The sequence below is a fragment of the Perissodus microlepis genome, chromosome 14 (genome assembly GCF_051167445.1).
Source record: "Perissodus microlepis isolate ML-2025 ecotype Zambia chromosome 14, ASM5116744v1, whole genome shotgun sequence".
NCBI lineage: Eukaryota > Metazoa > Chordata > Actinopteri > Cichliformes > Cichlidae > Perissodus > Perissodus microlepis.
In genome coordinates this window covers 1445954-2012469 of record NC_140474.1, presented here as the reverse complement: position 1 = coordinate 2012469, position 566516 = coordinate 1445954, and the positions used below count along the sequence as shown (strand labels likewise).

The following is a 566516-nucleotide window of genomic DNA, read 5'->3' as shown; positions in this document are numbered from 1 at the left end:
CGCCGAGAACGCGAGTATGTACTTGCGTACTTAGAATTGAGAAAGGGCCATGCTGCTAGTGATGGGATTTACGGCTCTTTTTAAAGCTCGGCTCACTAAAAGGAGCCGGATTTTTCGGCTCCCAACTAGTGATGTGTGGATCGATCCTGAAATATCGATTCCTCCGATACCAATCATTTATGTTCTAGAATCAATTCTCACATTAAAATATCGATATTTTAGTAATTTAGAGTAAATTTGTAGTTTATCATTAACAGGAACACAGTGGAAAGAAACTATAACATTCGGATTGTCTACATTCAAAGGAACTACTTCCTCTTCCGCCTTTCATAGTCATGTGCGAAATACGGCTGTATAAATGTCTCGCAGCCCCTTGGCGTGCGCACTCACAACAATGGCTGAGTGTAATTGGAGTCATGTGCGGACGTATTTTAACTCCACAAAGAGCTTAGACGTGGTTTGCGATATATGTGGCAAAAAAGTGCTCCAAGACTGAGGTGTTGTGGCCGTACTAGGGAGACATTCAAAAGGGCTGTTTGGGGGGGGTGATAAATACATTTTACAGGGTTTATTTATCGGATAAAATACGTTAAATGTCACCGTTATTATTGGCCGGCCCGGAAACAGCGGGGGTTGTCCAAATTCAGAGGCTGCTTCCACCTGAGGACCCGGCCTTTGCGGTCTAAAGAAAGCCGGGTAGTACGTCACGAGCTCCCTCGGTGGACTGAAACTCTGCCGTCTGCTCCTTGCTATCTAAAATATAACCGGGCACTGACCTAAACTCTCGACCGTCTCACACTTCTGTTTAATCGGTTTTCTGTTTGACGTTTATTCAGCTGTGTGAAAACCCCGGAGGAACCCACCCGAGGGATTAATAAAGTTAAATTTAATTCAATCTAATCTAATAACTTTAATCTCAGCCAAACCGATTTACTCACAAACAAATAAAACACTGAAAAAGCCAAACAATAACATTTTTAAGTTATCAAAGTGACTTATATATCATGTTTAACCCGAGCAGCGAAAGACCGCGGGGGTTTGAAAACGATGTGTCGGTCGGCTCAGATATTTGAAGTTTACACAGCTACATTCTCACCTGAAAATATGTTAAAAGTTTTTTTGCGACCCAGAAAGAGAAATAAGAGTAATATTAAAACTAAGCAGCTGCAGTAGTAGTAGCCATTGTTGGAAACTGGAATTGGCTGGGCCGCGCTATAAATTCTGTGATATGGTTTTTCAATTTTGTTGTCCGGGTGGAAAATTGGGAAAAATTCGGGAGAATTCGGTGTTCTCCCGGAAAAATCGGGAGGGTTGGCATGTATGGTTGTGTCAACATCACTAACATGGTCAAACAACTCAGAGTAAATCATATCACAGAATATGACGAGCGTATGTTGAGGCGAACTGAAGAGGAGGACAGGGACAGGTGCTGCTGGGGCGAGACAGACGTCTCTCACGGAGTCCTTTAGTGCTGCAGGCAGGCAAGGTGTTCAAATAGCACAACTTCAGTTTTTTGTATTTCTATATGATGAACTCTGCATTATTAAATAATAATAATAAGTAATCTGATGTTCTGTAATCATTATGATGCTATAATTTGAGATACAATAAATAAAATAAGTTTTTGTACAAAGTATCGGTATCGGATCGGTATCGTCGATACCACCCTGAATATTACTTGGTATCGGATCGGAAAGGAAATCAGTGGTATCGCACATCACTACTCCCAACCAGCTCTTCAGGTTGTTTTGTTGCTTTAATTAATTTATTATTAACAACAATATAAAATTATGTACAAAAGGAATTACTAATGTAAAAACAAAACAAAACATGGTTTTATTTATATATGTTTATATATAAATATATACGTGGCCCCTAGAGACAAAGCACGTACAAACTCCAAAACACATTTCTAGCGTTAACTGAACTTGGAAAACAGAGCTACCTAGATCAGCGGTCCCCAACCCCCGGGCCTCGGACCGGTACCGGTCCGTGAGTCGTTTGGTACCGGGCCGCGAGAGTTGAGGCTCAGGTGTGAAATGTATAGTTTTCAGGGTTTTTATCGGTTTTCAGCGTTATTTTGTTATCGTTTTTATCGTTAACTCTGTTTTCCTGGGTCTTTTCACGTGCGTTATGAATAAATCTTCTTTTTTTCGGTACCGGTACTAGTTTTATTTTGTTGTATTTATCCGCGACACATTAAAGGTTGGTCCGTGAAAAATATTGTCGGGCATAAACCGGTCCGTGGCGCAAAAAAGGTTGGAGACCGCTGACCTAGATCACTTAGGCTACGTCCACACGTACACGGGTATTTTTGAACACTGAGATTTTCCGTTTTCGTTTTAAAAAATAATCCCGTCCACACGTAAACGCAGAAATGAAGGAAAACGCTGCTAGGAACATGCCAAAGCAACAGGTGGCGACATATTCCTAACCGTGTGGAAATGTTGGCCAATCAGAAGTCTAGAAGCCTCGGTGGGAAAAAGTGAACAAGGATGTCATATCAAAACAAGCCCACACCTGCAGTTGTTTCAGTTTTTCACTGGTGTTTCCTGTCAGCTGGTCAACCTCACTCAGGCGACATCCATATCAGCCAACCAAACGACAAGCTCCTCCCTTTGTGCTTCAAATCCCTCCCACTCTGAGACAAGGAGCTGAAAGAGAGAGAAAAGAGTCAATTATAAAGAAGAGAGAAAAGTGAAACCCTCCTCAGAAGGTCTGACTCGCATACCTGCAGCTGACCTGTGATGGACTGCAGTTTGGCGTTCACGTCATCCCTCGCCGATGCCAGCAGCCGAGTCTGCAGGGTGCCCTGGAAGAGCTGAGTTAATGTTCGACTCCTCCTGGTCAGGCTCTCCAGCTGGATGAGCCGAGGTCTCCCCTCTCGCCGCTGCCTCTGAACACAGAAACACAAATTGCATCTGAAGCAGGAGGTGCAGATTTTTTCTGCTATTCTTTTCTAAATCCAGGCTTGAAAACGTGGAGGTATTTGGAAAACTTTTTTGGCCAGCGGACGACTGTTGTCTTGCAGAAAGTCAAATCAAACATATGCGATACACAATCAATTCACAAGAACACATTATAAAAATAAGTCCAGTTCTTGCCTGATTTCAAGTGAATTCTGCATCAAAACAGGGTGACAGAAGTAAAACGAGTGCACAAAGCCTCACTTTGTACAAGCCTGCTATTACAGTTCTACAGTTCTGCTGTACGAATCTTATGGATACACACTAAATGAAACAATAGTGTGCATGACTCCAGATTCTGATCCCTCATCCTAATATGGTCCCAACATAGCAACAGCAATAAAGCAAATGTTGAGGCTTCAAAATACAAAGTCCATAAACCAATGGCTGACATGGGTTTTATCATAAGGGTGATAAATATACAGATTTCAGTCTGTCTTAGAGATTTGATGTTCATTTACCTGCAGATGCCCTATACGTGCCTGCTCTGTGGTTTTCCACAACGTTTTGCACATCACTATTTAATACAGGAAGTAAGTGAACTAAAACAAGTCATCTTTCCTTGTGAGAGGACCATATTAATGAAACAAACCTCAATGACATCACAGAGATCCCTAAAGATGCTCCTGCTGCTTCTCTTCCTCCTCATCCAAAGCTTCCTTCTCCTTGTCCTCGCCTTCCATCCAATTGTAATTCAACCTAATTGTGTTTCTCCCCCTCCTCTTCCTCATTTTGTTGGAGCTGTGAACACAATTAATGTGAATCTGGATTAATTTGTGCAAACAAGAAAAATCTACAGCTTTTTGGTCAGAGGTGCTCTTGTGATTTAAGCCGGGTAGAGTAGATTTATGTGTTGATGCTGCCTGCTTCAGCTCTGGCTGCTGAGTGATATTTACACCCTGGCTGGATTACAAACTTTAACCATGTGCTGAACTTTGGCCCAGCGTTGATACCTCTTGTTAGTATAACGACCTCTTCTTAGCTTGTATGTATGATGGTGGATAAATGAAATATACAAAGAAAAATTAACTATATTACAAAAGAACATCTATCTTGGAAACATCAAATGACCGGAGCATAACTTGTCAACTAGTCCGAAAATAAGTTATACAGGAACAGTCAAAGACACACCTTCTCATGTCACATTTCTATTCATTTCTATATCATTAGAGTTAGAGTTATCTAATCTAATTATTCATTCAAAACACTTATGCATAGCTGTATTTTATACAGCTCATACAGAATTCAAAGTACAGGTTCATGTGAGTATTTAATGTACGGCTCAGATCTACAGAATTTCAGAGTTTCTAGAGCAGACACAGAGCTCACGTCACCACAGGCTTCAGGCGCCATTTTAGTGACTTTAACAATATGTTAAATTTTAATTTCGGTCTAGCTGGGGAGGCACCAAGATGGCGGCTTGAACAGTCGTGTTTTTTCAGGAGCTCCGAAAGACCGCAAAATTTACTAAGTAACTTTATTCTCTTTCCACTCGAACTATAACTATGGATGCCCAAAAGGTTATTAAGAATGCAAAGCTGCAATTTGTGCCGTCAAACCCCAATGTTAAGACGTCGTCGCATGCTAAAGTCAGTGACCATGGCTATGCTAGCACTGAAGCTGCCAACGTGGGCTTAAACAAGCGAGAACGGGGAGCAGACTCGGCGCCGCCAACTCCATCAAAACAACCTCCAGAGGAGAAAAGAACAAAATCTTCAGAGAAGGAAGATGATATCTCCAATAAAACTATTTTTGAAGCCATTATGGGACTTGACAAGAAATTTGAAGCACAACTGGAGGATATCAAAGAACAAAACAGACAAAGTGCAGCTATGGTTGCCAGCTTGGCTAAGGCTGTAGAGTTTAATGCTGCAGAGATAGTTGATTGCAAACTGAAAGTTGTTAAACTGGCAAATGCGAATGAACAGCTGCTTAAAGAAAACAAAGACTTGAAAAGAAGAGTGAGAGAACAAGAGCGCTACCGAATGAGGTGGTGCCTAAAGCTGAAAGGGGTGAAGGAAGACAAAGACGAAAACATTAGAGTGAAGGTTTTGCAAACGCTTCAGAAGATTGCCCCTGACTTGAACTTAGAAGAGGCCGTTGATATTGTCCACCGCTTAGGGAAACGAGTTGATGGCAGAAACAGAAACATCATTATTCTATTCACACAAAGGCGAATTAAAGAAGAATTGTGGAGGCGCACCAAAGATTCTTCAACCTGCAAGCAAGAAGGCTTCAGCTTCGCTGAGATGTTGCCGCAGGAGGACATACAAGAGGCAACAGCGCCTATGGCCTCTGGTGGAGGAGGCAAGACGTGCGGGTAAACGAGCCTACTTTCGTGGTCCACATGCCTTCATTGATGGACGCAAAGTTGAGGAAAGACAGGAGAACTAAAAATGACAAAAAACTGAAATAGTGGAAACTTGTTCGCGGTCTGAGGAGCTCAGCATTTAGTACTTTTTTTTTCTTTTTTCTCACGTGGTGAGTGATATTCTGTCTATAGTTCATGTTGAATGTTAACATTTGTTTTGGTTCTTTAAATGTTAGGGGTTTAAGAGAATCTGTTAAAAGAAAAGCCTTATTTTTGTACTGCAAAGGTAAAAAATCAAACTGTATTTTTCTACAAGAGACTCATTCATCTGATGGTGATGTATCTTTTTGGTCAAACCAATGGGGCAGCAAAATCCTGTTTAGCCATGGCTCAACGAGGTCGGGGGGTGTAGCGATTTTATTCAATAACTTTCCTGGGATCTTGTAATACAACGGACTGACTTGAATGGTCATTGGTTGATTGCTGTAATGAGAGTTGAAAGTTTGTTTTTCATTTTAGTCAACGTTTATGGATATAATAATGAAAGTCAGAATAAAATTATGTTAGAAGATATAACTCTAAATATTTTTGAACTTAAAGGTCGATACCCTACAGAATACATTTTAATGGGTGGTGATTGGAATATGACTCCTGATGAATGGACTGATAGATGGCCCTCAAGGACAGGTAGACCACAAAAAAATAACCTAATTATAGATTTTTTGATAAATAACAATTTAGCAGATATTTGGAGAGTAAGAAATCCAGGAATTAAGAGGTTTTCCTGGTTTAAACCAAATGGAGCTTGTAAATCTAGAATAGACTATTGGCTAGGAAGTGACATCATTCTTAACCACACTGTAAAAGTTGTGATGTCAAATGCACCTCTTTCTGATCATTGCTTTATTGAACTGTGCTTAGAATCGGGAATTAGACAATCAAATAAAAGAACTTATTGGAAGTTCAATGCCAAACTTTTACAAAATGAAGACTACTGCAACATAGTCAAAAAAATTATAAAAGATATTATGGCTGATCATCTAATTGTAGGATATATCAGTAAATGGGAATTCATTAAATTCAAAATGAGAGAATTTAATATTCAATTCAGTAAAAACATAAGTCAAAAGCAAAGAGAATATGAATGTAAATTATTCCAAGAAATTACTTATTGCTGTAGTAAAGATGATCTAAATACCCAAGAAAGGAGTAAACTTATGGAGTTGCAAACTAAATTAGATCAGCTCTACCTAAATAAAGCAGAAGGAGCTTTTGTGCGTTCACGGGCCAAGTGGATTGAGGAGGGGGAAAGAAATTCCTCATATTTTTTTAATTTAGAAAAGAGCAGACAAAAAAGAAATTTTATATCTTCTCTGTTAATTGATGGCATTGAATGTGACGACCCTAAAATTTTGGAGAATGAAACTTATACATTCTATTCCAATTTATACTCCTCACAGTTCTCCCAAGCAGATTGTGATGTCTTTTTTGATCAAATAGATAATCTGATCCCTAAAATTGATGAATCATTTAAGGAATTTTGTGAATCTGACTTTAGAATTGAAGAGGTAGATGCATCTGTTAAGAAAATGGCGCTTAATAAATCCCCTGGTCCAGATGGGCTTACAGTTAATTTCTTCCAATTTTTTTGGGAAGACTTAAGGGAAATTTTATTCAAAGCTATACTGGCCAGTATTGAAAAGGGAGAATTGATGTCTAGCATGAAACAAGGATTAATTACATTAATTCCTAAACCAAACAAAGATAAACGACAATTGGATAACTTAAGGCCCATAACTTTATTAAATACAGATTATAAAATTTTCTCTAGCTCAGTTGCAACAAGGCTCAAACAAGGGGTTTCAAGTATAATTAGTGAGACACAATCAGGGTTTTTGAAAGACAGGAACATTCATAATAATATCAGATTGGTTTTAGACTTACTGGACTACAATGATCTAATTGGTGATGACAGTTTTATTCTTTTCTTGGACTTTTATAAAGCTTTCGATTCAGTAGAACATCCTTTTATTTTAGAAACACTAACTCGATTTGGATTTGGGGATAAATTTAGGAAGATAATAGATATACTGTATAATGATATAAATAGCTCTGTGTCATTAGGCTATGGTACTGGTAAAAGATTTAGCGTCAAAAGAGGAATTAGGCAAGGGTGTGGAAGCTCTCCGTTGTTGTTCATAATGGTTGTGGAGATGCTCGCAATTCTAATTAAAAACAGCAGCGTTGCCGGAATTGAGATTATGGATAATTTTTTAATAATTAGTCAACTTGCGGATGACACTACTCTTTTCTTAAAAAATGAACATCAGATTCCCCTGGTAAAACAAATACTCACTACATTCTCAAAAGCTTCAGGCTTAAAGTTAAATTTAAATAAATGTGAATTATTGGCATTAAAGGAGTGTAATTCACAATTACTGTACGATATAAAGGTGAAGAAGGAGGTAAAATATTTGGGCATCACAATTTCAAAAGATCACAAAGTCTTAGAAAAAGCGAATATTTTAGATAATGTTGACAAATGTAAGACAATCTTAAATAAGTGGTTACAAAGAGACATCACAATTTTTGGAAGAATATTATTAACCAAAATGGATAGTTTATCTAGATTTATATATCCAGCTTACTCTTTATCAATATCGAATAAAGTTATTAAAACAATTAATAGCTTGAATTTTAATTTTATTTGGAGGAATAAGTGCCATTATATATCTAAAGATGATTTGGTTAAACCATACATTGAAGGCGGTGGAAACGCAATTGATTTTGATATAATGAATGGTGTTTTGAAACTTAAATGGTTAAAATCCTTCCTAAATAATCCACACTCCATTTGGTTTTTTATACCAAGTAAGGTCTTTAACACACTGGGGGGTATCGACTTTCTCCTAAAGTGTGACTTTGAAATTACTAAGCTACCTGTTAAACTCTCTGAATTCCATAAACAGGTCCTTCTTTATTGGAAAATGTTATTTAAACATAATTTCACTCCACATAATAGCCCAATTTGGAACAATAGATATATACTGATGAACAGGAAATCTATTTTTATTCAAGATTGGTTCTCAAAAGGTGTTTGGGCAATTGCCCATTTTGTAGATGAGGAAGGACATGTTCTAGGACATCAAGATTTTTGCCAAAAGTTTAATATCCAATGTTCTAAAAGTAAATTTAATCGGGTTATAAAATCCATTCCATTGTCACTTAAAAACATAGTTGTAAATGATATAATATATTCTGACATCTCCCCCAAGTTAAGGCAATTATATATAGATGGTATTCGATTTTGTGATGTTAAATGCAATAATAAGTTTCTTAGATCTTCATTAAGGAGTCTTTATTCTCCAAATTTACTTAGACGTAATTACATATTAAAAGATTTCCAAAGGGAAGAAATTGAAAAAATAAGAACTGATTATATCACCTTCCCTATCCCTCCTAAAGGGAAAGAAGTCCAATTTAAAATCTTGAATAAAATTTACCCGACAAATAGACTCCTTAGTGATAGATTCAAAATAGAAACGGGTAATTGTGTATTTTGTGAAACAGAAGAGGAGGATTTGGACCATCTATTCTTTTTGTGCAATTTTATACAAATATTTTGGTTGGATTTTCATACCTGGCTTTATTCCAGTGGGATTCAAATGACCCCATTTACCTTAAATATGATAATGTTTGGAGTGTTTTTGAAAGAAAAGAAAGCTAATTATGGTGTTAATGTGTTATTAATCTTGTGCAAGCATTTTATACATAAATGTCGCTTTTTTAAAACTAAACCAACACTAGCTTACTGGAAAAACGACTTAAACCTGTTGGTTAAATCTTTGACTTTAGTTAAAAAGAAAAAGGCTGCTTTTTTTGTTTCCTTTATGGAAGATTTTGATTTAGTGAGTTAATAATCTGTCAAATTATGTGACCCCATCTTTATATTATTTTTTATTTTTTATTTTCACTATGTATGAAAGTTGCTAATATGTAAGAAATGTCTATTCTCTGAATCTGTAATATATGGTGCATTTTGTTTGTATGTTTATATTACTAATAAAAAAAACAAAAAAAACAAAAAAAAAACAGCGAAAACTAAATTGTATTTTTGTTACTATTGATGCTGCTGATGAATAAATTTGATTCTAATTGTTTTTTTAAACAATCTGGGTTTATTAAAAAAAAAATCACCATCCCTCCAGCTTTTTCGTGGCCAAAACTGTCCGTGTGTTATGTTTTTGTTTCTTTGCTACTTTTTCTGCATAAAGTTTTTTCACAAATATAAAATAGTCATTACTTTTTACATTTTTAATCCTCCAAACACCCTTTTCTAGTACAATGCACTTGTTTGAAGACAACCTCAAAACTCACCATTTCATATATCAGCAGTGCTACTGGAAATTATTGTACAGTGGTCCCTCGCTATAACGCGGTTCACCTTTCACGGACTCGCTGTTTCGCTGATTTATTTTTTTTTTAACAGCAAATTGTTTTGTGCGTTCTGATTGCTGTAGACCATTGTCAATCAATCTAGTGCCGTGTCTTCTGCACGGCAGCGGTCCCCAACACCCGGGTCCGTTTGGTACCGGGCCGCGAGAGTTGAGGCTCGGGTGTGAAGTGTATGGTTTTCAGGGTTTTTAATCGTTAAGTCGGGTTCCCTGGGTCTTTTCCCGTGTTGTAGCCGTGCGTCTTATTTTGAAAGAACTATTTACGCGTTACCATAGCGACCGGAGAGCATCAAGAAGCAGAGAGGAGGATGTTACTCTCAATGTTGTTGGTGCATTTCAGGAGGACCCTGCTAATAAAGTTACACAATCACACAGTGAATTCGCGTTTATTGTTATATTTACAAAATACCAGTTGACAGTTGGTTTAAATAATAATAATGGATTGCATTTATATAGCGCTATTCAAGACCCTCAAAGCACTTTACAATTCCACTATTCATTCACTCTCACATTCACACACTGGTGGAGGCAGCTACAGTTGTAGCCACAGCTGCCCTGGGGCAGACTGACAGAGGCGAGGCTGCCATATCGCGCCATCGGCCCCTCTGGCCATCACCAGTACGTGGTAGGTGAAGTGTCTTGCCCAAAGACACAACGACCGAGACTGTCGGAGCCGGGGCTCGAACCGGCAACCTTTGGATCGATTCGGATCGGTCGCTTCCCAGCTCATCCGACCCGGATCCGCATTGGATCCGCTGTTGATTATAAGCTAGAATGATGCCCGCTAATGTTTGGCTCGAGTGTCCTAAAATCACACTTTCCCTCTGAGAAACGGTTTCATTACACTTTAATACCGTATTTAAATGACCGTGGTCTTGCCTCATTCTCATATACGTCACAATTTTCTCACAGCAAAATCAAACAAATTAGTGACAGTGAATATGGAAAAGTTTTCTTCATTCACTGCAACACACCTTTGCACATGGGCTCGTGAGCGCCTGTGTTGTGCTATATGAATGTTGACAATATGATGCGGTGTTTATAAAGGCACTGAGAAGGAAAGGTATTTAATTAAGAGCAAATTTCATTTAAAAAAAAAACAGAACTACACTCACACCTTTGCGCGTGCGCACACGAAGCGCTGCTCTTATGGAACGCGCGTGCGTCATATTCGATTTGTGCGTGTATCCGTTTGTAACGTCCCTGAAAAAGCTGCGGTTTGAAATTTTTCTCCTGCACCTAAGTTTTCTGGTTCAGATGAGTTCAGTGAGAAGTGCTAAACGTCCAAATTTACGGAAAAGCGCACTTACTGATTCAGTTTCTTCAACTTTCGTTTTAAGTGAAGGTAAGTGCTCTTTAGACTAAAAATCAACAAGTACAAAAACAGAGTATGTTTTAGCTTCACATCTTACATTTAATATGTTTCAAATCTGAACATTTAAAAAATGATATCCAGTTGATTATGTCAGAAAAGCACTTTTTAGTGCATTCTACTGTAAAGGTGATTTTACTGCTTACCTGTTAGACGCAGCTTGTCTGATCAAAATTGTTTCCTTTTGTATATTAACTATAAAAACAAAGAGTTTTTAATTCTTAAAACCTTTTGACAGGATTTTGGGCCAAATTCATTTAGTTGCTTTGAGCTTTTCTTTACCGCTGTGGTGATTTCCTCTTTTTCTGAATTTTAAAAACTACATTGTGAACAAACAAACTGACATGTGAAAGAGATTTTTTTGCAAGAAAATGTTGTGATCTGTTGCTATGATATGAATCATAACAATATGAGGCTATGTTTTTGAAGACACTGGGAAAATAAAGTTCTTTATTAAGAGCGGATTTCATAAATGGGTGTGATTCAAATATTATTCTGTTCATTAAAAAGAACAAGCTGGCACCGTGAAGTTTATATATAAGAGAATTTGCACTGATTTGTACAGAGTTGCTTCTGATGGAAACATGCTCAAATCATAGTTAAGTCTGATAAGCTTTGTGTCAGAGACTCACTTAACCCCATGTTTCCCTTTCATTTTACAGCCATGTTGAGAAGAAGCCAAAGACTTCAGTCTAACGGCTATTACGGCAGCCAAGGAGAGCCCTTAATCTCCTACAAGGAGACTTTACACAGGTTAGTGCTGGTCTACATGTTCTTTGTTGTCATCCACTGACATAGATGCATGTGTTGTAATCATAATCCATTTGTTCTTCCATGTACATTTTTTCTTCCATGATTTTGTTTTTTCTGTGCAGAGTTTTCAAAAGGCGACGTCCCCGTCCAGTCCCTGACAATACTGACCGAGACACAGTTGAATACAACACTGTTGACTGTGACACTGTGGACTACAATAACGATGGTTTTGTTGACTACAGTAGTGGCAGCAGCAGAGGTCTCTTTAGAGCCATCAAGGCATTGGGACTTTTGGTCCTCATGCTGGCCTTGTGTTTTGGTAAATGATCTCCTTCCACAAACAATTACAGTCTTTCTAGTACTATGTGCTTTTCTTCTGGATTAAGCTTCTCTTCTTATTCTGTTTCTCTTCATCCACCAGGATTGATTTTCAGTATTGGAGGGCTGAAAATGGACTTTTCCACCCCGTTCATGAGTGAGGTATGAAAAACATATGAAGCTCATAATATATTCCCTGAAAATTAATCAGACAATGACAGTTTATTATTATTATTTTATATCTATCTATCTATCTATCTATCTATCTATCTATCTATCTATCATAACATGAATGGTTCTTCTCAATTGCAGTACTCACTGAATGGACAAGAACAGGTGGAAAGGCAGCTACAAGAGCTGCAAAGGGAGTTAATAGACTTACGAAAAAGAATTGACTTCCTTCTTCCAGTTGGGGACAGGATGCCCAACTTTGCTCTGGAGGAACTGGGTAAGACATGAAATCGGATCAGAATTTCTTTGTTGTTGTTTTGCGATTCCTTTCTCACCCTGTGTTTTTATCTACAGGAGCAAAGATTGTTAAAGAACAGTCTTCAGCATCCTACCTTTCAGAACAGGCTGGATTGAAGCTGTGGGGGCTTACATTGATACCCGCAAAACCACCCTGTGTAAGCCCAAGAGTCGTTATTCAGGTATAATCTACTTTCACAAAAAAACAAGATACTATCTCACACATCTGCATGATTTAATAGTCAAACACTAGCGGTCCAAACTGAACTCTGTTTTTGTTTCTTTTTCTCTGTAGGGTGGAGCACCCATGGTCCCAGGAGTGTGTTGGAGTTTTGCGGGCTCCCAGGGACATTTAACAATTAAGCTGCCACACAGCATCGCCATCAGCCATGTGACACTGGGTCACATTTCTAAGACTGTGTCACCATCTGGAAAGGTCTCCAGTGCTCCCAGGATGTTTTCAGTGTTTGTAAGTCACAGATTTCCACTGCACCACTGTTCAGCTGTTGCATTTTACATATGTGTATATAGAGAACAACTTTATCTGTATTTATTTCTGTCTTTTCAGGGAAAGAGAGCATTAGACGACAGTGGTGTCCACCTGGGAACATTCGTCTATGATGAAAATGGAGATCCACTCCAAACATTCAGGATACCCGTGAGTACACTGTGCCATTAGACACATGCACATAGACTTTTCTATCCAGAGTACTTAGAGGTTAGCTCCCCTTGCTATCTGTATATCCTCCCTCATAATAATCACAGTATTCCTAAATTTACCATCCTTTCAAGAGTCAAGAAAACTATTATGCAACTAACCCATCTTGCTTTTGTTTTGTCTCTCAGGACGACAAAGTAGACGTCATCCGCTCCATTACGCTGCATGTGTTGGACAACTGGGGCAATCGTGAGTATTCCTGTCTGTACAAGTTCCGAGTTCATGGAAAGCTGGCATAACTAGCTTCCCATGAACTCCATCTATAAAAGAAAAGAGAGGAAAAATGTGAAAGTGAATCAGACTGCAACACATATTTAAATAATTGTGTTTGAAAGAAATTGTCAATTTAACCCATTTTTTTCTCCAGCGAACGTCCATCCTACCAGGTAAGACATGTCTGATTAAGATGTTTGCAGTCTGATTCACCTCACCCCCAACCAGCCGTGGCAGAGGGCTTGCCCCTCCCTGAGCCTGGCTCTGCCAGAGGTTTCTTCCTGTTAAAAGGGAGTTTTTCCTCTCCACTGTTGCCAAGTGCTTGCTCAGAGGGGATCATCTGATTGTTGGGGTTTTTCTTCTCTTATATTGTAGGGTTTTTACTCTACATATACAGTGCTTAACAAATTTATTACATCACCTGTCATAGAAATAAGAACACCCCAAATTTCTTAAATTCTTACATTAGGTGATGTTCCACTAACTTTGTTAAGCACTGTTATTGTGAATTGGAACTCATTTGGACTGAATTAAATTTCTTGTAAAACATAAAAATTCTCTAAATTGTCTCCACTGGAAATTTAGAGATTTTTAAAACAACAAGAATAAAATTGTAAGAAAATATTTTTCATGTCTTTTGGTATTCTTAATTGTCAGAGTATATTAAACAAGCGTGATAACACTACGGCCAGAGGATTTAAATTTTGAAAAATGAACATTTAAACTCCCAAAAGTAAAGAAAGTAAAGTCCATGTTGCATGTGCTGTGATATGAGAAGCCTTCACTGTGATGCAGGCTTTGAGGTTTAGTGAGGTAACTTCAGGTTTAACCATGTGATTGTAGTTGGGACACCAGATAGACCAGGGGTCGGCAACCTGCGGCTGCGGAGCCGCATGCGGCTCTTTAGTCCTTTTAGTGCGGCTCCGCGTGGTTTGGGAAAATAAATTTGGTTTTTTTAAGTAATTGGCTGAAGTGTATTTTATTTATGTTAGTTCTTTGTTAACTTGTAGTTCTAAATTGGAAGATTATTGTGATATTGAAATACAAACATAAAATTATATTCTATTATTTTTTGATCGCTCAAAATAAGCGTCACACTCACGGAAGCCGGCGTACCCGCTGAAACGCCGTGCATTTATCGAGACTTTCAACCCCAGGTAGGCCAATTGTGGATCTTCGGATCCACATTATGTCAGCAGCTGTTCTCCACCGTGAACTATGTTAAAACAAACACCGCTCGCGCCTGACAGATGACAGCTTACAGTCCTGCGTAAAGATGAAAGTGACTTCGTACAGCCCCGATTTCCAGATGCTGTGCGCAGAGCTTCAGGAGCAGAAGTCCCATTGTAAACATACCACGGCAGACTCGACGATGTTTCCATGAACACGCTTTTCAGCATCTCTTTATTGACCACTTTTCACACACAGTTGCTGTACAGCCGGCTGTAGCTTTTCAGCTCACAGCCCGACACACACCAACAACACCACAACAGCATAGAGAGCACAGACGTTAAGGCGGCGAGGCGTGATTGCGGGTGCCGCTCAGGTGCGCCCGCCTCCCCTGCAGCGGCGCTGCAGACCACGCCCCGCCGCACACATTAACCAGGTAAAATACATATTTAGGCAGAATTTTGCAAATATCTGTTTTTCAATTTTTAGCAGCATAGAGCTTTTTTTCCAATTATTTTTTAAAAGTCAGGTCAAGGCTCCAAAAGCACAAAGACGATATAAGGGTGGCGGCTCACCACAGGTTTTGTTTGCTGGATCATTTTAGTTCAGCTTTCCTTTTGTTATATTTCTTTAAGAGTTCAAAATGTGTTAATTACATAAATAAAAGAAAAATTTTATTTATGCCATGATAGAGAAATATAGAGAAAATGTAATTTTCTCTATAGCAGTTCATGGATTTCATAAGCAACACACCTCAGTTGTTCACACAAAGCATAAAGGTATAAAAACAATATATAGACTGTTATCTTCATTTTAGATGTCAGAAAGTATTTGCGGCTCCCAGTGTTTTCTTTTGCGTGGAAATCGTGTCCAAATGGCGCTTTGGGTGTTAAAGGTTGCTGACCCCTGAGATAGACCATTAAGCATATTGCATCTTGTTTTTTAACTTCATCAATTTCGCAGATTTCACTGGAAATTTTTATTTAATAACCCCAAATTTGGACTTATTGATAACAGAAACAAGCTTCTACACTCATTTTATTTAGTTCTGTTAATTTCAAAACAAAGCTTCTTTTCCTTTTTCTTGACTAATGGTGTCACCTCCTGTAAGTTGTCATGACTTTTGAGTCATGATATGTATAAATTCTAAATGAGTGAAAGTCAGGGACTGGGCCAGATCGGACGGTCTGAGGCAGCTTTGTTCTGGTCTCCACCTCTGTGTGGAGTTGCTTCCTTGAGCTCATCCACTCACATCTGCAGGTAGTTTGAAATCAAGAGGCTGTGCATTTAGGAGCTGTGGTGCTAGATCTCCAGCAGTTTGTATTTCTGCCATGGTAGTAAATGGGCTCTGTCTCTTGTCTTCATTTCTCTGCGTTTACTCTTTAGTAACTTTTGTATATCATCTTCTCTGTAGAACTACACACCTGCTACTATATAACTCATCTGGAAATCTTACCTCTCCCGTCTCGAGGAATTTCCAGTTATCAGCAGGTTTTTGCCATTCTGCTTGCAGCTACGCCAGGGGTGTCCAACTCCAGGCCTCGAGGGCCGGTGTCCTGCAGGTTTTAGATCTCAACCTGGGTCAACACACCTGAATGAAATGATTAGTTCATTACCAGGCCTCTGGAGAACTTCAAGACATGTTGAGGAGGTCATTTAGCCATTTAAATCAGCTGTGCTGGATCAGGGACACATCTCAAACCTGCAGGACACCGGCCCTCGAGGCCTGGAGTTGGACACTCATGAGCTGCGCCATGCCTCTCCAAAAAGCCCCAAAATCACACACGCTTGGTTTGAAACCCGGCCAGCCCACTGATAACCACCCTCGCCATCATCACCCAGTGCATGCCAAGTAAGGCAAAGCAGAGCAGTTATCCAAGCAGCCATTCTCCATCTTCTCACCTACGAGTACTATCTTATATGATACCTGATATAGCTCATAGCTTCTGCCCACCCAGCTCCCCCTCTTCCCAGCAGCACTTTGAAAACAAATACTGAAAACACGAATCCCACCATCTGGCTCTGTTTTTGGGGCTCAGTAACAGTCGAATCATGGCACTGAAAATTCTTTTTTAATGGTATCCGTCATGTTCTCTAGGAAGTGGTTGGAGAGCTCAACCTCACAGCTGTGTAAACTTTCATGTGCTCTTCTACTAAAAACACTTAAAGTGCTTTACACAACTTGCCTCATTCACCCAGAAGATCCATTAGAGCTGATTGAGGAGCATCAGGGTGCAGAAGTAAGCTTGAGAGAAGGCGAGAAGGAGAAAAGACACAACCAACATGAGCACAAGGACAAACTAGGGTCACACACAACTTTATACAAGTAAAGACACACATACATGTACAGTAGTACAAAGAATATTATGTAAAGCCGCTCGACAATAGTGGAAAGAATACCAATAAAGTGTATCAATATAAGTACGCGTCTGCAGTTCAGCATCAACAAATGAAGTTAACAGGAGTTCATGTGACTAGTTCACATGACATAGAAATCAGCTTTTAAACAGAGTGCAGTTATGGGTTTCTTCAAATATTAACTAGGTGACAATAAATGTCACCCACAGACCCACCAATTAAACTGTAAACAAGACATGATCAGCGTTAATTGTTCACTGTTTCAAAAGAAAATAAAGTCCCTGTAACAACGTGTCAGTGACACAGATGTTTTTGAAGCTGTTGTTAAAGTTGTTTACACCAACGTTTAAATCTAATACAACAGGAAGGAAGAACAAAAATGGTCACAACTATTACTAACAGTGTGACTCACAGTAGTAATTGCTTCATTCAATCTGCCACATCAGAGCACTCTACCTGAAAAAAGGACAGCAGGTGTGTTTTTGTAACATTTTTTTAAAGAAAAAAACTTAAATGAAATTAAACATGAATTGTTTTTGAAGTTTTTCAAAAAAAAATCCACGTTGTGCGTACTTGCGTTCTCGTGATACGTCATCAGTCTGAGACCAAGTACTGTTCCAATTCAAAGTACGCATCAAGCCGAGAACGCGAAAAAGTCCCGGATGTGTTCTCGCTCCGCCCGTTTTATCGAGCATGCATCGGTGGTGACTTGTGTGGACTTGGTACAGCTAAATATCCCAGAATGCATTTCGTCCAAAACTCAAACGCGGCAATGGCGGACGAGCGGGGCTAAAAACTTTTAAATATTACTATTTCTGGGTCACAAAATACACTTTTAAGTTATTTTCAAGCGAGAAAGTAGCTGTGCAAACTTCAAATATCTGCTCGATTTATTAAGATATCATATATTTCCAAACGTGTTCAGATGTTTTCGGAGACGTCTGTGACCCGCCAGCTCCATAGCAGACAGCGAGGTCAAGGATCACTAAAGCCGGCGAGAACAGCGGACTCCTGGCTCATCGTTTTCAACCCCCCCGCGGTCTTTTCGCTACTCAGGTTAAACAAACCCCAGCAGCTGTCTATTGTATTGAGTGTCCACTAAAATTAAAATAAAAGCGTTCTAACATCTCACTTGCTTGTTTTTATTAAGGCATACATGTACACTATTTTTATTAATAGATATTTCGCTACTGAGGTTAAACATGATATATAAGTAAATTAGATAACTTCTGAATGTTAAGTTTGGTTTATTTCAGTGTTTTATTTGTTCCTGAGTAAATCGGTTTGGCTGTGATTAAAGTTAAGCTTCATAACATGTTACTCACAGTTAAATTAAGAGGGGACGGCAGTAAAAACTCCAGACGTGTGACATCATCAAGTACGCTGGTAATCCAATCCGGTCGTTAAGTGATGACGTGACGAATCCTACTTCCGGGCCTAAAGTAGTCTGTGTTTAATATGGCTTTTGTGTTGTTAACATGTTTAATGTTTTGTATTTTCTTCTATTTAATCTCAAAAAGCTCCTAAAACAGTCAGTGATCACTGCTGACCTCCCTCGGCTTTTATTACCGCTAATCATTTATTTAAGCTCAGTTTTTAAAACCTTAGGATGTAACTACAGCCCAGCCCATGCAGCAGTATATGAATGACTAACCTCGTATTGTGGATGGATTATCTCAGTTGTTCTCCTGGCTGAAGTTTGGTCCTTTTACAGCATCCTGCCTTGCGATTACATTTGTTCCTGACCACCGAGAACACTCACGTTAACTTTTATCGAGTGGAAAAAAGGTTAACTTGTTTATATTATGCTAACATAGCTGTGTCGCTAGCGGTCACGTAGCACATCATTATATACCAGCTAGCCAAACTTCAGTAACCCTACAAACGTCACTGCTGTTTAGTTTTCTGTCTTCATTTATGTTGGAAGTGATAACAGAGCTGTACGTTTGAATTTGTTTCCAAAACCCCGCAGTCAGGACATGCTATATTGTATTTAGATAGAAGCTAGCGAGCTAACTTCCTGCTAACTTCTAACTCCGTTAAATGTCATAAATTCCGTTTTCATGGATGCCTGGATGTTAAACTCAATTGTTACACCTGGTAGAGCAGAACGCTGATCATTTTATTAAAGATGAAAGACTTTAGACAGTTTTTCAACTCTCAGTAATGCCATAGTGATCGTTTGATATATGGACCTGCAGCGGAGTTTAGGCCCAGACACGGCTAGTGACGTCAGACTTAACGACCGGATTGTACAATTTGCAAGGCCGCGCTCGCGTTCTCGGCAAGTCCGGTCTCGCCGAGAACGCGAGTATGTACTTGCGTACTTAGAATTGAGAAAGGGCCATGCTGCTAGTGATGGGATTTACGGCTCTTTTTAAAGCTCGGCTCACTAAAAGGAGCCGGATTTTTCGGCTCCCAACTAGTGATGTGTGGATCGATCCTGAAATATCGATTCCTCCGATACCAATCATTTATGTTCTAGAATCAATTCTCACATTAAAATATCGATATTTTAGTAATTTAGAGTAAATTTGTAGTTTATCATTAACAGGAACACAGTGGAAAGAAACTATAACATTCGGATTGTCTACATTCAAAGGAACTACTTCCTCTTCCGCCTTTCATAGTCATGTGCGAAATACGGCTGTATAAATGTCTCGCAGCCCCTTGGCGTGCGCACTCACAACAATGGCTGAGTGTAATTGGAGTCATGTGCGGACGTATTTTAACTCCACAAAGAGCTTAGACGTGGTTTGCGATATATGTGGCAAAAAAGTGCTCCAAGACTGAGGTGTTGTGGCCGTACTAGGGAGACATTCAAAAGGGCTGTTTGGGGGGGGTGATAAATACATTTTACAGGGTTTATTTATCGGATAAAATACGTTAAATGTCACCGTTATTATTGGCCGGCCCGGAAACAGCGGGGGTTGTCCAAATTCAGAGGCTGCTTCCACCTGAGGACCCGGCCTTTGCGGTCTAAAGAAAGCCGGGTAGTACGTCACGAGCTCCCTCGGTGGACTGAAACTCTGCCGTCTGCTCCTTGCTATCTAAAATATAAGCGGGCACTGACCTAAACTCTCGACCGTCTCACACTTCTGTTTAATCGGTTTTCTGTTTGACGTTTATTCAGCTGTGTGAAAACCCCGGAGGAACCCACCCGAGGGATTAATAAAGTTAAATTTAATTCAATCTAATCTAATAACTTTAATCTCAGCCAAACCGATTTACTCACAAACAAATAAAACACTGAAAAAGCCAAACAATAACATTTTTAAGTTATCAAAGTGACTTATATATCATGTTTAACCCGAGCAGCGAAAGACCGCGGGGGTTTGAAAACGATGTGTCGGTCGGCTCAGATATTTGAAGTTTACACAGCTACATTCTCACCTGAAAATATGTTAAAAGTTTTTTTGCGACCCAGAAAGAGAAATAAGAGTAATATTAAAACTAAGCAGCTGCAGTAGTAGTAGCCATTGTTGGAAACTGGAATTGGCTGGGCCGCGCTATAAATTCTGTGATATGGTTTTTCAATTTTGTTGTCCGGGTGGAAAATTGGGAAAAATTCGGGAGAATTCGGTGTTCTCCCGGAAAAATCGGGAGGGTTGGCATGTATGGTTGTGTCAACATCACTAACATGGTCAAACAACTCAGAGTAAATCATATCACAGAATATGACGAGCGTATGTTGAGGCGAACTGAAGAGGAGGACAGGGACAGGTGCTGCTGGGGCGAGACAGACGTCTCTCACGGAGTCCTTTAGTGCTGCAGGCAGGCAAGGTGTTCAAATAGCACAACTTCAGTTTTTTGTATTTCTATATGATGAACTCTGCATTATTAAATAATAATAATAAGTAATCTGATGTCCTGTAATCATTATGATGCTATAATTTGAGATACAATAAATAAAATAAGTTTTTGTACAAAGTATCGGTATCGGATCGGTATCGTCGATACCACCCTGAATATTACTTGGTATCGGATCGGAAAGGAAATCAGTGGTATCGCACATCACTACTCCCAACCAGCTCTTCAGGTTGTTTTGTTGCTTTAATTAATTTATTATTAACAACAATATAAAATTATGTACAAAAGGAATTACTAATGTAAAAACAAAACAAAACATGGTTTTATTTATATATGTTTATATATAAATATATACGTGGCCCCTAGAGACAAAGCACGTACAAACTCCAAAACACATTTCTAGCGTTAACTGAACTTGGAAAACAGAGCTACCTAGATCAGCGGTCCCCAACCCCCGGGCCTCGGACCGGTACCGGTCCGTGAGTCGTTTGGTACCGGGCCGCGAGAGTTGAGGCTCAGGTGTGAAATGTATAGTTTTCAGGGTTTTTATCGGTTTTCAGCGTTATTTTGTTATCGTTTTTATCGTTAACTCTGTTTTCCTGGGTCTTTTCACGTGCGTTATGAATAAATCTTCTTTTTTTCGGTACCGGTACTAGTTTTATTTTGTTGTATTTATCCGCGACACATTAAAGGTTGGTCCGTGAAAAATATTGTCGGGCATAAACCGGTCCGTGGCGCAAAAAAGGTTGGAGACCGCTGACCTAGATCACTTAGGCTACGTCCACACGTACACGGGTATTTTTGAACACTGAGATTTTCCGTTTTCGTTTTAAAAAATAATCCCGTCCACACGTAAACGCAGAAATGAAGGAAAACGCTGCTAGGAACATGCCAAAGCAACAGGTGGCGATATATTCCTAACCGTGTGGAAATGTTGGCCAATCAGAAGTCTAGAAGCCTCGGTGGGAAAAAGTGAACAAGGATGTCATATCAAAACAAGCCCACACCTGCAGTTGTTTCAGTTTTTCACTGGTGTTTCCTGTCAGCTGGTCAACCTCACTCAGGCGACATCCATATCAGCCAACCAAACGACAAGCTCCTCCCTTTGTGCTTCAAATCCCTCCCACTCTGAGACAAGGAGCTGAAAGAGAGAGAAAAGAGTCAATTATAAAGAAGAGAGAAAAGTGAAACCCTCCTCAGAAGGTCTGACTCGCATACCTGCAGCTGACCTGTGATGGACTGCAGTTTGGCGTTCACGTCATCCCTCGCCGATGCCAGCAGCCGAGTCTGCAGGGTGCCCTGGAAGAGCTGAGTTAATGTTCGACTCCTCCTGGTCAGGCTCTCCAGCTGGATGAGCCGAGGTCTCCCCTCTCGCCGCTGCCTCTGAACACAGAAACACAAATTGCATCTGAAGCAGGAGGTGCAGATTTTTTCTGCTATTCTTTTCTAAATCCAGGCTTGAAAACGTGGAGGTATTTGGAAAACTTTTTTGGCCAGCGGACGACTGTTGTCTTGCAGAAAGTCAAATCAAACATATGCGATACACAATCAATTCACAAGAACACATTATAAAAATAAGTCCAGTTCTTGCCTGATTTCAAATGAATTCTGCATCAAAACAGGGTGACAGAAGTAAAACGAGTGCACAAAGCCTCACTTTGTACAAGCCTGCTATTACAGTTCTACAGTTCTGCTGTACGAATCTTATGGATACACACTAAATGAAACAATAGTGTGCATGACTCCAGATTCTGATCCCTCATCCTAATATGGTCCCAACATAGCAACAGCAATAAAGCAAATGTTGAGGCTTCAAAATACAAAGTCCATAAACCAATGGCTGACATGGGTTTTATCATAAGGGTGATAAATATACAGATTTCAGTCTGTCTTAGAGATTTGATGTTCATTTACCTGCAGATGCCCTATACGTGCCTGCTCTGTGGTTTTCCACAACGTTTTGCACATCACTATTTAATACAGGAAGTAAGTGAACTAAAACAAGTCATCTTTCCTTGTGAGAGGACCATATTAATGAAACAAACCTCAATGACATCACAGAGATCCCTAAAGATGCTCCTGCTGCTTCTCTTCCTCCTCATCCAAAGCTTCCTTCTCCTTGTCCTCGCCTTCCATCCAATTGTAATTCAACCTAATTGTGTTTCTCCCCCTCCTCTTCCTCATTTTGTTGGAGCTGTGAACACAATTAATGTGAATCTGGATTAATTTGTGCAAACAAGAAAAATCTACAGCTTTTTGGTCAGAGGTGCTCTTGTGATTTAAGCCGGGTAGAGTAGATTTATGTGTTGATGCTGCCTGCTTCAGCTCTGGCTGCTGAGTGATATTTACACCCTGGCTGGATTACAAACTTTAACCATGTGCTGAACTTTGGCCCAGCGTTGATACCTCTTGTTAGTATAACGACCTCTTCTTAGCTTGTATGTATGATGGTGGATAAATGAAATATACAAAGAAAAATTAACTATATTACAAAAGAACATCTATCTTGGAAACATCAAATGACCGGAGCATAACTTGTCAACTAGTCCGAAAATAAGTTATACAGGAACAGTCAAAGACACACCTTCTCATGTCACATTTCTATTCATTTCTATATCATTAGAGTTAGAGTTATCTAATCTAATTATTCATTCAAAACACTTATGCATAGCTGTATTTTATACAGCTCATACAGAATTCAAAGTACAGGTTCATGTGAGTATTTAATGTACGGCTCAGATCTACAGAATTTCAGAGTTTCTAGAGCAGACACAGAGCTCACGTCACCACAGGCTTCAGGCGCCATTTTAGTGACTTTAACAATATGTTAAATTTTAATTTCGGTCTAGCTGGGGAGGCACCAAGATGGCGGCTTGAACAGTCGTGTTTTTTCAGGAGCTCCGAAAGACCGCAAAATTTACTAAGTAACTTTATTCTCTTTCCACTCGAACTATAACTATGGATGCCCAAAAGGTTATTAAGAATGCAAAGCTGCAATTTGTGCCGTCAAACCCCAATGTTAAGACGTCGTCGCATGCTAAAGTCAGTGACCATGGCTATGCTAGCACTGAAGCTGCCAACGTGGGCTTAAACAAGCGAGAACGGGGAGCAGACTCGGCGCCGCCAACTCCATCAAAACAACCTCCAGAGGAGAAAAGAACAAAATCTTCAGAGAAGGAAGATGATATCTCCAATAAAACTATTTTTGAAGCCATTATGGGACTTGACAAGAAATTTGAAGCACAACTGGAGGATATCAAAGAACAAAACAGACAAAGTGCAGCTATGGTTGCCAGCTTGGCTAAGGCTGTAGAGTTTAATGCTGCAGAGATAGTTGATTGCAAACTGAAAGTTGTTAAACTGGCAAATGCGAATGAACAGCTGCTTAAAGAAAACAAAGACTTGAAAAGAAGAGTGAGAGAACAAGAGCGCTACCGAATGAGGTGGTGCCTAAAGCTGAAAGGGGTGAAGGAAGACAAAGACGAAAACATTAGAGTGAAGGTTTTGCAAACGCTTCAGAAGATTGCCCCTGACTTGAACTTAGAAGAGGCCGTTGATATTGTCCACCGCTTAGGGAAACGAGTTGATGGCAGAAACAGAAACATCATTATTCTATTCACACAAAGGCGAATTAAAGAAGAATTGTGGAGGCGCACCAAAGATTCTTCAACCTGCAAGCAAGAAGGCTTCAGCTTCGCTGAGATGTTGCCGCAGGAGGACATACAAGAGGCAACAGCGCCTATGGCCTCTGGTGGAGGAGGCAAGACGTGCGGGTAAACGAGCCTACTTTCGTGGTCCACATGCCTTCATTGATGGACGCAAAGTTGAGGAAAGACAGGAGAACTAAAAATGACAAAAAACTGAAATAGTGGAAACTTGTTCGCGGTCTGAGGAGCTCAGCATTTAGTACTTTTTTTTTCTTTTTTCTCACGTGGTGAGTGATATTCTGTCTATAGTTCATGTTGAATGTTAACATTTGTTTTGGTTCTTTAAATGTTAGGGGTTTAAGAGAATCTGTTAAAAGAAAAGCCTTATTTTTGTACTGCAAAGGTAAAAAATCAAACTGTATTTTTCTACAAGAGACTCATTCATCTGATGGTGATGTATCTTTTTGGTCAAACCAATGGGGCAGCAAAATCCTGTTTAGCCATGGCTCAACGAGGTCGGGGGGTGTAGCGATTTTATTCAATAACTTTCCTGGGGATCTTGTACTACAACGGACTGACTTGAATGGTCATTGGTTGATTGCTGTAATGAGAGTTGAAAGTTTGTTTTTCATTTTAGTCAACGTTTATGGATATAATAATGAAAGTCAGAATAAAATTATGTTAGAAGATATAACTCTAAATATTTTTGAACTTAAAGGTCGATACCCTACAGAATACATTTTAATGGGTGGTGATTGGAATATGACTCCTGATGAATGGACTGATAGATGGCCCTCAAGGACAGGTAGACCACAAAAAAATAACCTAATTATAGATTTTTTGATAAATAACAATTTAGCAGATATTTGGAGAGTAAGAAATCCAGGAATTAAGAGGTTTTCCTGGTTTAAACCAAATGGAGCTTGTAAATCTAGAATAGACTATTGGCTAGGAAGTGACATCATTCTTAACCACACTGTAAAAGTTGTGATGTCAAATGCACCTCTTTCTGATCATTGCTTTATTGAACTGTGCTTAGAATCGGGAATTAGACAATCAAATAAAAGAACTTATTGGAAGTTCAATGCCAAACTTTTACAAAATGAAGACTACTGCAACATAGTCAAAAAAATTATAAAAGATATTATGGCTGATCATCTAATTGTAGGATATATCAGTAAATGGGAATTCATTAAATTCAAAATGAGAGAATTTAATATTCAATTCAGTAAAAACATAAGTCAAAAGCAAAGAGAATATGAATGTAAATTATTCCAAGAAATTACTTATTGCTGTAGTAAAGATGATCTAAATACCCAAGAAAGGAGTAAACTTATGGAGTTGCAAACTAAATTAGATCAGCTCTACCTAAATAAAGCAGAAGGAGCTTTTGTGCGTTCACGGGCCAAGTGGATTGAGGAGGGGGAAAGAAATTCCTCATATTTTTTTAATTTAGAAAAGAGCAGACAAAAAAGAAATTTTATATCTTCTCTGTTAATTGATGGCATTGAATGTGACGACCCTAAAATTTTGGAGAATGAAACTTATACATTCTATTCCAATTTATACTCCTCACAGTTCTCCCAAGCAGATTGTGATGTCTTTTTTGATCAAATAGATAATCTGATCCCTAAAATTGATGAATCATTTAAGGAATTTTGTGAATCTGACTTTAGAATTGAAGAGGTAGATGCATCTGTTAAGAAAATGGCGCTTAATAAATCCCCTGGTCCAGATGGGCTTACAGTTAATTTCTTCCAATTTTTTTGGGAAGACTTAAGGGAAATTTTATTCAAAGCTATACTGGCCAGTATTGAAAAGGGAGAATTGATGTCTAGCATGAAACAAGGATTAATTACATTAATTCCTAAACCAAACAAAGATAAACGACAATTGGATAACTTAAGGCCCATAACTTTATTAAATACAGATTATAAAATTTTCTCTAGCTCAGTTGCAACAAGGCTCAAACAAGGGGTTTCAAGTATAATTAGTGAGACACAATCAGGGTTTTTGAAAGACAGGAACATTCATAATAATATCAGATTGGTTTTAGACTTACTGGACTACAATGATCTAATTGGTGATGACAGTTTTATTCTTTTCTTGGACTTTTATAAAGCTTTCGATTCAGTAGAACATCCTTTTATTTTAGAAACACTAACTCGATTTGGATTTGGGGATAAATTTAGGAAGATAATAGATATACTGTATAATGATATAAATAGCTCTGTGTCATTAGGCTATGGTACTGGTAAAAGATTTAGCGTCAAAAGAGGAATTAGGCAAGGGTGTGGAAGCTCTCCGTTGTTGTTCATAATGGTTGTGGAGATGCTCGCAATTCTAATTAAAAACAGCAGCGTTGCCGGAATTGAGATTATGGATAATTTTTTAATAATTAGTCAACTTGCGGATGACACTACTCTTTTCTTAAAAAATGAACATCAGATTCCCCTGGTAAAACAAATACTCACTACATTCTCAAAAGCTTCAGGCTTAAAGTTAAATTTAAATAAATGTGAATTATTGGCATTAAAGGAGTGTAATTCACAATTACTGTACGATATAAAGGTGAAGAAGGAGGTAAAATATTTGGGCATCACAATTTCAAAAGATCACAAAGTCTTAGAAAAAGCGAATATTTTAGATAATGTTGACAAATGTAAGACAATCTTAAATAAGTGGTTACAAAGAGACATCACAATTTTTGGAAGAATATTATTAACCAAAATGGATAGTTTATCTAGATTTATATATCCAGCTTACTCTTTATCAATATCGAATAAAGTTATTAAAACAATTAATAGCTTGAATTTTAATTTTATTTGGAGGAATAAGTGCCATTATATATCTAAAGATGATTTGGTTAAACCATACATTGAAGGCGGTGGAAACGCAATTGATTTTGATATAATGAATGGTGTTTTGAAACTTAAATGGTTAAAATCCTTCCTAAATAATCCACACTCCATTTGGTTTTTTATACCAAGTAAGGTCTTTAACACACTGGGGGGTATCGACTTTCTCCTAAAGTGTGACTTTGAAATTACTAAGCTACCTGTTAAACTCTCTGAATTCCATAAACAGGTCCTTCTTTATTGGAAAATGTTATTTAAACATAATTTCACTCCACATAATAGCCCAATTTGGAACAATAGATATATACTGATGAACAGGAAATCTATTTTTATTCAAGATTGGTTCTCAAAAGGTGTTTGGGCAATTGCCCATTTTGTAGATGAGGAAGGACATGTTCTAGGACATCAAGATTTTTGCCAAAAGTTTAATATCCAATGTTCTAAAAGTAAATTTAATCGGGTTATAAAATCCATTCCATTGTCACTTAAAAACATAGTTGTAAATGATATAATATATTCTGACATCTCCCCCAAGTTAAGGCAATTATATATAGATGGTATTCGATTTTGTGATGTTAAATGCAATAATAAGTTTCTTAGATCTTCATTAAGGAGTCTTTATTCTCCAAATTTACTTAGACGTAATTACATATTAAAAGATTTCCAAAGGGAAGAAATTGAAAAAATAAGAACTGATTATATCACCTTCCCTATCCCTCCTAAAGGGAAAGAAGTCCAATTTAAAATCTTGAATAAAATTTACCCGACAAATAGACTCCTTAGTGATAGATTCAAAATAGAAACGGGTAATTGTGTATTTTGTGAAACAGAAGAGGAGGATTTGGACCATCTATTCTTTTTGTGCAATTTTATACAAATATTTTGGTTGGATTTTCATACCTGGCTTTATTCCAGTGGGATTCAAATGACCCCATTTACCTTAAATATGATAATGTTTGGAGTGTTTTTGAAAGAAAAGAAAGCTAATTATGGTGTTAATGTGTTATTAATCTTGTGCAAGCATTTTATACATAAATGTCGCTTTTTTAAAACTAAACCAACACTAGCTTACTGGAAAAACGACTTAAACCTGTTGGTTAAATCTTTGACTTTAGTTAAAAAGAAAAAGGCTGCTTTTTTTGTTTCCTTTATGGAAGATTTTGATTTAGTGAGTTAATAATCTGTCAAATTATGTGACCCCATCTTTATATTATTTTTTATTTTTTATTTTCACTATGTATGAAAGTTGCTAATATGTAAGAAATGTCTATTCTCTGAATCTGTAATATATGGTGCATTTTGTTTGTATGTTTATATTACTAATAAAAAAAACAAAAAAAACAAAAAAAAAACAGCGAAAACTAAATTGTATTTTTGTTACTATTGATGCTGCTGATGAATAAATTTGATTCTAATTGTTTTTTTAAACAATCTGGGTTTATTAAAAAAAAAATCACCATCCCTCCAGCTTTTTCGTGGCCAAAACTGTCCGTGTGTTATGTTTTTGTTTCTTTGCTACTTTTTCTGCATAAAGTTTTTTCACAAATATAAAATAGTCATTACTTTTTACATTTTTAATCCTCCAAACACCCTTTTCTAGTACAATGCACTTGTTTGAAGACAACCTCAAAACTCACCATTTCATATATCAGCAGTGCTACTGGAAATTATTGTACAGTGGTCCCTCGCTATAACGCGGTTCACCTTTCACGGACTCGCTGTTTCGCTGATTTATTTTTTTTTTAACAGCAAATTGTTTTGTGCGTTCTGATTGCTGTAGACCATTGTCAATCAATCTAGTGCCGTGTCTTCTGCACGGCAGCGGTCCCCAACACCCGGGTCCGTTTGGTACCGGGCCGCGAGAGTTGAGGCTCGGGTGTGAAGTGTATGGTTTTCAGGGTTTTTAATCGTTAAGTCGGGTTCCCTGGGTCTTTTCCCGTGTTGTAGCCGTGCGTCTTATTTTGAAAGAACTATTTACGCGTTACCATAGCGACCGGAGAGCATCAAGAAGCAGAGAGGAGGATGTTACTCTCAATGTTGTTGGTGCATTTCAGGAGGACCCTGCTAATAAAGTTACACAATCACACAGTGAATTCGCGTTTATTGTTATATTTACAAAATACCAGTTGACAGTTGGTTTAAATAATAATAATGGATTGCATTTATATAGCGCTATTCAAGACCCTCAAAGCACTTTACAATTCCACTATTCATTCACTCTCACATTCACACACTGGTGGAGGCAGCTACAGTTGTAGCCACAGCTGCCCTGGGGCAGACTGACAGAGGCGAGGCTGCCATATCGCGCCATCGGCCCCTCTGGCCATCACCAGTACGTGGTAGGTGAAGTGTCTTGCCCAAAGACACAACGACCGAGACTGTCGGAGCCGGGGCTCGAACCGGCAACCTTTGGATCGATTCGGATCGGTCGCTTCCCAGCTCATCCGACCCGGATCCGCATTGGATCCGCTGTTGATTATAAGCTAGAATGATGCCCGCTAATGTTTGGCTCGAGTGTCCTAAAATCACACTTTCCCTCTGAGAAACGGTTTCATTACACTTTAATACCGTATTTAAATGACCGTGGTCTTGCCTCATTCTCATATACGTCACAATTTTCTCACAGCAAAATCAAACAAATTAGTGACAGTGAATATGGAAAAGTTTTCTTCATTCACTGCAACACACCTTTGCACATGGGCTCGTGAGCGCCTGTGTTGTGCTATATGAATGTTGACAATATGATGCGGTGTTTATAAAGGCACTGAGAAGGAAAGGTATTTAATTAAGAGCAAATTTCATTTAAAAAAAAAACAGAACTACACTCACACCTTTGCGCGTGCGCACACGAAGCGCTGCTCTTATGGAACGCGCGTGCGTCATATTCGATTTGTGCGTGTATCCGTTTGTAACGTCCCTGAAAAAGCTGCGGTTTGAAATTTTTCTCCTGCACCTAAGTTTTCTGGTTCAGATGAGTTCAGTGAGAAGTGCTAAACGTCCAAATTTACGGAAAAGCGCACTTACTGATTCAGTTTCTTCAACTTTCGTTTTAAGTGAAGGTAAGTGCTCTTTAGACTAAAAATCAACAAGTACAAAAACAGAGTATGTTTTAGCTTCACATCTTACATTTAATATGTTTCAAATCTGAACATTTAAAAAATGATATCCAGTTGATTATGTCAGAAAAGCACTTTTTAGTGCATTCTACTGTAAAGGTGATTTTACTGCTTACCTGTTAGACGCAGCTTGTCTGATCAAAATTGTTTCCTTTTGTATATTAACTATAAAAACAAAGAGTTTTTAATTCTTAAAACCTTTTGACAGGATTTTGGGCCAAATTCATTTAGTTGCTTTGAGCTTTTCTTTACCGCTGTGGTGATTTCCTCTTTTTCTGAATTTTAAAAACTACATTGTGAACAAACAAACTGACATGTGAAAGAGATTTTTTTGCAAGAAAATGTTGTGATCTGTTGCTATGATATGAATCATAACAATATGAGGCTATGTTTTTGAAGACACTGGGAAAATAAAGTTCTTTATTAAGAGCGGATTTCATAAATGGGTGTGATTCAAATATTATTCTGTTCATTAAAAAGAACAAGCTGGCACCGTGAAGTTTATATATAAGAGAATTTGCACTGATTTGTACAGAGTTGCTTCTGATGGAAACATGCTCAAATCATAGTTAAGTCTGATAAGCTTTGTGTCAGAGACTCACTTAACCCCATGTTTCCCTTTCATTTTACAGCCATGTTGAGAAGAAGCCAAAGACTTCAGTCTAACGGCTATTACGGCAGCCAAGGAGAGCCCTTAATCTCCTACAAGGAGACTTTACACAGGTTAGTGCTGGTCTACATGTTCTTTGTTGTCATCCACTGACATAGATGCATGTGTTGTAATCATAATCCATTTGTTCTTCCATGTACATTTTTTCTTCCATGATTTTGTTTTTTCTGTGCAGAGTTTTCAAAAGGCGACGTCCCCGTCCAGTCCCTGACAATACTGACCGAGACACAGTTGAATACAACACTGTTGACTGTGACACTGTGGACTACAATAACGATGGTTTTGTTGACTACAGTAGTGGCAGCAGCAGAGGTCTCTTTAGAGCCATCAAGGCATTGGGACTTTTGGTCCTCATGCTGGCCTTGTGTTTTGGTAAATGATCTCCTTCCACAAACAATTACAGTCTTTCTAGTACTATGTGCTTTTCTTCTGGATTAAGCTTCTCTTCTTATTCTGTTTCTCTTCATCCACCAGGATTGATTTTCAGTATTGGAGGGCTGAAAATGGACTTTTCCACCCCGTTCATGAGTGAGGTATGAAAAACATATGAAGCTCATAATATATTCCCTGAAAATTAATCAGACAATGACAGTTTATTATTATTATTTTATATCTATCTATCTATCTATCTATCTATCTATCTATCTATCTATCTATCTTAACATGAATGGTTCTTCTCAATTGCAGTACTCACTGAATGGACAAGAACAGGTGGAAAGGCAGCTACAAGAGCTGCAAAGGGAGTTAATAGACTTACGAAAAAGAATTGACTTCCTTCTTCCAGTTGGGGACAGGATGCCCAACTTTGCTCTGGAGGAACTGGGTAAGACATGAAATCGGATCAGAATTTCTTTGTTGTTGTTTTGCGATTCCTTTCTCACCCTGTGTTTTTATCTACAGGAGCAAAGATTGTTAAAGAACAGTCTTCAGCATCCTACCTTTCAGAACAGGCTGGATTGAAGCTGTGGGGGCTTACATTGATACCCGCAAAACCACCCTGTGTAAGCCCAAGAGTCGTTATTCAGGTATAATCTACTTTCACAAAAAAACAAGATACTATCTCACACATCTGCATGATTTAATAGTCAAACACTAGCGGTCCAAACTGAACTCTGTTTTTGTTTCTTTTTCTCTGTAGGGTGGAGCACCCATGGTCCCAGGAGTGTGTTGGAGTTTTGCGGGCTCCCAGGGACATTTAACAATTAAGCTGCCACACAGCATCGCCATCAGCCATGTGACACTGGGTCACATTTCTAAGACTGTGTCACCATCTGGAAAGGTCTCCAGTGCTCCCAGGATGTTTTCAGTGTTTGTAAGTCACAGATTTCCACTGCACCACTGTTCAGCTGTTGCATTTTACATATGTGTATATAGAGAACAACTTTATCTGTATTTATTTCTGTCTTTTCAGGGAAAGAGAGCATTAGACGACAGTGGTGTCCACCTGGGAACATTCGTCTATGATGAAAATGGAGATCCACTCCAAACATTCAGGATACCCGTGAGTACACTGTGCCATTAGACACATGCACATAGACTTTTCTATCCAGAGTACTTAGAGGTTAGCTCCCCTTGCTATCTGTATATCCTCCCTCATAATAATCACAGTATTCCTAAATTTACCATCCTTTCAAGAGTCAAGAAAACTATTATGCAACTAACCCATCTTGCTTTTGTTTTGTCTCTCAGGACGACAAAGTAGACGTCATCCGCTCCATTACGCTGCATGTGTTGGACAACTGGGGCAATCGTGAGTATTCCTGTCTGTACAAGTTCCGAGTTCATGGAAAGCTGGCATAACTAGCTTCCCATGAACTCCATCTATAAAAGAAAAGAGAGGAAAAATGTGAAAGTGAATCAGACTGCAACACATATTTAAATAATTGTGTTTGAAAGAAATTGTCAATTTAACCCATTTTTTTCTCCAGCGAACGTCCATCCTACCAGGTAAGACATGTCTGATTAAGATGTTTGCAGTCTGATTCACCTCACCCCCAACCAGCCGTGGCAGAGGGCTTGCCCCTCCCTGAGCCTGGCTCTGCCAGAGGTTTCTTCCTGTTAAAAGGGAGTTTTTCCTCTCCACTGTTGCCAAGTGCTTGCTCAGAGGGGATCATCTGATTGTTGGGGTTTTTCTTCTCTTATATTGTAGGGTTTTTACTCTACATATACAGTGCTTAACAAATTTATTACATCACCTGTCATAGAAATAAGAACACCCCAAATTTCTTAAATTCTTACATTAGGTGATGTTCCACTAACTTTGTTAAGCACTGTTATTGTGAATTGGAACTCATTTGGACTGAATTAAATTTCTTGTAAAACATAAAAATTCTCTAAATTGTCTCCACTGGAAATTTAGAGATTTTTAAAACAACAAGAATAAAATTGTAAGAAAATATTTTTCATGTCTTTTGGTATTCTTAATTGTCAGAGTATATTAAACAAGCGTGATAACACTACGGCCAGAGGATTTAAATTTTGAAAAATGAACATTTAAACTCCCAAAAGTAAAGAAAGTAAAGTCCATGTTGCATGTGCTGTGATATGAGAAGCCTTCACTGTGATGCAGGCTTTGAGGTTTAGTGAGGTAACTTCAGGTTTAACCATGTGATTGTAGTTGGGACACCAGATAGACCAGGGGTCGGCAACCTGCGGCTCCGGAGCCGCATGCGGCTCTTTAGTCCTTTTAGTGCGGCTCCGCGTGGTTTGGGAAAATAAATTTGGTTTTTTTAAGTAATTGGCTGAAGTGTATTTTATTTATGTTAGTTCTTTGTTAACTTGTAGTTCTAAATTGGAAGATTATTGTGATATTGAAATACAAACATAAAATTATATTCTATTATTTTTTGATCGCTCAAAATAAGCGTCACACTCACGGAAGCCGGCGTACCCGCTGAAACGCCGTGCATTTATCGAGACTTTCAACCCCAGGTAGGCCAATTGTGGATCTTCGGATCCACATTATGTCAGCAGCTGTTCTCCACCGTGAACTATGTTAAAACAAACACCGCTCGCGCCTGACAGATGACAGCTTACAGTCCTGCGTAAAGATGAAAGTGACTTCGTACAGCCCCGATTTCCAGATGCTGTGCGCAGAGCTTCAGGAGCAGAAGTCCCATTGTAAACATACCACGGCAGACTCGACGATGTTTCCATGAACACGCTTTTCAGCATCTCTTTATTGACCACTTTTCACACACAGTTGCTGTACAGCCGGCTGTAGCTTTTCAGCTCACAGCCCGACACACACCAACAACACCACAACAGCATAGAGAGCACAGACGTTAAGGCGGCGAGGCGTGATTGCGGGTGCCGCTCAGGTGCGCCCGCCTCCCCTGCAGCGGCGCTGCAGACCACGCCCCGCCGCACACATTAACCAGGTAAAATACATATTTAGGCAGAATTTTGCAAATATCTGTTTTTCAATTTTTAGCAGCATAGAGCTTTTTTTCCAATTATTTTTTAAAAGTCAGGTCAAGGCTCCAAAAGCACAAAGACGATATAAGGGTGGCGGCTCACCACAGGTTTTGTTTGCTGGATCATTTTAGTTCAGCTTTCCTTTTGTTATATTTCTTTAAGAGTTCAAAATGTGTTAATTACATAAATAAAAGAAAAATTTTATTTATGCCATGATAGAGAAATATAGAGAAAATGTAATTTTCTCTATAGCAGTTCATGGATTTCATAAGCAACACACCTCAGTTGTTCACACAAAGCATAAAGGTATAAAAACAATATATAGACTGTTATCTTCATTTTAGATGTCAGAAAGTATTTGCGGCTCCCAGTGTTTTCTTTTGCGTGGAAATCGTGTCCAAATGGCGCTTTGGGTGTTAAAGGTTGCTGACCCCTGAGATGGACCATTAAGCATATTGCATCTTGTTTTTTAACTTCATCAATTTCGCAGATTTCACTGGAAATTTTTATTTAATAACCCCAAATTTGGACTTATTGATAACAGAAACAAGCTTCTACACTCATTTTATTTAGTTCTGTTAATTTCAAAACAAAGCTTCTTTTCCTTTTTCTTGACTAATGGTGTCACCTCCTGTAAGTTGTCATGACTTTTGAGTCATGATATGTATAAATTCTAAATGAGTGAAAGTCAGGGACTGGGCCAGATCGGACGGTCTGAGGCAGCTTTGTTCTGGTCTCCACCTCTGTGTGGAGTTGCTTCCTTGAGCTCATCCACTCACATCTGCAGGTAGTTTGAAATCAAGAGGCTGTGCATTTAGGAGCTGTGGTGCTAGATCTCCAGCAGTTTGTATTTCTGCCATGGTAGTAAATGGGCTCTGTCTCTTGTCTTCATTTCTCTGCGTTTACTCTTTAGTAACTTTTGTATATCATCTTCTCTGTAGAACTACACACCTGCTACTATATAACTCATCTGGAAATCTTACCTCTCCCGTCTCGAGGAATTTCCAGTTATCAGCAGGTTTTTGCCATTCTGCTTGCAGCTACGCCAGGGGTGTCCAACTCCAGGCCTCGAGGGCCGGTGTCCTGCAGGTTTTAGATCTCAACCTGGGTCAACACACCTGAATGAAATGATTAGTTCATTACCAGGCCTCTGGAGAACTTCAAGACATGTTGAGGAGGTCATTTAGCCATTTAAATCAGCTGTGCTGGATCAGGGACACATCTCAAACCTGCAGGACACCGGCCCTCGAGGCCTGGAGTTGGACACTCATGAGCTGCGCCATGCCTCTCCAAAAAGCCCCAAAATCACACACGCTTGGTTTGAAACCCGGCCAGCCCACTGATAACCACCCTCGCCATCATCACCCAGTGCATGCCAAGTAAGGCAAAGCAGAGCAGTTATCCAAGCAGCCATTCTCCATCTTCTCACCTACGAGTACTATCTTATATGATACCTGATATAGCTCATAGCTTCTGCCCACCCAGCTCCCCCTCTTCCCAGCAGCACTTTGAAAACAAATACTGAAAACACGAATCCCACCATCTGGCTCTGTTTTTGGGGCTCAGTAACAGTCGAATCATGGCACTGAAAATTCTTTTTTAATGGTATCCGTCATGTTCTCTAGGAAGTGGTTGGAGAGCTCAACCTCACAGCTGTGTAAACTTTCATGTGCTCTTCTACTAAAAACACTTAAAGTGCTTTACACAACTTGCCTCATTCACCCAGAAGATCCATTAGAGCTGATTGAGGAGCATCAGGGTGCAGAAGTAAGCTTGAGAGAAGGCGAGAAGGAGAAAAGACACAACCAACATGAGCACAAGGACAAACTAGGGTCACACACAACTTTATACAAGTAAAGACACACATACATGTACAGTAGTACAAAGAATATTATGTAAAGCCGCTCGACAATAGTGGAAAGAATACCAATAAAGTGTATCAATATAAGTACGCGTCTGCAGTTCAGCATCAACAAATGAAGTTAACAGGAGTTCATGTGACTAGTTCACATGACATAGAAATCAGCTTTTAAACAGAGTGCAGTTATGGGTTTCTTCAAATATTAACTAGGTGACAATAAATGTCACCCACAGACCCACCAATTAAACTGTAAACAAGACATGATCAGCGTTAATTGTTCACTGTTTCAAAAGAAAATAAAGTCCCTGTAACAACGTGTCAGTGACACAGATGTTTTTGAAGCTGTTGTTAAAGTTGTTTACACCAACGTTTAAATCTAATACAACAGGAAGGAAGAACAAAAATGGTCACAACTATTACTAACAGTGTGACTCACAGTAGTAATTGCTTCATTCAATCTGCCACATCAGAGCACTCTACCTGAAAAAAGGACAGCAGGTGTGTTTTTGTAACATTTTTTTAAAGAAAAAAACTTAAATGAAATTAAACATGAATTGTTTTTGAAGTTTTTCAAAAAAAAATCCACGTTGTGCGTACTTGCGTTCTCGTGATACGTCATCAGTCTGAGACCAAGTACTGTTCCAATTCAAAGTACGCATCAAGCCGAGAACGCGAAAAAGTCCCGGATGTGTTCTCGCTCCGCCCGTTTTATCGAGCATGCATCGGTGGTGACTTGTGTGGACTTGGTACAGCTAAATATCCCAGAATGCATTTCGTCCAAAACTCAAACGCGGCAATGGCGGACGAGCGGGGCTAAAAACTTTTAAATATTACTATTTCTGGGTCACAAAATACACTTTTAAGTTATTTTCAAGCGAGAAAGTAGCTGTGCAAACTTCAAATATCTGCTCGATTTATTAAGATATCATATATTTCCAAACGTGTTCAGATGTTTTCGGAGACGTCTGTGACCCGCCAGCTCCATAGCAGACAGCGAGGTCAAGGATCACTAAAGCCGGCGAGAACAGCGGACTCCTGGCTCATCGTTTTCAACCCCCCCGCGGTCTTTTCGCTACTCAGGTTAAACAAACCCCAGCAGCTGTCTATTGTATTGAGTGTCCACTAAAATTAAAATAAAAGCGTTCTAACATCTCACTTGCTTGTTTTTATTAAGGCATACATGTACACTATTTTTATTAATAGATATTTCGCTACTGAGGTTAAACATGATATATAAGTAAATTAGATAACTTCTGAATGTTAAGTTTGGTTTATTTCAGTGTTTTATTTGTTCCTGAGTAAATCGGTTTGGCTGTGATTAAAGTTAAGCTTCATAACATGTTACTCACAGTTAAATTAAGAGGGGACGGCAGTAAAAACTCCAGACGTGTGACATCATCAAGTACGCTGGTAATCCAATCCGGTCGTTAAGTGATGACGTGACGAATCCTACTTCCGGGCCTAAAGTAGTCTGTGTTTAATATGGCTTTTGTGTTGTTAACATGTTTAATGTTTTGTATTTTCTTCTATTTAATCTCAAAAAGCTCCTAAAACAGTCAGTGATCACTGCTGACCTCCCTCGGCTTTTATTACCGCTAATCATTTATTTAAGCTCAGTTTTTAAAACCTTAGGATGTAACTACAGCCCAGCCCATGCAGCAGTATATGAATGACTAACCTCGTATTGTGGATGGATTATCTCAGTTGTTCTCCTGGCTGAAGTTTGGTCCTTTTACAGCATCCTGCCTTGCGATTACATTTGTTCCTGACCACCGAGAACACTCACGTTAACTTTTATCGAGTGGAAAAAAGGTTAACTTGTTTATATTATGCTAACATAGCTGTGTCGCTAGCGGTCACGTAGCACATCATTATATACCAGCTAGCCAAACTTCAGTAACCCTACAAACGTCACTGCTGTTTAGTTTTCTGTCTTCATTTATGTTGGAAGTGATAACAGAGCTGTACGTTTGAATTTGTTTCCAAAACCCCGCAGTCAGGACATGCTATATTGTATTTAGATAGAAGCTAGCGAGCTAACTTCCTGCTAACTTCTAACTCCGTTAAATGTCATAAATTCCGTTTTCATGGATGCCTGGATGTTAAACTCAATTGTTACACCTGGTAGAGCAGAACGCTGATCATTTTATTAAAGATGAAAGACTTTAGACAGTTTTTCAACTCTCAGTAATGCCATAGTGATCGTTTGATATATGGACCTGCAGCGGAGTTTAGGCCCAGACACGGCTAGTGACGTCAGACTTAACGACCGGATTGTACAATTTGCAAGGCCGCGCTCGCGTTCTCGGCAAGTCCGGTCTCGCCGAGAACGCGAGTATGTACTTGCGTACTTAGAATTGAGAAAGGGCCATGCTGCTAGTGATGGGATTTACGGCTCTTTTTAAAGCTCGGCTCACTAAAAGGAGCCGGATTTTTCGGCTCCCAACTAGTGATGTGTGGATCGATCCTGAAATATCGATTCCTCCGATACCAATCATTTATGTTCTAGAATCAATTCTCACATTAAAATATCGATATTTTAGTAATTTAGAGTAAATTTGTAGTTTATCATTAACAGGAACACAGTGGAAAGAAACTATAACATTCGGATTGTCTACATTCAAAGGAACTACTTCCTCTTCCGCCTTTCATAGTCATGTGCGAAATACGGCTGTATAAATGTCTCGCAGCCCCTTGGCGTGCGCACTCACAACAATGGCTGAGTGTAATTGGAGTCATGTGCGGACGTATTTTAACTCCACAAAGAGCTTAGACGTGGTTTGCGATATATGTGGCAAAAAAGTGCTCCAAGACTGAGGTGTTGTGGCCGTACTAGGGAGACATTCAAAAGGGCTGTTTGGGGGGGGTGATAAATACATTTTACAGGGTTTATTTATCGGATAAAATACGTTAAATGTCACCGTTATTATTGGCCGGCCCGGAAACAGCGGGGGTTGTCCAAATTCAGAGGCTGCTTCCACCTGAGGACCCGGCCTTTGCGGTCTAAAGAAAGCCGGGTAGTACGTCACGAGCTCCCTCGGTGGACTGAAACTCTGCCGTCTGCTCCTTGCTATCTAAAATATAAGCGGGCACTGACCTAAACTCTCGACCGTCTCACACTTCTGTTTAATCGGTTTTCTGTTTGACGTTTATTCAGCTGTGTGAAAACCCCGGAGGAACCCACCCGAGGGATTAATAAAGTTAAATTTAATTCAATCTAATCTAATAACTTTAATCTCAGCCAAACCGATTTACTCACAAACAAATAAAACACTGAAAAAGCCAAACAATAACATTTTTAAGTTATCAAAGTGACTTATATATCATGTTTAACCCGAGCAGCGAAAGACCGCGGGGGTTTGAAAACGATGTGTCGGTCGGCTCAGATATTTGAAGTTTACACAGCTACATTCTCACCTGAAAATATGTTAAAAGTTTTTTTGCGACCCAGAAAGAGAAATAAGAGTAATATTAAAACTAAGCAGCTGCAGTAGTAGTAGCCATTGTTGGAAACTGGAATTGGCTGGGCCGCGCTATAAATTCTGTGATATGGTTTTTCAATTTTGTTGTCCGGGTGGAAAATTGGGAAAAATTCGGGAGAATTCGGTGTTCTCCCGGAAAAATCGGGAGGGTTGGCATGTATGGTTGTGTCAACATCACTAACATGGTCAAACAACTCAGAGTAAATCATATCACAGAATATGACGAGCGTATGTTGAGGCGAACTGAAGAGGAGGACAGGGACAGGTGCTGCTGGGGCGAGACAGACGTCTCTCACGGAGTCCTTTAGTGCTGCAGGCAGGCAAGGTGTTCAAATAGCACAACTTCAGTTTTTTGTATTTCTATATGATGAACTCTGCATTATTAAATAATAATAATAAGTAATCTGATGTCCTGTAATCATTATGATGCTATAATTTGAGATACAATAAATAAAATAAGTTTTTGTACAAAGTATCGGTATCGGATCGGTATCGTCGATACCACCCTGAATATTACTTGGTATCGGATCGGAAAGGAAATCAGTGGTATCGCACATCACTACTCCCAACCAGCTCTTCAGGTTGTTTTGTTGCTTTAATTAATTTATTATTAACAACAATATAAAATTATGTACAAAAGGAATTACTAATGTAAAAACAAAACAAAACATGGTTTTATTTATATATGTTTATATATAAATATATACGTGGCCCCTAGAGACAAAGCACGTACAAACTCCAAAACACATTTCTAGCGTTAACTGAACTTGGAAAACAGAGCTACCTAGATCAGCGGTCCCCAACCCCCGGGCCTCGGACCGGTACCGGTCCGTGAGTCGTTTGGTACCGGGCCGCGAGAGTTGAGGCTCAGGTGTGAAATGTATAGTTTTCAGGGTTTTTATCGGTTTTCAGCGTTATTTTGTTATCGTTTTTATCGTTAACTCTGTTTTCCTGGGTCTTTTCACGTGCGTTATGAATAAATCTTCTTTTTTTCGGTACCGGTACTAGTTTTATTTTGTTGTATTTATCCGCGACACATTAAAGGTTGGTCCGTGAAAAATATTGTCGGGCATAAACCGGTCCGTGGCGCAAAAAAGGTTGGAGACCGCTGACCTAGATCACTTAGGCTACGTCCACACGTACACGGGTATTTTTGAACACTGAGATTTTCCGTTTTCGTTTTAAAAAATAATCCCGTCCACACGTAAACGCAGAAATGAAGGAAAACGCTGCTAGGAACATGCCAAAGCAACAGGTGGCGATATATTCCTAACCGTGTGGAAATGTTGGCCAATCAGAAGTCTAGAAGCCTCGGTGGGAAAAAGTGAACAAGGATGTCATATCAAAACAAGCCCACACCTGCAGTTGTTTCAGTTTTTCACTGGTGTTTCCTGTCAGCTGGTCAACCTCACTCAGGCGACATCCATATCAGCCAACCAAACGACAAGCTCCTCCCTTTGTGCTTCAAATCCCTCCCACTCTGAGACAAGGAGCTGAAAGAGAGAGAAAAGAGTCAATTATAAAGAAGAGAGAAAAGTGAAACCCTCCTCAGAAGGTCTGACTCGCATACCTGCAGCTGACCTGTGATGGACTGCAGTTTGGCGTTCACGTCATCCCTCGCCGATGCCAGCAGCCGAGTCTGCAGGGTGCCCTGGAAGAGCTGAGTTAATGTTCGACTCCTCCTGGTCAGGCTCTCCAGCTGGATGAGCCGAGGTCTCCCCTCTCGCCGCTGCCTCTGAACACAGAAACACAAATTGCATCTGAAGCAGGAGGTGCAGATTTTTTCTGCTATTCTTTTCTAAATCCAGGCTTGAAAACGTGGAGGTATTTGGAAAACTTTTTTGGCCAGCGGACGACTGTTGTCTTGCAGAAAGTCAAATCAAACATATGCGATACACAATCAATTCACAAGAACACATTATAAAAATAAGTCCAGTTCTTGCCTGATTTCAAATGAATTCTGCATCAAAACAGGGTGACAGAAGTAAAACGAGTGCACAAAGCCTCACTTTGTACAAGCCTGCTATTACAGTTCTACAGTTCTGCTGTACGAATCTTATGGATACACACTAAATGAAACAATAGTGTGCATGACTCCAGATTCTGATCCCTCATCCTAATATGGTCCCAACATAGCAACAGCAATAAAGCAAATGTTGAGGCTTCAAAATACAAAGTCCATAAACCAATGGCTGACATGGGTTTTATCATAAGGGTGATAAATATACAGATTTCAGTCTGTCTTAGAGATTTGATGTTCATTTACCTGCAGATGCCCTATACGTGCCTGCTCTGTGGTTTTCCACAACGTTTTGCACATCACTATTTAATACAGGAAGTAAGTGAACTAAAACAAGTCATCTTTCCTTGTGAGAGGACCATATTAATGAAACAAACCTCAATGACATCACAGAGATCCCTAAAGATGCTCCTGCTGCTTCTCTTCCTCCTCATCCAAAGCTTCCTTCTCCTTGTCCTCGCCTTCCATCCAATTGTAATTCAACCTAATTGTGTTTCTCCCCCTCCTCTTCCTCATTTTGTTGGAGCTGTGAACACAATTAATGTGAATCTGGATTAATTTGTGCAAACAAGAAAAATCTACAGCTTTTTGGTCAGAGGTGCTCTTGTGATTTAAGCCGGGTAGAGTAGATTTATGTGTTGATGCTGCCTGCTTCAGCTCTGGCTGCTGAGTGATATTTACACCCTGGCTGGATTACAAACTTTAACCATGTGCTGAACTTTGGCCCAGCGTTGATACCTCTTGTTAGTATAACGACCTCTTCTTAGCTTGTATGTATGATGGTGGATAAATGAAATATACAAAGAAAAATTAACTATATTACAAAAGAACATCTATCTTGGAAACATCAAATGACCGGAGCATAACTTGTCAACTAGTCCGAAAATAAGTTATACAGGAACAGTCAAAGACACACCTTCTCATGTCACATTTCTATTCATTTCTATATCATTAGAGTTAGAGTTATCTAATCTAATTATTCATTCAAAACACTTATGCATAGCTGTATTTTATACAGCTCATACAGAATTCAAAGTACAGGTTCATGTGAGTATTTAATGTACGGCTCAGATCTACAGAATTTCAGAGTTTCTAGAGCAGACACAGAGCTCACGTCACCACAGGCTTCAGGCGCCATTTTAGTGACTTTAACAATATGTTAAATTTTAATTTCGGTCTAGCTGGGGAGGCACCAAGATGGCGGCTTGAACAGTCGTGTTTTTTCAGGAGCTCCGAAAGACCGCAAAATTTACTAAGTAACTTTATTCTCTTTCCACTCGAACTATAACTATGGATGCCCAAAAGGTTATTAAGAATGCAAAGCTGCAATTTGTGCCGTCAAACCCCAATGTTAAGACGTCGTCGCATGCTAAAGTCAGTGACCATGGCTATGCTAGCACTGAAGCTGCCAACGTGGGCTTAAACAAGCGAGAACGGGGAGCAGACTCGGCGCCGCCAACTCCATCAAAACAACCTCCAGAGGAGAAAAGAACAAAATCTTCAGAGAAGGAAGATGATATCTCCAATAAAACTATTTTTGAAGCCATTATGGGACTTGACAAGAAATTTGAAGCACAACTGGAGGATATCAAAGAACAAAACAGACAAAGTGCAGCTATGGTTGCCAGCTTGGCTAAGGCTGTAGAGTTTAATGCTGCAGAGATAGTTGATTGCAAACTGAAAGTTGTTAAACTGGCAAATGCGAATGAACAGCTGCTTAAAGAAAACAAAGACTTGAAAAGAAGAGTGAGAGAACAAGAGCGCTACCGAATGAGGTGGTGCCTAAAGCTGAAAGGGGTGAAGGAAGACAAAGACGAAAACATTAGAGTGAAGGTTTTGCAAACGCTTCAGAAGATTGCCCCTGACTTGAACTTAGAAGAGGCCGTTGATATTGTCCACCGCTTAGGGAAACGAGTTGATGGCAGAAACAGAAACATCATTATTCTATTCACACAAAGGCGAATTAAAGAAGAATTGTGGAGGCGCACCAAAGATTCTTCAACCTGCAAGCAAGAAGGCTTCAGCTTCGCTGAGATGTTGCCGCAGGAGGACATACAAGAGGCAACAGCGCCTATGGCCTCTGGTGGAGGAGGCAAGACGTGCGGGTAAACGAGCCTACTTTCGTGGTCCACATGCCTTCATTGATGGACGCAAAGTTGAGGAAAGACAGGAGAACTAAAAATGACAAAAAACTGAAATAGTGGAAACTTGTTCGCGGTCTGAGGAGCTCAGCATTTAGTACTTTTTTTTTCTTTTTTCTCACGTGGTGAGTGATATTCTGTCTATAGTTCATGTTGAATGTTAACATTTGTTTTGGTTCTTTAAATGTTAGGGGTTTAAGAGAATCTGTTAAAAGAAAAGCCTTATTTTTGTACTGCAAAGGTAAAAAATCAAACTGTATTTTTCTACAAGAGACTCATTCATCTGATGGTGATGTATCTTTTTGGTCAAACCAATGGGGCAGCAAAATCCTGTTTAGCCATGGCTCAACGAGGTCGGGGGGTGTAGCGATTTTATTCAATAACTTTCCTGGGGATCTTGTACTACAACGGACTGACTTGAATGGTCATTGGTTGATTGCTGTAATGAGAGTTGAAAGTTTGTTTTTCATTTTAGTCAACGTTTATGGATATAATAATGAAAGTCAGAATAAAATTATGTTAGAAGATATAACTCTAAATATTTTTGAACTTAAAGGTCGATACCCTACAGAATACATTTTAATGGGTGGTGATTGGAATATGACTCCTGATGAATGGACTGATAGATGGCCCTCAAGGACAGGTAGACCACAAAAAAATAACCTAATTATAGATTTTTTGATAAATAACAATTTAGCAGATATTTGGAGAGTAAGAAATCCAGGAATTAAGAGGTTTTCCTGGTTTAAACCAAATGGAGCTTGTAAATCTAGAATAGACTATTGGCTAGGAAGTGACATCATTCTTAACCACACTGTAAAAGTTGTGATGTCAAATGCACCTCTTTCTGATCATTGCTTTATTGAACTGTGCTTAGAATCGGGAATTAGACAATCAAATAAAAGAACTTATTGGAAGTTCAATGCCAAACTTTTACAAAATGAAGACTACTGCAACATAGTCAAAAAAATTATAAAAGATATTATGGCTGATCATCTAATTGTAGGATATATCAGTAAATGGGAATTCATTAAATTCAAAATGAGAGAATTTAATATTCAATTCAGTAAAAACATAAGTCAAAAGCAAAGAGAATATGAATGTAAATTATTCCAAGAAATTACTTATTGCTGTAGTAAAGATGATCTAAATACCCAAGAAAGGAGTAAACTTATGGAGTTGCAAACTAAATTAGATCAGCTCTACCTAAATAAAGCAGAAGGAGCTTTTGTGCGTTCACGGGCCAAGTGGATTGAGGAGGGGGAAAGAAATTCCTCATATTTTTTTAATTTAGAAAAGAGCAGACAAAAAAGAAATTTTATATCTTCTCTGTTAATTGATGGCATTGAATGTGACGACCCTAAAATTTTGGAGAATGAAACTTATACATTCTATTCCAATTTATACTCCTCACAGTTCTCCCAAGCAGATTGTGATGTCTTTTTTGATCAAATAGATAATCTGATCCCTAAAATTGATGAATCATTTAAGGAATTTTGTGAATCTGACTTTAGAATTGAAGAGGTAGATGCATCTGTTAAGAAAATGGCGCTTAATAAATCCCCTGGTCCAGATGGGCTTACAGTTAATTTCTTCCAATTTTTTTGGGAAGACTTAAGGGAAATTTTATTCAAGCTATACTGGCCAGTATTGAAAAGGGAGAATTGATGTCTAGCATGAAACAAGGATTAATTACATTAATTCCTAAACCAAACAAAGATAAACGACAATTGGATAACTTAAGGCCCATAACTTTATTAAATACAGATTATAAAATTTTCTCTAGCTCAGTTGCAACAAGGCTCAAACAAGGGGTTTCAAGTATAATTAGTGAGACACAATCAGGGTTTTTGAAAGACAGGAACATTCATAATAATATCAGATTGGTTTTAGACTTACTGGACTACAATGATCTAATTGGTGATGACAGTTTTATTCTTTTCTTGGACTTTTATAAAGCTTTCGATTCAGTAGAACATCCTTTTATTTTAGAAACACTAACTCGATTTGGATTTGGGGATAAATTTAGGAAGATAATAGATATACTGTATAATGATATAAATAGCTCTGTGTCATTAGGCTATGGTACTGGTAAAAGATTTAGCGTCAAAAGAGGAATTAGGCAAGGGTGTGGAAGCTCTCCGTTGTTGTTCATAATGGTTGTGGAGATGCTCGCAATTCTAATTAAAAACAGCAGCGTTGCCGGAATTGAGATTATGGATAATTTTTTAATAATTAGTCAACTTGCGGATGACACTACTCTTTTCTTAAAAAATGAACATCAGATTCCCCTGGTAAAACAAATACTCACTACATTCTCAAAAGCTTCAGGCTTAAAGTTAAATTTAAATAAATGTGAATTATTGGCATTAAAGGAGTGTAATTCACAATTACTGTACGATATAAAGGTGAAGAAGGAGGTAAAATATTTGGGCATCACAATTTCAAAAGATCACAAAGTCTTAGAAAAAGCGAATATTTTAGATAATGTTGACAAATGTAAGACAATCTTAAATAAGTGGTTACAAAGAGACATCACAATTTTTGGAAGAATATTATTAACCAAAATGGATAGTTTATCTAGATTTATATATCCAGCTTACTCTTTATCAATATCGAATAAAGTTATTAAAACAATTAATAGCTTGAATTTTAATTTTATTTGGAGGAATAAGTGCCATTATATATCTAAAGATGATTTGGTTAAACCATACATTGAAGGCGGTGGAAACGCAATTGATTTTGATATAATGAATGGTGTTTTGAAACTTAAATGGTTAAAATCCTTCCTAAATAATCCACACTCCATTTGGTTTTTTATACCAAGTAAGGTCTTTAACACACTGGGGGGTATCGACTTTCTCCTAAAGTGTGACTTTGAAATTACTAAGCTACCTGTTAAACTCTCTGAATTCCATAAACAGGTCCTTCTTTATTGGAAAATGTTATTTAAACATAATTTCACTCCACATAATAGCCCAATTTGGAACAATAGATATATACTGATGAACAGGAAATCTATTTTTATTCAAGATTGGTTCTCAAAAGGTGTTTGGGCAATTGCCCATTTTGTAGATGAGGAAGGACATGTTCTAGGACATCAAGATTTTTGCCAAAAGTTTAATATCCAATGTTCTAAAAGTAAATTTAATCGGGTTATAAAATCCATTCCATTGTCACTTAAAAACATAGTTGTAAATGATATAATATATTCTGACATCTCCCCCAAGTTAAGGCAATTATATATAGATGGTATTCGATTTTGTGATGTTAAATGCAATAATAAGTTTCTTAGATCTTCATTAAGGAGTCTTTATTCTCCAAATTTACTTAGACGTAATTACATATTAAAAGATTTCCAAAGGGAAGAAATTGAAAAAATAAGAACTGATTATATCACCTTCCCTATCCCTCCTAAAGGGAAAGAAGTCCAATTTAAAATCTTGAATAAAATTTACCCGACAAATAGACTCCTTAGTGATAGATTCAAAATAGAAACGGGTAATTGTGTATTTTGTGAAACAGAAGAGGAGGATTTGGACCATCTATTCTTTTTGTGCAATTTTATACAAATATTTTGGTTGGATTTTCATACCTGGCTTTATTCCAGTGGGATTCAAATGACCCCATTTACCTTAAATATGATAATGTTTGGAGTGTTTTTGAAAGAAAAGAAAGCTAATTATGGTGTTAATGTGTTATTAATCTTGTGCAAGCATTTTATACATAAATGTCGCTTTTTTAAAACTAAACCAACACTAGCTTACTGGAAAAACGACTTAAACCTGTTGGTTAAATCTTTGACTTTAGTTAAAAAGAAAAAGGCTGCTTTTTTTGTTTCCTTTATGGAAGATTTTGATTTAGTGAGTTAATAATCTGTCAAATTATGTGACCCCATCTTTATATTATTTTTTATTTTTTATTTTCACTATGTATGAAAGTTGCTAATATGTAAGAAATGTCTATTCTCTGAATCTGTAATATATGGTGCATTTTGTTTGTATGTTTATATTACTAATAAAAAAAACAAAAAAAACAAAAAAAAAACAGCGAAAACTAAATTGTATTTTTGTTACTATTGATGCTGCTGATGAATAAATTTGATTCTAATTGTTTTTTTAAACAATCTGGGTTTATTAAAAAAAAAATCACCATCCCTCCAGCTTTTTCGTGGCCAAAACTGTCCGTGTGTTATGTTTTTGTTTCTTTGCTACTTTTTCTGCATAAAGTTTTTTCACAAATATAAAATAGTCATTACTTTTTACATTTTTAATCCTCCAAACACCCTTTTCTAGTACAATGCACTTGTTTGAAGACAACCTCAAAACTCACCATTTCATATATCAGCAGTGCTACTGGAAATTATTGTACAGTGGTCCCTCGCTATAACGCGGTTCACCTTTCACGGACTCGCTGTTTCGCTGATTTATTTTTTTTTTAACAGCAAATTGTTTTGTGCGTTCTGATTGCTGTAGACCATTGTCAATCAATCTAGTGCCGTGTCTTCTGCACGGCAGCGGTCCCCAACACCCGGGTCCGTTTGGTACCGGGCCGCGAGAGTTGAGGCTCGGGTGTGAAGTGTATGGTTTTCAGGGTTTTTAATCGTTAAGTCAGGTTCCCTGGGTCTTTTCCCGTGTTGTAGCCGTGCGTCTTATTTTGAAAGAACTATTTACGCGTTACCATAGCGACCGGAGAGCATCAAGAAGCAGAGAGGAGGATGTTACTCTCAATGTTGTTGGTGCATTTCAGGAGGACCCTGCTAATAAAGTTACACAATCACACAGTGAATTCGCGTTTATTGTTATATTTACAAAATACCAGTTGACAGTTGGTTTAAATAATAATAATGGATTGCATTTATATAGCGCTATTCAAGACCCTCAAAGCACTTTACAATTCCACTATTCATTCACTCTCACATTCACACACTGGTGGAGGCAGCTACAGTTGTAGCCACAGCTGCCCTGGGGCAGACTGACAGAGGCGAGGCTGCCATATCGCGCCATCGGCCCCTCTGGCCATCACCAGTACGTGGTAGGTGAAGTGTCTTGCCCAAAGACACAACGACCGAGACTGTCGGAGCCGGGGCTCGAACCGGCAACCTTTGGATCGATTCGGATCGGTCGCTTCCCAGCTCATCCGACCCGGATCCGCATTGGATCCGCTGTTGATTATAAGCTAGAATGATGCCCGCTAATGTTTGGCTCGAGTGTCCTAAAATCACACTTTCCCTCTGAGAAACGGTTTCATTACACTTTAATACCGTATTTAAATGACCGTGGTCTTGCCTCATTCTCATATACGTCACAATTTTCTCACAGCAAAATCAAACAAATTAGTGACAGTGAATATGGAAAAGTTTTCTTCATTCACTGCAACACACCTTTGCACATGGGCTCGTGAGCGCCTGTGTTGTGCTATATGAATGTTGACAATATGATGCGGTGTTTATAAAGGCACTGAGAAGGAAAGGTATTTAATTAAGAGCAAATTTCATTTAAAAAAAAAACAGAACTACACTCACACCTTTGCGCGTGCGCACACGAAGCGCTGCTCTTATGGAACGCGCGTGCGTCATATTCGATTTGTGCGTGTATCCGTTTGTAACGTCCCTGAAAAAGCTGCGGTTTGAAATTTTTCTCCTGCACCTAAGTTTTCTGGTTCAGATGAGTTCAGTGAGAAGTGCTAAACGTCCAAATTTACGGAAAAGCGCACTTACTGATTCAGTTTCTTCAACTTTCGTTTTAAGTGAAGGTAAGTGCTCTTTAGACTAAAAATCAACAAGTACAAAAACAGAGTATGTTTTAGCTTCACATCTTACATTTAATATGTTTCAAATCTGAACATTTAAAAAATGATATCCAGTTGATTATGTCAGAAAAGCACTTTTTAGTGCATTCTACTGTAAAGGTGATTTTACTGCTTACCTGTTAGACGCAGCTTGTCTGATCAAAATTGTTTCCTTTTGTATATTAACTATAAAAACAAAGAGTTTTTAATTCTTAAAACCTTTTGACAGGATTTTGGGCCAAATTCATTTAGTTGCTTTGAGCTTTTCTTTACCGCTGTGGTGATTTCCTCTTTTTCTGAATTTTAAAAACTACATTGTGAACAAACAAACTGACATGTGAAAGAGATTTTTTTGCAAGAAAATGTTGTGATCTGTTGCTATGATATGAATCATAACAATATGAGGCTATGTTTTTGAAGACACTGGGAAAATAAAGTTCTTTATTAAGAGCGGATTTCATAAATGGGTGTGATTCAAATATTATTCTGTTCATTAAAAAGAACAAGCTGGCATCGTGAAGTTTATATATAAGAGAATTTGCACTGATTTGTACAGAGTTGCTTCTGATGGAAACATGCTCAAATCATAGTTAAGTCTGATAAGCTTTGTGTCAGAGACTCACTTAACCCCATGTTTCCCTTTCATTTTACAGCCATGTTGAGAAGAAGCCAAAGACTTCAGTCTAACGGCTATTACGGCAGCCAAGGAGAGCCCTTAATCTCCTACAAGGAGACTTTACACAGGTTAGTGCTGGTCTACATGTTCTTTGTTGTCATCCACTGACATAGATGCATGTGTTGTAATCATAATCCATTTGTTCTTCCATGTACATTTTTTCTTCCATGATTTTGTTTTTTCTGTGCAGAGTTTTCAAAAGGCGACGTCCCCGTCCAGTCCCTGACAATACTGACCGAGACACAGTTGAACACAACACTGTTGACTGTGACACTGTGGACTACAATAACGATGGTTTTGTTGACTACAGTAGTGGCAGCAGCAGAGGTCTCTTTAGAGCCATCAAGGCATTGGGACTTTTGGTCCTCATGCTGGCCTTGTGTTTTGGTAAATGATCTCCTTCCACAAACAATTACAGTCTTTCTAGTACTATGTGCTTTTCTTCTGGATTAAGCTTCTCTTCTTATTCTGTTTCTCTTCATCCACCAGGATTGATTTTCAGTATTGGAGGGCTGAAAATGGACTTTTCCACCCCGTTCATGAGTGAGGTATGAAAAACATATGAAGCTCATAATATATTCCCTGAAAATTAATCAGACAATGACAGTTTATTATTATTATTTTATATCTATCTATCTATCTATCTATCTATCTATCTATCTATCTATCTATCATAACATGAATGGTTCTTCTCAATTGCAGTACTCACTGAATGGACAAGAACAGGTGGAAAGGCAGCTACAAGAGCTGCAAAGGGAGTTAATAGACTTACGAAAAAGAATTGACTTCCTTCTTCCAGTTGGGGACAGGATGCCCAACTTTGCTCTGGAGGAACTGGGTAAGACATGAAATCGGATCAGAATTTCTTTGTTGTTGTTTTGCGATTCCTTTCTCACCCTGTGTTTTTATCTACAGGAGCAAAGATTGTTAAAGAACAGTCTTCAGCATCCTACCTTTCAGAACAGGCTGGATTGAAGCTGTGGGGGCTTACATTGATACCCGCAAAACCACCCTGTGTAAGCCCAAGAGTCGTTATTCAGGTATAATCTACTTTCACAAAAAAACAAGATACTATCTCACACATCTGCATGATTTAATAGTCAAACACTAGCGGTCCAAACTGAACTCTGTTTTTGTTTCTTTTTCTCTGTAGGGTGGAGCACCCATGGTCCCAGGAGTGTGTTGGAGTTTTGCGGGCTCCCAGGGACATTTAACAATTAAGCTGCCACACAGCATCGCCATCAGCCATGTGACACTGGGTCACATTTCTAAGACTGTGTCACCATCTGGAAAGGTCTCCAGTGCTCCCAGGATGTTTTCAGTGTTTGTAAGTCACAGATTTCCACTGCACCACTGTTCAGCTGTTGCATTTTACATATGTGTATATAGAGAACAACTTTATCTGTATTTATTTCTGTCTTTTCAGGGAAAGAGAGCATTAGACGACAGTGGTGTCCACCTGGGAACATTCGTCTATGATGAAAATGGAGATCCACTCCAAACATTCAGGATACCCGTGAGTACACTGTGCCATTAGACACATGCACATAGACTTTTCTATCCAGAGTACTTAGAGGTTAGCTCCCCTTGCTATCTGTATATCCTCCCTCATAATAATCACAGTATTCCTAAATTTACCATCCTTTCAAGAGTCAAGAAAACTATTATGCAACTAACCCATCTTGCTTTTGTTTTGTCTCTCAGGACGACAAAGTAGACGTCATCCGCTCCATTACGCTGCATGTGTTGGACAACTGGGGCAATCGTGAGTATTCCTGTCTGTACAAGTTCCGAGTTCATGGAAAGCTGGCATAACTAGCTTCCCATGAACTCCATCTATAAAAGAAAAGAGAGGAAAAATGTGAAAGTGAATCAGACTGCAACACATATTTAAATAATTGTGTTTGAAAGAAATTGTCAATTTAACCCATTTTTTTCTCCAGCGAACGTCCATCCTACCAGGTAAGACATGTCTGATTAAGATGTTTGCAGTCTGATTCACCTCACCCCCAACCAGCCGTGGCAGAGGGCTTGCCCCTCCCTGAGCCTGGCTCTGCCAGAGGTTTCTTCCTGTTAAAAGGGAGTTTTTCCTCTCCACTGTTGCCAAGTGCTTGCTCAGAGGGGATCATCTGATTGTTGGGGTTTTTCTTCTCTTATATTGTAGGGTTTTTACTCTACATATACAGTGCTTAACAAATTTATTACATCACCTGTCATAGAAATAAGAACACCCCAAATTTCTTAAATTCTTACATTAGGTGATGTTCCACTAACTTTGTTAAGCACTGTTATTGTGAATTGGAACTCATTTGGACTGAATTAAATTTCTTGTAAAACATAAAAATTCTCTAAATTGTCTCCACTGGAAATTTAGAGATTTTTAAAACAACAAGAATAAAATTGTAAGAAAATATTTTTCATGTCTTTTGGTATTCTTAATTGTCAGAGTATATTAAACAAGCGTGATAACACTACGGCCAGAGGATTTAAATTTTGAAAAATGAACATTTAAACTCCCAAAAGTAAAGAAAGTAAAGTCCATGTTGCATGTGCTGTGATATGAGAAGCCTTCACTGTGATGCAGGCTTTGAGGTTTAGTGAGGTAACTTCAGGTTTAACCATGTGATTGTAGTTGGGACACCAGATAGACCAGGGGTCGGCAACCTGCGGCTGCGGAGCCGCATGCGGCTCTTTAGTCCTTTTAGTGCGGCTCCGCGTGGTTTGGGAAAATAAATTTGGTTTTTTTAAGTAATTGGCTGAAGTGTATTTTATTTATGTTAGTTCTTTGTTAACTTGTAGTTCTAAATTGGAAGATTATTGTGATATTGAAATACAAACATAAAATTATATTCTATTATTTTTTGATCGCTCAAAATAAGCGTCACACTCACGGAAGCCGGCGTACCCGCTGAAACGCCGTGCATTTATCGAGACTTTCAACCCCAGGTAGGCCAATTGTGGATCTTCGGATCCACATTATGTCAGCAGCTGTTCTCCACCGTGAACTATGTTAAAACAAACACCGCTCGCGCCTGACAGATGACAGCTTACAGTCCTGCGTAAAGATGAAAGTGACTTCGTACAGCCCCGATTTCCAGATGCTGTGCGCAGAGCTTCAGGAGCAGAAGTCCCATTGTAAACATACCACGGCAGACTCGACGATGTTTCCATGAACACGCTTTTCAGCATCTCTTTATTGACCACTTTTCACACACAGTTGCTGTACAGCCGGCTGTAGCTTTTCAGCTCACAGCCCGACACACACCAACAACAACACAACAGCATAGAGAGCACAGACGTTAAGGCGGCGAGGCGTGATTGCGGGTGCCGCTCAGGTGCGCCCGCCTCCCCTGCAGCGGCGCTGCAGACCACGCCCCGCCGCACACATTAACCAGGTAAAATACATATTTAGGCAGAATTTTGCAAATATCTGTTTTTCAATTTTTAGCAGCATAGAGCTTTTTTTCCAATTATTTTTTAAAAGTCAGGTCAAGGCTCCAAAAGCACAAAGACGATATAAGGGTGGCGGCTCACCACAGGTTTTGTTTGCTGGATCATTTTAGTTCAGCTTTCCTTTTGTTATATTTCTTTAAGAGTTCAAAATGTGTTAATTACATAAATAAAAGAAAAATTTTATTTATGCCATGATAGAGAAATATAGAGAAAATGTAATTTTCTCTATAGCAGTTCATGGATTTCATAAGCAACACACCTCAGTTGTTCACACAAAGCATAAAGGTATAAAAACAATATATAGACTGTTATCTTCATTTTAGATGTCAGAAAGTATTTGCGGCTCCCAGTGTTTTCTTTTGCGTGGAAATCGTGTCCAAATGGCGCTTTGGGTGTTAAAGGTTGCTGACCCCTGAGATGGACCATTAAGCATATTGCATCTTGTTTTTTAACTTCATCAATTTCGCAGATTTCACTGGAAATTTTTATTTAATAACCCCAAATTTGGACTTATTGATAACAGAAACAAGCTTCTACACTCATTTTATTTAGTTCTGTTAATTTCAAAACAAAGCTTCTTTTCCTTTTTCTTGACTAATGGTGTCACCTCCTGTAAGTTGTCATGACTTTTGAGTCATGATATGTATAAATTCTAAATGAGTGAAAGTCAGGGACTGGGCCAGATCGGACGGTCTGAGGCAGCTTTGTTCTGGTCTCCACCTCTGTGTGGAGTTGCTTCCTTGAGCTCATCCACTCACATCTGCAGGTAGTTTGAAATCAAGAGGCTGTGCATTTAGGAGCTGTGGTGCTAGATCTCCAGCAGTTTGTATTTCTGCCATGGTAGTAAATGGGCTCTGTCTCTTGTCTTCATTTCTCTGCGTTTACTCTTTAGTAACTTTTGTATATCATCTTCTCTGTAGAACTACACACCTGCTACTATATAACTCATCTGGAAATCTTACCTCTCCCGTCTCGAGGAATTTCCAGTTATCAGCAGGTTTTTGCCATTCTGCTTGCAGCTACGCCAGGGGTGTCCAACTCCAGGCCTCGAGGGCCGGTGTCCTGCAGGTTTTAGATCTCAACCTGGGTCAACACACCTGAATGAAATGATTAGTTCATTACCAGGCCTCTGGAGAACTTCAAGACATGTTGAGGAGGTCATTTAGCCATTTAAATCAGCTGTGCTGGATCAGGGACACATCTCAAACCTGCAGGACACCGGCCCTCGAGGCCTGGAGTTGGACACTCATGAGCTGCGCCATGCCTCTCCAAAAAGCCCCAAAATCACACACGCTTGGTTTGAAACCCGGCCAGCCCACTGATAACCACCCTCGCCATCATCACCCAGTGCATGCCAAGTAAGGCAAAGCAGAGCAGTTATCCAAGCAGCCATTCTCCATCTTCTCACCTACGAGTACTATCTTATATGATACCTGATATAGCTCATAGCTTCTGCCCACCCAGCTCCCCCTCTTCCCAGCAGCACTTTGAAAACAAATACTGAAAACACGAATCCCACCATCTGGCTCTGTTTTTGGGGCTCAGTAACAGTCGAATCATGGCACTGAAAATTCTTTTTTAATGGTATCCGTCATGTTCTCTAGGAAGTGGTTGGAGAGCTCAACCTCACAGCTGTGTAAACTTTCATGTGCTCTTCTACTAAAAACACTTAAAGTGCTTTACACAACTTGGCTCATTCACCCAGAAGATCCATTAGAGCTGATTGAGGAGCATCAGGGTGCAGAAGTAAGCTTGAGAGAAGGCGAGAAGGAGAAAAGACACAACCAACATGAGCACAAGGACAAACTAGGGTCACACACAACTTTATACAAGTAAAGACACACATACATGTACAGTAGTACAAAGAATATTATGTAAAGCCGCTCGACAATAGTGGAAAGAATACCAATAAAGTGTATCAATATAAGTACGCGTCTGCAGTTCAGCATCAACAAATGAAGTTAACAGGAGTTCATGTGACTAGTTCACATGACATAGAAATCAGCTTTTAAACAGAGTGCAGTTATGGGTTTCTTCAAATATTAACTAGGTGACAATAAATGTCACCCACAGACCCACCAATTAAACTGTAAACAAGACATGATCAGCGTTAATTGTTCACTGTTTCAAAAGAAAATAAAGTCCCTGTAACAACGTGTCAGTGACACAGATGTTTTTGAAGCTGTTGTTAAAGTTGTTTACACCAACGTTTAAATCTAATACAACAGGAAGGAAGAACAAAAATGGTCACAACTATTACTAACAGTGTGACTCACAGTAGTAATTGCTTCATTCAATCTGCCACATCAGAGCACTCTACCTGAAAAAAGGACAGCAGGTGTGTTTTTGTAACATTTTTTTAAAGAAAAAAACTTAAATGAAATTAAACATGAATTGTTTTTGAAGTTTTTCAAAAAAAAATCCACGTTGTGCGTACTTGCGTTCTCGTGATACGTCATCAGTCTGAGACCAAGTACTGTTCCAATTCAAAGTACGCATCAAGCCGAGAACGCGAAAAAGTCCCGGATGTGTTCTCGCTCCGCCCGTTTTATCGAGCATGCATCGGTGGTGACTTGTGTGGACTTGGTACAGCTAAATATCCCAGAATGCATTTCGTCCAAAACTCAAACGCGGCAATGGCGGACGAGCGGGGCTAAAAACTTTTAAATATTACTATTTCTGGGTCACAAAATACACTTTTAAGTTATTTTCAAGCGAGAAAGTAGCTGTGCAAACTTCAAATATCTGCTCGATTTATTAAGATATCATATATTTCCAAACGTGTTCAGATGTTTTCGGAGACGTCTGTGACCCGCCAGCTCCATAGCAGACAGCGAGGTCAAGGATCACTAAAGCCGGCGAGAACAGCGGACTCCTGGCTCATCGTTTTCAACCCCCCCGCGGTCTTTTCGCTACTCAGGTTAAACAAACCCCAGCAGCTGTCTATTGTATTGAGTGTCCACTAAAATTAAAATAAAAGCGTTCTAACATCTCACTTGCTTGTTTTTATTAAGGCATACATGTACACTATTTTTATTAATAGATATTTCGCTACTGAGGTTAAACATGATATATAAGTAAATTAGATAACTTCTGAATGTTAAGTTTGGTTTATTTCAGTGTTTTATTTGTTCCTGAGTAAATCGGTTTGGCTGTGATTAAAGTTAAGCTTCATAACATGTTACTCACAGTTAAATTAAGAGGGGACGGCAGTAAAAACTCCAGACGTGTGACATCATCAAGTACGCTGGTAATCCAATCCGGTCGTTAAGTGATGACGTGACGAATCCTACTTCCGGGCCTAAAGTAGTCTGTGTTTAATATGGCTTTTGTGTTGTTAACATGTTTAATGTTTTGTATTTTCTTCTATTTAATCTCAAAAAGCTCCTAAAACAGTCAGTGATCACTGCTGACCTCCCTCGGCTTTTATTACCGCTAATCATTTATTTAAGCTCAGTTTTTAAAACCTTAGGATGTAACTACAGCCCAGCCCATGCAGCAGTATATGAATGACTAACCTCGTATTGTGGATGGATTATCTCAGTTGTTCTCCTGGCTGAAGTTTGGTCCTTTTACAGCATCCTGCCTTGCGATTACATTTGTTCCTGACCACCGAGAACACTCACGTTAACTTTTATCGAGTGGAAAAAAGGTTAACTTGTTTATATTATGCTAACATAGCTGTGTCGCTAGCGGTCACGTAGCACATCATTATATACCAGCTAGCCAAACTTCAGTAACCCTACAAACGTCACTGCTGTTTAGTTTTCTGTCTTCATTTATGTTGGAAGTGATAACAGAGCTGTACGTTTGAATTTGTTTCCAAAACCCCGCAGTCAGGACATGCTATATTGTATTTAGATAGAAGCTAGCGAGCTAACTTCCTGCTAACTTCTAACTCCGTTAAATGTCATAAATTCCGTTTTCATGGATGCCTGGATGTTAAACTCAATTGTTACACCTGGTAGAGCAGAACGCTGATCATTTTATTAAAGATGAAAGACTTTAGACAGTTTTTCAACTCTCAGTAATGCCATAGTGATCGTTTGATATATGGACCTGCAGCGGAGTTTAGGCCCAGACACGGCTAGTGACGTCAGACTTAACGACCGGATTGTACAATTTGCAAGGCCGCGCTCGCGTTCTCGGCAAGTCCGGTCTCGCCGAGAACGCGAGTATGTACTTGCGTACTTAGAATTGAGAAAGGGCCATGCTGCTAGTGATGGGATTTACGGCTCTTTTTAAAGCTCGGCTCACTAAAAGGAGCCGGATTTTTCGGCTCCCAACTAGTGATGTGTGGATCGATCCTGAAATATCGATTCCTCCGATACCAATCATTTATGTTCTAGAATCAATTCTCACATTAAAATATCGATATTTTAGTAATTTAGAGTAAATTTGTAGTTTATCATTAACAGGAACACAGTGGAAAGAAACTATAACATTCGGATTGTCTACATTCAAAGGAACTACTTCCTCTTCCGCCTTTCATAGTCATGTGCGAAATACGGCTGTATAAATGTCTCGCAGCCCCTTGGCGTGCGCACTCACAACAATGGCTGAGTGTAATTGGAGTCATGTGCGGACGTATTTTAACTCCACAAAGAGCTTAGACGTGGTTTGCGATATATGTGGCAAAAAAGTGCTCCAAGACTGAGGTGTTGTGGCCGTACTAGGGAGACATTCAAAAGGGCTGTTTGGGGGGGGTGATAAATACATTTTACAGGGTTTATTTATCGGATAAAATACGTTAAATGTCACCGTTATTATTGGCCGGCCCGGAAACAGCGGGGGTTGTCCAAATTCAGAGGCTGCTTCCACCTGAGGACCCGGCCTTTGCGGTCTAAAGAAAGCCGGGTAGTACGTCACGAGCTCCCTCGGTGGACTGAAACTCTGCCGTCTGCTCCTTGCTATCTAAAATATAAGCGGGCACTGACCTAAACTCTCGACCGTCTCACACTTCTGTTTAATCGGTTTTCTGTTTGACGTTTATTCAGCTGTGTGAAAACCCCGGAGGAACCCACCCGAGGGATTAATAAAGTTAAATTTAATTCAATCTAATCTAATAACTTTAATCTCAGCCAAACCGATTTACTCACAAACAAATAAAACACTGAAAAAGCCAAACAATAACATTTTTAAGTTATCAAAGTGACTTATATATCATGTTTAACCCGAGCAGCGAAAGACCGCGGGGGTTTGAAAACGATGTGTCGGTCGGCTCAGATATTTGAAGTTTACACAGCTACATACTCACCTGAAAATATGTTAAAAGTTTTTTTGCGACCCAGAAAGAGAAATAAGAGTAATATTAAAACTAAGCAGCTGCAGTAGTAGTAGCCATTGTTGGAAACTGGAATTGGCTGGGCCGCGCTATAAATTCTGTGATATGGTTTTTCAATTTTGTTGTCCGGGTGGAAAATTGGGAAAAATTCGGGAGAATTCGGTGTTCTCCCGGAAAAATCGGGAGGGTTGGCATGTATGGTTGTGTCAACATCACTAACATGGTCAAACACCTCAGAGTAAATCATATCACAGAATATGACGAGCGTATGTTGAGGCGAACTGAAGAGGAGGACAGGGACAGGTGCTGCTGGGGCGAGACAGACGTCTCTCACGGAGTCCTTTAGTGCTGCAGGCAGGCAAGGTGTTCAAATAGCACAACTTCAGTTTTTTGTATTTCTATATGATGAACTCTGCATTATTAAATAATAATAATAAGTAATCTGATGTCCTGTAATCATTATGATGCTATAATTTGAGATACAATAAATAAAATAAGTTTTTGTACAAAGTATCGGTATCGGATCGGTATCGTCGATACCACCCTGAATATTACTTGGTATCGGATCGGAAAGGAAATCAGTGGTATCGCACATCACTACTCCCAACCAGCTCTTCAGGTTGTTTTGTTGCTTTAATTAATTTATTATTAACAACAATATAAAATTATGTACAAAAGGAATTACTAATGTAAAAACAAAACAAAACATGGTTTTATTTATATATGTTTATATATAAATATATACGTGGCCCCTAGAGACAAAGCACGTACAAACTCCAAAACACATTTCTAGCGTTAACTGAACTTGGAAAACAGAGCTACCTAGATCAGCGGTCCCCAACCCCCGGGCCTCGGACCGGTACCGGTCCGTGAGTCGTTTGGTACCGGGCCGCGAGAGTTGAGGCTCAGGTGTGAAATGTATAGTTTTCAGGGTTTTTATCGGTTTTCAGCGTTATTTTGTTATCGTTTTTATCGTTAACTCTGTTTTCCTGGGTCTTTTCACGTGCGTTATGAATAAATCTTCTTTTTTTCGGTACCGGTACTAGTTTTATTTTGTTGTATTTATCCGCGACACATTAAAGGTTGGTCCGTGAAAAATATTGTCGGGCATAAACCGGTCCGTGGCGCAAAAAAGGTTGGAGACCGCTGACCTAGATCACTTAGGCTACGTCCACACGTACACGGGTATTTTTGAACACTGAGATTTTCCGTTTTCGTTTTAAAAAATAATCCCGTCCACACGTAAACGCAGAAATGAAGGAAAACGCTGCTAGGAACATGCCAAAGCAACAGGTGGCGATATATTCCTAACCGTGTGGAAATGTTGGCCAATCAGAAGTCTAGAAGCCTCGGTGGGAAAAAGTGAACAAGGATGTCATATCAAAACAAGCCCACACCTGCAGTTGTTTCAGTTTTTCACTGGTGTTTCCTGTCAGCTGGTCAACCTCACTCAGGCGACATCCATATCAGCCAACCAAACGACAAGCTCCTCCCTTTGTGCTTCAAATCCCTCCCACTCTGAGACAAGGAGCTGAAAGAGAGAGAAAAGAGTCAATTATAAAGAAGAGAGAAAAGTGAAACCCTCCTCAGAAGGTCTGACTCGCATACCTGCAGCTGACCTGTGATGGACTGCAGTTTGGCGTTCACGTCATCCCTCGCCGATGCCAGCAGCCGAGTCTGCAGGGTGCCCTGGAAGAGCTGAGTTAATGTTCGACTCCTCCTGGTCAGGCTCTCCAGCTGGATGAGCCGAGGTCTCCCCTCTCGCCGCTGCCTCTGAACACAGAAACACAAATTGCATCTGAAGCAGGAGGTGCAGATTTTTTCTGCTATTCTTTTCTAAATCCAGGCTTGAAAACGTGGAGGTATTTGGAAAACTTTTTTGGCCAGCGGACGACTGTTGTCTTGCAGAAAGTCAAATCAAACATATGCGATACACAATCAATTCACAAGAACACATTATAAAAATAAGTCCAGTTCTTGCCTGATTTCAAATGAATTCTGCATCAAAACAGGGTGACAGAAGTAAAACGAGTGCACAAAGCCTCACTTTGTACAAGCCTGCTATTACAGTTCTACAGTTCTGCTGTACGAATCTTATGGATACACACTAAATGAAACAATAGTGTGCATGACTCCAGATTCTGATCCCTCATCCTAATATGGTCCCAACATAGCAACAGCAATAAAGCAAATGTTGAGGCTTCAAAATACAAAGTCCATAAACCAATGGCTGACATGGGTTTTATCATAAGGGTGATAAATATACAGATTTCAGTCTGTCTTAGAGATTTGATGTTCATTTACCTGCAGATGCCCTATACGTGCCTGCTCTGTGGTTTTCCACAACGTTTTGCACATCACTATTTAATACAGGAAGTAAGTGAACTAAAACAAGTCATCTTTCCTTGTGAGAGGACCATATTAATGAAACAAACCTCAATGACATCACAGAGATCCCTAAAGATGCTCCTGCTGCTTCTCTTCCTCCTCATCCAAAGCTTCCTTCTCCTTGTCCTCGCCTTCCATCCAATTGTAATTCAACCTAATTGTGTTTCTCCCCCTCCTCTTCCTCATTTTGTTGGAGCTGTGAACACAATTAATGTGAATCTGGATTAATTTGTGCAAACAAGAAAAATCTACAGCTTTTTGGTCAGAGGTGCTCTTGTGATTTAAGCCGGGTAGAGTAGATTTATGTGTTGATGCTGCCTGCTTCAGCTCTGGCTGCTGAGTGATATTTACACCCTGGCTGGATTACAAACTTTAACCATGTGCTGAACTTTGGCCCAGCGTTGATACCTCTTGTTAGTATAACGACCTCTTCTTAGCTTGTATGTATGATGGTGGATAAATGAAATATACAAAGAAAAATTAACTATATTACAAAAGAACATCTATCTTGGAAACATCAAATGACCGGAGCATAACTTGTCAACTAGTCCGAAAATAAGTTATACAGGAACAGTCAAAGACACACCTTCTCATGTCACATTTCTATTCATTTCTATATCATTAGAGTTAGAGTTATCTAATCTAATTATTCATTCAAAACACTTATGCATAGCTGTATTTTATACAGCTCATACAGAATTCAAAGTACAGGTTCATGTGAGTATTTAATGTACGGCTCAGATCTACAGAATTTCAGAGTTTCTAGAGCAGACACAGAGCTCACGTCACCACAGGCTTCAGGCGCCATTTTAGTGACTTTAACAATATGTTAAATTTTAATTTCGGTCTAGCTGGGGAGGCACCAAGATGGCGGCTTGAACAGTCGTGTTTTTTCAGGAGCTCCGAAAGACCGCAAAATTTACTAAGTAACTTTATTCTCTTTCCACTCGAACTATAACTATGGATGCCCAAAAGGTTATTAAGAATGCAAAGCTGCAATTTGTGCCGTCAAACCCCAATGTTAAGACGTCGTCGCATGCTAAAGTCAGTGACCATGGCTATGCTAGCACTGAAGCTGCCAACGTGGGCTTAAACAAGCGAGAACGGGGAGCAGACTCGGCGCCGCCAACTCCATCAAAACAACCTCCAGAGGAGAAAAGAACAAAATCTTCAGAGAAGGAAGATGATATCTCCAATAAAACTATTTTTGAAGCCATTATGGGACTTGACAAGAAATTTGAAGCACAACTGGAGGATATCAAAGAACAAAACAGACAAAGTGCAGCTATGGTTGCCAGCTTGGCTAAGGCTGTAGAGTTTAATGCTGCAGAGATAGTTGATTGCAAACTGAAAGTTGTTAAACTGGCAAATGCGAATGAACAGCTGCTTAAAGAAAACAAAGACTTGAAAAGAAGAGTGAGAGAACAAGAGCGCTACCGAATGAGGTGGTGCCTAAAGCTGAAAGGGGTGAAGGAAGACAAAGACGAAAACATTAGAGTGAAGGTTTTGCAAACGCTTCAGAAGATTGCCCCTGACTTGAACTTAGAAGAGGCCGTTGATATTGTCCACCGCTTAGGGAAACGAGTTGATGGCAGAAACAGAAACATCATTATTCTATTCACACAAAGGCGAATTAAAGAAGAATTGTGGAGGCGCACCAAAGATTCTTCAACCTGCAAGCAAGAAGGCTTCAGCTTCGCAGAGATGTTGCCGCAGGAGGACATACAAGAGGCAACAGCGCCTATGGCCTCTGGTGGAGGAGGCAAGACGCGCGGGTAAACGAGCCTACTTTCGTGGTCCACATGCCTTCATTGATGGACGCAAAGTTGAGGAAAGACAGGAGAACTAAAAATGACAAAAAACTGAAATAGTGGAAACTTGTTCGCGGTCTGAGGAGCTCAGCATTTAGTACTTTTTTTTTCTTTTTTCTCACGTGGTGAGTGATATTCTGTCTATAGTTCATGTTGAATGTTAACATTTGTTTTGGTTCTTTAAATGTTAGGGGTTTAAGAGAATCTGTTAAAAGAAAAGCCTTATTTTTGTACTGCAAAGGTAAAAAATCAAACTGTATTTTTCTACAAGAGACTCATTCATCTGATGGTGATGTATCTTTTTGGTCAAACCAATGGGGCAGCAAAATCCTGTTTAGCCATGGCTCAACGAGGTCGGGGGGTGTAGCGATTTTATTCAATAACTTTCCTGGGGATCTTGTACTACAACGGACTGACTTGAATGGTCATTGGTTGATTGCTGTAATGAGAGTTGAAAGTTTGTTTTTCATTTTAGTCAACGTTTATGGATATAATAATGAAAGTCAGAATAAAATTATGTTAGAAGATATAACTCTAAATATTTTTGAACTTAAAGGTCGATACCCTACAGAATACATTTTAATGGGTGGTGATTGGAATATGACTCCTGATGAATGGACTGATAGATGGCCCTCAAGGACAGGTAGACCACAAAAAAATAACCTAATTATAGATTTTTTGATAAATAACAATTTAGCAGATATTTGGAGAGTAAGAAATCCAGGAATTAAGAGGTTTTCCTGGTTTAAACCAAATGGAGCTTGTAAATCTAGAATAGACTATTGGCTAGGAAGTGACATCATTCTTAACCACACTGTAAAAGTTGTGATGTCAAATGCACCTCTTTCTGATCATTGCTTTATTGAACTGTGCTTAGAATCGGGAATTAGACAATCAAATAAAAGAACTTATTGGAAGTTCAATGCCAAACTTTTACAAAATGAAGACTACTGCAACATAGTCAAAAAAATTATAAAAGATATTATGGCTGATCATCTAATTGTAGGATATATCAGTAAATGGGAATTCATTAAATTCAAAATGAGAGAATTTAGTATTCAATTCAGTAAAAACATAAGTCAAAAGCAAAGAGAATATGAATGTAAATTATTCCAAGAAATTACTTATTGCTGTAGTAAAGATGATCTAAATACCCAAGAAAGGAGTAAACTTATGGAGTTGCAAACTAAATTAGATCAGCTCTACCTAAATAAAGCAGAAGGAGCTTTTGTGCGTTCACGGGCCAAGTGGATTGAGGAGGGGGAAAGAAATTCCTCATATTTTTTTAATTTAGAAAAGAGCAGACAAAAAAGAAATTTTATATCTTCTCTGTTAATTGATGGCATTGAATGTGACGACCCTAAAATTTTGGAGAATGAAACTTCTACATTCTATTCCAATTTATACTCCTCACAGTTCTCCCAAGCAGATTGTGATGTCTTTTTTGATCAAATAGATAATCTGATCCCTAAAATTGATGAATCATTTAAGGAATTTTGTGAATCTGACTTTAGAATTGAAGAGGTAGATGCATCTGTTAAGAAAATGGCGCTTAATAAATCCCCTGGTCCAGATGGGCTTACAGTTAATTTCTTCCAATTTTTTTGGGAAGACTTAAGGGAAATTTTATTCAAAGCTATACTGGCCAGTATTGAAAAGGGAGAATTGATGTCTAGCATGAAACAAGGATTAATTACATTAATTCCTAAACCAAACAAAGATAAACGACAATTGGATAACTTAAGGCCCATAACTTTATTAAATACAGATTATAAAATTTTCTCTAGCTCAGTTGCAACAAGGCTCAAACAAGGGGTTTCAAGTATAATTAGTGAGACACAATCAGGGTTTTTGAAAGACAGGAACATTCATAATAATATCAGATTGGTTTTAGACTTACTGGACTACAATGATCTAATTGGTGATGACAGTTTTATTCTTTTCTTGGACTTTTATAAAGCTTTCGATTCAGTAGAACATCCTTTTATTTTAGAAACACTAACTCGATTTGGATTTGGGGATAAATTTAGGAAGATAATAGATATACTGTATAATGATATAAATAGCTCTGTGTCATTAGGCTATGGTACTGGTAAAAGATTTAGCGTCAAAAGAGGAATTAGGCAAGGGTGTGGAAGCTCTCCGTTGTTGTTCATAATGGTTGTGGAGATGCTCGCAATTCTAATTAAAAACAGCAGCGTTGCCGGAATTGAGATTATGGATAATTTTTTAATAATTAGTCAACTTGCGGATGACACTACTCTTTTCTTAAAAAATGAACATCAGATTCCCCTGGTAAAACAAATACTCACTACATTCTCAAAAGCTTCAGGCTTAAAGTTAAATTTAAATAAATGTGAATTATTGGCATTAAAGGAGTGTAATTCACAATTACTGTACGATATAAAGGTGAAGAAGGAGGTAAAATATTTGGGCATCACAATTTCAAAAGATCACAAAGTCTTAGAAAAAGCGAATATTTTAGATAATGTTGACAAATGTAAGACAATCTTAAATAAGTGGTTACAAAGAGACATCACAATTTTTGGAAGAATATTATTAACCAAAATGGATAGTTTATCTAGATTTATATATCCAGCTTACTCTTTATCAATATCGAATAAAGTTATTAAAACAATTAATAGCTTGAATTTTAATTTTATTTGGAGGAATAAGTGCCATTATATATCTAAAGATGATTTGGTTAAACCATACATTGAAGGCGGTGGAAACGCAATTGATTTTGATATAATGAATGGTGTTTTGAAACTTAAATGGTTAAAATCCTTCCTAAATAATCCACACTCCATTTGGTTTTTTATACCAAGTAAGGTCTTTAACACACTGGGGGGTATCGACTTTCTCCTAAAGTGTGACTTTGAAATTACTAAGCTACCTGTTAAACTCTCTGAATTCCATAAACAGGTCCTTCTTTATTGGAAAATGTTATTTAAACATAATTTCACTCCACATAATAGCCCAATTTGGAACAATAGATATATACTGATGAACAGGAAATCTATTTTTATTCAAGATTGGTTCTCAAAAGGTGTTTGGGCAATTGCCCATTTTGTAGATGAGGAAGGACATGTTCTAGGACATCAAGATTTTTGCCAAAAGTTTAATATCCAATGTTCTAAAAGTAAATTTAATCGGGTTATAAAATCCATTCCATTGTCACTTAAAAACATAGTTGTAAATGATATAATATATTCTGACATCTCCCCCAAGTTAAGGCAATTATATATAGATGGTATTCGATTTTGTGATGTTAAATGCAATAATAAGTTTCTTAGATCTTCATTAAGGAGTCTTTATTCTCCAAATTTACTTAGACGTAATTACATATTAAAAGATTTCCAAAGGGAAGAAATTGAAAAAATAAGAACTGATTATATCACCTTCCCTATCCCTCCTAAAGGGAAAGAAGTCCAATTTAAAATCTTGAATAAAATTTACCCGACAAATAGACTCCTTAGTGATAGATTCAAAATAGAAACGGGTAATTGTGTATTTTGTGAAACAGAAGAGGAGGATTTGGACCATCTATTCTTTTTGTGCAATTTTATACAAATATTTTGGTTGGATTTTCATACCTGGCTTTATTCCAGTGGGATTCAAATGACCCCATTTACCTTAAATATGATAATGTTTGGAGTGTTTTTGAAAGAAAAGAAAGCTAATTATGGTGTTAATGTGTTATTAATCTTGTGCAAGCATTTTATACATAAATGTCGCTTTTTTAAAACTAAACCAACACTAGCTTACTGGAAAAACGACTTAAACCTGTTGGTTAAATCTTTGACTTTAGTTAAAAAGAAAAAGGCTGCTTTTTTTGTTTCCTTTATGGAAGATTTTGATTTAGTGAGTTAATAATCTGTCAAATTATGTGACCCCATCTTTATATTATTTTTTATTTTTTATTTTCACTATGTATGAAAGTTGCTAATATGTAAGAAATGTCTATTCTCTGAATCTGTAATATATGGTGCATTTTGTTTGTATGTTTATATTACTAATAAAAAAAACAAAAAAAACAAAAAAAAAACAGCGAAAACTAAATTGTATTTTTGTTACTATTGATGCTGCTGATGAATAAATTTGATTCTAATTGTTTTTTTAAACAATCTGGGTTTATTAAAAAAAAAATCACCATCCCTCCAGCTTTTTCGTGGCCAAAACTGTCCGTGTGTTATGTTTTTGTTTCTTTGCTACTTTTTCTGCATAAAGTTTTTTCACAAATATAAAATAGTCATTACTTTTTACATTTTTAATCCTCCAAACACCCTTTTCTAGTACAATGCACTTGTTTGAAGACAACCTCAAAACTCACCATTTCATATATCAGCAGTGCTACTGGAAATTATTGTACAGTGGTCCCTCGCTATAACGCGGTTCACCTTTCACGGACTCGCTGTTTCGCTGATTTATTTTTTTTTTAACAGCAAATTGTTTTGTGCGTTCTGATTGCTGTAGACCATTGTCAATCAATCTAGTGCCGTGTCTTCTGCACGGCAGCGGTCCCCAACACCCGGGTCCGTTTGGTACCGGGCCGCGAGAGTTGAGGCTCGGGTGTGAAGTGTATGGTTTTCAGGGTTTTTAATCGTTAAGTCGGGTTCCCTGGGTCTTTTCCCGTGTTGTAGCCGTGCGTCTTATTTTGAAAGAACTATTTACGCGTTACCATAGCGACCGGAGAGCATCAAGAAGCAGAGAGGAGGATGTTACTCTCAATGTTGTTGGTGCATTTCAGGAGGACCCTGCTAATAAAGTTACACAATCACACAGTGAATTCGCGTTTATTGTTATATTTACAAAATACCAGTTGACAGTTGGTTTAAATAATAATAATGGATTGCATTTATATAGCGCTATTCAAGACCCTCAAAGCACTTTACAATTCCACTATTCATTCACTCTCACATTCACACACTGGTGGAGGCAGCTACAGTTGTAGCCACAGCTGCCCTGGGGCAGACTGACAGAGGCGAGGCTGCCATATCGCGCCATCGGCCCCTCTGGCCATCACCAGTACGTGGTAGGTGAAGTGTCTTGCCCAAAGACACAACGACCGAGACTGTCGGAGCCGGGGCTCGAACCGGCAACCTTTGGATCGATTCGGATCCGTCACTTCCCAGCTCATCCGACCCGGATCCGCATTGGATCCGCTGTTGATTATAAGCTAGAATGATGCCCGCTAATGTTTGGCTCGAGTGTCCTAAAATCACACTTTCCCTCTGAGAAACGGTTTCATTACACTTTAATACCGTATTTAAATGACCGTGGTCTTGCCTCATTCTCATATACGTCACAATTTTCTCACAGCAAAATCAAACAAATTAGTGACAGTGAATATGGAAAAGTTTTCTTCATTCACTGCAACACACCTTTGCACATGGGCTCGTGAGCGCCTGTGTTGTGCTATATGAATGTTGACAATATGATGCGGTGTTTATAAAGGCACTGAGAAGGAAAGGTATTTAATTAAGAGCAAATTTCATTTAAAAAAAAAACAGAACTACACTCACACCTTTGCGCGTGCGCACACGAAGCGCTGCTCTTATGGAACGCGCGTGCGTCATATTCGATTTGTGCGTGTATCCGTTTGTAACGTCCCTGAAAAAGCTGCGGTTTGAAATTTTTCTCCTGCACCTAAGTTTTCTGGTTCAGATGAGTTCAGTGAGAAGTGCTAAACGTCCAAATTTACGGAAAAGCGCACTTACAGTTTCTTCAACTTTCGTTTTAAGTGAAGGTAAGTGCTCTTTAGACTAAAAATCAACAAGTACAAAAACAGAGTATGTTTTAGCTTCACATCTTACATTTAATATGTTTCAAATCTGAACATTTAAAAAATGATATCCAGTTGATTATGTCAGAAAAGCACTTTTTAGTGCATTCTACTGTAAAGGTGATTTTACTGCTTACCTGTTAGACGCAGCTTGTCTGATCAAAATTGTTTCCTTTTGTATATTAACTATAAAAACAAAGAGTTTTTAATTCTTAAAACCTTTTGACAGGATTTTGGGCCAAATTCATTTAGTTGCTTTGAGCTTTTCTTTACCGCTGTGGTGATTTCCTCTTTTTCTGAATTTTAAAAACTACATTGTGAACAAACAAACTGACATGTGAAAGAGATTTTTTTGCAAGAAAATGTTGTGATCTGTTGCTATGATATGAATCATAACAATATGAGGCTATGTTTTTGAAGACACTGGGAAAATAAAGTTCTTTATTAAGAGCGGATTTCATAAATGGGTGTGATTCAAATATTATTCTGTTCATTAAAAAGAACAAGCTGGCACCGTGAAGTTTATATATAAGAGAATTTGCACTGATTTGTACAGAGTTGCTTCTGATGGAAACATGCTCAAATCATAGTTAAGTCTGATAAGCTTTGTGTCAGAGACTCACTTAACCCCATGTTTCCCTTTCATTTTACAGCCATGTTGAGAAGAAGCCAAAGACTTCAGTCTAACGGCTATTACGGCAGCCAAGGAGAGCCCTTAATCTCCTACAAGGAGACTTTACACAGGTTAGTGCTGGTCTACATGTTCTTTGTTGTCATCCACTGACATAGATGCATGTGTTGTAATCATAATCCATTTGTTCTTCCATGTACATTTTTTCTTCCATGATTTTGTTTTTTCTGTGCAGAGTTTTCAAAAGGCGACGTCCCCGTCCAGTCCCTGACAATACTGACCGAGACACAGTTGAATACAACACTGTTGACTGTGACACTGTGGACTACAATAACGATGGTTTTGTTGACTACAGTAGTGGCAGCAGCAGAGGTCTCTTTAGAGCCATCAAGGCATTGGGACTTTTGGTCCTCATGCTGGCCTTGTGTTTTGGTAAATGATCTCCTTCCACAAACAATTACAGTCTTTCTAGTACTATGTGCTTTTCTTCTGGATTAAGCTTCTCTTCTTATTCTGTTTCTCTTCATCCACCAGGATTGATTTTCAGTATTGGAGGGCTGAAAATGGACTTTTCCACCCCGTTCATGAGTGAGGTATGAAAAACATATGAAGCTCATAATATATTCCCTGAAAATTAATCAGACAATGACAGTTTATTATTATTATTTTATATCTATCTATCTATCTATCTATCTATCTATCTATCTATCTATCATAACATGAATGGTTCTTCTCAATTGCAGTACTCACTGAATGGACAAGAACAGGTGGAAAGGCAGCTACAAGAGCTGCAAAGGGAGTTAATAGACTTACGAAAAAGAATTGACTTCCTTCTTCCAGTTGGGGACAGGATGCCCAACTTTGCTCTGGAGGAACTGGGTAAGACATGAAATCGGATCAGAATTTCTTTGTTGTTGTTTTGCGATTCCTTTCTCACCCTGTGTTTTTATCTACAGGAGCAAAGATTGTTAAAGAACAGTCTTCAGCATCCTACCTTTCAGAACAGGCTGGATTGAAGCTGTGGGGGCTTACATTGATACCCGCAAAACCACCCTGTGTAAGCCCAAGAGTCGTTATTCAGGTATAATCTACTTTCACAAAAAAACAAGATACTATCTCACACATCTGCATGATTTAATAGTCAAACACTAGCGGTCCAAACTGAACTCTGTTTTTGTTTCTTTTTCTCTGTAGGGTGGAGCACCCATGGTCCCAGGAGTGTGTTGGAGTTTTGCGGGCTCCCAGGGACATTTAACAATTAAGCTGCCACACAGCATCGCCATCAGCCATGTGACACTGGGTCACATTTCTAAGACTGTGTCACCATCTGGAAAGGTCTCCAGTGCTCCCAGGATGTTTTCAGTGTTTGTAAGTCACAGATTTCCACTGCACCACTGTTCAGCTGTTGCATTTTACATATGTGTATATAGAGAACAACTTTATCTGTATTTATTTCTGTCTTTTCAGGGAAAGAGAGCATTAGACGACAGTGGTGTCCACCTGGGAACATTCGTCTATGATGAAAATGGAGATCCACTCCAAACATTCAGGATACCCGTGAGTACACTGTGCCATTAGACACATGCACATAGACTTTTCTATCCAGAGTACTTAGAGGTTAGCTCCCCTTGCTATCTGTATATCCTCCCTCATAATAATCACAGTATTCCTAAATTTACCATCCTTTCAAGAGTCAAGAAAACTATTATGCAACTAACCCATCTTGCTTTTGTTTTGTCTCTCAGGACGACAAAGTAGACGTCATCCGCTCCATTACGCTGCATGTGTTGGACAACTGGGGCAATCGTGAGTATTCCTGTCTGTACAAGTTCCGAGTTCATGGAAAGCTGGCATAACTAGCTTCCCATGAACTCCATCTATAAAAGAAAAGAGAGGAAAAATGTGAAAGTGAATCAGACTGCAACACATATTTAAATAATTGTGTTTGAAAGAAATTGTCAATTTAACCCATTTTTTTCTCCAGCGAACGTCCATCCTACCAGGTAAGACATGTCTGATTAAGATGTTTGCAGTCTGATTCACCTCACCCCCAACCAGCCGTGGCAGAGGGCTTGCCCCTCCCTGAGCCTGGCTCTGCCAGAGGTTTCTTCCTGTTAAAAGGGAGTTTTTCCTCTCCACTGTTGCCAAGTGCTTGCTCAGAGGGGATCATCTGATTGTTGGGGTTTTTCTTCTCTTATATTGTAGGGTTTTTACTCTACATATACAGTGCTTAACAAATTTATTACATCACCTGTCATAGAAATAAGAACACCCCAAATTTCTTAAATTCTTACATTAGGTGATGTTCCACTAACTTTGTTAAGCACTGTTATTGTGAATTGGAACTCATTTGGACTGAATTAAATTTCTTGTAAAACATAAAAATTCTCTAAATTGTCTCCACTGGAAATTTAGAGATTTTTAAAACAACAAGAATAAAATTGTAAGAAAATATTTTTCATGTCTTTTGGTATTCTTAATTGTCAGAGTATATTAAACAAGCGTGATAACACTACGGCCAGAGGATTTAAATTTTGAAAAATGAACATTTAAACTCCCAAAAGTAAAGAAAGTAAAGTCCATGTTGCATGTGCTGTGATATGAGAAGCCTTCACTGTGATGCAGGCTTTGAGGTTTAGTGAGGTAACTTCAGGTTTAACCATGTGATTGTAGTTGGGACACCAGATAGACCAGGGGTCGGCAACCTGCGGCTGCGGAGCCGCATGCGGCTCTTTAGTCCTTTTAGTGCGGCTCCGCGTGGTTCGGGAAAATAAATTTGGTTTTTTTAAGTAATTGGCTGAAGTGTATTTTATTTATGTTAGTTCTTTGTTAACTTGTAGTTCTAAATTGGAAGATTATTGTGATATTGAAATACAAACATAAAATTATATTCTATTATTTTTTGATCGCTCAAAATAAGCGTCACACTCACGGAAGCCGGCGTACCCGCTGAAACGCCGTGCATTTATCGAGACTTTCAACCCCAGGTAGGCCAATTGTGGATCTTCGGATCCACATTATGTCAGCAGCTGTTCTCCACCGTGAACTATGTTAAAACAAACACCGCTCGCGCCTGACAGATGACAGCTTACAGTCCTGCGTAAAGATGAAAGTGACTTCGTACAGCCCCGATTTCCAGATGCTGTGCGCAGAGCTTCAGGAGCAGAAGTCCCATTGTAAACATACCACGGCAGACTCGACGATGTTTCCATGAACACGCTTTTCAGCATCTCTTTATTGACCACTTTTCACACACAGTTGCTGTACAGCCGGCTGTAGCTTTTCAGCTCACAGCCCGACACACACCAACAACACCACAACAGCATAGAGAGCACAGACGTTAAGGCGGCGAGGCGTGATTGCGGGTGCCGCTCAGGTGCGCCCGCCTCCCCTGCAGCGGCGCTGCAGACCACGCCCCGCCGCACACATTAACCAGGTAAAATACATATTTAGGCAGAATTTTGCAAATATCTGTTTTTCAATTTTTAGCAGCATAGAGCTTTTTTTCCAATTATTTTTTAAAAGTCAGGTCAAGGCTCCAAAAGCACAAAGACGATATAAGGGTGGCGGCTCACCACAGGTTTTGTTTGCTGGATCATTTTAGTTCAGCTTTCCTTTTGTTATATTTCTTTAAGAGTTCAAAATGTGTTAATTACATAAATAAAAGAAAAATTTTATTTATGCCATGATAGAGAAATATAGAGAAAATGTAATTTTCTCTATAGCAGTTCATGGATTTCATAAGCAACACACCTCAGTTGTTCACACAAAGCATAAAGGTATAAAAACAATATATAGACTGTTATCTTCATTTTAGATGTCAGAAAGTATTTGCGGCTCCCAGTGTTTTCTTTTGCGTGGAAATCGTGTCCAAATGGCGCTTTGGGTGTTAAAGGTTGCTGACCCCTGAGATGGACCATTAAGCATATTGCATCTTGTTTTTTAACTTCATCAATTTCGCAGATTTCACTGGAAATTTTTATTTAATAACCCCAAATTTGGACTTATTGATAACAGAAACAAGCTTCTACACTCATTTTATTTAGTTCTGTTAATTTCAAAACAAAGCTTCTTTTCCTTTTTCTTGACTAATGGTGTCACCTCCTGTAAGTTGTCATGACTTTTGAGTCATGATATGTATAAATTCTAAATGAGTGAAAGTCAGGGACTGGGCCAGATCGGACGGTCTGAGGCAGCTTTGTTCTGGTCTCCACCTCTGTGTGGAGTTGCTTCCTTGAGCTCATCCACTCACATCTGCAGGTAGTTTGAAATCAAGAGGCTGTGCATTTAGGAGCTGTGGTGCTAGATCTCCAGCAGTTTGTATTTCTGCCATGGTAGTAAATGGGCTCTGTCTCTTGTCTTCATTTCTCTGCGTTTACTCTTTAGTAACTTTTGTATATCATCTTCTCTGTAGAACTACACACCTGCTACTATATAACTCATCTGGAAATCTTACCTCTCCCGTCTCGAGGAATTTCCAGTTATCAGCAGGTTTTTGCCATTCTGCTTGCAGCTACGCCAGGGGTGTCCAACTCCAGGCCTCGAGGGCCGGTGTCCTGCAGGTTTTAGATCTCAACCTGGGTCAACACACCTGAATGAAATGATTAGTTCATTACCAGGCCTCTGGAGAACTTCAAGACATGTTGAGGAGGTCATTTAGCCATTTAAATCAGCTGTGCTGGATCAGGGACACATCTCAAACCTGCAGGACACCGGCCCTCGAGGCCTGGAGTTGGACACTCATGAGCTGCGCCATGCCTCTCCAAAAAGCCCCAAAATCACACACGCTTGGTTTGAAACCCGGCCAGCCCACTGATAACCACCCTCGCCATCATCACCCAGTGCATGCCAAGTAAGGCAAAGCAGAGCAGTTATCCAAGCAGCCATTCTCCATCTTCTCACCTACGAGTACTATCTTATATGATACCTGATATAGCTCATAGCTTCTGCCCACCCAGCTCCCCCTCTTCCCAGCAGCACTTTGAAAACAAATACTGAAAACACGAATCCCACCATCTGGCTCTGTTTTTGGGGCTCAGTAACAGTCGAATCATGGCACTGAAAATTCTTTTTTAATGGTATCCGTCATGTTCTCTAGGAAGTGGTTGGAGAGCTCAACCTCACAGCTGTGTAAACTTTCATGTGCTCTTCTACTAAAAACACTTAAAGTGCTTTACACAACTTGCCTCATTCACCCAGAAGATCCATTAGAGCTGATTGAGGAGCATCAGGGTGCAGAAGTAAGCTTGAGAGAAGGCGAGAAGGAGAAAAGACACAACCAACATGAGCACAAGGACAAACTAGGGTCACACACAACTTTATACAAGTAAAGACACACATACATGTACAGTAGTACAAAGAATATTATGTAAAGCCGCTCGACAATAGTGGAAAGAATACCAATAAAGTGTATCAATATAAGTACGCGTCTGCAGTTCAGCATCAACAAATGAAGTTAACAGGAGTTCATGTGACTAGTTCACATGACATAGAAATCAGCTTTTAAACAGAGTGCAGTTATGGGTTTCTTCAAATATTAACTAGGTGACAATAAATGTCACCCACAGACCCACCAATTAAACTGTAAACAAGACATGATCAGCGTTAATTGTTCACTGTTTCAAAAGAAAATAAAGTCCCTGTAACAACGTGTCAGTGACACAGATGTTTTTGAAGCTGTTGTTAAAGTTGTTTACACCAACGTTTAAATCTAATACAACAGGAAGGAAGAACAAAAATGGTCACAACTATTACTAACAGTGTGACTCACAGTAGTAATTGCTTCATTCAATCTGCCACATCAGAGCACTCTACCTGAAAAAAGGACAGCAGGTGTGTTTTTGTAACATTTTTTTAAAGAAAAAAACTTAAATGAAATTAAACATGAATTGTTTTTGAAGTTTTTCAAAAAAAAATCCACGTTGTGCGTACTTGCGTTCTCGTGATACGTCATCAGTCTGAGACCAAGTACTGTTCCAATTCAAAGTACGCATCAAGCCGAGAACGCGAAAAAGTCCCGGATGTGTTCTCGCTCCGCCCGTTTTATCGAGCATGCATCGGTGGTGACTTGTGTGGACTTGGTACAGCTAAATATCCCAGAATGCATTTCGTCCAAAACTCAAACGCGGCAATGGCGGACGAGCGGGGCTAAAAACTTTTAAATATTACTATTTCTGGGTCACAAAATACACTTTTAAGTTATTTTCAAGCGAGAAAGTAGCTGTGCAAACTTCAAATATCTGCTCGATTTATTAAGATATCATATATTTCCAAACGTGTTCAGATGTTTTCGGAGACGTCTGTGACCCGCCAGCTCCATAGCAGACAGCGAGGTCAAGGATCACTAAAGCCGGCGAGAACAGCGGACTCCTGGCTCATCGTTTTCAACCCCCCCGCGGTCTTTTCGCTACTCAGGTTAAACAAACCCCAGCAGCTGTCTATTGTATTGAGTGTCCACTAAAATTAAAATAAAAGCGTTCTAACATCTCACTTGCTTGTTTTTATTAAGGCATACATGTACACTATTTTTATTAATAGATATTTCGCTACTGAGGTTAAACATGATATATAAGTAAATTAGATAACTTCTGAATGTTAAGTTTGGTTTATTTCAGTGTTTTATTTGTTCCTGAGTAAATCGGTTTGGCTGTGATTAAAGTTAAGCTTCATAACATGTTACTCACAGTTAAATTAAGAGGGGACGGCAGTAAAAACTCCAGACGTGTGACATCATCAAGTACGCTGGTAATCCAATCCGGTCGTTAAGTGATGACGTGACGAATCCTACTTCCGGGCCTAAAGTAGTCTGTGTTTAATATGGCTTTTGTGTTGTTAACATGTTTAATGTTTTGTATTTTCTTCTATTTAATCTCAAAAAGCTCCTAAAACAGTCAGTGATCACTGCTGACCTCCCTCGGCTTTTATTACCGCTAATCATTTATTTAAGCTCAGTTTTTAAAACCTTAGGATGTAACTACAGCCCAGCCCATGCAGCAGTATATGAATGACTAACCTCGTATTGTGGATGGATTATCTCAGTTGTTCTCCTGGCTGAAGTTTGGTCCTTTTACAGCATCCTGCCTTGCGATTACATTTGTTCCTGACCACCGAGAACACTCACGTTAACTTTTATCGAGTGGAAAAAAGGTTAACTTGTTTATATTATGCTAACATAGCTGTGTCGCTAGCGGTCACGTAGCACATCATTATATACCAGCTAGCCAAACTTCAGTAACCCTACAAACGTCACTGCTGTTTAGTTTTCTGTCTTCATTTATGTTGGAAGTGATAACAGAGCTGTACGTTTGAATTTGTTTCCAAAACCCCGCAGTCAGGACATGCTATATTGTATTTAGATAGAAGCTAGCGAGCTAACTTCCTGCTAACTTCTAACTCCGTTAAATGTCATAAATTCCGTTTTCATGGATGCCTGGATGTTAAACTCAATTGTTACACCTGGTAGAGCAGAACGCTGATCATTTTATTAAAGATGAAAGACTTTAGACAGTTTTTCAACTCTCAGTAATGCCATAGTGATCGTTTGATATATGGACCTGCAGCGGAGTTTAGGCCCAGACACGGCTAGTGACGTCAGACTTAACGACCGGATTGTACAATTTGCAAGGCCGCGCTCGCGTTCTCGGCAAGTCCGGTCTCGCCGAGAACGCGAGTATGTACTTGCGTACTTAGAATTGAGAAAGGGCCATGCTGCTAGTGATGGGATTTACGGCTCTTTTTAAAGCTCGGCTCACTAAAAGGAGCCGGATTTTTCGGCTCCCAACTAGTGATGTGTGGATCGATCCTGAAATATCGATTCCTCCGATACCAATCATTTATGTTCTAGAATCAATTCTCACATTAAAATATCGATATTTTAGTAATTTAGAGTAAATTTGTAGTTTATCATTAACAGGAACACAGTGGAAAGAAACTATAACATTCGGATTGTCTACATTCAAAGGAACTACTTCCTCTTCCGCCTTTCATAGTCATGTGCGAAATACGGCTGTATAAATGTCTCGCAGCCCCTTGGCGTGCGCACTCACAACAATGGCTGAGTGTAATTGGAGTCATGTGCGGACGTATTTTAACTCCACAAAGAGCTTAGACGTGGTTTGCGATATATGTGGCAAAAAAGTGCTCCAAGACTGAGGTGTTGTGGCCGTACTAGGGAGACATTCAAAAGGGCTGTTTGGGGGGGGTGATAAATACATTTTACAGGGTTTATTTATCGGATAAAATACGTTAAATGTCACCGTTATTATTGGCCGGCCCGGAAACAGCGGGGGTTGTCCAAATTCAGAGGCTGCTTCCACCTGAGGACCCGGCCTTTGCGGTCTAAAGAAAGCCGGGTAGTACGTCACGAGCTCCCTCGGTGGACTGAAACTCTGCCGTCTGCTCCTTGCTATCTAAAATATAAGCGGGCACTGACCTAAACTCTCGACCGTCTCACACTTCTGTTTAATCGGTTTTCTGTTTGACGTTTATTCAGCTGTGTGAAAACCCCGGAGGAACCCACCCGAGGGATTAATAAAGTTAAATTTAATTCAATCTAATCTAATAACTTTAATCTCAGCCAAACCGATTTACTCACAAACAAATAAAACACTGAAAAAGCCAAACAATAACATTTTTAAGTTATCAAAGTGACTTATATATCATGTTTAACCCGAGCAGCGAAAGACCGCGGGGGTTTGAAAACGATGTGTCGGTCGGCTCAGATATTTGAAGTTTACACAGCTACATTCTCACCTGAAAATATGTTAAAAGTTTTTTTGCGACCCAGAAAGAGAAATAAGAGTAATATTAAAACTAAGCAGCTGCAGTAGTAGTAGCCATTGTTGGAAACTGGAATTGGCTGGGCCGCGCTATAAATTCTGTGATATGGTTTTTCAATTTTGTTGTCCGGGTGGAAAATTGGGAAAAATTCGGGAGAATTCGGTGTTCTCCCGGAAAAATCGGGAGGGTTGGCATGTATGGTTGTGTCAACATCACTAACATGGTCAAACAACTCAGAGTAAATCATATCACAGAATATGACGAGCGTATGTTGAGGCGAACTGAAGAGGAGGACAGGGACAGGTGCTGCTGGGGCGAGACAGACGTCTCTCACGGAGTCCTTTAGTGCTGCAGGCAGGCAAGGTGTTCAAATAGCACAACTTCAGTTTTTTGTATTTCTATATGATGAACTCTGCATTATTAAATAATAATAATAAGTAATCTGATGTCCTGTAATCATTATGATGCTATAATTTGAGATACAATAAATAAAATAAGTTTTTGTACAAAGTATCGGTATCGGATCGGTATCGTCGATACCACCCTGAATATTACTTGGTATCGGATCGGAAAGGAAATCAGTGGTATCGCACATCACTACTCCCAACCAGCTCTTCAGGTTGTTTTGTTGCTTTAATTAATTTATTATTAACAACAATATAAAATTATGTACAAAAGGAATTACTAATGTAAAAACAAAACAAAACATGGTTTTATTTATATATGTTTATATATAAATATATACGTGGCCCCTAGAGACAAAGCACGTACAAACTCCAAAACACATTTCTAGCGTTAACTGAACTTGGAAAACAGAGCTACCTAGATCAGCGGTCCCCAACCCCCGGGCCTCGGACCGGTACCGGTCCGTGAGTCGTTTGGTACCGGGCCGCGAGAGTTGAGGCTCAGGTGTGAAATGTATAGTTTTCAGGGTTTTTATCGGTTTTCAGCGTTATTTTGTTATCGTTTTTATCGTTAACTCTGTTTTCCTGGGTCTTTTCACGTGCGTTATGAATAAATCTTCTTTTTTTCGGTACCGGTACTAGTTTTATTTTGTTGTATTTATCCGCGACACATTAAAGGTTGGTCCGTGAAAAATATTGTCGGGCATAAACCGGTCCGTGGCGCAAAAAAGGTTGGAGACCGCTGACCTAGATCACTTAGGCTACGTCCACACGTACACGGGTATTTTTGAACACTGAGATTTTCCGTTTTCGTTTTAAAAAATAATCCCGTCCACACGTAAACGCAGAAATGAAGGAAAACGCTGCTAGGAACATGCCAAAGCAACAGGTGGCGATATATTCCTAACCGTGTGGAAATGTTGGCCAATCAGAAGTCTAGAAGCCTCGGTGGGAAAAAGTGAACAAGGATGTCATATCAAAACAAGCCCACACCTGCAGTTGTTTCAGTTTTTCACTGGTGTTTCCTGTCAGCTGGTCAACCTCACTCAGGCGACATCCATATCAGCCAACCAAACGACAAGCTCCTCCCTTTGTGCTTCAAATCCCTCCCACTCTGAGACAAGGAGCTGAAAGAGAGAGAAAAGAGTCAATTATAAAGAAGAGAGAAAAGTGAAACCCTCCTCAGAAGGTCTGACTCGCATACCTGCAGCTGACCTGTGATGGACTGCAGTTTGGCGTTCACGTCATCCCTCGCCGATGCCAGCAGCCGAGTCTGCAGGGTGCCCTGGAAGAGCTGAGTTAATGTTCGACTCCTCCTGGTCAGGCTCTCCAGCTGGATGAGCCGAGGTCTCCCCTCTCGCCGCTGCCTCTGAACACAGAAACACAAATTGCATCTGAAGCAGGAGGTGCAGATTTTTTCTGCTATTCTTTTCTAAATCCAGGCTTGAAAACGTGGAGGTATTTGGAAAACTTTTTTGGCCAGCGGACGACTGTTGTCTTGCAGAAAGTCAAATCAAACATATGCGATACACAATCAATTCACAAGAACACATTATAAAAATAAGTCCAGTTCTTGCCTGATTTCAAATGAATTCTGCATCAAAACAGGGTGACAGAAGTAAAACGAGTGCACAAAGCCTCACTTTGTACAAGCCTGCTATTACAGTTCTACAGTTCTGCTGTACGAATCTTATGGATACACACTAAATGAAACAATAGTGTGCATGACTCCAGATTCTGATCCCTCATCCTAATATGGTCCCAACATAGCAACAGCAATAAAGCAAATGTTGAGGCTTCAAAATACAAAGTCCATAAACCAATGGCTGACATGGGTTTTATCATAAGGGTGATAAATATACAGATTTCAGTCTGTCTTAGAGATTTGATGTTCATTTACCTGCAGATGCCCTATACGTGCCTGCTCTGTGGTTTTCCACAACGTTTTGCACATCACTATTTAATACAGGAAGTAAGTGAACTAAAACAAGTCATCTTTCCTTGTGAGAGGACCATATTAATGAAACAAACCTCAATGACATCACAGAGATCCCTAAAGATGCTCCTGCTGCTTCTCTTCCTCCTCATCCAAAGCTTCCTTCTCCTTGTCCTCGCCTTCCATCCAATTGTAATTCAACCTAATTGTGTTTCCCCCCTCCTCTTCCTCATTTTGTTGGAGCTGTGAACACAATTAATGTGAATCTGGATTAATTTGTGCAAACAAGAAAAATCTACAGCTTTTTGGTCAGAGGTGCTCTTGTGATTTAAGCCGGGTAGAGTAGATTTATGTGTTGATGCTGCCTGCTTCAGCTCTGGCTGCTGAGTGATATTTACACCCTGGCTGGATTACAAACTTTAACCATGTGCTGAACTTTGGCCCAGCGTTGATACCTCTTGTTAGTATAACGACCTCTTCTTAGCTTGTATGTATGATGGTGGATAAATGAAATATACAAAGAAAAATTAACTATATTACAAAAGAACATCTATCTTGGAAACATCAAATGACCGGAGCATAACTTGTCAACTAGTCCGAAAATAAGTTATACAGGAACAGTCAAAGACACACCTTCTCATGTCACATTTCTATTCATTTCTATATCATTAGAGTTAGAGTTATCTAATCTAATTATTCATTCAAAACACTTATGCATAGCTGTATTTTATACAGCTCATACAGAATTCAAAGTACAGGTTCATGTGAGTATTTAATGTACGGCTCAGATCTACAGAATTTCAGAGTTTCTAGAGCAGACACAGAGCTCACGTCACAACAGGCTTCAGGCGCCATTTTACTGACTTTAACAATATGTTAAATTTTAATTTCGGTCTAGCTGGGGAGGCACCAAGATGGCGGCTTGAACAGTCGTGTTTTTTCAGGAGCTCCGAAAGACCGCAAAATTTACTAAGTAACTTTATTCTCTTTCCACTCGAACTATAACTATGGATGCCCAAAAGGTTATTAAGAATGCAAAGCTGCAATTTGTGCCGTCAAACCCCAATGTTAAGACGTCGTCGCATGCTAAAGTCAGTGACCATGGCTATGCTAGCACTGAAGCTGCCAACGTGGGCTTAAACAAGCGAGAACGGGGAGCAGACTCGGCGCCGCCAACTCCATCAAAACAACCTCCAGAGGAGAAAAGAACAAAATCTTCAGAGAAGGAAGATGATATCTCCAATAAAACTATTTTTGAAGCCATTATGGGACTTGACAAGAAATTTGAAGCACAACTGGAGGATATCAAAGAACAAAACAGACAAAGTGCAGCTATGGTTGCCAGCTTGGCTAAGGCTGTAGAGTTTAATGCTGCAGAGATAGTTGATTGCAAACTGAAAGTTGTTAAACTGGCAAATGCGAATGAACAGCTGCTTAAAGAAAACAAAGACTTGAAAAGAAGAGTGAGAGAACAAGAGCGCTACCGAATGAGGTGGTGCCTAAAGCTGAAAGGGGTGAAGGAAGACAAAGACGAAAACATTAGAGTGAAGGTTTTGCAAACGCTTCAGAAGATTGCCCCTGACTTGAACTTAGAAGAGGCCGTTGATATTGTCCACCGCTTAGGGAAACGAGTTGATGGCAGAAACAGAAACATCATTATTCTATTCACACAAAGGCGAATTAAAGAAGAATTGTGGAGGCGCACCAAAGATTCTTCAACCTGCAAGCAAGAAGGCTTCAGCTTCGCTGAGATGTTGCCGCAGGAGGACATACAAGAGGCAACAGCGCCTATGGCCTCTGGTGGAGGAGGCAAGACGCGCGGGTAAACGAGCCTACTTTCGTGGTCCACATGCCTTCATTGATGGACGCAAAGTTGAGGAAAGACAGGAGAACTAAAAATGACAAAAAACTGAAATAGTGGAAACTTGTTCGCGGTCTGAGGAGCTCAGCATTTAGTACTTTTTTTTCTTTTTTCTCACGTGGTGAGTGATATTCTGTCTATAGTTCATGTTGAATGTTAACATTTGTTTTGGTTCTTTAAATGTTAGGGGTTTAAGAGAATCTGTTAAAAGAAAAGCCTTATTTTTGTACTGCAAAGGTAAAAAATCAAACTGTATTTTTCTACAAGAGACTCATTCATCTGATGGTGATGTATCTTTTTGGTCAAACCAATGGGGCAGCAAAATCCTGTTTAGCCATGGCTCAACGAGGTCGGGGGGTGTAGCGATTTTATTCAATAACTTTCCTGGGGATCTTGTAATACAACGGACTGACTTGAATGGTCATTGGTTGATTGCTGTAATGAGAGTTGAAAGTTTGTTTTTCATTTTAGTCAACGTTTATGGATATAATAATGAAAGTCAGAATAAAATTATGTTAGAAGATATAACTCTAAATATTTTTGAACTTAAAGGTCGATACCCTACAGAATACATTTTAATGGGTGGTGATTGGAATATGACTCCTGATGAATGGACTGATAGATGGCCCTCAAGGACAGGTAGACCACAAAAAAATAACCTAATTATAGATTTTTTGATAAATAACAATTTAGCAGATATTTGGAGAGTAAGAAATCCAGGAATTAAGAGGTTTTCCTGGTTTAAACCAAATGGAGCTTGTAAATCTAGAATAGACTATTGGCTAGGAAGTGACATCATTCTTAACCACACTGTAAAAGTTGTGATGTCAAATGCACCTCTTTCTGATCATTGCTTTATTGAACTGTGCTTAGAATCGGGAATTAGACAATCAAATAAAAGAACTTATTGGAAGTTCAATGCCAAACTTTTACAAAATGAAGACTACTGCAACATAGTCAAAAAAATTATAAAAGATATTATGGCTGATCATCTAATTGTAGGATATATCAGTAAATGGGAATTCATTAAATTCAAAATGAGAGAATTTAGTATTCAATTCAGTAAAAACATAAGTCAAAAGCAAAGAGAATATGAATGTAAATTATTCCAAGAAATTACTTATTGCTGTAGTAAAGATGATCTAAATACCCAAGAAAGGAGTAAACTTATGGAGTTGCAAACTAAATTAGATCAGCTCTACCTAAATAAAGCAGAAGGAGCTTTTGTGCGTTCACGGGCCAAGTGGATTGAGGAGGGGGAAAGAAATTCCTCATATTTTTTTAATTTAGAAAAGAGCAGACAAAAAAGAAATTTTATATCTTCTCTGTTAATTGATGGCATTGAATGTGACGACCCTAAAATTTTGGAGAATGAAACTTCTACATTCTATTCCAATTTATACTCCTCACAGTTCTCCCAAGCAGATTGTGATGTCTTTTTTGATCAAATAGATAATCTGATCCCTAAAATTGATGAATCATTTAAGGAATTTTGTGAATCTGACTTTAGAATTGAAGAGGTAGATGCATCTGTTAAGAAAATGGCGCTTAATAAATCCCCTGGTCCAGATGGGCTTACAGTTAATTTCTTCCAATTTTTTTGGGAAGACTTAAGGGAAATTTTATTCAAAGCTATACTGGCCAGTATTGAAAAGGGAGAATTGATGTCTAGCATGAAACAAGGATTAATTACATTAATTCCTAAACCAAACAAAGATAAACGACAATTGGATAACTTAAGGCCCATAACTTTATTAAATACAGATTATAAAATTTTCTCTAGCTCAGTTGCAACAAGGCTCAAACAAGGGGTTTCAAGTATAATTAGTGAGACACAATCAGGGTTTTTGAAAGACAGGAACATTCATAATAATATCAGATTGGTTTTAGACTTACTGGACTACAATGATCTAATTGGTGATGACAGTTTTATTCTTTTCTTGGACTTTTATAAAGCTTTCGATTCAGTAGAACATCCTTTTATTTTAGAAACACTAACTCGATTTGGATTTGGGGATAAATTTAGGAAGATAATAGATATACTGTATAATGATATAAATAGCTCTGTGTCATTAGGCTATGGTACTGGTAAAAGATTTAGCGTCAAAAGAGGAATTAGGCAAGGGTGTGGAAGCTCTCCGTTGTTGTTCATAATGGTTGTGGAGATGCTCGCAATTCTAATTAAAAACAGCAGCGTTGCCGGAATTGAGATTATGGATAATTTTTTAATAATTAGTCAACTTGCGGATGACACTACTCTTTTCTTAAAAAATGAACATCAGATTCCCCTGGTAAAACAAATACTCACTACATTCTCAAAAGCTTCAGGCTTAAAGTTAAATTTAAATAAATGTGAATTATTGGCATTAAAGGAGTGTAATTCACAATTACTGTACGATATAAAGGTGAAGAAGGAGGTAAAATATTTGGGCATCACAATTTCAAAAGATCACAAAGTCTTAGAAAAAGCGAATATTTTAGATAATGTTGACAAATGTAAGACAATCTTAAATAAGTGGTTACAAAGAGACATCACAATTTTTGGAAGAATATTATTAACCAAAATGGATAGTTTATCTAGATTTATATATCCAGCTTACTCTTTATCAATATCGAATAAAGTTATTAAAACAATTAATAGCTTGAATTTTAATTTTATTTGGAGGAATAAGTGCCATTATATATCTAAAGATGATTTGGTTAAACCATACATTGAAGGCGGTGGAAACGCAATTGATTTTGATATAATGAATGGTGTTTTGAAACTTAAATGGTTAAAATCCTTCCTAAATAATCCACACTCCATTTGGTTTTTTATACCAAGTAAGGTCTTTAACACACTGGGGGGTATCGACTTTCTCCTAAAGTGTGACTTTGAAATTACTAAGCTACCTGTTAAACTCTCTGAATTCCATAAACAGGTCCTTCTTTATTGGAAAATGTTATTTAAACATAATTTCACTCCACATAATAGCCCAATTTGGAACAATAGATATATACTGATGAACAGGAAATCTATTTTTATTCAAGATTGGTTCTCAAAAGGTGTTTGGGCAATTGCCCATTTTGTAGATGAGGAAGGACATGTTCTAGGACATCAAGATTTTTGCCAAAAGTTTAATATCCAATGTTCTAAAAGTAAATTTAATCGGGTTATAAAATCCATTCCATTGTCACTTAAAAACATAGTTGTAAATGATATAATATATTCTGACATCTCCCCCAAGTTAAGGCAATTATATATAGATGGTATTCGATTTTGTGATGTTAAATGCAATAATAAGTTTCTTAGATCTTCATTAAGGAGTCTTTATTCTCCAAATTTACTTAGACGTAATTACATATTAAAAGATTTCCAAAGGGAAGAAATTGAAAAAATAAGAACTGATTATATCACCTTCCCTATCCCTCCTAAAGGGAAAGAAGTCCAATTTAAAATCTTGAATAAAATTTACCCGACAAATAGACTCCTTAGTGATAGATTCAAAATAGAAACGGGTAATTGTGTATTTTGTGAAACAGAAGAGGAGGATTTGGACCATCTATTCTTTTTGTGCAATTTTATACAAATATTTTGGTTGGATTTTCATACCTGGCTTTATTCCAGTGGGATTCAAATGACCCCATTTACCTTAAATATGATAATGTTTGGAGTGTTTTTGAAAGAAAAGAAAGCTAATTATGGTGTTAATGTGTTATTAATCTTGTGCAAGCATTTTATACATAAATGTCGCTTTTTTAAAACTAAACCAACACTAGCTTACTGGAAAAACGACTTAAACCTGTTGGTTAAATCTTTGACTTTAGTTAAAAAGAAAAAGGCTGCTTTTTTTGTTTCCTTTATGGAAGATTTTGATTTAGTGAGTTAATAATCTGTCAAATTATGTGACCCCATCTTTATATTATTTTTTATTTTTTATTTTCACTATGTATGAAAGTTGCTAATATGTAAGAAATGTCTATTCTCTGAATCTGTAATATATGGTGCATTTTGTTTGTATGTTTATATTACTAATAAAAAAAACAAAAAAAACAAAAAAAAAAAACAGCGAAAACTAAATTGTATTTTTGTTACTATTGATGCTGCTGATGAATAAATTTGATTCTAATTGTTTTTTTAAACAATCTGGGTTTATTAAAAAAAAAAATCACCATCCCTCCAGCTTTTTCGTGGCCAAAACTGTCCGTGTGTTATGTTTTTGTTTCTTTGCTACTTTTTCTGCATAAAGTTTTTTCACAAATATAAAATAGTCATTACTTTTTACATTTTTATTCCTCCAAACACCCTTTTCTAGTACAATGCACTTGTTTGAAGACAACCTCAAAACTCACCATTTCATATATCAGCAGTGCTACTGGAAATTATTGTACAGTGGTCCCTCGCTATAACGCGGTTCACCTTTCACGGACTCGCTGTTTCGCTGATTTATTTTTTTTTTAACAGCAAATTGTTTTGTGCGTTCTGATTGCTGTAGACCATTGTCAATCAATCTAGTGCCGTGTCTTCTGCACGGCAGCGGTCCCCAACACCCGGGTCCGTTTGGTACCGGGCCGCGAGAGTTGAGGCTCGGGTGTGAAGTGTATGGTTTTCAGGGTTTTTAATCGTTAAGTCGGGTTCCCTGGGTCTTTTCCCGTGTTGTAGCCGTGCGTCTTATTTTGAAAGAACTATTTACGCGTTACCATAGCGACCGGAGAGCATCAAGAAGCAGAGAGGAGGATGTTACTCTCAATGTTGTTGGTGCATTTCAGGAGGACCCTGCTAATAAAGTTACACAATCACACAGTGAATTCGCGTTTATTGTTATATTTACAAAATACCAGTTGACAGTTGGTTTAAATAATAATAATGGATTGCATTTATATAGCGCTATTCAAGACCCTCAAAGCACTTTACAATTCCACTATTCATTCACTCTCACATTCACACACTGGTGGAGGCAGCTACAGTTGTAGCCACAGCTGCCCTGGGGCAGACTGACAGAGGCGAGGCTGCCATATCGCGCCATCGGCCCCTCTGGCCATCACCAGTACGTGGTAGGTGAAGTGTCTTGCCCAAAGACACAACGACCGAGACTGTCGGAGCCGGGGCTCGAACCGGCAACCTTTGGATCGATTCGGATCGGTCGCTTCCCAGCTCATCCGACCCGGATCCGCATTGGATCCGCTGTTGATTATAAGCTAGAATGATGCCCGCTAATGTTTGGCTCGAGTGTCCTAAAATCACACTTTCCCTCTGAGAAACGGTTTCATTACACTTTAATACCGTATTTAAATGACCGTGGTCTTGCCTCATTCTCATATACGTCACAATTTTCTCACAGCAAAATCAAACAAATTAGTGACAGTGAATATGGAAAAGTTTTCTTCATTCACTGCAACACACCTTTGCACATGGGCTCGTGAGCGCCTGTGTTGTGCTATATGAATGTTGACAATATGATGCGGTGTTTATAAAGGCACTGAGAAGGAAAGGTATTTAATTAAGAGCAAATTTCATTTAAAAAAAAAACAGAACTACACTCACACCTTTGCGCGTGCGCACACGAAGCGCTGCTCTTATGGAACGCGCGTGCGTCATATTCGATTTGTGCGTGTATCCGTTTGTAACGTCCCTGAAAAAGCTGCGGTTTGAAATTTTTCTCCTGCACCTAAGTTTTCTGGTTCAGATGAGTTCAGTGAGAAGTGCTAAACGTCCAAATTTACGGAAAAGCGCACTTACAGTTTCTTCAACTTTCGTTTTAAGTGAAGGTAAGTGCTCTTTAGACTAAAAATCAACAAGTACAAAAACAGAGTATGTTTTAGCTTCACATCTTACATTTAATATGTTTCAAATCTGAACATTTAAAAAATGATATCCAGTTGATTATGTCAGAAAAGCACTTTTTAGTGCATTCTACTGTAAAGGTGATTTTACTGCTTACCTGTTAGACGCAGCTTGTCTGATCAAAATTGTTTCCTTTTGTATATTAACTATAAAAACAAAGAGTTTTTAATTCTTAAAACCTTTTGACAGGATTTTGGGCCAAATTCATTTAGTTGCTTTGAGCTTTTCTTTACCGCTGTGGTGATTTCCTCTTTTTCTGAATTTTAAAAACTACATTGTGAACAAACAAACTGACATGTGAAAGAGATTTTTTTGCAAGAAAATGTTGTGATCTGTTGCTATGATATGAATCATAACAATATGAGGCTATGTTTTTGAAGACACTGGGAAAATAAAGTTCTTTATTAAGAGCGGATTTCATAAATGGGTGTGATTCAAATATTATTCTGTTCATTAAAAAGAACAAGCTGGCACCGTGAAGTTTATATATAAGAGAATTTGCACTGATTTGTACAGAGTTGCTTCTGATGGAAACATGCTCAAATCATAGTTAAGTCTGATAAGCTTTGTGTCAGAGACTCACTTAACCCCATGTTTCCCTTTCATTTTACAGCCATGTTGAGAAGAAGCCAAAGACTTCAGTCTAACGGCTATTACGGCAGCCAAGGAGAGCCCTTAATCTCCTACAAGGAGACTTTACACAGGTTAGTGCTGGTCTACATGTTCTTTGTTGTCATCCACTGACATAGATGCATGTGTTGTAATCATAATCCATTTGTTCTTCCATGTACATTTTTTCTTCCATGATTTTGTTTTTTCTGTGCAGAGTTTTCAAAAGGCGACGTCCCCGTCCAGTCCCTGACAATACTGACCGAGACACAGTTGAATACAACACTGTTGACTGTGACACTGTGGACTACAATAACGATGGTTTTGTTGACTACAGTAGTGGCAGCAGCAGAGGTCTCTTTAGAGCCATCAAGGCATTGGGACTTTTGGTCCTCATGCTGGCCTTGTGTTTTGGTAAATGATCTCCTTCCACAAACAATTACAGTCTTTCTAGTACTATGTGCTTTTCTTCTGGATTAAGCTTCTCTTCTTATTCTGTTTCTCTTCATCCACCAGGATTGATTTTCAGTATTGGAGGGCTGAAAATGGACTTTTCCACCCCGTTCATGAGTGAGGTATGAAAAACATATGAAGCTCATAATATATTCCCTGAAAATTAATCAGACAATGACAGTTTATTATTATTATTTTATATCTATCTATCTATCTATCTATCTATCTATCTATCTATCTATCTATCTATCATAACATGAATGGTTCTTCTCAATTGCAGTACTCACTGAATGGACAAGAACAGGTGGAAAGGCAGCTACAAGAGCTGCAAAGGGAGTTAATAGACTTACGAAAAAGAATTGACTTCCTTCTTCCAGTTGGGGACAGGATGCCCAACTTTGCTCTGGAGGAACTGGGTAAGACATGAAATCGGATCAGAATTTCTTTGTTGTTGTTTTGCGATTCCTTTCTCACCCTGTGTTTTTATCTACAGGAGCAAAGATTGTTAAAGAACAGTCTTCAGCATCCTACCTTTCAGAACAGGCTGGATTGAAGCTGTGGGGGCTTACATTGATACCCGCAAAACCACCCTGTGTAAGCCCAAGAGTCGTTATTCAGGTATAATCTACTTTCACAAAAAAACAAGATACTATCTCACACATCTGCATGATTTAATAGTCAAACACTAGCGGTCCAAACTGAACTCTGTTTTTGTTTCTTTTTCTCTGTAGGGTGGAGCACCCATGGTCCCAGGAGTGTGTTGGAGTTTTGCGGGCTCCCAGGGACATTTAACAATTAAGCTGCCACACAGCATCGCCATCAGTCATGTGACACTGGGTCACATTTCTAAGACTGTGTCACCATCTGGAAAGGTCTCCAGTGCTCCCAGGATGTTTTCAGTGTTTGTAAGTCACAGATTTCCACTGCACCACTGTTCAGCTGTTGCATTTTACATATGTGTATATAGAGAACAACTTTATCTGTATTTATTTCTGTCTTTTCAGGGAAAGAGAGCATTAGACGACAGTGGTGTCCACCTGGGAACATTCGTCTATGATGAAAATGGAGATCCACTCCAAACATTCAGGATACCCGTGAGTACACTGTGCCATTAGACACATGCACATAGACTTTTCTATCCAGAGTACTTAGAGGTTAGCTCCCCTTGCTATCTGTATATCCTCCCTCATAATAATCACAGTATTCCTAAATTTACCATCCTTTCAAGAGTCAAGAAAACTATTATGCAACTAACCCATCTTGCTTTTGTTTTGTCTCTCAGGACGACAAAGTAGACGTCATCCGCTCCATTACGCTGCATGTGTTGGACAACTGGGGCAATCGTGAGTATTCCTGTCTGTACAAGTTCCGAGTTCATGGAAAGCTGGCATAACTAGCTTCCCATGAACTCCATCTATAAAAGAAAAGAGAGGAAAAATGTGAAAGTGAATCAGACTGCAACACATATTTAAATAATTGTATTTGAAAAAAAATTGTCAATTTAACCCATTTTTTTCTCCAGCGAACGTCCATCCTACCAGGTAAGACATGTCTGATTAAGATGTTTGCAGTCTGATTCACCTCACCCCCAACCAGCCGTGGCAGAGGGCTTGCCCCTCCCTGAGCCTGGCTCTGCCAGAGGTTTCTTCCTGTTAAAAGGGAGTTTTTCCTCTCCACTGTTGCCAAGTGCTTGCTCAGAGGGGATCATCTGATTGTTGGGGTTTTTCTTCTCTTATATTGTAGGGTTTTTACTCTACATATACAGTGCTTAACAAATTTATTACATCACCTGTCATAGAAATAAGAACACCCCAAATTTCTTAAATTCTTACATTAGGTGATGTTCCACTAACTTTGTTAAGCACTGTTATTGTGAATTGGAACTCATTTGGACTGAATTAAATTTCTTGTAAAACATAAAAATTCTCTAAATTGTCTCCACTGGAAATTTAGAGATTTTTAAAACAACAAGAATAAAATTGTAAGAAAATATTTTTCATGTCTTTTGGTATTCTTAATTGTCAGAGTATATTAAACAAGCGTGATAACACTACGGCCAGAGGATTTAAATTTTGAAAAATGAACATTTAAACTCCCAAAAGTAAAGAAAGTAAAGTCCATGTTGCATGTGCTGTGATATGAGAAGCCTTCACTGTGATGCAGGCTTTGAGGTTTAGTGAGGTAACTTCAGGTTTAACCATGTGATTGTAGTTGGGACACCAGATAGACCAGGGGTCGGCAACCTGCGGCTCCGGAGCCGCATGCGGCTCTTTAGTCCTTTTAGTGCGGCTCCGCGTGGTTTGGGAAAATAAATTTGGTTTTTTTAAGTAATTGGCTGAAGTGTATTTTATTTATGTTAGTTCTTTGTTAACTTGTAGTTCTAAATTGGAAGATTATTGTGATATTGAAATACAAACATAAAATTATATTCTATTATTTTTTGATCGCTCAAAATAAGCGTCACACTCACGGAAGCCGGCGTACCCGCTGAAACGCCGTGCATTTATCGAGACTTTCAACCCCAGGTAGGCCAATTGTGGATCTTCGGATCCACATTATGTCAGCAGCTGTTCTCCACCGTGAACTATGTTAAAACAAACACCGCTCGCGCCTGACAGATGACAGCTTACAGTCCTGCGTAAAGATGAAAGTGACTTCGTACAGCCCCGATTTCCAGATGCTGTGCGCAGAGCTTCAGGAGCAGAAGTCCCATTGTAAACATACCACGGCAGACTCGACGATGTTTCCATGAACACGCTTTTCAGCATCTCTTTATTGACCACTTTTCACACACAGTTGCTGTACAGCCGGCTGTAGCTTTTCAGCTCACAGCCCGACACACACCAACAACAACACAACAGCATAGAGAGCACAGACGTTAAGGCGGCGAGGCGTGATTGCGGGTGCCGCTCAGGTGCGCCCGCCTCCCCTGCAGCGGCGCTGCAGACCACGCCCCGCCGCACACATTAACCAGGTAAAATACATATTTAGGCAGAATTTTGCAAATATCTGTTTTTCAATTTTTAGCAGCATAGAGCTTTTTTTCCAATTATTTTTTAAAAGTCAGGTCAAGGCTCCAAAAGCACAAAGACGATATAAGGGTGGCGGCTCACCACAGGTTTTGTTTGCTGGATCATTTTAGTTCAGCTTTCCTTTTGTTATATTTCTTTAAGAGTTCAAAATGTGTTAATTACATAAATAAAAGAAAAATTTTATTTATGCCATGATAGAGAAATATAGAGAAAATGTAATTTTCTCTATAGCAGTTCATGGATTTCATAAGCAACACACCTCAGTTGTTCACACAAAGCATAAAGGTATAAAAACAATATATAGACTGTTATCTTCATTTTAGATGTCAGAAAGTATTTGCGGCTCCCAGTGTTTTCTTTTGCGTGGAAATCGTGTCCAAATGGCGCTTTGGGTGTTAAAGGTTGCTGACCCCTGAGATGGACCATTAAGCATATTGCATCTTGTTTTTTAACTTCATCAATTTCGCAGATTTCACTGGAAATTTTTATTTAATAACCCCAAATTTGGACTTATTGATAACAGAAACAAGCTTCTACACTCATTTTATTTAGTTCTGTTAATTTCAAAACAAAGCTTCTTTTCCTTTTTCTTGACTAATGGTGTCACCTCCTGTAAGTTGTCATGACTTTTGAGTCATGATATGTATAAATTCTAAATGAGTGAAAGTCAGGGACTGGGCCAGATCGGACGGTCTGAGGCAGCTTTGTTCTGGTCTCCACCTCTGTGTGGAGTTGCTTCCTTGAGCTCATCCACTCACATCTGCAGGTAGTTTGAAATCAAGAGGCTGTGCATTTAGGAGCTGTGGTGCTAGATCTCCAGCAGTTTGTATTTCTGCCATGGTAGTAAATGGGCTCTGTCTCTTGTCTTCATTTCTCTGCGTTTACTCTTTAGTAACTTTTGTATATCATCTTCTCTGTAGAACTACACACCTGCTACTATATAACTCATCTGGAAATCTTACCTCTCCCGTCTCGAGGAATTTCCAGTTATCAGCAGGTTTTTGCCATTCTGCTTGCAGCTACGCCAGGGGTGTCCAACTCCAGGCCTCGAGGGCCGGTGTCCTGCAGGTTTTAGATCTCAACCTGGGTCAACACACCTGAATGAAATGATTAGTTCATTACCAGGCCTCTGGAGAACTTCAAGACATGTTGAGGAGGTCATTTAGCCATTTAAATCAGCTGTGCTGGATCAGGGACACATCTCAAACCTGCAGGACACCGGCCCTCGAGGCCTGGAGTTGGACACTCATGAGCTGCGCCATGCCTCTCCAAAAAGCCCCAAAATCACACACGCTTGGTTTGAAACCCGGCCAGCCCACTGATAACCACCCTCGCCATCATCACCCAGTGCATGCCAAGTAAGGCAAAGCAGAGCAGTTATCCAAGCAGCCATTCTCCATCTTCTCACCTACGAGTACTATCTTATATGATACCTGATATAGCTCATAGCTTCGGCTAAAAACTTTTAAATATTACTATTTCTGGGTCACAAAATACACTTTTAAGTTATTTTCAAGCGAGAAAGTAGCTGTGCAAACTTCAAATATCTGCTCGATTTATTAAGATATCATATATTTCCAAACGTGTTCAGATGGTTTCGGAGACGTCTGTGACCCGCCAGCTCCATAGCAGACAGCGAGGTCAAGGATCACTAAAGCCGGCGAGAACAGCGGACTCCTGGCTCATCGTTTTCAACCCCCCCGCGGTCTTTTCGCTACTCAGGTTAAACAAACCCCAGCAGCTGTCTATTGTATTGAGTGTCCACTAAAATTAAAATAAAAGCGTTCTAACATCTCACTTGCTTGTTTTTATTAAGGCATACATGTACACTATTTTTATTAATAGATATTTCGCTACTGAGGTTAAACATGATATATAAGTAAATTAGATAACTTCTGAATGTTAAGTTTGGTTTATTTCAGTGTTTTATTTGTTCCTGAGTAAATCGGTTTGGCTGTGATTAAAGTTAAGCTTCATAACATGTTACTCACAGTTAAATTAAGAGGGGACGGCAGTAAAAACTCCAGACGTGTGACATCATCAAGTACGCTGGTAATCCAATCCGGTCGTTAAGTGATGACGTGACGAATCCTACTTCCGGGCCTAAAGTAGTCTGTGTTTAATATGGCTTTTGTGTTGTTAACATGTTTAATGTTTTGTATTTTTTTCTATTTAATCTCAAAAAGCTCCTAAAACAGTCAGTGATCACTGCTGACCTCCCTCGGCTTTTATTACCGCTAATCATTTATTTAAGCTCAGTTTTTAAAACCTGAGGATGTAACTGCAGCCCAGCCCATGCAGCAGTATATGAATGACTAACCTCGTATTGTGGATGGATTATCTCAGTTGTTCTCCTGGCTGAAGTTTGGTCCTTTTACAGCATCCTGCCTTGCGATTACATTTGTTCCTGACCACCGAGAACACTCACGTTAACTTTTATCGAGTGGAAAAAAGGTTAACTTGTTTATATTATGCTAACATAGCTGTGTCGCTAGCGGTCACGTAGCACATCATTATATACCAGCTAGCCAAACTTCAGTAACCCTACAAACGTCACTGCTGTTTAGTTTTCTGTCTTCATTTATGTTGGAAGTGATAACAGAGCTGTACGTTTGAATTTGTTTCCAAAACCCCGCAGTCAGGACATGCTATATTGTATTTAGATAGAAGCTAGCGAGCTAACTCCCTGCTAACTTCTAACTCCGTTAAATGTCATAAATTCCGTTTTCATGGATGCCTGGATGTTAAACTCAATTGTTACACCTGGTAGAGCAGAACGCTGATCATTTTATTAAAGATGAAAGACTTTAGACAGTTTTTCAACTCTCAGTAATGCCATAGTGATCGTTTGATATATGGACCTGCAGCGGAGTTTAGGCCCAGACACGGCTAGTGACGTCAGACTTAACGACCGGATTGTACAATTTGCAAGGCCGCGCTCGCGTTCTCGGCAAGTCCGGTCTCGCCGAGAACGCGAGTATGTACTTGCGTACTTAGAATTGAGAAAGGGCCATGCTGCTAGTGATGGGATTTACGGCTCTTTTTAAAGCTCGGCTCACTAAAAGGAGCCGGATTTTTCGGCTCCCAACTAGTGATGTGTGGATCGATCCTGAAATATCGATTCCTCCGATACCAATCATTTATGTTCTAGAATCAATTCTCACATTAAAATATCGATATTTTAGTAATTTAGAGTAAATTTGTAGTTTATCATTAACAGGAACACAGTGGAAAGAAACTATAACATTCGGATTGTCTACATTCAAAGGAACTACTTCCTCTTCCGCCTTTCATAGTCATGTGCGAAATACGGCTGTATAAATGTCTCGCAGCCCCTTGGCGTGCGCACTCACAACAATGGCTGAGTGTAATTGGAGTCATGTGCGGACGTATTTTAACTCCACAAAGAGCTTAGACGTGGTTTGCGATATATGTGGCAAAAAAGTGCTCCAAGACTGAGGTGTTGTGGCCGTACTAGGGAGACATTCAAAAGGGCTGTTTGGGGGGGGGGGGGGTGATAAATACATTTTACAGGGTTTATTTATCGGATAAAATACGTTAAATGTCACCGTTATTATTGGCCGGCCCGGAAACAGCGGGGGTTGTCCAAATTCAGAGGCTGCTTCCACCTGAGGACCCGGCCTTTGCGGTCTAAAGAAAGCTGGGTAGTACGTCACGAGCTCCCTCGGTGGACTGAAACTCTGCCGTCTGCTCCTTGCTATCTAAAATATAAGCGGGCACTGACCTAAACTCTCGACCGTCTCACACTTCTGTTTAATCGGTTTTCTGTTTGACGTTTATTCAGCTGTGTGAAAACCCCGGAGGAACCCACCCGAGGGATTAATAAAGTTAAATTTAATTCAATCTAATCTAATAACTTTAATCTCAGCCAAACCGATTTACTCACAAACAAATAAAACACTGAAAAAGCCAAACAATAACATTTTTAAGTTATCAAAGTGACTTATATATCATGTTTAACCCGAGCAGCGAAAGACCGCGGGGGTTTGAAAACGATGTGTCGGTCGGCTCAGATATTTGAAGATTACACAGCTACATACTCACCTGAAAATATGTTAAAAGTTTTTTTGCGACCCAGAAAGAGAAATAAGAGTAATATTAAAACTAAGCAGCTGCAGTAGTAGTAGCCATTGTTGGAAACTGGAATTGGCTGGGCCGCGCTATAAATTCTGTGATATGGTTTTTCAATTTTGTTGTCCGGGTGGAAAATTGGGAAAAATTTGGGAGAATTCGGTGTTCTCCCGGAAAAATCGGGAGGGTTGGCATGTATGGTTGTGTCAACATCACTAACATGGTCAAACACCTCAGAGTAAATCATATCACAGAATATGACGAGCGTATGTTGAGGCGAACTGAAGAGGAGGACAGGGACAGGTGCTGCTGGGGCGAGACAGACGTCTCTCACGGAGTCCTTTAGTGCTGCAGGCAGGCAAGGTGTTCAAATAGCACAACTTCAGTTTTTTGTATTTCTATATGATGAACTCTGCATTATTAAATAATAATAATAAGTAATCTGATGTCCTGTAATCATTATGATGCTATAATTTGAGATACAATAAATAAAATAAGTTTTTGTACAAAGTATCGGTATCGGATCGGTATCGTCGATACCACCCTGAATATTACTTGGTATCGGATCGGAAAGGAAATCAGTGGTATCGCACATCACTACTCCCAACCAGCTCTTCAGGTTGTTTTGTTGCTTTAATTAATTTATTATTAACAACAATATTAAATTATGTACAAAAGGAATTACTAATGTAAAAACAAAACAAAACATGGTTTTATTTATATATGTTTATATATAAATATATACGTGGCCCCTAGAGACAAAGCACGTACAAACTCCAAAACACATTTCTAGCGTTAACTGAACTTGGAAAACAGAGCTACCTAGATCAGCGGTCCCCAACCCCCGGGCCTCGGACCGGTACCGGTCCGTGAGTCGTTTGGTACCGGGCCGCGAGAGTTGAGGCTCAGGTGTGAAATGTATAGTTTTCAGGGTTTTTATCGGTTTTCAGCGTTATTTTGTTATCGTTTTTATCGTTAACTCTGTTTTCCTGGGTCTTTTCACGTGCGTTATGAATAAATCTTCTTTTTTTCGGTACCGGTACTAGTTTTATTTTGTTGTATTTATCCGCGACACATTAAAGGTTGGTCTGTGAAAAATATTGTCGGGCATAAACCGGTCCGTGGCGCAAAAAAGGTTGGAAACCGCTGACCTAGATCACTTAGGCTACGTCCACACGTACACGGGTATTTTTGAAAACTGAGATTTTCCGTTTTCGTTTTAAAAAATAATCCCGTCCACACGTAAACGCAGAAATGAAGGAAAACGCTGCTAGGAACATGCCAAAGCAACAGGTGGCGACATATTCCTAACCGTGTGGAAATGTTGGCCAATCAGAAGTCTAGAAGCCTCGGTGGGAAAAAGTGAACAAGGATGTCATATCAAAACAAGCCCACACCTGCAGTTGTTTCAGTTTTTCACTGGTGTTTCCTGTCAGCTGGTCAACCTCACTCAGGCGACATCCATATCAGCCAACCAAACGACAAGCTCCTCCCTTTGTGCTTCAAATCCCTCCCACTCTGAGACAAGGAGCTGAAAGAGAGAGAAAAGAGTCAATTATAAAGAAGAGAGAAAAGTGAAACCCTCCTCAGAAGGTCTGACTCGCATACCTGCAGCTGACCTGTGATGGACTGCAGTTTGGCGTTCACGTCATCCCTCGCCGATGCCAGCAGCCGAGTCTGCAGGGTGCCCTGGAAGAGCTGAGTTAATGTTCGACTCCTCCTGGTCAGGCTCTCCAGCTGGATGAGCCGAGGTCTCCCCTCTCGCCGCTGCCTCTGAACACAGAAACACAAATTGCATCTGAAGCAGGAGGTGCAGATTTTTTCTGCTATTCTTTTCTAAATCCAGGCTTGAAAACGTGGAGGTATTTGGAAAACTTTTTTGGCCAGCGGACGACTGTTGTCTTGCAGAAAGTCAAATCAAACATATGCGATACACAATCAATTCACAAGAACACATTATAAAAATAAGTCCAGTTCTTGCCTGATTTCAAGTGAATTCTGCATCAAAACAGGGTGACAGAAGTAAAACGAGTGCACAAAGCCTCACTTTGTACAAGCCTGCTATTACAGTTCTACAGTTCTGCTGTACGAATCTTATGGATACACACTAAATGAAACAATAGTGTGCATGACTCCAGATTCTGATCCCTCATCCTAATATGGTCCCAACATAGCAACAGCAATAAAGCAAATGTTGAGGCTTCAAAATACAAAGTCCATAAACCAATGGCTGACATGGGTTTTATCATAAGGGTGATAAATATACAGATTTCAGTCTGTCTTAGAGATTTGATGTTCATTTACCTGCAGATGCCCTATACGTGCCTGCTCTGTGGTTTTCCACAACGTTTTGCACATCACTATTTAATACAGGAAGTAAGTGAACTAAAACAAGTCATCTTTCTTTGTGAGAGGACCATATTAATGAAACAAACCTCAATGACATCACAGAGATCCCTGAAGATGCTCCTGCTGCTTCTCTTCCTCCTCATCCAAAGCTTCCTTCTCCTTGTCCTCGCCTTCCATCCAATTGTAATTCAACCTAATTGTGTTTCCCCCCTCCTCTTCCTCATTTTGTTGGAGCTGTGAACACAATTAATGTGAATCTGGATTAATTTGTGCAAACAAGAAAAATCTACAGCTTTTTGGTCAGAGGTGCTCTTGTGATTTAAGCCGGGTAGAGTAGATTTATGTGTTGATGCTGCCTGCTTCAGCTCTGGCTGCTGAGTGATATTTACACCCTGGCTGGATTACAAACTTTAACCATGTGCTGAACTTTGGCCCAGCGTTGATACCTCTTGTTAGTATAACGACCTCTTCTTAGCTTGTATGTATGATGGTGGATAAATGAAATATACAAAGAAAAATTAACTATATTACAAAAGAACATCTATCTTGGAAACATCAAATGACCGGAGCATAACTTGTCAACTAGTCCGAAAATAAGTTATACAGGAACAGTCAAAGACACACCTTCTCATGTCACATTTCTATTCATTTCTATATCATTAGAGTTAGAGTTATCTAATCTAATTATTCATTCAAAACACTTATGCATAGCTGTATTTTATACAGCTCATACAGAATTCAAAGTACAGGTTCATGTGAGTATTTAATGTACGGCTCAGATCTACAGAATTTCAGAGTTTCTAGAGCAGACACAGAGCTCACGTCACAACAGGCTTCAGGCGCCATTTTACTGACTTTAACAATATGTTAAATTTTAATTTCGGTCTAGCTGACATTAGGTTATGTACGCAGCACGCAATTGAACCACATATTTTAGAAGCCAAAGGTTCAAATTAGCTGGGAGCACCTTCACTTAATTATAACAGTGGTTTTGTTAGGAAAACAGTTTCTGTATACCGGATACTAAATTGCGCTGACGTCAACGGCTAACGTATCTAGCTAATCGCTACTGTTAGCACAACATTGACAACAAGCTACTATCGTCGTGTCCAAATTCATGAGAAGGGTCTGGCTGCAGCCACTGGGGAGCGCCATATTGCGACCTCCACACTAACCGGAAACACGTGACATCCACAGTAACCGGAAACACAACTTCAGTTAAATCGACTTTGACAGCGAAAACTAAATTGTATTTTTGTTACTATTGATGCTGCTGATGAATAAATTTGATTCTAATTGTTTTTTTAAACAATCTGGGTTTATTAAAAAAAAATCACCATCCCTCCAGCTTTTTCGTGGCCAAAACTGTCCGTGTGTTATGTTTTTGTTTCTTTGCTACTTTTTCTGCATAAAGTTTTTTCACAAATATAAAATAGTCATTACTTTTTACATTTTTAATCCTCCAAACACCCTTTTCTAGTACAATGCACTTGTTTGAAGACAACCTCAAAACTCACCATTTCATATATCAGCAGTGCTACTGGAAATTATTGTACAGTGGTCCCTCGCTATAACGCGGTTCACCTTTCACGGACTCGCTGTTTCGCTGATTTTTTTTTTTTTTAACAGCAAATTGTTTTGTGCGTTCTGATTGCTGTAGACCATTGTCAATCAATCTAGTGCCGTGTCTTCTGCACGGCAGCGGTCCCCAACACCCGGGCCCGTTTGGTACCGGGCCGCGAGAGTTGAGGCTCGGGTGTGAAGTGTATGGTTTTCAGGGTTTTTAATCGTTAAGTCGGGTTCCCTGGGTCTTTTCCCGTGTTGTAGCCGTGTGTCTTATTTTGAAAGAACTGTTTACGCGTTACCATAGCGACCGGAGAGCATCAAGAAGCAGAGAGGAGGATGTTACTCTCAATGTTGTTGGTGCATTTCAGGAGGACCCTGCTAATAAAGTTACACAATCACACAGTGAATTCGCGTTTATTGTTATATTTACAAAATACCAGTTGACAGTTGGTTTAAATAATAATAATGGATTGCATTTATATAGCGCTATTCAAGACCCTCAAAGCACTTTACAATGCCACTATTCATTCACTCTCACATTCACACACTGGTGGAGGCAGCTACAGTTGTAGCCACAGCTGCCCTGGGGCAGACTGACAGAGGCGAGGCTGCCATATCGCGCCATCGGCCCCTCTGGCCATCACCAGTACGTGGTAGGTGAAGTGTCTTGCCCAAAGACACAACGACCGAGACTGTCGGAGCCGGGGCTCGAACCGGCAACCTTTGGATCGATTCGGATCCGTCACTTCCCAGCTCATCCGACCCGGATCCGCATTGGATCCGCTGTTGATTATAAGCTAGAATGATGCCCGCTAATGTTTGGCTCGAGTGTCCTAAAATCACACTTTCCCTCTGAGAAACGGTTTCATTACACTTTAATACCGTATTTAAATGACCGTGGTCTTGCCTCATTCTCATATACGTCACAATTTTCTCACAGCAAAATCAAACAAATTAGTGACAGTGAATATGGAAAAGTTTTCTTCATTCACTGCAACACACCTTTGCACATGGGCTCGTGAGCGCCTGTGTTGTGCTATATGAATGTTGACAATATGATGCGGTGTTTATAAAGGCACTGAGAAGGAAAGGTATTTAATTAAGAGCAAATTTCATTTAAAAAAAAAACAGAACTACACTCACACCTTTGCGCATGCGCACACGAAGCGCTGCTCTTATGGAACGCGCGTGCGTCATATTCGATTTGTGCGTGTATCTGTTTGTAACGTCCCTGAAAAAGCTGCGGTTTGAAATTTTTCTCCTGCACCTAAGTTTTCTGGTTCAGATGAGTTCAGTGAGAAGTGCTAAACGTCCAAATTTACGGAAAAGCGCACTTACAGTTTCTTCAACTTTCGTTTTAAGTGAAGGTAAGTGCTCTTTAGACTAAAAATCAACAAGTACAAAAACAGAGTATGTTTTAGCTTCACATCTTACATTTAATATGTTTCAAATCTGAACATTTTAAAAATGATATCCAGTTGATTATGTCAGAAAAGCACTTTTTAGTGCATTCTACTGTAAAGGTGATTTTACTGCTTACCTGTTAGACGCAGCTTGTCTGATCAAAATTGTTTCCTTTTGTATATTAACTATAAAAACAAAGAGTTTTTAATTCTTAAAACCTTTTGACAGGATTTTGGGCCAAATTCATTTAGTTGCTTTGAGCTTTTCTTTACCGCTGTGGTGATTTCCTCTTTTTCTGAATTTTAAAAACTACATTGTGAACAAACAAACTGACATGTGAAAGAGATTTTTTTGCAAGAAAATGTTGTGATCTGTTGCTATGATATGAATCATAACAATATGAGGCTATGTTTTTGAAGACACTGGGAAAATAAAGTTCTTTATTAAGAGCGGATTTCATAAATGGGTGTGATTCAAATATTATTCTGTTCATTAAAAAGAACAAGCTGGCACCGTGAAGTTTATATATAAGAGAATTTGCACTGATTTGTACAGAGTTGCTTCTGATGGAAACATGCTCAAATCATAGTTAAGTCTGATAAGCTTTGTGTCAGAGACTCACTTAACCCCATGTTTCCCTTTCATTTTACAGCCATGTTGAGAAGAAGCCAAAGACTTCAGTCTAACGGCTATTACGGCAGCCAAGGAGAGCCCTTAATCTCCTACAAGGAGACTTTACACAGGTTAGTGCTGGTCTACATGTTCTTTGTTGTCATCCACTGACATAGATGCATGTGTTGTAATCATAATCCATTTGTTCTTCCATGTACATTTTTTCTTACATGATTTTGTTTTTTCTGTGCAGAGTTTTCAAAAGGCGACGTCCCCGTCCAGTCCCTGACAATACTGACCGAGACACAGTTGAACACAACACTGTTGACTGTGACACTGTGGACTACAATAACGATGGTTTTGTTGACTACAGTAGTGGCAGCAGCAGAGGTCTCTTTAGAGCCATCAAGGCATTGGGACTTTTGGTCCTCATGCTGGCCTTGTGTTTTGGTAAATGATCTCCTTCCACAAACAATTACAGTCTTTCTAGTACTATGTGCTTTTCTTCTGGATTAAGCTTCTCTTCTTATTCTGTTTCTCTTCATCCACCAGGATTGATTTTCAGTATTGGAGGGCTGAAAATGGACTTTTCCACCCTGTTCATGAGTGAGGTATGAAAAACATATGAAGCTCATAATATATTCCCTGAAAATTAATCAGACAATGACAGTTTATTATTATTATTTTATATCTATCTATCTATCTATCTATCTATCTATCTATCTATCATAACATGAATGGTTCTTCTCAATTGCAGTACTCACTGAATGGACAAGAACAGGTGGAAAGGCAGCTACAAGAGCTGCAAAGGGAGTTAATAGACTTACGAAAAAGAATTGACTTCCTTCTTCCAGTTGGGGACAGGATGCCCAACTTTGCTCTGGAGGAACTGGGTAAGACATGAAATCGGATCAGAATTTCTTTGTTGTTGTTTTGCGATTCCTTTCTCACCCTGTGTTTTTATCTACAGGAGCAAAGATTGTTAAAGAACAGTCTTCAGCATCCTACCTTTCAGAACAGGCTGGATTGAAGCTGTGGGGGCTTACATTGATACCCGCAAAACCACCCTGTGTAAGCCCAAGAGTCGTTATTCAGGTATAATCTACTTTCACAAAAAAACAAGATACTATCTCACACATCTGCATGATTTAATAGTCAAACACTAGCGGTCCAAACTGAACTCTGTTTTTGTTTCTTTTTCTCTGTAGGGTGGAGCACCCATGGTCCCAGGAGTGTGTTGGAGTTTTGCGGGCTCCCAGGGACATTTAACAATTAAGCTGCCACACAGCATCGCCATCAGCCATGTGACACTGGGTCACATTTCTAAGACTGTGTCACCATCTGGAAAGGTCTCCAGTGCTCCCAGGATGTTTTCAGTGTTTGTAAGTCACAGATTTCCACTGCACCACTGTTCAGCTGTTGCATTTTACATATGTGTATATAGAGAACAACTTTATCTGTATTTATTTCTGTCTTTTCAGGGAAAGAGAGCATTAGACGACAGTGGTGTCCACCTGGGAACATTCGTCTATGATGAAAATGGAGATCCACTCCAAACATTCAGGATACCCGTGAGTACACTGTGCCATTAGACACATGCACATAGACTTTTCTATCCAGAGTACTTAGAGGTTAGCTCCCCTTGCTATCTGTATATCCTCCCTCATAATAATCACAGTATTCCTAAATTTACCATCCTTTCAAGAGTCAAGAAAACTATTATGCAACTAACCCATCTTGCTTTTGTTTTGTCTCTCAGGACGACAAAGTAGACGTCATCCGCTCCATTACGCTGCATGTGTTGGACAACTGGGGCAATCGTGAGTATTCCTGTCTGTACAAGTTCCGAGTTCATGGAAAGCTGGCATAACTAGCTTCCCATGAACTCCATCTATAAAAGAAAGAGAGGAAAAATGTGAAAGTGAATCAGACTGCAACACATATTTAAATAATTGTGTTTGAAAGAAATTGTCAATTTAACCCATTTTTTTCTCCAGCGAACGTCCATCCTACCAGGTAAGACATGTCTGATTAAGATGTTTGCAGTCTGATTCACCTCACCCCCAACCAGCCGTGGCAGAGGGCTTGCCCCTCCCTGAGCCTGGCTCTGCCAGAGGTTTCTTCCTGTTAAAAGGGAGTTTTTCCTCTCCACTGTTGCCAAGTGCTTGCTCAGAGGGGATCATCTGATTGTTGGGGTTTTTCTTCTCTTATATTGTAGGGTTTTTACTCTACATATACAGTGCTTAACAAATTTATTACATCACCTGTCATAGAAATAAGAACACCCCAAATTTCTTAAATTCTTACATTAGGTGATGTTCCACTAACTTTGTTAAGCACTGTTATTGTGAATTGGAACTCATTTGGACTGAATTAAATTTCTTGTAAAACATAAAAATTCTCTAAATTGTCTCCACTGGAAATTTAGAGATTTTTAAAACAACAAGAATAAAATTGTAAGAAAATATTTTTCATGTCTTTTGGTATTCTTAATTGTCAGAGTATATTAAACAAGCGTGATAACACTACGGCCAGAGGATTTAAATTTTGAAAAATGAACATTTAAACTCCCAAAAGTAAAGAAAGTAAAGTCCATGTTGCATGTGCTGTGATATGAGAAGCCTTCACTGTGATGCAGGCTTTGAGGTTTAGTGAGGTAACTTCAGGTTTAACCATGTGATTGTAGTTGGGACACCAGATAGACCAGGGGTCGGCAACCTGCGGCTGCGGAGCCGCATGCGGCTCTTTAGTCCTTTTAGTGCGGCTCCGCGTGGTTTGGGAAAATAAATTTGGTTTTTTTAAGTAATTGGCTGAAGTGTATTTTATTTATGTTAGTTCTTTGTTAACTTGTAGTTCTAAATTGGAAGATTATTGTGATATTGAAATACAAACATAAAATTATATTCTATTATTTTTTGATCGCTCAAAATAAGCGTCACACTCACGGAAGCCGGCGTACCCGCTGAAACGCCGTGCATTTATCGAGACTTTCAACCCCAGGTAGGCCAATTGTGGATCTTCGGATCCACATTATGTCAGCAGCTGTTCTCCACCGTGAACTATGTTAAAACAAACACCGCTCGCGCCTGACAGATGACAGCTTACAGTCCTGCGTAAAGATGAAAGTGACTTCGTACAGCCCCGATTTCCAGATGCTGTGCGCAGAGCTTCAGGAGCAGAAGTCCCATTGTAAACATACCACGGCAGACTCGACGATGTTTCCATGAACACGCTTTTCAGCATCTCTTTATTGACCACTTTTCACACACAGTTGCTGTACAGCCGGCTGTAGCTTTTCAGCTCACAGCCCGACACACACCAACAACAACACAACAGCATAGAGAGCACAGACGTTAAGGCGGCGAGGCGTGATTGCGGGTGCCGCTCAGGTGCGCCCGCCTCCCCTGCAGCGGCGCTGCAGACCACGCCCCGCCGCACACATTAACCAGGTAAAATACATATTTAGGCAGAATTTTGCAAATATCTGTTTTTCAATTTTTAGCAGCATAGAGCTTTTTTTCCAATTATTTTTTAAAAGTCAGGTCAAGGCTCCAAAAGCACAAAGACGATATAAGGGTGGCGGCTCACCACAGGTTTTGTTTGCTGGATCATTTTAGTTCAGCTTTCCTTTTGTTATATTTCTTTAAGAGTTCAAAATGTGTTAATTACATAAATAAAAGAAAAATTTTATTTATGCCATGATAGAGAAATATAGAGAAAATGTAATTTTCTCTATAGCAGTTCATGGATTTCATAAGCAACACACCTCAGTTGTTCACACAAAGCATAAAGGTATAAAAACAATATATAAACTGTTATCTTCATTTTAGATGTCAGAAAGTATTTGCGGCTCCCAGTGTTTTCTTTTGCGTGGAAATCGTGTCCAAATGGCGCTTTGGGTGTTAAAGGTTGCTGACCCCTGAGATAGACCATTAAGCATATTGCATCTTGTTTTTTAACTTCATCAATTTCGCAGATTTCACTGGAAATTTTTATTTAATAACCCCAAATTTGGACTTATTGATAACAGAAACAAGCTTCTACACTCATTTTATTTAGTTCTGTTAATTTCAAAACAAAGCTTCTTTTCCTTTTTCTTGACTAATGGTGTCACCTCCTGTAAGTTGTCATGACTTTTGAGTCATGATATGTATAAATTCTAAATGAGTGAAAGTCAGGGACTGGGCCAGATCGGACGGTCTGAGGCAGCTTTGTTCTGGTCTCCACCTCTGTGTGGAGTTGCTTCCTTGAGCTCATCCACTCACATCTGCAGGTAGTTTGAAATCAAGAGGCTGTGCATTTAGGAGCTGTGGTGCTAGATCTCCAGCAGTTTGTATTTCTGCCATGGTAGTAAATGGGCTCTGTCTCTTGTCTTCATTTCTCTGCGTTTACTCTTTAGTAACTTTTGTATATCATCTTCTCTGTAGAACTACACACCTGCTACTATATAACTCATCTGGAAATCTTACCTCTCCCGTCTCGAGGAATTTCCAGTTATCAGCAGGTTTTTGCCATTCTGCTTGCAGCTACGCCAGGGGTGTCCAACTCCAGGCCTCGAGGGCCGGTGTCCTGCAGGTTTTAGATCTCAACCTGGGTCAACACACCTGAATGAAATGATTAGTTCATTACCAGGCCTCTGGAGAACTTCAAGACATGTTGAGGAGGTCATTTAGCCATTTAAATCAGCTGTGCTGGATCAGGGACACATCTCAAACCTGCAGGACACCGGCCCTCGAGGCCTGGAGTTGGACACTCATGAGCTGCGCCATGCCTCTCCAAAAAGCCCCAAAATCACACACGCTTGGTTTGAAACCCGGCCAGCCCACTGATAACCACCCTCGCCATCATCACCCAGTGCATGCCAAGTAAGGCAAAGCAGAGCAGTTATCCAAGCAGCCATTCTCCATCTTCTCACCTACGAGTACTATCTTATATGATACCTGATATAGCTCATAGCTTCTGCCCACCCAGCTCCCCCTCTTCCCAGCAGCACTTTGAAAACAAATACTGAAAACACGAATCCCACCATCTGGCTCTGTTTTTGGGGCTCAGTAACAGTCGAATCATGGCACTGAAAATTCTTTTTTAATGGTATCCGTCATGTTCTCTAGGAAGTGGTTGGAGAGCTCAACCTCACAGCTGTGTAAACTTTCATGTGCTCTTCTACTAAAAACACTTAAAGTGCTTTACACAACTTGCCTCATTCACCCAGAAGATCCATTAGAGCTGATTGAGGAGCATCAGGGTGCAGAAGTAAGCTTGAGAGAAGGCGAGAAGGAGAAAAGACACAACCAACATGAGCACAAGGACAAACTAGGGTCACACACAACTTTATACAAGTAAAGACACACATACATGTACAGTAGTACAAAGAATATTATGTAAAGCCGCTCGACAATAGTGGAAAGAATACCAATAAAGTGTATCAATATAAGTACGCGTCTGCAGTTCAGCATCAACAAATGAAGTTAACAGGAGTTCATGTGACTAGTTCACATGACATAGAAATCAGCTTTTAAACAGAGTGCAGTTATGGGTTTCTTCAAATATTAACTAGGTGACAATAAATGTCACCCACAGACCCACCAATTAAACTGTAAACAAGACATGATCAGCGTTAATTGTTCACTGTTTCAAAAGAAAATAAAGTCCCTGTAACAACGTGTCAGTGACACAGATGTTTTTGAAGCTGTTGTTAAAGTTGTTTACACCAACGTTTAAATCTAATACAACAGGAAGGAAGAACAAAAATGGTCACAACTATTACTAACAGTGTGACTCACAGTAGTAATTGCTTCATTCAATCTGCCACATCAGAGCACTCTACCTGAAAAAAGGACAGCAGGTGTGTTTTTGTAACATTTTTTTAAAGAAAAAAACTTAAATGAAATTAAACATGAATTGTTTTTGAAGTTTTTCAAAAAAAAATCCACGTTGTGCGTACTTGCGTTCTCGTGTACTCGTGATACGTCATCAGTCTGAGACCAAGTACTGTTCCAATTCAAAGTACGCATCAAGCCGAGAACGCGAAAAAGTCCCGGATGTGTTCTCGCTCCGCCCGTTTTATCGAGCATGCATCGGTGGTGACTTGTGTGGACTTGGTACAGCTAAATATCCCAGAATGCATTTCATCCAAAACTCAAACTCAATGGCGGACGAGCGGGGCTAAAAACTTTTAAATATTACTATTTCTGGGTCACAAAATACACTTTTAAGTTATTTTCAAGCGAGAAAGTAGCTGTGCAAACTTCAAATATCTGCTCGATTTATTAAGATATCATATATTTCCAAACGTGTTCAGATGTTTTCGGAGACGTCTGTGACCCGCCAGCTCCATAGCAGACAGCGAGGTCGAGGACCACTAAAGCCGGCGAGAACAGCGGACTCCTGGCTCATCGTTTTCAACCCCCCCGCGGTCTTTTCGCTACTCAGGTTAAACAAACCCCAGCAGCTGTCTATTGTATTGAGTGTCCACTAAAATTAAAATAAAAGCGTTCTAACATCTCACTTGCTTGTTTTTATTAAGGCATACATGTACACTATTTTTATTAATAGATATTTCGCTACTGAGGTTAAACATGATATATAAGTAAATTAGATAACTTCTGAATGTTAAGTTTGGTTTATTTCAGTGTTTTATTTGTTCCTGAGTAAATCGGTTTGGCTGTGATTAAAGTTAAGCTTCATAACATGTTACTCACAGTTAAATTAAGAGGGGACGGCAGTAAAAACTCCAGACGTGTGACATCATCAAGTACGCTGGTAATCCAATCCGGTCGTTAAGTGATGACGTGACGAATCCTACTTCCGGGCCTAAAGTAGTCTGTGTTTAATATGGCTTTTGTGTTGTTAACATGTTTAATGTTTTGTATTTTCTTCTATTTGATCTCAAAAAGCTCCTAAAACAGTCAGTGATCACTGCTGACCTCCCTCGGCTTTTATTACCGCTAATCATTTATTTAAGCTCAGTTTTTAAAACCTTAGGATGTAACTACAGCCCAGCCCATGCAGCAGTATATGAATGACTAACCTCGTATTGTGGATGGATTATCTCAGTTGTTCTCCTGGCTGAAGTTTGGTCCTTTTACAGCATCCTGCCATGCGATTACATTTGTTCCTGACCACCGAGAACACTCACGTTAACTTTTATCGAGTGGAAAAAAGGTTAACTTGTTTATATTATGCTAACATAGCTGTGTCGCTAGCGGTCACGTAGCACATCATTATATACCAGCTAGCCCAACTTCAGTAACCCTACAAACGTCACTGCTGTTTAGTTTTCTGTCATCATCATTATTCATCTATGTATTACTTTTATGTATTAGTCATCTATTCGTTGTAATCATCTATCCTTGCAGTTGTTTATTACACAAAACAAATTATATTATCAAACTTCTGGCCACACAGCGCTGATATTCATTGCACATGCACATATTAACCTTAACCAGAGGGTTTAAAAACAACAACAACAATGTTTACATACCATATCTGCTTCTGCTGTGGCCTGGTGGACAACAAATTGGTCAAGGGTTCCTCTTTCTTTCACGCCCCTCATATTCATCATGTGCCCACCAGTAGAAGCATGCTGCTTAACGTCAGTCAGTCCACCATGGCAAATGGAAAAAGTGCGCCGGCACACAGTGCAGTGCGCTTTATACGTGTTATCGCGCACTTTTCCCAGCCAGTTGTTTTCATTTTCCCATTCCTCCCTGTATTTTTGCAACCTTTTTTTTTCTTTCCAGGAGGGGAACAAGCACTGACTCGCGCCGCAGTGTCGGTGTTTGTCTCTTTGTTGGCCATGCTGGTCATCTGTTGTCTTCCGGTATCTTCTCCGCACGCGACCTTTCCTCGACCAATTAGATAAGCGGTAATCTGTGCTAAGTGTGCTGTCAGCTCATTGGTCACAGAGCAGGAGAGGGGCTGGGAATTATGTTTTCAAACAAAGCGTTAAATCCATTAACATTTATAGACTTTTTGTGATTCTCCCTGTATTACGGGACAAAGTGCGTCCCTTATTAGCTCAATACGGGACGTGTACTTTTGTTTCTAAATACGGGACGATTCCTTTTTTTAAGGGACGGTTGGCAACCCTAATCCTGCCATGCGATTACATTTGTTCCTGACCACCGAGAACACTCACATTAACATTTATCGAGTGGAAAAAAGGTTAACTTGTTTATATTATGCTAACATAGCTGTGTCGCTAGTGGTCACGTAGCACATCATTATATACCAGCTAGCCAAACTTCAGTAACCCTACAAACGTCACTGCTGTTTAGTTTTCTGTCTTCATTTATGTTGGAAGTGATAACAGAGCTGTACGTTTTCATTTGTTTCCAAAACCCCGCAGTCAGGACATGCTATATTGTATTTAGATAGAAGCTAGCAAGCTAACTCCCTGCTAACTTCTAACTCCGTTAAATGTCATAAATTCCGTTTTCATGGATGCCTGGATGTTAAACTCAATTGTTACACCTGGTAGAGCAGAACGCTGATCATTTTATTAAAGATGAAAGACTTTAGACAGTTTTTCAACTCTCAGTAATGCCATAGTGATCGTTTGATATATGGACCTGCAGCGGAGTTTAGGCCCAGACACGGCTAGTGACGTCAGACTTAACGACCGGATTGTACAATTTGCAAGGCCGCGCTCGCGTTCTCGGCAAGTCCGGTCTCGCCGAGAACGCGAGTATGTACTTGCGTACTTAGAATTGAGAAAGGGCCATGCTGCTAGTGATGGGATTTACGGCTCTTTTTAAAGCTCGGCTCACTAAAAGGAGCCGGATTTTTCGGCTCCCAACTAGTGATGTGTGGATCGATCCTGAAATATCGATTCCTCCGATACCAATCATTTATGTTCTAGAATCAATTCTCACATTAAAATATCGATATTTTAGTAATTTAGAGTAAATTTGTAGTTTATCATTAACAGGAACACAGTGGAAAGAAACTATAACATTCGGATTGTCTACATTCAAAGGAACTACTTCCTCTTCCGCCTTTCATAGTCATGTGCGAAATACGGCTGTATAAATGTCTCGCAGCCCCTTGGCGTGCGCACTCACAACAATGGCTGAGTGTAATTGGAGTCATGTGCGGACGTATTTTAACTCCACAAAGAGCTTAGACGTGGTTTGCGATATATGTGGCAAAAAAGTGCTCCAAGACTGAGGTGTTGTGGCCGTACTAGGGAGACATTCAAAAGGGCTGTTTGGGGGGGGGGGTGATAAATACATTTTACAGGGTTTATTTATCGGATAAAATACGTTAAATGTCACCGTTATTATTGGCCGGCCCGGAAACAGCGGGGGTTGTCCAAATTCAGAGGCTGCTTCCACCTGAGGACCCGGCCTTTGCGGTCTAAAGAAAGCCGGGTAGTACGTCACGAGCTCCCTCGGTGGACTGAAACTCTGCCGTCTGCTCCTTGCTATCTAAAATATAACCGGGCACTGACCTAAACTCTCGACCGTCTCACACTTCTGTTTAATCGGTTTTGTGTTTGACCTTTATTCAGCTGTGTGAAAACCCCGGAGGAACCCACCCGAGGGATTAATAAAGTTAAATTTAATTCAATCTAATCTAATAACTTTAATCTCAGCCAAACCGATTTACTCACGAACAAATAAAACACTGAAAAAGCCAAACAATAACATTTTTAAGTTATCAAAGTGACTTATATATCATGTTTAACCCGAGCAGCGAAAGACCGCGGGGGTTTGAAAACGATGTGTCGGTCGGCTCAGATATTTGAAGATTACACAGCTACATTCTCACCTGAAAATATGTTAAAAGTTTTTTTGCGACCCAGAAAGAGAAATAAGAGTAATATTAAAACTAAGTAGCTGCAGTAGTAGTAGCCATTGTTGGAAACTGGAATTGGCTGGGCCGCGCTATAAATTCTGTGATATGGTTTTTCAATTTTGTTGTCCGGGTGGAAAATTGGGAAAAATTCGGGAGAATTCGGTGTTCTCCCGGAAAAATCGGGAGGGTTGGCATGTATGGTTGTGTCAACATCACTAACATGGTCAAACACCTCAGAGTAAATCATATCACAGAATATGACGAGCGTATGTTGAGGCGAACTGAAGAGGAGGACAGGGACAGGTGCTGCTGGGGCGAGACAGACGTCTCTCACTCCGTCCTTTAGTGCTGCAGGCAGGCAAGGTGTTCAAATAGCACAACTTCAGTTTTTTTTATTTCTATATGATGAACTCTGCATTATTAAATAATAATAATAAGTAATCTGATGTCCTGTAATCATTATGATGCTATAATTTGAGATACAATAAATAAAATAAGTTTTTGTACAAAGTATCGGTATCGGATTGGTATCGTCGATACCACCCTGAATATTACTTGGTATCGGATCGGAAAGGAAATCAGTGGTATCGCACATCACTACTCCCAACCAGCTCTTCAGGTTGTTTTGTTGCTTTAATTAATTTATTATTAACAACAATATAAAATTATGTACAAAAGGAATTACTAATGTAAAAACAAAACAAAACATGGTTTTATTTATATATGTTTATATATAAATATATACGTGGCCCCTAGAGACAAAGCACGTACAAACTCCAAAACACATTTCTAGCGTTAACTGAACTTGGAAAACAGAGCTACCTAGATCAGCGGTCCCCAACCCCCGGGCCTCGGACCGGTACCGGTCCGTGAGTCGTTTGGTACCGGGCCGCGAGAGTTGAGGCTCAGGTGTGAAATGTATAGTTTTCAGGGTTTTTATCGGTTTTCAGCGTTATTTTGTTATCGTTTTTATCGTTAACTCTGTTTTCCTGGGTCTTTTCACGTGCGTTATGAATAAATCTTCTTTTTTTCGGTACCGGTACTAGTTTTATTTTGTTGTATTTATCCGCGACACATTAAAGGTTGGTCCGTGAAAAATATTGTCGGGCATAAACCGGTCCGTGGCGCAAAAAAGGTTGGAGACCGCTGACCTAGATCACTTAGGCTACGTCCACACGTACACGGGTATTTTTGAAAACTGAGATTTTCCGTTTTCGTTTTAAAAAATAATCCCGTCCACACGTAAACGCAGAAATGAAGGAAAACGCTGCTAGGAACATGCCAAAGCAACAGGTGGCGATATATTCCTAACCGTGTGGAAATGTTGGCCAATCAGAAGTCTAGAAGCCTCGGTGGGAAAAAGTGAACAAGGATGTCATATCAAAACAAGCCCACACCTGCAGTTGTTTCAGTTTTTCACTGGTGTTTCCTGTCAGCTGGTCAACCTCACTCAGGCGACATCCATATCAGCCAACCAAACGACAAGCTCCTCCCTTTGTGCTTCAAATCCCTCCCACTCTGAGACAAGGAGCTGAAAGAGAGAGAAAAGAGTCAATTATAAAGAAGAGAGAAAAGTGAAACCCTCCTCAGAAGGTCTGACTCGCATACCTGCAGCTGACCTGTGATGGACTGCAGTTTGGCGTTCACGTCATCCCTCGCCGATGCCAGCAGCCGAGTCTGCAGGGTGCCCTGGAAGAGCTGAGTTAATGTTCGACTCCTCCTGGTCAGGCTCTCCAGCTGGATGAGCCGAGGTCTCCCCTCTCGCCGCTGCCTCTGAACACAGAAACACAAATTGCATCTGAAGCAGGAGGTGCAGATTTTTTCTGCTATTCTTTTCTAAATCCAGGCTTGAAAACGTGGAGGTATTTGGAAAACTTTTTTGGCCAGCGGACGACTGTTGTCTTGCAGAAAGTCAAATCAAACATATGCGATACACAATCAATTCACAAGAACACATTATAAAAATAAGTCCAGTTCTTGCCTGATTTCAAATGAATTCTGCATCAAAACAGGGTGACAGAAGTAAAACGAGTGCACAAAGCCTCACTTTGTACAAGCCTGCTATTACAGTTCTACAGTTCTGCTGTACGAATCTTATGGATACACACTAAATGAAACAATAGTGTGCATGACTCCAGATTCTGATCCCTCATCCTAATATGGTCCCAACATAGCAACAGCAATAAAGCAAATGTTGAGGCTTCAAAATACAAAGTCCATAAACCAATGGCTGACATGGGTTTTATCATAAGGGTGATAAATATACAGATTTCAGTCTGTCTTAGAGATTTGATGTTCATTTACCTGCAGATGCCCTATACGTGCCTGCTCTGTGGTTTTCCACAACGTTTTGCACATCACTATTTAATACAGGAAGTAAGTGAACTAAAACAAGTCATCTTTCTTTGTGAGAGGACCATATTAATGAAACAAACCTCAATGACATCACAGAGATCCCTGAAGATGCTCCTGCTGCTTCTCTTCCTCCTCATCCAAAGCTTCCTTCTCCTTGTCCTCGCCTTCCATCCAATTGTAATTCAACCTAATTGTGGGCTCGTGAGCGCCTGTGTTGTGCTATATGAATGTTGACAATATGATGCGGTGTTTATAAAGGCACTGAGAAGGAAAGGTATTTAATTAAGAGCAAATTTCATTTAAAAAAAACAGAACTACACTCACACCTTTGCGCGTGCGCACACGAAGCGCTGCTCTGATGGAACGCGCGTGCGTCATATTCGATTTGTGCGTGTATCTGTTTGTAACGTCCCTGAAAAAGCTGCGGTTTGAAATTTTTCTCCTGCACCTAAGTTTTCTGGTTCAGATGAGTTCAGTGAGAAGTGCTAAACGTCCAAATTTACGGAAAAGCGCACTTACTGATTCAGTTTCTTCAACTTTCGTTTTAAGTGAAGGTAAGTGCTCTTTAGACTAAAAATCAACAAGTACAAAAACAGAGTATGTTTTAGCTTCACATCTTACATTTAATATGTTTCAAATCTGAACATTTTAAAAATGATATCCAGTTGATTATGTCAGAAAAGCACTTTTTAGTGCATTCTACTGTAAAGGTGATTTTACTGCTTACCTGTTAGACGCAGCTTGTCTGATCAAAATTGTTTCCTTTTGTATATTAACTATAAAAACAAAGAGTTTTTAATTCTTAAAACCTTTTGACAGGATTTTGGGCCAAATTCATTTAGTTGCTTTGAGCTTTTCTTTACCGCTGTGGTGATTTCCTCTTTTTCTGAATTTTAAAAACTACATTGTGAACAAACAAACTGACATGTGAAAGAGATTTTTTTGCAAGAAAATGTTGTGATCTGTTGCTATGATATGAATCATAACAATATGAGGCTATGTTTTTGAAGACACTGGGAAAATAAAGTTCTTTATTAAGAGCGGATTTCATAAATGGGTGTGATTCAAATATTATTCTGTTCATTAAAAAGAACAAGCTGGCACCGTGAAGTTTATATATAAGAGAATTTGCACTGATTTGTACAGGTCTCAGTGGTCTTTGATCAGTGGTTGTTGATCAATGGTCATGACAATTTGCATATTATTGATCAAGGAACTGACCTCCCAGCCCATTGTTCCTTCAGTGGTGCTAGTTTCAGTCATTGTGCAAATGTATTGTTTATAAAATTGGAGAAACCTGCAGTCAGCTGAGACTGAAGAAGTCACTTGGATGAGTGACGAAATGCTTCTCCCACTTGAAAAAGCTACGTCCAGATGAACAGAATCAATCTCTTGGGATTTCCTTACCTGGATGATTGACCGTGCATCAAGACACGTGATTACCATATTTTTGTAGTTTTTATATGAAAAAAGGTCAAGCTTGCAAGGTTAAATATATGCTTATTGTGTATCGACAGACAAAGGAAGATGACAGAACAGAGGTACATATAGTTGGTGTGGCCACTGCAGAGCAGTGCAGTGCACACAACTAGAGGTACTCCTACAAACTGGAGAAACCCTGTTCATCGATGGTGAAACGTGGAAGCCCTATGAGGAAGACTTCGAGAAGGCCACGGTCACCGCCAGTGTGAAAATCAGAGGAAAACAAATTCTTGACATCAAAAAAAGAGAATTAAAAAAAATATGTATATAGTTCCTTTATTTTGTTCATACGGTTTAAAATGTTCAAATATGCAAAATGATATTTTATAAAGAATGAATTGTTTTTAATTATATTTTATTTATATATACTTATACTTTTTTATTACTTGTTATGTTCATTAATTTAAACAATATTTAAAAGTTATAGTTTCAAGTGTATTCCTGTGCTAAGTGTTTTATTTATTTATTTATTTATTTTAATCTATTAAATAGCTGGAAATGCATAAAACTGCCGTGTTTATTAAATGAAACAGAAAGCATGGTTAATAAAACACTCTTTAATCCTTAAGGATGTACAGAGCTTAACAGACTTTTTAAACACTTAAACACTTTAGAAGGCTAAAATGTTATATATGTTTTTCTTAAACAGTTTAAAAACATTAATAACACACCTAGAAATGAAGATCAAAGCTTAATATTGTATTTTGTAGGTATTAAAGGGGGCAGGTCCATAAACAATATTTCATTCGGTACCTTTGAAGAAGCCAACAAATTCATTTCATTATTCATTTTAACATTCCTGCTGTTTTAATGCTTAAATTGCTGTTTTATTCAAATAATTATGGAAGTGCAGAAGTCAAGACCAAATTACCATTTGGCCATGAATTACATTTGTTTGAAGGTTGGAAATTTGTCCCTTGCTCAGATTTCTTCAGATTTCACACTCTGGAAATGAAGCACTTTTTTCTCTCGTCATATCTTTTTGATGGATTTCCACAGAGCCCTGAAAACTTCCATCACTGTTCACCAAAGCCTGCTGTATCTCTGTGAAAGAATGATATCGATGCTCCATATAGATTTAGAGTTACAAAACGTTGTTTGAGGGCAAGTCAAGGCAGTTTTTGCTTCGCCTCTACTCAGTTATGGTACATTACAAGTCATATATCTTTAATAATTCATGTTTTAATTATTAATGGTCACCACTTAAAGATTCCCCCATTTCTTCTGAACAAAACACTCTAAGAATGACCCTACAGTTAGGAAATTATGACCATTTGTTCGAGGGGAATCCTCAATATGAGAAATACACTGCAAAAAGCCTGTCTCTCTGTACTCAGTGTTGCCAACTCCTCAGTAAGGAAAATCGCTATTGGTTGTCCTAAAAGTCGCTAGAAGTCGCTAAATGACGTCATCGCCTAATTTGCATAATTGGTCATGCTAATCTAATTGTAACCTATGTTGTTGGAGAGAGAAATAACATCGTGGAAGAGACATAAAGTGAGTAAAAAACGTCCTAAATGCATTTAGAGTTTATTTAGAACTACAAATTAAATTTCTTTTAGCAATTATTGTTTTTTTTTAATGTCACAATTCCAACCCTGCTCCTTTACCCGGGCTTGGACCGGCAAAAGTGACCCGAAATAGGCACTCTGGTGGAGTTACTTTGTGTGTGTGTGTTTATAAGTAGTTTTAAACCTTGTGATCCACAAAACAGCATAAGAGTAAAAGAAGAACTGACTGCGTTACAGCACCCGCTGCTTGTTGAGAGTAAAAGCGATACGCCCTTTCACGTCTTTTTTTAGCGACTTTTTTTTAGAAAAAAAGTCGCTAAGGGGTCTGAAAACTCGCTAAATATAGCGACAAAGTCGCTAAGTTGGCAACACTGGCTGTACTGTGTGTGTAAAAGGGCTGAAACAGATGCAGCTGTTTTGGCGGGAAAAAGTACACAGCCTCTCTGATTGGTGGATTCAAATTGAGCAGCTCCAGCAGACCTAGAAACATACATACATTTTTCGTACGTGTTTTATGTATATACTTGGGATTTTACATCATAAAAAAAACAACTTATTTGTTTTAAAACTAACTATAAACAGTTTGAATGATGCATTTCTCATGCAGATATGAATGAAGCACGTAAAAACTCCATAGCACGTACAAACTCCAAAGCACGTACAAACTCCAAAGCACTTAACCCTTGTGCGCCCTGGACCAAAAAAAAAAAAAAAGAAGGGGGGGGGTCACGCAGACCCCGGCAGCGCGGACCCAGGTCTCGTCGCGAAACAGGGCGCCGGTTCGCGGTGGGGGCAGATGGGGGTCAGGCGGACCCCTGGCTATAGCGGGTCTCGTCACAGCGTCGGACAAAGGCACCTAATTGGTTGTAACCCTCCATCGATCGCGTAAGTTACGATGGCAAACCTTGGGGTCTGGAGGGACCCCAAAGCGCCACGGCAACAACTCTCAACTTCACATCATCATCATCATCGTCTCCTTCTCGAGAGTGTTCGCGTACACCGGCCTCAGTGAGGACCTCGGACTCTCCGTTCCTCCTCGACCTCCTTCCTCCTTCTCCCCCGTTCTCCTGCTCCCCGCAGGCGAGCGCTTAGCCGGATGGGCCCCGGGTTACGCGTAAACCGGCCCAAGTGGGGACCGCGGGCGCTCCGTGCTCCGTGGGTACTCTGTGACTCCTTAGTGATCATGATGGGGTATTTCGCTACCCCACACCACATTCGTAAGTTACAATGGCAAATACTGGGGTCTCGAGGGACCCCGAACCACCGGAGCAAACATCTCTCAACTTCACATAATCATCATCATCATCATCATCATCATCATCTCCTTCCTCATTCTCCTTGGTCCTTCTACCCTGCGCTTGCAAACGCTCAGCTTTACAGAGGGTAGTCTTCACGTAAACCGGCCCTCTCCTCAGTTCTCCTGGGCCTCGCTGTTGGACGCTTAGCTTTACAGAGGGCAGAGTTCGCGTAAACCACCCTCCTTGAGGGCCTCAGACTCTCCCTGCCGCCTTCCTACCTCCTTCTGCTCCATTCTCCTGCTCCTCGCAGGCAAGCGCTTAGCCGGGTGGGCCCCAAGTTACGCGTAAACCGGCCTTCGCGAGGACTGGGGGTGCTCTCTACTCCGTGGGTACACTGTGACCCCTTAGTAATGGCGATGGGGTATTTCGCAACCCCAATGCACATTCGTAAGTTACGATGACAAACACTGGGGTCTGGAGGGACCCCGAAACGTCAGAGGAAACAACTCTCAACTTCAGATCATCATCATCATCATCATCATCGTCTCCTTCTTGGCAGTGTTCGCGTAAACCGGCCTAAGTAAGGACCTCGGACACTACCTGCCTCCTAGTCCTCCCTCCTTCTCCTCGGTTCTCCTGTGCCTCGCTGTCGGACGCTTAGCTTTGCAGAGGGGAGTGTTCGCGTAAACTGGCCTCTATGAGGACCTCGGACGCCCCCTGCATCCTTGTCCTCCTACCTCCTGCTCCTCGGTTCTCCTGCTCCTCGCAGGGGAGGGCTTAGCTGGACGGGCCCAGGTTACACGTAAACCGGCCTAAGCGAGGACCTCGGACTCTCCCTGCCTCCTAGTCCTCCTTCCTCCTTCTGATCCGTTCTCCTGCTCCTCGAAGGCGAGCACCTTGCCGGATCAGCCCCGGGTTACGCATAAACCGGCCTAAGCGAGTACCTCGGACTCTCTCTGACTCCCTGTCCTCTTTCCTCCTTCTGCTCCGTTCTCCTGCGCCTTGCAGGTGAGCGCTTTGCCGGATGGGCCCCGAGTTACGCGTAAACAGGCCTAACTCGGGACCTCGGGTGCTCTGTGTTCCGTGGGTACTGTGTGACCACTTAGGAATCGCGATGGGGTATTTCGCAACCCCAATGCACATTCGTAAGTTACGATGGCAAACACTGGGGTCTGGAGGGACCCCGAAACGTCGGAGGAAACAACTCTCAACTTCACATCATCATCATCATCATCTTCTCCTTCTCGGTAGTGTTCGCGTAAACCACCCTAAACGAGGACCTTGGACTCTCCCTGCCTCTTCCTCTTTCTGCTCCGTTCTCCTGCTCCTCGCAGGAGAGCGCTTAGCCAGATGGGCCCCAGGTTATGCGTAAACCGGCCTAAGTGAGGATCTCGGACTCTCCCTGCCTCAGCGTCCTCCTTCCTCCTTCTCCTCGGTTCTCCTGGTCCTCGCTGTCGGACGCTTAGCTTTGCAAAGGGCACTGTTTGCGTAAACCGGCCTCCATGAGGATCTCGGACTTCCCCTGCGTCCTTGTCCTCCTACCTCCTTCTGCTCTGTTCTCCTGCTCCTCGAAGGCGAGCACTTAGCTGGATGAGCCCCAGGTTACACGTAAACCAGCCTAAGCGGGGACCTCAAACTCTCCCTACCTCCTAGTCCTCCTACCTCCTTCTGTTCCGTTCTCCTGCTCCTCGCAGGCAAGCACTTAGCTGCTGGGCCCCGAGTTACGCGTAAACCGGCCTTCATGAGGACCGGGGGTACTCTCTGCTCCGTGGGTACACTATGACCCCTTTGTAATCGCGATGGGGTATTTCGCAACCCCAATGCACATTCGTAAGTTACGATGGAAAACACTGGGGTCTGGAGGGACCCCGAACCGCCGGAGCAAACAACTCTCAACTTCACCTCATCATCATCATCAATGTCTCCTTCTCGGCAGTGTTCGCGTAAACCGGCCTAAGTGAGGACTTCGGACACTCCCTGCCTCCCCGTCCTGCGACCTCCTTCTGCTCCGTTCTCCTGCTCCTCGCAGGGGAGGGCTTAGCCGGACGGGTCCCGGATTATGCGTAAACCGGCCTTCATGAGGACCGGGGGTGCTCTCTGCTCCGTGGGTACACTGTGACCCCTTTGTAATCGCGATGGGGTATTTCGCAACCCCAATGAAAATTCGTAAGTTACGATGGCAAACACTGGGGTCTGGAGGGACCCCGAACCGCCGGAGCAAACAACTCTCAACTTCACCTCATCATCATCATCATCATCATCATCAATGTCTCCTTCTCGGCAGTGTTCGCGTAAACCGGCCTAAGTGAGGACTTCGGACTCTCCCTGCCTCCCCGTCCTGCGACCTCCTTCTGCTCCGTTCTCCTGCTCCTCGCAGGTGAGCGCTTTGACGGATGGGCCTTGGGTTACGTGTAAATGGGCCTAAGTGAGGACCACGGGCTCTCCGTTGCTCCTCGTCTTCCTTGCTCCTTCTCCATCGTTCTCCTGCGCCTCGCTAGTGAAAGAGCAGCTGCTTGGCCTGCCTATTACGCGAACACCGCCCTCCAGTTGGACCTCAGGCTCTCCGAGCCTCCTCGTCCTCCTTGCTCCCTCTACATCCTTGTCACGCTCCTCGCTAGAGTACGCTTAGGTTTGCAGAGGGTGGGTTTTGCGAAAACCGCCATCGGTGAGGACATCGAGCTCTCCGTTGCTCCTCGTCCTCCTTGCTCCTTCTCCATCGTTCTCCTGCGCCTCGCTAGTGAAAGAGAAGCTGTTTGGCCTTCCTATTACGCGAACACCGCCCTCCAGTTGGACCTCGGGCTCTGCGTTGCTCCTCGTACTCCTTGCTCCCTCTACATCGTTCTCAAGGGCCTCGCTAGTGAAAGCGCAGCTGTTTGGCCTGCCCATTAGGCGAACACCGCCCTCCGTTTATGCTCCTCGCTAGCTTACACTTAGGTCTGCGGAGGGCCGGTTTCGCGAACACCCCCTTCGGTGAGGACCTCAGGATCTCCGTTGCTCCTTGTCCTCCTTGCTCCTTCTCTACCGTTGTCATGCGCCTCGCTAGTGAAAGAGAAGGTGTTTGGCCTGCCTATTACGCAAACACCGCCCTCCAGTTGGAACTCGGGCTCTGCGTTGGTCCTCATCCTCCTTGCTCCCTCTTATCATTCTCAAGTGCCTTGCTAGTGAAAGAGCAGCCCTTTGGCCTGCCCATTATGTGAACACGGCCCTCCGTTTATGCTCTTCGCGAGCGTACGCTTAGGTCTGCGGATGGCCGGTTTCGCGAACACCGCCCTCTAGTTGGACCTCGGGCTCTCCGTTGCTCCTCGTACTCCTTACTCCCTCTACATCGTTCTCAAGCGCCTCGCTAGTGAAAGAGCAGCTGCTTGGCCTGCCTATTATGTGAACACCACCCTCCAGTTGGACCTGGGGCTCTCCATGCCCCTCGTCCTTCTTGCTCCCTCGCCTTCGTTCTCATCTGCCTCGCTAGTGAAAGACCAGCTATGTGGCCTGCCTATTACGCGAACACCGCCCTCCGTTTGGACTTCAGACACTCCTTGCCTCCTCCTCATCCTTGCTCCCTCTACATCGTTCTCAAGAGCCTCGCTAGCGTACGCTTAGGTCTGCGGAGGGCGGGTTACCTGAACACAGCCTTCCGTTTAGACCTTGGACCCTCAGTGTCTCCTCATCCTCCTTTCCCTTTTTTAAAACATTTTCCTCGCTCTCACGCGCCTCGCTGGCGAGCCCTTAGCTTTGGGGAGGGCGGGTTTCGCGAACACCACCGTCTGTGAGGAACCCAGTACCTCCCACACACACACACACACACACATACAGGAGGCAGTGAGGAGTAGAAGGAGGTTGTTGCTATGCCTGCGTCGCGAAACCAGGGCTCATTGTGTGTGCGCCCGGAGCAGCTACGGGGGAAACTCATGGGACAACCGACCAGTTTGGGGCCATGGTTTATTCAACGTGTATTTTCAGTGTGGTTTAACTTGCTAATCTGATCTGAAATACTTTCCTTGAATGTGCCTTAATTTCACCTCTTTTTTATTTCTTCTTTTCTTAGCTTACTGAAAATGTTGGCGACCAAAGGCCGGATCCAGGGATGTGTGCTGCTTGTGCTACTGGTGTTATGTGGGCAAACTGCTCGCTGTCAACATCAATACACAGATAACAAAAGAATAGCCTAGTGTAACGTAGTGTTTTATGTTTTTTTTTTCTAGAATGATTCAAATGTTACCATCATTTCCCCAACCCCGCAGGCTCTGCAACCCGTGAAGAACTGAGACTCCTTCTGGTCGGTAAAACAGGATCGGGAAAGAGTGCATCCGGAAACACCATCCTGGGGGATGCGAACGCTTTCAAAGAAGACGTTTCGCCCGAGTCTGTCACCGACGGCTGTCTCAGAAAAGAGGCAGAGGGCGAAGACGGAAGAAATATCGCTGTGATCGACACTCTGGGGCTGTCTTTTGGATGAAATAGATGAAATGGTGGATTTCAATGGAGGAAACCACTACACCAACGAGATGTATAAGGCGGCCCAGAAGAAACTCGAAGGAGAAAGGCTGAAGAGGAGAAAGGAGGAAGAACAAAGAAAAAGGGAAGAAGAGGAGAGGATCGAATTGAAGGAGCGGTGTAAATTCTTCCGCCTCGCTTCCCTGGGATTATTTGGCACAGGAGCGTACTTTACATCTTATGTTCTCATGGGGCTCGGTGGAGCCCTTGGATATTCTCAGTTAAAGACGCCGAGCTTGACGGTTGGGCGTCTTCTTTACTCGTTGATACCGTGAAAACTGCGTAGGTGTATCACCTACTCGACCTAGTGATCAACGAGTACCGCACCGAAGCATGCAACGGGTGCAAGACCAATCACCCCAGCCAGAGACAACACGAGTGTCTGCGAGTCTTGGTGTCAGGGTCCCTGTGCCTACCCGGTCGGCTCAGTATGGCTACATATGTTTTTCATTTTGTTCCTGCTCTCTCCCTTCCTCTCTTTCCCTCCTCCCTCTGCCAAGGCGGAGCTCACCTGTGGGCTTCTGCCCTTGGTCCACGCACCTGGTCGCCATCACGCACCTGTGGCTCGTTACGAGAGTGTTCCAGCTCCTTTATAAGACGGCAGCTCTGTGTTTCTCGTCGCTGGACCGTTGCCGACCCGCATTCCCTGGACCAACCCCTGTGTTTCCTGAGTGATTGAGTGTGCGAGGAGTGGAGTACGTCATCGTGTTTTCTGTGGAGTGTGGAGAGGAGCGTGAGGAGTGGACGGAGTGCGTGTGGACTTTCAGCGTCTTTTCCCTTTGTGTGTGGACCCCCGGAGCCCGGCTTCCCCCTCACCTCTGTAAATAGATCACCTGGTGTGCTGTAATAAAGATTCTTGTGTTTCCCAACTCAGAGCCTGCGCGTGTGTCCATTCCATCCCGCTGTGACACTTGGAGGATGACTTTTACGCTGAACATTATTACAGCATCAGGAAAAGACTCCTCACGCCGCGTTTCATTCCTTCCATTCAATGTCTCCTGATCATGTATTCACAGCCACCGAAGGCGCTGTACAGCACCGAGCACCTGAAACACGGACAGTTTGTTGATATTGTAATCAAAAATACAGCCCCGGGGGGGAGGGGGGGCATTTTAAAAACGCACCCTCCCTATTGCGCATGTCCCTAAAAGGTATGGCCTTCCAGATTGCCTCAGTTGTATCGTGAATGTAATTTCAAATAAAATAAAATAAAACTCAGAAGCGTCTGTGTTCTGTATTCTTCTTTTTCTTCTTCTTCTTCTTCTTCTTATTATTATTATCATTATTATCATTATTGTGATTATGCTTCATTTTTATGTACTGGGGTATCAATGACCCCCACGCTGCCGCAGCAGCTTCTGTGCGTGGCCCCCAAGTGCTACGTTTTCTTTCCCGATCCCCTGACGAACCCATTAGAATCGCTCTGGGGCACTCTTCGACCCCAAATGATCGTTCTGTTTTTTTCATTTTCATTCACCTGTCTCTACTGAGGGTGGGGTACTTTGGGACCCCCGGGGTCTGGGGCTGCCCTGAAGGGGAGCACAAGGGTTAAAACAGGACACAGCCACTATACGTGCTGGCCTCATATCAAATGTGAAGGCAGACTGAGTCTATGTTTGACGTTTGTTTATATCTAATCTTCCTTTTCAAACATTTAAACAGCAGCGAGTCTGCAGCTGAGGGAATACAAACTCAAATTGTCGGAACAGGTTTGCTCGTTTCTTGGATTCATTTGGTGATTTATTAAATGTATAACTGTTATTCTAATCTGCTGCTGAGTCTCTTACACTTTTCTTTATGCTGTATATTTTCACGTCTCTGGAATAGTTGGCAGTTAGATAGTCAGCTGGGAAACTCTGTGTTAACTCATGGAGCTGAGGATATCGTGGATATGCTGACCTCGCTCCGTGGTGTACAGGGCCGTTTACCCTCATGATTAATATTCACAATAAAAATATTAGCCGAACATCATGAAGTCTGTATGTGTTTCATAGTGTCGAACAACCTTTGTACAGTTAAAGGCAGCAGTTACTACATGACGGAAACACCAACATTATCTCTTTTATGCGTTTATACACAGGTCACGCTGATTACTGAACAAAAACCCAAAGATCAGATGTTAAACAGATTTATTTGCTCTCTCTCCTCCTTAAACATGTTTTTAATGTTAGTTATAATTCAGAATTGGCGACTGAAACACGTAGGACACATAAGAACATCAGGAAATAAAACACCGATAAATATAACCTCAGTAAAAGAAGTCAGCGGGGGTTATTACAGCTGTGTACCGGGGCCTGCGCTTTGTCGGCGGTAATAATAGCTCGATTGCTTGCGAGGCGAGCGGGTCTATCCCACGCTTTGCCGTGAGACTGGGCAGACATCTCCGAAATCATTGAAGCGCTTTTGCAAAGAGGCTGTATCTTGACAAACCGACCAGACATATAATATGATTAAACCGCTACATTCTCGGCTAAAAAAATATTTAAACAGTATTTGGTGACACACAAACAGGGTTTTTCAAAGTTCAGTTCTGTTAGTTTCCACATGCCGGTTGTTGTGTGCTAGAAACAATGGCCACCAGGCCAAAGCAATGGTTTGGAGTGCCCCAAGCTCCACAGTGACCAACTGACTATCCCTCAAAGAGGACAAGGCCTAGGCGTCCCCGGCCTTGGCAAGCGTTACCTCTGAGCACTGCGCTTCTTAGCGATTCCAACGCCGTTCTATAATAATTTATAACACTTTGAAACAGCAGTCAACACCCCAAAACAAGAGTATGACTGAGGCAGGTGCAACCCTATGATCAACGGAGCCTCTAACTCACAAAATGACCAATTCCCTATCAAACTACTTGGGCTTCTGACCCAATTTCACTGTTTTCCTTTTCTTTGGGCCTCTAACCCAGTACTGTAACTTACAAACTTACTTCAACTTTCTAATCTCATGAGATTTTTTCATCAAAATCAAAACAGGCCATCTACCAGTAATTTCAGTGAGTAGACTTTAATTTTTTTCATGTCCAATTTGGCACACTTTGGAAATAAGCCGGCTTATGCCCACTCACGTCAGACCACTGGCTCGTGCCTGTCCGTTCGACAACCTCGGACCGTCCAAACCTCCAACAATACCACAGGACGAGCCCCCAAACTGTTACGGATTCAAATATTGGGGATGGATACAAGAGGAAAAACCACAATAACAACACTGGTCCGGCCGGGTTGAGTCAAACGATGATTTTAATGATCACACGCGTGGGAGATGGACACCGTACGCAGACAGCATCAGATCTCAAAATGGTGGAGCATTGATCAAACTCTTATAGCCTCTAGTGGCCCCACCTAATCATAAAAGCCTAAACATTCACATTCTTCCTCTCACACGGCGCCTAAGCTACGACCTTGGCTCCCTGTTTATCTGCTCCTGCTGAGATGGGGCAGAAAACCTCTCCAGTATGTTCTGTTCTCTTCTAATCAGACAAATAAGGCGATGACTTTCTGCCAACAGTATTTCTTATAACTCAGCAGTATAATGCATCATAAACAATATCATTCATTCACAATAAACCAGCAGTCTAATGTAATGCAAATCAGTCTAACAAATGCAATAGTTATCACCTTCTTCTAATTCAGGAGAATAATGCAAACTAAAACTACATAATAATTCACAATCTTTAATTAGGAGTCTAACATGGCATAAAATAATATTATAATCCCACAGAACCTGAGGGAGCGTGCCAAGCTCCATAAGTGACAGCGCAGAGGAGGTCCAGCGATGGACTTGTGGTTCTGTGAACAGGACAAATGCCAGGTGACTGTGAAATAACTAACAGCACTTCTTCCACAAATGAAGCCAGTAACTTACTATCCTAAAAGATTAGCCCTAGTTGCTTGTGCTTTACCTCCATGCGTGAGATCAGTATGTGCAGCAGCTTAAGCTGTACAATGTTTCAGGAAATAGTTCATTTCACCTTTTGACACTGTTAGTTCCACACGAGGTAGATATCTACTACTGCAGACTAAAATTAAATTTCTGTTACCTACAAGACACTTGTCTTTAATGTTACTGTTACTCTCACTCCGGTCTCATGTATTCATGTCCAGGTTTGTTCATGTTCATGTCAGGGTTCTTCATGTTGTGTTTTAGTTCACCCAGTTTAGGTTAAAGTTTAGTTTTGCATCAGTTTGCCTTGCCCCTTTCTTTGTACCCTTCTATCAGCCTTATTGAAGTGCTGGAGTGATGATCATCACTCCATAAGCCAATGAGATTATCACATGACATTTTTGAATGGGGATATTTCTTTTGAACTGTTTTCAATTTAACGTAATACTTAAGTGTTTCTTAGTTTTAGACTAGTTGGTTAGTCTATTTCAACGTTTTAAACCATATCCCAGGGTTTTTACTTCACCATTGATGGGGTTTTAACAAGCAAATAAAAGACAGAGCTTAATTCTGTAAAGATTAGATGAAAACTACTCAAAGGATAAATTCAATTGGTTTATTATTTTGTTACATAAGTTGAAAAAAGTAAAACAAGTAACTACAGAAACAACAAAAGAAAAGTTAAACAAGCAAATAAGTAAATGAAGGGGGGAAAGGAGGAGGGGAGAAAACCCCAACAACCCCCTCTGAGCAAGCACGAGGCGACAGTGGGGAGGAAAAACTGCCTTTTGACGGGCAGAAACCTCCAGCAGAACCAGGCTCAGGAGGGGACAGTCAACTGCTGGGACTGGTTGGGGGGGAGGGTGAAAAAAGAAAAAAGATGAAGAAGGTGGAGAATATGTGTTAGGGGGGACAGGAGAGGTGAAAAGTAAGATGGATGACAGGTGGAGGAGGACGAGGCTAAATCATCTGAATAAGCAGCAGAACCAGCCTTTTTTCTTCTTTTTCAGGTACTTTTCCATGAGCTCGTGCTCCAGGAGAAGGATTCTCAATTGATCGTTTGTTTCTGCATTCTGCTGCTCGAGTCGCTGGCATCTTTGCTCCATTTCTTTTAAGGTTTCTTCTTTTTTTCTAAGCTTTTCTGTCAGGTCTTTGTATGTTGCCTCCTCCATTAGATTTGCCTTGCACATGTCTGTATTTCTCTCTTGCTTTTTGTTGTGCATCTCTTCTAACAGCTCATTTTTTCTCTGGATTTCTTGACTCGTACGCTGCAGGTCTTCATGTATTTTCTCTTGTTGTTGCTTTTGTGCCTGCATTTCAATTATTTGGCTCTTCAAGTCATTGGACTTCAACAACATGTCTTTAATGACCGCTGAGTGTTTTCTCTTCATTCCATCAATCCTACGCTGCATCTTTGAACATCGTTTCTCCAGTATTTCCTTTTCTCTTTGCAGTTCAGGTGTTTCATTACAAAATTCTAGCAATGCTAGATTCCTTCTCTCAAAGTCCCGGAGAATACGTTTTTCTTCTTCCTGTTTCTTTTTTTCTTCAAGAAGCTCTTTATTTTTGCACATTGTTTTACCAAACCTGACTTTCAGATCGTTGTACAATTTCTGTGTGGCTTTGAGTTTGTCCTGCGTTTGTATTTCCTTTTCTCTTTGCAGTTTAAGTGTTTCGTCATTTTCTTTATTACAAAATTCTTGCAATTCTAGAGCCCTTCTCTCAAAGTCCTGGAGAATACGTTTTTCTTCTTCCTGTTGCTTTTTTTCTTCAAGAAGCTCTTCATTTTTGCACTTTGTTTCACCAAACCTGACTATCAGATCGTTGTACAAGTTCTGCATGGCTTTGAGTTTGTCCTGCATTTGTATTTCCTGTTCAATCTTCTGTTGGTGGATTTTTTCAATTGTTTTCTCCGCTTCATTGAGCTTTCCTTGAAGCACCTGATTCTGTTTCTCAGTGTTTTGGAGATCCCACTGTATCTCCTCAATAGCAGCTTTCTTTCCTTGAAGCTGGGCAGATGTTTCTTTTAATTCAGCAGTCTGTGTTCCTGATGAAAGAAAACGAGAAAAAATCTTCTCTCGTCCTTCACCAAACTTCTCTCCCGAGCCCTCATTGATCATTTTTATATCAGGCTGGCGTTGCTGTTTTTCTTCCAGGTCTTTTTTTTGTGCTTCCAGTTGTCTGCACTTTTCCTCTAGTTGAAGCTTCTCTTCTTCAATTTGTTTAATTTTGTAATGTAGGTAAGAATTTTCCTTCTGACTTTCCTGTAATGCTCTTTGGACTGATAAGACACCATCCGTGGTCATTTCTCCTGGAGAGATTGGCCGGCCAATTTCTCCTGGAGAGATTGGCCGGCCAATTTCTCCTGGAGAGATTGGCCGGCCAGAACACAAAGGACAGGCAGCATAATCTTGTTGTGTTTTTTGGCGTTTTCGTGGACGCATGTTGGAGCCTGTGCAGTGACTCTGAAAAGGCTTAGAAATATTTCCAAATGTATCTCTGGTCGAACGTTTGAAGGCTGTGAACAAACTGATTTTAAAATTGCTGTTGCTGATCCCTATTTATAGACTTCAGAACTTCAGAACTTCAAAGGATCAAAGGCAACAAAGTCCTTGTCCTTGTGACATCATCACTCCGTAAGCCAATCAGATTGTCACATGACATTTTAGAATGGGGATGTTTTTTTTTAATTGTTTTCAAATTTAACTTTAGTGTTTCTTAGTGTTTCTAAGACCAGTTGGTCTAACACCCCCCCCCGCCCCATTTAGTCGATTCACATATTAATTGCCACAAACATGTGTCAATAATAAATTTTATGATAAATGTTTTTTCATTATCCTACCTTTATAAAAGGAAACATTATTTAAAGCAGCGGTCCCCAACCTTTTTTGCGCCACGGACCGGTTTATACCCAACAATATTTTCACGGACCGGCCTTTAAGTATGGAACGCCAGGACTGCCATAATGAATTAATTAAATACACCATTAAATAATTAATTAAATGTGGCAATAATTAATTAAAATTGGAATTAATTAATTAACTAAATAGTTATGACACATGTAATTAATTAATTATTGACACATTTAATTAATTATTGACACATTTAATTAATTATTTAATGATATATTTATTTATTTCATTTTGGCAGTCCTGGCGCCTGGCTCTCATCTTGAATTAATTTTATCTGTCAGCCTCACCCATCAAACTCAGGGGGCGGGGTTAACGCTGCCCATGCAGCTTCTCTAACATTTGATTGGTTGCCGTGCAAAGTCAAAACAGGTCGGTCCTAGATAATCGATTGCTTGTGTAGACTTGGGGCAGCCAGGTATCCCAGAATGCAGATCAAATCACAGGCAGCAATGGTGGTGGTGTAGTTTTAAAATACCCCGTTTTTCTGTCACCAACTACACTTTTAACAGTGTTTTAGCCGCGAATGTCGCGCCGTATGTCTGGTCAGGTTGTCAACATAGAACATGTTTGCAAAAGTGCTCAGATGTTTTCAGAGATTTCACTAGCTCTGCTAACAGTCAGCATGCAGAGTGCACCGAGGGGGTCACGTTAACCGGTTTGTTTACATATTCCACTCTCCGTGTTCACATGTTGCATTCGCAGATTCTCATTTTCACCGAACGATCGTCTCTTTCCGCCTGGTCTTGTGTCTCTGTGCTTCTGTAACATAAAGAACGAGCTGACATTTTTCTCACGAAACCAGCGATCAGCTCAACAGACCCTCAGTTTACCTGCATGCATCCTCCTCCTCATCTGTCAGCTGTTTAACACCTGCTGCTAATTCAAGAAACACGCCTACGTTACCTGGTGATAGTCACAGTTTAACTGGGCAGCCGGTGCTCGATATAAAGCAATGTCAGCGCATTTTTCTGCACAAGATAAGTAAATATAGTGTTTTCCCAGAGCGCAGAGCTGCTGGAGCTCGTTTCCTTACAGAGCACTTTATAGGCGAACCAGCTTCATCAGCGGCTGATGTCCAATCACCGGCACACAGCTTTGAAACCTCACCTGAGTTTTAGCTCTCAGTGGTTAAACGCTGGACTTCATTCACTCAGGTTCTGTCTGTCGGGTCACGTTTACTTCGCTGTTTTATTTACAACTGAGCAAATCGGTTTGGCTGAGGTTAAAGTTACGTTTCATAACTGCATAGTTTTGCAGACCTTTAATGGTTCACTGGCACATGTGTCAGACTGAACTATTCGCTTTTCTTTATCTGGTGTGTTTTGGATTTAACAGTGAATTTTGAGATTAAACTGACTTTTAAAATGTTTTTATACAAAGAGGAAAGAGAAGGCGCATTTCCACCGAGAGGAGCAGGGTTTGCAACAGCATGTTCATCATGAAGTCTGCAACCTGGACAGTAATATTATATCATCTGTTTTTTAATAGTTATTCAACTGTGTTCTAAGCACCAGCTGTCTGTTAGAATGTGATTTTTTTCTTTTCTTTTTTTTCTTTTTCGGTCATGTTATGTTTAACTGTCAAAGGTTTGTTACAAACTATGAAACACATCGTGCAGACTTCTGGATGTTAGAAGAAAACTAATACTGCTCATGAAGGAGACTAAAGGCAGGAAGGTGTCCTTTAAAACTAAACATGTTAATAGGACCTCCCTATTTATATCATAGTTTATGATATAGCACTTGTATTTCAGTAATAGCCTACTGATTTCAGTGTAGTGGTGAACAGTCACACAGCTCACGTAGGCGTTATCTGTGATACTCCTTAACTATAATTTATCCAAGTTAACTTCAGTTAACCATTCAGACGGTTCTTTTGCAATGAAAAACATAAACACCCATGCTGCCGGTAGGTTTCCTCAGTGCCAGCTGTTAACATTATGGTAACCACGGACTCTGAGCGGCTGGATCGACGGAGGTCAGACAACAATTTTACATGTATGATCTTAACCCTTGTGCGCCCTGGACCAAAAAAAAAAAAGAAGGGGGGGGGGGTCACGCAGACCCCGGCAGCGCGGACCCAGGTCTCGTCGCGAAACAGGGCGCCGGTTCGCGGTGGGGGCAGATGGGGGTCAGGCGGACCCCTGGCTATAGCGGGTCTCGTCACAGCGTCGGACAAAGGCACCTAATTGGTTGTAACCCTCCATCGATCGCGTAAGTTACGATGGCAAACCTTGGGGTCTGGAGGGACCCCAAAGCGCCACGGCAACAACTCTCAACTTCACATCATCATCATCATCGTCTCCTTCTCGAGAGTGTTCGCGTACACCGGCCTCAGTGAGGACCTCGGACTCTCCGTTCCTCCTCGACCTCCTTCCTCCTTCTCCCCCGTTCTCCTGCTCCCCGCAGGCGAGCGCTTAGCCGGATGGGCCCCGGGTTACGCGTAAACCGGCCCAAGTGGGGACCGCGGGCGCTCCGTGCTCCGTGGGTACTCTGTGACCCCTTAGTGATCATGATGGGGTATTTCGCCACCCCACACCACATTCGTAAGTTACGATGGCAAATACTGGGGTCTCGAGGGACCCCAAACCACCGGAGCAAACATCTCTCAACTTCACATAATCATCATCATCATCATCATCGTCTCCTTCCTCATTCTCCTTGGTCCTTCTACCCTGCGCTTGCAAACGCTCAGCTTTACAGAGGGTAGTCTTCACGTAAACCGGCCCTCTCCTCAGTTCTCCTGGGCCTCGCTGTTGGACGCTTGGCTTTACAGAGGGCAGAGTTCGCGTAAACCGCCCTCCTTGAGGGCCTCAGACTCTCCCCGCCGCCTTCCTACCTCCTTCTGCTCCATTCTCCTGCTCCTCGCAGGCAAGCGCTTAGCCGGGTGGGCCCCAAGTTACGCGTAAACCGGCCTTCGCGAGGACTGGGGGTGCTCTCTACTCCGTGGGTACACTGTGACCCCTTAGTAATGGCGATGGGGTATTTCGCAACCCCAATGCACATTCGTAAGTTACGATGACAAACACTGGGGTCTGGAGGGACCCCGAAACGTCAGAGGAAACAACTCTCAAATTCAGATCATCATCATCATCATCATCATCGTCTCCTTCTTGGCAGTGTTCGCGTAAACCGGCCTAAGTAAGGACCTCGGACACTACCTGCCTCCTAGTCCTCCCTCCTTCTCCTCGGTTCTCCTGCGCCTCGCTGTCGGACGCTTAGCTTTGCAGAGGGCAGTGTTCGCGTAAACTGGCCTCTATGAGGACCTCGGACGCCCCCTGCGTCCTTGTCCTCCTACCTCCTTCTGTTCCGTTCTCCTGCTCCTCATAAAAATTGTTGATGATAAAAAAAAGTTTAAACTTCAAAGCTCATGCCTACATGCACATCCATTGCTCAGTGTCTAATTGTGTGTTTGTGTTTTTACCTTTTTGCAGTAGCGTAGTGAAACATTTGGGCGGTGGATAAATAATGGAAAATAAAATTCAGACTACAGACGGCTTCAGGTGAGTACACGTGGTGCACAAGGACCAAAGCTCACCTTCTCAACCTGGACAAAATGAATTATTTTACACTGATACTGTAAACTTTGTGTTTGTGTGTCAGGTTTCCATACATCGGAAACAGCTGCTGCATCTGTAATTCTGTCCATCCTGAGGAGAGTCCACACTCTACATCAGATCCTTGGCTCACCTATAATGACGCACAGGTGCTGCACACAACTGGATCTGCAGCTTGTGAGGAACAGCAGCACTCAGCCTACATCCTGTTTTACAAGAGAAACGTAAGAAGACACAGCATCTCATCCTGAAGTGAGAGAATGGCACGCCAGCTGCAGCCTAATCCAATCTCTCTTCTTTTTTCAGTGCCCAGACACCCTTCAGTTTCATCATGTCATCCCTAACAATAGCTGTAGAGTTGGATGGAGGATGAAGACAGCAGAGAGCAAAAGAAACAGGTAAGAGCAGACAGGTAGTCAGAGTTAACAAAAACTTTTAAAGCCAGTGTAGCTTCTGTTTTGAACACATTTATTGATGACAATTTTACATAAATAAGCAGTGTGTTATACTGTTATCAGATGTGGAGTCTCACTAACCACTTTAATAGTGACTTGTGTCCCAAATACTGTTTATTTGTCTCAGTTACAGATAGTGAAATAAAAATGGGAAATGATTGTTTCATAATTGTATACTCAGCTTGGTCAAGACAATAATTCGAGAACGAGGGGCAGGATTTTGAATTGATGCCATTGGTGCATCTACTAAAGTTCTGGGGTCAGTTTGAATATCAGTGACCTTGACCTCAAGTTCAAAGGTCAAGTTTTCTGAAAATCTTGTGAATGCTACAACTCTGTGACGAGACGTAAGTCTCCTAGGTCTTTAAATTTGTATATAGGTGCATCTACTAGGAAGCTGAAGGGTTGCACTGCGGGCCATCTGTAGAGGTGTAGAGTCAACAACCTGTCTCTGAACGTGGACAAAACAAAAGAGATTGTTGACTTCAGGAGAGCACAGTGGGATCACTGCCCACTTAACATGAATGGATCCTCTGTGGAGGTCGTCAAGAGCACCAGATTTCTTGGTGTCCACCTGGCGGAGAACCTCTCCTGCTCCCTCAACACCAGCTCCATAACCAAGAAGGCCCAGCAGCATCTCTACTTCAAGCAGAAGCTGAGGAAAGCCCATCTCCCACCATCCATTCTCACCACCTTTTACAGTGGGACTAACGAGAGCATCCTAAGTAGCTGCATCACTGTCTGGTATGGTAACTGCAGCGCATTGGATCGCAGTACCCTACAACGGATTGTGAGAGCAGCTGAGAAGATCATTGGAGCCCCTCTCCCCTCCTTATAACACCCGCTTGCTGGAGGACCCCACACAGCCTTCAAACACACTCTTCACCCTGCTGCCTTCTGGAAAGAGGTCCCAGAACATCCGGGCCCTCGCTACCAAACTACGGAAAAGTTTCTTCCCACAAGCCGTCAGACCCCTGAACACTCAGTGACTGCACTGGCACACGCACACCTTCACACACGTCACTACCAAGCACTTATCTGCAGTATCTCACACTCATACACATACATACAGACACCAAGTTACTTTTGCACAATACTCAGCATTTTGCACATTTCCATTGTCTTGTGTCTGTATCGTCCTGTTCTGTCTAGTTTTGCACTGTTTTGTCTTGTTTATTTTTGCAGTTTATGCACACTGCACTTTATGTAGTCCTGGGTTTGTCCGTATATGTCATATATAGCACCAGGGTCTCGGAGGAACGCTGTCTCATTTCACTCTGTACAGTACCTCTGCACGTGGTTAAAATGACAATAAAAGCCACTTGACTTGACCTGTTTTTGTAGCAGTTGCTTGGAGACGAGTACCACACAGTTCAAATGAGCATACATTCCAAAATATGCAAATTAGCCCCATACATCATAATGATGATGTTTGCTGTTCAGGGTATGAACATTCTATGCTGAAAGTTTATAAATATACAACCTTGGACTGCTTGTTTTCAGTTGAACTTTTGCAAAGCTGAGGAGATTTTCGCTGCGATCGCATTAAGTCCAAAGATGTTTAAACTTCTTTTTCACAGAAAGGTAAGTTTGAAGAGACTCGCAGCACATTTCTCTGAATATTTTCTTATGGTAAACAAGCATTTTTGAAACTTTTAAGGAAGCTTCTTGGATGATTTCTGTAAAAACTGAATTTTGAATCCAAATGAAGGATTTTGTATTTTCATACCATATACTTTGTTTTATGCCATTACTGATGTTGGTTTTCTTGTTTCTAAACAGAAATCACACAAACAAAACGTGGCAGAGAAGGAAATTCCTTCTACGTCTCATCAGAGGTAAAGAAATGTGCCACTCTTTAATGCTGCTGGAGATATTTATAGCAGTGCTTTAGTTGGAGCTGTTTTATTTCCCTTTTATTGGTGTTTTGTATTTACATCTTTTTTACTACTTCTAGTCTTGTCTATAATTTATATTGATTCAGAGATTAGCGTTTGAAAATGTAGAGTGTAAATGTACAAAATACATGATTTTGTTCCATTACAGTTATTCATTTTTATCTGCAATCTCCAGCATGTACTTCTTGTTAAAAATTTCCACTTTGAAAAATAACATTTACACTTTTGTCCTCATCAGCATCCCGGATGCTTCTGTTGCTGAAAATGGTCAAAAGAAGAAGAGAAAATGGAGACACCTCTGCTGTTCCTCGGTTTGCTTTTACACAAAACATATGAAATGCACATTCTCTTTAAATTGCACTTGTTAATTTAAAGAGACTTTACTTTTTTAATAAACGTATGTTTGTTCGTCCTCTGCAGCAAACTGACAGCGATGCAGAGGCAGAGAGCAACACTGTGAAGACACAAAAAAAGTGTCGCTGGTTTCTTTTTAAATTCTGGAAGGTATGTTTTATGGAAAGAGTCACTGTCATCAAGCATTTACTCATCACAGTTAAATGAGAAGAATTAAGAGCAATTTAGCACACAGCTATGTCCTCAAATTAAGTTCAAAGATGTTTAAACGTTTTTTTTTCACAGAAAGGTAAGTTCGAAGAGACTTGCAGGATGTTTCTCTAAATATTTTTTATGGTGAATAAGCATTTTTGAAGCTTCATGGATGATTTCTGTAAAAACTGAATTTTGATCAGAACCAAGTGAAGGATTTTGTATTTCCTGGGACAAACTTTAAAACTCAATTTAAGGCATGAATAAATTGTTTTTATTTTATTTAAAGATATTCCTATATATCTGCTTCATGAGCTGACAGCTCACTAAAGTGATAAATAATATGAAATAATACCAAATTTTCTAACTGGACACTTTTCATGGAGAGACCCACTTGGTATGTTTGTTTTATGCCATTACTGATGTTGGTTTTCTTGTTTCTAAACAGAAATTACACAAACAAAACGTGGCAGAGAAGGAAATTCCTTCTACGTCTCATCAGAGGTAAAGAAATGCGCCACTCTTTAATGCTGCTGGAGATATTTATAGCAGTGCTTTAGTTGGAGCTCTTTTATTTCCCTTTTATTGGTGTTTTTCTTCCACCTTGTGTATTTGCATCTTTTTTACTACTTCTAGTCTTGTCTATTATTTATATGGATGCAGAGATTAGTGTTTGAAAATGTAGAGTGTAAATGTATAAAATACATGATTTTGTTCATGTTGGTATTCCATTACAGTTATTCATTTTTATTAGCAATCTGTATTAGCAAAATGTACTCCTTCTTATAAATTTCCACAACATTTACACTTTTGTCCTCATCAGCATCCCGGATGCTTCTGTTGCTGCCACACCAGCTAACCCTGAAAATGGTCAAAAGAAGAGAAAATGGAGACACTTCTTCTGCTGTTCCTCGGTTTGCTTTTACACAAAACATATGAAATGCACATTCTCTATAAATTGTACTTGTTAATTTTAAGTGAATTTACTTTTTTAATAACATTATGTTTGTTCGTCCTCTGCAGCAAACTGACAGCGATGCAGAGGCAGAGAGCAACACTGTGAAGACACAAAACAGGTCTCGCTGGTCTCTTTTGAAATCCGGGAAGGTATGTTTTATGGAAAGAGTCACTGTCATCAAGCATTTAAATGAGAGCAATTAAGAGCAATGAGGCACACAGCTATGTCCTATATATATATCAGGTAAGAAGCACCACGGAAAAGATCCCAGCAGACCTGAGTTGGGACACTTGGATTATGGAGCTTCTGGACCAAGAGAGTGGATGGGAGCATGTGTTTAACAGGTAAGAGAAAGACGTCCTCCAAAATGTTTCAACTTCAAAGCTCATGCATACATGCACATACACTGCTCAGCATCCTGACATCTTTCCTAATTTTGTGTTTGTGTTTTTACCTTTTTGGAGCAGTGTAGCATGCGGTGGAAAAATAATAGAAAGTCAAACTGAGACTACAGACTGCTTCGGGTGAGTACACGTGGTGCACAAAGACCAAAGCTCACTTTGTCAAAGTGGAGGAAATGAATTCTTTTACACTGATACTGTAAACGTTGTGCGTGTGTGTCAGGTTTCCAAACATCGGAAACACCTGCTACATGAACTCCTGCCTGCAGAGCCTCCTCAACATTGAGGAGTTCATAAGAGACATTGGGCGTCAGGAGGTTTTGTGGAGCACAGATCCAGAAGCTCAGCTCTTAAGGTGCGCTACGTCAACCTTCTACTTTCTTCAAAAACCTGAAGAACAAAGAGATCTAACAGCAGAAATGTCTGTTTACCCTTTCCTTTCTACAGAAGGCTCATTGATGTCAGGGACTGTCATGAGTCAACAGATTATGGCCTTAAAGATCACCACCTAAGAGCTTTTAAGAAGGCATTCAGCAATCAAGCTCCTGAATACACCGGCAGTGCACAGAAAGTGCGTCAGCTATTTGGACATTTCGTTTTTTGCTTTACCTTCTGATTTTGATGTACTGTTTTAAATCTCTCTGCTTTTCTTTCAGGACGCTCATGAATTCCTAACATTGTTCCTCAATGAGGTCAAAAGGCTCGCACCTCACCTGGAGAGGAACGCAGCTCTCCTGGGCCAAAGTTATACCTGCCCAGTAGAAGACCATCACATTTTTAAAATGGAAAACATGAGGACATGCAAGAGGTAAGCCTGTCTTTCAGAAACGCAGAGCTGGTTGCAATATTTTCATATACCTCTTTTCCACCTACCTGATCTTTACTTTAACTACGTTACTCCTGAAATGTGTAGCTGCGGTCACCAATCATCACAGCAAGAGGAATTCACCAGCTTGTCTCTTGACCTGGTTCCAGAGGGGTCTGTTATAAACATGTTAGAGACATACTTGAAGGTAAGATCACAAATTCCAGTAGAGTTGTAGTGTCAGCGATCTTAACACACCTTTTTTGTTAGTGTTTGTGTGTATGTGTGTGTGCATATGTTGAGATTTCTTTCTACCATAAAGCCTGTTTTCTCTGTGCTGTTGTTCAGGAACAAGAAATAGAATTTCGCTGTGATTGTGGAGGGACGGCCTCAGAACTGAAGTCGTCTTTTGATACACTGCCAAGGTGAGTAAGGTCACATCAGAATTGATCGACTGACCAGGTTTCCAAACTGTGGCGCATCAAATATCAGAGTTTTTCGAGACAATACTTGAGCAGTCGTTTTCTCCCATCTTCTGTTTGTGTTTGACACTCATTCTTCTTATTTTCTACCTTGTTTGTGTTTTTCTTCTTTTCTGCCAGAGTTCTGATCTTGCATCTGAAGAGGTTTGGCTTTACACAAACCTACAAGATTCAGAAGGTGGATGACCCCGTCAGGCTGCAGAGGGACTTGGTGGTGCCATCCAATCAGGTAAAAACAGACTGCAGAACGTCTCAGGCTACGTCCACACTAGCCCGGATAGATTTGAAAACTCCGTGTCCACACTAGCGTTTTCAGTCATTTTCAAATAGTTGTGCGTCTGCATTGAAACGGCCGAAAACGCTTACGTTCCAGTCCTGCGCATGCGCAAAAGTGAGTGAGAATTACAGAATTTGAAGAAAAGCTATCCGGAGCATGTACAAACTGATATTAATCTTTTTTAGGGCTGTCAAAGTTGAGAGCAATCAAAACAACTGCTGTATAATGCACTCGGCTATCTTTGTTTAATTGCTCACATGACTGCATCACATGACTAAAATGCGTCATCGTTTTAGAAAGTCTGCGTTTTCGAGTGTCCACACTGCGACGGGACAGCTCCGTTTTCAAATGTATGCGTTTTCGAGAGCGTTTTCAAGATGCTGTGTTTTTCCTCGAGGAAAACGCCGTCTCAGTGTGGACGGGAGGTCAAAGCGGAGAGAAAACGATGTGTTTTCAAACGAAAACGCATTCGTGTGGACGTAGCCTCAGCAAATCAGCTTAATTATGGCACTGATGTGAGACTTTATGAAACTAACACTCTTTGGATTTGTTCCTTCTCAGGGTGGTGGCTGTTACAGTCTTGTCAGCATCATCAGTCATTATGGAGGCACAGAGTCAGGTAAAACAACAGACTTGTTACAAACAGAAAATGAAAACTTGCTACTTTTCAGTGAAGGACTCACACACAAAAGCTTTTGATGTTCTAAGAAGCACTAAGTCAAAATCACTGTTTGCTTGAATCAGTTGACTTCCAGAAGTTGGATTCATTTGTCTTAATGTGATTTCAGGACACTACATCTGTAGTTCTGTCCATCCTGAGGAGAGTCAGCACTCTACATCAGATCGCTGGCTCACCTATAATGACGCACAGGTGCTCCACACAACTGGATCTGCAGCTTGTGAGGAACAGCAGCACTCGGCCTACATCCTGTTTTACAAGAGAAACGTAAGAAGACACAGCATCTCATCCTGAAGTGAGAGAATTTTTAAATGTCCTGTTACCTTGTTAACCAGTTTTGTCTTCATTCTCAGTTCTGAAACAGGAAATGGAAGGAAGGAAGGAAGTTAAGGTCATCATCATGCTGAGAAGGAAAAGCAGTCGTCCCAGCCCACCATCGCACACTGGAGGACAAGTACTGGTAAGTATTGCCCTCAGGAGGAAGGGTCCTCCCAGAGAGCCTGGTTCCTCCCAAGATTTCTTCCTCCAGGAGGGAGTTTTTTCTTGCCACCGTCGCCCCACATTCACTGGTCTCATCAGCAGGGACATTTTTAACATCCTAAGACCTGAACTCTTTCATGGCATGCATTTTTAATTTCTCTGTGCCATTTGGGTTGATTGGGACCTGATCGATGTAAAAACAAAGACATCAGATTCGGACTATCTTTTTTTTGTTTCTCAAAACAATGAGATCCACATATGAGGACGTTCATTTTAAATTTCGATTGAACAGTGGCAGTGTAATGTCCTCCCTCATAAGTGGATATCAGGTTTTTGAAGAGCAAAATTTTGTATTTTGGTCTAGACAACCCAAAATGTTATGTCCACATATGTGGACACCAGGTCCTAGGAGGTTAAAACAAATCTACTAGTAGTGCACCACTACTAGAGATCGTCCTTTTCTGGACCAGTGTTTGGCTTGCTCTCTGGGAACAACAAATTAGTGCTGTCAGCGTTAACGTCATTTTAACTAATGACGTTAACGCTGACATCACTAATTTGTTGTTATTATTATTAATATTATTATTAATTTATTTGTAAAATAAATTAAATTAAAAAAATAAAGAAATTATTTAATTCTTTATTTTTTTTTGTTTTATTAAAATCAAAATAACTATTTATTATAATAAAAATAACTAATAAAAAAATATTAAAAGTATTCAGCAGTGTTTTGTGAAATTTGTAATGAGCCTTAGTTAAGTTGATGTCACAGAAGTTTCTGAATCATTTACATTGTTCAACAAACTGATTCACTCAGGTAAAGATGGTAAGCTGGAGCAATGGTACCCTTGGAGTTCAGTTTAAGTTTTCAGACAAATATTCCCTCGATCAGTTGCAGCTTCTGCTTTTAAATAAATGATTTAGCTGCAAATGTTTAGCTGCAGGTAGCAAAGTCCAAAAGTGACAACATTTCCACTGCAGTCTCTCCAGAAATGGCTTATACAATTTTGACCAAATTAGACATTTATCCTTGGATCAATTAAAGGGTGAAAATCTTTAATTGTACCTTTTATAACATTTTAACAAGTTACTGTCTCCTGCTGCATGTTTCCTGTTTTGGCTGAACTTCATCAGCTCAAAAAACTCACCGTGCTGTGGTGTACTAAATGACCTCATGTACAGGACACACTGAAGGCAGGTTTGCAACGTTTAATCAACAAAGTCAAGATCAGTTAACAACAGCTGAACTAAAGACTTTCTTTTTCTCATCGATAAAATGAGGTCCATGCCAATGCGCTCAAATGGGACCTCCATTAATGGTGAGGGGCATAAAGGCGCTTTTTGAATGACCAGCTGGTTCACCAGCTGACACCACTGGACGCACACCATCGGCGCACATCCAAACATGCAAAAAATGCAAGATGGTGGTGCGCACAGATACAGCGGCTCTATGCTCTCGACACACTGAACATGGTCTGTCCCTACTCGTTACAACATGTGGAAATGTCAGCGCTATGTCAGGGCGCACTATTTGACTATCAGCTCTCATCATTTGATCAAGGGGCCAGTTGCATAATGCCATTATCTTCTGTGTAGCGAATTGCTGGAACGGGCAACCCAAACGCCACGTGTCCCTGTTGGTGGTGTGTGCAGGCCTACATACTGTCCTATTGAGCTACTAAACCCCGACCAATCAGTTTTCAGATTTAAGGGGTATGATGGCCGTCAGCTAACCGCAGCTGTTACTCTTTGCATTTCCCTCGATATTTCTTTTCCACCAGTACTATGGGGTATTTGTGAATATCCATGACTGACCTGGCCAGCTGGTCTTTGGACAGGGTCACGGCAGTTTCAAGGTTAAAAAAAAATCCCTTTCACTGACAGACTGAAGGAAAGCTCCTCAAAAATGGAGGGTCTTCAAGCTCCTCAGTGGCAGGAAAAGGTTTCCCGGACCCAGTGTTGTATATTTGTTTCCCAAAAGATTGAAATAGTGGAGAGAAATCAGGTTCTGAAACCATCCAGAAGACAAAGTCTCCAACTGGTTTGTGGAAGTCCAGTTTCTCCAAATTAATCAGCAGGTGAAATGTCTCTTCATGGATGGTTTTGATTCTGTTGTTGTTCACGAACAAAGCCCTCAAAGCAGCATATGAAAGAAAGTCATCTTTCATTATTGTCTCCAGCGTGTTAAAAGAGAGATCGAGCTCAGTGATGAGTTTTGAAGCGGCTGCAGGGACTTCTCGAAGGTTTTGGCTCAAACCATCGCAGGATGTTGTTCACAGTGGTGACACTGTTGACTGGTGATTGACAAGCACTGAGATACTAACATGACAAACACAAGAAACATCATGACTTATTCTCCTGAGTGCCTGCAAAACACAAAATCAAACTCAAAGCTTTTCTCTCAGGTGCTGGTGTGGCACAATCTAATGATAAGAAAGGTCATGCTAACAGCTTTTGGAGCACAAAATGCATTACAGGTAAACCCAGTACCCAAACATGTTAACAAGGATAAAGAAAAATCTGAAACAAAAGCAGGTAGTGTGGTGATTTATGTTGTGAGGATGCTTTCACTCCCATCAAAGTCACCCAGTGTTGAGAACCCAAATGAGCCCAGAAACCTCAAGTGGCTGCAACCAACAGTGAACGTCAAGAAGTGGATACTTGCATGTTGAGCCAGAAACATGCAGAAAACCCAAAAGAGGCAAGACAGCACATCTTGGTCCCACTCAGGCAGTACGAACACCTGGAAAGAGGAGCCCACAGTTCAGACCCAAGGTCACTGGTAAGGACACCAGCCAGTTTTAAGTCTAGTTTCATTTTAGTTAGTGTTATGGCCATTCTAGGGGTGGCCAGACCATAATATAAGGGTGATCCACCCCTGTCTGACCCCAAGCAGCACATCACACAACCAGTACAATTTTGATGGTGATTTTTTTTTCACAGTGATTGAATTCTAACAAAGGAAAGGAGCAAACTATAGCTTCGGGGTGGACCCCAAAACAACAAACAAGAGGGACCGTATCTAAAGGATGTACAAAACTTATTTATGAAAAGAATAAAACCAAATGACAATGTCTTATCTCCCTAACTAACAAAAACATGAGAAAAGGGTAATCAAATAGAGTGAACCATAGACTGTATAAAAGATAGGACCATTGCAACTTTACTGCAGCACTTCACCCTTTCGCATAGTCCCAGCTCTTCTCTGTCATGTTTTATGGTGCTGCAAATGTCTTCAGTTGGTGAAAGGTCTGGACTGCTGGTGTCTTGTTGTGCTTGCTATGCATCCCTGACTCTTTTCTTCTTTCTGCATCAAGTAAGGAATGTAGTGAAAGTTCCCAAGAGGTTAAAAACACCACTGAAAAAATGCCATCAGACCTGAGTTGGGACACTTGGATTATGGAGCTTCTGGACCAAGAGAGTGGATGGGAGCATGTGTTTAACAAGTAAGAGAATAATGTCCCCCAAAATGTCCCTAACTAACAAAAACATGAGAAAAGGGTAATCAAATAAAAAGGCAGTCCACCCCTACATGCTCCTGTATAAAGAAACGGGTAACACAAAGCCTGCTGGTTGAGGTCCATGGCGGTGTCATCTTATATGTTGTCTCCAGGTCAAGGAGACAACATATAAGATGGATAGACAGACAGATTTCAAAATAGCCAGCTGGAATGTTAAGGGGTTGAATAACGGGATTAACCCTTGTGCTCCCCTTCGGGGCAGCTCCGGACCCCGGGGGTCCCAGAGTACCCCTGGGTCGCATTTCACAGGACGCGCATCAGGGTTGGCTCCCGCGCCCTGTACACCCACGTTTCCCTCCCTGAATGCCACTCCCGTTTCAATTTTTCTCCTAGTTTCAGGCAGGCTCTATCACGTTCGTCCATGGGAGGCCGCTGTTAACCCTTGTGCTCCCCTTTGGGGCAGCCCCAGACCCCGGGGGTCCCAGAGTACCCCACCCTCAGTAGAGACAGGTGAATGAAAATGAAAAAAAAAAAACATCATTTGGGGTCGTCGAGTGCCCCAGAGCGATTCTAATGGGTTTCGTCAGGGGATCGGGAAAGAAAACGTAGCACTTGGGGGCCACGCACAGAAGCTGCTGCGGCAGCGTGGGGGTCATTGATACCCCAGTACATGAAAATGAAGCATAATCACAATAATAATAATAATAATAATAATAAGAATACAACACACAGACGCTTCTGAGTTTTATTTTATTTTATTTGAAATTACACTCATGATACAACTGAGGCAATCTGGAAGGCAAAATAAAAGTCAACAACGGGGTTGAATCAGCCTTTCAAGACAAACGAATCTCAGTAGATATGTCAAGAACAGGTTTACATGAAAAAAAAAGGTTTACATGAAAAAATATCAACAAACTGTCCGTGTTTCAGGCGCTCGGTGCTGTACAGCGCCTCCTGTGGACGAACGTCACAGAGCCTACCCGAAACTAGGAGAAAAATTGAAACGGGAGTGGCAGCCACAGAGGGAAATGATGACCTATCCAGGCCATACCATTTAGGGACATGCGCAATAGGGGGGTGCGTTTTTAAAACGCCGGGGCCCAGCAGCTAAGCGCTTGCCTGCGAGGAGCAGGAGAATGGAACAGAAGGAGGTAGGAGGACTAGGAGGCAGGGAGAGTTTGAGGTCCCCGCTTAGGCCGGTTTACGTGTAACCCGGGGCTCATCCAGCTAACTGCTCGCCTTCGAGGAGCAGCAGAACAGAGCAGAAGGAAGTAGGAGGACAAGGACGCAGGGGGAGTCCGAGATCCTCATGGAGGCCGGTTTACGCGAACACTGCCCTTTGCAAAGCTAAGCGTCCGACAGCGAGGAGCAGGAGAACCGAGGAGAAGGAGGAAGGAGGAAGCTGAGGCAGGGAGAATCCGAGGTCCTCACTTAGGCCGGTTTACGCATAACCTGGGGCCCATCTGGCTAAGCGCTCTCCTGCGAGGAGCAGGAGAACGGAGCAGAAAGAGGAAGGTGGACTAGGAGGCGGGGAGAGTCCAAGGTCCTCGTTTAGGGTGGTTTACGTGAACACTGCCGAGAAGGAGATAATGATGATGATGATGTGAAGTTGAGAGTTGTTTCCTCCGGCAGTTCGGGGTCCCTCCAGACCCCAGTGTTTGCCATCGTAACTTACGAATGTGCATTGGGGTTGCGAAATACCCCATCGTGATTACTAAGGGGTCACACAGTACCCACGGAACACAGAGTGCCCGAGGTCCCCACTGAGGCCAGTTTACGCATAACTCGGGGCCCATCCGCCTGAGCGCTCGCCTGCGAGGAACAGGAGAACGGAGCAGAAGGAGGTAGGAGGACTAGGAGGCAGAGATAGTCCGAGGTCCTCACTGAAGCCGGTTTACGCGAACACTGCCCTCTGCAAAGCTAAGCGTCTGACAGCGAGGCGCAGGAGAACGGAGCAGAAGGAGGAAAGAGGACAGGGAGGCAGAGAGAGTCCGCGGTCCCCACTTAGGCCTGTTTACGCGAATACCGCCCTCTGTAAAGCTGAGCGTTCGGAAGCGCGGGGCAGAAGGACCAAGGAGAAGGAGGACGAGAAGGAGGCGATGATGATGATGATGATGATGATGATGATGACGATGATGTGAAGTTGAGAGTTGTTTGCCCCGGTGGTTCGGGGTCCCTCCAGACCCCAGTGTTTGCCATCGTAACTTACGAATGTGCGTTGGGGTGGCGAAATACCCCCCATTGTGGCTACTAAGGGGTCGGCAAATACCCCCGAGGTGATGAGACAGGGGTAACGAAATACCCCGATGCGAGTAACGCGGGGTAGCGAAATACCCCACCGCAACATCGGTAAAGGTAGCCATATACGAGTTACTAAGCGTGTCGGGGTTGCGGACAAATTGCCAGACAGAAAGACAGAAAGAGAGCACACCACCGACAAGGACATGTCCCGCACCAGGCCGTGGGTGGCGAGGAGGGATCGAGGCGTAGCAGCATCAACGGCATCAACATCTGTGTCAGCGTCGCAAACCTCTTGGGGAAACCGCGGCTCCTTCAGCGGAAGAAACTTAGGCGCATCGTGCACTGCTGCTGCTGCTGCTCCTGCTACTCTATTACGACCCGCTACATTTCATTATCAAGGCCTAGCCAGCAAAGATGCAGAAGACAACACGGTCGCCGGTGGTCACGTAATAGACAGGTCCGAACACGAAACCTTCTCCAGAAAGACAGAAGAAGAAGAAGAAGTCAGTGTCCATCTAACTGACGAGGTTGAACATGACGAGAAAATTGCCTTTGTTTTGGGCCGAGGCGCAAGCATCCGGCTTTGAAATCTCATCGCAAAATTACCAGGGTGACGACTCGGAAGATGACTCGGAAAAAGAGTCGCAAGATGACAAGGAGCACTCTGAGGCCAAGCTTCGTGACAAGGATGCTATGGGGGGCACTGAGGATGGCGGTGATGATGGTCGCAATGATAATTACGGTGAAGACAACAACGTAGATTACGACGAAGCTGTAGGCGATTGCCACGAAGGTGACGGCGATGACGGTGATGACGATTACCACGAAGATGGTAGCGACGAAGATGACACCGACGACTACGATGGAGAAGAAGAAGAAGAAGAAGAAGAAGACAAGCAATCGTCGCGGTCGATTTATCCCAAACCCCGCGACCTCAAGCAGCGAGGAGGCCCCACCGAAGAGGCTCTAGCCGCGGTCCGAGGCGAGGCGTCCTCGTTCATGGCGTACTTTCCGCCCGAGATAGAGGACGCCGTGGTCGCGATGACCAACCTGGAAGCGTCCAGGCGCCGCACCGCCATCGATGGTTGGAAGCCGATGGGCCGCGCCGAGTTCCGAGCCTACGTGGGGCTGCTGATACTCGCCGGCGTGTACAGGTCGCGAGGCGAGGCCTGCGAGAGCCTGTGGGACGCAGAGAGCGGCAGGTGTGTGTTCAGAGCCACGATGCCGCTCAAGACCTTCCGGGCTTACTCGAGCGCCCTGCGGTTCGACGACCGAGAGACCAGAGAGGCCAGGCGTCGCAACGACCGCGGTCAATACGACAAGCTGGCCCCGGTCAGAGCGGTGTGGGATGAGTGCTGTGGGCGACTGCCTCTCATGTACCGACTGGGACCCGAGGTCACCGTGGACGAGAGACTGGTGCCGTTTAGAGGTTTGTGTGATGATGATGATGATGATGGGACGTATGGGATGGATACTTGGTTTTCCTCAATGTATTTTTTTTTTTGTACTTTTTGTATTTTTTGGGGGGCTTTTATTTGGTTTTTCTCCCTGTGTGCTTGTGAAACTGAGATACGTTCTGAACTCTTTCACTCTCTTGGTGCATATGTGTCCGACTGTGGTGATTGTGATGATATTGGCACGTATGGGACGGATATTAGGCTTTCCTCAATTCCTCAATGTATTTTTTTGTGTACTTTTATTTGGTTTTCTGCCTGCATGTTTGTGAAACTCGGACACCTTCTGAACTCTCTCTTGGTTTCTTGTCGTATCACCCACAGGAAGGTGTCCGTTCAGGCAGTACATGCCCAGCAAACCGGCCAGGTACGGGATCAAGATATGGGTCGCGTGCGACGCCCGGTCCAGCTACGCGTGGAAAATGCAGGTGTACGCCGGCAAGCCCGACAAGCTCGGTCCTCCCGAAAAGAACCTGGCCGCCCGAGTGGTCATGGACCTCACCGAGGGATTGGCGCCTGGACGCAACGTCACCTGCGACAACTTCTTCACGTCGCGCGAGCTCGCGAGAGGCTTTTTCGCGAAAGAGGCCACACAATGCTGGGCACCCTCCGAGCCAACAGGCCCGAGATCCCCAGAGAGCTGTGCTGCGTCATGGGCAGGGCCGTTGGCTCTGCCGAGGCCGCGGTGCTCCGCGGCGGCCCGGACGGCTGGTCGCCCAACGCGGTCGTCCTGTCCTACGTGGCGAAGAAGAACAAGAACGTGCTGCTCCTCACCACCTCTCCCCGCTACGTCGGGCCCTCCGGGTCGCTGCTGGAGCCAAGCAGCAACCCCGGCAAGAAGGCAAGAAGGAGAAGCCTTCTCCGCTCCGGATTCCCACTGCGATGAGCCGCGGGAAACCCCGGTCAAGAGGCAGAGGTGCCGCGTCTGTCCCAGGAGCAAGGACGTCAAGACCAAGATTGTTTGCTTCGCCTGCCGCGTGCATGTGTGCTCGAGGTGCGCGCTCACGTACTGCCCCAACTGCGCCGCGGCCCGCCCTCCGGTTTCGCGACGAGACCCCTCCGACGACGAGCACCGGGGCCCACCGGTGTCCGCTTGACCCCTCTTTCTTTCTCTCTCTTTCTCTCTCTCCCTCTCCACCGCAACAATTGTATAAATGGAACCTGGCCTCTACGGACGAATGTCGGAGACGTGATGGTCAAAATGCTTTGATTTTACATATCTTATGGAGCTGTTCGGCACTTCGGGATTGGTGGGAAAATGTAATGGAGGTAATTTTCAGGGTTTTAAAAAGGAGATTTGGTATCTCACCAAAACTGTCCATACTTGGTATAACCACAGAACTTTCTGATGGAGATTTTTCCAGTTATACAAAAAGATGGATTATTTTGGCTCTTACTACGGCCAAATGGGTCCTGCTAAGACATTGGCGGAAAAAGAACCCCCCCTCCCTATGAAGAGTGGCTAAAGACAATGGCTAAGTTGGCGTCTTACGAAAAAGTGACTTATGGTTTATTAGACAAATTGCATCAATATGATTGTATTTGGTCCCCCTTTACAAGCTGGCTTTCTGTAACTTGAAGAACAGAGGAGTAATGACAGAGTGGTGGTGTGGGGATTGGTGTGCGAAGAAAGAATAGGATAACTTCCCTTTGTTTTGTTTTGGTGCTGCACACAACTGGATCTGCAGCTTGTGAGGAACAGCAGCACTCAGCCTACATCCTGTTTTACAAGAGAAACGTAAGAAGACACAGCATCTCATCCTGAAGTGAGAGAATGGCACGCCAGCTGCAGCCTAATCCAATCTCTCTTCTTTTCTTTTTTCAGTGCCCAGACACCCTTCAGTTTCATCATGTCATCCCTAACAATAGCTGTAGAGTTGGATGGAGGATGAAGACAGCAGAGAGCAAAAGAAACAGGTAAGAGCAGACAGGTAGTCAGAGTTAACAAAAACTTTTAAAGCCAGTGTAGCTTCTGTTTTGAACACATTTATTGATGACAATTTTACATAAATAAGCAGTGTGTTATACTGTTATCAGATGTGGAGTCTCACTAACCACTTTAATAGTGACTTGTGTCCCAAATACTGTTTATTTGTCTCAGTTACAGATAGTGAAATAAAAATGGGAAATGATTGTTTCATAATTGTATACTCAGCTTGGTCAAGACAATAATTCGAGAACGAGGGGCAGGATTTTGAATTGATGCCATTGGTGCATCTACTAAAGTTCTGGGGTCAGTTTGAATATCAGTGACCTTGACCTCAAGTTCAAAGGTCAAGTTTTCTGAAAATCTTGTGAATGCTACAACTCTGTGACGAGACGTAAGTCTCCTAGGTCTTTAAATTTGTATATAGGTGCATCTACTAGGAAGCTGAAGGGTTGCACTGCGGGCCATCTGTAGAGGTGTAGAGTCAACAACCTGTCTCTGAACGTGGACAAAACAAAAGAGATTGTTGACTTCAGGAGAGCACAGTGGGATCACTGCCCACTTAACATGAATGGATCCTCTGTGGAGGTCGTCAAGAGCACCAGATTTCTTGGTGTCCACCTGGCGGAGAACCTCTCCTGCTCCCTCAACACCAGCTCCATAACCAAGAAGGCCCAGCAGCATCTCTACTTCAAGCAGAAGCTGAGGAAAGCCCATCTCCCACCATCCATTCTCACCACCTTTTACAGTGGGACTAACGAGAGCATCCTAAGTAGCTGCATCACTGTCTGGTATGGTAACTGCAGCGCATTGGATCGCAGTACCCTACAACGGATTGTGAGAGCAGCTGAGAAGATCATTGGAGCCCCTCTCCCCTCCTTATAACACCCGCTTGCTGGAGGACCCCACACAGCCTTCAAACACACTCTTCACCCTGCTGCCTTCTGGAAAGAGGTCCCAGAACATCCGGGCCCTCGCTACCAAACTACGGAAAAGTTTCTTCCCACAAGCCGTCAGACCCCTGAACACTCAGTGACTGCACTGGCACACGCACACCTTCACACACGTCACTACCAAGCACTTATCTGCAGTATCTCACACTCATACACATACATACAGACACCAAGTTACTTTTGCACAATACTCAGCATTTTGCACATTTCCATTGTCTTGTGTCTGTATCGTCCTGTTCTGTCTAGTTTTGCACTGTTTTGTCTTGTTTATTTTTGCAGTTTATGCACACTGCACTTTATGTAGTCCTGGGTTTGTCCGTATATGTCATATACAGGGAGTGCAGAATTATTAGGCAAGTTGTATTTTTGAGGAATAATTTTATTATTGAACAACAACCATGTTCTCAATGAACCCAAAAAACTCATTAATATCAAAGCTGAATGTTTTTGGAAGTAGTTTTTAGTTTGTTTTTAGTTTTAGCTATTTTAGGGGGATATCTGTGTGTGCAGGTGACTATTACTGTGCATAATTATTAGGAAACTTAACAAAAAACAAATATATACCCATTTCAATTATTTATTTTTACCTATGAAACCAATATAACATCTCCACATTCACAAATATACATTTCTGACATTCAAAAACAAAACAAAAACAAATCAGCGACCAATATAGCCACCTTTCTTTGCAAGGACACTCAAAAGCCTGCCATCCATGGATTCTGTCAGTGTTTTGATCTGTTCACCATCAACATTGCGTGCAGCAGCAACCACAGCCTCCCAGACACTGTTCAGAGAGGTGTACTGTTTTCCCTCCTTGTAAATCTCACATTTGATGATGGACCACAGGTTCTCAATGGGGTTCAGATCAGGTGAACAAGGAGGCCATGTCATTAGTTTTTCTTCTTTTATACCCTTTCTTGCCAGCCACGCTGTGGAGTACTTGGACGCGTGTGATGGAGCATTGTCCTGCATGAAAATCATGTTTTTCTTGAAGGATGCAGACTTCTTCCTGTACCACTGCTTGAAGAAGGTGTCTTCCAGAAACTGGCAGTAGGACTGGGAGTTGAGCTTGACTCCATCCTCAACCCGAAAAGGCCCCACAAGCTCATCTTTGATGATACCAGCCCAAACCAGTACTCCACCTCCACCTTGCTGGCGTCTGAGTCGGACTGGAGCTCTCTGCCCTTTACCAATCCAGCCATGGGCCCATCCATCTGGCCCATCAAGACTCACTCTCATTTCATCAGTCCATAAAACCTTAGAAAAACCAGTCTTGAGATATTTCTTGGCCCAGTCTTGACGTTTCAGCTTGTGTGTCTTGTTCAGTGGTGGTCGTCTTTCAGCCTTTCTTACCTTGGCCATGTCTCTGAGTATTGCACACCTTGTGCTTTTGGGCACTCCAGTGATGTTGCAGCTCTGAAATATGGCCAAACTGGTGGCAAGTGGCATCTTGGCAGCTGCACGCTTGACTTTTCTCAGTTCATGGGCAGTTATTTTGCGCCTTGGTTTTTCCACACGCTTCTTGCGACCCTGTTGACTATTTTGAATGAAACGCTTGATTGTTCGATGATCACGCTTCAGAAGCTTTGCAATTTTGAGACTGCTGCATCCCTCTGCAAGATATCTCACTATTTTTGACCTTTCTGAGCCTGTCAAGTCCTTCTTTTGACCCATTTTGCCAAAGGAAAGGAAGTTGCCTAATAATTATGCACACCTGATATAGGGTGTTGATGTCATTAGACCACACCCCTTCTCATTACAGAGTTGCACATCGCCTAATATGCTTAATTGGTAGTAGGCTTTCGAGCCTATACAGCTTGGAGTAAGACAACATGCATGGAGAGGATGATGTGGACAAAATACTCATTTGCCTAATAATTCTGCACTCCCTGTATAGCACCAGGGTCTCGGAGGAACGCTGTCTCATTTCACTCTGTACAGTACCTCTGCACGTGGTTAAAATGACAATAAAAGCCACTTGACTTGACCTGTTTTTGTAGCAGTTGCTTGGAGACGAGTACCACACAGTTCAAATGAGCATACATTCCAAAATATGCAAATTAGCCCCATACATCATAATGATGATGTTTGCTGTTCAGGGTATGAACATTCTATGCTGAAAGTTTATAAATATACAACCTTGGACTGCTTGTTTTCAGTTGAACTTTTGCAAAGCTGAGGAGATTTTCGCTGCGATCGCATTAAGTCCAAAGATGTTTAAACTTCTTTTTCACAGAAAGGTAAGTTTGAAGAGACTCGCAGCACATTTCTCTGAATATTTTCTTATGGTAAACAAGCATTTTTGAAACTTTTAAGGAAGCTTCTTGGATGATTTCTGTAAAAACTGAATTTTGAATCCAAATGAAGGATTTTGTATTTTCATACCATATACTTTGTTTTATGCCATTACTGATGTTGGTTTTCTTGTTTCTAAACAGAAATCACACAAACAAAACGTGGCAGAGAAGGAAATTCCTTCTACGTCTCATCAGAGGTAAAGAAATGTGCCACTCTTTAATGCTGCTGGAGATATTTATAGCAGTGCTTTAGTTGGAGCTCTTTTATTTCCCTTTTATTGGTGTTTTGTATTTACATCTTTTTTACTACTTCTAGTCTTGTCTATAATTTATATTGATTCAGAGATTAGCGTTTGAAAATGTAGAGTGTAAATGTACAAAATACATGATTTTGTTCCATTACAGTTATTCATTTTTATCTGCAATCTCCAGCATGTACTTCTTGTTAAAAATTTCCACTTTGAAAAATAACATTTACACTTTTGTCCTCATCAGCATCCCGGATGCTTCTGTTGCTGAAAATGGTCAAAAGAAGAAGAGAAAATGGAGACACCTCTGCTGTTCCTCGGTTTGCTTTTACACAAAACATATGAAATGCACATTCTCTTTAAATTGCACTTGTTAATTTAAAGTGACTTTACTTTTTTAATAAACGTATGTTTGTTCGTCCTCTGCAGCAAACTGACAGCGATGCAGAGGCAGAGAGCAACACTGTGAAGACACAAAAAAAGTGTCGCTGGTTTCTTTTTAAATTCTGGAAGGTATGTTTTATGGAAAGAGTCACTGTCATCAAGCATTTACTCATCACAGTTAAATGAGAAGAATTAAGAGCAATTTAGCACACAGCTATGTCCTCAAATTAAGTTCAAAGATGTTTAAACGTTTTTTTTTCACAGAAAGGTAAGTTTGAAGAGACTTGCAGGATGTTTCTCTAAATATTTTTTATGGTGAATAAGCATTTTTGAAGCTTCATGGATGATTTCTGTAAAAACTGAATTTTGATCAGAACCAAGTGAAGGATTTTGTATTTCCTGGGACAAACTTTAAAACTCAATTTAAGGCATGAATAAATTGTTTTTATTTTATTTAAAGATATTCCTATATATCTGCTTCATGAGCTGACAGCTCACTAAAGTGATAAATAATATGAAATAATACCAAATTTTCTAACTGGACACTTTTCATGGAGAGACCCACTTGGTATGTTTGTTTTATGCCATTACTGATGTTGGTTTTCTTGTTTCTAAACAGAAATTACACAAACAAAACGTGGCAGAGAAGGAAATTCCTTCTACGTCTCATCAGAGGTAAAGAAATGTGCCACTCTTTAATGCTGCTGGAGATATTTATAGCAGTGCTTTAGTTGGAGCTCTTTTATTTCCCTTTTATTGGTGTTTTTCTTCCACCTTGTGTATTTGCATCTTTTTTACTACTTCTAGTCTTGTCTATTATTTATATGGATGCAGAGATTAGTGTTTGAAAATGTAGAGTGTAAATGTATAAAATACATGATTTTGTTCATGTTGGTATTCCATTACAGTTATTCATTTTTATTAGCAATCTGTATTAGCAAAATGTACTCCTTCTTATAAATTTCCACAACATTTACACTTTTGTCCTCATCAGCATCCCGGATGCTTCTGTTGCTGCCACACCAGCTAACCCTGAAAATGGTCAAAAGAAGAGAAAATGGAGACACTTCTTCTGCTGTTCCTCGGTTTGCTTTTACACAAAACATATGAAATGCACATTCTCTATAAATTGTACTTGTTAATTTTAAGTGAATTTACTTTTTTAATAACATTATGTTTGTTCGTCCTCTGCAGCAAACTGACAGCGATGCAGAGGCAGAGAGCAACACTGTGAAGACACAAAACAGGTCTCGCTGGTCTCTTTTGAAATCCGGGAAGGTATGTTTTATGGAAAGAGTCACTGTCATCAAGCATTTAAATGAGAGCAATTAAGAGCAATGAGGCACACAGCTATGTCCTATATATATATCAGGTAAGAAGCACCACGGAAAAGATCCCAGCAGACCTGAGTTGGGACACTTGGATTATGGAGCTTCTGGACCAAGAGAGTGGATGGGAGCATGTGTTTAACAGGTAAGAGAAAGACGTCCTCCAAAATGTTTCAACTTCAAAGCTCATGCATACATGCACATACACTGCTCAGCATCCTGACATCTTTCCTAATTGTGTGTTCGTGTTTTTACCTTTTTGGAGCAGTGTAGCATGCGGTGGAAAAATAATAGAAAGTCAAACTGAGACTACAGACTGCTTCGGGTGAGTACACGTGGTGCACAAAGACCAAAGCTCACTTTGTCAAAGTGGAGGAAATGAATTCTTTTACACTGATACTGTAAACGTTGTGCGTGTGTGTCAGGTTTCCAAACATCGGAAACACCTGCTACATGAACTCCTGCCTGCAGAGCCTCCTCAACATTGAGGAGTTCATAAGAGACATTGGGCGTCAGGAGGTTTTGTGGAGCACAGATCCAGAAGCTCAGCTCTTAAGGTGCGCTACGTCAACCTTCTACTTTCTTCAAAACCCTGAAGAACAAAGAGATCTAACAGCAGAAATGTCTGTTTACCCTTTCCTTTCTACAGAAGGCTCATTGATGTCAGGGACTGTCATGAGTCAACAGATTACGGCCTTAAAGATCACCACCTAAGAGCTTTTAAGAAGGCATTCAGCAATCAAGCTCCTGAATACACCGGCAGTGCACAGAAAGTGCGTCAGCTATTTGGACATTTCGTTTTTTGCTTTACCTTCTGATTTTGATGTACTGTTTTAAATCTCTCTGCTTTTCTTTCAGGACGCTCATGAATTCCTAACATTGTTCCTCAATGAGGTCAAAAGGCTCGCACCTCACCTGGAGAGGAACGCAGCTCTCCTGGGCCAAAGTTATACCTGCCCAGTAGAAGACCATCACATTTTTAAAATGGAAAACATGAGGACATGCAAGAGGTAAGCCTGTCTTTCAGAAAGCTGGGTGCAATATTTTCATATACCTCTTTTCCACCTACCTGATCTTTACTTTAACTACGTTACTCCTGAAATGTGTAGCTGCGGTCACCAATCATCACAGCAAGAGGAATTCACCAGCTTGTCTCTTGACCTGGTTCCAGAGGGGTCTGTTATAAACATGTTAGAGACATACTTGAAGGTAAGATCACAAATTCCAGTAGAGTTGTAGTGTCAGCGATCTTAACACACCTTTTTTGTTAGTGTTTGTGTGTATGTGTGTGTGCATATGTTGAGATTTCTTTCTACCATAAAGCCTGTTTTCTCTGTGCTGTTGTTCAGGAACAAGAAATAGAATTTCGCTGTGATTGTGGAGGGACGGCCTCAGAACTGAAGTCGTCTTTTGATACACTGCCAAGGTGAGTAAGGTCACATCAGAATTGATCGACTGACCAGGTTTCCAAACTGTGGCGCATCAAATATCAGAGTTTTTCGAGACAATACTTGAGCAGTCGTTTTCTCCCATCTTCTGTTTGTGTTTGACACTCATTCTTCTTATTTTCTACCTTGTTTGTGTTTTTCTTCTTTTCTGCCAGAGTTCTGATCTTGCATCTGAAGAGGTTTGGCTTTACACAAACCTACAAGATTCAGAAGGTGGATGACCCCGTCAGGCTGCAGAGGGACTTGGTGGTGCCATCCAATCAGGTAAAAACAGACTGCAGAACGTCTCAGGCTACGTCCACACTAGCCCGGAAAGATTTGAAAACTCCGTGTCCACACTAGCGTTTTCAGTCATTTTCAAATAGTTGTGCGTCTGCATTGAAACGGCCGAAAACGCTTACGTTCCAGTCCTGCGCATGCGCAAAAGTGAGTGAGAATTACAGAATTTGAAGAAAAGCTATCCGGAGCATGTACAAACTGATATTAATCTTTTTTAGGGCTGTCAAAGTTGAGAGCAATCAAAACAACTGCTGTATAATGCACTCGGCTATCTTTGTTTAATTGCTCACATGACTGCATCACATGACTAAAATGCGTCATCGTTTTAGAAAGTCTGCGTTTTCGAGTGTCCACACTGCGACGGGACAGCTCCGTTTTCAAATGTATGCGTTTTCGAGAGCGTTTTCAAGATGCTGTGTTTTTCCTCGAGGAAAACGCCGTCTCAGTGTGGACGGGAGGTCAAAGCGGAGAGAAAACGATGTGTTTTCAAACGAAAACGCATTCGTGTGGACGTAGCCTCAGCAAATCAGCTTAATTATGGCACTGATGTGAGACTTTATGAAACTAACACTCTTTGGATTTGTTCCTTCTCAGGATGGTGGCTGTTACAGTCTTGTCAGCATCATCAGTCATTATGGAGGCACAGAGTCAGGTAAAACAACAGACTTGTTACAAACAGAAAATGAAAACTTGCTACTTTTCAGTGAAGGACTCACACACAAAAGCTTTTGATGTTCTAAGAAGCACTAAGTCAAAATCACTGTTTGCTTGAATCAGTTGACTTCCAGAAGTTGGATTCATTTGTCTTAATGTGATTTCAGGACACTACATCTGTAGTTCTGTCCATCCTGAGGAGAGTCAGCACTCGACATCAGATCGCTGGCTCACCTATAATGACGCACAGGTGCTCCACACAACTGGATCTGCAGCTTGTGAGGAACAGCAGCACTCGGCCTACATCCTGTTTTACAAGAGAAACGTAAGAAGACACAGCATCTCATCCTGAAGTGAGAGAATTTTTAAATGTCCTGTTACCTTGTTAACCAGTTTTGTCTTCATTCTCAGTTCTGAAACAGGAAATGGAAGGAAGGAAGGAAGTTAAGGTCATCATCATGCTGAGAAGGAAAAGCAGTCGTCCCAGCCCACCATCGCACACTGGAGGACAAGTATTAGTAAGTATTGCCCTCAGGAGGAAGGGTCCTCGCAGAGAGCCTGGTTCCTCCCAAGATTTCTTCCTCCAGGAGGGAGTTTTTTCTTGCCACCGTCGCCCCACATTCACTGGTCTCATCAGCAGGGACATTTTTAACATCCTAAGACCTGAACTCTTTCATGGCATGCATTTTTAATTTCTCTGTGCCATTTGGGTTGATTGGGACCTGATCGATGTAAAAACAAAGACATCAGATTCGGACTATCTTTTTTTTGTTTCTCAAAACAATGAGATCCACATATGAGGACGTTCATTTTAAATTTCGATTGAACAGTGGCAGTGTAATGTCCTCCCTCATAAGTGGATATCAGGTTTTTGAAGAGCAAAATTTTGTATTTTGGTCTAGACAACCCAAAATGTTATGTCCACATATGTGGACACCAGGTCCTAGGAGGTTAAAACAAATCTACTAGTAGTGCACCACTACTAGAGATCGTCCTTTTCTGGACCAGTGTTTGGCTTGCTCTCTGGGAACAACAAATTAGTGCTGTCAGCGTTAACGTCATTTTAACTAATGACATTAACGCTGACATCACTAATTTGTTGTTATTATTATTAATATTATTATTAATTTATTTGTAAAATAAATTAAATTAAAAAAATAAAGAAATTATTTAATTCTTTATTTTTTTTTGTTTTATTAAAATCAAAATAACTATTTATTATAATAAAAATAACTAATAAAAAAATATTAAAAGTATTCAGCAGTGTTTTGTGAAATTTGTAATGAGCCTTAGTTAAGTTGATGTCACAGAAGTTTCTGAATCATTTACATTGTTCAACAAACTGATTCACTCAGGTAAAGATGGTAAGCTGGAGCAATGGTACCCTTGGAGTTCAGTTTAAGTTTTCAGACAAATATTCCCTCGATCAGTTGCAGCTTCTGCTTTTAAATAAATGATTTAGCTGCAAATGTTTAGCTGCAGGTAGCAAAGTCCAAAAGTGACAACATTTCCACTGCAGTCTCTCCAGAAATGGCTTATACAATTTTGACCAAATTAGACATTTATCCTTGGATCAATTAAAGGGTGAAAATCTTTAATTGTACCTTTTATAACATTTTAACAAGTTACTGTCTCCTGCTGCATGTTTCCTGTTTTGGCTGAACTTCATCAGCTCAAAAAACTCACCGTGCTGTGGTGTACTAAATGACCTCATGTACAGGACACACTGAAGGCAGGTTTGCAACGTTTAATCAACAAAGTCAAGATCAGTTAACAACAGCTGAACTAAAGACTTTCTTTTTCTCATCGATAAAATGAGGTCCATGCCAATGCGCTCAAATGGGACCTCCATTAATGGTGAGGGGCATAAAGGCGCTTTTTGAATGACCAGCTGGTTCACCAGCTGACACCACTGGACGCACACCATCGGCGCACATCCAAACATGCAAAAAATGCAAGATGGTGGTGCGCACAGATACAGCGGCTCTATGCTCTCGACACACTGAACATGGTCTGTCCCTACTCGTTACAACATGTGGAAATGTCAGCGCTATGTCAGGGCGCACTATTTGACTATCAGCTCTCATCATTTGATCAAGGGGCCAGTTGCATAATGCCATTATCTTCTGTGTAGCGAATTGCTGGAACGGGCAACCCAAACGCCACGTGTCCCTGTTGGTGGTGTGTGCAGGCCTACATACTGTCCTATTGAGCTACTAAACCCCGACCAATCAGTTTTCAGATTTAAGGGGTATGATGGCCGTCAGCTAACCGCAGCTGTTACTCTTTGCATTTCCCTCGATATTTCTTTTCCACCAGTAATATGGGGTATTTGTGAATATCCATGACTGACCTGGCCAGCTGGTCTTTGGACAGGGTCACGGCAGTTTCAAGGTTAAAAAAAAATCCCTTTCACTGACAGACTGAAGGAAAGCTCCTCAAAAATGGAGGGTCTTCAAGCTCCTCAGTGGCAGGAAAAGGTTTCCCGGACCCAGTGTTGTATATTTGTTTCCCAAAAGATTGAAATAGTGGAGAGAAATCAGGTTCTGAAACCATCCAGAAGACAAAGTCTCCAACTGGTTTGTGGAAGTCCAGTTTCTCCAAATTAATCAGCAGGTGAAATGTCTCTTCATGGATGGTTTTGATTCTGTTGTTGTTCACGAACAAAGCCCTCAAAGCAGCATATGAAAGAAAGTCATCTTTCATTATTGTCTCCAGCGTGTTAAAAGAGAGATCGAGCTCAGTGATGAGTTTTGAAGCGGCTGCAGGGACTTCTCGAAGGTTTTGGCTCAAACCATCGCAGGATGTTGTTCACAGTGGTGACACTGTTGACTGGTGATTGACAAGCACTGAGATACTAACATGACAAACACAAGAAACATCATGACTTATTCTCCTGAGTGCCTGCAAAACACAAAATCAAACTCAAAGCTTTTCTCTCAGGTGCTGGTGTGGCACAATCTAATGATAAGAAAGGTCATGCTAACAGCTTTTGGAGCACAGCTGCACAAAATAACAGCTTTTGGAGCACAAAATGCATTACAGGTAAACCCAGTACCCAAACATGTTAACAAGGATAAAGAAAAATCTGAAACAAAAGCAGGTAGTGTGGTGATTTATGTTGTGAGGATGCTTTCACTCCCATCAAAGTCACCCAGTGTTGAGAACCCAAATGAGCCCAGAAACCTCAAGTGGCTGCAACCAACAGTGAACGTCAAGAAGTGGATACTTGCATGTTGAGCCAGAAACATGCAGAAAACCCAAAAGAGGCAAGACAGCACATCTTGGTCCCACTCAGGCAGTACGAACACCTGGAAAGAGGAGCCCACAGTTCAGACCCAAGGTCACTGGTAAGGACACCAGCCAGTTTTAAGTCTAGTTTCATTTTAGTTAGTGTTATGGCCATTCTAGGGGTGGCCAGACCATAATATAAGGGTGATCCACCCCTGTCTGACCCCAAGCAGCACATCACACAACCAGTACAATTTTAATGGTGATTTTTTTTCACAGTGATTGAATTCTAACAAAGGAAAGGAGCAAACTATAGCTTCGGGGTGGACCCCAAAACAACAAACAAGAGGGACCGTATCTAAAGGATGTACAAAACTTATTTATGAAAAGAATAAAACCAAATGACAATGTCTTATCTCCCTAACTAACAAAAACATGAGAAAAGGGTAATCAAATAGAGTGAACCATAGACTGTATAAAAGATAGGACCATTGCAACTTTACTGCAGCACTTCACCCTTTCGCATAGTCCCAGCTCTTCTCTGTCATGTTTTATGGTGCTGCAAATGTCTTCAGTTGGTGAAAGGTCTGGACTGCTGGTGTCTTGTTGTGCTTGCTATGCATCCCTGACTCTTTTCTTCTTTCTGCATCAAGTAAGGAATGTAGTGAAAGTTCCCAAGAGGTTAAAAACACCACTGAAAAAATGCCATCAGACCTGAGTTGGGACACTTGGATTATGGAGCTTCTGGACCAAGAGAGTGGATGGGAGCATGTGTTTAACAAGTAAGAGAATAATGTCCCCCAAAATGTCCCTAACTAACAAAAACATGAGAAAAGGGTAATCAAATAAAAAGGCAGTCCACCCCTACATGCTCCTGTATAAAGAAACGGGTAACACAAAGCCTGCTGGTTGAGGTCCATGGCGGTGTCATCTTATATGTTGTCTCCAGGTCAAGGAGACAAAATATAAGATGGATAGACAGACAGATTTCAAAATAGCCAGCTGGAATGTTAAGGGGTTGAATAACGGGATTAACAGCGGCCTCCCATGGACGAACGTGATAGAGCCTGCCTGAAACTAGGAGAAAAATTGAAACGGGAGTGGCATTCAGGGAGGGAAACGTGGGTGTATGGGGCGCGGGAGCCAACCCTGATGCGCGTCCTGTGAAATGCGACCCAGGGGTACTCTGGGACCCCCGGGGTCCGGAGCTGCCCCGAAGGGGAGCACAAGGGTTAAAGTTTGTAATCCAGCCAGGGTGTAAATATCACTCAGCAGCCAGAGCTGAAGCAGGCAGCATCAACACATAAATCTACTCTACCCGGCTTAAATCACAAGAGCACCTCTGACCAAAAAGCTGTAGATTTTTCTTGTTTGCACAAATTAATCCAGATTCACATTAATTGTGTTCACAGCTCCAACAAAATGAGGAAGAGGAGGGGGGAATCACAATTAGGTTGAATTACAATTGGATGGAAGGCGAGGACAAGGAGAAGGAAGCTTTGGATGAGGAGGAAGAGAAGCAGCAGGAGCATCTTTAGGGATCTCTGTGATGTCATTGAGGTTTGTTTCATTAATATGGTCCTCTCACAAAGAAAGATGACTTGTTTTAGTTCACTTACTTCCTGTATTAAATAGTGATGTGCAAAACGTTGTGGAAAACCACAGAGCAGGCACGTATAGGGCATCTGCAGGTAAATGAACATCAAATCTCTAAGACAGACTGAAATCTGTATATTTATCACCCTTATGATAAAACCCATGTCAGCCATTGGTTTATGGACTTTGTATTTTGAAGCCTCAACATTTGCTTTATTGCTGTTGCTATGTTGGGACCATATTAGGATGAGGGATCAGAATCTGGAGTCATGCACACTATTGTTTCATTTAGTGTGTATCCATAAGATTCGTACAGCAGAACTGTAGAACTGTAATAGCAGGCTTGTACAAAGTGAGGCTTTGTGCACTCGTTTTACTTCTGTCACCCTGTTTTGATGCAGAATTCACTTGAAATCAGGCAAGAACTGGACTTATTTTTATAATGTGTTCTTGTGAATTGATTGTGTATCGCATATGTTTGATTTGACTTTCTGCAAGACAACAGTCGTCCGCTGGCCAAAAAAGTTTTCCAAATACCTCCACGTTTTCAAGCCTGGATTTAGAAAAGAATAGCAGAAAAAATCTGCACCTCCTGCTTCAGATGCAATTTGTGTTTCTGTGTTCAGAGGCAGCGGCGAGAGGGGAGACCTCGGCTCATCCAGCTGGAGAGCCTGACCAGGAGGAGTCGAACATTAACTCAGCTCTTCCAGGGCACCCCGCAGACTCGGCTGCTGGCATCGGCGAGGGATGACGTGAACGCCAAACTGCAGTCCATCAAAGGTCAGCTGCAGGTATGCGAGTCAGACCTTCTGAGGAGGGTTTCACTTTTCTCTCTTCTTTATAATTGACTCTTTTCTCTCTCTTTCAGCTCCTTGTCTCAGAGTGGGAGGGATTTGAAGCACAAAGGGAGGAGCTTGTCGTTTGGTTGGCTGATATGGATGTCGCCTGAGTGAGGTTGACCAGCTGACAGGAAACACCAGTGAAAAACTGAAACAACTGCAGGTGTGGGCTTGTTTTGATATGACATCCTTGTTCACTTTTTCCCACCGAGGCTTCTAGACTTCTGATTGGCCAACATTTCCACACGGTTAGGAATATATCGCCACCTGTTGCTTTGGCATGTTCCTAGCAGCGTTTTCCTTCATTTCTGCGTTTACGTGTGGACGGGATTATTTTTTAAAACGAAAACGGAAAATCTCAGTTTTCAAAAATACCCGTGTACGTGTGGACGTAGCCTAAGTGATCTAGGTCAGCGGTCTCCAACCTTTTTTGCGCCACGGACCGGTTTATGCCCGACAATATTTTTCACGGACCGGCCTTCAATGTGTCGCGGATAAATACAACAAAATAAAACTAGTACCGGTACGAAAAAAAGAAGATTTATTCATAACGCACGTGAAAAGACCCAGGAAAACAGAGTTAACGATAAAAACGATAACAAAATAACGCTGAAAACCGATAAAAACCCTGAAAACTATACATTTCACACCTGAGCCTCAACTCTCGCGGCCCGGTACCAAACGACTCACGGACCGGTACCGGTCCGAGGCCCGGGGGTTGGGGACCGCTGATCTAGGTAGCTCTGTTTTCCAAGTTCAGTTAACGCTAGAAATGTGTTTTGGAGTTTGTACGTGCTTTGTCTCTAGGGGCCACGTATATATTTATATATAAACATATATAAATAAAACCATGTTTTGTTTTGTTTTTACATTAGTAATTCCTTTTGTACATAATTTTATATTGTTGTTAATAATAAATTAATTAAAGCAACAAAACAACCTGAAGAGCTGGTTGGGAGTAGTGATGTGCGATACCACTGATTTCCTTTCCGATCCGATACCAAGTAATATTCAGGGTGGTATCGACGATACCGATCCGATACCGATACTTTGTACAAAAACTTATTTTATTTATTGTATCTCAAATTATAGCATCATAATGATTACAGGACATCAGATTACTTATTATTATTATTTAATAATGCAGAGTTCATCATATAGAAATACAAAAAACTGAAGTTGTGCTATTTGAACACCTTGCCTGCCTGCAGCACTAAAGGACTCCGTGAGAGACGTCTGTCTCGCCCCAGCAGCACCTGTCCCTGTCCTCCTCTTCAGTTCGCCTCAACATACGCTCGTCATATTCTGTGATATGATTTACTCTGAGGTGTTTGACCATGTTAGTGATGTTGACACAACCATACATGCCAACCCTCCCGATTTTTCCGGGAGAACACCGAATTCTCCCGAATTTTTCCCAATTTTCCACCCGGACAACAAAATTGAAAAACCATATCACAGAATTTATAGCGCGGCCCAGCCAATTCCAGTTTCCAACAATGGCTACTACTACTGCAGCTGCTTAGTTTTAATATTACTCTTATTTCTCTTCCTGGGTCGCAAAAAAACTTTTAACATATTTTCAGGTGAGTATGTAGCTGTGTAATCTTCAAATATCTGAGCCGACCGACACATCGTTTTCAAACCCCCGCGGTCTTTCGCTGCTCGGGTTAAACATGATATATAAGTCACTTTGATAACTTAAAAATGTTATTGTTTGGCTTTTTCAGTGTTTTATTTGTTCGTGAGTAAATCAGTTTGGCTGAGATTAAAGTTATTAGATAAGATTGAATTAAATTTAACTTTATTAATCCCTCGGGTGGGTTCCTCCGGGGTTTTCACACAGCTGAATAAACGTCAAACAGAAAACCGATTAAACAGAAGTGTGAGACGGTCGAGAGTTTAGGTCAGTGCCCGGTTATATTTTAGATAGCAAGGAGCAGACGGCAGAGTTTCAGTCCACCGAGGGAGCTCGTGACGTACTACCCGGCTTTCTTTAGACCGCAAAGGCCGGGTCCTCAGGTGGAAGCAGCCTCTGAATTTGGACAACCCCCGCTGTTTCCGGGCCGGCCAATAATAACGGTGACATTTAACGTATTTTATCCAATAAATAAACCCTGTAAAATGTATTTATCACCCCCCCCCCCAAACAGCCCTTTTGAATGTCTCCCTAGTACGGCCACAACACCTCAGTCTTGGAGCACTTTTTTGCCACATATATCGCAAACCACGTCTAAGCTCTTTGTGGAGTTAAAATACGTCCGCACATGACTCCAATTACACTCAGCCATTGTTGTGAGTGCGCATGCCAAGGGGCTGCGAGACATTTATACAGCCGTATTTCGCACATGACTATGAAAGGCGGAAGAGGAAGTAGTTCCTTTGAATGTAGACAATCCGAATGTTATAGTTTCTTTCCACTGTGTTCCTGTTAATGATAAACTACAAATTTACTCTAAATTACTAAAATATCGATATTTTAATGTGAGAATTGATTCTAGAACATAAATGATTGGTATCGGAGGAATCGATATTTCAGGATCGATCCACACATCACTAGTTGGGAGCCGAAAAATCCGGCTCCTTTTAGTGAGCCGAGCTTTAAAAAGAGCCGTAAATCCCATCACTAGCAGCATGGCCCTTTCTCAATTCTAAGTACGCAAGTACATACTCGCGTTCTCGGCGAGACCGGACTTGCCGAGAACGCGAGCGCGGCCTTGCAAATTGTACAATCCGGTCGTTAAGTCTGACGTCACTAGCCGTGTCTGGGCCTAAACTCCGCTGCAGGTCCATATATCAAACGATCACTATGGCATCACTGAGAGTTGAAAAACTGTCTAAAGTCTTTCATCTTTAATAAAATGATCAGCGTTCTGCTCTACCAGGTGTAACAATTGAGTTTAACATCCAGGCATCCATGAAAACGGAATTTATGACATTTAACGGAGTTAGAAGTTAGCAGGAAGTTAGCTCGCTAGCTTCTATCTAAATACAATATAGCATGTCCTGACTGCGGGGTTTTGGAAACAAATTAAAACGTACAGCTCTGTTATCACTTCCAACATAAATGAAGACAGAAAACTAAACAGCAGTGACGTTTGTAGGGTTACTGAAGTTTGGCTAGCTGGTATATAATGATGTGCTACGTGACCGCTAGCGACACAGCTATGTTAGCATAATATAAACAAGTTAACCTTTTTTCCACTCGATAAATGTTAATGTGAGTGTTCTCGGTGGTCAGGAACAAATGTAATCGCATGGCAGGATTAGGGTTGCCAACCGTCCCTTAAAAAAAGGAATCGTCCCGTATTTAGAAACAAAAGTACACGTCCCGTATTGAGCTAATAAGGGACGCACTTTGTCCCGTAATACAGGGAGAATCACAAAAAGTCTATAAATGTTAATGGATTTAACGCTTTGTTTGAAAACATAATTCCCAGCCCCTCTCCTGCTCTGTGACCAATGAGCTGACAGCACACTTAGCACAGATTACCGCTTATCTAATTGGTCGAGGAAAGGTCGCGTGCGGAGAAGATACCGGAAGACAACAGATGACCAGCATGGCCAACAAAGAGACAAACACCGACACTGCGGCGCGAGTCAGTGCTTGTTCCCCTCCTGGAAAGAAAAAAAAAGGTTGCAAAAATACAGGGAGGAATGGGAAAATGAAAACAACTGGCTGGGAAAAGTGCGCGATAACACGTATAAAGCGCACTGCACTGTGTGCCGGCGCACTTTTTCCATTTGCCATGGTGGACTGACTGACGTTAAGCAGCATGCTTCTACTGGTGGGCACATGATGAATATGAGGGGCGTGAAAGAAAGAGGAACCCTTGACCAATTTGTTGTCCACCAGGCCACAGCAGAAGCAGATATGGTATGTAAACATTGTTGTTGTTGTTTTTAAACCCTCTGGTTAAGGTTAATATGTGCATGTGCAATGAATATCAGCGCTGTGTGGCCAGAAGTTTGATAATATAATTTGTTTTGTGTAATAAACAACTGCAAGGATAGATGATTACAACGAATAGATGACTAATACATAAAAGTAATACATAGATGAATAATGATGATGACAGAAAACTAAACAGCAGTGACGTTTGTAGGGTTACTGAAGTTTGGCTAGCTGGTATATAATGATGTGCTACGTGACCGCTAGCGACACAGCTATGTTAGCATAATATAAACAAGTTAACCTTTTTTCCACTCGATAAAAGTTAACGTGAGTGTTCTCGGTGGTCAGGAACAAATGTAATCGCATGGCAGGATGCTGTAAAAGGACCAAACTTCAGCCAGGAGAACGACTGAGATAATCCATCCACAATACGAGGTTAGTCATTCATATACTGCTGCATGGGCTGGGCTGTAGTTACATCCTAAGGTTTTAAAAACTGAGCTTAAATAAATGATTAGCGGTAATAAAAGCCGAGGGAGGTCAACAGTGATCACTGACTGTTTTAGGAGCTTTTTGAGATTAAATAGAAGAAAATACAAAACATTAAACATGTTAACAACACAAAAGCCATATTAAACACAGACTACTTTAGGCCCGGAAGTAGGATTCGTCACGTCATCACTTAACGACCGGATTGGATTACCAGCGTACTTGATGATGTCACACGTCTGGAGTTTTTACTGCCGTCCCCTCTTAATTTAACTGTGAGTAATATGTTATGAAGCTTAACTTTAATCACAGCCAAACCGATTTACTCAGGAACAAATAAAACACTGAAATAAACCAAACTTAACATTCAGAAGTTATCTAATTTACTTATATATCATGTTTAACCTCAGTAGCGAAATATCTATTAATAAAAATAGTGTACATGTATGCCTTAATAAAAACAAGCAAGTGAGATGTTAGAACGCTTTTATTTTAATTTTAGTGGACACTCAATACAATAGACAGCTGCTGGGGTTTGTTTAACCTGAGTAGCGAAAAGACCGCGGGGGGGTTGAAAACGATGAGCCAGGAGTCCGCTGTTCTCGCCGGCTTTAGTGATCCTTGACCTCGCTGTCTGCTATGGAGCTGGCGGGTCACAGACGTCTCCGAAACCATCTGAACACGTTTGGAAATATATGATATCTTAATAAATCGAGCAGATATTTGAAGTTTGCACAGCTACTTTCTCGCTTGAAAATAACTTAAAAGTGTATTTTGTGACCCAGAAATAGTAATATTTAAAAGTTTTTAGCCCCGCTCGTCCGCCATTGCCGCGTTTGAGTTTTGGACGAAATGCATTCTGGGATATTTAGCTGTACCAAGTCCACACAAGTCACCACAGATGCATGCTCGATAAAACGGGCGGAGCGAGAACACATCCGGGACTTTTTCGCGTTCTCGGCTTGATGCGTACTTTGAATTGGAACAGTACTTGGTCTCAGACTGATGACGTATCACGAGTACACGAGAACGCAAGTACGCACAACGTGGATTTTTTTTTGAAAAACTTCAAAAACAATTCATGTTTAATTTCATTTAAGTTTTTTTCTTTAAAAAAATGTTACAAAAACACACCTGCTGTCCTTTTTTCAGGTAGAGTGCTCTGATGTGGCAGATTGAATGAAGCAATTACTACTGTGAGTCACACTGTTAGTAATAGTTGTGACCATTTTTGTTCTTCCTTCCTGTTGTATTAGATTTAAACGTTGGTGTAAACAACTTTAACAACAGCTTCAAAAACATCTGTGTCACTGACACGTTGTTACAGGGACTTTATTTTCTTTTGAAACAGTGAACAATTAACGCTGATCATGTCTTGTTTACAGTTTAATTGGTGGGTCTGTGGGTGACATTTATTGTCACCTAGTTAATATTTGAAGAAACCCATAACTGCACTCTGTTTAAAAGCTGATTTCTATGTCATGTGAACTAGTCACATGAACTCCTGTTAACTTCATTTGTTGATGCTGAACTGCAGACGCGTACTTATATTGATACACTTTATTGGTATTCTTTCCACTATTGTCGAGCGGCTTTACATAATATTCTTTGTACTACTGTACATGTATGTGTGTCTTTACTTGTATAAAGTTGTGTGTGACCCTAGTTTGTCCTTGTGCTCATGTTGGTTGTGTCTTTTCTCCTTCTCGCCTTCTCTCAAGCTTACTTCTGCACCCTGATGCTCCTCAATCAGCTCTAATGGATCTTCTGGGTGAATGAGGCAAGTTGTGTAAAGCACTTTAAGTGTTTTTAGTAGAAGAGCACATGAAAGTTTACACAGCTGTGAGGTTGAGCTCTCCAACCACTTCCTAGAGAACATGACGGATACCATTAAAAAAGAATTTTCAGTGCCATGATTCGACTGTTACTGAGCCCCAAAAACAGAGCCAGATGGTGGGATTCGTGTTTTCAGTATTTGTTTTCAAAGTGCTGCTGGGAAGAGGGGGAGCTGGGTGGGCAGAAGCTATGAGCTATATCAGGTATCATATAAGATAGTACTCGTAGGTGAGAAGATGGAGAATGGCTGCTTGGATAACTGCTCTGCTTTGCCTTACTTGGCATGCACTGGGTGATGATGGCGAGGGTGGTTATCAGTGGGCTGGCCGGGTTTCAAACCAAGCGTGTGTGATTTTGGGGCTTTTTGGAGAGGCATGGCGCAGCTCATGAGTGTCCAACTCCAGGCCTCGAGGGCCGGTGTCCTGCAGGTTTGAGATGTGTCCCTGATCCAGCACAGCTGATTTAAATGGCTAAATGACCTCCTCAACATGTCTTGAAGTTCTCCAGAGGCCTGGTAATGAACTAATCATTTCATTCAGGTGTGTTGACCCAGGTTGAGATCTAAAACCTGCAGGACACCGGCCCTCGAGGCCTGGAGTTGGACACCCCTGGCGTAGCTGCAAGCAGAATGGCAAAAACCTGCTGATAACTGGAAATTCCTCGAGACGGGAGAGGTAAGATTTCCAGATGAGTTATATAGTAGCAGGTGTGTAGTTCTACAGAGAAGATGATATACAAAAGTTACTAAAGAGTAAACGCAGAGAAATGAAGACAAGAGACAGAGCCCATTTACTACCATGGCAGAAATACAAACTGCTGGAGATCTAGCACCACAGCTCCTAAATGCACAGCCTCTTGATTTCAAACTACCTGCAGATGTGAGTGGATGAGCTCAAGGAAGCAACTCCACACAGAGGTGGAGACCAGAACAAAGCTGCCTCAGACCGTCCGATCTGGCCCAGTCCCTGACTTTCACTCATTTAGAATTTATACATATCATGACTCAAAAGTCATGACAACTTACAGGAGGTGACACCATTAGTCAAGAAAAAGGAAAAGAAGCTTTGTTTTGAAATTAACAGAACTAAATAAAATGAGTGTAGAAGCTTGTTTCTGTTATCAATAAGTCCAAATTTGGGGTTATTAAATAAAAATTTCCAGTGAAATCTGCGAAATTGATGAAGTTAAAAAACAAGATGCAATATGCTTAATGGTCTATCTCAGGGGTCAGCAACCTTTAACACCCAAAGCGCCATTTGGACACGATTTCCACGCAAAAGAAAACACTGGGAGCCGCAAATACTTTCTGACATCTAAAATGAAGATAACAGTCTATATATTGTTTTTATACCTTTATGCTTTGTGTGAACAACTGAGGTGTGTTGCTTATGAAATCCATGAACTGCTATAGAGAAAATTACATTTTCTCTATATTTCTCTATCATGGCATAAATAAAATTTTTCTTTTATTTATGTAATTAACACATTTTGAACTCTTAAAGAAATATAACAAAAGGAAAGCTGAACTAAAATGATCCAGCAAACAAAACCTGTTGTGAGCCGCCACCCTTATATCGTCTTTGTGCTTTTGGAGCCTTGACCTGACTTTTAAAAAATAATTGGAAAAAAAGCTCTATGCTGCTAAAAATTGAAAAACAGATATTTGCAAAATTCTGCCTAAATATGTATTTTACCTGGTTAATGTGTGCGGCGGGGCGTGGTCTGCAGCGCCGCTGCAGGGGAGGCGGGCGCACCTGAGCGGCACCCGCAATCACGCCTCGCCGCCTTAACGTCTGTGCTCTCTATGCTGTTGTGTTGTTGTTGGTGTGTGTCGGGCTGTGAGCTGAAAAGCTACAGCCGGCTGTACAGCAACTGTGTGTGAAAAGTGGTCAATAAAGAGATGCTGAAAAGCGTGTTCATGGAAACATCGTCGAGTCTGCCGTGGTATGTTTACAATGGGACTTCTGCTCCTGAAGCTCTGCGCACAGCATCTGGAAATCGGGGCTGTACGAAGTCACTTTCATCTTTACGCAGGACTGTAAGCTGTCATCTGTCAGGCGCGAGCGGTGTTTGTTTTAACATAGTTCACGGTGGAGAACAGCTGCTGACATAATGTGGATCCGAAGATCCACAATTGGCCTACCTGGGGTTGAAAGTCTCGATAAATGCACGGCGTTTCAGCGGGTACGCCGGCTTCCGTGAGTGTGACGCTTATTTTGAGCGATCAAAAAATAATAGAATATAATTTTATGTTTGTATTTCAATATCACAATAATCTTCCAATTTAGAACTACAAGTTAACAAAGAACTAACATAAATAAAATACACTTCAGCTAATTACTTAAAAAAACCAAATTTATTTTCCCAAACCACGCGGAGCCGCACTAAAAGGACTAAAGAGCCGCATGCGGCTCCGCAGCCGCAGGTTGCCGACCCCTGGTCTATCTGGTGTCCCAACTACAATCACATGGTTAAACCTGAAGTTACCTCACTAAACCTCAAAGCCTGCATCACAGTGAAGGCTTCTCATATCACAGCACATGCAACATGGACTTTACTTTCTTTACTTTTGGGAGTTTAAATGTTCATTTTTCAAAATTTAAATCCTCTGGCCGTAGTGTTATCACGCTTGTTTAATATACTCTGACAATTAAGAATACCAAAAGACATGAAAAATATTTTCTTACAATTTTATTCTTGTTGTTTTAAAAATCTCTAAATTTCCAGTGGAGACAATTTAGAGAATTTTTATGTTTTACAAGAAATTTAATTCAGTCCAAATGAGTTCCAATTCACAATAACAGTGCTTAACAAAGTTAGTGGAACATCACCTAATGTAAGAATTTAAGAAATTTGGGGTGTTCTTATTTCTATGACAGGTGATGTAATAAATTTGTTAAGCACTGTATATGTAGAGTAAAAACCCTACAATATAAGAGAAGAAAAACCCCAACAATCAGATGATCCCCTCTGAGCAAGCACTTGGCAACAGTGGAGAGGAAAAACTCCCTTTTAACAGGAAGAAACCTCTGGCAGAGCCAGGCTCAGGGAGGGGCAAGCCCTCTGCCACGGCTGGTTGGGGGTGAGGTGAATCAGACTGCAAACATCTTAATCAGACATGTCTTACCTGGTAGGATGGACGTTCGCTGGAGAAAAAAATGGGTTAAATTGACAATTTTTTTCAAATACAATTATTTAAATATGTGTTGCAGTCTGATTCACTTTCACATTTTTCCTCTCTTTTCTTTTATAGATGGAGTTCATGGGAAGCTAGTTATGCCAGCTTTCCATGAACTCGGAACTTGTACAGACAGGAATACTCACGATTGCCCCAGTTGTCCAACACATGCAGCGTAATGGAGCGGATGACGTCTACTTTGTCGTCCTGAGAGACAAAACAAAAGCAAGATGGGTTAGTTGCATAATAGTTTTCTTGAATCTTGAAAGGATGGTAAATTTAGGAATACTGTGATTATTATGAGGGAGGATATACAGATAGCAAGGGGAGCTAACCTCTAAGTACTCTGGATAGAAAAGTCTATGTGCATGTGTCTAATGGCACAGTGTACTCACGGGTATCCTGAATGTTTGGAGTGGATCTCCATTTTCATCATAGACGAATGTTCCCAGGTGGACACCACTGTCGTCTAATTCTCTCTTTCCCTGAAAAGACAGAAATAAATACAGATAAAGTTGTTCTCTATATACACATATGTAAAATGCAACAGCTGAACAGTGGTGCAGTGGAAATCTGTGACTTACAAACACTGAAAACATCCTGGGAGCACTGGAGACCTTTCCAGATGGTGACACAGTCTTAGAAATGTGACCCAGTGTCACATGGCTGATGGCGATGCTGTGTGGCAGCTTAATTGTTAAATGTCCCTGGGAGCCCGCAAAACTCCAACACACTCCTGGGACCATGGGTGCTCCACCCTACAGAGAAAAAGAAACAAAAACAGAGTTCAGTTTGGACCGCTAGTGTTTGACTATTAAATCATGCAGATGTGTGAGATAGTATCTTGTTTTTTTGTGAAAGTAGATTATACCTGAATAACGACTCTTGGGCTTACACAGGGTGGTTTTGCGGGTATCAATGTAAGCCCCCACAGCTTCAATCCAGCCTGTTCTGAAAGGTAGGATGCTGAAGACTGTTCTTTAACAATCTTTGCTCCTGTAGATAAAAACACAGGGTGAGAAAGGAATCGCAAAACAACAACAAAGAAATTCTGATCCGATTTCATGTCTTACCCAGTTCCTCCAGAGCAAAGTTGGGCATCCTGTCCCCAACTGGAAGAAGGAAGTCAATTCTTTTTCGTAAGTCTATTAACTCCCTTTGCAGCTCTTGTAGCTGCCTTTCCACCTGTTCTTGTCCATTCAGTGAGTACTGCAATTGAGAAGAACCATTCATGTTATGATAGATAGATAGATATAAAATAATAATAATAAACTGTCATTGTCTGATTAATTTTCAGGGAATATATTATGAGCTTCATATGTTTTTCATACCTCACTCATGAACGGGGTGGAAAAGTCCATTTTCAGCCCTCCAATACTGAAAATCAATCCTGGTGGATGAAGAGAAACAGAATAAGAAGAGAAGCTTAATCCAGAAGAAAAGCACATAGTACTAGAAAGACTGTAATTGTTTGTGGAAGGAGATCATTTACCAAAACACAAGGCCAGCATGAGGACCAAAAGTCCCAATGCCTTGATGGCTCTAAAGAGACCTCTGCTGCTGCCACTACTGTAGTCAACAAAACCATCGTTATTGTAGTCCACAGTGTCACAGTCAACAGTGTTGTGTTCAACTGTGTCTCGGTCAGTATTGTCAGGGACTGGACGGGGACGTCGCCTTTTGAAAACTCTGCACAGAAAAAACAAAATCATGTAAGAAAAAATGTACATGGAAGAACAAATGGATTATGATTACAACACATGCATCTATGTCAGTGGATGACAACAAAGAACATGTAGACCAGCACTAACCTGTGTAAAGTCTCCTTGTAGGAGATTAAGGGCTCTCCTTGGCTGCCGTAATAGCCGTTAGACTGAAGTCTTTGGCTTCTTCTCAACATGGCTGTAAAATGAAAGGGAAACATGGGGTTAAGTGAGTCTCTGACACAAAGCTTATCAGACTTAACTATGATTTGAGCATGTTTCCATCAGAAGCAACTCTGTACAAATCAGTGCAAATTCTCTTATATATAAACTTCACGGTGCCAGCTTGTTCTTTTTAATGAACAGAATAATATTTGAATCACACCCATTTATGAAATCCGCTCTTAATAAAGAACTTTATTTTCCCAGTGTCTTCAAAAACATAGCCTCATATTGTTATGATTCATATCATAGCAACAGATCACAACATTTTCTTGCAAAAAAATCTCTTTCACATGTCAGTTTGTTTGTTCACAATGTAGTTTTTAAAATTCAGAAAAAGAGGAAATCACCACAGCGGTAAAGAAAAGCTCAAAGCAACTAAATGAATTTGGCCCAAAATCCTGTCAAAAGGTTTTAAGAATTAAAAACTCTTTGTTTTTATAGTTAATATACAAAAGGAAACAATTTTGATCAGACAAGCTGCGTCTAACAGGTAAGCAGTAAAATCACCTTTACAGTAGAATGCACTAAAAAGTGCTTTTCTGACATAATCAACTGGATATCATTTTTAAAATGTTCAGATTTGAAACATATTAAATGTAAGATGTGAAGCTAAAACATACTCTGTTTTTGTACTTGTTGATTTTTAGTCTAAAGAGCACTTACCTTCACTTAAAACGAAAGTTGAAGAAACTGTAAGTGCGCTTTTCCGTAAATTTGGACGTTTAGCACTTCTCACTGAACTCATCTGAACCAGAAAACTTAGGTGCAGGAGAAAAATTTCAAACCGCAGCTTTTTCAGGGACGTTACAAACAGATACACGCACAAATCGAATATGACGCACGCGCGTTCCATAAGAGCAGCGCTTCGTGTGCGCACGCGCAAAGGTGTGAGTGTAGTTCTGTTTTTTTTTTAAATGAAATTTGCTCTTAATTAAATACCTTTCCTTCTCAGTGCCTTTATAAACACCGCATCATATTGTCAACATTCATATAGCACAACACAGGCGCTCACGAGCCCATGTGCAAAGGTGTGTTGCAGTGAATGAAGAAAACTTTTCCATATTCACTGTCACTAATTTGTTTGATTTTGCTGTGAGAAAATTGTGACGTATATGAGAATGAGGCAAGACCACGGTCATTTAAATACGGTATTAAAGTGTAATGAAACCGTTTCTCAGAGGGAAAGTGTGATTTTAGGACACTCGAGCCAAACATTAGCGGGCATCATTCTAGCTTATAATCAACAGCGGATCCAATGCGGATCCGGGTCGGATGAGCTGGGAAGTGACGGATCCGAATCGATCCAAAGGTTGCCGGTTCGAGCCCCGGCTCCGACAGTCTCGGTCGTTGTGTCTTTGGGCAAGACACTTCACCTACCACGTACTGGTGATGGCCAGAGGGGCCGATGGCGCGATATGGCAGCCTCGCCTCTGTCAGTCTGCCCCAGGGCAGCTGTGGCTACAACTGTAGCTGCCTCCACCAGTGTGTGAATGTGAGAGTGAATGAATAGTGGAATTGTAAAGTGCTTTGAGGGTCTTGAATAGCGCTATATAAATGCAATCCATTATTATTATTTAAACCAACTGTCAACTGGTATTTTGTAAATATAACAATAAACGCGAATTCACTGTGTGATTGTGTAACTTTATTAGCAGGGTCCTCCTGAAATGCACCAACAACATTGAGAGTAACATCCTCCTCTCTGCTTCTTGATGCTCTCCGGTCGCTATGGTAACGCGTAAATAGTTCTTTCAAAATAAGACACACGGCTACAACACGGGAAAAGACCCAGGGAACCCGACTTAACGATTAAACACCCTGAAAACCATACACTTCACACCCGAGCCTCAACTCTCGCGGCCCGGTACCAAACGGGCCCGGGTGTTGGGGACCGCTGCCGTGCAGAAGACACGGCACTAGATTGATTGACAATGGTCTACAGCAATCAGAACGCACAAAACAATTTGCTGTTAAAAAAAAAAAAAAAATCAGCGAAACAGCGAGTCCGTGAAAGGTGAACCGCGTTATAGCGAGGGACCACTGTACAATAATTTCCAGTAGCACTGCTGATATATGAAATGGTGAGTTTTGAGGTTGTCTTCAAACAAGTGCATTGTACTAGAAAAGGGTGTTTGGAGGATTAAAAATGTAAAAAGTAATGACTATTTTATATTTGTGAAAAAACTTTATGCAGAAAAAGTAGCAAAGGAACAAAAACATAACACACGGACAGTTTTGGCCACGAAAAAGCTGGAGGGATGGTGATTTTTTTTTAATAAACCCAGATTGTTTAAAAAAACAATTAGAATCAAATTTATTCATCAGCAGCATCAATAGTAACAAAAATACAATTTAGTTTTCGCTGTTTTTTTTTGTTTGTTTGTTTTTTTATTAGTAATATAAACATACAAACAAAATGCACCATATATTACAGATTCAGAGAATAGACATTTCTTACATATTAGCAACTTTCATACATAGTGAAAATTAAAAAAAAATAATAATATAAAGATGGGGTCACATAATTTAACAGATTATTAACTCACTAAATCAAAATCTTCCATAAAGGAAACAAAAAAAGCAGCCTTTTTCTTTTTAACTAAGGTCAAAGATTTAACCAACAGGTTTAAGTCGTTTTTCCAGTAAGCTAGTGTTGGTTTAGTTTTAAAAAAGCGACATTTATGTATAAAATGCTTGCACAAGATTAATAACACATTAACACCATAATTAGCTTTCTTTTCTTTCAAAAACACTCCAAACATTATCATATTTAAGGTAAATGGGGTCATTTGAATCCCACTGGAATAAAGCCAGGTATGAAAATCCAACCAAAATATTTGTATAAAATTGCACAAAAAGAATAGATGGTCCAAATCCTCCTCTTCTGTTTCACAAAATACACAATTACCCGTTTCTATTTTGAATCTATCACTAAGGAGTCTATTTGTCGGGTAAATTTTATTCAAGATTTTAAATTGGACTTCTTTCCCTTTAGGAGGGATAGGGAAGGTGATATAATCAGTTCTTATTTTTTCAATTTCTTCCCTTTGGAAATCTTTTAATATGTAATTACGTCTAAGTAAATTTGGAGAATAAAGACTCCTTAATGAAGATCTAAGAAACTTATTATTGCATTTAACATCACAAAATCGAATACCATCTATATATAATTGCCTTAACTTGGGGGAGATGTCAGAATATATTATAACATTTACAACTATGTTTTTAAGTGACAATGGAATGGATTTTATAACCCGATTAAATTTACTTTTAGAACATTGGATATTAAACTTTTGGCAAAAATCTTGATGTCCTAGAACATGTCCTTCCTCATCTACAAAATGGGCAATTGCCCAAACACCTTTTGAGAACCAATCTTGAATAAAAATAGATTTCCTGTTCATCAGTATATATCTATTGTTCCAAATTGGGCTATTATGTGGAGTGAAATTATGTTTAAATAACATTTTCCAATAAAGAAGGACCAGTTTATGGAATTCAGAGAGTTTAACAGGTAGCTTAGTAATTTCAAAGTCACACTTTAGGAGAAAGTCGATACCCCCCAGTGTGTTAAAGACCTTACTTGGTATAAAAAACCAAATGGAGTGTGGATTATTTAGGAAGGATTTTAACCATTTAAGTTTCAAAACACCATTCATTATATCAAAATCAATTGCGTTTCCACCGCCTTCAATGTATGGTTTAACCAAATCATCTTTAGATATATAATGGCACTTATTCCTCCAAATAAAATTAAAATTCAAGCTATTAATTGTTTTAATAACTTTATTCGATATTGATAAAGAGTAAGCTGGATATATAAATCTAGATAAACTATCCATTTTGGTTAATAATATTCTTCCAAAAATTGTGATGTCTCTTTGTAACCACTTATTTAAGATTGTCTTACATTTGTCAACATTATCTAAAATATTCGCTTTTTCTAAGACTTTGTGATCTTTTGAAATTGTGATGCCCAAATATTTTACCTCCTTCTTCACCTTTATATCGTACAGTAATTGTGAATTACACTCCTTTAATGCCAATAATTCACATTTATTTAAATTTAACTTTAAGCCTGAAGCTTTTGAGAATGTAGTGAGTATTTGTTTTACCAGGGGAATCTGATGTTCATTTTTTAAGAAAAGAGTAGTGTCATCCGCAAGTTGACTAATTATTAAAAAATTATCCATAATCTCAATTCCGGCAACGCTGCTGTTTTTAATTAGAATTGCGAGCATCTCCACAACCATTATGAACAACAACGGAGAGCTTCCACACCCTTGCCTAATTCCTCTTTTGACGCTAAATCTTTTACCAGTACCATAGCCTAATGACACAGAGCTATTTATATCATTATACAGTATATCTATTATCTTCCTAAATTTATCCCCAAATCCAAATCGAGTTAGTGTTTCTAAAATAAAAGGATGTTCTACTGAATCGAAAGCTTTATAAAAGTCCAAGAAAAGAATAAAACTGTCATCACCAATTAGATCATTGTAGTCCAGTAAGTCTAAAACCAATCTGATATTATTATGAATGTTCCTGTCTTTCAAAAACCCTGATTGTGTCTCACTAATTATACTTGAAACCCCTTGTTTGAGCCTTGTTGCAACTGAGCTAGAGAAAATTTTATAATCTGTATTTAATAAAGTTATGGGCCTTAAGTTATCCAATTGTCGTTTATCTTTGTTTGGTTTAGGAATTAATGTAATTAATCCTTGTTTCATGCTAGACATCAATTCTCCCTTTTCAATACTGGCCAGTATTTGAATAAAATTTCCCTTAAGTCTTCCCAAAAAAATTGGAAGAAATTAACTGTAAGCCCATCTGGACCAGGGGATTTATTAAGCGCCATTTTCTTAACAGATGCATCTACCTCTTCAATTCTAAAGTCAGATTCACAAAACTCCTTAAATGATTCATCAATTTTAGGGATCAGATTATCTATTTGATCAAAAAAGACATCACAATCTGCTTGGGAGAACTGTGAGGAGTATAAATTGGAATAGAATGTAGAAGTTTCATTCTCCAAAATTTTAGGGTCGTCACATTCAATGCCATCAATTAACAGAGAAGATATAAAATTTCTTTTTTGTCTGCTCTTTTCTAAATTAAAAAAATATGAGGAATTTCTTTCCCCCTCCTCAATCCACTTGGCCCGTGAACGCACAAAAGCTCCTTCTGCTTTATTTAGGTAGAGCTGATCTAATTTAGTTTGCAACTCCATAAGTTTACTCCTTTCTTGGGTATTTAGATCATCTTTACTACAGCAATAAGTAATTTCTTGGAATAATTTACATTCATATTCTCTTTGCTTTTGACTTATGTTTTTACTGAATTGAATACTAAATTCTCTCATTTTGAATTTAATGAATTCCCATTTACTGATATATCCTACAATTAGATGATCAGCCATAATATCTTTTATAATTTTTTTGACTATGTTGCAGTAGTCTTCATTTTGTAAAAGTTTGGCATTGAACTTCCAATAAGTTCTTTTATTTGATTGTCTAATTCCCGATTCTAAGCACAGTTCAATAAAGCAATGATCAGAAAGAGGTGCATTTGACATCACAACTTTTACAGTGTGGTTAAGAATGATGTCACTTCCTAGCCAATAGTCTATTCTAGATTTACAAGCTCCATTTGGTTTAAACCAGGAAAACCTCTTAATTCCTGGATTTCTTACTCTCCAAATATCTGTTAAATTGTTATTTATCAAAAAATCTATAATTAGGTTATTTTTTTGTGGTCTACCTGTCCTTGAGGGCCATCTATCAGTCCATTCATCAGGAGTCATATTCCAATCACCACCCATTAAAATGTATTCTGTAGGGTATCGACCTTTAAGTTCAAAAATATTTAGAGTTATATCTTCTAACATAATTTTATTCTGACTTTCATTATTATATCCATAAACGTTGACTAAAATGAAAAACAAACTTTCAACTCTCATTACAGCAATCAACCAATGACCATTCAAGTCAGTCCGTTGTATTACAAGATCCCCAGGAAAGTTATTGAATAAAATCGCTACACCCCCCGACCTCGTTGAGCCATGGCTAAACAGGATTTTGCTGCCCCATTGGTTTGACCAAAAAGATACATCACCATCAGATGAATGAGTCTCTTGTAGAAAAATACAGTTTGATTTTTTACCTTTGCAGTACAAAAATAAGGCTTTTCTTTTAACAGATTCTCTTAAACCCCTAACATTTAAAGAACCAAAACAAATGTTAACATTCAACATGAACTATAGACAGAATATCACTCACCACGTGAGAAAAAAGAAAAAAAAGTACTAAATGCTGAGCTCCTCAGACCGCGAACAAGTTTCCACTATTTCAGTTTTTTGTCATTTTTAGTTCTCCTGTCTTTCCTCAACTTTGCGTCCATCAATGAAGGCATGTGGACCACGAAAGTAGGCTCGTTTACCCGCACGTCTTGCCTCCTCCACCAGAGGCCATAGGCGCTGTCGATCTTGTATGTCCTCCTGCGGCAACATCTCTGCGAAGCTGAAGCCTTCTTGCTTGCAGGTTGAAGAATCTTTGGTGCGCCTCCACAATTCTTCTTTAATTCGCCTCTGTGTGAATAGAATAATGATGTTTCTGTTTCTGCCATCAACTCGTTTCCCTAAGCGGTGGACAATATCAACGGCCTCTTCTAAGTTCAAGTCAGGGGCAATCTTCTGAAGCGTTTGCAAAACCTTCACTCTAATGTTTTCGTCTTTGTCTTCCTTCACCCCTTTCAGCTTTAGGCACCACCTCATTCGGTAGCGCTCTTGTTCTCTCACTCTTCTTTTCAAGTCTTTGTTTTCTTTAAGCAGCTGTTCATTCGCATTTGTCAGTTTAACAACTTTCAGTTTGCAATCAACTATCTCTGCAGCATTAAACTCTACAGCCTTAGCCAAGCTGGCAACCATAGCTGCACTTTGTCTGTTTTGTTCTTTGATATCCTCCAGTTGTGCTTCAAATTTCTTGTCAAGTCCCATAATGGCTTCAAAAATAGTTTTATTGGAGATATCATCTTCCTTCTCTGAAGATTTTGTTCTTTTCTCCTCTGGAGGTTGTTTTGATGGAGTTGGCGGCGCCGAGTCTGCTCCCCGTTCTCGCTTGTTTAAGCCCACGTTAGCAGCTTCAGTGCTAGCATAGCCATGGTCACTGACTTTAGCATGCGACGACGTCTTAACATTGGGGTTTGACGGCACAAATTGCAGCTTTGCATTCTTAATAACCTTTTGGGCATCCATAGTTATAGTTCGAGTGGAAAGAGAATAAAGTTACTTAGTAAATTTTGCGGTCTTTCGGAGCTCCTGAAAAAACACGACTGTTCAAGCCGCCATCTTGGTGCCTCCCCAGCTAGACCGAAATTAAAATTTAACATATTGTTAAAGTCAGTAAAATGGCGCCTGAAGCCTGTTGTGACGTGAGCTCTGTGTCTGCTCTAGAAACTCTGAAATTCTGTAGATCTGAGCCGTACATTAAATACTCACATGAACCTGTACTTTGAATTCTGTATGAGCTGTATAAAATACAGCTATGCATAAGTGTTTTGAATGAATAATTAGATTAGATAACTCTAACTCTAATGATATAGAAATGAATAGAAATGTGACATGAGAAGGTGTGTCTTTGACTGTTCCTGTATAACTTATTTTCGGACTAGTTGACAAGTTATGCTCCGGTCATTTGATGTTTCCAAGATAGATGTTCTTTTGTAATATAGTTAATTTTTCTTTGTATATTTCATTTATCCACCATCATACATACAAGCTAAGAAGAGGTCGTTATACTAACAAGAGGTATCAACGCTGGGCCAAAGTTCAGCACATGGTTAAAGTTTGTAATCCAGCCAGGGTGTAAATATCACTCAGCAGCCAGAGCTGAAGCAGGCAGCATCAACACATAAATCTACTCTACCCGGCTTAAATCACAAGAGCACCTCTGACCAAAAAGCTGTAGATTTTTCTTGTTTGCACAAATTAATCCAGATTCACATTAATTGTGTTCACAGCTCCAACAAAATGAGGAAGAGGAGGGGGGAATCACAATTAGGTTGAATTACAATTGGATGGAAGGCGAGGACAAGGAGAAGGAAGCTTTGGATGAGGAGGAAGAGAAGCAGCAGGAGCATCTTCAGGGATCTCTGTGATGTCATTGAGGTTTGTTTCATTAATATGGTCCTCTCACAAAGAAAGATCTCTAAGACAGACTGAAATCTGTATATTTATCACCCTTATGATAAAACCCATGTCAGCCATTGGTTTATGGACTTTGTATTTTGAAGCCTCAACATTTGCTTTATTGCTGTTGCTATGTTGGGACCATATTAGGATGAGGGATCAGAATCTGGAGTCATGCACACTATTGTTTCATTTAGTGTGTATCCATAAGATTCGTACAGCAGAACTGTAGAACTGTAATAGCAGGCTTGTACAAAGTGAGGCTTTGTGCACTCGTTTTACTTCTGTCACCCTGTTTTGATGCAGAATTCACTTGAAATCAGGCAAGAACTGGACTTATTTTTATAATGTGTTCTTGTGAATTGATTGTGTATCGCATATGTTTGATTTGACTTTCTGCAAGACAACAGTCGTCCGCTGGCCAAAAAAGTTTTCCAAATACCTCCACGTTTTCAAGCCTGGATTTAGAAAAGAATAGCAGAAAAAATCTGCACCTCCTGCTTCAGATGCAATTTGTGTTTCTGTGTTCAGAGGCAGCGGCGAGAGGGGAGACCTCGGCTCATCCAGCTGGAGAGCCTGACCAGGAGGAGTCGAACATTAACTCAGCTCTTCCAGGGCACCCTGCAGACTCGGCTGCTGGCATCGGCGAGGGATGACGTGAACGCCAAACTGCAGTCCATCACAGGTCAGCTGCAGGTATGCGAGTCAGACCTTCTGAGGAGGGTTTCACTTTTCTCTCTTCTTTATAATTGACTCTTTTCTCTCTCTTTCAGCTCCTTGTCTCAGAGTGGGAGGGATTTGAAGCACAAAGGGAGGAGCTTGTCGTTTGGTTGGCTGATATGGATGTCGCCTGAGTGAGGTTGACCAGCTGACAGGAAACACCAGTGAAAAACTGAAACAACTGCAGGTGTGGGCTTGTTTTGATATGACATCCTTGTTCACTTTTTCCCACCGAGGCTTCTAGACTTCTGATTGGCCAACATTTCCACACGGTTAGGAATATATCGCCACCTGTTGCTTTGGCATGTTCCTAGCAGCGTTTTCCTTCATTTCTGCGTTTACGTGTGGACGGGATTATTTTTTAAAACGAAAACGGAAAATCTCAGTTTTCAAAAATACCCGTGTACGTGTGGACGTAGCCTAAGTGATCTAGGTCAGCGGTCTCCAACCTTTTTTGCGCCACGGACCGGTTTATGCCCGACAATATTTTTCACGGACCGGCCTTCAATGTGTCGCGGATAAATACAACAAAATAAAACTAGTACCGGTACCGAAAAAAAGAAGATTTATTCATAACGCACGTGAAAAGACCCAGGAAAACAGAGTTAACGATAAAAACGATAACAAAATAACGCTGAAAACCGATAAAAACCCTGAAAACTATACATTTCACACCTGAGCCTCAACTCTCGCGGCCCGGTACCAAACGACTCACGGACCGGTACCGGTCCGAGGCCCGGGGGTTGGGGACCGCTGATCTAGGTAGCTCTGTTTTCCAAGTTCAGTTAACGCTAGAAATGTGTTTTGGAGTTTGTACGTGCTTTGTCTCTAGGGGCCACGTATATATTTATATATAAACATATATAAATAAAACCATGTTTTGTTTTGTTTTTACATTAGTAATTCCTTTTGTACATAATTTTATATTGTTGTTAATAATAAATTAATTAAAGCAACAAAACAACCTGAAGAGCTGGTTGGGAGTAGTGATGTGCGATACCACTGATTTCCTTTCCGATCCGATACCAAGTAATATTCAGGGTGGTATCGACGATACCGATCCGATACCGATACTTTGTACAAAAACTTATTTTATTTATTGTATCTCAAATTATAGCATCATAATGATTACAGGACATCAGATTACTTATTATTATTATTTAATAATGCAGAGTTCATCATATAGAAATACAAAAAACTGAAGTTGTGCTATTTGAACACCTTGCCTGCCTGCAGCACTAAAGGACTCCGTGAGAGACGTCTGTCTCGCCCCAGCAGCACCTGTCCCTGTCCTCCTCTTCAGTTCGCCTCAACATACGCTCGTCATATTCTGTGATATGATTTACTCTGAGGTGTTTGACCATGTTAGTGATGTTGACACAACCATACATGCCAACCCTCCCGATTTTTCCGGGAGAACACCGAATTCTCCCGAATTTTTCCCAATTTTCCACCCGGACAACAAAATTGAAAAACCATATCACAGAATTTATAGCGCGGCCCAGCCAATTCCAGTTTCCAACAATGGCTACTACTACTGCAGCTACTTAGTTTTAATATTACTCTTATTTCTCTTCCTGGGTCGCAAAAAAACTTTTAACATATTTTCAGGTGAGTATGTAGCTGTGTAATCTTCAAATATCTGAGCCGACCGACACATCGTTTTCAAACCCCCGCGGTCTTTCGCTGCTCGGGTTAAACATGATATATAAGTCACTTTGATAACTTAAAAATGTTATTGTTTGGCTTTTTCAGTGTTTTATTTGTTCGTGAGTAAATCGGTTTGGCTGAGATTAAAGTTATTAGATTAGATTGAATTAAATTTAACTTTATTAATCCCTCGGGTGGGTTCCTCCGGGGTTTTCACACAGCTGAATAAACGTCAAACAGAAAACCGGTTAAACAGAAGTGTGAGACGGTCGAGAGTTTAGGTCAGTGCCCGGTTATATTTTAGATAGCAAGGAGCAGACGGCAGAGTTTCAGTCCACCGAGGGAGCTCGTGACGTACTACCCGGCTTTCTTTAGACCGCAAAGGCCGGGTCCTCAGGTGGAAGCAGCCTCTGAATTTGGACAACCCCCGCTGTTTCCGGGCCGGCCAATAATAACGGTGACATTTAACGTATTTTATCCGATAAATAAACCCTGTAAAATGTATTTATCACCCCCCCCCCCCAAACAGCCCTTTTGAATGTCTCCCTAGTACGGCCACAACACCTCAGTCTTGGAGCACTTTTTTGCCACATATATCACAAACCACGTCTAAGCTCTTTGTGGAGTTAAAATACGTCCGCACATGACTCCAATTACACTCAGCCATTGTTGTGAGTGCGCACGCCAAGGGGCTGCGAGACATTTATACAGCCGTATTTCGCACATGACTATGAAAGGCGGAAGAGGAAGTAGTTCCTTTGAATGTAGACAATCCGAATGTTATAGTTTCTTTCCACTGTGTTCCTGTTAATGATAAACTACAAATTTACTCTAAATTACTAAAATATCGATATTTTAATGTGAGAATTGATTCTAGAACATAAATGATTGGTATCGGAGGAATCGATATTTCAGGATCGATCCACACATCACTAGTTGGGAGCCGAAAAATCCGGCTCCTTTTAGTGAGCCGAGCTTTAAAAAGAGCCGTAAATCCCATCACTAGCAGCATGGCCCTTTCTCAATTCTAAGTACGCAAGTACATACTCGCGTTCTCGGCGAGACCGGACTTGCCGAGAACGCGAGCGCGGCCTTGCAAATTGTACAATCCGGTCGTTCAGTCTGACGTCTCTAGCCGTGTCTGGGCCTAAACTCCGCTGCAGGTCCATATATCAAACGATCACTATGGCATTACTGAGAGTTGAAAAACTGTCTAAAGTCTTTCATCTTTAATAAAATGATCAGCGTTCTGCTCTACCAGGTGTAACAATTGAGTTTAACATCCAGGCATCCATGAAAACGGAATTTATGACATTTAACGGAGTTAGAAGTTAGCAGGAAGTTAGCTCGCTAGCTTCTATCTAAATACAATATAGCATGTCCTGACTGCGGGGTTTTGGAAACAAATTCAAACGTACAGCTCTGTTATCACTTCCAACATAAATGAAGACAGAAAACTAAACAGCAGTGACGTTTGTAGGGTTACTGAAGTTGGGCTAGCTGGTATATAATGATGTGCTACGTGACCGCTAGCGACACAGCTATGTTAGCATAATATAAACAAGTTAACCTTTTTTCCACTCGATAAATGTTAATGTGAGTGTTCTCGGTGGTCAGGAACAAATGTAATCGCATGGCAGGATTAGGGTTGCCAACCGTCCCTTAAAAAAAGGAATCGTCCCGTATTTAGAAACAAAAGTACACGTCCCGTATTGAGCTAATAAGGGACGCACTTTGTCCCGTAATACAGGGAGAATCACAAAAAGTCTATAAATGTTAATGGATTTAACGCTTTGTTTGAAAACATAATTCCCAGCCCCTCTCCTGCTCTGTGACCAATGAGCTGACAGCACACTTAGCACAGATTACCGCTTATCTAATTGGTCGAGGAAAGGTCGCGTGCGGAGAAGATACCGGAAGACAACAGATGACCAGCATGGCCAACAAAGAGACAAACACCGACACTGCGGCGCGAGTCAGTGCTTGTTCCCCTCCTGGAAAGAAAAAAAAAGGTTGCAAAAATACAGGGAGGAATGGGGAAAATGAAAACAACTGGCTGGGAAAAGTGCGCGATAACACGTATAAAGCGCACTGCACTGTGTGCCGGCGCACTTTTTCCATTTGCCATGGTGGACTGACTGACGTTAAGCAGCATGCTTCTACTGGTGGGCACATGATGAATATGAGGGGCGTGAAAGAAAGAGGAACCCTTGACCAATTTGTTGTCCACCAGGCCACAGCAGAAGCAGATATGGTATGTAAACATTGTTGTTGTTGTTTTTAAACCCTCTGGTTAAGGTTAATATGTGCATGTGCAATGAATATCAGCGCTGTGTGGCCAGAAGTTTGATAATATAATTTGTTTTGTGTAATAAACAACTGCAAGGATAGATGATTACAACGAATAGATGACTAATACATAAAAGTAATACATAGATGAATAATGATGATGACAGAAAACTAAACAGCAGTGACGTTTGTAGGGTTACTGAAGTTGGGCTAGCTGGTATATAATGATGTGCTACGTGACCGCTAGCGACACAGCTATGTTAGCATAATATAAACAAGTTAACCTTTTTTCCACTCGATAAAAGTTAACGTGAGTGTTCTCGGTGGTCAGGAACAAATGTAATCGCATGGCAGGATGCTGTAAAAGGACCAAACTTCAGCCAGGAGAACGACTGAGATAATCCATCCACAATACGAGGTTAGTCATTCATATACTGCTGCATGGGCTGGGCTGTAGTTACATCCTAAGGTTTTAAAAACTGAGCTTAAATAAATGATTAGCGGTAATAAAAGCCGAGGGAGGTCAGCAGTGATCACTGACTGTTTTAGGAGCTTTTTGAGAATAAATAGAAGAAAATACAAAACATTAAACATGTTAACAACACAAAAGCCATATTAAACACAGACTACTTTAGGCCCGGAAGTAGGATTCGTCACGTCATCACTTAACGACCGGATTGGATTACCAGCGTACTTGATGATGTCACACGTCTGGAGTTTTTACTGCCGTCCCCTCTTAATTTAACTGTGAGTAACATGTTATGAAGCTTAACTTTAATCACAGCCAAACCGATTTACTCAGGAACAAATAAAACACTGAAATAAACCAAACTTAACATTCAGAAGTTATCTAATTTACTTATATATCATGTTTAACCTCAGTAGCGAAATATCTATTAATAAAACTAGTGTACATGTATGCCTTAATAAAAACAAGCAAGTGAGATGTTAGAACGCTTTTATTTTAATTTTAGTGGACACTCAATACAATAGACAGCTGCTGGGGTTTGTTTAACCTGAGTAGCGAAAAGACCGCGGGGGGGTTGAAAACGATGAGCCAGGAGTCCGCTGTTCTCGCCGGCTTTAGTGATCCTCGACCTCGCTGTCTGCTATGGAGCTGGCGGGTCACAGACGTCTCCGAAACCATCTGAACACGTTTGGAAATATATGATATCTTAATAAATCGAGCAGATATTTGAAGTTTGCACAGCTACTTTCTCGCTTGAAAATAACTTAAAAGTGTATTTTGTGACCCAGAAATAGTAATATTTAAAAGTTTTTAGCCCCGCTCGTCCGCCATTGCCGCGTTTGAGTTTTGGACGAAATGCATTCTGGGATATTTAGCTGTACCAAGTCCACACAAGTCACCACCGATGCATGCTCGATAAAACGGGCGGAGCGAGAACACATCCGGGACTTTTTCGCGTTCTCGGCTTGATGCGTACTTTGAATTGGAACAGTACTTGGTCTCAGACTGATGACGTATCACGAGTACACGAGAACGCAAGTACGCACAACGTGGATTTTTTTTTGAAAAACTTCAAAAACAATTCATGTTTAATTTCATTTAAGTTTTTTTCTTTAAAAAAATGTTACAAAAACACACCTGCTGTCCTTTTTTCAGGTAGAGTGCTCTGATGTGGCAGATTGAATGAAGCAATTACTACTGTGAGTCACACTGTTAGTAATAGTTGTGACCATTTTTGTTCTTCCTTCCTGTTGTATTAGATTTAAACGTTGGTGTAAACAACTTTAACAACAGCTTCAAAAACATCTGTGTCACTGACACGTTGTTACAGGGACTTTATTTTCTTTTGAAACAGTGAACAATTAACGCTGATCATGTCTTGTTTACAGTTTAATTGGTGGGTCTGTGGGTGACATTTATTGTCACCTAGTTAATATTTGAAGAAACCCATAACTGCACTCTGTTTAAAAGCTGATTTCTATGTCATGTGAACTAGTCACATGAACTCCTGTTAACTTCATTTGTTGATGCTGAACTGCAGACGCGTACTTATATTGATACACTTTATTGGTATTCTTTCCACTATTGTCGAGCGGCTTTACATAATATTCTTTGTACTACTGTACATGTATGTGTGTCTTTACTTGTATAAAGTTGTGTGTGACCCTAGTTTGTCCTTGTGCTCATGTTGGTTGTGTCTTTTCTCCTTCTCGCCTTCTCTCAAGCTTACTTCTGCACCCTGATGCTCCTCAATCAGCTCTAATGGATCTTCTGGGTGAATGAGGCAAGTTGTGTAAAGCACTTTAAGTGTTTTTAGTAGAAGAGCACATGAAAGTTTACACAGCTGTGAGGTTGAGCTCTCCAACCACTTCCTAGAGAACATGACGGATACCATTAAAAAAGAATTTTCAGTGCCATGATTCGACTGTTACTGAGCCCCAAAAACAGAGCCAGATGGTGGGATTCGTGTTTTCAGTATTTGTTTTCAAAGTGCTGCTGGGAAGAGGGGGAGCTGGGTGGGCAGAAGCTATGAGCTATATCAGGTATCATATAAGATAGTACTCGTAGGTGAGAAGATGGAGAATGGCTGCTTGGATAACTGCTCTGCTTTGCCTTACTTGGCATGCACTGGGTGATGATGGCGAGGGTGGTTATCAGTGGGCTGGCCGGGTTTCAAACCAAGCGTGTGTGATTTTGGGGCTTTTTGGAGAGGCATGGCGCAGCTCATGAGTGTCCAACTCCAGGCCTCGAGGGCCGGTGTCCTGCAGGTTTGAGATGTGTCCCTGATCCAGCACAGCTGATTTAAATGGCTAAATGACCTCCTCAACATGTCTTGAAGTTCTCCAGAGGCCTGGTAATGAACTAATCATTTCATTCAGGTGTGTTGACCCAGGTTGAGATCTAAAACCTGCAGGACACCGGCCCTCGAGGCCTGGAGTTGGACACCCCTGGCGTAGCTGCAAGCAGAATGGCAAAAACCTGCTGATAACTGGAAATTCCTCGAGACGGGAGAGGTAAGATTTCCAGATGAGTTATATAGTAGCAGGTGTGTAGTTCTACAGAGAAGATGATATACAAAAGTTACTAAAGAGTAAACGCAGAGAAATGAAGACAAGAGACAGAGCCCATTTACTACCATGGCAGAAATACAAACTGGTGGAGATCTAGCACCACAGCTCCTAAATGCACAGCCTCTTGATTTCAAACTACCTGCAGATGTGAGTGGATGAGCTCAAGGAAGCAACTCCACACAGAGGTGGAGACCAGAACAAAGCTGCCTCAGACCGTCCGATCTGGCCCAGTCCCTGACTTTCACTCATTTAGAATTTATACATATCATGACTCAAAAGTCATGACAACTTACAGGAGGTGACACCATTAGTCAAGAAAAAGGAAAAGAAGCTTTGTTTTGAAATTAACAGAACTAAATGAAATGAGTGTAGAAGCTTGTTTCTGTTATCAATAAGTCCAAATTTGGGGTTATTAAATAAAAATTTCCAGTGAAATCTGCGAAATTGATGAAGTTAAAAAACAAGATGCAATATGCTCAATGGTCTATCTCAGGGGTCAGCAACCTTTAACACCCAAAGCGCCATTTGGACACGATTTCCACGCAAAAGAAAACACTGGGAGCCGCAAATACTTTCTGACATCTAAAATGAAGATAACAGTCTATATATTGTTTTTATACCTTTATGCTTTGTGTGAACAACTGAGGTGTGTTGCTTATGAAATCCATGAACTGCTATAGAGAAAATTACATTTTCTCTATATTTCTCTATCATGGCATAAATAAAATTTTTCTTTTATTTATGTAATTAACACATTTTGAACTCTTAAAGAAATATAACAAAAGGAAAGCTGAACTAAAATGATCCAGCAAACAAAACCTGTGGTGAGCCGCCACCCTTATATCGTCTTTGTGCTTTTGGAGCCTTGACCTGACTTTTAAAAAATAATTGGAAAAAAAGCTCTATGCTGCTAAAAATTGAAAAACAGATATTTGCAAAATTCTGCCTAAATATGTATTTTACCTGGTTAATGTGTGCGGCGGGGCGTGGTCTGCAGCGCCGCTGCAGGGGAGGCGGGCGCACCTGAGCGGCACCCGCAATCACGCCTCGCCGCCTTAACGTCTGTGCTCTCTATGCTGTTGTGTTGTTGTTGGTGTGTGTCGGGCTGTGAACTGAAAAGCTACAGCCGGCTGTACAGCAACTGTGTGTGAAAAGTGGTCAATAAAGAGATGCTGAAAAGCGTGTTCATGGAAACATCGTCGAGTCTGCCGTGGTATGTTTACAATGGGACTTCTGCTCCTGAAGCTCTGCGCACAGCATCTGGAAATCGGGGCTGTACGAAGTCACTTTCATCTTTACGCAGGACTGTAAGCTGTCATCTGTCAGGCGTGAGCGGTGTTTGTTTTAACATAGTTCACGGTGGAGAACAGCTGCTGACATAATGTGGATCCGAAGATCCACAATTGGCCTACCTGGGGTTGAAAGTCTCGATAAATGCACGGCGTTTCAGCGGGTACGCCAGCTTCCGTGAGTGTGACGCTTATTTTGAGCGATCAAAAAATAATAGAATATAATTTTATGTTTGTATTTCAATATCACAATAATCTTCCAATTTAGAACTACAAGTTAACAAAGAACTAACATAAATAAAATACACTTCAGCCAATTACTTAAAAAAACCAAATTTATTTTCCCAAACCACGCGGAGCCGCACTAAAAGGACTAAAGAGCCGCATGCGGCTCCGGAGCCGCAGGTTGCCGACCCCTGGTCTATCTGGTGTCCCAACTACAATCACATGGTTAAACCTGAAGTTACCTCACTAAACCTCAAAGCCTGCATCACAGTGAAGGCTTCTCATATCACAGCACATGCAACATGGACTTTACTTTCTTTACTTTTGGGAGTTTAAATGTTCATTTTTCAAAATTTCAATCCTCTGGCCGTAGTGTTATCACGCTTGTTTAATATACTCTGACAATTAAGAATACCAAAAGACATGAAAAATATTTTCTTACAATTTTATTCTTGTTGTTTTAAAAATATCTCTAAATTTCCAGTGGAGACAATTTAGAGAATTTTTATGTTTTACAAGAAATTTAATTCAGTCCAAATGAGTTCCAATTCACAATAACAGTGCTTAACAAAGTTAGTGGAACATCACCTAATGTAAGAATTTAAGAAATTTGGGGTGTTCTTATTTCTATGACAGGTGATGTAATAAATTTGTTAAGCACTGTATATGTAGAGTAAAAACCCTACAATATAAGAGAAGAAAAACCCCAACAATCAGATGATCCCCTCTGAGCAAGCACTTGGCAACAGTGGAGAGGAAAAACTCCCTTTTAACAGGAAGAAACCTCTGGCAGAGCCAGGCTCAGGGAGGGGCAAGCCCTCTGCCACGGCTGGTTGGGGGTGAGGTGAATCAGACTGCAAACATCTTAATCAGACATGTCTTACCTGGTAGGATGGACGTTCGCTGGAGAAAAAAATGGGTTAAATTGACAATTTTTTTCAAATACAATTATTTAAATATGTGTTGCAGTCTGATTCACTTTCACATTTTTCCTCTCTTTTCTTTTATAGATGGAGTTCATGGGAAGCTAGTTATGCCAGCTTTCCATGAACTCGGAACTTGTACAGACAGGAATACTCACGATTGCCCCAGTTGTCCAACACATGCAGCGTAATGGAGCGGATGACGTCTACTTTGTCGTCCTGAGAGACAAAACAAAAGCAAGATGGGTTAGTTGCATAATAGTTTTCTTGAATCTTGAAAGGATGGTAAATTTAGGAATACTGTGATTATTATGAGGGAGGATATACAGATAGCAAGGGGAGCTAACCTCTAAGTACTCTGGATAGAAAAGTCTATGTGCATGTGTCTAATGGCACAGTGTACTCACGGGTATCCTGAATGTTTGGAGTGGATCTCCATTTTCATCATAGACGAATGTTCCCAGGTGGACACCACTGTCGTCTAATGCTCTCTTTCCCTGAAAAGACAGAAATAAATACAGATAAAGTTGTTCTCTATATACACATATGTAAAATGCAACAGCTGAACAGTGGTGCAGTGGAAATCTGTGACTTACAAACACTGAAAACATCCTGGGAGCACTGGAGACCTTTCCAGATGGTGACACAGTCTTAGAAATGTGACCCAGTGTCACATGACTGATGGCGATGCTGTGTGGCAGCTTAATTGTTAAATGTCCCTGGGAGCCCGCAAAACTCCAACACACTCCTGGGACCATGGGTGCTCCACCCTACAGAGAAAAAGAAACAAAAACAGAGTTCAGTTTGGACCGCTAGTGTTTGACTATTAAATCATGCAGATGTGTGAGATAGTATCTTGTTTTTTTGTGAAAGTAGATTATACCTGAATAACGACTCTTGGGCTTACACAGGGTGGTTTTGCGGGTATCAATGTAAGCCCCCACAGCTTCAATCCAGCCTGTTCTGAAAGGTAGGATGCTGAAGACTGTTCTTTAACAATCTTTGCTCCTGTAGATAAAAACACAGGGTGAGAAAGGAATCGCAAAACAACAACAAAGAAATTCTGATCCGATTTCATGTCTTACCCAGTTCCTCCAGAGCAAAGTTGGGCATCCTGTCCCCAACTGGAAGAAGGAAGTCAATTCTTTTTCGTAAGTCTATTAACTCCCTTTGCAGCTCTTGTAGCTGCCTTTCCACCTGTTCTTGTCCATTCAGTGAGTACTGCAATTGAGAAGAACCATTCATGTTATGATAGATAGATAGATAGATAGATAGATAGATAGATAGATATAAAATAATAATAATAAACTGTCATTGTCTGATTAATTTTCAGGGAATATATTATGAGCTTCATATGTTTTTCATACCTCACTCATGAACGGGGTGGAAAAGTCCATTTTCAGCCCTCCAATACTGAAAATCAATCCTGGTGGATGAAGAGAAACAGAATAAGAAGAGAAGCTTAATCCAGAAGAAAAGCACATAGTACTAGAAAGACTGTAATTGTTTGTGGAAGGAGATCATTTACCAAAACACAAGGCCAGCATGAGGACCAAAAGTCCCAATGCCTTGATGGCTCTAAAGAGACCTCTGCTGCTGCCACTACTGTAGTCAACAAAACCATCGTTATTGTAGTCCACAGTGTCACAGTCAACAGTGTTGTATTCAACTGTGTCTCGGTCAGTATTGTCAGGGACTGGACGGGGACGTCGCCTTTTGAAAACTCTGCACAGAAAAAACAAAATCATGTAAGAAAAAATGTACATGGAAGAACAAATGGATTATGATTACAACACATGCATCTATGTCAGTGGATGACAACAAAGAACATGTAGACCAGCACTAACCTGTGTAAAGTCTCCTTGTAGGAGATTAAGGGCTCTCCTTGGCTGCCGTAATAGCCGTTAGACTGAAGTCTTTGGCTTCTTCTCAACATGGCTGTAAAATGAAAGGGAAACATGGGGTTAAGTGAGTCTCTGACACAAAGCTTATCAGACTTAACTATGATTTGAGCATGTTTCCATCAGAAGCAACTCTGTACAAATCAGTGCAAATTCTCTTATATATAAACTTCACGGTGCCAGCTTGTTCTTTTTAATGAACAGAATAATATTTGAATCACACCCATTTATGAAATCCGCTCTTAATAAAGAACTTTATTTTCCCAGTGTCTTCAAAAACATAGCCTCATATTGTTATGACTCATATCATAGCAACAGATCACAACATTTTCTTGCAAAAAAATCTCTTTCACATGTCAGTTTGTTTGTTCACAATGTAGTTTTTAAAATTCAGAAAAAGAGGAAATCACCACAGCGGTAAAGAAAAGCTCAAAGCAACTAAATGAATTTGGCCCAAAATCCTGTCAAAAGGTTTTAAGAATTAAAAACTCTTTGTTTTTATAGTTAATATACAAAAGGAAACAATTTTGATCAGACAAGCTGCGTCTAACAGGTAAGCAGTAAAATCACCTTTACAGTAGAATGCACTAAAAAGTGCTTTTCTGACATAATCAACTGGATATCATTTTTAAAATGTTCAGATTTGAAACATATTAAATGTAAGATGTGAAGCTAAAACATACTCTGTTTTTGTACTTGTTGATTTTTAGTCTAAAGAGCACTTACCTTCACTTAAAACGAAAGTTGAAGAAACTGTAAGTGCGCTTTTCCGTAAATTTGGACGTTTAGCACTTCTCACTGAACTCATCTGAACCAGAAAACTTAGGTGCAGGAGAAAAATTTCAAACCGCAGCTTTTTCAGGGACGTTACAAACAGATACACGCACAAATCGAATATGACGCACGCGCGTTCCATAAGAGCAGCGCTTCGTGTGCGCACGCGCAAAGGTGTGAGTGTAGTTCTGTTTTTTTTTTAGATGAAATTTGCTCTTAATTAAATACCTTTCCTTCTCAGTGCCTTTATAAACACCGCATCATATTGTCAACATTCATATAGCACAACACAGGCGCTCACGAGCCCATGTGCAAAGGTGTGTTGCAGTGAATGAAGAAAACTTTTCCATATTCACTGTCACTAATTTGTTTGATTTTGCTGTGAGAAAATTGTGACGTATATGAGAATGAGGCAAGACCACGGTCATTTAAATACGGTATTAAAGTGTAATGAAACCGTTTCTCAGAGGGAAAGTGTGATTTTAGGACACTCGAGCCAAACATTAGCGGGCATCATTCTAGCTTATAATCAACAGCGGATCCGGGTCGGATCCGGGTCGGATGAGCTGGGAAGTGACGGATCCGAATCGATCCAAAGGTTGCCGGTTCGAGCCCCGGCTCCGACAGTCTCGGTCGTTGTGTCTTTGGGCAAGACACTTCACCTACCACGTACTGGTGATGGCCAGAGGGGCCGATGGCGCGATATGTCAGCCTCGCCTCTGTCAGTCTGCCCCAGGGCAGCTGTGGCTACAACTGTAGCTGCCTCCACCAGTGTGTGAATGTGAGAGTGAATGAATAGTGGAATTGTAAAGTGCTTTGAGGGTCTTGAATAGCGCTATATAAATGCAATCCATTATTATTATTTAAACCAACTGTCAACTGGTATTTTGTAAATATAACAATAAACGCGAATTCACTGTGTGATTGTGTAACTTTATTAGCAGGGTCCTCCTGAAATGCACCAACAACATTGAGAGTAACATCCTCCTCTCTGCTTCTTGATGCTCTCCGGTCGCTATGGTAACGCGTAAATAGTTCTTTCAAAATAAGACACACGGCTACAACACGGGAAAAGACCCAGGGAACCCGACTTAACGATTAAAAACCCTGAAAACCATACACTTCACACCCGAGCCTCAACTCTCGCGGCCCGGTACCAAACGGGCCCGGGTGTTGGGGACCGCTGCCGTGCAGAAGACACGGCACTAGATTGATTGACAATGGTCTACAGCAATCAGAACGCACAAAACAATTTGCTGTTAAAAAAAAAAAAAAAATCAGCGAAACAGCGAGTCCGTGAAAGGTGAACCGCGTTATAGCGAGGGACCACTGTACAATAATTTCCAGTAGCACTGCTGATATATGAAATGGTGAGTTTTGAGGTTGTCTTCAAACAAGTGCGTTGTACTAGAAAAGGGTGTTTGGAGGATTAAAAATGTAAAAAGTAATGACTATTTTATATTTGTGAAAAAACTTTATGCAGAAAAAGTAGCAAAGAAACAAAAACATAACACACGGACAGTTTTGGCCACGAAAAAGCTGGAGGGATGGTGATTTTTTTTTTTAATAAACCCAGATTGTTTAAAAAAACAATTAGAATCAAATTTATTCATCAGCAGCATCAATAGTAACAAAAATACAATTTAGTTTTCGCTGTCAAAGTCGATTTAACTGAAGTTGTGTTTCCGGTTAGTGTGGAGGTCGCAATATGGCGCTCCCCAGTGGCTGCAGCCAGATGCTCTTGAAATTCATGGGCTGCATCCTCCCGAGGACCCGGCCTTCGCGGTCTACGTGGGCCGGGTCCTCAGAAGGTCGGGTAGGCCGGAAGTAAACGGCTGGGGAAATGGGACGGTCTAGCCTTCTGATTAGCGTCACCGCTGTCTCGGTGGAGTTTAATAAACTCGGCCGTCTGCTCCTTGCTATCTAAAATATAACAGGACAATGACAACAATGACGAGTAACAAAAAGAAAACAGTAATAAGGTTTTAATGAAAATGTTTTACCTTTTCCAACAGTCCCAGAATCCAGAGCCTCAAAGTCCAGCAGGTACTGAAGACTGTTATCGGTTTCGCTGTCATCATCCGTGAGAAAGAGGTTTTTTTTCCCCGAAAGGTCAAGGCCCGCCGCTCGCGCACTCTGTCTGCGCATGCGCATCCCAACGACTGACCCCCTCGGTCCGCTCCCGGGAGGTTATAGTATGACGTGTTCTGACGTCACTCTCTCTCTCCCTGTCATTTATTTGGCTCGAAACACATATTAACAAATTGCTCAGTGATGAACAACTACTCAGATCATTTACCTAAGCAGTGTGCTTTGTCAAAACATAGTGTGTGTTCATTACACTGACATTCTGTTCTGAAATTGTTATTTACTTGTATTTTATAATTTGACTTTACAATAACTAGTATTATCATTATGCTATATTTTCAAAAAATATATAATAATCTCAAAAGTAATGCCTTGGAGTAGAAAATAGTAATGCTTTATTAAAATTTAAAACTAAAGTACAGTATTTGAATGTGTGTATTGTGTCTACTGTTTGTTAACTCACCATATTCATAACGGGTTTGCGGGATTAGGTGTGTGTGTGGAGAAGCAAATATTTCTAACTTTTATTTGAATATTCAGTTTCCTACCATCTTCTCTTAAAGGGTAATCACCAGGTATCCCGCCCTCCCCCTTCACACACACATGCACACAAAGAAAACACACAGTATAATTCACAGCCTCGTTATAGTGAATAAATATTTATGCCATTTACACCATCAAACTTAGATTGCTAAGGATGAAGAACCTTTTGTTCTTTAAAGAACCATTTGTAATAGCTGAAGAACCATCCACAAAATAAAAAGGTTCTTTAACGTATGATGGTTCTTTAAAGAACCATGAAGACATCTGAAGAACTATTTAAGAACCATAATTTTCCTGAGTGTGCTGCAGCAGCTCTCCTCTCTGTAAGGCTTTGACATACAAGAGTACCAACAACAGGTGATCTTTTATCTGGGAAGTCCTTCCTTATTTTAGTAAGACGACTGCAAACAAGCTGCAGTGATTTTAACGGCAAATGTTCCCTCAGGAACCAGAGGGTTCGCACACCTCGCACCTCCTTCGTCAAGTGTTTGGTTTGAAAAGCTCCAGATGTTTTCAGCTGCTGACAGATGTGGAGTTTAATACTCCGATTCTCTGGATGTGGGAATATGTTGTTTGTATGAAATAAGAACCTGTGTGCTGCTCTAAATCCCTCACAGATCATTCAGCATCACCGAGGTCTCACAGATGTGCACGCTCATGTCTGATCTCAGTTGTGAATCAGTTAAAAGGTTTGAATGAGTGCATTTTATTAAAGAGACATTAAAAAAGTGCGAGTCTCTGAGCGAGGGTCGGTCTTTTCTTTAGTTTGAGGTGTGCAGTGTTCATATCTGAGTCTCGTTCATCGATTTCAAAAACCAAACTAATGCGTCACAAGCTCTGGTGTGCTGCGCTTCAGCTGCTCTCCTCTCCGTGTGCTGTTTGTTACAACAAAGAATGAGTGTGAAGCTCTGCCTTCATTATCAGACCGCTGCCTACACGACTGTGGGAACAGGTCCCTACAGCTGAACAAAGACTGCATCAAGACAATGGCTATGAAGGAGCTGTTAGTATTTTGTTTACTTGTTGATGTTGGTACGAAGCCTGTTGGTGCTGTATTGTTTTTGGTCCCTTTGTTTTAAACTTTGAATAAATCTCAGAAAATCAGGTTTTGATCAGTTTATTTTTCCACAACACAAATATCATCGAGTCTATTTTAAGAAAACCCACGAGCATCACAGGGCTTTATTAAAGCTGTGAGCCAATCGCAGCAGGCGTATGACGCTCTCCGTGACGACCCTTCAGATCGCGCTCTGACACCATCAGTCTGATCTGTTGGTGGACTTCAGCCTGTTTGGCAAACACGGTGTTTGTTCAGTCGTCCGGTTCGTTCTGCAGCAGCAGCCAGACTCTAGTTTCAGACACGGCGTCCTGATGGGGTTTGAAGTTTCACCTGAGGTAGGTGGAGCTCTTTAAGAATCCCTCAGTTGTCTTTTTAAGTCTTTTACAGATTACTGAGACAAAAAGTCCCTCTGACTGGTTCTGTCTGGGCTGTTTGTCACACGATCAGCCGACAGGTCGTTGCTGTAAACCTTTGTGCGTTTGTCTTTGTCTCTGATCAAACTGTAAACAAAAGCAGGCGAGGAGACAACAATGGAATCGTTCATGTTTTATAAATACAAGTACGAGTCTTTACTTCGACTCCGGCCTGTGCCCGGGCTCCGTGAGTCTCTCTGTACATTTTATACATCTTTATATGTTACGTTAGCATTTTATTCCCTTCATTCTCTGCGTTTCAGCGTCCTAAATGGCGCCTCCTCGGTCCCCTCCGCCGCCGCCGCCTTCTCCTCCTCCCGGTCCCCTTCGAGTTCTGAAGTCGTGCCAAAGTTTGACGAAAGGTTCTCGGTTCTTCCAGATCAACTCGTGGCCGAACAGAACGTACCAGCTGAGGAGAGAAGAACAAATCTGATTAAAAACACGTCACCGCAACATCGTCACAAAACAGAATAAATCAGTTTTCCAAATATCTCAACGTCCAAAACACGTCAGCGAGGAGGCCCCGGTCCCGCTGCACCTCCTCGGCGGGCTCCCTTTCTACAGCTCGTGTCTACAGTCTCGCTCTTTTCTTCACTCAGGAACACAAACAGGAAATCGACAGCTTTGCCTTCACACTTCCGCTTCTACTTATTAACCATCTGATCCAGAGATGTCAAACATAAGTCCCAGGGACCAGAATCGGCCCGGAAAAGACTGCAGTCTGGCCCACCAGATGGCTCTGGAAAATGTCAAGGAAGCCATAAATTTTGTACTTTTAACTGTATTTTCACATTTTACAGCTGTTCCCATGGATACAGACGTCGCCCGCGGCCATTCACACTAAACCAACGTGATTAAGTAATTAAGTTCAACAATTAAGTGACAGAAAAGCTGTTTTCCCACCATCTAATATAGACAAGTAAAAAAAAAAACTTCTCCGTGAATTAACAAAGAAAATTAAAATTAACCTTTATAAATAAAAAAATCGACTAACTTGCTAACTTACATTCCAAACATGGCTCCTCCTAAATGAGCAGCATGGTCGAAAAACCTCCATCCAAGCACCAGGCCTGCGGTATCCATGGCAACAATGGCCTTGAGAGCCTGCAGACAGACACGGAAACAGAGCGCGAGTTCAGTCAGGTCAAAGCCAGCAGCAGGAGCTGAAGCTCAGGTGGGTTGCAAAGCAGCTTGCAGATGTGCAGCAGCTGCAGGTGGGCTGATGCAGAAGATGAAAAAGCGATCTCTGTCCCCAGGTAGACTGGGCGAGGAGAGGGGTGGGCGGGGTCTTACGTTGCCAGCGGTGAAGGTGAACATGGGGAGGAAGATGATGGCCAGTTTGGCTTCAGGTATTTTGGTACAAACAGCAGCGAGGACGGTCATGATGGCGCCAGACTGAAAACAGAAACAGGAACTTCAGGCTGTTTATTTATTGAGAACATTTACAGACGTCCACCAAAGAAAATCGCTCAAAAGAATCACATCAGTGTGTTCTCACTGACCTCCTAAAAGCTACACGTCCTCTAAAATAAAACCATAAAACTGACGTGACTCTGAGCGAGGTACAGTTTGACCTGTGAAGCAGTCACTCACCGCCCCGAGAGACGGGCCGAACCTCCCCGTGGCCATCTTGCACACATAACTGACAAACGTAGAAATAACACCTGAAAACGGAAGAAATAAAATCAACGTCACACTCATAAACAAACACAGATAATCTCAGAGATTACACCAGAGTGAAAAGCACCTGCCGACAGGTACACGGCCATGAACTGCTCTCGGCCCAGCATGGAGACGGCGCTGGTGGAGAAGCTCCAGAGGACGTACATGTTGGCCGCCATGTGGAAGAACGAGAAGTGACTGAAGGCGGAGAGAATCATGGGAGAGCACAGAGTCCCTGCGGGGCAACAACAAACAGCCACAGTTACAGAGGCTCAATCGGAGACCCTGAACGAATCGTGGCGGCGGTGGCGAGACTCACTGGAGGCCGGATTGGCGGTGAAGTATCTGATCATGAAGCGCTGCAGAGACGGCACTCTCCAGCAGCAGAACACGATGGCGTTAGCAGCAATGATCCCTGGGAAAAAAGGAATTCAATCCAGCAACTCCCATGTGAAAGTTCAGCGCTTTGCTCGTAAGCACTGCGGCGCTGACTCACCTGTTACCGTCCTCTGGCCCTCGCTCAGGCTGTTCCACCATTGGTTGATCTGAAACACAGACAGCCAATTAAGACTCAGATCAAAGTGTGGGTGGAGCCCGGTTACAGGTGATGACGTCGAACCCTCACCTCTTTGCGGATGTCTCCTCGTTTCTGAGGTCGCACCTTCTCCAGCCAATCGGTTCGCAGCTCGTCAAAGTAGCTCTGCACTCGAGACTTGAGGGACTCGTACTGCCAGATGGCCGCCGAGCCGAAGGAGCAGCCTGTAAACTGACATGGAGTCAACACCTGTCCGTGACATCATCAGCGGCGTCATCGCCACCGAAACAACATCACCTACCCCGATGGTAAAGACGAGTGGCCTGACGAGCCGGCCGAAGGCGCGTGGGGGACTGGGTGGAGCTTGATGGTCCCAGTGAGGAGCGGGGGTCCGGCGCTGGGCCGCGGCTTCAGAGGATTCGCTGTGGGCGGGGCCTAACTCCTCTTCCACCTTCTTGGACTCGGGTTTCCTTGCAGCTTTCCTGAAGCCGCATCTCTGCTGGAAGCTTTGAGGCCACCTGGTGGACAGACGAGGAATCACAACTGTGAGAAAAAAGTTCCCTTTAATGAAGCGCCAGCATCCTCCTGCCATGACCACAGACAGGAAACACAACCTGAACCTCAAAGGCCACAAGGGCCAATCGCTTTTGGAGAAAAGCAGAAAATACTTTTTTTTCATCTCGATCCCATGATCACATTTTTAACAGCAGGAAGACTTTAAGCCCAAAAATCTGTCAGGAACTCCTCGGGACACTCCGGTTTGAACGCTGCAAACATCAATGAGCTGAAACAATGCTGCGAACAGAGGGGATCAAAATTCCTCCACAGTGACGTGAGAGGCTAGTCACACAGAACCCATCGCTGCCAAAGGAGGCGCTGCATGCCAATGGCGTGTGTCACACAGACGTCCTCATTTTGGCTTCATTTTTGGTAAAGAGATGCGGACACGGTGGAATGTGTCACCTTTAAATGCATTCATCTCGATTTAAGACATACGAAGCCAGTTCAACTCACCCATCAGGCTTCACTAACCCAACACCGGCAGTCACATGAAGCTGGTTATCAGCTCGCAAGGTTAACCTACAATTTGGCAACATTTGACCAATCACACTGACGTCACAGCAGCTGATTTTACAGAGGAAGCGTGAACTATAATAATATAAAAACTATAATAATACAGAATGTAGGAAACACAGCTGCTGCAGATAAATCAGCGGTGTGAGAAGAAACGCTCTGTGTGCTAGTTTAATGTGTAAAGCGCTGCGTGTGTCAGTAAGACAGCTGCGAGAATAATAAAGTTTAGCTGTTTGAATGCAGGAACGAAAATTTATTTCATTAAAATTATCTTTACATTTGCATAAGAAAGTTTTAATTTGCATTCTTGCCCATGCAGCACTGATGGTTTTTAATGGTTTGAGAGCAGAAAATAAAATCCAAATGCAAGCTTATTCTACCTGCGACTGATATACAGTACAAAGCAATGAGCTGATTTATAAATATCAATGTTTACTGAACAAAAAATGTTGTTTCCTGTGAAGAGGCAAAAATAATTAAATGAAAAAATCATTAATAAATAACCAAAGGAACAACGTTGTATCAAAGAATCTACATTTATTACTGACGCTCCACACACACAGGAAAGGCGATGGTAATTTCTGGAGATTTGATTGGTCAGTAGGTGGTGAGCAGGTTGTGTTCACAGCACAAGTTACCATGGTGAACTCCTGCTTCGCAGTACAGACTTCTGCCAAGGACCCGACTCAATTCATCTTCCTGTGATTAGATAAAACCTTCCCCTGAGAGTGGGTGCACTTTCTTTTTATCATGACTGTAAATGCACCAGTGTGTCAGAGTATAAACATCCTGCCAACCTTTTAATTATCTAAGGATTAGCTGCTGTCTCCTTTTACCAGCAGGCCTCAGACTGAGCAACAATCCCAAAAACATTTTTACCACAAACTTCTGGTTTTATGTCACTGAATCCATTTAGTAACTTTTGGTCATTGGAAGGGTCCGAGTGGACTGCTTATGGATTATAAATAAAGCCACATAAAGCAGCACAGGTCAGCTGGCCACAGGAGATTAACCCCTGGGTTTTAGGGCACCGACGGAAGCAGCGTCCCTCTGCACTGAGCCGGAGGAAGGACCTGAAAGAGCTTCGGAAGAACTGCATGTAATGGGCATGTATGTAAGGGGGCACACTGGGGTGTTTAAATAGGACAAACAGCTTTACATCACCGGATAATTAGATAAACACACACACACACTCAGGCAGCTCCCGGTTGTTAGCAGCGGCTAACGTTAACCTGCTAACAGCCCGTTGATTCTAAACTGTCCTTGAAGCTAACGGAGCTAACTCCGGCAGCAAGGATCTGTCTGTTTGTAACCCGGGACGGGCTGCTCGCCCCCGCCTGTGGGGACTGACCTGCCACCCCTCACGGAGCTCCGTAAGCCTTCATCTCCAGTCAGTCTGAGCAGGACGGAGCAGCTCCTCCACGCCATATTGGAGCCCGGTGACCCCGACAGGTCGGCCGAAGGGCCGCCTAGCAGTTGTTCATTTCCGGGTCACCAAGGAGCTCCGGCACCGTCAGCGACGCCCGCAGGACAGAGGCGGATACTGCACACAATTGAATCAACAAAATAAAAGCCTCAACACGAAGCACAACATCCGCCTGTGATCTTCAAAGTAAAACGCTGCCAAAGTCAATACAACGAAATTTGATATTTATTTTCAGAGTGAAACACAAAAAATGCAAATGAGTGTCAGAGGAATAACGGAAAAGTGTTCTGGTACTGATTTTTAATAACAAGGTATGAAGATGAAGATATGAGAAAGAGTGGTTGAGAAGAAGAGAAATGGCGATCACTGAGGAGCAGTGTACTTTAAGAGTGTTGATGGAGAAGTATAGAGAAGGTCAGAAGGTGATGAACTGTGGATCTTTGTGGTCTTTGTGGATCTACAGAAAGTATGTGATGAGAGTATGGAGCAGGTGGATGAGACTGTAGAAGAAAAGAAGAATGAAAGTAAATAGAAGCAATGAGCAGGAGAAAGGTGGAAAGGTGAAGAGAAGTATTGAAGATAGATACCCGGGAGTCAACCACCCAAAGGAAGGGACAGTGTACAGGAGAGGTGGTAGAAGTAGAGGTTGCAGGCAGGGTGGAGTGAAAGGAGACAAGTGTCTGATATGACCGATACTTATGGCAGAAAAATAGCACCAAGAGTGAAAGAGAAGGTTTAAAAGATGATAGTGAGACCTACTGTGATGCATGGTTTGGAGATGGATGTTGAAGGTGGAGCTGCCAGAAGGAAAACAGAAAAACCTCTGAGGTGATCCATGAACACAGTGGAGGGTGCTGGGATAGGTGGGTGGGTGAGATGGAAGCAGGTGGTGAACGCTGATAATATAATATAATATAATATAATATAATATAATATAATATAATATAATATAATTAGGGGGCATTTATTTTGAAAGCGCTGGGTGGCGGAAGCGGGGCAGGTTTCCGGTGCTTGTGTTCACTGTGGAGTGGCTCGCCTTGGCTCGGTTCGGTTCGGTCCGCGACAGAGGAGCAGCTGCAGCGTGGGCAGTGTAGAACCAGCGTGTGACCGCGGAGGAACCATGGCGGCCCCTGCTCTCTCCGGCCGGGCTGGCTCGTCGGGCAGCCTCGGGAACAGCCCCACCATGGCCGCCGGGAGGCTGCCGCACGGCGGCGGGCCCGAGCTGGACTTCAGGTCGGCGGCCCGCATGGAGGACCTGAACCGGCTCATCCAGGAGTTCAGCAAGCACGACCAGCGTGAGTACGACGACCAGCGGGCTCTGGAGATCCACACGGCCAAGGACTTCATCTTCTCCATGCTGGGTGAGGACACGCGCACACACGCACGCACACACCAGGCTGCGGTAAACATCCTCGGACTCCACCTGATTATTTCAGCTGGTGTGAGCGCGGAGCTGCAGGGGTGATCCAGATGTGCTGCAGAGGCTCAGGTGATGCACATCTGCTCCACCTGGACCGCATTAGGGATCGCATGCATCCTCTTAGCCTCTCTTCTTCTCGTTTCTTGGTTTAAAATGAACATAAAAGTGAAGCTGAGCTTCTCCAGGTGCTGCACAAATACGGAAATACTAAACACAGACGACACTAACACCACCCTCAGTGCAAGGTGAAGCCCACCACAATCTCAGCCTCATCCACAGCCACACCTTCAAATATATTAAAAAAACGAATCTTCACTAGTATTAAACTTCCAGCTGTGAGGACTCCGACCAGCAGGTGTTTTTTCCGCACATAGCGCATCAGTGAGGAACAAATGTGCTCAAATATATTTAAAATTGTCAGATTAAATTCTGCCAAATTAGTGGTCCGAATTTCTTTCACAGCGAGAAATAAATCATCCGTTTTTTCCCCAAACATCACCCCGTGGGGCAAATGAAAAGACTGCAGTTCCTCTGATGTCCAGCAGAGGCAGCAGTGAGTCAGTCCCCATAGACTCCCATGTTAAAACTGTACAGCAGAAATAAACATGACTGCAGCCTGATACACAAACTGTTTGTCTCTGTGGATAATGTCCTCCTTCGTAACACCTGTACAGTAGAAGAATGTTTTTAGGGCTCACCTGGTTAAACTGTAATAAGGCTTAAAGTTTGTATGATTAGGGGCGTGGCCTCTTTGACTGATGGGTGGATGATGACACAGGTGGCTGTAGCTGCTAGCTGACTGCTCAGCTTCACCTGAACTGGACCTCTGGACCGTGTTTGTGCTGTTGGAGCCTTTTGGAACATTTTCAATGATGTCACGTGACCAATAACATGGCTGCTGTGAGGTTACTGTAGTAACAGCTCATCCACGAAGGCGGCGCTCCGGTCCTGCTAGGGGAAATTCTTGGATTTTAGCATGTAGGATTTCTGCGACACAACCAGGAAACTGATTCGTTCTGTGCACATGTGTGAAAATTATTTTATTTTATTCCCAATATTGGTGCAGGATTTAGAAAAATTAACTGTGTGAGGGGACGACGCATCTGTTGACCTTTGTGTTGAGCCCTCTCTTTGATTGGTTGGTGATTTCAGTGCGTGTGTACAAGCTGGCGCGCCGCGCTGAGCTGATGTCAGATGATTTGCGTCAGCGTCCTCCGTCTCATTTTTCTGGCCTTCGTGCTTTGATTATCCTGCAGTTTGCTGTGTGTTTGCAGGTGGCTGAATAATTTAGTTGTGTTGCTTTGTGGTGCAGACGCACAACACTCCTCTGTATGCGTGTTTGGTTCACATCACTCGTGCTAAATCTGACTCTCTTAGAGGAGCTCCTCAGCTTCTGCCGCGCTGAATATTGTCTCGATGGCCTGTATGAGGTCACTGCGGTCAGGTGCAGGGAGGAGCTGTGATTGGCTCATGCAGGTGCGTGCTCAGTGCTCATTTAAGGAGCTCTTGGTTGTGATGGTGGAGCGTGCACTTTCTGTATCGCTCGATGATGTTCGTTAGAACATGGGCACGAAAATCCAGATTAAAATCCAATGAATCGCTCCGCACAGAGTTTGTTTTTGTTTATTTATTCAAGAGTTTGTTTACAAACAATTGACAGAGTTTGAAAATAAAGAAAATTATTTTCATTAGATATTTCTGTATACTCTGTTTGTATTAACATTTACTTTATTTATTAAATGATGATCTAATGTTTGACTTTGTTTCTCTGTAACATTTGAAGCGTTTGATCAGAAATAACATTTTAGTTTATTACGTTGACCTTTGAATTTATTTGAATTGCTCTACAGCACATTTGTTGTGTTTAGCATTTTGATGATATGCCAAGATATAAATGTTAAATATGTCTTCACATTTCACTTAGGAGAAAAAATGAACCTCACACAGCTTTAATATCTGACATAAATCAGGAATTACAAGGTTATAATTAAAATTTTGAAGGCGGTGGGGCCCTAACCTTTCAAAATAAAAGGCCACAAATCTGCTGAGAGGACTCAGCTCATCATAACTGAACTTGAGAGGAAGTGCGGAGGATGGAGTGCAGGAATGTGAGTTTGATAATGACGCTGGAGCGCCTCCAAGATCTGGATGTAAAAAGACTCTCACACACACACACCAAACACAGAGACAAACACAAAGACAGAATCACACACACAAACTGCAGAAATGTCCATCTGACAGAGCCGCACACTCACATTAGTGTTCATTTTCTCAGATGTACTGACAGTCTGCCAGCTCGCACACGGCGCCTCCTCACAGAAATAACAAGCGTTCCAAAATGTCTCGACAGGAAGCGGCGCTCCATCCTGTCTTCACAGCTCGCTCACTGTTTGCAGCTCACAGACAGACCAAAAGAAGCGAGGAGGCGGTTTTATGCTCCAGATTTAATCAATCCAATCAATAAAAAAGGAAAATCAATCAGGAATTATAAAGTGAGTGTGAGACTTTCATTCAAAGACAGTGTGTATTTGCAGGATCGTCTCTGTACCGAGGTAACGAGCAGCCCCCGAGCTGAGTTCATCTGATTTATTTGAAACTGTTTCTGAGAGACGGACTGCGTGCGTCCAAACAACCGCAGCGCAGGAATGCAGCCGACAGCCAGGAAGTGTGTGCGCCTCTTCTTTAAACTCAGCAGAGCGGAAAACTCGTCCAGGCCGGCCCGACCGATGGGGCTGAACGCAGTGACCCGTCGAGGCTCACGCGGTCCGCTTCCAAACACGGCGAGCTTCAAAAATAGACCTGACATGAAAGGAACTGGAAAACAGGCGGGCCAAACTGGACCCGATCCAGACTGAGCTGGACACAAACGAAGCAGACTTCGTTAAAAGCTTACCTTAACGTCAGCCTCGTCTGTGACAGCAAAAACCAGACTGGACGAATCAGCAGAGTCAACGTTAAAGAATTAAATTACAGCAGGGAGAAGCTTTTAAATCGATGTTAGTCGAACTTTACCCAGATACGAATGTGTTGTTTTGAAAGGTTCCCTGAAAAAGGCTTGACAGGAGCAGCAATGACTCCGTTATCACAGAATCTCGTCAGGAAATCGCACAGTGAACAAAGGATATCACCTGGACAATCATGAAGGAAAAACTTGGTTTTATTTTTCAGCTTCCGATAATGAGTTGCTTCTGACGTCCATCTATCTTGTAAGCAGACGTGCCCGGACCTCCCTGTCCTCGGCCACGACCTGCAGCTCATCTGGAGGAACGTTGAGTCGTTCCGCCAATCAGTCAAGAGATTGGATCTCTGCAGTGCATCCTGGGGGTTCCTCGGGGTCTCCTCCCAGGTCCACATTCCTGAGGTCAGCCACAGCCATCCTGGTCAGATACTGAACCCGCTCAGCTGGCTGTAAGACGAGTATCTCGAGGTCTAAATCCTGACCCCCGGTTACACTTGGGTGCACGATGTTATACCTCGTCTCCATAGGTTAGGAACGTGGTGGTGCTCGTTTTTACACATAATCTTTATCTGATCCTTTTTGTCGTCCTCTGTTTCAGGAATGGTCCAGAAGTTGGACCAGAAGCTCCCGGTGGCCAACGAGTACCTCCTCCTGTCAGGAGGCGTTCGGGAGGGCGTGGTGGACATGGACCTGGACGAGCTGAGCGTCTACGCCCGCGGCACAGACTACGACATGGACTTCACCCTGCTGGTCCCTGCGCTCAAACTCCACGACCGCAACCAGCCGGTGACCCTGGACATGAGACACTCGGCGCTGGGCCACTCCTGGCTCAGCCTCCGCCTCTTCGACGAAGGAACCATCAACAAGTGGAAGGACTGCTGCACCATCGTCGACCACATCAATGGCACCACCAACTACTTCTTCTCCCCAACACTGGTGGCTGACTGGTTCTACCAGTCCATCTCCCTGGTGCTGCTGGAGGTGCAGAAGAAGCCGCAGAGAGGAATGCCAAGGGTGGAGAAGGTGGAGCGGAACGGCACCATCATCTCCGTCATCCTGGGCGTCGGGAGCAGCCGGATGCTCTACGACATCGTCCCCGTGGTGTCGTTTAAAGGGTGGCCGGCTGTCGCCCAGAGCTGGCTGATGGAGAATCACTTCTGGGATGGGAAGATCACCGAGGAGGAGGTGATCAGCGGCTTCTACCTCGTCCCCGCCTGCTCCCACAAAGGCCGCAAGGAGAACGAGTGGCGTCTGTCGTTCGCCCGCAGCGAGGTGCAGCTGAAGAAGTGCATCTCGTCCAGCCTGATGCAGGCGTACCAGGCCTGCAAAGCCATCATCATCAAGCTCTTGTCCCGCCCCAAAGCCATCAGCCCCTACCACCTCCGCAGCATCATGCTGTGGGCCTGCGACCGCCTCCCCGCCAACTACCTGGCGCAAGACGACTTCTCCGCCCACTTCCTCCTGGGCCTGATCGACGACCTGCAGCACTGCCTCGTCAACAAGATGTGCCCCAACTATTTCATCCCTCAGTGCAACATGCTGGAGCACCTGTCGGACGAGACGGCCATGCTGCACGCCCGCAAACTCTCCTCCGTGCGCTCCGACCCAGCCGAGCACCTGCGCACCACCATCGAGCACGCCAAGGCCGCCAACAGGCTGACGGTGGAACTGCAGTGGCGGGGCAGCACCAACAACCTGCCATCGCCGCAGTCCGACGCCGGCGGAGAGAACCAGCCCGACGACCGGCTGGCCAAGAAGCTTCAGCAGCTCGTCACGGAGAATCCGGGCAAATCCATCTCAGTCTTCATCAACCCGGACGACGTCACGCGGCCGCACTTCCGCATCGATGACAAGTTCTTCTGAGACTGACCTCCTCCTCCCTCTCAGCCTTTCTCCTCCTCGCCTTGTCCCCACCTCCTCTGAAACTTTGTTTTTTTAATTTTTTTATGTTTCTCTGCCACAGAGTGAAGTGAGGTGATCGTCTAGTCGTGTCTGCCACAATTTTTTTATTTTTTATTTTTCTATTCCCGTCCCCACCTCCTCCTCTTTCACTGTGTGCCCTGTGGTTTTTACCTGCTGAATGCCTTTTACAGACAGCTGCACAGCAGCAGGTTGTTTTACAAATGAAGGAAGAGATGGAAGTCCACCTTCAGCCGGCTCTGCTGCTCCAGTGTTCGTAGTTTGTAGTTCAATATAATTATCAGGGATCCTGGAAATGAGACGAGTCCACCAACTCCTGAAATCGTGACGTGTGTCTCACGCCGGACTCGCTGTCGTTTAAATTTGACGCCGAAGCTCTGACGGCAGAAACGATGTGAAAGCGAGGAGCCGGGCTAAAATCAGCTGCTTTGATACGAATGTGGGAATTTCAGTGCTGGCGTGGCCAAAGCCTCAGTTTTTATTTCATTTTTACTTTTCTGTGATATAGTGAAGAACAATCAAAGCATAAATAAATAAATCCTGTTTCTGCAAAGACTCAGCATTTCCACTGTTCACCCGTGTTCTTCAGGCCTTCTGCAGTTCTCATGTTGGACACCAGCTGAATTCTGATCGCTGGAGATCTGATCCTGAGCTCTTCAGTTTGTGGACTCCAGCTGTTCCACCTGCTCCTTAAAGACCAGACAAACTAAAACTCCTCAAAGACGAATTTCTCCCAACGATTTAGGAAGAATTCGGTGACAATCTGTTTTCCAGCACGATGAAGCTCCAAGTTACACGCCTCAACTAAGGCTCAGAGATCATCACATTCATATTTGGATCCGTGCATGGATCATTGATGAGGCAGGACTGGATTTGTCCAGCAGAGAACTGCAGGAGTCGTGAAGGTCGGTCTAAATGCCGATCAGTGCAGAAAAACTGAAGCGAGCGCGAAACAAACGTTTGGCTCGTCAGCTGCTCTTCACCTCCACGCGCTCGTTCCTCGCGATGACACGAGTACGAGGTTTTCATAATTATGAGCAAGTTACTCAAAATATCTAATGACTCGTTTTTGCAGCAGCTCGGCGTCGAGCGCGATTTTATCCCAAAAGCATTTCAGAGCTCGCTGATCGGACGGCGGACGCTTTCAGGAGCTGCGGACAGCCTGAAGTCTCACATCGAGGAGCAAAAGCAGCAGAGCTCGGACGAAGGTGGATTTTGTCCCTCTGAGGAATGTCTTAGTCCCACCGCGGGACGACAATGATGATGATGGTACTAACGTCTTAGAAACTAACTGTAAATAGGAACAAAGTGACTGAACTCTGACGTGTGTGGGCAGAAGGAGGAACAGACTGACGATGGTTTGTCGACTACTTTTCGTCTGATTTTGCACAGAATGTAAAAAAAAAAAAAAAACACCGCCGTGTTTCCTCTCGATGGCGGACGCCGTGTCCTCCTCACTGTCGAATGACGATATATCATATCAGTTGATGGTGACACTTTACCGACGGGTGGTCGCAGTGCACGCTGTAGATGTTCTCATTAACCGGCAGAGCTGCAGTGATTGTGATTGGTCCAAAGACGCAGCTTCCCCTGATGGAGTCGTACGGCTGAGCTGCCGGTTGGTGTTGCCTCTCGTTCGCGCTCGCAGGCTCACGTTCTGACAGACGCCCTGGATCCCGTGTAGTTTGCAATGTTTTCCCAGTTTTCCTCATTTCAGTTTGTTTTGATGAGCTTGAGCGTAGTCCAGAATCCTTCCAGACATTCCAGAGTCCAGATCCAGACGGATGGCGTAGCTCGTGGTCCTGATGGGGGCGTGGTGGGTTTTGGGCCTGTGCGTGTGAGCGAGGCGTAACAGTTTGGGACTTGAAGCTCGCAGCAGCGTTTCTGTTTACTGCTCAGGTTAATCTGCTGCACGGTGACCACAGTCAGCAACGTGTCACTTCCGGCTCGATATCACCGGCCTCGCTCGCCACTTCCTCTTTCTCCATCTTGTGTGTTTTGATCACTATTTAATAAGCTTCACTGTAACTTAGTTTATTATTTCTAACCTGACTGATGTTTACTCCGCAGCTGCTTCTTAGTGTTTGGATGTCGAGGGTTCGACTCCCCTTCAGCGCCGCCAGCTCGCCACGTGATCGTCAGCCTTTCAGATCGCTCACAAAACATTGGGACCAAATCCCGATTGGGACTTTTTACACTCCAACTGTAGGTGGAGGTTTGGTCTGATGGAGCTCCAGGCTGGTTTCTGGCACGGTTACTGTGCAGTAAGCGAACGCCGTTTGGCTCCAGAAACCACCGATTATGTGGCGAGCCTCAGTTTGGAGCTCAGGCAGCTTGGCTGTGGGATGTGTCTAATGAGATGGTGCTGTGATGTCATTACCACCACCTCTACAAGGGTGGTGTTTTTGAGGGGCACAAATCATCACAGATTTAGCCACATGACCATCAGACACTGTGGTGTCGTGTTTATATACAAGGAAAAGAAAAATGTGCTTCGTATCAGCTTCAGCCTCAGTGAAACCTAAACATTGATTACCGAGTCAGAGCCTGCGCTCAGCTCTGATTGGACAGCTGAAGCGCGACTGCAGTTACTGCAGTCAGCACTAATGCGAGCAGCTCACTACAGCTTAAAAACACTAAAGCAGATATTTTTGATCTCCTGACATAAACGAGCATCGGCGACATCTGCCGCCTTCAGGATGCGACTGCGCGCTGGCGTGTTTGAGCCGCAGCTGGTTGTGCTGAAGGTGAGTCGTCCCAGGTTTGTTTGTTTTTTTTGTCAAAGTCTGAAACATTTCCAGGAAAATGCAAAAAACCAGAAAAAGAATCTGCAGACGTCAATGTGATCTCCATATCCTCATCCTCAAGTGCAATTAGTGAACACAGAACAAGTACACACTTATACAAACGCACATATACGTCATGTAGCATTAAGACACTGAAGTAAGTTAAAGCTGAACGGTACACTGCTCTGCCGACCCCACAGACCCGCACTGACACTCCCACTCAGAGGTTTTTCACACCATCAAAGTGCCGCACCACGCTCTCCTGCTCGGTGGAAATGTAATCAGTGTGTTCTTCTGAGCTCCGTGACTTTTGACCTTACTGCTTTCTCTATTTGTTGAGAACCTTTTGACTGTGAGTTTTTATTTTTCTGTACCTCGCTGCTCTGCTTTGTTATGACGATGGATTTCTTTATGCAACGTAGACGTGGGTGGGTGTATCCCTTCAGATGGCAGCTCCCCCCCATTTGTGAAGGTTCCTCGATGGATTTCACTGTACAGTAGAGTCACTATAAAGTCTTTTAAGCTGAATTTCTCTCTACGTCCTCAGTGAGTCTTTCTCAAATTACATCTAAAGTTCTCAATAAAATTAAACCTTAGTTTACATTTCATGAAAGGAAAAACAGTTAATGAAGTTCTGCATCAACTTCAGTTCTTAATAAGTGTAACTGACATCTCTGTGTCACAATTAAACTGCAGAATATGAGCATCAAACCTGGAAAGTCTCGACTCCACAGAGTAAATCAGGCTGTCATCTGCACAGCGATCGATTCTGTTGAAGAGTGGCTGAGAAGAAAAACACTCCAGAAATGAATCTGGGGCGGCGCCACTCAGATTACGATTGTCTGCAGTTTTAGGGAACAACAAGAAAATTCAAGATTTGGTCAACAAGGCCTCACGATTGAACCCTGGATTGTGCCACTTCAGTTGACTCATTAGCTCATGTGATTTGTTTTACAAAATTTGCATTGCACAGATTTATTTATTTATCTTAATTATACTACAGTTAGAGACCAGAATAAAGACGGGAGGCCCCAGGATCAAACATCAAACCTGCTATTGGATTTGTGGTTGACATTTAAGTTAAACAGGGAGCTGTTTATTTATTAGTAAAGTTTGTTGGACCATAGAAGAAGAAGGAAATGTCTTTATCATCTGCGTAGTTCTCAGATATGAGAGCCCAGAACTAAGTCTTAGGCTACGTCCACACGTACCCGGGTATTTTTGAAAACACAGATTTTTCTATGCGTTTGCACCTTTCGTCCACACGTAAACGGCGTTTTTGGTCACTGAAAACGGAGATTTCTAAAAACGCCTGCCAGGGTGGATATTTTCGAAAACTCAGTTTTTGCATTTACGTGTGGACGAGAAAACGGAGAAAACACAGCGTCAAAGGTGTGCGCCTTTTTTGACGTCACACTGTGCGCCACGTTATTGTTTCGGTGAAATGAATTTCTACAACACTGTTACTGTTACTCTCTGCAGTGTTTAAATGCTTACATATACACAGTTACTGTCCCTCCACACATACGACTCGGTTCTGCTTCTGTGCCCCAACTTTGTTTACTATTTCCCGTCCAGGCTTCTAGACTTCTGATTGGCCAACATTTCTACACGGTTAGGAATATATCGCCACCTGCTGCTTTGGCATGTTCCTAGCAGCGTTTTCCTTCATTTCTGCTTTTACGTGTGGACGGGATTATTTTTTAAAACGAAAACGGAAAATCTCCGTTTTCAAAAATACCCGTGTACGTGTGGACGTAGCCTTAGAGTAAATTGAAAACACTAAAAGCTTTGCTGCATTCAAATAACTAAAGTTACGTAATGACAGAGGACAGATCATCATCTGCGTAGAACTGAGTAAGAATCTGACATTTTATTGAATATCTGAAAGTCCATAATTTAATCCTGTCAACAGATATTAATGATATAGTTTTGATCTATTAATAAATAGATCAAATAGGCCGTATAATACTCTGAGAGGAGTACATCTGTAAACAACAGGGGCCCCATAATCGAGCCTTGACGTACTCCACCTTAATCGACTTTGCTCCATTTATTTAAACACCAACACTGTGGGACGAGAGCAGGTTCATGATCTCGCATCGTACTGCAGAGTTGGGCTCAGGAACAGGTTGAATCGAACCGTGGGGAACATCCCTGAGTAAGACCTTCAGAAAGAAGCCTCAGGTCTGCACATTATGTCACATTTATTACACACAGCATGTGTGTGTGATCAGTTTCCAGTACTGTCAGGTCACAACATGAACATCTGCTATCGTGTGCCCAATTTTTTCCCATGTATGGATAGAAAACCTTCCTGCTGACCAAAGTTTAAAATGTTGAGCGTAGAAATGGTGATTTAGTATAATCATATAAAGGTGATAATTTCTGGATACAGAATAAGGAGATGCAGTCTTGTTTGCAGATGATGGCACACATAAGGTAACGTGTGCGCTACATTAAAGATGCTCAGTCTTCTGAGAATATGATGTCATGCACGTGGTTGGTGCTGCAGGCCGTTAAAATAATGTATTTATGTTAAAATGACATAAGTCACATGGCCTCTGTGACACTTTAGACTCAGACACATTTAAAAACCATCCAGACTAAAGGTTTCAATCGGCCACTCAAACACTTCGTCTAATTAACCCTCAGACAAGGTGAGCTGGTGGATTCCTTCACTACATCCTTTAAGCGGCTTCCTCTCTCGACCACCGGGGGGAGCAGTGAGAGGAAGCAGCTCGCTCTGTGTGAGCGGGTATGATGCAGGGAGCTGTCATGTGAACGGAGGCTGTTTGTGCACACAGTGACTTTATCTCCTGTAATGTGGAACTACTGTTGTAAATAGCACTTGATAAAATAACTCCTGTCTGACTCTTCGTATGCGTCCGCTTCATTCAGCCGCCCGGCGCCACACAGCTCATCTCAAACGCCTCATTTTGCTTCCTCCTAACCTTTCTCTTCTCTCCTGCTTCCTGGTGCCTCAGCACCTGTCTCCTCCACCTGCTCTCCTCTCTCCATCTCGCCTCCTGCTGGGTTTGGATCGCACTCAGCTCTTTCTGGCCGCCGCCAGAGCGCTCGCCGTTCCAGGAGGAAACTATCCATCACTGTCCAAATATAACCACAGCATGTAAACACGCTGCAGGCTTTACTGCTGATGCTCAGCCTCGCTAAAATCACAGATTTACAGAAAACACGAGTTATTTACTGATGATCAGCGACGGGGGAACCTGAAACCTCTGTGGGGTCATGTGACTGACTGTGTCAAAACGCCTACAAAATAAAACTTTATTTAAAATCAGTTAAAAACAGCTTTAAGCCCAGAAACTGTCCTGCAGTTTATCAGCGGAGAGCTAACCCTCTTCAAATGTGGACCTGATGGGGAACAATGATGATTCCAGGATGTTCACTTTTTACAGCACTGCAGTCACTTTACACACTCTTACTTTGACTTGACATCACCTGTGATTTACTCCCAGGTGCTCCCGCCCTAAACTGCTGATGTCGTTAACTCCAACTTTGGTCCAACAGATTTGTTGAGCTGTGCAGGTAAGCTCTAGGCAATTTAAACTGCCTCCATATATGCAGCAATGCTAAATATACTCCTGATAATAAGAAGGAAAAACAACCCAAACAGCTCATTACACCTGAGCGGCGCACCTTTACCTCGCACAGCTGAATCTGTGGGTGGGCGTTGGTGCTGGTCTATAAATAACCCTTTCTTAACAACAATGTTTTCATAGTTCACCTGTTTAAATGGCATTATTAGGGGTGTGGTCTCTTTGACTGACAGGTGGATGGTGACACAGGAGTATCCAAGTAGTCTGAGCTCCAGCTTTGGTGAAATTCTCTGATTATATTTGGATGTCACGGAGCTCTGATTGGCAGGTATGGTACTGTGTGATGCTAACACACAGTTTGGGGTTGCAGCTTAATAACCAAGCTAGCTGGCATTAGCTGATAACATAGCCTTCCATCCTCCGGTCCAACCATGGTCACATGTACTTCAGAAACCAGTGAGTCAAGCTATAGTAGCTAACGCCATCGTTCTTATACAGTCTATCTGCTAACAGTAACAGCTGTTAGAGGAGAAATGTTTACATGCCCGATTACTCCAAACCTCCAGCCAAAAATGCCACCGTGGTACCACCAGTGACCCAGGAGGTGAGCCTCTCAGAGCCTGAACCACGGCGTTGTTAACGTTAGGTAAGAAAGTCCAAAAAAAGCCCACTCTGAGTGGATTTCTGTCTGCAGGGGAGGAGTGCTGCTTTTAATGTGACTCATCTTTCACCTTCTCGTCAACAGTAATTGCAGCTGAAACAACCTGATGTGTCTCACTGAACTGGCTGCTACCTGTAAATCCATCTTCTTTGTGAAAACCGAGGATGTTCCCTCCTTCTGATGGGAACTAAAGGATAGTTTGGGAACTCGAACGACAATAAAGGTGTCAGGCAGCCTTTATATGCTGCTGTGATGTTGACTCCAGGCCGTCTTTGAGCTCCATTTCTAGCCTGAGTTTATTCCTGTTTAACCCTTGTGTGGTGTTCGTATTTTTGTTACTCAGCCAGTGTTCATGGGTCTGGTGGACCCGCTAGAGTTTTGGCTCTCCAAATTAACACTATCAAACAATTTTATGTTAAATTACTCAACAGATGTTTACTTCATCCCAATTACAAGCCATATGAACAGCAAACGTGTTTAATTTTTTTCCCTTTACCTTTGTTAGATCACATTTATGAATTAATGTGCTTCTCATTTTTTTTTTTTTTTTTTTATAAAATGCTATAAAAAAATAAATCAGTTATAATCAAGTGGAGTGAGTGGAAAGACACAACACATTTGCACGTGAAGCAATATGTTTCACAACTAAATGGGATCAGCTGCTCATCAATGGTGACATTAGGCCCAGGGTTGTAAAACAGGGGGAGGTGGTGCACACACTTATCCCACACTGTCCTGATGGCAGCTAGTTTGTCTCTCTGCCGTCGAGCTGGTCTGTCGTCTCAGTTATCAAAACGGATAATCCTGGAACGTTTTCCAGAGACATTGATGCACGGAAAGGTTCTTGCCGGTTTCTGCATCCCACAGGGATTCTGTGGATTCCCCTTTGGACCTGAAAACTCCTGCAAGGATAAGAACCCCAAAGTAGGCCTTTGGGGTTCTTAGATGAATTTGGTCCATCTCCTTCCACCTCTCTCCAAAAACACACCTTCCTTCTAGATTACTGCAATCCAGAATAATTTTCTGGATGGAATCTGGGATGAAACGCTCAAATGAAGACTTGATGTCCTGCACATGAGTACCTGTCAGCCGTGTTGGCCCTGGCTTATCACAGTAACAGCTCTGCAGGGCGGCTCATTTCTTGGGCAAGAAGACCATTCAATTTCACCAGTTATTGACATCCATATTTCTTCACTTGCTGTCTGGTGGGCTTGTTCTGGTCCTGGAGCTGGCTGCAGATGGGGCACTCGTCTTCGTTTTGTTACTAAATGGTGCTCAACCTCATCCTCTTCTTCAAAGTCACTGTCAGACTGTGAAATATTCTGAAACCTCTTTGTCAACATCATCATCCGAAGCTCCTCTCTCTTCCAAAATCAATTGGATGGCCCTCGCAGCAGATAATCTTTTGCCATCTTGATCAGTTGTGATAAGGAACCATATTGGCAAAGTCTTATTTATAGTATTATGCCCCTAATTTGCAGGTGGGACAGGGTATGAGAAAATAAAATTTGGGTCCCTCAAGAAAGAGGGTAAAATGTGCGGGAATGTAAGAGCAGACGTGTTGATAGTTGAAATTTCAACAATGTTGCAACTTTGTGCGGAGCAGGAGGGGAAGAAAACACGATCAGCAGCACCAGAAAGGAGGAGGACAGAGTGTGGGAACACAGGACCTACACTTTCAACAGTTTTATTAGACCTGGGTCCAGTGGACCCGAACACCTTGTATGTAATGTAAATGCGTGGGGGGAGGTACAGTATGAGGTCATTGAAAATTCGTTCGGATTTATGTTCTTCACAGAAAATAAGCCAAAGCCAATGAATTTCAGGTTGAAAAAATAATTAATTGTTTAATTTTTCTTTTGAAAAAAACTGAAAACGGGTCTCATAGACCCGAACACCATACAAGGGTTAATCAGCGGTGCTGTTAACAGCAGCAGAGTGACCCAGCAGCAGCTCCTCTCTGCAGCGTGTCATGGATGTAGAACAGTTTAACAGTATGCATGGATTCTCAGGCAGGTTCTGAACTGTGGCTTTCTCTGATTAATGAGCAGATTTGTGAAGCTTTATTTGTGTTTAGCTGCTTCCTAAAACTGGGTTTCTACCTCAGAGTCACGTCCTGTCTGTCGTTTGGGGCTAGCATGCTGTTCCTGCTTCATGTCACTGATGGGTTATGGTGATGTTATTTATATGCACGATGCTTACACAGCATCTATGACAGAGTACTGAGATTCATCACAAACCTCAGCTACCCACAGACTCAGGAACTCCGATGTAGATGCATCTACATCGGAGTTCCTGAGCTTCATCAATCACAGAACTGTGGCCTTCAGTCCACAGACTCATCTCTTTCCAATTCAGTGCAGCTTATAGCACCAAATCACAACAACAGTCCTCTTCATATTCTAAGGCAGCGGTTCCCAAACTTTTTTTGCTGGGCCCCCCTTTGTTTTACAAGAAAAATGTTCGCCCCCCCCCTTTCTCACACGCCCATATTTTGCTCCATTGCGGTTTCTTTCACACCTCAAACATTTAGTAAACAATTAAGCAAATACAAGTAAACAGCAATAAATTACAGGTAGTAATAAAGTAAACTACTAACTCTTTTACGCTGCGTCCGCACCTACACGGGTATTTTTGAACACGCAGCTGTTTCGTCCACGTAAACGGCGTTTCCAATCACCGAAAACTGAGATTTTTTGAAACTCCTTTTTTGCGTTTACGTGTGGACGAGGAATACAGAGTTCGTCACGCAACGTCAAAGGTATGTGCCTTTATTCACGTCACGCTGTGCACCACGTTATTGTTTACATGAGATAGAGACAAAATACTGTTAATCTGACTGTCTGCAGGTTTTACACGCAGTTACTGTCCCTCCGTTTACAAAGGCAGAGGCGTCACGGTGTGATTATTTTACTGTATGTGTAATAATATTCAACATTGCTATCAATGCATTTTTCAAAAAATGCCTCTCTGTGCAAAATGGGTTTAAAAACATAAATAACTGTGGGATCCTGTTTGTCTGTGATTTGAACAGCCCAGCGCTGCTCCCAACGCAGGGAAAACCAATCCTGCAGGGAGACCTACCTCGGCACTTGTGCAGGTGAAGCCAAAGGGCAGATTTGCTTCACCATATTTTCTAGTCTTTGGCTTAGAATGAAGTTGGTTTGGAAACATATTCAGCGATGCTTCATCTCCTGCTTTGCATTTCTGTGGGCGCCCAGTGCTAGCAGTGTCCAAGCGTTGTTTTTTTCTCTCCCCCCCCTGCAATGGCTCTGCACCCCCCCTGGGGGGCGGGCCCCACACTTTGGGAAGGTCTGCTCTAAGGTAAAGACCCCACAATCAAACCACGCCCTATAAGCATGCACTTGGTGACAGTGGGAAAGCAAAACTCCCTTTTAATAGGAACAAACGTCTGACAGAAGCAGGCTGGGGGAGGAGCAACAATCTGAGAGACTGGTTTTGACTGGTTTGGGGGAAAATGTGATCACATTTAGCCAAATCTTAAGGGTTTGGCGTGAGTAGAAGCATTTAAGGTGGACTGGAGGCACCTGCGGGCTGCCAGGGTCCCACCTGAACATGACTGGGTCTGCTTCTGGCTCGAGATGATGACGTATTGTGATGTTTGCTGATGAATCTGTGCTCTGCGGTCGTTTTAGTGTTTAAATAAATCAAAACGAGCAGTGCAGGAAACCCTTCACACAGCTCCCCGTCCAACACTGACGGCTTCCTTATAGTTAACGGGACAAGCAGTGCGCATGCGCGATGGGCCCCGAGTTTTGCACGTTTTTTTTCTTTTCTTTTGTGCACGGAGGTCGCGGGTTCGACTCCTTCTCCTCCCATGATGCCCTGCGGCGGGATGGGCAAGACCCCGTGCCCTAAAAGTTCCTTCATCACGTTTCCTCCTCACACCATCAGCACCACCATCGTGTCACCTTAACAGTGACGTCACTCCTGTGCTCTCCTGCCTCGAGCTGCAGCAGCACAGATAGAGAGAGAGAGAGAGAGCGGCGCGCGGACACAGCTCAGGTGAACGCACGAGCCTCGACGCCCGCAGGAAGAAAAAAACACGGCAAAGAAGCAGCTGCGGAGGATCTGAGAGCAGATCCCGCGGTGCCTCCCTCCAGCTCTCCCGGTACCATCCACCCATCAGCGGTTCATCGGTGATCACATCATCCGAGACTCGACGCTTGTTGATAACAGCTGATTAAGGAAGGAAGCAAGGAAGGAAGCAAGGGACGCAGGCTAGGGGAGCACCTCGCCTCGGACATGGAGCTGGTTAAAGAGAAGGCACCCCCAGGTAGGACGGAGGGATGGGTGGATGAAACGGTGCATGGATGGATGGAAGTTTCCCTCATCCTGTGAGGGTGGATGAGAGGAAGTTGGTGCTTTTTCCCGCAGAGGGAGGTGGATGGAAGGGTGGAGGCAGGATGAAGGGGACCCGAATGGATGGATGGATGTACGGGTGGATGGGTGGATGGGGACTGATGCATGTTGGGTAAAAGTGTACTGCGGTATCCTGCTGAATGCAGCTGCACTGGAGCTTTTTAGGTGTGGTTATTATGGGATGGGGTGCAGTGTGTGTGTGTGTGTGACAGAAGCCTGATGCAGCAAACACACAGAGACAGGCAGACAGGTGAGAGTGGTGATGCTGACTGATGCAGACAGATGGATGACGGGTGGCAGGAGGACTGACGGACACTGAGCTGCTGTTGGTGCAGTGATGCTTCGCCTGGCCGCCCCGGGCTCCACGGCAACACAACTTAAAATATGGTTAATTCCATTCACACAACATCGCCGTGGACACCGGCCCAGAAACAAGCCTCAGAGACGCAGATCCAAAAGTTCTCCCCAAACATCAAAGGAATACTCGTGAATCCCAGGTCACCATTACAGCGATCCAGCTCTGACCTCAGCGTCAGTAGCAGCTGATAGTTTTATTAAACCCAAAGCTGAATTCCTCTCTTCGTTCTTTGTGTGACGACGTCAGACTCAGCTTAAACTAAATTCATCTGAGAATATACATTTACTCAATTTATTATTAAAATAACCAGTAAGAACAGGACCACGGTAAAACAAAAAGAAAACAAGAACATTAATTTGGGATATTTTAATCATTTCCTCCTAATTCACTGCTCTAAATTAAGGCCTCGCGCTCGGTCTTGCTGCGAGTGCACCTCCTCGCACACGGAGTGGAGCAGCCGGAGGCGAGGAGTGGAGAAAACAAGTTTGAGTCAAAAACCTTCAAACATAAAACAAACTTCCTGCTCGCTTTTAACTCCACGAAACATCAGAACTGGAGGAGACTCGGCGCCTCCCTCTTTATGGTTTATGGATCCGTGCAGACGAGCTGAAGACGCTCGAAACACGTGTCACCACTCGGCATCCATCTTGAAATCCTCCAGGCGTTTTGTTTGTTTGTTTGTATTTACGGATTACCTGTAATTTAAAGTTTTGGAGAAATGAAAACTGCATGTAGAGAAAAACTCTGAATCTGAGAGAAGCCATTTTTTATCCTGGCGGTGAAGATGCTGAGATCCAGATGTGGCTGAAGGTGGTTCTGCTCGTATTTTAAACTTTTCTCTGCTTTAGCAAACAAGTCCAGTTGTCTCGTTTCTCCTTGTGTCGTCTCATTTTTGTGGTGGAAATGCTTCCTCCGGTAACCACGGTTACATTAGCAACGCTAACTCAGCTGTAAGCTGCTGCATGTATGAAGCTTTTTAACGAGCCTGGTTCATTTTAAGTGTTCTGCTCTAACTTGTTGATGAAAATCAATTTATGGCAGCCCCTGCCCGAGCGTCACGCCATCGCCCTGGATCTCTGTGCTGGAAGTTCTGCCGCCATCTTTGGTTGTTACAGAAGTTTCGCACAGAGTTTCATGCTGTCTCTGCGCACACATGGAGGGGCTGCAGCATTAGCAGGGTTAATGCACTTCCTGCAGTTATAATTCCAGCTGGTTTCCTGCACCCACTCTGTCAAAAAAGCTGATCATACATGTTTATCATATTTGACATAATTACAATTTTGTTCACCTGTGCCGTCATATTTTCTGCTTTAAGAAGTCCACATTTTGAGGTTGGAGGGGTTGGTGGTGATAGTGTTATTTGGCCTCTGGGTCTCTGTGAGCTCCACACTGTGAGGAGCGGTAAAATGAAGTGCACTCGGACTGAGAGGAGGAAGGAAGAGCTTGTGTGGCCCTGAATAACAGCAGCATGTGGTAATCTTTATCTTAGTAATAAATACAAATTCCCAGAGTTTGTATTCTTATGGCTCCTGAGTTTGGCTCCACCATCAGATCTTTCTGTGTGGAGTTTGCATGTTCTCCCCGTGTTTGCTGGGTTCTCCGGCTTCCTCCCACACTCCAAACACATGCAGTTAGTGGGGTAAGGTTAGTAGGCCATTCGAAATCACCCATAGGTGTGAATGATTGTCTGTCTTTATGCGTTAGCTCTGTGACAGACTGGCGACCTGTCCAGGGTGTACCCTGCCTCTCCCAGACAGCTGGGATAGGCTCCACCCCCACTGCGACCCTGAATTAGATAAACGGATGGATGAACATATTCTTAGAAATATTTATTGGTCATGTTTTCATGTAAAGGTTGAGCAGATGCTCATTAATGCGTCTGCAGTGTTGTTCTTACACTGCCCGACAAAACAAGTGCACAGCGGCTAATGTTAGCATGTTTTAAACCGGCGGGCTCATGCTAGCTATGCAGACGGCACAGCAGCAGGTTTGAAGAGCAGAAAGCAATGATGATGCTGCAGAGAGAAGCAGCTCTGTAAAGGACTGCGATCCAACGCACCGTCTTTGCATTTAGTTTGGAGTTTTTATTGATTTCACTATTTCACGTTTTCCCGGTTTGGCACACACGTCAGCCAACTTTCCAGCCGACTGCACACACTTCTCTCTCCTCTGATCTCTGACCTCAGTACATCAGTACAATCATCTCCACTTCTCCTGCAGCTGAGCCAGGGACCACAACTCCGCCACAAACCCTAAAGCCAACAAGAGGGAAAAAACGGAAAGATCAACATCTGAGGAGGAAGCCAGACGAGCATCTTTGTCTAACAGAGGAGCCTCGTATTACGCCGAAGCGCTGAAGTGGCTCAGGAAGAGTCTTAACATCAAGGCTGATCTCTCACAGCGAGAACGCCTCCAACACCGTCAGCAACATTTAGCATCTGCAGTCTTCGTCTCCTGAAGGTTCTTATCCATATCAGATATTATTATGCCGTCATGTTGCCTAGCAACCACCTAACAATGGACGAGAAAGCCACGGCAGAAGCATCCGGGTCTCCCAGCATGGATGAGAGAGAGCTCAGTCCTGTGGTCAGTGCTATGAGGACATGTCAAAGAGCTCTTACTGATGACACCAGGCAGCAGGAGCAGCAGGCCAATTCACAGTTGATATGTTTTTATTAAAGCGTGTCTGTGACAGATGTCAGCTCATAAAAGAAGATTCACAATAAAACAAGTGTAAAGCAATCCTGCCTTCGGTTTACCGCAGACGGCTTCCTGCTGCCATAAAACAGAACGCGCTCCGTCATCGTACTCGCCAAAGATAAACAAGGCTGAACTTTGAGCTAACTGCTTTATGAGTCAGACTCCTTTATGTTAACATTTGGTGTTCATTTGGTGCCCGACAGTCTTTCTCTTTGATGGGGAACAGAGAGGTCTAATCTGCAGTGTGTTGCTGCAGTGCAGCCTCTGTAACATCTGGCCGTAGCGAGTGTCAAAGCTCCTCCAGATGTGGTCCGAGCTGGTTCAGAGACACGTGAAAGCTGTGCTGAAGTCAGTGAAACGCCTGTCAGCCGAAAAGAGTTAAAAGCTGCCGTGAGTCAGCTCTCTGCTGTTCAGGAGAGCTCACAGCATCAGCGAGCTGTATTATCAGCAGAACTGCAGGCCAGTGCAGCTCTCAGCCCACCTGAACGACGGGGAATTATTCTGAGAAATCCTCTTTGTGCCAGCGAGGCCGTGCTGGTAGAATGAACCACGATTATCCTTTAAAAAGCAGAAATGCATTTATTTTCCTTAGTGTGCTTTTTAAAAATCTCACTCTCAAAGCTCTGCATGCTGAAGCAGTCAGAGCTGCTCCAACAATCAGCAGTCACGGTCACATGACACAAAGCTGACGTCTGCTTTAAAAACACAAAACAGCTGGTTTATATCATAGAGAGCCTGTAATGTTATAGGTGTAGCTGCAACAACCAGAAAGTCCGCTATGAGCAGCAGTTGGAGAGAGTGGGAATGAAGAACTCCCTTTTAACAGGAAGACACCCGACAGCCATCTGCTGGGAGTGTTTGTGAGGGAAACAGAAGAGAACAGGTAGCAGGACTGAGAGGGCTTCAGGGCTGTAAGCCTACAGGAGTCTGGTGTCGTGTCACTTCCTCGTCATGAAGCAGCGGAAGTGCTCTAAAAATAAACGTCCACAAAAACCTCATACTGATTCTGTAAATGTGTCAAATATAAAGCCGTCCAATGTGGGGGCGTGGCCTACTGCAAGTCCACATCAAAGAAAGAGCACATTTTTACCCAGTGCTTTGTAGAAAATGCAAACATGTAGACCAGAGACTTTTATTTTGGCGAGGTTAGTTTCTGTAGAGAAGCTTCAGGGTGCGATGATTTGCTTTCGGCCTGCTGTTTTACGACTGTCAGGTGGCGTGGCCTAAAGGGGCGTGGTCTAAATGGGCGTGTTTGTTTACAGCACACAGATCAGTGCGTTGTATTGATTCTGGGATCAGATCCACACGATTCAGGATGATTCAGTGACCTGCTGCCCAGAACAGAAACCTGAGAGACTCTGTGGACACACACACACACACACACACACACACACACACACACACACACACACACACACACACACAGGGGAGTGTTTCTTGTCGATTTCAGGTTGTGTTTTCACCCAAACACTGTCGGTATCAGTGTCTCTGTGTACCTGTACACCTTTGTGTTGTTGCTGGCTGGAGTCCTGTTGCAGGCTCGCCATGTTTGAAGCAGATGATTCTCACTTCCTGTGTCAGAACGCTGAATTTCATGTTTTCTAAAAACGAATGCCTCGCAAAGACGCTAAGATGTTGTGTTCATATGAAACAATAATCAGTGTCATAGTTGCTGTCTCTGCACTAACAGGCTTGATTTTAGAGTTCTTCTCCTTCACGAGTGAGATGAGGTGGATCTTCCTGTCCTCGCTCTGCGGGGGTAGAATTACTCTGCCCTTTACCTTCATGTGCAGTCCTGTGGAAAAACACTCGGCATGTCGGAGCGATCAAAAAGGTTGCGGTTGCTCGGCGCGAGCTTCCCCTCCCGTTACTGAAAAATGAAATTAGAGTGTCAGGAAGTGATGATTTACCAGCCGGTGAGAGCTGCAGTCAAACCACCGGGGACGGAGATGCACAGCCTCACCTTTAAAACACTCACAGAGCAGATCTGAGTGCAGTTTTCAGTGATGAGTCCATCACTGATGACTTTGTTCACTTATTGGATTCTTGAATATTGACCCAGCTCTCATATGTTGGTGTAACAGCCTCTGCAGTGATTTCACCTCCGCGTCATACTAAGCAGGTGTGAGGGCGTTTGGTAATCCGCCTGCAGATGAAATTTGACCAACTGTTCCCACCTTTACACACCTGCAGGTATCACTGCTGTGCTTCCAGCCAGGTGTTTCTCACACACAGACTTGTGTTTCCAGGTATACTTTGTGACCGCCGCTTCACTCGTTTCCCTTCGGGCAGGCTGCTCAGCTCGCCGCTGCGACGGTCTTCAGTATCGTTCAGCTGCGCGTCCTCTCGGTCTTCCTGGTCGCTCAGACTGAAAGTCCTCCTTCGGCCGAGGAGAGCCACGGCAAGCCGGCACGTCACTGCAGAGCGGAACAATCCACGAGGAACCTTCGTCGTGTTCATGTCACAGAGCATTTACACACCGGACACATCGTGCAGATGTTTCATGTGTTAAAATATTTTTGTCTCATTGACTCATTTATTCTCAATACGTATTAATCAGAGCGCACGTTGCAGAGCTCAAACTGCCGACATCCTGAAATATGCACGAAAGCTTCGACTCCTGGATCGAGGGTTGAGATGAACACAGCAGAGCCTTTGGTCATCGAGACCTGTGTATAGGAGGTAAAAGTCATTAAGGTTTCTGCAGGTGACCCTGTGGGAGGAATGTTAACCTTTCCAGCAGCCCTTTGATGTGGATGTTGCCCCTTTTTACCCCCCCCCCGCCTCCCACAGACGGTGCTTACAGTCAAAAACAGTCTTTGTCATTTCTTTCTGTCCTTTAAATTATACGTAAAAGTTCATGAGTCGCTGTGAATGCAGTCAGAAGTCAGTTATCACATCAGCTGTCCCCTTGCACCTGTCTCACAGTGACACCTGTGGGCGGGGGCATTTTAAAAGCGGGGCGGAGCCGAGTGACTGCCTCCAGGCTAGTTTGAGCTCAGTGTGAGCGGTCAGCTGAGGGGAGAGGAGATGCTCTGACTGGTGGGTCTGTCACAGTAACACACGGAGCGTTTAGATCACATCAATAAAATCCTCATTTCCGTCACCTGTCACAGCTTCTCACAGCTGCCTCCATTTTGGATCCAGTTTCTCACATCCATCGAGCTCCTGTGCTAACAGGCGTAGCTTTTGTGTCTGCAGGTTGTTATGATGGAAAAATACCTACAGGTAGTGTCGGCAGCTGCTCCTCTACAGCCGGCCGGCGCCGACAGTTCACGGTTAAAACGAGCAGCGTCAACAGCAATGACAGAATCTGTCAGCTGCAGCGTTTTCATGGTAATTAGTCTGCTGGTTAAGATCGTGTGTGAGTGAAGAGGCATCACGCTGCATCATCTCGCTGCTTCTGTAGCTCGCTGCGATACAGCACTGACACTTTCCTGCAGCGGATCGATTCCTGCAGGACATTAAGCTCATTATCTGGATCAAGCTGCAAAAGTCAGTGGCTTCCAGCTGCTGTTTCACTCAGTTTCAGTCCGTAATCGAGCGCTCGGCTCCTTCTCAGGTTGCAGCAGCAGGATGTGGACCTGTTCCTTATTTCCTGTCGTTTCTCTGCTGCTCCGATGGACGTTCATCTGAAACATGGACAGAGTTTCAAACACTGACGTCAGATGTCGTGTTTACGAGGGGCACCCAGTCAGGAGAAATTTGCCACCCAGCCCTATTATAAGATAAAGAAGGATTATTTTGGACTATGAGTCATGCAAAGCTACCCTAGCAGAATCAGAGAGTAGAAACAGGGAGATGGAAACGAGTTCTTTTTAAATTAGCTAATGTGAATGTTCAGGAGATGCTAGCCCACTCGGCAATCATTCATCCGCTGGTCAGTTTGCAGGCTGTCGATGGGTCAGCTGCTGCAGGAAATGAGACGTGAAACATCGTGTCCAGGACAACGTCTACGAAATCTGACATTTTACATTTTAACATGGAAGTCTATGGAGACTGACTCAGTTGGAGTCAGGCCTCTAGTGGATGATAGAGGAACTGCAGCAGGTTTACGTCTCCATGAAATAACCAGAAATATATTTGAGCTTTGGCTGCAGGTCTTTTTATTTCTCTGAAATGTGGTTTGATTTTGATGGACTGTTGATTAAACTGTTCCAGGAAACTTAGAAAGCACGTACACGAACAAAAGCAGAAGGATCTTTTTGAATAAATTGATGAACGATCGGCCCTGGATGGCCTGAAGTACAGCTGAGGCCTCTCACAAACGAGCCACCCTCCTCCACTGTGTGGGAGATGAACATAAAAGGCAGGAGATGCTGAGCTCAGCGTGCGCCAGCCCCTCCCTGTCTGATGTTTTATGGCCAGTGCGCCTCCATCATTCCCAGCAGTGCTCGGCTCTCCGTTTTAAACAGGAAGCTGGAAGTGGAACAGCAACAACATCTGAGCCCGTTTATGATCGTTTTACAAAAGCTTTTTCCAAAGCTTCACATTCAGCGTGGAAAGTTACTGCACGCTCGCTACATCATGCACGCTCTTTAAGCAGCTCCCGAGGAACAGAGGCCAGGACATGGAAGCAGAAGTCCCAGGGCATCGGGAGGAAAAGCAAAATCACAAACAGGAAGTCACTTAAACCTCATTTTGAAACAGCTGCAGCTGAAATGTAAAAACATTCGTGTTTAGAGGTCTTTACCTCTGTGAGGATTTTCTGTCTGACAAAGCAAACATATTCACCTTGGCTGTCTGTGATTGGTTGGCTGTTCTTATTTATTGATATTTTATTTTGAAAATTTTGTATTCTAAATGGGAAGAGTTGGGACCACATTGTTCATTTCGACAGACTTGCTGCTGGTGTGTTGTTGTGACTTTACACACTGTTAAATAATGACATCAGACTGGCGCAGGAACTTTTGCACATCACACTAAAGGCCTCTTTTCCTACACCATGTTCAGACTCGGCTCAGAAACAGTTGGAAACCCCTTTACGCCTCCTAAGGTTGGGTGATTGGATGAATCTGTCAGCTCTTGGTATTGAGTTAGAGTCTTTGGGCAGTTTGTGTTGTAGTACTTTGCTCATTTAATATTATTCAAGGTGTTTTTATCCCAGTTTCTCCTGTTCAGGAAGTCTGGAGTGGCTCTCTGTTTCTGAGTGAAATGGGTGTTTCCAATAGGTAAAGCCGAAACTGCCTAAAAACCAAGTATGGTTTGGCTTGGTTATTACTTTAGTGCCAGGAAAAGAATAGGCCAGGAAGAAGATGGAAGACATCATACTTACTCACAAGCTCTAACCTTCAGTGTTACACTTAGAAGTTGCAAAATTCCTTTTTTGAGTGCAGGATACTTTATTTAAGCAGTTTAGCAGAGGCAACAAAACCCTCAATCGAGGTAGGAGAGGGGTACGCTCAGGCCTGACACTCAGTCCCATCCGGGCCATGACTGATGAAGCAGTGACCTCCAGCTCCTTACCACTCTGGACGGAGTTTTCACTTCTTGGACATCTATAACAGGAAACCGTGAGGATGCCGCTATGAGGCTTGATTTTTAATACCTTCTAGCTTGTCAATAAAGTGAAACCTAACCCTAGTCTTGTTTAGGACCGTAGTGACGTGGTGGATATGAACAGCTTAAAGTCATTTACAGAACCATCCAGGGCTTCGGTTACGCTCTCCGTGATGGGCCAAACCTTGGACTTTATGTTTAGGTGAAAAGTAAAAGCACTTAAAGGAAAACAATGTATTATTGGATGTTTGTCAATCTGAATCTTTAGCCTTTGGCTTAAGCTGATCTGACATCATGCACAAAGACTCAGACCTTCGAATGCAGGCCATCTGGTAATTTCCAGTCTTGGTGTAAGGCACAGGTGTCGAACTCCAGGCCTCGAGTCCTGCAGGTTTTAGATGTGTCCTTGATCCAACACAGCTGATTTAAATGGATAAATGACCTCCTCAACATGTATTGAAGTTCTCCAGATTCCTGGTAATGAACTAATCATTTGATTCAGGTGTGTTGACCCAGGGTGAGATCTAAAACCTGCAGGACACCGGCCCTCGAGGCCTGGAGTTTGACACCCCTGTTGTAAGGAGTTCATTGTCACCGCAAAGCATGTCCTTCCAGAAGCAGGTCAGATATTCTGTGTCCTGTTTGCTGGATAAAAACACGAGGCTGAGACCAGAACGTTCCTGACGATGGACCGAGTGACCTTCACCTGAGACCGGCCTGCACTCCTCTGAGTGACCAACAGTGTTGGGACTAACGCGTTATTAAGTAACGCGTTACAGTAACTACGTTATTATTGTGGTAACGACCACGGTAACTAGTTATTATGCCAAAACCGGGAACGCGTTACTCGTTACTGGGATTTAAATGGGCTCGTTATTCGTTACTTCGTGTGGTGGCTATCGCGGAGCTTCCACAGATTCAATAACATTAGCAAGTGGTGGAGGCAGCAGGTGGATGAAGGAAAAGGGAGGCAAGAGGAGAGACCCGAAGCAGCCGCCGGTCCGAGTATCAGGTGAACTGAACTTCAGGTAAGAAGTTATGACCTGCAGTGTATCTGGGTCAGATATGAACCAAGTTTAGGTGGAGTTTATTTTCGTTATGCTGACTTTTTCGTACTGCGTGCTAGCTAGCATGACGGAGTTTCTATACAGCTGGGTGGTGCTATGTTACTGATGTTGAACTTTATTTTATTCATAAGGTTAGTTAGTAGAGTTGCCAACCGTCCCGTAAAAAACGGAATCGTCTCGTATTCAGAGAAAATATTACGCGTTTCGTATTGAGGTGAAAAGGAACAGTTTGTCCCGGACTTCAGCTACAATGAAAAAGACACAAAGCTGGAGTTATTCTGTATTTACGCTGTCAGCTGTTTCTTCTTCTCTCATTCTCTCCCCTCCCTCTCCTGTTTCTACTTCAATCATGAAACTGATCAATGATCAGCTGATCAGCTTTTCTCTCTTGTTTGTTTATCGCCCACTTTGCGCCAGAAAGAGGAAACCAGCGGATGTCGCGGTAAACAACAGCAGCACGTTTAAGCTTGATCAGCTGTTGTTAGAATTTATTTAATATTAATTTCTAGTATCAGCTGATGTTGGCTGGAGCCACAGCTGCAAAGCTGCTGGTCATGATATCGGTTTGGTTATCTGGTGAGAGGGAAACATGAAGATGAAACAGGAGATGTCCTTACTGAATCATCAGAGCAGAACAGGTGATGGAGAAACAGGTTTACCTTTGAGGTGACATGAATGAGTTGAAGTTATGAACTGTTTCTGAGAGACAAATAACACCAGGATCCTTTTCTAAGTAGCTGACAGCTGGTAATTGTGCAGGGGCGGGTCTAGCAAAGTGTTGCCAGGGGTCCATGTAGGGCATTAAAAGGGAGAGGGGGGCACAAGGAAATACTTTCTTATTCTCATTTAAAATGATCACTTTTAAAAAAATAATTATCTGAGTCTTACAACAAACAATTGATAGATTGATACATATATACCATCAGAACAGTGTACATCACTGTCACAACAGTGTTTATTTTCATTCAAAGGCTTTATGATTTTTCCTATAATGGTGCTAATAGTCAAAATGCCGATTTTTTTGTCCCAGTCCAGCTCTGTATGCAGCTCATCTTCAGTCTGGTGTTACCTACATCTTCCTATTCAGAAGGCAGAATTTCCGAGTTCTGAGTACAATCGAAAGCACCACGACTGCAGTTTTTGTGTTGGATGTAAAAAGCAGGCTAGGATAGAATCAGGTGTGGGATTTCTCTCGTGGAAATGTGCACATTATTTTTTCCTTTCTATTGGTAGGTGGCACAGTGCACTGTGGCAAGTAAGCAAGCTAGAAGACTGGCAGTCTGGCTGGGTATCCAGTTAGCAACACATTAACAAGAGAATTCTGAGTAAAACCAAAGTTACTTTCCCTAGTAACTAGTTACTCTGAAAGTAACGAGTAACTTGAAGTAACTGAGTTACTTTTGATAGAAGTAACTAGTAATGTAACTAAGTTACTAATTTAAAGTAACTTACCCAACACTGGTGACCAAACCCAAACCCAACCTGGACTCTAAACAGCCGGAGACTTGGTGCATGTTAGGAGGTTATTAGAAGCAGAAAGCCTGTCACTATAAAATGATCTGTAATATCCAGTTTGGACGACAGGAAACAGGAGGTCCGTCATCTGAGGAGAAGAGTGTCCCATGAAATATGGGAACATGTCAAACCCACATTAGTGCGTCTCACTCTGCCCTGACAGGCTCGCAGAGATCTGAATCATTTTCCAGTCCGTCTTCATCAGCTCTTCGTGTGTGACAGCTGTGATTCTTGGCTGTGTCACAGATGCTCTCTCTCTTACATTTCTGTAGTAAAGGCGTCGGGAGGATGATGTTGGTTTAGATTTCAGAGCAGATTGATGGTTCAGCATCCTCCTGGTGTCACGGCCTTTTTGGCCAGTTGCTCCCAAAGACAGACGAGCTCAGACGCATGTGTGACTCACTTTAAACCTGTCATTTCACCTCCAGCAGGCTGAATTTAACCTCCTAATATCCACCCATGACAACCTGTCTGTGATTAGGGTTGGTTTGATTAATGTCCAGCCATTTTTATATCATTTGTCCTTTCTTTTACCCAAATGGAACATAAAAACTATATTTTTATCTAAAGATATTCTTAAAAACACACACACACACACACACACACACACACACATATATATATAGCTCAGAGAAATAATCAAAGAACCTCCAAACTCATAAATATGCAAGAAGCTGCTTTTTTAGGCAGAGGACTGGATGATGTGATCACACCACAGACTCTGACTGGAGATGAGCACACCAGGACCACAGTCTGCTAACACTCACTATTCATTCCAGATCTTAGTTGAAGTACATCTGCTGCTCGTTTGCAGCTCCTTGTTTTCATTCTTTGGCTGCACTTGGGTCACATTTCAAAATGATCCTTCTTTGTCTGATTCTGGGCCTCTCACTTCACCCACTGCCTGAAACAAGCTGGTTTAGTCCCCCTGGCCCTTTAACCAACTCACTGATCGGCTGCCGAGAAAGGAAAGTGGGTGGGGCTTCTGTGCCTGAGACAACCATATTAGGGATATTGACTCTCTATGACATCATACACATCAAAGATAGAAAAACCTGCGTGAAACTGAGTGTTCAGAGCTGTTTGCAGAGATTACGGTAGATACTCTGACCTCGTTGTTAAAAACTTTGTCCATGTTTAATATGAACATCCAGCTTCACTGCAGCAGACATAGGACCAGCAGTGCGTCGGACATGCAGCACGTTTTATTTGGGACTTCTGAGCTGGATTTATAATATTTTATTCAGCAGCAGTGATAAAGATAAATGGTTAGTTTAGCTACAGTGCTGTGATGTTGTGCAGTATTTGCTGTTGGCGTGATTGCTTGTTTTTTGATCAGTAACTGTGATTTTTGTTAAGCATACATACAAACACTGAATGATTGCAGCCTTTAAGGAGAGGACTTGATGCTTCTGTTTGTCGGCAGCTGTGACCTTGAGCTGTGAAAAAACTTTTTTTCAGAAAAAAGCTTTTTTCCTGCCACAGAGACAGAAATGCTACTGACGGCTGAAAGTAATCAGCAGACCTGCTGTTTTATTACCACAGAGCCTGATGTCACCTCTGCGTCGGCAAACGGGACAGCGTGCAAAGAAAACGTGGCATAGTCCTTTAAGAGTATCGCCATGGAGACGGTGTGAAGGGGCGAGAGACGGCATGTGTCATAGAGAGAGAGGAGCGAGCGAGCTTAACCTAAAAGTGTATCGTCATGTAGACAGAGAGAGAGAGAGAGTCAGCAGACCTTTCAATTATTTATGAGGCTCCTCTGGAAATGGTCTCTGCAACACACACACACACACACACACACACACACACACACACACACACACACACACACACACTGGGTTGATGAACAGTCTAATGTAATGCGGTGGTGTGGCTGCAGCAGCCGAGCAGGATGGATGTCTCTGCTGCATTAACGCTCCCATCAAACCCTCTGCAGCTCCAGCAGCTTCCTGCATCCACGACGCTTACCCCGTCAAAATAAGAGTCCCCACCTGTTTGTAAAGGACCAGTCCGTCCCTGCTTCGCCTGTGCAGGCGTGTTGATAAAGTATGGTCTTGTGATGTTTTCAGTCGAGAAAGTAAATCCAGAGCTGACTTTAATAAATCACAACTTTGTAAAGAGTCTGTGACCTACGAGGGAGTCACAGCCACACAGAAACGACCTCTGAGTATGAGGATACTGAGTTAGACCGGCTTTGCATAAAATGTAACTAATCTGTATAAGTAGCACACACATAGTTTCTTTTTTCAGCAGTAGTGTGAGACAGGGCGTTTCTAATTTTAGCGATATTGATCACATGAAAAAAAAAGCAGACCTACATATTTGTTTTAATGTACACGCTGAAGGAGAGATGACTGCAGGAGATATTTAGTAAGATGAAAAAGGCCCGAGCACAGAACCCTGTGGAGCTCCTTTATTCATTCATTCAGAGGCAGACGGAGACAGTTTGCAGGTTTGATGCTGTTTTCTGCCCAAATCGGTCTCAGTTTATCCTCTGTCATCTTTACTGACGTCTGTCTGCATGAACTTGGGAAGAGAAGAGCATCAGCACATAAAAGTGAACTTAAAAAGCTTTAAATACCTCATTAATTTAAGGTGCTGGGACATGAAGCGGTGGCGAAGACCAGGTCTGGACGTGAGCTGAGCGTGCTCTGTAACAGAGAACCGTACAGAGGAGCCAATCACAGCATCTGATAAATGAACGTCTGATGACTTCATTGTTATGATTGTTCAGCACCTGACGCTGTCATTGGCTGGCTTTGCATGATTCACAGTTCAGAATAAACCCAGAGTTTGATCCTCTGTCTGAAACCAGCTCCCCGCCCACTGAGCCAGCTTTTCTCTGATTGGCTGCTCCTGGCATATGGCCATGTTAAAGGTGTCCTCTCTTTGTGACATCATAGAGATCCAAGGATAGAAAAAAACTGTGAAACTATGTTTAGACAGATTACCATACATACACTGAGCTGATTATAAGATGCTTTACATGGACGTACATTTATGATAAGGAGATGTGTGATCAGCAGACTGCAGGCACAGATTCAGCCTCAGCTTCTTCTCCTCTGGGTTCAGCTGCAGCTCTGATCTCTGTTTTCCTTCCACCATGTTTCTTGCTGTTTTTTGTTTCCTTTCTTTCATTCTTCTTCTTCTCTGCCGTGCACCTAAAGGTTCTTATCTTTAATATAAACACAAAAAGAAGATCTCCAGAGAGAGCCGAGCCTGCTGACAGCTGATTGGTTCATTGATCACAGAGGGAAACGTGGATGCAGTGGGATGGACCATCTGTCCTTCAGTGCAGCACCCCCCCCATCGTCACGCCCTGACGCCTGCTCTGCGCCCCCTGCTGGTCACACGGGGAACAGACTGCAGCAGCTCGAGGCTGCAGCTGAAAAACAAACACACATCCTCAGCATCGGAGACAAAAGGAGGCTCAACAGGGCGAGCCCAGCTGCTGGTCAGCTGTTTGCTCTCAGCCAACGCTCTCCAATAATCAGAGGATATGAAGCTTCAAACATGACGATGTACGTGTAAACAGACTGAGCTCACAGAGGCTCTCAGCTCCAGTGGAGATTATTTTTATAGGAACCTTCATCATCAGAAGCAAATGTAGAGATGTGGAAGGTCACTGAGTGTTTATTTACTGATGTTAATTCAGATGAAGAGAATAACCTCGTCTTCCCACTTTAAACTGCTGACATGAGTTCACTTTAAACACAGTTTAAAACTGTAATCAGTAATAAGAAGTGATGTCACAGAGATGGGATATCCTTACATGGTCATCATCTTCAGGCGTGCTCCACGCAGAAGCCCCTCCCACCTTCTGTTTAGTCTTTGAGTTTGTGAAGGGACGTGACTAAAACAGCTTGTTTCAGACCGAGGCTGCACCGAGGCTCGGTGTGAGATAAATAAAGATTATTTTGAACTTTAAGTCATGCAGAGCTGCTGTGGTGGAGGCCAGAACGGAAAGACGGAGCTGGAAATGATCAAAATGAGGGAAAGATGGGAAATAAGCGGCTGCTGTTGTTCTAAAGGTGCAGAGCTGGAACATCTACCGGCACCTTAATATTATTTATTTATATACATAAAGTATACATAAAGATTTTATGTAAAGTACTTTCAGGAAAATCTCCGGTATTGATTTGGATGTTTAAAATATTTATCATCACTTTGCTGTCATTAGAGCTGCATCCTCGCCCTCCCTCATCACTAACACGCAGAGGCTCTCCGATCAGCTCCAGAATTCAGACTTCAGCCGAACGTTTTCTCCTTTAACAAGCAGCCGGTCTCCTCCGTCAGAGCTGCTCCGGAAACCCCGCTGGGATCTGCATCCAATATCTCTGCTTTCCTAAATCAATACTGTGACATCACGGAGGACTTAGATTTAGAAACTGGACTGAGAGGAGTTACAGGTTCCAGCAGATGTCTGGTAGTCTTTGTTTTTGGCACAGCAGGGGGCCAAAGGGCGTACTGGGAGCCAGATGACCTCAAACACAGACTGGATACCAGAGGATTTCCAGTTTCTCTCTGAAGTTCATGTTTGAGTTCTCTTGACAAATCACAGGTGATCACGCAGGTAGATAAGAGGGCGTAGCCTTCCTGATTAAAGCCATCACCTCCCAGATTACAGGCCAGCTTAGATATCAAAGAACCAATTAACAGGATAGTATCCTGGGAGAATGATATAGATCATCAAATATAGCAAATAATGTAGATTTCAAAATAAATAGTAAATAAACCCGGTCCTAGTTGGTGTTTGGAGACAACCCACACGAGCCTTTGACTGGAGCCGTGACAGATCCACACACAAACGTACTGAGAGGAGAGGCTCCTGGCACTTACACCTGTGACTCCATGTTTTGAGCTTTTTAGATTTCTTTGAGCCAGAAATGATTAAGTCTGCCTCCCCAGACTGTACAGGTGCTTCACACGGACACAGGTACCTGCTAATCTGTTACATCCAATTAAAATCCTGGAATTTTACTCAAAAAAACTGGAGCTCAGACTTCATAGGTGGTCTGTTACCACAGTGACCTCACAGCAGCCACATTATTGGTTGGATGATGTCATTAAAAAGGCTCCAACAGCACAAAATCAGTCCAGAGGTCCAGTTCAGGTGAAGCCTGACACCCACCTGTGTCACCATCCACCTGTCAGTCAAAGAGGCCACGCCCCTAATAATGCAAACTGTGTTATTGTTGTATTTGGTTCACCTGAGATCCTTCTCTCACTCCTCGTTATCTGGGGACTCGCAGCTAGCAGCTAAAATAAGTAACACATGATGATGTTTTTAGACCTGAAAAACGAGCCTTTCGTGCTTCATAAACTTGCTGAGGTTTGGTTTACGCTGCTTTGCATAACCAGGAGCTGCTGCAGAAACCAGCTGTGTAACCTGACCCCCCTCTGTGATTTATCAGGCCTGCAGCAAACAGTGACACAACTCGTGCTCAGGACAGGAAATCATACTTGAAACTCACTCACGGACCGAGTGAGTCAAATGCGCAGCTGGGCGGGAACATGAACCTTCTGACGTCTAATACCTTTGAGGAGGCGACACGCGAGCGCTCGGTGTTTACTACGACTGTTGGCTGTTGTCAGCGTTTCTCTCGGTATTAATGTACCAGCAGCTGCGCGTGGTCACGTGGAGGCGTGTGCAGCACTCTGAGCCTCTGACTGTGTTCGACAGTGACTGGCTCTCGGCGACAGATCCAGTGGCTGCCTCATCGATTAGCGTACTGATTGACTGACTAATTAACTGACTGGAGCTTCAGTCTCAGTCAGCTTTCTGCCTGCCATGACCCGTTATTACAGCCTGTTTCGACGTCTGCTGTCCAGAGAGAGTAAAGGAGAGGAGGCCGATGAGGAGGAGGGCAGCATTCACAAAGTCAGCAGCCAGCAGGGTGAGTCCTCAGGAGACACAGCGCCCACCTGAGTCCTCTCTCATTCTTTAATACTCACTTTGTTTTGTAGTGATCAGAGCTGGTGAAAGCAGAGGAAGACTCACAACTCAGAATCATGATGTGATTTAACCTCACAGTTACCATGTCCGCCTCTATAATCTTATCATTTACTTTAAATAACAGAAATATGCACAAACATCTGTCCCTGAGTCCGGTCGCGCTGACTTCTTTTATGTTGCTTCTGTCTTTTGTTGCATGAAGCTGCAGAAACGTCTTTTCTGGGGGGAGTTTATGTGAGAAGGTGTTTCTGATTCAGAATAGACTGAAGAGTTTTAGAGGCCACATTAGCTTTGGGAAGTTTTGGCCCCTTGTTCGTCTCCTTTTCCGAAGCTGAACCCTGAAACTTTCCAGAAGAGTTTGAGATCGTCTTTCACAAACTGGAAATGTGTTCTGGAAAGTTCCTGGTGTGTTTTCAGCAGCAGGGTGGAGCAGCTGAGGGAAGTGCTTGATGGAGGTTTGCTAACAGGACGGGCATACATCAGAGTGTCATCTGCAGATAAACTGACGTTTAGTTCATGGAGGATGTTGTTAGCATAAATATCACAAATACATGAGGTAAGAATAGGTCTTCGTACAGAGCCTTGTGGTACAACATCATTTAAGTGTAAAATATGTCCAAAACCAGAGACGTCACAATAATCATGAACCTACATTCTGACTGTGACAGACCATCGTAAAGCACGCAGCGAACCAGAGAAGAGAGATGATGTTTCTCTGTAACTTCTTCTTTTACATCCTGTTCAAGTTAACCAATCAAGAGTCTACCTAACATGGTTTTTGTGTTGTTATTGAGTTTTAGTCATTTGTATTTGTTTGTCTGCCCAGTAAATGTGAAGTTTTACTGTCGACATTCATTCAAATGGCCACCAGGGCGGCGATATCTGTGGTTGCAGAAAGACTTCTGATACTGTATATGTGTGAAGAAGGGGAAACGGCCCTCTGCCCTAAACTAGTTAGCCAATGAGCATGCAGTTTCACAGTCACCATCACGGGGAAAATGCACAACTTTGCTAACCAGGTAGCGTCGCAGTGGGCGTGTCCATTTGTTATATTGCACTTGGCTCCTCCCTCTGTGCTCGTCTTCCTGTTAAGTGTTTGTCTTTTGGTAATTTTCTGTTGGTTTTCTCGTCATATTTCAGTTTTTACTGCCTGTCTGTCACATTATCTTCACCTGTGTCTCACTTCCTGCCTGCTTCTTGTCCTGCATCATTGTTGTTTCTAAAACAATCTGCAATATTCTGTTTCGTCTCACTTTTTGTATTTTGCATTCATGTAAATACTTCAAGATTCAAGAAGGTTTGTTGTCATTTTGCAAGGTATTTATCAAAATCCACAGGCTGAAACAAAATCGGTGAAAAATAAGAATACAGTTATAAAAAAAAACCCTGAAGGATAAATAACAATCAAACAGCAGCTTCTGTAAAAAATCACACTCGCTCAGCTAGCAGCGATCCTCTCACAGAGAGGGATCACTTCTTGGAGCTTGTGAGTTTTGGATGTTGTTGCCTCGTTGGAGGACTGCGCTGACGTGCATCTCTGTAGTCATCGCTTTGGTTGAATTCCCACAGTCCCTGTCTGCAGAGCCAAAGAGCCACCAGCACACAGCAGCAATCCCACATGTATCATGACAGGTCAGCAAAGACTGTAACGTGGTAACAGCCTGCAGTCTGACTGTAAACCGTAGAAAAGAGGACAGCGAAGCAGAGACGGCTGATTTGTTGCAAACCAAGAAGACGATAAGTCAGGATAAGAGTGTGTGACGGGGGGGGGTTAATGTGAAAGTGTGAGGCTCTAAATATTTTACTCTTAAGTTTGGTTAAAGTGAAACAAAAGCTGTGAAATGATCTGAAAACTGAAAATCGATACATGTCGAATACGTCGACACGTCATCAGCTGATGAAGAGGTGAAGACTACGCATGTGGCTAACACGGCACACCTGCTGCATGGATTTATTGTGTGTCTGATTGGTGTTGTTGCAGGTCGAGGTCTCTGTGCTGCAAAAGAAAGGCAAATGACATGCAAACACCTGAGTGTGTGACTGCAGGGACACAACCTGTGCACACACACACACTTCAGTAAAACACCTGCTGCAGTGAAACCTGCGACTCGTATAAATGACAGAAAGCTCACAGAAAACAATTTTTCCTGCGCTTCATGAGCAGGTGTGTTTTTATAATGACGTGTAGCGTGTAGAGGAGTGCCGTCATTCAATCTTGTGAAATTGTTTCCCTGTGAAGTATCAAAAACCAGCTTCTGCAAATGTTACTGTGCGTCCTTGCCGTGTCCTCGCCGCATCCTCGCCATGTCCTAACATGTCCCGTGTTCGTAGAAGATTATAAATATCAGCGTCAAGGTCTCGGTGTCTCACACCTTCATCAGCTGATGACTGACAGATTCTCACATCACCAAAATATCTGCTTATATATAAACACACAAACCCATCAGCTGCTCGACAGCAGGACAGAAACCTGTCGTCCTTCGTTTAGAGACAGCAGGAAGTCTCAGTTAAACCTCACATCTGGACTCCAGGTGCCCCCCCCCTCCAATAACCAGTCCTGATGTTTTTGGTTCCCAGGAATAAGCTGCAGTTCCTCTAACGTCCACTGGGGGTGTCAGTCCCCCCAGACTCCTGTATTAAACCGTTACAGCAGAACTAAACATGTGTACAACCTGATAAAACAAACTGGATTCGTCTCTAGAGATCATTGCCTGTTTATAATGACCATTTATAGGGGCGTGGCCTGTGTGACTCGAGGTTTCCAGCAGTTTGCAGAAGCTTCTGTGACTTTATTTGAAAGTTTTCCAAGCTCATCCTCTGACAGCTGGGAGTCGAGCTGAAGCGACAGGCTGATAAAACACACAGTTTATTCCAACAGCCCAGAGCTGAAGGCATGATGATTCACGGACGGATCCACAGTGACAATAAGGCTCATCTCTAAACTGAAAAACTCTGAATTACTTTGGATAAGTGTGCCTAATAAACCGGCAGTGCGGGAGGAGATTCTGGGTCAGTTTTCTTGGAGTTTCTCGTTTTAGTTTTGAGTTTCTGTGTCAAACAAAAAGCAGCGAGAGCAACATTTAAAGGCCTGTGACAGAAACAGAACATGCTAACTAAAATTAGCCCACACACTGTGTGCGTGTGTGTGTGTGTGTGTGTGCGTGCATGCGTGTGTGTGTGTGCGCGTGTGTGCGTGCGTGCGTGTGCGTGCGTGCGTGCGTGCGTGTGTGCGTTGTCTCCGTTATATTTACAGCTTCGTGTATTTCTGTCTGAGCAGCTGTTAGTCTGCTCGGCTCAGTCAGCACTTTGCATTTCTGCTGCTCCGACCCGGAGACCCGTCCATATCAAGTGACTCCGGACGGACTCAAGTAGAAATCGCGCGCACACACTTCTTAGGAAAATGTCAGTTATTAAAATAAATGCAGACGCACAATATTCAGTATGAGCACCTTTATTCTTCAGCTCTCTGTTGTCCCGTTAAGCCGTCTCAGTTCTCCAGGCTTCTGTGGATGTTTCTGCCCTTTGCTCTGTTCTCTGTCAGGATGATCTCACACTGCTTCAGTGATGTGAGGTTCGGGCTCTGGGAGGCCGACCCATGACCGACGTGTGCGTTTCTATCCAGGTGTGCTTTCACTGCATTAACAGTGTGATTGGGATCATTGTGATGCTGAAAAATGAAGCTGCTGCCACTCAGATGTTTCCAGATGTTACTGCATGATGGCTCAAACTCTGACTTCATAATTCATCAGTTTGTCCAACACCGCTGACTGACACGCAGCAGAACCATGACAGACTCTCCACCGTGTTTCTCAGATGTCTGTAGCCTCTTTGATGGACCTCCTCCTGACCTCCTCTTGACCTTGATGTGCGTCCATCTCTCCATCAGACCTGTTCCTCTGCTCAGTGAAGCGACTTCCTGACAGCCGTCCTTCCACTGAGAGCATCTCTGATGAAGCTTCAGTGAAACAGTCGATCACCGTCTCTCAGCTCCAGTGTCAGGTCTTCCAGGTCTGCTGTAGATCTTTAGTTTTTCAGACTGGACCACGTGGGTCAAACTGAAGGAGAAGCAGAAAGGCTCTTTCATCACAAATCTATGCACCTTCAGCATCATGTGGAGGGAACACGTCACCGCTTGGTCGGCAGGTGTGAAGCGCTCGTCACAGATTTATCTTTCATGTTGACTTCCTGTTTCTAATTCAGTTTGGTTTCTGATAGTTTCCAGAGTTGGTTTCTTTTTTTCAGCTCCGTTTTTATTGTTTTACAGTTTTTACATCCTCAGTTCTAGTTTAATCTCATAAACCCACATTTTACTCACAGTAGAGGAAACACTGATGGCAGAAACGCATCGTAGGACTTTGGATATCTGATCATCTGCAGTAAATAATAACGTTTCAGGACAAAGCAGAGCCAGGACTGCTGAGCAGCTAGAATCCTCCATCAGTGCCATAAACCTGCATTCTATCGTGAGGCCACCAGATGGTGATAGCTGTGGCTGCGGTCGGCGGGAAAGCAGCTTTTCTGAGTTGAACACTTTTTGTGGACTCATCCACTTTCAGTCACAAAAAGTTGAATCTGTTTCGTAAATCTCTGTCACGCCATTGTTTGAGTCGTCCTCTGCATGCTGATTGGCTTAAGGCTCGTCAATCACAAGTCCAAGATTCACAGTTATAGAAACCATCAGTGTGACAGTCACAGAACGCCTGCAGGTTAAACTTCAGTGTCCTGCATCATCAACTCTAACATCTGAAACCAAATAAAAACAGGTTATAAATTCAGTTCAGATGATTTTTAATTGTGCAGACGCTCGGTGCTGATACCAAACAAACGTGTGTGTGTGTGTGTGTGTGTGTGTGTGTGTGTGTGTGCGTGTGTGTGCGCGCAGTGCTGACATGGCATCTCTATAACTAAATTACTCGACTAACGTTGGACATGTTACTGAAAATGACTTTTTAGCTGATGGAGGAAGAGAAAGCTGACCTCGAGCTGCTGCTGTGCCTGAAAGTGTGGTTTAAAATGAGAACATGGAGTGTTTTCAGCTTCTCTTTTTAATCCTTCAAAGTGGCTGACATGATGACATGAATGATTCACAACGACCGAAACATCGTCTGAAAACAGACAGAACAGGAGCTGAGGAAGAGGAGCTGTAGAAGGGTCTCTGTCTCCCTCTGCTGGGCACAGTCGGCATCTCCTCCTCCTCCATGAGACTGAGAGGAAACGCACAGCAACAAATACAGAGGACAGCTGCAAACTACATTTGTCACTATGAAAATAACTGTGGATATAAACCACAGAAATGAGGTGAGATGTGACCAGCAGAGGTCTGAGAAAGGAGCTCAGGTGGAGGTGGGCGTCTGCAGAGACTCGTGAACTGAACCCTCCGGATGATTCAGCAGACGTGGTGGTAAAAGTTTATGTTCCAGGTCAGAAAAAAGGTTTTAATCCTGATTTCAGTTAAACTTTTGGTGATTTTTGTAGGTGTAGTGTTTATTGTGACGAATGCTTCAGATTTATGTGACTCTGAATCTTTTTGGTTTCTTTGTCTTTTTGATTGTGTTTGATCTGTTGAGTTTTTTTGTCTTTTTAACTGTGAGGTCTGCACCTGACCCTTGGAGAGGGGGAACCTCTGTAACATCCACCAGTTGACCTGTTTAGGGTTAGGAGTTCTTTCTAGTAGACAGTGAACGCCACACCCCACTTCAGGGCTCAGTATGTGGAGAAAGAGGAAACGGGAAAACTTCAAGAGGAACAGAAACGCTCCAGGCTCTGAGAGTTAGGGTTCGGCTTTAAGACTGAGTGACTGAGGGTGGAGTTAGGTCTGCATCACCCCCTTTCTACTGAATTTTCACCCACTTGGAATAATTTGGAACCGCAAAATGAATTTAAGAAATGTCACCTGAAAAGCAACATCTTGTTTTTGAAGATTTGTTTTTTTGCACTCTAACGTTAGCAGGTTCAGCAGAGACCCGTCTGATGCTAAATCCACAGCATGCAGGTAAAAGTGAATGTGGTGTAAAGCACTTTGATTGGCTGAAAAAAACTAGAAAGGGGTTTTATATTCCAATCGCCTCAAAGCTGAGGCGAGGTTAACCCTTCCTGCTTCACTGCGTTCACGTTAGCTTAAACGCTGCTGCTAGCCACATGCTAAATACACAGTCTCATCTAGAAATTACCTTTAAAGTTTCAGGCAGGAAGGATCACTGGAGCTTGATAGCGGGCGCTCCTTTTAGGTGGGTATCTATCTATATATTACAAGTATGGTTGTCATAGCAACAATTAGACGAGTAGTCAGCTAGATGAGTCAGCAGTTAGCATCAGACAAGCTAGCTGGAACTACAGGTACTGTTGACGTATAACAGGCTGAATCTTTCCCACCTGTAGAGGCAGCTACCGTGCTCTCTCGCAGTGTTTACATAATGTGGTTTGATTGGCCAGTGCTTCAAAAGTTAAATCTCAACGTTGGCTGCAAGCAACACGTCCAGAATTCAGTTTGTGATGACACCTCGCTGACAGCGAATAAGAAGCAGCCGTATCAGCTTGAGCGTTGGCTGTTCAGTTCTTCTTCTGTGGTGTTTATTCAGGAGGAATGTCACGAGTGGATGTGAACCTCTTCAGATCCACCAGGCCGCAGGATGTAGAGAAGCTGCTTTGTGTCCATGTTCAAGACAATAAATAGTTCAGCTGAATCTCCTGAGTTAGTAATTCAACATGAAACATTTAACTGTGCAGCTTTGTGTTCAGACTGTGGTCATGTGATCAGGGCTGGACTGGGACAAAAAATGGGCTCGGGCATTTTGACTAGAGACCGGCCCCCCAGGTATTAAAGCCATGAAGCCTTTGAATGAAAACAGACGCTGTTGTGACAGTGATGTACAGTCTTGTTGGTATATGTATCATTTCTATACATTTTACATAAGATAAAAACTTTGGTTGTAAGACTCAGATAATTATTTATTAAAAGTGAGACATTTTAAATGAGAATAAGAAAGAAAAGTATTTCTTTGTGCCCCCCTCTCCCTGTTAATGCCCTACCTGCCCCCCTGGCAAAACTTTGCTAGACCCGCCCCTGCACAGTTACCAGCTGTCAGCTACTTAGAAAAAGGATCCTGGTGTTGTTTGTCTCTCAGAAACAGTTCATAACTTCAACTCATCCATGTCACCTCAAAGGTAAACCTGTTTCTCCATCACCTGTTCAGCTCTGATGATTCAGTAAGGACATCTCCTGGTTTCATCTTCATGTTTCCCTCTCATCACATATCCAAACCGACATCATGACCAGCAGCTTTACAGCTGTGGCTCCAGCAAACATCAGCTGATACTAGAAATTAATATTAAATAAATTCTAACAACAGCTGATCAAGCTTAAACGTGCTGCTGTTGTTTAGCGCGACATTCGCTGGTTTCCTCTTTCTGGCGCAAAGTGGGCGATAAACAAACAAGAGAGAAAAGCCGATCAGCTGATCATTGATCAGTTTCATGATTGAAGTAGCAACAGGAGAGGGAGGGGGGAGAATGAGAGAAGAAGAGGCAGCTGTGCAGCATAACAACAGAATAAATCCAGGTTTGTGTCTTTTTCATTGTAGCTGAAGTCCGGGACAAACTGTGTTCCTTCTCAGCTCAACACGAAACGCGTAATATTTTCTCTGAATACGAGATGATTCCATTTTTTACAGGACGGTTGGAAACTCTACTAACTAACCTTATGAATAAAATAAAGTTCACTATCAGTAACATCACAGCACCCACCCAGCTGTATAGAAACTCCGTCATGCTAGCTAGTACGCAGTACGAGTTATTGTAACTGACGGTAAAAAGTCAGCACAACGAAAATAAACTCCACCTAAACTTGGTTTATATCTGACCCGGATAGACTGCAGCTCATAACTTCTTACCTGAAGTTCAGTTCACCTGACACTCGGACCGGCGGCCGCCTCGGGTCTCTCCTCCTCCTGCCTCCCCTTTCCCTCATCCACCTGCTGGCCTCAGTGGGAGCTCTGCCACAGCCTCCACCAAACAACTGAGTTATTGTTACACATCCACCAGCATCTGGACAATATGTATCATCGGCCCATTAAAAACGAAAAATCACCATCGGCCCACCGGGCATTTAGCCATGCATGTGATCATTCAAGCCTCGATACGGCGTCACACTAACTCCACCTCATTAAAATATTTTATATTTATATATGTATATGTAAGAAACATAATCTCTTACACAATCCAAGTGTTTACGGCCTTTTCCAGATCAGGAAAAAGTTACTTTAATGTTTCTTTGTAGGTTTAAGGTAAAAGTAGAAAAAATACAAACATCAACTTTATATCCAAACATTAAAATCCAAAACAAGAAGAAAACAGATTCAAAAAACTTTATGAAACTGATTCCTCCCCACAGACTCAAACCTGCAGTTAACCTGACATCCAGCAGATGGCAGCATCTGTCCAGTGAACAGAGCCCGTTTACTGAGACAGAAATATTCAAACGTTATCAAATTTATATTACATAACACTTAAAACGAATCAGTGTCCATATAAAAAAAACAACCCTTTTCCTGCTTTTCACAGAGGGAAAAATTCCTTTCTTTCTGCGTTCCCGTGGAATGACCAAATAAAGACTTTTACAGTTCTTCACACATCATTTCTATTATCCATTAAATCAAGTCAAAATCAATAAATTACACGTGTTACATAAAAGCTCTCCACCTGATGCCCTCACTGTTATGTAAAGCACATCACATATGAAGTGCTGCTGTTTTTAATAAATCAGATTCATGTTGTTGTAGATGCAGCCAGAGTCCAGTCGGACTGCACCTCTGAGCTGCTCGCACCGTTCTGGACGTGGCGTTCACGCCGTCCTATAAAGTCGTCTGAATCCCGCTTCTTGGATCATCTCTGTGATGGCGGGCCGGCTTTCTGAGCTTGTGTTTGTTATGAGCGGTGAGTCATCGGCAGGAGAAACGGCAGATTTTTAAAAATATATCGCTGTGTGCACGCTCGGCGTGAAACAATAGACGGAGGAACAATACGTGCTGCTGTTAACATTTTGAACATCCAGCGGCCGTCCTCTGTGCCGCCCACGCCGCTGTTTGTTGGAGTCTTTCCTCGGTTTTGGGCTGAATGTGTCTCTGATGGACCTGGAATAGATTTTTTTCCAGGTTATTTTTGAAAACACCTCCCGTCTCATACTTACTGTCTTCCTGCAAGTAAATCCCAGAGCTGTCCTGGTTCATCGTCGCGGTCTTTTGATCTCGCTTTGCACATCTTCCTTGTTCCTGTTTTCTCGTGTTTCCTGTGTTCACTCTCTCTGATTTTTTCCTGCTTTCCCTCCTTTTCTCACAGTGCTTATTCTTTTGATTATGTTCACCTGTGCCTTACTTTCCCTCATCTTTTGTTTCTTTTAGAACCTAATAATTTATCTCATGTCTTCCTTTGGTCCCTTCCTTCCTCAGTTTACAGGTTCGATCCTTGATTAAGTTCACCTGTGCCTCACTCGTGTCACACTATCTCTCTCTCCTTCTTCTTTTCCTGCTGTGTCCTTATCGAGTTTACCTGTTCCACATTCTCACCTTTCTGTTTAGAACAACACATTCATACCACAGTGTTTAATCGTCGTTGGTTTGTTATTGGTCCCTATTTCAGTTATTTATGTTCGGTCAGTCTAACCTCTTTATTACAGGATAACAGTGAGAGCAGAGCTTTGCAGCTCAGTGGGTTTAAACCACCTTTTGCTGTGAGTCACCGCTCAGCCAGACTCTGTGCTTAACACACTGTGTTGGGCAGAAGACAAAAATACAGTATTAAATACATATATTCAGTCTGAGAGGTTCTCTCATACCATGAGCAACCTGTGTACTGAGTTTGTAGTGTGTACTGCAAGTACTGTGTGTACTGTGTGTACTGTGTTCGCTGGCAGTTTAATGGTGTTGCTGTTGTTGCCCTGCTGACATTCTCCTGCCCTCTGATGAGGCAGTCTGTCTATTGATCAGGAAACATACCTGAACTGTACCCACACACACACACACACACACACACACACACACACACACACACCTGCTGGGTGTTAATGAGCCGTGGGATCGATTGTGGTGCTGCCACAGTGGATTTCCTGTCCTTCGGTCCTGGACTCTCCCAGGTATGAACCTATCACACTTACATTATTCAGCAGATATCGAACCTGCGACCATCAGGGCCAGGACAGGTCAGTGATGTCGTACAGGTGTTTGTCTACAGTGAACAGTTGGAGGTGGAGGATAAATATCAACATTAGCAAGCTAATAGTTTGACAGTCGTCTTTTTAAGTCCCTGATGCAGGCTGCAGAGTCGATGTAGACCAAACAAAACCTGAATTAAACTCATCTTTCCTGACATCAATTATACAAACGACACAAAGTACTAAAAGTGTATAAAAAGAAGAAGAAAAGGGTTCGGTTAAGCTTAAAGCTGCAGTTCCTCCAATGGCCACGTACATAGAAATCGGTAACTTCCTCCTGTGACCACCTTCTTATCCCAGCTGGGTGTCTGGGGGACGTACATATTGATGGCTTGGATCTTATTCCTGCCGTTCAGCTTCTCAGCACGTGTCGCTCTCACAGTCCGAATGACATCCTGATGTCCTCACTGCAGATCCTGATTATGTGGATCGCTGAGTCGATGCCTCGCTCTATCGTGGCGTACAGACTTAAGTCGTCGACGTACAGGATGTGACTGATGGTCACTCCACTCCTGAATCTATGTGCGTCTCTGCTTTTGACGACGAGCTTCAGGTCTATGGAGAACACTGGCGGGGACGGTGCTTCGTATCTTTATCTTCCACGCTTGCGTGGTTGCCTTGGAGTTGGCCTCCAGTGTTTTCTTTACTATGATTTTTCCGTACTCTTGGCAGGCTTCCACATGTTCACCAATCAATAGAAAGTGGGCTTTTAAGGAATGGAGGAGCTACAAGGAGATGTGCGATGTGCTAGACTAAAACTTGTGAAGAGCTGGATTTAGCCCACAGACCTCAAGCTTCAGTGTCAGAGAACTGGGTTAAGAGATTCAGAGGTAGACATGAGTCTTGCACATCTCCTCTCAAATAAGCATTTTCATTTGTTTCTACAGATATCGGAAAGCAGTAAGTTAATAACTACACGATCCTTTTAACGTCGAGTGAGTCAGACATTGTTGACCTGATCTGGGCAGGATAACTGGCAGCGTCAGGATCTGATAATCAGAGTGAGCGACGGAGACGTTTCTCCTCCCTCAGTCCCACTGAGCAGGTACGAGGACGCAAATACACGACAGTAATTAAAGACGCTGACCTGTTTTTTTTTTTTTTTTTCTGCGAGAGTGTAGGCCTACATTCAGCATGATGGTGCGTTCACTGACACGTGCGCACCCGGTTAGTGACGAAGTTAATCCCATTCAGTTTCACTTCGGTGCGTGAGTATGGATCCTGCTGGACGCCTCAGCCTCAGGTCCAGAGACAAACCAAAGAGAGGTGGAGCCTTCGTCTTTAACGGCGCTGAAATGACCTGTTTGCTGAAAGTGTTTCACACTTCTCTGCAGGATTTCACTCTCCAGAAAGAAAAATGAGATGATCTGGATCAGAACCAGATCCTAAAACCCCCAAAATTTGCTTTAATCAGCAGATTTAACAGGAGAATAGCTGCAGCAGCTCAGTACGCCGTGTTATTAGGTCAGTCACAAAGGACCAGCATTTTAGCATAAGTGCCCACCCCCATAATAATAAGATCTTGTGGTCACCTGTCTTTAGCACAGTAGGTGTGGACGTCTGACTAAGAAGCCATTTGTGGGGTTTCAGGTACCTCACCACCTGTTAGGTGAGTTGTTTGAGCCGAACACTCAGATGCTCTGAGTTCTCGGTTTGGACTGATTACTGATAACACTGGGCCTATACGTGCCCCTCGGTAGGCTTACAGAGCTGGTCAATCAGATGAAAGCTCACTTATCAGGAGGGCTTAAAGAAACTGTAATGTAATGTAAAGCTATGCCTTGCAGTACCAGAATAAAAATATGGATCTGTATTATTTTCCATTTACACATCAATGCAGAAACAACAAGGAAAGAATATAAACACGGTAATTAAAACACAAACATGCAGCTATTAACGGCTACTGGACGCCAGAAATATGACAGCAACCAACACACAGGTGCAGTCCCTCTAATGTCCACAGGGGGCTCCAGAGTCAGTCCAAACAGACTCCCACGATAAAATGTCCAACAGCAGAAATAAGCGCGTTTACAGCCTGACAGAAAAACTATTTTGGTCTCTATAAATCATTTCTTCCTTTGTAGGACAATGTTTAAATTGTATTAAGGTTTAAAGTTTGCATTAATAGATCCATTGGTGACACAGGCAGCTGTAGCTGCTAGCGGTCTGCTAGCTTCACCTGAACTGCACCTCTGGACTGTGTTTGTGCTGTTGGAGCCGTTTTAATGACATTATCTGACCAATAGCACGACTGCTGAGAGGTTAACTGTATAAACAAACAGTTGTAGAAGCAGTAGTAGTAAGAGGTCTGAAATAAAGAGGCTTCAGTGGAAATCTTATGCCAAAGAATCATTTAACAAATCTAGAAAAAAGCTGTATTTTAATCCATATTTGAAATACTTGTTGTAGATTTATCTCTTTCATAATGAAGCTCAGACTCAGCCGTGTCCACAGAGCTGGGATCAGTTTTCTCTGGGTTTGTCTCCCCACCTGAGGCTGCAGCTTTCCAGCATTCACAGCGTGATCAGATGTGAAGCGATGAGTGAATCATTTCTGCTCTGAGCGCAGAACGACAGGACGGCGGGCTGAGTGTCAGATCACGTCGTTGCCTGCGGGCTCAGAGAGCGTTTCCTGACTTGGAGCAGATCTCACGGTTATTCAGCCCCGGCGACGTGTTCGTGAGCCGTGTGTGCTGCCGCTGTAGAGATGCAGCGGGAATAAAGATGCCTTTATGTAACCCTGCAGTTGACTTCACAGCCTCTGACAGGAAGTGTGAGCGCGGCACAGCAGAGAGGCTTCAGAGCAGAAACTGAGAGGTTGCAGAGCTCGACAATTTAACATGCACCTTGTTTCCGTTGTTTTAAACTGACTACATGCTTCATGAAAAAAGTGAAGACTTTTACTGCACTGCGTTTATCTGCTCCCTCCGTGAATAAATCAGAATCTCCTCAGGGCTTCTGCTCCACAATAAAACCCACAGCAGCAAGAGATGGGCCACAAATCACTGTTAAATAAGCTGTCTGCTATGTAGTAATATAAATGTAAATATCTGGTTTCATCAGGAATATGATCAGATGAGGAAAAGATCAGGATTTGTCTGAACATTTCTGTTTCCTGCACCCATCCATCCACCCCAACCTCCTCCATACAAAACCAAACAACCTCAAAGTGGATGGACCAACACAGAAGAGCTACTCTGCAGTCTATTCACACCTACAGGCCAGTGGACACTCAATGATGAGGATGTAACATCCTGGACAGGGAGGAACGCTGGTTTGAGGGCGGAGTCAAGGAGGCCATTTACGTGAAAAGGGAAAGACCATCTCTGAATGGAGGAGGGGGCCTAAGGGTACATCTGTCACCATCTTACATGCTGTGATTGCAGCCATTCCCCAACTCTCTGTGAATGGGACTCATGGTTATTGATGTCAGTTTGCATATTAATGATAAAGAAAGTGACCTCCCAGCCCATTGGCTGGTTTCAGTCATTGTCCAAATGTCCTTTTTATAAGGTTGAAACCTGCAGTCAGCTGAGACTGAAGAAGTCACCTGATGATGATGATGAAACGTTTCTCCCACTGAAACCTCCAGATGAACAGACTCAACCTTTTGGGATCTCCTTACCTGGATGATTGAGCGTGCATCAAGACACTCAGTATGCCTCAGTTTCCTTAAGTGATCTGGATTTTTGCCATAACGGAGCAGCCCTGTGGGAGAGCCGCCTCTTACAACAGACTTTCCTTCTCAAAGTGACACTAAGCTGCTTCGTAGGGGCAGGGATAGCTCAGTAGGTAGATTGGTGGCCCTATGATCAGAAGGTCGGGGGTTCGAATCCATTGAACGGCTACCCTGAGGTACCCCTGAGCGAGGTATTGTCCCCACACACTGCTCCCTGGGCGCTAGATTGGTGGCTGCCCACTGCTTTGCTGAGTGAATGGGTCACATGCAGAGAGGAATTTTTTATTAATGTTCAAGATGATGAGGACTATGTCTGAGCTATGTGGCAATTTTCTAGAGAAGTGTGCTTGTTGCTAATAATTCTGTAATAATTACTGTTTTTGAATTTTCTCAAACTGTGTCCTGCTACAAAAACAACCCCAAAATCCTAAAATTCAGTCGTTTTATTTTTCAATTAGGTCAATGAAAATGTAGCCTTTGAAGTTGTTTTCATGCTGATGCTCTCCAGAACATGTTTGTGCGTGGACGAGGCAAACGCTGATTTTGTGCTGCAATCTCAAATGTGCAGAAAAGATTGTGATATCAGACAGCGCCGTGTTGTTTGCAGGATTCTGAGGTTTTTTATCGCCAGCTGCTTTTGCCTTTCCTGTAGACGGAAATATTTTCAAAACAAAAGCAGAAAATCCTCATTTTAAAATTGATCAGAGCCTAAATGAGGTCTTCTAACCACGCTCGTGTCCAGATCTGGTCACTTTTGGGTCCAAACAAACAAAATGTTTGCGCTCAGTGCAGAAGCCAGCGGTTGGCTGTAATTTGTGATGATCTGGTTTGAAGATTAAAGTGAAACGAAAGGGTTTTTTTCTCTAACATGCACGACTCCGACAGCGGGGCGCCTCGATGCTGATGTTGTTCTGTAGTAACCAGTCGTCCTGCGGCGTGTAACGCGCTCGTGTGCGTCGGGATGCTGCAGTGAAGATGGAGTGGTCTGATGTGGGAGCAACATGAAACATCAGGCGGAATATTTTTAGGAGCTTCTTCCACACCTCCACCTCTCCTCTCTCCATCTCTCTCTCTCTCCTCGATCTCTCGCTGACGGCTGCTCTCTTTTCTCCTCGCTCCTCTCTCTTCACATTCAGCAGCTCTCAGCCTGCGAGGAAGAGGAGGAGGAGGAGAGGATGAGGCAGGAGAACAGAGTAGAGTAAAATAGAGCAGAGCGGAGTGCATGCGCGTGGAATCGGCGGCTTTATCGGCTCTTCTCTCTGGGATAATTCTGAACTTCTCGGGTTTGTTCCTCTTTTTCTGCATGTCGGGAAGTTGTTGACGAGCTGATGTAGGCGGGTGGATGAAGATGCTTTCCTCTCGCTCCACAGAGATGTGAAGAAACGTCACGGTGAAGCTCTTTGATTCTTCTGTTTGTGGCGCGTAAATCGAGAAAATCCCTGCTGCCATGTGCGCTTCCATCGGAGCGTCTGAAAGATGGAGGCGACCTAAAGTGATAAATTACCCAGCAGACACGATGAGCTCGTCGATCGAGGCGTAATCACTCAACAAATGTTAATTCAGAGTTTTTCTTTATTCCTTTATTAATCGTCTCCAGGCCAGTGCTGCATCTGAACTTGTGTGATTAGTGTGGGAACCTGTAGGGTTATTCAGGGAACAGGTATTCCGTTCTTCTCTGGATATTTAAAGTTTCCGTCTTTCAGAGCTCCATCAGGATTTGTGATCTATTTCCAAACCCTCAGCTGAAGAGTGCGGGGACTTCATCTCCGTTCTTTGGATTAGTCATCAGAAAGGAAGCCTCAACATGTAAACATATACTCATAAATCAACTATTTAAACTGTTTAAGAGGAATATCTGTTTCCTAACATCGGAGTGCACACAGGTTTTGTGCGGTGAATCGCACGAACGTGAAACGACTTCCGGGTTCTTCACTTTTGTGGATTTTCAGGATCCTTCTGGTGTTTTTGTTTTGAAGCCTGTACGTGTGACCGTTGTGCATCAGCTGTTCCTCACAGCGGATCTCTAACGTTTTGGTTCTTAATCAACGATCTGCCATAAGGGAGAAGATTTGTCATCCAGACTCGGTCCCTCCGAGGCCCGTCAGGCGACATGTCACCTGTTTTGGACTGAAGGGTCGTCAGCCTCAGACTCGGACAGCAGGAGCAGATATTTTGTTCCTCTGTGGCTTCGTCCTCCTCTCAGAGATATGGCGGCGGCTATCGCCAGCTCCCTGATCAGACAGAAGCGCCAGGCCCGCGAGTCCAACAGCGACAAAGTCGCCACTAACAAGCGACGCTCAAGTCCCAGTAAAGACCCGAGGTCTCTGTGTGAGCGACACATCTTCAGCGTCTTTAGCAAAGTTCGCTTCTGCAGCGGAAAGAAAAGACCAGTACGCCGGAAACCAGGTGGGTGGAACAATTCGGAGAGCAAAGGTTTGCCGTGTTACGGCGGGACGGGAACACTGCTGCTGCGGCCAGCTCTCAGACAGGTTCATGACCACGCTGATCAGAGCAGCTTAGCACGAGTCACCATTCAAAATAACCCTCCTTTATCTTACACAGGGCATCCTTTGTCCTTCTGATTGGCTGTCGCTCGTAAAGTAGCAGATATATGACAGGAAATAACACAGGTCCAATTTAATGTGAACAACCTGCAGCTTTAACTCAGCTTTCCTCTGATTGGCTGTCTCTTGCAAACAGAAGGTTTTAACAGCAGGTGAGCAGGCCTTTTGTGCACCTGAGATCGCCATATAAGAACATTTCCTCTCCATGACGCAGGAATCTTTGAGGAAGAAAACCTCCCAACTTGGCAGCTTGAACAAATCCGGGCAGTTATTTTGAAGCCCCTCCCCCCTAGTTATTAACGTCGCTTTCAGACGTCTGGCTCCTCCCACTCGAACACTAAACAGACACCTTGGTTGCTGCACAGTTGCTGTTACAGTAACTGTGCTTACCCCCCCCCCCCCTCCCCCGATGGAGACAGCGGCTCAGCTGGAGGCGCGAGGAATTGCAGCGTCCGCGACCACTGTGTACATCGGCGTACCCCCGCCCGTATGCTGCTTGTCTGTGTTTCATGGCGTATAGTGTGATGATATCTGTGCTTCTTCATGTGCTATGGAGTTTTCTGTGTTTCCTCCTCATGATGACTCACTTGTTGGAAGTCATCATGGGCAGAAACCCTTTTTTCTCCTGACTTTGCCCCCATATGTTACATATTTCACTGTCTATCCCTTCTTCTAGCCTGACCTGTCTCCCCAGTGTAAGTTTGTATATTGTCTGTAGGTCTGTCATTTCAGCTGCAGGCAACTGCAACTGACGAATAAAGCTTATCCTTATGTTCACTTTGATAAATTCAGATTCAGATTCAGGTCTTTCCTTACCTGTGTCTGTTGAGGGTCCGTCAACACTGAAGAAGTTCAGTGGTTGCCTTGACGAGGACGGTTTCAGCTTTTTAAAGCTCAGAAAGTTGAAGCTCAGCTTTAATTTGAGGTTTCCGTGGTGTTGTATGTTCTGTGGGTTCATCATGATACTGGATTGCATAAAGAAAACTCACCTCCCTGTTTGCTGTGGGTTCTTCCGTGTTCCCTGTTTTATTTGTAATGAGCGTTGCATCATCAGATCCCCACGGTGTGACTCCAGACGCCATTTTTCTTTTCTTGAAGTAACTGCAAACCTTTATGTTTTTTAGTCCTCCTGCAGAATAACGAGATAAAAGTCGACCTGAACTCGAGCAGCGTTCCCTCCAGAGAAAGCTTCTCGGAGAGCAGCAGCAGAGCGTCGGAGAACTGGACGGATGTCTGCGTTTACACATTTATGAGCTAGCTGCAGCTCTCATCTCTCATTAGCCGACTCCCCGCCGTCGCCTCCTCCTCCTGTTTTCTTGGCAATACAACAAACAGCTTCTTAAAGAAACTATTACGCAGCACTTGTGCTTGATCAGCTCCTTCAGAGTCTGCAGACTTCAAGTTCTCCAGTAAGGAGCTGGTAGGAAGAGGCCGAGTTATTCATGAGTTGTTCTGCAGCTGGTGAAGTCGGCGTTCAGCTCAACGTCAGCACTTTGCCCTGCTTTGATGTTTCACCCTCAGTGAGTCCTCTGCTAATGAGATCTGTTACTGCATGAAGCCTTTTTGAAGCCGTAAAGATTTCACCCCCAACTTTGCTCACGTTCAAATCAAAACACGACCGCGTGCCTCCAGTATCCTTCAGCAGCACTTCCAGGTTTTCCTTCAGCTTTTTCGCCACCTTTTTGTGCAGAATCGACCACACAGTGGCAAAGTGCGGCCTGAGGGCCAGAATCAAGCGGCGCGCTCTCTCAGTCTGCAATGTCCTAAAAGGAAAACTGATGTGTAGTGGGCTTGAAACAGGTAGGAAAGTTGCAGAGAAGGTTCTGGTAGCTCATCGCTCAGACTGTCCTGTAATTACACATTTACAATGTAAAGTTTTCATTAATTCACAGAGCATATCCTGTAGTTTGGCGTGGCGTGGAGGGAAAACTGCAAAACTTAAAGTGGGCCGGATTGGAGTCATCGTCGGGCAGATTCTGGCCCACGGGCCTCATGTTTGACACTCCTGATTTACAGCATCACTGTGTTGGTGTGTGGAAACCAGTGATGAGGTCCATGAGCTATTTCCTCGTAGACCTCTAAAGGACAGGAAGTCTTTCTTTCAGGTGTCGCCCCCTGGTGGCCTTTAAAAGGAATGCACATTTAGAAAACGTTGGCTTTTGTACCATCTCGGGTCATCGATAAATATATGTAAGAGATGAGCAGGTGGTTTTCTTTCATCGATATCACGGTTTCTTCGTGTAGAAAGCTCCCACAGCAGCAGACGGCGTTCTTAGTTCAGCGTTTATCGTTTCGCTGCGACTCGGGAAGACGAGGTTGGGTTTTAAAGGCGCTGTCAGTCTGATCACGCCTGAGCTCGGGGAGCAGCGTGTGACGAGGTGTTTTGTCGCCCGCAGCCTCACAGATGTTAAAACTCACAGCTTGTCTTCACACAGCGTGACACACACTCACAGATATAGCTCCTGGATCCGTGCTTATAATTAGAGGTTACACCTTGCAGATGTTTCGTGACTGTCGGTGTTTGAATCGTCAGCACGCTGACTTTGGATTCAACTTCTGAACATCAAAACACAGCGTGAGGTACGCCACTGCCCTCTAAAATAAACCAGCTGACTTCTATGGCCTTCCTTTAAAATGCACTGATGACATAAATATGTGGGAAAACAACTGAATGTATTTATGAACATAAAGATGACCAAAAATAAATAAGTTAGCTCCTTGAATATAAACTTTAGGTCCTTATCGGTATTTAGTTAATATTAATTTCTGTTTGACACCTTAAATCCTTTAAAATGATCATGTTGGAGGCTATTATTATTCTCTGAATTCATAACCAAGATTGCTTTTGCCAGAAAGTAAACCTGTGAGCGAGCACTTAAGCAAGGCGATAGTGGGAAAGAAAAACCCACTTTTAAGAGGAAGAAACCTCCAGCAGAGCCAGGCTCAAGGAGGGGCGGGGCCATCTGCTGCGACCGGCTGGGAGTGAGGACGAATTGGATAATAAGGACACACAACGCAGTGGGTCAGTGATGCTGTCGTCAAACAATGTGAAAATGATCCGTTTAAAGCAGGAAGCTGTTTGCATCCACTTCCTCTCTGTGAAACAAGGCCTGTAATACTGTGACTGCATGAAATGTAGGAAGTGTAGATTTATACATGTGAGCTGTTTGACGGGTAATCAGAGTAAAACCAAACGACTTTAATGAGCAGCAGCCAATAAAGGTCTTTGTTTAGGTCTTTGTGTTTTGCAGGGACGGTTGGTCCTGCTGTGTGTCAGCTCCTCCACACTCACGTCTGCTCTGTTAAAAGGTGAAGATTTACCTTGTTGTCGTTTCCGGACACGTATGTGTGTCTTCGGTCCTTTCAGATGTTAAGTAGCACAGCGGCCTGCTCCACATTAGCCTCGCTGTCTTTTTGGTCTATTTCTGCCAGAGATGAGTCCTTCTGGCCCACATTGTCATCTGGAGCATCACTTCGTCTCCTCAGCTTCTACCGTGTTTACGTCCTCAGACCTTCAGCTCGGTGTTAAGGTCAAGCAGGAGGGACTCGCGCGCTGAGCCGTGGCCTCGGGGTTTGTCTCTGGGGCACATGTGACACCCTGGGGTTTGAACCATGTGTGTTTGTGTGCCCTTAAGCTTCACGTGGCCCAGGCTGGAAACCCATCAGCAGCCATCTGCTAACTCTGAGGGCAAAGGTCACTGATTTGGGGCTTCAGGAACTTCCTGACTCTCTCCACACAGATTGGTCTGCCGGGCCTTCATGTTTAAACATGTTCTTAAACTAGTGGCTAACACACTGTTAGTGTTATATGTCTTATGCAAGCAAAGGGTGAACTGCTGATTTATCAGCTAATGCTAGCTAGCGTGATTTGCAAGCTGACTGTACAGGTGTGACATTTCTCTGCGGTCGAGTCTGTGTGAGGAACGCTGGACGGGAAATGTTGGGATGTACGCTTGTTTCTTCTTCTTCTTCTCAAATGTGAAAGTAGAGAAGAAGAAGAAACACATGAGTGAGATAAACTCAGCAATGCTACCTGACGACCTGCTGTCAGGTACAGACTGTGTGTGTGTGTGTGTGTGTGTGCGCGGGCTGGACCTCACATCGGTCTTTGTGTTTCAGAGCCGCAGCTGAAGGGCATCGTGACGCGCCTCTTCAGCGAGCAGGGCTTCTTCCTGCAGATGCAGCCCGATGGAGCCATCAGCGGGACCAAGGACGAGAACAGCGACTACAGTGAGTCCCACATTAAAACTGTATTTGTCTGCCTTACACCTGTACTCTTTTTAATGGCCTCCAGGGGGCGATCCTGAGGGTTTATGGGCTCGTTTTGGGTCATGCTAAATAAATAGATGAGGTCATTTTGTAAAGTTTGGTGTCAGGAGTCGGTTTTATGAAGGGTTCAGTGAGCATGTTGTTTCACACACTACTGTGTGATGTCGTGGTCGCTACCTCCAACTTGTATGGAAAGACAACATAAAAGAAACTTCTGTGTTTCACAGCCAAAGTGTAAAAACACCGTGGATCAAATCATCCGATGTCAAACAAGAGAACAGCTCAGAGGTAAAACATTACACAGAAGAAGGATCTCAAATACAACAGCTCATTAAATCAGAACATAAACATAATCCAACAATCTTCTGCTGCTTCCCCGGGTTTGGGTCATGAAGTCTAACCAGAGAAGCCCGGACTTCCTTCGCCCCAGCCAGCTCCTCCAGCTCATCCGGGGGGGTTTGATCCCAGCCAGCTGAGATATAATCTCTCCAGTGAGTCCTGGGTCTGCCGGGGCCTCCTCCCGGTCGGACTTGCCTGAACTATTCGATGTGGAGGACCAGCAGATCTGCTCTGAGCCCCTCACGAATGTCTGAAAGCCCCGTCACTAAAGGAAATGCATTTCCACAGCTTACACCTGCAGCTCTTCCAGTCACTCCCCACAGGTGAGGGTAGGGATGTCAATGCAGCGTCTGCACCGCTGCAGACTCCGCCCCAATCCATCTGTCGCTCTCACGCTCCACCCTCCCCTCACTAAAGGCACCTCCCCTACAACGCTGTCATGTTTAACGCATTCGCTTGGCAAGCAAAAGGTCGTTGGTTCGATTCCACAAATCCCGTTTGGGGTCAGAAAACAGAGCTGAAGCTGCCGTCTGTAACAGAGTGAGCTGAGGTGGAGCAGTCTGAAGGCAGCTTCTGATCGTCCATACTCGGTCACGTTTCCGCTGCAGGTCTTTGTTTCTCGGCTGGATGAGCTCAGGATTACAGCCTCTGCTGCTTCCTGTAAATCCTTTTGGTTTGGAAAAAAAGAAGCAAAAACAGGACAAGAAGAGGAGGAGGAGGAGGAGATGTTTTGGATTCCCCTCTCTCCCCCTCTCGCTTTCTCTCTGATCATCTCTGAGTTAAATAAAGGAGGATTAACCGCAGCCATTGCCACAGGCCTCTTCCTCCTCCACCTCCTCCTACTCCTCATCCTCACCCACACTGCAGCTCTCTGTCCCCGAGGATTAAATCACCTCTCATCACTGCGTCCCTCTATCACCCCCCCCTCGCTCTCTCTCTGCTTTTATTCAGTCTTTTTCTCTCGCTTTATCAGCTGGAAGCACATCAGCAGGCTGAGCCGGGTTTTAACCACCGTTACAGATCGACTAAAAGCACAAAAATTCACAGTTTGAAGAGGTGTAATGGGATTTTTTAATGCTGAGTGGGTCTGATTTACACAGGTGCCGAAGATGTAAAGCAGAGATAGAAGAATCACTGCTGGTTTATTAATTTAAACCTGCTCTGTGCGACTCTTCATGACATTTTCATTTCTGACACTTTTTACTGCAAATGTGTGAACAGATAGAAGCAGACGTTTCTGTAGTTTGTAGGTTTGTGTGTTAACACAATGCAGAGGAGGAAAGGCATCAGCAACGAGCTTAAAGAAGCATCAGTTGATGTCCATCGTCATGCAGGGACAAGGCCATCGCCAAAGAATCTCAAGTCCGTTATTCCACAGTGGAGGACGGTATCCACACGTGGAAAACACTCAAGACATCATCTCAGGAGTGGATATCCCAGCAAATTCCCCCCAGGAGACTCTACAGGCCTCTGTTAGCATGCTAGCATGTAACAGCTGGAAAAGGAAAGAATGGAGCTGCTGCAACGGTCCAGAGTCCGGGTGTCAACCTCAGCCTGGCTGAGACGCTGGGACCTCGTGGCTAACCCACCAATGATGAATTATTCCAGCAATCACCATTTTCACATCATCCTGCAGTGTTAAAAGTTTCTGCTCCTTCTGATATATACGTGCATATATTCATAGAACAAAAATATTCTGGGAGGTCTCGAACTGAGTTTTATTTACACAACAGTCTCCTCAAGATGCTTCATACTGTAATGTAGATCCTACAATAATACATACAGAGGAAAACCCAACAATCATATGACCCCCTATGAGCAGCACTTTGGCGACAGTGGGAAGGAAAAACACCCTTTCAACAGGAAGTAACCTGCAGGAGTAAGGAGAGGAAGAGAGCCAGGTCATCAACGTTTGAAATCATGGTCGTTAAGAGGGGAGTTTTATCCAGGAGTTACTTAGTGCAGTATCTTAGTTCCTCGTTCATCTCCGCCGCTCGATCGTCACATCTGCTTTCAAAACGCCAAATGACTCAACTCGAGGTTTCACAATAAGAGCTCGGTAACTGTGACTTCCTGGTAGCTCCGTCCGTCTTCTGTGCTCTCTGTGACGTTTTGTATTAATCTACTTTTGCTCCATTTCTGCCTCTCACTACCTAACTCTCTCTCTCTGTCTGTTTCTATGTCTCTCGCCCTCCAGCTCTGTTTAACCTGATCCCAGTAGGTTTGAGGGTCGTGGCCATCCAGGGAGTGAAGGCCGCGCTGTACGTGGCCATGAACGCCGAGGGATTCCTCTACACATCTGTAAGAACATCTGCCTCATCCTCATGTCCTTCTTGAGCTTGTTTCGTTAAAGGTTTGGAGCGTCACTTCCTTCCAAGGTGACACAAACACCTGCGGGAACAGGTAAAGCCAGGAGCTCCTGACGTGTCCCCAACAATCATTTTAACTATTAACACGTCTCGTTGCTGAAAACACTGATAGTATCAACTACTGTTTGTGAGGTAATAAGGTGTTACTGCTTTGCTCAAGGACTCGGGCAGAATTTAAAGGGTGACACTGAGATAAAGTTTCTCACTGAAGTGAAAACACTTCTCTCAGTTTTAATCCCCACAAGATCTGATTTCAGATCTTATTTCATTATCTGACCGATCCAGTTCTTCCCCTGCAAAGAGATCCTGGGTTTGTTTTTTCTGTTCGAGCTGGTGTTCAGATGCAAACTCGGTGACATTACGGTACAAAAGTTCCACTTTTAGACAGCGTGTGTAATAATTAATTGATGATGAACAATGCAAGTAGTTAGGAGGACAGCGCTGATCAGACCGAGGACATCTACAGCTGTACGGCTGCTCTGCCTCAGTGAGTCCATCTAACATCCATAATTCACAACACGTGCATAAAACTTTAAAATGCGCCTCTCTGTGCGCAGCATCAGGATGGAGGCAGAGTGGTGGAGGAAGAGGAGGATAACAGCGACGAGGAAGCTTTCTCAGGCGTGTTAGACACAAAAACTAAATATGAGCTCGCAGCGCGCCCGAAGAAGCTAGCTGTTAGCTGCGATTGTTGGTCAGCGCTGTGGGGAAGATGTAATTCTGAGGAGCGACCATGAACTACCTGTTCTGCAGCGCTCCTATTGGCTGCTGCTGCCTGTCAATCACAGATGTCAAATCGCAGCCACCACTGCGATTTGAAGCCGCGGACGCTGACTGTGTGGTAGTTTGAGTCAGTGTAACACCAGCGTGCCTTCGTGGCGGGTACGTGATGAAACCTTGCTGCCACTTTGCAGCTGCGCTTCAGTTCTGCTTTGTGGTTTGATGCCAAATATGGAAGTGCAGCTGTTAGTAAATGTTTCTGCACTTGTTAGCTCGATGGTCCTCTTCATGAATCTTAATCATTAATTAATCACAAATTGGCCTGATCCCATCTCACCAGTCAGTCCTGACTGCTCAATGCTTTGAAATGTAAATGCTTCCCATCGAGAGCGGGGAGATCACATGACTTCATCCCATCTCTCAGCCCTTCAACCACATGCCAGATAAATCCAGGATGGAAGAGGCAGCCCTGTTTTTTTTAGGAGGTAAAGTGAGGATTTGGTTCGGCTCCATAAAATATAAACTCATGTTCTCTCAGGTGTAGCTTCAGATGAAGAGTACAGCAGCTCCTCCTCTTGCTCTGCAGTTATGTAAGAGCATTACAGCATGAGCGGTGAGACAGCTGCAAGTAAAGTTGTGCTGGGAGGCCCGAGCGTCTCGACACTGTTTACTGAAACCATCACGTCTTGATATGAGAGGCAGGCTGCGTGCTGGGAGGAAAAAATACGCTTTTCATCATTTATTCTGCTTCCTCTTCCTCCTCGACATCATCGTCACGCTCCATTTGAAGTCCCGTCTTTCCTTCCTCGTGGCTCCTTTTTCCTTTTTATCTGTTGCTGTGTTTGTGTTGGGTTTTATTAAGTGTAGTAGTGACTTCAGCTTGATTCTTATCAGATTCTCAGTCACTCGTGAATCATTTTAAACACTCTAAAGGAATGAGACAGATTTGTAATTAGCATCTGTGACATCTCACGGTGAACAAAGTTTTTACATCAAATACAAATTTTATGACAGGAACGCGTCTCAAAGGTTGGAGCAGGGCAGCAAAAGGCTGGGAGAGGAAGCACAGCGACACAAACATAATCAGCAACAGATTACATATAAAAACAGCCTCTCAGCTTCTCCAGGAGCCTGCAGTCCAGACCTGCTGACCAAAACTGCTTTTTATTTATTAAGTGGACACAGAATTGAGGTAACTGAACGCCGGCTCTGGATTTCTGAAAAACACATTTCAACAACTGTATTTAGAAACTCCAAGTTTCAAATGTTGGGACAGGTTTTTGTAGGCTAGGGGGGGATGTTCTGCTCTGATTGGCTCGCCTGACCACCTGTTATATCCAGAGGGTGCACACACACACACACACACACACACACACACACACACACACACACACACACACACACACACACACCTGTTATACCTGGAGGGAGGTGCTAAACTGGGACTTTAAACGGCCCAGCAGTCACGTTTGGTGTCTAAATGTCCACCACAGCTTCCTGCTCCGTGAAGGATAAAGTGCACGAACAAGACTTACATTAATATTTCAACTTAAAAGCTTTTTAAAGCTTTCAAAATAATGTTGAGTTTTATTCTTCAGCTGCTTTGTTCTGAGCTTCCTTTCCCATTTATGTTTTATGGATTATTGAAGTTCTTACAGTTCAGATTCCTTTTGTTTAATTAAAATTTTGTAAAGACTGCAGTAGTGAACCTGTGCTCAGAGTGAACCTGTGCTCAGAGTGAACCTGTGCTCAGTGTGTACTAGGGCTGCCACGATTAGTCGACTAGTCACGATTACGTCGACTATCAAAATCGTCGACGACTGATTTAATAGTCGACGCCTCGTTTGAAGCATCACAAAAGACGCAGGAATAAGTAGTAGGATTTAAGAGTGTAATAACGGACTGAAACAGAAGATGGCAGCACTGCATGTACAAGGATGCCAGCTGCCGTTAAACCCCGAAGAAGAAGAAGCTCTGTCCCAGAATTCATAGCGCGGCCCAGCTCAGTTTCCAACAATGGCGGCAGCTAGTTAGTTTTAATATTACTCTTGTTATTCTTTCTGGGTCACAAAATAAATGATTAAAATATTTTCAGGCGAGAATGTAGCTGTGTAAACCTCAAATATTTGCTCAGTTTATCAAGACACCACATATTTTCAGAGACGTCTGTTACCCACTAGCTCGATAGCTAACCGGGGGCTAGGCTCACTAGAGCCGTGAGAACACCGGACTCCCGGCAAATCGTCTTCAAACCCACCGCCGTCTTTCGCTACTCAGGTTAAACATGATATATAAGTCACTTAGATAACTTCAAAATGTTATTGTTTGGCTTTTTTTTAGTATTTTATTTGTTCCTGAGTAAATCGGTTTGGCTGAGATTAAATTATAGTTTTTACACAGCTGAATAAACGTCAAGCAGACAGCTGATTATCAGAAGTGTGAGATGCTCGAGAATTTACTCCGGTGTCCTGTTATATTTTAGATAGCAAGGAGTTTATTAAACTTCACCGAAACAATCTCCAAATTTCATTAAAATTTAACAAACTATCATCTTGTCTTTATTTTTAGTTAGCACAGACCTTAAACACTTAAAGCTGTAAGCTAATGATAGTTATATAAGAGCAGATGCTGCTGGTGCAATAAGCTGTATGTTTTACGTCCAATGGATGATGATCTGATTAGTCGACTAATCGCAAAAATAATCGGTGACTAGTCGACTATCAGAATAATCGTTTGTGGCAGCCCTAGTGTGTACCTGTGCTCAGTGTGAACCTCAGGCTGAGAATTAAGACCCAGCTTTTGTAAGACTCTCGTCCTGTTACATGTGACGCTGTGCCTCTGCGCTGCAGTGCTGCTGACGCTATCGTGTGCGTGTAATGTGATCGATCACCTTCAAGGTGTTTCGTATTGGTCGCGGCTCATTGGCTGCTTCGCGTGTTGTGTCCTATCACATCCTGCCGTGTGTCTGTAACGTGAAGTATCAGCATGTAGTGACCGTTTCCTGTCCTGTCACACGAGGCAGGCAGATTCATATGGAAGTAAAATGATGACGAAAGCTTTGAGCACAAACTGAACCGTGACACTAAAAGGCTGCTGCTTCATTTTAAAATAAAAGCCCCAAGTTTAAACTTCAAAATAAAATTCAGATAAAAGCAGCCGAGTCGTGCAATCAAACATGTGGACGCACAGAGACGTGAAGCAGGCGGTCGTGTAAGAAAAACTACAAAATGATCTCTCTGCTGATTATACTTCAAATGTTTTCTGTGTGTTTGTGTATCAGGATGTGTTCACACCAGAGTGCAAGTTCAAGGAGTCGGTCTTTGAAAACTACTACGTCATCTACTCGTCCACCATGTATCGGCAGCACGAGTCGGGCCGGGCTTGGTTCCTGGGCCTCAATAAGGAAGGAATCATCATGAAGGGAAACCGAGTGAAGAAAACCAAACCGTGCTCACACTTTGTCCCCAGACCCATCGAAGGTGAGACCAGCTGTGGACACAGATGTTGGTGGTGGCGATGCTTTCGTGTCTCACGGGTCAGACAGAAAGACATTCTGGAAAACACGAGGACGAAGTGTGAATTAGTAATGCCACCGTCGATTTTCTTTGTATGTAAAGCAGGTTTGTGGGTCTGCAGTATTGTTGAGGTCCTCAGGGAACCATCCTGGAGTTCAAGGCACGCTTGTTTTCTGTTGTCCCAGAGTGAATGTTTATCCTTACAGTTCATGACTGATTTTGCAGGTCTGTGATGACGTTAGTCCAACAGTTAAATTTCTGGTTCATGTTTACACGACAGGAGCTCACGATTCAGTTTGGATACAGAATTTATCGTTCATAAAGAGAAGAGTCAAAGAAAATCATTCCTTCAGATGTTTCAAATTTTCAGAAATATTTAAACATTTGAGGAAAAAAGCAACTGTTTCAGTTCCATTTCATTTAACCAACAAGTCATCATATTTCAAAACTTTTAATAAGCTAATGTTAAAACTATTTCACATGGTTCTTCTGTGTGCACACGCTGCTGATATCTTCAGCTTCCTCTGCTCCGCGTCAGTGAAAGACACACAAGTTGTGTTTAGAGGAAAGTGTAACCTCGCCTCCCGCTCTGAGCTAAACTCCACACTCTGTATTTTTACAAAAAAATTGTTTTTTTAAACGCAAACATGAGAGAAGGAGAAGTAGAAAAGTCTGCTTTTTCTCCCAGTTTGGGATTTTTGTACTTTGAAATCGACCGTTCTCCACATGTCTGTAGTTTATCGTAGTAGAAGATGAGTGAAATAAGCAAAATGGGCTTTGAGGTTTTGCATTTAGAGGTGATTTTGTAAATGTAGGTGCTTAACACTGAAACACTGACATCTACATTCTACATTCTGCCTTCCTAAACTGTAAAAACTGTGCTGGAAACGTCCTGATATTAAAACACAGAGGCAGGAAAATGTGTTTCTGAACGTCTTATCTCAAAATCCTCAGCCTCACATTCTGACCTACTTCAGGTGAACCGTTGGCCCAGTAAAGCCTACGTAAAAACTGACCCTCTTAACAGTAAAGCAGCCGAGACTCGTATTTCCTGGTGAACTTGAACCAGAATTACCGGCATGAATTGGAAGAATAGCGAAGTCTTTTAATGTGATATTTTTAGTCCTGTTTGAAGATAAAAGCAGTAAAACGGCAGCTGACTGTGAGACTGGGAGGTTGTGCTGTTGGTTTGTAGGAGCTGTTGTAGCTCAGCTGCTGTGCTCTTAGATCCTGGACAAACGAGAGAGTTTGAGGAAGGCGTGGAGAGCTCAGAGGTGAGCCAGGAGCCGAGGTCGTCCAGCCAGAACTCAGAGTGTGAGGACAAGGTGAAGCTCTAATATCACAGATGGAGGTTTAACTGGAAACATGAAGCTCCGTCTCTGCTTTCAGCTGCTCTGCCCCTCCCCTCTCATCCCTCATCTTCATTTAAAAATATCCATCAACTATACATCTGTCAACTATCACCTTCCTCTCGTCCTTCTGTCAATCTTCTCCTCTTCCTCTGTGTCCTTCAGCCTCCTTCCTCCCCTTCTTCCTTCTCCCCCCTCGTTAACTCACTGATGTCTTCTTTTACCTCCTCATTTCTGATTCGTTCTTCTTCTTTTCTGTTATTTAACGTCAGCACATAGACCTCGAAGTAGCTGCTAGTTTTAATAGATTTGTCTTTATACTTTGCAGGTTCAGCTGTATCCTCGTCCACGACACAAACTGCACACCTGTTAGTTATGATTATGTCATTGAATGCAGCACCACAGGTTGAACTCTGACATCTGAATTTACGTCCGGATGTTTTTCAGTTTATTTTATGTGTAAATTCGAGAGTTGGTGGTGGCGTGATGCTTTAATGACTCACTGTCTTTCACCCCCGTCCTCCCCCCGCCCTCCCCCCTGTAGTCTGCATGTATAAGGAGCCGTCGCTGCACGAGCTCGAGGAGAAGCTGCTGAAGTCCTCGAGGAGCCCGACGATGAACAGCGAGGAGCGGGCGAGGAGCCTGGAGAGGGAGCAGCGGGCAGCGGAGTCCTCCACAGAACGAGAGGCGTCGTAGCCTGCAGCGCCACCCGCAGGAGGAAGACGAGGCGAAGGTGGAGGAGGAGGAGGAGAACTCCCATTTTAACACTCCCTCTGTTCAGCAACAACAACAACTACAACCACACCGACGACGACGACAACAACCGCCATAACAACGACGGCGAAAACAAAGAAAAAAAGAAGCTTAAAAAAGGGGAGGGGGGGGCGGTGGGGTCTTCGTGCTCGTTATGAAATATTTTAAATCAAATGGGGGAGGGCGAGGGGGAGGGGCCTGTTCGGAAATGGAAAAAAAATCAAGACGTTGATGATGATGATTTACATTTTATGCAAAGAGCCCTGCTGAAATGGTGCCGAGAGGCTAGCCCACCTACTCTTCATCGCCACATTGTAATCATCATCATCATTTCTGTCACAACGACGACAAAATGTTTTTGCGAGTCGAGCGAGCGCTGAGAACTCCGAAGCTTTAAGCCATGTAGAAACTTCACTTCCTTTCATTTCTTAATGAATGCAAAGACTTTCGCACTTTTGACACGCCGCGCTTCTTCTTCTTCTTCTGCGTGATGTTCTGTCCGGTTGGAAGGAAGACCTTTTCTGTTTCGTCTTCTTCAGCTGCCACATCTTTACGTGCGTTATGTTGTGTTTTCGGGGTGGGAGCCTTTGTGGGTTTTTGTTGCAGACACTGGCGACTGAAGGAAGGAAGACGGCCGGGTCTCTGTGCTCTGTGCCGATCGGACCGCTTCCTGTGACGGAGGTCAGTCGGGCGACCGGGTGACTGTACGCCTGAGAGGATCAGAACAGCGTGCCGGTTTGTGTGGTCGCTGCAGGTGGTGTCCACGTGAACTCCACATTCCTGCTTTTTAAAATCACTCAGCAGTTTGTAGATCGAGTTCCTGCTTTTGCTTCACGTTGACGAAAACCGACTAAACTTCTTTAAACGCATCCAAACGTGAAGGATCGAGTTCTAAAAAGTTTGTGCGAGGCTCAGAGAAAGGCTTTGACCTTTCAGCCCGGAGTGTTGTCTGCAGGCTTCGTCTCAGGCTGTGTTAACGGCTGTTACGTCCGCAGAGGAGTTTATATTTGTCACTATGCATCTGAGACATCAGATATGATACACCCCAGAAGAGCTGGGGTGGAGGTGGGTTGCCAAGAGGCTTGTAAAAGCACCTGCAGCTGTTTATAGGTCAAATACAAGCCCAGTTTACGGTTGGAACAGACTGTAGTATAGATGGTGTACTCCCAAATACTTTCCATGAACAAATAGTTGACGATGGGGGGATTTTGAATATCCTAAAACATAATCAATTAATCATTTCAGGGGAAGCGTAGGGCAAAAACAACCCTGGATGCTTCTCTGTATAAACGATACAGTCAGTGTGCTGTCAGATTATAGCGAGCACACCCACTGTAGTAGTAACCGGTCTGTAGTAACCATGAACTGTGCAAACATGCCAGAAATGTGCAGCTTAGCATAGTGCTAATTCTTTTCCATTGCACAGAAAGTAATAAATGAAGGACGGCAGGAGCCCAAAATCAAGCAGCAACTTTCAGCAGTGAGCCAGTGCCCATAGACCCATATGTTAAAATGCTCAGCTTTACAGTAGAAATAAACAGCCTGGTAAAAAACACTGTTAGAGATCATTTCCTCCGCCTAAGAAGTCTGAGCTCCAGTTTTGGCGACTGAAATTCTGGAATTTTATTTGAATTTTACAGCGAGTGACGTCCTGGTAGCTACAGCTATCCTTTATATACAGTCTGCTCTCCAAAACATGGCTGGTGTGAGTTACTGTTAGAGGCCTGCAGCCTGTGAGACACATCCCGGGGCAGGAAAGGTCAAAGAGCCGTGAGCACAGGTGGAGGTGTAACTCTGACTGTGGGGAGTTTCAGACACGAGGTTGGTCTGAAAGCTGCTGGTTTTAAAAAGAGATCAGCAGGACTGTGAAGTCCACCAATAATTTCATAAAAAACTGATCGCAGCTCAGTCTCTCTGTGCTGCGTTCAGGGTCTGATCACACGACAAGATTTTGGGTTTTGCGGCGTTACAAGAAATATTGCATGATGTACTTTCTGTGCGACGCCCCCGCAGACATGGGGAGGTTTAAATGATTTATTGAGACACTAACAGCCGAGTTGTGTAACTCTGATCCGGTCTGAACAGGACTGAAGCTGAACGACGAGCCGGCCGCGACCTGCCCTGTGCAGGCGTGTTGGAGCTCTGCGTGATCAGGATTTAACGGGTTAAAACGCCACAGCATGCGCTCACTTTGTCTGTTATTAACACGACTGTATGTTTGATTTTGATGAGGACGGGCACACTGAGCTCTGATTGGTCCATTTGTTTATGTTGACTTGGCACGATGTGTGCAGCGGTTCAAGAGAGTGGAAGAAATTTGAATTTTAAATTTAACTTCAAGGAAAAGATGAAGTGGTCGGTTATTGATTAGTGAATCAAAAGACTCCAGAACAGGTTTTTATGAGCTCTGTCATGGATGTGAATGTGTTTGGATAAAACGTCCGACGCTCCCGCTTTCACTCCCTCCACCGTGATGCATTCAGGTGTCGGCCGATGGGGGGCTTTGGAGCGTTTCTGACACTGCCCCGCTTTGTGTAGACAAAGAGCACTGCCCTGAAAACTGTTTTACTCCAACCTCGTCTGAACTTCGCACAGCTGAAAGGAAAAGATTTCCTGTCATCTTTCAAAATAAAAGTCAAGAGTTTAAGGAAGAGCAGACGTACAGCTCCCTGGGTGGATGCTCAGGATTGAAAGTTCCCTTTATTGTGTCCACCCTGAGTACGTTTCTTCCTTGCATTGCTCTGTGACGGCGAGATCTTGTCCTTTCCAGAGAGTAAAGTTTAGACGTTCAGCCTGAGTCGCTGCACTGCCCTCTCCAACCTCTAAGACTTTCCTTCTTCTCTCACTCAGACCCTTTACTTCTCTCCGATGTTACCAGCCGAGTTTCCCAAAAAGAAAACCGGGAAAAAAATGAAACGAGTCTCCATCAAACGCGACCTTCCTCCTGCACACGTTCTATCACTGCCTTCCCCGTTCTCAGCGGGAGAAAATCACCAGGACTGCAGCATGTATGGAAAGTCGTTAGTGCCATTAGTGCTGCGATCCTGTCTCTGCAGCTCATACTGTGGTTCCACAAGTTCAGCCTCTGTCGTCACGCTGGCTCAGAACAATCCTGAGAAACTTCTGTCATCATAAAATCATTTGTAAAGATATTTTTGAGTCATAAAGATCAGAGATGGAAAACCTCTGCTCAGGCTGAAATGTCCCTCCACTGTACTGTACTGTCCCTGGTTCCACATCTAGATTGGACCAAGTCCCCAAAACAGTCCCGGCTGTTCTTCTGATCCTGATTCTGTTGCAGGAAGCTCTCAGAACCTGAATAAGCAGCTGCTCATTTTAGAACTAGGCTGGGCCAGTTTGTACCATAAGAAGGAGCAGCAAGTCAGTGTAGCCGTATTTAAGTAAGGTACTAAAAACACCTTATATGCCAAGTAAGAGAGTAACATCTGTTGGCGAAAAGAGCGTAGGGATAAAAACAGAGCAAAGGTTTAAAGAACAGTCACGTTTTAAAACAGTTAAAACAACAACTGCTGATGAAGTTCTGCACGTACAAAAAAGTCCCTTTAACCCAGGGGTGTCCAACTGTAGTCCTCCAGAGCTACCTGCAGCTTTTAGATGCATCCCTACTCCAACACAGCTGAATCAAAAGGTTGGATTCCCTCTTCAGCAGACATCAAGTTTGGCAAAGGCCTGATAACAAACCATTCATTTGATTCAGGTGTGTCGGAACAAGGATGCGTCTAAAAGCTGCAGGCAGCTCTGGAGGACTGGAGTTGGACACCGAATGAGGAGCTCGGCCTGCAGATGAACGAGAGTTTGAACTTCGATGTGTTTTTTTTTGGGAAACTCGTCACCTCCCGTCGGCCGACACCAAGCTGCAGAGATGACACTTAAAAACACTCTGAGGCTAAATTCAGATCGGTGGAAGTGGAGGGTAAAAGGAGGCGGGGTCAGGCGGGGCGTGGTTGTAAATGGATAAATGGACTGAAGGATGGAAATGAATGGACCAGTCACAGTCTGCTGCGCTGCCTCTGAGAATGTCTTCCAGTTTGGGGTTCTGGGTCGGACCGCGAGGACTGGAACACGAGCGGCTCGGCACGAACGCTCTCCTCTTAATGTTTCTGTAAGCGTCAACACAACCAAACCACTCGACAGAAATGTTGTACCGGGTGTCTTTTCTACCACATCCTCTGCTTCAGGCTCAGCAGGACACCCAGAACCAGAACACAGTTTCAATCTAACTGCCTTCAAGTTACGAGATAAGTTCGCCTCAAAAATCAAGTGAGAGCCCGTTTGTACGGAGGAAGCAAAGTGCCAGTCACATAACCAAAACATATCTCATAAATCTCAGTTTATTATCTAAATAAATCTAAAATCTAGATAGAAATTAAATGTTGATGTAGTGGCCATCTTACTTTCTTTCTCTCTTTGTCTTATATTTAAAATAACCACACTACGGACGGACAAGCGACTGTTTTAAGCGTCGGTTTGTTAGCAACAAACCGTCCACTTGTTTATTTTTCACATAAACCTTTCACAATAAAGCTCAAGATCCTGTTGAGACTTTTCAAAATAAACTAAAATGATGAAAATATACATTGTTCTTAAACATCAAATTTCAGAATATGCATCAAAAAATGACCTCAAATGCAAACATGAAGTAACTACAAATGAGCTCGTATGATAGCACGCTAGCACACGACAGCAATGAAACAAAAGCTGAAAAAAATAAAATATATTCAACATAGACAGGAAAAAAAATCAGCAACAACTTAGTAATAAATGTAATAACTTTCATAGATAAAATAATTTCTCCTACTGTTGTTAACTATATAATTTAACTTTTATAAGTTAAAGTAAATTTAAAAAATGTTGTTTCGATTTATTTACATGTGACGCCATGACATTTGTCACCTTTCACAAACTCATACGAACGCCTGCGAAGAAAAGATTTTAGTTGCGCATCAAATATTTGAGAATGTCTTAAAGTGTAAGAAAAACCAGATGTGTGCGTTCGTTCGCCGCTTTAAACGTCCACAGTGTTTCTTTTGTCTCCGTGCTGCCTGTTGTCATTTTACTGAGACATTCTCAAATACTTTAACTCGAGTCTTCACAAGTTTGCAAAAAATAAGTGCAGGGTTTCAAATCCTTTATTTCACAAGCACAAAATCAGAGCGGGAACACTGAACCATCGTTGATAAGGCTCGCAACGATGGTAATCTGCGTCACCTGAAGGCAGCATGAGTTTGTAAACTGGTTCATGAGAAGCAGAAAGTGTAGAAAAGACAAAAGTCTGTGTTTTAAAGCGTTCAGGGTTCGACTCTGAGCTCTCTAGAAACTTGACGATGGCAGTTTTAAAGTTTCCTGCTTATAAAAACTGAAACGCTGAGTTTTTTACTCAAAAACAGTGAGATATTGAACCTATAGGGGGCGCTGTCGTATCACAAAATGATGATGTCATTACGAAGCGACGCAGGCCCAGGAGGAGGGTGAACGTCACCGAGTTGCAACGTGTTTGTCGAACCTAAAATCTCTTGCTCTTTCTTTGTGTTTGCTGATGTTTGCACCTTTTCGGACGCACCTCCATATAAAAACGCATCATATATTAGAAGAAAATCATCGCAAATACGCAGCAGGATGAAAAAAGAGTACTGAAAAATAAAAAAACATATAAGAGCATCAGCGTCTCTCTGTGTTTTTTACTCCTGATGATCAACTTGTCTGTGTACATGTTAATCTGCTCTGCTCATTCTCAGCAGCTTTGCATGAGTCACAAAATAATCCTTCTTTATCTTATCCTGGCTCTTTGCACAGCCCATCCTTCAGGGCAACTTTCTTCTGATTGGTTGCTCCTCACATAAAGGAGGTTTCAAGGGCGTAAGGGCGGGGCTTCTGTGCAGACATGACCATTTAAGGATATCCCCTGCACACAGACCCCGGAAACACAATAAGCAACAAAGTCGGCCTCTGTGTTTTAATCTGAAATGAATCCTCGTGCTCTGGCCACTGTTTCAGTTCAGTTCACTTTTATTTTTAAATAACAACATTTCACAACAACAGCTGCCTAAAGATGTTTCAGCAGCGCCTGCTTAAAACAGGATTTCTGTACGTTCAGCTGTTCAGTCCATAAGCACACGTTAGTTCATTTGTTTGTCGCAAAATATTTGAGATTAGTGAGTCTGTGATTTTAATGTGTACACAAAATGAAAGAATCGTTTTAAGCAATATTGAGAAAAGGTCAGAGTAGCACAGATATCGCTCATTTTTATTTGAAGTTATAACTTCAGCAGACTTGCTTCATGGTGATAAAGGGCCTCGTTTATCTGTCATCAAATCTCCTGTAAGTCCGAGGATTTGTATTCGAATGACTTCGGTCCTGCTGCATAAACACAAAACGCACAGATTCAGACTTTAGGCCACAAATAAAGCTCATGTATGTCATGTTGGGATCTCTGAAGCAGCCGCGGCAGGAAACACTCAGGTGTTTTTGTGGTTTCCCACTAAAAAGCTCTCAGTTATTCCCGAGATGAAACCCACAGAGATGGTCTAAAAGCTCATCCAGGCACTCAGCGGCTGGTTTCCACTTTACGGGCGACGACCTCGCAGGCGGCTTCATCCAACTTTAACAAGGAGAGACACAAAAACACGACTGTGCTGCTGCTCCGACCATCAGCCGACATCACAGCAACAAGGAGGAAACACTGTCAGCCTGACCTCTGGGATCCAACAGCATCTCGTTGTTAAGCAGGTGGCAGCTTTTATTTTGAAAGAAATGACTTTTATTGTGAAGCGTCTAATTACAAACCAATTCACACGGTTTGAAGCGACTCCGAGAATTTCATTTCTAAATCTGGTCACACAGTTAGCTGTGAGAGTTTTACTACGAAGCAGCTTTAGCATTTTATTTTGTCTCTGAGCTCTTATTTTGAAACAGTTTACTGTAAAAATGCTCAGAGGCTTTTACTGTGAAGCGACTAGGGGACTTTTATTGTGAAGCAAGTAAAGGAATTTTGTTGAGTTTTAATTGCCACTTTAAGTCTTTTACTTTGAAGGAGCTTTGTGACCTTTATTGTGAAACTGTTGGTGGGCTTTTATTGTGAAGTGATAGGAGGACTTGTTTGCTTTTAATTTCAAGCATCTTTGTGCTTTTATTTTGTGTGTACTGAGAGACTTTTATTGTGAAGGAGCAGTAGTACCCTGACCCAGCTTCAAGACTTTTATTTTATGTGAAGCTTTCATTGTGAAGCAAACCATAGACTTTTAAGCTTTTACTTTGAAACATCTTTGTGACTTATTGTAATCGTTTTGGTGATTTTATTGCAAAGCTTAGGATTCTTACTGTGGAGGCTTTTACTGCTCAAATGTGTTTCAAGACTTTAATTGTGAAGTGTTTGTGTAACTTCCTGCTTTTAATGTAATCTTTTGGATTTTAATGTAAAACAGCTGTAGGGCTTTTATTATAAAGAAGATGGGGAGGGCTTTAACTTTGAAGATGTTGGAGAACCAATGCAAGGGCTTTTATTTTAACAAGTGAACTTGAAAAGGTAAACTCAAAATTAAACTGATGGACTTTTACTGTAAAGCCGTTTTAGTGCTTTTACTTTGAAGGAACTTCGTGAGTTTTTTCTTTGTAAACGGTAGGCTTTTATTGTGGAGCCACGATGGGTCTTCACGGGGAAGTAGGTAAAGGGTTTTTACTTTGAAGCAGCCTGGGGACCTCTACTGTCTCATCTACAGATGAGAGGCTTTTATTGTGAAGCAGAAGCTTGGAGACTTTTAATGTGAAACATCTATGTCAGGGGTCCCCAGTCCCAGTCCACGAGGGCCGGTGTCCCTGCAGGGTTTAGATGTGTCCTTGATCCATCACAGCTGATTTAAATGGCTAAATGACCTCCTCAACATGTCCTGAAGTTCTCCAGAGGCCTGATGATGAACTAATCGTGTGATTCAGATATGTTGACCCAGGGTGAGATCTAAAACCTGCAGGGACACCGGCCCTCGAGGCCTGGGATTGGGGACCCCTGATCTATGTGACTTGCTGTAAAGAGTTTAATAGGCTTTTACTGTGAAATTACAAGGAGGCTTTTATTGTGAAGCTGTAGGAGGAATTTTAAGGTGAAGCTGGATCAGAAACTTCAGGTTTAGTCTGCTCTGATCAGTCACACCTTTATTGATTATTTATTGATCCAAAAATGAACTGGCTGGTCCTCCATCGTCAGTGCTGTAAAGGTGGGCTGTATGAGTTTAATTTCCTTTAACGCCTTCAGGAAGAGTATGGCTGCAGAGCTTTCCACTGAATTTCCACCAGTTTTACACATTTCAGTAGTTTAGATCAAACCTTTCATCCTCACTCTATTAAAAATAAAACAGCTGAAGGTTACCGTGAAGAAACATGGGAATTTTATTGTAAAATACCTGGGTAGCTTTTTCTCTGACGTCATCGAGTCAACAGGCTTTTATTGTGAAAGATTCAGAAAATTGGGATTGATCAGGTTTTATTTTTCTCTTATTTTAAATGTACTTCACCACATTTGAACGATTTTCGCCTCCTTCGGGTCATCATTGAGCCTGCAAAGCTCAGACTGCTGACAGACACCACCAGGGGGCGACATCACACCAGGCTGGAACTCTTAGTCCAACCATTGTAATCAGATTACAGTTTCAGACTGAAGCAGCACTGCTGTTGGTTCCCAGCTGGAGTTTCTGACGATTTCCTTAAATAAAACTAGTAAATATTTTACTAGTTTCAAATCCTGATAAAAATGTGAATGAAATAAAACACGAATAGAAAAACGCAGTGAATTAAAAAAGCATCACAGATAGAAATGAATAAAGCGCCGTTATTTCAGAAACGATCATCTATCCTAACACCAAACAACAGACCTGTTAATGGAGGGGGGGCACGTTCACGGAGCTCTGTGTGTGTGTGTGTGTGTGTGTGTGTGTGTGTGTTATTGGGAAATAACTCTCATCGATGTCGCAACAGAGTGAGAGAGGAGGAGGAGCGTGGACCGGAATCCGCGGAACTTTTACTTCCTCCACGTAAACACTGCGCCGCTCGCTGCGCCTTTTACGCGCTTTTAAGACTCTTTAAAGTTTGTGCGGACCGAGTCCAGCTGTTAACGTCTGTCAGCATCTGTCCACAGCTGTTCGAAGGCTCGCTCTACCCTCCCGCGGCTTTAATTAGTCGGCACGTGATGTTAACCGCGGCTGCTTAATTACCCGGAGCAGCTCCGAGCGTCACTTTGGAGGAGTTCCCGGAGCACCGAGTCTCCGTGGGAGATTTACAGCCGAGATCGAGCCCTGACACGCGGCCGTTAATCACCAGAGCCCCGCTGCTCCCAGAGGGTGAGGAGTGAGTGAGCCGCAGGACTCTGGCGCCTCACACTAGACCCGGACACTCCTGGTTCTGGGTCCGCCCACCGGCACATCCAGCTGGACAGCCCCGACCGGACTCACACCTCTCACCCCCGGAGGACCTGCTGCCAATGTAAGTGACCGCCTGCTGGTTTTAAATGTACTGTTTCCTCTACGGACCCTGTCGCTGTGCTTTTCCAGGCTCGGGTTGGTTCTGCGGGCTCACTGACGGAGAGCCGCCGTCAGTGAGAGCATCACCGCGCACACCGGTGATCCGCAGCGGGCTGTCCGGACGCAGAGCCTCTCTGCTGGTGTCCGTGCGCCTGCATGCCGAGTTTCATTCTCAAAATCTCACAATTCCTGCGTGGATCGATTTTCTTTATCAGAAAACGCGCGTCAGCTGATATCGTGTTTATGTGTTCTTCGGTTCGGCGTGCGTGCCCTGCCCCGACCTGCCCGCACTCAAAAACATGTACAACTCCAGTAAATCATTTACCCTTTGTCCTGCTGCTGCTGCTGTGAGTGGAAGTTCAAATTCTGATATGTTATGAGGGCCGAATTTTACGTGAAGGACAGAGAGCTTCTTAAAATCATGAAGTTTGTTTCACAGCTGTCCGGATGTGAAGGCAGCTGGAAGTGGACACTTTTTAAATGTGAGTCTGACGTTTGGAGGACAGTCTCCATCGATCTGGTCCCGATAATCCGATTATAGTCAATCAGGTCAGAGTCTGCAGTGATCAGCAGAAACATAACTGCAGCCCACATGCCTCTTCATCATCATCATCATCACATCTAAGCACTGAACTGATGAGGCAGTGCAGTAACCCCCCCGCCCAGAAATGCAGAAAAACAACAAAGAAATAAAAGTGAGCAGATGAGTAAACTGTAAATGAAGTGTGCAGATGGAGTGATGAAGATTTCCTCAGAGGAAGCTGCTGAGTGTTTGTTTAAATCACCCAGTCTCTAAAAATGGGCAATCTAGTACCCAGAATCCTCTGGGGCGAAGCTCGAGGGGGTTATATCTCTGTACCTGTGATGAAGCGTATCGCTCGCTCGTGCAAACACACACAGGAGGTGTGTGTGTGTGAGTGATGGATGGCGTTGGTGAGCAGCTCTGGGTCTGTATGTCCCTCCTGGGATCCACTAGTTCTGCCTGATCGTCCACCGTGACTCTTTATGTCCCTCCGTCTGTCTCTTGCAGCGCCTCTCCATCTTTCTTCACCTTCTTACTCGTTTTCTGCTGTGGTGCATTCTCCCGTTGCTCGGCTGTTAGTTTGTTATTAAAATGTTACAAACTCAAACAGGAACAGCTGAGATCTGTGGCCTCTCACATCTCAGATGAATGAACGTTTGTGGGTTTTCAGGTGTTGGTCGAACAGAACTAAGTCTTACTGGAAGTTTTGGGATGTTTTCCCAGACCACATGACTAATGAGACTAATGGGAACTGAAGTGAAAGTGATGGTTTCCATACTGGGAGGCTGGTTTCTGTTCATGAGAGGCATGAAGCAGATAAAGACGTGAGTCACGATTCTGTTTGCGTCACAACCTTCGACAGGCTCAGTCTGAGACCTACGGCGGCGGTTATCGCCGATGTGCTGGTCAACACAACCCCTTATTTATTTTACTCACGCCCAACGCGCTGCAGTCGTCTCCTGAATGATGCACTACATTCCCAAAAGTATTCACTCACCAACCAACTCACTGAATTCAGGTGTTCCAGTCACTTCCATAAGACGACACCTGTGCAACAGGTCCAGCCGTGAAATTTCCTCGCCACTAAATATTCCACAGTCAGCTGTTAGTGGGATTATAGCAAAGTGGAATCGATGGTGAAGGACAGCAACACAACTATGAAGTGGTAGATCAGGTAAAATCAGAGCGCGGTCAGCAGATGCTGAGGTGCGCCGTGCCCAGAGGTCACCCACTGACCTTCTCCAAACTTCACGTGACCTTCAGATTAGCTCAAGAACAGAGCGTAGAGAGTTTTGTGGAGCAGGTTTCCATGGCGACCGGCTGTATCATCAAGCTCAATGCAAAGCGTCGGATGCAGTGATGTAAAGCACGTCGCCATTGGACTCTAGAGCAGTGGAGACGTGTTCTCTGGAGTGACCAATCACGCTTCTCCGTCTGGCAATCCGATGGGCGAGTCTGGGATTGGCAGTTGCCAGGACAACAGTACTTGTCTGACTGCACTGTGCCAAGTGTCAAGTTTGGTGGAGGAGGACTGCACACCACCCCGACCTCCTCGGAGAGAGCAGCTTTCACGCTCACGTAGTTAGGAGGAGGAGGAGCTCGGATGGAGGTGGGTTGCAAAGTGGATTGTAGCTGCAGGATAAATATACGCTGCCCATCCTCCTCAGAGACGATGCATTACCATGGCAACTGAGAAAGCTCAGTGCCAACAACTGCATTTCAGCCCAAAACCGTTTTCAGTGATCAGCGTCTCGTGTTGATCGTGTGACTTTTCAGATTTCCAGATTTAAGCGCATTAACGTCTCACCTGCCTCACCTGCAATCAGCTGACTGAGTCTCCTCCAATTGTTCCAGGTGGACGAAGGAAAGACAAACAAGCTGCAAAGCTTCTTCCTGTCAGTGCGACGGGTTTGGATTACTAAGCGACCATGAAGATGGTCTGTTATTCAGACAGCGTGACATGAGCAGTTACCTGCCTGCAGCTCGGGTCGTTTCGTTTTGCAGAGACATTCATCAGCCTCTCTGTGGAGGTGCGCGAGCAGGGGACCGTGACTTCCTTTAAGAGTGAAATCTCAGGCGCTGCAAGTTTTACTGTCCCTGCGAGCCGTGCCTTTCCTTTTTTATTTTATCTGTTAGTAACCGGGTAATCTTTACTCTGCTTTTTATAGATTATTAGGCTAAAGCATGGCTTTATCAGCTGTATAGTTAAAGTAGGAATATATGTGAGTACTGTCTGATAGTAACGGCTCGCTGAGGCTGCAGATTTAAGCAGATTAACAACAACTAAAGCTGAAGACATTTCCTGTGTTTAGAGTTTGACTCAGTCAGATCCTGTTTTTTGTTAGAAGTCTAGTTTTTATTTGATTTCCGTTCATTTTGAGATTTTTCAAATCTATCTTTAGCTTTTATTTAGCTGTGATCATCTATGTAAGGAGGCATGTGACCTTTAACCCCCTTTCCTGTCCTGAAGCGCGCTGCACGCAGGAAGAGGAGGAGGTGGCACATATTGATCCATAAAAATTAATCATGACTCGCTGCTGCAGAGCAAACACACACTCCCACAATAAACCAATAAAATGAAATGAAAATAGATACAATTTCTCATTTCTCGCTGCCATGCCAGATGGTTTTTATTTGAAGTCAGTTCCTTAGACGTGAAGGTCATCATCCATCTCATCTCAGATAACGACTCTGATTAATCAGCTCACTCTGCTGCAGATTTATGGAGATGGACGTGCACAGACAGACAGAGGTGGGGTAGGTCGGCCTGGACTCGTGCTGTAGTCCAGTAAAACAGCCGGCGTGTGTCGGAGGTTTCCCCGGCAACGGATGCGAATTAAAAAACAAACTCATTCTCGAATCATTCAGATATCACAATCTGCACACCTTTGGATGCTGGTCAGGTGAGCAGATACAGTTGTCAGTTACACATGTATGCAAGTTAATCAGCAGACAGGTGTGTAGACTGCTGGGAGGTCAGCTGCAGTGACCTTTTCAGCACAGAGTTAGAGCCAGAGATTAATAACAAGTATGATTCAGTGCAGAGAGGTCTATTAACACATAGTGAGTGAAGAAGAAACACCCAGTGCATCATGGGAATCCCCAGCAGCCTACATCTATTGCAGCATAACTAAGGGAGGATTCAGGGTCACCTGGTCCAGCCCTAACTATATGCTTTAGCAAAAAGGAAAGTTTGAAGCCTAATCTTAAAAGCAGAGATAGTGTCTGTCTCCTGAATCCAAACTGGAAGCTGGTTCCACAGAAGAGGGGCCTGAAAACTGAAGGCTCTGCCTCCCATTCTACTTTTAAATACTCTAGGAACAACAAGTAGGCCTGCAGAGCGAGAGCGAAGTGCTCTAATAGGGTGATATGGTACTACAAGGTCATTAAGATAAGACCTTGAATGTGCGGAGGACTGTAATTCTAAACCCTGATGCTACACAAACCCAACGTAACAAAAGAGTCTTTGTGGAATAAATAATTTCATAAAGATATTCAGACATATTCAGACCACACATACGTGAACGTTTTCTTTGGTTTTCTCATGGATGGAGTTATGGAAAAAATGATGACAAGAATGACTCAAAACAAATTTTCTTTGTCAAGTTTGAAGCAGTTTCATGTTGTTTGTGTTTGTTTTGAAGGTTGTTGAAAAATAAACATTAACAGTCTTTGTCTTTGCAGGGCAACTTTCATCTCCGCCCTCGTCTTCCTCCTCGCCGTGATGGGCGGGACTTCCCCTGCTGCCAGTCAGTCCAGCGCTCCGACAGGTAGGTGACAGCTGTGACAGGCGAGATGAGATCGGAGCTCCTCGGGGGGTCGAGTCAGTGACTCGAGTCTGCTGGCAGAACAAACAAAATGCATTTTTTGTCTTTCGGCAGCAGCGAAGCAGAAAACCTAAAAATGTGAATGCACATTCGTTTTAAAAGCTTCAGGTAATTCTCATGTAGAGGCACAGGAGTGAGGATGAAGTGTGGATTTGGATCCATCAGGGCGACGAGTTCTTTCTACGCTGAAGGGAACTGAGAGGGACAAAAACGAGTGCCGTGTTTTCCTCTAAGAGTCTCTCGGGTCTGCTTAACTGAAAATCTTTCTTGTTTCTGCGGTGCAACTCTGCAGAAGGGAGGTTAATTAAAAGCCGGAGCTCTCGCCCCGTGGGACGGCGAATGGATGGTTCCTGAGCGAGGAGCCTCATTTGTAACGCTGTCGGAGGGTGGCGGGGAGGTGGGGGTGGGCAGTGGGAGGTCAGTGTAGAGGAGGTGGATGGATGTAAAGTGAGGAGGAGGAAAAGCTGCTCTCTTCAAACGTGCCATAAATCAACCGTTTCAAAAACAACAACATGTGATTTTAAATTTCACCCTGAAGGTCGCGAGTTTCCTCCACGCTCACACTGCAGACACACACGACTGAGGCTGACCTGCACATCCACACAGCAGATCTGTTTATAGAGACTAAACGGGGCCCGACAAGCACTCGTTCCTGATAACGATGATTAAAAGCTCAGGTGTTTGGGTGTAATAGTAGTTTAAAGATCTCCAGAATAACTAAAACCATCAGCAGGATGTGAAGAAATAAACGTCACCTGGACGATGTTGATATATGTAGATGTCACCTGATGTGTAACATCCCTGATTGGTTAATTAATAAAAGCTATTTTTGACGTCTGAAAACAGCAAAATTAAATAAAAGGACTAAAGTCAAACCTCGATTGTAACTGGAGTTGCAGATCAATGTTAAACTGTTTCAACCAGATTATTGATTCCATTTGCAGAAGCATCACAAACACAGCGACGCCATCACTGTAGTCCTATTATCTTCATACAGATCGCTGGGACTGAAGCTAAACGCTGCAGCTTGTTACGGACGGACGGGTGATGTGTGTGTCGGGAGGTGGAGAGGTAGGATCGGACTGGAGGCATTAGTGTAGATGGATGGATGGATATCGAGGGAGGAGGACGGGAAGAGGTGGACGGATGCTGGAGAAGGTTTTAATAGAAAGACTAATACGCCGGCCGGGAAAACCTGACAGGTCAATTACCAACACGCACACTCGATCCAGCTCCGTACAGGAGGGGCACAGAGCCTCCATTAATCCGGTGTTCACCATCCTGAAACCACCTGCACTTTAGTTTCTCAAACTGAGGCTCGGGACCCCAGACGAGCCGCTGGACGAGCCACGAGATCGAAACAGTTTCTGTTGTTGGATTTGTCTCATTAGCAGGATTGTAATGCATGAATTACCTGGTTTCTATGGTTACTGAGGTCCCACTGATCCCTGATAATGTTTTGCACCTGTTTCAGTGTGTGTTTCAGTTTAGACTGTGAGGGGGGGTCTTAAATGTGATTTTAAGGGTATTTCCTGTGCTTAGGTGGGTTTAGGGGTCGCACACTTCTACAAGAGAGTCTGCTCCTCGTGGTGGATGATAGTCGTCCTTATTATTATCCCATGCTGTGTTGAACAGCAATCATCTTTATCCTCCATTTAAGTCATTCAGTCGTTATAGATGAGGTGCTTGAAGAGCGAGCTGAGTGCTTTGTAATCTGACTGACTGATTGGCCTCGGGTCAGTGCTGAGACCGCTGCTCAATTAAATCAATTGAGGGAAAATTGGTCTGCGCTAATTTTGATGATCAATCGGTAATTTAAGTCCTGCTTACGATAAAAATCCTGGATCAGGGTTTGCACTTTCTCTTTTAGTTACAGCCATCAGTTAGAGCTGTTTCATCTTCACTGCAGGAGAATTACATCAGCTATAAATACTACAGCACTAATGGCTTTACTGACACCTCATTCAGCACGGCATGTCTGTGCTGGGGTAAAATTCACCCTGTTTTTTCCTGTTCCACCTTTATATGATTTTCATAAGCAGAGACAGTGACGGCAATCTGGAACTTAAGCAGATGTTCGTGTAATTTCTATGCTGATGATATTTAGTTGTCTGTTTCTGTAGGAGTGCCCAGTTCACAGAGTATCACAGAAAATCCCTGATGCTCATTTTTTGCTTTGAGCTTCGCGACGTCAGTGAGCGTTTCGCCCGTATCTGCACCTGAAAACAGCCCCGCAGTAGAAACGTGTCAAAGAGCATGCCTGTGACTAAGATGATGATGTCATAGTTAAACACGCTGCACCCATTGGTCTACACACACTCGGCAGAGAGCAAAGAGGCGGAGCTGTTACCGAGTCTGTGAGCTCAGGTTAAGAGAAAGAGATGATTTTGATGTTTCGCTTAACCCGAGACCTTCATCACCTTCAGCTTCTTCACCCACCGCCGTCATACCTGCAGCAGGCAGGGCTGAGTCTAAAGGGGGGCGTGGGGTGTCCACATTCAGTCAAAGGCTTTGTAAGATTATTTTTCCAGATTACTACAATAATATATAAATAAAATATTAATGAAGTTGTTTTCATACTTACAAAATATAAAAATAAACATGTTTTTTTCCGTGGGCCAGTAAAACTGTGAGTGAGGCCCGTTTGGCTTTATTCATATTATCAATATCTGTTATTAACATCTGCATCATCACAACATCTGCTTTCTGCAGCAGGAAAAATTTCATCACAGGACACGCACACACACACACAGACACACACTCACACACACACACACACTCACACACACACACACACACACACACACGCACACACAGCACAGTCAGAACTCTATTTTTTTAAGGAAATGAATAAAGCCCGTTTTGATTGCATACCTTAGCTTAGGTTGCATGTTTACATCGCACAGAGGCGACAGAGCTGCTCAGAGGTCAAGCAGAAAAATAAAGGCAGTCACATATTTTTGCCGTATTTCTGTGTATGTTTCTCCAAGTTTCAATAAACCGCTGCACCTATTTCCAATTTTCCTGCCCAACATAAAGAAACGAGGCGTGACTGTTGCACCGCTCTGTGCTGCAGAAAGCTCCGTGTGGGGCTGATGCAGAGGCTGTTGGCCCTGTTCGCTCTCCTCAGCTTTCCAAACATACGAGAGGCTAAAAAGTCACAACAAATGTTTTCTGTGTTACATAATCTGGTTCCCACACTAACTTTAAAGAAGTAAAAAAGGTCTCAGTTGGCTGTGGACATGTGAGGCAGCAGTCATGATCATCTGTGCCGGGTGTCTGTCTGTGTGCCAGATGCTGATGTCTGTGTTTCCCAGCTGGACGCTGGGATATTCTGAGCCTGGAGGTCGGGGTCAGAAATCTCCGAATCTGTGCCTCCATCATATCAGCCATCTGTTTACACGCACGGCTCTTTGTCCTTCGCTCTGTGCAGCTTTCTGCACCAAATTTAATAACCGCTGCAAGCAGTTTAATTTCAGCAGTGCAGCAGCTGCCCTGTGCGCTTTAATCCTTTAATGAGGCGGACGCGTCCTTTAACAAGGCCAGTTAACGATGACATCCACTAAGCGCTGTTTAATTCGCACAGAAAAATCAGAGCCAGACCAGCATCCTGGACCTGATCCAGAGAGGAAGAACCCCCACAAACTCCTCTTCCTGTTCACTCATCAGTTTATGATAAAAAAAAGTTCATCAGTTGAATGTTTGGCTCGTTCTCGGTGTGATCTGCACGCCGATGACTTGCTTTGGTTGAACTGTTCCTTTCAGAGCCCATGTGCTACGACTGGGGCGAGTCCAGCGAGGGGGCGGTCTCTGTCGTGGAGGGCGAGGTCGGTTGGCTCTCCTGTCCTCTTTTCTCTCATCCCTCCGTCTACAACTACACCTCCACCCAGAGCGCCGGGCACAACCTCTTCTGGTACCGCCTCCCCGAGGGCCACGACCTGGAGCAGCCAATCACGTACAGGTAACCCCCATTAACGCGTCGGCGTCATTTTCAGGGGAAGTTTAAATGATTATTTGTATAGCGCTTTTACTTGGTTTTACTTGGTCCTAAGGACCCCAAAGCGCTTTACACTATACACAAGCATCCACACATCCACACACTGGTGATGGCAGCTACATTGTAGCCACAGCCACCCTGGGGCGCACTGACAGAGGCGAGGCTGCCGGACACTGGCGCCACCGGGCCCTCTGACCACCACCAGTAGGCAACGGGTGAAGTGTCTTGCCCAAGGACACAACGACCGAGACTGTCGGAGCCGGGGCTCGAACCGGCAACCTTCCGATTACAAGACGAACTGCCAACTCTTGAGCCACAATCACCCAAGTTTAGAAGGAAGCTGAAGCCAAAGGACCAAAACCGGCTTCATTTTTCTGCCCTGCAGGTTTCCACTGCTCCAGTTCAAGGTTTTAGGTTTATTTCTATATAAACTTTATGTTTTCTGGAGAATAACAGAGGGAATAAACAGCCGATGTGTTTGTGATCGATTACAGATGAGCCTGGTTGAGTTTAAAGCAGATGGGGGGGGTTGTGTCTAATTGAGACACTTTGAGAGGAGCTGAATGATGAAGTGGGCTGTAACGATTTCCCTTCCAGAGAGGACGTATGGTGTTTGGGAGGCGGCTCGATCCGCCTCGCCGACTTTGTTCTGATGTTGTTCTAATTGAGTCGTGTCTGATTTACGTTCACTCGTTCGTGATGTCATCCTGCTCTGCAGCTCGCGGCTCAGCAAAGACAGAGAGAGACTGTTTCTGCAGCCGGCCGCCGCCGCCGACACCGGCCAGTACATCTGCATGCTGCGGTAAGACGCCGGCGCTGCTGGGAAAGGTTTTAAGCCTTTGTCTGAACCGAAGCGCATGTTGCAAATATATCAAACATTTGTCTTTATGCACGCTCAATCATCCAGGTAAGTAAATCCCAAAAGGTTGATTCTGTTCATCTGGACGTAGAGGATTCCTGGTTCCTCACACTGAGCCTCTTTAAACACGACCTCCTCTTTTCTGTTCATAATTTGTTTCCTCAGGATGTTTTAACCTTCAGAGCCTGTTATTGTTTAATGTTTTCACCTGTCAACGGCCCAGAGCGTCAGAACCTCGAGGTTTTATTACAAATACTGGTTTTATACTGGTCCTTCCCCCTCTGAGTTCAATACCAGCCACACTGCGACCAGTTTGTAATCCTTCTGTTACGACCAGAAATGCTGTTTTTATTTCAAACTGCTTTAAAAGTGCTACGAAGCAGCTTCCCCGAGCCAGCCTCTGGCACACCTTTATCCTCAGGTGTAAATGATTAGCAATTCAGCCTTGGCCACACCCACTTCCACTGCCGCTGTAAGGTGAGGGGTGACAGAGGGACTCCATCTCCAACAACATTCAGTGACCACATTATATTTAATTTCACTGCAGCCACAGCTCTGAGCGGGCAGCTGACCTCTCTGTTCTCAGGTTAATATAAATTCTGACAGAGAGTCTTCAGACTCGTCTCTCGGATAGGCCTCGATTTTAGCGACTCCAGCCGGCTGATGGTCCAACACGGCCGGTCCAGCCCGGTCATCAGCCTGTAGATCAGTCAGATACAACAAGCTGGTCTCTTAGCTTCGATCCTCCGTCTTGGCCGCTCCACACTTAATCTTCCAAAGTGGCTGTGAGAGCATCTTAAAGATGTGCCGCTCAGCTCGACGGATAAGTCCTGTCAGCTGGAATCGCTCCAAACCTCCAAGTAACAGTCAGCAAACGGGATCAGGTCCCGAGGGGATGAGGAGGGTCCGGGCAGGCCTCGGGATGGAGCGACATCGGTCTACGAGGGTCAATCTGTGCCAAAGTGATGATCGCGTGATGTAGTAAAGTATCACCTGCCCCGTTTTACTAAAAGTGTTTGAATTTGCCTCGTATTCATTTCGAGTGATGGGAACAGGAAGCAGATCAGCGTTACTCGACCTCACGAGTCACCTGACCATGCAACGCACGGGAACATATTTATAAATAAGTCTTTTATTCTGAAATCCAGAAGAATGAGAATGTGAACTAGTTATAGGAGTTAGACTTTTAAGCGTGAAGCATTTTGACGGTGTGGAGATCACACGTTAATCAGATGGAGTAACAGCAGCAGGCTGATGGTGAGCTCATCGAGCACCTTGAAACACAAACAGATGAAGAAGCGTTTTAAATGATGAGCCGACGCTCAGAGGACGCTTTGACTACCTTTATATAAAGCTTTTCCTTTTTTATTTCAATAATAATGTTGTTGTGTTTCTGGTTGTTTGGTCTCTGCGTCGCTATTGTGTTTTGTATTTATATGTTTACATAAGCCAACGAGCGCGTCCAAAACAAGATTCATTCATTTCTAATGATACTGAAAAAAACCTGAAAACTTAGACGGCCGTGCGTGCACAAAAGTCACGCTTTGTTTTTAAAGATGATTGTTCGTGGAATTTTTATTAGACAGACAGGAGAGAGAGAGAGAAGGGCCGGGCTCGAACCCGCTGCACTCTGCACACGGCGTACACTCGCCCGCTAACACTGTGAGCAAACCGTGTTAGCAACGAGTCACTGAGGACGGGCGGGGTTTCCTTCAGCTCCATCTGAATGTTTTTGGGGACTTGGAGGAGTCGGCCGTAATAAAACTGAACTGGGCAGATTATCTCAGCACATGAATAAAACTCACACACACACACATGTCGGGGATTCATATCTTGTGGGACTTTTAATTGACATAACCCAACTGTAACCCTGACACTAAAACCACATTTTGAGTCTCAGACATGCCTTCAAACTTTGGTCCCCACGAGTACACTGAACTTCCAATTTTTGTCCCCACAAAGACATGAATACACACACATACGCACAGCAAACATTTCATGGAGATCAGGCCCTGCCAGAGAGTGCATTACAGCTCCGCCTGTAAGTCGTCTGAGCCACAACCAGTTAAGCTCACATCAGTTATTTTGTGACTAATGAAGACAAAAAACTGACGTCTGTATTTAAATTTTCATATTTGCTACAAACACAAACGTATTTCTTCTGATGTCGTCGTTTACTTCACTGCCGGTCCGTCCATCGTGAGGCTGCTGCCGTCTGTGGTACGAGTGCTGCCAGAGCTGCTTTCAGCACCAATACTGCAGCAGACCTCAAAGAACAAGGTGATCTAGTTCTGCGTTCCTGTGTGGTCAGGTCACTTCCTGTTTCCTCTGTCTTACCAGCTTCAGAGAATTATTTGGCACATGCACAAAGCCGTGCAGACACAGATGCAGGAATAGCGTCCACATGTTTCAGAGGTCAAAACTCAAGTTCTCACGAGCCTCTGAGGTCACGTATTTGTAGCCTGTAAGTTCCTGACGTTTGGTTTTGAGAGTAAAACAGCACAGCTGGGCAAGCGTGTTCACGACTGTTCATATGATAAGATAATAATCAGTTTGTTGGTGATGTTTAGAATCTTTGATCTGAATCACAACCCTGTGATAACATAAGAGGCTCAATAGTTTTAGAGATGAAGCAGAGAGTCAACCAGCTTCTTTCTGTTGTGCTGATGATGCCGAGACCAGCGATGACCCAAAATCACAGCCTGTGATCGCGTCCTGTGGGTTTGTGGTTTGCTCTGCTCCACTTCGTCATGTTTCGGCTGAATGCTGCTTCTGAACGCCGTCAGTTCCCCGAAACTTTTAGAAGAGCTGATGCAGCATCGTGGGAAAGGCGTGAGCATCGTGCGCCTTCCTGAGCTGGCGCCTGGGTTGGAGTCCACCCCAGACCGTTTCCTGTGTGTCATTCACTCTCGGTCTCTCCTCACTTCCCTACATAATCTCCGTACTGCCCCCCCCCAATAAAAATCTGAATGTTTGACCTGAGCTGAAACATGTGCAGATGCTCTGCATGGGTTCCTGTTTGCTGACATCTCCCGTCTCTGACTTGCAGTAACAAGTCCTCCTGCAGTAAGATCGCCATCCGCCTCAAAGTGTTGCGGCCGGACGACGTTGTTAAGTGTGCGCTTCCGGTTGCCGTGGCACCGATTGAGGACTTGATCCCTTTACAGGAGGGGAAGACGTTAGACTGTCCAGACCTGCAGGACGCCACCAAGATGTCAGAGAGCGCACCAAAGGTCCAATGGTACTTTGTGGCGCACCCGGTAAGTTTTCAGCACTGCTGTTAATCTCCGTCCTGTTTTATCTGCAGTCTTTGATTCTGTTGCATTCAGATACTCAGAATCACATTAAAATCATGCTGGTCTCTGACATAAAGCCTGGTCCTTCAGCCTCTGAGTGCTTTCTCTGTATGACACCAAATTAAAATCCTTTTAGACACTCGGTTCTTTATAAAGCCTGAATTCACATTTTCTTAAATGTCAGTAGATCAAAAGTAATCGAGTATATCTTTAATGTTTTGAGGAAAATGTAAATCGTCTGCAAATAAAAACATTTTCATTGTTTTGAACACAACATTGGGCCCAACACTGAACCTTGTGGAACGCCACAAACAGCAGAACTCAAAACTGAATCAAATACCAAACATATCGATGTCTGTTCTGCGAGTAGCGACTTAACCAAGCGAAGTCTCCGCAGCTAGACGACGTCCACCTTCTGACACAATCTGACGTTTGAGTTCATCTCCAATCAGCCTTCAGTGTAACAGATTTATTGGTTTGTTCTGGTCGCTGTATGTTGGCGCTCTCTTGAATCATGGTTACTGGGCTGCTCTGTTTTATTTCCAGTCAGCAATTTTTCTAATGGCTGTAAATTATGTGGCTCAGTTCATGAAATCTTTACCTTTCTTTAGTTACTCTGACTGATGTTGATGTTTTTCTACGATAGAACATTTCTTCACTTATTATATATTATTTTACAGAAAATCAAGGCACTGTTTCAGGGGCAGAGGTGAAATGATGACATATTAATGATATACAAACATATTTAGTTTGACTTTAGGGTATTAGAATTAACAATTATCAACTAACTTTGTATAAAGTCATTTTCTATATTTTGAAAATAGCAGTGGGCCCAACATTGAGCCTTATGGAATCCCACAAAATGCTTCAATTAAGTACTTTATGTTTAACTAGAAATGAATGTGTTTTGTAAAGAAGTCTCACTGGTTCGTTATACACCCTGTGATACTAATGACTGAGTAAACCACAGACGTATCAGCACCGTTATAGCTGATTAATCTTTTTTCTCTCACAAATGTTTTTTCTCTTCCTCGTACGATGGGATGCCTGTGTTTCTGCAATAACAGTTTTACTTCTTCTTTCAATTAACAGAATATGTTCAGTGTGGTATTCGTGCTTTTCCTCTCTTAAACGTGGCAGCCCTGTTCATTAATCCTTCTGTCAACGAGTCAGTAAAGCAAACAGCTGAACAGTGAAACACGCTGTAAAGCCGAGCGGAGCTGCAGGATATCGTCTGCAGATCGGGTCTGGATGGGCTGGATGAAACTAAAGTGTGTGAATCTCGCCGTTCTCAGGTGTGCGACTGGTATCCGTTCTGGGACAACGACAGGGAGCAGAAAGGAAACAGTCTGCAGGTTCACCTCATGATGGAACAGTATCAGGGTTTATATTACTGCAGAGTCCAGTACCAGAGGAGGAACCAAACACTCAACTTCACCAGGAGCATCAACGTCACGGCCATCTGTGAGACACCGTTTCTGCTAACTCGCATACAGAGATTACAGGTAGTAACTGTGCAGGTAACCAGTGCTCTCATTTACTCTCAGTGCCCCTCTCGCTGCCCAAAGAGCCCAGCATCATGAACCCCACACATGACCAGATTTTCACAGTCAAAACAGGTATGTGAACAAACCCCCCCGAGCGCTGTTCAGTCGTCTTCGTCTTTGCACGTTTCTCCTGTTTGTACTGCAGCATTCAGCTTTACAGCTCAGAGGTCTCGAGGACGTGCTAAACGCTCCTATGTGTAGATTTCAAGAGGAGAAAGATTTGCATAAGATTTGCACAAACTTCATGAACCGTCCCAGCCGTGACTTGGAGATGGCGCTCAAACGTGCCTTGGGCTTTACCTTGGGGCCCATTGTTTGGTTCATATTGCTGGCACTAAGTCAGAGTCCTGGTGGGCTGTGGGTTCAGTGGCCTCATGGTCTTTCTGGCTCTGCGGAGCGATGACCTCTCAGTCTGAGACCAGGTTCCCATCAGGAACAGGCTGGAGTGCCCGTTCCTTCGGGAATGAGTTACTGCCCAAAGAGTCTTCATTATGAGTTGAGGTGGTTCAACAGTTTGGAGGAGACCCCGGGGCAGACCCTGGACGAGAGAAAATGCCTGTTGGCTGGAATGTGTCATGATGAGGACCGGAAGGAAAAATCACGTTTTTAAGGGTTTTCTTTGTGTCGTCGTTCACCCTGAGCTGCTGCAGTCGTGCATTGTGAAGACCCTGTTTGTATGCGAGGCAGCAGACGCATTGATCGGTGCAGATGACAGCCGGAGGTCGCTGTTGACGGAGCGATAGTGTTAATTTGTTATTGATCAGAAACGATTGCTCAAAATGGAAAACGTGCAGACGAATAAAAAATTGAAAGAACAGAAAAACCAAAACAAACAGAGCTCACATGTTAAATACACAGAAGTAAATAACTTCCTTTCATTGATTTGTTTCTGATTGGCTGTCCTGTGACTTCTTCACAGCAGGAACATAAATCCTGCTTGAATAAAACGTGCTGCACAGATATATTTGAACCCATTAACGACATTTTGAGTGTAATGAGGTTGATCTACAGCAGCCTTCAGTCCTGCTCACACTGATGAACACAAAGGTCTGCACAGACGCCACGTCTCTCATTAACACAGAGGACGGGGACAGGGGTGAATCTAACCAGGCTGATTTGTCCAGATGTGCATGGACAACATCAGCAGTTCGTGGAAGAGTCGTGTGGCTCTGTGGAGGAAGTTCTTCCACCTGCAGCTGGACTCTGAGGACGTGACGGAGACGGACAGGCGGCACTTCGTCTGCCAGCAGCTTCTTTCAAACTGGCTCTCTGAGACTCGACATTCACAAAGTTAATCGTCCCCTCAGAATTAGTGGAAGCTGCGGGAGAACGTCTCATAAAACAGAACGAGCTGCTGCCGGCGTGCACGGACACGCGCACCATCAACGCACACGACATGCACACACAGTGTGAGTCGGTGCCGATGGAGGCGAGCAGGACTGCAGCCAGCAGGCTGATAAATGTCTGAAGGAAACGACTGCCGCAGCGCCGTCATCAGCAGCAGTTTAAGACTTCAATATCAGCGTCATTGTCTGTGAAAGGAAAATAAAGTCATGAAACAGCAGCTGCAAAGCTGCAAACACTGCGACTCCAAAAAGTTTGAACGGGTCGTTAATTAAACCGAATTACTGAATTTATGAACCTGTGCAGCAAAGAAACATCGAGATATAAAAACACGCTCGGGAACATGTGTTCTGCACGGATCGCTTAATAGACCGCAAATATTCAACAGAAATGAATCCAGAGAATACACTAAAATCACTTTGAGTTCATGCCGCTCATTTCCAGCTCCACGTGCAGCTTTGCGTGAGTCGCAGTTCAAAACGACCATATTAGGATATTCCCTCTCTATGACGTCATGCAGATCCACGAGTGGAGTGAACTGTTTAACGTGAACATCCACGCCTGCAGCAGGAAACACTTTACCTTCATCCTGGACTGAAATGAATATCCTTCTGTCTCTTCAGGCACCGAGGTGCGTCTGGTGTGCAGAGGTCAGCTTCCGTTCGTCCTGGACAAACCGTGGCGGGAGATCTGGTGGACAGTTGATGGGAAGACGCTGGACAAACTTCCTGATCGATTCACACAAATTAACAGGTGCGAACAGAGCGCGTGCACCAGCGGCCGCTCTGCACGGGCGCTTGTTATAAAGTCACATCTCCAAATAAGCTTGATGATAAGAGCGCTGACCACTGCTACGGTTTTTGCTTTTATTTGGGTTTTTCATTTTAAATGACGCCTCCTTCACTTTCATCAGCGTCTCCTATTTTTGCACCGTTGGAATTAACTCCAAACCTTTCAGTAAAAAGCTCAAAATAGTGAATTAAAGTTCAACTCAAAGAGTGTTTTACAAAAGCAAGATGAAATGTGTGCATCTGTAGCCTCAGTGCTTATAATGTGAAAGGAGCTGTTTTTCTTAAGGTGTTTAAATGTAACAAACTTGAAATACTATTTTATTGATATATATACTAGGCTGCGAGACCATCGGCAGCACAGCATATTTAAAACAACTCGAACTGCAGAAAGCGTGCTTTTATTTTGAAATGTCACTTCTTTTTGTGCTTTGAGGGTGGTGAGAGACCACTTCAGGGACCTGACTATCGAGAACATCCTCGTGATCCAGGACTTCCAGTCCAAAGACCTGAAGCGAGAGTTTTACTGCTCCGTGAAGAACGAGCGAGGCTTCGATACCCGCAGAGCTCAGCTGGAGGAGGAAGGTGAGGAAGCGCTGCTCACGCCGTGTGGATGTTTCACATTAAAGGCTCGTCATGCATCTGAAACTCAAGCTCAGTAAACACTTTCCAGATGAGCTTCAGGTCTCAGTGAACAAACAGGAAGTTCGATTTGGGAATTATGGTCCTGGGTGATCCCCACCCAACACCTGTGACGTCTTTAATAGACCAAGGTGTCTGGAAGGATCAAAAGCACAGACGTCGTTCCATTTGTTACAGGTTTGTTACAATGAAACGATGACGGCGTGGCAGCGGCAGACCCCCTGACCTGTGATGAAGTGTTGTTTTTTGTCCGTGGGGGCGTGGCTTAGCCGTCACTGAAGCCTCAGGTGTGTTTGTGTTGCAGTGTCGCTGCCCACCGTGGAGCTGGGCTGCGGCCTCGGCGTCACTCTGCTCCTCATGCTGATCCTCTTCGTGGTTTATCACGTCTTCTGGCTGGAGCTGCTGCTGCTCTATCGCTCCTGGTTTGGCACAGACGAGCGGCACACAGGTGAGACCCCGCCCCCAGCTCCCTCCACCTGCTCGGCCGTTCCCTTTATGACCCGCAGTCAGATAAACCCTCAGATGCACCGTTTTTATCACCTTTTTGTGCGATTGTGATTCTGCATATTCGGGGTGTGAAACATGAGGTAATAAAGCTACAGCCTTGTTTTTGGCCAGGTAACTGAAATATCTGCAGTGTCACTTCACTTTTTATGCCCTGACACTAAATTTCTTCTCTACAAGTCGCGCTGCCTGGCTGCGCCTGCAGCATTTAGTTTATTAAAGGAGAACGTTTGTGACCCTAAAATCACTCCAGAGCTACATGTTTGCGTTCGAGGACACTCGGTCAGCTTCTCACAGAAAAATCCCCTCGCTTTATCTCGATCGGCAAAATTTGACATTTTTCACATGTCGTGGTAGAAAAAGATTGTATCTTATCTGCAAATGAAACTTGTACTTACCAGAAATGTCACACAGGACGTCTGAGCAGTGTGTGCAGGGACGTTTTCATGTCATGTGGAAAAAAGGGAACAGACGTGGAGAGCAACGATTCACTGAAACATGCAGCATATTTGAAAAGTCCAAAACCTTGAGTGAGACTTCAGTTTAGTTTTGTAGAGAATGAAGAAGAAGGAGGAGGAGGAGGTGCTGCTTTATCAGATCAGTTTCCACTCACTTTTATCTCGCTGACTCGACATGTGTGGGTGACATTTACGCCACTTCCTGACGACTGAAGCTCAGAAGTTTCCCTCTGTAATGGATTGTGTGTGTGTGTGTGTGTGTGTGTGTGTGTGTGTGTGTGTGTGTGTTCAGATGATAAGGAGTTTGACGTGTACATTTCGTATGCGAGGAACAGTGAGGAGGAGCAGTTTGTTCTGTTGACGCTGCGCAGAGTCCTGGAGAACGAGCTCGGGTACTCGGTGTGCATCTTCGACCGAGACAGCCTGCCCGGCGGGAGTGAGTACTCACGTGTGCTGTCACACACACACCACACACACACACACGCACACACTGAACAGGTGAACCAAAACACACGTCATCCATCCATCCTTTCATCCGTCCATCCTTCATTATCCCTCTCTCCCTGCAGCCATCACAGATGAGACTCTGAGTTTCGTGGCTCGCAGCAGGCGCCTCCTGGTGGTCGTCAGTCCCGGCTACGCCTCGCAGGGCTCCCAGGCTCTGCTGGAGCTTAAGGCCGGCATTGACACCATGGCGCTAGCTGGGCACCTGCGGGTGATCCTGGTCCAGTACAAGCCGGTCCGGAGGAAGGGCTGGGTCAGGGAGCTGAGGCGGGCCCGGGTGGCTCTGGCGCTGGTCCGATGGCAGGGGGACAAGTCCAGAGAGCTGTCGTCACGCTTCTGGAAGAGGCTGAGGGTGGAGTTGCCCGTGAGGAGGGTTAGCAGCCGAGGGGAGGACGAAGAAGAGAGCAGTAAGGAGGTGGCGCTGATGAGGCTTCACAGTCAGAACAGTACAAACTCCCAAACGGGGCTGATCAGCAACACCATCAAAGACCCGCAGAAAGTCCTGAATTCTGCAGCGTAGCAGCAGCTCTCTGAGAACAGTTACAGCTGATGGAGCTCAGCCTGGGGGAGGCTCGTGGTTTCTCTGAATGAGTTATTATAGTCATGTTTTTGACCAGGACCGACTCAGATTTATTCATTTTATGAAACAAAGTTTCATTTTCCCTTTAAAGATATGAAAAAGTCCACAGCCATGCTAGCAGCTCTGTCAGTATTTACACCAGAAAACATTTCCCTAATGTTTTTATCAGTGTGGCATTATGAACAAATGGCACGTTTCAGCGTCCTGGGTTAATGAGACTGTGCTCCACCTCGTTTCCTCTTCAGGTGATGTTTGGCCAAAACCACTTACAGATACCCGCAAGGTTTCCTTTGGCCTCTGTGCAACGACACGCGATGTCATAGTGTGACTTGTTTTGGACTTTTAAATGTGGCAGTCGCATTTTTAACCCAAAACCACAATATTTGCTGAAGCCGACCAAGTTCTTTATGCCTAAACGTAGCTGCGTAGTTCTTGGTGCTTCAATATAACAGTTTACTCTTGACTGTGGTTCTGTGGTTGACAAAGAACACCATGTGAGTACAGTAGTCAAGTTTATTTATATGAACTATATAATCATTGACCAACAGGCTGCACAATAACCAAAACCTCCCAAATGGAACAAAATAGTTCAAGTAATTTAAAAACGGTTAAAATACAGTTGGAATGAACTATGAACCGAGCTCCTTGGAATTTTACAAAAACGTAAGGTAGAAAAAAACTGAATAACTTCTTACATCTAGCTGAGAACAGGATTGGCTGCTCGATACCCTCAGCACGTGCAGCTCAGAGGATAGAGGTCCATGTATGTGTGAGTGTGTTTCACACTAATCATCTAACAGCTGTGCAGATATTTAAAAAGGAAAATGTAAATCTCCCGATGGTGCTGGGGAAAGGAGTTCATCTTTGTGGAAACCGCGATTGTTTGAAGTGGTTCATTAAACATCGACGTTCAAGCGTGGATGTTACCGTCCTTACTGCAAAGCTGCTAGCACGGCTAAAAACGAGCTCCAGACATTTTTAAAGGGTTAGTTCGTTAGTTAAAATGCTGAAAGCGCCCCTAGAGGCTGCAGTGTTCATTACAACAGGAAGTCTGTGTTGTCAGTCCTGGAGCTAAAGTCACGGTGCCGTTAAAGCTGGTCGCCCTCGAGAGCGGGAGGAGGACGATGCAGATGCTTCGATAGAAGTGTTTGTTTTACAGGTTTTCAATTTCACTCATTTTCATGTAACTTTGATATTAGCTGCCATTTCATCATCTACAGTATCCACTCATTATCACGTGTGTCATTATCACACGTGTCATTATCACACGTGTCATTATCACGTTTATGTATTTCATTTTTTTTTGTTTGTCCAGAGTTAAAAACTTTTGTGTTTTCTAAACTGGTGCTTTATAAAAGAGGTCTGGTTTTACTTTACAGCAGCGGTCCCCAACCCCCGGGCCTCGGACCGGTACCGGTCCGTGAGTCGTTTGGTACCGGGCCGCGAGAGTTGAGGCTCAGGTGTGAAATGTATGGTTTTCAGGGTTTTTATCGGTTTTCAGCGTTATTTTGTTATCGGTTTTATCGTTAACTCGGTTTTCCTGGGTCTTTCCACGTGTGTTATGAATAAATCTTCTTTTTTTCGGTACCGGTACTAGTTTTATTTTGTTGTATTTATCCGCGACACCTTAAAGGCCGGTCCATGAAAATATTGTCGGGCATAAACCGGTCCGTGGCGCAAAAATGGTTGGGGACCGCTGCTTTACAGTGTTTTGTGCAAACATGCACAAAATAGGCTTAAACACATGTTAATCAAATCGTAACACACAGTTAACACACTAATAGACTATAGAGGTGGATTAAAATCAAGTCCTATATCTGCATCATGTTAGCATTCAGTGTTAGGTTGATATGGGTTCTATCGTTTTTTCTACATATCTTTTAAAAACCAATATCAGAATACGGTCACCTGTTGGTGGGACTCGTGGAGAGGTGTCAGGATAACAAAGTGGGTAAGAGTCATCCTCGGGGGGGGCATGACCATCTATACAAAATTTATTCAAAAAGTACAACTTTTACTTTGAAGGCAAACATGGCAACAAGTGATTTCGTTACCGCTCAGTAGTTGACAGTGTTTTCAGACAAATCGGACACTTTCATTCAACGTAGGTGCAGCTACAGCAATCTGTTAGCATCCAAGGTCTTTGGTACAACCAGTTTCACCCAGTAACAGCAACCTCCAGGAACCAGTCAGGGAACACCCACGTTTTCTTAAAGACTGGTGGGTACGGTTACCTGTGTGATTTGTGCGTGCACACATGTGACATCGCTTGGATAGCTGTGACGTTGAGGAGTTTTTGCACAGACGCCAGCAGAGAGGTAAAGCTGGGTGTCATCTGCATAGAGTTATCGTATCGGTGACCTGCGGTGCTAAACAACACATTACAAAGAAAAACCAAGTATGGATTCATGCACTGCAGGTTTTAGATATCAGCATTGAGTAACCTGTTATTTGTTTGTTAATTACTGTGCACTTTCTTTATTTTCCACTTTATATTTGATATTTCAACAAACAATCAGCTCTCATTGTATATTTCTCTTACTAAAATATGCTGCGCTATTATCTCTAACCTGAACCATCAGTATTGTAATGAGAGAATGCATCCTGCACTTTGTCACGCTGTGAACTGTGGTTATTTTATTTCTGTTTTTTGGTATAAAAGTCTTTTCCTTTCACCATCATTATTCATGTCAGTGTTTTTTATTTGATGTCTTCCATTTTCAGAATTACACACACAAAAATAAAACTATGCCTCGGTCGTAGCTTCCCTCCACACCATGAATGAATGAAGCCCCTGATATCTGATATTTTGTGGAGAACATAAAGACAATGTCTCCCAGTTTGATGTGTCTTCATGAAGATTTGCAACTAAATGTCCAACATTGACATATCTCAGGTGAAGAATCCCTTTAATGTTATGGTGAAATGTTTATGCAGATCTATCCGTAGCATTTTCAGTAACTCTGGAACGATCAGACAAACTCAAGTTGCCACGTCTCCTTCTTGGCAGAGCTAAAAATACCCGTGTACGTGTGAATGTAAGCTGAACCTTGAGCTGCAGTCCTTGAGTCTTTTTGTCTGTCCCCTGTCAGACCTATCAGAGGCCATCCTGCAGTCAATGCAGCGGAGCCGCCGCCTCCTCTTCGTTCTCAGCCCAAACTTCCTGGCAGAAAAGAGCTTCAGTCTCCTGGAGTGTCGTCTCGGTCTGTACCTCGAGAATAGTCTCCAAGCCTCTATTATCGCTGTGGTTTACTGCTCAGTCAGCAAACTGGCCTGTGTGGAGGTCCCTCAGCTCCGTCAGGCCACCATCACCACCGTCACGTGGCGAGGAACCCGATCTGAACCGCGGCGCTCTCGCTTCTGGCTCAGGCTGAGGCTGGCACTGCCCGTCCGCCCACTCGCTCTGGGCAGGAGGTTGATCGACAGCACATCATCGCACTCAGACCTGGCTGCCATGGCCCTGCAGAGGGCTCAACGGATCCAGAGCCAGAGCGACAGAACCAATCAGAGCTGCCGAAACGGGCGTACCAATGTTAGCCGCAGAGACAGGCGGACGCGGCCCAGAGGGTACCTAAAGAGAGGGGTTGTAAATATGGAGGAGGGGCCACAGCACAGCAGGAGTTGCTCAGGGTGCGCTGGGTTTATGGGTAATGTAGAGGGGGCAGGGGTGGAGCTTACAGTAGAGACGCAAACACAGCAGGAGCCATGCGACAGGACAGAGGTTCGTTCAGACCCGGTCCCAGAAACACACCCCAACCCAGTTCCTAACTCCGCCCATGATGCTCACTGCTCTCCTAACCCCACCCCCATACACCACCTAGATTCTGACTCCGCCCTCACTATCAGTCCGGAGAACAAAATGGGGAAACACAACCAGCAGCAGGCGGTGAGCAGTCCGAGGACGTCTGAGGAAGTTCTGCCATCGTAGAGGGAAAAGGGGTGGAGCTTGTGGTGAAAATGGCACCAACTCCACCCTTTGATAAAGACCTTTATTTCTAACTTAAAGGAAATGCTGCATTCAAATCACGTCAGGAAAATACAAGTGTTTGGGAGGTCAGAAGAAACATTAAGATGGGTTTGTCCTGAGGGAGGCGATAGACAGCAAAGTCCAGGGGTAATTCAAATCTTTAGAGTTCATCCTCTGGAGAGCAGGAGATTCGTATATTTCAGGATGATCTAAATGGCAGATCTTGAAGGTTTCGGAACTTCTGCAATAGTACAAGAACTACGCTTATGAACAAAAGTACTGGGTCACATCTCCTAATTATTGAATTCAGGGGTTGTCAGTTTGAATTGAAGTAGGTGCTGTAACAGGAAACCATTGTTGCATCAAGTCCGACTTCCCTCCTAAATGTTTCACCACGCTTTCGGGGGTATTATTTCAAAGTGGAAGCTTTTAGGCACTCGGCCATGCAGTGACAGACCATGTAAAGTAATTGAACGAGGTCTCGAGTGTTCGGGCGCACAGTTCGCAAAAGTCGCCGACGCTCTGTTGAGTCAAAGGCTGCAGCGCTCCAAAGTTCCTCTTGCATGGCCAAGCAGCTCTTACAGCTGTCTTACGTAGGTGGTCCCGTACTTTTGTCCATATTGAGGAAGTTAATACACCTTTTAATAAACCAGAGTATTGTTTCCCTTATTTGGTCTCTAGTAAAACTGCATCAAGGCCACAGAGAAACGCTGCCTTAAGGACAAACTCAGGGACAAAGTTTTCAGTGTCTTTCCTTAATTCACAAGATTTACAGCTCACAGTGAAAATATGAAACCAACACATCAAAACACTTTGAATCTTTAAGGCTTTTATACGAGAATCAACCTCTAATAAAATTGAGCTAATGCTGAAGTGCCAAAATCTGCAGTTCCTCTAATGGCCTCTTGAGGCTCCAGCAGTGAGTCAGTCCCCGCAGATGTTGAAATGTCTGATCTTACAGCAGAAATCAACGTGTTTACAAAAGGTGTCGTTCTCTTTGGCTAACTCTCCTGTTTAAATGATCTTAAGGCTTAAAATTTGCATTATTGGGGGTGTGGCCTCTTTGATTGACAGGTGGACAAAGGGGCTGCTGCTGCTACACCCACTGACGATAAATGACAAGAACATGTCATCCAGGTTCATGTATCATGGATGAAAGTAGCTCATCAGCCCGCCACCACACGACTTCCATTAGCAGGTGACGACACTAGCTGCTAACAGAATCACATTTCACCTATAAAATAACTGGAAATGCCTTATTTTTATATATCTTACTTTAGTCTCTGTGTTTTCTAATAGAAAAGGAGTCCCTCATTATTTATGTTGATTTCATAATGTTTCCACAGCCCCATCTGTTTTCACCTGAGACCTTTAGTCAGTGTTATCTCCTCTTGTAGCTTTGCTGTTTCTGCATGTCAGCGGCTGTTCTCAGATCAAACCCTGCTTTTCTTTGACTAATAAAGAGATGCTCATCTTTACGTGGACAGACTGAACGTGCTTGTACATGATGTGATACCATTTCTATAAAGAGACATCGGTTAATAAAAATCTATGTTGATGATGATAATTGCTTGGCATCTGAAATTTCTTTTAATTATTCATTTTTAGTGGATTGTGGAAAACGTGCTGAAACAGTTGAGGTGATTGTTTTTTCCACCTCTGATGGAGGAATGTGTTTCACCGTCAAATGTCTTGGCTCTTTGGGGAGCACATGTTTAATGCTAATGATTATGAGCTTCTTCTGTGCTTTACTGACTGAGGCTCAGAAATAGTCACTGAGCAGCTAAAATGTAGTTGCAGGACTTTTATTTTGACATTCTCATCAAACGTCTTTTCTTAATCACTTTTCCTGACACAGGTTCAAACATGTTGTGGCATGAAATGGAAAACACACTATCATTAATGAACATGTTGGTCCACTGCTATGAATTGTGGGATGTCATTACCTGCTTTCCTTTACAAAGGATCCTCCGGTGCATCCTTTGCTGATGTGATAAAGAAAGCACTGCAGACACTTCTGGGTCATTTACACAACTTCCTAAACAAATCTGATCCGTTGACGGTAACAAGTGACTTCAGGTGGGAAAATCAGCAGAAACGTAAATGAGAGGCTAAATCAGCACAAACCAGCAGGTGTCGCTGTTCGACCACCAGCCTGAGTGCGGGAGTTCCTGTGTGTCCAGCGTTAGTACGCACAGTCTGCGTATCGCCTCTGTTTTCATGAGGTTTATATATTTATCAGGGCAGCACGCATGGATGAATAAAAAACCTGAATTCTTACTGTCAACTGTCACAACCCCCAGAAAGTCTTTCTACACATCACGTCCCGCCTAACCCAAAAGAGTGAAGTGGTTCCAAGAAATCTGTCAGTTATTAACATCTAAGAAGAAGCAAAAGAAATTAACCATAGCCAACAGAAGGCGCGCCAAAGTTACCAAAGAGAAGGGAAGCCGCTCAGCTGGGAGATCTGAGCCTTCCCTCTGACATAAACCAACATCAGAGCCAAACCCAACAGGAACAGAACCACGAGAAACTAAGGAAGTAACAGGAAAGTGAAGCAAACACAGGAAGGCTTATTATTAACCTCTGGCTCTCTTCCACAGAGTGTCTTTGTACTGTCTTCATGCTCTCCCATTCCCTGTCGGTCACTGGGAATGTAGACAGGCCACATGCTTCTGCTGGAGGTTTCTTCCTGTTAAAAGGGAGTTTTTCCTTCCCACTGTCGCCAAAGTGCTTGCTCATAGGGGGTCATATGATTGTTGGGTTTTTCTCTGTATTACTGTAAGTTCGTTACAATGTAAAGTGACTTGAGTTGTTGTGTTTTGATGCTATGTAAATAAAATTGAACCAATTGGGCGAGATTAGGTGGCTGGTTTCAGGGAGTTTCAGTTATTGGTCTGCTGGCCTGCTCTTGTTTTGTCTTTTAATAAACTGCTCCTGAGAATTACTGGTTGGACTCTGGTTTAACTTTTCATCTTGTGATTCCTTACTCTTAGAAATTATCACCAAAGTACAAATGTAAGCACAAACTTTACTGACACAACCGTCTCATTCACCGGAGAAAAGCCCGACGTCCAGGGACCAGGATGTGAGTGTATCCGTCCTGTATCCGTCTCCTGCTGTGTGCACGCAGAGATCAATAGCAGCTCATTGATGGTGTTCGACAGCTCGTCTGCAGAGAGCAGCAAACGCACCTCCGTGTATTTTAACAAGGATTTGTGGCACAGTCTCACAGAAATGTGTTCCAGGAAACAGCGGCGTGAAAATCCGTGCTCCGCCCAAAACAGCCAACAACAGTCACAAGCAAACAGTTGGACTGGTGCTGCTTCACTGTCTGTCAGAACAATGCAGGTATGCTGCAGGGGGGCGACTGCTCCGTCTCCTCGCTGTGACAGCGACGCTGTGTGGACTGTGAAGTATAATCATTTCATGCTACAGTATTTAAGTATTTGCAGTTACTAAACCTTCACATTCATAGACAACAGCAGAAAGGCCGATGACTATAACAAACAGGCTGTATTCTGGGTCACTTCCACTAACAAACAGGGTGTTTCCACATGAAGAAACTTCCGTATCTCCGTCTCTTTTCTTTGCTTATCTCAGCAGCTGTTAAACCAATCCACTTCAAACTCGCTGGCTGTGTTTGGGGGGCTCTGATGAAGAGTAGTGCTGAGGTACTCTGGATAAGTGGTTGTCATACTTTGGCTGCTTCCCGCTCCGGTCCATGAGTAGGGGAAGGAACAGCCGTGTTTCCTTGACATTAATGCATTCACAGGCCTCTTAACTCTAATTTTAATCATTTTAACAAAGTGTCAAAGCCTAACTTACCTAAACTTTAATTTTACTCCCAAACCCCTAAAAGAGTCTGATGAGCTAAAAGCCCAGTGCCGTGTTCCTGCTACCGCGGTCTCAGACTAAAGCCTGAAATAACGGCGTGACTGTGACCGGTTGTATTAGCAGAGGGATTAGCTGGAGATATGCTCTATGAGCGTCACTGAGCATCACTGTCACCATGACCTTTACCCGCTCCTCTCATCTGTCTCTACCTGTCGCTCTTTACTCTGCTCGCACTAATAAAGCAGAAATGGCTTTTAAAGAAAAACAGGCTCATCAGCGTTTATTAATGCGAGCCGCTGCTCAGTCAGACCCTCTCATCCCTGCCAGCAGGACGCCGCAGCAGCAGCAGGACATCGATTAAAAGTTTAGTTAGAGGAGTGTCCTCTGGCAGCGTCACAGATCCTCTGCATGCATGTTGGATTTATAAAAGATGAGCACGACATCTGAACGCTGCAGTCTTCAAACTTTATTTACAGCTGTGCGTTAGCCTGAATAAACATGCATCAGAGCTCCCGGCAGCCCCGACAGAGGAAAGTTTCACCATCACGTCACTCGCCGCTTTGAACCCTTTTGACTGCTGCCATGTTGGTTTCTGGGAGCCATACATCACCGTATTTACAGTGCAACACTATCAGATAATGCTAGCTGGCTTCTATGGCTGCAACAGACTGGAGCTCTGACTTCTTGGACAGTTTATTAGAGGAACTGACCAAACAGCCATCACATTATTGGCCAGATACAGAAGAAACACAATCAGTTCTTTTATAGCTGGCATGCTAAGGACAGGTGGAGGAAAGTGTAAAGGAAACAGAGCTGCACACACCCCATCAACCCCCCAACCACAGCGTTACCAGCTTAGATATGTATGTGTAATCCAGTCTGATGTTCCCAGTGTGGACTGGTTCAACTGGTTATTAATTACAGTGTGTGTGTGTTCCCTACTGTACCAAAGGTCGTCTCTGCAAATTTACATTCAATGCACGCTTGCAACACGCGACCGCCGTTATTTGATCCACCATTGACTGAAAATTCCTTCGCCCGCCTCCTCGACCTCCTCCGCCGCATTTCTTTTCACTTTGACTTTGATCAGTTTACTCTGATTTTCTCTGAGACTCTGCGGAAACACGAAGACACAAATATACAGTCAGATGATCAAATAAGTACTTCAGGGCCTAAACTGGCGTTTTGATATATCCGGATGTGGCGTTAGATGCTTGTATTGACTTCTGTCTCCTTACTTTTGCACAGTTGCTTCACTTCCGCAATGTTTTTAGTCCATATCGAATCCTCGTTCATCTTTCCTGAGCTTTGATCAGACCATAACTCTCTGTGTCCACTTTCGTCTTCCAGTCCTCTGTGACAGGAAGCAGAATTCAGAGCTGACTCCTCAAACCACCCAAACCACTCCACTGCTATAAGCTCTCTGCCCTCAGCCTGCAGTCACAAGCTGTGAGCAGTGACTGAAAGAATGAAAGTGGATGAAATCAGTGGAAACAAGCTTCTTCACAAGGGCTCTCAGAGAGGGAGAGGGCCTTGATCATTTAGCAGGGACTCGGGGTTAGCATCTGACCAGGGTGCCTCCTGGACAAGATGTTTTGGGCGTGTCCAGCTGGGAGGACAAGCGCCCAGTGGACCAGAGACCAGGGAGAGATTATGTTTCTGGGGTTGTTTGGGAGTCCTTGGAAGAGCTGGAGGAAGTGACCAGGAAGGGGACGTCTGGGCATCTCCGCTCAGACTGACCCCTGACCTGGATGAGAAGCAGAAACCTGTCATTTCCACAGTAAGCCAACATGGAGGCTGTTAGCCAGTTAGCTACAGAGCGTGGACCTGGCAGCTCCATGGATGGTAGCTCACGAGGACCTTTAACCTTTTGTCCAAATACGATTCAGTGATGGTTCCACCTCATTGTCTGTGTGTGTGTGTGTGTGTGTGTGTGTGTGTGTGTGTGTGTGTGTGTGTGTGGTGACAGTGAGTTAATTGTTGAGCAGAAGACAGTTGGTGTGTAGTTACTTATCATCACACAGAATGCCATTAGGACTCATCAACCATTAAACTCAGCACGCACACAGACACACACACACACACACACACACACACTCATCTATATTTAATATGCTGATTTCTGTTCCTTAACACAAATCTTACCATTTTGCATTTTTTCGGATTGTCTCATATCGATTTTCCTCTTACTTTGGTTTTTATTTATTAATTATTATTAATATAAATAAGAGTGAGAGAGTCACAGTGTCTCTGCTCAGGTGTTACAATAAAGTTAGGCATCCATGCCAAACAGGATTATCTCTTATTAAATCCATCAGCTACAGATTATAAACCCATGATAAACCAATGAAAACGCTCACTGTGCACCAACAGAGACGACTGTGAAGTCTTTATTTTCATTTCTATTTTTTTATCTATTTTCTCCTGGCTGGCTGTTTGATCCTCGGCGTGTCCACTCGCCCTTCACTTCCTCATTGTTCTCTAAACGCACATTAACCCGACGCAGCGGCAGGACTCTCATCACGTCTCATCAGGTTTTCTCTCTCACTGATCACTCCATCCAGAGGTCAGAGGTCAGCACCATCCATACACTTATACATGACGCATTACCTAAAAGCAATTAGCGCGACAACACGGCGGGTGCTCGGTCAGTCTGTCACCGTGTGTGTGTGTGTGTGTGTGTGTGTGCAGTCCTGACTGTGAAGCTCCCTCATCAATCAGCTAATTACTGTTAGAGAAGAATCGATAACGTTTAAACACACACACACACACACACACACACACACACACACACACACACACACACAGTCCAGAGCAGTGTGTGAAGGCGTTCTTTATCTCGCCACTCTTTCTTCATTAAATGTTGTACTTAAACAGGAGGTTAACGTCACCTGCAGACAGATTCAATGAATTTCTAATTAAAAGTCTCTCTGTTATTCTTATGGCACTCATACTCTGAATCGTGTTGTTCTTGTGTGCATGCAGCGCTGTGCATCAGCAGGAAACTGGGACTGTCCTTCACTTTTAGCCTGGATGTACAGCTCTGGCTCTGCTCTGGTTTTATGTATCTGAACATAACTGTAGTTAGCAGGTCTTTAAATCAGGTGAATAAAAATGCACTAAAACACATGAGACACTACACTGTGTCATTACCTGTTTAACATAAACTGAGGCAAAATGCTGAAACACTGTGAAACACTGGCTGCAGGTCGTCTGCTAATCAGGAGGTTCGATCCCTGGCTGTTCCAAACCCTCCTCAGGCCAGATACTGAACCCCGAGTTCCTCTCCGTGTGTGCACAAAGCTGCAGTCTTCCCAGCAGTGGACGTCCCACCCTGAGTTCAGACCGTGCAGGCCTCAGTTAGCATGTTAAAGGTTAAAGTTCATTACAGTAATATTAGAAAAAGACTGAACACGTAAGGCTGTGTGACCTGACTGATGCTTCAGAGACTTTGAAAAGGTTCTTCGTGCCTTTATTTCATCCCAGCTTAACTGATGTAAAGCACTTGTTCAGGTGTCAGTGTGTAGTTGTAGCTGCTGCAGCTCAGTGGCTCAGTGACGCTGAGTGTTGCTGCGGAGGGCAGGTGGAGGTTTAGTGGATGTAGAAGATGAAAACCCCCAGAAACCTGAGCTCAGGTCCTCCGTCCAGAAACTGAAACAAGTGGCGAGCTGAGAAAGCTTACCTGTGTGAAATGTGTCGACTCATTAGCTGCAGCATTCTGAGGCGAGCCAAGCTGTCGGGTTGTTTCCCGGGTAAGCCGGCGTGGATCGAGTTTCAGCCGGCCGCCCTCTTTAATGACCCCTCTCCCTGGCCGACACTCAGAGCCTGTGATCCAGAGCGACCCTCCTTTCACATTCCTGCCAGATTCCGGGTCCCTCCAGCCCTAAAAGAGCCTCCAATCTGTCGGACATCTGCAGCCGGTCTTAACCTTCTCATTAGAGATACCCTCCTCGGTCGGCCCGCCACGGACACGGCTCGCTCCCATCTTTCCCTCGGTCCTGCTTCGCTCTCAGGGGACCCGTGGCAGGGCCAGGACCCCATGTTGAGAACCCCCAGGGAGAAAGTAAAACCCATCATCTTTACCTGCGTGGGCGGATCGGGGTGGAGGAGGATGTGAGGGGGGCGTCTCTGGGGAGTCGCAGGCCTCCTTTTGTTCCTGAGAAGAGAGGGAGGTGAGGGCGAGGAGGAGGACGGTCAGACTGGTTTAACTGGTAACAGACGAAGAGCAAACTCACAAAACTTTAATTCTTAGCGTGCCTCGAATCAGAAAGCTTCCTGAAAACTCATCGCACCTGCTACATCTGAATACAGCATCACTCCAATGTTTTTAGTGTTTCCAGGAGTGCAGGAGACGCCCGCGTGACCAAAAGTATGTGGACACCCTCTGCTGTCTTCTCAGGTCTGCACATGATGAGGCTCTGCTGTCCTCAACACAGGGCAGGAAAGTTTGGATTCAGGAGACAGACACTATCTCTACTTTTAAGATTAGGCTTCAAACTTTCCTTTTGCTAAAGCATATAGTTAGGGCTGGACCAGGTGACCCTGAATCCTCCCTTAGTTATGCTGCAACAGGTGTAGGCTGCTTATTCCCATGATGCACTGGGTGTTTCTTCTTCACTCACTATGTGTTAGTAGACTTCTCTTGTTATTAACCTCTGTCTCTCTTCCTTCTCTCACCCCAACCAATCACAGCAGATGGCCCCGCCCCTCCCTGAGCCTGGTTCTGCTGGAGGTTTCTTCCTGTTAAAAGGGAGTTTTTCCTTCCCACTGTCGCCAAAGTGCTGCTCATAGGGGGTCATATGATTGTTGGGTTTTTCTCTGTGTGTATTATTGTAGGGTTATAGTATAAAACGCCTTGAGGTGACTGTTGTTGTGAGTTGGTGTATAAATAAAACTGAATTGAATTGAAAGGCAGGCGTCTCTCGGTGGTTGTCTGGGTGAAAACAGCTTGTGGAGTGTCCCAGTGAACAAACTCTTGGACAGATAATCTCTGAGATTTTAACCTCTAACGTGTCCACGTCTTTGGTTTGGAACCAAACACCTGCAAGGAAATGAACCTTTGTGGCGACTGAGCTACTGTCAGCTGATGTTGGGGTCAGACTACGCTATGGGCCAAATCTGTGTCCTGACATCCTAAAGGGAAAAATAACCAACTCTAAAGCTCATAAAAAGCTTTAGTTTGGCCCACACACCTTCTAATAAATAACTGTGTTTGCTGTTTGACATGTTTGACATTTAGAGTCCAGCACTTAGAAATGAAGCACATTTTATTTTTACCTTGGATAATGCTTTCACATGTAAACATATCTAATAGTTTAAACCATGGGTTAAGAAAACGTTTTTCCAAATAATATGAAAACAATTTCATGTTAATTGGACTCACATGTAGGCAGACGATGTTATCAGACACGTTTTTATGGATATAGTAGAAAAATGAGATTTTAAAGTAAAACTTTGCATTTGAAAACAAAGCAGCTACATGATAACATAAACAACAACAGCTTTGGGCACATTTGAATCAAATGTAATTTCAGCGATCATTGAAAAACTTTTGCTGGATTTATTGGTAGAATGTTCCTAAAAACACACCAGTATGGAAAACATGTGAAATATGGTTAACACTGTGAACCATAAAAAGGAACTTTTTCTGTTGTTTTTTTAAACCCCAAGTTTAAAACAGCAGTTATTTGTTTTAGTGATCATTTAAAGGCTCAGAAAGTGAATCAGACCCCAATGACTCTTATGTTAAACACTGCGAGAAGGTTGGAGGGGTGATGGCAATCGTCATAATTAGTGTTTGAACTTGGTTTTGTTTTTTGATTCAGAGTAGTTTTACTTTTACTTGCTTTTACTTTTATTTCCACCCGCTGGTTCTTTTAAGGCTCCAAAGTCTAGTGGGGTAGAGTTTGAAAAGGATGGTGGTTTGGGGTGAAATACACTCCTTTACAACAGTAACCTTTACCAGTTATGAAATATGACCAGGTGACAAGTTTGTGCACAACTGTGAACATGTTTATTTCTGCTGTAATGTTGGACATTTTAACATGACAGTCTTTAAGTGATGACGTATGAATTCTGCTTCTGGGTCCAAACTACTCTGTGTTTATTAACGTTGTTGTGTTTATAACATGTTTTAATGCTTTGTATGTTGTTCTATTGAATCTGAACAGTCAGTGATCACTGTCGGCCTCTCTCAGTTTTTATTACCACTGTTCATTTTAAAGCTCAGTTTTTAAACCCTTTAACTCAGTGATGCTGCAGTGTTCGTTGGACTTTGGGACCTGAAGCAGAGTTTGGCCCCAGAAACTGCTAATGAAAGGGGGGTGACTGCCTCAGTTTTGGAGCCTCTGGTGGACACTAGAGGAACTGCAGTTTTTGGCACTTTGGATTTGGCTTAATTTCCAGCCCCAGGGCTTAATGTTGGCTTCAGCACATTTCCAATGCCTTGGTCCATTTAATAGTCTCTCGTTGAACCATAGTCAGTAGGTCCTCAGCTAACTCGCAGGAGCCAACAAGATTTCAGAAATGAACTCGTCATCTGGTCATAATGGCTCTGGTCCCTCACTGACATTCATGTGATACACATATATGTATGTAGAAAATACAGACTCAAAGCAGCAAAAGTTTCAGTACTATTATTTTTATGTGGCAGTTTCGAATACAGACTAAACGCATACAGGTGTTATTTTAGGCAGTTTTGTTAATTTGAATGTTTCATTAAGTTAAGATTACGTTTTTTTATTAGATCTATACTTAATAAAATGGTTTGGTTGCTCAGGCTCGTGTTTTTCTTTTCCAGTTGCTACTGTACTCTTAGCTTTTGGATTATTGAGTAAACAGAATGCAATCAAGTAATCGTCATTAATATAGGCATCATAAAGGCGACGTAAAGAGGTGTTTCCTTCAAGCTGTCGTAGGACAAAGGTCTCTGAACTGTCTTCAAGATTAATCTTAGGGTCCTTCAAGGCATTTTTTGATACTCAGTCCAGAACATTGTCTAAAAGCCATAGTGAGTCCACTTGAACTTGCTGTTCTAAAGGATCAGCCTGAGATGTTTATGCAGTAAGACAACGTGAGGCTTTTGATTGTCTTTCAGAGTAAGGACCATCTGGTTTCCTACGGTTCTTGTCTGGGAACCCAGGTAAAGTTCCACCGGCCCTCCACGTCCTTTCTGACAAAGGCCTGTCCCTGGGGGAAGCTGTGGGTCTTGACGCTGCTGGACGGACTGAGGGACATGCTGAATGCCAAATCTGTCCGGTTGCGAGGCGTATGTGGTGCTGCCGGAGGATGACATGGGCTCGTTGGAATGAAGCCACTAGCAGAACTCCTGGGTTGGTCTGCACCTGAAGGCAACACGGGGGTGGGGAAGACTCTTTCCGCTGGTGGGTTGAACTGGATCGTGTCTTGTGATGGTGTCTGGGTTTCTTGTAGTGAAGACCAGTAAGAGTGATGGTCAGCAGGATTTCCCTCCAGAGTCTGGACTTGACTGAAGGCAGTGAGAGAACAGGTCTCAGCAGACGGGGAGCTGTAGGTCCTGGTCGTGGCTTCAGGAAACTCGTAATGTGTGCTCACTCGAGTGGCAGTGAAGTCGTCTGGGCAGTTTGAAGCTGACTCAGGAGGATTTTCACAGTTTGCTTCTTGGCATTCAGCAGCACTGTACCTACAGCTGGTTTCATGTGTTGCTCTTTGACAGTAACTGTGGACTGAAGTGTCTGTGGATGTGATGACCGGAGGGCCGAATGAAGAGTTGGGATTGCATTCTGGGAATGAGGATGGATTGACGGCAGTATCGTAAACCAAACTCCTGAGGCTCCACTCAGAGGAGGACTCCTCGGATGTATCGATGGTGTCCCGATCCTTCAGTCCCAGAGTTCGAAGGACCCAGAGGTCCAGGTTTGGTTCTGAGCAAGCAGATGTCTCTAAAGACTCAGAGCAGAACTGGGCAGTGAGGTTCCTGCAGACTCTTTTGCTGATTTGTTGGGGGGGCGCTCGCTGATCCCCACAGAAACTGTCAAAGCAGGCCAGGCTTCTCTTCAGCTTCCTCCTCCCATCAGCAGTTAGTTTCTATAAGAAACAAGGACCGAATAACAGCAGCGTGTTATTATCTTCTTTATCGGTGGCAAACATTTAATGCTTTGATAGAGCAAAAGACATTTTGGACTGATATAAAAGTGAACTTTGAAAGACTTGAGATGTCTCCAGGATTAGTGATCCATGGTTTCATTAACAGTGTCTGAATGTTTCAGTTGGCAAAATTTGTTGTACATAATTTTTCTACTTCTGTACAAAAACATATTCATGTTAGAGCTACAGGGTGACGATGGATCTGAAGGCTGATGGGGTTGGTATGAAGTCAGCAGTGATGTGGACCCATACCAGTTTTTGTGTTAACGTGAGAGCGAGGCTGAGGGCATACCTGGTAGTTTACTGAATAGTTCCTACCTTCACCTACGACCACAAGATGGGCGTTACAAGCAGTTCAGCCTTAGATATAAGGTGAGGAGGTCGGCCATTTGGAAGACTAGAGCGTCCACATCGAAAGGAGGCAGCTAAAGTGGTTTGGGCGTCTAACTAGTTTCTCCTAGGCAAGTTATTTTTTCTCTTTTTGGGGGGCTATGACTAACAAGGAGAATCCCCCGGGCACACCCAGGACACATGAAATATGTCTCTATGACTGTCAGCTCAGTAGATGAAGATCTGAGTGTCTTTGTTTAGACTGCTGGTTTATTCCAGATCTCTTTTTTTGAATATGTGAGATGTGCTGTCAGTGCGTCTGATGCTGCACGGACCTTTGCCTTTTGTTCCAGGTTTCTCACAAAGGAGGAATTGAGGAATGCTCTGAGCTTGTTGTTCTCCTCCTGCAGCCTGGCCAGCTCCTCCTCCCTCTGCAGCAGAGTGTCCTGGAGCTGGAAGGATACAATCACATCACAGCAATGCAGATTATAAGGATACGGGTATATGAACTGCAGAGGTTCAGTCGCACACATCGACCAGTTCTTTTGAAATGTGTTACGGTTTACTGAATACACAGCGGATCATCTGCCTCCGTCACACCAACCCTCTGCATTGTCCTTGTTCACTACATCCATGAACCTCCTCTGAGGTCTTCCTCTTTTCCTCCTGCCTGGCAGCTCCATCTTCATCATCCTCTGTCCCTCCTCTGCACATGTCCAAACCATCTCAGCCTCTCTGACTCTGAGCTGTCCCTCTGATGGAGTCATTTCTGACCCCGTGCATGCTCTCTAACAAATATTGCTGTCAGTTAGACGTGCTAGATGTTTGCGTTCACAGTGTACCAGCTGAAATAAGAAGAAGTGTTACAGTAGCTTACTCAAAAAGGACAAAAAGAAACTGCTATACTTTGAGGGTCAGGTTGTGTCTTTTGCACTCCATGTTTAACCTCAGCTGCTGAGCTAACTGTAGTTCGTGTGCACTAAAACAATAATAAATTAAATGTGAGAACGTGTTGGCACCTGTTTGTTTCTCTGGAGGTGAGGAGAGAGATCTTCCGTCCACATCAGAGCAGCCGGAGGCGTGGAGTCAAAGACACAATGAGACTCTGAGAGGAAGACACACAGCAGACTTTAAACTGGTGGCAGTGGAGGATTTATTTGCCCGGCTGAAGTTCTGGATTCAAAACCATGCTCTCAAAGTCAGAGTAGGCTTTTTATTACATTTTAACACAGGAGTGTATGCTCAAGATTGGAACAACCTCCAGCTGGGCATTAGAGATTTGGTTCTTTTGAAACTTGTGTCCACATAACCAAATAAATAAATAAATAAATAGATTTGTCTTAATGTTTCAGGCCCAGAGGCTTCTACCTGTGAGACCACCCATTAGTTGCTGAGGTCCAATTTTAAACCCTCAAACTGAGGACTGATAGCTTGATTTAGACTTCTGCAGGAAATCTAGGTCCTAACTGACGTAACCAGAAACGTATTTTTCTCCTACACCACAACCTTGCACGTCATTCAAGTCTTTGTGGTATGCACCGACCCGACGTCTAGTTACATTTCTCTGGAGCTGCACATCAGGTTACATAGAAGGTTCCGGTTAATTACGCCGTAATTCTGACACAGAAGTATAATTCATGTGTTAGCCGCCGCTATCTTAGCTTTTTGAAACCAGATGTGACAGGTGAGGGGCGGGGCTAACCTTTCATTCGCATGGTAAACCATGGCTCGCTTTGAGCTGACTCTAATGTGACCCCAATTTAAAACACGTTGGATTTAAAAGGACTTGAAACCAACTGCCACGACCATAAATGAGCAGAAGGCTTTTATCCTCATAGACTTCTATATAATGACACTTCTATTTAAACCAGAGGAGCTGCCCCCTGCTGGCCATTAGTAAGAATGCAGGTTTCTTCCATTTCATCAATACTGGTTTCACTTCTACCACATCGAAACTTCCTTTAATTGTTATTAAAAGTCTTCACGACAATGCGTGGATGGTTATAAAGTCCTTGGTTTTTGGTCTTGAGGCTCTGATTTCACATCAGCAGCATCTAGTGGTCGTTAGAGGAGCTGCAGTGTGGAGAAACCAGGGCAGGGCATTCTTGACAAATTGGACTCTTGGAGAAAGAAGAGCCTGAGAAAATTAAAAGATGAATCTTAATATAAACTGTTCTGGATGTTTCCATCTGCAGCAAAGAGAGCTGAGACAGATCGCTCATGTTGAACCTGCCGGGAGCTTCTTGTGTTTGATGAATGATCCTCCAGCTCACTGATTCTCACTCTGCTGAATGTGGCATTTATAGAAATGTAGAATAATTCCTTCCATGAAGAATACATCGCAGTCAGCAGAGTACAGCTGCCTTCTGCATCCTCGGCCTCTCACTAACTGTTACTATCTGATGCTGTTAGTTGGACTCACCCCATTCGGGCGATGACTCGTCACGCTGCTCTCCGAGGTCGCTGAGGTCAACGGGGTCATGGACCCAAACAGAGGCCAGGGTTTCCATGGAACAGTCAACAGTGTCTGGGCCGAGAGCCAGGGCCTGGAGCATGAGATGGTGATGGTGAAGAAATGGAGAAGGACGGGGAATCCCTACAGAGAAACAAATGAAGGGAGGGAGGGAGTGTGTTTTTATACTTGTGTATCTATCTTTGTGGGGGCTGTTTAATCCTTGTGGGGACACGTTAGCTGCTCCACACTTTGGCTCGCGGTTTCAAAGAGTTGTTTGAGGTTCAGACTAGTGTTGATATGGTGACGATCAACACTTCAGAACGCAAAAGTATATGGACACCTGAACACTGAGATATCTGTACAACATTTATTCAGTGATGCTGTCTGCCCCCTACAGGCAACAAGAGGGACTACAGAAACCCTGGTCTGTTTTTCAGCTGCATGAACAAGACCAAGCCAACTCTGGTGGACCTCTATCAAGGCTGTTTTCGAGAATAAAAAATGTACCTAAAGAAGTGTGGCTACTCTTACAGAACAGAAGAAATCTTTTCTCCTCACCATGAAAAATAGAGCCAACAAATACCAAAACAAACAGCCATTTTTATTCCATTTTTCATTGTTGTTTTGGTGTATTTGGACCAACATTGCTGCCAAAACTGTCATAAAACTACTGTAGAAAAGGATCTACTACAGAAATGCTCCAGGGGATGTTAGGAGGCCACTCCTGTAAACATTTCTATGAGAGTGCACCCCTACAGGTCACAGATCACAAAACAGGAGCAGTAAAACTACTGCCTGCAGCAATACACAATGGGAAAAGTGCACACACTACAATTAGTTGTTGTTTTTTTGTTTTGTTTTTTAGCTCATTCTGCACTTAAAATGAATTTAATACAACATTTTAAAATAAAATCCAAGTATTGGAGCTTTATAAATTGGAATTCTGGAGTTGAACCTGGAACTAAATCATCTGATATTTAGCGTTAAATTTTGGGGGCAGTTCAGCAGGGACTAGAAGATATTTCACCCAATGCTGCGCATGTTTTTAATATTCTTGCAGCGGTCACAACCTTCTTCATGGTTTATTTCCCTTGAAAGCGCTTCTGCAGACCAGAGTGTCCACTTTAATTATTACCCCTTCATCCATAATCCCCCCCCCAAAAAAAAAAATGCAAATCCTGTCATCCTGTCAAGCATGTGTGCTATTTGTGGATAGAAACCAATTAAAAAAGTTTAGTTCTGAAATATTACAGTAATGTTTTTTTCTCCCATGTCCCCTGCGGGGCTCCGTAAAAATTAATGTATATAAGGTTAACTTCATTTATACATTAATGATCTGTTACTTTTTTAACTGCATGTAAACTGACTGCCATGATGTTAAATCTGAACATATTCAGTAAAAGGACGAGATGTTACAATCCCTGATAATGCATCTAGTCCTTTTACTGAATATGTTCAGAATGACTGTCATTCTGAACATATTCAGATCTGATTAATAATAATAATTTAAAAAAAAACATAGATATAACAAAAACCTTGTAAAATATTAACTGAGTGTGTGCCATGCATCATAGAGCTCAGATATTTTACACATTGACAAGAAACTCTTCAAAAAACATCAGAGATCTGCTTCTTATAGATTTGGTTAGATTTAATGTTCTACATGCAGAACAGTTGCTTAACAGTCCAAATCCCACCACTGTGTTGTTTTGGTTTTTGTGCCACCCCATTTAAAAACGCCCGGAGACTCCCCCGTGTCCCTTTGAATCTCTTAATTCAGACAATTCAGGGGAAAATGGACTCTAACCATGGGGGGTGGGGGGGTTACTTTAGTCAAAATACTCTCACTACTTTGTAAAACTCTTATTTAACACAACACTACTGTATTTAAAGTCTTTGTAATCCATCTGAATGAGTGCATGAAAATCAACTCATAAGTATTTTTTTACATTTCTGATTAAATATCCCCACTTCCTGTGGGCTCCCTCGTTTTTAAAAGCCCTGGAAACGCCCCTGACTGTAACTGTTATAATCATTACATGTGTAAAGTACCGGCATAAGAATGGATAGTTAAAAAACTGAACACTGGATTAAAATAACTGCACCTTTCTCAGTAAGCACAATCATTTTAACCACACAGATATGAAGCTGTGTCCAAAGCTCCCCCCAAACCTTTTAAATAAACCTGTTTAATAAAACCTTTTAAAATCTATTTTAAAACTCCGCTGCGGTCTGCGCCTCTCACTGCACCTGCCTGAAAAAAGTCCACACTTTAAAGCAGCTGCGTGTTCATCGTGTTTTCTACCTGCAGAGACTCAGAGCGCAGGAGAGCCGCGGGGCGCAGAAGTCTTCCCAGGTTTTCGGAGTGCGTGTTGCGCGTAAAGCTCAGCGGACTCTCGCTCGGGTCCCGAAAGAAGCGGTGACGGGCTGAAATGTCGCGATGCCCGGTTGAGGGTCCGGCCAGACTGCAGCCGACTGCAGCTCTCACACAGACAGGTGTGCGTGTGCAGATCCGTCTGTGCAGTCAGCTGTCGGGACGGAGCTGAGGGTCCCCCCTGCAGGCACGGCGCGGAAAAACTCCAGTTCTGAGTTCATTCATTCAGGCGAAAGCGGGCTCAGTGCACTTTGTGGAATATTCAGAAAAGAGCCACACGTGACAGGATCAGTGGGCAGACTGCAAACACCATTATGTGATACTGTAGGGGTGTCAAACATAAGGCTCTGGGTCAGATTTTCTACATGTTAAAGAAACACAGCTGCAGTAAAGGAAAACAATCTCAGCCAGATTTGCGCTGTAAATGTGTAAAATTACAGAAAATGTATTTTTCTGTAGTAAAAGTGTCTGCAGTGGGACCAGAGAGAAAAGGTGAGAATCTTTCAGTCCGTTAATTGTTTATTACTCATTACTTTGGTGGGGTGTGAATGGGAGTACGGGGGTTGTTCTCAGCAGGACAAACTGTCAAAATCATGAAAATTAAAAGTTGGAAGTCCAAAATGTTTGCACTCTTTCATATTTTAAAAATGTTGTCCAGATGGTCGCATTGGAGTCTCTGCTGGGCCGGTTCTGGCCCTGGGCCTCATGTTTGACACTCATAAGGCCCAGTCCTTGAGCAGTCCTGGATAACTAAGACTGTAAAATAGACTTCTGCTCCTGCCGTGGATGCGAGCGATGGGAGGGAAGAGATGTTTTCAGATGTGAGTGGTTGATGGAGCTGGAATGAAAATGGATGGATCAGGTTTTAGGTATTAGGTACACCTGTTCACCTGGTCTCCTTAAGACAAACCTTTCATTAGCCAATCACACGGCAGCAGCTCAGTGGATTTAGGCATGACCAGGATGTATGTTCACAGGTTTGAATGCAGAGATGGAGCAAGTGTAACCTGTCTGCAGCTGCTAGTGCTGAGATTTATCACTGACACACACACACACACACACACACACACACACACACACACACACACGCAGAGAGTTAATCTGCAGTCTGACAGCAGGTCTGTTAAACTGCAGCAACAATTAGGAGTCTAATTCACAGACCGGCATTCCAGCGAGGTGACACATTAACGGAAGAAGAGGGACGAAGAAGAAAGGGAGGAGGAAAAAAAGAGGAGGTGCGGGGAGATACAGAATTTATTTTTATTTGAGTACAATACAGCGGATTATGCAGCGACCTTTGAGCTCTCTGCTGGGTCAGAGGTCAGAGGTCGGCTGCAGCAATGGCTCTCAGGCTCAGATCGTTTACTCTGGTCTTGAAAGTCAAGATCAGGCTTCTGATGAGCGTCAGGCAGCTCTTCACCACCAGCTGAGGGACAAATCTGTTCCCCCACCCCTGCTGTGAGACCGCTAAACCATTAAAAATGACTTTCCCCATCAGCTTTTGTGGCTGGTTAAGCGCTTGTAGATGGGGTGGAGGCTGGGGGTTAATGAGCTCCACCAGCAGACCTGCTGCTCATCAAATAGCAGCAGTGTGAACACAGTGGCCATATGCCGAGCCTGCAGGAGAGGGCAGGTTCAGCACACTCATGGAGGAGGCAGTTAAAGCAGCTCTACACATTTAAGATTTCAAAGTTTCCCAGAATGAATGAAAAACCTAAAACTAAAACTAGGCGTGACAAACATTTTATTCACTGAATTAAGAATAAAAAGTAGAAGCAGAACTAAAACTCGTTGCTTACCTGCTGAGGCTCTGGTCATTTTATTTACTGACATCTAAAAAAATACCATTTAAATATAATAAAGACTTAAAATAACACTGAAACTGATCAAAACTAAACCAATAAAAGCTGAAGTGAAACGAGCAGCCTTCCAGTACAGACAGCACAGTCTCAGATTAACTCCAAATTTATATATTGATTTGCATCACAGGTGGGGTCTGGAAAAAAATGGATCTGGATCCAGGAATTGGACATTGTGACAAACTTGTTCCAAATGCACCATCACAGCTTCAGATCCTGCTGGGACGTTCTTCCCTCACCGGGGAACTATCAGCTCAAGAACTGAAACGACTCAAATACAAACAAAGACAGCCCATCATTTCAGCATTTATTAACAGAGATGTGTCCGACTGTATCGGTCTCTGACATCACTGGAGGAAGTCTGGTCCACTCCTCTTCACAGAGTTGCTTCGGTTCATCGAGGTTTGCAGCATTCGTCCATGCACAGCTCTCTGAGCTCTGCAGCACTTTGATTCTTTTCTTTTTCAGTCGTTCTGGTGCAGATCTGCTGTGCTTGGGGACAGATGGCCTCACACTGGTATACGGAGGAGTTTGTGGTCCACTCAGTGACTGTGAGGAGCTGAAATCCTCACCCCTCTACCACTGTACAAGCCTGCTGTTGTCAAACATGTGTGGCTCTGTGGCACAGCGGGCAGTGCGTTGGACTTCTAGGCCACTTTTGAGGAAGAAATTCAAAGGTTGTGGGTGTCCCCTCTGAGCTCCATGGAGTAAGGATGGACTCTGTGTTTTGGTTCAGCTCATGCTGAATGAATAATTACAGGGTGTAATATGTCGTGTGTTGCAGTTCATCGGAGGTTTGGGTTACGTCATTTTAAGACCTTCTGAGGCTCAGATGATCTTTTATTGTCTGCTCGAGCTCAGAGTTGATGGTTAGTTTGTAGTTTTCGTGTCTGCTCCTTTAGTTGCTCTTTATTAATATCAACGTTGTATTTTTAATAATCATGACACATCGTGGCATCGCATCTTTCTTTGATGACCTCCACACTGATGAGAGCTCATCACAACTGTGGTTCAACGGTTTCTATGGAAACATCCACCTTGTGGTAGCACCAGAGGAAAAGTCAGAGGTTCGTTAAAGTCAGCAGCGCTGTGTGTGTGTGTGTGTGTGTGTGTGTGTGTGTGTGTGTGTGTGTGTGTGTGTGTGTGTGTGTGTTTGGGAGTGTCGGTCAGCAGGTCGCCCTCTCAGCTCCTCTTTGAAGTGTCTCCGTTGCAGCCGGCCTTCGTGCTGAGCTCTCATTCACAGCCGCTGGATCAGGACGCCCTCTGCCAATTACACGGAGCCTCCGGGCTGCCGTAGCTCACCAGCACGCGTCTGACAGGCAGCAGGTCGGAGGATTACTGACCCACCGAAGCCAGCTGGTTTAGTTTGGCGCCTGCTGAAGTGTCTTTGAGCCAGGCACTGAAACTCTGACATGGGTTCCTGTGCGGCTTCATCATCACTTCCTCAATAAAAACATCCGTCCTCAGTTCAGTGTGAATTTATTTGAGTCTTTAATGAGAGCAGTGAGGGTCCAGGCAACAAGTGCTGTTTGTGTTTTAACAATAAGTATGTTAACCTCTTCATCAGCACCTGATCCGGCAGGCTTCAGTCCTGGAGCACCGGAGCGTGTGAATTTAAAAAAATACACAATCCAACAACAACAAAGGTGCACAAAAAACTAAAAAACTACAAATGTAAAACAAAAACATAAAAACTCAAAAAATTACAAAGAGGAAAAAAGAAGAGACACAAAGAGAAATATCTAAAATAATTCATGAGTCACGATGACGTCTGCAAACACTGAATATTTTACATTTATGTGATTTTAGACAGATTCACGTCGGCTGTATTCAGAGTCATAGGAACGAAGGATGTGTGTGTTTGTGTACGTGTGGCTGTGAAGAAAAGCTCACGTGTTTTAATGTCTGCTGCTTTTAACACCTTCAACCTGCCTCCGGTGGCGGCAGCAGTTAGCCGATAATTACCCCTCCGCAGGGCAGTATGGAGGGCTACAGGTGGGCTACCTGGTGGTCTCACACAGGTTCAGTGGGACAGATGTTAAATCCCGCCTGCCCTCCTCCTTACTCCTCCTCCCTGCTGGGATCCTAATAACAGTGGGCCGGGCAGCAGGATTTGTTGGACAACAGCGGCGGCTGCCTGACTGCCAGCAGCCTGTTCTCCGCTGGACGCCACCTCCACCTCAGGTGCACCCAAATCTGACCTCGCTGTGATTAAACAATCTGCTGCTTCACTCAGAAAAGTTTTAACTGGATCCAGGAGAAGCCGGTGAACCCACCCGAGACGGTAACCATCAACATGACCACAATCGGGGAACCGTAAACCACATTTCAACACTCCCACACCAATAACAACCTTCACTCATCAACCACAGACCCTCATACGGTCCCCGTAAACCACGGCGTCTGTGCTGTACACCACACAGGAATGAGAATGTCTGAGCACGAGCTGCAGGAGGCACGAAAGCCTGAAAACCTCCATGCAACAGTCACACTGAGCTGCTCCAGCCGTACACTAGACACAGTAAACACCTCTGAATGTTTGGAAGCTTCAGCTTTGTGTTAGCGGAGGGGTTTTTTGGAGCTAGAAGTGACCGTGGAGTGCTACCTGATCACCTGATGCTAAGTTGATTACCTGCTAATTTGTGCTCATTAACATCCAAACAGGACGTCCAAGAAGAACTGCAGCTGTTCTGGAACGAGGGTTAGGGAGAATCCCAAGTGCAGTTTTTATAAGGTCCAAACTGACCACGAGCTGTAAACTTAAAGATGTGCTGCACGTGAACAGCACTGATAGCGAGCTGCAGAGGCCGTGAATGACCATTGAAGCGTGTCTGAGACTCGAGTCCGCTCGAAAGAACAAGAGCGATGCAAAAAGACGAGAGTGTCGTCCAACGCAGGACGAAATACGGCCAACACGCTGCTCGAGGTCACGTTTATGGCTGCATGAGAGGAAAGAAATCACTCTGTGTGTGTGTGTGTGTGTGTGTGTGTGTGTGTGTGTGTGTGTGTGTGTGTGTGTGTGTGTGTGTGTGTGTGTGTGTGTTAACCTGCCTGGTTAAACCTGAGTGTCTCCTGTGGAGATAAGCTGAAGACACACACACACATTAACTACCCCCCTCAAAACACAAACATGGACACACAGGACATGTAATATCCTCGTTACACACACACATTCATGCATGCATGATATCACACACACACACACACATCACACCCGGCCATCATTCCCAGCTCTGTGTGTGTGTGTGTGTGTCGTTGGCTGCCGGCCTCGTGCTGCTAAGCTTCTTTTACGTGCACAATGGCGCCCTGCTGGCAGCTCAGGGCCAATTAAAGCCCTGTGAGAGAGAGAAACACCTCCAGGCGTCTAACCTCGATCGCCCATGGTTCTGATCTCTGAGGCGGACCAACCAGCTGCTTCACCTCCGGCATGAAAGCAACATGTTCTCATATTACATCAGTTTATCAGTCTGACAACCCCGGCTGCTGACAGGTTGGCAATCAAATGTCTTTAACACATGAAAAACACTTTGTGTGCGAATAGACGGTAACATCACCTGAAACAGCTCAAATCTAAACGGCTGAGACGTCTCTGCTTCACGTGCTTCGATGCCTCTCTAACACAAGTTCGCTTATTATGTTAGTAATGGAGTCAACCAATCAATAACCTCAGTGACGCTCACAGGTCTGGAGCGGTTGGAGCTTCACCAGGAGCTACTACACAGCACAACTTGTTTAAGGGACACATTCAGCCTGTAGTCTCTGCAGAACAGCAGAAAGCATCATATCATACCTTTCAGATGTTTATCTTAATCCATAAAGTGCTTTTGAGATGTGCAAGTCAAATTTAACAACCCCAAATTCAACAAATTTGGAAGGCTGTCTAAAATACAGAAAAAGAATGCACGCTGTAAACTTTATAAACCAATATTTTACTCACAATACGACAGAAAATATATCACATGTTTAAATCAAGACATTTTACAGTTTTTTGGAAAATGTGCTCTCATTTTGAATTTAAGGGCATCAAAAACGTTTGAATGTCTGAAAGGCTTTTGATATGTTTTCATGTTCTATTGTAAGTAAAGTTGCAGTTTTTGTGCACAGCGTTTTTGAAACGGGGTTTTTAAACTAAATTAAGTTTGCATCCTTTAAAGCAGGGGTGTCGGACTCCAGGCCTCGAGGGCCGGTGTCCTGCAGGTTTTAGATCTCACCCTGGGTCAGCACACCTGAATCAAATGATTAGTTCATTACCAGGCCTCTGGAGAACTTCAGGACATGTTGAGGAGGTCATTTAGCCATTTCAATCAGCTGTGTTGGTTCAAAGACACATCTAAAACCTGCAGGACACCGGCCCTCGAGGCCTGGAGTTCAACACCTGTGCTTTAAAGGATTGATTGAAGCAGGAGGATGCTGGTGGAGGTCATGGTGGTTCCATGTTTCACTACAATACATTCAAAATCTGTTTATGCTGATGATCTTTGTATATATGAAGGTTTTCACCAGATCTGATCTTATTTAATATCTTTACATTTTTTAGTTCCAGCTGTGTTCCCTGATGTTTCCATTTTTCCAATTACCTGTGTGTGTGTGTGTGTGTGTGTGTGTGTGTGTGTGTGTGTGTGTGTGTGTGTGTGTGTGTGTGTGTGTGCACCAAGGTAAAAAAAAGAGGTCATCAAGGTTAGTTTTTGTTTATTAACTCCAACCTCCGATTCTGCATTGTGGGTCTGCTTTCTGTTTAAGCAGACCCAACATGCAGAATGACTCTGCTTCATGTTATTCCTGTACACCAACTTGAGGTAAAACATCTTTCTTTACCGTCTGTACATCCAGCCTCTGTTCATATTCTCTTCCTTAAAGGTTTGTTGAAAAATAAAGAATTTCCTTCAATCAAATCAATCATCTGAAGATAGAAAGTGAGGGTTCCCTCACAAAGCAGATTTTCAGTGATGATACCATCTTCTATAAGAGCATATTTATGTTTCAGAAGAATAAAGAGCCATGACAGCACATCACCCTGCAGTAATGTTTGTCTTGACCATCTGCGATTATCTTTGATGATGTTTTTTCACATTTATTTCAACAACCTGCAATAAAAACAGGTCAAAATGACAGCTTATGTTCCAAACACCACTAACAGCACAGAGGAGTCAGGTGTCACCCAGGCAGCGTGCCGAGCCCTCATTCAGAACAATATACCAACACACCTGGTGACATCAGCACCAGCAGTCCCTCTGATTGGCCGTCTGTATGAGCGAGCTGATTAGAAGAGGTCAGCAAGTGTTTGAGTGTGTGAATGAAAGTGTGCCACTACTGAAGCATGTTAAACGTTTGTACAAAGCGTTCTTCCTGTTACTGAAAGGAGGGGAGATTTGATCCTCCTGTAAGTGAGGCAAACCTGTATGTTGTCAGTCAGTTTCAGGTGGTGTAACTGAATCGCTGTAACATGATGCTGTTTGTTCTCTAAACACTGGAGACGATCACAGAACCATTCAAATGTTTCTCCGTTTAGTGGAGACAGAAAAGCAAAAAAAGCTCAAACTGTTCTGAGAAATTTCAGATTTTAGTTTCAACAGTTTAACTTCCTCACTTTGAAAAAATTAATTAAAATTTTCAAGTTGTTATATTATATTTAGTAAATCTTTGAAATGAAGAGGTTAATAGATGATGACATTTACAAAGAACAAGGGCGAGAGGTTGAATGATGCCATTGTTATTTAGAAACTTACTGAATTAAATATTTCCAGTGAAATTATTTTTATTATTAATAATATATTGTCCAGTTTGTATTTCAAACTTTTGAAACTGTTTCTATCATACTGAAAAATTCCTTCTAAGAGTTAGAGTTAGGCTACTGAGCTATGCAACCCATAGCAGCAGGTTTGGAAATCATGCCTCACACTCAAAGAAAATCAAGTCGTCTGCTTCTCTTACAGGGTTTGGTCGACTAATCTGCTAATCGGTCTACGAATCACCCCACCCAAATCAGTTGATGAGTTTTTATATGTTCCTCTTAATTATACATATTTCTCCTGTTTGTCATTTATTGCTGCACAGTTGGTGTGGAGCACCCATCATTTCGATGTACATGACAATCACAATAAACGGCGATTCTATTCTATTCTATTCTAAACGTAGCTTTGACTCGTAGTTTGGGTTCTGTTCGCACAGAGGAAAATCCAGGTGAACTCCAAGCCAATCAAAAAGCCAAACTGCAAACCACGTGAGAATGTTCCGTCCACTGATTGGCTGGATGTGTCGGAGAGCAACAAACTAAATACAGGAAGAAGGTGCTCTTTTCTACACTATTGGAGAACCCAAGAATTTACACCCATTTCATGGCTGGATGTTGGTCAGTGCAGACTTTTGCACATCTACAGTACGTTTCCTCATCGTGGCCAATGGAAGCTTTTTAGTTTAGACTTGCAATGTGCACCTGGGAACTGGTTTGGATCCGTTTTCTATCTTTTCAAGTCAAATATCTCAGCTTTACTTTAAATTACAGTTAAAACAGTGACCAAAGCTGCAAACGCAACCTTTAACATTTAAACTGTGCCGTTTTGTGCATGGTTTTTTTTGCTTCTAGCCACATGCAGCATCCACACGGCCAATCCTCTCATGATGATATACAGCAGGGTGATTAAACATTTATATAAGAAGCAACTACAGCTGATGTAATGTTAACAACTGACATGTTTGAAACTGATCATTTGTCTACGTGTGTCTTCCATTGTAAACCTACTAATCAGTGCTAACATTGATAACATTACCCAACAGTGTTCAGTTTCATAAATCATAAAGTGTCACGATCTATGCTAACGGTCCCTATGATGTTCCAGTTACCAAAGCAGTGGAGATAGTAATAAACAGCTGGACCACCCTCAACACTGACCAAATATGCCTCCTCGTGGAGCCGTATCTTCAATCCACGTATTTCCTCAGAAGCATGAGTGTGTTCCCCAAACGCACCAACAGAGGTGGAAACTGTTTTTGCAAACTGTTCCTTTATACATAAATATAATACTGAGACACAAAATGATACAAACTAAAAGAGAACGTCGTGAAGCATTCGGTGCAGTTTTCCTCAGTAAAACCGTCATCAGCCCATAAAAGCTGAAGGTTTTTGATATTTCAGTCAAACAGCAGCAGGTCGGACTCACGGACTGCTGTCGGTCTGTTGTTCGCTCCACTCCCCAAACTAATCTGGTTTAATCCCAACAGGAATCCAGCAAACTAACGCCTCTAAATCTAAAATCTGAGCACGCAGCTTTTCATTACTTCCATATTAGAGCTCCGTGCTAATACGGCTCGATTTAACACAGCGGCTAATGTCCCCAAAACAGCTCTGAGTGTCTCAGGCTGTTAACGTCTGCAGCACACATCGAGTTCACGAAGGCCTAAAAGTTTGCAAACGCCAGTTTATGAAGTCGGGATTCACCAGGATTCATCTTCCACCACAAGTTTCCTGTTGGAATCTTAGTTCAGATTTAAAATTTACAAACATGACAGCACAGCAGTAAGACACTGACACAGTGAGGTGTTTTCACTCTCCTAACCCTGAACAGGTGAGCTGAGACCAGCTCGAGGTTAACGGGGAAGCAGTGATGCCGTCCTCATCCTGCTATGAGGATCTAGATGTTTCGGTCAGTTTTGAAGTCTTTGTTTTTGTTCTTCACATTAAAAATAAAGAAAATCCTTTAAATAATTTGATGCCCGAGTAGTTTTGGACTGAGAACCAGAAGTCTTTGTGTTTCTTCAAACTTATTTGATCTCCTTCGTCCATCCGTCAGAGTGCGAAGCCTCCGATCTCTGGTGTCACCTAAGGACAAACTGCTGGGCTCAAAAATGTGACAGGAGGTTTGTAAACCTGAAAACCTTCTTTTAAACACAAACACTCCTCTGAAAGACGAGTGTAGCCACCGCCACCACAAAAGCACCCAAACATGAGCAGAAAGGGCCGAGAGCGGGGCTGCCGGTGGCTGTTGTGTCTCTAAACCAAACACTGAGTGTCTGAACAGCAGCCAAGCCTGAAGGGGCAACCGGCGAGCCAACAACGCCGGTCCTCATGGCAACCGTAGTAGTAGTAGCAGCGAAAGAAAGAAAATCGAGCTATTCAGAGAATGCACAACAACGTTTAATGTGTTACTCCACTGTGTGTCTAACACTGGAGGTGGGTGGAGTTTGGTGATATGTAACAGCTGGTGTGAGAGGACGCGTGGCTGCAGCGTTCAAAGAACACAAACGTGCAGACTTTAAAAATGGAGCAGCGACTGAACGACATGTACGAACACCACAAGGAGGATGATGTCATCATCACAGACTGTATATAAAAGATGGATGAAACTTCCTGGTCTGAAATGTAGAGCAAACGTCTGAAACCTGCAGTCACGACAGAGTCACCATAAAACAGCTTCCCCACCTCACAGAGAGTCATTTACAAAAAGAAGACAGGACTCAAGGGACGAGGGAGCAGAGAAAGGATGGAAGGAAGGGAGGAAAGAAAAAGACAAAAAGAAACAAGGAAACAAAGGAAGGAAGGTTTTGAAAGCATTACTCAAAACATATATTTAGAAGAACATTTAGCAAGAAGTTTTTCTTTTAAACATTTTTAAAACTGGTTTAAAAATCAGAGATTTGTGTAAATATTTGTTAGGAGTTCAGCAGCCTTCAGTGTCGGTCCTCAGAAGGGCAGACAGAGTGTGTACACCACACAGGAATGTGTGTGTGTGTGTGTGTGTGTGTGTGTGTGTGTGTGTGTGTGTGTGTGTGTGTGTGTGTGTGTGTGTTCACACTGTAGCGATGGACCCAGGCCAGAGCGTCCCCAATGAGCACGCTCAGACCAGGGAAGAGCCCACCAATCAGAGCGCTGCTGCCAGTTTTGCTGTCGCGGGGGGCCGCTGGCATCAATCAGGTCCTCAGGTACCTGCCAATAAAACACACACACACACACACACACACACACACACACAGTTTACTTGTTGTTTACCTCCTTCACTCTGCAGCAGCCAATTAGGGTTCAAAGAGAGACTCAAAAAGTTGCATCACTTAAAGGGTCAGTGAACCCAAGTTAATCAAATCAAAGCTTTTGTGCTTCAAAGTGAGAATCATTTTATGTAAAAAACACAAACTCAGTGAACTTCAGATAAAAAAAATAAAGATTTTAGCAGCTTCATAATCAGAGCAGACGGCAAAGACACCGAGAGACAGAAGTACAGCACAGTCACCTGGAGACAGCGAGGGTCTGCACCTGAGACACACTGCAGGAATTCAGCTCACACTGAGCATCAAAGTTTCATTCAACAGAAACCAGAAAGAGTTTACATCTATGTTTCTTCTTCAGGGATCTTTAGTTTTTTTAATTAACACAACAATAAAACAAAAAACCTTGACAAAAACAACACAAACCAAACATAACAATGTGCACAAAGGATGTAAAATTACAAAAGCATGTCAAAACTTTCAATGCAGTTATTAAAATGTGATGAAAAACAACAAAATCACGATCAGAACAAACAAAAAGAAATCAAAAGCCACAAACTGATGTAAAATTGCACAACAATAAATACATTACAATAAAGGTCCTTTATTGTAAATGTCATAAATGTCACTTCAGGTCAGAACATGATGTGAGATGACAAACAGTTGGCCAAAAAGATGCAACATGTGGACACAAAATAACAAAATGACCTCAAAGAGCGATGAAATTCCCCCAAGACAAAAGTGAAATGGACACAAAGTCCCGTGAAATTACGTCCAAAACGGCACCGAGACATAAAACCAAAAACTGTCCAAAAAACAGATGTAATTACACACACACAAAGACCGTAAAATGATGTGAAATCACAAAACTTTAAAGGATGACCAGAAGTGACAAAAGCAGGAGCAAAAGCGCCAAAATGACTTCAAATAATATAAAATTAGAGAAAAAAGACAGAAGATGCTATGAAACAACCGAGAGACACAAAAGCTGCTTTAATATACCTCCACCTTGTGGCCACAGGAGGAACTACAGCTGTGGGATGACGGGTTAACACTGGTGGAGCCTTTTACACTAAAGTGTTTCCTCCTTCTGACTGACCACAGTTTTTGTTTCACCTCAGCCTCTGCCGGGTTGGAAACACGCACAGAGTCAGAATGTCAGCTTCAGTGTGCACAAACTGACACAAAATACCCACAAACACAAACAAACACACAAAACAACCAAAAACAGCATCAAAATCGCCACAAAGTGGTTTAAAATATCTGCAAACATGTAGAAAATGGTCCAAAAAGGGCAGAAAATGAAAACAAACTGATGCAGCATTAGCCAATCAAATCCCACAGAGACATAGAAGAACCAAAAACATCACAAAGAGACAAAAAAATATAATTAACAGTTGAGAAATCACAAAAAAAGACCACAAAATGAACCATCTCACATCATTTAATCCTCACTGTGCACTAAGGGCTCCACAATGATGTAGAAAGCAAAGATAAACGACAGATGACAATAAAAGTAATTCACAGCATCTTCTTCAGTCCTGAAGGACACGATGAACGACCCCGAGCGCCTCCTCTGGCGCCACCTGGAGGACAGGCACACACTTGAGGTACTGCTTCTTCACCAGCTGCTTCTCATCACGCTCGTCACCCCGCGTGTGTCAGTGAGCCGTGTGATTGGCTCATTAGTCTGTATAAAAACAAAGGCAAGCAGCCAGCCAATCAGCATAAAGAAAACAGACCTCTGCTGCTTTCCCAGCATGCCTTGGGAGCGTGGTGGTCCGGCGAGTTGGAGCTGAACACGAAGATCAAAACCTAAAATAATAAGCTGGACACAAATTAAATTAAAGCTTTAAAGTTAAACACCAACAGCTCGGTGAGTCCGAAGGATCAGAGCCGATATTCTGATATATGAGCCGATGTTTTCTTTCAGGCACATTAATCATAGTCAGAATTATTAGTGAGTTCTCATTAAGGCCGTAAGGAAGCGTGAACACTGTGTAAATAAGAGAGAGTTTGTGTGTGGGCTCTGTGGGGAGCTGTAACCATCCGCTTGGTGGTTTCGTCCCTTTAGTCGCAGCCGTGTTGCTGTCGGTGAGACTGAGAGCAGCTGATGGCTTTCGCAGGTCTGCTGTGTGGGACGGGTCGAGTCCAGGTCACAACCGCAAAGTCATGACTGGAACACTTTCAACGGGAGTGTGAGGGAGCTCCAGCAGGTCAGAGATACTGGAAACTGGGAACACCAACCCCACCCCACCACACCCGCCCACCGGCTGTGTGTTAAATTAATTTGTTCTTTTCCATCAGCTCGTCCCTGCAGCTGTCATTGCCACAGACGCACAAAACAAGCGCTCCTCTGTCTGCTGAGACGTCACTATGTTTGTTTCCGTCTGTTGGCCGCATCAGGTAACAAAGGGCCGTCTGAGGAGACGTGCACGGTCGTTAGCAGGAATCAAACCTGAGACCTCTCCGTCGTCCGTCAAACAGCAGCAAACCTCTGTCAGCGGAGCAGATTCTCAGCTCGTCTGGCCTCAGACAAACTTCCCCACCGGCCTCGTGTTTATTTTAAGCTTTTTCTCACGAGTGCAGGTTAACATCGCCGCAGCTGCTACTGTGCACTTTACTTTACTTTTTTACTTTATTTTCATGGCTTCTGTGCTTCAAAAAGAAGTCCAGCTGTATAAAAATAACTCACTGCTCACTTGATCATTAAAGGTGGACATAGCCACGCCCCCTAGTTATCAAACTTAATACACAGCTATTATAGAGACCGCGGCTGTTTTTGTACCAGGCCTAAACATGATTATTCCGGCTGTAAAGTTTTAACGAGGACAGACTCACTGCCGGAGCCTCAAGTGGACATTAGAGGAACTGCAGCTTTTGACACGCCTGCGTTGCCCCTTGCTTCAACATCAGCGTGACTTTTATTTTGAAATTTCCTTTCAATCAAGACTGGACTCAGTTATTCAGAGGCGCCTGTAACTTCTTTATTGCAATAATGTGAACAATGTTTTCTTCTTTGCAAACAGAGACAGTATAAAAGACGCCAAAGTGAAGCTAACACAAAGGTGCCTTCTTTTAACAGCCAGCAGGGGGCGACTCATCTGGTTAAACAGGCTTGCTGTATAAAAACGACCCTCGCTCTGCGAACACAGGAAAGTCTCTCTGAGAGCTCTCGTACCGAAACCTTCAGACGACAGAAAAACTTTGATCCAAACTCTAAACACTGCAGTACTACTACTGCGAGATACATGTGCGTGTATTTTAACTCTTATTTCCATTCATATAGATTTATGATGTCTGCACTGCTCCGAGAGATGCTTCACATTGCATCGTTCACCTGTACATTAACAAAGGCCTTCTGTTCTATTCATTTTGCTCATTTTAAGGTTATCTGGGTTTGTTCACTGGCTAAGCACTGTTTTGTTTTTGGACTGCTGTTTGAGACATGTCTGCTGAGCTCTTCAGCTTTTGAAACTTAGACTCGTTTTTGTACTTGAACTTTTGTGTTTCCCAGCTCTGTGCCGAGTCCTCCCGTCTTTAGCCCAAGCCTGGTAAATATCCTGCAACCTTCAGCTGTTATTCAGGCACCGGTGGCTGCTCTCACTTCCCTCCATAAAAAAGCAGAGCTGAGTCTGTGCTTCGCCAACTGTCCCCTTAAAGGAGATTAGAGTTCTCGGAGCGGAAAAGAAAGTGTTGCTCATTTGTCTCCCTGCAGGATTTTCTGTCCCGTCGGTCCGCCGTCCTGCTGACTCTGCGGTAACGGCGTAAAGCTCCAGCTGATGATTCATGGATCGGATGACTCAGATCTTGTGAGTGAAGCTTCTCTGGGCCAAATCAAGCCGGTAGGATTCCCCCTGGATATTCCCTGCCGTCCTCGGTCTCACGCCTCCGGCTTTCCTGGATCTCACTGTTTACTCAGTCAGCTCTCACAGTGAAAGCTGAGCCGCGGCTCTGTGTGGATCTGCTCTGAAGGTTATTGGGAGGTCTGAAGGTAGTCAGACACCAAAACAAAGACACACAAAACTCTCATCACAGGAGTTTACCAATCCAGGAGCTGCTCTTAGCTACACCACCACCACATCAGCAGTGGAAACACTTAAACCTGCGAAGGTTCATCAGACATGTGACCGTGGGCCTGTTCTGCATCTCCTTGTTTCCTGTTATAAACATCTCCTGCTCATGTTCCACATGGCCAAAGTTTCTAATAAAGAGCTCAGACGGTAAACAGTCAGTTTATCGCTGATGTCATATAGAGGTCACATCCCTAATATGGTCGGTGGGCACTGAAGCTCCACCCACCAAGCTTTTAGTTTATGAGGGGCATCCAATCAGAAGAGCATTACCTTAAAGATGAGCTAAAACTGCTCATTTGAGACAGAGGATGAACTGAGAGGACTGGTATATGATTCTATAAAGTAAGGATTATTTTGATTTGTGAATCATACAAAGCAGTAAATGAGTGTAAGAAACGTTGTTGTGGGCTTTGATCAGGGGGCTTTGGTCAGTGGTTGTTGATCAATGAGAATTTGCATAATTAAGATTAAGGAACTGACCTCCCAGCCCATTGTTCCTTCAGTGGGCTGGTTTCAGTCATTATGCAAATGTACTGTTTATAAGATTGGGGAAACCTGCAGTCAGCTGAGACTGAAGAAGTCACTTGGATGAGTGACAAAACGTTTCTCCCACAAAACGCTACGTCCAGATGAACAGAAGCAACTTTTTGGAGGTCCTTGTGTTGTTCAGCATCCATCTTCTACCTTTAAGACTCCACATGGCTGAGTTATTAAAAAAAACACAATAAGTGTGTGTTTACTCGGGTAATTTCTGCTGTAAAGTTTGAACATTTTAAATATTTTTTACATGGGTGTGTATGGGGACGGACTCTAGTGGACATTGTCAGGCTGCTGCTTTGATGGACAGATTTCAACAGCTGATTGTGAACAAACTAAAGAGCTTCAGAGCCTCTGCAGGACGTCAAGTTTAATATCCTGCAGCTTCTGAGGGTTAAAGCTTTGATGCAGCGTCACCATCGCGAGTCAGGCTTTGAATACATCAGCTGACCTGATTTGCTAATAACCTTTTTAATTACATTTGTGACAACTGAATTCTTGGCACGATGCTGCTTTGCCGAAGCGTTTCGTCAGCCATGTTGGCTCCACAAGCCCGCTCCCTGACCCTTGCTGCAGGTAACTGTGTTGTCTCTGTTGCCAGGGTGACGTTACTGATGACTCTGGTCCAAAAAGGGCAAACAATGACTCACCTGAAGCGTCACTTATTTCTCACCTTTAAATGTTCCTGTTAGTTTAACCGCTCCTGATTCCCGTTCAGCCAAGTGAATCAGCTGACAGCGCCTAACTGTTTCCACGTAACGTACAAGAACAGCAGCTCAACCGACAATAAGTTATATGAGCATTCAAGGAAGTAATCAAATAACCAGCACTCGGACATCACACCACAAAATCAGTAAAATAACTGCGACACAGATCCACTGTGATGGAGTCACACTTGTAACACGCCAAGAAATGCTAGCTAACTTTAGCGTAGAAATAGAGTTGGATGCTAAAGGCCTTTTCAGGCATGTAGCAAACATGTTTAGACAAACTTGAGCATGCCAGGTTTGTTTAGACAGTAAAGTAGCTTGTTGTATTTAGGTAGGCAAAGTGTGTAGTTTAGACAGGGGTTGTGTCTTATTAGTGGGCGATAAAAAATCACACAAACAATGAAGCTAGCAGTTAGCACAGCGTATGCTACTGCCTGTGTTAAAGGGCCATAACACCACCAAACACCAGACGCTGTTTTCCCAGCACAACGCAGACTCCAACACAAACTGCACATGAGGACAGAAACTAAATCTCTCACAGGCTTAGACGGAAACTATTTCAGAGAACATTAAGGTTAGTCGGCTAGCTTGGCTAACCATAACGTCATTGCTAGAAAATGGTAGTTAACTTTTGTTTTAACTGGCTCATAACACAATTTTGTGACTATTTGATTTTCATTCAATAATTTAAAGAAAATAAAATTGGTTACAGCGTCTGCTCGTTCAGATCCAGTTTGGTATTGGACTTCACAGAACCGCCACAGAAGATAGGACTCTGTGCAGTCCTGTGAAAAACTAAGAACACCTTCACTGCTTCCATAGGAATTAAAACCACCTCGGGTGGATTTAGGTGTGATAACATAATTCCACAATCTTCCCACCAGTGGTCTCAGCAAAGTCACCCTATCAAACCCAAAAGCTCCATCTCGTACTATACAGGTCTCAGTTAGCATGTTAAAGGTTAAAGTTCATGACGGCATGGTTAGAGATAGAGCGAACAAATATGGCTCTTTTGTAAATCCATAAAGCACAAAACCAACATTTCAGGCACCTCACAGTCCCTGAGTGGACCATGAACTCCTCTGTATACCAGTGTGAGCCTGTCTGTCCCACAGCTCTGACCATGAACAGGACAATGATCCAAGCACAGCAACAGATCTCCAACAGAACGGCTGAAAAAGAAAAGTGCTGCAGAGCTCAGAGAGCTGTGCATGGATAAATGCTGCACACGTCAATGAACCGAAGCAATGTTGTGAAGACGAGTGGACCAGAAGTCCTCAACAATAATGCAACAGACACATAGAGCCACACTGTACTTTTATTTCAGGTTATTGGTGCTTAAGCAGGTTCTGCGGGCTCAGTTATTCACAGCACTGCAGACTTATAGGCTCCTGTATTTAGACTTGTGTGTGCTGCTGAAAGGGCAACAGGAAGAAAAAAATGAGTGCTAAGATGACATCACCTCGAGCAGAGAAGGCCGTGGACTAATTAAAGGGTGATTGGTTGGGGGATGGTGGGCTTATTATTATCATATTAGCTGCAGTGTCATTACCGTTATTAACCCAGGTGTGTTTTCTCAATGACCAAATTCTCCATCCCGAACGGACGGACGGGTGGAACGGAGGTCGTACGACCCCGAGAGGATAAGTGGGAGAGAGCCCTGTCGCCATAGCAACAGAAACACAAAGAAGATGGGGATCAACTTCGAGTTCACGGCAGGACAGAAAAACATGTCGCCATATGACCTCATCCTAACTTTGACACGATACTCCTGTCACGAAACTGCACGCCAGCAGAGGAATGTGATTGGTTCTACTTCTGCAGCCACTTCCTGTCCAAGATGGCTTCTCTTTATTATTAATACTGTAAACATAACTGCATCAGTCGGTGTGGCAGCAGCTTGTTTCTGTTACTCATCAAAGAGTCTGACAGAAGTTTGGGTTTTGTTGTTTTTTGTATCACTTTGTGTTTCTTTGTTGTTATTTGTGATGCAAAAGAACTACAAATTGTTTGGTTTCAAAACTATTTGTATCTTTTTTTCTTATTTTTGCGTCTCTGTTGTTACTTTTTATTGTTATTTAGTAACTATTCATGTCTTTGACGTTTGTTGTCATTTTCTCTTTGTTTGCATCTTTGTGCTCATTTTGTTGTTGCTTTGCTACATTTTTGACTTCGCTTTGTGTGTCTTGGTGGGAGTTTTGTCTCTTTTTGCCGTTGTTTTGCAGCAGTGGTGAACTTTATGCACAGTTTCATTGGCGGCCCATTCTCGTGTTTGCTTTCTGTTTCTTGCACTTCCAAAGTCTGCCTCGGTGAACCTGCAGACCCACTCAGGTTGCAGACACTTAATGTTTCTCTGGGAGAGATCTGATGTCTCGTGTGGAGTGCGATCGGAGCACACGGATGGTGCAGTTGGAGAACAGAGACGAGTCTGAATGTGTTTATTTTAAAAACTGACCTTCAGGAGGAAACTGAGAGCGGGGAGGACGGAGGGAGGCGTGATTGCTCCCAGGAGCTTTCATTAACAGGTAATGGACCTGATGATGACATCTTACACACATGATGGTGGAAAAGAAGAACAGGAAGTGATGCCACTGGAGCAGAGGCTGCTGATTGGATAGGAGATTCCCAGGCAGCTGCAATAAAACTTGATGTGTGAAGCCAGAAGAAGACACAGAAACAGAGCGAGGCAACGCAGCAGAGATCAGCTCCACACTGAAGGTACAAACATGCATGTGTGTGTGTGTGAGAGAGAGACACAGGTGTGCACAGGTGCAAATTAATGCCACTTCCCAACATTTTCTATTTAAATTTAAATTCCTTTCAGAGTCGAAGTTTTCTGCTCGCAGTTTTCTGTGTGTGAGTTGTTTGCTGCTTCTTTTTGTCATCTTTGATTCTTTCTGCCAACTTTCTGTGAAACTGAAAACCTTGTGTGTGCATGATCTCATTTATGATTTCTGGCTAAGAAAACAGAGACTTGGACAGGTGAACATGAATTAAATATGTCTTTAAATCTTCACACGAGCAGCGTTTAGCACTGAAAATAAGACCTGGAGATGAACGAGAACCCTCTTCTCAGAGGAAGTCTAAAAAATTTGATGCTGATGTTCAGTCTGCTGCTGGGCTGCAAGAAGATTTTTGTGAATGGAAGGATTTGCAGTGTGAGTGTGTGTTTGTCCTCACACGTGCATGAATGAGAGAGCTGCAGCTCCTCAGCATCAGCAGCAGGTGTGAGAGGAGCGTGCACAAACCTTTGTGCATCGTCAGGAATGTATGTGAGTGACGCAACACGACAACAAGTGTTTGTTTCTGCGTGTCTGCTTGCAGGGGACACTGTGTGTGTGTGTCTGTGTGTGTGTGTGTGCAGGAGTGTCAGTGAGTGTGCATGTGACGGTCAAAAAGGCGTTTATTTGCAGGGATGGAAAATGCTAAAATTAGCCGATGTTGCTGGACAATACACTTACAGCCATCAGCCGAGCTAAAAGTGCCCCCCTCCTCGTGTGTGTATTTAAAACCATTGTTGTGAGGAAACTTCGATTCCTATGAGAGGTCAGACCCGGTTTGGGGGGCCTGAAACTGTCAGACTGAGCTCTTTCTGCTGATGTCACAGAGCCGTCATTAACGTCTTTGTGAAAAACCACACTCTGTAAACAAAAGATGGACATGTGCACATGACATCACTCACGTTCAAATGCAGATCTCAGTGATTATATACAAAGATAAAAGGTAATGAAAGTACTACAACTCCCATAAGTGGAGGAGAATGTTTCGATCACGTTAACGCTGCAGCTGAGCTGGTTTTAAATAAATAAATACATTTTTATTTATATAGCACCTTTCAAGACAGAATCACAAAGTGCTGCACATAAGATTACAAGTCATAAAAAGATTTAAAAAGAGAAAATAAAACAGGCAAAAAATTTACCAAAAGCAGTTTTAAAAAGGTGAGTTTTGAGTTGTTTTTTAAAAACAGCTACTGAGTCCACAGTTCTTAATGTTTGGGGGGGAGAGTCCACAGTCTCGGGGCCACAGTGGCAAAAGCTCTGTCACCCTCAGTCCTCCTCTTAGTATTTTTTATAGCAAGTAAGCCCTGATCAGATGACCTCAAAGACCTGCTGGGGACATCGGGCTGTAGCAGATCAAAGATGTAGGCTGGTGCCAGTCCGTGCACAGCTCTGTAGGTCAAGACCAGGATCTTAAAATTGACTCTAAATTTAACAGGAAGCCAGTGTAACTGAGATAACAACGGTGTCACATGTGAGTACTTGCAGGATTTTGTCAAAAGCCTCGCTGCAGCGTTTTGCACAACCTGCAGACGATCCAGAGAACCTTTGCTTAGACACATAAACAGCGAATTACAATAATCCAAGTGTGACGAAATAAATGCACGTATAGCAATCTCCAGTTCAGAGCGAGATAACATCGGGCTTAGCTTAGCCACATTTCTTAAATGATAAAAACAAGACCGAACCAGAGATTTCACATGCCCATCCAATGTGAGACTCCAGTCAAATTCCTGATAGAGGATTTAACATAGAGTGAGAGAGGACCAAGGGCTTTCACTATCTGCGATAGAAACCTATCAGGGGCGCATACGAGGACTTCGGTTTTCCCCTCGTGGAGTTGGAGGAAATTTGCAGCCATCCAACGTTTGATCAAATCTAAGCAATCATTCAGACGCTGAAGCTTAGATAAATCCTGGGGCATAAAAGAAACGTACAACTGAATATCATCAGCATAACAGTGATAAGAAATGTCCTCAAAAGAGCCCATTATATGCTGGAGGGGGAGAAGATATATTAAAAACAATAAAGGCTCTGTTCAACATGAGTAGAACAGAGCATTTTCCTGCATCATTATTCATCAAGATATCGCTTGAGACCCTAAGAAGAGCTGTCTCCGTGGAGTGAAATCGACGAAAACCGGACTGAAACTTATCGTAAATACCATGTTTATCAGGAGCTGCCATAAGTTGCTTAGCCACTCATTACATGCTTATGCAGAAGAGAAAAGGTAAAACTGTAAGTTAGATAGTAATGTAATTACTCTGTGTTTTTGAGTTCCTTTACACCAGTTCAGAGAAGCATTACGTTTACCTGACTGATCGTTTCAGATGCAGTTCTGCTTCTGTTTGCTGCTCCCCGGCCTCCTGTCCTTCACTCTGCTCCGCTGCAGCGTCGACGGCCTCAGAGTCCAACCGCAACCTGCTCGGGTCAGTGTACACACACACACACACACACACACACACACACACCCTTCCAGCTCTCCGAGGACTCATTTGACTCCTAAAACCCATTTTCAAACAGCCCTGTACAAAAAGTCCTCACAGTGCTCTGATGTCCCCATAATGCATAAACGTCATCACAGTTCATAGTTCGCACTGATACACTCACACGCGTGCATGTCTTTCTATCTTTGTGAGGACCAGACGTTCGTGTTTCACCAGTGGGAAAAGGACATTTACTTTCTTTCAAATACTTCCATTCTGTGCGCTTTAATGTAACCTGTGAGGAAGACCTTTTACATCATGTACTTCAGGTAAACTTTATAAGTACTTTTATTAGGCAGGATCCCGTCACACCATCACGAGGGCCAAAACAAGCAGCTCCTCCCTCGAGGGCTCGGTGCTGATATCAGATGGCATGAGGCGGCGGGGAGGGAAAGCCGAAGCGTTTTTCTGTTTAGTCTGGATGACACGAGATCTGTCGGAGTCATCTGAGGCAGCAGGCGGACAGGAAGTGAGACACCGCTCGCTGCCAGGGCCGTGGCGTGAGAGACAGGCTTCAGTGTGGAGGCGTAACGTACAAAAACACAGTTCAGTGTTTTCCATACGGAGACTCCCTCATTGAAAATAAAGATGGAGGCGGCGTCGGAGGCTTTTCACAGCATCCCCTTGATTTACGTTTTTATCAGCAGACCAAAGTTCCCAGTAATCAGGAGGCATACGTGTTCACGTGTTAAAGGACAGGAAGTCCTTAAAACTGGACAGGAAGCACTGGATCAGACTCAAACTCCTTTCCTTGGATATCATGTACAAAACCTTCAGCTCTAAGCCTTATCCCAGGTAATTTCACACATCCTCTCATACTCGCCTCATTTTCAGTAGATAAACTTGTTACGCCTTTATCTGATCCAGCAGGTAGACCAGCCCGTTTTGAGGTTTCATGCAGCCCCTCAGTCCCGCCCTGTAGGTGTGAAGGTGGGGGAGGAGCTGACGGCAAAACTGCTCCAATCGGATCACCTGATGAGGATGGAAAATGATGTCATGGAGCCAAAGAGGAAGAGGAGCTTTCCCATCAACAACGTCCCGCTGGACCGCCTGTCCATCAGCTCCATGGAAACGAAGCAGCAAGGGTCAGACAAGCAGAGGTAGTCACCTGTGAGAATACCTGAGAACACCTGAGATGCAGGGATGAGTCTAACGCCTCCATGTTCTTCTGTCTGCAGTAAGGTGGTGGAGTCGCCACGGCGACGACTCAATCCACCGCCCATTGACAGAATCGGGATGGGTCGTCTGCCAAACGGCAGAGGGTAGGCCACACCCCCTCCACCTGAAAGCCCACCCTCTCTCCACAGCACTCTCACTGGACAGGTGCAGAACTGCATGTGACTCATTTTCATAAAAGCATCAGTAAAAAACACTAAAATGGTCATTTATCTCTACAGATGCATGAAACCGCCAATTACCTGCTGAACCACGCCCACCTGACACCCTCACTTCGCCTGGACACGCCCACCTGACACCCTCACTTCACCTGGACAGCCCAACACAAAGCATGACTGTTCAATGATGGTGCGTTCAAATGCAGCTCCGTAAAGTCGGCACACATAGAGAGGAAGTGATTTCAACGACACCTGCGATTTGCTTCCATGGCAACTCGTTTTAACAAGCATTTTATTTACCTGTAAAACTTACAGGTAAATAAAACTTTTCTTTTTTAAAATACTGAATTTAATCAAGGTGAAATCTGTAATGTGAGCAAATCTCGAATTAGCAGCACCAACAAATATCCTGACGTGTGAGATTAAATATACTTATTAGTTTCCACCAATGAGAAACTTTGATTTCAGATGTATTAAGAAATAAATATGTTACAACTTCAAAATTTGTATTTGGATAAAATCAGAGCCTGATCTCAGAAAGATCAAATCATCAGAATCGAGCAACTTTGAGTATAATAAGAATAATTTGGATGTTTTGAGTTTTTTCATTTATAAATTTTTCCATCTTTTTGATTCTTTGCATTTAATATATAATTTAAAAAAATTAAAGGTTAGAGTTTGAACATTTTAACCTCATTAGGATTAGCGTTAGGGAACAATAATGCTGCAGTTTTCCGAGTGTCACCTGAATGCACCATCGCCGGCTCCTCCAGCTGTTGGGACCCTGACTGGAGGCGTTGTTGCCTCGACTGCCCTCGCAATCGTCCAACACCAATCGAGTTTCGTCCTCGCACGTTTGTCTCAGAGTTGTGCCGCAGGACTGTTTCCACAGCAATGGCACATTTCTACTGCGACCGTGGACAAAGCTCCTGTTACGTCATCTCAAAGTCATGAGATTAGCATTTTCATCAACACCTTAGTCGCAAAGCAGACTTCCTGTTCAATATGACCCAAGATGAGTGACTGAGTCCATCAGCAGCAAAGTGTTTACAGAGGTCAAGCTTCTACAGCACTGGAAGTCTTTTTGCAACTGCAGCAGTTGCCACCTGGTGGCTTTTTGATAGAATGCAGATTTAACTCTCCTGGATTAGCTTTATTTTCCTCACCAGGAAACTACGTCTATGTTTTATACCATCTATGACTGTAACACATCTAAAGTTTGTAAACTTGAAATGAGAAAAAAATTAAATAACAGTCCAAAAACAGGTTTAAGCGTCCGAGTGGCGCTGCAGTGGAAACCGTCCTGCTCACTGATTCTGTTCTGATGTGCTTCTTCCTGCCCGAGTTTAACTGTGCTTAATAAAAAGAAAATGACAATGAAGTTCTGAGTGTGACTGATTTCTTCTCTTTTTCAACCCCTTGAGGATTTTAGATCATGTGCTAAAAGCTACAGTTCCACTAATGTCCACTAGAGGCTCCACCAGTAAGTCCCTCCCCATGCTCCCAGAAATAAACATGCGTACAGCCAGGTGAGTTTTTGTTGAGTCTTTATTAAGAAAAGATCATGTGATCCAGAACAGTGCACACAGAACGGCTGGTTCACACAGTCCACGGATGATCCGGATCAATCAGAGTCCCGGCATTTCCTGTGTGAACTCATCCACCGAGGACTTCTGTACAGCTGCTATGGGAGCAGAGAAGGGAGATAATGGACCAGACTATCAGCAAAATACAAACACCTTCACATTCAGAGACGGAGAGCGCAGACGAGACTTCACCCTCAAATCCAAACCAGAGAACTTGAATGTACTCTGGACAAGAAACTCCAAAATGATCCCCTGACTACACAACACGTTCATCTTTAACCCAGCAACTCTGTCAGTATGGCAGTTTACAAAATATATATATATAAAAAAGAAAGAAAGAAAGAAAACAAGCTAACTACTAATACAAGCTAATACCACAGAGCAATTTAGTCTTTAAATGTAGGCAAATGGCTTGAAGCTTACATAAGAATACAGATGTTTAGGACAATGGTAGCTCACAGCTAACGTTAGCTATTGTTAAGAACACAGCCGGTTAAATCAGATGACATTATGCTAATGTGAGCCAAAAATGCTTAAATGCTTAAAATCAACATTTTATCTGCAATGCTACCTGCAAAAATCAGTGCCTTTGTTAAATTAGCTTTACCTAAAGGTCAGTGTTATCATGCTAACTTCCAAAACTGGGCTAAGAGATAAATATAAATAAAATTAGCTTCACCTCCAAACCAGCTAAGATAATAACAGTGTAATTTGCTGACGGCTAAAAATAGCTGTCACCTTTAAGGTGAAGCTAACATTAGCTAATATGATAGCATTTGTTTAATTAATTTGTTTTTTCTGATATAGCCCAATGCTAGCTACCAAAACAGCCAGTTAACAAAGCTAAAATGGCTTTGATGTTAGTTTCACTTTGAAGCCGTCACAGTTATCCATGTTAACCATTCCTTAAAACTATTAAGGTCTATAGCATTAGCTTAAATTACTGATGTCTGCATTATTGATAGCTAGAAACTATTATGGTTTACTTTAAAACATGTGATCACTAACTCCGCCCAATGAACCGTGCATCACCACCAATTTAAAGGTGAACAACGATGTTCTACTTAAAAGAACACAAGAAAGTAAAGTGACAGGGCTGATAATAATATGTGGCCATAGTTCAATATTCACTGTTAACATATAGATAAACATGAATGTTGGCTTAGAAGGCTTACAGACCTTAATAGTTTTGACATAAGGCTAACATAGCTAGCTAATATAAGCTATTGCTGCACATTTTTTTTTCAAGACAAAGCTAATGTAGATTGCTAACAATAACATCATAATTTTTGTTATGCTAGCTTTACAGCCAACTCACTCCGAGCCGAGGTAAAGCTAAAACAGTAAGCTATTTTTACAGATTTTATTAGCTCCGTAGCATAGCAAATGTAGATGACTGCTAACATGACTCAGCTTTTGATACAACATCATCATAAATAACAGCTTCATCTTAAAGAAATACAAACACTCGCTAACATTTTAGACTTTGAGATAAAAATGCTGCCAATAATAAACAAAAAAACAGAGAAAAGAAAAGAAAATACCATGTGATGCCAGTATTTGTTAACACTGCGACTATCGCCGATTTTCAGGTCAAGCTAATCAAGCTAACTGCTAACACAAGTTGAACAATAAAGCAAATAATTAAACTGTTAGCATTAGGAAATGTTATTTTTGGATCATTTTGGAGTATTTCATGCGTTTTGTTCAGAGGACAGACAAGTTTACAGCAGATAACACATTTGGACTGAAGCCAACACGGTCTGACAACAGCCCCTTTTTTCAGTAAGGCAGAGCTGGACCTGAGGAGGGCAAAGCTGCGGGTTTGTTCAGAAACAAAACAATAAAAACGTAAAAACGATAAATCCTACTGAGTTTAGAGCAGAAAAAAATTAATCAGAGCGGCATTCGATTGCCTTCCACGCTGATTTTAACAGCGTGACCCGTCTTCGTCAGGCGCCGGATGTCAGCAAATCTACGCATCTGTTTATCAACACGGGACAAACTCTTCCTCACCGGACCCTGGAGGCAGACAGACACACAGAACAGGAAGTTACAGGATTTACATCTTGTAACCACACACTGAGGTAACAACACAAAGAGAACTGGTTTGTTTCGCACACTTCACTGCTCATGCAGGAAGATGTTTCACAAACACCTCGTTCAGAGCCATCAGATGGGGAGAGACTGTTCCTAAAGACCATTTACAGTTCAAAATAAGCTTTATTTGTCTCATTCTGCCCCCTCGCTCTGTGTGAAACAAGCTGCTTTAACTCCCCTCCTCCTTGAACATCTATTTGCTTCTGATTGGACAGCTTCTGGAAGCCTGCTGATGGCTGCTGATGGACGTGTGGCTGATTCCATATCAAAGTGAAAACATTTCTTCTTCCGTGTCAGCTGACTCATTTCTACAGTAAATGTATTTTATTTAATGAAGCCATGCAAATGTTCATACAGGTACACTGTCCCACACACTGCACACCTTCTCACCTGTGGAACGTTACTTCCAGTCTCTTAGTGATTATCTCTCTCTAGTGCATGAGTTTGGTGTTTATTAGGGTCAGAGGTGCTCGACGGCTGCAGCAGAGATGTTCATGTGTTCATACAGCAGGAAGGAAAATGATTCAACCCCGGGCACTGCGTATGAGGTCACATGACCTCTGAGTACATTAGTTTGTTAAAGTTAAGGTTTTGGCCGTTGGTTATAACACGATCAGAAGGTTTATCAGTGATTGGTCTGACGTTATGATGGAAGTCAGAGGTCTGAATGACTGAAGTGTGATCGATCGTGTGCTCTTCGCTGTGTTCAGTGAACTCTGGGGGTTGGATAACTTTGCCTCCACTGTACGTCTGCACACTGCAGGTGAGTCAGGCTCTTCACACCATGCAGACAGACTTACTGCCCCCTGCAGGGGAGCAGGGGAGCTACAGGGGCATTCTGTTTCCCTCTATGCTGATCTTCACAGCTCCCTGCGGACGCCACAATTTTCTCTGCTCGGCGAAACGCCGTTTGTGCTTCTCCAGCAGGCTGATGGCCTTCTTACAGCCGCTCTACAGAGGACCAATCACAGCTCAGCTCCTAACCTGACAGCAGGTAAACTCCTTGTTCAGAGCTTTACAATCAAATAGAAGCAGAAAATAACCTGATGTCTGTTCCAGCACAAAAGTGTGGAAGTGTTTGTTTCAACTTTATTCAAACTTCAGAAAACTGACTGTTTATATAAAAGTTCTTTATTGTTATTCATATTGTTTTTTCTTGAAAAATGCGTTTGCTCTTAGAGAGGTTTAAAATTTTTGGAATTTTGTATTTGTTATTCATTTTGTAAATCGTGAGTAAATAATTTGACTCAATTACAAAAAAACTGAAATCAAATGTTAAACTCTGGATATTTCATAGGACTGTGCCTAAAGGGGGCGCTCTGCTGTTTAGTTGAAGTGTAGCCACGCCCCGAAGCACACGCTATCGGCCCGTGTGACCACTCACCCTGCTGGAGTCCCCCTCCACGTTCCATTTGGGCCGAACCACGTAGTCTTTGTTCGAGGGCATCGGGACTCGAGCCCGGGCGCAGAACCCGGGGTCTCCGGGCCGCAGAGCTCTGTTGGGAGCAGGCGTTCAGGTTATTGAGGGTGGAATTTAAACACGGCACAAAATTCCAGACGATAGAGGAGGAAGTTATGACACAAATCCCGCCCCCTGACCCCAGATGTCTGAGAACTTACTTCTCCTCTCCGGTCAGCTGCTTCTCCAGGTCTCTGCGAGGCGTCTGACCTCCAGAACTACAAACAGAAGAAGAAGACACGAATTCAATTTCGAGTGTGAAGTAGCTCCGCCGCACTGAGGCGCCTCGCAGGTTTCTGAGTGATGTTCTTCACCGGCTGAGCCTCCATGCTGTTAGCAGCACGTCACTCCGAACGGGTTAGTCGGCGCCAAAACTTCCCGCACGGAACAAATTCAGCCGTGCCCGAGCTCCACATCGTTAGGGCAGTAAAACACACACGGCTAACACTGCCGTTAGAGAAACAGCCTCCAGTCTCTGCTCTGTTTAACCCCTCTGTGCAGCAGCGCCCCCTAATGTCTACAGTGGATATTAAAACTATCAGCAGCTGTGACTGTATTAGTTTGTGTCGCAGATATGGACCGAAGCTGAAATAAGGCAGTCCTCCACTCTGGTGCAGTACCAGTTTCAACCACCGGGTGGCATCCAGTCCGCCTGAAACACGCCCAAGCTAATGTTAGCGTTTCTAAGCTGACTTATTTTGATAGCTAGATGAGCTCAGAGTGGAGGTGGTAAAAACAGAGTTACAAGAAGGGTTTGAATCAAATATAAAATCTCAGCTTCAGTCATTTTCTTTAGTTGAATCACTCTGAAATAAATGCAAAGTATTCAAACCGGCCAATTCTGCTTCATCTCACAAGCTCCACCCACCTGTTTGTGAGGAGCAGCCAATCAGACGATACTTAGAGGAGGCTTATTTTATACTGCAAATTATGCAAACGGACTCTAATAGAGTCCAAGAATGAAAAAGGAGCTGGAAATGAGCAGAACAGGTCACCTTTAAATCGTGCAGCTGCACTCATGAAGTCATTTAAGTCTCAGGGATTCATTCTGGTCACTTTGGTGCTGCTGTGGGTATCTGAGGAGTTACTAAGCTTTAGACAGAGGGATGTAAAACCTGCAGAGACGCGTTAAAGAAGGTAAACCTGGTCACTCAGTGCAACCATGCAACGTCAGGACTGAACCTGGTTGGTGGAGAAAAGACATCAGGTTCCTCTGCCCTCTCCACCTTCTGAGGCTGACTGGGGATGAGACGGAGGAAGAGGAGTGAAAGAGGAAAAACCACGCCTCACGCTAAGTACGACCTTTAGAAATCATTTCACAATATTCAAAGAGAAGATCGAGAAAGGCGAAGCTTTCAAATGGGTTTCAGGTAGGGCTGCCACAAACGATTATTTTGATAGTCGACTAGTCACCGATTATTTTTGCGATTAGTTGACTAATCAGATCATCATCCATTGGACGTACAGCTTATTGCACCAGCAGCATCTGCTCTTATATAACTATCATTAGCTTACAGGAACAAATAAAATACTAAAAAAAGCCAAACACTAACATTTTTAAGTTATCTAAGTGACTTCTATATGTTTAACCTGAGTAGCGAAAGACGGCGGTGGGTTTGAAGACGATTTGCCGGGAGTCCGGTGTTCTCACGGCTCTAGTTAGCCTTGCCCCCGGCTAACTATCGAGCTAGTGGGTAACAGACGTCTCCGAAAACGTCGGAGCGCTTTTGCAAATATGTGGTGTCTTGATAAACTGAGCAGATATTTGAGGTTTACACAGCTACATTCTCGCCTGAAAATATGTTAAACGTTTATTTTGTGACCCAGAAAGAATAATAAGAGTAATATTAAAACTAACTAGCTGCCGCCATTGTTGGAAACTGAGCTGGGCTGCGCTATGAATTCTGGGACACAGCTTCTTCTTCTTCGGGGTTTAACGGCAGCTGGCATCCTTGTACATGCAGTGCTGCCATCTTCTGTTTCAGTCCGTTATTACACTCTTAAATCCTACTACTTATTCCTGCGTCTTTTGGGATCTTACAAAGCTTCAAACGACGCGTCGACTATTAAATCAGTCGTCGACGATTTTGATAGTCGACGTAATCGTGGCAGCCCTAGTTTCAGGTAAAGCCGTGCTGAGTGACTTTAGAGTGAACAGTGGTGGGAATGCGGCTCACAGATATAGCAAACGCACTGTACAAAACACCTGACACACTCTGACACAAGCAGAAGATGGAGAATGAGGGTTAAACTGTTCTCAGGTGAGAGACAAACATCATCACATGACAGGAAGAGGACGCTGAAAACAGAGCAGACATCAGCCCAGGGGGGTCGGTCAGTATTGTAGCTACTGCATGGTTTGGATGACTCGCTGTGGAAAAGGTCTGAAACCTAACGACGGCTGACAGTGATTCTAATAAAGTCAAATATATGAGTAATTTTATGAATAATGTAAATAAAACTTAAATCGCCTCAGATATGATGCAGAAACAAGAATGTTAGTGTCGTCTGGGTGACGATGGAATCAGAGGAGGTCGGACGTTGCGATCATAGTTACCTTAGGCGCCGTCTCTGAGGCATCTGCTGATCCAGATCTCTCTGCTGCCGCTCCTCTCTCGTCATCCCCTTATAGTTCGACGTCAGACCGAAGATCGGCCGCGACCACTCGTCTGGAGATGAGAAAGAGTTCAGAAACCGCGGCCTCCACGGTCAGACAGAGAAACTACAGAAAAGGAGCTTGGCCTTACTGATGAGTTTGAGAGCGAGGTCTTTGTTGGCTCGAGACTCTTTGGGATGTTTGTACAGGAACATGACGGCCCGCCCGATGCCGCTGTGCTTCAGCGTCTCCTGACTCACGCTGGGCAGCTGCAGAACGAAACACACCATGAACGACTGAGTCTTAGAGACGCAGCTGAAGAACGACGCACCGCGTTCAGCGCTCACCTCCTGCAGTATCCTGAGCAGCTCCTCTCTGATCCTGAGAGCGGGCAGAGATTTGTCAGGAAGAGGGCTGATCCACTCTTTAATGGCCGACATCACGCCGCTGTCGATGAACGTCTCCTTCAAGTCCTGCCTGAGGGACAAACGATAAGAGTCTTCAATGCAGTCACGGAGGAGAAGGACCTGCTTTTCTTTGGTGCCCAGAGAGGCGCTGGTCTCAGCACGTAAGCCTTCAACTATAAGCTAACACGGAGCTCTTACTTCTTCAGGTGCATGACGACCTGCGGCAGCAGCATGAGCTTCTTCAGCGCTGGTTTCTTCTGGCTGTTCAGAGCTCGATCTTCCTGCAAATAAAAACAAATGCACACAGAGTCGGTGAGGATCACAGCTCAGAGTTTTGTGAGGCTTTTATTTTGATGGGGCGAGAGCAGCGTGCGCACCTCCGCAGCCTCGTTCATCTTGGTGATCATGGCGTTGACCACGTCGTCGGCGTCGCTGATGAACGTGCCTCCATCACGGTGCCGCCTCTTCTTGCTGTTCATGGCTTTCCTCCGGGCGAGCATGATGTCGAAGTCTGACATCATGCTGGTGCTACACACACACACACACACACACACACACACACACACTTAATAGCAGAAACAACAACGCTTGTTTAAAATCGTGTTGCTGATCAGCAGACTCACTCTTGGCCGCTGCGGTCGACGCCCTCGTCAGAGTCTGACTCCTCCTCCTCCACCTGCACCTTCTGCTTCGCCTTGCCGTCGCCCTCCAGGTCCTCCTGGTTGAAACCCTGCAGGACGACAGTTTGTGAAACGGGAACTGCTCGCGGCTGATCTCGCTTTTGTCTTTGAGCAGAGACGCGACATCGAGGCTTACCGTGAACTCCTCCTCATCTCCAGACTCGCCAAAGATGTCTGCGATCATCTTCCTGCAACAGAACAGGCACATCAGCTCCTGGCAGCCACAGAATTAAACTCTTTATTTTGAAATTAAAACTCTGCATGTGTGTCTTCTTGCAGAGGTGGTAGCTGCATCCCTCAGGCTGTCCTGTAGGGGGGGGGTTGAGTTTTCTGTGAGGTGTTTCGACGTCAGCACTCACTCCTCCTGGTCTTCTCCGGAGTCGCTGTCGCTGCCAAACAGCGCTTTCTCATCCTTGTTCCCCGCCGCCTTCGCTCGGTCGTCCTCCTCGCTCTCGCTGTCTGAGCCGAGCTCTCTCAGTTTGGCCGCCAAACTTTTATCGGGACCCCCGAAGTCGGTGTCACTGTCCGAGTTCTCGTCGTCCGACACCGCCCGGTTCCTCTTCGCCACTGAGGAGACCGTCGAGAGCAACAAACGTCACACAACAGCGCTGCTTTACCTCGCAGCATCAACTTTTACTTACAGCAGAGAATCCAAACAAAGATCCTGCTCCAACCGTCAGGTCTGCGTTACCTGGTTTCTCCGCCTTCTCCTCGTCCTCGTCCTCGCTGTCGGACAGGATGGCCTTCTTCCTCTTCACTGCAAACACAAAGCTCACTGGTTACTCACACAGCATCTAAAACGTAACTGAAATATTAACAGAACCGGCGAACGTGGCGGGTGACTCCGTCTCCGTCTGACCACGAACACAACGAGCAGCTCGCCAAAGGAAAGTCTGTGAGAGAACGTGTTTACCATTACTAAAAGTGATCACATGTTCTTTATTCGGTGAAGCAGGCGTGATGTCACTTCAGTGTGTGTCACGTATGTGTTCACTGCGGCCCTGCTGGACGGGTACACCTTACCACAGACTTGCTTCACGACAGCGGCGACGTTTACCTCGCAAACCCGGACAGTGTTGGGAAAGTTACTTTGAAAAAGTAATTACTTATAGTTACTTCTTGAAAAAAGTAACTGAGTTACTATATTATCAAAGTAACTAATTACTAGGAAAAGTAACTATTGCATTATTAAAAAAAACAAAACAAAACAAAAATAAACAAAAAAAGTTTAACCCTCTCAGAGCGCCGACTTTAAAAGCATCTCGCCTCGTTTCATCCTGTTCAACCTCACAACCTGTAACCACCATAAACATGGTTAACGGATCATTTTCATAACTTGAAATATAAATTGTAAATTTTTAAAACCTTTGCACGTTTTGCAAACAACAAAGTTATTTGCAGCTATTTACCTAAAAATGCAGCCAAGGTGTTTTCATTTCTAACTATTTACAGAAAAATCTAATAAGATGTCACAAATGATTTGTGTTTGTGTCCACTGCACGATGAAGGAGAACGCCACCTGATACCTGCAGCTGTTTCACTCCAGTGTTTACAATGTAATCTGTCTTTTTTTGGCAAAACTGTGACATTCAGCAGTCACCTCATTGTTCTGACACACAACAAAACTACACACTAACTACACACTCCAAACACGCTAAACGTCACAAATCTCTCACCGCCGTCACTCCTAAAACTCCGCCTTCTTCCTAAACAACCAAATACCATGTTGTCATATCATTTCTTGATTGGTCGACATGGTACATTTTTCCACCAATAGGAAAGGGGTGTTTTTTCTTTTTCTTGGTGCTTTCGAGCTCTTTCCTTAGAAACACAGTTTTTATGTTTCTTCTAAACTTCACGATTTTATTCAGAAAAAACATTTTTAATCATAACTCGTGTTTTTCACAGCCGATCAACACAATTTAAAAACTGATATATATTTTAAAGTCAACACTTGTTGCTGTGTCATCTTAAATTGGTCATGTGATTGTTTTGCCCCGCCCCCTGGTAAACTGAAAACAGCTCAAGTGTTGACAATAGTAACGCGTCCACAATGTAACAGCGTTGTAACCATAGAAACAGTCATTAGTTCGATCGCTCATTAACGTCACTCGGTCACTGAACCCAGAGCTGCTCGTTTATCTTCATGTTAATTTGAATCAAACTGATCAGATCAGGAAGTCCAGTGTTTCTGGAGTAACGACATCACTTCCTGTCAGAAAACGGTTCAACTGAAGTCTGCCTGGGGGCGTGGCTTACCGCCACGCGCGTACCTGGCTTCTCGTCGTCCTCGTCGCTGTCACCTCTCTGCTGCCTCTCCTCTTCCTCCTGCTGCTCTCCATCACTTCCTGCTGCAGCCTTCCTCCGCCCTTCCTCTTCCTCCTCCTCGCTGTCTGACTGCATGACCCCCTTCCACTTCTCCCCTCCTCCTTCCTCCTCCCGTTTCTCCTCCTCATCCGAGTCTATCTGCGCCGCCTTGCGTCTGGCAGGCGTCTCTGTGTCAGAGTCACTGTCGGCGTTGGAGCGGCGCTCTGGGGACGCCGCGGCTTTAGCATCCTCGTTGTCAGAATCGCTTTCTGCCGCCGCTTTGGGCCGCTCCTCCACATCCGAGCTGCTCCCTCTCCGCTTGGGAGGCGGCGACGCCCCCTCCTCGTTGTCAGATGCTCCGCGTTTGAGCGGCGATGAGGCCTCGTTATCTGAGCCACTCGTCCTGCGTTTCTCTGGCGGCGGCGACTCCTCCTCGGACGCGCTCATCCTGCGTTTCACTGAAGATGAGTCATCCTCATCGTCGCTGTCGGCGGGCCTCGGCGCCTCTGCCTCAGAGTCACTTTTGTCATCACGGCCCCCGGGGCCCTCGCCCTCCGAGTCGCTGTCGGCCCTGCGGCAGTCCTCGTTGTCAGAGCCGCTGGCCCCGCCACCTGTCACCATGGCGTCGTCCTCGTCGTTGCTGCCCTCGTCCTGACAAAAAGAAAGAAAGTTTATCAGCCCGATCACGGCGGTCTGCAGACGGTGTTAGTCACGACTTCATCTAAAGACGTTTAATGAGCAGCGATTACTGAAGGAGAAGCGACTCCGTACAGCGTTTGTCATATTTACAGTCCGAACAGACCGGAGCCGCCATTGTTCCAGCAAACGTAACAAACACTGACAGGTTTCTGTCAGCCGCTCTTCATGGCGATGAATCGTTCTGTATGATTTTGCGGTGAATAAAGAAAATAAGCTCCGATCTAATAAACTTTGACTTGAATGAAGTGAATATGAACTTCAGTCACTGATTCCTTTTGTCTTTATGTACCAGCATTGATCACAGCAGTAAAGCTCAGAGTCTGTGTGTGTTCGCTGTCTCCTCCTTCAGCTTCCTTTACAGGCCATCAGATATTCTGCCTCCATCTCCTCCATCACACCAACCCTCTGCTTGTCCTCCTTCACTGCATCCATCAATCTTCTCTGAGCTCTTCTTCTTCTTCTCTTCCTGCCTGGCAGCTCCATCTTCATCATCCCCTGTCCAGTATATCCCCCCTCCCTCCTCTACACATGTCCACACCAGCCTCTCTGACTCTGAGCCCCCCACCTCCTCCAGCTTGTCCAGGGAACACCAAGGTGGGAACGCAGCTGGTCGATGTAAAGAGGGACCAGCAAATCAAGAGCTCCACTTTTACTCTCAGCTCTCTCTTCACCACGATGTACCGGTACAGCGTCCACATCACTGCAGCTGCAGCACCAATCCATGTGTCGACCTCATGTTTTCCAGCTGTTGCAACATCTGTCTCTCTAACCTGTGACTCTTTCAGCTCCTGTACTGATCAATCACTGACATGCTGGGAAAAACAACACTCTCATAATATCATATATAGAGCAACCGGACTCTGAACAAGCAGAAGATGATTCAAGGATGGATACAACAACCTTCCTTCAGGTCACCAACGAGGTGCTCTAAAACCTCCTGCATCCCACACGGGTCCAAACATGGAAGATCAGCTGTCCATGTCCGTGTAAATCCGCCTGATTTGAAGTATGAATTTCAGGCACTACTTAAAATGCAAAGACGACACGAAACAGCTCAGAATAAACGTTTGAAAACTGATGATGTCAATGAATTATCTGCAGACTCAATGAGATGAATTCTGACCTCAGACCGGCGCCCGGCGCTCCTCATCTCCTCGCCATCTGATGCTGGGTGTTCATCCTGAACCGGCGTGCCGCCTCCATCATCTACAAGAACACATCCGGAACATTCATGTTAAATTCAGTGCTTTTTAAAAGCATTTACAGGAGCTGCAAAAAGTATGCAGTAACTTTACCAAGCTGCCAAAGTAAAGCTGAATAAAAACTACACAACAGCTTTCTCTGCATTCCCTTCGATAAACTGCCTTTCAAAAAAATAATCGTGCTTTTCAAGGATCATGGCTTATTAGGACTGGATAGAACATATGACAGCAGCAGTGAGATGTAGAAGATTACACTACAGTCACATCAGAATATCCACCGTTCTGTACATTAACGATCAAACAGGCTACAGCTTAGGAAAAGTTTCTAGTGTTAAAAAGTCTCCGTAATGATCACACGATGTCATCAGCTGGTCTGTAAACAGCTCAAAAACAAACCCCTGGATCCTCTGCAGCTGCTCGCCAAACTTCACTTTAAAAGTGACTAATTTTAGGTTCATGGCTAACCACGTGACAAAAACATCATAAAGTCCACCTACATGAGCAGACTTCATCTTTAAGGCTTTCGTATTGATTCGGCTCTCACTGGTGTATCATGTCTAACCGGTTATATTGATTATGAAACGTTTGTTATGTAATCAGGCCAACAAACACTGATGGTTTAGCTTGACTCGGTGGAAGGCCGCTTTCTGCCGGGTTCGTGTTGGATGGCTCCGCTGGTTTCCTCCACGGATATAACGTTGAAATATCACCGCGTGTTTCAGTCTTTTGGAGGTAAATGTGACGGAGAGCTCAGGAGATGTTTGCCAGCCGGTCGTGAAGCTAAACCGGGACATGTTTGCTGGACACTGGCGCCGATGCTGTCGCTAACCCCGAAACACAAACAACGATCCCTCCGCGTGATCACAACCCACCTCTGCATCATGTTTATCGAGGACGCGCTCATGGTGCTCGGATTCAGTTAGTACGTAGCTACTACAGTTGGTGAGTACTGTCCTGTTAGTCGTTTAAATAGGAAACAAAGCAGAAGCGTTACCGGAGCGGTTCCCGGACATTAGATCATCCTCCTCTCCGTCCATTTCCCCGACGAAGAAAGCTTTGAGTTTGGGCTTGAGGGCGGAAACTCCCCTCTGTCCGCTGGAAGAAATAAACCTGAACGAAGTAACGACGGTCTGAGGAAGATTACACCCACAGCTAGCCTCTGCTAGCCCACACAGCCAAAATGGTGACTACCTGCATCATATGAGCATGCGCAAAGGGATCGGTCGCTTCCTAATGACGTAAACTGTCTTTTTGGAAAAAATAAACTTTATTAGTATGACAAATGATTCTAGAAAAAACAATACCAGAACATTGGTCGTGTAAGTATTTTTATTTATACTGTTTTGATTTTAATTGTACTGCCGAAAGTTTTTCTTAGCTTTGAACCGCGTGACACTGTTAAAAAACTCCAGCTGTAGTGTGACGACTTAGACACGCGCCACAATCTACAGAGGATCCACGCGGACCCGGAGCTGTCCTGTTTTTTTCGGCTGGTTTGGTGTGTGTGAGTCCGGTGTGATGGGGGACCGGAGCCGGTTGTGCTCCGTGTGGCTCGGCTCGGAGACCGGGATCCTGAAGGGGGTCAGCCTGTCCCGGAAACAGGCCTTCAACTTCTGCAACACGAGCCACCTGAGCCGAGACCAGGAGGTCCGCGCGCTGTGCTGGGGGGACGCGGCGGAGAGCGAGCTGCTGGTGGGCTGCGTGGACGCCACCGTGAAGACGTTCAGCGTGGAGAAGGGCGCGTTCACCGAGAGCCGGCGCTGCGGGGACCCGGCGGAGGGCTGCTTCTCCGGGCTAGCGGCGCTGGGCGGCGACGCACTGGTCACCTGCGCGGAGAGCGGCGCGCTGCGCGTGTGGAGGCAAGAGGGCGGCGATGAGCCCGTGACACAGGTGGACGCCGGGAAGAACGTGTGCAGGATGCGGCAGAGCCCGGCGAACCCAAACAAGGTGGCCACCGGAGGGAAGGAGAACGGCCTGAAGATCTGGGACCTCCAGAGGCCCGAGCAGCCCGCGTTCAGCGCCAAGAACCTCCGGGACGACTGGCTGGACCTCCGGCGGCCCTACTGGGTCCGGGACATGGCCTTCATCCCGGACTCCGACAAAGTGGTCACCTGCACGGGTTACCACCAGGTGTGTAGCTGTGACTCACCCTCAGCAGGACAAACCGTGTTTTTAAAGAAGACCCATTTAAAGTTTACTTTGGCCCGGGTTAAAGGTCAAGCTTATCACAAACATCTGGTTTGTGTGATCTGTAAACGTTCTTCTGGTTCAGAATTGGCTCAAAAGTCCGACCAGACTCCGTTCAAAAAGTGTTTCATTTTAAGTTTTCTTAAGTCTATGACAAAATTAAAGCTCGTGTAAATCCTCAGCTCTCTACATGTATTAGATTTTTTTCTCTAAGTCGGCTAACATTTGAGCAATATTAAAGGACAACAACAAACTCTCTGAGTAAAACAAACTAAGGCTAGAATTATGGATGATTTTATTATCAAAGCCATCGTCAGTTTGGTTTCGACCGATTCCTCATCGGTTTTCTCTCCATTCAGAAGGTGTTTGATTTAAGGTTTACTTTCTCTTCTCTCATACATTTATGATCTTTAAAATCTTTACAATTTCCTCCAGGTTTACAAGTTTAAAGGGATATTCCATAAAATTATTAAGACAAAAACAACACAACTAAAGTTAAAGTTGTGGATAATTTCTAAAGTGTTTCTAAAAAGAAACAATGATATTGATTTCTCTTTGAGGTCTTCAGTATCCTCTGTTGATTCCTGATCAGTGGAAAAAATGCTTTTAGGTGTAAAAACAAATAAAATAATAATAATTAAGCAGCAGAAAAAAAAGTTTAAATCTGTCAATTGATGACCTGCTTTGTTTTTTTGTTTTTTTTTTAATAAAGTTATGTTGAAACTCTCTCTCAGGTGCACGTGTTCGACCCCTCGTCTCCTCAGAGGCGTCCTGTCCTGGAGGCGGAGTACGGCGAGTACCCGCTCACCGCTATCTCTCTGACGCCTGACGGCACAGCGGTGGCGGTGGGCAACACCCAGGGTCACATCGCCCTGCTGGACCTGAGGAAGGGCCTGGTGCGTGGCTGTGTCAAGGGGCTGGCGGGCGGCGTGAGGGGGCTTCAGTGCCACGCCTCCCAGCCGTTGGTGGCGTCCTGCGGCCTGGACCGCTTCCTGCGCATCCACAGCCTGGAGGACCGCAAACTGCAGCACAAAGTCTACCTCAAGTCCCGTCTCAACTGCCTCCTGCTCGCCAGCCAAGACCTGCAGGAGGGAGGGGCAACTGCAGGGAAGGCGGAGTCTGAGGTAAAGGAGGAGGAAGACGAAGGTGATGATGTGTGGGACGCTATGGAGCGGGTGGAGGAGAGGCAGAAGAGGAAAACGACAGAAGACAAAGAGACAACGAAGAAGAGGAAGAAGGCACAGGACTGAGAGGCATTTGAGGTTTTAGAGGACAGTGGGACGTTTAACCGCCGTAGCTGGGGGCTTGTAAGCAGCGTTTATTCAGACTGGAGGCCTTTTATTTTGAAAAGCTTCAGGTACTGGGTAGATGTTTCTCACCTGTGAACAGGTAGAGTCTGCGTCTGCCTGGGGAGACAAATGTATGAGTGCCCTAAAACGTCTTTGTGGTTTTTTATGATTGTAATTATTGAAAATACACGTGTAATTATGATTAAAGGAGTCTCTGCTTCCTGTGTCTGAACAAAGAAGTTAAATGTGCTGACGGAGCAGCAGCTCCTGAGGAAAAACTGCAGCAGAGGAGAAAACAGTGGAAAAACAATCCAGTTGTAATTCTGCGCAGGGCGCTCAAACATGCGGCCCAGTGGATAAGAATGTGGGGGGAAAGGAGGGCTTCCAGTTTTTCACTGTTTTGTCCTTCTGACCTGTCAGGGTTCACAGCCTTAATGCTAACAGATATTACCCAGACCATTTAAATAACAAATGAAAAACTTCCTGTTTTTCATTTCAATTAAGGAACTCAATTTGAGGTTTTTAAGCGATAAATCTACCCGTCTGACCCACTCAGGATCAGAGCTGCGTGTGGCTCATCGGTCAGTGAACGCAGCCCGAGCTGCCCCTATTAAAGGTGCGTTCACTGGCAGCAGCTGCAGGTCTGAGCAGCACACAGAACTTGTTTTCAGTGTCTGATGGAAACATGGGATGAACTACAGTACTGTGCAAAAGTCCTGAGTCAGCAGCATTTGTTTGTGATTGGCTGAAACAAACAGACCCCTCCCAGCTGTGAACAGGCCTGTGCTTTCACACTGAGCGTGCTCTTAATAAATGAAATGTTCACTCAGCCCATCAGAAACATCAGACTTTATTTAAAACAAACAAAAAAAAACAGACATTTTGAAATGATGTTAGGCCACACCCCTTCATTCAGGTAAAGTTTTAGTCCCGCCCTGCTTTTTATTTCCACTCATCGGCTCATGTTTGGATGTTTAATTTTTAAATGTTTTTCAGAGAACAACAAACAGAAAGTGTATTATTTTTTACATCTGTGCTCGCAGGTGCGCAGACGGTGGGCGGAGCTTGTGAAATCCACAGGTGGACAGGTATGAATTACTGTAGCAAACTGTATGTTTCAAACAGCTGGAGCTCAAAGTGTCGCGTGATTGGTGAGAACAAACATCAGAGACTGTTCTTCAGTGGTTTTATTGAGCAGTAGCATCACAGCAGTAACGAGCGGCGTGATTCGACGCGTCCTGTGTCAAACATTCAGTCAGAGACGAGCCTCGCGGCCTCGTTCAGTCACACTAACAGTTAAAAACAGATGAGCAGCAAAAGTCTGAAATCCCTTTTGGACACACTGTTAAACACGGGGCATTAAGGGAGGTTATTAAATTCAACCCTGACGCTGCTTCTTCCTCCCACCGTACATCAGAGTTTCAGCAAAGCTCATCACGGCTTCACGCTCCGTCACAGCTCGGTAAAAACGTGGAAATAACAGCCAAATATTTACAGTAACAGCTGAAACGTTTACGTTCACTGACACGTTTTTCTGGTTCCAGTTGTAAATATTACTGTGACATACAGCAGAAGACACGAGGTAATAACTATCATGTATTTACATTACCTTCAAACGAGGGAGAACTTTGGATCAATTTAATCCTAATTTGTCCCAGAATGTAAAAACATGTTAGCACATAAACGTCACTATATTAAAGATTCACCTCCAAATATGAAACATTTTATTGTTCAAAGGGTTTCAGAGTGTTAAAAATATTCTCTCTCGTTTCCCCGTCGTTGTATTTGTTATTACATTAAAGACATTTCAGTCTAATAAACATCTAAAAACCACGATACCAAAACGTGTCTGTTATTACCCTTCACGGTGTGGTTAGGTCACATGTTACTGTTGTTGTATTTCCTCGTTATTACCAAGCTGGGATGTGAAGTGTTTGGACTTTCAAACAGAGACAGATTAAAACAAAAGGTGGAGGCTGTAGCTCCATCAGCTGTCAGAGCTCAAACAGCACCACCTTTCACACATAAAACACCTTCATTCCCAGAGATCCGCTCCAGCTTTCGGTGATTCCTATTTTTCGGCGCAGGAGCGGAAACATTTTCTGGAACGCTGTCTGAATTGTGAGGACATAAAGTGCTGTTGGAAGTTTTTCAGGACGTGTCAGTATCTTCACAGTAAATTAGTAACTAATTAACTGTGCCCAGCAGGGGGCGCTAGCTGTAACTACATCCTGAAGTAAAGTTGCGTGACTGAGGACAAACCTCTGTAACATTGATCTCCTCTCATGAGAGTTAAGACGTGATTATTCAGATAAAATATATTTAGATTCAATAATCTGAGGTTAATATGAGAGGAAATATTTTCAGCTGCACTCGTGGTTATCTGAAGGTCGGTAACGGTTCTCCGTCAACGGTAATCCAAGAAGAAGGTGTCTGAGGTCTTCCTCCTGCGTGGGCTGGTACTCCTGACAGAATAATTTACACTGTTACCGTCACCGCCCTCCATCCTTTCAACACTACCCCTCCTCCTCCTCCTCCGCCCCTCCTCGGCTGAAGTGCCGCCGGCTCAGTCGCTCCGGGTCATGTGACGCCATGTCGCTGAAGTCCCGGAAGATGTCCTGAAACGTCTCATCATCTCCTGAGGACAACAGGACAGTCACAAGTTAACAGGAAACATCATGGGAGGAGGAGCTGGCCTCTCCCCTGCCTCCAAAGAGCCAATCAACAGAGGAAATATAAGCCAATCAGGTTCACAGGTTAACCCCAACCTAACCAACCTAAACTGTGAGCACGCCCAGCAGGACTCTGCATCACAGGGAAACAGGTTTGAAAAGCTCGTGTTGAGAAAAAGCCGACAAACTTTCAAAGCGTTTTGACGTCTCCGTGACGACGAAAGTTACACTCACAGTTCCTGCTCCGGTCATTAACAGTGCGCCTTTAAAATGACCAATCAGATTTCACCAAGCTACAAAACTTTGATAAAGGACATAATCTTTATTTTGATTTTTGGACCGGAGCAGCTCTGCGTGACGCTCGTTCAGCCATCTGGTTTCACCTTCCTTCTCAGCTGAAGACAAACGTGAGACAAATGTTGGAGTCGACTAACCCGCGGCGCCGAAGACTCCCTCCGAATCCCTCATCTCCTCGTTCATCCGGGCCATCCGGAGCCTGAAACACACGAGCCATGATCACGTTAAAAGAGTTCACAAAGGAATTGAAAGACTCCATTATTGGTCGTGTGTTTCCACAGCGCTCTGAAGACCCGCCTCGACCAATCAGATCAGTCCCTTGACGTACGAGAAACTTTATGATTGGACTCTGGTCACGGTCTGAAATGTGAAACGTCACGTGTCGACTTTTTCATACATCAGCAGGCTTTTCTGATCTTCAGGATGCCGTGGAAACAATGTTCAGGCTGAAAACACTTCCTGTGACTCACAGAGTGACGATGTCAGCATTGGCCGTTTCCATGGCGATGGCCAGAGGGTCATGACCGCCCTCGTCCACTGCGTACTGATTGGCTCCTCTCTTCAGCAGCAGGCACACCTGTCTGCAACGGCCAATTAAAACCAGCAGCGTTGATTCGAGCTCATGCTGTGTGTGTGTGTGTGCGTGTGCGTGTGTGTGCGTGTGTGTGCATGTCTGTGTTCGTGTGGTTACCCGGTGTGACCAGCAGTGGCGGCAGCGTGCAGCGCCCCCTGTCCTCTAAGGTCTCGGTGATTGACGTTTGCGCTGTTCTGCAGCAGGAACTCGCACGCCAACAGCGACCCCTGCAGGCAGCCGAGAGAAACAGTGAAAGCAACGAAGTTTGTATTCTGTTTACATCAGCTCTCTAAAGGCTCAGTGTGCAGAAATAATATTGCTGATAATAACACTAATAACAACGATGATGATGTCAGTTAGGAGTCAGTAATGTTATTAATAAGTAATAATCAATAAAAGGTGTTTTCAGTAATATTTCCTCTTCTTTGTGCATGCTCACCCCGATCGCTGCTCCGATCAGCGGCGTGCGGCCCTCCTCCTCGCCAACGCTCCCGTTGACCTCCGCACCCTCGGCCAACATGGACGCCATGGCAACCAGGTCTCCTGCCAAAGACGCCTGATAGAGACGTAGCATGGCTGAGTCCTTATGACGATGATGCTCTGAAACAGAAAACGGAGACAACATTTTTTTCTAAACACAAATTTAAATTAGTGCTGAGCCGCTTCAAGACGACACTTCTGAGCAACAGGACGCCGTAACACGCCGATGCGAGCACTGACAGAGGAAGCGAACCACACAGCTGTCGTGCACGGGACAGGAAGTGAACAGACGGGTGCTGCAGCAGAGAGGCGTGATGGGTCAGGTGTTACAGGGGGCAGTGAGGCTCAGAGCAGCAGCAGGAACGAATCCAGCAGTAAAATGTAAAAGTAATAGATTACTGCAGTGATGAATGTGCTGATCAGGTATCGTTCCAGTTTAAACAAACTTATTAAATTCTAGTTAAAATGTGCAGACGGTCGGACTTACGAGCGCCGTTGGCCTGGACAAACTTCTTCTCCACGTATTTCTCTTTGATCCACGCCTCCTTCTCGGCCCTGAAAGGGAGAAAAACAGGACGCTCTGAGTCTCTGCTTCCAACATTCACGTTTAACCAAAGCCGATTCCTTTCAGCGGCTCGTGTTTTTACCGCGGGCTGTCGGCTCGGGGCTTGACTCGTCCCTCCTCTGAACATCGCGCCTCGTAGATCTGGTTCATCACATCGTTTCCCAGAACGCACAGCAGCTGAGGAGGAGCATTCACATTTTAGAATCGATTCTTCATTGATCTTTTTTCAACGTCAGACATGAGCAGCACTGTGAGATTCTCCCGGTTAGACTCGGGACAGGTGAAGTTTGGGCTGTTCTGGGATCAGTTTGGTGGGTTTTCAAACATAAAGATCCAGAGAAGCCGGGAACTTCTTGTGTTATTTTCCAAAACAGCTGATTGCCTTTTAGAGACTGTTTAGAGCAATTTCCTGAAATTATTCAATGACCGAGCAGCGATTTGTCGGCTTGTTATTAGTTCAGGGTGTTTGGTTCACACAGAGGCAGAAATCTGATTTTTGAGCTTTCTCATTTCTCCTCGTGGCGTTATATTTGACAGCTTCCTCACTTTACAGTCTGCTCTTCACTTTATGATGCCGGAGAGTTAAAGCTTCAGTGCAGAGTGTTTCGCGTCTACCTTCAGCTGTTCGGCCTCCCAGGAGTCCAGAGTGAGAGATCGCACCTTCGACAGATGGACTCCGAGGCTCCTGCAGACACAGAGAAAGAAGAACATCGGCCAACGTATTGCTGGTTTTCATCTTCTGACAGTAAACTATGAAGATCACCAAACACCAGTGGGTACTTCTCATGGTTCCCACAGGCTGTGTGTGGACAGAGAAGGTTGATGAAAGATCAAAGGGCGAGATTAAAGCCTGACACCTGCTAAAAAGCAGTGAAGAAGAAATGAGGAGGAAGTCCTCCTGAAACCTGGGCTGTTACCGGTGTATGCCCGAGCACTCGATGCACATGGTGACTCCCAGGTTGATGGAGGCCCAGCGAGGCTCTTCCTCCCCGCAGTCACAGCACCTCTGGTTCCCAGGGCCCCTCAGGGCCACGCTCAATGCTGCCGGCCTCTGGGCGGGAGGGCCCGGAGAGACGTCCCCGCCACAATGCAGAGGGGGGAGCTCCTTAGGCTGCACATAGAGGAAGAACTCGTCAGCCAAACGGATGGGGGAGGGGAGTTAGCTGTAATATTCAGAGGTGAGTGTATCGTGGTCGTGGTGTGGACCGGCCTGCGTCAGCTGAGTGTCGGTTCGCTCTCTGTAGGCGAGGTCGATGCTGCCCTGCAGAGCACTGAGCCAGGCCTGCTTCAGCTGCTCCGAGTCGGCCTGCAGAGCACAACACCTGGAAACAAACAGGTCAATTAACGCCATATCACATGACCCTACAGGTGTGAAAACGCCGTGTTCACTGTCTTACTTCTGGACGGAGAGCAGCTCAAAGCAGAAGCGTCGGTCCACGTGATCCAGAGATTTGACAGCACACAGTCGAAGATCCTCAAACAGAACCACAGCTTCCTCCTGCGGCGTGGGATTCAACATGACTCATCATCAGCAACATGATCCTCACCAACATCATCGCAACCCTCACCATCCTCACCAACATCATCACCATCCTCAGCAACATCACCATCCTCACCAGCATCACCATCCTCACCAACATCATCACCATCCTCACCAACATCATCACCATCCTCACCATCCTCAGCAACATCACCATCCTCACCAACATCATCACCATCCTCAGCAACATCACCATCCTCAGCAACATCACCATCCTCACCAACATCATCACCATCCTCACCAACATCACCATCCTCACCAACATCACCATCCTCACCATCCTCAGCAACATCACCATCCTCAGCAACATCACCATCCTCACCAACATCACCATCCTCACCATCCTCAGCAACATCACCATCCTCACCAACATCATCACCATCCTCACCAACATCACCATCCTCACCAACATCACCATCCTCACCATCCTCACCATCCTCACCAACATCACCATCCTCACCAACATCACCATCCTCACCATCCTCAGCAACATCACCATCCTCACCAACATCATCACCATCCTCACCAACATCACCATCCTCACCAACATCACCATCCTCACCATCCTCAGCAACATCACCATCCTCACCAACATCACCATCCTCACCATCCTCAGCAACATCACCAACCTCACCAACATCACCATCCTCACCATCCTCAGCAACATCACCATCCTCACCATCCCCAGCAACATCACCATCCTCACCAACATCACCATCCTCACCATCCTCAGCAACATCACCATCCTCACCAACATCATCACCATCCTCACCAACATCACCATCCTCACCAACATCACCATCCTCACCAACATCACCATCCTCACCATCCTCAGCAACATCACCATCCTCACCAACATCACCATCCTCACCATCCTCAGCAACATCACCATCCTCACCAACATCACCATCCTCACCATCCTCAGCAACATCACCATCCTCACCATCCCCAGCAACATCACCATCCTCACCAACATCATCACCATCCTCACCAACATCACCATCCTCACCAACATCACCATCCTCACCAACATCACCACCATCCTCACCAACATCATCACCATCCTCACCAACATCACCATCCTCACCAACATCACCATCCTCACCATCATCATCACCATCCTCATCACCATCATCATCACCAACATCACCATCCTCACCAACATCATCACCATCCTCACCAACATCATCACCATCCTCACCATCATCATCACCATCCTCACCATCATCATCACCATCCTCAGCAACATCATCACCATCATCATCACCATCCTCACCATCCTCAGCCACATCACCATCCTCAGCAACATCATCACCATCCTCACCAACATCATCACCATCCTCACCAACATCATCACCATCCTCACCATCATCATCACCATCCTCACCATCATCATCACCATCATCATCACCATCCTCACCATCCTCACCATCCTCAGCCACATCACCATCCTCACCATCATCATCACCATCCTCACCAACATCATCACCATCATCATCACCATCCTCACCATCCTCACCATCCTCAGCCACATCACCATCCTCAGCAACATCACCATCCTCACCAACATCATCACCATCCTGACCAACATCATCACCATCCTCACCAACATCACCATCCTCATCATCACCATCCTCACCAAGATCACCATCATCATCACCATCCTCACCAACATCATCACCATCCTCACCAACATCATCACCATCCTCAGCAACATCACCATCCTCAGCAACATCACCATCCTCAGCAACATCACCATCCTCACCAAGATCACCATCATCATCACCATCCTCACCAACATCATCACCATCCTCAGCAACATCATCACCATCCTCAGCAACATCACCATCCTCAGCAACATCACCATCCTCAGCAACATCACCATCCTCAGCAAAATCATCACCATCCTCACCAACATCACCATCCTCACCAACATCACCATCCTCACCATCCTCAGCAACATCACCATCCTCACCAACATCACCATCCTCACCATCCTCAGCAACATCACCATCCTCATCATCACCATCCTCACCAAGATCACCATCATCATCACCATCCTCACCAACATCATCACCATCCTCACCAACATCATCACCATCCTCAGCAACATCACCATCCTCAGCAACATCACCATCCTCACCAAGATCACCATCATCATCACCATCCTCACCAACATCATCACCATCCTCACCAACATCATCACCATCCTCAGCAACATCACCATCCTCAGCAACATCACCATCCTCAGCAACATCACCATCCTCAGCAAAATCATCACCATCCTCACCAACATCACCATCCTCACCAACATCACCATCCTCACCATCCTCAGCAACATCACCATCCTCACCAACATCACCATCCTCACCATCCTCAGCAACATCACCATCCTCACCAACATCACCATCCTCACCATCCTCAGCAACATCACCATCCTCACCATCCCCAGCAACATCACCATCCTCACCAACATCACCATCCTCACCATCCTCAGCAACATCACCATCCTCACCAACATCACCATCCTCACCATCCTCAGCAACATCACCATCCTCACCAACATCACCATCCTCACCATCCTCAGCAACATCACCATCCTCACCATCCTCACCAACATCACCATCCTCAGCAACATCACCATCATCACCATCCTCACCAACATCATCACCATCCTCACCAACATCACCATCCTCACCAACATCACCATCCTCACCAACATCACCACCATCCTCACCAACATCATCACCATCCTCACCAACATCACCATCCTCACCATCCTCAGCAACATCACCATCATCACCATCCTCACCAACATCATCACCATCCTCACCAACATCACCATCCTCACCAACATCACCATCCTCACCAACATCACCACCATCCTCACCAACATCATCACCATCCTCACCAACATCACCACCATCCTCACCAACATCATCACCATCCTCACCAACATCATCACCATCCTCACCAACATCACCATCCTCACCAACATCACCATCCTCACCATCATCATCACCATCCTCACCAACATCATCACCATCATCATCACCAACATCACCATCCTCACCAACATCATCACCATCCTCACCATCATCATCACCATCCTCACCATCATCATCACCATCCTCACCATCATCATCACCATCCTCACCAACATCATCACCATCATCATCACCATCCTCACCATCCTCACCATCCTCAGCCACATCACCATCCTCAGCAACATCATCACCATCCTCACCAACATCATCACCATCCTCACCATCATCATCACCATCCTCACCATCATCATCACCATCCTCACCAACATCATCACCATCATCATCACCATCCTCACCCACATCACCATCCTCACCATCATCATCACCATCCTCACCAACATCATCACCATCATCATCACCATCCTCACCATCCTCACCATCCTCAGCCACATCACCATCCTCAGCAACATCACCATCCTGACCAACATCATCACCATCCTGACCAACATCATCACCATCCTCACCAACATCACCATCCTCATCATCACCATCCTCACCAAGATCACCATCATCATCACCATCCTCACCAACATCATCACCATCCTCACCAACATCATCACCATCCTCACCAACATCATCACCATCCTCAGCAACATCACCATCCTCAGCAACATCACCATCCTCAGCAACATCACCATCCTCACCAACATCACCATCATCATCACCATCCTCACCAACATCATCACCATCCTCAGCAACATCACCATCCTCAGCAACATCACCATCCTCAGCAACATCACCATCCTCAGCAACATCACCATCCTCAGCAACATCACCATCCTCACCAACATCATCACCATCCTCACCAACATCATCACCATCCTCACCAACATCATCATCATCATCATCCTGAATTTTATGCAGTTCTTCCTCCGACTAACATTCATCCATGAAATTCTTTCTTCAAACACTAAAAGCAGAAAACTCACCTAAGTGTGAGGTGGTATAACCGGACGCCTTCCTGTAATTCCAGGACCAGTGGAGTGTAACTTGACTGTCTGGAGGGTTTCTACTTTGTTTTTATTTGAATTTAGCGTCGAATCAGAGTAAGTGAAAAATACAGATTTTTTTTAAAGTGGACCTTTTTCAGCGTTTCATTATTTCCTGTCATGGATGTTCATATCAAACATGACCAAAGGATTAATAATGAGCTCAGTGTACACAGAGTAAACCCTGTGAGCTCTAAACTCACAGTTTATCACAGCTTCTCCTGTTGAAGTGTCACGGAGCAGGTAATAATCAGAGGAGGTCCACTTTAAAACTGATTTCACTCCAGATTTAAACTGAACTTTTAATTTTCTGTCATCACTTGAACATTTTGATTTAGAAATGTAAAACTTGAGTTTCTGATGTAAAAATTTGTGAACAGAAAGAAAAAAGTAAATTTTGCAGAATGAATAAACGTAGACAAAAACATGCTAACGATTGTTCTGAATGAAAGCAGGAAGAGCGGTCAGCTTCCAGAGAAATCTCAGGGACAGTTGTCACACCAACATAAAGTCACGTGAGGTGTCTTCAGCTGTGATCTCAGCTGGAGTTGGGCAGTAATTTTCTCCCGCAGGTGGATTTAAGGCTGGATTTGATTACATGTAATCAATCCGAGGAGCTGAACTCTGTTTAATGGATGTAACAGGGTGTGAATCCAATCAGAAGTTAAACCTCCATAAACAGAACGTCCAGCTGGGAACAAATTCAGACCTCTTGATTGAGCTGATCAGTTATCAGGCAGTGAAATCGATCCCTTTGATTAGCTGTTCTTTGATTGAGTGGCCGGGTCTCACCTTGTGGGACTTCCTGTATATGAGCTGGTTGTCTCTGATGGTGAACCAGGATCTGAAACAGGTTTACAAGTTAGAAGGATTCACTGAGGTCAAAGGTCAGCAGGCCATGTGACGCTGCGGGTCTCTACCTCTTCCACATTTTAGATTTCCTCCTCGAGCGTTTGAACAGGTAACCCCGGATGATGTCATCATTGCCAGGACACGCGCTGACCATCGGCTCACCTGAAGCATCCTTAGAACAAACACACGCGTGTTTCAGAGCGTTCGTTCTGCTTCGAGTCTAAATGTATTCGTCCCTCCTTGAACAACATATCTAACATCTGTCTGCAGCGTCTGCTGGGACAGATGTGCTGATCTGTGAGGACTCCTTACCCTCTGCTGGACCAGCAGGTGTCTGTTCTCCAGCTCCTTCCTCTTGGCCGTGCAGTCTGCAGACAGCTGTGACAGCTGTGGAGCACACACAAACACATACGTGTACACAGCCGTTACTCCACACTGAGGCTACCACACAAACCAGCACAAAGAGGTCAGAGGTCACAGACCTGCGCTGCCATGGTTTTCATGGTGGGCTCGAGGTCTCTCAGCAGGTCAAAGCCCTGGTGGAAGAAGGTGAACTGAGCGTGGACGAAGGAGAACATCTGGAAACGCAAACTTGAGTCAGTACACGAAGATGGTCGTATCAGGTATGTCCCCTCTCTATGACATCACACAGACCCACGAGTTGTGTTTTCACTCACAGAGTTTAAGATGTCGACCTTCTGCTGGGTCTTGAAGGTGTTGAGCTGAAAATTAGGACATAGAGGATAAAGCATCTGATGTTCCTTCATGTCATCAATGTTAAACACACTCAGGTGTCACACCTGCAGACAGTAATCCAAGGCGAAGTGCTGGTAGCATTTGCGTGTAGCGAGCAGCAGGTGACTTGCCCGCTCGGCGTCGGCGGCTTTATGTCGAGACACCTGAGCGTTCTTCGTCGCTGCCGTCTCCAGATCCTCGCCGATCCGGACAAACTCCCTCCTGGTCTCCGCCAACTGGGGCAGGAACCTCAGAGAGATGAAGAGCAGCAGTGTCATCACCAGAGCAGCTTTGCCGGTGCTCAGAGCTAAACTGTGTTACTGTGGCAACGGCCTCTACACTGAACCCGGGAACCCCGACATACTGATCAGCCCCCCGGAGTGATGCCTTACTGCGTGCAGAGGTTAGTGAGCTGCTGGCCGATGGCTCTCTGTGTCTGATCAAACAACATCTGCAGGTGAAACACACACACGAGTCAAACACATGAGTCTCTGCTGGAGCTCAGACGAACAAACACGAGTACAGCTGAGCGTGGACTCACAGTGTGGAAGCTGACCATCTCCTGCAGGCCCTGGTGGAACTGGTTCAAGCAGGTCTGAGAGGAAGGAAATAGGAAGTCAGACAGGAAATGCCCCAACACCCCACCGAGAAACTGAGTAGACATGTTAGGTCATTAGTCCTTCCTGGCTTATTAGCTGGTAGTGTTAGATAAATGAACTCAGAGGAAACAGAGCAGACGTTGTGGGGCGTCAGGAGCTGAAAGTAAATTGGACGAACGGATGCGGCGATTTCTTCGTTTTTCAGATGCATCGAGGAGCTGCTTACTGTGATCACGCTGTCCTTCGTCTGATTGGTGCACAGCTCAGCTAGGCCGCTCAGTAGCAGCTTATTGGCAGTGCTGTACGCTTGTCCCGCCTCTACCATCTTCCCACACAGCTTCATCACCTGATTGTTTAGAAACAGACAGTACAGACCAATCAGCTTGCCTCACTAGTAACAGTTAGCTTCTAACAGTACTTCATCAGTACTAGTGAGTATACAGCTGTATTAACAGTATTTGTAGTACTACTATTAGCTGTGAAATTACAACTAGTATCGTAATAGTATTAGCTACAGTATTTGTACTGTCTAGCAGTATTAGCGCTAGTATATGCAGTATCAGTAGCCTAGTACAAATAGTACTACCACTATTTGTAGTGGAAGTACTTGTACCTTGTCTCCATGCGTCTCTAACAGTTTTTATTACAGCAGTAGTGGTAGTAATAGTAGTAATAGTAGTAATAGTAGTAGTACTTGTACCTTGTCCAGTTTTGTCTCCAGCTGTGAAACATCTGTTTCAAACTGATCCAGAGCCAGCCTGAATAAAATAAATAAAGCGTCATCACTACAAGTGAACATGCGCAGATTGGTGTGTGCGTGCGCGCGCGCTTACCTGAACTCAGGTGAGTCTTTGACGCAATCCTCAAAGTCCAGCAGGGAGTCCATGACGTCACCCAGCAGTCCCGTGTCCCTGTAGTAAGTGCGAGTGTAAATAAAGTTAGCTGCGGTGCTTCATCCTGCCGTTAGCCGTTAGCTCCGCTCTAATGAATCATTTTTAAACACGCGCCGGGGACGTGGACGGACTCCTTCACGCGCCTGGTCCACAGCCTCACAGCGGGTGGATCCGTTGCGCGCAGCACACGCGCCCCGGTCGGCCCTCCATATTGGCGCGGTTGAGATCAGAGAGTAACTAACCCGGGTCAGCCGCTGTTCTCGGACTAACAGCTGTCCCGCTGCAGCCCGCTGTTGTCAGACTTGTTGCTAACCGACAACGTCCGCCTAATATCCGCTTTGTTTGGCTCGGAGCCAGCCGACAGTCACAGCAACTCCGGCGGCAGCGACCCCCAGCGGCCCGGGGCGGAACCACACCTACCGTGCCCGTTATTTAGGGCTGAGTATCGTCACTGATTTCTATAATTGATTCGATTCAGTTTTGACAGTCAGAAATATTCTAATTCTGATCATTTATCAGCACATATCCAAATTTTATATCTGTGTAGAAACCAAAGCTGACGCTGAGACTTCATCAGAGGTGTGAGCATCACAGCAGGTGTCTTTGTGTCAAAGTAACTGAGGATCAAACAGAAAAACATGAAGCAGGTTTTCCTGTTCTGACTTTTTATAGCAGATAACCTTAAAAATATTCTGCAGTCGATCAAAAACCGAAGCAAACCATGAATCAACATGTGAACATGACCTGATGCTGCTGAAGTGAAGCAAAGTTACTGAGGTTTGGTTACAGACACAGCTGAGCAGTCATTTGTAAAAGTTTCCATTTGTTCAGTTTGAACAGCAGAGACGAGGCTTTGCTGTCAGAGGCCGACAGCACCGAACACAGCAGCAGACTGGTGGCTAATAAACAGAGAATAATGCAGAAAACAGAGATCTGATGGTAAACTGGTCTCTGAGTGCAGAGAGAGAGAGAGCTGTGCAGGAAGTACAGCAGCCAAAGTCAGAGGGAGCTCATGAGCATGTTTATCAAACGTGAAGCGTAGTTTGATCTTCTTTTGCTGCTGGTTCAGTCAGTTTTGGTCAGAGTGACGAAACCTGCAGCTTCAGGATCTGTGAGCGGTCGACTCTCAGCACCGACGGCGTCTGTGGACGATCCACGCTCTGTGTTTACGTCTTTGTGCTTCTCATTTACTGTTTTAGCTGTTTGGTGGTTGTTGAAATAGTTTTGTGAGCTTTAACCTGAGATTCTGTCAAAATAAATTTATATTTAAAAATCATTCAGGATTTAATGAATCAATATCGTGTTATTCAAGCTAATATCGATCTTTTTAAACCCACCCCTACTCGTAATTGTTTTTTGATTTTCTTTCACTGACTGAAAACTCAACATGTAGTAAAATAACACACACTACTACTTAAATACATAAATATTTAAGGTTTTATGTGTAGTGTATATGCATTTGTTTTAAAATTTAGATTAGAACAAATATATTGACAAAATATTTAAAAAAAAACTATACAAATATTTTTTAGCCCTACAAAATTATGTTATTAGTTTTCTTTTATTAATTGTAGTTTCAAATCTCTTTTAAAAAAAAGATGTTTGCATGTTTTCAGTGTTTTTCGCTGCTGCAAACCGACTTCTGTGAGGAATAAAATGCATGTAATCTTTCGAGGCCAACAAAGTGAAACGTTTGACTTTCACCAGCATAATTTCACCTTTCGTTTCCTGTTTATTGGCAGAAAAAATGGCGTACATAGCTTTTTATCAGAAGTTACGATGAAACATTGAACATCTAATCAAATCACTTCATCACTAAATCACTTTTAAGCATATTTGCACTGCACACGACACTTACACATGTGGATTGCACAACACTGGACATTATATTTCTTCATTTCCACTTAATACTGTACAGTTGCTGTTATTGTATATATATATATATATTTATATTTCTTCATACATTCCTATACATTTCTATACTGTGTATTTTGTTGTAGTTATTTTATTTTCAACTTTAATTTATATATTTTATTCCTTCCTAGTTAAATTGACCCTTTTTAATTTTCATATTTATTTCCCATCTTATTCATAGCCTTTTTTTCTGTTTCTTTAGGTCACGAGCAGTTGTGTAAGCATTTCACTGCATATCATGCTGTGTATGAGACAAATAAAATTAGAATTTGAAATGTTTTCTTCATCCAGTTGGATTATTTGTTGCATCACAGAAGAAGAAAAAAAACTGTACCTGCTGTGTTGTTTAATGATCGGGCTGCACGGTCTGATGCGTTTCCTCTTTATGTCGCGTTTGTGTTAATAAAGTTAACAAATTCAAACACTGACGGGACAAATCAGCTGATGGAGACGGAAAATAAAAAATTTTTTATTGTAAAAGAAGCGGACGTTACAGCAGCCACACAGAAACAAAGGTGAGGATGATGAGTTCAGTAGCCAATAGAAACCAGGATCACAGTGACGTTGTCAGCGCAGCCTCGTCTGACCGCCTCGCTTGCCAGCTGCTGACAGGCGGCCTCGAACCGCCGCTCCTCCTCCATCTGCCCCGCCCCCTTCTCTTTGCTCCCCTCCTGTAGGCATGAGGAGGAGGATGAAGGTCACCCAGCAGAACTCACATATTTAACTGGATTAAGGCCAAAACCAGTGGGTGACGTCGCAGTGGGTGTCTCCATCTTTTGCATACAGTCTCTTTTTTTTAAAACATACATATCAGTCTAAACTATGAGGCAGAGCCTCGATTGAACATGTAGACTAAAGGAGCTCAGGAAGAAAAGCGACTGTTTCTTTAAGTGTCATGAAGACGTCTCACCTCTCACTGTGAGATGGTGAAAGATGGACCCTTAGGCCCCCTCCTCGATTCGATTAAGGGTCCAGCTTCCACCATCCTACAGTGAGAGGTCAAACGTCTTCATGAAACTTAAAGAAACGGTTGCTTTTCTTCCTGAGCTCCTTAGATTACCTGGGTGACTGCACAGATTACACCCTCACAGATGAAAAACACTTTGGGTCAATCCAAAGTTACATGAAGCTAATCTGCAGACACGCTAACTGCGCTCTTATTTTGTTACACTCATCCGTCTCACTTCCTGCAGTTTGTATTAACATGTGATTTGTGGTGTTAAAGAGGACGGACTGATACCTGGAGGACGCCGAGGACGAACTTCACGGCTTCGTCGGCTGAGAAGACTTTGAACAGGCCGTCACAGGCCAGGATGATGAACCTGCAGAGAGCAGGGACAGTGCTCACACACCTGGGCGACTCCCAGATCACAGCAAACCAAAGCTGTTTAGGTCCAAATCCAGCTGTTTCCAGTTGTTTCTACTGTGCAGCATCTTATGTATTAAACACGTTTTATTTCTAGTTAGTGAACTCTCCATCACTCTCTCGTTGGCGCCAACAGGCTGTGCACTGATGTAGCTCCACCTTCACTGTCACTACACTGATGCTCAGGTGAGCTCAGGTACACTCTGAGCTCTGATCAGAGACACAGACCAGGCTGTTTTAAACGTCACGATTCTGTTTCTACATTCGTGGAGCACCTTTTGGTCTCTCCTTACCTGTCATTGGGCGTGAGCTGACACCTCCTCAGGTCGGGGGTCGAAATGACGCCACAGCGTTTGTACTGACCGTCCCCGATGGAGCGAGACACCTCCAGGACACCGAGCACGCGGCCATCCCTGCGGAGACACGAACACATCACCGTTAGCTGAGGCCGAGAGGCGCCGGTGGAGGACGGTGAGGATTCGGACCTGACGGTGCCGCCGGCTCTCTGGATCCTCATCCTCTCCTCGTAGATGGTCGGGTTGTGCTCCTTACTGAGCGCCAGAGTCACCGACCTCCTCTGTCCGTCTGCCGCCGCCTCCATCCGACACATCACTGCCTGCAGACACGGAAACGGCGCAGCAGGAAGCTTAAGACAGGAAGAAAAAGAAGCGCAGGTGGAAGTGAAGAAACGCCGGCTCACCCTGCTGTCTCCCAGGTTGGCCACGTACACCATGTCGTCCACCACCAGCACGCAGGTGGCCGTGGAGCCGTCCTTCCACGCCGGTTTCCTGTCCACACAAAAAGCTCGTCAACTTTTCCCGCTCCACATTTAAAAACAGCTGCGGCACACTGACGCTCAGAGTCTTACTGGCTCGAGGCCTTCTTCAGGAAGTCTTCGTCGGTCTGCTTGAACGTGTCCAGGAGACACCTCTTAATCAGCTTGTCTGCGTTTTCAGCATCTCCTGAAAGAGACGACGTGCTTTAACCAATGAGAAGGCACCATGGCTCTCTCACACGTTTATGTCAAAGTAAACTTACAGATGACTCTGGGTCTCTCCGGACTACTGCGCCCTCTTGTGGACATGACGTGATATTAAAGCAGTTTAATTCTTCTAATAATTAAAGATGATTTATGTCAGTTTTCACATCACTATTATTACTGTGGCATTAAAACAAGCAGCTGCCTCATCCATCATCCATCCAATCACGTCTATGACCGCACAGCGAGCAGGGAAACGGGAGACAGCAGCAACTGGACTTTCAAAATAAGAGCGAGGGGGGATTGTCCACTGCGGGTCGTGAACAGCGTGGAGGAAACTCACCTGTGGGGAACTTCTTGGCGAGAGTGTGATGGAGGTTCTCAGCGGCGAATCCAGAGGCTCGAGCGCCGCCATGGCCGTCGAACACGGCGAAATACGAAACTCGGGACCTGCAGACAAAGGCACGACGTCAGAGAGACCACACAGAGGAGCTGTGACCGATCATGATTGGTGGGCGTGACTTCCTCTTACACGTTTCCTGGCAGCGTGGACAGACAGCCATTCATGTCCGGCAGCAGCACGTGAGCGTCCTGCATCTCCTCGCGCTCGCCACGCCTCGCCGCCACGTATCCTCTGAGCACTGGGAGGCCTAGACACACAAAGAGAGCGTGAGACCGGCGGCGTCCGCCCTCGCCTCTGCGAGTCGTATTCACGTGTGCTCGCGTCTGATTGGAGGAAAAGAAGCAAACAAACATTGTGGTGGAACAGCTGAAGACCTTCTTTGCAAACTTTCTTGACCTCCTCCTCCTCCTTCCTGTGTGCTTCATCTCGTTTCCGTTTCAACCTTTTCTCCTCCTCCTCTTCTTCTCTGGTGTTTGGGGGTGGAGTTGTGAGCGCTGCTAGAGCAGGACCTGAGGAGGAATCGCATCAAACATTAGCCCGATGTCCTTCCTGACACAACCCTCGCCATTTACCTGCGTTTGTTCCTGTATTCATCACAGTCTAACATCACCAAAATCAAACACTCCACATCTCAGCTCGTGGAATTTCACTTTTTTTATACTTTTATTGAATTCATAGACCTGTTTAGGAGCACCAGATACGGGTTTTTGCTTCTTGTCCGTTTGCGAAGGGTGCTGGTGGAAAATATCCTCCTGCTGGATAAAGATGGAGGAGGAGGAAGAGGAGGAGGAAGGTGTGTTTGAGGGCAGCCAGACAGAAAGAAAGGTAGGAGTGTGGAGGTGAGAGCAGGAACGGTAAAGAGCCGTGACTGATATGGAAAGTGAGGCCAGGAGCATCAAAGTTAGAGAGGGTGAGATGGTCTGAGCATGTGCAGAGGAGGGACGTACATGCGGGGGGGGGCAGATGATAAGATGGTGATGATTCAGAGACAGCCTGTCTGACTGTTCCTCACTGATACCAGTTATTAATAATCAAAGAGATCAATAACTGCGAGTCTACGCGGATATATCGAGTTTTAGAAAAAAAATGTAATTCACTACAACCACGTTATGGAAGGAAATACGTCACTTTTCATTTTCCCGATGCTTTGCTGACTATTTCGTGTTTTTATACAGCCAGATTTCACATTTTAGAGGTGAAAAACTGTCGCTGAGCTAATGAAACCTGCAGCTGCTGACCGATAAATCGATGCGTAATCGATCAGTCATGTCTGTGGGGTGTGAACTGAAGCACGGCTCCCGCAGCAGTAACGCTAACGTTAGCTCACTCGGCTCTGTGATGGAGCCTTAGCCCTGCTGCTAACGTCAAACCTTCCCGTTAACTCACCGGAGGTCTGAGTCGGTTCCGGCAGATCGTCGAACAGATCCATCCCGCTGCCCCGCAACAAGCTAACGAACCCAGATACCTGAGCGAACCGCCGCTCCTGCCCCAGCTCTCCGTGTCCGGGTGTCCGTGTCAGGGTGTGTGAGCTGACCCAGTTCGTGTTAAAGCGACACGATTATTAAAGCGGGCCAAACTGTGCTAAAGACCCGCTGTCGCTTCTTTTGCAGCAGGAACTGTTCTTCATCTGCAGCCTCAGAGCTAGCCCTGTATTAGCAACACACGGCTACACACAACCTACTTCCGGCCGCTGCTTTCAAAACAAAAGCTTCAAAATATCCGAGCTGCAAATGACCGGAAGTCTGTGAAGGAAGCTCTAAAAAAGACAACTTCGTTGCATCGTTACGTTTAACCCGCAATAAGGACCTAAAGTTTTAGCAGTTGCACATATTTTGCTACATTAGGTTTTATTTAATTATGTTTTACATGTTTCTGTGAAATAATAAAGAGCATTCACAAACATCAGAATTTACTGTATTTACAGTGTTCTGTGGATCAGCAGGGAGTGTGTATTCGTCTGCTAATCAGAAGGTTGGTGGTCTATTCCTGACTGCACCAGCCAAAGATCCTTGGGCAAGATACTGATGCATCCATTGGAGTGTGAATGCTGGAAAGCACTAAGTTGGGAAAAGCAAATGTGCCTGTGTGAATGAGGCGTGCTGTATAAAGCGCTTTGAGTGCTTGACTAGAGAGTAAATAAGAACCAGTCCATCCATAACTCCTGCAGCTGTCCATGTTACAGATCAGTATTTTGGATCCATAGTCAGGAAACTCCCCGGTCAGATCTTAATCTGATCTTAACTTAAATAAGTGAGGATAACCTCATGGGTCTGTCAATCACTGACACACAGAGGGGCATCTGAATAAGCGATGTTTCAGCTTCATCCTGACAGACACTGAGGTTACATGTCATAAAACGAGTAAAACACGCATTTGATAAAAGACTTAAGAACTATTTGTTGATCCCAGGCTGCTGACAGCTTACACAGTAATGCTGAAGTTACGGTGCTGCATTTGTGTCTTATTTGTCTGTGCAGACAGGTGTGCAGACAGGTGTGCAGCCGACGCAGACGTGCTCGCGTGCAGTCCTGCAGAAGGCTGACAGCCCATTCAGTTCAGTTTTTTTTTATGTAGCACCAAATCGCAATAAGCTCTATTGTGAGGTGAAGACCCTACAATGATGCAGAGGCTGAATCCTGATTGGTTGGAAAGTGGACATGACCAGAATATAGAGTGAAAGCAGAGATCACTGCATGAAGGGAGAGATGTGAAAAGCAAGTTAACACACACACACACACACACACAGTCAGGTGTTTGTGATGGCACCCTCTGGTGCCAGAGAACAGCCATCGCAGAAGACCATCAGCACAGGCTCTCCACAGCACACTCCTCTCCCTCCTTTCCTTCCCTCCTTCCTCCTTCGCCCGCCTCTGGCCTCTCATTGGCTGCTTGGCTGCTGCTCTCTTCCAGTTGGCTGGCGGCAGCAGCGGCTGTGGGTGTTCGGATGTCCCACACTCACAGAGAGCCTGAACCTCTCAGCTGCAGCTGATCTCGGAGCTCCTGCGGAGAACATGCGGCTCTGTGAGCTCTGCCTCTGGACCTGCTGGGCTGCAGCGCTCTGCTCCGCAGCACTGCAGCCCGCCGGGCACGCACAACAGCACGCGGGGATGGAGACGAGCCCGGCCGGGGGGAGGAGGCTGAGCGCGGGCACAACCACGGTAGCACCGCGGGGGAGCGGAGGGAAGCCCGGGGACCGCCGGAGAGCACCTCCGAGAGGGTGAGCACCGCACATATGACCATCATCATCACCATCACATTCCACAGCACACCACCAACCCAAATAATTCACTTATAATCAGCCGGGCTGCTGTCGGTCTGCGGCTCACTTCATGTCTGAAATCATCTGAGAGGAGAGAACAAAAAACTTTGTGTCCTGGTCACGGTGACGTCACACCCGTGTGTAAACAGGCTCAGCTGAGTGAGGAGCTTTGGTTGTGTGCTTTGTGTTGGCTTGTCATCACCGCGAGTCCCGCAGGTGTGCTGTCTGCTGTTTAAATCTCTATCATCACAGACACAACAGGACTTCAGCTTCAGGCTGTGCAGGTGTGACCCTCAGGTGAGTGGTTGTGCAGGTATTATTCATCCTGACCGATTTCTCTCTAGTTCTGCTTTGTGCTCTGCTGGTATCATCCAACTGCTGGGACCTGCTGCACAGGTGCACCGGCTGTAGAAGAGCATCTCCCTGAGGAGCAGGAGGAGCACTGCACGAATGCTACAGTAAGACCTCCATCATGCTCCTCGTGCACGTTTCTGACCGACTGACTGTCAGAATCAGACTGCAGGAGGGCCAAACCTGCTGCACGGGAATCTTTGCTCACATCACTGTGCAGAACCAACAGGTCCAGCTCCAGTGGATGAGAGCAGGCTCACACTGAGCACAAGAGACGGAGTCTGGAGACGCCGCGGTGAACATTACGACCCCTTCAGCCACATCCAGCAGGACCGGCTCGGCACCCTGGGGAGGAATATCCTCGGACGGTCCCACAGACCTCCAGGTGTTAGCTACCAGTACCTGAGTGCCCTTAGAAACCAGGATGAAGTCCTCAGACTCTGTCAGGCCGGGTCCACCTGCAGCAGGCCCCAGGCTCCTCCTGGTGGAGGACGATGCCTGGCCTCAGAGTGTGCAGGCATTTCTTTGATGACGAAGGCATTGATGCCACCAATCGGCGCTCATGCTCCTCAGACCTGAATCCAGAGGTGAGGTTTGTGCATTGCACCGCAGGAGCTCACGGATGCCCTGACCCAGTCTGGGAGGAGCTGACCACCTCCCATCAGGAGAACGCACAGATGTTTGTGGGAGCACTTTTGGGCACGTAGAGCTGGATGCTTGAAGGTGGATTTGGACACCTGTAGGCAGCTCCAGTTTGCAGGAGGGGACTGATATCTGATTTCCAGCTTCTCACACACAAAATCTAGAAAATCTTTAAAACAGTCGACATCATGTGAACAGAATTACAGATATTGAAGCTCAAAAATATTTTTATCAAACTAGATGTTTGATGTCTCTGTTCATATTCGATGCAAAACATGTTATGCTGTTCTTATTTTTGAAATCCTTACATTCATATTTATGGATAAGACCAAAGTCCTGCTTCATCGTGCAGGCCTCAGGTGAGGCTGCTTTCCAGGTGCTGGACACATTAAAACAGCTGGATTACCCTGAACAACATGTCTGAGAGCATCTGGTCTACCTGTCTGTGATGTAGTGTGACCGTAAGGCAGCTCAGGAATGTGTGTGCGTGTGTGTGTGTGTGTGTGTGTGTGTGTGTTGACCGTGCGGGTTTAGGGGTAGATTCAGGCTCAGGTCGGGATTATCGTCCTTATAAACAGTGTGTGTTTAAACAGAGCCGGTTTAAGGGGGGAAAGCAGACATGTTTGTGTGAAGAAGCAGGCCTCGTTGGCTTCAGCGTACTGTCAGAGGAAGTGGCTGATTTAGCGTCATGCTCTCCAAACGCTCTAAACGATCAAACGTACACACAACGTTTTTTGGTCCCACACTCTACGTAAAGCTGGTTTGCTTTGTTTTTGGTGCTTTGACCCATGAAATGATCTTTTTAATTGGATTGGAAATTGTTGTCATGTGATGCGATCACATGACCTTCAACATGTATGTGGTGTAATTTTGTGTGTTATTGTGTGGTGAAGTGCAGGTGTGCTCAGGTAAAATGGGAGAGTGCGAGTTGGTAGTCACTCCTGTGACGGCTTCCAGAAGCTGGCCAATCAGAAGAAGGTGGGGAGTTTCGTGTTAGCATACATTAGCATCTGCAGTGAAACCAAAATCCTGCCACTTTGCTTCTGACAAACTCTTTATAACAAACATTGTTTGTTTGCTGTGAGATAAATACATTAAAAGTCTTCTTCTGCTGAGTCTGCAGAGGGTCTTTCTACATAAAACCACAGAAGAAGACAATGCTGCTTATTGCAGAGTTGCATTAATTTCAGCAGCAAACATTTGTTTGCTCAAAAGTCAAAATCCTTTAAGGATTTTCTGTACAAATCAAAGAAGTTCTGCTGTTAATCTGCCAGACATCACAAAGTCCACTTTTCTTTTCTTACCGTGCACACGCTGCACGTTGAATGACCCGAGTGTCTGCAGCAGGAACCACGTTACAGCAACATCTGCTGAGGAGAGAAGCTGGCTGATGGTGGAGATGCTGTCTGACAGAATCGTATATAAAACATGTTAATATTTAGCGTGTAGGACAGCACACGTCTGTCTGTGATTCTGCTGACTCTGAAACATCTTAAAGCCTCCCTGCTGCTGACACCGGTTTAATCTCAAACAGAAGAAGAAGAAGCTGCTGCGACTAAAACCAGCGTAGATCAGTTTAATGACAGCAGCTCTGCTCTGCGTCCACGTAGCAATCAGAAAGTCGAGTTTTTGTTTTATTTTATTTGCGTAATTAAATGCTCAACACTGTGTTTACCTTTATTTTTGTCCTGTATCGATACTTTTACATTTTCCTGCTTATATTAAGTTTCTTTGTATGAATGTGTGTATTAGCACACATATTTCTGTGTGGATCTATTCTGTTTATTTCAGTTCCATATTTTTTTCTTGGACTCTGTTAGAGCAGCTTTGCATGAGTCACAGTTTAAAATAATCCCTCTTTATGTCGTTCTGGGCCTTGATGCAGCCCGTCAGTTCATTCTCTATCTGAAACAAGCTGTTTTCATTTCTGTCCCCACAAAGGATCTTTCTTCTGATTGGTTGCCCCTCATAGATATTAGGTGGGTAGAGCTTCTCAACATGAGGTGACCGTACTAGAGCTATGCCTTTTCTATGACCTCACAGATCCAAGAGTAGAAAAAACTGTAAGAAACTGAGTGTTAAGAGAAGTCTGAAGCTACACCGACATCAGTATTTAAAGTTTTGGTCATGTTTAAAATGAGCGTTTCCCCCTGGAACAGGAGATGTACGACAGGAAATACCAAAAACCCTACACGTTAATAAATAAAATGTTTTATCGACCCTTCTCAGCTTCTCCAGCACATTTCTGTGGTTTCTTTTATAGCTCTTGATTTTTTTTGTCACTCCAATCGGTCGTCCCGTCAGGACAGAGAAAGCTCAGACTGACTGAGGGCGAGCTTTGTGTTTGTAGTTTTCTTTGTGGATGAAATGTGGAGGCCAACAGGCTGCTCAGTGTCTGAAGGCTAAAGGAGATTCTTTGAAGCTCAAAGTGTCTGAGAGCGTAGGAAGCAAACACAGGCTCGTGGTTTCAGAGAAGCTGTGGACTCCCTGACTCGACCCGACTCGGGTTCCTTCCTGACTTCTGGGTCATTCTTGTAGGTCTTTGGTGTTGGTGAAACTCTGGGATAATGTCCCCAAAAAGTCAGTGAAACAACCGTGTGTGTGTTTATGCCCCTCCCCCTGCACCTGACGTGGCACAGGTTGTAGTCATTTTAACAGAACAGCTTGTAATGAAAATATAAAAACACTCATTCAGACTCAGCACCGTGCTTCGACCCCAGAAAGAGTCTCATATGACCGTCACCGTGTTATTGTTGGCAGCTTAACTTCATTAATCCCTCGTTTCCTTAAAGTGCAGCGACTAGATGACTGATTAGCTGTTTGAGAAACAGTTAATTTTATAAAAGCTGCTGCAAAATGAAATGCTGTCTGCAGGTGCATGCATGACCTGGAGGAGGGTCATTACTCTGTAGGACGATTTGTTCTCAGTCACTTTCCTGAGGAAAGATTTCTTATTTTTAGCTTCTGATGTGTTTCTACTAAACTAAATGTGTTTCGATTTACTACCGATTGACTCTGAAAGCGGAGCTTTAACTTTCACTTGCTGGCTATTGTGGATCATCATATTTGATCAGGTGAAAGCTGTTTTAAAGTGGGAGATGCTAAAACACTTGTTTCAGAGAGAGGACACACTAAGTTCCAGTATAAGACAAAGAAGGATTATTTTAAACCGCAGATCATGCAAAGATGGTTCTGGAAATGATCAGACACTTCAGATTATTCTGCAGTTTGAATACTTGGGGATTATTCGATGATTGTGTTGCTCTAAGGCTGCAGGTGAAAGCATCAACAAAACGTATTTAAGCTGAGCTTTTTGTCGTGCTTTGCAGACTCAGGAAAATCCTTCGAATGTCTTTGTATTAAAGGTCTTAAAGTCTTAAATTTAATCTGGTGAACCAGCAGAAATCTTGCGACGTGCTTATTTCTATCAGCTGCCGTTCCTGTATGAAGGGGTCTTTACTCTAACTTGTACCCCTGCGCCTCTCTCCGGACTCACCCGTCTGTGTGTATACAGGTTCAGGACTGTATGTGTGGTAATGCTAAATCTTTGTTTGGACACACACTGATCCCGGTGTGAGTTAGTGGGGCCTCCTGTGCTGCTACAATACGACCGGTACGCTGTGAGTAATGATTAAATCCTCTGCAGAGAAGCTGTGTCCACACTCGGTCGGCTACATTTAACAAACAGCGTCTCATCTCTGCCGCCGCCCCCGAAACCCGAACCAAGCCCCGAGCCCGGTTTATTCATCGCTGTCAGAGTTATATCTGTTAGACCGCCTTGTTGCTTTCATGTCTGAACATCAGAAGATCTCCAGCCTAAACAATATATATAATCAATTTTCTCCCACTTACCCGGGTCACAGAGATACCCTCACATTCCCCTCCACATCCACTTCCTTGGGATACCGAGATGTTCTTGAAGCAAGCCTGCAGCCCGGATTGTTCTTAAGCCTTTTTCAGCTGCATTTTAGATGTTTAACATAAAGTTGTGTTTCTGTTACATTCATGCAAAAAGATGCAAAGCGAGAACTGGATCAGTATTTGATGTTGGATGGTGTTTGGTTTTTCGAAGCTGTCTCCAGGTGCACAAAGACCAGTTTTCAGACTGCTCTATGGACTTGGCTTCAAAGGATTGCAGTGAAGTTGCTGCCGAGACAGAACTTTCTCTGTTAATGAATATTGGAGAACTTCCCACAGTCACCACGACTCCCACAGCGTTCTTTACAATCTAGAACTAGTTCCGCTTATTTTCAGTGGAGAAGCATCAGTGGCATTTCCCAAAAGTGTAGCCGAACACACAAATGTCTCCATCAAAAATATGCACCAGAGAACTTGCCCATTTACTTTTAGGCTGCTCATCTTCGGGTCGTTGTGTGACCTCAGACTGACTCCATAACTTGTGTTGCACAGAGTTTGACCAGGACTTGGTTTTGGGACCTCTTGGAAACTTGCTGTTCAGGCTGTCTCAGTTTCTTCACTTTTAATGTGAATGTGAGTAAAATAGACTTCAATGATATTTAATCTCTGGTTTTGGAGCATTTTGTACCACTTTTCCTCTGAAACGCAGCTGGACAACAGCCTAGAACCAGCTCCCCTGGTGTGGAAGAGTTCTTGGGTGGATTTAAGTGGTCTCGATGCCAGAAAGACTCACACAGACCTTTTGTCTTTGGGAAGTGTTTCTAGAGTGATTTCCACTTCGGTTTCATCGTTCTAGATTTGAGTTAATCTCAGACTCAGTTTTGGATTTAGAGCAATTGTCTCGGGAAAAAAACCACGAACCCTAATGGTCAGGATTCAGTCTCTTTAGGGCTCTGATTGGCTGTTTGGGATCATGTTTTCTCTGCAGGGTGATCCAACACCTTTGATCAGCTGACTGCTTGTGTTAAGCTTTCAAACAAATCCTTTCTCTGGTTTCCCTCACACTTCCTGTTGTACACAGCTGTGGAGTCACACTGGCCCGTCACTTTGATGAGGGGCAGCGGCTCTTGATCCAAGGTTTGTCTGTGAATTGACTCCTTTTTCCCAGAAGACCTGCGAGGTAACGGTTTACTGGGAATGTTTAAATGTTTTATTGGAAGACAGTGAACGCAGCCGCAAATAGCGGACTGCCTGTTTGTAAGGAGGGAATGTTTTCTACCTTTTATTACTTCTAAATCAAGTGTTAAAGTTTAAAACGCCTCCTTTCTCTGCAGGCCTCGAGTATGTGGAGATCGCTGCTGTGCTGGATGGATGCTGTCGCCTAAAACCAGGAGATGCACCAAACGTGAGTATGACGTGAGGGAACCACCACTAGCATGAATTTTGTTAGAAGTGTTCTTTATTTTAGTCAACATCACTCATCTTGCTGCGCAGTTTAACAAATCTGCAGCACACACCTGCAACAAGCATGCACACTGATCCATCTGCAGATTTGGTTGATTTTGGTCCTCAGAGTGCAGCCCAGATGGATGCCCATAGCATCCACCCAGCGTCCAGCTGCTGAGTCTGCACAGACGGATCTGGTAATGCAGGTCAGGTGGAGCTGCTGTCAGCGTGCATCACAGTTTAAAGTGTGAAATGATGCTGGGTGGTGGAGTCCACATGCAGAGCTGGATTTATGCACTCCACCTGCAGACCTGCAGGCGCTCCCACAGAACAAAGTTTAAAGCAGAGTGGCTTCTCAAAGCTAACGGTTCATTTTTAATTCATAAAATCTGAACCTGCTTCTTCCTGTTAATCAAAGGAAACCTCTGGTGCTGATAAACGAAGCTAACATGGAAACGGCAAAAGCTGCTGAAACATTAGTGGAGACGATGAGCAGGAAGTTCACTTCCTGAGTCCGTAAAAACACTGAGCGCTCACTGTTGAACTCAGATTTGAAGCCAGCCTCGTGTGGACATTGATTAGTTTGATTAGCAATTCTTGGCTAAAACCAAACAACTTTTTTCGCCCTCTGTCACAGGGTCACATGATTGATTTGTTCATCCAGGTGATGTTTTTTTTTTTCAACACTTATTGTTTAGCAGCTCATCTCCAAACGAGAGGAGAATAAACTGGGTGATCGTTCTTCAGCTTTTCTCTTCATATCAGCAAAAACAAATCAAACTGTGAAACATCATCAGGACGTCCCAGACAAAATATCTCAGACTAATCTGGATCCAGGGGCTGAATCCATGCAGGATATAATGGGATATTATATTATACACGTGTGTGTGTGTGTGTGTGTGTGTGTTGTTATTCTGTGCAGATTAGCCACATATAAAAGTAATTTTACACACGTGGATCCTAATGGTTTCTTTCAGGACGGGATTATGGGGATTGTCTGAAGCAGAAACTCGTGAATAGAAACAGATTTTGCCTCTGACTCGCTTTCTCACACACACACACACACACACACACACACAGCTCAGGGCGTGCAGAGTGAAGTTTTGTGTTGAGTCACGTTGTTGAGCAGTTGGTCTGCAGACTCACAGAGGGAAACGCTGGCGCCGAGTTTCTGTTTGTCAGACAGGAAATGCAGATCAAACCAAAGAGAATAAAAGAATAAAACGCTGGTTATCCTGAGAAACTGCAGAGTTAAAAACCTGTTTTAATCTCAGCCCCACCCCCAACCTGGGTCTGACCTCAGATCAGTTTTAAAGGTGCTTCTCTGAGTGATTGAGTGATGCAGCAGTAACCTGCAGGTTGAGCTGCTCACAGACGCTGGTTTCTGGAAGTGTTCCTCAGCACATGCACTGATGTTTTAATGCAGTGCTGCTGATGCTCACAGATGTGCTATATATATAGCACATCTCTCTCTCTATAGAGAGAGAGAGATAGATAGAGAGAGAGAGAGAGAGAGAGAGAGAGATAGATATCTCTCTCTCTCTATCTATAGATAGAGAGAGAGAGATAGATATGAAACTGTTCTAGTTTGAAGGCGCAGATTTTTGCAGAGTGGTCAGCCTCTGCTCATCTATCCTTCTGAGAAACTCTGCCTCCTAAACATGCTCTTTTTATACCTGATCATGTTACCGACCCGTCTTTCAGCTACAGTGCGTTATAAGTGTTACAGCTGCATTCTGCCTGAAAGCCACCAGATGGCGATAACTGTGCAAACAGACATAGAAAACAGCTTTTTGTTGACCCCTGTAGACATCTTCCTGCTGAGTTTGGGGCTCAGACTGTCGTTGTGGGTCACATTGAATAATAATAAGTCTACATTTCAAATGGAGGATTATTTGTGGTATGCTCATTAGCTAATGACTTATGACTGATGGTCCATTAGCCAATGAGCTGCTGGTATGAGCTGCTGGTGTCTTTTATCCTGTCTTCCTTCTCTCATCCTAACCAATCACAGCAGATGGCCCCGCCCCTCCCTGAGCCTGGTTCTGTCGGAGGTTTCTTCCTGTTAAAAGGGAGTTTTTCCTTCCCACTGTCGCCAAAGTGCTGCTCATAGGGGGTCATATGATTGTTGGGTTTTTCTCTGTATCTATGAAGCGCCTTGAGGCGACTTTTGTTGTGATTTGGCGCTGTATAAATAAAATTGAATTGAATTGAATTGAATTGGTTTCACAGTGAGATCGGCCCAGCTTTGTTACATCAGGGTATTTGACTGCTGTCTACGCTGCAGTAATGTTCTGTTAATGAAATGCGCTCTCCTTCTTCTTCAGCCAGGTGTTCTCCTCCCTGCCGTAACGGGGCGCTGTGTCGACAGTTTAACAGGTGCGTGTGCAGACGAGGTTTCCATGGTTACCGCTGTCAGCTGCCCCTTTCTGCACCAGGACGCCTGCTGACATCCATCCACCCGACAGAGTTCCCGGTCCACCTCAGACCCCTCTGGATCCCACCACAACCAGCTCTGAGCCCCCAGAGAAGCACCAAACCTGCTGCCAGCTCACCTCCACCTGAACCTCCACCTGAACCTTCAGACCCGAACCCGACTTCCGCTCAGGCTGATGGAGAGGAGGACACAAAGGTCCCTGACTCTGGTCCTGCCCAGGCTGTAGGCTTTGGAGGTCAAACTGAAGAGAATGATGGAGCTGACAGTGGAGGAGGTGTTTCCAAGCGGTTTCTGACTCGTGAGGAGAACCAAGCCTCCCCAAAAAGTCCCACTGTAATCCGGCTCGATCCAGATCCAGATGAAGGGCTGACAGCGTCCAATCAGAGTTCTGATTCTGGATCTGAAGCAGAGGAGAGGAGACCAGGCACTTTCGAAACGCCTCCACCCGAGTTTGATCCAGGACGGGATGAGGAGGATCAGAATGAGGGGAAGGCAAGGATAGAGGAGAAGGAGAGGAGGACAGAAGAGAGGAAGGAGAAAAAGATGGCGGGAACAAAAAAGCTGAGGTAACAAAAAACTCATCTTCTTTATCTTCTCATCTCCTCTTTTTCCTTTCCTAACCTCCTTGTTTCCACTCCTCTGTCCTGGGTCACAAAAATAAAATCCCTCCTGAGTCTTTTCTGGTCCACTCTTCCTCGACCTTGATGGGAAACTTTAACTCTGTAACTCTCTTTATTTAAGCTCAGACTGTGTTTAAGGTGGGGGGACAGTCTAACCCCCTCTCCTTTCACAAAGGATCCTCCAGTGTCTCCTTTGCTAAAGGAGATGATGAAGGATGCACTGAGGCACCTTTCCTTAGTATCTGGAGAGTTTAACCAGCTGTTTTGTAGCTCCTCTTTGTCCTTCTCTCTCCTGCTTTTTCTTCTTCCTCATCATCACTGCACAGTCAGTGCCGTTCTCTGTTCAGACACCAGGTGGAGTTCTTTATTTGATTATACACGCTGTACTGTGCACTGTATGTTGTACAAAGATCAGGCACTACTTCCTGAAGCTGCTGGAGGCTCTAAAATTTTTTAAATGTTCCAGAATCAGCTGGGAAAACTTCTCCATCCATCCTGATCTTTGTTCCACATATCCGTCACCTCAGATCCAGATGAGGAGATGGGAAGAAAAACCTGAGCTTTCACTTCTCCGGAGAATCTGACCTCTGCTGAAATCCAGATTCACAAACTGAAAGTCAGCACGACCCTTGAGTCATAGGTCAGGTGGTGGAGGTCAAAGGTTAGAGCCATGGTCCCTACAGGCTGTAGGAGAATGTTTTAGTTCTGTCTGCTGCGGATTAAACAGAAGTTTTTCACAGTAAAGACCTTTTTCATCACAACAACAAGAGGGTTGCTAAGGATGCCTCTGAGTTTGTGTAGATTTTGGATAAACACCGAACCCCTCTGATCTGGGACAGAGTGTCAGCAATTCATCTCTTTTCTTCTCTGGTTTGAAATCATGGCTTTGGGTATCTGCTGATAATTTCGGTATGACTAAACAAGGATTTAATAATTCATCAACACTTATTTATCAACAAAAACCTAAAGGTTTTTTTTCTAGCTGCACATCAAACCTGCATTAAGATCAGGTCGGTGTTCGGTGTTGTTTCAGTGTCTTAAGCTGACATCATCCTGAGGACGGCTTGAGAAACTTCCTCTTGATGAGGAAGGTTTTTACCAACACCTTACCGTCAGGTGTCTGTTGGTACCTTTGTACTGATGCAGTGTGAAATGAATGAGTTGTTAAAAAACCATTCAGCATTTCTGATGAAGTAAACTCAGAACAACACGGACTCAGACGGGATAGATCTGGTTGCTGATATCTGATCCAGGATTTTGAGTAAGGATCAGATCAATATTGTCAACATCGTGTCACTTACCAAACGATGTTAACTCATCATTTTGAGCATGCACTCACCTTTACAGGCTACGCTTCAAAAACCCGTTGGTCTAACTAACAATCTTAAAAGTATAGCTTTTTGAATTTACAGCAATTCGTTTTACTTTTAATAAATCCAGCACTGATCTACGTGTCAAAACTAAAAGCATGATGAAGTAAAAGGTTAACCCCACAAAATTTTAATTATTAGCTCCTTATTCAGTCCATACAAGCTTGAAAGCACATCCTATGGACAGGAACTCCAGAAAGTGGGAGTCTTTGGTTGGAAGAAGTTTGTCACCCCCCCCCCCAGAGGGTTAAACTGGTTAAAGTTATATTTTTTCTTCTAGTTGAAATAACGTTCAGAAGCTGCATGTTTGGAACAGGCTGTTCAGATCTCTCCAGAGCTCTAAATCTAGAGCCGGTTTTGTCTGTACTGTGCTTTTTGTGGCTCATAAAAAGCGACAAAGCGGCAGCTGTAACATTTAAGTTCAGGAATGAAAAATAAACTTTGCATCAGACTGCAGGGCGTCTCTGTGGTTATCAGCTCCAGCAGATTAATCTGTGCTGTTTGTTCACTCTGCTGCTGCTGCACCACTGTTTTCTATCACTCTATTTATGGCCACTTGAAATCATTCTCTCAGTTTACTGCCCTAGGAAAGCATAACACTGGAGCTACACTGGGTCAGATGTATAATCTGTAACTGACATTCTGTTTGATTTCCTGTGAAAACAGCTTTTTTTTTTTTTTTTTTTTTTTTTTAAATTTACAGCAAGTCATTGCATAAAAAGATTTCTTAGAGGGTTACATTTCCCTAGTTGTGAAGTTGGTCTTCTGACTTGTTTTCTTGTGTTTTTAGACGTTATGGATGCCATAAAGATGGTGCATAAAAAGTACATTTGCTACATGATTGCTAAACAGCTAAAGTTAAGGAACTATACTAAGAATGGCTAAGGATCACAGATAAATGCTAACTATGGTTAAAGTTATAAAGAAAAATGGTAGCAAGAACTAAAGTTATAGAAGATTTGCCTGTGACATCATGTGCAGATTGGACATGACTGGATCATACCCAGTAACATTGTTTACATAGAAATTATCAATGCTATTTTCCAACACCTATATTCTGCTGTCAGCGACAGAAAGAGAATCGTTTTTTTTATCACTTTCCCGCTGGTTGTGATAAAAGAAGACTAAAAATATATCAGACACGCTGCCCTCAGTACCTGGCCAGCTGAACAACAACATAATTTTACAAGCTAACATCATGCCAGCTAAAATTAGGCTCCAGCATCCTAAAAGTACTTTTTGTTTGAAAAACAGCTTAATTATATTCCCACATCAAATGAGAGTTTTTAGCTAAGTGTGAATGTGCCCAAGTTGGAGCCACTTCACAAAGGTTTTCAGTAACAACGGCAAACAGGTGCTAACAGCAGCTAACAGGCAAAAATAGCAGTTCTTACTGACAGAAAATGACAACAGTTCTCATCAACAATTCACCTCAGTGTCACTGTCATCAATCAGCGAGGCTGACTCGTCGACAGTGTAAGGAATAATACGCAGAGACATGTCAAAATGTCATAAAAAAATCAAGTAAATGTCTAAGCAGTGATCAGTGACCGTGGTCCACTCATTCAAGTGACTGCAATTCCAGGCAGAGTCCAGTGACTGAGGTTTGTTACCTATCTTGACGCAAAATACTAGTAAGTGTGCAAAATTTTGTTGGGCTTCAGATCTTCTCCAGTATAATTTGAGGGGTCATTGATAACATAATGATATAAATTATGTGCCATGAAGTCCGGGAATGTGCCAGGGACTTCACACCAACACTTGTTTACTCATAGTTGCCATAGTTTATCTGATCTGCATATTATTTGGTACGTTTTTCACTAACTTGAGGTGTCAAGATTGTTACACACCCAAAATGGTTGACAAGCACTAAGTGATCACGTGTCTGCAAAACCTCTCTAAAAACATGCTAACAGTGGCTGAAGTTTTAGAAAGATAGTAAATATGAATAAAGTTATTTTAAAAGATGCTAACTACAATTAAAGTTATAAAAGACTAACTTAATAACTTACTATTAACTTACTATTAAATTAACTTATCTAATTAGCTATCTGCTAGCTGTTATTACTGTTCAGCTGTTAGTGCTATTACTGTTCAGCTGTTAGTGTTCAACTTGTAGTGCCATTACTGTTCAGCTGTTAGTGTTATTACTGTTCAGCTGTTAGTGTTATTACTGTTCAGCTGTTAGTGTTATTACTGTTCAGCTGTTAGTGTTCAGCTTGTAGTGCCATTACTGTTCAGCTTTTAGTGTTATTACGCTTCAGCTGTTTGTGTTCAGCTTTTAGTGCCATTACTGTTCAGCTGTTAGTGTTCAGCTGTTAGTGCTACTGTTCAGCTGTTAGTGTTATTCCTGTTCAGCTGTAAGTGTTATTCTTTTTCAGCTGTTACGTGTTATTACTGTTCAGCTGTTAGTGTTATTAGTTATTCTTTTTCAGATGTTAGTGCTATTACTGTTCAGCTTTTAGTGCTATTACTGTTCAGCTTTTAGTGCTATTACTCTTCAGCTGTTAGTGTTATTACTCTTCAGCTGTTAGTGTTATTTAGTCTGATGGTAAAATTGTAATCATATATTCTTGCATTGTGCATGATAGTTTTTGTGTATATTTAAAGTAATTTTTTTGTTTATGTATTTTTTGTGTTTATTGACTACATATTATGTGTTTGCTGTTATATAATGTATGTAATAGCCTGAGAGAGGTCCAGGCAGTGCTGCTGAGAAAGACTCTGTCACACGGAGGAAGAGGTGACAAGATGGCCGCCCTGCTGATGAAGCACATTGAGAGGGAGAGGAATAAAGTTCACAGTGCAACCTCCCCTTTTAATGCTTCCTCATCCTCCTCGCTGAAAACAAGTGTGAAGACGTTCCACACCCAGAAGGGGCAGTACAGCGTCCATTTCAACACCCTGACAGGTCAGCGATGTCAGTTATTTGAATGTTTTTTTTTACACTTACATGTTTCATATTGTCAAACAGTTTTAATATTAGACAAAGCTAATGACAGCTAACAGCAGCAAAAATAAACACTGAGGGCCATGAGTGCAAAAATAAATTGATTAAATACATTAATAAATAATTAAATGTTTCAACAATTAATGGAACCAACTTGATAAAAAAATATTAAATAGTTTGTTAATTACATGTATAATTAATACAGAAAAGACAGAAAAGTTCAGGGTATACTCAACAACTAGCTTTAGTGACACTGTCATCAGACAGACGTGAGCGTCACCGGCTCAAATCGACTCATATCCAGAGTACGTAGACGTGGACACATACTAACAGCTGAGGTAAGCAGCGGACTGACAGCCTACACTCAGTACAGATGAATGGGAGCTTTTTGTCCTACAGCAGCCATTGTAGCTAGGATTATGCTACAGTGGGAGTGCAAGAAAACATAACTGCAATCTGCTGAGTGGTGAGATTTTACACACTGTACCTTTAAGTGTGAGAAATAAGAAAAAAAACGAAGAAATCAAGAACGGGCCAAAGTTTGATAAAATAGCACAAAAGACAAAATTGTGTCCAATACTCGACCTGATGCTGATGAGACAATAACCAAAGGTGGAGGTTGACTCTGAAATACATTAAAGTAAAATACAAACAACTCTTTATGATGCACCCTTTGCACTCTAAGGTTGCCATATAGGCTTTTTCATATAATTTCATATAAAAAGGGTGCCAGATTAGCTCAGTGGGTGAGCGGGCAACTATGTGCTGCATGTAGTGGCCTGGGTTTCAGTCCGACCCTTTGCTGCATGTCTTCCTCTCTCTCTTTCCCTGTTTTCCTGCCTCTCTCTATCCAATAAAGGCTAAAATACCAAAAAATAAATAAATAAAAAAGTGAAAATTCTGGTGTGGTGTTACAGATATCACAGCGCTCTTAACGTGCCCGATCATGTTTGGGCACAGTAAGAGTAACCGTGTATTCGCCTCACATACCACTACGTGTGGATCATTATTTTCTCTAATAACCTGAGCGGAGCCGATATGTTGGTGCTGATGGATAAAAGGCGCGCGTCTATCAGCCATGCGCTGCAGGAATGCGCTGTTTGTTTCCACCCACCATGTGTTAATGGAGCTGAAAGCCATGTTTTCATTGTGCGCTTCAGATAAGGACAGCGTTAATGCGGTGTCAGAGTCCGGGCCTGATCGTCGTGATTAGACCTGTAAACAGTTCCTGTCTTTGTTCTGCTTTGGGGAGAACCCGGTTCATGCAGGAACGGCTGAAAGCTGCAGATGGAGGCTTTCTCATAGCTCTGGTGGAAGCTGGTTCTGAGATGTTTCCAGTTTGGCTTGACCTGAGTCCTTTTATTAAGGATGACTGGAACACATGCATCCATAATTTTTGTGTGTTTGTCCATCGTTGTCAGATTATCAGTTAAAAAAACAGTTGACAACATAAAAACAAACCCAGGCCCAAAAAAACTGAGTTTATGAGTTTTGTTATGTACCATTAACAAAAATATTAGCTGGCACCTGTTGGTGAACTGCAAAATCCTCCTTTGCACACCTTTGTTGTTCACTTTTTAAAAGGAATAAAACCTGCAGCTCCCGCTGGCATCAAACGCCGGCCGTCAGCTCCCGTTTCCTTAAACTGTGACAGAGCAGATCATTATGAGCATTTGTGAAAGCTGACTCCTGCGGTGAGACCGGAGCCTTAAGAAACTGGTGGTGCTGTAATAACAATAATAATATTGCTTGTTTTGTTTCTGCCTTACAGCAGCTCTCCGTCTGTCAGTCAGGACATGAGCTCATAGGAAAACACCCACAGGAACAACCAGCCTCTATTCCAGCCAGAGCCACAGCCTCACCTCTGCTGGGGCCCCCGTTACTGGTTCAGTGACACGGGGCAGTGTCACCCTGTGAAGTCCAACAGTGGTTCAGTTTTATTTATACAGCACAGAACCTCAATAATATTCACCTCAAAGTGCTTTATACTGTGAGGCAAAGACCCAACAATCAGATGAGCCTATGAGCAGCCGTGTATCGCTGATCTGATGAAAAGGCTCTGCCTCCCATTCTACAGGGTGGGCCATTTATATGGATACACCATCATAACATGGGAATGGTTGGTGATATTAAAGTCCTGTTTGTGGCACATGAGTATATGTGAGGGGGCAAACTCCTCAAGATGGGTGGTGACCATGGTGGCCATTTAGAAGTCGGCCATCTTGGATACAACTTTTGTTTTTTCAATAGGAAGAGGGCCATGTGACACATCAAACTTATTGGTAATGTCACAAGAACAACAATGGTATGCTTGGTTTCAACGTAACTTTATTCTCTCATGAGTTATTTACAAGTTTCTGACCACTTATAAAATGTGTTCAATGTGCTGCCCATTGTGTTGGATTGTCAATGCAACCCTCTTCTCCCACTCTTCACACACTGATAGCAACACCGCAGGAGAAATGCCAGCACAGGCATCCAGTATCCGTAGTTTCAGGTGCTGCACATCTCGTATCTTCACACCATAGACAATTGCCTTCAGATGACCCCAAAGATAAAAGTCTAAGGGGGTCAGATCGGGAGACCTTGGGGGCCATTCAACTGGCCCACAACAACCAATCCACTTTCCAGGAAACTGTTCATCTAGGAATGCTCGGACCTGGCACCCATAATGTGCTGGTGCACCATCTTGCTGGAAAAACTCAGGGAACGTGCCAGCTTCAGTGCGTAAAGAGGGAAACACATCATCATGTAGCAATTTCAAATATCCAGTGGCCTTGAGGTTTCCATTGATGAAGAATGGACCCACTATCGTTGTGCCCCATATACCACACCAAAACATCACTTTTGTTGTTCCAACAGTCTTGGTGGGTTAGTGTCAGACCAATAGCGGTGGTTTTGTTTGTTAACTTCACCATTCACATAAAAGTTTGCCTCATCACTGAACAAAATCTTCTGCGTGAACTGAGGGTCCTGTTCCAATTTTTGTTTCGCCCATTCTGCAAATTCTGTGCGCTGATCTGGGTCATCCTCGTTGAGATGCTGCAGTAGCTGGAGTTTGTAAGGATGCCATTTGTGAGTAGCTAATATCCGCCGAAGGGATGTTCGACTAATGCCACTCTCCAGTGACATGCGGCGAGTGCTACGCTGTGGGCTCTTGCTGAATGAAGCTAGGACAGCCACTGATGTTTCTTCATTGGTGACAGTTTTCTTGCGTCCACATTTTGGCAAATTGAACACATTTTATAAGTGTTCAGAAACTTGTAAATAACTCATGAAAGAATAAAGTTACATTTACAACAAAAGTTGTATCCAAGATGGCCGACTTCTAAATGGCCACCATGGTCACCACCCATCTTGAGGAGTTTGCCCCCTCACATATACTAATGTGCCACAAACAGGACTTTAATATCACCAACCATTCCCATGTTGTTGCGGTGTAACCATATAAATGGCCCACCCTGTACTTTTAAATACTCTACGAAACACAAGTAAGTCTGCAGTGTGAGAGCGAAGTGCTCTGATGGAGTGATATGGTACTACAAGGTCATTAAGATAAGGTGAGCGATGTTCCAGTGTATCATGGAAATAAGTCACTGATTAAAAAAGAGAGCGATGAAGCTTCCTGTGAGCTCTGTGCACGTCAAACAATATATAATTATTATATGTAATTAAATACTAAGATTTTATTTATAACCGTCTGCTCATAGTTTCAGAGCAGATGGAGTCTGTCTCAGCTCTCATTGGCTGAGAGGCCTTTGGGTTTTACCCTGCAGAGCGAAGCTGCTCTAAAGCTGATCAGAGATCAGCAGGCATGAAATCGTGATCCACTGACCAATCAGATCTCCAGAAAATATCCCTCAGACCTCAGTGCTCAGAGAGAAAGAGAGAGGGAGGGTAGAAAAATAGATCCTTAGGATCAACTTGATCCCTTATTCGTCCAAAGCAGTTTCTTTGTTGTGTGGAACAGCTCACCCTCATATGAAGTTTGCATGTTTGATTTGTTCTTTGGTTTCTCTCAGACAGTTTAACACAGCTGAAATAAAACCGACTGTTTCCACTGGTTTCCCAGTATAACCAACCAGTCGCACTGCTTAGTGTGCACTTTAATACTTATATTTATACAGCGCCAAATCACAACAACAGTTGTCTCAAGGCGTTTTTTATTGTAAGGCAAAGACCCTACGATAGTACAAAGACCTTGATCGAGGAAAAACTCCTTTTAAACAGGAAGAAACCTCCAGCAATAGAAAAGAGGAAAGCAAAATAATTTGCTGACTCCAGCAAAAGTCAGCAAATAATCATAAAGTAGGGAGGATTGTGACACCAGGGGTGCAGTTTCAATGGAAGCTCCGATCCTCGTTTGACACATCTGGTTTCAAAACACCAAAATGGTGACGGCAAAAACGCTCGTCATGTGACATCCATCTTTTACACTGTGTATGGATGTGTTGGGCCTCCATTGGAGTCTGATGGAGACAAAACACAGAGCAAAAACACACTGAATGCTGGGTCACTTTGGCATGGTATCAGCGTCAAAGGTCAGTGTTGGTCAGTGTTGCGTTCACAGGTGGAGGAAATGATCGGATTCTGTCGGTTTAAAGTTGAGGCTTTCCCTCAAACTCTGCACCGTGGAGCCACTTTAAGACTTTTGGTGAATATGACCCCCAGAAACCCAAAACCGGGGTTGCATCACCACCGTGACGTCCTCCAGTGTTCTGCAGTGGGTTATGAAACTGTGTGCAGAGATAAAGGGCCTCTGTTCGTACCGAAGAAAAGGCCAATAAAGTAAGAAGAGGAGGAGTGAAGAGGGGAGAGAGATTGATACAGTAATGCTTGCTCTCTCAGTGTGGACTGATGGACCAGATCCCCGCTAAACATTTTGTTTGGATTGGAGCCCAGTCCTGCACACTGCTTTCAATTATCTCTCTCCCCTCTCTCTCTCCTGCTCGCTCGCTCTCACTCAGGAGTGTTTAGGGAAAAACCGAACTGGGAGAGGGGAGGGGGGAAATGTGTTTTCTTCTTCCTTCCTTCCCTCCTTTTTTCCTGCGACGCTCGTTCGCACTCCACCACAGAGCAAGAAAGAGAGAAAGCGGGGCAGAGCCAGAGCGCCGAGGTTTGGGAGTTTTTTGGCGATGCATCACGCTCGCAAACTTTGACTCCAAACACTCGACATGTGGCGACTCTGCTGTTTCCTGTCACTGTCCTGCTCCTTCATCTTCTTCTTCACCTCTCTTCTGCCAGCCGATGGACAGACAGCAGGAGGAGGAGTGAGAGGAGGGGGAGGAGTAGAGACGATCCAGGTGATGTTCACGCCGACCATCTGCAAGGTGCGCTGTAGCCAGGACCGATGTGTCAACTACTGCGAGAGAGGCAACGTGACGACACTGTACAGCGGCGGCGAAGGAGGAGGAAGGAGAGACGGCTCTCACGGACCAGGCTTCAGAGTCTGTGAGTTGAAGCTTTAACTTTAAAGACCTGCATGTGAATAAATAACTCTGTCACAGAGAGGGACAGTGTCGGGTTCACTGCCATGTTTGCGTGCAGTAAATAATGCACACGTGCAGGTTTGTGCAGCTTGTCTTAAATCTGCTTCAAATTTAAATTCCTGCTGGAAGTTGGTGTAAAGCTTCCAGTATGAAGTGATGTGAAGTGATCAGCAGGATGTGAGCAAACTTTTATGTCCACGACATCCGTGTATTGTGTTGAAGAGATATCAGCTGAAGTCGAGCTAGGGCCAGCTGGTCTTGATGTAATCCCAGTTCAGACCACAAGATGGTGCTGTGAGACCACGCAACCTTTATTTATGAAAATAATTGAGACGCAGAATTTCCCGTTCATGTCCCTGAAAACGTCATGAAAACGCATTTGAGTCATTAATATGTTCTTATTTAAAATGGGCAGCGTCCAAATGTCCTGCAGAATCCTCTGTAGCTAAAAAACAAGCACTCACCGAACAAACACGAACCAGCAGTTTTACTGCGGGTTGTTTTTGACCTGTTTCACGTTACATGTGAATCACCAAAGGTTACATTAGCTTTGTACCATAAACCTCACAACAGCCATGTTATTGGTCACATAACAGTATTAACAAAGGCCCTGACAGCACAAACACGTCCAAAGGTCCAGTTCAGGGACTCCAGTTAGCTGAGGTGAAGCCGAGCAGACCGCTAACAGCCTCAGCCACATGTCAGTCAAAGAGCCCCCAATAATACAAATTTTAAGCCTTAATACAGTTTAAACAGGTGAGCTATAAAAACATTTTTTTGTGTACAGTTGTGATGAAGGCAAAATTATCTACACACCTAACAGATTGTGCATCAGGCTGTAAACATGTTTAGTTTTGCTGTAAAGTTTTGAATGGGAGTCTATGGGGACTGACTCACTGCTGACACCAGCCTCTTGTGGATGTTAAAGGAACTGCAGCTTTTGTTAATGGGTCTGCTTAATTCTTCTGTCCCAGCCGAGTCCACCACTGCTGGCAGTATCATCCGTTTTTGTGTTTTGTTGCCCATAAATAGCGAGGAGTGTTTTATTATCTTAATGCTGCTGGGGTTTTTTCTTCTTCTTCTTTGTTTGAGGAATCTGGACATTCTTTATGAATTACTGTAAGTGTTGTCAGATGATCTCTGCCTAGATTTACTTTGCTAAAGTCAGATATTGGACTCTTGGACTTGAATCTGAGGTAACATGAGAGGCTCAAACCTGAGATTTACACCAAAATTTATAGCGAATGAGCTCGAGAAAATTCCAGCCCGTCAGAGATAATAACTCCTGCGCTGAACATTTGATCTTCACGCTCTCAATGAGGCTTCACGTGTGAAGCTGCTCCAGCTGAGTCATGTGACCTGCAGCTCTTTGATGGTTGGCAGAGTTGGGAGGCTGAAGCCCAGCCAGTGAATAGTTGTATAGTCTGATCTGATCCCTGGTCAGTGAGTGTTAATCGTTCCTGCTGGCAGCGAGTCGGAGCTGTCAAACAGCTCAGGACTCTCGCAGAAAGCACAGAGCGTCCAGCACTGTTTAATTTAAACTTAATTAGTGGGTCGAAACACAAGCCAGCAGTTTATCTAATCACCAATCACTCGTTACATTATTTCCAACTGTAATTGTATCTCAATTACCATGATTCATATTTAATCTGCTTCGATCAGAAAAGCCCCACAAAAAAGGCTTTGAACTGGAAGTCAAACTCACCAAGCTGAGTGCTTATCTTAATTCATCCCAAATTTCACAGCAGAACGATCTGAAAAGGGTCAAAACGAATCGAAAATTAAACATTTCAATATTCTTTTCCATAGTCAGACCTTTAAAACCCCTCAGGAGTGGAAGCTACATGTTACCAGATAATCTGCGAATTTAAATTGAGCACTTTTTAAAACTTTCCCCAGCAGGGGGCAGCATTTTACCAACAAGCTTAAGGCCTCATCTGAGCCGGTATTACACAAAGAGAAAATGCAGTATTTACAGTATTAATTTAACTGTTTGGCAGTTAGTTTTGAAGCTTTGATTGAGCTAATGCCATAAATTGATTGTTTTCAGTCTTAACAAATGGCTCATTGGCTCCCTCTTCAGGCTGCTGATGCAAAAGCATTATCAGCTTTCATTTTATCAGTGTAAACATTATTAGAAGTTCAGCACCATCATTTATTGACTTCACTATCTCCAGCAGTGCAAAGTTACCCCGATGTTTCCTGTTTTGTTCTTTTCGGTGAAACTGAGCATGATGCTGGTGATGGCTGCTCTCCATTTGAATACCAAACGGTAATTAAGTTCATACTTGGATGTTTTCTAGTTTGACATTAGCCTGTTTATGCAATGAGCTCTTTGGGCAGATGCTCTGCTATTAAGGCAAAGGTCGTGAACGCTGGACTGGTGTCTGTGTAAGAGAAGCGCGATTAGCTGATTATCAGATCCCAAGAGTCAGGTGCCCTTTGTATGAGATACTCAAGATTCCTGCAGAGCGCGACTGACTCAAAATTAGAAAATGACAATGCTTTGATTGTAGTCATCCATATTTTCTGAACTACAAAACTAGAAAAAGAGACCAGGAGTCTGTTTGCAGTAAATTGTATCAGTTCGCTCACGTAATAAGCTGTTGCTACATGGCTAACATCACCAGTTTTCATCTCACCAGTCTAGAAAAAGCGTTTAAAGTTCAGCATTATTGTTTATTCCTGTATTCTCTCCACGCTGTCTTGAGGGGTGGAAAGTGTTTGCTCTTGATTTTATTATTATTATTTTTTTTTAACCAAGCATGGTTTCTTTCCAGGTGTTTCCCTGGAAACTTTCAGCACCATACCTAAATTTCTTAGAAAGAGCTACTGCCTCAAACACTAAACTCAGGAAGTGGCAGTCTGCTTGCAGTAAAGGTTAACAGTGATAGCTGTCTGTGACTATTTGTAGGTCAGTAAACCATAAATCCTCCTCTGCAGAGCAGGAGGTGGTGGGGGGTGTACACCTGCAGATGTGTAGTTGTGCCTACCTCTGTTTCATGCTTTAAAGGCCTTTAAAGGCCTTGGTTTAGAAAAGGGTTTTCCACATTTTTTCATTTTACCCTCATTGATGGTTTGAAGAGTTTGCGCCATCGTATTTTCATGTTGATGAATACCGATGGCTGTTTGCTGGTTTTCTGGATATTTGTGCAACAAGTGCTACATCTGGAGAGAAGGAGAGGAATCAGAGGGGCAGAGGGAGAAGAGTGACCACTGACATATGGCTTTCATTGATCATAAAAATAGCCCCATTGCACGTCCCTGTGTTTCAGAGGACATCATAGTAACTTAGTTTGTTGGAGAGCCAACCTGATGGTGACTTTCAGCCAAGTTTTAATCAAGCAATATAACGCTTATGTCACGGGGGGGCTTTGCTTTTTGTCGTCATAAGGATGTCAAGTCCTCAGTATGTGGACTACAGCTCTTTGTCCTCACAACATCAGTAACACACACACACACACACAGCCCCGTTCAGCTATCTTAGTGAAGGCCTTCATTGACATAATGGTTTCCCTAGCCCCTAACCCTAACCATAACCTAATTGTAACCCTGACACTAAACCACATTTTCAAACTTGTGAGGACCGGTGAGTGTGTCCTCACAAGTGACTGTTTGTTCTCACAAGTATAGTAGAATGCAGATTTCGGTCCTCACAAAGATAGCTAGACAGGAACACACACACACACACACGCACACACACACACACACACACATGTGCCCAGGATATTTTGCTGGTGATGTGTGAATGTTTAAACAAGCAGTGAGGTAAGACTGGACAGCAACACACACAAACACACACAAACACAAGGGAGGAGGTGGTGACATCATAGGGTCAGAGGTTAATCCCCCTGTCCAAACAGCTGTTCCCCCCATCAGCCTCTCTCACTTTACATACAGACTAACAATCAAAACAGAGAAGCACACGAATGTAAAGGAAATCATGGGAGATGTTATCTGTCAAAACATACAAACCAAAGCAATAGAAATTCTACTAAATAAACTAAATATTAACATTTCAGAGCAACTTCTCAGAGCTGCTAGCATGGATGTCGATTCCATTTGGACAGGATTAACATTACAGAGCGAGGTGGGGGATAATGTATTCCTTGTGGGGTTCGGGTAATTTAAGTCTATTACAGGAACTGGACTGTAACTGGGTAACCAAAACAGAAAGCAACAAAAGCCTCCATAAAGAGGAGAAAATCTTCCTGAGACTCTTAACGTTTTGAAGTTTTTCCTCCGTATCCCAATAACCCGATGACGGCTGTCTGCACATCCACGGGTGGGGGCTGGCAGATTCTTCAGCTACTTTTAATCACACTTCTTCAAGTAAATCCACCAGGCTAGCAGGAGCTGACTAAATTAATTAGCTGCTGAACTGTCAGGGAGAGTTTGTGCATGTGCGGTTTGCTGCGTCTCACAGTCGTATCTGTTGTTCAGTGATAAATTCGGATTGCGGGTCAGGAAAAAACAAGCTGAGCGTGAGCTGTGGGAGGTGCTGGAGGTGACGGTGACGGTCACTGCGGTGTGGCAGGAAACCACACATGCTATTGTTGTTTTCTTCCTTCTTTTTTCACATTTACATCATAAGTGCAACACTTTTAGAAAGCTCCTGGTTTTGAAGTCCTATCTGAGGGCAGATGTACCGAGTTTCCATAACTGAAAAACACAGAGATATGCGCTTTGCATTAGATGTAAAGGTTCTGTGGGTAACCTCCTTAAAACCTGTAAAGACATCAGTGACCGTGAATGTTACACTCACACAGGGGTGCTAAATAGTGTTTGTAGGCAACAGCACAACCACAGTTACTGCAACCACGTGTGGTGAACTTGTGATCTTGTTGCCTTTCAAATTGGTGCTTTGACCAGGTCTGCATCAGCGTTGCTGCTTTACCAGGTGTAACAATAAAGTTTAACATCCAGGCATCCATGAAAACAGAATTTATGAAGTTTAACAGAGTTAGAAGTTAGCAGGAAGTTAGCTCGCTAGCTTCTACCTAAACATGATATAGCATGTTCTGACTGAGAGATTTCTGAATTCAAACGTACAGCTCTGCTATCACTTCCAACATAAATGAAGACAGTGACATTTGTAGGGTTACTGAAGTTGGGCTAGCAGGTATCTAATGATGTGCTACGTGATTGCTAGCTACACAGCTATGTTAGCATAGCATAAACTCACTGAAGCTGGAGGATGAACGTTAACTTTTTTCCACTCGATAAAAGTTAACGTGAGGGTTCCTGATGGTTAGAGACAAATGCAATCGCATGGCAGGATGCTGTAAACGGACCAAACTTCAGTCAGGAGAACAACTGAGATAATCCATCCACAATACGAGGTTAGTCATTAATATACTGCTGCATGGGCTGTAGTTACATCGTAAGGTTTAAAAACTGAGCTTTAAAATGAACAGAGAGGCTGACAGTGATCACTGACTGTTTTTAGGGGCTTGTTCAGATTCAATAGAACAAGATACAAAGCATTAAAACGTGAAAAAAACAACAGCCTTAATAAACGCAGAGTAGTTTGGACCCGGAAGCAGGATTCATACGTCATCACTTAATGACTTTGGGTCATCGACACGCTGATAAAAAGGGACTAAGATGGAGTCAGTCTGTCTGTCTCAGTCAGTCCAGGTTGGTCAATTCAACTACTTCCAAATGGTTGCTGAGTGAATTCTTATATTTGTACATATATTTATCCTTAAAATTCCCACATTCCTGCTCTTATATTTTGTTGTTTCTTATGTTTCTTGTGTTTTGCACACCTCTGTTGTTTGTAAAGCTTACACTCACATGTGCTTGAGCAGTGTACCAAAACATGTGATGTGACAGTAAAAGTGATTTGATTTGAAAATATTCCATGCAATGACTGGGCACGCACCAACTTTCACTGCACGATCTGATATCGTCGTGTTGGTGTTGTTCCCAGATCATCATACTAAATGTTGTTCCAGGATCAACATTGCAAGTGACCAATCAGAATGTTGTGACGTCATACTTTTGCGACTTCGGGAAAAACCGCCGTAAAACAAAAAACTGTACTTAAGCTGCGAGAAACCCTTCTGTCCGCCGATCAACGGACCCTGACCCTAACCCTTTAATAAACGGTAAACGCTAAGCAGAACTGATATTGTCCTTGCAACATTGGAATTTCATAAATGCACGAATGGCTTGGCGCGCAAAAGAATAACGTCACAACAATGTGATTGGTCACTTGCAATGTTGATCCTGGAACAACATTTTCATGATGATCTGGGAACAACACCAACACGACGATATCAGATCATCCAACTAGTCTTCAGGAGGTGACTGTCTCATGTTTATCTTAGTGTGACTGAGTCATTAGTGAGCTGCAGTGCTGTGTGTGAGCTAAACTAAATCAGTGTTAGTCTTTGTTCTTTTGTGGCTTTGGGTTGGAGTGTGTTTGATGATGTTTTGTGACGTTCAGATTTTCAGATTAAACCTGACCAGACTTTCAGATCATTTGTTAAAGATATGAAATGTGAGCCCGAAGCTGTGAATACTTGGCACCCTACATTTTTTAAACTTTAACACAGACACAGGATGAAGTACAGCTACAGCTCAAAGCCTCCAGGTGCTGCCTCTCGGCAGGCTTCCAGACACTGGCCAATGGGGACGGGCAAAATCAAAGTTCATCTCATAGATTTTTCATGTTTGTCTCTGTTTATTCTCTCTATCAGTTTTTCAGTGTTTACAGTATTTCATCAGTGTAATCCCCCACACTCGCTCTGTCTTTTCTCAGCTTTGCCCCAGGAACGTTGTCCAAACTCTCCGAGTGTGTTTGTGTTGATGTGGTCCATCTGTGGTTTGATGTCCAGCATGATAACTGTGTTTACAGCAACACACACGCAGCAGTGCAGTGTGTGTGTGTGTGTGTGTGTGTGTGTGTGTGTGTGTGTGTGTGTGAGTGAGTGAGTGATAGAGTAACATCAACAAACAGGACTACACGCACACTGTGAGGGCGTGGACACGGACACACACGGAGCGTCAGCAGTGGAAGTCGTTCATCTTTTTACTGAAGTTCAAACACGAGTTTGATCCGATTCAAGAGTTCCTCTGCAAGCCTATGGAAAAACAGCCCCAGCCCCGAGCTCTGTAAACATTTTCCTGATGGGTTTATGAGCTCAGTCATCGCAGGTTATATGCAATAAAACAGAAAGTCCATTTTTGAAATTTTGCTCATTTTAAGTGCCAGAAAAGAGGTCAGAGCTTCCCCTCACTCGTCAAAACACTGTAAATGGCGAAAACGCTTAACTTCAGAACAGGACTTGACGTCACAGTAACAACATTCATCTTTTATATCGTCTATGTTTTAGCGCTAGACTCCCCCCGGTGGGCTGAAAAGGTACTGCCTGTGGGTTATAAAAGGTTATGTTGAAGAAGTCATAATTTCCAATACTGCAAATGAGTTGAAAATAACCATTCAGTGGTTACAGTTAAAAAGAAAGAAACTGAACACATGAAACAAAGTCACGGGAAATATTCTTCATCTACCGATGTCTGTTTTTAAACCTGAACTCATCAAACAGAGATGACCGTGTCGGGTGCCTGAATTACAGCTGTAAGTGCAGAATCACCCTCAGCAATCACTTTGTCAGATCACAGAGCGATGGCATTTGTGTTTTTGTGGGGAGGGAACAGGACTAGCAGGACTAGACTAGCCAGAAAGGTCATGGCTGCAGTGCTAAGGCCTTTGTGTATCAGTTAATTAGCAGCAGCTGAACTCTGGGTAACTGTACACCAGCGTCCTGAGGCTGAGCTCACACAGCATGCAGGAAGTGGGTGGAGCCTGCTATCCCATCGTAGCAGTTAGCTTTGTTCAGACCCACATATCACCAAATCATTTCTTAAAATGCTTCTTCTGTTGTTCCCAGATTGGTCCAGATGGTACCCCAGGAGACAGAGCAGCAGGCTCATTAAACTCACACACGATCAGATTTCTTCTGGAACCTTTTTCTGTCTCCTGGTTACTTCAGTAATCAAAGACTGATGTAGAAAATGACGAATTATTTCATATTATTGGTCAGATGATGTCATTAAAGATGCTCCAAAAAGCTCCAACAGCACAAACATAGTCCAGAGGTCCAGCTCAGGTGAAGCCTAGCAGACAGCTAGCAGCTACAGCCACCTGTGTCACCATCCACCTGTTGGGCAAAGAGGCCACGCCCTCAATTATTCAACTTTAAGCTTTAATACAATTAATACAAGCATCCTCCCAGCGTAGAGGTGTGACTCACTGCTGCCTCTGCTGTACATTAAAGGAACTGAAGCTTTTGGTACTTTATTTTTTATTTCGATCCTTAGCCTGTGTGTGAGCGCTTCCTAATTTGACAGGTTTTACTGCTGTTGTTCTGTAAACGGCTTACAGGATTCATGAACCTGTGATTGTCTTTATTTACTGAATAGATAAGTAAGCAGGTTTGTTTGCCTCCCGCAGTCCTCTGTCCTCTGCTCTGTAAGAACGGCGGAGTCTGTCTGCAGAAGGACCGTTGCCTGTGCCCGCCAAACTTCACCGGGAAGTTCTGCCAGATCCCTGTCACACCCACAGACTCCTCTGCAGCCTTCTCCACCAATGAGATCGTCAAGCCCGTTCTCCTCTCTGCCATGGCATCCAATCAGGAGCTGGTTCGGTCTGAGTTCCTGCTGCCGCTAGGACGGGACGCAGAGACGATGACTGCTGGAGGTAAGCGACCTGTGACCTTTAACCCCAACTGTGTGGGTGGCTATGACGTTTTTGTGTAACTCTTTGGAGTTTTGAAATATAGAATTTTTAAAAATATTTCTTGATATCTCAATATTTTACAGATTTTTATTTATTTCGGTTATAGTTTGCTCAGTTTTGTTCTGACATTATTATGTTTATATGTAATAATATCTTTATTCGTTTGTCATTGGTCATTTATTTGATACATTTTTGGCAGCTTCGGGCTTCCATTGGTAATTTGTTGCTATTGTGAATGGTGCCTCACTGCAGTTATCCTTTAATGTTCACACTCACGTGCAGCCCCCAGCGGGCCCATGGTGAAGGTCAGAGTTCAGCACCCCCCTGAGGCCAACGTGAAGGTCCACCAGGTGAAGGTAAGAACATTAACAGCTCCTCTGATTGGACGATTAAACTGTCAGTCATCATGTGATGATAAACTTTTTGTTCAAGCTGTTGATAAAACAAAGAACAGCTGTTTCGTTTTTTGTATTTTTACATTCTTATAGTTTTGTAAATATCTTTATTTATTACTGGCCACAGGCATTTAAATAATATTCTCTCACAGTCATCGAGGTTTTACAAGCTTTTTATTTTGTAGATATTTCATAAACATTAATATTCAGTTTTTGCATTTCTGTCATCTGTTTTTACATATTTTTATATTTCCACATATTCTTTTGTTTTGTTCTTAGATTTATTATTTTACATGTTATTAATAATCTCTAAATTTTACAATTGGAATTTTTAAATCTTTTAATGATCTTTTATTACATTTTTAATAATTAATAATAATTATATTACATCTATATATAATTTATTTTTGTCACTTAAATCTTGGATTTTATTTGAAACAATTGTTTTCTTAAATATAGAATTCTTTAGTTATTTAAAAAAAAATTCTTGGAAGTTCTTTAAAAACATCTAAATCCATCGACCTTCTTCCATTTATCTGGGGCCATGTCGTTTGGCAAGCAGCCTAAGTACCTCCTCCAGCTACTCCGGGGGAACACCAAAGCCTTCTCAGGCCAGCCAAGAGATATAATCTCTCCAGCGTGTCCTTGGTCTGCCCTGGAGGGGTGGGACATGCCTCGCCCAGGAGGCGCCCAGGAGGCATCCTTGTCAGATGCCTCGACCACCTCAACTGGCTCCTTTCGATGTGGAGGAGCAGCAGCTCTACTTTGAGCCCCTCTGGGATGGCAGAACCTCTCACCCTATCTCTGAGGGAGAGGCCAGCCATTTCCGCCGCTTGTATCTGTGATCCCGTTCTTTCGGTCACTACCCACAGCTCGTGACCAGCCAGAGCACCAATCCGTCTGTTGATCTCCCGCTCACTTCTCGCATCACTCGTGAACAAGACATCGAGATACTTAAACAGGGCGATCGTGGCTCAAGAGTTGGCAGTTCGTCTTGTAATCGGAAGGTTGCCGGTTCGAGCCCCGGCTCGGACAGTTTCGGTCGTTGTGTCCTTGGGCAAGACACTTCACCTGCCGCCTACTGGTGATGGCCAGAGGGGCCGATGGCGCGATATGGCAGCCTCGCTTCTGTCAGTCTGCCCCAGGGCAGCTGTGGCTACAACTGTAGCTGCCTCCACCAGTGTGTGAATGTGAGAGTGAATGAATAGTGGAATTGTAAAGCGCTTTGAGGGTTTCGAACGAGTCCGACTTATTGCTGGCTATGCAGACCAAGCTTTTGCAAAGGTTGTATAAGGATCGAATGGCCCATAGCAATGGGCTAGACACCCCATACTCCCGAAGCAACTCCCACAGGGATCCCACAGAGTCGAACGCCTTCTTCAAATCCACAAAGAACATATAGACTGGTGGGCAAACTCCTGTGCAGTATCCTTGGGAGCTCATAAAAAGCTGGGCCAGAGTTCCACGACCAGGACGAAACCACATTGTTCCTCCTGTATCCGAGGTTCGACTGACAGACGCACATCTAAACAGTCGTCTTAATTTCTTGCAGGAGTTTTAAAATTTTAACCACAGATCAAGTTTAATGTAATTTATTCATTTATTTTTAACCCTTTCATTGAATATGCCTGTAGTCTTTTGCATTCACTTGCTTGTAGGTAAGTTGAATCTTCTTGTTCCAGGTGTCTGGATTCACTCCCACCCTGCGGACGCTCTCTTCCTCCTCCTCCTCCTCAGGGTCAGCAGGTGCTCCGGCTCCTGCTGGCAGCAGAGTCCTGGCCCAGACTGTGAGAGGGGACAGCGTCTACACCCAGCAGTCCGGCTTTAAGTACTGCTTCAGAGAGGTTAAAGACAGACAGGTGGGTGGCAAAATATGAACACAAAATACCACCTAAGATTTACCAGCAGGTTTTCAAAGGAGAACTTAGTTTTTACCCATTAACATGGATTTTGTTCAATGTTCCATGTTTGGAGATTTCTACGACTGTCAGGCGGATAATTACTGTGTTCTGTCACATCAAACAAAAAACAACCTTTTTGGCACTTTTTACCCCACATAGGCTGTTTTTTTTCTGTCACTGCTGGATTGCAAAGTCAGCATGACCTTGAACCCATGTTAGGGATAAGTGCTGTCTATGACATCATAGGGATCCAAGAGTAGAACAAACAGTCTGAAACTGAGTGTTTAAAGCAATCTGAAAGCTGAGCTTTTGGCACACAGGGATTACTTGTACATATACACCTCATCATTTGGCGAGTTATCACTGTGTTAGGAGATATATGACAGGAAGTAAGGAAATACTGAATAGATCAACTTTAATGTGATTACAAAAAGCAGAAAATGCAAACACATGGTCCTACATCCTTTAAAATGACAAAGAAGTCCTTAAATCATCTCGTTGCTACACGATGCATATTGTTGCGTTTTGTTTTGATGAAAGTCCAGCCTGATAGATGTTAGCATGGCTGCGGTCCATCAGATTTATCGTGGACTGTGTTTGTTTTTAGTGCAGCTCTCCTCTTCCTGGCCTTCGGAGCAAGGAAATGTGCTGCAGAGGGATCGGAAAGGCCTGGGGCATCGATGACTGTGTCATCTGTCCTGAGAACGCAGGTATACAAAAATACACACAATACTCATATAACACAACATAACACACTGTGTGGTCCACTCAGGCTTCCATAACCTACCTTGAGTGACCTCACTGCGATCAGTCAGAAAACTTTGAAGACTTTTATATGTCTGACATTTTATTATTGCTTTAGACATTAAATTAGGCCCAAAAACCTTCTGGTAATTAAACTGAGACACATGGGAAGAAGTTCCCATAGTCCAGCTCTAACTTTATCCCTGGACAGTAAACCCAGACATGCACTGTTGAAGGTTTGACTAACTCTTCCGTTACATTCCCTGGTCCAAGCAGGAATATTATAGTATGACATCTGTTACATGCTGCTGGTCATTGCAGTGTTTTATATCAAAAGAAAATGACCCATCAATATTAAAACAATGCACTGTTATTCCTCCTCGCCTTTTTCTGTAAAAGGTAGAAAGGTTGCAGAGTGAGGGGCCAGCAGTGGAGTTTGAAACCGATATTCATGTGAAAAGCTGACGGCCACATGCTATGTAAAGTCACATGCTGCTGCAGCATTACACCGGCTTGATTTTGTGGTTTAGGGTCAGCAAGCAAAGGTGTCATAAAAGAGGTATTTCGAAAGCTCTCCTTTTTTCTGCAAGAGAAGAAGTCCTCACTATTCACTAATGTCCTCACTTAGGCTCGAATTTATAGAGGTCCTCACAAAGATACCTGGACTAGCACAGTTATACTAACACTTTTTCTGTGAGTGAGGGTCTGCTACTTCATGACTTTAATATTTGGGGAATATTTCACCAGTAGCTGCTTATGTAACTATTGGACTTCATCACACACACACTCACTTGTTCATCTGTCTTTGTGGGGACCGTAGTTAATACATGTCTTCTGAGGTTCCGTAACTCAAACATCATGATTTCAACACTGAAATCGAATCAGGTCCAAACCATTTAACAGGCCTCCCGAGGTCTGCCTCAAAGTGAGAACCCAGCAGTGTGTCCTCACAAGCATAGATGCATACACACACACAGTAAGTAATCGGGCTTCCTTGTTCTTTTAGAGCTGACTAACAGTAAAGGAATGCAACTGTGGGACTGTAGGCTTTACAAACACACACACACACACACACACACACACACACACACACACACACACACATACAAACACACACACACACACACACACACACACACACATACAAACACACACACACTCAGGAAATCATGTTAGCTCAACTGCTGGCATCCAGCTTCACACCAGCCTGTAAAGAATGATGACATACACCTTTTAAAGAACAGAAAAGAGCGCACACACACACGCACACGCACACATACACATAACTGGTACAGTTTTTGATGTTTGTCATGGTTCATTAAAACTGACCAGAAGATCTTTAAAAAGCTGTTTTATAGCTTTGGCTTTGTGATGGCGCCCCCTGGTGTTTCTGTTTGACTTTATTTGACTTTAATGTAACAAACTCTGGGGAGTTCATCTTACAACCTCCATCCATCACTTCCGCTTATCCTTTTCAGGGTCGCGGGAGCCTATCCCAGCTGTCATAGGGCGAGAGGCGGGGTACACCCTGGACAGGTCGCCAGTCTGTCGCAGGGCCAACACACAGGGACAGACAACCATTTGCGCTCACATTCACTCGCACATTCACACCTAGTGACAATTTGGATTATCCAATTAACCTATCCCCACAAACTGCATGTCTTTGGACGGTGGGAGGAAGCCAGAGTACCCGGAGGGAACCCACGCAAACACGGGGAGAACATGCAAACTCCACACAGAAAGACCCCGGCCTGATGGTGGAACTGAACTCAGGACCTTCTTGCTGTGCGGCAACAGTGCTAACCACCGTGCTGCCTAATAGGCAGCACGGTGGCACATCTTACAACCTTTTTCTTATAAATAATTTAATTTGTAATATATTTCTTAGAAACAGTGCAGAACTGTGTTTTGTGTTCTCTCCTAGCAAACATTAAATATAAGTATGTGATCAGATAATTATTCCACAAGAATTGGTGATTGATCAGCGTGTATTTGGTTATTGATCATTGTTAGGTCAGAGCGATGCCAGCTGTCCAGTTGGGTTTGAGCGAGCCAATGGAACGCAGTGTGTCGGTGAGTTTGGCGGTTGTAATCGTAAAGGCGATGGAAATATTCTGTTCTTTAAACAACAGAGAAACTAAACGATCAATCGGAGAAGGTTCTTTCTTTTCATTTCCTAAATGTGAACTTCTGTTGTTAAATGAAAAATGGATCAGTACCCAGGTCCATCCACTCCTGTTCTGTCATTAAATCACAGCAGAAGAAGCAATGCTGGTAAAATTAACGTTTTCATGGGATTGGCTGACAGCTTCACGTAGTGACTGAATAATTGTTGTGAAAATATTACATAAAGGAATAATTAGCAGATATGCCTTCCTGTTTTCAAAACTTGTACAAAAAATACTCAGAGCAGCCCTGGTCAGTTACAATACTATGCCGATGACACCGCATAATCTTATTATAGGACAAAATCGGATCAACATGTGGTCATTTGCAGATATGTGTCATCAAACTACAAATAAATCCGGGAATAACAACTCTACTGCGGCTGCTTTTAACGAATTAACATGTAAAATAATCCTTATTTAATCTATTTTATACTGAGCTTTGTTCATCTTTGCAAAGGGAACTAAAACTTCTTCCACCAACATTTTATCAGAAAGTTTTAGTAGAAAGAAACCAAAAATGCAGTGTTTAATCTGAGCTGTAACAATTAAAAGTTTAACTGCCTAATTTAACTTTAGACTGTAGTTCTCGATACAGGCTGATATTAGCATTAATAGCTTCAGTGTGATGATTCTCCGAGAGCTGTTTCAGCCATGGACAGTTACTCTGCCATGGTCACATATGTCATTAATCTCTTTAGCTCGACACACAGATTTCTTGGAGAAAAAATCATAACTAACTGTCGTAACTGCTTTTAAAGTCAGAAGTTTATAAAAAGTGCCCTGTTTTCCTCTGATTTTCTTCTTATTGGTTTCCTTCATATCCCAGTCTGTTTAGACATTAGCGATAAAAAACATATTTACTGCGTGAACAAAAGTGACATCGATCAGAATTAACATAAAGATAATATCAACGAACTGTCAGCTACCAAATGTAAGATCTTCAGCTCTTGACCTTCTGAACTGCTTCCAAGATGAAGAAATCTTCATCTGACTATTTGTTTAAAGTCTCCATGTTTCCTATGCGATGGATTTCTTTATTTACGACCAGATGACTGATCCATCTTTAAAAAGTTTATCAGTTTTCTGATGAGCCCACTCGGGATCCGGGCGTAAGTAAATAAACGGTGTCTTAAAGGACGTATGACGTCGGATCGCTTTGAGAGCTGAGAAAAGCCTGAAGTGTTTGTGTGTGTGTAGACGTGAATGAGTGCCTGCAGCCGGGGCTGTGTGAGAACGGCATCTGTGTGAACACCAGGGGGAGCTATAGCTGTGTGTGCAGGCTGGGGTTCATCCTCGACGCCTCACATGGAATCTGCATCTGTAAGTAACGCACATTTACATGCACGCTGCCGCCGCCGCCGGCTTGGGAATGAAATGAGGAATGACGCCGACTCCTGTCAGGACTTCCTGAATCCGTCTGAGCTCTCCAAGTTTCTCCCGGATTTTGGTTGGCTCGTCTCTCTTTTATTAACTTCTCAAAGTTTAGCTGTGCAGCGCCATCAAAGTACAGAAAAGCTGAAGCTGCTGCACAGCTGGAATTATCTCTAATTTCTACTATAGCTGTAACACAGTGGGCAGTGAGGATTTGGCTCCCTGCGCCACCTCAACAACTGCACTGCAGACTTTCAGCTTTACCTTTAGGTTCTTTTCAAAAGCATCACAGCCATTTTTGTGTTAAGGTGTAAAAGGCTGGACTGGCGAGTGTAATGATGTCACTTAAGATTTTCACTTTGATACCACAGGAGTCTACTCACAAACCCGGTCTAGGACACACAGACAACCTGCAAACCGAAATTGATAAAATAATATAACACAGTAGTGTAGTTTATTAGACAAGCTACACAGTGTTGGCTGATTTCAACTTCAAACAGCCACTCAACAGGTATTAAAGTTACACTGGGCTAATACAGCATTGCTGTAAGTTTAAAGATGTTCTAAACACAATTTTTCTTACAAAGAAATGTAGATTTACTCTGAGCTTTTCTGAAAATCTGAAGATGAGATTCCTCGGGCTGGGGCTCAGACCTTCAGCAGGAATAATGAGAGGACTTCTGCGTTTTTAAAGGTCAACTTTAAGTCTTTGTTCTGCTCGTTGTTCTTTGGGGAACATGAGGGAGAGGTTCAGTGCTCAGATGGTTTTTGTGAAGCCTGACCGGTGCTCTGCTTATTCCGACTGGCATTCAGTGAATCAGAGGAGGAGGAGCTTCAGGATGCTGGTCTACCCGGTAACTGATGACAGCGCTCTAATCAAAGCTTTACTTTTTTTTAACAGTGTGTCTGGTTTGGGTTTGTGTGTTTTTCAATCTCTATCCTTTCCTGGAAATATTTTTTATATCCAAATTATTGTTTTGTCAAATTGAAGGTTTTTTGTTTGACATTCACACGGACTTGGACAAGCAGCAAAGTGGCTGTGCTTTTTCTATTGTTCTACTTCCTGTTTATGTTTTAACCTGCGCTTACTGGGCTGAGTTATCCCCTCTGAGCAGCTCCCTCCCCACAATCTAGAATCTGTTTCCTGTAAAAGAAATAAAGCAGAATAAAAATGAAGCCAACACTGAAGCAAATGAAGCTGCAGTTCCTCTGACGTCCAGCAGAGGCAGCAGTGAGTCAGTCCCCACAGACTCACATGTTGAAGCTTTAGAGCAGAAATAAACACGTTTACAGCCTGATACACTGATAAACTGTTTGGTTTTTACAGATAATTTTCTCCTTCATAACAAGAATGTTTGCACAACTCACCTGTTTGGATAATGTTGAGGCTTACAGTGTGCATTATTAGGGGCGTGGCCTATTTGACTGGCAGGTGGATGGTGGCACAGGTGTCAGTAGCTGTCTACTAGCTTCACCTGAACTGGACCGCTGGACCGTGTTTGTACTGTTGGAGCCTTTTGGAGCATTTTAAATGACATCATGACATCATGTGACCTGCTGTGAGGTTACTGTAGTAACAACCTGTCCACGAATCAGAGCTCCAGTTTCAATGAGTGAAATTCTTGGATTTTACTTGGATGTTGCTGAACACTAACTAGCAGGTATGGATGAAGCTTCCTAACCTAACTATCTTGGTTAGGAAGGAACGCTTCGTGCTCATCTACTCGTTTTGAGGAGTTGCCCCCTGCTGGTCAGTAGAGAGAATGCAGCTTTGGAGCACTTCAGTGTCGGTTTCATTTTTCAGACCCAGAATTTGCACCCATCTTTATATCAGAGCGGTGCCAACACTCGTGTCCTCTTTGATAGAAGCCATTATCCAGATGTTTGCATGGGAGGTTACTGAGGTTGAAATCCTTGTGAAGCCGTGTCTGCAGGTGGTTAAACTTCCATCTGAATTGAGATCTGTTGACACGGCCTGCTGATGTTCTGTGTCGTCGGAAAGCTTCCTGTTCCTGCATCACCTGCCACGTCTGTGTTGAATCTCTTCCTGTGTCATTTAAACCGAGCGGGTCGGGGTACAGCATGTACTTGTTCTGCATGCAGCGCTCTGCTTCAGGTCCCGGCCGAGCTTCGGGTGGATCATCTGTGTAACGAGTCCCCCTCCTTCCTGTGTGTCCTCCTCAGCCCAGAGTGTCATTTCTGAGGAGAAGGGTCAGTGTTACCGGGTCCTGGGTTCAGGTCTGGGTCCGTCCTCCTGCTCCCTGCCTATTCTCAAAAGCATCACCAAGCAGATCTGCTGCTGCAGCCGGGTCGGCAAAGCCTGGGGACCCGACTGCCAGAGGTGTCCGTACTTCGGTTCAGGTAGGTTCAGGAGGACGACATCACGACTGAGCTTATTTGGTTTCAGGTGAATTTTCAGGTGTGTCCTCTCTCTTCCCTCCATCTCCTCCTTCAGTGGCCTTTAAGGAGATCTGTCCCGCTGGTCCTGGTTACCAATACTCGCCTTCAACTCTTAAATTCAACCAGAGAGTCAGCGAACCGGAGGGGGGCGGCGGAGCTGTGCTGGTAAACGGCAGCAACAAGGACAACCAGGGTACCTGCTGAGCACACAGCATCCTGCACACCGGCTGCTCATGCTTCTGTCATGGGAGTGTTGGGTCTGCTCCACCTTAATGATCAATAATAACAATAATAATAATAATAAATTATGACAGCATTAAAAACTTTAAAGTTGACACAAGTTACCGTCTACAAACTGGTTCACAGCCTGCCTGAGAACCAGTTTTCCTATTAATGACGTTAATAAATGAAACCGCAGCTGCTGACAGACTGAGCTCCTCTTAAACGGAACCTAAACTCATCCAGAATCGTATTTAATGTTGTCACCGTTACACTGCAGCATTTACAGCTATATTCTGACTCTGTTTCAGATGAACTCTTGTTTTTGGTTGTTTCTAAGTCATGTTTGAAGACGATTTGTTTTTTTAGGATTAAAAAAAGATTACACCTGCAGATCGATTTAAACAAAGATAGATGTGTTAGCCAGTGTGATGAGCCTGAGTCCCCCCCCCTGCAGGTCCTGTTTCGGGGTCCGGGTCTCTACTGAAACCCCCTCCCTCTGGTGGAGCGAGTACCTCCAGTGCCACAGGAGCTGGGACCAGACCCAGTCCTCCCCAGCCCCAACCTCAGCCCCACCCAGGCACAGGCTTTCCTGCCTCCTCCTCCTCTTCGTCCTCCTCGTCCTCCTCCAGGGCTGTGCAGCCTGGCAGTGCTGGCACCTCGGCCTCCCAGGGCAGAACCCGGCCTTCGCAGAGCCGACCTGATTCAACACAACTGAGACCTCAGCCTCCGTCCGCCGGGAGCCAAGGTAGCAAAACAGCGAAGTTTTATTTTCGGAATCATCGATAAACACCAGGAACAGTTTTACTTCAACTTTACAGACAGTGAGACGGTTTCGGGAGATCTGAGGTCAGATTTAGAGCAGAATCCTCGTTTGGCACTAAGCTGTCGGGTTATGTTAAAGGAGCCTTTTCACACACGTTTGCACAAACATGAACACAACATGATTTACAACAACCTGCAGCATATAAAAGCATCGAACACTGTGAGTTGGCTCTGCCTCTGTTTTTTATTATTGCACTTTTATATTTTCTTCAAATTTGATCTTCACTTTCACAGTTTTGCTGACGACACCCAGCTACATCTCTCCTGCAGACCCGATTCCTCCCTCCCACCTTCTTCCCTCACAGAGTGCCTCACTGAATTAAAATCCTGGTTCAGCTCTAATTTTCTTAAGCTTAATGAGGATAAAACTGAAATCCTCCTTATTGGCACTAAATCCAACCTGCTGAAGGCAAACCATTTCTCACTCATTATCGATAACTCCACACTTTTCCCTTCTCCTCAGGTTAAGAGCCTTGGTGTCACCTAGACAGTTCACTTTTCTATAAATCTCACCTGTTCTGCCTATTTCCATCTACGCAACATTAACAGATTACGTCCTTCTCTTTCCACACAGTCTACGTCCATTCTTGTCCACAATCTTGTTACCTCCCGCATTGACTACTGTGATTTTCTCTTGCATGGTCTCCCCCCCAAAATTGGGGGAATTTCACTGGGAGCCAGTGAAATTTCGGACAAACTTCTGCTCACCCTTCATAACCTCGCTCCTCCTTACCTGTCTGACCTGTTAAGCACTATCTCTTCTGCCCGCTCACTTCGATCTTCTTCTTCTATCCAGCTTGCTGTGCCTTCCTTCTGCCTCAGCACCGTGGGAAGCAGAGCTTTCAGCTGCTCTGCTCCCAGGCTGTGGAGCTCTCTGCCCCCAGATATAAGAAACATTGGTTCTCTCCTCCAGTTTAAATCTCAACTCAAAACCCATCTGTTCAAATCTGCATGTTCACTGTGAACCTACTTTGTTCATTTTATCTTGTGCTTTTGTTTTATTGTTCTTCATTGTGTGATTGTTCTATTATGTTGGGTGTCTTAGGCGCTTTTTAAAATAAAATTTACTATTATTATTATTATTATTATATTTAATATTAATTTCCTTTGCTTTTTGAATCGAGGCTGAGTGATTCGTTAAAATCTTAGCAGAGCTTTTTCTATAAAAACTGCGTCTACTAAGCAGGAAGTCTTTGGCAGCGTTTATGAAAAACCTTTACCTGCTGCACCTTGGTTTGATGAAGATGATTGTGTCAGTCTGAGAGGAAGGAGCTGCTGAAGACAAACTGACCTGTCGTTGTTGTTTCTGCTCTCAGCAGCTGATCGTTTCTCTTCAGTGTATCGGGCCGATCCGCCGCCATCCAGAGGGGACTCCCTCCCCGCTCCGGCCCAGCCGCAGAGCTCCGAGCGTAGGTCGAGACCCAGCGAAGACCTCCCTCTGGAAGCCAGACCAGCTGTGAGCCCGACGCCCCCCAGAGTTCAGAGTGAGTACTGGACGGAGAGGACGGCGTGTTGGAAGGACGTTCTTCATCTGTTCTGTCCTTTGAAAAGAAAAAAGTTCACTCAGATCAAAGCAGAATCCGTTTGATAAAACTGTCTTTGTGCAGAATGAAAGATCAAAGGTGTGTTTATGTGAATGATCTGATGTGTAAGAGCGCTGACCTGAGGTCAGCTGCAGACGCTCGGCGGGTGACGAACCTTAACCGCCATGTTTCTGTGTGCGTGCAGCAGTACAAGGCGTGTGTGAGAGCAGGCCGGGTGTGTGTGGCCGTGGCCGCTGCGTGGATCAGCCAGGTGGGAAACACACCTGTGTGTGTGATCGGGGCTTCCAGCTCAGCTCGCAGCACACACACTGCCAGGGTGAGATATGAACACGTGAATCCTTCAGCCCTGTTTGAAAATGTCAGCTGATCACGTTTCATCAGACTGAGAGTTTGTAACAATAAGATCTGTAGCAGTAACAGTTATTACATATCAAAACAAATAAAGATGAACTTATTGAAAGTCATCATATTGTATCACATCATATTTATTATATAAAAATATTTCTGCATTATTTTTAATTTGCAGATTAACAGATATTTTACAATAACAGTAATTTTTATTTTACAAATAAACAAATGCAACATAATTTGAATAGATTTCATTTATTTTACATTCAATATGTTCCTTATTTTCTTTTCCGTGGATAGTTTCCAAACATGTTTTGTGTATATGTACACACAGAAACTGAATGTTGTATTTGTTCAGTTGTTTTTTAATGTTTTTATAATGATAATAATGTGTGTGTGTGTGTGTGTAGATGTGAACGAGTGTTTGCAGTCTCCAGCTGTGTGTTCAGTAGGAGAGTGTGTGAACAGCATTGGAAGCTACAGATGTGTGTGTCCATCTGGATACAGAAGCAACAGCCAGCAGACCAGTTGCCAAGGTGACGGCCACTTCCTGTCTTTTTTAAAGCGTTTTCGTGTTTGTTTTCCTGCCCGGTGACAGCCGTGAGACGCTTCAGCACGTCTGCACAGTCTGGACCTTTAAGATCACAACATAAACACGAGTTATGTAACCACATTACAGAAAATATGACTGAAAAACATGATGGCAGAAAATAAAACTCTGGAACCTTTTTATTGAAATGTTGGAAAAATTGGCATAAATCAGAACATGTTAGTAAAGGTTTGTTTGGCTCCTCAGACATCGACGAGTGCCGGCAGAATCCCTGTGTTAACGGTCGCTGTGACAACACGGCGGGCAGCTACAGGTGCATCTGTCGGCTTGGTTACAGGCTCGTTGGCAACACCTGCACAGGTAAAGGGCCGCCATGGCTCAGCTTAATTCATTTCTATTTTAGAGATGATTTCCAGACAGCCTCACGTGGTTCAGAAAAGTTGCATTCTCACGTTAAACGCGTGCAGACTGCTCTAAACACTCAGTTTACAGGAGTTTTTTCAACTCTTGGGTTTGTATGATGTCATAGAGAGTCAGTCAGCCAATCAGAAGACAGCTGGCCTTAATCATCTGTCCAAAACTGACTGATAAATCTGCTATAAATGACATCACTGATGTGTGTGTGTCAGATGTGGATGAGTGTGCCGACCCTCTGCAGTGTCCGGGTCAGGAGTGTGTGAACACTCCGGGCTCGTACCGCTGTGTTTCCTGCCCGCCGGGACACAGACTGCTCAACAACGTCTGCAGAGGTAAACAAATATGTTATTATATATTAATAATTATTTTAATTTAAATAGTTCAATGAAAACATCTAGTTGATTTTTTTCATTAGAAAATACAATTTTACAATTAGCAGTATAGTTGAAAAATATCAGAAAAGAATTCTTAGTAAACTCTAAAAACGTCTCTCAGCTGCTGTTTCATTCAGACGCTGTCGTCCTGCCGTTCAACTATTATGGTTATAAACTATTATAAAGCCTTTAAGCATTAATATTCATATTTTCCCAAACTGAATAGATATTAGTAAATATGTTACTTATACTTGTGAAAATGACAAGATTTCTGTAAATATATTCATATAAAAGTAGGGCTGCCACAAACGATTATTTTGATAGTCGACTAGTCACCGATTATTTTTGCGATTAGTTGACTAATCAGATCATCATCCACTGGACGTACAGCTTATTGCACCAGCAGCATCTGCTCTTATATAACTATAATTAGCTTACAGGAACAAATTAAATACTAAAAAAAGCCAAACAGTAACATTTTTAAGTTATCTAAGTGACTTATATATCATGTTTAACCTGAGTAGCGAAAGACGGCGGTGGGTTTGAAAACGATTTGCCGGGAGTCCGGTGGTCTCACGGCTCTAGTTAGCCTTGCCCCCGGCTAACTATCGAGCTAGTGGGTAACAGACGTCTCCGAAAACGTCGGAGCGCTTTTGAAAATATGTGGTGTCTTGATAAACTGAGCAGATATTTGAGGTTTACACAGCTACATTCTCGCCTGAAAACATGTTAAACGTTTATTTTGTGACCCAGAAAGAATAATAAGAGTAATATTAAAACTAACTAGCTGCCGCCATTGTTGAAAACTGAGCTGGGCCGCGCTATGAATTCTGGGACACAGCTACTTCTTCTTCGGGGTTTAACGGCAGCTGGCATCCTTGTACATGCAGTGCTGCCATCTTCTGTTTCGGTCCGTTATTACACTCTTAAATCCTACTACTTATTCCTGCGTCTTTTGGGATCTTACAAAGCTTCAAACGACGTGTCGACTATTAAATCAGTCGTCGACGATTTTGATAGTCGACGGAATCGTGACTAGTCGACTAATCGTGGCAGCCCTATATAAAAGTCATATCAGGAAAATGTGAAAAGATAAATATAGAATAAAATCTAAATTAAAAAAAGTATCAGTAAAATAATAGTGCATCAGAATGTTTTTGTTTTGTGTGATAGATGCTGCTGAGCTCTAATAAAAATAAAAAAGATTTGAAAATGTTTGTAAACTATTGAAAATTATGAAAGTATCCCAAAAATTCAAAAACAATACTAACATGTAATTAAGAAGGTAGAGCGGTCGCCCCATGATCAGAAGGTCGGGGGTTCAAATCCACCGAACGGCTATCCTGAGGTACCCCTGAGCGAGGTACACACTGCTCCCCGGGCGCTGGGCGAATGGGTTAAATGCAGGACTACAGAGGACGCCCACGTGTGGGACTAAAAGGGGTTTAAAAAACAGCATATTTGAACCTTGTTTCTCTGTTTGTAATTGTTTTGTTCTTTTTTATTAAAAAATGGATCCTGAACTGTCAGTGACTGAAAAACCAAAAACCTTTCCTTCCTCCTGAAACTCGCTGACGTTCCCGTTTGTTTACGTGTCCCTCTTTCCCGCTGTGCCTTCAGACGTCGACGAGTGTCGTCAGAATCCCTGCTCCAACGGCCGCTGTGAAAACACGCCGGGGAGCTACCGCTGTGTCTGTCACCATGGTTACAAGCCCCAGAACAACACCTGCACAGGTACACATCACAGATAGTTAGTGATGTAAATGTTAGTTTGTTTGTATGATGTCACTCTGTGTGTGTGTGTGCAGACATGGATGAGTGTGCAGAGCCATCTCAGTGTCCCGGGCAGATGTGTGTGAACTCTGTGGGCTCGTACAGATGTGTTTCCTGCAGAGCAGGATTCAGACTGACCGACAGACAGTGCACAGGTACACACACACACTCGTTTTCATATCGTCGTGAGGACATTTCATTGCCGTGCTTTCCCTAACCCTCAGCCTAACCTGACTGTAACCCTGACACTAAAACCACATTTAGATTCTTAAAAGTGTCTTCAAATTCGTGGGGACTTTGTCCCTGTAGGGGCTGTTGGTCCCCACAAGTATAGTTTCTGTCCTCGCAAAGATGTCTAAACACACACACACACTCTGTGTGCAGATATAAACGAGTGTGAGGACGGCGACTCCTGTCCCGGTCAGCGGTGCGTGAACACTGAAGGCTCCTACAGGTGTGTGGACTGTCGGCAGGGATACCACAGCGTGGATGGAGTGTGTACAGGTACACACACACACACACACACACACAGGAGCTGATCCTGTTTAGAAATCAACATTATGTTTAGACTCATCACCGTTTCATCATCCGTCCATCCTCAGCTTGCAGTGGCAGAAGGCGGAGCCTCTGAGCAAATCAGTTAGGAAAGGCCAATCAATTTTCAATTCAATTCAATTCAATCCAGTTTTATTTACACAGCGCCAAATCACAACAACAGTGGCCTCAAGGCGCTTTATATTGTACAGTAGATCCTACAATAATAGATAAAGAGAAAAACCCAACAATCATATGACCCCCTATGAGCAAGCACTTTGGCGACAGTGCGATCAATGATGATGTCACTCTCTGTGCTGCAGACATAGACGAGTGTGCGAGCGGCAGGACGTGTGAGGCAGAGCGGGTCTGTGTGAACACCGTCGGCTCGTTCAGGTGCGACTGTGCGCCCGGGTATCGAACCTCCGGCCTGGGAAGGCAGTGCAGAGGTGAGGTCGCTCTCTGCTAGTTAAATATAACTTTACCAGATGTGGGTGGTGATGAGGCGCCCTCGTACAGAACGGTGCGTTAAACAGATCATTTTAATGTGTGTGTGTGTGTGTGTCCTCAGACATTAACGAGTGTTTGGAGGGAGATTTCTGTTTCTCCAGAGGAGAGTGTGTGAACACGCCTGGATCCTACACGTGTGTGTGCTCGCAGGGATTCACGCTGAGTGAGAACCGGACGGCCTGCCTCGGTGAGTCCCGCCGATCAAACGGGGAACGTTTATCAGGACGCTTCTTTGGGTTTGTGCGCACGTCCGTATTCAGATGTCTTATTCCGTATTCAGCCTCATGACCGTCGCAGGAAAGCAGGACTGATGTCGGAGCTGTTGTGTCGGATATATTACAGTCAGGTCCAAAAATCTTTTACACCTGTGCAGTCAGCGATGGCCTGCAGAGCCCACAGACATCACTGCATGCTGCGTGAGATGCTCTGCAGGCCTTCGGCTGCTGCCTGTTTGTGGCTCTTCAGTTTTGTCTTCTTGTGTCTTCGTGCAGACGTGGACGAGTGTGTTAAGGCGGGGGTGTGTTCGGACGGTCGCTGTGTGAACACCGAAGGCTCGTTCCAGTGCGAATGTCAAATCGGCTTCACCACCAACCCTGAGGGGACTGCCTGCCTTGGTATGCGCACACACACACACACACACACGTAGTTAAAGACATGTTTGTGCCAATCTCAGTTTACATGGATTCCTAAAACAGTGACTTTGAAGTCAGTATGAGGGTTCCACCTTTAAGTAAGTGTGACACCTTCAGCCCAGTTTAAGTAGGCCTGACCTGTAAAGGAGGTCATGACCCTGCAGCCTGTGTCCATCTCCTCGTGGCTGCCAGTACCATCCAAAAAATAGACGAACAGATAAACTGATAAATGAGTCGTGACAAATAGAAGAAGAATATTAAAATAAGTATTTTGATTTCCTGTGAGCCAAAGAAAGAAATTAAAATAGGACCGATGTATTCAAAGCCTTCATGGGTTTCCATGAGGTGCATCGTGTAGTGGTTCAAAGCTCTTCTCCATACAGTCTCTGTAATCTAACCAGCAGTGGTCTTATAAACGTACAACGTGCTGCACATACTTACTCATATATATTAACTGGACCCAGTACTGAACCCTGAGGTGCTCCATAGGAAGTGTTGGCCTCATGTGAATCAAAGTTTATATTACTGATGTTTAAGGCCAATCCAAAGCTGTGAACCTTGACGTCTAACGACCTCTGTCTGTCTCTTTCAGATGTTGATGAATGCGTCTTGTCCGGTGGTTCCATTTGCGGGTCACAGCGATGTGAGAACACCATTGGTTCCTACAGCTGCCTCACTAACTGTGAGCCAGGCTACCAGGTGAACCATGCTGGGATCTGTGAAGGTGAGTCTGAGCACATGTCACCGACGCGTCAGCATCCACTTAGAACAAACGAGGGAGGCCTCATCTCTGCTTAGGCCAGACGAGCCGTAGAAAATGGATGAACGGATGGACTTGACTTCCTTCTCGTTTCTTCTTTCAATCAGATATTAATGAATGTGCCAACACGACAGTGTGCGGCGCCAACGCCTACTGTCAGAATCTGTTTGGAACTTACCGCTGCATTTGTGACCAAGGCTTCACCTCCACCGCCGATGGAAAGACCTGTGTGGGTACGTGTTAGAGCACAAGTGTGAGGATTCAAGGCTTTTGGGTCCTTGGGTCTAAAAAATACAAAAAGACATTTTAAGACTTTGGATCCTACAAATGTCTTTTTTCAGCATCACAATGTTTGACCCTCTAAAGCCTAACCTGTCGCTAGGATCAGATGGGTGGTTTTTTTTTCAACATCTGTAACTCCTGAACCATTTGCTCAATTGAAAGAATTCCAACGGTTCCTGAAAGCAGCGACGCTGCGCTTTTCAATGATATTAGGGTCATTACGGTGATCTCAGGCACGGAGTCACAGCAGCCCCGCAAAGACAAGCATTTTATCAGGCATTTGGCTTCTTTTAACTTTCATTATTGTTTGTTTTTGCTGTTAACTTTCTTGTTTTGTGTTATTTCCCAAAATTTGGACGTGTGCCTGAGATTATTGTTTTTTTAATGGATTAATCTGCAAAAACAATCTAAAAAAGGTTTATGTGAATGAAATGAAATGCGTTTGTGTATGTGTCTTTCAGATGTGAATGAGTGTGTGTCTCTGCCGGGTGTGTGTGGCTCAGCTCGTTGTGAGAACGTGGAGGGGTCCTTCATGTGTGAGTGTGACCAGGCAGGTCAAAGCTACGACACGGCGGCCAGACGGTGCGTCCACGCTGCAGCTCTAGGTAAACACATATGAGACTACATGGCTGCTGTGTAGCTGCTGCTGCTCACGCGAGCCACAACCCACCTCCATCCCAGCCCCATGCCATTAATAAGATTTTCATCTCTGTTGTTGCTGATGTTGTTGCTGTGGGGGCCTCTTCCATTGCTGCAGATGGAATAACAATCCTTGGACTTTCTTTTCCCCAACTGCCAACAAAAGCTGCAATTCCTCTAATAGCCACTTGAGGTTGTAGTGAGTCAGTCTCCTTGTTAAAGCATCCAGCTTTAAAACAGAAATAAACAAAATTTACCCCTTCTTAACAACGGTATGAGAGGAGAATGATTTTTAGAACTGAGCTGACTAATTTTATTAAGGCTTAAAGTTGTTTGACTGACAGCTGGATGGTCACACAGGCAGCTGTAGCTGCTAGCTGTCTGCTAGGCTTCGCCTCAGCTAGCTAGCATGCCTGAACTGAACCTCTCCTCCGTGTTTGCGCTGTTTGAGCTTTTTTAATGCAATTGTTGGATCAATAAAAAGGCTACTGTGAGGTTAATTTACTAAAGAGGTCTGAGCTCTGGTTCTGCTCAGTGAAATTCTTGGATCTGTGTCCCAGAGCATGCTAACCAAGCTTGATAGCATTAGCTGATATCTTGGGTCACTTCTGGCTACAGGAAAAACTGTATTTTGAAATAACCGGTGATGGTCGCCAAAGATGACCTCGCAGAACAAAAGCTAAAACATGCCAAACACCCAAACCCGTTTGGTAGATGCTAATTTAACTTTCATATTCTCATTTTTCTTCAGAAACAGACTCAGTCCATGCCCGCCAATCCTCTACCACCACCTCCTCCTCCTCTTTCCACGCCAGTGTGGTGGAGCTGTCTCCGATGCTGCCGCCCCTTCCTCAGGCTCGTCCTGGCGAGCTGAGGGAGTGTTATTACAACCTGGCAGAGCGAGGAACCTGCAGCCTGCTGGCCACCAACACCACCCAGCAGGAGTGCTGCTGCACACTGGGGCAGGGCTGGGGGCTGGGCTGCCAGTACCACCCCTGCCCTACAGCATACACAGGTGGGAAAGCTTGTGTTTATAGTGAATGCAGGCCACCTATCAACCTATCAGGACTTCAGAGCTGCGCTTTGGTTCATTTTCTGATAAAGTCTTTCTGTGTTGCAGCTGAGTTTCTAACTCTGTGTCCCAGTGGGAATGGATATGTTACAGAAGGACCAGGAGCCTTCAGCTACAGAGGTACAAACACAGACAGACCTCTTTAACCCTGACCCCACTGCATTTCACTTCCTGACTGATGATGTTACTGGGTCACAGGATGTCCGGTCGGCACAGATACCGTTTCCAGATGTTTTCAGATATTTGCTGTGTTTTCACAAAGTTGGGAATTAGTAACCCAGAAGGTATAAAAGTGTTTTTAAAACCCTCAGACTCAGAAAGTCTGGACTGTAAAACACAGGATCAGTAACAATCCGTATGTCACAACGCTGCAGGGAGGTACAGCGGACATGAATGAGAACATCTTTGAGACACGTGTCCTTTTTCGTGCCTTTGTTGCCAGATGTGGATGAGTGTAAGCGTTTCCATCCAGAGGTGTGTAAGAACGGCGTGTGTGTCAACAACATCCCGGGATACAGCTGCTACTGCTCCAGCGGATACGTTTACAACAGCACACTGCTGGAGTGTGTTGGTACGCCGAACCGAAGCTCAGCAGCTTAATTTGCTCAAACTGATTTGAATTTCTGTGTCAATAAAGTTTTTTTCCCTCCTTGTTTGTGTCAGATCATGATGAGTGTGAAGAGGAGAGCTGTGTGGGAGGGATTTGTGTGAACACAGTTGGTTCGTATTACTGCAGCTGTCAGCCTCCTCTGGTCCTCGACGACACCCAACGAAACTGTGTCAACTCCTCCGACCTCAATGAGGGTAAACCTGAGCTTCCTGCTTCTACTTCTCCTCCCTAGAAATAATAGAAATATCCTTTATTGTCCATCATCACGGAAACTCTGGTGTTCCAGCAGCACAGTGACAGGCAGATGGAGCATGCAGACTCACACAAAAGTCGAGAAACTATATGAATAGCTTCCTGCCATCAGTTTTGCTTTGCTTTCTCTGCTCTGGTGTTGACTTCTTCATGCTCTCCAGATGAGAACCTGTCCATATGCTGGCAGCACGTGACGGCAGGCCTGGTGTGTCAGAGCGTTCTGATGGGAGCTCATGTCACCTTCACAGACTGCTGCTGTCTGTACGGGCAGGGCTGGGGGTTCAGCTGCGCCCTCTGTCCTGCCACCGACACAGGTAAACAAAAGAACCACTGGAAACTATAAAAACATCTGGTGTCTCCTCAGGAAGGCTGTTAGGAAGACGTCGAGAGGTTTTATTGTTTTTATACCTCCAGAAATCAACAAGAGCTCCAAAGCCGTGTGTATTCAGTGTTGTAGATTTTGAAGCCATTACCCCGACGCGGTGACATTTACAGGAGAATTTTAAGTTGTTAAACTGGAATTTGAATTGGGAAGCCTTCCTGCTGTCACCCTCTGTGGAAGCCCAAAGATGAATTTCAATGTAGAGGTCACAGCTGTAGTTTAAACATCCTAAATATCATTAGTTGGTATGATGACCTTGTAGCATATTTAACAGATTAACTGGCATTCGTCTCTCCACAGAGGGGTATGCCAGTATGTGCAGTTCGTTCCCTCCTCCGCCTCTTTTCCCGGCGACTTATCCGGACTCGGAAACGGAAGCAGGTCGAAGACGAGGGAGTGGTACAGAAAACTGTTCACATTTCTCAGTTTTATTTTGAGTTTTAATCTAAAGTCGAGTTTAATTTGACTTTCTCGTTCCTCCCCATGAACTCAGCTTCTCCAAACCTGCCTCCTTATGGACTCGACTACTTCCCCGTGATTCCCGGCAGAGACTACGGTCGCTCCGACTATGACGATTACTCTCCAGCAGAGGGCAGCAGGTCAGGCTTCAGAGGGAGCCTGCCAGATGAAACGTATCGTAGGCCTGAGTACAGGTGAGACCAAACTCATGGCTGTCTCTGTTCTAATAATCATCAGGTTACGTTAACAGATGTTTGTGTGTCATAGCACTGGTTACTACTCCGAGGGAGACTACGGGCCTCCTGACAGCTCCCAGTCCAGACCGCCTCCCTTCCGCATTCCTCCGGACCCACGAGCTGACATTGGGCTTGGAGTCCTGCCTCCTCCACCATCCAGGCCCGACAGTCCTCCTCTCAGCCTGGCCCCGCTGCCTGGAGGGCGCTACGAGGAGACAGAGGAGGAAGGGGAGGACAGGGCGTGGAGGCCGGGGCCGCCCTTCCCTTCTTTCACCGACAGGAGCGGAGGAGGAGGAGTACCGAGGAGGCTGTATGAGAGTGAGTCCAGAAACAAAACTCTTATTTAAAATGCAAAGAAAAATATAAAAACGTGTGAACATAAAGCGCTGCTTCAGTGCTGAGGTCAAAGGTCGAGGTGGACCGGGTCAGGTGAGCAGGTGAGCAGCAGGGGAACTACCTGAAACTACCAACACAGTGAAGCCTGGTTTCTCCTTCTCTCATCTCTCAGGGCGTTACGAGTCATACGCCAGCCTGAGCACAGCTGAGGATTGTGGGATACTGCACGGCTGTGAGAACGGCAGGTGCATTCGTGTTGCAGAGGGTTACACCTGCGACTGTTACCAAGGATACGAGCTGGACATGACCACTATGACCTGCATAGGTAAGGCTGCAGAGAAGAGCACAGATCACTATGAGACAGCAAAGAAGAAAATAAACTGTTAAAGCCTCAATCACAGACGCCCAGAGACCCAATTCACATTTCCCCCTAGCAACCAGCAGTTGCCAGGCAGTTGTCCTTTGCTGTGTGACCAGGGCTTGATGAATCACATTTATATGTTAGATTTCCAGTACTGAATTACTGATTGTGTGTGTGTGTGTGTGTTTGCAGATGTAAATGAGTGTGAGGACAGCGTCAGGATTGAGTACCCGTGCGTGAACGCTCGCTGCGTGAACACCGACGGCTCGTACCGCTGCGTCTGCAGGAGAGGATACGTCATGTCTCGCAGACCGAACCACTGCGTGGCTGCTTAGAGCAGAGTGCGCTGGACTGGCTCAGGCTTTTTTATTCTCCAGATTAGATAAACTAGACTTGACCAGGCGAGAATAGACTGGACACTAAAAGACTCTAGATTGCACTAAACTGGGCAAAGCTAGACTGGGTTAGCCTGAACAACACAGGGCGACGTCTGATTAGAGAGCAACTCATCGTCCTGGTTTAGCCTGAACACACTTCACTAATGCCTCCACAATCCAGACCTAAATACACCCTCCATTTGTTCACCTCACCTGTGTTGCAGGTGGATTGTGTTTGTTTTTCTTTAACTGGGCAGGTAGTTATCAGACATGTGGTAGTTTGGTTGGACCTGAGTGGTGATAAAAGCAACGATAAATCAGTGTGTCTGTTAGAGCCCAGTGTGGTTGCTGTAAAACACCTGGTTGCCTCAAATTGTGTGTAATTCAGTCAGAGTTCATACATAAACATAAACCTGAGCAGATCAACGTGTCATCGTCTCAAACCCCCGTAGGAAGCCAGGATTATCCTTGGATGGCACCATGGATGAGTATTCTTATTATACTGCAGTATTTACTCTATTTGGACACGCATCTGTTTCATCACCTCGTGTGGTGTGGAGTGGACAGGACACGGAAAATTCAGTGACACGCAGCAAATATCACCTAATATTATAATAACTTTATAAAGCATAAAAACATGAGGGCGAAAAATGTTTCAGGTTTAGAAACTCTGTTTTAGGGAACAAAAGGTTTGGCCTAAAAGGGAAACATCATCATCATCATTATTATTATTATTATTATTATTATCACTTTCATCTACATTTTTATTCCTGGACTCCACCAGAGTAGCTTCACACACAGTGGCACATTAATCTTCCTCTAATCGGCACGAGCCAATTTTGTTTCTGTCTCTTTAAGGCCCCCCTCCCTATGAGCCCACATTCTTCTGATTGGCCAGCTTCTGGAAGCCTGTTGGGGAGCAGCTCCCAGTGATTCTGGCTTGTACTTCCTTTATTCTGTTAGCTGACTCACTGTCGAAGCTTTTGTTTCCCTCTGTATTTCAAACTCTAACTTGTCACAGGAAACAGAATTCGTCTCCTTTAATATTCAAATGTTTGTAGCTGATGTATGACTCGGTGGTGCAGTCCACTCCACAGTCCTCTAAAGAGTGTGGGAGTTGAATGTTCCAATCAGACTAAAGTTTGTAAAGTTAACGACTCGTACCTCTTTGAAGCATCGTGCCCAGTCTGACCCAGTCTAGCCCTGTTTGACCCCGTTTCATTGAAAGCACTACACAAGGAACCAAGCTGCACCCAAAGCCCACCAATACACTCACTGGTCACTTTATTAGGTACACCTCTGCAGTAGGGTTGGACGCCCTTTTTCCTGTTTTAGTTCTTCATGTCTCAACATGTTTCTACTAGAGAACTGCTGCTCACTGGGTATTTCCTCTTTTTCAGACCGTTCCCTGTAAACACAGAGATGGTTGGTGGGAAAATCCCAGTTACAGCAGTTTCTGAAACACTCAGACCAACAACAACACATCACCTGTCTTACCCATTCTGATGCACAGTTTGAAACTCAGCAGGTCGCCTCGACCACATCTTTGCATACTGGGTTAAGCCGTGTGATTGGCTGATAAGACATTTGAGCTAACAAGCAGCTAAACAGGTGTACCTAATAAAGTGAGAGATGAATGTAGGTTTTTCATGACACACTGTCAGGATGTGGTCATGTACAGCAAAACAAAAGGACTGAAGTTGTCCTGTAGGTGAAGAAATGCTTTATGTATGTTTGCTTTGTTTAACCAGCAGATTTGTGAAGTTCAGATAAGTCTTTACAGACGTAATCGTCAGCTTTATTTATACAGCTAGCTCTGGTGTGCTACAGTAAAAGAAATTAAAGTAGAACGATGTGTTCAATTAAACTGAGATTAAAAAGGAGTCAATGTATTTAACATATGCATTCATAAAATGACCAGCCTCAGTTCTTACCTTATTAGCATGAGACTAAATGCAAACGTGTTAGTGCGCAAAGTTAAAGCTAGTACACTCACTGTGTGCTACAGTCAAAGCTAGCGTAACCTAAAGTTATGCTAATTAAAGACTTTAAATGTTAGCTATCAAGCACTAGCTAATATTTTGTTCTAAAAGTTACTGCAATATTTAAATTAATATTCAACACACCTAGTAAGCTTACTAATGAGCTGTTAGCTTGAAAAATATTAATGCACGCGTGCTCATTAGCTATTAGCACACTACCGAATGAAGAAGCAGGGAGTTTTAGTTTGACGCACTGTTCTACTTCAAAATAATTTTCTGTGTAGTCGCAAAAATACTGACGCAACAGTTTTAGAAGACTGCATTTAATTCTTTTAACTGAATATTTGTTTATTTTCTGGCCATGTTTGCTAGCTAGTGATCTGTTAGCTGCAGGATAATAGGCTAGTTTTTTTTTTTCTCTACTAGATATTGATTATTGAAATACCATGGCAACGGGTTCACAGTCCCCTAGTTTGTGCCTTTTAATTGGTGATTTATAGTTTATGGTAACATTTATTAACTTTTGATATGTTAGATGAGATTGAAAAAAACTAACTTGGAACAGAAATTATTTTTTTTACTGAAAGTTGTTTATTTACCAAAGTACTAACATACTGAGTCAGAATTCCCAGAGTTCGTTTACTATAATAACCAAAGTAAATATTCTGTCAGCCTTTTAGCAGCGAGTAGACTGTTAACTGTTAGCTCAAGAGCTAATTTATAAGCTAAGCTTCCCAACAGTTTCACAAATGATATCGTTTTGAAATTCAGATATGTACAAAATTTCACAGAAAATCTCCTTTGTGAACAGACATTCCTAACTTTAAATATTAGGACAGTTATATGTTCTTTAGTACGGAAGAGGAATAGGGCCACTGTTTAAAAAAATAAAAATGGACATGTCTTTTTTTTTCTTTTTTAGAATTCTGAGAAAAAAACTTTTTCGTCAGAATAATCTTTAAACTTTAATCTCTTTAACTTTAATCTCTTTAATTCTGAGATTAAGTCAGAATTCTGACAAAAAAGTTAGAAGTTTTTTCTCAGATTTCTAGAAAAGAAAAAAACAGGACGTGCCCGTTTTTTCCCCCAGTGTCCCCCAGTGTCCCTAATCCTCTTCCGTACATTTCAGACTGTGCATTAAAATATTGGCTTTAATCTGAGCAGGTTTATATCACTGTAAAATTGTCTGCTACCTTTTTTACTAACTTTTAGATTTCAGTGATCATCTGATTCACAGTCTGATTCTATTTATTTGTCTTCATGTCATCAAATCTCAGGTGCGGCTCCGAACACATCACATCTGATCGACGCAAATTTGGGTTTTTTTTGTGACAGCGTGATTTTCAAATTGATTTGAATTGGAATTATGTTTCGATAACCTAGAAAGTGACGTTTACAGGCATGTGAAACATTATAGTTAAACCAAACTGTGTCTTTTTAAAAAATGTATTTGTGTGTAAAAATAATAGAAAAGTCTAGAAACGGTGGTTTCGTGTGATGTTCTGCCTCCAGCCTCGAGTAAACACCTGCCTGCTAATACAGAGTCTCGCTAAACTTAACGCACATTAATATCAGCAGATACATTTCAATTTGCCGTGAACTGCTGAGAACGTGGCCAGACTTTAGGTTGAACCTGTTTGTGGGAATTTTAAGTTTAAACTAAACTTTGGAATGTCAGATGACTTTTTGAAACACTAGCTGTTTTGCTGACATGTCTGTACTTTTGTGTTTTCCAGAACATGAATAGAAACTTTATGCAGTTTCCACTCCTGAATATACTGGAAGCTGTGCTCACTCATATTGTGTATATAATAATTCACCTGCTCACTGAATAATCTTTATTTTGACCATAATATTTCTGGCCTGTAAGAGAACGTGTTGATTGTGTTTTATTAACCTCTCGATGCAGTTAACGTGTTGAAGCGTAGCATGATGAACTTCCTGTTTCCTGTCTCCAAGTATACCATGCACTGTTCCACGTTTATGCTCACGTGGCACGTTTTGTACATTTTGGTCTCTGATGTTTGTTCACTTGTTAACTTTGCTAATGATTCACACTTTTATCACTGTTTGTATGACATGAAATGAAAATATATTTGCACATGTTTATTGAAACCTGCATCCGTGGTTTTGTTTCCCTTCTTTATAATCTGTAGGACAGGAAGAGCAGCTGGGAGCAAAGGTCGTGCAGCCCCTGACCGGTCACTACGGAGATATAAGCATTTTACACTGGCTGTTTTTTTGCACTTATAAACACTGCATTATGTTAGCGGGTCACAAATACACAACAGTGGTGAATCCTTCCAACAGAGGAAAGGAAACGCGTACCGTGAGCTGTATGTGAGGCTGGACATGAAGAAACCTCTATCAGCTGACTAATCAGAGATGGAGCTGGACAGGATGTGCAGCAGGTTAGCATGATTAGTGTCAGGCAGAGAGGATGTTAGAGCGTGAGGAGATACTGATTTAGAGGGCTTCTCTGTACTTTAGACAGAGAACTCCAGCTTAACTCAGGGATTCCAGCTCAAATTTCCGACCCAGGATTTCCAACTTCATGGAGCGCATGTAACTTCCTGCTTCTGTCCTTGCTGCACTCTGCAGGCTGTTTGAACATCTTCAGTTGTCAGCCTCACATTGCACACAAACACATGTCAAACAGTGTCTGTGTATTTGATGTCCTCTCGGTGACAGTGGTCATCTGTAAGGAGAATTACGTCTTAAAAGTAATGGCATTCTTGTAGACTGAACTCTGATAGGTTGTTAATAAGAGGAGCGGAACCAGCAGCAGTCACTGCTCTGACTGGTCTGCTGCTGGTATCAGTGTCCTCCTCGGCGTTACGTCCTGAGCTCTTTGTTTACACTGTCCACTGTTGGAAAGCTGCATTAGCATGTTGCTAACCCTTAACCGTTGTTGCGGAGTCACCTCAGGTGATGCTCGTGTGCTGGCCGGCTTTAATCCTCCACCTGGCTCCATAACCTTAATGCCTGCACTGTGTGTGTAGATCCAGGCCTGTAAGCCACTTTGTATTATAGGCCAATCTGTCCACACACACTCTCACCTGCAGGCAGCATTAATGGAATTACAGAGGTCCACCCAATACGAGGCTGAAGCCGTGAGCCAGCGGAATATCAGCTTTCAGCCGCAGATCCTCCAGCACTGGTTACACACCGCAGCAGATATCCTGGTTCAGCACATGCTCAGTTAAGCACACACAGCCTGCAGTTAAAAGAAAGTGAAGAATGAAACCTTCAACTTCTTTAATTCAAGGTTCAACGTAAATAATTTAACACAATATCAAAGATTTTACGGAAAATCAACGCAGAAGCATCAAGACCACAAAAATCTGAGAAACAGAAAATCTCACACACGTCCACCTGCAGCTCCAACGCCGTCCTGTAGACGGTATAAAAGATGGACGCCATCGCCATGACGTCACCTGCTCGTTTCTGAACGAGGTTCAAAAGCCTGGGTTGAGAGTTCCTGTAGTCTGGCCAATAAAACAGTTGCTGTGTGGACAACTGACCAACAGCCCGTCCAGGAACAAATGGAAACTTTTACAAATGACTGCTCAGCTGTGTCTGTAACCAAACCTCTGTAACTTTGCTTCACTTCAGCAGCATCAGGTCATGTTCACATGTTGAAAGACTTTCTTGTAAAACAAAAGGGAGGCCTATCAAAACAAACGTTTATTGGGAACCATTGTTTTAGGGCGAGAGAGTGTCGCTGTGACAACCACACTTTACCCGAAGGAGCTGGTCGGTCACGTGGAGAAGTTAAGGGCTGCAGGTTGAACGAAGCTGCTCCACGTTTCCTTGAAGACACCTTTACCTGCTCACATTAACCAAAATAAGAGTGTAATAGGATCGAGGCAGAAGCACTGCTGTACGATGGGCTGTGACTGCAGGAGCATGAAGGCTCACGTTAATAAACGAGTCCTGCTGATGGATGCAGTCCTGGAGGCCTGCAGGGTCTGACACGAGGTTAACCCAGATCTGATGGAGGTGAGTGGGTCAGCTGATGCCGCAGGCGTCACTGACAGACCTCTCGGCTCAGATTAGCTCTCTGCACTCCAGGATGATTCACGGCTGCGCATAAAATGCAAACTTCCCGCCTTCGAACAGGCGCTGATGGCAGAAAGACGGCATGAAACACCGGTTTACCCCACGGAGCCCCGCTGTCAGATATAACCATGTCTGTGACGCTGGGTTTAACAAATAACTGCTCAAAGTTTTAAAAACACGTTTGGCGCCATCTTCTGTCAGCACGGGACGTGACGTCATGCGATTGGTTGGCTAACATTAGTTTATGTTAGCTAACTAGTGACGGATCGAAAACTCACAGGAAAATAAGGACACTGAAACTAAACAGCAGTGTGAGGGGGCAGTTTAGTGCTGCAGCAGTGAGGTTATTTTAAACCGAGCACATACTGTCTGTAACAGGAAGTGGCTGTTCGCTGTTTGGCCTGCTGCACTTGGACAGGATGATCCAGCTGTTAGCCGCTGTTCTGGGAATCCGTCCTACCCGTTGTTTATGCGCACAACACGAAATTAAGTGCCAAACCATCCTACCTTTGTGAATGTGACCTACAAGCAGAGATGGGCAGTAACGCGTTACTGTAATCCGATTACTTTTTTCAAGTAACGAGTAAAGTAAGGGATTACTATTGCAAAAAAGGTAATTAGATTACTGTTACTTTCCTGTAAGCTCACTGCGTTACTAAAACCATGATTTTTTTGCAAGCGTCTCATGACAGTGACGTAAGCGAGCCCGACATTCGTGACAACAGCTGTGTGCAGATCAACAATGGATCATATATCGAGTGCGGAGAGAGTATGAGCGTGCAGCGTTTAAAGCGTGGAAGTACTGACCTTACTTTGAGTTTGATTCCGTAAAAAGTGACAAAAACATTAGTGTTCACTGCTCACTGCGTGGGAAGAAAACTTCTTTTTACAGCGAAAAACCCCCTAAACTTCAGAGCAAGCACCGACAGCACGCTGCCACGGAAATGTGAAACTCCCAGATCCCTCCACTGACAGCTGCGGCACACCTGCACCAGGGTAAACCTCCGCCTACCCAACTCCTGCTTTACAGGTGAAAATAGAGCAACAGGACCGCTGAGTCTTTGATTTTATTTATTTTCTGCTGTTTTACTTGCATTTATTTGAAAGAGTGAGTGTAAACACAAAAACCTATTTTATTTTATATGCTGAAAATAGGTTTAAGATAAGATAAGATAAGATAAGATAAGATAAGATAACCTTTATTAGTCCCACACGTGGGAAATTTGTTTTGTCACAGCAGGAAGTGGACAGTGCAAAAGTTATGAGGCAAAAATTAGGATACAATAAGAATAAATACAGTACACAGCTGTACAGAATAGAATAAAAATAAAATACTATATACAGTAGAATAAAAAAAAATAAATATACAATAAGATAAAAATAGAATACAAATACAAATGCTATATACAACTGAGTAAAAATACAACGATGACAGAAAAGATTATTGCACATTAGTGTTATTGCACATGTGTGGATGTGTGTGTTTGATCAGTTAAAGTCTTTATTGTGGAGTCTGACAGCAGTGGGGAGGAAAGACCTGCAAAATCTCTCCGTCCCACACCGTGGGTGCCGCAGTCTCCCACTGAAGGAGCTGCTCAGTGCTGTCACAGTCTACTGCATTAGGGTGGGAGATGTTGTCCAACAGGGATGACAGCTTAGCCACCATTCTCCTGTCACTCACCACCTCCACTGGGTCCAGAGGGCATCCTAGAGCAGAGCTGGCCCTTCGGATCAGCCTGTTCAGTCTCTTCCTGTCCCCAGCAGAGATGCTGCCGCCCCAGCAGACCACACCGTAAAAGATAGCAGAAGCCACCACAGAGTCATAGAAGGTAAACAAATTTCTTCCAGTCAGAGAATGTTGCATATAATTAAATTTTTGCTTGATGCATAAAGTTAAAAGATTAAAACTAATGAAACAAGTTTTAAAAAGAGACTTTTCCATTTGATTACATTTTGTATGATGGATTATGCAGAAAAATGGAATTGGGCTGAAAGATCTATCACTTTATCACCTGTTCAGGTTGTAAATCATGTTTTAAAAAAGTAACTAAGAACTAATTGCTTTTGAAAATAAGTAATCAGTAAAGTAACGGGATTACTTTTTTGGGGAAGTAATCAGTAATTAGTTACTGATTACTTTTTTCAAGTAACTCCACCAACACTGCCTACAAGCATACTTTAACAACTAAAATTCAGTGGCGAACCATGCTACCTTTGTGAATGTTACCTACAAGCATACTTTAACGGGTAAAATGAAGTGGCAAACTGTCCTGGCTTTAAGAATATAAGCTACAAGCACACTCTGATGGGCAACGTTAAGTGGCAAACCATCATACCTACTTAAATTTGTGCTGCAATTACTCTGTGACAGCAGAAATGTGCATAAACTACTTACGATAGGACGTTTTGCCAAAGTAGGATGGATTGTCAGAACACCGTAATGTTCGCGTTTGTAAATGAGGACTTTGGAGGAGAGCCTGTGTGAGCCAGGAGCCTGATTTTTCCTCCTCTGCACTATTTTATCCAGTAAAATAATCTCTGTCTAAGCAACACATGCAGACAGTTTACACGGTTACAGCCACCACATGCTCAGAGACCCTAGCATGATCAGGAATCCCATCAGCACCTCTGCAGGGAGGAAAAAGTTTGGAGACCTTTGTTTTTTCCTCACATCATCTCACTGACTGATTACTGAGTAAAAGTGAAGCCCCGGTGTAAGTGAAGGAGACTGTTGTCTGTTGTGCGTATGTGTGATCCACAGGCAGTAACCTGCTTGGTTGTTTTGGGAAAAGAGAGAATATTTTATTCCATAAAATCGTGCTGATCGCATCTGTAGAACATCTGCTTTCAATTCACTTTTATTTATACAGCTCTAAATCACAACAACAGTCGCCTCAAGGTGCTTTATATTGTACGGTCGACCCTACAATAATACATACAGAGAAAACCCAACAATCATATGACCCCCTATGAGCAAGCACTTTGGCGACAGTGGGAAGAAAAAACTCCCTTTTAACAGGAAGAAACCTCCGGCAGAACCAGGCTCAGGGAGGGGCAGGGCCATCTGCTGTGATTGGTTGGGGTGAGAGAAGGAAGACAGGATAAAGACATGCTGTGGAAGAGAGACAGAGGTTAATAACAGATATGATTCAATGCAGAGAGGTCTGTTAACACCACAGTTGCTTTGCCAGCTGACTACAGGGCTCGGCCTGATGAGGAACAGCTGGGGTGTTGGACTCCAGTTTGTGGTGTGGTGGCTCAAACAGGTTCTCCTCCACAGTCCTCATTTATAAAGTGCTGTACAAACACCAACGTCACAACTAACAGCGTGATTTTCTTGTTGGAGTGCAGCTAGCCAAACAGCGAACAGTTACTTCCTGCTAAAGACAGTGAAGTGGACAGTATGTCCTCGGTTTAACATAAATGATCCTCTGTGGGAAGATTCATATCTGCATGTCAGAGTTTTCCCATAATTCATAGCTGGTGACATCTATGACATGGAGCCAACCACTTCTTCGTGGTGTCATTGGCTCCGTGTCCAACCTCCACCCTGGAGGACCAGGTGCTGATTCGGTTGCCCGACCTGGTTAGACCTACCAGAGCATCATCACCCGTCAGCCTCCCACCTCAGTAAGACCCGGGAGAAGATGGAGGTAGAGAGGCACAGACTGAATGGACACAAAGTAAACAGGACTCATCCTTTAACTTTCAGCTGTGTGTGAATCATCAGCTGAACCACATCCTCCGACAGACGGACAGACGGGTCTGGTTATGCAGCTCTTATGAAACAGCAGATGTAGGTGAGACTGATCTGAGCTGCCTGAACGTCTGAGTGTAAGATTAGTGTTTACATCACACACCTCGCTGTCAGAAAGTTGCTGCTTCAGCAGCCTCAATCCTCGCCGCTCGGGTCAGCGCCCTGAACACAAAGTGGTTTTCAAGTGTTTCTCGTCCTTCATGTCATCAGTTATTGATGTAAACAAAAAACATGATTCACCACAGGAGAACTTCTAGTTTTATAAAAGTTTTACTCAAACTTAAGAATCTGTGACATCATCATCAGCGTCTGGCCAGATGTTCAGGCAGCTCGAAACAACACGACAAAACAAAAAGTTCTAATCTGGAAATGAAATGAAATACATGAAAAGGCTTTAAGTTGCTAAAGCAGGACCGCTGCTCGTTGTCAGCTCCACCCTTCCTTCTGTCTCGGTGCCTCAGTGCAGCGCCTCACTTCATCCTCTGTCTGAAACATGCGTCTCTTTAAAGTCCCTAAAACGGCCTCCTCCTTCTGACTGGCCAGCTTCCGGAAGCCCGCAGTGGGGCAAAAAACCAGGGTTATAGCTGTACTGATTGTGTTTTGTGATGGCGTGAAAGTAGGAAAAGTAGGAACATTTTCAAGGCTCCTGAACGCCTCACGGACCTTCAGGCTTCACGTGCTCTTAGCGTCTCTTTTTTTTTAAATTTATTTTTACCGTCACCCAGTTTCATGAATTACAGTATGCTTGTATTTGCATATTTACAGATGTAGACGCTACAGGGTGACGTCAGCAGACCGGAGCTTCGGGCTCCCGTGGCCTACATCTGTCACTGTCCAAATCAATAGAGATGATTGGTAGAAGAGGAGGAGAAGCTAACCCCCACCACGCCCTCTCAGGGAAGAAATATGCTGATTGGCTGATCCTACAGGCCCCGCCCCATCACTCCCATCCCTTGCGATGACAGAACAAACAGATAAATAACAGTGCAGACTCCTGAAAGCCTCAGATGTCCCTCTGAGACAGTCTGAGGACGTTTGTCCCACTTTTTTGTTGGACCTCGAAGTATCATCAGAGACTTTTATTACCCTGGTGTTGGACGCTCCACAGCAGCTTCACGATGGAGCTGAAGGACTTCTGCGTGACGGGCGACCTGCTCAGCCCGCAGCGGTGAGTTCACGGAGCCTCGGCCTGAAACCGTCCTCAGGTCCAGATTCAAACGTTTTAGTGAAGTTAACGCGCTTTTTCTGGATGTGTGACAGTTTTATTTGCAGCACTTTTTGAGTAGCACAGACAAATAAATCTAAAACATTTGAAGGTACTTTTTGGAAACTCTTTAAAATCTGATGCGAACACTGCGTGGCAGCGTTCCCCAAGTTTAACTTTGTTCTTTGTGCATCTGAAAAAAACAAAACCAAACGATGCTGCTCTGTTTTTAAAATAACTCCAATTCTGTGCAAATGTGTATGACGTTTGTATATTATGTATGATGAACACGCTGTGCAGACTCACACGGTTTGTGAAATACTACCTCTGTGTGGATGTGAATATTCCTACAAGTTTTGCTGTCCTTGAACGCGATGTTGCAGCGCTCCACTCCCACACAGACTCATGTCCATGTGCACAACATTAATGATGATTTCCACTTTTACGGGTGGAGCTTTCACTGATCAGAGAAGCACACAGACCAAACCTTATCTGAAAAGACTTGTTTTCATTATCGTAAAACACGATCTGGCATTAAAAACGCGACACTTTGTACCGATGAACGCGAACAAACGTCACCTTTGCACGACTACGAGCTCAGATTTAAAGGCTCGTTTTCTTCTAAAGCGCCCCCTGCTGGTCATTACACAGAATGCACGTTTAAACTCTTCGGACCAAACTTGTGAAACTTGTGATGCGTTCATGGGAAATCCAAATTTACTGTGACTCTTCTCTTTTTATCCTGCAGGTCATTGACAGCCTCACTAATGTCAGCAGTCGGCTTGAGATCTTATTTTGTGTTCTGCACATTTTGTCCTGGTTTGTGTTTCATGCTCCTCTTTCTTCTTCCTCCTTAGCATCCTGGACTCCTCTTCTCCCTTCTCCTCCTCCCCCAGAGATGAACCTCAATCTCCAACCTCCTTCCTCCACTCCTCCCCCATTGGTCCCGCCTTTCCTCTGGAAGCCACTCCCACTCTCAGCCCTTCACATGCAGAATTCTTCCTCCACAGCCCGGCTTCTTCTTCTTCCTCCTCCTCATCCTCCTCCTCCTCCTCCTCACCGTACAGTCTCCTGTGCCGAGCAGCGGAGCCCGACTCCCCGACAGGATGTAGTTCCAGCGGTGGAAGTAGCGCCTTGGTGTCGGAAGCGTCGCTGTGTTTTTCTGTATCGGACTCGTTTTCAGCGCAGGTGAAGTTTCTGTTTAATCACATTTAAAAAACACAAACACTCTTAAAGTCTGAACGTCCCCGGGGTCGAACTGCCAAACTTCAAATTCACGTCCGTATCCGACTGTTCCTGGAAGTTTTCTCTGGTGCCCCAAAAGTCTTTAATCTGCAAAGGTTAATCCAGACTAGAGACAGAGCTGAAGGTTGGACTGAGGTACCTGCTGAGCTCACTGACATCCAAATAAAATCCTCGAACGTCACTAAAACTGGAGCTCCGCCTTCATGGAGGTGTGTTAGTACAGTAACCTCACAGCAGTCATGTGATTGGCCATTAAAAAGGCCCCAACACCACTCAAACGCAGCCCCGAGGTCCAGTCCAGGAACAGTTAGCTGAGGTCTGTGGGGACCGTCTTACTGCTCGCCACTGATGATGACGTCGTATATCTGCAGGTCGACTCGATCCTGAGGGGCGACTACATGACCTCGATGGGGGCCGTGGGGCCCAAAAGGCTGTGTCTGGTGTGCGGAGACTTCGCCTCCGGGTATCACTACGGCGTGGCGTCCTGCGAGGCCTGCAAGGCTTTCTTCAAGAGGACCATCCAAGGTGGGAGGAGCACGTTCATCATCTCCTGTATAAAGAAATAAGGACGGCTGATGATATATTTATAAAATATAATTCTTACTATTACTAGTTTAAATGATGCTGCTCGTTTATGACATCAGGCTGTTGAGTGTAAATAGCAGCCAAATTATGCTTTTTACACATCTCCTGTGTGAAACCTCCAAATATGTTTTTAACGGCACCCTTTAGAATAACGCTGTTACAAAGGAAATCCTGTGAAGATCGACCCGTGATGTGAAACTGCCTTAGAAAAAACACTAAAAAGGACAATCCAAGTCATCAGTAGAGTCATAAATAAATAGACGCTCAGCTGGTTTCTATTAAATATCAAGCTGCTGCTGATCAAAGGTCTTACAGTCTGTGTGATTCATTAGCCGATCAATACAGCAGCGCTCGCTGTATCGATTAGTGTGAGAAGCCGTCGTCTCTCACATCAGCTGCTTGTTTCTCATTCCAGGCGATTGATTGGTCACGCCCGATCACTTCACTTATTGATCTGTCAAAGGGAGGCCACGAAGAAACTCACAGCAGAGGGTTTTAATATTACAGGGCAGGATAATCCACGTTATTGATCCACGATGAGAGTTTGGGTTCATTTCTGATCACAGTCAGAGAGACTCTCACAAAGATCCTGCAACAAACGGCACCTGAAGGCGTTACCGAGGTTTCTCCAGGTTAATAATCCCAATCATTAGTTATTAATCTCTGGCTGTTCCACGGCGAGGCTTGGTCCCGTCTTCCTCCCCTCTCTCTCAACCAGTCACAGCAGATGGTCACCCTCCCTGAGCCGGGCTCTGCTTCCTGTTAAAAGGGAGTTTTTCCTTCCCACTGTCACCAAAGTGCTGCTCATAGGGGGTCATATGATTGTTGGCTTTTCTCTGTATTATTGCAGAGCTGTTACCATAGAATATAAAGCACCCTACAAACTGACCACTGTATTTGCAAATATGTGATGTCTTGATAAACCGAGCAGATATTTGAAGTTTACACAGCTACTGAAAATATGTTAAACGTTTATTTTGTGACACAGAAAGATTAATAAGAGTAATATTAAAACTTAGTAGCTGCCGCCATTGTTGGGCCACGCTATGAATTCTGGGATATGGTGTGCCACAAAGGACACACCCGACCCATCCTTCAAATTCGGGGAAATGAAGGACGCATTTGAAGGAGTCGACGAATTGGGACAGCCTTCGTCGCCTGGCTGTGACGTAATCGGCCTTCAAATGCGGCCTCCGAAGTATGCAGCCTATGTTTTGGGACACAGCTACTGACACTCCTGCTTTTACTTCCTGTTGTGGTTACCTAGGTAACATCGAGTACAGCTGCCCGGTGATGAACGAGTGCGAGATCACGAAGCGGAGGAGGAAAGCCTGTCAGGCCTGCCGCTTCCAGAAATGTCTGCAGGCCGGGATGGTGAGGGAGGGTACGTTACACCAAACGACTGTTACTAGCTGGCAGGAAGTAGAACTACGTGTGTGTGAAACGCCTCTGCGTGTTGCAGGTGTCCGTCTGGACCGCGTCAGAGGGGGGCGCCAGAAGTACAAGAGGCGGGTGGAGACGGGACTGAGTTTATGCACCAAAGCCCCGTACAGCCACCCGAGCAGCAGCAGTGAGTTCACCCTCGCTCCCTCTGAAGGCTTTCAGGTCAAACTACTCGCCCATGCCCACGCCGTTTATCATCCACTTCCTGTCTTTTAGGGAACAAGGTCATTTCCCACCTGCTGCTCACAGAGCCCGCCCCTTTAGCTGCCAATCAGGACGATTCGACCAATGACAGCAGCTTGCAGATCCTGCTGATCCTGTGTGACCTCCTGAACCGGGAGCTGCTGGTTCTGATTGGCTGGGCAAAACAGATTCCAGGTACACGCTCGAGACCACCAAACAGGTCCCCAATCCAGACCACGCCCACCCTTATCCTCCACCTGGTCCCCAATCCAGACCACGCCCACCCTTATCCTCCACCTGGTCCCCAATCCAGACCACGCCCACCCTTAACCTTTACTTGGTTATCCAGAGCACTGGAACATTATGTATAAACACAGGTAATATAATAATAATAATAATTATTATTATTTGTCATTTATTACTCTGCCCCGCCCACTCCCAGGCTTCTCCGGACTCTCATTGGTCGATCAGATGTCGCTTCTGCAGAGCGGCTGGATGGAGGCGCTGCTGGTGGGTGTGGCCTGGCGCTCCCAGGGCGCAGGGGGGGACGAGCTCGTGTTTGCCGGGAATCTGTGTCTGGACGAAGCTCAGTGTCGAGCCACGGGATTGGCTGACCTGTACGAGGCGCTGCGTCACCTGATAGCGAAATACAGAGCGATGAAGCTGAGCCCTGAGGAGGTGGTGACCCTGAAGGCCATGGCGCTTGCCAACTCTGGTAAGAACAAGCCATTAGCACCACTGCCTGTAACCACAGTAGGACAGTACTGTGTGTCAGGGCAGAACAGGCCTGTAGGGGGCGATGTTTCCCTGAAGTTTTATAGAAGAAACAAATAATCTCGTTTTAATCTCGTCCTGATGGAGTAACCTGCTTATGCTCTGTGTTTAGGAGACACATTCTTCATGGTTTCTGTTTGACTCAAAGTGTTATGGCTGCACATAAACTCAAAATAAAATATTAACACTTCCTGGTTGTCTGAGTTTCAAAATAAGAGCCTGAGATGAATGGTGATTAAGTTAAACAACTCGTCTGCATCTCACAGGACAGTACTGTGGTATAAATGATGCAGGAATTCCAGCACTTTCATGTTTTACAGCTTTTACAGTTTTACACACACACACACACACAGACACACACACACACACACACACACACACACACACACACACACACACACACACACACACACACACACACACACACACACCTGATCAATATGGCTGCTGTGTATCTGTGAGCGGGACAGCTGAGGAGCTCCAGCATGAACTCAGATATTGATTTTACCATAATAACCACTCCACTCATTGATCTTAGAGGAGTGGTTATTGATATTGATCAGACTCTGGGAGCTGAAACAGCAGTATTGATTAATCCCAGACTTGAATTATTTTTGTGGCTCTAACTCTGTCGCAGTTCAGTGATCAGCAGAGCGTTTAGTGGCGGCGCTGGAAGCTGCAGGCGAGGAGCAGCCGATCAATAACACTGAAGTCTGCTCAGACTCTCACTGTCTCAGCCTCAGATCAATAAACAGACAGGCAGACAGGCCTGTGGCTGCACAGCCGTGTGTGTCCTAAACCTGCAGATACTCAGGCTCAGACGTGCAGACACACTCACAGCTTCTGATCAGTCGATCAGGGGAAACATATTGAGCTGATTAATAAGCAGCACCCAAACGTTCCGGTCTGTGATTTAGAGACGTGAACAGGACCCAGTCTTTAAAAACTAAAGCAGTCTGAGACTGCACACGTCCTCCACCATCGGATGTCCAGTTTCATGCAAACTCATCCATAACCAGTTCAGTTTTCCTGCTAACACAAAACGAACCAATCACATGACCTCACTGGTGGAGGTAAACAACAAACGGCATCATTCGGGTTCTTCTAATCGCACTTTGGTCTGATTACAAAGAGGAAAACAGCCGATAACTTCCTCCAAACAACACATGATGTAGGTGAAAGACTTTTGGAGCCAGTAGTGACCATATTTAGACCAGAGCCTCAAGTGGCCACGAGAGGAACTGCACTTTGTGTTTGTAGCAGAGTGGTTTGGTCGTTTGTCCTGATACAGCTGAGCATGCTGGGTGTAATGAGCGAGGAAGCATTCTAACCTGCGTCTGTCCGTCTGTCAGACGCCGACCCGGTGGACTGCCCGGACTCGGTGCAGAGGTTTCAGGACGGGCTTCACGAGGCGCTGCAGGACTACGAGTCGTCCCGCTGGGAGCAGCACCGAGCAGGACGGCTGCTCATGACCCTCCCCCTGCTACGACAGACCGCCGACCGAGCCGTGCAGGCTTTCCTGCGGCTGCACCGCCACCGCCACGTCCCCATCCACAAACTGCTGCTGGAGATGCTCGACGCCAAGGCCTGACCCTGTCGGCCATTTATCGGGGAGACTGTAAAATGACCCAATGCACTTGACTTTTAGCTTTCAGAGAAGTTATATTTTTGTATCATGATGTGTTGAGATGTGTTTGTTTTTTGGCAGAAATGAGCTTCCGTATTTTTTGTTTATGGGACCGTTCCTGGTCAGTAAAGCTAATTTCTGCTCAAAGATCCAGCGTTACAGCTTTTCATCAGAAAACATTAAAGTGGAACCGTTCTACTCATTTGCAGCTTGGGTTCTGCTAGGGCAGCTTTGCATGAGTCACAGTTCAGAATAACCCTTCTTTGTCTGATACACACAGACCAACATCAGAAAAAAAGTTTGAAACAGAGTTCGTCTCACTGAAGTCGTTATTAGAAACTTGGCTCATGTTTATTATGAACAGGAAAGCAGAACAGAGCCACTTTAACCAATCAGCAAACACTTCTTTAAGCTCCGCCTCCTGTAGGAAAAGGTGGGCATATCTAGAGTCAGATTTAAATTTATTTTTATAAACTAAAATATTTTTGTGGGATATCTATTTTTCCACGATGACGTGATCAAACTGCGATGCTGAGTCGTCGTTTAAATGGCTGTGGATGTTTACTGTGTCAGAGCTGTTTGTTATAATAATAAATGAAAGCTTTTGGAATAAAATCAGGTGCTCATCTTTTATCTTCTAAAATATCTCATGTCATGTCTCTAAGACATGAGTCTTTACAACATGAGCTGAGCTGTAAGCACAGAGTTGGAAACCATTAAAAACATTAATACAGATTCCTAATGGCTGAAGATGCTGCATTCACAGGTCGTAGGAAACTAGAAATCTGTCATCCTCTGTGGAAGTCCCTCTCTCTCTAGTTTTTCACCACTTCAAACAATATAATATAATGATATATTATTAATAAATAATAAAATCTAGACATAATAATATAACAGTTAAGATAAACATTAAATTTTTTTTTTTAAAAAGTAAAACGAGCGAAGACCTCGTGGAGTTTGTCAATTTGTCACTGTAAACTTTTGGGACACTCCTTTGATGGGAAAATCTTCATCTTGTAACTCAGAGACTTTATTATTCCCACAGGGAAATTCAGTCATAGCAGCGTCAATACCACAAACGTCAAGTACTCATAAAAAATGCAGTGTATGTAGCCTGAACCACGAAGCAGCTCAAAGCAAACAGAGCGACAGGCTGAAGCTAAAAGTGTGTTCAAAGCTGAGCGAACCTCAGAAACTAACCTGTGTCTGAGGTCAGCTTACCCGAGGAAGACTGTGGGCAGCAGGCGGCTCTGCTTCATCACAGTAAAGGAGGAAGACGTAGTTTTCCTGTAATCACCGGTTTACTCTGAGGCTTCTTGGAAATACATTTTCCCCTTAAAAGCACCAATGCAGCAGAAAAAGGACTCCGTGCTTTGAGTGATATATTATTGTTTATTATCGATTAGGATTATTAATGCATCATCAGGATTCATAGGTAACTTACAAAATCTGAGAAACAGTAGAAAGTCGTGAAAAATAATCGCCTGACAGCCCTGAACGCACCGTGAAGAAATAACAGGGGAGCTGCACCCCTAACATTCCTGTACTGGAGTCTCCCCCTGCTGGCAATAAAGTGTACTACAGAAAACCTAAACCGTTACACCCTCTGCACTCCCAGTGAAGGAGCTTCAAACGAGCTCAGAATTTAAATTTAAATTGGATTTTTGATATTTTGGTGACATGATGAGTTTGAAAACGTCCAGAGTAAACATGTAGAGTTCATAAAACCTTCAAAGGCTGTTTCAGAGACCTGAAGACCCCCAAACAGGGAAATGAGTCCTGATGCACACAGATTCAGTTCCCTTCAAATCGTTTCAGTTTTTGACCCTTTCATTATTTTATTTCATCTGCAACTGAGAAAAAAAATATAACTACCACACATGTTCAGACACTCGGCAATTCAAATATATTTAACTAAATATAAATGAATATTTAAAAAAAATGGAAATTAGTTTTTGTTCCAGGGAAGTTCCTGGAGATTTGGGGGAATTATCAGGTTTCCTCAAAGCAGCTGTGAGACGTTCAGGGTCGGAAAGTCAGCAAACATACAAATGAAATAAAAAGACAAAACTGTGAAGTCTGTTAGAAAAGTTAGAAAGAGTGCTGGTTAGAAAAGCTACAAACAGCAGGTCTTTGTGCTCGATCACCTGAGTCTCAGTTTGGGATTTTACTCTTTTAGCTCAGTTTTTGGTCTCCACCGCCTCCCGAAGGAAGCGTCCGTCTCTTCAGCTGCCAGAAGCTGAACTGTGACGTTACAGTGCGACAGGTTACTCTGATAACAGCGACGCATCAGCATGGCTGATGTGGTTCAAACAAACCCAGGCTTCCTACAGCAGCTCTGACCTGGTCTTCATCCTGTCACAACCATCTAATTCTAATTAAAAGACGCTTTTGTGCCAAAGAGGTTACTTCTCCTCGCCACGGGGCCTTGTTCTTGTTTTTACCTGAAATAAAGACTGAAGGTGGATCTGCAGCCGTTATCAACAACCACCGGAGGAGCTGATCGTATCATTTTCTTCTTCACGTCTCACCTGACAACAGCTTTTAGTCATGTTTTCAGTTTTTTTCAGCCATCGTGTGTCCACCTGAACCCGAAGCTCTCAGGCAGATCAGCCAATCAGAAGCTGGTCTCATTCATATGTGGTTTGGGGCTGGTGGGCGGGCCAGAAGGGGTGGGGCTGTCGGGACCTGGGGGACTCTCGGGGGTCCCCGAGGAATCAACGGGTGACGCCGCAGTGCTGCGGCGAGGGGAGACCGATGCCTGAGAACGGGTCGGGCTCACTGCTGCGGAGGCAGGGCTCGGCGGGGAAGCGGGTGAGGGCCTGCGGTGTAATGATGAAGAGGAGAGCGGTGACGAGGACAGTGATGATGGCGGTCCAGGTGAATGTCGAGCAACAGGGGGTACAGTGAAGGTGGGAGGGGTCCTAAGGCCGAATTTGGCCTCCAACTCACTGCACACCGCCAGGCTCCGCCTGATGCCCTCTGACCCCGGCGGGAACCCTGCGCTCACAGCCGCCTCTGAACCCTTGGCGAGCTCCTGGCAGCGCTCAACAAAGCTCCCCCTGCGCACAGACCCACATTCTTTGTCCCGGTCCAGATGCCTGAGGGGACGGGGGCTGCTGGTCTGGCTGGAGGTGGGGTAGGAGGGGCCTTGTTGCAGTCCAGGTGAAAGGCCAGCTTCTCGGGCAGGTTTAGCGAAGGGAACGGGGGGCGGAGCCTGGCGGGGGAGGCTGCCGTACAGCGACGCAGACGAACCCGAACCTCCGGCTGCACCTCGTCCTCCTCCCATAGAGCGAAGGTGCTCTGTCCTGAAGGCATCGCTGAGCTGAGAGTGAAGGCTGCAGGAACAGGAAGTGACACAAGTCAGCAACAACCACAGTAAGAGCATGATGTTTACGACTGTAAACGACCAATGGCATCCATCAAAGACGCGAGATTAGAAGTCATCTTTCAAAATAGAAACACCAAATACTTCCAGAAGAACGTGGACTCTGCATCACCCTGTGTGAATGAGGCTCAGTGTGAGGGAAGTCTACCTGCAGGTAGAAGCTCTGGGTGTGCTGTCAGGTGTTCTGGTCAGAGCCAGGTCGCACTGGTCCAGCAGCTCCAGCAGCTCCTCCTCTGTGGGTCCGCCCAGTGCTGCCAAACAGCCAATGAGAACCCATGTTGATCAGCTGCTAACTAATCGCAGAGCACAAAAAGTTGTTCCTGTACATCACGAGTCTGGAGTTTTACCTCTGATGTCGACCTTGCCGGCGATCTCCATGGCGGTGGTCAGGTCCCACATCTGGATGCTGCCGTTGCTGTGGCCGCTGAACAGGTAGCGACGCGGCCGAGAGCCGATGCGGCTCGAGCCCTCGCACTCGTGGACCATGAAGGCCGTGATGGAGGTCCCATCCACCGAACGCACCTCACATACCCTGACACACACACACACACGGTATTTTGGTCTTAACAGACGTTTGGTTCTAAACGTTCTTTAACCTTCAGTGTCACATGATCACACATCGTGTGCTCGCAGGTTGTTGTTCTGTTAGTATTATGTTTACTTTCCAACATGAACGTCAGTACTCTACACGCCAGTCGACAGACAGGCGGCGTGTTTTGTTACCTCCTTGTTGAGCCAATCTAACGCAGAGGACAGTGTTGTTGTTTTTAATTGTGTTGTTTATTTGTCTTTCATGCATGTATGGAACAGGAACAGCAGCTACTGTTACTGCAGGGGCGAACGGGGATCCTAATAAACTAAACTGACCACACACAGTTATAACCAGGTGGGTTACAAGTGTCTACGGCTGTCCCACCTCTTCCCATTGGAGGACAATCGGACGTAGAGTTTATCCGTGTCGGGAACGACTCTCTGGATAAACACCTGCTGATCGTCTCTCTCTCCATACGGCCCTGAAACCAACGAGACAATGAAATGAAAGGAGATCTGAAGAAATATGAAAAAGTAAAAGCTTGAATTGATCGTCTTTGATGAATTCCATCGCTTCATTACAGAAACAGAGCTACAGTCCTCAAACACTGCAGCTCTGACTGCGATCGGGGTGACAGTTACCGATCTCGGTGCCGGCGCTGCAGCCCCCGTGCCCGTCCACGTCGTCCAGGCTGAGGATCTTGAAGGAGGTGAGCGGCGTGGACCCCGGCTGGGTGGAGATCATGCCTCTGAAGCGAGTCACCGTCCACGTCCGCACGTGGTTGTTATCTGCACAAACTGAAGGACGACGATGAAGATGAGCTCAGAAACAACGACAGCAGGAACGAGCTGCAGACATCAGCTTAAACCCTGCATTCGACACAGAACGCCAGTTTCCAAGACGAGGCGATTCTCGTACCTGAGACGAGGCGATTCTCGTACCTGAGACGAGGCGATTCTCGTACCTGAGATGAGGTGCTTTTCCGACAGCATGATCTTGGTGACGGGGCTGCGGTGGACAGAGAAGGTCTGAAAAAGCTGAGGCCCTGAGCCGACGGTCTCTGGATGCTGAACGATGACTCGAACAGTCCCCGAGCTGGTCCCGTACGCAATCTCGATCCAGTTCCCGCTGTCACCTGAGCAAACCGGGCTAAGTGTGAGAAGGCTGCAGGAACATGAAAAATAAGACTTTCCCTGACTCGTCTTTAACAGACTGAGGTGAAGGAATGGAGAAAACTGACGCCCTGCAACGGTTATATTAGCAGCAGTGTTAGTGTCTCCGTACTTGTTTTGGGTGTGAGGTAGACGCTGAGAGCGGTGATGGCGTCTTCGGTCGGGTCTCTGTACAGCTCCGTCACCAGCAGGTCGTTATCCTTCATCCTCAGAGGAAACTTCTGAACATCTGACCAGCAAACAGGGACATCGTGAACAGCGGGGACTTTTTAAACATCTGTCAAGTCGTGAAGCCAAAGCCTCCAAATGAAAGCTGGTGAGAGTGGCCCACAGCATTTACTGAACAGATTCAGGTTCTGGTTGGTATATTAATGACCACGACCCAACAATCTGATGAATTTATACTCGTACTGAGCAGTTTTCAGTTGATCCGACTCATCAATCTGCAGCTTCTTACCGATGTAGTAGATGGAGCCGTTGTTGCAGCCCAGGATAAGGAAGGAGCCGGCGGTGTCGTAGCTGCTGATGGGAACCACATCCTGGTTCTGCAAAGGTCACAGAGAACGTGTGAAGCAGACCGATAACCACCTGAAACAGACTTGGTCCAATCAGCTCCCTCGGCAGGTGTTCAGGCTTCAGCACGTTTCGACCTCGCTTCCACTGAAGCAGCACCCGTACCGCATCTAAAACCTGCTGCTCTCACTGCAGCCACAGCTCTCCTCAGAGGGGGTCACGGGACCCTGCAGCCAGTCCGGTGGATTGACTCCACGGCTGTGGCACGTCTCGGAAGCTCGGCGACACATGACCCAGGTCTCTGGTTAGACCGCCACAAGACCCCGTGAGCACGAGACTCAAAGCAGACATTTCCATTTAATGAGCTTTAGAAACAGATGAGGCGCTGCTAAAAACAGGCACGATTTAACATGAACGTGTAGTTTTACAGTCAGTCGTTTTAAACGCGACTGTCACAGAAAGGTCGGTAACACTGACGAACCAAAGGTTAGCCCCCTGACTCATGGACACTTCTAATGCTCATCACTCCGTTTTTCCAGACGAACCTCTAAGAGCTTAAACGCCGCGCTGCGCGCCCGACCGGACGCTCTGATGAGACGCTTTATGGTGAGGCAGCGAGCGGGATTCTCCTCCCAAACATCACGTAACGTTCAACATCAGGCCTTTCCAAACGCAGGCTGGCTCTGAACGAGGTGGCAAACGCACGTCTCAGTTTTCGGTCTGCCGCCACCTGGGGGCGGTGCCACAAACACGATGAACAGCTGACATGCTCTCCAGGTTACGTTTAAGAGGCGAGAGACTCTTTGAGACAAACCGTGGGCGATCACCGCGACCATCTGAGAGCGTCTCCACCCACCTGCCAGTGTTTGGTGACTGCGTTCCACACCCCCACCTTCCCCGTGTGGCTGGTGGCGATGAGCTGGTTACCAACAAAGAAGAGAGCCTCAGCGGGGACATTGAGACTGAAGACGCCTGCGGGGAGGGAGAAACACGTTTGTTTGTTGTTACTGGGAACGTTCCCCGAGCGGCTCATCAAACCTACGTCCCGATTCCCGGGAACACTGCGCGCAGAAACTCGTACCGATTTCATTGCCGTTGCCATCGGGGCAAATGGACCAGAGGATGATCTCCGTCACCGAGGCGACAGCCACCATCTTGTCGTTGTCTCCCAGCGACCCGCCCATCACTTTGGCGTTGAGCGCGACTCTGTCGATCATCCAGTCGAGGCGGGGAGAGGTGAAGACCTGCTGCCACCCGGTCGACTCCTTCACCCTGAGAGAGGAGGCGGGAAGAAGGAGGAGGCAGGAGGAGAGGGACAGCCAATCAGAAGACAGTTAGCTTACAGTGGGAAGAGCTAAAACAGCTTTTCCCCCCCACTTCTCTGACAGACTACAAACTGACGGGACGACTCGGTATGGAATAAGGATTATTGGGCCTTGGCCCGATTATTAGCTAATCTGAGATTAACGCAAACCTCAGACTACAGTCAAATTTAAACGGGGTGATAAATGACCTGTGACCTGCAGTTAAAGGTGTGTGAGAGCACGCAGCAGTGACCTGTGTGCACGTGTGTGTCTGTGCGTCTCTCTAAGGAGGCACGAGATTTTACTGAAACCGTTACAGATGCTCGGACGGAGGTGTGGATGCAGCAGGATGTGCCGATGTGTCTGAGCCGCTCCCAGTCATGTGAAAACAAATAAACAACAGAGGTCATGTGACGCGTTTACCTGTAGCAGACCACGAACTGCGCGTAGGCCACAGCGATCCAGTTATGATGGCCGCAGATGATCCGAACCATGCCGGGGTCAGATGAGTGCCCTGAACACACACACACACACACACACACACACACACACACACACACACACACACACACACACACACACACACACAAATGAAACTCCCACCACGTCCCTCCGATCTTAAAAAAATAACAATAAAGCAGCATTATTTAACGTGCCGACCTCCTGACGTCCTCTCCTCGTTTATGCCTCTTCCCAGTATCCCAGAATTCCCGAGGTTCGGAGGCATCGTGTTGCTGCGTCGGACCGGCGCTCGCTCTACAGGAACAACGCGGCCCGCCATGAACTGCGACCCGGCCACGCTGTGACGGTTCCGACGCTTCGCCGGGTGCACTGGGACAACACAGACAGAAGGAGCTGTGAATCAGGATCACGCCTCCACATTTCAGTTAGAAACAGGACATTAATTATATTTGCATCATTTTATGTGAGAACTGCCATAAAAACATGATTGAAGGCACTTTAAAAAAACTGAATAAAAAGAAGTGATGAGTAGGGATGGGTACCGGTATCCGGTGCCATGATGGTACCGGTTCTGACATAAACGGTAGTAACCAGACCGAAAAGCAGCGCACATTTCGGTGCTTTTTTTTCCTGAGCTGTGATACACTTTAGATTCTAGCCAATCACTTTACGTTTCCGAGGATAGTAGGCGGGTCCAGGTACGTACGTTCTTTTAGAGCAGAGCTACAGATTAAAAATGCCCAAGGCGAAGCGGTCAAAGTCTGGCTGTACTTCACAGCAAAATATGCAAACTCAGCAGCCTGCAACAAGTGCTTTAAGCTGATACTGTCAAAGGAGGTAACACCTCAAATCTGATGAAACACCTGGCGACGCATAGCGTTTTTTTTAAAGCCGAGAAATGCGCCGTATTTGATAGTTTGCTGCGAGACCTCACACCGAGCACATCTACTGCGGGTGTGGTGCCTGTTATCGGACCCGGAGTTAGCAACATCCCCCAAAAACCCGAAGAGGAGAGTCCTGGCCCCTAGCCCTGCCAGTGTAGCAGAAATGATGAGGATGATGATGCAGCAGCAGCCGCTCTTCTCTGCGTGAGTAGCTTAATGTTGTTCCTGTGTAATTTACGTTGAGTAGGCTAACCACGTTATTACATTAATGCATGTAAGGTGAACTAGCAAACATCATCATAGCTACATGCGGCTGTCTTCTTGTTTGATGGCAGATGCTCCCTTCACCCTGGCCAAAAAGGCTAAAATGACCAAAGAAAAAGTGGAAAACAGTTAAACATGAGAGCTTTTTGGACAAAGTTTGTGTTCTCCATTCTTTAAGCACCGGTTTGAGCACCGTTTAAGCACCGGCACCGTTTCAAAAGTACCGGTTTGGCACCGGTATCGGATAAAACCTAAACGATACCCATCCCTAGTGATGAGCCTCCTGCGGCACATTTTATCTGAAACAGAAAAGATTTCGTTATTTTAATCATAACAACTTTTTAAGTTTGCAATGATTTGTATATAATAAATACAGAAATGCTCACATTGTATGAATATTTTACCTGATAAAGCATTTTAAAGTTTTTTTAAGATATCTGATTTCAAATTTTTTTAAAATGGGTTACATTTTTATAGAAAGCATCCTAACACCTGCATAAATTATGTGTTGTGTATTTAAACTTCCTGAAGGCCCTGTCAGATGAGGGTCAGGTGTGCTGTGAGGACAGGTGTACCTGCAGGCGGCAGGTAACCGTTGAAAAGCACGTTTCCGCAGGACGACCGGTCCAGCTCGTCACACAGCTGCAGCTTACGCACTGTTCCAAAAACAAAGTGATGAAGAACGTTTAGCGACGTCTGCGGCTTTACGTGCTCAGCTCAGAGTGCAGTCCAGCCTCACCGAGCGGTGTGATGCCGTAGAACTCGGCCTCGTGCATGAGCATGTGCACGTTGATGGAGCGTGGGTGGAGCTCTTTGGTCCGCAGGAAGTTGAGGATGGGCGCGAACAGGGAGGGGTCCCTGTCGATGAAGATCTACAGCGAGAGAGGAGGGACAAACGCAGTTATCGCGAGGAGGAAAAGCATGCGGGGACGTGAGGAAGAGGAGCTTTACTTACAGCTCCAGTTTCATCCTTCAGAGTCGAGATCCGGCCGCTCAAAAGGCTGAAGAGAAAAACCCCAAAGAAACCATCAAGACGTCAGAAACTTTCAAAATACAAGAACCAGTCCAGTCACATCTGCCTTTCATTTCACTTACACGACAATTTCATCACATCACAGACTAGCTCACGTACGCATATTAACATGCACGTTTCTGCACACATTTGACCAAATAAGCAGACTTTTAGCATGTCCAGCTTTTAGGGAGTAAAGTACATGTAGTCCAGAGAAAGAAACCTAAAAGCCCCCGACAGCCAGGGTCTCCCTCTCTGACCCACCTGGAGAAAAAGGAGTCAGGGACCCAGGTGAGCGTCTGGCGGGAGGTGCTGAACCTGAAAGCAAACACACTTGTTGACTCTTGTGTTGTCATAAAACAACAGAAATAACAGCAGTGTGAACAGCTCCCCTCTCCTCCTCCTCACTGACCTTTCACTCCTTATCTGACCCTGGTGATACCTGCGCCTCGTGCACGGAGTCACAGGTGCACATTACAGTCTAATGAGCACCGAGAAACTTTTACATCCGTTTTTACTAACGGACATGAAACTGTTGCCCTGCTGCGCTCCAGCACGCTGTGATTTCCTGCATCCGTGTCTTGGTTAAAGATCAATATTTTATCACTAAACACTGAATAAAAATCGAGCGATGAGCTTCAGTCTTTATAAACACTCCTGACTTAAACAGTCCCTCTGCCTGACTCTGTGACATGTTTAATAGGTGAACATGTACCTGACATCACCTGCCTTTCAACAAAAGACAAACCTGTTTTGCTAACTTCAACAGTTCCATTGTCGGACAGCATAGTTTTAACTTATTTACGTTAAACGGGCCAAATATAAACTCTTACTAAAGTAAATCTGAACTTTATTATTTATTCGTCGTTTATATGTTTAATGTGCGCAGTACAACTAGCTTACAGCGGCTCGTTTCCTGTTTCTCTCCTCTGTGCCAGGTTCAGGTGTGAGCAAAGTTATGCTAGCTAACAATAACAGTGCGGGGCTGGAAAAACTCACAAAGCGCGAAACACGGACTTTATAACCGGGTTAAAAACATCTAAAGTATACTGTGCAATAGAAGGGTTATAAAACGTGTTTAATGTCTTAGCGCAGAGATACTTTAGAGAACATTACTACACAATGATACTGGAAGCAGTCTGTCCGATAATGGATCCTCCCGTGTTAGCCGCGAGAGCTAGCCGGGTTAGCAGCCACTCCCGGGTCTCACCTCTTCCCTCCGACGTTCAGGTGGATGATGTCCCCGCTCCTCGCCGTGGTGGACATCCTCTAAAGGCCTGGAGACTCCGACAATGACCGCCAAAGACACAGTTTTAATCCATTTTTCGGTGATAAACTCCGTTTCCGTTGTGCTTTAAGCCGGCTTCCGGAGGTCGGACAGAGGGGCGGGGCATAATGGCCGCGTTATGGCCTCGGTCTACCCGCGGAGAAACCCGGCCGGGAGCGCCGGATCCGGGGCGCACAATGAACCAAAGCCCGGAGTCTGACTGGATCAGGACCGAAGACCAGTTCCTGGGAGAAAACAGAAGAAAACAAAATGAAGACTTGTTTTTAAAGGTAAATAGAAACAAAGTTAATTGATTAAAAACTAAAAAGAGATAAGGAATACTGGAGTATGTTTAATTTTAAAGTCAAAGCCTGCACCTCTGCATTTAGTATCTTTGTTTCTTTACACGCAAATCAATTCAGAAAACTTTTTGGCTTTTTGAAAACTGTAAATATTATTCAATAGGGCATATTATTATTATTATTATTATTATTGTTGTTGTTGTCGTTGTTGTTGTTGTTATTGTTATGGCCTATATACATAACACTATTTATACCAATTCTATGTGCAATAACTCAACTGTATATACATAACACTATTTATTACATATTACTTACGGCTTGTATATTGTACATTTTATATATATATATGTTTTTCCCTATGTTAATACTGTCCATATGTACATAGCGCTGCAGAACTGTACCCCACCCCCAGCATGTTTACACTGAGTAGGAGATGCTCTGTATCTCATTGTACAACTGTATAGTGACAATAAAGGCATTCTATTCTATTCTATTCTATTTAAAATATTGTATGTAAATATAACCGATGAGCCCAAGCCCAGAGGTAAATGTCCGACAGAATGGCTGAAAAGAAAAGAAAGAAGCGGCTGCAGGGGTTCATTCAAAGTTCAGACCTCAGCCTGACTGAGATGCTGTGCTGGGACCGTTGTTGTGCATGAATGCTGCAGACCTCAGTCAGCTGAAGCATCGCTGTGAAGTAGAGTGAGAGACACAGGAAACCATTACCTGAACTTCCACCTGCTGCTAATGGTACTTCTACAAATGGTAAATGGACTGCTGCTTATATGCTGTAAAAGTGCTCAATAAATCACGCATGAATAACTAATAAACATTAAATATGACTAAATATGAAACCTCGAGCTGTGGCCGAGTGTATTGAAGAGAAGCACAGCAACTTTTATTTTTGATATTATATGCACAAAATAGCAGAAAATCAGTATAAAATGACCTCTTCAAATGAAAGAACAAAATATATTCAGGTCATTTTTCTGATGTCAGCCTCTGATGTTTAAAGTGAATGTGCTGCAGCTCTCCACTACTCCACTCCTTCAGTCCTGTTCTCGTGACTGTAAATGAAACCAATCAGAGAAAATCTGCAGACTTCAGAATATGAAAAGAAATGAAACTAAATGAAAGTGTGGGGAGTGTGCAGAGGCTCTGTAGAGGGACAGACTTCACGAAGGGGATATAAATGGTAAATGGCCTGTACTTGTAGAGTGCTTTACTAGTCCCTAAGGACCCCAAAGCACTTCACACACACATTCACACACTGGTGATGGCAGCTACATTGTAGCCACAGCCACCCTGGGGCGCACTGACAGAGGCGAGGCTGCCGGACACATCTTTGAAACATGTTAGTGTGCAAAAGAGTGAAATCTGAAGGAGATCTAATAGTTTTTCACAAACAGCACAGTATTTCACAAAAGTCTTTTCAGGATGAAATCATGTAACAGACTTATTCTTGGAATAATTCAATGAGCAAACCAGACCAACATGTGTCGACTCCAAGTCTGCATCAGGGTCTGACAAATACAATCATTCAGGATTAAACACCAGCCCTGGGCGACAAACACCTGTGGTGAAGTATTTTAACCACTAGAGGGCGCAAAAATTAAAGTGTGAGGCCCAGACAAATCCAAACTGTAACAAAACCTCAGCAGAAGTTATTAATTATATTAATATTATTATTAATTATAAAAGCGAGTCTAAGAAAAAGGTAAATTCTGAATATTCTGCTAACTGTCGTGTTTGATTTCCTCCGAGGACGGCAGGTGTCCACAGTCAGGACAGACTGACAGATTCAGAGGCTTTCCACATCTGATGATACACCAGGACAAGTTCAGCGATACATGAAGAAGAGCTACGCAGGACCAGCTGAGAGATGAAGAGCATAGCCAGGCTGTTCTGTCTGCTTCACCCAGTTTCCTTCTGGCAAAGGTACCCTCACTGCCATACTGAGAAAGTTTCTTCCCCCAGGCTGTCCAGCTATCTTAGTGAGGACCTTCATTGACATAATGGTTTCCCTGGCCCCTTACCCTAACCCTAACCATTAAAAATTAATGCCTAACCCTAAACCATAACCTAATTGTAACCCTGACACTAAAACCACATTTTGAGCCTCAAAAAGGCTTCAAACTTGTGAGGACCAGTGTGTGTGTGTCCTCACAAGTGACTGTTGGTTCTCACAAGTATAGTAGAATGCAGATTTTGGTCCTCACAAAGATAGCTAGACAGGAACACACACACACACACACACACACACACACACTGAGTTACTTTTGCACAGCCCACTGTCATCGTTGCACTTTTCTTTTGTACTTCTGTCTGCTGTTGCACTGTTTTTGTTTTGTTTTAGCAGTTTTTGCACACTTGCACTTTCTGTGGTCCCATGTTTGTCTGTCATCTGTAGCACTGTGGTCTTGGACGAACGTTGTCTCATTTCACTGTGCACATGGCTGGAATGACAATAAAGCCACTGGACTTTTTATCTCTCCATAATCCATCCTGTTAGTTAGGGTTAAACTAACGTGTTCAGAGTGGGATGGGCTGTTTGTCAGTGGTGGGAAGCAACGGTTGCGGCGCCCTCTATAGTAAAAGGCAGAGCCCCGTCAGCGAGCCCGGCTTAATACAAAGAGGTAGACATGTGAAATCATCCTAAAGCAACCTCACAGTTTCCAAGACAGCGTGAATGTGACTAAATAGTAAATGGCCTGTATTTGTATAGCGCTTTACTTAGTCCCTAAGGACCCCAAAGCGCTTTACACTACATTCAGTCAGTCACACACTGGTGATGGCAGCTACATTGTAGCTACAGCCACCCTGGGGCGCACTGACAGAGGCGAGGCTGCCAGACACTGGCGCCACCGGGCCCTCTGACCACCACCAGTACGCAACGGGTGAAGCGTCTTGCCCAAGGACACAACGACCGAGACTGTCGGAGCCGGGGCTCGAACTGGCAACTTTCCGGTTACAAGACGAACTGCCAACTCCTGAGCCACGATCGCCCCGATAAAACCATGGCCTCTGCTGTTAGCGCTAACCACGAGGATTTATTCACAGTCTGCTGCTGTACAGAACAAATGTAGGTTACCATACAAAAACAAATGTGAGTGAGTGTAAATGCGCGGTGAGCGCAGCGCAGCAGGGCTGCGTTCACTGGGCGCGCGTCCCTGCAGCTGTGCAGATGTTTAGTGTTGTTTCAGCTCAAATGACAGAGATGCTCCACTTCCTCCTCTCGTGTCTGATATCTTCCTCCTCCCTGCTGGATTCCTCTTCCTCCCATTCTCCTGCAGAGCGAGGCAGCGTGGGCGGACGCAGCAGGACCGAAGATGACAAAGAAACAAACTGCTGGACCGGTCAACAGAAAATCCCCCAGAAATGTTTGTGTACACATCGGCACATGACCGCCGCTGTCACGATAACTATTCTTCACTGTATCCACAGCTCTGTCTACAAAGGTGCCTCGATGAGCATCATTTAGAAAAGACTTTTTTCATTTTGCAGAAAGTCTAAAAGATGTTGTATTAATCAAAGATGCATCTCTACATTCATCGATGGCATACAGAGAATCAATGTGTGGAAGAAAGAACTGCTTCAAACGTGATTTGGTATGAATGTAACACAAAGGAACAGTTTTTATACTTTGAATGTTGTGTTTGGGCAGTGGCACAGTGTGGTTTGGATTTTGTGTTAAATCTCGGTGAAAATCGTGACTGAAGTTACGAAGCATCTCACCCAAACACCATCTACTGTAGTTACGACGGTCGACACTCAGCGGTCGGCCCAGTCTCCATTAGCTTCATTGCTACATTGCTCACGTCCACCATATTGGCCATGATTCACCCACTGAGCGCTGAGGAAACGTCGGGTTGGCAGGGCTTCCTGGAGGCTCTGCAGACTGTGCTTTGGACAGCCCACAGTGTCTCATGTTTGTCTGCAAATACTCGCTAACGACGCTAGTAAAACTTAAAGTGTGACTCAAACCAGAAATAAAGGATCAACTTCAAAACCTCCACGCTGCAAAGACAAAACTTAGTTTGAACAATTTTCCATTTGCAGTCTACGGCACGCTCCCCAGCTTTCATAGACAATCCTTTGAAAGTACGACTGCAGCAACATGCTACTGATGAACGCAATCACAAAGACGAGTACAGGTTTTCCTTAGCAACAGGTGGTTTCCAGGAGTCACTAACTGGTCTGGAGACCTTTGACTGGGACTCCAGCAGTACATCACCCACTCGCAGCCTGGTTTGGGGCCTTATTCTCTTGATCTCACCCGTAACCATAATTGTCACCAACCAAAGCTGTGGACGAGTTAAAGTCACATGGTCAACATGCAAAACCGCAAATTGCACAGGGGCAGCTCACCCTGCTGTGCAGACCTGCATCCAGTCAGAAGATTAAGACAGCGTGCCGTAAACATGAAGCGTCTGCTAATTAGAAACCACACCCTAAAAACACGGGTTAAAATCCTAAAATGACTTCCTGTGGGTGATACGAGTGGATGGATGAACTTTAGCGTTACTGCACCTGATGCACAATAAACCCAAAGAAAGATTTGAAGTGGACGGCGAGGTGCAGGAGGAGCCCCCATCATAGTGGAACAAAGGAAGAGAGGGAGAGATCTAAAAGGCTAAAATTGGAAAACACTGGAGCTAAAAAAAGATGAAGTGAGAACATCTGCCCTGAAATAGTCTGAAACGCATCCTGTTATCTGCTCAGAGCAACAGGTGAACAGTGCAGGACAAAACTCTGCACTCGGGTTTCTGCCTCCATGTCCTGTTTGGCCATCTTTGAATTCGAGGTTCTGATAGATGTAAAGCAGCTGTTTCATATTTCACATCTTCACTAATTTCATGCAAACCAACAGAACATTTTGCACAACAGACCCGGAATTAAAAACAAGCTTCAATTAAAGAACCAACAGTTACAAGAACAAAGGAAACAGAACGAAGAGGCTGAGACGAGCAAAAATAACGCAGGGTGCAGGCCGGGGGGGGGGGGCAAAGGTCTAAAGCTCAACAGGAAGAAGGTTAGAAGCTTACAAGAAATGCAAACTTGGAACGAGAAGTGTTTACAGAAGGGATTCACCCGAAAACAAGGACGTACACAACAGTGACAACAGAACGAAGCTGGCAGGAAGCAAAGTCAGGACAGAAAACTGTGAAACTCAGTTTAAAACATGACAGGAAAAAACAAAAATCCCTGCAGATTAAAAAAGTTCAGATGAAGCTGAGAAGCAAACTTTCAGCTCATGTTGGCTTCGTGTCGGCTCAGGTCTTTCATTTCTAAGGCAAATGTTTAAACCACAAATCAAAGAGGCAAAAGTCGCACTAACTGCTCGCTTCAAATCGGCCAATCGCGTGGCAGCGCCTCAGTGCACTCAGGCACGTAGATGCATTTTTTTGGACACCCGTGGCATGTGAAGAGTTCTGGTTTTAAATCTTGTCACAGTTCAGAGACGGCACTGTGAAGGAGTTGCTCTCATGACACATCGAGCGATGCCATTGGTCAGCCAATCCAGCCACATCACATTTTTGGATGGTTGCTTAGAGCAGGTAGTAGAGTACTCGGTACCAGGTACCTACACCTATGGAAACCCTGAGAGTCGAGGCGAGTACGCACTGATGGAAAAGGGCAAAGTGAGACAACCCCAACAGGAATGGATTTACAGCTGCAGGCCGCTGACATTTTCCTTCCTCGTCTTTGGCAGCATGAGGTCATGACACTGTGTTTGGGTCTGATACCAGCAGGTTGCACCTCCGACTGTCACCGACGCCCTGACGCTGTACCAGCTGCTGCAGTGAAACGGACTCGCCTGCTGCATCAGTTTTTCTCTGCAGAGTTCAAACGACGGGGCATCCTTTCATTTGTCATGCAGAGGCCTCACCAGTGTGTTGTAACATGCAACAGTCAGAGCAGGGTTATCATGTTTGCATAGACGTGTTAGTCAGACACAGAGAAGGAGGGCTCCTCTACGGGGGGGGGGGGGGGGGGGGTTAGAGAGAGAGAGAGAGAGGAAGTGGAGTCCACTGCAGACTATAACAGCTCAGACTCTCAGCTGTCAGCAGCACTTCAGCTTCCCATTCACAGAGCAGGAAAGCAGACCACAGGTGAAGGCAACATCTGTATGGGAGCCTGAGGAACATCTGGAGTTTATGGTGAGAGAACCATCTGATGCACCTTTAAGCTGATGATAGAGCGTTGTTATTGGGTCAGTCTGTGATTAATGTAAGAGAGGTGTAGCTGTAGAGGCGTGGTGCGTGTGGAGGCAGCGTGGTGGACCTCGGCTCACCGAGGCTCCGGAGCCCGAAGAAGCAGTAAAACCTGCCGGAGGCTCAAACAAACTGTTTCGGGATAAATCCGTCACAGGGGAAGAATGCTCCACCACGCTGCTCTCTGCTCGCTCAGCAGCTGCTTCATGTGACTTTGTTCTGTGTTCAGAGCGCTTCTTACTTATAAAACTTTGTGGATGTTGTAAAGGTTATTTTTCTGCTGAGTGAAGGAAACATTAACACACGATTTGACCTTTCAGCTGCAAACCTGAGTGATGCAACTCTGACATTTAGATAACATTAGCTCACATCGGTGCGGGCCAACTTATTACACGCACAGAAAACACTCAAAACTTTTTTTTCTTTAAATATCTCAGAGGAAGGAAGGAAGGAAGGAAGGAAGGAAGGAAGGAAGGGAGATTAGAAGTGATCAAACATCAGAAGAACTCAGAAAGTTTTAGAAAACTGAAAAAGCGCATCACCATCAGATAAGGACGTTTGTCTGTAATCTCCTCAGCTAATGGGGATATTTGTCATGAGTGTGAACAGCAGATGTAAACGCCCACGCTGTGGTGATGCGTTGCTCCCAGCTGCTGTAAGAAAGAGCGAAGTGTGAGGGCAGAAGCTGCGCTCTCCTGCAGCATGCATGGATAAAACAAACACACGGAGAGCAGGATGTTCAAAAGAGGTCAAAGGTGCAAATGACTCAGATGAAATCAAAAGTTTTGCTCTAAACGAGCGGCTGCAGAAAGATTTTCAGCAGCCAACTGTAACCTCGGTTGTGGTTTCCACATTAATATAAGTGTGCCAGCTGTTGCTCGCTTATATCTGCACAGGCTGGCGGTATGTGCTGTTTTATTAATGTCGTTTCATCCAGCAGGTTTCTGTTTGGTTTACTGATTCAAGAATGTGGAAACATGTCACGTAATGTCAACAGTATGAGAAAACGAGTCGGAGCCCAAAAACAAACACAAACAAACTCATAAACACGCACAAACACACGTCAGGATGTAACGGCGCACTAACGCAGGAGCCCGAGCGCGAGGACAGATTCTGCTGCAGGACGCACAGTTTACAGAAATATAACAGTCAGAGCTGCAAGGAAAATCACTTCTGTAACATGACAGAGACTGACTTCATGTTTTACTCAGAAATCCTTCAGTCATGTTTTGTGTCAGTTTGATCTTTTATTTCTGACCACAGAGTCAAAAACAGGGTTTTTACTGATGCTGCAGAGGAAGAGCCGCTGGTTTGTGGTCGAGCTGCAGTGAAGATTCAGATGAAGTGATGTGGTCATGTTTTCATGCTAAACCAAAAGGTTCTTTTTCTTAACCTACATGCGTGTGTTTGTGTGTGTGTGTGTGTGTGTGTGTGTGTGTGTGGGTGCGTTCACATGCATGCTGAGAAGTGGAAAAAACAGCGACCAAAGAAATGACAGCAACACACCATCCACACCGCCAAAGGTATCAAAAAAACCACAGAGAGTTAACGTGTGGATTCATTTCTTCTCACATCCCCAAACTCGTGAGGATGTGTCGACAAATCTATACATACTGGTTACATACTGGTTACATACTGGTTACATACTGGTCCTGGTCAGTTATCGGTCATCTTTTCAGAGCCCAGATTAGCAGAATATCTGGTTTTGTTGTGCTTGTAGTTTTTTCTGGTTTACTCTTTGCTGGGTCGCCTGTTTCCCCTCCTTCCTTCAGCTTGTTGTTAGTTTGTTTCTGGTTTTCACTTTGATCTGTTGCAGCTGACGCGTTTAAGTTTGATTTAACGAGTTTAAAGTGCTAAAAATAAAGCTGTGGCCAGCAACTAGCAACAACTACCCACAGTCTGTAATATTTTTATATTCTACATAGATCTGCTCTGTGAAAGTCTCTCACTGGAGTAGGTGTCACACAATTGGTCGGTTTGGTGCAGGAAAAGAGTGAAAGTCTGACTCGGAAAGCCTGGATAAACAGAGGCCGCTGATAACCACCGTCAGCGTAGCTGCTGTCTCTGACTTTGGTCGACTGGGCTAACACAGAGGCAGCCTGGCTGCGTCTGTCCTGCTCTGCAAGCTGGTACCTAATGTCCTTTAATGCACATATTAAACAAATATGTAAGACTGCTTTCTTCCACTTGTGCAACATCTCTAAAATTAGAAATATCCTGTCTCAGAGTGACGCTGAAAAACTAGTTCATGCATTTATTACTTCCAGGCTGGACGACTGTAATTCATTATTATCAGGAAGTCCTAAAAACTCGCTGAAAAGCCTTCAGTTAATCCAACATGCTGCTTTGGATTCAGGAGACAGAGACTAGCTCTACTGTTAAGATTAAGTTTTTAACTTCCCCCTTTGGTAAATCTTATCCTTAGACCTGGATTAGGTGACCTTAGGTGGCCTCAGTGTGGTCTTCTGCTGCTGAAGCCCATCTGCCTCATGGTTTAACATGCTGTGTGCTTTGGTCCAGCAGTCAGTCCACAGTGGATAAAGAAACAGCCTGATACAGAAACCTGTTTCAGTCTTTGTGGACTGGGTGGGGTGAATTTCTATTTGTAATAACAGCATTGATGTAGTCCTGTCACAGGAGGCCCGGAGCGATGTGCTTGGCCTCGTCTGCACCAATCAAAGTCATTGACACTGAAACCTTCACTGTTTGTGCCCGACAAACACTGTGTGGTTCAGACCATCCAGGAAATGGATGCTCTTGTTTTACTGAGTATGAGTGTTTTACTATCCTGTTAGAATGAATGGGGTCTGCGGGTCTGTGTGATGCAAACACACAGTTTAACAACGTTGCTGTTAGACTGTCAGCTGAGAACTTTGCACCTCACTCTGTTTCAAACTGGTGACCTCTACGAGGAAAAGGCCAGCGTAGCAAATGTGGAGCCCATGTTTCAGACTTTTGTTAAACTGACCAATGGTTTTATCGTTTCCTGGTTCTAAGACGTTTTGTGATGTCAGACATCATTTGGTCGTGAGTCACATAAAGCAGAGCATCATCAGCATAGATACCTCCACCTTTGGCACCATCAGTACCTTTCTGGACCTACAGGAGAGTTTAGCTTTAAAACCACCAACAGAAACACTGGATCTGATTCGTGAGAGCTTCAGTTTCAAAGAAGTGAGTTTGTTTCCATGACTGTTTTCATGGCGCCGGTGAGGTCGGCTGCCGTCACGACTGCTCCGACCACCTTTTCTTTGTTTTTGTTTTTTAAGTTAGTTTTCAGCGTTTTTAAATCGGCAAAATCATCACCATGGGGTACATTAGGTATGACAGTGACACTCTTGTTAAAAAAAATAAATAAAGCTGCTGTTATTGTATATATATATTTATATTTCTTCATACATTCTTATATATTTCTATACTGTGTATTTTGTTCTACAGTTATTTTATTTTCAACTTTAAGTTATATATTTTATCTTATTCTTTCCCAGTTAAATTGACCCTTTTTAATTTTCATATTTATTTCCTATCTTATTCATAGCCTTTTCATTTTTCTTTAGGTCACGAGCAGTTGTGTAAACATTTCACTGCATATCGTACTGTGTATGACCGTGTATGTGACAAATAAAATTTGAATTTGAATTTGAGTCACAGCAAACAAACAAATGCTCAGGTATGACATCGGGGAGCTGGATGAGACTCATTTACTTAACAAATGATTCCTGTAAATGTTTACAGCCTTCACACAATGGCTGGAGTTATAAGCAAACTTCCCTTTAAGTCTCATAAATATGAAATATCAGTGAAGGTCCTGCACCACGTCCTGTGCCTGTCAAGGGTAAAAGCAGAAGTGTTGCAGCTGTTATTGCATAATCAGCATCCTCTCAGTGTGTATGATCAGATACTACAGATGCTAACTTTGGGAACTTGTATCCCAAAAGAATGCAGAGTCCACGAAGTCCAGGACGCAGGTCCAGGAACCGGGCTTAGCTAACATCTCTGAGCTGAGCTCTGGGTTTTCTGTTCCTGAGTGTGTTACAGTGGACATGAAACATGTTTAAAGGCTAATTTCCCTCCTCGCCTCCTGCTCTAAAAAACTGTCTTATTTAAGTCCGTCTGTGAAGCTGACGTCTTCAGAGTTTGTAGCGCCATCTTGTGCCACTACAGTGCTGTCATGTGGTTGGTTGGTTGGTTGCCACTAACAGACTTACATTAGCTTATGTTAGCTAACTAGTGATAGAATCAATGATGCAGTGGAAAACAAGGAAACTAAACTAAAAGCAGTCTAAGGGTCACTTTTGCGCTGCCCGTGGCAGCAGAAGTGGGTTTGATCTTAAACCGTCCACACCCGTCAGCAGTAAGTGGTTCTCCACCCCTCGCTAGCTGCACTGAAACAGGAAAATCCACCTGTTAGCTGTAATGTTTGTGTTTGTAGCGCTCTTTATGAATGTGGAGGAGAGTGAAGTGCACCGCTGGTTTACCAAGCTCCAGCACCCCCTTAGGTTTGCTTGGGGTTGCAGACGAGCAGTGCAGGTAGCTGGCAGAGCAGATGTTCATAAGATGTAATCAGCATTATTTTAAGCAATGTTAAAGTCTTAGCCCTGCAACTAGGGCTGGGTATCGTCACTGATTTCTAGAATTGATTCGATTCACAAGGTCCCGAATTGATTCAATCCTCGATTCGATTCGATTCTAATTGAATCGGGGAAATTTTGCCTCAGACAGTCAGAAATATTATAATTATAAAAGAGTGAATTGATGGTTAAAGTCTAATTTAACATGAAGTTATATCAGGGTAAAGTCTGGGGAATCCTGGTATCAGCGCTCCGTTGATAGTGGATTCCTTTCCCAGGTTTATTTTTGAACTCAGAGTTTGTTGAGCCTGCTTCCTGGAGTGATGCGATGTCAAAAAACTTTAACAATGTCGTCTATGTTTGTTCTTGTTCTCTGAAAAGACCCACGTAAGGGTCGATAATATAACACGTTGGTGCATTTAGAGTAAATCCACACGAAGTCGACATGATCGTCCCCTGTGGCTCGCTCTGAGCTGCAGCAAACAAAGGAACAGGCCATTTATTGGTGGCTCTGGCACAGGAAGTAAACATCCTCGTTCTAAAGCTGTGGGCATTCAGTGGCTTTATGAGACAATCAGCAATGTGGAGACGGTAGGAAATGAGGAACAGCACACTGCAGGGACACGCCACACGCTGCCTGATCAGGAGTTTAGCTGCTTCTCTGAAATGGAAACTGCTGTCTGATCGTTCTTCATATCGGCTCTTCTGATCCACAGTGGAAGTGTCCATCTCCACACAGGATTTCTTATTCCACTAACAGCTTCTGTTGACTGGTGTAGGTGCACAAGAAACCAAATAGTGTTTCAGGTGGAATTAAAGCCAGCAGGTTGTGTGGTTAGCGCAGGAATGATCACTAGCAGAAATCTGAGGTTAAAAATAACTTTACTAGCACGGGAACACGCGATGCAGCCGGTGCTGTCCTGTCAAACCCGACCGTAAGTGTTTTCACAGCGCAGATGAAGGACGAGAGCGCTGTGTGTTGGACTGGGATGAATCAGGATCGGAGGGAAGTGTGCGTGACGAGCAGGACAAAGGAAGCGTCCGTGAAACCTTGTTTGTGCACGTGCCCAGTGTAAACAGAGCAGCCTGCGTTCACTGCATGAACAGAAACAACGTAACACTGAACATGGGTTAAAGCACAAATGCAGATTCAGGCCTTCAGCGGTCGTTACTTTGTGCTCTGTCATAACGCCATGACACCGCTGTGGTCATTCATTTATTCTCTGCATGCAGACAGTCTGCAGAGTCTGTCAGTGGAAATCAAACACTGACCACAGAGAGTCTGTGAACCTCCTCCAAGTGACGATTACGTTTATCACTCATTTCAAAGAGAATGGTTCTGCAGGTGGAGCCACAGAGCGTCACCTCCCGCTCACTGATTTTTCCTGTAATCGTCCTAAAGCTTGTACTGTGTTCTTCGTGTTTTCAGGGATGGCTCACAACAACTCCACCAGCCTACTGTCCAACCAGACGGCAGACTTCAACAGCGTCTTCACCCTGAAGATCCTGCCCCTGCTCTACTTTGTGATCTTTCTGGTGGGTTTGCTTCTGAATGGCGGAGCCGCCTGTATCTTCTTCAGAGTGCCCGCCGACTCTGGGCTGGTGGTCTACCTGAAGAACATGGTGGTGGCCGACCTCCTCATGCTGTGCACCTACCCGTTCAGGATCGTGGCTCAGCTGGAACTCGGCGGCTGGTACATCCACGTGATCGTCTGCCGCTACAGCGCTGTGATCTTCTACTGCTCCATGTACATGGGGATCCTCTTCATGGGCTTAATTAGCCTCGAGCGCTACGTCAAGATTGTCCGAACCTCCCCCTCCTCCATCACCACCACCTCCTGCAGGACAAGAGTAGCCAGGATCTTTTCCCTGCACCACCTGCAGAACCCCAAGTGTGCCCGGGTGTTGGCCGTCCTCTCTTGGACCCTCCTCACCGTTTTCCTCATGCCCAACAGCTTGCTGACGAGCAAGGAAGCCAACGAGGAAAACGCCCGCAAGTGCATGGATCTGAAGACGGCGCTGGGCAAAGAGTGGCACCGGGTGTCCTCGATCTTCAGCGTCTCAATGTTCTGGGTGACTCTGGCGGTCCTCGCCTTCTGCTATGCCTCCATCTCCCGCCGCATCTACCAGTCGTACCGCCGGGTTCGCTGCGATAACAGCGACGTCTGCCGCAAGTCCAACCGGAGCATCTTCAGCATCCTGGTGGTGTTCTTCATCTGCTTCGTGCCGTACCACGTGTGCCGCATCCCCTACACGCTGAGCCAGATGCCGGAGTCGGGCTTCAGCCGGTACGCCCGCTTCCTGCTGCTGCAGGTGAAAGAGGGGACGCTCTTCCTGTCAGCACTCAATGTCTGCCTCGACCCCGTCATCTACTTCCTCATGTGCCGAACCTTCAGAGAATCACTGCTGAGAAAAGTGTCGCGGCGAGAGAGGAGGAGGAGGAGGTCCCTGACCACGGCGCAGAGTCTGAGCAACATTTAGGAGGCGAGGAGAGGAGACAAGGCAAATAAGGCAGAGGCAAGGAGAGGAGAAGACCCCTGAGGAGATGTGAGGAGACGCAAAACCTAAATGTTGAAGCTGAAATCATGTATTTTTTTTATTTGCTGTAATAAAACTGCTCTCTTCTGTTTGTTTCTCGGTCTGATAGAAAAGTGTGTAAATCAGGAGTTTTATGTGTAAAATAGAAAGAGACATGAATGTATATTTTTATTCCTTTATGTGTACATAAGAGAAGTATTCAGAGCTTCAGTTCTTGGTTTTATTTATTGTTCTGACCAAAAGCAGGACAGAGAGGACAGGAAAGGTCAGCGAGGAAGAGGAAGTGTTGACGTGGAAGTGAAACTGAACTGTGATGAGTGGGCATCAAACCTGCAGCATTAAAGTCCGTTCATGCAGAATCTGCTGATTTGCTCACGAGTCGCCTCTTTTTAGAAGCTCGTGTCAAACCGCAGGACGAGCAGCAATCTGACCGTGATGTCATAGTGTTCCTGCTGTCAGAGTCATTACAACTGCTTTATGACGTCTGTATTTTAAATAAAGCTTTTCTTTCTTCTAAAATAACTCCTATTTAGTCATGTTTTTATTCTCTGCTCACTGCAGCTGATGCCTCTCTGCTGCCATCAGGTGGTCATATCTGTCATTACATGTTTGTTTGCAGGTACACGAGGAGCAGCAGAGGCAGAGTGGGATAAAAAAATATTAATAACTATTTTGCTGACATTTTAAAATCCCTCTTTTTAAAGTAAATTAAATGAGGTGATAGTACCTGTTCCTCAAAAACACAAAGTTAAAGGGGAAAAATGGAGTGTAATGGAACCCTGTGACCAGCAGGGGGCGCTGATGACATTCCCAGTAAAGGTACTGTTAAATCACACATGGCCAGTCTGAATCACAGCCCTGCTGAGCAGAAACACAGAATTCCGGACATTTAACTCACATGTACACGTCTATCTTTTAATAATGATAATTTTTTAAAAATAAAAGCATTTTAAAACAGAAATGGAGCCTCATCCATCGCCTGCTTTAAATAAACAGAGGACAGTTCATCACTTATTTACACAGGAAGCAGAAATAAAGTTAAACACAGTGAACATGTAGCTGTTTGTCTCATAAAGTGGTCATGTCTCACTTTACTTATGAAAGTTGCAACATATTTGCAAGCACTGAGTGAGCACGATGGATGCAAATGGACATTTTTCCCTCCATGTTACTCAGCTGGGTGGTGCCAGAGGGAGGGAGGCGACGCTGGGCTTCAGCTGTTTCTGTCATCTTTTGGTGTGTGTGTGTGTGAGCACGCAGATAAGCATTGATCATGAACAGAGACAGATGTGATAAAGCGATGACAGCAGCAGACGTGCAGGATAAACTTGGACAGTGTGCAGTGACGGGAGTTCAGGTTAAGCTCATGATGCTCGTTAGTATCATTTGAGGAATTCCTCCTTCCTGTACAGCAGCCATCAGCATATAACCTCGAGCAGCAGCATTTCCAAAATCATCACATCAGAACTGTTTGCAGTGAGTATCTCACACCAGAGAGACACAGGGAGAGGGAGGGGGAGCCGGGACCAGGCAGGGGTCATGACTTCATCTGAAAGTCAAACATCTACCTCCCTGTCTGCCGTTACTGAATCCTCCCACAGATTCCAGCTCAGTGCTGTGCTTCGTCAGAGAATCAAAGAGCGATTGTGTGCGTGCAAAATCAAAAGAGAAACCAAACGCTCCATTAGCCAGCCAGCATGACAGAGAGGAGAAGAGCCCGTGAAAGGTTTCAGCAGGGCTGCCCGACCTGCTCAGGTGAGCTGCATCCTTAATCACCGGGTCAGCTCCACCCACCGATTACTTGGAAGAGATGGAGAGATAAGGTGAACGCTGAGAGCAAGGCCAGACCTGTCGCTGTCACCGCACAGGTGAAGAGATCACAGCCAGCCGATGATGGAAAATCTACCTTTAATAATCAGAGTTATCTTAAAGTGAGCCTTTTCTCCGCTGCACCTCTACAACCGATCTTAGGCTGCCTCCACATGCACCCACCGAGTCCTGAGTCCTGCTGCTCGGCTCAGTCTGGGAGAATCCCCGTAGAAAGATTTCTTCATGATCGTTATTCCAAAAACATGTCCTGACAGTTTGCCCTCCAGAGCAGAGACACCAGCCTGAGGCAGTTTGAATATTTCCCTCTGTGCTGCGCAGCGATCAGGCTGATAGGGTAATAGTCAGGCTGTCCCATCTGTGAACGGAAGACGTGATCTATTTAAAACTCTTTCCTCTCTTCTTTGGAAAAGAGAAAAAAAATCAGCATCTTTTAATCTGAAACCAGGCATTCATTGTGGCAGCAAGGTGGAGGTGATGGTGGGAACAGGTTATTATACCCATAAGCACTTCTCAGTAACCTGGTCTTCCCCCTCGTCTGTTTGATGGTATCAAACCTATCACTATTCAATTCAGTTTTATTTATACACCGCCAAATCACAACAACAGTTTCATTAATGCCTTTAAATTGTAAGTTAAAGACCCTATATTAGTACAAATACAGAGAACACTTCAACAATCATATGACCCCCTATGAGCAAGCACTTTGGCGACAGTGGGAAGGAAAAACTCCCTTTAAACAGGAAGAAACCTCTGGCAGAACCAGGCTCAGGGAGGGGCGGGGCCATCTGCTGTGATTGGTTGGGGTGAGAGAAGGAAGACAGGATAAAGACATGCTGTGGAAGAGAGACAGAGATTAATAATAACTAATGATAACACAATGCAGAGAGGTGTAGAAAAACGAAGTGAATAAACAAGAAACACTCAGTGCATCATGGGAATCTCCTATAGGTCAGGCAGCCTAGACCTACTGCAGCGTAACTAAAGGGGGGATTCAGCGTCACTCTGAGACAGGATGTTTCTAACTTTAGAGATGTTGCACAAATGGAAGAAAGCAGTCTTACATATTTGTTTAATATGTGCGTTGAAGGACATGTCCTGGTCAAAAATGACTCCAAGGTTCCTCACAGCGTTACTGGAGGCCAAGGTAATGCCATCCAGAGTATGAATCTGGTTAGATACCATATTTCTAAGATTTTCAGGGCCGAGTACAATAACCTCAGTTTTATCTGAATTAAGAAGCAGAAAGTTAGCGGCCATCCAGGTCTTTATGTCTTTAAGACATTCCTGCAGTTTAACTCATTGGTGTGTGTTATCTGGCTTCATGGACAGATAGAGCTGGGTGTCATCTGCATAGCAGTGTAAATGTATGCTATGTCTTCTAATGATGCTGCCTAAGGGAAGCATGTATAATGTAAACAGAATTGGTCCTAGCACTGAACCCTGTGGAACTCCATAATTAACCTCAGTGTGTGAAGAGGACTCTCCATTTACATGCACAAATTGGAGTCTATTAGATAGATATGATACAAACCACTGCAGTGCAGTACCTGTAATACCTACAGCATGTTCTAATCGCTCTAATAGGATATTATGGTCAACAGTATCGAACGCTGCACTGAGGTCTAGCAGGACAAGCACAGAGATGAGTCCACTGTCAGAGGCCATAAGAAGATCATTTGTAACCTTCACTAAAGCTGTTTCTGTGCTGTGATGAGCTCTGAAACCTGACTGAAACTCTTCAAATAAACCATTCCTCTGCAGGTGATCTGTTAGCTGTTTGACAACTACTCTTTCAAGGATGTTTGATATGAAAGGAAGGTTGGAGATTGGCCTATAATTAGCTAAGACTGCTGGGTCTAGAGATGCTTTTTGAGTAAAGGTTTAAAGCTGTGACCCTAAAAGGCCTGTAGACCATAACAGCAAACATAGAGTTGTTCTTATTTTCTTCAATCAGTGATGAATAGTAAGATGTTCTGGCTTTGCGGAGGGCTTTCTTATAAAGCAGCAAACTATTTCTCCAGGCTAAATGATGATCCTCTAAATTTGTGACACGCCATTTCCTCTCCAGCTTACGAGTCATCTGCTTTAGGGTACGTGTTTGAGAATTATACCACGGAGTCAGGTACTTCTGATTTGAGACCTTAGTTTTCACAGGAGCTACAGTATCCAGAGTCGTACGTAGTGAGGAGGTAAATGTTATCAGGAAATGATCAGACAGGAGAGGGTTTTCAGGAAACACTGTTAAATGTTCAGTTTCTTTGCCATATGTTAAAACAAGATCTAGATCAGGGGTCCCCAACTCCAGGCCTCGAGGGTCGGTGTCCTGCAGGTTTTAGATCTCTGGGTCAGCACACCTGAATCACATGATTAGTTCATTACCAGGCCTCTGGAGAACTTCAGGACATGTTGAGGTCATTTAGCCATTTAAATCAGCTGTGTTGGATCAAGGACACATCTAAAACCTGCAGGACACCGGCCCTCGAGGCCTGGAGTTCGACACCTGTGATCTAGAGTGTGATTAAAGTGGTGGGTGGGTTCTTTTACATTTTGACAGAAGCCAATTGAGTCTAATAACAGATTAAATGCCATGTTGAGGCTGTCATTTTTAGCATCTACATGGATGTTAAAATCACCCACGATAATTATTTTATCGGAGCTCAGAACTAAATCAGATAAAAAGTCTGAGAAATCAGAGAGAAACTCTGTGTAAGGCCCAGGTGGACGATAGATGATAACAAGTAAGACTGGTTTCTGAGTTTCACAGCTGTGGTGGACGAGGCTAAGCATCAGGCTTTCAAATGAATTAAAAGTCTGTCTGGGTCTTTGGTTGATTAATAGGCTGGTGTGGGAGATTGCTGCCAATCACTTCAGTTTGGTCCAAAATCTGTGCCAAAGTGAGGCTAAACTGGACCAACGAACTGGAAACAACGAAAAAAACAACAAAAAATCCCCACACAGAGCCCTGGAGTCAGCCTGGGAATACAAACAGAGGGCCGGTGTGGCCACGGTGGCAAGTCATCTCAGATGCTCCAAAACAGGATGTGAAACCATCCCAAAGTTCCACACCAGTCTGAGGGAATCTGAAAACAGGATAAAGCAGATAAGAGTCCAAAACAGCTGTGAAATCTGAACCCTGATTCAGTCTGTAATTAGATACAGAGAGAAAACACTGAGTCCAGTAAGCTGCTGCAAAAGCAGATGTAAACTCTGGACTCGCACCAGCCTTCAGCACTTCCTAATAGAATTTAAAACCAGAAATCTGATCTACACTCTGTGGTTTCACTGTCCTGCATTAGTGTCTGTTTGCACAGCTCGTATGTCTCACAGGGAGGAGCATTATGGGTATTCAGCCATCAAGTTCATTTCCTAATCAGATCCTCCTGGGCTAAAGGGCCAACAGCAGCATAGCAACACCATCAGTCTGGAATCTGCAGCAGGTTCTCCAGGAAGCTCCAAGACTTGAAACCAAACCCTAATCCTTTAAAACAGGTGAATGCATTGCATGACGCAGCGCTGTGTGTTAAAAACACAGCTCGCGCTCACTCTGCTGCTAAAAACCAGAAACCTTCAACAAGCAGCGACATGTCGCTTCCTCTGACACATGTGCTGGACCCAGAACCGGCTTTGAATAACTGACAGGCACTCCCAGCTCACACTAAACACTCGTGTAAGTCGAATAGAAACACAATTAAGTTTGCTGATTGAAAATAAGAAAACACGAACACTAACTGTGAGTCACGGGACATTTACGAGTCGACTCTGATCTGTGTTGCACTCAAAGCCGTGAAGCTTGCTGGTTAACCTTTAGCTGCTTTTACCTGCTGGTTCTGGGTTGTGTGTCTGACTGAGTCTGTTTCCAGCAGCTGTTGTTTTCAGAGAAACAATGTCGCACACAACAGACCCGCTCAGAGCAAAGCTCTTTCAAATAAAGTTCTCTGGAAAAATGAAAACTTCCTGGTAAAAATAGGTGTGTGTTTTTGACTTGCAAATGAGGAACGGTGCTGCATGCAGGACGTCAGCACAGCCGCAACCACCAGCTTCCTCCACCGCCCTCCCTCTCTCTGTGTGGCCTGGCCTTCCTCATATAAACTGTGCAGAAGGAAGTCATAAAGGGTTTCTCACAGATTCTCCGTGAAGACGCGCAGACGGGACAGTGTTGCAGGTAAGCCTGCTGTTTCTACCCCACCTCACCGATATGCTTACAGGTCACATGTCTGGCCTTTAAACGCTATGATTAGCAGCTATATTTACACAGAACCACTGACACCGCCGCTGTTGGTATTAGTGTGTCTGCTCACAGATCTGAAAGTGTGAAAACAGTGAAAAAAGGAAAATGTTTTCTGGTTTCGGGATGAGAATGTAGCGATGGGAGCTTCTCTTCCTGTGGTTTCACGGCTCGCAGCGCGCACAAGCTTGTGTCTCACAGGTGGCATCTTTAATGTAGTTGAGTGGTTCCTGGCCTGTCGACTCAGCGCTGCAGGCTGCACGGAGGTGCAAACATCCAAACATCTGCTTTCCTCTGCTGTCCATCATTAATGAGAACCATGGATGTGAGCGTTTTAGCTGCGAGGTAACTGATTGGTTATTGGCTGCGTTTGTGTGCTGTCGCCTCACAGTAAGAAGGTGTTCCTGTGTAGGTGGTCCCTCCGTGGCTGTGAGGGTCCCATCAGGGCTCTCTGGCGCCCCCCTCCCCGGTCTGGAGACACGTGCTGGAGTAAGTGGATGCGAGGCATCACGCCGTCTGGATGTGATTTATACCCTACACGCTGTTTGCTCACTGAAAGCTTCTAATGTGGCGGACTGCACCGCAGCTCTTCGATGATGAGGCCAGTTGATGTGAATTTGTGGCAGACTGACGCAACGCTCTTTTTACCGGTCACCACAGCAACCCTCGACCTCCTCCCATCGTCCGCTCGTCGGGCCTGATCTGCATTTCGGCGCCGAGTGTGGCCGACATCACGGCTGCCGTTTCTACTCGTGCTGGTGTTTAATGTGCAACAAAAACATGAACCGCTGGGACGTCTTGTACTTGGTTATTTTAGTGGTCAAACATTTGTCCCTCAGGTTTTTCCACTTTGTTGTTTTTCCCTCACGTCCATACCGACAGTCTGATCTCGCTCTGGGAATGAGCTGACGTCCTTATACTGATGCTGTGATGAGTATTTCTAATATTGAGGCCATGATTGTTGACCTCTCACTGATACATTTGAAATCTGTGGTTGAAAAAGTAGCTGGAAATGCAGCCAAGTGTGGATGGTCTGCGGGCTGCATCGACCCAACGCGTACCTACGTCTCTCGTGAGGTGCAGACGGATTCACGCAGGTACGGCGTAGATTCCTGCTGAAGCACAAATCCTCACTGTCGACCACACACAGACACCACAGTGATGTTTGAGGACAGGTTTAGTTGTCAGTGACATGTCAGTGAGTCTTCTGGGAGATATTACCGGTGGCGACGCAGCGTTGTGACTAGGGCTGCCACAATTAGTCGACTAGTCACGATTACGTCGACTATCAAAATCGTCGACGACTGATTTAATAGTCGGCGCGTCGTTTGAAGCTTTGTAAGATCCCCAAAGACGCAGGAATAAGTAGTAGGATTTAAGAGTGTAATAACAGACTGAAACAGAAGATGGCAGCACTGCATGTACAAGGATGCCAGCTGCCGTTAAACCCCGAAGAAGAAGAAGCTGTGTCCCAGAATTCACAGCGCGGCCCGGCGCATTTTCCAACAATGGCGGCAGCTAGTTAGTTTTAATATTACTCTTATTATTCTTTCTGGGTCACAAAATAAACGTTTAACATATTTATTGGCGAGAATGTAGCTGTGTAAACCTCAAATATCTGCTCAGTTTATCAAGACACCACATATTTTCAAAAGCGCTCCGACGTTTTCGGAGACGTCTGTTACCCACTAGCTCGATAGCGAGCCGGGGGCAAGGCTAACTAGACCCGGTGAGAACACCTGACTCCCGGCAAATCGTTTTCAAACCCACCGCCGTCTTTCGCTACTCAGCTTAAACATATATAAGTCACTTAGATAACTTAAAAATGTTATTGTTTGGCTTTTTTTAGTATTTTATTTGTTCCTGAGTAAATCGGTTTGGCTGAGATTAAAGTTATAGTTTTTACACAGCTGAATAAACATCAAGCAGACAGCTGATTATCAGAAGTGTGAGATGCTCGAGAATTTACTCCGGTGTCCTGTTATATTTTAGATAGCAAGGAGTTTATTAAACTTCACCGAAACAATCTCCAAATTTCATTAAAATTTAACAAACTATCATCTTGTCTTTATTTTTAGTTAGCACAGACCTTAAACACTTAAAGCTGTAAGCTAATGATAGTTATATAAGAGCAGATGCTGCTGGTGCAATAAGCTGTATGTTTTACGTCCAATGGATGATGATCTGATTAGTCGACTAATCGCAAAAATAATCGGTGACTAGTCGACTATCAGAATAATCGTTTGTGGCAGCCCTAGTTGTGACGAGGCTTCACCAGAGAAAATAGACCCTCTCTGCGTGTGAAACTTTGCTGCTGATGTGTCACATCTGGAAACAGTTTTTAAACAATGTTTTCTTTGCCAATAAAAAGATTCTCATGAAGTTTCGATAAGCGGTGGCTGCTGTTTCTCTGTAGCTGGGTCGCACTGCGGTAACTAAGCCGCTGTGACCACAAGCTGCAGCTTCGCGGTGCTGATGTAACAGAGCAGAGAGAGCACTGAGCTGATTGGTCAGGAGAGAAACACCAGAGCTGGAAATATCTGCAGTCACAATCACAAACAGATCGAGGTTTCATTTACTTTAAAGCCACTGTGTGTTCAAATACAAACCTTAGTGTGGAGGGACAAACAGGGCGAGTTCTGCATGTTTGCCAACAGCTGCGTCACATGACCACACATACCTGAACTGGAAACACCTGTAAGGAAAACAACAGCCCTAACCCTGCAGATGATCGCGTCTGCTGTTTCAGCCTCAGTTTAAAAGTCCTGCAGGGTCACCTGTGCGATTAGAAACAGAAAACGGCGTCGACCTGTCACACAGACACGAGCGTTTCGGCCCTCAGGGCCACGCACAGGAACAAAATCCCTCGTTTAACAGAGCAGTGAAGTCAGAGCGATAAACAGGCCGACAGCACGAACCCCACATCGACATCCGTGAGGCCAACGCCTCGGTCAGAGCGTAGACTGCAGGCTGAATTCTTCAAATGGAAACGTATCGACTTACATACACTCGCTGAACATTTTCCTAAAAAACCCACTGTGGAAAAAAAGATTGTGGACAGCGAGCGATGAAACTGATAACTTTGAGAGCAGCGTGCAGACGTTTGTCTGAGGTCAAACTCGCTTATTTCCCTGTTTCCGCTGTACTCAGTATGGGCTTTTGATTTGCTGCCAAATGCAGTGACCTGATTGGTCAGATGTGTTTGTTCGTCTCTGAAGAATCAAGTTTGGTTTCACGTTCCTCCTGCAAAATTGCACAGTCGGTGTGAACGGCCACATCAACAACAGCTGAGCGTGAACAATATTTTTAAGGCGTGAAACATCAGCTCAGATTTCGAGTGTGTGAAGGTCTGCAGAGTTTAAGAGGGGGTGTGGGCCCGCCGGTCCTCTCAGTCACACGGGTGAAACCTCAGCATCAGCTGATTTTATATTAGCTGCTCAGAGAGGGAGGGAGACCTCTGTGGAGAAATCAATCATCCCTTCTTCTAGAATAATAATAATGATAATAATGATAATAATGATGATGATGATACGCGGCTGCCTGTTGCCGTGGTGTTTGCTCTGCAGCCCTCACAGGTTCATATCAGACTTGTGTGTCGTGGTCCTGAGTGTTCTGACTCAGTGTTTGTGGTTCGTGGTTCATTTATTTTCTCTTTTATTCTTTTTCATGGTTTTGGTTCTGCTTGTGTTACAGTCTCAGTTTCTGTTTGTCTTCCCCGTGTCCCTCGTAGAGTGCCTCTGTCTCCTCAGACAGTCGTGTCTCTATGTCTCAGCTCTCGTCTGTGTCTTTGATAGTCCTGTGTTTCCTGTTTTACTTTGAAAGTCTCATGTCAGTGTATCTAGTTTTGCTTCCCCTCGTCTTATTATGTGTGATTAGTCCCAGCTGTGCTTCCCTCCTGTTTCCGGTTCCTGCTCCGTTGTGTATTTCAGCGCTGTGTTCTCCTTTGTCGTGTCGTACGTCTCCTGTGTGTTTCCTCCATGGTCCTCGTTTCCTGTGGCCTTGGTTTACCAGCTTCTAGTTGTTATGCTTTGTTTCTTGTTTCCTGTATTTGAGTTTTTCACAGCGCAGTGAAAGCTGCCTCCTTCAGCTCCTCTGTGTCCTGTGAGTCCTGCATTTGGGTCCACTCTCCTGCCTGCCACACAGCAAACGTGACTGTGTGTGGTTTAGGATTCAGAGCCGTGGTGAAGGCCAGTAGAAGCAGGCAGAGCAGGACTTCCTCTGGCCTCATGGCGGCCCCCGGGCTTTACCCTGACATATGTTGGTCCTGGTTTATCGGGCCGGGGCTTTGCAGACGTAGCGACCTGTAAGGACAGAAGATGGAACGTGTGGAGGAGGAGGCCTTGGCTACGATGCTGTCAGTGATCGGGGTCAGGCTATGAAGATGAGCCGGCTTCTGTTTAGGTTCACGAAACTTCCCACACCTGCCCGTCATCGTGTGAATGCAGTGATCTTTCCGCTGCAGTAACAACAACATCATTAAAAAAGTGGAACACATGAAACAAACACTGTGCAATAAAAGCACAGATGGGTGCTGATCTGAGGTCAGATAAGCTCATGATAGTAAGTAGGGTAACACAGTCTAGCAGGATCCTTCCTGCGTCTCTGACCTGTGAAGAGACGGGCCGATGAAAAGATAAGAGCGATCGGTTCTGTGAGGTCACATATCGTCGTATCGATGAGGAGATCAGACCGACAGCCCCCCTCCTCCTCCGGGAGGAAAGTCTGAGCTGTGATTGTCAGGAGGAGACGCGCTGCTCTGTGAGAGGCACAGGTGATTTAATGATCATCATCACGCCACATGTTTCTGACTTTGACAGCGACAAGTGCAGTAACGCAGCTGCTGCTGTCAGCTGTCCTGTTTGCTGCACAGCTACGAGGCCGTGTTTGCAGCGCAGAAAAACTGCAGTGACAGACCATTGTGTCACTGTACAGGTGTGTGGAAACCGACACACCTTCAGGTGGTGAGGAACACCAAACGTGAATCTGTTGCTCGCAGCTCAGGAAGCTCCAGGTGCGTCAGGTGTACAACGCAACCGCCAACACATCTCACAGAAGAGATGAAATTACACCGAAGGAAACAAATCTGTGGTTCTGGAAACACGTCCACTCTGTGTTTACCACACAGGTTATGACACACATCAATGATATTTACAAGATTTTCTAAAGTGAGTTTCATTTGCTGATGATGTGAATGTTTTGGGCTGTGGTGAGAATCTGACCCGGACCACAGGATTTAAAAATGGTTTGATATAAATAAACATGATAAGGTAAAAAAATCAGATTCACGTCACATTAATCATGTTCTAAATAAAATCCCCTCAGTGACCTTTTAGAGGTGAAAAGAGCGTCGCTGATGTGCGACGCAGGAGTTTACGCGGGACATTAAACTAAAGACGTGCGGCGTCCAGACGACCACAGCACGTTTCTCCACATCCACACAGCGCGTGGCGTAGAGTCGCCGCCCCAGACGGCATCATAGCATCATTCTTTCTAATCACAGGCGCCGTCGAGTGATGTCATCACTATTGAGCACAAACAATAAGACCTGGTGTCAAATATTAACGTAATTATCTGCAAATGTTAGAAAAAAGCGTGTGCGGGCACGTTAATAAAGCTCATCCTAAATATGGAATTAAAACAATGTTAGAATAGAATAGAATAGAATAGAATGATCCTTTAATTGGGGGGAAATGTGGGTGTCACAGCAGCCAGAAAGACACATATACAAACAAACAGTACACAAGACACAGTTTTTACATATTTACATGGAGGACGATGGTTACCAAAAACAGAGTCCTGCACCGTTATTAAATAAAATAAAATAAAATACAGTTAAGAGGCAAACCCTGGTTGTAGTGTGAATCGGTTGATAAAATAGTGCAAGTTGCAGCGCAGATGTAAACATCTGTGTTTGTTGGTACAGTCTGACGGCTGCAGGGAGGAAGGAGCTGCGCGTTAATCAGTCCGAGCTGTCCTGTGTGAATATGGTTTAAATGATGGAATATCATTAAAGCAGGTCAGCTTCTCCTCACCTGTTCAGCATGTATATAGTTTGATTTTCTCTTTGTATCAGTTTGCTGTTCACGGTGTGATTTATGTTCACATGTTTGAATCTGGTCTGGTTGGAGGTCCGTATTAGAAAAATCCCAGTTACCGTTTCCTCTGCATCAGCGTTGTTGCTGTTTTTAAATGTCCCGTTTCTTTGGCCGTCTGTGATGTTCGCCGCCTTTCACCACAAGTTTTTGTTTTGTTTATTACTAAAGGCTTCCTCTTATTTAGCATCACATTTGTTGAGGTGGCGTGAGAGCAGCGGCCTCCTGAAAAAGGCACGATTGGTAACCATGTGTTGTACCACTTCCCTTTTAGCCTTCAGCAGTTCCCGTGGTGACTGTCTCTGTTTTAACTGCCGTCTAACCCGGGTTGGTCTTCCCAGACCCGGAAACATGGCAGCTTCGACCTTCGACCCCTCCGGAAACAACAACAGTAACTCCAGCTGTTATGAAGACATCCAGGACACTTCAGCCCACATCTTCTTCATGGTGATCTACACGCTGGTGTTTCTAGTGAGTCGCTGTCCTCTCTGTCTTCATGATGTGGCAGGAAATAAATATTAAACTTTGACTAAATGATGCAAACCTCCTTCCTGTCCCTCCCGTGTCTGCAGGTCGGTTTGTTCCTCAACGGTTTCACCCTGAACGTTTACTTCTTCAGGGGTCAGCGGCACGTGTCCAGCGTCACCCTCTTCCTGAAGAACCTGGCAGCGGCCGACTTCCTCATCAGCCTCTGCCTCCCTTTGCGAATTATGAAGTACGCCAACATTAAGTCTGAGATCATCCGCAAGGTCTACTGCAACTTCGGCGCCTCCGCCTTCTACCTGAACATGTACGCCAGCATCATGTTCATGGGCTTCATCGCTGCTAACAGGTGGGAACGTAATCAGGACACTCCAGTGATCCGACAAAGAACTGCACGGCAAACATGCAAAAGCAGGGAAAAAACAGGCGTTAGAGAGAAGAGAGGACTTTAAATAATCAGATGAGGCCCAGCAGGGAACAGAGGACAGGTGGAGACAATCTCAAAGGACAGAAAGAAAACTACAACAGAAGAATAAACTCAATAGCAGAAAGACAAATAAGACTGAGACCTGCAGGGAACAGAGAGGGAACGAAAACAGACGCCAAAACTCAAAAAACCCCAACAATCCAAAACACAGCTGAGCGAGGTGACGACGCCGAGGCTGTAACACGTTTGTGTCTGCTGTAAACATTTTCAGCGCACCAACAGCGGATGGGATGTGGGTTCTTATCTTGTGGTAGATGATTGTCATCACTCTGTGTCAACTTAAATTTCAAGGAAATCGAACGCGGTTACGTTTGTCTGGCTGTTATTCGGGTCATGGCACCGAGCTGAGCGCCAGCTGCATACGCGACAGACTTTTTTTGTAAAAACCATAAACAGTCCACGATGTGCAGGCGCGCCGCGGCGATTAGTGCCATCGCCCGATAACTAGGTCACAGCAGCATGAGTAGGGTTCAAATCCAGTGTGGCGTTTGCGCGTTACCTCTCCAGGTACCCCTGAGTCCAAAAATACAACCCTAACCTGATCCTGGGCGGGGCGGTGCTCACCAGGTGGATGGTAAGACTTTGTAACATCCACCAGGTGAGCAGTGAATCACTTAGGAGGGCTACCAAGTATTTTATGAACTTACGTGGCTACAGTTCATCTGGCTTCTCAGCTAAACAGGAGAAAATTACAGGTACAGATGTAGACACGAGCCTGATCCTAGCAGCTGTCAGTTCACCTGAGGGCGGTGAGTGTGACGCTGCGTGTTGTCTCTGCAGCTGCACAAAGGTATCAGCAGGATACTGTCATACGTGTTTAAAAAGCAAAGGATGTGGTCTCGATGCTACTTCTGCCTCCGTGGTCAGAGCTGAAGCAGCGGAATGAAATCAACAGCGGAGTTCATCACAGACTCAGCACATTTGCACATATTACACAAACACGCACACATCAAGAGGGTCATTTAAGAAGTGAAACACCACCATCGGTGCATTTGCATTTAACATTTGTGTACGGTCGACTTTGCTTAAACCACTGTGGTTACCGTATTTTTCGGACCATAAGGTGCACAGGATTATAAGGCGCATTCAGCGAAACAAAACAGTCAGATAAGTCAAACTTTACTCAACTCATTCTTCGTGCTTCCTCCACTTCCTCCAGGCTCCTGCCTATGATAGCCGTAATGCTCCAACAATCCAGCGGTGCGGCTTCGTAGCTTACCAAAGTCGTACTGAAACATCTTTGACAGATGTTTGAGCGCCGTGTAGCACATAAAATCTGTTCGAGGTCAGTAAGCACAACCAGAATTCATACATAAGGCACACTGTCAATTTTTGAGAAAATTAAAGGATTTTAAGCGCGCCTTATAGTCCGAAAAATACGGTAGATCACGTGCTCACACCCTACCTGACCTGATTATTTGTAGCAGACTCAGTGAACCCATACAGCGCTGTATCCGTGTCACAGTGAGTTTAATAAGAGGCGTCTCCAGATCACACAGATCTGGATCTGGCAACAGTGTGAGTCCAAACAACTGTGGACATGAAGTAGTTTTCAAAATTTGGGGGAACAGACTAGAATCTAGTTATCAGTCTACTTTGAAATTTCAATCATCAGCCATGTCCCTGTGAATAAAGGGTTTACTGTCTTCATTGAAATGCTCCCTCTCCTCCTGCCTTCCTGAAGAGGAAGTCTTTGTGCGTAAAGCTTATAGGTTAAAGCTTTTCTTTGGGCATAATCATCCAACAGGCAGCGGCTGCAGACACGGTGGAAAGTGCAGGCTGGGAGAACATGCATCCACACTGGATGAACATGCTTAATCTTTGGTTTTCAGGAGGTGAAAGAGTTGGTTTGACTCACACACTGATAGCTCTCTCCTCCCTGCAGGTACCTGAAGATCGTCCACCCTTTGGGAAATCACATGCTGCAGACAGTACGAGGTGCAAAGATAACATCCATCCTAACCTGGGTCTTCCTCATCACTGTGACGAGCTCCTACATCCTGGTCTCTCTTATAACAGAAAAGTCGGTATATGAAACACTAACAAAAGTGAGCTGTGATGAGATGCACAGTAAAGAGCTCAACGTGCTTTACAAAATCATCCACGTCTTCTCGGCCACCATCTTTGTAACCGTCCTCGTCTGCCTGGTTTTCTTCTACTACAAAACCTCTCGCAAGCTTTCAGTGGCACAGGAGAAGCAGCCTGCGTCTATCGGGTCCAAGAAGCTCGCCAGATCACGCAGAAACATGTTGGTGCTGGTCAGCGTCTTCTGCGTCTGCTTTGTCCCCTACCACCTGGTTCGTCTTCCTTACGCCTACACATCCAAGACCAACAACTGTTCGTGGAGCCAGGTCTTCTTCTACGTGAAGGAAATGGCGGTCTTTGTGTCAGTTCTCAACGTTTGCCTGGACCCGCTCATCTACTTCATCTTCTGCAAGGCCTTCCGGGCCAGGTTGAGCCTCAGGAATGCGCTAGCCACTACAGAGGTGTCAACGGTCGCAGCGAACGCAGACAGGAGGAGCAGCGATACGCAGAGCTCCATCAAAAGGAAGCTATCGCTCACCCCAACGACAAGGACCAGCGTGCTGTAGCTTTAAGCTAGCACACGAACAACTGTGATGAATGTGAGCTTTAAAAACTGCAACTATGTGCCAAAGCTGCCTGCTGGGACCGGCTGTTTCAGGACACGGGGTGGTACCACGTCGGGCTTTTCAGAGACCTGCACTGAAACGTTTCTGTTTGCTATCAAAGGCCTAAATATTAAGAAAAGTCATGTCAGTACACTGAAGTATTTTTTAATAGATGAGGAATTTCATCACTTAGCAACTATTTATCGTCTATCTTCTTTAACTCTGTGACTATAAATGATCCCTGATGGCCAGCTAAACTACAAGCCAACACATCTCAGAGGTTTTGACATTTTATGACCTCCTCCTGCACTGATGTACCTTTAAAACGTCCAAACTAGCCTCTTCTCAAACTCATTTACAGGAAGCAGTCCGATTTGGTCTCAGGTGAACTGGACCTGTAAAACCACTGCGTAAAAACCCATGTGTTTAAAAAACTGTAAATATGTACATTATGTTATTGTTCACCTGAACCAGAGCCACAATTTGTATGTAAACTGCTTTGGATATAAATAAATCGAATACATTTATCACACTGAAATAAGGTTTTGTTCCCAAGCATTAAACATTTCACTCGCTGGCCCCTCATTTGAGGTTTGACAGCGTTTTAGGGGGGCACATAAACGAGATCAAACAGCTTGCAGAATTGGGGGAACCTATATATGTGAGAACCGGAGCGTGTTTGGAGGCGTGGTCCTGCTCCTGAAATTCAGATACTTCACAAGTCTCTCCAAAAAGTGAGTTTCAGGCAGGCGCCAGCTTTCATATAACTCACTGATAAGACCACAGACGCAGGCAGAGCAACAATGACTCACTGCATCGAGAGGGGTTTTTCTACAAACATCTTTGGAAAGCCTCGGCCTCTTTATCAGGAGGAAAAGGTTTGAATTTTAACTTGCAAATGAACAAATATAGCACTTCAACACACGCACAGGCTTTTTCTGCAACTCTTCTTCCTCCCACGCCCTTCCTCCATGTGTCATCACACCTTTCTGACATAAGCCTGGGCCAAAGGACATCACAGTCACTGCACACCTACCACACCAACAGTACTATGCAGAGCTGTTATATTTCTGTGCTACAAATACTGTAAATAACTCCTGTGTGCACTGAGATATGAGCTACTGTAAATGACAGATTAGTATTCTCCTAAAAGGTGTGAATTAAAAAGTCTGTTTTCTTAAGTGAAAATGATCAATACAACAATGAAAACAAGATTAATTATGAGTTTAAGTGTATTCAAAGTGCAGACAGATGATCTGTTTCACTCTTCTTGCTTGGTGTTCGCTCGCTCTGCTGTACTACAACAACAACAACAACAACAACAAACTTTATTTATAGAGCACATTTAAAAACCAGCGGTATACCAAAGTGCTTAACATAAGAGACAGAGAAGTAACACGAGTATTATAAGGCTTTAGCAAAGTATCAAATATACTCACAGGTCAATGCCACAGTATCACTTTCTGTTCCAACACACGGCGGCGTTTTTGTGTAGCTTATCTGTGTAGCCAATTTCATAAAAAAAGTTATAGATAACTTCTTACTTCATAGAGTCGTCTTCACGTGCGTCATCCAAAGCACGCTCTCTGTGCACGGAGGAAACCTGGTCTTGTTAGGAGAGACGGCATCCATCCCACTTGGGATGGAGCAGCTCTCATTTCTAGGAATATGGACAAACTTATTAAACCCCCCAAAATATGACTATCCAGAGTTGGGACCAGGAAGCAGAGTTGCAGTCTTACACGCCTCTCTGCAGCTTCTCTCCTCCTGCTACCCCCAAAAACCCATCTCCATAGAGACTGTGTCAGCTTCCAAAAAGACAAAAAACAAACTAAAAACCAGCAACAAACAACTTAAACATAAAAAAAGAAAGAACAATACAGTATCCACATCTGAACCAAAGAGTAAAACAGTGAAATGTGGATTATTAACTTCAATAATTAGTTCCTCCAAACCATCAACGTGTCTTTTAGACCCCATTCCTACAAAACTGCTCAAAGAAGTCCTGCCATTGATTAATTCTTCGATCTTAAATATGATCAACCTATCTCTAATAATCAGCTATGTACCACAGGCCTTCAAGCTGGCTGTAGTTAAACCTTTACTCAAAAAGCATCTCTAGACCCAGCAGTCTTAGCTAATTATAGGCCAATCTCCAACCTTCCTTTCATATCAAACATCCTTGAAAGAGTAGTTGTCAAACAGCTAACAGATCATCTGCAGAGGAATGGTTTATTTGAAGAGTTTCAGTCAGGTTTCAGAGCTCATCACAGCACAGAAACAGCTTTAGTGAAGGTTACAAATGATCTTCTTATGGCCTCTGACAGTGGACTCATCTCTGTGCTCGTCCTGCTAGACCTCAGTGCAGCGTTCGATACTGTCGACCATAATATCCTATTAGAGCGATTAGAACATGCTGTAGGTATTACAGGTACTGCACTGCAGTGGTTTGTATCATATCTATCTAATAGACTCCAGTTTGTGCATGTAAATGGAGAGTCCTCTTCACACACTGAGGTTAATTATGGAGTTCCACAGGGTTCAGTGCTAGGACCAATTCTGTTTACATTATACATGCTTCCCTTAGGCAGCATCATTAGAAGACATAGCATACATTTACACTGCTATGCAGATGACACCCAGCTCTATCTGTCCATGAAGCCAGATAACACACACCAATGAGTTAAACTGCAGGAATGTCTTAAAGACATAAAGACCTGGATGGCCGCTAACTTTCTGCTTCTTAATTCAGATCAAACTGAGGTTATTGTACTCGGCCCTGAAAATCTTAGAAATATGGTATCTAAGCAGATTCATACTCTGGATGGCATTACCTTGGCCTCCAGTAACGCTGTGAGGAACCTTGGAGTCATTTTTGACCAGGACATGTCCTTCAACGCACATATTGAACACATATGTAAGACTGCTTTCTTCCATTTGTGCAACATCTCTAAAGTTAGAAACATCCTGTCTCAGAGTGTCACGGTCCTGGGTTGGACCGACCCAGCATTTTGAGTTCCTTATGTTTTGGTTTATTTTTGAATGATGGATTGTTCTTTATGTTTCTCTGGTGCTTTGTTGATTTTTATTATGAGTCGGTGTTTCAGTTATGCTGGCATGTTTCTGCATTATGATTAAGGTTCGGGTTGTATTTGGTTATTATTGCCGGTTCAGTTCAGCGTCTTGTCTGTCTCACTCTGTCGAGTCCGTGTCCTAGTAAAGTGTGTCTTGTTTCCTGTTTTACTCTGAAGGTTCATGTTCCTGTCTTATGTCAGTGTTTCTAGCTTTGTTCCCCCCGTCTCATTAGGTCTTATTCCTCCCAGCTGTGTTCCCCTTCTGTCTCTAATTCCTTGATGACTTCCTCAGTGTATTTAAGCCCAGTGTTTCTTCGTATCAGTGTTGTGTTGTACCCTCACGTTATCTGTGTGTTCTGGCTGTCTGCTTAGTTTATTTTTGTATCCTCAGATTAGTTTCTGTTCTGTTTCTCCAGCAATAAAGCTGTGTATTCTGAGTTCACGTCTGCCTCCGAGTCCTGCATTTTGGGTCCTATCTCCCTGCCTGCCCACACACAGTCATGACAGAACGACGCGACCGTAACCTGGACCCAGCGGGCTCGTCCCGGGAGTGTGATCTCTCCCGCATTCAATGTTTGGTTAAGCGGATTTCCCACACAATGGACGCTAAGGTGATGGCGGTTGGGATTAACGCTATCAAAGCGATCCTGGAGGGGAATTCTCATCTGCGTCAGCTCGGAGAATATATGGGCCTGATGGACCAGTTGCATGAAGCTCATGAGGTGTTACAAGCACGGGAGCTTGCAGCCGCGGCGGCCGCATCATAAGGAGCTCGCCGCGGAATCGTCCGCTGCACAGCAGCAATCGCCGCGGGGGAGAGGTGTTTCCGCACCGCGGCCACAGAGTTCCACTACTTGCCGCAAAGGGCTTGATTCACCTGCCTCCTGCTTGGCGGCGGTGTGGTCGGAGGATGAGGACAAGGACTTCTTTTCTCCATCGTCACCAGTTTCTCCTGTCGCCAGGAGGAAGCGGCGCCACCGCCGTCATTCCTCACTACAACCGGAGCCCAGTCACTCGTCAGAACAGCAGGCAATGGTGAGTGATGTGGGCTGCACCCCTATTGCTTCACCTGCGAATTGTAATGGCGACTGTTTTCCTCTCATGGCTGAGAGTAGTGAGGTGAAGGGGGTTTGTTCTATGGACGTGCACCCCGGCCCTGAAGAAAGAAAAGACTCTCTGACTGATTATGATGATGTTTTTCCGCTAAAGAGTCAGAATGTATGGACGAACCTCTGATGGTGCACCCTCTGTTGGAGCCTGCTAAGAACTGTTTAGTCGATACAGAATTAACCTCGGGCAGTTTGAATTCAGTTTTGTCCTGCACTGCTGAATCTGTTAATAATGCTGTGGGTTCGCAATCTAAGAATAGAGAGGGAGACTTAACGGGCTGTTTTTGCCCTGCTCTCTTTGAGCAGAGAAGCCTAAGCAGGACTGTTTCTTCTGAACTCGTTCCGCTAGTAAAACCGAGCCCTAGAGGCTCAGGGGAGCCTATACCACCCCCTGCATCACGTTCACTACTAACACCTCTCCAACCGTCAGCTCATTCAGCAGCCCAGGTAGCTAGTCCGTTACCTATAGCTCAATCATCTGCTCCATTATCAGTTTCATTCTCGCCACAACCGTCACTTCAGCCTTTTGTAACCCAGTCGCCTGCTGAGCAGTCCTCTTTTCTCACTCGTGTGAAACAGAAAGACGCACCCAATAAGACTGTTTTCGTTTCTCAAAAGCTGACCCGATTAGAGACAGTTACTCTCTCCAGGGCCTCCCCGGAGTCTGCGTTTCAACCCGCAGTCGACTCTGGACCCCTGGAGGCTAAGAAGTCAGCCGAGGACTGCACCCAACTGTTGCTGTCTGAGCCAAACCTAGGTGTTACTCTGCTCCAGTCAGCATCAACCAACCAGCATCAATCCAGCACCTGCTGGTTCTGCCCTGTGTGTTCCAGGGGCCCCTGTGCCCACTGGTCCTGTGACTGGCCCTGCTGGAGGGTCCGAGGAGCCTTTCCAGCCATTACAATCGCCTGCAGCGCCACCACCTACGGCTTCCACACTGTTGCCTACCGTGTCTTTAATTCAATTTCAGCTTCAGTCTATTTGTTTCAATAGCACTAAATCACAATAACAGCTGCCTTGCAGTGCTCTCTATACACAGGATAAAGTAAAACAACTGTGATGACCTGAGTGATAAGATCAGCGAACTCTGCAGCTCTATGAAAACACCCCAGCACCATCCTTCTGTCCGGGTTTTCATCTATCATGATTGGCTTATTTATAAAACTGATTGCTCATAGGTATGAATGTGAGTGTGAACGGTTGTCTGTGGTAGATTGGCGACCTGTGGTAGCTCCACCCCCCGTGACCCTGATAAGGATAAGCAGGAGAGGATGGGCAAAGCTTTTAATTATATCTGGGCAGCTGTGGCTACAACTGTAGCTGCCTCCACCAGTGTGTGAATGTGAGAGTGAGTGAATAGTGGCATTGTAAAGCGCTTTATAAATGCAATCCATTATTATTATCTCATTATGATTAACAGAAAAAAGGGCGGGAAATAACACACACTGACCTTGTCTGTTGAAATGAAATACATGACAGCTGTGGTGCTTCACAAGGTTAGAAATCATGACTAAAGCCAGACTAGTCTGAGGACACAGCAGAGAGGAGATTCAACTAACCTGCTGGTTAAGATAACTCATTCACCAAACTGCAGTTTTCTCATGGTGCAATAACATCTGTGATCTAAAACAGTTGTGTTTTTGTGTTTCTGCAGCTATTCCAGCACAGCTCATCAGATGATTTAGGACATAGGTGTCAAACTCTGGCCCGCAGCCTAATTACATTTGGCCCGTGAAGCCATACCAAATTACTATCAGAGCTGGCCTACTGGTATTATACAGCTAATATATATATTGTTTAGTATTAAGCTTTGCTTGTTCCATATTCAGTTTTTCAGCAAAACGTGTTTGAGTCCATAAGAAAAGATTCATTCTTATATCTGGAGGAATAAATATATTTCAATAAATATTAATGTTAGCCCGCGACTTTGTTCCAGTTTTGAATTTTGGCCCACTGTGTATTTGAGTTTGACACCCCTGATTTAGGATATTACCAAAAGTATTCACTCGTCTGCCTTCACACACACACACGACCCTGAGTGACGTCGGCCCAGCCTTTGCAGCTTTAACAGCTTCAGCTCTTCTGGGAAGGCTTTCCACAAAGGCTCGGGTGTTTCTGGGCAGTGTTGGTCAAGTTACTTGAAAAAAGTAATCAGTAACTAATTACTGATTACTTCCCCAAAAAAGTAATCCCGTTACTTTACTGATTACTTATTTTCAAAAGTAATTAATTACTTAGTTACTTTTTAAAAACACGATTTACAACCTGAATAGGTGATAAAGTGATAGATCTTTCAGCCCAATTCTACTTTTTCTGCATAATCCATCATACAAAATGTAATCAGATGGAAAAGTCTCTTTTTAAAACTTGTTTCATTAGTTTTAACCTTTTAACTTTATGCATCAAGCAAACATTTAATTATCTGCACCATTCTCTGACTGGAAGAAATTAGTTTAACATTTAAACCTATTTTCTGCACATTCCAGCACATAAAATATTTTTTTGTGTTTACACTCAGTCTTTCAAATAGATGCAAGTAAAACACAGCAGAAAATAAATAAAATCAAAGACTAGCGGTCCTGTTGCTCTATTTTCACCTGTAAAGCAGGAGTGGCGTAGGCGGAGGTTTGCCCTGGTGCAGGTGTGCCGCAGCGGTCAGTGGAAGAATCCGCGAGTTTCTCTGTGAGTTTCCCATCACGTCGTAGCTACTCGGTGCTTGCTCAGAAGTTTAGGGGTTTTTTTCGGTGTAAAAAGAAGTTTTCTTCCCACGCACAACGGACACTAATGTTTTTGTCACTTTTTATGGAATCAAACTCAAAGTAAGGTCAGTACTTCCACGCTTTAAACGCTGCACGCTCATACTCTCTCCTGCACTCATATATGATCCATTGTTGATCTGCACACAGCTGTTGTCACGAACGTTGCACTTGCTTACGTCACTGTCATGAGACACTCTCGCAAAAAAATCACGGTTTTAGTAACGCAGTAACGCAGCGTTCCTACGGGAAAGTAACGGTAATCTAATTAACGTTTTTGCAATAGTAATCCCTTACTTTACTCGTTACTTGAAAAAAGTAATCGGAATACAGTAACGCGTTACAAGTAACGCGTTACTGCCCATCTCTTAGTAGGCAGTAGGCGGCACTTCACCTGCCACCTACTGGCCATCACCAGTAGGCGGCAGGTGAAGTGTCTTGTTCAAGGACACAACCAAGACAGACAGAGCTGCAACCTTCCGGTTACGAGATGAGCTTCCCGGTATTATCTTACTTATTTTTCATTTCTTTGTATTTTTTGTATTTTCCTTCTGATATCTGTACCTGAGCTGACATAACACAAACATTTTCCCGTCGTGGGATCAATAAAGTCTTATCTTAACAGCTGACTGTGGAATATTTAGCAGTAGTCTCCTATCACAGTAACATGCTGGAGTTCACTGAGCTCCTGAGAGCGATTCACAGATGTTTGTAGAAGCAGTCTGCAGGTGCTGGTTTTATACACCTGTGGACATGGAAGAGACTGGAACACCTGAACTCAGTGATTTGAATACTTTTGTTGTCATCTGGCTGTTGTTGTTGTTGTCATCTCAGAGGTGTTAAAGAAGTGGATTTATAGGTGAAATGATGTGAGGGGAGTTTGGTGGGACTTTTCTCACTAAAGGGAAGTGACAGTGTTTCATTTCCTCTTCTGGTAACCTCCACCACACGACTGACAGGCTGAAAGCTGCAGCATTAGACAGCATAATGGGGAAGTTTGGCTCTTTCTATATTGTAAATCCCCAAATGAACAGAGCTCAAAAGGACAAAGATGCTGGAAGCACAGATGCATCATAACTTCTGAGAGTTCAGGAACTTAACAGTGAAAATCTTCAAACTTTCTCCAGTTTGTCCGACCTCGACATCGATGTTTGGATCACAGTTACATCAGACAGCGCTCAAAGGCATCTCAAATGCTTGCTATGATATTTTTATTGACCACTTTCACAGCAGTAATGAAAAAAGAACTTTAAAACAATGAGCTTGCAGGTTTTACTTTGCTTCATCTCTGAAATCTTTCTCTGCTTTTTGGACACATTCAGGATCATCATCATCACTTTGGTCGTGCGGGGAAAGAGTCACCTTTCACACCTTTCACAGTGAGCAGAGCGTCACTCCACCTTCTGCCTCTGTTCACCCCCTCGTGCATGGAGGTGAACGCCAACAACCTTACCAACTGTGAGCTAACGGGCACAGAACAGCCTGGTGAGACACGACAGGCAGAATATTACAGCTAACATGTACGACAGCGGTGCCCAGCAAAGGGAACGAAGCTTCTCTGTCAGTGATGGGGGGGTAAAAACGGCTGAAATCGCAGCACGTCATGTTTAACCCAGCCGGGGACTGAGGCTCTACTTAAGGGTCTACATAATCTTGCTTCAGTTCAACTCAGAAAACTTTGTGACTTGCTGGCCTGAAGTTTCCGATCTCTGCTGCTGATCAATCATCTGAAGCTCAAAAAATGGTATTGGTGACATTTAGGAGACATGCAGGAAAACAGCTGTACAAACAGCTGCCTGATGCTTTTTATTATCCCAGGATTCAGTTTTTTAATTTCACTGCAGACTCTTCGATGTGTTTTTTTGTTTTTGCTTTTTGCTCATGTCGTCTTCTTTTGTTTGCGTGATGTGGAGACGCAGCATTAAGTTTAGCTCCTGTAGAACAAACTCAGTTTCACCGCAGTGGGCGATGTAGTCGTGACCTTTACTGGCTCGTCGTCGTCAGCACCAGTTTTCCAGGATTCACTCAGACCAGCTGGGAGGACACACATGGGTTCGATTCCAGGAGCCTTCTTTAGATCTGAAGTCTGAGTCTGACAGACGCCTCACTGACGTGACATCATCCCGGGGGTTTAGGACGCTGCTGGTTTTTGATGTGGTCTGTCTCTGGGTTGAGCACGCTGAAGCAGGTGCAAACAGGAAGTCAGCAAACAGCATGTGTCTGAGTATTATAGTCACACAGTGGGTTTCCTGCTGTTGTGCAGCCAGCAGTACGCTCTGACCGATGAGGACTAAATAAGGACTGATGTGCAACGATCGAGCTGAGCTTCATCGTTCTGTTAAAACTGTGTCAGGTTCCCTGAGCTGCACTCTCCGCCTGGCATCAGCAACCAGTAACAAACAGGAAGTCTCAGAGCGTTAATGTGCAGCACGGGCACACCGGCCTTCGGCCACTTCTGACTTTAGTGAATGAATTGATCCCAGAGCGAGATCCATACGTACACGCCTCAGGCATGCAGCAGAACACCCAGCTCATGCAGGGTGAGGTAAGCTGGGGATTTTTATGGCTGGTTGCCACGGTGAATCATAATATCAGTGATTTATTGATGCTGGCTTTTTGGAGTCATCACATAGGGAGTTAATTCAGGGTAAACACACGCTGTGTTTACACACTCAAAACTCTGCTGATAAACTTTTCAAGTGCCAGAAAACTATGGGCTCAAAATGTGGTCATAAATATTTTGTACTTGTAAAAAAGATTTGTGTGTGCGTAAAAAAGATTTGTGTGTGCGTAAAAAAGATTTGTGTGTGCGTAAAAAAGATTTGTGTGTGCGTAAAAAAGATTTGTGTGTGCGTAAAAAAGATTTGTGTGTGCGTAAAAAAGATTTGTGTGTGGACTTAGCCAAAAAAAACCCCCTGCAAGTTACAAGTACGAATTTTGACCCTATTTTTCTTCCTTTCATCTGATTGGTCAATGTCATGTCAATCACAAATGTAACAATCCAATCAGAGAACAGATGGGTTTGGCTGTCGGAGGGGCGCTTTTTTTGAACTGCAGGTCCTTGAAGGGAATAAATGCCCTTTTACATGCCAACCCAGCGTTTTCCTTCATCACCACGAAGGAAAACAGTCTGTGGTCGTCCGAGTTTGGTGATTTTTGTGTCACAGGTCTACGTGTTTAATACAGGGACTTCCACAGCCTTTTCAACAGCGCTGCAGACCGCGGGGGGGGGGCAGTGTTTTGGAAATGACAGTCTTCATTACAAAGCTTTCTTCGTTATGAATTAGCATACATGTTTTTATTGAACATTTGAAGAACCAGCAAAAAAAACAGAAACTCTTGTAGAGGACATAAAGTCAGAGATAGAAAAGACAAGGAGCAGGTGCATCTAGTACAGGTAGAGCTGCTGCAAAAACCCACAGAGCCCAGCAGCCAGCGCAACAAATTCTGGATCCTTTGCTTTTAGTTAGCCGTTAGCATTAGCAGCACATCCTGCGTCCGATGTGAAAGGACTTTTATGCTGCGCACTGTGACTCACAGCAATGGTCCCGGGTCAGCCCTGACTTTGTGTTAAACTAATCCTAAAGTAATGATGGTATTTCTAACCACTGATATAGCACAACTTTATCCTTTCAACAGCTGCTGAAAGTTAGGGGACCTAGCTGCTATCGGATATTTATATAGAGATTACCCTTCAAGGACCTGCAGTTCAAAAAAGCGCCCCTCCGACAGCCAAACACATCTGTTCTCTGATTGGATTGTTTAATTTGTGATTGACATGACATTGACCAATCAGCTTAAAGGAAGAAAAATAGGGTCAAAATTCGTACTTGTAACTTGCAGGGTTTTTTTTTTGGCTGAGTCCACACACAAATCTTTTTTACACATACAAATCTTTTTTACAAGTACAAAACCGATTTACAAGTACAAAATATTTATGACCACATTTTGAGCCCATAGAAAACCTTCCATGCTCACGTGCAGGTGTGCAGCTGTTTTATTTCTGAACTTCTCTCCGTCTCTCACCAACTCGTGGCTCGTGGGCCAGATCAGCCCTTTGAAAACGTTCATGTGGTCCACGTATCTGTGACCCTCACGGCGACTCAGAACAGGCTGCAGGCGTCGACGCTGATCGGCACAAGCACTCCGATCCTGATGGCAGACCTGATTTCACAAAGCTGAGTCCGTGACTTTAATGATTCTGCTGGAAACTACAGCCCCCTGTTTGCATGTGCAGCCAGCCTCATCCTCTGCTTTGGGTTGTGATGTTCATGCCGGTGAAACAGACTCTGTAAGAGGTTTTTCTAACATACTGAAGACGTTGCTCAGCTGCTGTGTTCTGCTGCTCTCTCAGGTTTGGGGCCACCTTGTTGTTGCTGAACAGACTCTGGGTCGTGAATGTGAGAGTAAATCACATATTCTGGTTCTCAGTCAAACCTCAGGTGCAGGCCTGCGTGAGCACAGCTACTGAGAGTTCACCGAAGATCAGTATCAGCACTGCAGACGGCGCACAAAGCAAACCTGCCGTCTCTAATCAGCATCTCTACACTTCCCATTTAACCTCCCTGCAGCGTTGGCTCCCCCGGCTGTGTCACAGCCAATCATGTGATCCACTTTCATTCAGTGCTGCGCATTAAACCTTCCCCACTGAGTCAGCGCTCTGTCATCAGAGCTACATGCTGCTTTGACACTCACCTGCATGCGCTAAACACCCGCACAGCAGCCCTGCTCGGTTATCCCGAGCGCACGGCGCCATCTAGCGACTTCATTGAGAGGTGCGCTGGCAAAGCAAAACAATAATTAAGTTAATATTTAACTAATTATTTAATTAGTCTAAAGACAAAATAATGCTCAATTTATTACTTTGAAAAGTGTTACATTTTGTTCTCAGTTTACTTATATTTTGGGGTTATTTACAAGTTTTATTTGTAGGTTAATAATTGCTTAATTTTTGTTTTGCTGTTTTTGTTTGAAAGTCAGCCAGGAAGAGTATAGGACCAGCATGCACTGGGTGGGCCTGTGGTTTTGTACCAGAGCAGGAGAAGCAGCAGGAAACAACAAACACTGATCTTTTGTTTGTTGGATAAATAAACCTTAAAACGCAACTTTTACGTTTTGTTTCTCAGCAGATCGCAGCAGCGCCTTGATTTTAAATGGTTGGATGTTTGGTGGGACAAACAATGGAAAATAGTTTTTAGCCAACACGATGAAGGTAAATAAAGTTGCGTCTATGATTTTATTACTGATGCCCGTCAGGGAAACGCAAAGACTGGCACAGCCGCTGTTTGCATCATCCACACGTTTCCATGTGTTTTTCAGTTTCAAAGAGACACGAGGGGTACATCCCTGCGTCCGTGGTTACCATGGTTACTGCGGTGAATTAAACAGCTGGCACTGCGGTAACTCCGTGTTTACGTTTTCATTACAAACGAACTGTCTGACTTGGTTAACTTATAGTTTAGGAGTATCACAGATAACACCCACGTGAGCTGTGTCCTCGGAAATCTGGACTGGTGTGGACTCTCCAAGACAAACTGGTAAGAACTGTTCCCCACTACACTGAAATAAACAGGCTATTACTGAAACACACGTGCTGTGTTATGAACTAAATGTGGAGTTGCTATTAACATGTTTAGCTATAAAGGAAACCCTCCTTCTGTGTCGTTCGTGAGCAGCGTTTTCTTCTGTCGTGTGTTTCATAGTTTCTAACACAGTTAAATGCAACATCAAACAAACACAAATCAGATGTTACTTATTTTTGCTTTATTTCAGTCATTCTAACAGACAGCTGGTGCTTAGAATACAGTTGGATACATATTAATAACAGATGATCATTTCTGGACAGCGTCTTCTCTTCTTTCCTTGTAAAAAATATTTTTAATGTTAGTTTAAATTCAAAGTTGGCGTGAATGGTTCAGTCGAACACGTGCTCCAGTGAGACATTAAACGAAAGTTATGAAACTTTAATCGGAGCCAAATTAAACAGTGACGTAAGCGTCAGCCTTTTTGACCAATAAAATATTGTCATACACGAAGCGACCGCAAACAAATAAACGTCACGACGCCGGTGTCCACGGGACAGGTCAGGTGACTGTCTTCGTTTTCTTTCGCTTTGTACGTTTTATCTGATTTCAGCGCTTTGGCCTCACAGCTGCTGTGTGTGCACTTACGGAGACTTCATTCCTGTTTCACGCACAACGTTTAAGTTAAAAGAAATGTTAATGTGCACTTTCAGTCTACATCGGTAAGAAATGCTAAACACAAAGTTGTAGAAATCAGCACTCCTGTTTATTTACGGTGATTTTAATTTGTTTTCCATAACAAAGAAATACGTCCTGCACATGTTGTGACATCACATCCTGTTATCGTAGTCTGCCTGCGTCATTTTTCTGGACATGAATTCAATTTGAGAATCATCTGAAACGATGGAGCAGCGAGTGCGTGACATTTGTGTAACTGCGCTTTCTCATCTCTGTGCGTGAAGCAGCTGGAAGTCTGCAGAGTTTCTCAGTTCCTTCACGTTCATCCACACAGCGCACTGCCGCGTGTTTTTTTACAACGTGGGAAACCGTGATTCAATTTGCAGATAGTTATCACAGCGCGTCCTGCCCTCCTACACATCTGCATCCAGCAGACACTTCCTGCAGGGACGCAGCACAAACAGCCCTGACTGTTTCTACGCTTTTCTCTTCATCACAGACCTCACACTGGTTTATGACTCTCATCTTATCATTCATCGTGCTTCCTGCTCTTGGCTGCGCTTACATGTTTTCACTGCCTTTAAGTGTCATCTGCATGCATCTACATGCAGGCACCGCACACGAATCCATCACATCCACACGCTCCTGCGATGAATTCGTTTATGTGCATTTCCCCTCGTTAATGAAAACAAACACAAGCGGTGTAGCTTTGTGCTGCTGTGTTTACGACACCTGCTGTAGTTGTGCGTATCTTCCTGAGGTTAAGCATTAATCACCACAGTCTCTGTGCAAACGGTGTGCAGCTCAGGCTGTAAAGCTCAGGGGGGAGTTCGTGCCTCACCCTCGGCCTCCCCGCAGGTACATTTCCTACATTTTCTCCACCTCGATTTTCAGAAAAATTGACCTCCGACCTTTAAGTTGAGGTCACTGAGATTCAGTCTTGTTCTCGAGTTATCACGTTCACACAGACGTCCCGCTGCCCGCCTGTCCACAGGACCCGGTGTCTTTGTGTTTCTAACTGAATCTGAGGACGTCTCTGTTCATAGCTGCAGACGTGCTGGGCCGGGCGCCTGTTTTTCCCTTTTCTTTCATCGCGGCTCATCCAACGAGGAGCGAGACGTTGCTCCGTGTTGACATCATCACACGGCGGCTCTGCTGGGCTGAGCTCCGAGTGTGTGCTTGTGTTAAAGAAACACAGAGAGCTTGATGAGCTGCAGCGGGTCAGAGGAACCGCAGCTGTGAACTCACCTGTGGACGTCGCTCGCTCTGCGCCTGCCCAGGGATTTCTGCTCTCAGGGCTGTGACGTCTAACCATTTATTTAGAGCACATTTATTACTCTTTACTTTCACTAAAGCTGACATTTTCACTGTTAAAGAGACGTCATCGTCCCCTTCCTCTCTTCTGTGGACTTTAACTTTTTTTCCCACTTCTGCTAAAAGCTGATAAGTGCCGATCAGCCTCGCCAGATAAACCAGAAGTCTCTAAATTTATCTGTAAAGAATCATTACTCACAACTCATTTGCTGGAAACTCCTTCAATATGCATATGTGTGTGTGTGTGTGTGTGTGTGTGTGTGTGTGTGTGTGTGTGTGTCAGGGAGGCGGGGCTTGTGGTCACACTGACGACAGCAGCAGCGTGTTGCTAACAGGCAGGAAAACACCTTTCATCTGTCTGCAGCTTCCGCAGCTCCGAGCACATGATCTGCACTGACACACCGAATCAAGCGCACCCAGAGGACCCGAAGAGAAGCCGGAGGGCCCGCTCAGTCCCTTAGCGATCCAACACGCGGTCCGAGAGCCCGGGAGGGGACGAGGCGGGAGCTGAAGATTCACTCAGGTTTGTTTTTAAGGGGAAACGACGCAGCGATCGTGACTGTGTGGGAATGTTTTGTCTGTTTCAAGGGGGACCATGTGAAATGGATGACCGGCACACTCACTCACTCACACACACACACACACTCTGTGAAATAATGAGCTAACAGAGTTGAGATTTCTGATCTGAGACAGTCATTTTCTTTTCTCTTCCTGCTCCCGTCCTCGGGTCTCGTCGTCTCCTTTCAGTAGTTTTCTGTCTGATCATTTCACGTCTCTGTGGTCGCTTTCGTGTCACTCTGGTGGTTTTACATCCTTTCGTGCTGAGCTTGTGTGTCTTTGGGGTTTTTTGACTGATTTAGAACAGGAAATGTCACCTCTGTGACAGTTTGGTAAGCTTTCACAACTTTTACAGCGTGTAGGTTTATTTTCTAACCTCTCCTCAATATTTCAGATTGCTATGTTAAAGGATTACAAATGAAGAACCAAAAGCTGCGTTCCTCTAACATCCAGCAGGGGCTCGAGCAGTGAGGTAAACATGTTTACAGCCTGATACAGAAACGGTTTAGCTAATTTCCTCACAACAACTGTACGTAACTCACCTGTTTGATTGTTTCAAGGCTTAAAGTTTGCATAATTGGGGCTGTGGCCTCTTTGACTGGCAGGTAGCTGCTAGCTGTCTGCTGGCCTTCACCTCGGCTCGTTGGAGTCCCTGAACTGGACCTCTGGACCCCGTTTGTGATACAAAACCAGTGTGTAAACACTATGGTGTCCATCTTTTATATACAGGCTGTTCCTTTTTTAAGGTTCAGGGGATGAAAATACTGAATGTATCCAAAAGCGGCAGGCTCCTGGGCACATGCTGAAATGCATCTTGAGACTCGTGGTTCTCTCCTTCAGCTTTCACCGCTTCGTGTCTCTGTGGTCTCGACACGGGTTTGGACATTTCTGCCTCCTCTGCTTGTTTATCATAAGACCGCAGCTGCAGGTGGAAATTCTAGTCCCAAACCCTGGTGTCTGAGTGCCATGACCTTTAGATGACTCCTCATTTTCAAAGAAAGCTAAACCCCCGGTGTCACTTTCTGTAAAGCTGATTTTCCCCCAGTTGGTGTGACTCAGTACAGACGATTTCCTTCGTCTAAATTTTCCTGCTTTATTTTCCTTATTTGGATGAAAAATGCAACGCAGTTTATTTTCACTTGGGTGCACATGCATCGTCCTCCTGCCACAAATATTCACAGAATGTGGATTCATCCGCCGCTGAAAATAGTCCTGAAGACGAGCGCTCTCGTCTCCTGTCTGATTAAAAATACCAGCGTTTGTGAGGCTTGAACAAAAGCCAGTGTTCAGGTGAAGCCACAGACAGAGAGGAAGTCAGATCGTGTTTGAGGCCACGTTCTCCTGGTTTGGGCTGAGCACTTCGAGGACTTCCTGTTCCACCTATGGGGAGCTCTTTCAGAAGGAATGAGGCCCTCATGGGAAAAACTGTTAAGGTAAAACACCTTTCTGCGAGTGTTGGGGGCATCATAGTGCCCCGGGGTGCTTTTTGGCATCCTCCATTTTGATTTGGGGCGTGAAGCGAGCAGCGGCCTCCTGAAAGCATTACTTTCAACCACCGCGCTCAGCCGGGCTTTAACTTCGGGTGACCATATTTTGAAAAAGGACACTTGGCCCAGTCATGAAGGACTTTGACTTTTTGTTTAAAGAAAATTTTAACATATTTAAATGATGCCTTTTCTGTGCCGTGAAATAAAATATGTCATATCGGCTTTTACAAGTCAACAAGTGCAAAAAAAGAGGACGCGTGGTCACCCTACTTTAACTTCTAACGTCTAGTTACCGTTAAGAAACGAGCGCCGTGGAGGGAGGACGCCCCGCTCTAAGCGTTTGCAGAAAGTGAATGTTTTTGGGACAGAATCACCTTCAGAGTGAGGAAAACTGAAGGACGTGAGTAGGCTGACCAACGGTCCTCTTCTTTGGAAGTCAAAATATGACACGAGTGATGTTTTATTACGGAAGGCGGATTTGTGAAAATTAAAATGTGACTTTTTGTGCAGAAGCAGGTGGAAATAACTTGTTTAATGTGTGCAGCTCGCAGCGGTTGGCTCAGTTCAGCTTTGGTGGTTTGATGGGATCAAAAAGAAATGTTTTCGCATTTAAATGCAGCAGATCTGTGATCCTGACTCGACGTTACAGGATGTTTCTTACCTGCTGATCCTCTCTGAGAGGATTATCACCAGGACAGGATACGTGCTGATGGTTTGCAGCTGTCATCACAGAATCTGCATCGGTTTGTTTTTCTTCGACATGAAAATGAGCTCCCGTGATCGCGAGCTTTCTTTTCTCTGACTTCCTGCTTCACACAGGTTTGCTGCGACCACAGAGCGATTTTACGTCCTGCACGTCAGCGTGTGCCCGTCTCACACCTCGGGCTCTGCCACAGCTCGCTGCTGTTTCTAAAAAAAGCAGAAATGCTCAGAGGTCAGAGGCTCGTATGTAAACATAGAAAGCAGCTTCTCAGCCTTTTTATGTATACGTGACAGTTACTTTCATAAATGCTCCGCTAACAACTGCTGATGTACTGAGCCTCAAAACCAGAACTTTTGGTTTAATGTTCTATAAGATGTGCAGCTCATCTGGTTTGTGGCTGCTTATAATAATGTAGATAAACGGAAATGATTCACGATAAGAAAACATCTAAAAACATAAATAACAAGTTTGAGGGGAGCTTGTTAGAAGATGAAGAAGACCTGAAACCAGCTGGGAGCAGCTGTGTGGGCACATCGGGAGGATTCAGTAGCTGCTGCTTGTTTTCAGGGTTTAGATGGTGAGAGATCTGAGGTAAACCAGACGCTCTAACAAACTTCAAACAGGGCGCTTCATGATGATTCCTCTGATTTCAAAACTTATTGACAAAAACCTGTGAGTTTGATATTGTAGGCGTGCTGGATTTCCACTGTGAGCGTGAGAGGAAATTTAGTGCAGCTGAGTGTTTGAAGCCGTCGGCTGTAAACCTGTTTCTGTGTCAGCTCCTGTTTCAAGTCTGTTTAACTGAAGGGAGAAAGTTCCCTGAACACAGACACATCACAGACACAGAGTCACATCACAGTCACATCACAGACACATCACAGACACATCACAGACACAGAGTCACATCACAGACACATCACAGACACATCACAGACACATCACAGACACATCACAGACACAGAGTTACATCACAGACACAGAGTCACATCACAGACACATCACAGACACAGAGTCACATCACAGACACATCACGGACACATCACAGACACATCACGGACACAGAGTCACATCACAGACACATCACAGACACATCACGGACACAGAGTCACATCACGGACACAGAGTCACATCACAGACACATCACGGACACAGAGTCACATCACAGACACATCACAGACGCATCACGGACACAGAGTCACATCACAGACACATCACAGACACATCACAGACACAGAGTCACATCATAGACACATCACAGACACAGAGTCACATCACAGACACATCACAGACACATCACGGACACAGAGTCACATCACAGACACATCACGGACACAGAGTCACATCACAGACACATCACGGACACAGAGTCACATCACAGACACATCACAGACACATCACGGACACAGAGTCACATCACAGACACATCACGGACACAGAGTCACATCACGGACACATCACAGACACATCACGGACACAGAGTCACATCACAGACACAGAGTCACATCACAGACACATCACGGACACAGAGTCACATCACGGACACAGAGTCACATCACAGACACATCACAGACACAGAGTCACATCATGGACACATCACAGACACATCACGGACACAGAGTCACATCACAGACACAGAGTCACATCACAGACACATCACAGACACAGAGTCACATCACAGACACATCACGGACACAGAGTCACATCACAGACACAGAGTCACATCGCAGACACATCACAGACAGAGTCACATCACGGACACAGAGTCACATCATGGACACATCACAGACACAGAGTCACATCACAGACACATCATGGACACAGAGTCACATCACGGACACATCACAGACACAGAGTCACATCATAGACACATCACGGACACAGAGTCACATCACAGACACATCACAGACACAGAGTCACATCATAGACACATCACGGACACAGAGTCACATCACGGACACATCACAGACACAGAGTCACATCACGGACACATCACGGACACAGAGTCACATCACAGACACATCACGGACACAGAGTCACATCACAGACACATCACAGACAAAGAGTCACATCACAGACACAGAGTCACATCGCAGACACAGAGTCACATCGTCACATCGCAGACACAGAGTCACATCACAGACACATCACGGACACATCACAGACACATCACGGACACAGAGTCACATCACAGATACATCACAGACACAGAGTCACATCACAGACACATCACAGACACAGAGTCACATCACAGACACAGAGTCACATCACAGACACATCACAGACACATCACGTACACAGAGTCACATCACAGACACATCACAGACACAGAGTCACATTACAGACACATCACAGACACATCACGGACACAGAGTCACATCACAGACACATCACGGACACAGTCACATCACAGACACATCACAGACACAGAGTCACATCACAGACACATCACAGACACAGAGTCACATCACAGACACAGAGTCACATCACAGACACATCACGGACACAGTCACATCACAGACACATCACAGACACAGAGTCACATCACAGACACAGAGTCACATCACAGACACATCACAGACACAGAGTCACATCACAGACACATCACAGACACAGAGTCACATCACAGAGTCACATCACAGACACATCACGGACACATCACAGACACAGAGTCACATCACAGACACATCACAGACACATCACGGACACATCACGGACACAGAGTCACATCACAGACACATCACAGACACAGAGTCACATCACAGACACAGAGTCACATCACGGACACAGAGTCACATCACAGACACATCACAGACACAGAGTCACATCACAGACACAGAGTCACATCACAGACACAGAGTCACATCACAGACACATCACGGACACATCACAGACACATCACAGACACAGAGTCACATCACAGACACAGAGTCACATCACAGACACATCACGGACACATCACAGACACAGAGTCACATCACAGACACATCGCGGACACAGAGTCACATCGCAGACCCAGAGTCACATCACAGACACATCGCAGACACAGAGTCACATCGCAGACACAGAGTCACATCGCAGACACAGAGTCACATCACAGACACATCACGGACACAGAGTCACATCGCAGACACAGAGTCACATCACAGACACATCACGGACACATCACAGACACATCACGGACACAGAGTCACATCACAGACACAGAGTCACATCACAGACACATCACAGACACATCACGGACACAGAGTCACATCACAGACACATCACAGACACATCACAGACACAGAGTCACATCACAGTCACATCACAGACACATCACAGACACAGAGTCACATCACAGACACATCACAGACACATCACAGACACAGAGTCACATCACAGACACATCACGGACACAGAGTCACATCACAGACACATCACAGACACAGAGTCACATCACAGACACATCACGGACACAGAGTCACATCACAGACACATCACAGACACAGTCACATCACAGACACATCACGGACACAGAGTCACATCACAGACACATCACAGACACAGAATCACATCACAGACACATCACAGACACAGAATCACATCACAGACACATCACAGACACATCACGGACACAGAGTCACATCACAGACACATCACAGACACATCACGGACACAGAGTCACATCACAGACACATCACAGACACAGAGTCACATCACAGAGACATCACAGACACATCACGGACACAGAGTCACTTCACAGACACATCACAGACACATCACAGACACAGAGTCACATCACAGTCACATCACAGTCACATCACAGTCACAGACACAGAGTCACATCACAGACACAGAGTCACATCACGGACACAGAGTCACATCACGGACACATCACAGACACATCACGGACACAGAGTCACATCACAGACACATCACAGACACAGAGTCGCATCACAGACACATGTCAGTTAAGATCAGATGAGACTGTGTGTGGCTGATCAGCACGTCCTGTTTACAGCAGCAGCTGTTTAAAATCTTATAAAGTTGAGTAAATGTTTGTGCAGAGAAACGTGTCTGTGCTGCTGCTCTGATTTCAATGTGTGTGTGTGTGTGTGTGTGTGTGTGTGTGTGTGTGTGTGTGTGTGTGTGTGTATATACCATGTTTACATATCTTTGTGAGGACCAACAGCCCTTATACAGACAAAATCATCGTCCCCACAAGTTTGAAGGCATGTTTAAGACTCAGAGTGTGGTTTTAGTGTCAGGGTTACAGTTATGTTATGGTTAGCATTCATTCTTGATGGTTAGGGTAAGCAGCTAGGGAAAACATTATGTCAGTTAGATGTCCTCACTAAGATATGAAAACAAGTGTGTGTGTGTGTGTGTGTGTGTGTGTGTGTCACAGCTGCTGCAGATTTGCAAACTTGCATGTAACAGTTTGAGTGAACCACTTGCATACGCCGGGATCTCTCAGAGCCCCGCCCCCTGCTTGGCCGATGACCTCTCACAGTTTAAAAGGATAAACTCTCATTGGCTCGTGCCAGCAGCTACAGCACCTCCTTCCCACCTCAAACCTTCCTGCTTCTTCTTTGCTTCCCTCCTACTGCAGAGCTTTCCACTTTTCCCTGTCAACCTACACGCTTTCCTTCTCACCGACCCTTTAACACATTCATGCCCGCCTACACATCAATGCACCTGTACCTAAACTGGCCCCTTTTTCATGCTTCTCATGAATCCACTGCCAAATATGTGAAATAATTTATGAAATAAAACATTTTTTGCAGGTGCTGGGAAAGAAATGAAACCAGTGTGTTTAAACTGACTGCAACACTTTCAGTGCAGACAGATAAAAATGCACAATCACATGTTTTTAACGTGTGCTCGATCGATCTCTCTGCGTTTCTACAGAGCGAGATGAATTCATCCGACGCTGTAATACAAATGAGATTTTGTGGTTTAACCTTTGGAGTGGATCCTCTTCCTGTTTTCAGGCCGACAGTGAACGCCGCTGTGAGCAGCCCTGCAGCCTCTCTGCTTTCACCTCCCGACGAGCGCCACCTCACGATGACTCCTGCCACCAATCTCAGCACCGGCGGCGCTCCGGAGGAGAAGCCCTGCATCGTCAACGACCAGATGGGACCCTTCACAGTTGTCTACATCCTCATCTTCATCATCAGTCTGCCTGGAAATCTGCTGTCAGTGTGGGCCTTCATCCGCAGCCCCAGAGCCAAGGTAGGCGGGACGACTCGAGATGACCTGAGGTCACACATGAGGTGAAAAGTGAGGCGAATGTCCTGTGGCGAGGTGTCACATGACAGTGTAAAGGTGCTTGAAGAGCACGTATTAGATAAGAGACGAAGAAGTGATTTGTGGTCAGTTATGGTGAAATGAGCTGGAATGAGGATTTGTCTGACCCCGTGACTCACTGTAAGCTTCTCTTTTCCTCGGACATAGAAGAAGATTTAGAAAGTCGAGGTTTTAAAAATGAAGCTTTAAAATGAAATCGTCTGTCAGCCTCTGACTCCTCTGAGCTCAAAGCTCTCAGATGGAGATGTGGACAAAAAGAAGGCAGATTTAAAGCCCTTTTGCATCAGTACCTACTCAGATCAGATTTCCATTACAACCCAGTGTGCGTGCTTGCCGTCATAGCAACGCATCTGTGTGGCCAGCGACATAATCAATATGCGATACGAACGCTACAAGAAAGGACGTCGAGGCAAGAATAAACCTGCTGCTTTCCTTCGTTGCCGAGTTTAAAAAATGACAGTTTTAATTTTTGCGAGTGAGACGCTCTCATGACTCATCGAGTGGCGCTTCTGACCGGCCGATATGTGGCATGCAGTCTGATGATGTCACATTTTAGTACCTGCCTGGGTGAGCAGGGACTATGACCTAATGGAAAACCCTGGAAACCGTGGCGAACGGTTGCTAAGTCGATCCGATTAGGTACTAATGAAAATGGGGCTTAAGACGCTTCAGCACAGCCTTAAAAACACCCATGAACACACATTTACCCCTGTGTGGGGTAAGTACTCCTACCTTACCCAAACTACAGGTTCTGGACAAATTCAAAGACCTTTTGGTCATTTTAAATTTAGTTTGTTAGAATTTATTAATTTTCCCCAGAGCTGCAGTTCCTCTAATGTCCACTGGAGGCTCCGACAGTGAGTCAGTCCCCACAGTCCTGCACGTTCAAAGGTCCAACAGAACTGCTTCACAACAAATGCATGAAGTGTGATTTATTTTAAACACTCACCTGGTTAAACAGCATTAAGGCAGCTGCAGCACAGGTGGCTGTAGTAGCAGAGCTGATGATCTGAGTCCGTGTCCATGTTTAGATGTTTTTGTGTCCCTCAGCAGAAGAGCGCCAGCATCTACCTGATTAACCTGCTGGTGGCCGACCTGCTGCTCCTGCTCGCGCTGCCCTTTAAGATCATGAAGGACCTCGGGGTGGCGCCGTGGAACCTCATGGTGTTCCACTGCCAGGCCAGCGCCGTCACCATCTACATCAGCCTCTACGCATCCATCGCCTTCCTCGCCTTCATCATCACGGACCGCTACCTGCAGGTACTCTCCAAAAATGTTCAAAAGCAGCGCTCTGGTTAGTGAGCACCACGCACCGTGCGGTCTTTCTTATGTGTTTAGATTGAAATCGTTTTCAGACATCAGAAACAAGAATGTGAGTGTCCTCCTGCAGGAATGCCACACTGTGCGCTCTCTGCGGCTGCAGGAGGTCGGCTTCGCCCGGCTGCTGTCGCTGGTCGTCTGGCTGCTCCTGCTGCTCATCATGGTGCCCAACATGGCCCTGCCCATAAAACAGATCAAGGTAAGGCAACAGTCCTGACAATAAAGCCTCTGTGACCGTTGGAGGTGCACGATTCACATGTCTAAAGTGCACCATGCAGGCCGGCGGCGGCTCTTGGAGACGTTTTGTCCTCTGAGCAGAAGGAGGTGACACTGTGCCTCAGACTTGTGTGTTTCTGTTGCTCCTGCAGGAGCAGACCTACCTCAGCTGCTCTTCTCTGAAGAAGGACATCAGCCTTCACTGGCACGCCCTCACTGTCTTCCTTTGCATGGCGCTCTTCCTCAACGCCTCCGCCGCCACGCTCATCTCCAGCACCCTGGCTGTCAAAAAGCTCCTGCGCAGCCGCAGCGACCCCAAACTCTGGGCGAACGCCAGGAGGGTGGCGGCAAGCGTGGCGGCTGTGGCGTTGGCCTATGTATTCAGCTTCGTCCCCTACCACGTGGTCCGCACGCCGTACACGCTGGCCCAGACCAAACTCATCACAGACTGTGAAACCAAGAAGCGGCTGTTTCTGGGGAAGGAGTCCACTCTGCTGCTGAGCGTGCTCCACCTCTGCTTCGACCCGCTCATCTTCTTCTACCTTAACGCCCCGTTCAGACACACCATCAGAAAGCTGTTTCCCTGCCTCGGAAACCACGCCATCAGAGACGCAAAGGAGGAGGCGGCAGAGGAAATGATGCAGCCGGCGACCTCTGCACAGCAGGAGGCTGCATGCTAACCGCACCGTCTCCTCCAGGATGGTACTTAGCTTAGCACAATGACTGGAAACTGTTAGCTTAAAATGCTCTCTTGAAAGACTACAAACATGGACTAAAGACTTACAGATGCTCCTCCATGTGCAACAGGATTCAACTTGACTTATTAAACTTATAGATTATTACTCACTGTTCAGTTTTTATCAGTGTGACTGGTGTTAATAAAATGAGGACTAACAGGTGAAATGATTAAACTCTGTGATGCTGTTACATGGACTGTAACTTTATATTATTATTATTAATTCATAAAGATGAAGCAAAGAAAACAAACCCGATTGGTCCTTTTAAGTGCTGTGAGCGTCTGTCACCAGCAGAGGGCAGCAGTAACCAGTGTTCACCACAGTGCTCCTCAACTGGAACACCTTATAGAACCTTATGATATCCCTCTTGTCCTTTTCAACAGAGGACACAATTATTAAAGCTAAATACCACAACAAAAAACATTTTTAATGTCATGACAACAGGTCAGAAAGCAGAATCTAAACACTGTGATGATGATGATGTACTTAAACTGTGTCTTGGGAACATTTATTGAAGAAGTCTTTTGCCAATAGCCATATCCTGAAATCGAACACCACGATGATCCAAAAAGGTTGATTCTGTTCATCTGGAGGTTTCAGTGGGAGAAACGTTTCATCATCATCAGCTGACTTCTTCAGTCTCAGCTGACTGCAGGTTTCAACCTTATAAACAGGACATTTACATAATGACTGAAGCTACCACCACTGAATGAACAACGGGCTGGGAGGTCAGTTCATGATCATTAATATGCAAATTCTCATGACCACTGATCAATAACCATGAGTACCATTCACAGAGAGTTGGGGAAAGGCTGCAATCACAGCATTGTACGATGGTGACAGATGTACCCTTAGGCCCCCTCCTCGATTCAGAGATGGTCTTTCTCTCACGTTCCTTCAGTGCTGCTGGTTTCAGTCATTGTGCAAATGTCCTGTTTATAAGGTTGAAACCTGCAGTCAGCTGAGACTGAAGAAGTCAGCTGATGATGATGAAACGTTTCTCCCACTGAAACCTCCAGATGAACAGAATCAACCTTTTGGGATTTACTTACCTGGATGATTGAGCGTGCATCAGCACCGCGATGAGGTCAGGTCAGAGTGCTGCTGTCTCAGGAAGAAGATGATGACAATGGACCAAACGAGTTAGTGATTAAAGTGAACGGCATGTGCTTTTTCTTATTTCACTCATACTTACTCATATTAATCCTGCTTCAGGAAATGATGTTCACGTTAACTGATACCAATACCAGCGCCGATAATATCGATTTGCCCAACTTTACCTTGAAGCAGAAGGACAACTGAATATCTCCAAAGTAAAATGGACCCTGAAAAAGGAGGAGCCTCAGTTAGAGCAGTAAGGAACCAGGACTAAAAGAAACAGTATAACAGACAAATAAGGCTTTTAAGTATGAACAAACTTACCTCTGGTTTCTGTAGCTTAGTCAGTAAATGGTAAATGGCCTGTATTTATATAGCGCTCAAAGTCAGTGTTTGTAGTTGTTACCACAGACTGTTCCCAAATCACCGACACAGTGACGGTAACTGATTTAAGTGCATATGCTATCAGCTAATGCTACTCAGCCTAGCTAGCAAGCTCCTGCTAGTACCAGCCAACCATAAATGGTCTGTTACTACAGTAACCTCACAGCAGCCATATTTTTGATCAGATGATGTCATTAAAAAGGCTCCAACAGCACAAACACGGTCCAGAGGTCCAGTTCAGGGACTCCAGTTAGCTGAGGTGACGCCTAGCACACAGCTAGCAGCTACAGCTACCTGTGTCCCCATCCACCTGTCAGAGGCCACACCTCTAATAACGCAAACGTTAGGCTTTAATACAATTTAAGTTGAGTTTTAAAGGTGAAATTAACGTTGGAGACCAAACATCATAAACATGTTTGTCCTTTTGAAGTCTCTGGTGGACATCAGAGGAACTGCAGGATTTGGTCCTGAGTGCTGACATCATTTTTATCATTTTCTGTGAACAAATTAAAGTTTTTTGGTAGTTTAAGATTAAAAACAATCTCCCTACGATACTGTAAGCAGGAGGATGGAGCTCCTGCAGCCGTTCACATTCCTGACCTGATGGAGTGGATCCAGGGCCTGACCTTCTGACTGCACGTATGAAATTATCTACAGCAGCTTATAATAATGGTTAAACAAGCCTCATGGTGGCCAATACAGATTACAGTCTGAACATTAAAGAGTGAAAATAAAGCTTGTCTCTAAAAATCTCTCCGCATTTCTGTTAGCGTACGAAACGTAATCGGATCGCGTCATTTAGACGAAAACATTCAGGAGACGTGCGTGAAGACACGAGGACTGAGCTGCTGACAGGAGACGTCATTAAAGATGGCGTCTCACTGATATTATAAACAAACATGTAATATATGGATTAAAGCTGAGAACAGCTATTTGTAGGTTATGACATCATCTGCCTCCAGTAAGAACACTTCTACAGTACTGCAGATGTATTTTATCCTCATTTGTAGCTTTAATATTTGGATACATTTGTAACTATTTCAGCTTTTTATACTAAAAAATGCTTATTTTAAGATTGTGGAAAATGTTCTTTTCCTACACACTTCATCTGTCCATCCTGCCACCCACTGAAGGCTGGGATAGGCTCCAACCTGTGCCATGAAACGGATACACAGGTGAGGACAATGATGAAGGATGGACTTTATTTATCCCACGGTTGTGATTTTCCTGAATAAAGTGATTCAAAAGTCTGTGTCACCCATGGAACACCAATCACAGGCAGCGATCTTGTTGGTGGCTGTTGGAGTTTTTGGGGTTTGGCTCATGTGGACAGCCACAGCAGTGATAACAGACACAGAGAGGCACAGCTGACATCTGTCAGCAGATTGTTGCACACGCTGAAGGCCTTTCACATCCAGCAGATGAGCGTCCGTGTCACTGTAGAACAAACTATGAGCTGCTTTCACCTCTGAAATTCCCTCTCGTTCTCCGGAATCGCAGAAATGTCGCTGACAAAGTTGGAGATGCACAGACAGCTGTGGACACCTCAGCAGATATGAGCTGCTTGTCACATGATGCTGACAGCAAACAGACAGGACACAGGCCCAGTAAACACTGACAGACTCACTGCTGGAGCCTCCGGTGGACATTAGAAGAACTGCAGGTTTGGTGCTTTGCTCCGTTTTTCAGCCTCTGAGCTTAAATATTTGATCCTGGAGTCGAGTCAAAGTTTTCTGAGGGCAGTTCACCCAAATCAGGAGGCTCTGAGTTAAAACTGTGATTTATGAGGACATGTGAGCTGATAACAGAGAGTGCACAGCCATGTGTTCTGCCATGCTCCTCCCTGCCTCACCATTTCAAATATGCACTGTGGAGACAGTGGGCAGAGGCCGGGGTCAACAGTTGCAGTGGGGCTTGGTAACAGGGTACGAGCCGAGGATCTGCCTGGCGACAGCGTCCTGCTGTTTGCACTTGGAGCTGCAGCTGCTGCAGTTGGGATGGTCGTTAAATGAAATAAAGGCCTCAAAGAAAAAAAACAAACTGATCTGATAAAATAATAATATTTTATTCTTTTGTGTTAAATGGAGGCTTCAACATGGACACGGGCTTTAATCAGGTCAGAACAAAATAAAAAATATTAAAGGCAACAATGGCCGACAAACTCTCCACAGTAAGGACGGCTGCAGAGATGCGCTGGTTGTGAAGGAAGGAGCACCAAACATGCTTCATTCAGTGGGTGGAGACTCAGCAGCAGTGATGATGGCACTGATAACCAGCTCGCTAACAGGGGAACAAGCCACCTGCTGACCTGAGATCAGCTACATTCATAAACAGACTCAATCAGAGTGGACATAAAGCCTTCAGTTAATCCAAAACTCACAGGGACTAGAAAGAGAGAGCAGATTTCTCCTGTATCGGCTTCCCTTCATTGGCTTCCTGTTAAATCCAGAATTCAAAATCCTGCTCCTCACATACAAGGTCTTAAATAATCAGGCCCCATCTCATCTTAATGACCTTGTAGTACCATATCACCCTATTAGAGCACTTCGCTCTCGCTCTGCAGGCCTACTTGTTGTTCCTAGAGTATTTAAAAGTAGAATGGGAGGCAGAGCCTTCAGTTTTCAGGCCCCTCTTCTGTGGAACCAGCTTCCAGTTTGGATTCAGGAGACAGACACTATCTCTACTTTTAAGATTAGGCTTCAAACTTTCCTTTTTGCTAAAGCATATAGTTAGGGCTGGACCAGGTGACCCTGAATCCTCCCTTAGTTATGCTGCAATAGGCTGCTGGGGGATTCCCATAATGCACTGGGTGTTTCTTCTTCACTCACTATGTGTTTATACACATCTCTGCATTTAATCATTACTTATTATTATCTCTGGCTCTCTTCCACAGCGTGTCTTTGTTCTGTCTTCCTCCCGTCACCCTCGACCAGTCTCTGCTGGAGATTTCTTTCTGTTAAAAGGTAGTTTTTCCTTCCCACTGTCACCAAGTATTCACTAATGAAGGTTGTCTAATTGTTGTGGTTTCTCTGTAATATTTTACGGTCTTTACCTTACAATAGAAAGTGCTTTGAGGCGTCTGTTGTTGTCACACTGATTTTCTCCATGATGAAGTCATCAGCCGTGGATGATTCCTGGTGATTTCTGGGTCCAGCTGGCTGAGTGCGGCCCGGCTTGGGTCTCTGTGGACCCACAGAATAGGAAACATCAGGACTGAGTGTGAGAGGGAGACTGTATGGGCTCACTGCGTCCTTGGTGTTGCAATAAAACACACTACTCTAAAATTAGACCCTGAAGACTGATATTAGCTCACTTCCCAGATATGGAGCTAAACACACACACTTGGTGAAGGTTGTGCAGTGAGTCAGCTGGGTTTTTGTTCTGAAACAGGGAGACCAGTCATCCCCCATCACTGACATCATCTGAGCAACAGGGAGGAGGACAGAGGTGTCGGTGCACTGTGGGAACAGTACAGTTATTAAGATACAGTAGTATGTATGTGAAAGATGGACTGAGTAACCATGACGAATATCTGGTTGTTTCTGGGATCTGACGAGGGGGAACATTAGCGCTAGCTCTTATGTCCAACTAGATTTTGTTTATGTGGTTAGAGACCAACCACATACACGGTATACATTATTAGTTTATTTTGATTTAAAGATCAGCCTCATCTCCTAAATAAGTCAGAAATCGCACTTTTTCCTCTGATAAACAGTTTGATAATATCCTCACATCGTGTGACAGTTTATTCACTAAGAGTCCAACAATGTTTGAACCATTTAAAAGAGTTCCAATAATTCAGTTCAATTCAGTTTTTCACTATGAGCAACTGCTTTGGCAAAAGAGGGAAGGAAAACTCCCTTTTAACAGGAAGGAACCTCTAGTAGAACCAGGCTCAGGGAGGCGTGGCCATCTGCCGCGACTGATTAGACGTCAGTGTATGAAGACAGGACAAAGACAGACTGTGGGAGAGTTCCAGCCAACTGTAGCTAACAGAGGCTAACAGCAGCTAGCAGAGGCTAACAGTAGGTAACAGCTTCTAAAAAGGCTAAGAGTAGCTAAGAGAGGCTAACAGCAGGTAGCAGAGTCTAACAGTAGCTAACAACTGTTAAAAAGGCTAACAGTGGCTAATAAGGGCTAACAGCAGCCATGAGAGGCTAAGAGTAGCTAACAGCTGTTTAAAAAGTGAAAAGCAGATAAGATACGCTAACAGCTAAGTTCAGGATATCCTCAAACGATCTCCTCAGGGTGTACCCCGCGTCTCGCCCTATGACAGCTGGGATAGGCTTCAGCGCCCCCCCCGCGACCCTGAAAAGGAGAAGCGGAAGCGAATGGATGGATGGATCTCCTCAGTATCGCTGTCATTGGAGAGAAATGAGCTTTAGTGATTCATTGACTCGTATCAGACTCCTTTCACAAAGTTTTACAGCTTCTTTCAGAGGAAATGGACGTGGACCCATTAACAGCTGAGGTAAGCAGCGGACTGACACACTATACTCACTACAGATTGTTTGTCCTACATTGTCCACTGTAGCTAAAATGAATTAGGAGAGTTAAGAAAACAGAACTCACTTGATTACCATCTGTAATCTGCTGACATCTAGCGATGAGATTTTGCACACTGTACCTTTAAACAACTGCTCAGATCGACCTGCTGTACAATCAAAATCTTATGCTAAGTCTAAGAAGTAAACAGTTTGCTCTTCAGACTTTTTCTGATGGAAAGTTCGAAGCTGTTTGCTTCATCCAGCAACGTTTGGTCTGTGGTCAGATTTCAGTTTCCAAATCTTTGTTCCATGCAGTTAGCCATGTCTGGCTCATCAAGTTACAGACCCTGGGCACAAATGTTTCATGGACCAAAGCCAACTTGACTTTAATGGTTTGGCTTTTTCCCCCTTCTTCAGTAATGAGACATAAGATGTAGGACGTACAGGGTACATGTACGGAATAGTTTAAATCACTGAAAAGTCACAGTCACGCTACAAAGACACGAAGCAGTCAGAGAGTTTTTCATGATCCACCACGACTGTGAGCTGCAGCTGGATCAGTGCTCGTGTCGCTCATCCTAAACATTTTCTCAACATAATAAATCTGATCTGCAGTGTTTTTATCCTGATGTTGTTAAAAAATTGTCAGTTGCCAGTTTCTGCTATGCGTGTTGGGTGTTAGCTCAGACACCTGACCGTTAGCCTTAGCAGCATATGAGGCAAAATGAAAGGTGTACACATAGTCATGGTTTTCCCAGGTCCATACTACACCATCATTCAGTTTTAGTTGTTGTTATATGTGGTTATATGGTATCAGATAAATGTTCGTGCCAGCTTTGGTTGCTGCTCTGCTGATGTTGGACAAACACAGATGTGTGGATTATTAGTAACATACGTGTTCATACTCAGAAATGTTAGAGGGTAAAATTCTGGTTCTGTTCCACAGTGTTGATGAGTTTGGAGGAGAATATTTCTGTTTCAGAGTAGATCCGTGGCCTTTGTTCCTCTTGATGTGAATGAGTGGTTTCCATGTACACTCCTATACTGGGACATTTTGGTTCCTGCCTAATTGTAATCACATGTTTAACAATCGCATGTCCGGCCAGCGTTTGCAGTTTTCACTCTGCCGGAGCATAAATACATAAATACACGGGGACCCAAGTGGCAGCTTGAAACCCTTACAGGTCATTTGTTCCCACTGAGGAAAACAAGCTGTCACTTTTTGCTATAAACAGTTTTTTGTGGTTCTGTTCGTGGTCGATAAGAGGCTGCGACGTGCGGGCCGTAACTTTTTGTTTTCAGAGCTGAACAAAGACCTGGCTCATCCAGCACGGCGGCTCCAGCGTGTTCAGGAAGCTGTGCAGGTGTTGGACAGAAGTAGGCCAGCTGTGCTAAGGAAGCTGAGCCCCCCCACCTCGTGTCTGCAGGCCTGCACACACAGACGCGGGACTGAAATCAGAAACAGTTCATGTCCTAACTTCCTTTAAACCCAGTCGAACGGCCGCTTTCGCCCGTCTGTCTCATTCTCTGAATAGTTTCCTTCTCTCTCTCTCTGTCCTTTTTAAGTCTGACTGGTCACCAAAACGCCACCAGACGAGCCATTTATAGAGAGAGAGAGGGCGAGAGAGCCCGAGGTCGTTTGGTGTCGTGGGAACGGCTTTAAAAAAATACAGGCCTCCTCTCACATCACAAACACACAGAAACACAACTGGTTTCAATTTTTCACTGGAGGTCAGTCACGTTTCAGTCCTCCCCCTCCTCATCCTTTGTGCCCCCCCTCCTCCTCCTCGTTTGTGAAACCGCATCTTTGTGTGCTTCATGCCTGGATATCAGTCAGTGCTCAGGATCCTGAAGCCGGGCCCAGCGTGATGATTTCAGACTTCAGCTATGTTATCTTAAGGAAACATTCGATCAGATTGTGCAGCATTTTTATCTCCTGAGATAATCTCAGTATCAAGTTGGGAAATCACAGCTATAAATTCTTGCAGTGGCAGAGATGTGAACGAGGCACACTGCACCACATGGTCTGCATGGTCAGCACCGACGCGCAGATGTTCTGCTAGCGCTCAGCGGTCGTTCTCGGCCTCTCCGGGTTCATGAGCTCTGTTCATGTGCGGCAGAATTCACAGTTTCACAGATATTTGAAGGGTTCAGAGAAGAATCCCTCTCAGGCTGACTCAGTGCAGATGTGAAGCTGAGGACCAGCGAGTAAACCAAAGCTTAACCCCGTCCTCCATCTTTCCTGCATCACGTGTGAGAACAGCCACAGCGATCGCTTACAGCTGAAATCATTTGGACAGTTTGATTGCTTTCAGGAACTGGTTGATGACTCCAGACTTTGTATTTATGAAGCCTGGGACGTCAGCGACTATCATGTTTATTGTATAAGTAATCAGTAAACTGTGGAAACGGAGATCTGGGTCATGTTTGATGAGGAGATTCCATCTCTAAGGAACTCCGTTTGCCAGATATGATCATGACATTGATCAATGGTAAACCCACCCTCTCCTGCCAGTGCCTCCTCATTAAAGCGGACCTTTTCTGCTTTCGTTTCTTTCCTGTCGTATAAATCTCCTGCTCCTCTGGTGGATGTTCATATTAAACATGGCCACAGTTTCTAGTAATGAGCTCAGTGTATGCACAGTAATCCCTGTGAGCCTGCTCTGAACACTCAGTCTGTCACAGCTTTTTCTGCTCTGCCATCTGTTTGATGCCATTGAGATGAAATCCTCAGTACGGGCCTCAAAGGGGCAGAGCCGGGCCAACGCAGCGCTGCCACGCACCCCAACCGACTGTACGGCCAGGTTAGAGTCACCAGCTTGGTCTGCAGCACCGGGAGAACATGATCTCTGAGTGTGTATTTGTTCCTTTGTATGGCTGCTCTGTCTTGCAGCTGTTTATGGTTATTGCACTCTCCTTGCTGTCATTTACTTACATATTTGTGCTAATTTGGTTGCTTCTTTTCATAATGTTCTCTTGTGTCACTTTGCAGCCTCGTTCTTGGTTTTTGCAGCTTTTTTGGGACGTGTTTTGCTTATTTTGTGTTATCTTGATGTCTTTGTGGTAGTTTTGGACTCATAAATCCTCCCTTTGTCACTTTATCTCTCATTGCGGTGCTTTTGCAGGTGTTTGAGGATCTCCCTTTTTTGTTTTTTTAGTCTCTCTTTGTGGTTCTTCTGAAGAGGACATGCAGGCAGTCACTTTGATCCCCTGAGCTGCTGTTTCTGGTCCATTTGTTCATCAAAGACACTCGTCTGCTAACGATCTCTGGAGGAGCTGGTAGATTCTGTTAGCTCTGCAGGGAAACTGTGTGGTTGCTGACTGTAGACTCACATTTACTGGGCAGGTGGGTTTGAAGAGATGTTTCATAGAACAAGCTCACCGCTGTGACAGAAATAATTCACAGAGGAGCTTAAAATGGTCACAGAGATGGAGGAAGGAGGAGACGGGGAGGACTAAGAGATAAGAGGGAGAATCAGCAGTTTTCTATAAAAAGCCTGAGAAATATTAAACCCATGAAATGGAAAATACTTCAGTGTGTGTGTTTGTCTTGAGGACCTAACCGTCTGACCTCGTCCACCAACCGTGCGAGTCACCACAGACAGATAGCTGCTGCCGTTAGTCATCGTGCTGAGACAAACATGTGGTCCCGCACACAAATTTAAAAAGCGAATCTGCTTGTTGGGATTGAAATGAGTCTCGTACCTCGAGGCAGCAGGATCTTTCCATGGTTCTCATAACTGCTGGAGTTCTTCCTGTCTTCTGTGCCAACACTGCAGGAACTGTGGACCATTGTGGTTCCTGCAGTGCTGACACTGTTACCTCCAACTATAGAGCAGATACTTTTCAGAGACTATAAAGGTGGACATAGTGAAACCAGAGCAGAAGTGCCCTAAACCTGCATTCACTCTGATGGCCTGCAGGGGGTGGTAGGTGTGGCTGCAAACAGACTTTCTGTCCTATAGAAGACTGTGGGAAAACTGAGCTCTGCAAACACTTTCCTGATGACTTCATTTCTTTATTTTAGTTTATACTGAAACATGAAGTCCATCATGTAAATTTGGTCATTTGTGAGGAATGAGGTCTGGTTGTAACCAGACCTCATGAAGATGGTAACGGTGAAAACGGTCGTCTCGAGGCTTTGGAACGGGACACAAACCAGTGGGCGATGTCACAGCGGTTACGTCCATCTTTCATGCTGTTGATGACACTTTCTCAGCATGTGAAGAGCTTTGATTCTTCTGAAGTGACCCATGAGTATCTCTATCAGAGCCGTAAGGGCAGATTGTCTAAATACCAAGGAAAGGTCTTTCAATGCTTCCTTTATTACCTCCTTTCATAAGAGGATGCATTTGAGCGTCCTCCATAAAACGGAAAGGAGACACCATCCATCCCTACAATAACACATACAGAGAAAAACCCAACAATCACATGACCCCCCTGTGAGCAAGCACTTTGGTGACAGCGGGAAGGAAAAACTCCCTTTTAACAGGAAGTAACCTCCGACAGAACCAGGCTCAGGGAGGGGCGGGGCCATCTGCTGCGACCGGCTGGGGTGAGAAAAGGCGGGCGGAGAAGACAGGCGGTATCTGAATTATTTGTTTGAGGTTTTTGATCTGCCTGTTACAGAGCCCCGCAGGGGACATGGGAGAAAAAAAAATTAAGACGGACTTTTGCGAGATCTCGCAAAACTAACTCGGGATCTCGCAAAAGTTTTGCGAGATCTCGCAAAAGTTGAATTCCAACAATGGCGGCAGCTACTTAGTTGTAATATTACTCTTTCTGGGTCACAAAATACACTTTTAAGATATTTTGAGGCGTGAATGTAGTTGTGTAAACGTCAGATATCTGCTCGGTTTACAAGACATCACATATTTGCAAAAGTGCTCCGACGTTTTCGGAGATCTGACACCCACCATCTCGAAGCTAACGGGAGGTCGAGACCTACTACAGCGGGGAGGAACACCGCTCTCCCGGCACATCGTGCCTCGACCTCCCGGTCGGCTTCGAGCTGGCGGCCTCCGAAGAATGCGGCTAAAACTTTTGCGAGATCTCGCAAAACTTTTGCGAGATCCCGAGTTTGTTTTGCGAGATCTCGCAAAAGTCCGTCTTAATTTTTTTTTCTCCCATGTCCCCTGCGGGGCTCCGTAGCCTGTCGTGCACACAGCTGAAGAACCTTTGTAACTTGAATATCGACACAAATGTAACTGAATGTAGTACAGTGCTGTGTTATTGAAAGTGTTACACCCAGCACTCGATTTATGGAGGGGGTGACAGCTTTGTGAAGGTCAAAGTTCAAGCAGGGCTTCGTGTCATCACTGTAACTGTTAAACTTTATTGTTTTGAACCTCAGTGATGAAGCGATTTGTTCAGTTGGACGTCCGTGTTCATACTGCCTGCCTAAAACAACAGGGGCAGCTCTTTGTAGTCCATCTGTGAGATTTTCACCAGACGTTATGCGATGTCATTGGTTTATACGATATATAAATCAAGCATCATCAGCTCTGTGATTGGAGGAGTGGAGATGTCTCACGGTGTGCTGCATGGTGAGTTTCTACAGGCTCATATTACATATTGTTCCTGCGTGTGTGGGTGGTGCAGTATCACTGAAAGGCTGAAGGACCTGAGCAAGTCGGCTCTTAGAGGAAGTTCACGATTTGGCCTTTTCAGCCAAACTTCAGCTGAACGAGATGTGTTTGGGCTTTTTAAACCACATCTCCGTGCTGTTTACATCTCATTTCAACATGTTTTAAGTGGGCTTTGTGGGGTGGGGTGTTTCCAGGGGTCTTCTCCGGTGGGTAGTTTCCAGAACTGTTTAGTCTTGGTGAAATCTAATGCGTCTGTTTCACAATAAAAGCCACCGGCGCAGTCGGGTTACATCATCCTCGGCGTGTGATGATGACACAGCGCCGATCGTGCTGAGTGAGCTTTGTGATCTTCGTCTATTATAAAGTCAGCGTCACATGTTAGCAGCTGCTCTGTAATCTGCACACGTGTGATTAGAAACCAGTCTGATCCTTCCAGCCAATCGCCTCGCAGCTCACCTGTCATTACCGTCTCTGTACTCTGGATACTGTCTGGGGTTCATTCACGGGGCTCTGCATGTTTTCATGTTTTCATATTGACTGAGTGAGAAAGAGGTTGTAATGACATCATCCTCCTGTCATTGTGTGTGTGTGTGTGTGTGTGTGTGTGTGTGTGTGTGTGTGTGTGTATCAAATATCTACATTAATAATTTTCTGTCCATTGTGCCACAGAGCCTCATAGTGAGCCTCATGGAGCTCTCAGGGAACCAGCCTGGTCACACTTCGGCAGCACAGCTCCAGGTTGTGGGATTAGGGGGAGGGGCCTGTCAGCCCCAGCGCGTCTCTAATGTGTTAGTTATCCAAACAGCCTTTAATGCACAAACAGGACTTTCTGTTCATCTGGATCTTACAGCAGTACCAGGGGCATCAGCTGATGCTGCAAGTGAGGCGGTGCTTGATACACCAGGCTGCAGGATCAGATTATCCTACAAAAAGTTTGAGTTACTGAAGACAACACATTGTGGGAGTGCTCACCACGTCTGCTTTCACAACACAAAGAAGTAGGAACAAATGTGTGTGTGTGTGTGTCAACGCGCCCCCCGGCCTGAAACAGCAGACATAAACACAGGATGATCATAAACAGTCGTGTTTCCACTCATTTCCTGGAGACTCATAACTCTGAGCCTTACCTTCACTTTAAATATGAGACCATAAACTGTAATGATTTATGGTACAGAGACGGGAGGCTTCACACACACACACACACACACACATACACACACACACACCCAGCAATGACTTCACACTTTGGAGCATGAACACATTACACACAACAAGGCTGACTAAACAAAAACCACCCAATGCATGGAACCACACACACACACACACACACACACACACACACACACACACACACACACACACACACACACACGCTGTGATCACCTCAGATGAGTGACAGCTGGGTTCAGTGATGTAACTGCACGTGTGGCGCATTAATAAACTGCTGCTGTTCATGCACAGACTCGTTCTTCAGCTCGCTAACAGCTCACGATCTGCCTGCAGCGTTTGGCTCTTCTTCAGTCACTTTAATATTTGAGACAAACATTTATTCATTTATCTATTTTGCATTTTCTTTAACATCTTGTAAATATTTTGATGCTGGAGGAGACGTTAGAGTTCAAACCGTGCAGTCTACACATAGAGCGCTTCACTGGTCTGTGATTTATTAGCTCAGTGTCAAACTGTATCATCTTTACATCGTGGAGCTCAGAAACGTTGTCGCTGTTGCATTAAAGCGATCCTTCTCTGTTGGATTCCAGCCTCAGCACTGTCTCGAGGTGAGCGTTGGTAAATTCACCGATCACTGGCCGACGCAGCCCACAGAGCATGAGTCAGACCATCGAGGGGGAGAGACCCCCCCCCCGGGGAGAGGTGGCACTTATATCTCACATAATCAATCGAATGATGCATTAAACGTTCCAACATTCATTTACAGCAAACACTGGAAATGAAATAAGAAGAAAAAACGTTTGCAGTTTTGGTTCTTATTAAGCTGTTATCAGCTAAAAGGATGAAGAGCAGCTCAGCAGAGTCCAGTCATCACGCTGTGTGTGTGTGTGTGCATGTGTATTTATGTGTGTGTGTGTTCCCCCACTGCTGAAACTGCAGACATGACTAAACACGACTACACAGTCGTGTTTCCACAGAGCTGTGACCCTCACCTTAAAAACACTGGAAACTAAATGATTTGCATTTGGCGACTTTTTGTCCTCAAATACGAGAGTGTGTAACCAGATTTATGTTCCCACAACATGACTGTTCACACACACACACACACACACACACACCTAACAATGATGTCACTCTGGAGTATGAAGACATTACACATAACAACACAACAAAAACCGCCGAATTGCTTTGTCACACACACACACACACATGCACACACACACACACACACACACACACACACACACACACACACACACACACAGTTGGCGTGCCTGTGTTATAGGAGCATTGCTCGGAATCAGAGGTTGTGATTATCTCAGATTAGCGGTCAGTGATCGCATTAATAACCAGCGCAGGAGTTTCTGCATAAACTGCTGCTGCTCGTGCACAGGCTCGTTCTTCAGCTCACAAACTCTTTTACAGCAGTTTTCAGTCCCGACTTTGAAGCTCCTCACGGTCTGTCTGCAGCGTTTGGAGCTCAGCAGCACTTCTCAAAGTTTCAGTCTGCAGCTCTCAGTTTTTTGATTTGAGGCAATAAACACGAAATATTTTAGTCTATCTTTTTTTCTTCTGCTGCAGCCACGATCTTTGTTGGGTAGATATTAAGTATTAGATCACACGTTCAAACTCTCTGTACGCCCATTTTCTGCTGCTTATCTGGGCCGGGTTGCAGGGACGCCGCCTGACCAGAGAAGACTTGGCCTCCCTCTCCCCGTCACCATCTGCAGCTCACCTGGGGGAACACCGAGGCGTTCCCAGGCCTGCTGAGAGGTGTAATGACTCCCGCCTGTACTGGTTCTGCCCCGGGGCCTCCTCCTGGTAGGACATGCCCAGGATACCTCACCATTTACCCAGACCACCTCAGCTGCCTCCAAGAATCCTTGAATTTCAATCTGCTGGAGCTCACACCTGAAAATGATTGAATTTCCACTTAAATACACATGTGATGTTTAAATATTTTGAAGATTTCCTTTTTAGAGAATTCCCGTAGACTAATGAAGCACGGCACATGTTTTTATCTGAAGAGCACTGCAGCGTGCGCAGAGACGTTTTCTCGAACCACATATAAAAACAAACCACTTTTTCACCACAGCTGACCCTTCAAGGCTGTTGAACACACATTTCACGCCGTGCGGGCTGAGGTCACTTCCTTTCGTCTTCCTGGTCATTGACACGTTAAAGAGGGTCAGAAGTGAAGGGTGGACGCCTGCTGTGCTGGGACAAGAAGGAGGAAAGAGATGGAGGAGAATGGCTGGAGCCAAATCTGTGAACGAGGGACAGAAAAGAAAATGATGACGTCAGGTTGTGGGTTCGAGTCCCACCAGAGTCACCTTCTCGGTGCGCCTCCTGTTTGCCGTATTAGTATTAACATGTCTCACAGCAGGAAAGGTTTGAAGGGTTTGAGCCAGCAGATGCTCCTGAAGGCTCGTTTAAACAAGAGAAAAAATAAGAGCACTCTAAAAGGAAGAAAATACTAAAAGCTCAGCAGAAAGGATGAAATTAAAAACATCACGCTGGCTTTCTGTTGTGTTTTTTATTTGTTCCTCTCTTTGTCTGATTTTCTTCACTTTGGTTTTCTGGCTTTTCTCTCCTGTAACTTCTTCTTTTTCATTTTCCTGTCCTCTTCTTTTCCTCTCATGTTAGTTTTTTTGTTTTTTCCATCTTCTCCACATCGTCTTTAACTTTTGTCTTTTGAGAGAAAAGAAAGAAGAAGGTTTACCCACGCATCTTCTGCTCTGTTTTCTCTGTCGACACAAAGACTCTCTGAAAAGCTTCGTTCCTTTTGGCGACCATCCTCTCCCGTCCTGCCTCCCTCTCTCTTGGCTGAGGCGCTGCTTGTGTGCTTGTGGTGTCGAGGCTCGCGCACCCTTGAAGAGGTCCAGAGACCGCAACGCAACCAACATTTAGGTCACAAGCACACACACATATATGTTTGTATTTCTGTCTTTGTGAGGACCCACACTGACACATGTGTGTTCCCAGGTATCCAAGCTGATTACAAACCCTAACCTGAAGCCACCCTTCACTCTCCAGCAGCCCTCTGACAGTCTGGAAGTCACCGCGGTCCTCACAGGGACACAGACTCTACATACCACAGCTGTAAGTGCTTATTGGCAAAGATGCCGAAAGATTAGGCCAAACCCGCACTCACACACATACGCGTTCAGTGTGAGTCTGTAATAAGCAGCAGGGTTAGAAAACCTCTCCACTCCTCTGCTAATTAAAGGCCATAAACCGATCTGAGCAGAATTCAGATATAATGAAGAAAATCTGCTGTTTCACCAACAAATGTGAGGAAAACGCTCCAAAAACATCAACTGGAGCTCATCAGTCACTGCTGGGAGAAAACACGATGTTGTTAGCGATCCAACATCTGCGGTGAGCAACAGGTGAGCCGTAATGGGAGGCAGACACGGAGGATCACTGCGCCAGACGCACGCCCAGGAGCTCCAGGTGATTTTCTCAATGTAAAACTCAAGTTATGAACTTCATCTGTGCAAAAATGCTGCTACTGATGACACAGCGTATGTCAGGAGCAGAGATGGGCAGTAATGCGTTACTGTAATCCGATTACTTTTTTCAAGTAACGAGTAAAGTAAGGGATTACTATTGCAAAAACGGTAATTAGATTACCGTTACTTTCCCGTAGGAACGCTGCGTTACTGCGTTACTAAAACCGTGATTTTTTTGCCAGAGTGTCTCATGACAGTGACGTAAGCGAGTGCGACGTTCGTGACAACAGCTGTGTGCAGATCAACAATGGATCATATATCGAGTGCAGGAGAGAGTATGAGCGTGCAGCGTTTAAAGCGTGGAAGTACTGACCTTACTTTGAGTTTGATTCCATAAAAAGTGACAAAAACATTAGTGTCCGTTGTGCGTGGGAAGAAAACTTCTTTTTACACCGAAAAACCCCCTAAACTTCCGAGCAAGCACCGAGTAGCTACGACGTGATGGGAAACTCACAGAGAAACTCGCGGATTCTTCCACTGACCGCTGCGGCTCACCTGCACCAGGGTAAACCTCCGCCTGCCCCACTCCTGCTTTACAGGTGAAAATAGAGCAACAGGACCGCTAGTCTTTGACTTTATTTATTTTCTGCTGTGTTTTACTTGCATCTATTTGAAAGACTGAGTGTAAACACAAAAAAATATTTTATTTTATGTGCTGGAATGTGCAGAAAATAGGTTTAAATGTTAAACTAATTTCTTCCAGTCAGAGAATGTTGCATATAATTACATTTTTGCTTGATGCATAAAGTTAAAAGGTTAAAACTAATGAAACAAGTTTTAAAAAGAGACTTTTCCATCTGATTACATTTTGTGATGGATTATGCAGAAAAAGTAGAATTGGGCTGAAAGATCTATCACTTTATCACCTATTCAGGTTGTAAATCGTGTTTTTAAAAAGTAACTAAGTAACTAAGTAATTAATTACTTTTGAAAATAAGTAATCAGTAAAGTAACGGGATTACTTTTTTGGGGAAAGTAATCAGTAATTAGTTACTGATTACTTTTTTCAAGTAACTTGACCAACACTGGTCAGGAGTAACGCCCTATCAACCCGAGTATACTGTAGAGCAGTGACAACAGACCTGCTCGCCTCAACGTTAAGATACAGTGAGCTGAAGTCTCCCTCCTGCAGGCAGCCAGGTGCTGCTGATGCGCCTGATTAATTAATCATCAGCAAAATTTTATAAAAGCAAAGCTTTTGTGAGTTTGTGGTCAGACCGTGCAAAAAACCTAAGAGCTCCATCCAGACTGTTCATGGCAGCACAGCTGAGGTTTGCAAAGCTTCTGGAACTACGTCCTTTTTTACAGACCAGGCCGGAGATGTTTGTCCATGAAACACAAAACCAAGCATATCTGCACAGACACCTCACACCAGCCGTCTGCACAGGGTGAGGATTTAAGCCCCTCACAGTCACTGAGTGGACTCCTCTGTACACCAGTATGAGGACGTCTGTCCCACAGCTGAAGCTTGGACCAAACTGGGTCATCAGCAGGACAAAGATCAAGTACAGCAGCAGATCTAAGAGAGCTCAGAGAGCTGTGCATGGATAAATGCTGCACACATCAATGCACTGAAGCAACGCTGTGAAGAGGAGTGGACCAAAACTCCTCCACAGTGAAACAGTCTCCTCATATTATTGCTGCTGAATCATGAGGCTCTCACAGAGTCGGTGCAGTTTCTGTTTGCACATGACTAAATCCCGTCATCTCTGGGGACTGGGGTTGGGTTTTTCCCAGTTTTCTTTCCTCTTTCCTGCTCGAGCGGCGTTGACAGTTACAGAAGAAACGATGAAACTCGAATCATCAGAAGAGTTCGGAGGCGACGGAGACGACGCACGGCAGCGTTAATCTGCCTTTCTTATAAAAACACCTGCAGCCTTTAACACTCTCCCTGCTTTCAAACCTCTGTCCTCAGCACACACTCTCAAACACACACATGCAGGTCGGTCGTGCCGCCACGCCGCCATCGGTTTCGCAGTCTGTAATGACACAGTGCGCGGAGCCAAGATGGCTGCTGCCGTGTCATTAGCAGTGGAAATGTGGTCGGTTATTAGAGATGGAATATCGGTGTGCGCTCCGGTGACTTCATACAAGGCTGTTAGCTGATCCGGCATGCAGGAAACAGCCAAGACGTGAAACCAGGACACGACGGTTCTCTGTGACCTCACCAGGATCTGAAAAAGCTCAGAGACTCCTGACAGGCGTGCAGGCGTCGCTCACGCAGAGCCTCCAGATGATCCAGTGAGGCTGCAGGTAAAGCCCGACAGTTTCTGTGGTGAGGCGGACATCACCGCCTAACCACAGCGAGCTCTCTGCTTCAAATCCAGCTGCAGAGGTTTTCTGAACGCCATCCTCTCCGGTCTCTGTCCACAGCTTGGTGGAGCTGGGAGGAAAAAAGTAATCTGCTCAGATTTCACTGCCACATCACTGTGGAAACGCCGCCGAGCTCGCACAGAGACTTGATCAGCCAGCAGAGCACGGTTTGCGGTCTGGGAGGCATTAGGGCAACATCAGACAGCTGCTGTGCTTGTTAGCAGCGCTCAGTACCTGCTGACACCGGTGTGATGGCGTGGAACATCCTCCAGGACGTGGATGAATTCCCAGTCTGTCAGTGCAGCTCTTAGAAAAAGACACAGATGATGAGGAAGAGCGGGATGCACAGGATGTAGCTTCCAGGTGTGGATTCTCTTTAAAGACCACCTACGAGAAAAACGTCCTCATAAATTATGAGCTTTTATTAATTGATTATACTCTGATTGACTGATGATAAGTTGTGGGCACTGACAGCTGGAAACAGCTGATTTGTTGTTGTGTATCTTTGAAGTCTGCTGCCTGCACGCGTAGCTTTCTGCAGACAAGTCCCTGCAGTCGCTTCTGTAAATAATTACAGGTGTGTTGATGAAAGTTTTGTCCAGCAAATGGGAAATTAAGTGTGTGTCTGTGTGTTTGTGTGTGTAAGGAGTAAATCCAGGAAAACGTGTGACTGACACTTTGCAACCAACAAGGAAGTACTAAAACTGAACTTCCTCTAATGGGCAGTTGAGGCTCCAGCGGTGAGTCAGACCCCACAGACTGGCATGTTACAAAGTCCAACTTTACAGCAGAAATAAACATGTTTACAGCCTGATACAAAAATAATTCCCACTTCATAAAATCCACATTAGCCGTAGCTGCTAGCTGTCTGCTAGGCTTCACCTCAGCGACGTCCGGGCCGTGTTTGTGCTGTTGGAGCCTTTTTAATGACATCATCTGATCAATAATTTGACGACTGTGAGGTTAATTTAGTAATAATTTAACTGTGACGTGTGAGCTCCAGTCTTTGTGAAATTCTCTGATTGTATTTGGGTGTTGCTGATTAGCATGCGCCTAGCTATGCGTTAGCTTGTATTAGCTGCTAGCACGTTTCTAAATTCTGTCACTTCTGGCTCCAGAAACAACAGTGCAACTAAAACCAGGAGTGACCAGGGACACAGATGACTGTTAATAAACGACAGATTTTTCTGGATTTGGACTTTGTTGAAAATTTACAGCAAGAATAAAGAAAATAAGTTTTAAGACTTTGAATCACAAATATGATTATTTCTGCAACGTGTTAACATGTCTGAGTCTGTGGGGACTGAGTCACTGCTGGCTGTTCTAGGTTTTGGGCTCACATTCTTCATGCTAATATTTCATAGGCAGACATTTGTGCAGCAGTGGAGACAGTGCTAAATGCTACAGGGTCGCTTTTAATCGGCCTGTGTCGAGAGCACAGATTTTAAAACTGGAGACATCGATCGATTCTACGTGCTCAGCTGTAACTTTCTTCAGACTGAGCACCAAACCGCCAACATCCAGGTGTAAAATAAGACATCCAGGTGTGTGCAGTCAGCCCGCCTTACTATGTGAAACTGAATCATAAAACACGTTTTCACTTCCTGTTTGTGTTCGAACCGTCAGGGCTGCTGAAAGGACCCCGAGTGTCAGAGTTTAGAGCCGCCGTCCTTTTCCTTTTGTTTGCCGATGACCTCCTGACCTCTGCTGCTTGCGTGCGCACACACACACACACACACAGTCTGGAGGGTAATTGTCGGGAGGAAAGTGAGTTGTGGAATGTCTGAGTTTGGAATAACAGTGACAGGACGGTGCCAGCCGACCAGCTCTGTTTACCCCCACTGTGTGTGTGTGTGTGTCTATATACTTTTAGTGTTCACACTTTCTTACATCTGCTTCTGTTTTTCAGACAGCATTCCAGTGTGTGTGTGTGTGTTTCCTCGGGTTGTGTTTGTCCAGTATAAATCTCTGCCTGGTCCTTCAGAGGGAACAGATGTGGTTACAAATGTCTCTGTTTCTTCTACATCACCAATAATTTAACAACAACGAGTACATTTTTAGGGAAATTCACAAACTTTCCAGCAGCCGTGGAATTAAATTAAATATAAACCCACCACATATTTACTGCATCTGTCATCATAACCCAGTCAGATGATATTCAGGAACACTTCATGAAGACTAAGCTAATATTAGCTTCTGTTGCACATTTCAAAGTATTTCAGATCAACACCTGCAGTCTTTCTTCTGTCCAGCAGGGGGCGACTCCTCTGGTTGTTTGGAAGTCAATGAAGAAATTAGCCCACGGGTGGGCAATCTCAGTCCACGAGGGCCGGTGTCCCTGCAGGTTTTAGATGTGTCCTCAAACCAACACAGCTGATTTAAATGGCTAAATTAGCTCCTCAACATGTCCTGAAGTTCTCCAGAGGCCTGGTAATGAACTAATCATGTGATTCAGATGTGTTGACCCAGGGTGAGATCTAAAACCTGCAGGGACACCGACCCTCGTGGACTGAGATTGCCCACCCCTGAATTAGCCCATGGTTTACCTGACCTATGACCTCTGTAAACACTTTACTGATGAGTTTGTGGTCTCCATCGGCAGTGCCAAACCAGTCGCTGTATATAACACGATGTTTATAGATTATGTTTTAGTTCTGCGTGCTTTAGAGCAGGCGTATTAAAGATGAGGCCCAGGGGCCAGAATCGGTCCCACCGTGACACCAGTCCGGTCTGCTGGATGACTTTTAAAACACGAGCTGAGTTTTTTCTGAATGCTAAAGAACTCCATCACGACCATTCATACTACAACAGAGAAATGAACCAAGACATGAACAATGAAATGATAGAAAGCTTCTACTGGTGTTTACTGTTTACTGATCTGTCAGTTAACTAAACCTTTGCTTTATAATAAAAGGCACTGAGGAGGTTTAGTATTGAAATTGCACTTTTACGAATATATTAAATGGGATTAAATGTATAGTTTAACTTCTTTACACTGACAGAAGGGCAGAAGAGTTTCCCTGGCACAACATTTACAAATGCCATAACTGCAGTACCATAAGTAGCATAATAGTAGCAGCCCAGTGTGTGGAATATGTGGAAAACTTTGTTTCTCAGAGAGATCCACCTTCAGTTTGGTGAAAAGATATTTTAGGAAAGTTTTAAACTTCATATCGAAAACTGGAACCCAGATAATATCACAGAGCGTTATAGTTAGCTCATTCCCACTGTGGTCCATCATCTCCTTCCATCTGTGTGAGGCAGGGGCAGCAGCTTAACCTGAGAAGCCCGGACCTCCCTCTCCTTCGTGCCAGGGAACACCAAGGCGTTCCTGGGCCAGCCAGGAGATATAATCTCTCCAGCGTGTCCCGAGTCCCAGTGGGGCATGCCCGGAACACCTCACTCAGGAGGCATCCTTGTCAGATGCCAGAACCAGCTCAACGTGCTCCTTTCGATGTGGATGAGCAGCGGCTCTACTCTGAGCCCCGGATGGTCAAACTCCTCATCGCCTATCTCTAAGGGAGAGGCCAGCCCCCCTTCAAAAGAAGCTTTTGGTCACTACCCAGAGCTCGTGACCATTGGTGGGGTAGGGATGGAGAAAGACCTTTAAATCAAGATCTTCACCACGACAGACAGCGTCTGCATCCGCAGCACCATCCGACTGTCGACCCCCCCACTCCTGAACAGAGATGGGCAGTAACGCATTACTTGTAACGCGTTACTGTAATCTGATTACTTTTTTCAAGTAACGAGTAAAGTAAGGGATTACTATTGCAAAAACGGTAATTAGATTACCGTTACTTTCCCGTAGGAACGCTGCGTTACCGCGTTACTAAAACCCTGATTTTTTTGCGAGAACGTCTCATGACAGTGACGTAAGCAAGTGCGACGTTCGTGACAACAGCTGTGTGCAGATCAACAATGGATCATATATCGAGTGCGGAGAGAGTATGAGCGTGCAGCGTTTAAAGCGTGGAAGTACTGACCTTACTTTGAGTTTGATTCCATAAAAAGTGACAAAAACATTAGTGTCCGTTGTGCGTGGGAAGAAAACTTCTTTTTACAGCGAAAAAACCCCTAAACAAGCACCGAGTAGCTACGACGTGATGGGAAACTCACAGAGAAACTCGCGGATTCTTCCACTGACCGCTGCGGCACACCTGCACCAGGGTAAACCTCCGCCTACCCCACTCCTGCTTTACAGGTGAAAATAGAGCAACAGGACCGCTAGTCTTTGACTTTATTTATTTTCTGCTGTGTTTTACTTGCATCTATTTGAAAGACTGAGTGTAAACACAAAAAATATTTTATTTTATGTGCTGGAATGTGCAGAAAATAGGTTTAAATGTTAAACTAATTTCTTCCAGTCAGTGAATGTTGCAGATAATTAAATCTTTGCTTGATGCATAAAGTTAAAAGATTAAAACCAATAAAACAAGTTTTAAAAGGAGACTTTTCCATCTGATTACATTTTGTATGATGGATTATGTAGAAAAAGTAGAATTGGGCTGAAAGATCTATCACTTTATCACCTATTCAGGTTGTAAATCGTGTTTTTAAAAAGTAACTAAGTAACTAAGTAATTAATTACTTTTGAAAATAAGTAATCAGTAAAGTAACGGGATTACTTTTTTGGGGAAGTAATCAGTAATTAGTTACTGATTACTTTTTTCAAGTAACTTGACCAACACTGCTCCTGAACAACAATGCAAACCTTAGGTTTCAAACAGGTGAGTTATAGTAAAAATTAAAAAGTTTGTGTGAACTTGTTTATTTGTGCTGAAAAGTATTAACATGTGAGTCTACAGAGACGGACTCACCGCTGCCCCTGCTGGACGTCAGAGGAACTGCAGCCTTTGGTGCTTGTAGTGGCTGCAGGGCAGAATGATGCTGATGGGTTTGACTCAGCCCTTTAAAACTCAAGCGCTGCTCTGCGTGCGGCCTTCAACAGAAAAACATGCACGAGCACAAAAATATTTACATATTGATTTTCGTTGATTTTAATGACTTGCATTCAGTGATTAGTATAAAATCTCTCACTAAACGAAGTCCTCAGGAATGAATCCCGGAGGATGTTTATTCCCGCAGCTGTAATCGTTATGAATCGCCGCTCAGACGTCTGAAAAATGACACAAAGTGCTTCCATATGAGGCCTGCATGTGTCACATGAGTATGTGTGTAACGCACATCTGAGAGCTGACTCACTCTCTGTGCAGTTTTACAGGGAAAACACCTGGAGGCTCATTTCCACCACCTCCAGCGTCCAATGAGCTGCTCCTCAGTCACATCCTGCCCCTGACAAGCTGCCCTGCAGGGGGGAACAGGGCTGGCCTCGCTGCTCTCATCGCCCTGCCTGAAGATGAGGCGATTTACACCTATGGTTACCACGGTGACCGCCTGTAGACTGTCTGACTGACAGACACAAACACAATTACAAAACAGTTCATGTTTTCCATGCGTGAGCTGGGCTCAGGTGAAGCTTGTGTCATCAATATCTGCACATCTGGATCGTTCATCATGTTGTGGCAAAAAGGCATTTCCAGTGTTTCCATGTGTGTTGTTCATGTCTTTGTTGGTGTAGACTGCAGTCAGCAGGAGTTATGAACGGCTTGTATGGAAAATCCAGAAATGACCTGAGCTGCTGTTTTACCCACTCGTCTGTGGTAAACTTGTCATTTTTCTCATGATTATGTGAAAGTCTTTTGTTTCCGAGCACATGCGCACACAGGTCGTGTGTAAATGTTCAGCTGAATGCGTTGTTGCATTTGTCACGTCTGTGTGTGGATGAGACGCTGCGTGACTCTCAGTGTTTCCTCACCAAAGAAGGAACCGAGTCTTTCTGTGCTTTCGTGTCGTGTTCGGAGCATTTTATGGATCTTTTTGTGTCTCTGCTGTCCTTTTATGCCTCTGTGGTACTTTTACGTCTCACTTTAAATACTTGTTTTGTGTGTGTGTAGTAATGTGTGTCTCATTTGGATAGTTTTATGTCGTTCTGTAGTCATTTTCAGTCACTCTGCATGTTTCACGCTCCTTTGGGACCATTTCTTGTCTCCTTTGCTCATTTTTATGGTTTTGCACCTTCTTTTGTTTAATTTGGGAGCTTTTTCTGCTGTTTATTGTCATTTTTTTGTCCCTTCGTGGTCTTTCTGTAGGACATCTGTCATAAATCGTGCTATCAGTCATACTTTTGCACACCTTCGGCAGAACAGAGCTTGGCTGTTGTGAAGCAGCTCAGGGGTAACTGGAAGCTCGCTTTCTTTCCAAATGTCACCATCAAAGAATTTCTGGTCCAAACGGGGAAATCTCTGGGATTAGAGGCACATTCCAGACTGAAGCTGCTTCTTAGAAAGAGTTTTGTTCTGCTGTAAACAGCTGGACGCGCTCTCTCTCTCTCTCTCTCTCTCTCCCTCCCATGGTTTTCGGACCTCCCTCTCTCCCTCCCTGCCTCCCTCTCTCTCTCCTCCTCCTCGGTCCAGCAGCAGTTGGGGTCGAGCTGACTGCGCGCCGCCCGGAGCTCATCTCCAAACCAGCGGATCGCACCTCTCACCTCCCGTGGCCTGACCTGTGAAGTGGACGCGGGGATCGGTCCCGGCCGGACATATGTTGGATTGTCTCTTCGATTTTTTTGGTGCGTAAAACTTGGCCAAGTAGGTCAGTGAGGGTCCGGAGCGCCGCCAGCATTGCCGTTAAACCGTGTTGGGAAACTCGCTTTGACTGTGCTTGAAGGAGGAGGTGGAGGAAGCTGCTGGAGGCTGGCAGATCCAATGCGTCCGGAGCGGCCGTGTAAGCAGCAGGAACACCGGAGAAACACCGACCGAGGGAGGGAGGGACGAGCGGAGCTCAGCGGGGTCTCACCGGCTGCTGGACCTTCATGCCTCCGAGGTACCCTCACGCTGTTTCTTTGCTTTGCAGCAAGCAGAGGTTATTTTACAAAATAAAAGACGCCTGTTCGTAATTTAACACAATAAAAGCGCCAGTCATTCCAGCGCGTGCCCAGGTCCAGTGCCAGACTCTCGTAAAGTCTGTGCGCGTGCACGAATCACGGTGAAGTACAGCTGTGTTACACGCACCATATTAAACTATGACCCTGTTTATTATGATGATAAAAATACCAGTAATTACTTTAATTAATATCCGTATCATTTCATACTCATTTGTTTAAATGTAATTAGCAATCAATAATCATTAAACAGCTGATTGATGATTAATTATGCTAATCAGGTGATCTTCACACTTTACAACATTTCATCTGGACCAAAAAAACAAAAAAAATCTAGATCTGATGACGTGAATATGAAATCATCCCACTGCCGCTCCCGGAGGATGAACCTTTAGATGAGGTGACCTCTGACCTCTGCTTTAACGAGACAAACAAACAAACAGCTGCACCTCAGCGCTTCAGTGTTAATGCTTGTAATTTGCGCGGCGGCCTGTAGAGGGCAGCAGGAGGACTCTTGGCTCTCAGTGCGCCGTTTAACCCTTTAAACTTTCTGCTGCCGCTGCATCTGTTCACAGGCCGCCTGTCTGAGCTTGTGTTACTCTGCATGTCGAAGGAACAAGTGTTTAAATCTGATCTGCCGTCTCGTCTCCTCTTTCAAACGCTCATATGAAAAACAAACTTCATGGTTTGTCTCTGATACGTGAAGCTCGCTGAGGTCTGAGCTGCAGGTTGTCATCAGTCCTGTTCAGGCTGATAAGCATTTTACCCGTTACTGAGTCAACACACAGAGAGCTGTAGTTTATTATGATGTAAAACATCACATCTGAATCACTCCACTGCAGAAAATAGACCCACAGATTTGAAACACCTCCATGTTTGGCATATTAGTGGGTTCACTAGTGTTGTTTAGTTATTGGCAAGCTCCTTGCTCTTATTTTGAAAGTACAGGAAAGAGGGCCACACTGTAGAGTCAGCTGATTATAATGCTCCATTACTGTAAGCAGAAGTGGTTAGTGGTCATGTGACCCCTGAAATCAGACTCAAACTCGCTGTTTTTTGAGACACACACTTTTATATAAATGAATTTAATGTCAGGTTCTCTGACTCTTCATCACATCGCACACAATCAGTGAAATCTGCTCTCACCATCAGTTACCCAGCCGTGTGTGTGTGTGTGTGTGTGTGTAAGCTGAATCCGTGGGGATTACATCTCTGAATATCAGCCAACAAGGCCCTTCGATTACTGCCTTAGAAAAACCCTAATGGAATTATAATTGTGTGTTTTAGTGTGTGTGTTAGTGTGTGTGTTAGTGTGTGTTAGTGTGTGTGTTGGCAGGCAGATGACAGCTCCTGAGCATTGATCTTACTAATAGGCCTCTTTGTCGAGAAACAAACACACACGTCGCTTTCTGAACCGGCCTCACAAGACCTCTCATTGGTTTATTTATATTTGTGTGCGTGTGTGTGTGTGTGTGTGTGTATACCATGTCTACATATCTTTGTGGGGACCAAAAATTGTCATGCTACTATACTTGTGGGGACCAACAGTCACATATGGGGACAAAGTGCCCGTCCCCACGAGTTTGAAGACATGTTTGAGACTCAAAATGTGGTTTTAGTGTCAGGGTCACAGTTAGGTTATGGTTAGGTTATGGTTAGGTTATGGTTAGGGTTAGCATTCATTGATGGTTAAGGTTAGCAGCTTGGGAAAGCATTATGTCAAGCAGATGTCCTCACTAAGACATTAAAAGAAGTAAGTGTGTGTGTGTGTGTGTGTGTGTGGTTGACAGGTTGACTTGAGGTCATCTGAGGTGACCGTGGACAAACTGCAAAGTCAATGAGACTCAACTTTTCTTCATGAATACATTTGATTGGTCTGTGTCCTTGTTTTTGTTCTGGCTCCGCCTCCTTCACTGACGATATTTGAATGCTGATGACATCGTGTCGAGGTGTTACATGGTCTTGGAGGTGAAGACATGTATGGAGTCACATCATGGGCCTGCAGTGTGTCCTACAGAAGAAGCCTGGATCTGTGAAGGAGCCACAAACACCTTAAACTGACTCATTAACGATATTATTCATTATTTCATGACAGTTGTTATCAAAACGTGAGCGATGTAAGCAGCTGCTTCTCCGGTGAGTCTGTCGTCATAGATGTGGATCAGCTGCTGGTCTTTCTTCTTGGTCCAGCAGCACATGAACCAGTTCTCCACCTGCTGCAGGATCCCTGCAGTCCACAGAGGATCTCCTGTCACACCGCAGTCCAAAATGCTGGAGCTGGACGCTGTCTCTCTCTGGAGCAGCAGCTGAAACCGGCTCAGAGAGCCAGCTACCGGGGGTTAGCTGGTTACCTACAGTGGCGTGCTTTCACAGGACGCAGCTGACAGAAGCTACAGCAGAATGCAGCGCTGTGTTATTATCACTCATATATGGTGTTTAATGTTTACATGCTGTCGGCTGTGTGGAGCACATGTTCTCCACATGTCTGCGTGGGTTCTATCTGCGCTCTCCAGCTTCCTCCCACTGTCCAAACACATGCGCGTTTGGCTAACTGGACGCAGGCGTGGACACGATTGGCCCCGCCTCTTCCCCGTGACATTAACTGAAGTGTCTGAGTGGTGAAAACACAGACAGGTCGCTCAGAGAGCAGAGCTATTTCTCTTTTGGAAGAAAGATCTGTGGCATAATAAAGACGACGCAGGACTTTCACTTTCACAGAGCTGATTCTGAAAACACTGAACCGCCTCCACCTTCAGCCTCCGTCACTACAAACAAACTGTTTTTGTCTTTTTGTCTCTTCTTCTCTTTTTCACAGACTCAGGTGGGGATGAAACGTTACACATTAGTGCATGTTCAAAAAATAATGCATTCATCACCTGCAGCATGGCGCAGTGGCGCAGTGGACGCCGTGTTGGACTTCTAAGACTTTACCAAAGAAGCTATTTAAAGGTTGTGGGTTTGAGTCCCACCAGAGTCGTTATATAAGGATCTGTCAAACCTCATAAATGTCATGTGGCACATCTGTTGTCGTTGAGATTAAGGCAGAATTTTGATATGAAACCGAACTCTGAGTGTTTGTTGGTAGCATCAGTTTAAGGCTCTGAAAAACCAAAATCAGGCTGCTTTGTATCAAGCAACACGGGTGATTGTCTCTGGGTCATTCTTTTATGTCTGCCCATCACATACGTGCAGCTCTGTGGCGCATTGGACTTCTAGAGACTTGCTACTGAAGCAATTCGAAGGTTGTGGGTCCGAATCCCACCAGAGTCAATATTTAAAGATCCATCAACCCCCTCCAGTGTCCCTTTTTCACCTAATCCAGCTAATCCAGCTACGTGTGGTGCTGCGTTCTACGTTAAGTCAGAAGTTAGAAACCAAATAGCCGAGGTTCTTTACTCTTTGTGACGCTGCTGTCACTTAACAAAAAGCACACGGTCCTTCTAATTTAACCGAACTTGCTGATGTTTGTAACCTAAAATCTGCAGCCTGCATGTTCACGTTTCCAACATCGGGATCAAGTCGCTCTAAATTACTCATGGTTGATTTTTTAAGGAGGTGTGAATTGTCTCTGCTTTTCCATCGTTTTCTAAGCTGCAGTCGTGAGACGTCAGTATCCTGAGCACTCAGATTCAAGTTTAAGGTTTCCTGCATCAGCCACAGTGAACTTTAACCCATACAACCCTGAGCTGGTTATAAAGGTGAAAGAAAGGCAGCAGAGGGCGGCACCGAAAAACACAAAGAACCATTGACTTCACAGGCGAGCAGAAATCAAACGCACCCCAACCATCTCAGCTATTTGGAAGCAGTTTTAATATTGAGCCCGTGCAGTGTAATTATGGGATGTGGTTGGATGGTTTCCCTGGTGACCGGTGTTTGTCGTTTATAATAATTAGTCCGACGATTTAGCATCGTCTGAGGTTAGACAGAGGCTCTACTGTGACATACAGCAGTGTGTGTGTGTGTGTGTGTGTGTGTGAGGCTCCGGCGGCAGATGTATACCGCAGTGTTTCCAGCCTCAGAACAACACAGTAAACAACATAAACAAAATACAAAGCACACATACATGTACATGCAAGCACACAGATGAGAAATCGGATGACTCGAGCGTTAGTGTGTCCATTACACAAAAAGGTATAACGCACAACCTTGTTGTGTTATCGTCACAGACTAATAAGCTGGTGAACATGTGTGTGTCCAGATTTGGCCCAAAGGATGATCTTGCAGTTTTTAATTATTCACTGAAAAGACGAACGCTGCTGATCTCAGCACAGCAGAGCCAGTGTCCATGGAAAACAGATGGGAAGTCAAAATATTTCACACTCAGACAAGTTTGGATCATAAAGACATAGATGCTGTTAGTTAGTTACAGTTACAGTAATCCTAATTGTGATGCTCATTTACGAGGCCAGTAGATCCAGTCATGAAACTCTCGCACCGATCAACCAGCCAGAACAAGCCGATCCGGTCAGCCTTTATGAGCCGGCTGCGCTGAGACGGCTTCCAGTCTGTTCTTTGCTTCATATCCACTTTAAGCACAAACTCGCATTAAGAGTCTTTAAAGTAATTTTGTATTTGCTGACTTCACTGCCGAATAGAAACAAAGCTCTAATGTGTTCATTGTGTAAACCAGGAGTGCTGGAGGCGCGTGAATCACTGCTCATTCCAGCAGTGCTGTAAAACACACTGTCTCTGTCATTCTGTTTCATGCCAACACACACACACACACACACGCACACACACACACACACACACACACACACACACAGGCTCACGTCTGATATTAATCACACAAACATGCACAAACACATGTGGGGGGTTTCCACTCACACACAGAGTCTCTCCTGGATGCTTCAGGCGTCCACTGACAGTCACACTCTGTGTCCCACAGCGCAGCGCAGCACAGCACAGCACAGCACAGCACAGCACAGCCATGTGTGGTGTGTTTTCAGTATTTAAAGCTGGACTGAAGTTATTCATGTCATGTTGCCTTTATGTGTGCATGCACGGTGGTTAGCACGGTGGTTAGCACTGTTGCCGCACAGCAAGAAGGTCCTGAGTTCAATTCCACCATCAGGCCGGGGTCTTTCTGTGTGGAGTTTGCATGTTCTCCCCGTGTTTGCGTGGGTTCCCTCCGGGTACTCCGGCTTCCTCCCACCGTCCAAAGACATGCAGCTTGTGGGGATAGGTTAATTGGAAAATCCAAATTGCCACTAGGTGTGAATGTGCGAGTGAATCGTTGTCTGTCCTTGTGTGTTGGCCCTGCGACAGACTGGCGACCTGTCCAGGGTGTACCCCGCCTCTCGCCCTATGACAGCTGGGATTGGCTCCAGCGCCCCCCACGACCCTGAAAAGGATAAGCGGTGATGGATGGATGGATGCACATGAAACACTGAAACTTCACTCAGAAGTCTTCCAGCTGACTGATTTGTGCGTCTGTGAAGTTTCAAATGTACGTCTGTGCGTCTGGCAGGTCCAGCGGAGGTTAACCGCACAACTCAGAGGCCAGTCAGTGAGACAGAACAAGACCATACAAGCAAGGTCTCCACGGCTCTACCCTATCCATACATGTGCCGGGGCTAGGTAGTCACCAGCACCAACCGTACAATGGTACGGTCTCTAAACAGACGCAGGGGGGCAGCCTGCTCGACTGTAATGTCTGTCTGTGTGCAGAGCTGGGATGCTTGCCAGTGTTTGAGCGCCTTCCCTGGATCATCAGTGAAGCACGTGAAGCTCAGTGACGATGTCCTCACACATGAACTCGGGAGAATTTTGGGAAAATGTTGGAAACCTGTTGTTTTTTGATGTGGAGCCTTTCTGTGACCAATGCTAGGTTTGGTGCTCGGAGTCAGCTGTAAGTGTTCTTTCTGTCTTTGGGATCAGATCAACAAGCTTTACAGAAGAGCCACAAACATCATATTTGTTTTAGCACCAAAACACATAAGCCAATCTTGAACCATAGACTCAGGTGGGACTCGAACCCACAACCTTGAATGTCTTCTCCTATGAACGTGTAGAAGTCCAACGCCATGTCCGCTGCACCACAGAGCCATACTGGCGTTGCAGATGAGCTCTCAGTGCAGTCCTTCCTCTGGGAATCTGCTGAAAAGCTGTACAGTAATAACGGTACATTTATGTTTGGTGTTCCCTGAAATCTGTTTAAATATTCTCATAGCTAACCACGGGACCAGCAAGCTCTGCTTTCCACCGCAGAGCAACAGCTGCAGATCTTTATCACCTACAGGGGAAAGTTGGCTGTTTTCATGCATGCTGGGAGAATCCGGTCAGGATAGTTTCAACAGGAAAGGTGTGCTTCAGACACCTCCTCAGTACTGAAGGAGAGAGCGCTGTCCGGAGAGCACTCAGGAGCCACATGTGACCTAAGCAGGCAAATATGTGTGCTATTCTCACAGGCAGTTAGCGCTGGGAGCTGGCAGCTGGCAGGTTGGAGGCTGTTTAATGTCCCATCAGACGGCGTCGGGCATGCAGCTCCTCCAGGCCATGTTTAGAAATGTGTGACTGACTTAATTAAGGTTAAAGCAGCACGTCCTGCGTCATCTTTAAGCCAAGCTGCCGTGTGAAAGCTGCTCTATCAGTTCAAGATGGAAAGTGACGCATCAGGTCGCGACCGCGCTCGTTTTTCTCGACTTGTTTGGACGAATTGATCCGACTGAAACTTCGGGAAACCTTTCTCAGCCAACGAGCCAGCGTTTGTTTGGTACACCAACGCAGCTCCAGTGACAGTCAGCGGTCAGACAGATGTTAGTCTGCTGTCCTTTTGCATGGCGCTGTGACATCACCTGTGACCGACAGTTCTGTATTTTACGATTTTGACTGAACTTTGTTTCCAACGTGTTTCAGGACCAACTCTGTTAGCTGGGTTATTTACTGCTGGTTTTCTCAGGTCAGGTCAAATTCCAGAAATGAGCCCTTGAAAAAGATGTTTCCATCCCTTAAACAGGCCGGGACAGAACTGGAACAAACTCAAGTCAAACACTAACGTCCAGATTTAGCAGTGTGCAAACAGACTGAGGTCAGAGGTCACACTTTCTCTCCCTGCTCTGAGTCAGACTTTACGTCCCCCTCTGGAGAAATTTCACTGAAGGAATTTCTGCTCCATTCTTCTTCTCTTACATAAGCCAGCTCACATCTATTGTCCTGACAGGCAGCGTTATCCCGAGCGGTTTCATCCTGTGCCAGCGCGACTGGCAGGTCAGGCTGATTTACTAAGGCTGTATTTTACCAGCATGAGAAACGTTCCACATGCTGAACGCAGACAATCCGAAGGTGTTTGGAGCACAAAGCCTCCTTTGTAGGTTTCTACTGTTTGGTAAAAAAAAAAACCCTGCTAAATACCGACTCCAGTGGGACTCAAACCCACAACCTGTGTGCCCTAGAGCTGCACGGAGTCAGCACCACCTCTCTGGTTCATGTGTGGAGAGAGGCTGAAGACCAAAACCTGGACCTCACTGAGCCCTGACCATAAACTGCAGACGTGTGGTGCAGGTGAGCCGGGACGGCTTTACACATCACTGCTGCACAAACCGAAAACTGACTCTAAGCTGGAATCAACTGTGAGACCTCATTCATCTTCTCTTCTGAACTTTTGCAGGACAGATTAGAACAGGGGTGTCAAACATAAGGCCTGGGGGCCAGAGTCAGTCCACTGCATGGAAAATGTGAAGGAGGGCGAGATACAGACAGGCACCTATGGGCAATTTAGAGTTTGCAGCTAACCTAGAGAAGCTGCAAACTCCACACAGACCCCGGCCTGATGGTGGAGTCAAACTCACGACCTTCTTGCTGCGAGGCTACAGTGCTAACCGTATTAGCAGAACAACATCGTGCCATTCACACCTGTGAATCCTCTGATGGCGGCCCAGGCGTGCACTAATAATACGCAGCGCTCGCATGTTGCAGGGTCTTTATTCTGCTGCATCAGCAAATCTTCTTTGTTTGTTTGCAGTAAATGTTAAAATCGTGTGCTTTGATGAAAGGTTGGATGCTTTTCCTCTCGGCCTCTTTTTGATTTTCTTATTAAACATTTTAAATAAACTATCAACAAACATCAGCACGTACGAGTCACAGAGCTGTGTGGGAGACGGCACTGACGGTGCGACGTCGAGCGAAGCTGCCTGTCCGCACCACGGCAAACATCTGTACTGCCTGCACCAAACAACTGTCAGTCACGCCTCTGTGTGTCAGTGTGTGTTTCTGTGGAGCTGGTTGATGCTATGAGCACAAAGGAAACAGCAGGACAACAGTGTTATTGTGTGTTCGGTGTGAGTCGCAGCGAGGCCACACACGGTGTGTCGTCCTGCACTGTGCGATGATGTGACTGTGTTTATGAATCTGGGCAGGAGTAACCTTGGCTGGTGACCACAGAGGGAAGCGGTGTCAGACTGCGGCGTGTCGTGTTTAGAGGATGAGGAGGCCTCCCCACATGCACACGCAGCAGAGGCCGTGAATAAAACACAGACACAGTGTGTGGACTACTGTTTGAAGCCTTGGGTTTGTCACCATCTCGGTTTATTTAGAGACAGAAGCGGCCATGTTTGCAAAGCCAAACTATCGTCTCTTCGTACGCTTGAAGAAACGTTTAGGCCAAAGGCAAAGCAGCTCGAGCTTTATGAGCGAAACCACAGAGACGGGGTCAAACGGAGAAGAAACCCCGGACAGCAGCTGAGAGCGTTTACTCAGTGCTGCGCCTCTGATTGGCTGACAGGATGTTGTGTAATCTGGGAGAAGCCTGGCTGCTGACTTGGTCTCCAGAAGGAAGTTGCAGCCAGCGGATACCAAGACTTTGTCTCCTGGTCGGCTGTCAGAAGCTAATGAAACCTTAGACAACGCGGTCTCCTTATGCTTGTTCGTGCACTCTGTGCCAGACGTCTTCCCGTACCTGTGATGTCACCGTTAACCATCACTGTTAAAAACACTCAAACGCTCTGTGCTGACTGCTGCAGTGTGATGTCAGACCCACCGCGCTGTCGGCGGATTTAGCGTCTGGAGGCAAATTTCCTTCAGGTGTGGGCAGCAGATACCCGGGTTCAGCTGCTCACAGCTAAAAACCACATGAATCCACGTCAGACTGGAGCCGGTAGTCATGTGAGGCTTCCACGTGGCCTGCACACCTGCATGCAGACTACCTGCTCAGACCTGATTGGTCAGTAACGCTCAGACTGCAAACAGAAACTGTTTCATTTCTATAGATTTGACACATTTATGCAAAAATTAGTGCATAAATTTCACTGTAATATGATCCATCAGTCATAGGGTAGCCCCTCCCAGCCCTGCTTCATCACGCTTTCTGACCGTCATCATGTGACTAGTGACTGAGACCACAAAGCCATCGGGGAAGTGATTCCTGAGCTCAGAGATCAGGTGAGCAGCAGGCACATGCAAACAGAAGAGTCGCCCCCTGCTGGGCACCACAAAGAATGCAGCTTCAGAGGTCGGCCGATCGAGAAGTGTGTTCGTTCCTCCAGAGTTTCCTTTTGTGCGATCCAGCGCACTAACTGCACGGAGCCATCTGAGCCCCACCCATCTCCTCCCCCCACCTCTGCGTGATGCTAATGTTAAACGAGGACAGTCTGAACATTTTATCAAACACCCTCCAAGTTTCAAGTGTTTTCCACACATTATCATCCACATTAGACTCACCTTAGTGAATAAGTGTGAAGACCAATGAAATGTTTATCTATGATACTTATTGATCAGGCAGCTGTGACTTGCACCCGCCTGCCTCACAGATCTGTGATCAATCAAACCAATAGATCAAAAACACGCCTGATTGGTTCCTGCTGAGCTTGAACGAAAACAGTTCAACCCCCAAATCACTGCTGCCAGTCTCAGTCTCATCACCACGACAACAACGCTCCACTGTGGCGAAGGACAACACACACACACACACACACACACACACACACACACACACACACACACACAGAGAAGGCGCCTGTGTGTCTCTGCTTCTCACAGCACTACTGGAAGTTTATATGCACTGTCAGTGTGATTGTTTAGCTTGGACCACAGTGTGTGTGTGTGTGTGTGTGTGTGTGTGTCATGGTTGTGTGTGAAGTGTACCCGCTGCTCTGACAGTGGTAATGAATGGTCACGACTCCGTGTGTGTGTTCTGCCTGCATGGCCTTTCTTCCACCACCTCCTTAAACACAATAGGTATGTGTGTGTGTGTGTGTGTGTGTGTGTGTGTGTGTGCGTGTGTGTGTGTGCGTGTGTGTGTGCGCGTGCGTGCGTGTGTGTCAGTGGGGTCTCCTGACATGGTCGTCTCGTCTCAGAAACAGAAGCAGGGCAGCAGCCGTTGGTTGTGTGTCTCTGAGGTTGGTTTTCGTCCATCTTTGTAGTTTTGCACCGTTGGTTCTTTTTGGATCTCGTGGAAGCGTCCTTCTGTTTCTTCATAACCACTTTGGGTTCCACAGAGGGGGCGGAGCCTCCACTCACCCCTAATCACCAGTTTTCCTGAGTTTGCTGCTTTTGCATCTCCTGGATTAGTTTCTTTGGTCTGAATCTTTCTCGTTGTGCTTCTCCTTATCTCCGCCTCACAGCAGGCCTGCACATTCTCACAGTTATTTTGGATCACATTGTAGTCGTCCAGCTCCGCCTCTCACCTGGGACTCACTGTAACAGCTCTATTCTTTAGTAACAAGAAACATGTAGTACCGGAAACTGTGACTCTGGTGGGATTCAAACCTGCAGCCTTTGAATCACTTCCTCCACACATTGGCTTAACTCATCCCGTTGGGAGTGAGTCGTTCCCGTTCTGATGGATGGAAATTTTTCTGTGGCGTCCCAGCAGCAGTGAACGCATCACACATCAGCGTGGCGAGCGGGTCTGAAACGTAGCGTGTGTTTGAGGAAAGCTTCAGACTGAGAGGTTTATCACTTCTGTCAGTGTGAATAGCGACACTGAGCAGGAGGCGTGTCTCTCTCAGTGATGTCATATAAACACAAAGTCCACAGAAAAATGTAGACGCTCACTAATATGGAGCGTTCTCCTTCTGAGGCCTGCAGAGCTGCAGACTCATTACAGAGCAGTGTGCTGTTTATAACAGATGCACCAGTTCAACCCACAACCTTTGAATAACTTCCTGTTGATGCATACATGCAACATATATGGGAGTCGAACCCACAACCTCTGCCTGCCTTCCTGCGTGCTTTGCTAGAAGACCCGTTCGCTGCCTCGTGCTCCACAGAGCCACACGGGCGCTCCGGCAGTGAGTCAGCCTGTTTCAGGTAACGTCTGTCTCCTGCTGTGAGTCCACACCTGTGGAACGTGTAACATGATCTGATGAAGCCGCTGTCACAGCGTGAAGAACGAAACGACGAGACTGCGAATGTGCAGACGACACGATTTTATATGTCACTGGTTTTCCTGAGAAACGTCTTTTCAAATATTATGTGGTTGTAAAGTCCACAGTGCGCTCCACAGGGACACACACAGCTGTGGGCGTCTTCCACAGACAGAAAACACCAACCCTGGAGTGTCTGTGCCCCACACCCACGCTGAGCTGTGGGTACTTTTCTCACAGCAGGAAGCACTTGGAGTCACACGTGTTGGCTCTGCACTCAGGGATCTGTAAAGAGCAAGCGGCGGGACTCGAACCCACAAACACGTCGGCCTCTGTCACAGATTAGTGACGATTTGACTCTCGTATCCAACCATGGAGGACACTCGGGTCCACTGGCACGCGGCTGAGTTTAATTCATCACTGCTGTCTGTGTGTGCGCTTTTCATTCAGCTTCTACAACAAACTCCAAGCAACAGAAACGGGATTCAGAGCTGAAGAACTGGCAAGAAGCCACATGCGCTGACCTTTGACCCCGCTGTCTGTAACGCTGCAATGCGCTGCGGGAGCTGAAGCAGTTTCCAGTGCTCAGTGGGAGTGAGACGGCCGGGTCAGAGGAACCGGATCCTGTTTGACGCCTGTTTAATTTAATGGAGCTGATGTTTGTGGACACACACACACCCGGCGTGCTGTAAGTGTGAGTGTGTGTGTGGTGATGACGTGTGTCTGAAAGCGGATGCACCTGGAAATACCTGGGTAGGTGTTGATGAGGCTGGCGCGCACGCACACACACACACACACACACACACAGCAGTGTGTGCTGAGTGCTGCAGGCACTGACAGACGTGTGCGTGTTTGTCGTGCTGTGCGAGCTCCACCTTTGTCTGTCTGTTGTCAGAATTGCATTAAAAAGGCTCCACCAGCACAAACACGGCCCACAGGTCCAGCTCAGGTGAAGCACCATCCACCTGTCAATCAAAGAGGCCACGCCCCTAACCGTAACTAAAGCAGTTTGTGTAGCAGACTGTAAGCATCTATGGGGACTGACTCCCTGATGGAGCCCCCGGTGGACGTTAGAGGAACTGCAGGGTTGGGTTTTATTTATTTTCAGTCCCAGAAACTGCTGATGGCACAAAAATCGTTCCCGGCTGCCTGTGGCCACAGACAGGTGAGAATGTCGATGTGAGCGGTGTGCTCTGTTCATGATGGCTTTTTGATTCCACAAGAATAAACGTACCCGGGAAATGAACGTCAGCCTCTAAAGTGATGGAAACGTACGTGTGTGTGAGTGTGTGTGTGAGAACCACAGTGCTGGAGCTGCTCCATCACACCGTGTCCTGCGTCTTCTCTCAGGTTCACTGAGTGAGCAGCGTTGTTGTTTCAGACTCTCCAATCATGTTCTTGGTGTTCAGGTCCTGCACACTGGGACACGCCCCACGTCTTTCACTTTCCTTCCTGCACACCTCTCAGTTTCACCCAAAGACAATACAGCGAGTTATTACACAAAAGGGGTAAAGGGCCGAGGTGTGTGTGATGAGCTGCTTATTCAAGACAGTTCATAAACTCTGGAGCGACTCAAACCAGCAACCTTTGAACACTTGTATTAAAGCAGAAGCCCAGCGTGCTGTCCGCTGCAGCACAGAGCCACCTGCAGCTCTGGGCTGTGTAAGATTTGCAGTCAGGTTTGTGTCTTTGATGTGGAAGAGTTTTGGCTCCAGTTACAAACCTGCACATTAATGCTCAACAACGTCCTGAGTAAAAACATCAAATGTGAAAAATATGAAATGGTCGTATTTGTTGAAGTTGGTCACGTGAATATTTTTTGCTACAGTCAGCACAGCTTACACATGAACGTGTTTCAGTAGGAGGAAGGTTTCAAGTTACTCGAGAGGCTTCAGAGGGGGCGCGTCGCCCGGGGTGAGATCAGGGCTCCAAATGATCTTCGTTCGCTCTAAAAATCCTCACCTGCTTTACAAACTCGGATGAAACGTCGTGTTGAGCTGCACAGACGCAGTGACTGCACAAACACCTCACTGAGCTCTGCGCATCATATTTCAGTCATTTTAATGAACCATTTCATTCGATGTGTTTGTCTTTACTGTTATTGTGATGATGAATCCTGATCAGACTGAGCTGCAAACCCCTGAGTTCTGAATTTGAAGCAAACGGTTTAAACTCAGATCAGCTGTAGGTTGGAAGGCGGGCTCACGTCCTCGCTGTCGGTGGCTGAGCGACTGTTTCCACTCGAGGAGAAACTTTCTTCTGCTTTCGTCCGACGAACGATGAAAGTTCCTCTTTAGATTTTAGGACATGAAGCAGAACCTGCAGGTGTTTCTGACACAGTGAAAGAGTTTCGACCAGCAACCTGCAGCAGACCTGCAGCAGACCTGCAGCAGGCCTGCTCGCCATCTGGCTTTCATTACAGACACCCCAACCCCCGTCTCCCCCCTCTCCCCCATGTCCCCCCTCCCCTCTGACCCACATCTCCCAGTTTTCCTGCAGACAGCTGCAGAAACACTTGTTTACGTACAACGCTTTAATTGGGTCAATCTGTGTTACTGTATCAATGACTGTGTAGGAGGCCGTTATCCTCCAGTGGACACACACACACACACACACACACACACACACACACACACACACACACACACACACACACACACACACACACACACACACACACACACACACAGGCTTTGGAGAAGAGACCTCATTCTTGTCGTTCAGCCAAACATTACATATGTCCTCACTGTTTTCACACAAAGGGAGAGTGAAACTTTTATTTGGACCCCTCCTCCTCCTCCTCCTCCTCCTCCTCCTCGTCTTCTCCTCTCTTGTGTGAGCAGCTTGTATGAAGCTCGTATCTCTTCATGCCGCTGCTGTCATGACATGAAGACACGTCGCACTGGGATGTGGTTTGTGTTGAAAGAAGAGGCTAACTGGGATTTTTGGTGTGTTTCTCCAGGTTTCTGCTTCCTGTGACACTATCACACCATGCCTGAGGGGTCACGGCGTGGCAGCCAGAGATCGCCCAGTAACACAGGTAAGGCCTATCCAGCTCTGATAAAGCTACTTTTCGACACCTTCATCAGCACTCAGATGAGCCGGTGAAAAATGTAGAGAGAGGTTTTTCTCCAGGAGCCGGTGGAAACCAAAAAACAGAGCTAAAAGAGGGAAAATATTGGACTTTTGGAACACTGTCTCCAGACATGTGAAATATCTCATTTTGGTGAAAGAGCAGATAGCAGATACTGTTGTGTGATATTTGTGGTGCGTCCCAACAGTTGGCTCTTTTAGATGTGGCGGAGGTGAGTCACCCAAACTGATGCTGAGGCCAAATATGTCCCAATAACACTCTTTGGCCAAACATTCGGTGCTAACTGGGTCGGACGTGAGGCTGATCCCAGGATCGTTACGCAGAGTCTCGACTGAGCCAAACCGAGCAGAAGAAACGAAGATCAGCGTACAGAGAAACCAGCCGACGACAAAAACACTGTAAACTGTGTGTAGACAGGATAGGGTTTAACCATGAATTGGTGTTCAGGTGGGACTTCAACCCATAACCTTTGAATGCTTTACACTTGTCTAGAAGTCCAACGCGCTGTCCATTGTGCTACAGAGCCACGTGCTGTGCAGCTGACACAGCTGGTAGGACAGCGGAGAGCGGTCCTGGTCTGCGAGGTTGTTAGTCGTGTCCTGTCTGAAGTCTTTAAACAGGAAGCACTAGTAGTTGAGAGGCTTATTTTGGAGTGTGAATCATGCAAAGCTACTCTAGCAGAGTCCAAGCATAAAAACGTCACGTCGCCTTTTCCCTGTGAAGAGCGTGAGGAACAGCTTCCTGTATGCTCCTCGTGAGCTTCCATTCATTTATTTCATGTGAGTTACAAGATTCTGCATCAGGTGTAATTCCAACAATAAAGACTGACTCTGACGGGACTCAAACCCACAAACTTTGAATTGCTTTTTCTTCACGAGAAGTCCAATGCACTGTCCGTTGCGCCACAGAGCCTGGCGTGCAGCTGGTACAGTGAGAGTAAGTGAGCATGCTCAGAAAGCTTCAGAGACCGGCACCATCATAAAGAACAGCTGAGCTGAAAAGTTTGATTTTGGAAACTTCGTGCAGTGATTAATCGCAGAGTGGGCGTGGCGTTCCCCTCCTCGTGGGAGGAGCTCTAGACTGTGGGACAACAGCTGTGTTGGTGGTGTAAAGGTTTGGGAGGCCTTCAGGAGAGTTTCAGTGATTGTTGGTCCAAGTCCTATCATAGTCGATGCTCAAAGGTAACTTTCACTTCAGCATGTGTCTCTTTGTTTGAGCGACTAACGAAAGTTTTTAGTGTCAATATTTGTTTAGTCAGTATTTTTGTATATTTGTTTGTAACGCGTGTTCGCCTTGTGACAGACTGGAGACCTGTCCAGGGTGTACCTCGCACGATGATAGCCGGGGTAGCACCCCCACACCTGTGACCCATTGTTTGGGCATGTAGCTTTAGTGGTTTGGCTGGTGCCAGAAGCAGTGGCTAATGCTAGCTAGCTAGCTTGGTTAGCAATCCGTAGAGACAGAGACCTGCTAATCAGAGCTCAGTAACATCCAAATAAAACCCTTGAACTTCACTAAAACTGGAGCTCTGCCTTCCTGCATGGGCTGTTACAGTAACCTGATAGCAGCCATGTTATTGGTCAGGGGCGTCAGTCAGAGAGGCCACGCCCCTAATAATGCAAACTTTATGCTATAATACAGTTTAAACAGGCGAGTTATAAAGAAGAAATTATCCACAGAGAACAAACAGTTTGTGTATCAGGCTGTAAACATGTTCATTTCTGCTGTACAGTGTTAACATTAGAGTCTATGGGACTAACTCTCTGCTGCCTCTGCTGGACGTCAGAGGAACTGCAGTTTCTATGTTGGCTTCATACTTTTAACCCTGGAGGTTGATGCTTGCTTAATACTAGAAGGTTCTTTTAACCTGATAAACACGACCACAGTCACATTAGACACTCAGTGGGTAACACACTGCCCTTGTGTGGGGTTGATTGTCACCTGAGTCAGCCTTCATCGCTGCTTTTTAAACAGTCTGAGTACTGAGCAGATGTGAGTCTGTGTTAAACTAATTTCACATTTTAAATATTCGGTTGTTTGGTGTGTTTGATTTTCCTGTGACGCTGCTGAGCGTCACTTTCACTGCCTCGTTTCACTGTTTGGAGCCTCAGCTCAGATTTCTCCCTCAGCTGTGACTTCCTGTAACCAAACCAGAGAGGCCCAGCAGAACGGACTACACACACACACACACACACACACACACACACACACACACACACAGAGTAATGATGTGTAATTACACACAGCCATCATGCTGTTTAGTTGCTCTGCTGGTATATTGGCTTCCATAGTTAGCGCTCGCGCACAAACACACACACAGAAACATACCAGAGCACGGCTTCATTTAAAAAACACTGCAATTACCAAACACACACACACACACACACACACACCAATACACTGTGTGAAGGAAGTTGTATGGTTTGTGGTGATAAACTGTAACTCTGAACAATGTTTCTGCGCTCACACACACACACACACACACACACACACACACACACACACACACACACACACACACACACACACTTCATAAAGGGTCACACAGATCTGTTGATTGTAACCACAGAAAGGCGTGAGGCAGAAAATAGCGAGAACGCCCAAGATAAGGCTGCAGAACAAGGAGCCGGCGAGGAGGAGAAAGGGAGGCGTGCACCAGGAAGGAGGAAAGGAAGAAATGAGGGAGCGAGGGGAGAGAGGGGGGATTTTTTTTTTTAAATCTGAAGTTGTGTTCTTGGCTGCGATTGGCTGCTTTTTGAAGCCTCCCTGCTGATAAAAACGTTGTGAAATAAATAAGTGGGAAGAATCCAGACTGGAAACAAAGGCAGCGGTTAGAGCACAGACATGCAGATGTTAGAGCAGAGGCAAACATCTGTCAGAGCTTCATAAAGCACTGTGTGAAAGCTTCTCTTTAATAAATGATCGATGTTTCGCTGTGGCGTGCTCCGCTTAAAAGTCACTTTCATACCTGAAAACACAAAATGTTTTTCAGCTGAGGGTGAAGCTCCTGAAAAAGGTGGAGCGCTGCTCCGAGCGGCACAGACACGGTCTGCAGCGTGCACTCCCACCCTCACCTGCGGGTGGAGCCTGATCGCACACCTGGAACATGAATAAAGCACCTGTAGAAATAACGTGGTGTGGACAGAAAATCCCTTTACTGCACTCCTGCTTCTGTGTGTCACACGTCTGTAACACGCTTTGTGATGTCATCCACGTTGGGAAGCTCCAGCCCTCACAGTAACGAGCTCAGGACCAGTTTTTGTTGCTCATCAGATTTAATCAGAGGAACGTGAGATGATTTTTAGTCCACGGCGAGTTTAAACCAGCGCACAGTTTGAGGGCTGCAGGCGTGAATGTAAACTCGAGGAAACTGAAACGTGTGTGTGTGTTTCCAGCATTTGGCTTGGTGCCGTCAGGGGGGTCAAAGGTCATGATCTGAGAAGCCTCACTTCCTGTCTTTGTCTCTGTCAACATGTCTCTTTAGCACTTTCACACGCACAGTTCAGGCTCGTTGTCTCCACTCTCTCGTGTCTCGGGGCGAGACCTTCTGCGTCCTCGGCGTCCTCCTCGGCGACGCTGCTCGATGATGCGTCAGATGTACATGACAAAGAACACGGCGAGTCCTCTGAATGTATTTTAACTCCTCGTCATGCTGCAAATACGATTTCACTTCCTTCTCTTGATGCTCCACGTTTTCAGCGTGTCAGGCGAGTGGAGCCGAGCACGGGACCGCCTCAGTCCACCTTAACGAGTCTGGTTCCTCGGGTTGTCTCTGCGTGGTGGACGCTGTGCTTCATGTGTGGCTGCGGCGATGCGTTCAGTGCTGACGGTTTCCAGACGTGCTCCTGAGCACACGCAGAGGTCTCAGCACAGGATCGGCTGTTGTTAACGCTGAGCTGCCAGAGCGCTGGGAGAACGCGGCGCTCCGATGTAATGGCCGTACGATTGCACAATAACTGCGCCGAAGCTTTAATCACTTTAAATGCTTCGATTTTTATCGCGGTGGAGTCTGATTGCTGATCGATTCTGCGGCGGGAGACTCGGCCCGAATATCAAAGTAGAGAGCGTTTGCATCCACTGTGTCAAAGCAGGACTTTGTGTTTGTTAAGGCGGCTCTGGAGCCGTAAACTGAGATCATCTTCAACGATCTTAGGCTCTCGTTGGGTTTAGTGTTCCCCCGCTGAGGGTCCAGCTCCAGTGTTTTCTTTGAGCTCAAAGTTAAATTCCAGCTATTCAAACATCTGGCTTTACGTTACATTCCTCGTATTTAACCTTTCAGAGGTTGGTCACAGCCGTCTTCGTGTTTCTTCTTATCCTCAGAGTTAATAGCTGTGGGGGGTTAAATAAGTGGGCGGAGCTGCTCGGGAGAAGGCGAGCCCAGCTTCAGTTTCCAACATCATGAGTGACAGCTGTTGAGGACTGACAGGAAGCTGAGCGTGGCCTCTCAGGTCAGACTTCCTGCCAGAAACTTTGCAGATAAAAAGTCACGTGAGACGAGGCGACATCGGGGGGGAGGGGTCAAAGAAAGGTTTGATGGACATTTGATGACATCTCAGCGCAGAGCACGTAAAGAAACGAGCGCCTGAGAAGACCACATCAAAAACAGCAGACAGGAAGTTGAGTACTATCATTATTATTATTATTATTGTCAGTGGGATTATTTGTTTTTGTTATTGGATACAAAAATAAATCAAAATGTTCTTTCAAAATAAATAAATACATTTCAAACCCCCTGAAGGGCATAGAGGAATTCCTTTGTCATAATAATAATTATATCCTGGAGCGCCTGAACGTCTCAGTGAATATATTTATTGTTTTACTGTTTGTCAGAAAAACATCCACAGGAAGTTTGGTTGCCTAGGAAACCGTACAGCCCATCCACATGTCAGTCAGCGGTGTCCTGCATTCTCATTGGTCATTGCTGCAATCACAGGAGTTTTACTGAGGACCCGCCCACGAGAAACACTTCCTGTTCAACATGTGGGCACGACTGCAGACGCTTCAGCCTCTCGTTGCTCTGGTTCCTGAGTCGGCTGTTTAGGTTTGATTCCAGGACGTGTTCGATCCTCTGACGGTGTAACTCGCTCCGTCACTATTTAAGCTCCGTCCTGTCCGCTGTTTCTCCCTGCTCGAACATTATTGGCTGAAATAAAGCGCGCCGTGTTCCTCACACAGGCTGTTTGACCTGATATTTGAAGGTGGCTTCACGGTGAGATTCCGACTCCCGCCCATTGGTTGAGGACACCTGGGAGGACGGCTCGGCGGGAACGCTCCCGCCTCCGGCGCCGCCGGCTCCACATGCTGCGGTCGAAGCAGAAACCTGTGGCGTCACAGTCGAACTCCTAATGACAGCGAGGAGCCGCTCTCTTATTACTGTAATCACACCCTGGAATCCACGCCGCCTCACAGATTTACAGCGTGTGTTTAAAGGGAAATTCCACCTTAAAAATGGTGAAACGCTCTCTGCCTTCAGGCTCAGCTGTGTTTGAGTGCAATGACTGACGCGTCCACGCACTTTGTCTCCTGTAACCAGGTTTCTTTGCCATTTTTCCTGCGTCCACAGTAAAATTCAGATTTTTGTCTTATTCGCCATGAAGGTTGTTTCTACCGTTTTATGGAACCGTTAGATACAGAATCACTGTCAGCTCAGGAAATGTGGCTGTTTTTAATGCTCAGTGTCCGTTAGCTTCACAGCACGTCTGAAGAAACGCGACATGTTCAAGGACCAAAGGAAATTAACAATATGCATTAAATTCAATTTCAATTCAATTACATTCAATGTGGTGTAGCTCCGTAACAGCTAGCTGCACGTGTTCAATGATTGACGCTCTCAAGTCCAGTCAAGTATTCTTTTTGTCCAGCAGGGGGCGCCTCTGGTGTTTGCAGTGAGCACATTCCCGAATCCAGTGCTAAGTTTATAAATGCACATTAACTTACGTCCCAGAGGGAGAAAGCAGGACGGTCAGTGACGTCACATCGGCCAACGCCTTCACACCAAATATTTAGTAACCCGAACCCTGACAGTGTATCTTTAAAAAGAAAGCGTGGATGTGGTTTGCTGGTTGGGTGTTTAATATAAGTTAACAGCTAGCTCTGAATGAATGAGCCGACGGGGTTTTACTGTGAGACAGCTCGCGCTTTATTTGTGTTAGCGGGCGAGCTAGCTTTAGGTAACATTAGCCCGAAGAAAAGCAGCTCCGGGTCGGATCTTTAAACCAAGTAATCTCTCCGTGAACTGAATGTCGACATTTTACTCTGACAGTCAGCTTCCTGTTTGATCGGATGGGCCTCATTAGACAAAAGTAGGTTTTTGGGTAACGGCAGCTATGCTGCTGAGTTTTAATGAAAATATGTTTCCAGGTCACATGACTCACAGCACCAGCTGGCTGTGACAACAAACTGACCACAACTACAGACACTTCCTGTGTCAGTTTATAAGGACACAACATTACATCAGGTAGTTACACAGATCTATTTACACTTTTACAGGTATGTGTGTGTGTGTGTGTGTGTGTGTGTGTGTGTGTGTGTGTTTGAGATAATATGAAAGCGCTGCACCTGACTTCAAATGCAGGATGTGGTTTGACAAATGCTTGTGTCATTTTCTCTCTCTCTCACACACACACACACACACACACACACACTCACACACACAGCCAATAACAGGAAATCAGATGTGTTGAGAAGCAGTTTTGTTCAGTCGGTGTTTAACGGTGAGCTGTGTCATTAAATCAGTGATCTGAACAGAGAAACATGTGGACTGCCTGACGCACACACACAGACACACACTGCAAACTCAAAGTAAGTCGCTCTACGTCTCTGATGGCTTTTGTTCTGCTGTTTGACTGAGCTGTGTGTTTTCACTCACATTTCTCTGATGTTTAATGACGGGCTGTGAGGAGCACGAAGGTGATCCTGTGCGATGTTCTTCATTGTAGCTCAGGATGAGCTGGAAACACAGTTTATCATCTCAGTACTTTTACCTCTAAATACTAAAAGTGTTTGAGAATATCTGCAGGAAAATATGAAGTAAAAACTGTGAGTGCAGGGAATCGGTCCGATGGTTATCTGTCCCACACATCAGCATAAAACAGTGCACGTGCAGCCTCTTCGTGCCTGATCCAGTCACAGGTGTGTGCAGCTGGCCTTGACCTTTACTAGTTCTAAAGAGCTCAGTGAGTTTGGGAGCGGTGCTGTAACAGGATGCTGCGACGCTGCGTCCCGCCTCGATGTTCCACCGTCGACTCGCAGCGGTGTGTTGCAAAGTGGAAGTGTTCAAAAACCACAGCGAGTCAACCAGACCTTCGACCAGCTTCGATCTGTCATACAGATTAAATCTGCTGCTTATTCAGGTTCCAGCTGCACCTTAAATGCTCGTACCGAGGTTTGGAGGCGTGTCAGCAATGGCAGATAAAAGTCCCATTTTTGAGACCACCAAAGTCCCAGGTAGGAGGATGAAGGTGTGACAGGACAGCAGTCACATGCTGTCGGACACTTGGGCAAACGAGCATTCTCCATCCAGTTGGCGAGAGGTTGCTGACAGCTGCTATTAGGCCTGTGATTGTTCACTGAACGCTTGTTAAAGTCTTTGCTGCTGCTGCTTGGCGACTTGTTGCTCGCAGTTTGCAGACTAGTCAGCGTCTTCCATGCAAACTATGAGCAACCTGCTAGCAACCGAGGCAATCACGTCAGCGCTGTGCACCGCTCTGTGACCTGTTTCACGACTGTCCTCAGCCTGCTGGCAGACCGTACGAGGTTTAGGAAGAGTCAGGTGTAGGATAACAACTCCCACCCAGTTTTCTGTTGGTGGGTGGGACAAAGCTGAGCCTGATGGAGTTTAATGTGAGTCTGACACTCATCCTCAGCGAGCTTTGCTTCCTTCCTCATAACAATACGTTTCGACAGATGATAACGTGAGTGTAATTCATGGAGCATCAGCCACATGCACGTGAGGTTAGCTGCTTACGACGCTGCTGTCAGAGGCGTTCCTGTAAGAACCTGCAGTTACGAAACTCTGTAATATCAGCTGGAAAGTGGAAAAATGTTCTCATCTAACGGCGTACGGAAAGTCCTCCCGCCGGGACGTCTGGAATTTAAACGCTAATGGACTTTAATTACTTCTCCATCTCAGCGTCTCTGCCAGGCTCGGTTCAGGTGTGGTTCAGGTTTGCAGTCTGAAGCGAAGGATCAGAGGTTTTTAAAAGCGGCGCTCGCCGTCGCAGAGATGTTGCCATGTTTGGTGGCATTTCAGAGAATCAGAATCAGAATACTTTATTAATCCTGAAGGAAATTAGGGAATATCTGCAGAAATGCAGAGAAGAAAATGAACAGACTCAGTAATTCCCTCTGAAACCACAAACTGGCAGGGAGCGTCTGCTAAACGTTTCAGGGAAACAAAAGAAATGAAAAACTTTGTGAACTTTTGCAGCACATCGTGTGTTTCTGATGGCTTTTCTCACACTTCACACGTGTGTTTGTGGCACATCTCCTTCGGCGGTTTTGCCTTAAAGTAACATCTTAACTGTCTCTGGTGCTGTTTGATGACTTTGGATGGGGGGCAGCCCCTCGTTAGACCTCTCAGTGATGTAGGGACCAGAGACTGAGGAGCATCAGGGAAGTCCAGCATTGAGCTGGAGAACATACTCAGTCCAGGCCGGGGCCGTCTCAGACTCTCTCAGACTCTGTTTGGTCCGACGATGTGACCCTTTAACCCAGAGAACAGTTTAACCCTGAGCCTCCTCCCTCCTCTGCGCTGTGCTATCAGCTTATCCACAGCGTGTAGCCAGCCGGCCATCAGCTCGCACATCATTACACGCCAATCAGTCCAGCTTCAGTAAGCCTCCACACATCGCTGCTGTTTAGCTTCATGTCTTTGTTGTGCAGAGTTGACTTTTTTAGAAATCCTTCAGTGAGACGGAGCGATGCCACGATCATCCTTATCTTATGATGGTATGTCACCTGCGGCGCTCTCAGTGGAGCCTCGCTGTTCGTGTGACTTTAGGAACCGAGGAGGCACCAGATGTTTATCAGCAGTCTGGGTTTCGCGCTCTGTGACAGGGCTGAACTTTAACAGGAAATAAAGCTTGAAGACGTGCTGCTGATGGAGTCACGGTAAAGATGGCTGCTCCTTTAACATGTGAGAAAGTCTTTCATGAAAAGGAAGAATGTACAAAAAGAGGAAGAGCGTGTCGGCAGAGACGATCCGCTCTGCTGCGCACACACTTCCTGTTTACTCTGAAAGTCACACGGCAGGTTTACAGTGATCAGGAAGTCACCGTGGCAACCGCTGGAAGTGTTTCTGAGGGCTCACCTGTTGGACGGGCAGGTAAGGCGCTGCTTTGGGTTTTGAAGGAGGGAGGAGTTTATGGTGGACACTGGTGTGGCTGCAGGTGTTGGGACATTGGGACAGGCGTTCAGATGGGTTTTATCTTCCACTGTGGAGGACAACACACCCACCCACTGATGTTAGTGTGAAGGCAGCTCATCAGCATCGGTCCTTCCTCTAAACCAGAACGAGGAAACGAGCCTCGTGTTCATCGAGGATTCAGCCTGATTGATTGATTTCTGATGATAAATCACTCAACTGTGAACTAGCAGCGGAGACGACTGGATGGCTGTGGCTGAAGCCACCGCCCGGCTGTGGCCCGGCTGTGGCCCGGCTGTGGCCCAGCTGTGGCCCGGCTGTGGCCCAGCTGTGGCCCGGCTGTGGCCCAGCTGTGGCCCAGCTGTGGCCCAGCTGTGCAGGGTAAACCACAGGTCCACCTTACATGGGTCAAAGGTCTAGAGGCTACATCTTGACACCACCTCATGAATCCTTACCAGCTGACCCACAAAAAACACAACATAACTGAGGGGTAAAAGTGGGCGTGGCTTAACCATATACACCCGCCCAGCTTTGCTGAATCATCCTTTCAGCTGTCAAACGTTGTCACGACCTCATACAGCACACTTTGGTCTTCAGTGGACCATGAAGCTCTCCTACGTTTAATCCCTCAGATGTACTAATATGAGAAGAAGTGAAATTCCAACAGTATGTCTCAGTTTTTCCACATGATAAAGAAACGCCGCTGCACGACTCTCCGAGCTGAAAGAAACAAAAGAAACGTGTAAAATTACAGAAAAGCTTCGTGTTACTGTGGACACACTGTAAAAAATGGTGTTGTTGTAAACTGTGAAAGAACTTTTCTGTCATTTAACTGTTGATCTATTATGTCATTACTTTGCTTTGTGAATGGGCGGGGTCTATATCAAAAGCTGTCACGCAGGCTGTAACCGGCCAGTTCTGGCCCCCAGGCCTTATGTTTGACTCTGTGTCTGACTCTGTGCGCTCACAGTCAGCTGCTCTAGTGTGTGGTGAGTTCACTGACCCACTTCTGCACAGACAAAGCGTCACTGTCATATGTTCTGCTGCCGAGCCCGCCTCATCACACACATGAGGAAACGTGCATGTTCGACTGGTTTCTGTTTGGGCGTTTTAGCTAAAAATACAGCCTGTAAATAAAAGATGTCTCGTTTTATGGCCACAATATCAGGTTTTTGGAGCCAGAAGGGAGAACTGGAGTGTTATAAGCTAAACTTGGTTAGCAGACAGCTAGCAGCTACACCCGCCTGTAAGTCAAATAGGCCACGCCCCTAAAAGTGCACACTTTAAGCCGTAACTCATAAAAACACTGTGGCTGTTGGAGCCTCTGGTGGACGTTAGAGGAACTGCAGCTTGTTAAACTTCCGTGTTGGCTTCTTTTTTAAACTCTGTGTTTAAAACGAGCTCGTGGACTAATTTGTGCATTTTTCTCTCTTCCTTTCTTTCCAGCTGCCAAACGTCCCTCCTCAGTCTCATCTCTGAGTGGGATTGTGGGTAGGATGATGTCATCCGGAGAGCGAGGAGCGTCGTCCTCCTGCACCTCCGTCAACACCGTCTGCTCGGACGGAGAGCGTCCCGCCTCCCTCTCCCTCTCCTCCTCTGCCTCGTCAGTCTCCCTGCAGGACTCCTCCCACTCCTCCTCATCCTCTTCATCCTCTTCACTTCCTTACGGCGCAGTGCCGACATACAACGCCTCATCGTCGTCCTCCACGCCAAAAAGAAATGGCTCAGACATCAGTCTGGACCTCACTCCCCTCACACCTCATGGAGGCGGAGGAGGAGCATCTGGAGGAGGAGGGGCGTGTGTCGCCAAGGTGACAGGAGGAGGCGGCCACCCCAGTAATGTTGCTAGTCCGGTGGGGGTGGCAGTGGCGGCGGCGGTGGCCACGCCCAGACAGCTTTCACGGCTGGACCGAGTGGTCCTGGAGATCGTGGAGACGGAGCAAGCCTACGTCAGAGATCTGAAGAGCATCGTGGAGGTAAGAGCTTTCATCCAACCGTCCAAAGTATTCACGTCACTGCAGCGTTTCCGACCCGGAGGAGGCAGGACGGGCCCAAAATGACTTTTAGAAACTATGCGTTTATTTCCTCCAGCTGTTTGCAGCTGCTTGTGTGGGAACATGCAGCCAACAGAATTATGATCAGAGAGGAAGCCACGCTAATGCATGTAAATGCATTTGATAGCACAGCTTCTTCTCTACTGTCTGTCTTAGAATACTTGTGTTACCGTAAGAACACGAATGACCAAACAGTTTGTGCATCAGGCTGTAAACATGTTTATTTCTGCTGTAACGTTTTAACGTGGCAGACTATGGGGACTGACTCGCTGCTGGAGCCCCCGGTGGACGTCAGAGGAACTGCAGCTATTCTTATCTTTGTCCACACTCAGATTTTGAGGCCAGCTGTTTCTCTTGCTGGCCTGAGGTTCAGTTTCAGTTTGCTCTCTTCCTTCAGTTTATAAAAAAGCACAACACAGTTTGTATGTGTTAAATGGCTTTTTGAAGTAAAATTACCCTGATGGATGTTCGGAGCTTCCGCTCTGAAGGCCAACAGATCAGTGCAGAAGGATAAAGTCAGGATAGGAAAGCCTCTCTGACCAACAGCACTGTGGTGCCCATGAGCAAGGCAACCACCGGTGCTTGAAGAGGAGAAGATTGAATGTAGCCTCCAAGAACACTTTAAAGTTTGTTATTCTCGTTGGCATCACTCCTAAACACAAGCGGAGACAACTAAATAAACCCTGTGAGTTCAGATAGACGTCTGCATGTCAGACATACCAGCCTTATTGCTATTATTCCTGTTGCATTGTGGGAAATCATTCCACAGTTCTCCTAAGCGAGGAATGTGTCACGCTGAGTGAAAAATTTGTTCTTTTCAAAGGAACTTTTGAATAGAAAAACTCGTCCTGACAGAATTTGCTGACTTTATTGTTCGTGTGAGTGTGTGTGTGTGTGTGTGTGTGTGTGTGTGTGTGTGTGTGTGTGTGTTTTCGTCCATCACTGGCCCAGGTGTGCCACAGCCAGGTGTGTGTGTGTGTGTGTGGGGCTGTACAATCGGAGTGTGAAACATCCTTTTGAAGTAAAAGAGAAAATTTACTGCTGCTTTCATCCTCTGCCATCACATACACATAGACGCACACGCACACACACAGACACACTCACACACTCACACACACTCACACACACGCACACACACACACACACACACTCTGTCATCAGGTTTATCAGCTGTCTGTCAGTTTCGTCTCTCCGACCTTGTGCAGAGGACAAACCTGCAGCTCCTGGTTAATCCCTCCTGACTCCTGCTTTCGTCCACACTCACAGGTCACTCTGACAGTCACATGACTCCTCTGGATTGTTATTGGATCGTTATTATCACTGAATTCTTTGGGCTGAAGCTCACTCACGGTCACGCCGGTTCCTCCACTTTTCCGAGTAAGAATCAGACTGATATCAGGTGATTCACCACTGGGAGGGACCACCAGGTGATTAAATCTAACGTCCACCCGGAGCGTCACAGAGAGCCTGAAACCTGAGCTCTGTGCAGCACGTCTGCAGCATACCTCACACCTCTGTCCTGTGTGTGTGTGTGTGTGTGTGTCTGTGTGTGTGTGTGTGTGTGTGTGTGTGTCTGTGTGTGTGTGTGTGTGTGTGTGTGTGTGTGTCTGTGTGTTGTCCTGTAATGTAAGTCTTCAGTCCTGCTCTTCTCTGTATTTCAGGTTTTGCTGAAATCTGTTTTTGATTGAGGCTACATGATGTCACACTCACTGTGTGTGTGTGTGTGTGTGTGTGTGTGTGTGTGTGTGTGTGTGTGTGTGTGTGTGTGTTTGAGAACAATGCAGTGCAGAAACTCTTGGAAAGAGGAAGACTGAGCGTCTGAGAGCGAGCGTCTGAGAGCGAGCGTCTGAGAGCGAGCGTCTGAGAGCGAGCGTCTCCGTCGTTCCTTCTTTGTCTCATAACGTCAGCTGTCAGCAGACTGACGTCGCTCCACCTGCTTCGACTCTTCTCTTTTACTTCCTTCCCCCCTGATGCCTGAAGTCCAGAGATTTGTCAAAAAACTGCTGAAACAAGCGTCATTGGGGTGGAAGGAGAAAACGAAGCGAACAAGAGGGGATGGAGCTGATGGCCTGCAGCCAAGGGGGACAGGAAGCTGAGGAGGAGGAGGAGAGATAGATGAAGAGGGGGTTAAGAGAAGAAGACAGAGATGGAGGAGGTGACGGAGAAGGGAAAGGTTTAGGAGTAGCAGCAAGAGGATAAGGATACAAAGATTAGGAGAGAAAAAATTTGGACATGAAGGGAAAGACAAAAAGACGAACGCAGGAGCGAAGAGAGCAAAGCGAGGCTGAAACAAAGAGGCTGCAGAGCAGAGGCAGCGTTTACATTCAGCCCACCAACCACATCAGAGCTCGCCATCGCTCGTGTAAACTGTTATGAGGTCGATGGGTTGGTGGAGCAGGCGGAGGATGAGGGCAGGAAGAGGTGACCGGATGGGAGGCACAGACTCTGTGAGCAGAAACAAAATGCAATCAGTGCAAAAGACAAAGGTTACAGCGCCGCCATCATGAGCCGCATGCAGACCCGACAGCTGCTGCGCGTCAGGAAGACACGTGCAGCTTCGTCACCTCTCAGGATGCAGCAGGTTACCGAGCTTTAGCCACAAACTGAACTAGAAGACGTGAGCTTCCAGATCAGGTCTGTGACACCTGGAGTTCTTCTTTATCTGCCTCATAGATAAAAATCCACCTCAACATTTGAGACTCAACTCAAAGTTCAATTCCATTTTATTCACACAGCACCAAATCACAGCGCGCCATCCAGAGTGACCTCAGTCCACATTATTTACTAATTATTTTCAAATGCATGGCTAACTTGACTGAACCCAAACCGTGGGGCCTAACAGGGACTCTCCGTCTCCTGGGGCAACGTCCCGTTTCTGAGCGGCTTCCTCCCAGCACGGCCTTTTGGGCGGCAGCTATCATCTGTTGCCCCGAACGTGGGATCAGGAGCGTCGGCGCCTGTAAACACCGGAGCGTATCGAGTCACGCGGCGTGTAAACAGCCGAGTGGAAAGAACAGAATGGTCGAGGCTGTGACCGCATCGTTGACGGCGTCCTGCAGACAAACAGCACATTCTGTGGTTTCTGCATCCGAGTTTAAACCAACGTCACGTTTTCTCATCTCTCGCGCTTCCCACCCTCCGTCCTCACAAACGCGCTCCTCTCCTCGTTCTTCCTCTCCCTGCGATCGCTCTCTGATTGTTTTAAGAAACGTTTCCCTTGCGGCTCTTCCTCATTCCTCTCGTCTTCCTCTCTTCATCTTCCCGTTGAGCTCTGTCATTTTTCACTCATCTCTGCCTCTCAGTGTGCATCTGGGTTTTTCCTCTTGCCTTTAAAAGGTGCTGAATGTGGCCAAGGCCTCTCATTATATGCCTCATTATACTCACACACACAGGGGAGCTGTGTGTGAGAGAGCGAGTGCTTGTTTTGGACATGATTTAGGAAAAAACAGAAAGCGAGCGATGGAGGAAGAATGGAAATGATTTATGTTTGCAGCCGTCTCCTAGAAATACGAGTTTCCCTGAGAGTCCCAACGAGAGGCCGACACGTCGAGTCCGCTGCAGCGAGCGTTTCCAACGCTCGCTGCAGCGTATCACGTATAATTTGGTTCACATAAAGCCTCCAAGCAGCACAACACAACGGCCTCGTTCATACATATGAGCTGTTACATAAAACTCAAAGTGCATCCTGATGTGGAACCAGAAAAAAAGGAAAAAGTGTAATTTAATCTCCTTCTCTGAGGTATTTTTAGGAGGCTCGTGTTGCCTGTTTACAGGCCCAAACAGCTCGATGGCTGTGTGGGAAATTTCACACAAATATTACGTGAAATTTGATGAAAAAGTGACGCCGTTCACCTCCAAAGAGCCAAGCTGGAGATCATCTTCTGACGGGGTCGTGCAGGAAACCTGAATCTTGGAGGACAGCGTCCAGCTTTGTGTTAAACTGAGTCACCTAAATGTCAAAAGACCCAAAAGCAGGAGAAGCAGACAGACGGGCCCTCAGAAGTACCCGAGACGTTCACGTGATATT

General features: G+C 43.9%; 28 protein-coding genes and 3 long non-coding RNA genes across 44 annotated transcripts in view; 21 read left to right on the top strand and 10 right to left on the bottom strand.

Moving 5' to 3' along the window:
• Nucleotides 1-9558: 9558 nt before the first annotated feature.
• Nucleotides 9559-20970, top strand: LOC146372838 (sperm-associated antigen 4 protein-like). The gene is made up of 9 exons (XM_084951265.1): nt 9559-11076; nt 11766-11856; nt 11979-12175; nt 12278-12336; nt 12487-12622; nt 12700-12824; nt 12938-13111; nt 13211-13300; nt 13489-20970. Exons 1-9 carry the CDS (start codon nt 10881-10883, stop codon nt 13597-13599), a joined length of 1179 nt encoding a protein of 392 aa, XP_084807391.1. The 5' UTR covers nt 9559-10880; the 3' UTR covers nt 13600-20970.
• Nucleotides 20971-28957: 7987 nt separating this feature from the next.
• On the top strand, nt 28958-40373 carry LOC146372837 (sperm-associated antigen 4 protein-like). Its single transcript, XM_084951266.1, has 9 exons — nt 28958-30475; nt 31165-31255; nt 31378-31574; nt 31677-31735; nt 31890-32025; nt 32103-32227; nt 32341-32514; nt 32614-32703; nt 32892-40373. The coding sequence occupies exons 1-9, from the start codon at nt 30280-30282 to the stop codon at nt 33000-33002; spliced, it is 1179 nt and encodes a 392-aa protein (XP_084807392.1). The 5' UTR covers nt 28958-30279; the 3' UTR covers nt 33003-40373.
• An 8420-nt stretch (nt 40374-48793) lies between these two features.
• Nucleotides 48794-60961, top strand: LOC146372836 (sperm-associated antigen 4 protein-like). Its single transcript, XM_084951027.1, has 9 exons — nt 48794-49877; nt 50567-50657; nt 50780-50976; nt 51079-51137; nt 51292-51427; nt 51505-51629; nt 51743-51916; nt 52016-52105; nt 52294-60961. Exons 1-9 carry the CDS (start codon nt 49682-49684, stop codon nt 52402-52404), a joined length of 1179 nt encoding a protein of 392 aa, XP_084807153.1. The 5' UTR covers nt 48794-49681; the 3' UTR covers nt 52405-60961.
• Nucleotides 60962-67762: 6801 nt separating this feature from the next.
• Nucleotides 67763-79168, top strand: LOC146372835 (sperm-associated antigen 4 protein-like). Its single transcript, XM_084951015.1, has 9 exons — nt 67763-69274; nt 69964-70054; nt 70177-70373; nt 70476-70534; nt 70685-70820; nt 70898-71022; nt 71136-71309; nt 71409-71498; nt 71687-79168. The coding sequence occupies exons 1-9, from the start codon at nt 69085-69087 to the stop codon at nt 71795-71797; spliced, it is 1173 nt and encodes a 390-aa protein (XP_084807141.1). The 5' UTR covers nt 67763-69084; the 3' UTR covers nt 71798-79168.
• Nucleotides 79169-87143: 7975 nt separating this feature from the next.
• LOC146372834 (sperm-associated antigen 4 protein-like) lies at nt 87144-94276 on the top strand. The gene is made up of 9 exons (XM_084951201.1): nt 87144-88668; nt 89358-89448; nt 89571-89767; nt 89870-89928; nt 90087-90222; nt 90300-90424; nt 90538-90711; nt 90811-90900; nt 91089-94276. The coding sequence occupies exons 1-9, from the start codon at nt 88479-88481 to the stop codon at nt 91197-91199; spliced, it is 1173 nt and encodes a 390-aa protein (XP_084807327.1). The 5' UTR covers nt 87144-88478; the 3' UTR covers nt 91200-94276.
• Nucleotides 94277-102016: 7740 nt separating this feature from the next.
• Nucleotides 102017-106643, top strand: LOC146372833 (sperm-associated antigen 4 protein-like). The gene is made up of 9 exons (XM_084951200.1): nt 102017-102212; nt 102902-102992; nt 103115-103311; nt 103414-103472; nt 103619-103754; nt 103832-103956; nt 104070-104243; nt 104343-104432; nt 104621-106643. The coding sequence occupies exons 1-9, from the start codon at nt 102023-102025 to the stop codon at nt 104729-104731; spliced, it is 1173 nt and encodes a 390-aa protein (XP_084807326.1). The 5' UTR covers nt 102017-102022; the 3' UTR covers nt 104732-106643.
• A 27306-nt stretch (nt 106644-133949) lies between these two features.
• On the top strand, nt 133950-136779 carry LOC146372832 (uncharacterized). The gene is made up of 4 exons (XR_014802238.1): nt 133950-134307; nt 134397-134481; nt 136042-136376; nt 136675-136779. It is a non-coding gene; the product is annotated as an uncharacterized LOC146372832 (long non-coding RNA).
• An 82-nt stretch (nt 136780-136861) lies between these two features.
• On the top strand, nt 136862-141580 carry LOC146372831 (ubiquitin carboxyl-terminal hydrolase 37-like). Its single transcript, XM_084951908.1, has 15 exons — nt 136862-136940; nt 137431-137486; nt 137806-137896; nt 138006-138089; nt 138184-138284; nt 138408-138464; nt 138565-138696; nt 138789-138912; nt 138998-139149; nt 139255-139354; nt 139495-139571; nt 139749-139857; nt 140467-140524; nt 140694-140851; nt 140938-141580. The coding sequence occupies exons 5-15, from the start codon at nt 138238-138240 to the stop codon at nt 140941-140943; spliced, it is 1020 nt and encodes a 339-aa protein (XP_084808034.1). The 5' UTR covers nt 136862-136940; nt 137431-137486; nt 137806-137896; nt 138006-138089; nt 138184-138237; the 3' UTR covers nt 140944-141580.
• An 8088-nt stretch (nt 141581-149668) lies between these two features.
• LOC146372830 (ubiquitin carboxyl-terminal hydrolase 46-like) lies at nt 149669-158797 on the top strand. The gene is made up of 18 exons (XM_084951676.1): nt 149669-149961; nt 150056-150140; nt 153266-153600; nt 153899-154164; nt 154655-154710; nt 155030-155120; nt 155230-155313; nt 155408-155508; nt 155632-155688; nt 155789-155920; nt 156013-156136; nt 156222-156373; nt 156473-156572; nt 156713-156789; nt 156967-157075; nt 157685-157742; nt 157912-158069; nt 158156-158797. Exons 4-18 carry the CDS (start codon nt 154060-154062, stop codon nt 158159-158161), a joined length of 1410 nt encoding a protein of 469 aa, XP_084807802.1. The 5' UTR covers nt 149669-149961; nt 150056-150140; nt 153266-153600; nt 153899-154059; the 3' UTR covers nt 158162-158797.
• Nucleotides 158798-171979: 13182 nt separating this feature from the next.
• Nucleotides 171980-176505, bottom strand: LOC146372829 (sperm-associated antigen 4 protein-like). Its single transcript, XM_084951579.1, has 9 exons — nt 175400-176505; nt 174620-174710; nt 174301-174497; nt 174140-174198; nt 173882-174017; nt 173680-173804; nt 173393-173566; nt 173204-173293; nt 171980-173015 (listed from the first exon to the last, which is right to left on the bottom strand). Exons 1-9 carry the CDS (start codon nt 175587-175589, stop codon nt 172905-172907), a joined length of 1173 nt encoding a protein of 390 aa, XP_084807705.1. The 5' UTR covers nt 175590-176505; the 3' UTR covers nt 171980-172904.
• Nucleotides 176506-192503: 15998 nt separating this feature from the next.
• Nucleotides 192504-195882, bottom strand: LOC146372828 (sperm-associated antigen 4 protein-like). The gene is made up of 9 exons (XM_084951543.1): nt 195687-195882; nt 194907-194997; nt 194588-194784; nt 194427-194485; nt 194145-194280; nt 193943-194067; nt 193656-193829; nt 193467-193556; nt 192504-193278 (listed from the first exon to the last, which is right to left on the bottom strand). Exons 1-9 carry the CDS (start codon nt 195874-195876, stop codon nt 193168-193170), a joined length of 1173 nt encoding a protein of 390 aa, XP_084807669.1. The 5' UTR covers nt 195877-195882; the 3' UTR covers nt 192504-193167.
• Nucleotides 195883-199466: 3584 nt separating this feature from the next.
• On the bottom strand, nt 199467-204606 carry parlb (presenilin associated, rhomboid-like b). Its single transcript, XM_084951673.1, has 10 exons — nt 204461-204606; nt 202337-202553; nt 202126-202266; nt 201997-202045; nt 201820-201915; nt 201586-201735; nt 201432-201502; nt 201132-201233; nt 200845-200942; nt 199467-200247 (listed from the first exon to the last, which is right to left on the bottom strand). The coding sequence occupies exons 1-10, from the start codon at nt 204535-204537 to the stop codon at nt 200106-200108; spliced, it is 1143 nt and encodes a 380-aa protein (XP_084807799.1). The 5' UTR covers nt 204538-204606; the 3' UTR covers nt 199467-200105.
• Nucleotides 204607-205552: 946 nt separating this feature from the next.
• On the top strand, nt 205553-216499 carry LOC146372826 (nucleotidyltransferase MB21D2). 2 transcript variants are annotated; one of them, XM_084951010.1, is made up of 2 exons: nt 205553-205896; nt 209513-216499. In XM_084951010.1, exons 1-2 carry the CDS (start codon nt 205656-205658, stop codon nt 210775-210777), a joined length of 1506 nt encoding a protein of 501 aa, XP_084807136.1. In that variant the 5' UTR covers nt 205553-205655; the 3' UTR covers nt 210778-216499. The 2 variants fall into 2 exon arrangements, with proteins under 2 accessions (XP_084807136.1, XP_084807138.1); XM_084951012.1 differs by lacking the exon at nt 205553-205896 and adding an exon at nt 207759-209363.
• Nucleotides 216500-253705: 37206 nt separating this feature from the next.
• On the top strand, nt 253706-274761 carry LOC146372825 (fibroblast growth factor 12-like). Its single transcript, XM_084951245.1, has 5 exons — nt 253706-255610; nt 259888-259998; nt 262574-262677; nt 266746-266944; nt 268874-274761. The coding sequence occupies exons 1-5, from the start codon at nt 255412-255414 to the stop codon at nt 269023-269025; spliced, it is 765 nt and encodes a 254-aa protein (XP_084807371.1). The 5' UTR covers nt 253706-255411; the 3' UTR covers nt 269026-274761.
• A 117-nt stretch (nt 274762-274878) lies between these two features.
• il1rap (interleukin 1 receptor accessory protein) lies at nt 274879-300160 on the top strand. Its single transcript, XM_084951243.1, has 12 exons — nt 274879-278572; nt 282818-282903; nt 286726-286921; nt 287676-287759; nt 290866-291076; nt 292408-292576; nt 292660-292731; nt 294627-294756; nt 295228-295376; nt 295738-295881; nt 296688-296831; nt 296965-300160. Coding segments are annotated over exons 1-12 (1842 nt in total). The 5' UTR covers nt 274879-278570; the 3' UTR covers nt 297420-300160.
• A 115-nt stretch (nt 300161-300275) lies between these two features.
• On the top strand, nt 300276-304500 carry LOC146372823 (uncharacterized). The gene has a single exon (XM_084951244.1). The coding sequence runs from the start codon at nt 300598-300600 to the stop codon at nt 301405-301407; it is 810 nt and encodes a 269-aa protein (XP_084807370.1). The 5' UTR covers nt 300276-300597; the 3' UTR covers nt 301408-304500.
• Nucleotides 304501-310532: 6032 nt separating this feature from the next.
• gmnc (geminin coiled-coil domain containing) lies at nt 310533-318745 on the bottom strand. Its single transcript, XM_084951869.1, has 5 exons — nt 318498-318745; nt 316160-316333; nt 314757-314842; nt 314073-314189; nt 310533-313347 (listed from the first exon to the last, which is right to left on the bottom strand). Exons 2-5 carry the CDS (start codon nt 316290-316292, stop codon nt 312400-312402), a joined length of 1284 nt encoding a protein of 427 aa, XP_084807995.1. The 5' UTR covers nt 316293-316333; nt 318498-318745; the 3' UTR covers nt 310533-312399.
• Nucleotides 318746-337348: 18603 nt separating this feature from the next.
• ostn (osteocrin) lies at nt 337349-342705 on the top strand. Its single transcript, XM_084950211.1, has 5 exons — nt 337349-337442; nt 339835-339933; nt 340858-341090; nt 341169-341313; nt 341388-342705. Exons 2-4 carry the CDS (start codon nt 339835-339837, stop codon nt 341254-341256), a joined length of 420 nt encoding a protein of 139 aa, XP_084806337.1. The 5' UTR covers nt 337349-337442; the 3' UTR covers nt 341257-341313; nt 341388-342705.
• Nucleotides 342706-342854: 149 nt separating this feature from the next.
• On the bottom strand, nt 342855-355544 carry iws1 (interacts with SUPT6H, CTD assembly factor 1). 2 transcript variants are annotated; one of them, XM_084950208.1, is made up of 15 exons: nt 355355-355544; nt 354282-354364; nt 352426-353110; nt 350844-350909; nt 350512-350719; nt 350289-350340; nt 350096-350202; nt 349850-350000; nt 349671-349753; nt 349413-349542; nt 349217-349334; nt 349027-349138; nt 346631-346687; nt 346395-346506; nt 342855-344932 (listed from the first exon to the last, which is right to left on the bottom strand). In XM_084950208.1, exons 1-15 carry the CDS (start codon nt 355395-355397, stop codon nt 344807-344809), a joined length of 2133 nt encoding a protein of 710 aa, XP_084806334.1. In that variant the 5' UTR covers nt 355398-355544; the 3' UTR covers nt 342855-344806. The 2 variants fall into 2 exon arrangements, with proteins under 2 accessions (XP_084806334.1, XP_084806335.1); XM_084950209.1 differs by lacking the exon at nt 354282-354364.
• Nucleotides 355545-355562: 18 nt separating this feature from the next.
• On the top strand, nt 355563-358043 carry wdr74 (WD repeat domain 74). The gene is made up of 2 exons (XM_084950210.1): nt 355563-356490; nt 357282-358043. The coding sequence occupies exons 1-2, from the start codon at nt 355879-355881 to the stop codon at nt 357795-357797; spliced, it is 1128 nt and encodes a 375-aa protein (XP_084806336.1). The 5' UTR covers nt 355563-355878; the 3' UTR covers nt 357798-358043.
• A 627-nt stretch (nt 358044-358670) lies between these two features.
• On the bottom strand, nt 358671-371429 carry LOC146372818 (arf-GAP with coiled-coil, ANK repeat and PH domain-containing protein 2). Of its 2 annotated transcripts, XM_084950207.1 has the most exons (22): nt 371020-371429; nt 370887-370944; nt 370413-370532; nt 370129-370182; nt 369980-370038; nt 369653-369836; nt 369530-369574; nt 369335-369430; nt 369165-369239; nt 368921-369024; nt 368793-368844; nt 363822-363922; nt 363635-363746; nt 363342-363535; nt 363040-363109; nt 362507-362601; nt 362347-362414; nt 361819-361979; nt 361497-361606; nt 361276-361386; nt 360943-361004; nt 358671-360474 (listed from the first exon to the last, which is right to left on the bottom strand). In XM_084950207.1, the coding sequence occupies exons 1-22, from the start codon at nt 371070-371072 to the stop codon at nt 360353-360355; spliced, it is 2106 nt and encodes a 701-aa protein (XP_084806333.1). In that variant the 5' UTR covers nt 371073-371429; the 3' UTR covers nt 358671-360352. The 2 variants fall into 2 exon arrangements, 1 of the variants encoding a protein (XP_084806333.1); XR_014802175.1 differs by lacking the exons at nt 358671-360474; nt 360943-361004; nt 361276-361386; ... (15 more) ...; nt 370887-370944; nt 371020-371429 and having other exon boundaries at nt 363822-368732.
• A 2006-nt stretch (nt 371430-373435) lies between these two features.
• ilkap (integrin-linked kinase-associated serine/threonine phosphatase) lies at nt 373436-377434 on the bottom strand. Of its 3 annotated transcripts, XM_084951678.1 has the most exons (10): nt 377128-377433; nt 376116-376250; nt 375871-375988; nt 375682-375788; nt 375228-375321; nt 375060-375147; nt 374845-374975; nt 374653-374772; nt 374234-374315; nt 373436-373664 (listed from the first exon to the last, which is right to left on the bottom strand). In XM_084951678.1, exons 1-10 carry the CDS (start codon nt 377168-377170, stop codon nt 373524-373526), a joined length of 1059 nt encoding a protein of 352 aa, XP_084807804.1. In that variant the 5' UTR covers nt 377171-377433; the 3' UTR covers nt 373436-373523. The 3 variants fall into 3 exon arrangements, with proteins under 3 accessions (XP_084807804.1, XP_084807803.1, XP_084807805.1); XM_084951677.1 differs by having other exon boundaries at nt 374845-375147; nt 377128-377434; XM_084951679.1 differs by having other exon boundaries at nt 374845-375147; nt 376093-377434.
• A 1251-nt stretch (nt 377435-378685) lies between these two features.
• ltbp4 (latent transforming growth factor beta binding protein 4) lies at nt 378686-433486 on the top strand. 5 transcript variants are annotated; one of them, XM_084951830.1, is made up of 38 exons: nt 378686-378958; nt 385186-385256; nt 387625-388300; nt 392412-392635; nt 397919-398125; nt 406628-406873; nt 407195-407268; nt 408990-409166; nt 409816-409918; nt 411966-412025; nt 413318-413440; nt 415676-415852; nt 415947-416084; nt 416568-416858; nt 418255-418419; nt 418664-418795; nt 419238-419363; nt 419624-419737; nt 420007-420126; nt 421789-421902; nt 421977-422096; nt 422326-422445; nt 422799-422924; nt 423047-423172; nt 423477-423599; nt 424210-424341; nt 424485-424610; nt 425121-425264; nt 426050-426313; nt 426419-426490; nt 426813-426941; nt 427034-427174; nt 427394-427546; nt 427915-428013; nt 428108-428267; nt 428341-428627; nt 428818-428970; nt 429199-433486. In XM_084951830.1, exons 1-38 carry the CDS (start codon nt 378753-378755, stop codon nt 429339-429341), a joined length of 6162 nt encoding a protein of 2053 aa, XP_084807956.1. In that variant the 5' UTR covers nt 378686-378752; the 3' UTR covers nt 429342-433486. The 5 variants fall into 5 exon arrangements, with proteins under 5 accessions (XP_084807956.1, XP_084807955.1, XP_084807959.1 ...); XM_084951829.1 differs by having other exon boundaries at nt 418252-418419; XM_084951833.1 differs by lacking the exon at nt 413318-413440 and having other exon boundaries at nt 418252-418419.
• LOC146372816 (uncharacterized) lies at nt 413929-420994 on the bottom strand. Of its 3 annotated transcripts, XR_014802304.1 has the most exons (5): nt 420685-420994; nt 419553-420118; nt 418598-419461; nt 418227-418476; nt 413929-416159 (listed from the first exon to the last, which is right to left on the bottom strand). It is a non-coding gene; the product is annotated as an uncharacterized LOC146372816 (long non-coding RNA). The 3 variants fall into 3 exon arrangements; XR_014802302.1 differs by having other exon boundaries at nt 418598-420118; XR_014802303.1 differs by having other exon boundaries at nt 418227-418471; nt 418598-420118.
• On the bottom strand, nt 432458-436438 carry LOC146372814 (uncharacterized). The gene is made up of 2 exons (XR_014802305.1): nt 436235-436438; nt 432458-434582 (listed from the first exon to the last, which is right to left on the bottom strand). It is a non-coding gene; the product is annotated as an uncharacterized LOC146372814 (long non-coding RNA).
• A 3421-nt stretch (nt 436439-439859) lies between these two features.
• On the top strand, nt 439860-446860 carry esrrd (estrogen-related receptor delta). Its single transcript, XM_084951836.1, has 8 exons — nt 439860-440352; nt 441246-441576; nt 442005-442158; nt 443486-443602; nt 443681-443788; nt 443878-444039; nt 444287-444559; nt 445971-446860. Exons 1-8 carry the CDS (start codon nt 440303-440305, stop codon nt 446207-446209), a joined length of 1434 nt encoding a protein of 477 aa, XP_084807962.1. The 5' UTR covers nt 439860-440302; the 3' UTR covers nt 446210-446860.
• Nucleotides 446861-447617: 757 nt separating this feature from the next.
• Nucleotides 447618-457179, bottom strand: shkbp1 (SH3KBP1 binding protein 1). Its single transcript, XM_084951835.1, has 17 exons — nt 456987-457179; nt 456041-456094; nt 455720-455765; nt 455504-455636; nt 455340-455420; nt 453815-453985; nt 453578-453668; nt 452932-453122; nt 452707-452822; nt 451795-451882; nt 451450-451566; nt 451130-451300; nt 450807-450962; nt 450550-450646; nt 449981-450165; nt 449782-449884; nt 447618-449583 (listed from the first exon to the last, which is right to left on the bottom strand). The coding sequence occupies exons 1-17, from the start codon at nt 457040-457042 to the stop codon at nt 448863-448865; spliced, it is 2577 nt and encodes an 858-aa protein (XP_084807961.1). The 5' UTR covers nt 457043-457179; the 3' UTR covers nt 447618-448862.
• Nucleotides 457180-463407: 6228 nt separating this feature from the next.
• LOC146372811 (P2Y purinoceptor 14) lies at nt 463408-471165 on the top strand. The gene is made up of 2 exons (XM_084951188.1): nt 463408-463506; nt 469561-471165. The coding sequence occupies exon 2, from the start codon at nt 469563-469565 to the stop codon at nt 470610-470612; it is 1050 nt and encodes a 349-aa protein (XP_084807314.1). The 5' UTR covers nt 463408-463506; nt 469561-469562; the 3' UTR covers nt 470613-471165.
• Nucleotides 471166-476621: 5456 nt separating this feature from the next.
• On the top strand, nt 476622-490202 carry LOC146372810 (P2Y purinoceptor 14-like). Its single transcript, XM_084951527.1, has 3 exons — nt 476622-483287; nt 483389-483648; nt 485672-490202. The coding sequence occupies exons 1-3, from the start codon at nt 482820-482822 to the stop codon at nt 486375-486377; spliced, it is 1434 nt and encodes a 477-aa protein (XP_084807653.1). The 5' UTR covers nt 476622-482819; the 3' UTR covers nt 486378-490202.
• A 10980-nt stretch (nt 490203-501182) lies between these two features.
• On the top strand, nt 501183-511628 carry gpr171 (G protein-coupled receptor 171). Its single transcript, XM_084951867.1, has 5 exons — nt 501183-501392; nt 508591-508831; nt 509960-510166; nt 510297-510425; nt 510595-511628. Exons 2-5 carry the CDS (start codon nt 508664-508666, stop codon nt 511120-511122), a joined length of 1032 nt encoding a protein of 343 aa, XP_084807993.1. The 5' UTR covers nt 501183-501392; nt 508591-508663; the 3' UTR covers nt 511123-511628.
• A 24587-nt stretch (nt 511629-536215) lies between these two features.
• plekhg2 (pleckstrin homology domain containing, family G (with RhoGef domain) member 2) overlaps nt 536216-566516 on the top strand; it is a 67823-nt gene continuing 37522 nt past the window's right edge. For 2 of the 3 annotated variants that reach the window (XM_084952001.1, XM_084952000.1), the window contains exons 1-3: nt 536216-536616; nt 550940-551017; nt 561882-562411. In XM_084952001.1, the coding sequence (XP_084808127.1) occupies nt 550969-551017; nt 561882-562411 (579 nt within the window). In that variant the 5' untranslated portion in view covers nt 536216-536616; nt 550940-550968. Of the gene's footprint in view, nt 536617-550939; nt 551018-555812; nt 557873-561881; nt 562412-566516 lie in introns of those variants that run through there. The other variant, XM_084952002.1, reaches the window with a different exon arrangement.

Coding starts and splice junctions, on each gene's coding strand:
- parlb (XM_084951673.1), bottom strand. CDS start 204,537: ATGGCGTGGAGGAGCTGCTCCGTCCTGCTCAGACTGACTGGAGATGAA. Junction 202,554..204,460: donor AGCTCCGTGAGGGGTGGCAG/GTCAGTCCCCAC, acceptor TCTGTCCACCAG/GTGGCCTCAAAGCTTCCAGC. Junction 201,916..201,996: donor GGGCCAGAGGACGGTAACAG/GTGAGTCAGCGC, acceptor CTTTTTTCCCAG/GGATCATTGCTGCTAACGCC.
- gmnc (XM_084951869.1), bottom strand. CDS start 316,292: ATGCTCCAGGCCCTGGCTCTCGGCCCAGACACTGTTGACTGTTCCATG. Junction 314,843..316,159: donor CGAGTCATCGCCCGAATGGG/GTGAGTCCAACT, acceptor TCTTCCTCTCAG/AGTCTCATTGTGTCTTTGAC. Junction 313,348..314,072: donor ACCTGGAACAAAAGGCAAAG/GTCCGTGCAGCA, acceptor TGTTTCTTATAG/AAACTAACTGCTGATGGGAG.
- LOC146372830 (XM_084951676.1), top strand. CDS start 154,060: ATGTTTGTTCGTCCTCTGCAGCAAACTGACAGCGATGCAGAGGCAGAG. Junction 155,921..156,012: donor CCAGAAGCTCAGCTCTTAAG/GTGCGCTACGTC, acceptor TCCTTTCTACAG/AAGGCTCATTGATGTCAGGG. Junction 156,790..156,966: donor TCTTTTGATACACTGCCAAG/GTGAGTAAGGTC, acceptor CTTTTCTGCCAG/AGTTCTGATCTTGCATCTGA.
- LOC146372826 (XM_084951010.1), top strand. CDS start 205,656: ATGGCGGCCCCTGCTCTCTCCGGCCGGGCTGGCTCGTCGGGCAGCCTC. Junction 205,897..209,512: donor CTTCATCTTCTCCATGCTGG/GTGAGGACACGC, acceptor CCTCTGTTTCAG/GAATGGTCCAGAAGTTGGAC.
- ostn (XM_084950211.1), top strand. CDS start 339,835: ATGCAGTTCTGCTTCTGTTTGCTGCTCCCCGGCCTCCTGTCCTTCACT. Junction 339,934..340,857: donor TCCAACCGCAACCTGCTCGG/GTCAGTGTACAC, acceptor TATCTGATCCAG/CAGGTAGACCAGCCCGTTTT. Junction 341,091..341,168: donor CAAGGGTCAGACAAGCAGAG/GTAGTCACCTGT, acceptor TTCTGTCTGCAG/TAAGGTGGTGGAGTCGCCAC.
- il1rap (XM_084951243.1), top strand. Junction 286,922..287,675: donor GAGCAGCCAATCACGTACAG/GTAACCCCCATT, acceptor CCTGCTCTGCAG/CTCGCGGCTCAGCAAAGACA. Junction 292,732..294,626: donor GATTTTCACAGTCAAAACAG/GTATGTGAACAA, acceptor CTGTCTCTTCAG/GCACCGAGGTGCGTCTGGTG.
- LOC146372835 (XM_084951015.1), top strand. CDS start 69,085: ATGGAACGCGCGTGCGTCATATTCGATTTGTGCGTGTATCCGTTTGTA. Junction 69,275..69,963: donor AACTTTCGTTTTAAGTGAAG/GTAAGTGCTCTT, acceptor TTCATTTTACAG/CCATGTTGAGAAGAAGCCAA. Junction 70,055..70,176: donor TACAAGGAGACTTTACACAG/GTTAGTGCTGGT, acceptor TTTTCTGTGCAG/AGTTTTCAAAAGGCGACGTC.
- LOC146372837 (XM_084951266.1), top strand. CDS start 30,280: ATGGAACGCGCGTGCGTCATATTCGATTTGTGCGTGTATCCGTTTGTA. Junction 31,736..31,889: donor CCACCCCGTTCATGAGTGAG/GTATGAAAAACA, acceptor TCTCAATTGCAG/TACTCACTGAATGGACAAGA. Junction 32,026..32,102: donor CTTTGCTCTGGAGGAACTGG/GTAAGACATGAA, acceptor TTTTATCTACAG/GAGCAAAGATTGTTAAAGAA.
- LOC146372831 (XM_084951908.1), top strand. CDS start 138,238: ATGGAGCTTCTGGACCAAGAGAGTGGATGGGAGCATGTGTTTAACAG. Junction 138,465..138,564: donor GAGACTACAGACTGCTTCGG/GTGAGTACACGT, acceptor CGTGTGTGTCAG/GTTTCCAAACATCGGAAACA. Junction 140,525..140,693: donor TTATGGAGGCACAGAGTCAG/GTAAAACAACAG, acceptor ATGTGATTTCAG/GACACTACATCTGTAGTTCT.
- shkbp1 (XM_084951835.1), bottom strand. CDS start 457,042: ATGTCCACCACGGCGAGGAGCGGGGACATCATCCACCTGAACGTCGGA. Junction 455,421..455,503: donor CTACGGCATCACACCGCTCG/GTGAGGCTGGAC, acceptor TTTTTGGAACAG/TGCGTAAGCTGCAGCTGTGT. Junction 451,301..451,449: donor CTACCTCACACCCAAAACAA/GTACGGAGACAC, acceptor CGGTTTGCTCAG/GTGACAGCGGGAACTGGATC.
- LOC146372825 (XM_084951245.1), top strand. CDS start 255,412: ATGGCGGCGGCTATCGCCAGCTCCCTGATCAGACAGAAGCGCCAGGCC. Junction 255,611..259,887: donor ACCAGTACGCCGGAAACCAG/GTGGGTGGAACA, acceptor TTTGTGTTTCAG/AGCCGCAGCTGAAGGGCATC. Junction 259,999..262,573: donor GGACGAGAACAGCGACTACA/GTGAGTCCCACA, acceptor CTCGCCCTCCAG/CTCTGTTTAACCTGATCCCA.
- gpr171 (XM_084951867.1), top strand. CDS start 508,664: ATGACTCCTGCCACCAATCTCAGCACCGGCGGCGCTCCGGAGGAGAAG. Junction 508,832..509,959: donor TCCGCAGCCCCAGAGCCAAG/GTAGGCGGGACG, acceptor GTCCCTCAGCAG/AAGAGCGCCAGCATCTACCT. Junction 510,426..510,594: donor TGCCCATAAAACAGATCAAG/GTAAGGCAACAG, acceptor TTGCTCCTGCAG/GAGCAGACCTACCTCAGCTG.
- wdr74 (XM_084950210.1), top strand. CDS start 355,879: ATGGGGGACCGGAGCCGGTTGTGCTCCGTGTGGCTCGGCTCGGAGACC. Junction 356,491..357,281: donor CCTGCACGGGTTACCACCAG/GTGTGTAGCTGT, acceptor ACTCTCTCTCAG/GTGCACGTGTTCGACCCCTC.
- LOC146372838 (XM_084951265.1), top strand. CDS start 10,881: ATGGAACGCGCGTGCGTCATATTCGATTTGTGCGTGTATCCGTTTGTA. Junction 12,337..12,486: donor CCACCCCGTTCATGAGTGAG/GTATGAAAAACA, acceptor TCTCAATTGCAG/TACTCACTGAATGGACAAGA. Junction 13,112..13,210: donor CCAGGATGTTTTCAGTGTTT/GTAAGTCACAGA, acceptor CTGTCTTTTCAG/GGAAAGAGAGCATTAGACGA.
- ltbp4 (XM_084951829.1), top strand. CDS start 378,753: ATGCGGCTCTGTGAGCTCTGCCTCTGGACCTGCTGGGCTGCAGCGCTC. Junction 423,173..423,476: donor GAACCGGACGGCCTGCCTCG/GTGAGTCCCGCC, acceptor GTCTTCGTGCAG/ACGTGGACGAGTGTGTTAAG. Junction 428,014..428,107: donor AGGTCGAAGACGAGGGAGTG/GTACAGAAAACT, acceptor CCATGAACTCAG/CTTCTCCAAACCTGCCTCCT.
- LOC146372818 (XM_084950207.1), bottom strand. CDS start 371,072: ATGGACTCCCTGCTGGACTTTGAGGATTGCGTCAAAGACTCACCTGAG. Junction 362,415..362,506: donor CCCCGAGCCGACAGCCCGCG/GTAAAAACACGA, acceptor TCTCCCTTTCAG/GGCCGAGAAGGAGGCGTGGA. Junction 361,980..362,346: donor TGTCCAGGCCAACGGCGCTC/GTAAGTCCGACC, acceptor TTTCTGTTTCAG/AGCATCATCGTCATAAGGAC.
- LOC146372823 (XM_084951244.1), top strand. CDS start 300,598: ATGCAGCGGAGCCGCCGCCTCCTCTTCGTTCTCAGCCCAAACTTCCTG.
- LOC146372810 (XM_084951527.1), top strand. CDS start 482,820: ATGTTCACATGTTTGAATCTGGTCTGGTTGGAGGTCCGTATTAGAAAA. Junction 483,288..483,388: donor TCTACACGCTGGTGTTTCTA/GTGAGTCGCTGT, acceptor CCGTGTCTGCAG/GTCGGTTTGTTCCTCAACGG. Junction 483,649..485,671: donor GGCTTCATCGCTGCTAACAG/GTGGGAACGTAA, acceptor TCCTCCCTGCAG/GTACCTGAAGATCGTCCACC.
- ilkap (XM_084951677.1), bottom strand. CDS start 377,170: ATGGATCTGTTCGACGATCTGCCGGAACCGACTCAGACCTCCG. Junction 375,989..376,115: donor CAAGAAAGTTTGCAAAGAAG/GTCTTCAGCTGT, acceptor TTGTGTGTCTAG/GCCTCCCAGTGCTCAGAGGA. Junction 373,665..374,233: donor TCGTCCTCGGCGTCCTCCAG/GTATCAGTCCGT, acceptor TCATGCCTACAG/GAGGGGAGCAAAGAGAAGGG.
- LOC146372828 (XM_084951543.1), bottom strand. CDS start 195,876: ATGGAACGCGCGTGCGTCATATTCGATTTGTGCGTGTATCTGTTTGTA. Junction 194,998..195,686: donor AACTTTCGTTTTAAGTGAAG/GTAAGTGCTCTT, acceptor TTCATTTTACAG/CCATGTTGAGAAGAAGCCAA. Junction 194,486..194,587: donor CATGCTGGCCTTGTGTTTTG/GTAAATGATCTC, acceptor TTCATCCACCAG/GATTGATTTTCAGTATTGGA.
- iws1 (XM_084950208.1), bottom strand. CDS start 355,397: ATGGACGGAGAGGAGGATGATCTAATGTCCGGGAACCGCTCCG. Junction 353,111..354,281: donor GCGCCGGGCGCCGGTCTGAG/GTCAGAATTCAT, acceptor TCTTTTTGTCAG/GACGAGGGCAGCAACGACGA. Junction 350,203..350,288: donor GAGATGAGGAGGAGTTCACG/GTAAGCCTCGAT, acceptor GTCGTCCTGCAG/GGTTTCAACCAGGAGGACCT.
- LOC146372834 (XM_084951201.1), top strand. CDS start 88,479: ATGGAACGCGCGTGCGTCATATTCGATTTGTGCGTGTATCCGTTTGTA. Junction 89,449..89,570: donor TACAAGGAGACTTTACACAG/GTTAGTGCTGGT, acceptor TTTTCTGTGCAG/AGTTTTCAAAAGGCGACGTC. Junction 89,768..89,869: donor CATGCTGGCCTTGTGTTTTG/GTAAATGATCTC, acceptor TTCATCCACCAG/GATTGATTTTCAGTATTGGA.
- LOC146372836 (XM_084951027.1), top strand. CDS start 49,682: ATGGAACGCGCGTGCGTCATATTCGATTTGTGCGTGTATCCGTTTGTA. Junction 50,977..51,078: donor CATGCTGGCCTTGTGTTTTG/GTAAATGATCTC, acceptor TTCATCCACCAG/GATTGATTTTCAGTATTGGA. Junction 51,138..51,291: donor CCACCCCGTTCATGAGTGAG/GTATGAAAAACA, acceptor TCTCAATTGCAG/TACTCACTGAATGGACAAGA.
- esrrd (XM_084951836.1), top strand. CDS start 440,303: ATGGAGCTGAAGGACTTCTGCGTGACGGGCGACCTGCTCAGCCCGCAG. Junction 441,577..442,004: donor CGGACTCGTTTTCAGCGCAG/GTGAAGTTTCTG, acceptor GTATATCTGCAG/GTCGACTCGATCCTGAGGGG. Junction 442,159..443,485: donor CTTCAAGAGGACCATCCAAG/GTGGGAGGAGCA, acceptor GTGGTTACCTAG/GTAACATCGAGTACAGCTGC.
- LOC146372833 (XM_084951200.1), top strand. CDS start 102,023: ATGGAACGCGCGTGCGTCATATTCGATTTGTGCGTGTATCTGTTTGTA. Junction 103,957..104,069: donor GCCCAAGAGTCGTTATTCAG/GTATAATCTACT, acceptor TTTTCTCTGTAG/GGTGGAGCACCCATGGTCCC. Junction 104,433..104,620: donor TCCAAACATTCAGGATACCC/GTGAGTACACTG, acceptor TTTGTCTCTCAG/GACGACAAAGTAGACGTCAT.
- LOC146372811 (XM_084951188.1), top strand. CDS start 469,563: ATGGCTCACAACAACTCCACCAGCCTACTGTCCAACCAGACGGCAGAC.
- LOC146372829 (XM_084951579.1), bottom strand. CDS start 175,589: ATGGAACGCGCGTGCGTCATATTCGATTTGTGCGTGTATCTGTTTGTA. Junction 174,498..174,619: donor TACAAGGAGACTTTACACAG/GTTAGTGCTGGT, acceptor TTTTCTGTGCAG/AGTTTTCAAAAGGCGACGTC. Junction 173,567..173,679: donor GCCCAAGAGTCGTTATTCAG/GTATAATCTACT, acceptor TTTTCTCTGTAG/GGTGGAGCACCCATGGTCCC.